Source organism: Martes martes (genome assembly GCF_963455335.1).
Source record: "Martes martes genome assembly, chromosome: 3".
In the NCBI taxonomy this organism is placed as follows: domain Eukaryota; kingdom Metazoa; phylum Chordata; class Mammalia; order Carnivora; family Mustelidae; genus Martes; species Martes martes.
In genome coordinates, this window is record NC_137890.1 from 145,860,929 (window position 1) to 146,437,644 (window position 576,716).

At 40.3% G+C, this 576,716-nt stretch overlaps 3 protein-coding genes across 17 annotated transcripts; 1 reads left to right on the plus strand and 2 right to left on the minus strand.

The window, feature by feature from the left end:
* Positions 1-30,863: 30,863 nt before the first annotated feature.
* Positions 30,864-67,406, minus strand: ARL6IP6 (ARF like GTPase 6 interacting protein 6). 2 transcript variants are annotated; one of them, XM_080799720.1, is made up of 4 exons: positions 66,872-67,406; positions 65,217-65,270; positions 55,495-55,627; positions 30,864-31,924 (listed from the first exon to the last, which is right to left on the minus strand). In XM_080799720.1, exons 1-4 carry the CDS (start codon positions 67,269-67,271, stop codon positions 31,831-31,833), a joined length of 681 nt encoding a protein of 226 aa, XP_080655846.1. In that variant the 5' UTR covers positions 67,272-67,406; the 3' UTR covers positions 30,864-31,830. The 2 variants fall into 2 exon arrangements, with proteins under 2 accessions (XP_080655846.1, XP_080655847.1); XM_080799721.1 differs by lacking the exon at positions 30,864-31,924 and adding an exon at positions 53,658-54,210.
* Positions 67,407-67,507: 101 nt separating this feature from the next.
* Positions 67,508-124,425, plus strand: PRPF40A (pre-mRNA processing factor 40 homolog A; the record flags this gene model as incomplete). Of its 13 annotated transcripts, XM_080799717.1 has the most annotated exons (27): positions 67,508-67,613; positions 68,239-68,508; positions 69,757-69,888; positions 83,016-83,096; positions 84,443-84,473; positions 86,812-86,828; positions 100,047-100,157; positions 101,689-101,809; positions 102,047-102,100; positions 103,656-103,680; positions 104,367-104,741; positions 108,036-108,144; positions 108,655-108,719; positions 109,058-109,222; positions 110,756-110,864; positions 111,739-111,889; positions 113,098-113,231; positions 116,660-116,774; positions 116,934-117,037; positions 117,151-117,267; positions 117,588-117,725; positions 118,053-118,148; positions 120,217-120,303; positions 120,391-120,487; positions 120,742-120,803; positions 121,881-122,012; positions 123,380-124,425. In XM_080799717.1, the coding sequence occupies 26 exons, from the start codon at positions 68,425-68,427 to the stop codon at positions 123,470-123,472; spliced, it is 2,805 nt and encodes a 934-aa protein (XP_080655843.1). In that variant the 3' UTR covers positions 123,473-124,425. The 13 variants fall into 13 exon arrangements, with proteins under 13 accessions (XP_080655843.1, XP_080655833.1, XP_080655838.1 ...); XM_080799707.1 differs by lacking the exon at positions 67,508-67,613 and having other exon boundaries at positions 68,233-68,634; XM_080799712.1 differs by lacking the exon at positions 67,508-67,613 and having other exon boundaries at positions 68,233-68,634; positions 116,946-117,037.
* Positions 124,426-129,960: 5,535 nt separating this feature from the next.
* FMNL2 (formin like 2) lies at positions 129,961-443,090 on the minus strand. 2 transcript variants are annotated; one of them, XM_080799312.1, is made up of 27 exons: positions 442,514-443,090; positions 264,646-264,729; positions 237,697-237,777; positions 232,380-232,456; positions 222,970-223,053; positions 219,766-219,918; positions 198,939-199,047; positions 194,304-194,380; positions 192,509-192,602; positions 166,135-166,209; positions 162,349-162,459; positions 159,612-159,761; positions 157,510-157,611; positions 155,487-155,799; positions 154,949-155,161; positions 149,931-150,055; positions 149,109-149,311; positions 147,322-147,556; positions 146,192-146,260; positions 145,984-146,064; positions 144,516-144,645; positions 142,059-142,222; positions 140,958-141,059; positions 138,367-138,465; positions 137,538-137,661; positions 133,905-133,951; positions 129,961-131,989 (listed from the first exon to the last, which is right to left on the minus strand). In XM_080799312.1, exons 1-27 carry the CDS (start codon positions 442,628-442,630, stop codon positions 131,951-131,953), a joined length of 3,258 nt encoding a protein of 1,085 aa, XP_080655438.1. In that variant the 5' UTR covers positions 442,631-443,090; the 3' UTR covers positions 129,961-131,950. The 2 variants fall into 2 exon arrangements, with proteins under 2 accessions (XP_080655438.1, XP_080655439.1); XM_080799313.1 differs by lacking the exon at positions 133,905-133,951 and having other exon boundaries at positions 131,756-131,989.
* Between the last annotated feature and the right edge of the window lie 133,626 nt (positions 443,091-576,716).

Sequence of the window (576,716 nt, forward strand, 5' to 3'; positions counted from 1 at the left end):
TGTATTATTTGTTTCAGGGGTACACGTCTGTGATTCATCGGTGTTACACAATTCAGAGCACTCACCACAACACATACCCTCCCCAGTGTCCATCACCCAGCCAACCCATCTCTCCCACCCCTCTGCACTCCAGCAACACTCAGTTTGTTTCCTGAGATTAAAAGTCTCTTATGGGGGGGTGCCTGGGTGGCTCAGTCAGTTAAGCAACTGCCTTCGGATCAGGTGATGATCCTAGGGTCCTGGGATCAAGTCCCCCATCAGGCTTCCTAGTCAGCAAGGAGCCTGCTTTTCCCTCTTCCTCTGCCTGCTGCTCCTCCTACTTGTGCTCTCACTCTTTGTCAAATAAATAAATACAATCTTTAAAAAAAAAGAAAAGAAAAGAAAAGAAAAAGGAGTCCCTTATGGTTTGTCTACCTCTCTGGTCCCTTTTTGTTTCATTTTTTTCCTCTCTTCCCCTAGGATCCTCTGTCTTGTTTTTCAAATTCCACATATCAGTGAGATCACATGATAATTGTCTTTCTCTGATCAACTTATTTCGCTCAGCATAATACCCTCTAGTTCCATCCACGTCATTGCAAAGGGCAAGATTTCATTTTTTGATGGTTGCATAATATTCCATTGTAGATATATATCACTTCTTCTTTATCCATTCATCTGTCGATGGACATCTGGGCTCTTTCCATAGTTTGGCTATTGTGAACATTGATGCTATAAACATTGGGATACAGGTGCCCCTTTGGATCACTACATTTGGATCTTTGAGGTAAATACCCAGCAGTGTGATTTCTGGGTCATAAGGTAGCTCTATTTTCAACTTTTTGAGGAACCTCCATACTGTTTTCCGGAGTAGCTGCACCAGCTTTCATTCCCACCAACAGTGTAGGACGGTTCCCCTTTTTCTGCATTCTCATCAACATCTTTGCTTTCCTGACTTGTTAATTTAGCCATTCTGACTAGTGTGAGGTGGTATCTCACTGTGGTTTTGATTTATATTACCCTGATGCCAAGTGATGTTGAACACTTTTTCTTGTGTCCTTTGGCCATTTGGATGTCTTCATTGCAGAAATCTGTTCATGTCTTCTGCTCATTTCTTGATTGGATTATATGTTTTGGGGTGTTGAGTTCAATAAGTTCTTTATACATTTTGGATACCAGCCCTTTATCTGACATGTCATTTGCAAATATCTTCTTCTATATGTTGGTTGTCTTTTGGCTTTGTTGATTGTTTCCTTTGCTGTGCAAAAGCTTTTGATCTTGATGAAATCCCAATAGTTCATGTTTGCCTTTGCGTCCCTTGCCTTTGGTGATGTTTCTAGGAAGAAGTTGCTGTGGCTGAGGTCAAAGAGGTTTCTGCCTGTGTTCTCCTCAAGGATTTTGATGGATTCCTATCTCACATTTAGGTCTTTCACTTATTTTGAGTCTATTTTTGTGTGTGGTGTAAGGAAGTGGTCCAGTTTCATTCTTCTGTATGTGGCTGTCCAGTTTTCCCAACACTATTTGTTGAAGAGATTATCTTTTTTCCACTGGATGTTCTTTCTGACTTTGTCAAAGAATAGTTGACCGTAGAGTTGAGGGTCCATTTCTGGGCTCTCTATTCTGTTCCACTGATCGATGTGTCCGTTTTTGTACCTGTACCATACTGTTTTGATGATGACAGCTTTGTAATAGAGCTTGAAGTCTGGAATTGTGACGACGCCAACTTTTGTTTTCTTTTTCAACATTTCCCTGGCTATCCAGGGTCTTTTCTGGTTCCATATACATTTTAGGATTATTTGTTCCATTTCTTTGAAAAAATTGGATGGTATTTTGATAGGGATTGCATTAAATGTGTAGATTGCTTTAGGTAGCATAGACATTTTCACAATATTTGTTCTTCCAATCCACGAGCATGGAACATCTTTCCATTTCTTTGTGTCTTCCTCAATTTCTTTCATGAGTACTTTATAGTTTTCTGAGTACAGATTCTTTGCCTCTTCGGTTAGGTTTATTCCTAGGTATCTTATCATTTTGGGTGCGACTGTGAATGGGATTGACGCCTTAATTTCTCTTTCTTCTGTCTTGCTGTTGGTGTACAGAAGTGCAACTGATTTCTGTGCACTGATTTTATATCCTGACACTTTACTGAATTCCTGGATGAGTTTTAGCAGTTTTAAAATGGAGTCTTTTGGGTTTTCCACATAAAGTATCATGTCATCTGCAAAGAGTGAGAGTTTGACTTCTTCTTTGCTGATTTGGATGCCTTTAATTTCTTTTTGTTGTCTGATTGCTGAGGCTAAGACTTCTGGTACTATGTTGAATAGCAGTGGTGATAGTGGACATCCCTGCCATGTTCCTGACCTTAGGGGAAAAGCTCTCAGTTTTTCCCCCATTGAGAATGATATTCGCTGTGGGTTTTTCATAGATGGCTTTGATGATTGATCACATCCCTACACTGTGAAGAGTTTTAATCAAGAAAGGTTGCTGTACTTTGTCAAATGCTTTTTCTGCATCTGTTGAGAGGAGCATATGGTTCTTGTGCTTTCTTTTATTAATGTATTGTATCACATTGATTGATTTGCAGATGTTGAACCAAACTTGCAGTCCAGGAATAAATCCTAATTGGTTGTGGTGAACAATCCTTTTAACGTACTGTGGCATCCTACGGGCCAGTATTTTGGTAAGAATTTTTGTATCCATGTCTGTAATTCTCCTTTTTGATGGGGTCTTTGTCTGGTTTTGGGATCAAGGTAATGCTGGCCTCATAAAATATGTTTGGAAGTTTTCCTTCCATTTCTATTTTTGGGAACAGTTTTAGGAGAAGAGGTATTAATTCTTTAAATGTTTTGTAGAACTCCCCTGGGAAGCCATCTGGCCCTGGGCTCTTGTTTTTGGGAGATTTTTGATGACTGCTTCAATCTCCTTACTGGTTATGGGTCTGTTCAGGTTTTCTATTTCTTCTTGGTTCAGTTTTGGTAGTTTACATGTCTCCATGAATGTATCTATTTCTTCTAGATTGTCTAATTTGTTGGCATATAGTGGTTCACAGTATGTTCTTACAATTGTATTTCTTCAGTGTTGGTTGTGATCTCTATTCTTTTGTTCATGATTTTATTTATTTGGGTCTTTTCTCTTTTCTTTTTGATAAGTCTGGCTAAGGGTTTATCAATCTTATTAATTCTCTCAAAGAACCAGCTCCTAATTTCGTTGATTTGTTCTATTGTTCTTTTGGTTTCTATTTCATTGATTTCTGCTCTGATCTTTATGATTTCTCTTCTCCTGCTGGGTTTAGGCTTTATTTGCTCTTCTTTCCCCAACTCTTTTAGGTGTAGGATTAGGTTGTATATTTGAGACCTTTCTTGTTTCTTGAGAAAGGCTTGTATTGCTATATACTTCCCTCTTAGGACTGCCTTTGCTGCATCCCAAAGATTTTGAACAGTTTTGTTTCCATTTGTTTCCATTAATTTTTAAAATTCTCCTTTAATTTCCTGATTGACCCAATCATTCTTTAGTCTCCATGTATTTGAGTTCTTTCCAACTTTCCTCTTGTGGTTGAATTCTAGTTTCAAAGCATTGTGGTCTGAAAACATGCAGGGAATGATCCTAATCTTTTGGTACCAGTTGAGATCTGACTGTGACCCAGGATGTGGTCTATTCTGGAGAATGTTCCATGTGCACTAGAGAAGAATGTGTATTCTGTAGCTTTGGGATAGACTGTTCTGACAATATCTGTGAAGTCCATCTGGTTCAGTGTGTCATTTAAAGCCCTTATTTCCTTCTTGACCTTTTGCTTAGATGCTCTGTCCATTTCAGTGAGGGAGGTGTTAAAGTCGCCTACTATTATTGTATTATTGTTGATGTATTTCTTTGATTTTGTTATTCATTGGCTTATACAATTGGCTGTTCCCATGTTAGGGGCAAAGATATTTATAATTGTTAGATCTTCTTGTTGGATGAACCCTTAAGTATGATACAGTGTCCTTCCTTATCTTTTATTACAATCTTTTGTTTAAAATCTAATTTGCCTGATATAAGGATTACTATCCCAGCTTTCTTTTGATGTCTATTAGTATGATAAATCATTTTCCACCCCCTCACTTTAAATCTGGAGGTGTCTTTGGGTCTAAAATGAGTCTCTGGCAGACAGCATATCAATGGGTATTGCTTTTTATCCAATCAGATACCCTGTGTCTTTTAATGGGGGCATTTAGTCCATTTACATTCAGGGTAACTATTGAAAGATATGAATTTAGTGCCATTGTATTGGCTTTAAGGTGACTGTTACTGTACATTGTCTCTGTTCCTTTCTGGTTTATATTACTTTTGGGCTCTCTCTTTGCTTAGAGGACCCCTTCCAATATTTTTTGTAGGGCTGGTTTGGTGATTGCAAATTCTTTTAGTTTTTATTTGTCTGGAAGCTTTTTATCTTTCCTTCTATTTTCAATGACAGCCTAGCTGGATAAAGTATTCTTGGCTGCATATTTTTCTTTTTTAGTACCCTGAATATATCATACCAGTCCTTTCTGGCCTGCCAGGTCTCTGTGGATAGGTCTGCTGCCAGTCAAATCTAATCTAGGTTACAGACCTGTTGTCCCAAGCTCCTTTCAAGATTTTTTCTTTGTCTCTGAGATTTGTAAGTTTTACTATTAGATGTTAGAGTGTTGACTTATTTTTATTGATTTTGAGGGGGATTCTCTGAGTCTCCTGGATTTTGATGCCTGTTTCCTTCCCCAAATTAGGTAAGTTCTCCACTACAATTTGCTCCAATATACCTTCTGCCCCCTTCTCTCTTTCTTCTTCTTCTGGGACCCCAATTCGAATATTGTTTCACTTTATGGTATCACTTATCTTTCAAATTGTCCCCTTGTGATTCAATAGTTGTTTATCTCTTACTCAGCTTCTTTATTCTCCATTTTTTTGGTCTTCCATGTCACTAATTCTCCCTTCTTCCTCTTTTATTCTAGCAGTTTGAGCCTCCCTTTTTATTGCACCTCATTAATAGCCTTTTTTATTTCAACTTGGTTAGATTTTATTTTTCCAGAAAGGAATTCTCTAGTGTCTTCTATGCTTTTTCAAACCCAGCTAGTATTTTTATAATAGTTATTCTGAACTCTAGTTCTGACATCTTAGTAATGTCCATATTGATTTGGTCCCTGGCAGTCAGTACTGCCTCTTGTTCTATTTTTTGAGGTATGGTTTTCCATTTTGTCATTTTGTCAAGAGAAGAATAAATGAATGAGAGAACAAAATGCTAAAAGGGTAACAATGACCCCAGAGAAATATACGCTAAACAAATCAGAAGAGATGTGAAACTGGTGGGAAAATAAAAAAGAAAAAATATATATGATCAGGCTGGTGAATAGAACAGAGCCATACACTAGATTTTGGGTGTATTTTGGTCTGTTAGAAGAAAGTGCATCCCAAAATCTTAAAGAAAGAAAATACACACACACACACACAAACACACACACACACACACACAAATAAGGTAAAATACAACAAAAGGATGGAATATGACTGTAAAGATGAAAATTAATAAAAGATTTTTAAAAAGGAATTGATAAAAAGTTGGTTGAAAAAAAGAAAGAAGAAAAATTTAAAAAAAAAAAAAAGAGAGAGAGAATGTGATCAGGTGGGTAAATAGAAGAGAGCCATAACACTAAATTTTGGGTATATTTTCATCTGTTAGAAGAAACTGCATCCCAAAATCTTAAAGAAAGAAAAACTTATATGTATACAAAAAATAAGGCTAAATACGATAAAGGGACAAAATATGCTTATAAAAATGAAAACTAAAAAAGATTTTAAAAAAGAAATTGATAAGATGAGAAGTTGGTTAAAAAGGGAAAGAGGAATAATTCAAAAAAAAAAAGAAGAGAAAAAAAGGAAAAAATTAAGAAATTAAAAAAAGAAATGTAAGACTGAAGAATCATGGAGAAAAAGCCATGAATTCTTGTGCTGTATTTCCATAGTGCTGGACTTTTACAGTTCTCATTGATCAGTAAACTTGGTCTTGGCTGGATGTTCTGGCTGATCTTCTGTGGGAGGGGCCTGTTGCAATGATTCGCAAGTGCTTTTGCCTGAGGTGGAATTGCACTGTCCTTGCCAGGGGCCAGGCTAAGTAACCCGCTCAGGTTTGCTCTCAGTAGCTTTTGTTCCCTGAACACTTTCTGTACAGCTTTAGAGGATGAGAATGAAAATCACGGCCTCCCAGTCTCCGGCCCAGAGGACCCGAGAGCTCGGGGCCCCATTCCTCAGTGTGCCCTCAGAGAAAAGCAGTCAATCCCTCCTGTCTCCCTGGTCTCTGGCTGCACTCTGAGGTCACCCAGCTGTGACCAAGCATTTCTATCTCTGGCTCACGACCCTGTTTGGAGTCTCCAAACCCAGCAGATTTCTGCAGTGCACTCCTGTGCCGCTCTTCCCAGAGGAGAAAGGTGAGGCCTCCTGGATCTGCTGCTTGTGGGTCCTTGCTTGAAGAGCAGTAATCCAATTGTGCCATGGATCCCAGTTATGGCAACCTGAGCTGTGAGCCCATTCCTCAGCTCACTCCTTGTGACTGGCACTCAGGCATCCCCAGTCTTTCTATGACCCTGAGAGTTCTGAGACCACACTGTCCCAGGGAGAGTTGCACCACCCCCCCTCCCTGCTTAGCCACTGGAATGATGTCCCTCAGTGGAGCAGACTTCTAAAAGTTCCAATTTTGTGCTCTGTTGCTCTATCCCTAGCTTGTAGCCAGCTGATGGAGGCTCCCTACCGCCATGGTCTATCTTCCCAATATTGCCTTGGATTCACGTCTCCATACCTCCTACCTTGCAGAAAGTGGTCACTTTTCTGTTCATAGAGTTGCTGTTATTCTTTTCTTCATTCTCCAGTTGAGTTCGTAGGTGTTCAGAATGCTTTGATAACTATCTAGCTGAACTCCTGGGACAAGACAAAATTTATGTCCTTACCCCTCTGCCATCTTGGACTCCTCCTCCTCGTTCTTTATTTTTTATCTGATAAAACCTTTCTGCCTTCCACCTAACTTCGCAGTTCCCTGAAAGGACACAGTCTGCTTTATGAAGTTTTTTTTTTTTTTTTTAAGATTTTATTTATTTATTTGACAGACAGAGATCACAAGTAGGCAGAGAGGCAGGCAGAGAGAGGGGGAGAAGCAGGCTCCCAACCGAGCAGAGAGCCCAGTGTGGGACTCAATCCCAGGACCCTGAGATCATCACCTGAGCTGAAGGCAGAGGCTTAACCCACTGAGCCACCCAGGTGCCCCCAGCTTTATGAAGTTTTAAATAAGTTTGTTTATATCACCTAAATTGTCTTCTTTAATCATTTTTCTAGCACAAATAAACCTTATTTTCCTCTCCTGTGCAATTTTCAATGGAGTTCACAAAATTAACAGTGTTTTGTACTTGCTTATTTTATTATGTTTGTTTTAAAAATAGAGCATATATAGTATTAGTGCTGAATGTATAGGCCTTATTGATTTCATCTGAAAGTACCCACTCTGGAAGATAATTTCTTTATCATAGATAAATATATAATAAAAGTTCAAGATATGACTACTGGAAATTAATTTCACAGGGTGTCTGTCATTTGTTTTAAAAGTAAAAGAAGGAAAAGAAATTGCATTTAGAAGCCATGACTTGGTCTGAGCAAATGGTGCGTACTAACCAAATTCTTAAGAAGCAGAAAGAGATTACAGAGGGAAGTCTCTCAGAAAAGCCAATGAGTAAGGGCTAGGTAGGGAGAGATAGGTAGGGGGATATGTGATCAGGCTTACAGAAATCCTAAAAATGTGGAGGTGTGGGGAAACCAGAGATAAGGGGACAAATTGGACCACCCTGCCCTAGGCGCGGAGGGTAGAAGATCACCCTGTCCTAGGCATGTGGGCCATGTGGGCTGGATATTAAAAGGATTTAAGTTCCCTGGTTAGCTTTCTATAAAAGGCCAACCCTAAAGGTCCTTGTTGGCAAACCTATCAGGACCCCTCTCACTCCTGAGAGCTTTTTCTGTACCTTTACTTAAAAACTTCTATCGCTTTACTCACTCTCCATTGTCCACAAGATTCATTCTTCGACTCCATGAGACAAGAACCTAGCTCTCCCACATCACCAGCAGTCTTATTCAGAAGACCTCAGTTCACTTAGCAAAATATGTTATAGATCAGAGACCAATTTATTGATTTAATCCAGAATTAAAGACAAGAGAATGGAATGATGAACATGAGCATTTTAAAGCAACATAAATATGCTTAATTAACTGCTTTGTAGGCACAAGGCACAACATAAATATGCTTAATTAACTGCTTTGTAGGCACAAGGAATAGTTCTTTTTTCAGAGGTAGGACTCATTATCAGAAGATGTCCCTTCTCCCAGAACTGGAGCAGAGAAGAGAATGTGACCCTCGAGACTCCAGGTTGGAGGAGCAGAGGGTAGTGGAAACAAATTCACTACAGTCAGTAAAAGCTATGTTTGAATCCTGACTCAGCTGCTTACTAGCTTTGTGGACTAATAGCCACTCTGTCCCTCTGCTTTATTTATTCTTCAGATGAGGAAGGTATGGAAGCCGCTTTATAGGCAGTGAATGAGACAATAAATGCAGTGCTTCGCAAGTGCAAGGTACGTTTGTTAGTTGCTATCAACTTACTGCCCTCCCTTATGAAATATCCTTTGTCATAATAAAATCAATTGTTTCATGGTCTTTATTATATTACTTGTACTTCACCCTTAGTAAAATTCTGAAAGCTCCTTAGTTCCTTGGTAAGCATTAAGTGGCATATTTAAAGTTCAGCTCAGTCAGGTAACTTCAGAGGGATGAATAATCTCATCCCAGTTACTTCTTCTTTTTTTTTTTTCTTTTATGAGCACTGTTCTCTTTGAAATTTTAATCATATGTATTATCATGTCACTTTTTCCGAATGGTCTTCCCTGATCACACCTTTTGTTACTCTCAAGTGTTTTAGCTCCAGGAAAAGAAACCCATAATTTTCTTATCGTCACTTAGCTCCAGCACTTAGGATAGTGCCAGGCACATAGTAGGTGTTCAATATATTTTTTCACATGAAAATATAGATGTATTGCTCTTCCCTGACTATATGAATAGCCATCCTCTAAGTCACATGCTCAATTTTTTATTTGGAAATTATGTTTTCCTATTTATAAAAGGAATTCTAATTTGTACTTTACTTGAAACCTTAAAAGTTCCAATTAGTGTTTTGTGCGTGTTGTTCTTTAGATCACCCAGGGTCTCTATGTCATTAAAGTCCTATTCAGATTATTCATTTCATTTATCTCTTTCTACTCTCACGACTGCTTAGATGTGCTGTAATTTTCTCCATTTGTCCATTGGGACTTCGGTGTAGCCAATACCTTAAGTGAGGATAATCACGAGAGGTGGAAGGTCCTACAGGCTGGCGCTGGAACCACAGGAAGGTCGTCAGTTCTCCTTCATATCACCAGGTTGAAACTCCTCTGCTCCCTGTTCTCCATTCCCCCAGCTCAAAGCCCACCATTCAGGTCCTCCTCTGTTTCCTGGACCATGACCAGCTGACGCTCCCCTTGAAGGGCAAGGGTCCTTAAGGCTGCTCTCTGCAGGATCTCAGCATGGAGTGCAGTCCTAAAGCTCTCATTGGACCCAGATGGGAGAAAGCCCTGTAACAATTTCTAACTGGCACATTCTAGACCCTCACGTGTCTTGTCCCAGTAACTGTTAGGCTCAGGGGAATTTGGTAAGACAGAGGTCAACTTCAACATCACAGAGTGATATTTTCTGGTCTCTTAACCAAATTCTGAATATTAATCATATTTTGCAGTTTAATATGACTGCAAACTTGTCGAAACTTAATTATCTGACTTACTTGGTTATCTTGAGAACAAGTAAAAAGGAAATTGTATAAACTGGATTAAGAACACAAGAGCTTTGGAAGCCTTACAAATTGTCTTTTTTATTTTCTCTCTCTAGAAATAATGAATAAAAGTAAATGATTGCCTCCAGAACAACTAGCTGTTGATACTCTGGAGGAATTCTCTTCACAGTCTAAATTAGTATTCAGCACGTGTATGTGCTCAAAAAACATTTGTTGAATAAATTAATAAATAAATGGGCGAATGAATGAATGATAGTGCAATGGAGAATTAAGACGACTTTGGTCACATTTATTCAACTGATGGGTGGTTTTTAAAATTTGTGTTTAGCCAGGGGTATCTGGCTGGCTCAGTCAGTAGAGCATGTGGCTCTTTTTTTTTTTTTTTAAGTTTTTTAATTTTATTTTTATTTTTTAAAGATTTTATTTATTTATTTGACAGAGAGAGAGAGCGACAATGAAAGAGGGAACACAAGCCAGGGGAGAGGGAGAAGCAGGCTTCCTGCTGAGCAGGGAGCCCGTTGCAGGGCTTGATCCCAGGACCCTAGGATTATGACCTGAGCCAAGACAGATGCTAAGTGACTGAGCCACCCAGGTGCCTCAAATGTGACTCTTGGTCTTGGGGTTGTGAGTTCAAGCCTCACTTTGGGCCTAGAGGTTACTTTAAAAAATAATTGTTTCTAGCCAGAAAGTTTTTTCACACAATGGGGAATCTCACTAAGTGAAAGAGATGAACTTTTGATTGAAATGAGTTTAGAGTAGCCTAGACCATACTTGTTCAAGTATCTCAGACAACAAAGAGGGTTTCCCACAAACTTTTTTATTCTGGGGATCACAACACCGCAGTAGACAAACAAAGCTCTTGAATGACTGTCATACTTATTTCAGCTACATTTACTTTCAGTATCAATCACCAGCTGAACCACTGGGTTCAATGGACTGCATCAATTATTGAGACGAATTAAGCAAATGAATGGGTCATTACTTTTATGAGCAGCCTAAGCTAGTCATTAAGATAAAATGATAAAAAGTTCAGAGGATCTAATGTAAAACTGGGCAACAATTTCAAAAGAAGTTTAATCAGTTATTTTATGCTTAAGGTATAATTTTTAAGGAAATTTAATCAATTATTAGAACTTACCTAACTAGAATCCTTGATAAACTGAATGTTTCCCACATTCATTCATTAGGAAAGACATAAATGGTAAGGAGATATGCCCAAATTAGTCAAAAGTGTTTACATGATAATGTCTACCTGTCTAACACAATTCTTAGCACTACAAAGATGTATAGAACATGGTCTTTAGAATTAGGCTCCTTACAATTTAGCTGGGAAGACAAAACTCACATGTATGAAATTATCTGGAAGAAATTGTGCTAAATTCTATGTAATTAATTTTAAAAGTGGCTAATCTAATTATTTTAGGGCTATTGTAATCCTAGCACCATTAAAGAATTATATTTTCAGTGTAAGTTCTTAGAATATACTCTGGAGTTAGTTAAGATTGAGTTCAATATCTCATGGTTTTATAGTAATATAACTGTACTATGAAATGTAAAATTTAGAATAATAACTTTGTTATTGAATCCACAAATATCAAAGTTCATATCAATCAAGAGTTTTGGACAAAAGGGATAGAGTGAAGCCAAATCACAGGCACCACATCTGGAGGGTTTTACAATCGCCTCTTATTAAAACTTTGAGGAAAGAATAACTTGTGCTATAAACAAAGTCATGGAATAAAAAAGAAGGAATGTTCCCTAACTAATTTTATGAGACTAGAATGATAATAATACTAAAACCATTTATGGGCAATAGAAGAAATATTTTAGGAGAACTTCACTTATATGAGGTACACATATACCAAGTTAAATATTATCTAATTACTCCTGTTGTATCATGACCAACAGAGACTATCCCAGGAATATAAGATAGCTCGTTCTTACAAATCCTATCAGTGGGTTGTAGGTAAAGATGATAGTTATTATGAGTGATGTTATTCCACTTTTTGTCTATTATGAACATTTGTGTACAAGTTTTCATGTGGACATATGTTTTCAATTTTCTTGGGTATATAATCTACATTACTGGAAAATGTGCTCTACCAAAATGAGGAAGAAAACAAGAAAAGTGAAGATGGGGAAAAGAAGTAAGATATCCAACTGAAAGGGACAAGCAGAGGGAATCCCTACAATGATGATGAAGGGACCCCACAATAATGATAAAGAAAGAATCCAAGATGACAACAGTATCCCAGGCAAAGGGATCAAGCAGAGATTGGTGCAAGTCCAAAAGTCCCAGGAGACATTTATCCAAGAAAACAAATAGAATATCTGTTGTATCAGAATACATTGAGAAGAGATTGTGGTTGAATTAGCAATAAATACACAGAAACTAATAAAATAAAACAAGGTAATTATGAGCTCTGGAGAATATCTTTTTCTGGTGGAACTCTGACTGATACAGATTTTGGTACTTACAGTGCTTCTAGAGGAACAAAATCTTAAGGATGAGTTTTCTGAATTGGTTCAGGGTTTTCTTGAACTGGGCCTTTAATCTGACTAGATTTAAAATACTAAAGATTGGGGCACCTGGGTAGCTCAGTCCGTTAAGCATCCCATTCTTGGTTTCAGCTCAGGTCATGAGCTCAAGGATCAAGAGATCAAGCCCCACAGGGCTCTGTGATCAGTGGAGAGTCTGCTTGAAGATTCTCTCTTTGCCCCTCCGCCACTCATGTGCTCTTGCTCTCTCCCTAAAATAAATAAATAATATAATAAAATAAATTACTAAAGGTTATTCAGTACTAAGAGGGTATTTGTAGTCTATAGTGTGATGTGGCAATAGAGATATGCAAAATATCACCCCTTGCTACTCCTAATGAAATATTTATAAAAGTTGAGGTTTCTGATATCTATGTATTTGATACTTAAGAACATTTTAGTCAAACTCAGGAGTATAATAAGATTTTTCTGGTTGTTCCCAACTGCATTGGAGAAAGTGGGCAGGAAAAGGATGCACTCAGGGCTTCAAACTTCTGGCTCAAGCTCTGCGTAAATGACCCAAGAAGTCTCTGTGTCTGATCTGAAAGAAAACCTTGTCTCCCACAGCTTCAAGGCTGAGATTTCTGAAAAGTAAACCAGAGTTTTATCCTGCTAATGGCTGAATTACAATGCAAATTAAATTCCCTACCTTGTTGAGAGTCTTCTGTTAAAGTGAATGCATTGATCGCAAAGGAGTAGGATCCTGATAATTGGAATAGGGACATCTGGGAAGTTCCCAATGAAGTTGGGGATATAGAACCCCAAATTCTGCCAGTCGAAGCAACCCTTCTACCCTGCGTGTGGAAGTTAACCCTGATGTTCCCAAAGAACCTCTAATAGCCTCTTCTGAGGTAGTGGCTGTGCAAGACACTGTTGATTCTCCTCTGGACCTACCACTGTCAGTCCCTGTGCTTCTAGACCTAAAAATAAAACCCAAGTCTCAAAAAGCCCTACAGGATGAAATTTAAGTGTAACACAGAATAGTTTTTCTATACAACAAAAGAGATACATGAATTTTCCTATTTATAAAGACAGACATCTGGGGAGTGGATATTAGGGTATGGGTAAAATGGTGGAGGGAATAGAAGGTTAGATCGTGTCAAATTGATTGACACGGACCTCTTAAGCAGGGATTCTGGACTGAATGATTTAGCTAGAAAGGTTAAAAAGGGCTCTGAGAGGTTGTTTGGTTGACTGAAACATGGACCAAAATGTGTGCCACACTAAAGTTAAAATGCCTGAATTGCCTTGGTATACTGTAGAGGAAGGAATTAAAAGGTTTAGGGAGATTGGGATGTTGGATGGATTTGTCGTTAAGACCTGGCTCCCCCACACCAGGAGAGTCCAGAAGAAAATTTTTCTAATCCAATGAATAGGATGACCCATTCTGTGCTAACCAGTCATTCTCTCTGCCCAGCCAGAACTGTCATTGCCCAATAGGTTTATAAATAAAGCAGCCATTCTAGCAGAGGAGGTTATACACAGCTTCAGCGGTACGGACCCCCATTCAACAAACCTGACCAGGCTACAGCTACTATTGAGTACACAATCTGCCAGCAGCAGAAACCAACGCTAAGTCTTTAATATGGCACCATTCCCCAGGGTGATTAGCTGGTTATCAGGTGGCAGGTTGAGGTTTCTATCATTAAAAGGCAGCATTTTGTTCTTACGGGAACAGACACTTACTCTGGATACAAATTTGCTTTCCCTGAATACTCTCATTTTCCAAAACTACTGTCTGTGCACTTTCAGAATACCTTATCCACCATCATGGTATCCCACACAGCATTGTTTCTAATCAAAATACTCACTTCAAAGCAAATAAAGTGTAGCAGTGTGTCCATAATCATGGAATTTATTGGTCTTACCAGCATCCTGAAGCAGCTGGCTTGATAGAGCAGTGAAATGAACTCTTGAAGATTCAGTTACAGTGTCATCTAGGTGGTAATACCATGCAGGACAGGAGCAAATATTCTCCAGGAGGCTATATACATGCTCTGAATGGCAGCCAAGATAAGGTGCTGTTTCCCCCATATCCAAATTTCATGGGTCCGGGAATCAAGGGGTAGAAATGGGAGTATACCACTCATTATTACTCGAGTAATCCACTGGCAAAATTTTTGCTTCCTGCTGTGGTGATTTCAAGTTCTGCTCCTCTTAAGGTCTTAGTCCCAATGGCAGGAATGCTTCTCCCAGGAGACCCAACAAGATTTTACTGAACTACAAGTTAAGATTGTCACACAGGCACTTTAGCTCCCCATGCTTCTGAATCAACAGGAAAAGACAGTTGCTTCCATATTGGCTGGAGGGAGTGATCTTGATTACCAAAGGGATATTGGGCTGCTACTACACAATGGAGGTAAAATTAGGGCTAAAATGCAGGAGACTCCTTAGGGTGTCTCTTAGTACAACCATGTTTCACTGTTAATGTCAATGGAAAACTACAACCCAATTCATGTAGGACTTCTAACAGTCCAGAATCCTCAAGAATAAACATTTGTGGGGCTGGGTGGTGCAGTTGTTTAAGTGTCTGACTCTTGATTTCCATTCAGGTGATGATCTCAGGGTCCTAAGATCAATCCCTATTTGGGGTTCCTCACTCAGTGGGGAATCTACTTGAAGTCTCTCTCTCCCTCTGCCCTTCCCCCACCCATCCTCTTTCTCCCTTTCTCTTTCAAATAAATAAATAAATCTAAAAAAAAAAAAAGGAATAAACATTTGGGTCACCCAATGAATCACAAAAACACAATTACCTGAGCGCTTTCTAAGGACTAAGGGAATATGAAATGGATAGTGTGAGAATGTAGTTATAAGTATCAGACGACCACTGCTGAAAAAAGGATTGTAATAGTTAAGAGTATTTCTTATATATAGGAAACAATAAAATATTGTTTTATTTCCTCTCTTATTCCCTCATTATCTAATATAATGTGTTAATACTTGTTTAACTTATATCATAATATTTAAGTTACGGAATATCAAGAGAAGAATGAAGCTCACTGAAAGACTTTGTATCCTTGTCTAGGGAAAGGGTTAGTGCATTTTAACTTGTATGCAGGGTTGTTCAATCATGTTGGGGGGGAAGTATGACCAGTTATTGTCTTTATTTGAAGATTAAGTATCATTTAAGGAGGTATGTACAGATGCCAAGTTGACAAAGGGTGGACCATGATATCAATTTAATGTGTCAACTTGCCCAGGCCAGAGTATGCAGTTATTCAATGAAACACTAATCTAGGTATTGTTGTAAAGGTATTTTGTAGATATGATTAACATCTACAATCAGTTGACTTAAAGTAAAGGAGATTATCCTTGATAATCTGGGTGGACCTGATCCAATCAGTTGAAAGGCCTTAAGAGCTGGACTGAGGCTTCCCTTAGGAAGAAGAAATTATGCTATGAACTGCAGTGTAACCTCCTGCCGGAGTTCCCAGCCTGCTCTAAAGATTTGAACTTGCCTAGTCAGTATGCATAATGGCATAAACCAAGTAGTTGGTTTGCAATAAATCTCTATGCCCATATGTGCCTGCATGGGTGCACACACACACACACACATTATATATATGTACATATATAAACATAAGTATATATACATGTATATATACAATATACATTATATATATATAATGTATATATAAGGAGATTGCAAGGAATAGTTTTCTATATGAGATATATAGGTATCTCTGTATGTATCTCCCACTGGTTCTATTTCTCTGTTGGAATCCTGATACAGTGTCTGTCCGAGAGTTGTTCACTGTTTTTGAGTTCAATTTGCAGCCAGTGATCTGACAGAAATGTTTGTTGGTTGCTACAAATTTGCTTCATATGTTTATACTGTAAAGAAAATAATTATTTCTTTAGAGTGCAGGACCATTATTTCAAAACAAAGCAGGATTCCAGGAAAGGATAAGGGCTATTAAATTACATTTATTCAGCCTTCTTTTATTTCAGGGAAGCCAGAAAAACAGTCTTGATATATTGGCAAAGTCCTTTTAAAACATCTTGAAATTATTTCTTCATTCCCTAAAGAAATAGACCTCTTCCTTCTTTTATAGACCTTCTTAATTTCAAAAACTCCAGAAAACTCCATGTCCATAGTCACTTAAAATCATACTGTTCTTGGAAAAAAAAAGTTGCATAAAAGCATGAAAAAATCCTTCTGCCTACTTTAACCACTCCCTGCTAACTGGATCTGCATGAATTCTTTTAAGGGACGCCTGGGTGGCTCAGTTGGTTAAGCAGCTGCCTTCGGCTCAGGTCATGATCTCAGCGTCCTGGGATCGAGTCCCACATCGGGCTCCTTGCTCGGGGGGAGCCTGCTTCTCCCTCTGCCTCTGCCTACCACTCTGTCTGCCTGTGCTCGCTCGCTCTCTCTCTCTAACAAATAAATTAAAAAAAAAAACTTAAAACTTTAATATGCTTACACATACACACACACACACTTAAAGAAAATGTTTAAATAAGTAAACTACAAACACCTAATGGCATTATCACGAATAACATTCAAGGCATGCAAGTATATATCCAACTTACTCTTTGAAAGATAGTCATATCCATTGTAGGAATATTCCATAAATTAGTTAACAGTTCCTCATTGAGACCCCCAGCCTCTTTTATTCATCTTTATAGCACTGATCCCACCCACATACCCTCCACATAAGAGGCCCACAATAAATACCTGTTTACTAAATGAAGAGCAAGTATGTTTTCTGAAAGCAGGGGACTTCGTGCTGGATTGTATTCAACTGAACAAGCAAGTGCCGTTGATAACTGCCCAAAGTTCCTGGAAAATCACTCGCTCAGCTCTTCCACCATTAAGCGTGGCCCCCAATCTCACAAACGCATTATAGAAATCAACTTTGTCTCAAAGGGATTAAAAAGACTCTATTCATTATTATTGAAACATAACTTCCCCTTGAACACAAAACAGTAGAACATAATAATTGAATGTGGTGAGAAAACAAGACTGGAGTTATGACTATTTTGCAGGGCAAACTCTGAAATGGCAAACGGCGCTGTGGGGGGGACAGTTTGTTTGAACTTTACGTTTATGTGTGGCCTTTTTAGAATAAAATTAACGTCCTTTATTTCTAATTCAAAAAGCAATAAGAAAAACAGCCACGTTGTCTTTAAAAAGGAAAGGAAACACTGCCACTGAGGTGGTTTTACTGATTTAGCCTGTGCTACTTCTTTCCCCTGGGCTCTGATCCTTTGCAGCAGTGCTTCTAACCTCACCTGCCCATTGGTCCATCTAATGATGCTTAAAACATCTTTATGTCTGATTACAACCCCAGAGATTCTGATTTCCTTAACCAGAGCATGCTCTGAGCACTGAACGTTTTTGAAGGTCCCCAGGTGATCCCGAATTACAACCAAGGTTACAGAGAGGCTGTAGTGGAACTGCCATCCTTGCACAGCTGCCTACCATATGGCTAGTAGAAGAAAAGGAAGGTGGATGGAGCTTCAGAATGAGGGGACCCATGGAGCATGAGAGAGAAGAAAGGGAAATCTGCCTCACATGCCCAGGAGTAAGTTGAAACAAGCAGGGACATTCACAACACAGCTTCCCCAGCAGACCTGGCCAATGGCTCTCAAATCGAGTGTGAAACTCACTGAAATTGAGGAAAATTCCCTCTCGCCCTACCCCACCTTCACTGTGTAAAGAGAACGAGGAATCATTTTTGTCTTAGTTTGGGTCGCTATAACAAGAACCATAGACTGGTCTTAAAGAACAAAATTTTTCACATTCTGGAGACAGGAAGTCTGAGATCGGGGTGCTGGAAGATTCCGTGTCTGATGAGGGCCCGCCCTCTTCCCCGTTTGCATGAAGCCATTTTCTCATTCTAGCCTCACAGGACTGGGGGAGCGAGCTCTGGTTTCTTTCTTAAAAACAAGACACACTAATCCCATCATGGGGGCTCCACCCTCATAACTTCCTCTAGACCTAATTACCTCCTAATATCATCACACTGGGGGTAGGGCTCCAACATAGGAATTTGGGGGAAAGGAGGACACAAACATGCACTCATATTTGTCATGATCTAAGAATTACAGATGTTGGTACAGTGACAGTTCTAGACGTATATCATTCAGATCTCCCTTCCAGATAGACCTTGTGGTAAGAGTTGTAGTTACCTGATTCCCACCAGTTAACTTTGGGATGCGGAGCAGTTGGTCCTGCTGAGACTGCACTCTTCCTGGGAAGCTTCTAGCTAATGACACAGCGGGGTACTGAAGCCAGCCAGCCATCACAAGACTCTTCTAATGGGCAATCTTTGTTCTGGGACTCCCTGGGACTTTGTTAGAGCTGCACTGAAGCCTGAGGATTACTAATGAAAACTCCTTCCTCTTTATGCAGGTCCGTGTAAGAGAAGAGTAACTATCTTTTGACAAACTCTCAGGGTTCCTAAGACTAACCTCAGGCTTGTAGATTTGCTGGGACTCACAGGACTCAAAGGCTATTATATTCAGGGTTATAGTTTAGGAAAGCGAAAGGATACAGATTGAAACCAAGAAAGGGAAATGCACATGACGCAAAGGCCAGGAGAAACCAGGCATAAGCTTCCAAGTGTCCCCTCCCAGTACGGTTACATGGGAACCCACATAATTCTCCCAACACATGTTGACAACAAAGGTGAAATACTGCCAGCCAGAGACACTTACTTGAGCCTTGGTGTGCAGGGTTTTTATTAGGGTTCAGTCATGTGTGTGTGCAATGCCTGTGTGACTGACCACAGCTACTCAGATTCCAGCCCCTCCCATCTCAGAACAAAAGAGGCATTCACCATAAATCATGTCATTAGAATGAATTTATCTTGTCAAACTGGTACAGCATGGCCCAAGGCCTCAGGCATATAAAAACACTTTTATCAGGAAGAATATTCCAAGACCTTTGTATTTCAGCATTTGTTTCTGAGAGATTCCATTGCATTGTATAATAAAGTAATAGCCCAAGTGTACTTCTTTAATCTGCACCCAAAAGTCTTGACACTTTAATCTTAATAAATTACTGGTGTCTTGTAATACTACAAGATATCTAGATTATGCTGTTTTTCTTTTTTTTTTCTTTCTTTTTTTTTTTTTTAAGATTCTATTCACCCATTTGACAGGGAGAGAAATCACAAGTATGCAGAGAGGCAGGCAGAGAGGGGGGAAGCAGGCTCCCTGCTCAGCAGGGATGTCTAGATTATGCTGATTTTTAAAGTTAAATTCTTAAATACATTTGGGCACTTGAGCCAGAGTTTTTCTCATTTTTATATCAGAAATTGTCATGTCACCTGTTTACCCCCTTAAGACTATTGTATCAGACCTATTAAATATAGGATTTTTTTCATTTTATTTTGTCTTTGATAAAGCCAGGATTATACACTAATCTTATTTTGCAATTTAGCTTTCATTTAAAGCTGTATCACGGACATCTTCATTTTTAATGCCTACATATCTATCCCATCCTTTATAATGACTGCCTAGTATTCCATTGTGAAAATGAACCAAATATCTTTAATCTTGTGTTGTGATCATTTAGGTTGTCTCCTGCTGTTCACTATTAAAACAATTCTTCAATTAATACTTCTGAAGATGTGCATAATTAGAGTGACAGGATTTGACTCTATGCAGCATGCAAGAGTTTTGTTACTATTTCCTGACAATACAAGAACCCTCATTGCTAGACAGGGAAGCCACCCCATATCTTAACTTGCATTCTCTTAATTTGCATTTGTAAGGCAATACCTAACATGTTGCAGAGAATTTCACATCTAGCATCTTAATCCTCACAAAAACTATAGGTAGCTAACTAGAGGGTATTATGCTTAGTGAAATAAGTCAATCAGAGAAAGACAATTATCATATGATCTCCCTGATATGAGGAAGTTGTGAGGAAACATGGGGGGGTTTGGGAGATAGGAAAGGAATAAAGGAAACAAGATGGGATTGGGAGGGAGACAAACCATAAGAGACTCTTAATCTCACAAAACAAATTGAGAGTTGCTGGGGGTGGAGGGGAGGGTGGTTGGGTTATGGACATTGGGAAAGGTATGTGCTACGGTGAGTGCTGTGAAGTGTGTAAACCTGGCGATTCACAGACCTGTGCCCCTGGGGCTAATAATACATTATATGTTAATAAAAAACAACAACAACAAACTATACATAGCTAAATACTATTTTTTTAAATATTTTTTTCAAGATTTTATTTATTTATTTGACAGAGAGAGATATCACAAGCAGGCAGAGAGGCAGGCAGAGAGAGAGGGGGAAGCAGGCTCCCTGCTGAGCAGAGAGCCCGATGCGGGACTCGATCCCAGGACCCTGGGATCATGACCTGAACGGAAGGCCGAGGCTTTAACCCACTGAGCCACCCAGGTGCCCAGCTAAATACTATTTTTAAAAAAGTTTTGTATTTTCTAATTATGAAATAATATACATTTACTGAAACTTTACACAATGCAGAAATGCACAAAGAAAATGAACACCACCTGTAATTTAACTGTTCAGAGAAAACCTGACAGTATTTCAATGAATGTCCATATCTTCTTTCTGTGCAGTTACTTTACATAGTTCAAACTCAACTTTATATACCTCTGAGTCCTGCTTTTTAAGATATAAGAATATTTCCCACTACTCCTCTTGATAACCATCTTTTTTTAATGCTGTGCAATATTCCACTGTATTTCTGTACCATATGTTGCCAATCTTTTAGTATGCTTTCCATTGTTTCCTACTCCAACTTATTTGCTGTGAAGGATATCGTTGGTGTTATAGAGGATTTTTTTGTTTTATATTACTTATTTAGGGAAAAGCCCTAGAAGTGAAACTGGGAGATCAAAGCTCTTGATATACTGCCCAACTTAAGGTTTCATTAGTCACTCATTCAATTGTTCCTACCACGTCTTCAGAGAGTCAACCACAAAGGAGTATATCCTATAGCTTTAGCATTCCTATACCCCCTTGCTTCATGGTATCAACATCAACCATTTACTATGTATTTTTTCTTCTTATATTATCAGAAAAATATCCCTTAATATAGGAATATATTAATAAACATAACAAATTATAATAAAGCTTTGCTATAATATACTTTAAAAACTTGTCTTTTGGTTTCACTATTCATATACCATGGTGGGGTGTCATATTCTTTGTATCACCTATATCCTTAAGATTGATGTTTTAAATACTAAGAAATTCACAATTGTTTAAGATTTTAATTGTTGGGTTGGAGGATTATCTGCCTGTTTTGGGTAGCAATAAACTACTAAATTTATTTAAATATCTTATCTAAGATTTTTTTTTCTATGAAAAACTAATTTCTTTTCACTGATTTTATTTCTGAGACACTTCTATAAAGTAAAAATTTAGTTCTTAATGGGAAACAAATAGGAAGTATTAATGATTTTGACTTATAAAATAGACCTCCATGATTCTTTTTGTCTCTGTCGACTTCTAACTGCCACTAGGTGAAGTAGAAACATTTGTTTATCAAGATAGGTTTTTAAGAAACGTTTTCTGAGATTCACTCTAGTGGGTCCTTCAATCTAAAACCATTCTATCATGGGGCACATGGGTGGTTCAGTCGATTAATCAACTTACTCTTGGTTTTGGCTCAGGTTGTGATCTCATGGGTCATGATCTCCTGGGTGCTGAGATTGAGCCCTGCCTCCCACTCCTAGATCAGCAGGGAGTCCACTTGAAGATACTATCCCCCTGTCCCTCCCTCCACTCACACCATGCAACCTCTCTAAAATAAATAAATAAGTCTTTAAAAACAATTAGAAAGGGGGCACCTGGGTGGTTCAGTTGGTTAAGCATTTGCATTTGGCTCAGGTTATGATCTCAGGTCCTGGGATCAAGGCTCACACAGGTCTCCCTGCTCAACAGGGAGTCTGCTTCTAATTCTCCCTCTAAACCTTCCCCCCATATTCGTGCTTTCTCTCTCAAATAAATAAAATCTTTGAAAAATAAAAATAAAAAAATAAAAACAATAAAAAATAAAACTATCCTATCCGTTTTATGAAATTTTTCTTATTGGATGCCTTTAGGATACTTAAAAGTATGATTCTCATTTTGTTTCTCCAGACCTGAATACAAATGGAAATTTGCTCAATCTGAAAGTGCAATTTTATATAAAAACTGATATAAAATAAATGTCATGCACTCTATATTTTATATCAATATGAACTTGTAACATCCAACAATGTAAGCACTAGTTGTATTTAATGTAAAATGGAAAATTATACTCTCATTACACTTTTAGATTCAGCATACTGACTTTCACCTTAGGCAGATTTGTACAGCACTAAGAATTATAAATGATTATAACTTGCCTAGAAGTAGTAATTACTTTCTCAGTATCTAGCTAAAATACAGATATATAAAGTTCTATCTTTTTGATACATAAATTGTGCTGACAGAATTTAAAATGGTAGTTAAAAAAAAAAAGGCTAAACTTTCAGCAGCAAAGCCAATACCTACAAAAGTTGGGAGGTGGGGGAGTGGGAAGTCAGGATTTTGTTTTTAATTTTGTACTGTTCTTAGGAATTCATAACTTCAGGGTGCCTGGGTGGCTCAGTTGGTTAAGCGTCTGCCTTCACCTTGGTTCATGATCTCAGGGTCCTGGGATGGCACCCTGATCAGCAGGGGGAGTCTCCTTCTTCCCCTCTCCCTCTCTGTGCTCTCTCTCAAACAAATAAATAAAATCTTAAAAAAAAAAAAAAAGGAATTCATATCTTCCCGGACATATACTGAACTGTTTGTCCACATTCATTATGGGGCTGACCCAAAGCCACTAAAAGGTTGGCCTTGCAGTCTTCTCTAAAGAGAAGGAAAGTATTGCAGTGAGTCCGAGATGGGCCCATCCCAGCAGTTAGTTCCATGTAAGTCAGTGTAAAACAATGTTGATTTCTAAGGAGAGAGAGAGAAATAGGGAGTATGGCACTGGAAGAGGCGTCAAGGCAACAGTATTATTAAGCTTTATTGGAAAGAAAAGGCTGCCAGGGTAAATGTCAGCAATTTCTGTGCAGTTCAGTACTCTTTCATAGTGGTAACACAAACAACTCTTGGTTACTTCCCAGAATGTTTCCCAGAAAATTAACTGTATCTCTGAAGCATTCTACCTTCAAAAACTGCACCACTCATCATTCATGGTCTTAATTAACCTTTCCCAAAGCTACCTGATTTTTAGCCCTCACTGTCTATAGGTAGAAACTCTATATCCTAAGTTTGCAATGCACTAAGGAATTTTTTCCTTCTAAAACTATCACATGAATTCTAAGGTTCCTTTATTATTTTTATATATTGGGAATTTGCACACATCCATTTAAATCCTATTCCTTTATGATTTAATAAATCACTAGTGACTCCCCCCCCCACCACACACACACACTTTTGAGCTTAAACTTCAAACTGAGGTCTTCTTACACTCAATTTTGGTCCATGTTTTCAGCATGGGTTTGAAACATTTGTGACTTTCTCTTGAGTAGTAGAGGACAGAAGTTTAATTGAAAGTATGTATTTTAATTTGTTTGTAACACTTTTCCTGGTGGTCCCTTACATACACATTTGGATTTATCTTTCCCATAATTTTCCTTTTTAAAGATTTATTTACTTATTTTATAGACAGAAGGAACGTATATGAGTGGGAGGGGCAGAAGGAGAGGGAGAGAGAATCTCAAGCAGACTCCATGCTGAGTGCAGAGCCGGTCTCCAGTCTTAAATCTCATGACTCTGAGATCATGACTTGAGCTGAAACCAAGAGTTGGGTGCTTAACCAACTGAGCCACTCAGGTGCCCCTTTCCCCATAATGTTATCAAGTCATCCACTAACAAATATGCCATTGTCCTGCCTATTTGTAAGTCTTTCTGATATTTTTACAGTTTTCTCCAAATTCTAGTAGTAGACCTCAATTTCATTGTGAATTTGGAAATTTTGTTTTACACAACTTCTTCAGATTATAAGTAAAAAAATATTACCATTCTAACCACTGATGCTTGACAAACCATCTAGTATTGCTGGATACCTCTTTACTCAGAGCAATGACTTAGAGTTTTGTATAATTTAGGTCTTTACCCCAGTGACTTAATATTTAAGACTACTTTACTGTGGAGGCTGGTTCTGATATTTTAATTTATGAAAATATAAATAAATTATCCTGTAATCTTAGATAAAAAGGATAATTTTGATTATCCTTTAATTATACCACTTATCTGCTAAATCCAATGGCAGTGCAAATGGTCAGATCTAAAGAAAATCCAAGAATATATTTTAAAAATCACACAAACATTCCTTTCAGCCTTTCTTGTATTTTTTTAAAATTTCAGTATTATACAAAAAGATTTTTTTTTAACCAGTGTAGGAAACACTCATGTGTTTGTAATAAGTTTTCTTAGTGTCTATTTATATAAGTTACACAAGATCTGAGGTCAATTCCTTGAAAATTATTTTTCATTTTTCCTTACACTACTTTGTAATTCTATGCAGATTAAATGTTCAATAAATGTCATAAACAATTACTGAGCACCTCCTGTAAGCTTCAGCCTAAGTATTGTATACATTAAAAAGAGTCTAAAAGACTCTTTAGGAAGAGGAGTCATTATAAAATAATAAGGCCAGAGAGTATGAGATCATTTTTAATATTAGAGTGGCTGGGTTATGGACATTGGGGAGGGTATGTACTATGGTGAGTGCTGTGAATTACGTAAGACTGATGTTCACAGACCTGCAAATAATACATTTTATGTTAATAAAGAAAATTTTAAAAATAATAAAAATAAAATTAGTAGTAAAAGCAATGGATCCAGGTGGCAGAAATCACTGTAGAACACAGTTTTTAAAAGAAGCTTTGTGGACAGGTGGTGGTGAAAAGTTGATATATGATGAATTCTTAGTTAGCAGTTAGCATAGTTAGCTTAGGGAAATAGGCTCCCCACGGAGCAAAGAGCCTGATGCAGGGCTCGATCCCAGGAGTCCAAGATCATGACCTGAGCCGAAGGCAGAGGCTTAACCCACTGAGCCACCCAGGCCCCTAGCCCAGTCACTGCTGACTGTTATTGTGTCATTCATTCACAACTCAAAACTTGGGCAGGAGCATACAAGTGGTGGGCACCAAGTTTACATACTAACCATTGGAGAGAAAGAAAATACCTAATCTCAGCCTTCTCTAATGTAATGTGGAGCCTTGCCTCCCACAAACATGTTAACAAGGAATTCTCCCAAAATAAAAATGGGTTGTGGGGCTGAGAGGTCCATAAATGACAAAATACCCACTAGTGTCCACTCCTTTGCCTGTCCAATATACACATAGCCACAATTTCCCATGATTATACCTCTTCAAGAAATTATCCGACCTAACATAGTACAACTATTTCTCACTCAACTGATAATGCACACTTCCTCACAGGAAAGCAATCAAGTCTCATAGGTTACTACATTCAATTCCATATCCATGATCTCAGGAATGTCCCTTCCTCCTCAGTTCTGTATTAAACCCCATCACAATATTCTGCAATCTGTGCACTAAATTGCAATTAACTAATGTCAAAAATCCTATATACAACAATGGAAGAAAAAAAGCTAAATTTGGTTAAAATACACACACGCCATAGGAAGGAATATAGGTAGAGGCTATATAGCAGTTTTTGAAACTGGTGATGAGACCCTAGATTGTATTTATGAATATATTTTATCCATTATCTATTCCATGTTCCCTTGACATTCAGCTAGAATTTTTAACAGGTGTAGGTTTTTTATCTAGTGGGGGTAACTAAAACCTCATTCCTAAGGAATCTGAGCTCCTGTCTATGTTAGACTGTTGAGATCTTCTAAATGGAGAGTCTAAGAAGGAAGCAACTCAGGGCCTCTGGGGTTTTGTCCATACTCATAGTGTAGCAGTAACTTGATTTGTCCTTGGTGGATTATCAACCACTCTAGCACCTTAACACCCATTTTGTCGGCGCCCAGTGCTTTAAGGAACTTGAAATGGCCAAATGAGGTCTCAGCTTCCAATTCAAGAATAGCATTGTTGTATATAATCTTTATGGAAGCCTTTCTCTCATTAGTATTAAACGGGCAGTATACACAGATGGGAAGAAAAGGTTTTGTGCATGAATTTTTTTAGTGAATTCTTTGACTGGAAGTAGTATTATGTGGGAAACTCCAGTAACATACAAGGCCACTGCAGTTAATGACTAGTGTCTGTGACAGACTTGCCAGCCAGATGTCCAATGGATACTGGCACAGAGACAAGTCCTCTTAGGCTAATAACTCTTTGCTCTTGAGAAACACCTCATTCTATCTGGCTTTTTGGAGAATGAACACCTGATCTCGGAACTCCAGGTAAACCTGCCCCTGGCTGTCCATTCTGAACAGGATGTTATCCAACTCATCTCGACATAAATATAAATCAGAGATTTTCACCTTGGCACTATTGGTATTTGGGCCCCAATTATTTTTTCTTGTGGCAAGCTGTCTTGAACATTGTGGATGTTTAGCAGCATCCCTGGCTTCTTATCAATTAGTTGCCAGTAGTGCCCTGCAATTGTGACAATCAAAAATGTCTCTAAACATTGTTCAATATTTCATTAAATTGTTAAATTTTACCCCTGAGAAGCAAAATTGCCCTCAGTGGGAAATCACTGACTTAAGTGCATCCTTTGAGTTCTATTATCCAGGAAAAGTGTCCTGAACCAGTCCTAAAGGCATGAGTAAGCTGAGGGATCACATTCCCAGTACGCTCCCCTGCCATGCTGCCTCTTTTCATTCAGTTCACAACTGTGGCCTCATGAGGGCTCCACAGGGATAACTGATGTTGGAAAAAAATTTGAGCTTGACTTAGAGGTGGTTCTGTGTGTTATGTTACTACCAGCCACAAATGAGGTGGTGGGGACGATTAAACCCCCTGTTCATGGGTCACAGCAAAGGGAGCAGAGCTTTGAGCAATTCATTTTGTCTCCTTGGCCTGAAGAGACATGGTATGAAATAAGATTATGTATAATCATGGAAAGTGAACATGAAGTTTGGCTGGATTCTCAGGGGCTCAGAAAAGGATTGGTATCAACTTAAGAAAGGTTGGAAGGGTTATATAGATGGATCTCTTAAAATGGATCCAGAATGTGAGAATATTTCTGAGCTTTATTAATACTCACAGCAAAGCCCTCACTGTGAACAAGGCTCTGAGTAATTAGGTATGCAAGACAACCTTTTCCGTAAATGTTGGTATCTTGTGAAGCTAAATGAGAGTATAAACAAAGTGCCAGGATGGCAAGGATGGAGTATACAAATAGAACCACACTTTCAGACGCTTTTCTGACTGTTCCCTCTCCTTCTCTACCTCCCCAACTTTTCTTTGCCAAGACCACTTCTACTGGTATTGTTTGTTGGGGGTAAGGGAGGGGTGTCAGTCAGCTACCTGGTAGCCAACTAATCCCATTAGAAGAGGTAATGTTTTAGTTTTATCTTCATTAGTAGATATTATGGTCTTTTTGCTTTTTTTATCCACGATACTTCTGGCAGGACCACCATTTATGGACTTACTAAATAATTTACACATTATCATGGATTCCCACACAACATTGTTCTGGCCAAGGAATTAATTACACAGAAGAGGTAAGATAAAGTTCTTGAAGACTTAGTTATGAAGGCAACTGAGAGACAGCACTTAAAGTTCGGGTCTTTCCGAATGCAGTACATATTTATATCCAACAACTGATTTTTAATGCTATTTCTCCTATTCCTATATAAGCTCCAAGAACTAAAAAGCCTCTCATCATTACACCTAATTAAGCTCCCTTAAGTTTTTGCTTTTTGTTCCTCTGACTCTAGACTACTGTTTTCAAAGATCTTAATATTTAAGAGTTCAAAAGAAATTAGTTGAAAATAACTGGAAGTTCAAACTGCTGCATGGTAATTTTGGATTCTTTATGATATAATCTGGCAAGAAAAGAGGGTTGCCATGTTAGTTGGGGTGTTTTAACCCTATAATATAGTTGCTGTCACATATAGGAGCAGGAAAGAATAGAGGGAAAACTGAAGATTCTCTGAGGTATGTTCTTTAATTACATATTTGGTGGTAAAGGCAACAAGACTTAGTCCTATCTAAAATAAACTTGGTCACTCTATTACAGAAGAAACCTAATTGTTCAAGGTAGTAGCCAAGACAAAAATAAAAGAACAGATGCAGAAGTCAAGTCTCATGACCTGGTGCTTAAATAAAAGAGTAACTCCCGTCTGTATTTTCTTGCTGTCATACATAACACGTATTTTAACAGATTTCCCATCTCTTCCTGTTGTGTTAGTAAGTATTAAAATGACTGCTCAGGGGGCGCCTGGGTGGCTCAGTCGGTTGAGTGTCTGACTCATGATTTCACCTCAGGTCATGATCTCAGGGTCATGAGATCAAGCCCCTTGTCAGGCTCTGTGCTGGGCGTGGAGCCTGCTTAAGATTCTTTCTCATCCTCTCCTTCTGCCCCTCCTCACTCATGCTCCTTTCTAAAACACACACACATACACACACTGTTCAGTGTAGTTTGAAGAACATCAATGAGAATGTGGTAAAACTAGAAAAATGAACATGGCCTGCAGGCCTTGGCCTCGGATGTAGTAAATGAGAGCTGCATTGTTAGGCATGAATACATTTGGAAATTCAAGTATAAAAGGAATAATATGTGTGTGGAAATTGAACAGCGAAGAGTGAAGTGTAGTGAACATTTGTTTTTGTCACTATCTGGTCACCCATACCCAAAGAATTCCAGATGCTACCCCCAATTACAGAAGACAAAAGAGCAGGCACATAACCCAATCTTGGCCAACTGTGCACTCTCTCCAAGGACTCTAAACCCTTAGCTGATCTTGTAAGTAACAAGAACAAATGACAGGAATGATTCATTCGATCATCCTGACCAGGCTGTTCCCACTATCAAACAGTCCCTTTGCTTCCACCTTGAGTACTTTTCTCCTCTAGTACTTTCCTGTTTCCTGCCCACTAGCTCTGAGAGTGACTGGCTATCCTTTCATTAAATTCCCTTTCTCTTAAGTTAGCCAGATGGTTTCTGTTGTTTGTAGTATAGGGCCTTGATACAATCAAGAACAGAGCAGAAATGGAAAAACAGACAACTATAGAAAATCTCTTTTAAAATGTTTTACTAGAAATCTACCTTTTCTAAGAACCTACTTTTGACATTGAATATTTTTATGGACTGCAGGTTTGCCCCCTCCCAGAATTCATTTGGTGAAACTCTAAGCCCCAATAAGATAGTAGCATTAGGGGGTAGTGCTTTGGGAGATAATTAGGTCATGAAGTTGAAGGCACCATGATGAAATTAGTATCATTATAAGAGGAAGAGAGCTGGCCCTCTCTCTCTACCAAGTAAGGATAAAATGAGAAGACAGTTCTCTGTAAACCAGGAAGAGGTCTTCACTGAAATCCAATCTTTCTGACACCCCTGTTACAATCACTGTGGCCCAGAGAGATGAGAAGCTAGGATTGACCCAGCTCTGGTTATATACCTATCCTTACTCACTCTGCTGTGGAAATAGGATGGTTTGAATTTGGACCCTATGATGAACTACAGAGAAGAACTTCCCAAGAAAGAGGAGCACTAGTCGGGAAGAAATAGTGTTCCAGAAGAAATAGGGTTCCAGAAGAAATGTCTTACAGATATACATCGATACGTATTTACATTATATGTATATATAATATCTTACAGATACGTACATACATATAGAGGGTGTACTGTAATATTCTTCTTAGTCATAGGACACAAAAAATCTGGAAGGAGCTATCCAAATTGGTTGAGGGGGAGGCAAGGTTTGGAAGGGTGGAGAGAAGAAAAACTAATTTTGTTACCTATATGTTCAATTGCAGTGGAAGAGCTGGGAGAGGGCGAAGAGAAAGGGAGTAAAAATAAATTCATTTCAACCACTTTGGAAGGAATACTTTAAGCAAGAGGATTTGTATATGTACATAAGTATATACACACACACACACACACACACACACACACACACACACCCTCCCCCCATATTAATCTAACCACTTCAGATAATTTAAATTGGAGCAGCATTTGTCATTTCCAATGGAAGGTTTCTGAATAGCAAAAAAGTATTAAGACTTAGAAATATCATTAAATCATTTCCTCAGTAAAAACACTTAGCATGTAACAGGAACACACTGCACATACTCATTTCCCATTTAGCCTGAATAAGTTGTTTTGATACACAATGCTTTCCTAATATAAATTTTTCTGTGGCCAGGGAACACAGCATTTTAAATAGCCCATCTTTCTAAAATTGAAGCAAATTTCTAAACAGGTATTTAGAAAAGAAGTAGGAACAATTAAGGTTAACTACTACAAAAACAAAAAGAAACACAATTGTAGGGCATTTAAATATGAAAATTATGAAACATATATAAAAAGATTATACATATATACATTATCAAAATACCTTTTCTATTTTGTTAACTAAATCTTTGCGATTAAAAACAAAGTAGTTCAAGGATTTCCAAATATAAAAATTTTAGATTTGTATTTATTAAAAACAAAATAATATCAGTTCTGTTGGAATAATCATATACACACCAAGAAAAATATTTGCAACTGTGGAAACAGAAATAGTGAACAACTTCAACTTTCTCAATATCTTAGTGGCTTAATTAATTTACATTTTATCATTTTTTTTTTCTAAAATAGGTTTACTTAATTTTAAACTCAGATCAATGTGTTTGTTTTTTGTGGGATTTTTTTTGTTTTTTGTTTAAAAAAAAGACACAAAAAACAAAATACTTACTTAAAATGGTAGGTATTAGGCTTCCCTCAGCTAAAAAATAACATATACATTTGTTTAGATGTAGCAATTTTAAAAACATACAAATTCAATATGTAGTAGGAAAATATATTAAAAAAACACATAAGGAATTATACCCCATTAAAAAATATAAATGCACCTTCTGTTGATTATGACTATTGAAAACTATTCTGATTTCAAAGTAGCTTCTATAAAATGTCAAAGTAGTAGGCATTGTTTGCTTTTCTAATATCATGAATAAATAAGTATTTCTATCTCATTTAAACAGTCCACTAGTATTTCTTAGCAAAAATGTAGTATTATACATAGCATTATCCCATATTCAAGTTTTCATGTTTGAATTCCACTAAAATGTTTTCTATAATTTATAAGGACAATGCACACAAAAGTAAAAAGACGAGGTAAACACCTTACATTTTTAAGAAATTACCTGAAACTTAATACTCAGATATTCTCAATGCCTAAGTTCTAGAATGGTGCTTACAAAGGTCCTCCATTTAAAAAAAAAAAAAAACCAGTCCTCCATAATGATGATGATATGACATATCTGAACCAAAGACAGCAGGTTTCTTGGTCTTCTGAGTAGACAAATGATGAAATGATGTTCTTCCCTATAAAGCAACCATGACTAAGTTTTACCAAAAATATTGCTTCAGTGTAGGTTTACATGAGGCACCATGCTACCGTAAGAGCAGCAACAATGCCATTCAAAATTGCCATGCTATAGCCCATGTGGAAAGAATGTCCAGTCAGTTTCCTAGGGGGAAAAAAAAACAAATGAAAAAAGGAAAATGTAATTTGGTATAACAGAAACACTATCAGTTTTTATTGAAAATGCTTATAACGTAAAAATGTTTCCCTAGTATTTTACACATTAATACACATGTTGAAAAAGAATACTGGACATTTGCAGGATTAGTAAAGTTCTCTTAAGTTCTCTGTCAAAAACTATCCTGGTTATCAAATACAATTTTTCAGTTTCATTAGACCAAAATGTTTAGTTTAATCCCTTATACTTTTTTACTGTGCTTCACAGTCACTGAGTGTATCATAACCTAATTCTATGGTATAAATCTTATTATACTACAAGCACATTCTTTCATTAATTAGCACTGTTTCCCTGTTCTCTCGTTCTCACTTAGAACTAAAAATATGTATTATTTCAGGTATTTGTCCTGTCTGTACCATTGATCACACGAAGAAACTACTCTTTCTGTAAGCACTAAAAACAGCACTTGTCCATATGTAAGTCATAAATCAGATTATGTCTTTTATAGACATTTCCGTTCTCAACTTAATAGGCTACTTAATTGAAGTGGCTTTCAATGAGTTCCTAAGTATTAGCAAAGACACATCTCTTGTTTTATGATTACTATGAGTGCCAACTAGCTTATGTGCACAGATTTCCCCTGACATTTGATTCCTCTTACAGCAATTTTACTTATTTTACTACACTTTAAGTTTCCTCCCACTAACTATTGCAATAATACTCTTTGTTTATCCTCATAAAGATGAGATGTGCTAAAAAAAAAAAAAATAGAAGCTAGTATCTAAATGGTGCCAGAGGAAGAACAGAATCTTTTCCTCGCTGGAACAATCCAAATTGAGGATACACAGGGAGTGCACTGCTGGAATAAGAGCCCAAAGTCATTAGTAGTAAGAGCTGAGGGTCACCATGCCTATGCCCTCTCATCTCTCCTAAGAACAGCTCACAGACAGGGAGGTATTTGGATTTCAGTTAACATTTGAAGGATTGTAGCCCTACAAGATCTGTGGCAAGGAATGAAGATACACTCCTTGAAGAATACCATCTCTGCATTCACCTGAGACTATAGAAGGCCCTGATAGCCACTATTATTATTAATCATATTCTCCACTCAATCTCAGTCACCTAGGGGTTAATTTAAATTAATATGTTAATTTAACATATGCCTCATATGTTACCATTAAGGGTTAATCTACTTCACCATGTTACCTACTGTATGGTAAAATAAAATAGATACACTAGATGATTTATCTCTTAAAAAAACTCCCTCAAATATATATTGATTAGTGAACAGAAAGCTAATTGTAAAATTGAACTATGAGCCTGTCATTTATTACTAAAAAACCACTAATGACCCAAGAACATTTAAATTCATACTAACAAAATGAAGTTAATCATGGAACAGAATTTCAGGAGTTAATTGTTCTCTTTTACTGGTTTTTGACCCTGGACTCCCATAAAAATAGAAAAACCTCTGAAGTTACAGTTTACTAAACTACAATATAGGTATGCATAACTGAATTTTATGGAGATGCACATGCTCAAATGTTAAGCGACCCTTACATAACAGGCAAAGCAAGGAATTTTAATGGCAATGAAGAAATGCTCTAGAGAAGTGATTCTTAGTCTTTCTACCATCTCAAATGTACCATATTTCCACTAGGAACACTGTATCAGTTGTCACACATGTACTGTTAGGCAAGGGACTTAAAATCTTTGAGGAATCATGTGCTTTAAAACTCCTTTTCAAAATACTCATCATTATTTTCCCCTCTGGGGAAGAAAGACAATCCCTGCTGGCAGGTTTTTTCTCCTATGACTTATTTGTGATCTTTGAAGTACTGAAAAAAACCGAAGGTATCCTGGTTCCCCTTTGTCAACACCCTTCACTTATCTCTTATAAAGGGCATGTTTTGAATTAAAAAACTAGGACCAAGTATAGTACATATCTTACTCAATCTCTATATATGCATGCTATTTTCTAAATTAAAAGTATACACAGTAAATCGCAAATGCCTAACATGCATATAGATCAATGAATTTTTATCATGGTACACCCTCATGTACCAACCATCCAGATCAAAAATAAAACATTTCCAGTACCATAAAAAGCTCCTTTGTTCCTCTTCCCCATCCACCTTCCCTCCCCCAAATTCTGAGATAACCACTATAACCATTTGTTATCATGATGCCTGGTTTCACCTGCCCCCATCTACATGCCTCCATATAATACATTTCCTTCTGTGTCTAGATTCTTTCACTCAGTACTATAAGAATCACCCATGTTGTTATATGTAACATTAGCATGTTCTTTTGTATTAAAGTTTAGTACTCCACTGTATAAAAATAATAAAATTCATCCATTCTACTACCGAGCATTTGGGTTGTTTCTAATATGAGGTTCGTATACATAGAGATACTATGAACATGATGCTACATATCTTTGTTGGGTAGGAGACACCTGTACTCATTTCTCTTGGGTAAATCCTAGGAGTGGAATTGCTGGGTTATAAGACAGAAGTAAATTTGGCTTTAGTAGAAATGTCAAACATTATCCCAAAGTAGTTGACTACTATACACTTCTACTGGTAATGTAGGAGTTTCAGTTGTTCCACTCTGTCACCAACATTTAGTATTATCAGTCTTTTTAATTTTAGTGACTCTGCATTTTATGCCGTTGTGGTTTAAATATTTCTTTTTTCTGATGACAAACATACTGATTGCACATTTTAAAATTCCCTTTCTTGAAACTCCTGTTTACCTTTTGCTCATTTTTCTACTGGTTTACAGAGCTCATTACATATTCTATCTACAAATTCTTTGTCAATAATATGTGTCACAAAAATCTTCTTCAGTTTATGACTTGTCTTTTCACTCTCTAATAAGATCCTTTGATGAACAAGTTAGTAAATATAGTCCAATTTACTTCTTTTTAATGTTTAGTACTTTTCTGTGGCCTTTTTGATGAACCTTTCACTACTCCAAGGTTATAAAGATAAACTATTTTTTAGAAAAACTTTATTGTTCTTCCTTTGACTTTTTGGCCTATAATTCATCTAAAATTTTTGTATATTGCATAAGACAGTGGCCAATGCCCATGTTATTCCCAATGGATACCCAATTGTTTCAGCACAAATTATTGAAAAGACCATCTTTCCCCTACATAAAATTGTTGTGGTGCCTTGTCCTAGGTCATATAACCATGTATGTCTGGTTTGTTTTTAAACTTCCTACTCTATTCTTTGTGTTTATCCCTCATAAAAAGGGATATTTGTTTATCCCTGATAAAATCAACAACTTTCCTATACAGCAGCATTAGCCAATTAAAAAAATCCTATGCTACATAACTGAAATTAACATAACACTGTATGTTAACTAAATGAAACTGAAATAAAAACAGAAAAACACAAAAAGAAATTTTATGCTAAAAGATCCTTAGAATGAAAACTACAAAATCTTAGAAACACAAATAACAATGTGCAAGACTCACATGAAGGTAATCATAGAACTTTACTGAAGAAGATCTAAATAAATAAAAAGACATCCTGTGTTCTTCAGAATTGAAAAGAATATTGTAAAAATGGCCACACTCCCTAAATTGATCTATAAGTTTGGTCAATTCCTCAATTTTCCTTTCCAACTGCCTCTTTCTGAAGATATGGACAAGTTGATTCCAAAATTCATATGGAATTAAGAGACACTAAATGTCAAAATAACACTGAAAAAAGAACAAAGCTGGAGAACTCATACTTCCCAATTTCAAAACTTAACACAAAGTAATCAAATGGTATGGTACTAGCATAAGGATAAACATACAGACAAATGGAACAGAATTAAGAGTCCAAAAATAAACTCATAGATCTATGGTCAATTAAGTTTCAAAAAAGGTACCTAAGACCACTTAGTAGGTAAAGTCTTTTCAACAAATGGGTGCTGGGACAACTGGATGTAAAAGAATGAGTTTGATCCTCTAACTCATATAACATACAAAAATTAACCCAAAATGGACCAGACCTACATGAAATAACTAACACTACAAAACTCTTAAAAGGAAGCACAGCTAGAAATTTTCACAACCTTGAATTAAGCAATGGTTTCTCGGATAAGCAAGTAAAGAAAAAATAAATTGGATTTCATCATACTAAAAACTTTTGTGCTTCAAAGGACAATATCAAGAAAGTTAAAAGACAACCCAGAGAATGGAAGAATGGAAGAAAATATTTGCAAATCATATATATAACTGTGATCTACTATCTGAGATATAAATTCTTATGACTCAAAAATAAAAAGACAAAAAACTCAATTTTAAAAGGGGCATAGCATTTGAACAGACAGTTCTGCAAAGAAGATATACATTGGCCAATAAGCACATGAAAGGATGCTAGACATTAGTCACTCTAAAAATGTAAATCAAAGCTGCAATGAGATAACACTTCATACCCACTAAGATGGTTACAACACAAAAAAGAAAAGAAAGAAAAGAACAGGTTTATTGGTGAGGATGTGGAGAAATCAGAAATCTCACACACTGCTGGTATAATAGAGAATGGTAAAGCTCCTGTAAGAGAGTTAGACAGTTCCTCAAAAAGTAAAGAGAGTTACCATATGATCCATCACTTCCATTCCAGGTATATACTCAACATATATATACTCATATATACTCAACAGCTAAAAACATGTTTTTACACAAAAACTTGTACCTGGATGTTCATAGCAGGGAGCCTGACGTGGGGCTCAATCCCATAACATGAGATCCTGACCCGAGTGGAAGGTAGATGCTTAACTGAGCTCCCCAGATTCCCCTCTTTCTTAATTTTAATTTGCACGCATGTATAAGGTAAGGCACTATTGGTCTTACACAAAATAAAAATAAAAACCCTACTGGCCCAAAGCATCTATTGTGTATTGTTTCATTCAGTTTTATCATGAGGTTTACTAAGGATTCCAAAATGTTTCTTATTGTTTTAAGTCATTCATGACCTTTTATTTCATAATCTGAAGCAGTCACACACTGCAAGGCAAATGGTAATAAAACACAGGGGAGGAGGGGCTTGGGAAAGTTTGGTAGAGTATATACAATTTTTGCTCATTAATTCTTCTATAATTTCACGAAGGAAAATGTACGGAAAAGGAAAATGATTAGCACTTTCCAGGGGCACCTGGCTGGCTCAGTAGATGGAGCATGCAACTACTGATCTCAGAGTTGTGAGTTCAAGCCCCATGCTGGGTGTAGAGATTTTTTTAAAAACACAAAAAAGAGGCTATATGCTATGGTGAGTGCTGTGAATTGTGTAAAACTGATGAATCACAGACCTGTACCCCTGGAACACATAATACATTATATGTTAATAAAAAATTAAAAAATAAAATAAATATACTTGCATCCTAAAAAATAATAATAATAAAAAGGGTAGCACTTTCTTCTATCATGTATTTTAAACCAACAAAGCAAAATAACTATGGTTTTTAAATGCTATATAATAAAGTATAATATGGGAAACTTGATCAGATACATAATAAAAAAAATTCTATCCAGAATAAGTAAGACATCAGCATTATTTAATATTAATATTGTCAAACCCACAAAAGTAGATAGATAATACCCAGCCCTGTCAAGCTAATTTGATTTTGTCAAGTCATACAGAGTTCTAATTTTGGACTATGCTACTGAATAGATGAAAACACACACACACACACCCCCACAAAGAAATCGAATCCTATCATCTCATAGCATTATTTAGCGGAAATGTTTAACTCTGATAACCTGCCATTTTATTTCAGCATTCACACAGTCTCTGAAATAGGCTTAAAGAAATTTTGAAAATAACGTGACTATTTTTAGAGACTTGCTACAATTATTTCAAATATCAGTGTGACCAAGAAAATGAATTCAAAATAAAATTCTTTCCAAGCCACTCATATTTTCTGCATATACCTAAACACACTGTAACAAATTAATTTTCCTAAAACACCCTCTTATTCAAAATGCTTTTGTGTCAACTGTATACAAAATATAAGTGTGGGATAGATGGCTCAGTTTGGTTAAGCATCTGCCTTCCACCTGGGATCAAGTCCCGCATCAGGCTCCTTGCTCAACAGGGAGCCTGTTTCTCCCCCTGCCTAACACTCCCACTGCTTGTGCTCAATCTCTTTCTCTCTCTCTGACAAATAAATAAAATTAAAAATAGAATAGAGAAAAAAAATATAGACAGTTAACAAGATCAAGTTTTCTTAACAATATGAATTCTGACCCAAGCTTTCAGAGATGGCAATGGACTGACCAAAAGACAAAAGAGGTGTAAAGGAAAAAGGACAAAGCCAGAAGTGAACTTACACTTAAGTTTTCATGCATATTAGGTGAAGGACTGCACCAGATTAACACAAGGTCCCTTCCAGTTAGTTCTAAATTTCGATTAATTATTCAAAGTAGCTGGGATAAAATGACATTTGAAAAAGATTACATAGGTTTTTTTCTACCTATTAAAAAGGGTTATTGACCAACATTACCTGTACTTAAACTAAAACAATTATCCAGGGAGTGGAACTACATACATATTTTGGTCCCAAGGAGTCAAAGAGACCCAAAATATAATGAAAATTAACATGATATCATTTAACATAAGAATTCAAAATAATTTGAACATTTAAAAATAAGTAGAAAAATAGAACTTAATGACAAAACCAGAATGTTTCTTAAAGGAAATGTTAGGATTCCTAAATGTGGATTTTATTACACTGAGATAAACTTCTATACTGCAATAAAGTTCTAAAATCAAAATGGAAATAAATAGGAAATACTGTTCAATAAAAATTATATTGGAAAAAATATGGTGACAAAGATAGCATTATAACAGAACAACTTCCATATCCTAAAAGATAAGTTATAAAGAAGATACCATTTGGTTCTGGTTTTAAAGAATTTCTTTCCAATAATAAATAATCCTGCAATGAAATTCTTATTTGGTTCCTGTTAGTATTTAAGCATTTAAACTATGTAGTTAGACAAAGATGTGTTTGAGTGCCAGCTTTGCCACTTACCGGGTGTACAAAGATAGAAACTGACCTCTCTGAGACTCAATTCCCCAAAATGGAAATAAAAACAGAAATAAAATAAAACAGAATTAAAAAATAAAACAAAATAAAAATCTTCCCTTACACAGCTGAGAATCAGGTGTCTGGCATGTAGCAATTATTAGCCACTATATAGAAAAGAAAGCTAGCCACAGATGAGTTTTTTAAAAATTCTTCTGACATTCTCTTTCACTCTCCCTTTAAGCAAAATACTTACAACTAGACCTATCTCAAAACCAAAACAAAAAAACAAAAAATAAGATTATACAAACAGACCCAGGAGGTAGATAGAAGAAAATAACTGAAGATTTATGGGTTTGTATATGTATATGTGCATTTCTGCTTGGTATTACCCTCTTGCTACAAATTCACAATCACTTCCCTTTGTAATTTTCTAAAGAACCTTAGACTTCTAATATTTATATCCAGATTTTATAGTCTGGAAACATACTTTCTAGCAATATATTTATATTGATATTTAATAGTAACTTATAAAGTGAATAAGTTATAAAAGAATTAGATTTTATTTACATTTTATAGGAATGGAATATATATATAAAACTTAAGATTTAGAGGCGCCTGGGTGGCTCAGTGGTTTAAGCCTCTGCCTTCGGCTCAGGTCATGATCCCAGCGTCCTGGGATCGAGCCCCGCATCAGGCTCTCTGCTCAGCAGGGAGCCTGCTTCACCCACTCTCTCTCTGCCTGCCTCTGCCTACCTGTGGTCTCTGTCTGTCAAATAAATAAATAAAACCTTTAAAAAAAATAAATAAAACTTAAGATTTAAATGACTTAAATGATTCTGGAAATTAAAAGGAACCATAAATTAAGGTACTGAATTAAGATACAGCCAAAAGTTTCAAATAAATTGCCTTTGTTTATTTAAGACAGAGACCAACAGGTTCAAGCAGGTCTCCTCTCTTGTTTCATGTTGTTTATTGTTTTCACTGTAGCACTCACTGGTTGACTCTGAAATGAATCTCTATACTACATACCAGACTACACTCTATTGAAATCTTCATTCTTATGTCATCTTAATTCCAATATTTCCTCTCTCTCTTCTATGTTCCTGCATTTAAGACACGCTTTTACGACAGAACTCCCCCCAATTTGAAATAGTCATTTCACTGCTAACCAATTTTGCTCTAAGCAGAAAGCTCTCTGTACTTACCAGAATAAGAAGTTATATTAAGGGCCTACAATAAGAACCAACTGCCTATTTGTTTCTGTGTCTGACTGGATCAGTTGGAGACAGGATGAGCTAGTTGGTACTAATTTATTCCCCCTTCACACATCTGAGTTGTCTTTTCTTTATCATTCTATCCCAGGCCAAGAAATCCCCAATTCCCAAAGAATTTTAAGCTGTGTGAGCTTTGGTTAGAATAACTATCAGTTCATCTGGAATCAGAAGTTCTTAACCAAATCCAAAATCTGAAAGAAAATACTAAATACCACTACATTTCAATTACCTGCAAAGAATTTCCTTTTATGTTTCTTTCAGAAACACAAAATAATACAACTTCTTTTGTATTCATTTCTCTAAAAATTACTTATTAGAAATTGTGGAGAGAACGAAGTTGTGTGTATTCCAACTAACTTTACCAGTGCTATTTAGGACATAAGGGTTAGAATTTTAAAAAGGAAGCTTCCCTCCCTTAGGAAATGCTGTCTGTCATTAAGGAAAAAAACAACATATTCACCCCTTACTTTATACTCTGAAGTTCTTTATTTTATAATTTTCTCAGTTCTCTATTTTTTTACTTCACCAAAATTTACATAATGAGTTATCTATATCAGGCATTATATATGGGAGATAGAGAAATGAGCAAGCATCAGTACTGTCCTCAATACTGCCCTCTATGACAAGAGTCTAATGACACAATGTGCTGAGTGTTAAAAGTTTTGTAGACAGCATTACTGGAACATAAGGGAGCCATTTGGCTTGAAGAAGGGGAGATTTTAAAGAAGAGTTAATGTTTGATCTAAAACTGAGTATGAGGAAATTAGAATTCTAAAGAAATGACAACATGTGTAGAAGCAAGAGACAATGGAGAGTGCAAGAAGTGGCTAATGGTTTAGTATGGTTAAAGGATCTGGAAAGCAAACCCTCAACTGAATTTAATCATGTCTCTAGTACTTACAAAATGACATTAACCCACCTGAAAATCTAATTCTTCATCTTTAAAATGATAATAACAATTCCTCTCTTTAGTGTTTTTGTGAACACCAAACTAACATTAACAATGTTTGTTTCAGTGCCTAGTGTTTATTGAGCACACACACAATAAATGCCAGCCTTTATTTTGTCTCCTTGACTGGCTGGAGTTACTTAGAGAGAAGGAAGAACTTAAGGCAATCCTGGGTTTTTCACCTGAGTTACTGGCTGGATAAAATATCACTCACCGTAATAGGGAAGCCAAGAGAAGAAACAGGATGGTGGGTAGTGAGAATTAATGAAGTCAATTTTAGATAGACTAAACTGAACTATGCCTACAGGACACTGAAGTAAAAATTCCCAGCAAGCAATAGGAAATACAAATAAAAACCAAAAGGCAAGTTTCTCAGCAAAGAGCCTCAAGGCAGCCCAGATAGACTTGGAAGTCTTCAGCCAACCAGGAAAAGCTGAAAAAAGTGATTCCATAAGAGAAGTAGTGATCAGAAGGCTGAAAGAAAACAGGAAGGAGTGGTCATAGAAATTAAGAAAGAAAAGAATTCTGAGGAGGAATTGTAAGCCATCTCAAATAACGGATTGAAAAATGAAAGGGGCACCTCAGTGGATTAGTCAGTTGGGGGTCCGATTCTTGTTTTCAACTCAGGTCATGATCTCACAATTGTGAGACAGAGCCCTGTACTGGGCTTTGCATTAGGCCCTGGGCTGGGCATAGAGTCTGGTTGGGATTCTCTCTTCCCCTCTTCCTTTGCCCCCCCACCCCACCCAATGTATGTGTGTGTGCATGCAGGTGTACTGGCACGCACATACTCTTTCTCCAAAAAAAAAAAAGGAAAGAGAAAAGAAAGAGAACATTTAAATTTTGTAATTAGGAGGCCTGCAGTCAATTCAAGGAGAAAACAGTTTAGTGTAGGGTTAACTCCAAGACACCTCTGCTAGCAAATTTAGTCAGTGTGGAGACAGGGCCTACCCCTTCTCTAGTCTTTGAAGATGCTTAGACAGGCGAAGTGGGCATAAGGATTTTTTTTTTTTCTCTACCAGAGGAGAAACTTGAATGTTTTAGAAATCTTCCAACAAGAAGACTAGATAAAGGGGAAACCTGAAGATATATGAAAAAAGGAATTGCAGGGATGGGCAGGGTAAAGGATCCAGAGCAAAGGAAGTAAAATTACGTTTGGGCAGGTGTGAGGACACTTTATACTCTGAGAGAAGAGAAATAGGTAGGATAACAGGTGTGAATGTAAAGTAAGCTTATAATCAGGAGAAGGGGAAGAAGCTGGAAGTTCACTCACAATGACCTTTCTGTGACTGGAAGTGGAACCCACAGAAAAGAGTGTGATGTGATGAGGATTTGGAATAGCCACAGGGGTTTAAGAAAAAAAAAAGAGATGGATCAGTGGATGGTTGGGTGGATAGTGCTACCTGAGATTCTAGTTCGGACTATGAGGGTTGTGAACTCTGATTACTCAGATCTTAGTTTGGATGATTCAACTCGGCCTCATTATTCTCTTTATATGAGCACTACAGGCCTTGGCCTGTTTTAGAATGAAATTTGAGGCCTTCTGCTATTTTAACATTTCATTAGCTTTGCTCCAGGCTCTTTCTCCTACTTGACCTTTCTTTTGACCTCCACAATTCTGCAACTGTATAGGACAGGTACATCAAACTTTTTTCTTTACACAAGGCCTGGTAAAAGGAAGCCAATTTTTCTCATAGTTCATAACAACTGAACACACAAAATTTGTATTTACTTTGGCTTTCCTATTGTAAAATTTCAATTAAAATTATTTTCCTTGCCACTAAATTATGTTTCCCACTCCATTTCTTAACCCTGGAAAACCATTTCCCAAACCTGGCAAGCAAGTCACTTTGGATTCACAATCTAAAAGAAGTGAGTAAAATAAATACAATGGGCTTTAAAGCAGCTGTCTTACTTATTTTGTTATAATTTTAAACATCCTCAAGTTGTAAGCTTTCCTGCTTATTGTTATAATATATATAATATATTGTTATAATTTTAAACATTCTTAAGTTGTAAGCTTTCCTGCTTATTCAAATAGGCAGACTTTAGTTGAACTTTCATTACTCCTTTGGATCATTTATTCATTAAAACTCAGATATTCAGGGGCGCCTGGGTGGCCCAGTGGGTTAAAGCCTCTGCCTTCAGCTCAGGTCATGATCTCAGGGTCCTGGGATCGAGCCCCGCATCGGGCTCTCTGCTCAGTAGGGAGCCTGGTTCCCTTCCTCTCTCTCTCTGCCTGCCTCTCTGCCTACTTGTGATCTCTGTCAAATAAATAAAATCTTAAAAAAAAAAAAAAAAACCTCAGATATTCAGTAAAAAGTATTAGTCTATCAATAAGGTATGAAGTAGTTAACTGTTTTCCAAAATTGAAATGTGATTTTTAGAAATGTGTGCCATACCCTTATGGCTTATAAAACTAGTCAATTAAAACTATATGAATTAAAACTATATGAACTATAAAGCCCTATATATATATATATATATAATATAATATATATTATATATTATATTATATATATATTACAATAGGAAATATATATTACAATAGGAAAGCCTAATATAAGCCTAATATATTATATATATTAGGCTTTCCTATTGTAATATATATATTAGGCTTTCCTAATAGGAATTTTTCCTAATAGGAAATATATATTACAATAGGAATAGAATAATACAATAATACAACAGGAAACATATATTACAATAGGAAAGCCTAATATATATATATTTTTCCTATTGTAATATATATATTAGGCCTTCCTATTGTAATATATATTTCCTATTTTCCTATTGTGTTATATATATATATATATATATATAGCCCCCAAATTAAAAATCTTTTGTAAGCACTATCTAATTTCAGAGTAGTCTCCTGAAGCAGGGGTTGGCAAACTAGAACACACTTGTCCTGCACCTATTTCTTTTTACTGGAACATGGCCTCACTCATTCCTTTAGGTATTGTCTATGGGTGCTTTGGTGCTAAAAATCAACTTGTTTCAACTTTAAGGGTATGTGAGAGACCATATGATCCACAAAGCTAAAAATACACACCACTTGGCCCCTTACAGAAAAAGTTTGCTGACTTCTGTCCTAAAGCCCTCCTCTTCAAAGAGCAGTCCACAGACCAGCAATATATAAGCAACGCCTCTAAATTTCTTGCAAACTCAGAATCTCAGACCCTACCCTAGACATAATGAATCAGAATCTTTATTTTCAGGTAGATCTTCTAGTGATTCTAAAGGTCTCAAAGTAAATACTGATGCTCATTATTTGGAAATCTGTAAATTAGCAAGGAGATTTCTAACTAGATCATCACTTCAGAAATCTATCCCAATTACTTTCTACATGAAAACTTCAAATTTACTCTACACTGTAGCATCATGTTCTAAATAGATTTCACGACTTCTTTAAAATTTTATATGACAGGGAATTAAAGTAAGAAATCAAGTTAAGGGGCGCCTGGGTGGCTCAGTGGGTTAAAGCCTCTGCCTTCGGCTCAGGTCATGATCTCAGGGTCCTGGGATCGAGCTCCACCTCGGGCTCTCTGCTCAGCAGGGAGCCTGCTTCCTCCTCTCTCTCTGTCTGCCTCTACTTGTGATCTCTGTCAAATAAATAAATAAAAATTAAAAAAAAAAATCAAGTTAAGAGACTACCTGAGGAGGAAAATTTCTCCTATTTCTTTCTTCCATTTATATATTTACATTGCTAGGACAGTGGCTACACACTGGGTATATAAGTATATTTATATATGTACATTCAAATTAACCTCTTAGGATAAAATACAGCAAAATATTTTTAGAATGAGATATCAAAGAATAAGATTAAAACTATCTTATTAGTTAGCTTACTAGATTTTAAAGTATAGTCCACTCATATTTGAGTGGAGTGATATATTTCAAATGCATACGCACACACAAAACCATACACATGTATTCACTTACGTACATAGTCACAAGGTTTTACTCATCAAGAAGATTACAAATACAGAAATAATTATGAACTAGTCTGTTAACACTAGTTATATTTCAGGGTTATTTAAAATGAGACTTTACAACCCTTTCAGCTTCAAAAGTATGTAACTGCGCTGTTTCATAATGAGCTTGTACTGTTTTCTAATGACCTTATATTAATTCTATAATCACAAATTATTAAAAAAATCAGTAAGGAGAAATTTTAAATCATGGTCATTGTTCTAACAAATAAACTAAATTACTGAAAAACAGAAAATGCTATTAAAATATAAAGTCATTAGAAACATGTCTGTGTATTGACTTCAGGGTTTCATGATAAATCTGAGTGAGGTAAAGATTATCTGGATAAACGTTTACTTAAAAGATGTAAAAGGTGAAGGAAAAAGTATAAAGATAAACACTGTAATGTATCATTCTTAAAAATACACAAGAGCTGGGGTGCCTGGGTGGCTCAGTCAGCTGAGCATCTGAATTTTGATTTTGGCTCAGGTCATGATTTCAGGGTCCTGGGATGGAGGCCCTCACTGGGCTCAAGGACTTACATTATAAATAAGTATCATTAAAAGAAAGTATGTACCATCTTAACGGAGCAAGTTGATTTATCAATCTACACATTAGTAAACTATGTTATAATAGAATTTAAGGGGCGCCTGGGTGGCTCAGTGGGTTAAAGCCTCTGCCTTCGGCTCAGGTCATGATCTCAGGGTCCTGGGATCGAGCCCCGCATTGGGCTCTCTACTCAGCGGGGAGCCTGCTTCCCTTCCTCTCTCTCTCTCTCCCTGCCTCTCTACCTACTAGTGATCTCTGTCAAATAAATAAATAAATAAATAAATAAATAATAGAATTTAAATTTTCAACTTTAGGAGTTTCCTCATTTTTAAAAAGACTTTATTGTCCTTAGCATTTATTGTTTTCTAGCTGTACTACCAACTTCTCTGGTCCTACTTTCTCCTGTATAGCATAAGGATGGTTTGCTGAGGTCTTTAATCCCTTTCGGATCTCAATCCTTCGGATCTCAATCCCGCAATAATTATGCCTCCCTATATACAATAGTCTTTTATCTAGAATTTTGCCAACTAGAAATTTTAATTGAGTCACAATCCTATGCTTTGCCAGTGTGATACTATCTAATGTAATGGCCTATGGGCACTGAAAAATCCTAAAGATGAGCAAAGTTCTTTAAAATGGAATGACGTATGTATAATTTTAAGTATCTCTTATTGTACAATTCCTTGAAAATCAGTCAAAGGGAAATAAAGGCGTATCTGGTCGGATGAAAGTATGTACATATTAACCCACAGTTTATCTATATATAGCAATCCACTATGTTGCAAATTGAATAATGTCAGAAATTCTAACTTTATTCACTAGTGTGTTGAAGTAGAAAAATGTCCCCAAACATCCATCTGTGCTGAGTACTATCATGATTAAACAAAGTCCTTATTCCATAGGAAGTTAGGGCAAATAGTACAAAAGATAAAAAGAATAATGGGATTCCCAAGTCTTTAGATTTCACAAGTCAGTTTAAAAAATATTTTGAAAAAAGGAAGTAACTGACACTGTGTTTTGTTGCCAAACTTTTACTTTGCCAAGAACAATGTTTGAAAGTCATTACTATCTATGGGTGCCTGGTGGCTCAGTCAGTTAAGTGCCTGCCTTCGGCTCAGGTGATGATACTGGAGTCCTGGAATCGAGCACCGTGATGGGCTCCTGCTCAGCATGGAGTCTGCTTTTCCCTTCCCCTTTGCACCCCCCAATTATGTACTCTCTCTCTCTAATAAATAATTCTTCTAGAAAAAAAAAAAAACCATTACTATCTAATATCAGCATTATTTCATTAAAGAAAGAGGGTCTATATCAAAAGAATACAAAAAATAAAATCTCAGAAGAAGTAACAATTACCTAATAAAAGATACTTGGCAGCAAGAGTAGGCCATGGTTAGATGTTAGCTTAAAAAAATCTCAATTAAGAAAAGAAATACTCTGGGACGAAGACTGCTTTATTAGCTGGTACATCTATTGCTTTAATTAGTAAACTTACACTTATTGCCTGTTTGGATGGATATCATTGTTTTTATCCCATTTTAGAAGTGAAAAAATTAAGGCTTAGAGACACTGACTTGCTCAAAAGTTCTGCTAGTATAAGGTGTAGCCTGGATTTGGAACCCACTCCTTTTTTTCTTTTCTTTCTTTCTTTCTTTTTTTTTTTTTTTTAAGATTTTATTTATTTATTTTGAGAGAGAGAGAAAGAGACCATGAGTGGGGTTGGGGAGGTGGTAAGAGTGGCAGGCAGAGGGAGAAGCAGACTGCTGCTGAGCAGAGAACCTGACGTGGCTCTCCATGAGATCATGACCTGAGCCAAAGGCAGACACTTAACTGACTGAGCCACCCAGGCACCGTGGAAGCCACCTCTTCTGTTTCATAAGCCCTTTCATATACCAGGCTGCCTCCTATGATTTACAAAGATTGTTGACACATGAAAAGTTCTAAGAACAAAACCGGCAAGTACTATCCCTCAAGTATTTCTTATCAAGGCTGTTCTATGCATATGCACACCTGTGCCTTTTCAGTAACCCATACATAAAACATTGTAAATTAGCATAGGCAAAAGCCATAGCAAACAGGTACAAAGCAAATGCTCACTTGCTACACTACTTTATGAAAACAAGGAAACCAAGTTAATTAGTATGATTTCTACAGGATTTTCTTACATCTATTTAAGTCTCCTTCAGAACAGTAATGGAATATATAAGACATGTATATATTTTAACCCTTCACTTCAAGAAGCCACAGTGCAATATCATCAATATATTCATTAATAGTGACCACGTTGCCTAATGAAACTTCATGAAACACAAATAACAAGGCCAAGTTCTTGATCCATGTCCTTCATTAGTAGGTTTTCCCTCCTACTGCAATTAGCCATCTGACATTTGTTTCATTAGTCCAAGGCAATAAAGAATCTGATTCAACAAAGAAGCAGCTCTCCAAAATCTATATGAAAAAGTTGTAGAGTCAATTTATTGTGCTCAATGTTCAATCTACTGTGCCTCGAAAAGGACTTCTAACTTACATACTAAGTCATCCTTCACCTCTAAGACTCATATTACTGCCAAAGAAACCATGACCCATTTTTCTTTTTTTTTTTAAATTGAAGATTTTATTTATTGATTTGAAAGACAGAGTGAGCCAGAGACAGGACAAGCCTGGGGAGAAGCAGAGAGAGGGAGAAGCAGACTCCCCACTGAGCAGGGTGACCGAAAGGAGGCTTGATCCCAGGACCTTGGAATGATGACCTAAGCCGAAGGCAGGTGCTTAACTGACTAAGCCACCCAGACAACCCCATAACCCCATTTCTATTTTGATTTTACTACTGTATTTGTCTGTATCTTCTTAACCCCTAAGAATTAAAGCCCCTAAAGTCAAGAAGGACAAGTTAGAGAAAACTCTTTAATAACAGAAAAATAAACCTAATGTTGAATTAAAAAAAAGAGTATTCCAATACAGCAATGCCAATCCTAAAACTGGAATTTTCTACGATTAAATATTTTACTCATTGTATGCTTCCCTTCCATAACAACATAAACTCATATATAAATGTAATAAAAACATAAATATTTCAGCAACTGCTTACATCCAGGACACTTTACACATAAAATAACACAGAGGCACCTGGGTGGTTTAGTCCGTTAAGCATTTGACTCTTGATCACAGGATTTTGAGTTCAAGCCCTGCGCTAGGCTCCACGCTGGGCATGGAACCTACTAAAACAAACAAACAAGCAAACAAAACACATGCTAGAGTATCAGATCATATGTGTTAATTTTTAGTCTATAAAATGATTACCAAAAACTGTTTACCAAAAAGCAATTCACACAAAAACCAACTGTTCCCTTTTCTTTCTCACTTCTATTTTACTTTGCAGATTCCAAATAAGCAACGTGCTTTAAAAAAAAGATTTACAGAAATAAATTAAATTTAAATTAAATTAAAAGCATGTGTTTTTTGCAACTGAGTATCTTCATATTTACCAAATATCACTTGTGACTGGAAAAAGATATAGAAAGGCATACAACTGAGAATGATCCTGACAAAAAGACCAACAGTTTCAGGAAGACAGCAGATAGCTCCCAGTTTGTTAATCAACCATGAAATACTGTATTCTGCCAATCAAATTCCACAGACAATATTTAAAGCAAGTTTAGTGAAAAAACACTCTTCTTCGTTAGCACATTTCTAGAAATCATGGCATAATACCAATAATTATAAAGATTCCCTACTTTTTGACCACGAACTGTGCCTCAAAAAAGTCATGATTACAACCAATAATTTATTCTATCCTCAAAGACTCATTTTTACTTGTAATACTCATGATGATAAACTTCTTAGAACTGAAGACAAGAGAGGATTCATGAAGAACTAAGATGTTTTCCAAAATCTACAACACTGTGAATGCATGACATGCTATCTGTACAGTATTTCTCGAGAAGGAGAAAAATTACTTAAAATCAGTTTCTCAGCAAGAAATTCAATAATCCAGACTTTGGATTCAGATAGCCAATTAACTAGATATCTTACTTTTTTATATTACCTTTGACCAGCGTAAGGTTAAAATTTGAAATTGCCAGTAATACTCGATTTCTATAATACAGCCCATCCTTAATAATTTTAACACAAACACTGATTTTTTTTCTCCTTGAAAATAAGTCTTTGTGGATATTTCTAGCACAAAATGATAACCCTATCCCTACAAAATTAACTTCTTGGCTTGAAGGTTATAGTCATACACTGTTAAATTTTAATTTTGATCTAAATGCACATTTTTTCATTCCAACAATAAGACTTTTGTTAACCAACACTATTGACTGCAGTGAAGGAACACCCTTAACTTAAGAATATTGGTTGGCCCTTGACCCCTAACTGACTCTATATAAAATCACCACAAAGCAGACAATTTAATGACCACTTTCACTGTTCTTCATGTCATCATTATTAAATATTTTGATTCTTAATTAAAAAATGAGTTTTCAACACTGTATTATTTGCTAAACCCATCACTTACATTATCATTTTCCACTAAATTTATTTCTAGACTGCAAAGTAACATTTCTACCCTAGGTGGGACCTATTATAATTGAATGGTTTTTATTTTAGCATGCTGAATAACTATAAACCTGCAGCTACATTATTGCTCCACTAGATGGGGCATAGGTAACGTGAAATTCACTGTTAGGAAAAATGCAGCTTCAAGGCACCCCTAGCCATACCTAGCTTCCTCCCCAATCAGGAAGACTTAAATAATGAGGTATCTTTGGATGGGTAGGTCACATACCTAGATGCATTAACTCCTGGAAACTATAATTAAAGCAGATAACCACAATATGAAATACTGATTATCCACACAGTTACATCTGCCTGCTCAGAAATCCCTGAGAAAACTGAATGAATGAATGGGGAAAACTAATGTGAAGTGAACTGGAGATGCTGATTAAGCAGCCTGGAAGAGAAAAATATTCAAAGTAGTGAGAAGTAGGGAAAGCCTACACAGACACTTTAATCTGAAGTTACTGCCTCTGTCTCATTATTTAACATGGTAACATATTATCAGAAATTTTAAGAAAATGATTTAAAAGTATATTTGATTCAAATACACAAAGAAAATGCTTCCTAATAGAGAAGTCTGTGTGTGTAACAATACAGTATACCTTTTAACCCAGTTTGCTAAGTCAGTATAATAATTTTTCTTAATATGCCTTTTGAAGTCCATTAAATACCTGTCTGAAAACATACCTTGCAAAGTTCTTTATCTTGTTATTTCCTAAAGGTCCTGTGCTTATATAAAAGCGAAAATTTCTAAATTTTGTTATGGACTATGCTTGTACCCCCTTCCACACTTTCTCCTATTTATGTGTTAAAACCTTACCCCCCAATGTGATAGTATTAGGAGGTAGGGTCTCTGGGAGTAATTAGGATTAAATGAGATCATGAGAGTGAAACCTGCTCTCAGTCTTGTGAGGATACAATGTGGAGGCCATGTGCAACCCAGAAGATAGTTCTCATCAGAACCCAACTAAGCTGCCACCCTGATCTTAGACTTTCAGTCTCCACAACTGTGAAAGGAACAAATTTCTGTTGTTTGTAAGCCACCAGTGTATGGTACTTTGTTGTAGTGGCCTCAGCTAAGAAAATATCTAACAAACATAAAAGAATAAATATGAAAAAATACTTTAATGAATACAAGAAAAAGATTTTATTTCTAATCTCAACTCTATCAATGAATTATTCAAATTGCTGATTTCATTAGACCTTTCACGTAATATTTACTAAATACCAATATATGTTGTTTTTTCCTTCCCTTTAGGACTTTATATTTTTAGGGATAAACAACTGAGAGCCACAGTATACATGGGCCTCTCAATTTTTTCCTCCGCTTTTACCAATTAGCTTATTTGGGGGAAAAAAAGCCCAAATGTTTAAAATCTGCAAAGGAGAGCAAAAGACTGCTTTTTAAAAAAACCAGTTAGACACAAGTTATTTCATTCTCATCATGTCTGATACTCATGGTACTAGAAATTAAAAAAATAAGGAAAAAAGTCGCTTCATTTTATGATCCTTAACTATCCTGCTTTTCTTTAGTTTCTAGTTAAGCAAATCCCTGCTTAATAAATTATCTTAGAATCTAGCTATCATTTATATTAGATTTCCTTTTAAAAATAAACTGACATCTATGATGACGTCTTTAAAGTGTATTTAAAACACTGAAAATTCAAAAGAAATACTGAAAAAAAAAGAAAATTCAAAAGAAATAATGTTAAATAATATAAACATATGATATTATATACATATTATAAAATATAATGTTAAATAAAAAATGGTTTATAAAACAGGATGTCTACTATGATTCCAAGTTTAATTTTTAAAATATGAAAAGAATAGAAAGATATACATTAAGATGTTGGCAGCCACTTTCTGTTTATAAGTTTTCCCATTATTTTTTTTTGTTTTTTCTTTGAATTTTCAACAAAGAATTTGCACTACTTTCATTTGATCAGGAAAAATATTTATATTAACATCATTGTTTAAGTTATAAAATAGCCTGTTACAAAGATATTTTTATAAATGCATATTACAAATTATTGAAATGTATCAATCTGATTTCTAAGAAAATGAAGTCTGATTATTTCAACTTTCTCAAAAGGTACAGAAGTCCTTTCCTTGTACAAGCTCTCACTCTACTGGTGACATAGAGAATATACTTACTCTGACATTTCTAAGTACAGTTATTGCATTATTTTCTACAAGCACTAGAGGGCAGGATTTTCACCCTAAAACTCAGTTTCATCAATTAACTCTATATTACACCTGCCTTTGTCATCTGGTTTCTGTTAATATGCCATCATCTATCACTATATTTATTATATGCCTTTTCTGGACTGTGTCTGTATCAACATATGGTAATTTTAAATGACAGTTTCACTCATGGCCTTGAGTATTTAATAGTTGATTTACAATATATAAAATTAAATTACCCAATTTACAAATTGAAAGAAATTCAAATATATATAGGTGAACATAATGTACATATTTTAAAACTGTGGCTCTAGGGCTGTATTAAGAAATACGCAATCTGAGTCTCTAATCTGACACTACCTCATATTAAAATTGAATGAGTAAGAGCAGCTGGCTGGCTTAGTCAGTGGAGCATGAGACTCTTGATCTCAGGGTTGTGAGTTCAACCCCTATATCTGGTGTATAGATTACTTAAAAAAAGTAAAATCTTAAAAAAAATTGAATGACAAATAACACACTGAAAACAGAGGTCTATCAATACTGGTTCTAGTTTAATACAAAATGCAAAGATAGGGCACCTGGATAGCTCAGTTGGTTAAGCATCTACTTTTGGCTCGGTTCATGATCTTGGGGGGCTCAAGAATGGAACACCACACTGGTCTCCCTGCTCAGTTGGGAGTCTGCTTCTCCCTCTCCCTTTGCCCCTCTCCCGCTTGTACTAGCCCTTTCTCTTACACTCTCTCTCAAACAAATAAAATCTTTTTAAAAATGCAAAGACAATTTTTTAAAAGGATTTATTCATTTATTTTGAGAGAGAAAGCATGTGTGTACACGCACGAGTGAGCAGGAGGAAGGGCAGACGGAGAGGCAAAGATTCTGCAGCAGACTCCCTGCTCAGCACAGAGTCCCACATTGGGCTCTGGGACTGGATCCTATGACCCTGAGATCATGACCTGAACCAAAAACCAAGAGTCAGATGCTCAACCAACTGAGACATCTCAGGTACCTTGAAATGCAAAGATGATTTTTAAGAAATTAGTTAAATACCCACAGAATTCCAGTTTTTAAATAGAATACTGAAATGCTTTTCCCTAACTCCAAAAGCTTCTAACATCTTTAAGGCTTATGAATTCTGGTGGCGGCAGAAGAGAATCTGCAAGGGAAAATGATATTCCAGGAGAGAAAACAGCAAGAGTAAAGTCATGGCATCTCAGAAGTACAGTTTATTCAAGGGATGCCAGGGTAATATGATTATGTGGATACAGGGTGCACTGGAGAAATAGCTAAAGATAAAGCCGGAAAAGCATGGTAGGATCACTTGGGGAAGGACTGTTCTGCTGTACTTGGAAGTTGACATCAGTTTGAAGGCAGTGAGAAAACCACTGAAGGCTTTTAAACAAGGAAGAGTGTGACTAAGATCTGCTTTTACAGAGGTAACAATATACAGGATGAATTTGAAAAGTGAAAGCTTGAAGTAGGGGAGATGAAGGATTGAAGGTCACTGGCCAAGGCCTTAAAAAGGGCAAAAACACTGAGGGTACAAAGACAAAGTATTCCAATAACATTCCAAAAGGCAAAGGATATCCATTTGGCAAAGGATAAATGCAGTGAAAAAGGGTTTCAAGCCTTGATAAGTGAATGGAGACTGATATCTTAAAGACAGGCTGGAGTCTTAATAAGTTTAAGTGCAGGGTGCGTTCTGATATCCAGGCTGCAAGATCTATTAAATAGCTAGGAATCAGGAAAGAAGTGAGCTATAAAGAAATAAAAGGAAAAAAATATGTAAGATTATGATTTTTGGTCACCTATGAAAGGAGCCTAATTATATTATCAACATTAGATGCACATCCCTTGTTACCAAGCAATTAATGTCATCGAGCAGCAGGAGTATAAATTTGAATTGAACAGAATATTGCATAGCAAAATAAACTTGGCAACTGAATGGTACTCATGTAAACTATGGGATGGTATTGAGCTGTTGGGTATAACTTAATCAATTTAGATTATTAATTACTCATCAATGACTTTTAACACATACACAAAATTTATTGCCAAGGGTATGATTTATGTTTCATATACAGTATAGAGATTTCTTAAGGTGTTTAAAATACACACACATATTACAACTGAAGTGAAGCCAGAAGTTTTAAAGATCTATTTATAAGATAGAAAAATATGAGTTTACTAATAAGAGCTGATAATACAATGATTATTAATAACTATTGTTAATAGTAAACTTCCTATTTATAGAGTCCCTCAAATAGATTTTATTTGATCTCTACAAGCTGTCCATGAAGTAAGCTGAAGCTGGTAGTAATAACAGCAACAATAACAATAATACTCTGGTAATATACATATCTTAAACTAAAATTTATTTCCTACTCTTCACCTTTTCCCCAACCCCTCAGTTTATAGAATTCTCTTACTTGGAAATTTACAGTATTTAAAACCCAAGCTTTCCTGACATAAATAAACTAGATTAGAACACTGCCTACTCAATTTTCTGAAAGTCTTTGAAATACAGAAAATACAGACCAAAGAAATTTATTGTTGTTCCACAATGAAATGCATCTAATTTGATCTAGAAATATAAACTGGGTGTCATAAATGCTTGCTAATTATTAAACAAAACTGAAATCTAAGGAAAAGTCTAATCCAATTATTAAACTGGTATTAATCTGACCATTTATACATGCATTTAGTAAAACTTTCACATTGCTGATATAAGTTTAGCCTTCATAAACTGTTTAAATGAAATTCCATCCCAAAAGGATAAATAGCAATCAAAGTTCCTTACTTTTTTAGATCATTTCTTGAATTTCATTTTTTAAACAACCATTACATTATCTAGGTAAGGAGTTTAAAATATTGTCCAGTTATCTAAAGGCTGAGCCAAACTGAAAACCTTAAGTCATTTATATTTTATAGAGGCAGGGACCCCAACATGTTATCTTACATAAAGCAGCCTCTTGCTCCTATCTGTTTTAGCATTTCAACAGAATTGGAATGGGTTAAAAAGAAGAAACAGGAATACTTACTTGAACTTGGCTGGTGAAAGAGGAGTAGGAGGAAACATTCCTGGTTCAAAAGAATCAAAATAAGTCACTGTCCAAGAAAAGCTACAGCAGGAGAATCCAGCAGATAGAGATATTATAAGTGGAGTCCAGAATCCTTAATGGGAAGAGAGGAGAAAAACTTAATTATTAACACCAAAGCAATTTAAAGTAAACCAGTATCATCATGTTCAAAAGATTATGTGTATTTTTGAATTTCTGAACTGCCTGTAGGTAACACGTAAGAGATTTGAGCTTAGTACAAGCAAACTCATGCAAAAGCATAAAATACCAAAGCACAATTAGAAGTGATATCATTTAGGGGCGCATGGGTGGCACAGTGGGTTAAGTGTCTGCCTTCAGCTCAGGTCATGATCCCAGGGTCCTGAGACTGAGCCCTGCCATTGGGTTCCCTGGTCAGCAGGCAGGGAGTCCGCCTCTCCCTTTCCATCTCCCTCTCCCTCAGCTCATGCTCTCGCTCACTCTCTCTTCAAATAAATAAAATCTTTTAATAAAAGAAAAAAAATAAGTCATATCATTTAACATCTTATTTCAACTATAAATTAATAACATAAAATAATTAAAAATAAGTAACATTTTAATAGTTTAATATTTCTATTATTTAACATAGGGAAAAGAGTACAAATTCAACTTAAGAATATAACTTATCTTCAGCTTTATAAAATTCAACTACAGGAAAAATGGTTAAAATACTTCACTGTTAAAATGTTTTGACATTTGGAGCGCCTGGGTGGCTCAGTGGGTTAAAGCCTCTGCCTTCGGCTCAGGTCATGATCCCAGGGTCCTGGGATCAAGCCCCACATCGGTCTCTCTGCTCGGCAGGGAGCCTGCTTCCTCCTCTCTCTCTGCCTGCCTCTCTGCCTACTTGTAATCTCTGTCAAATAAATAAATAAAATCCTAAAAAAAAAAATGTTTCAACATTTTTCATTTACTTTGTGAATCATAGCTTGCTATCTTCTATTACCTAGTATTACGTGATTCCTTTCTTTCCATATCATGCACTTTTGACATAAGAATTAATTTTATGGTATCTACTCTTTACATTATAAACCTCATCAGATTCTTCAATTTTCCTCAGTATATGAACAAAGGTTAACTCCCAATTTAAAATGGGTTGGGACCCTAGGTTCTAGTTTCAAAGTGGAAGACTGCAAGATTTTCTCAAAGAACTCTAAAGTCAAAAGCATGGTATTATATTGGACACGTGGAAGGGGTAAAAGAGAAATGGAAGAATGAGGGAAATGAACAAAGTGAGAATAGAGGGAATAAATTACACAGTTTTTATTTTTAAGATTTACCTATTTATTTGAGAGAGAGAGAGAGAGAGAGAGATACAGTGAGAGAGGGAACACAAGCAGGGGAGTGGGAGAGGGAGAAGCAGCCTTCCCACCAAGCAGGGAGCCCCATGCAAGGCTCATGACCTGAGCTGAAGGGAAACACTTAAACTGAGCCACCCAGTTGCCCCAATTTGACAGTTTTTAGATATATATTCAAACTGCCTCTTTAAGAGAGTTTACTATGCTAAGACCACTGATAACTGTGTGTCAGAGGCCTCAGTAGTACCGGGAGGGAGGAAAGGTTGAGAGGACTACAGTTGAGAATGACTTATGAATTACCAAATTTCCTGGCTGCACAAAATGTGCAACCAAGATGTCTTTTAGCAAGTAGTTAAGAAATATGTGCATCAGTCTGTTTGTAAACCATATAAAGCCCAGTAATAGACTGATAAAACAGCTAACTAATTCAGCAGTAACTAATTCATTTGAGCAAATGTTTTGAGGACTAGGTTGCACCCCACCCCAATGTCCTGGCATAATGTCACACTTCAGAACCTTAACCCAACCTGGGACTAGGTAGACAGAAGCTCAGCAGAGACTGAGGTACAACCTTCCTGCCAACACAGTGAGATACGGGACCAAAATAAAAATTATAAGTGTACTTAATGTACAGCTACAACTTAAGGATGGTTATTCTGCCAAATAGCTATTACTTGTTATTATTTAGATGAATACTGCTAAAGGTGAGAAAATAATTGACAAGTTTACACTGTTTAATATTATATAATACAAGTCTGCAGAACAAAGATAGCAATTATGAAAAATCAACTATCTGGGGACTGTTGTGGAATGATGGAAACTTCTAAATATCTAAAAAAAAAAGTGAGAAAGACACAAAATAACAGATTAAAAAGTTACAAAGTATGAGGCTCTCTCCAGTCCATCAAGCTTTTTCATTCAGGTTCTTTAACAGAACACCTGTCAAAATTGATACAAGAATATCCTTGAGTTTTCAAAACTGAGCACTATTCCCCAATCTAAGTGTTTGCCTCATTTTGGGCTTATTTTATATTCACTTTGAACTAATCAACAGTTACACCACTGATAAAAGTAGATTCACAATGAAAGGTCTACAAAAGTACACAGTAATATCATAGTCCAAAAGTGCTTATGCTTCAGAAAGTGACTCAATTTGTTTGTGAACAAGCAGAAAAGCCATACAAGTTGGCAACTAGCAACAACTGAATCTTAACAAGTCCCCTCCTCCAGAATCCTGAAGTCAAAAACTTGACAACTAATGCTACGTAACTCCATATTATCAAGAGTTAACATAATTTGTAAACAGTACAAAAGCATATAAAAGTTAAAGTCTTCCTACCTCAATTAACCAATTCCACTCCTAAAAGCAATCGGAATTCTCACCAGAAAAACTGTCCTGTGCTTTGCTTCTCTCACATAATGATGAGACCTTTTATATCAGTACACATAGCCACAATTCTATTGCATAATTTATTTATTTTTTTTTTTAAAGATTTTATTTATTTATTTGACAGAGATCACAAGGAGGCAGAGAGAGAGAAAGAGGAAGGGAAGCAGGCTCCCTGCTGAGCAGAGAGCCAGATGTGAGGCTCGATCCCAGGACCCTGAGATCACGACCTGAGCCGAAGGCAGAGGCTTTAGCCCACTGAGCCACCCAGGCGCCCCATCTATTGCATAATTTATGATTCCACCATTTTTTTAAAGATTTATTTATTTATTTGAGAGAGGAAGAGTGACTAGGGAGAAAGAATTGAGATATAGAAAAGATCACTAAAATCCCACGATGTATCTTAGATTTATAAAAGGATCCAACAGACCAATATTTCAAGATTAAATAAGCTTCATTCCATCAAAAACATAACTAGTCTCTGGAAGATGGCCCAACAAAGAATAAAAAAGTCACGAAATACCCGTTTTACAAACAGTATTGTTCAAGAGAATTAAAAAATGGGTCCAACAGACCTTGACTTATATTGAGCATTCAAACATGAAGCCAATTAAGTGACTTCAACTTTGAGTAGGTAAAGATAGGTTCTGAGATCTTGTAATTTCGAAAAAAGAAAATCTGCAGGATTTTGTTATTGATTATGTCAGGTTTGTGAACTACTAGACCAGTGATTCTCATGAACTAGAAGCATAAGCATCACCTAGAAATTTATTAAAAATGCAGAATTTGTGGGTTCCATACCACACCTACTGAATCAGAAACTCTAGAACAAGCAAAGTCTAGCAAGATAAGTTTTAAGTCTTCCAGCTAATTTTAATGCCAGCTCAAGTTTTACTTCATTAGCCTAAGAAACATCTCCCCAGATCCCAATTTCTTGGGGATTAGAGTTCCCAATGTGGACTTCTCATTACACTTCTATGTAGTAAGGAGACCTGCAATGATTTTTAAGACAAATAATTTGGCTGCACAATGATAATTCTTGCTAATAACCCATATTATTTCTGCCTTACTGTTGTGCCTAAACTATCTAGTGACATAAAAATTTTAATATACACTGTTGTGAATTTTGGTTCAGAAGATAACTTATATGAATGAATGTAGGAAGGTTGGCAATACTAGGTGAAATAACACATGTAAAAAATTAATAAAGTTTGGCATACCGTAAAGGTTAAAAGTATTATTAATTGCTGAATGTTACTTATATTTTTCTAAGCTTAAATTTGTGCTTTTCTTTAAACAAAGTTTTTCTTTTTTAAAAGTTAATTAATTTTTTTATTAACATGTAATATGTTATTTGCCCCAGGGGTACAGGTCTGTGAATCACCAGGCATACACATTTCACAGCACTCACCATAGCACATACCCTCCCCAATGTCCACGACCCAGCCACTCTATCCCTAAACCCCCACCCCTCAGCAACCCTGTTTGTTTACTGAGATTAAGAGTCTCTTATGGCTTGTCTCCCTCCAGATCCTATCTTGTTTCATTTTTCCCTCTCTACCCCCCACAACTCCCCGCCTTGCCTCTCAAATTCCTCATATCAGAAATCATATAATAATAAAGTTTTTCTTATTGAGAGTTATTGTCATTAATTATAGAAAATAGAGAATAAAAAGATCTAAAACTCAGGTAAATTATCTAAAATTTTGGTTGCATCTTTCCAGTACTTTTGGGCTTTTGTTTTTCTCTTCATTTTTGCCTTAGTCGTCATTCTTCAACTAATATGAATAAGCAATACACACAATTTTACAAACACAGCCACAGGACATATTTGTGAAATTTTCAATGCATTACTTGAGTTACCCCACCCAGCTGCAGAGAGCACTATATCATATCCTTAATACATACTGGCCTCAAATGACAACGCTCAATACATTCACGGAAAATAGTTTAAGTTCACAGTTTCAGTCATTTTTCACTGTAAGGAAGAAACTGAGTGGTTGTTTTCAACCTGTACCTTTCTAAGAGAACAGGTCACTTTCCAACACATCCTTTCTCTCGGAAATTTTTACCAAGATTCTAATGTTCTATCTTACGAAATCATGAGGGTAGAGTCTCACTTATCTCTTGGCAGAGTAAATAACTGATAAACTCTTCAAATGAGTTGTCTTCATCTTTGATTGAACTCAGTATATATCAATCATCTCTGTAAATGTTCACAAGCCTATAAACATCTCAATCATAAAGGAGAACTAGATGGGTAACTTAAAAACAAGAATATACCTGGGTGGCTCAGATGGTTAAGCAACTGCCTTCAGTCGGCTCAGGTCATGATCTCAGAGTCCCGGGAACGAGTCCTGCATTGGGCTCCCAGCTCCATAGGGAGTCCGCTTCTCCCTCTGACCTTCTAAGCTCTCATGCTCTCTCTCACACTCTCTCTCTTAAATAAATAAAATCTTAAAAAATAAACAAACAAAAAAACAAGAATAGCCCCTGACAATGCAAAATGCTACATATCTAGTCTTAGCCACAAGAGAGACTTAATGTTAACTATTAACTAGTAGATGTCAAGAGTGACAAAGTACCAAAAATCTTTTCGGACTGAAGGAACTCCATTAAGTCAATTACAATTCCTGTATGGAATACTTAGGACATGTATATTAAAAGTACTAGTCCTACATTTAATTTAATGACAGTAGTCTTAGGTTAAGCATTTTCTGGTAATAGCATATCTTTCTGTTTTTCTTATGTACTTATTTCAGGCTTGCCTCAAATAAAAGGTCATTTTATCACACCCTGTAGTAAGACATGAAAAAAATGTAAAAATTGGAAATAGAACTAAGTATGTGAAAAGGTATAAAACTTGGAAAATGTGACAGATACAAAAGTTACCGTACAAAAATGAAATAATTCCTATTTGTTTTTTGCTTTTTTTAAAAAAAGATTTTATTTATTTATTTGACAGAGAGAGAGAGAGATCACAAGTAGGCAGAGACAGGGGTGGGGGGGGACTCCCTGCTGAGCCAAGAGCCCAACCCCAGCAGAAGGCGGAGGCTTTAACCAGTGAGACACCCAGGCGCACCTAATTCCTATGTTTTATATTAGTGCAATCAATAAAATGTGATTTAACTAAGTAAACTTAAGTTTTATTTATCTCCCTGAAAAACAGGCTTACGGTAGGGGATGGTTTGTAGGACAATTATAAAAGGAAAGCCCTTCTAATGCCACCTAGGGATGATTAAGGGAGATAGGTTCCAAAACCAGGTGACAGCATCTCTTACATCTCCCTGGCTGGTCTACCTCACCAATAAAGAGGATCATTGATAGCATAACCCTATTAACCATTAGGATCAATTAACTCCCCAAATGCACTGATACCATGCTCATCATGAATCTTTTTTTGTTTAAATGATAAACAGAGTTTCCCAGGAAGACTGTTTTCAGGCAAAGATGACAAGAGAATGGCAGTGTTGCAGATCCTTTTATTTATATTTTTAAGATTTTATTTATTTATTTGACAGACAGAGATCACAAGTAGGCAGAGAGGCAGGCAGAGAGAGAGGGAGAAGCAGGCTCCCCGCTGAGCAGAGAGCCCGATGTGGGGCTCGATCCCAGGACCCTGGGATCATGATCTGAGCCGAAGGCAGAGGCTTTAATCCACTGAGCCACCCAAGTGCCCCTGCAGATCCTTTCAAAGTCAGGTTTCTTAAGAGGCATTTGGACTTATATCTTATTAGTCTGTCACTAGTCAACTTGCAAGGACTTTAACTGCCTTTAAACACACTTTTTTGGGGCCCCTGGCTGGTTCAGTCAGTAAAATGTGTGACTCTTGATCTCATGGTTTTAAGTTTGCTGGGTATAGAGATTACTTAAAAATAAAATCTTCAGGGGCGCCTGGGTGGCTCAGTGGGTTAAAGCCTCTGCCTTCGGCTCAGGTCATGATCTCAGGGTCCTGGGATCGAGCCCCACATCAGGCTCTCTGCTCAGCGGGGAGCCTGCTTCCCCCTCTCTCTGCCTGCCTCTCTGCCTGCTTGTGATTTTTCTCTCTCAGTCAACTAAATTAATAAAAAAATATATTTAAAAAAAAATCTTCAAAAACAAAAAAAACCCACACTTCTTTAAAAAAAAAAAAAAAAGAGAGAGATTCTTACCCTGCAAAAGGAATTCATTAATCTGTGGGGTATCAAAATCACCTATAAAAAATGAAGATTCTTGGACTCTACCCTGACTGAAACAAAACCTAGAGGTACTTTTTAAAAGAAAGTCCAGGTGATTCTTAAGCATACTAAAATGAGAGCTGTTGCTAAAATTTGCTCTTAATGAGCTATACCAATCTTGGACCAGGCCTAAATTGCAATAAAAAAATCTGCAGTGTGCAAAATTTTTATTACTCTTTCTAGAAAGAGAATTCTTTCAAGGGAGAGTAGCTACTATCCTTATATTATTTGATTCTAAAAAGCAGGTGATTCTTAAAGATTTGAGGCAATTTGCAATAAAATTTAAATAGGAATCACAGAAATATAAAGATAACAAGTATGAACAATAACAATTAAAGCAAAAAAAGGGTAATACACAAAACAAACATTATACTTACCTATGAGGCACCTAGCAAACAAGGCAAAATAAATGCAATGAAATACAACAAAATCAGTAGGATTTAAAAAGGCTACATTCCGCTTTTCCTGTAAATAGTGGACAAATTCAACAGTTTTTATTAAAAATTGTTTCTTCATGTAAAAACTTTGATATCATTTGTAAACAGGTAAGGATATAATTTCACAGGCAATACTTCACAGAAAAGCTAATGCGCAATCCTTCATATCTAAGTTAACTCAAGGTTGATTTGATTGCAAGTCAAAATTTGAAAAAAATGGCCTATTTTCAACAACCAGCTTTTTTTTTAAAATTTTTATTCATTTATTTGACAGAGAGAGAGAGATCACAAGTAGGCAGAGAGGCAGGCAGAGAGAGAGGAGGAAACAGGCTCCCTGATGAGCAGAGCACCAGACTCGGGGTTGATCCCAGGACCCTGAGACCATGACCTGAGCTGAAGACAGAGGCTTAGCCCGCTGAGCCACCCAGGCGCCCCAATAATCAGCTGTCTTAATTAGACTACTAACTGGAAGCTAGTAGTCAAGTCAAAACATTCTTCTGCAGAGAGGTTATACTGTATTTTCTCCCAACAGAAAAGAATTCCAGCTTAGAACTTAGAATGTAAGTGTTATTTCAGTAACCTCAACTTTATAGGTGCTTAATCATCTTGGCACTGCTTCTCTGAGACAGGTTAAGAATTCTATACTCTTCCTACAGAAAAGCTTTTTCTATTACACATTACAATGAATATGAATATTTGTTATAACCATGCCCACTTTAAAGTTATCCCCAGGAAAGTGACTGAATTAGTTCACTAGATGTTGGGTATACTCTTTATCTGACCACCAAAGCATTGGTTGAAAATAAGGGTTTTTGTTTTGGCATAACTATTGTTTAGTAGGGTTTTTTGGCCACAAAGATACAGTAATTTCTCCTCACTCCTGAGACTGCTCCTCAATCTTGAAAGTGAATTCATGCCATTAGCAAACACTTAATGATCTTCATATTAGCTGTCATAGTATTGGTTATCTATCAGGCACATCCAAAAGTAATACCAGATTAACTGGAAGTAAAAAAAGAAACAGGAAAACGACAAAGCCTTATTACATTCCTTTTGATATTTAACAAGCCATTCCTTCAGATGACAAGTGCCACCCTATGTTTTTCATAAATGTGAATGAAGTTTTCCAACTTTTAAATAGCAACACAGAATTCATGCCTAGTTCTTAAGATTCTGTTCTATTCTTGTGGCATCAAGTTGACAGATCAATAAATGCTACGAAAAGCCTCATAACCTTGGCTGTTTTTAGAGATGAAACAGTGTAACAACATACACTGATAAAATGTGTAACTGTAAAGTACATTTTCTCATGCAAGAAATTGAGAAGACCAAGAAAAGTTTTCATGGGACTAATTTGTTTCTATATTTTGAATATAAAGGTATCCTCTTCTGCAAAATCAGTCAGACTGTATTTTCTATCATTGTGGGGCATTAGCCTTGAAGAGATTAAATAGGTCAGCTAAAATTAGGAGAGGGGGTGACATGCAGGATAGGATCTCAATTACTTTTTTTTCCAATTCAGAATGATTAATCAAATAAATTACAGCAATCAGGAGTAAAACATCCCAAACCAGTAAAGCACTGGATGCTTCAAAATCATTCTGGCAGGAAGAGATAAATACAAGATAAATAACCCTTGCCAACTTTTCACTAGTAATCTGTATGGCATTCTTTTTTTTTTTTTTTTAAGATTTTATTTATTTATATGACAGAAAGAGCAAAAGCAGGGTTAGCAGCAGCCAGAGGGACACGGAGAAGCAGGGACCCTAGGATCATGACCTGAGCTGAAGGCAGATGCTTAAGGACTGAACCATCCTGGTGCACCTCTGTATAGCATTCTGACAGACATTCTATAGAAACTCAAGTCTGACTCTTCGTTGTCCATAACTTGTACAAGTATGCCCAATACTTACTACATTTTTTAAAAAACAAGTTGCTTATAGGAGATATAAACTTAAATTTCTCCTGAGGTCTGCTTAAAATGTCATCTTTGCTAAGTTCATGAAGAAGTTTTTTTGTTTGTTTTTAATTCCTGGGAAAAGGTATAAGGAGACTTTTCCAGAAAGTAGCAAGAAAATGTTAAATAGTCCCTGGGTCTTTGTCACATACAGTTATATTCAAACTGTATTTCTAGCGTGTGTGGTGTACACCCACACACACCAAGTATATATAAAATATAATAAAATTTACCACAAACACAAATAAAAAAATTAAGACTGAATGAATTGCACAAGTGATTAAGTATTTTACCCAAAACTTTGTAGTTTAAACATGATCTCGAAAAATAAAAATGAACTCAAAAGCAAATCGAGTAACAGTTAAGTTATACCTAGTAGCCCAGTGTCTATGTTCTCTTCAGTCTTTAAATTCTCAGCATGCAACTCTGTAAATACAAAAAAAGAAGGCTTGAGTAAATAAGATGATTTTACAATCTGAATAGCTTAAAGGCTGGGAAAATATTGTGGACCTGTGGAAACTGCTGTGGAGTCAGAAACAAATGGGTCCAAATTCTGATTCCATATACTAGCTATGAACCTTCAGTATGCAAATAAAGCATGTATGAGTCAACTGCCACATATACACAAAGCTTCTTAGAGTACTGTTAAAATATTTTATTTATTTAATCTCTACCCCCAATGTGGGGCTCAAACTCAAAACCTCAAATCACACCCGCTCTTCGGTCAGCCAGGTGCCCCTAAAAATATTTTATGCAATGGAAATTACATAGCATATTAGATTCCTTTCTTCCATTCTCAAAAGTAAGCACAACTCAATGTCATCTGTAATGGACTCCGCTTACCAAGTTTTGTGACTTAATGATATAAAGGAAATCTCTCACAGCACAAGGGAAATAACCTACAAAACTCTCTCCAAGATACAGTGGAAAAAAAGAGGAGGGGAGTGAAAGAGTAATGAAACACTGTTAAACAATGTTAACTATGAAACACATATTTAACACTGACAGTTTACACCCAAGATCATCCTATAAAGAGATTCACATTTGCGCTAACCTGTCTTGTGTATGAAAATCAAGCCTAAGTTGTTAGCTGCCATCTGCAGTCCAGTAGGAGCTTGGAAGCAATGAGGAAAAAATTAAAACTGAAGTTAAGCTGATTTAATTCTATTTAAATAGTGAAGTAAAACTAATACTTGGGTGGCAACCTGTTGGGTGCTTCTCACAGAACTAAAGTAGTTTTTGTTTTAGTTTTTGTTAGTAACTTGGCCAAAGTCACACACGAATGAGAACTGAGATTTAAACTCGGGTCTGATTCTTTCTACTGTAATATAAATATCCAGCCATACAGTTTACAGGATAAACTTTGAAAACTTTTTCCACAGCACATCTCTTTCTATTCCAATCTGGCTGATACTTAAACTTCACACTCAAGAAAATAAAACTAATAATCAGAGAATAGGTTATTCAGGTCCTGTTATAAAACTTCACCACTACACTCTGTTGAAAACCTAATACAAAATCAAGAAGTGCTAATTATTTTACCTGTAAAAGTAGAACTTTTGGCTGTGGGATGGAAATCCGTTCTTTCTGGAATTCTGTGCGTGTACAAAATTAGTGAAGAGCATACCTCTAACCATTTGTGGATTAAATAAATTCTTTGAATATGTATAGCCTATTTTAATCACACACTTTCCACCCTCTTTTAATGACTGTTGTATTCCATAATGCTTAATTTTGTCAACATTTCACCCCAAGTGTTCACTGACTACTGTCTCTTCAAGAATACCCATTTAATCAAGACCCTTTCTGAAAACTGATCTCCTAAGCTTGCACCAGGGTCCTCCACCATTCAGAAAACAAAACAAAACAAAAGGAGATGAGCAAAGAAAGGTGCCAGTGAGGACTCCGGGTGAAAGCCACTCCCAGCTTCCAGGCCTTTCATGGGGAGGAGACAGATGAAAGGCAAGACCCACGTCCAAGCTCAACTTTACTCTGGACAGAGACTTTCAACGCCGGAGCTTCAGTACCTTTTACGATCAGGTAGGCGATGGCAAGGAGGAAGGCGAGGAGGATGGCGAACAGCAGCGAACAAAGAATTGAGAGGACCTGGACCGGCCACCGCTGAGCCTGGGCTCCGCCGTCCGCAACCGCCGAGAAAATGCCATTGCGCTTATCGGGCAGAACTGGAGACCCGTCCCCGTCCCGCCGGAATAGCGAGCCCTTTCTAGGCTCCGACGACGCCCCGGCCGAGAACTCCGCCCGCAGGTCACGGGCCACTTGGTCGCATCCGTTCTCCTCGTCCACTTCACCCTCACCCCAACTATCCCCCTGAGTGAAAGTGGAAAACGCGGGCCGGGAAAACGTGACAGGGGTGTCGAGGCGTCGGCGCAGAGCAGCCGAGCGCCGCCCGCCCTCCACGAACGACATGGCGGGAAAGACGAGCGGGCCCGCGGAGGTCGAGAGACTCCCACCCGCCCCGCCCTGCGCTCGCAACAGCCAATCAGCGGCCAGACCCCCCCATAGCCTCCACCACCCGGCACCGGCGCGCAGGGGGGCGCAGAGGTGCGCAAGTGGGCGGGGAAGGTGCAGTGGGACCTAAGGAAAGGCTGGGCACCCCTGGGCCAGAGCACGACCCCAGCTCAGTAGGAAGGAAAGGAAGCAGAGAAGTGCGCAGAAAGAGCCGAGCGGAGGCTAAAGGTAGCCAAGTCTCCTCTCCCTGCAGTGCTTCGTCCCGGCCAGAGACCTCCGCCACGGCCGCGTCACCTTCAGGCAAGCGCGCGCCCCGGTAGCACCAAAGCCGCATCTTCTCGACGCCCGGTCCTAGCGCCCGCCCATACCCCTCGGATTCACATTTCCCAATCGATTTGCTTTCTCCCTTCTTCTGCTATACGCTCCTATTTTCTCTGGCCCCGCTATCCCCTGCCTAACTGCCCTTCTCTCTTTTCCTTTGGCATTGTTCTCCCCGCCCCATCACAACTTCCCTCCACCCTGCTTGACACGCCTCCTTCCCGCCCCCTCCTCGGGCTTTCCAGCTGGTGCGTACGGAGCTCGAACACTCGCCTAAGGAGCCCCCACCTCCTCTCCTGTTCCCCGCCCCCTCTTCTCCTCGAGCACCGCGCGCGCGCGCGCCTGGCCCCCGCCACCGCTAACGCTAGAAGCTGCTTACCCCACCCCCACCCCACCCCGGGCAGCCTCAGGTTTGTGGGGCGTACGTAACTCGGGCGGAGGGAGTGAAGGTGGCAGGCCCCCAACTGCCCCACCCCCTACGGGGTGAGGTGGTCTAAGCTCGGGAAGCTGGGACACCGTTGTCTTCCCTTCCCCGGGGAAAGTTGGTGGAGTTTTCCCGGCGGAGGCGCAGAAACTTCCTCCGTCCCCCTCCCCCCCGTCCATGCAGGCGACGCCGAGTGAGGCTGAGGCTGGGGGCGAATCGCCGCAGAGCTGCGTGTCGGCAGCGCACTCTGATTGGACAGTGGGGAAGCCTGTCAGCTTATTGGCCCCGCTGATCCCGCCCCGTAGCGCAGGGCAGCCTTTAACCTTTGGCCCCAGCGGGCGCCAGCCACTCAGATCGCTTCTTGTTGGTATGTGTAGCGGCAGTGGCCGCCGGCGGAGCAGTCTGAGCCCGACGATGAGGCCGGGGACGGGAGCGGAGCGTGGAGGCCTCATGGTGAGTGAAATGGAGAGCCATCCTCCTTCTCGGGGTCCCGGGGACGGGGAGCGGAGATTGTCCGGCTCAAGCCTCTGCTCCAGTTCTTGGGTCTCTGCTGACGGATTCCTGAGGAGACGGCCCTCGGTAAGGGATCGGTGGAGCAGGGGGAAAGCGGCACAATGAAAAACGAAGTCAGAGAGGCAGGAAGCTTTTTCCGAAAGGAGAAGAAGATGAGAGTGGACGAAGAAAGAGCTCGAGATGGTGGGCTATGTAACGAGGAAGAGAATTGGAGAGTGGGGATGCACAAAGGGAAGAATGTGTGTCCCTGGAAGTTCTTACTGGGCTTGGCCTAGACAGATGCGCGGTGGAGGTGCTGGGCCTTGGGCGGGGTGAGCGTTTTGGAGAGGTAGGCCCGCTGTGGCAGGGAGGGGGAGGCGGAAACTTGATTATGTAGACTTTGAAAGAGACTGCCAAAATCTGTTTTCACCAGTAGTAGTGATGGTTGCAAGGGGTACAGCTGGGAAGATTGGCAGGGGATAATTACCTGGTTTTAAGACCTGGAACAATGGGCACAAAGGTAAAGAAACAGTTGTCTTTTAAAAGGGAATTAAAATGGAAGTGTTAGTTTTTTGTATTTAGGGTCTTTGAGTGATAGATCTTAGTATGAAAAAAAAATTTTTTTTTCCAGAGGTAATTTTCCTTGTCCTGAAGATTCTTTTAGGAAGTACTATGTTCATATGTTAGGAGTTAAGTGTCCCTGGGTACCCATAATGTTTGTGTTCTGTTAAGACCAGCTCTTATCTGAAATAATTTGGAAAATCCTCGTTTCAGAGTTTAAAATTAACTTAAAAATAAATTTAAGAATAGTTATTGTTAAGATATTAACTAGCTATCTGCTGTGTGAAATAGAACAGAGTTGTGGTTTTTCACCCATAACAGTTTTTAAGTTGGTTTTCACATGTTCTCAGGTTTAGTAAGCTAACTGATTAAAGCAGGCTGCTCCAAAAAATAAAATATATACTCTAGCTGTCCAGCAATTATCTTAATTTTTCCTATTTTGTTCTGTAGTTTGGTCAGTTGCAAGCACATTATGAATACTGGTGGGTAGTGCATTTTGTTTAAGACGAGGAAGTATAAGCTAACCCAGTAACTGAATCACACATTCATCTAATATTAAAGCACTGCACATAACCAGTACGTGGAAATCAGATTTTTGAGAAGCATATGTTCTTACTTGCTAATTTTTAAATTGTCCCTGTTTTTCAGATGGGGCACCCTGGCATGCATTATGCCCCAATGGGAATGCACCCTATGGGTCAGAGAGCGAATATGCCTCCTGTACCTCACGGAATGATGCCGCAAATGATGCCCCCTATGGGAGGGCCACCAATGGGACAAGTAAGAATGTTTTTGTTTTATTTTGTATTTGTTTGTTGTTTATTTTTGCCTGTGGTATCATTGTGTCAAGATTTCAAAACCTGGGTCATTATTTGTAGCTGTTTAAGAATTAGTTTATGTCAAAATAATATTGTTAAATAAGTCAAATGTTGAGTCACGACACTAATCAAATTTTGAATGTAAGGAAAAGCTTTCTGTATAAAAAATTTATTTTCTGCTACAACAAAACTAAGAGTTCTTTTTTCAAGTAACTGTACATGTAGTCTTTTTAGTGTATTAACATTCTTTTTTCCAAGTATGTTAATTGAAGTTAATGTTTGAGGAGTGAATTTTATTTTATAGGTCAACATAATTTATGTCCATGGACAACATAAATGCATAGAATCTAAAAATAGCAGTTGTTCAGGTCTTTGCTTTAGAATAAAGTTTATTTCTGAAATAGCTTCTTCTCGTGTATGTGTGTGTGTGTGCCCGCGCGTGCAGTGGGGGTAGAGTAGGGAGATTCTACTCTAATTTGATTCTTCATAGGACAGTGCCAAATAGGTGGTTCACGTTCCACTTACACTGTTTTGTTTCTGTTTTAATGCTTATTGCTTCTGCACTCCTGCTTTTGAGCTGTCCCTTTTATCCCCAGCATAAATTGTAAATGGACATTTTGTGGGAGTGATTTAGATCAAAAGGTTTTAATGCTGACTCAGTCAATTCAGTAGAACTGAGTTCCTAGAGAAGCATCCAAGAAAGGTAACAGGTTCAGTTACCATGAATAATTTTATTCCCCCTGTCAGGTTCTGTAATACACATATTCTTTGGTGGCTGAGTTCTTTCAGTTTATCTCAATAAATCATCAAAAATTTAGGCTGATAAAATATATTGGAAAGCCAGTCAATTAGGTATGGTCTTTTTGCTAATTAATACTGTTTATGTTGATAATCACTTAAGCCTTGATATTTTAAGTTATTGGTGAAATTGTAGTGGAGAAAGGACCTTGCTTTGTGTCTTTTTCTTTGAACTTAAACTTAGGAGTAGAAGGGCTTAATGTCAGTGATTTTCTTCCTTTTTATTTATAACATAGCCCTTAATTTTGTATAAAAATCTTTGTTCAAAGACACCAGGCCCAAAAGATTCTCCCTGTAGGAGTTTTGGGGGTTTTTTGGGGTTTGGTTTTTGTTTTTGTTTTTGAAAGAACCGTTTATTCTGTTGTTCTAGAATAACACAAGTTTTAAAATTCCCTTAGGTGATGGAGAAACAACTCTGATTCTTCTTCTGTTTCTTTCCATCTCTAAGCAGCAAGGAGCTCTTCTGGTTTTCTTAGTAGAGCTGCTCTAACTAGATAATGAGCTTTAAAAAATATTTATTCTTTAAATGCTCTGGTTCTTATTTAAAATTAGTTTCTTTCCACAGAAAGATAAAATAAAACAATTTGCTACTGCCAGATGCTTCTCTCTTTTCTGGGGCCTTCTGTTTCCATTGGGCCAATCAAGGTAAGTTTTGCAAGGGATTGACCTGCTTACCCTTGCTGTAATGGTGCTATTGCACTACCAAACCAAGACACCAGCTAGTCATTTCTAGTAAAATGCAGATTATATTTATTTATTTTTTTAAAGTACTTTCATGTATCTCATTGACATAAGCTGGTCACAGTTTCCTTTATGGCCCTTTCTCTTTAGCCATATCAGTGACCATCTTCCTAGTAAGGTTACTTGCTATTTGGTACACATCTGTTGAAATACTCTGAATTTTACCTTGTGGTTTTCTTCCTTTTTCCTAGACCAGTTTATGCCATGTATCTTTAAGTGTACCTGACTATTTAGATGTTTAAAAGTCTCTCTCTCCCTGTTGGCTCCTATTAGGATAATGAATGAATGACTTAAGAGTCCAGCTTCTAGGGTCCCAAGGAAATCTTCATTGTTTTTCCTTAAAATTCGATTGTTTCTTTTTTTCCTTTTAATATCCAACTTATATGGGGCCCAAATCTTGGTAAAACTAATTCTTATTTGAGCTTTGGTAACTGACTGGGAGGGCATGGATAACTTAAATATACTCAAGTAATCTAGAAATCTAATTTAAAGCCCAGTAAATAACTTGCTTAAAAATAAAAGTGGACGGTTAGTAAAATTGATCTTCTATCCACTTTGAGGTATTAATGGTCAGAAGTTAATGAGAAACAGCAGCGTGCTTATATAGTTCCTATAGTGACACAAAGTTGGTAGAGTTCTGCCATACAATTTTTAAAAATCAATTTACAGATTTTTTAGACTTTGGTACTGAAGGTTATGGAACCTTCATGTATATTGCCTAGTTCACATTAATACCTCATTCTGGGACCAGCTGAAAATGAAAATTGGTGCCAGTCTTACTTGCTTAATGATTCTGGTCTTTGAAATGTTACTGGATGTGACATGAAATTTTAAAACTTGTTTGTAAAATAATATTCAGACTGGGCAGAATAACAACATACAGAAGTCAGAATTTTTCAAATGCATCAAGTTATTTAGTTTAAAAGGGTATTATGGTTTTCTGAAGGAGTTTGGTGGTTTGTTTTTATTCAGAAGATGACCTACTGTGCCCTTTTTAGAATTCAGGCTGAATCTGTTACTACTAAAAAGTAGATTTCAAGTTTATCTCAGATATCTATTGTATAGATTAAATTTGCCTCTTCTGTTCATATGGGAAAGCTGTCCTACTTTTACAGAATTATAGAATCTTATATTTGAGAGGGACCTTGAAAGGTGTATAAACTTTAAATAATATGGAAATTAAATAATGGTTTATCACTGGTTAAAAAACCGTTTTAATACAGTAATTTCCTTGCTTGGTGGCAATACTCAAATATTTGCAGTGGAGATTTGCCTTAAGATGTGATTGTATGTGAGGCCATTTTTTACTTAGGAATGTTTTGCTTTTTTTTTTTTTTTTTTAAGATTTTATTTATTCATTTGACAGAGAGAGAGGGATCACAAGTAGGCGGAGAGTCAGGTAGCTAGAGAGGGAAGCAGGCTCCCTGCCGAGCAGAGAGCCAGATGCCCGGACCCTTGAGATAATGACGGACCCTTGAGATAATGACGCAAGCCGAAGGCAGAGGCTTGACCCACTGAGCCACCCAGGGGCCCCGGAATGTTTTGCTTTTAAAAGGTTTTCACATCTTACTAATTTTTGTTGTTCTTTCTATGCGAAGGGCATGCAAGTCCTACCTTTTTCACAGGTGATTTTGCCTTCACTGAAAGCCCAAGAGAGTCCTCTTAGGTGGTTCGTTCTTTTTTTAATTTTTCGTTTAATGAGAAAAGTAGAATAAAAGACTTAAAGTCTTCTTTAGCTCTTACAACCTATGGTTCAGTTCAGATCATTTGTTAAGAACAGGTGATATGTATGAGATTTTATGGGTTGATAAGGACATAAAATTCTTTAAGCAATGCCTCCCTAATTCTAATCATGCAGTACTTTTTTGCCTTTGTTCAATAAATTGGTAAATGAATGCTTTTCACAAATGATTTTGATTTTCTTGTTCTTAAAATTAGTGAGGCAGGCTTTAACAGATCTTGACTCTATTCCTTCTGCCATCTGGAGCCAAGTAGTTACACTCCCATGCCCAGGATACTCTTAACAAATTTTGAGCTGGTTTTCTTCCTTGAAGTCTGCCCCTCAAGTTCTTGATTTTAGCATGTTGTCTCCTTGCCCAAGAACCTCCAGTGTTTTTTTTGTACCTAAGGTATAATGTCTAAATTCCACAATTTAAAGAATCTCCCAGAGTACAACTCAATGCATAATTCTGAGCTTCATGTCTTTACTCTCCCTAAGTTGAACGCAGTCTGTATTTTTTTATGAGATCTTGACTGATTATATTAGTTCTTGAGTGAGCTTGTGCTGTTCATGCTCTCCTACCCACAGCTCACTACCACCATGAACTGAACTTTACTTACCTAAGTTCTGCCATTTCAAGTTCTTCCTTCTCCTGAAGATCAGCATACTTTTTTGCCCAGCGTACACCTCCCTTTCAAATTTAAAAAATCCTATGAAATTTACCTGTAACTCTGTTTCACTTATTTTGGGATTTAGTTTTGTTTTGTTTTATGGTGTATTTGCTCTGTCTTTCCAGCACATAATAGACTGTAAGCTCTTAGAGGGCAGGTCGTGTGTTTTGTACTTTATAAGAAGTCCACAGGTGCTGAGCACAGTTCTTGGCACAGCATGGGTGCTCGGTAAAATACTTGTTGAATGAATGAAACAAAAACATAGTCTTTCCTATAGTATAGGCCATGGAGATAGTAGATGTTACATGTGACTATTTTCAGTGGTTACTTGTGACTTCACAGTGCTACAACTTAGTTCTTATTTTTAGTGTTTGCCTCTCTATAGTTGTTTTTTTAATTTGGTAAAAATGGAAAATAAAATGTAATAATTTTTGGTGGATAAAGCAAAAATACCTGTTTCTATTTATTTTAAATTATAGCCAAATGTATTTCTATCTGTCTGACTTTAGTAATGGTCTTTTTAAGTTTTACCACAAATGTTTTCCATACCTTCGGGGGAAATGACGATTTGGCATGTAGGCCTTCCAGAAATCCATACTATTGGTGTATCTTTGACTGATTTGACCAATTGATTTGTTTCTGTTGCTTTTGAAGTACCATTATTTTGGGTATTTACAGAATCCTTGTCGTTGAATTGGACATTAGTAAGTGACAAAAAGGCTTTTCCCCCTCTTAGGTTATTTGTTCATAATTATTGAATCTCAGTAAATTTCTGTATGTGTTTACATTATCCAGGCAAGTACTTATTAAAAAATAGATTGACCCAGATCTAATGTGTTTGTATAACTTCTAAGCTGTGTATGTAGTTAGATTTTGATAGATTTACTAACGATACTATTTTCTTTAGGTAGCATTACAGTTAAATATGAACTCATCTATTAAAAAACTTTAGCTAGAGTAGCGTTTCTGAGTATGGAGAGTATTTGGATAGATTTAAGAAGACAGTGTAAGTGTGGAAGAATAAACTGTACTCCTCTCCTCCTTTGAGATTCACAGGGTACAGTATATTCCAAGGATGCTGAGAAGTCTCACAGAAGCCTTTTAAAACTGTTTTTCTCATTGTTACTTGGTTTGTTTGTTTTTTTGTTTTGGGGGGGGGGTTTTGGTTTGTTTGTTTTTTAACCATCTTCCCTTTCCCCACTTCCCTAGGCTCCCTTACCCCCCCTGTTATGTGTTTATTTTGCTTTGTCTAGCACATTGCATGGAATTAACGTTGCATGGAATTAGCATTTTGGGAGAAATGCTGTATTGAAGCTGTTTTTCCATTTAGTCTGGTCCTTAGGAGGAAAAAGGGAACACGAAAATAAGTATTAACAGATACAGTGAAGCACTCCATAGAGTACAACGGATGTATTCAGTAAGTAACAGGATTAAAAAGGAAAGAGAACAAATCTCTACAGGTTAACGGGTTGATTTTTAATTGGGTGTTTTAGAAATACTTATGATGTGACTTAAAATCATCATAAGAGGGGCACCTGGGTGGCTCAGTTGGTTAAGCCTCTGCCTTCGGCTCCGGTCACGATCTCAGGGTCCTGGGATTGAGCCCTATATCAGGCTCTCTGCTCAGCGGGGAGCCTGCTTCCCCCTCTCTCTCTGCATGCCTCTCTGCCTACTTGTGATCTCTCTCTCTCTCTGTCAAATAAATAAATAAAATCTTTGAAAATCATCATAAGATTGTGTATCAGTAGCTAATAAAGCTATCTGTGGTATCCCACAGCTCTGTACTAGGATGGTTTTTTTTCTTTTTTTTAAGATTTTTATTTATTTATTTGACAGAGATCACAAGTAGGCAGAGAGAGAGGGGAAAGCAGGCTCCCTGCTGAGCAGAGAGCCTGATGTGGGGCTCCATCCCAGGAGCCTGAGATCATGACCTGAGCCACCTAGGCGCCCCAGGGTGTTTGTTTTTAACCAGAGAAATGATAAGGCTAAGTCGTGAAGGTTTTTTAAGTAAGGAAGAGTAGATTACTCTTACGTATAGAAGTTGTTAGTCTTTCATTCTTATTCCTTTCTCCATACCTTTATACTACTTTTAGTCAATAGGCATTTAAGTCTGTTGGCTGTGGTGTTAAGATACATAATGTATATATCCTGCACTGAAAACTTAACAGGTATTCCCTCACATGCCTGGGCTGAACTTTATTTTCTCATCTTCTAATGGCTGATTTGGCAGTCATGATATTTGTAGACATTTGGAAGTTTTGTGGAGATGAATCTTCTATTATATTTCTTCTCTTTCTCTAGTCAAGTAATCATACATTTCTTTTGCTTATTAATGAAAAGTTAATTGTAGTTAGTGGTAGTACTAAAGATAATTAGTTTTTTGCCTAATGGGCTTTAAAGAAAATCTGCTTCTAATTGCTTCTTTTTCACTTGGTACAGTGCACTCAAAGTGGAAATCTGAATCTTTTCCAAATCTGAGTGATGCTGGTAGCTATGTCTTTTGAAGGACTAAACATGTCAGCGAGTGAGAAAACTCAGGGTTTTCTGAGTTGAAATATAATTTGCCTTTTCTTCAGCTTTGATTTTTTTTCTTAAAACTTACTGATCTTAGACTTAAAAAAACAAAGTTCTCACTATAATTCAAACATAATTTTATTCAGTGGGGCCTGATGTCTTTGGGTTAAGATTTTTAAATTATGTTTTGATTAATGAACGAGCATTAAGTTTCTGTTCAAAAACATGGCCTTTAGTATAGTTTCCTTGGCCATGTGATAAAAGAAAAAGTTTACTTCTCTGAAAGGTTATTTTTCAGTAATTTTAAGGTCATTACGTATTAGCGTATATCAAATATAATAGAAGATTTTTCTCTTATGTATGGAAATAAGAACTGTCTACAGAAAGTTGTCTACTTACAAGCATTTGAGTTTCTGCTGTGTACATATACTTACCCTCTGCATTAGTGATATGTACGTAAATGAGAACGCTCCTTATTTCAAAGGTGCCCACAATTGAGAAGAAACTGAAAAGTAAACTTTCGTGTACACAGTATATAATGATTTAGCTAGATATAAAACTGAATCTAGTTGAAAGGACTTGGAGTAGGAGATGGTAACAGTCATGTTCCTCTATACTTTCATCCTAGATGGCTTGTGTTCAGAAGGCTTAGGTGACTTTTTAGAGGAAGTTTTAAAGTCTAATCCTGTATGACTTGAAACATCACAGTTTGTGGGTATCCTTGCTATGTTTAGAGTTTTTTAAAAATTAAAATCATAGTTTATTTTCATTCAGTTCTTTTTACGTTTTTGTCATTTATCCATATGCAGTTTTCTCTTTATATATTTTTTGACCTCATTAAGAAGTTTGGAGTTTGGTAAGAGACAGTGGGCTAAGTATCATTAATAATTTAAACTATTTACTTGCCTTTTTTTTTTTTTTTAAGTTTCAGGGAATAGAGTTGTGATACCTAATCTGTTTTAAAAGGAATTATAATTCTATCACTGTCTTTGTGTATAAGTTTGAGAGACGGATATACCTTACAGAATATGATCCTCCTGACTCTTAAAAAAGGGGTGGCTAGAGGATGAATGTCTGATTTATAGGTGGGAATAGTAAGGCCCAGGGAATTAAGTGAATTATCCAGTGACATTGCAGAGCCAGCATTAAATGTGATGCTTAAAATGGGATTGCCTTATTACATGTGTTGATTCCTACTGAAGATGATGGTTTTACATTATTTATTGATGCTCTTAAAGAACCTAAGTGCCGATCTAATAGATAGGGAATAGATGAAAGAAGGGACAATGAAGACAAACTTTATTATCTGAATTGAGGGAGAGTAATGGTAATAAAACAGCTGTCATTTATTGAGCACTGTTCTTTGCATCGTCCCATTTGATCCCTACAGCAATGTTAACAGGTGAGTGGTACTTTTCCCCGTGTTACAGTTGAGAAAATTGAGGCCCAGATAGGTTAAGAAGTTAGCCCAAGATCATGCAGCTGCTGAGTGACCAAGGTAGGATAAGAATTGTAATAGTCTCACTCTAGAGTGTGCTTAATGGCTGTACTGGACTGCCTCCCTGTATAGCATTATGAAATTACATCATTAAGCTTAACCTCCTTAGAATCTGAAGGAATAGTGTATACTTCAATTCTAAACCATCCAGGTTGAGAGTATTTAGCAAACGAAGTATTTTAGAATACTGGCAATTAACTTATTAAATGGTAAGGTTGTGTTTCATGTGGAACAGTATGCAGATATCTGCTTTTTGTTTATCTAAATGTTATACAGAAAATGATAAATATCTTGAACTTCTATATAATTGTAATGAAGAGGAAGTAAGGTTAAAGATAGTCCCAAAATGTAACTACTGATTTTGGGTTATTAAGGATATGCTTTAAACAGGAGTATTGATGTCTATTTCTAATTGAATGAATATCTAGTTACATTCAGAGATGTCGTTTTTACAGTTCAGTGATTAATTTTTTTTTTGCATTCATTCATAAGGTAAGTGAGTGGTGTGAAAGTGGTTTTTAGATACTAGACTTAATATTCTCTGTGTAATTTGAGTTGTGGAATTTGACTTAAAGAGGAACCAAGTAAAAAGGCAAGACTCAAACTTTTCAGGTGATTTGAAACTTTAGCTTTGCAGAAAGAATGGTTTTTAAAAATCAGTGAAATTTAAAAGTTTGTATTTAGCCAAAGATCCTTTGGTTGTGTGATTTCTTTCCAGCAGGAAAATCTTCAGAAAATAATTATGAAGAGAAGAACTTCTAAAGTGCCCATGTGTGACAATCTTCACTTTTGTTTTGATACCGTGAAATGATTGTGCTAGTTTTCCATTTTGTATGACATAATGTGTTGTAGCATTGACAGCATTGCTTTTAATTACTTTACCTTTAGTTTTAAAAAGATCTAGTGAAAAATGAAGCAGACTTGTTTTATCTAACATTAGGAACTTTCCAAACTGGGATGCTAAGAATGAGCAGATTGCAATGCTCCCTAGTTTCTGCTTGTTTTTTATTTTCTTCATATTGGTATTCCTTCTGAAGACATAGTAATTGGTTTAAATTTTATCATTAAAAGAATAGAAATATATGTAGAAAAATTTATATAGTATACACAGAGAAATGGTTGGCAACTTATGAATAAAGTATACCAACTAGTATATCTGAATTATTTTTTGGTTTTAAAAACTTCCAAAGTGTCCATAAAATTTAAATATTTAATATTTTAGACAATTTAGCTTATGTCTCATGTATGTGTTTTACCCTTCCCATTTTCTCCTGTTTCCTAACTACTAAAAGTTTGTAATTGTAACACTTAATATTATTATTTGCCAAAGGAGCTTAAATGGAAAATTTGTGAAGCTCTACATGTCTGTGATTTTTAGTGTGCTTCTCATTAAGCTTATATGAACTACCACTTTGTAGCTTTAAGAAGGATCTGCTTCTGGAATTTATAGTGGCATCATTGTAGCAGCTGTTTTAAGAATTTCTTCCTTCCTTTCTTCCTTCCAACTTCCCATTTTCATTGAACTTAAGATGCTATGAATGTAAGACACTGTTATATTATATGCCCTTAGAGAGAAAAAAGAACTAACCTAACGAGAAGTCTAAAATACTCTGCAGATAAAGCTGGGAGACCAAGGGGCTATTCTCTTCATGTGAAGCAAGAAGTAAACCTTCCATGCAAGAAGGGACAACAAAATAACTTTTGAGTGCCTCAACTTTGATTATTGGGCCAAGGGAAGGGAAAGTCACTTCTGAGGATTTGAACCACAGATCTTAGAAGCTTGCAACCTGGATCAGTTTGGTATAGAAACAAAATAATAATGGATAACTTAGAAAATTTTAGTGGTTTCATATTGATGGTGCAGTCAAGTAACTGGCCTAAATCAACGCGAAATCCTCTGAAAGAATTCAGATGGATTGAAACATGTATCCCCATGTTATATGTATCCTAGTAACATTACCACAAAGTGTATTCTTCAGGCTTTGAGAAACAGGTTTTTTTGTGATGCTCAGGCCTCTGGAAGAGCTCTTAATTTGTCTGATTTTTGTAGTAACTTCTCATAAGAATGTAGCATTTTCTGTATTTATTTTTTTGTTCTTTGGTTTCTGTTGGGTCCATGGTCAAAAGAACAAGACTGATACAAAGCGAAGGTCAAGCAAAGCTTTATTTCGCGCCAAGCATCGAGAATCAAACCGACCAGTCGGGGTTGCCTCTTACAGAGAGGGCGACCCCTCCCTGCCTTGCTGACTAACTTTTATAGAGCAAAGGCCATGTGGTTGAGCCTGGCCACACACAGGTGGCCAATTGAATTACAGTTCACTCCATAGTAGCTATTTGAACTAGCTAACCAGATGGAATTGCTCTGGCTAAATAGGCCCTTACAGTTTCATACTAGTATCATAGTTTTCGTTTTAAATTATTTTAGTCTACTTACTTTGAGATAATCAGTTGTACATCTTTCCAGTGTTTGTGCAGTTGAACAAGCCTAACTAGTTGATGCCCCTCAATTTACAGAGAGATTGAGGGAGAATTTAGATTTTTATTTAACACTAAATCTCATTCACGTAAGTTCTGCAGATGTAAAAACCCTATTTTTTTTTGTTTTGTTTGTTTTTTTTTTTTTTTGTAAAAACCCTATTTTGAAATAGAGTTGTGGCTCAGAGTGCCAACCTCAGAATTTGGGGAATTGAAGTTGCCAAGACCCAGACTCGGGTTTTACCTCTGGGGAAGACTATTTGCTGCAGTGTTTCATTGCCCTGGTATTTGGACACTCCTCAGCCTTGACAAGTGTGGTCCCTTTAGGGTCAGTTCTCAGACTGCATAAAGAAAAGGGCTGGCAGGACTCCCTCAAAGCTGGGGTTTGGTGAGTCTGTCCCAGAGCAATTCAGTCTCCTCTGCTTGTATTTGTTGCTACAAAATCAACATTGACTGTTCATCCCTATTTGAAATATGTAAAGAAAATCTAGTTGTAAGAGGCTTAGGTGATCTTATTTAGTTAAAAGGTAACTATAACCCTGATAGCAATTAGAAAGTGAAGAAAGAGTTGGTTGTTGGGAGCGGGGGGGGGGGGGGGGTGGGGAGCGGAAAGAAACCCGAAACGCTAAATCTCATTCTGTAACCAGCCAGGAGTTTTACGCTAAGGGCAGGTTTTTGAGATGTTTTAAATATGAAGTGGGGAAGAACAACAATTGAGAGAATTCTGTCAAACTCTGATCTTTAATGATTTTCAAATATTGTTTGTCACTCGCCTTTTCTAGTCAATTCTTACTATATTGTAGGGGGTTTTGTCTCTTTTTTAAAAATGGGATTTGGTCACTGTCTTACGAAGTCAGAGTATTTCAATTCAAAATTACATTCCTTTGTACTACTACCATGTTGAAATGTTCTGTTGCATGTTGGAGATTTTATCCCACTTTTCTTAATATCTTTAATTCTTTTAAGAAAATACTTTTTTCACAAGTTTTCAAAATTCAGTTTTTTAATTTCATTTAGAATTTTAGTTTTTTAATGTGTTTACAGCTTTGGGTTTTATAGGCTATTTTAAATACCAGGTTGTATCCCCTCTATTGCTCACCATGCTTCCCCCCATAATCAGTTGCTTAGTACCTTAAGAATTCACACCTACTAAAAAAAAAAAAAAGAATTCACACCTACTTTGCTATTAGCCTAAAGTAAAATCAGTTGTGAGGATATATTTTTTCAGAGTAGAGAGCAGAGGGAATGTGTCTAGTTCTCATTTGATTGCTGTTTTTTTCCCTTAATGTATAAATTACTTCATTAATTCTTTTAGTCAGGGTGGTGGAGGCTTGTGCTTCTGTTTTCAAATTCTGTACCTTTTTTTTTTTTTTAAGATTTTATTTATTTATTTGTCAGAGTGAGCACAGGCAGGCAGAGTGGCAGGCAGAGGCAGACGGAGAAGCAGGCTCCCGCTGAGCAAGGAGCCCGATGTGGGACTCGATCCCAGGACGCTGGGATCATGACCTGAGCCGAAGGCAGCAGCTTAACCAACTGAGCCACCCAGGCGTCCCAGTACCTTTTTTTTTTTTTAACTGCTGTTTCATCATGTATTCCAAGTAGTAATAACATGTTTTCTGTCAGGTTCTTGTTTCATGATGTTTAAGCAATTTATTGAATATTTAAAGGAACAAAAAAACCTTTGTTTTTTAACCCACTAATACAGTGCTGCTTCATTTTAATGGTACTTTAGCCTGGTTTTGCTTTGTGAGTCGACTTTCCCAAATAACAAAATTCAGCGTTCAAGTGTTCTCATCTACCTTTAGTAGGCTTTATATGTTCTCTTGACCAATATGCTTGTTTGTTTCTGTTTCTTCAAGTTTCATTTAATTTGAAACTGTTGAATACCCAGTTACCTTGTCCCAGTACTTACGATTATTGTATACAATTTTTATTCCCATCCTGTTTTTCTTAGATTTGCTCATATTAGAATCAAAATTATAATGTGGAATTGTACTAATATGGATGAGTATTGTGTCAAAATCCTTTGGATTAATTTTTATTCATACTTAGTGGTGAAGTTTCATTCATAGATTTGGATGGCAGTCATTGGTAGACTAGATTAACCTCCAAAACTAATACTTTCTATTCTTCAGATACTCATATGTTTGCTTTATTAAGTTTTTCAAGAGAGGACATAGAAGATCTATGTCTGAAGTTTGTTTTTACATATTTTTTGTAATCATCAAATTTTAAGCACCTTGATCTTAATTTTTTAAAGAGCCAGATTGCTGTAAGATTTTTTAGTACAGATATTAATAGTCAAAGGTGAGAAATACAAAAGGTTTTGTCTTGCTCGAAAGCAGGGAGAAAAACATGAGTGATGAGTTAAAATTAAAAGGAAATTAATATTCTCAAAAGCACTTTGGAAATAACAAAAACCAAAAGTTTACTTGAACTTTTAAGTTTGTTAGAAGTAATTTAACTGTACATATAAATTACTACAAATACTAGCTCATTGATAAAATACTTCATTCATTCAACAAGCACTTACTAAGCATACTATTTCATATAGTGTTCACTGGGTTTAAATCTTGAGTTGTACATATTAGTTTTGATAACCAGATAGATTAATAAGGTTCTATTAAATGCTTTGGTTTTATATAGTAACCTTTTTTTTACTTTTATTCTAGATGCCTGGAATGATGTCTTCAGTCATGCCTGGAATGATGATGTCTCATATGTCTCAGGCTTCCATGCAGCCTGCCTTACCGGTAATCTAGTAAAAATAATTATTTTCTGATGTTTTGACTACTTTTACATATGAAATAACATACTATATATGTATTTTGTAGGCAGTCAGGTTAGCTTTTTAAGTGTGTCTTGAGTACTGTAATGCAAGGTGAGAATTAGAATGGGCTTTTCAGTTCTTGAATAATAGGCATTCACATTTTTTTCTGTATTTATACAGATGTCCTAAATTGTTAAGTTAATTCTACATTAAATAAGAGTAGAGGGGCGCCTGGGTGGCTCAGTGGGTTAAAGCCTCTGCCTTCAGCTCAGGTCATGATCCCAGGGTCCTGGGATCAAGCCCTGCATCTGGCTCTCTGCTCAGCAGGGAGCCTGCTTCCCTTCCTCTCCCTCTGCCTGCCTCTCTGCCTACTTGTGATTCCTGTCTGTCAAATAAATAAATAAAATCTTTAAAAAAAGAGAGAGAGAGTAGAATACTAAGAAGTATAATGTCATCCAGAAGCATTTTATTGGTCTGGTAGCATTCTGTTCTTAAAGAATAGACTTTTGCTTTGCTGAGTGTTAATTAAAAATTGTTGTATTATGGTTTAGTAATAGATCCTAGATTTAGAATTCAGAAGATTTTTTTCTAAGTTTACATTTCATGAGACTTCAGTGAGGGCACATGACTTAAAAAATTCTTGATAGCCTTATCACCCTTACTGGATTGTATAGCAAATATGTAAATCATCATGATACTCATATTACCATAACTTACTTATTACCTGATAACCTAGTGGCTGTAATGAACATACTCCACCTGGGTGGTAAGTTTGCAGTATCTTACCCAAAATCCTTAGGTCAAATATATATTTTAAAATATTTTATTATTGTAAAATAATACTTTGTAAATTCTATATATTGTATAAAAATTTCTCTTGGCGTCTTGGACAATGCCTTATATAATTTCAAACACAATATGTCTATAGCCAAACTGATAGATATTCTCTTGGGTGGGATAAATAAAGAGCTTATGTCATTCAGAGCAGATTTTACCACTAAAATGATGTTGGTGTGAAAGTTGAAAAAACTTGGTTCTTAGAGCTTTTTGTGTATCAGATTGTGGATAAGTGGTTGTCAATCTATATGTAACTGGTGATCATATGAATAAACCACTTAGATTAAAGTGTTTAAGTAGCTTCAGGTTAATGATGTTTTAAAAATTTTTAGCAAAGTCAAGGAACTAAAACCACTGAAACTTAGTGAGAATCTTTGAGTCAGTGGCTTAAGAATTACACATAAAGGGGACTCTGATTGTGGTTTATGAAAAGCTTATGTAAAATATAGCTTAAACAAGGTGAATACTACTAATTTCATTTTTTTCTTACAGCCAGGAGTAAATAATATGGATGTAGCAGCAGGTATGTACACCATTTATGGTGGTAAATATTAGACTTCATTTGGACAGTAGCTATCATAATAAGGAATAAAAGCAGTGTCACTTGGGCTTTATGATTAGCTCCTGATTTTTTTTTTCATTTTGTTGTTGTTTTAAGCAGTAGGAAATAGGGATAGTATTTATAATTGAATCCATAAGAAATTACCATAATTTTAGATCAGGAGTTCTGGGACCAGATTTGGTCTGTAGTTTTACTTTATTTAGCCCATACAATGTTTTTAAATTTTATAATTAGTTGCTGTCATTTAAAGTCTTGGGCCATATGTAACAATTAGATTTATCTTTTTATACCAAGATTGAATTTATCTTGAAAAACTGGATTATCTCAATACTCATTGTTTACAGTGGTACTTAATAACACAGTAGGTAGTCAGAGAATATTTAAATGAAAAGTTCTGGTTGAGTCCCGGTTTGTACTCAGCCAGACATTGTGGAATGGGGTAGTAACTCCTTACTTTGGACATGGAGCATGTACTCTCATTTGCCTTCTGGACTACCTCACAGTCTTTTCTGTTACCTCCTTGGTCCTGTAGCCATTGGAGTTTGTTAGCCTGGTGATAATTTTTTTTTATCAGCCAGTTATTAATAGCTGTTTGGCTGGTGTACCTTTTATATATATTAGCAGTGCCTCAATTATCCGTAAGTAAATAATGTTCCAGATGAATTGGTATTCCAGATGCTGAGCTTTTTTCCATGATTATGCCAAAATGTTTTTTGGTTTTTTGGTTTTTAGGGTGGGGAAGAGGGCCAGAGGGTGAGGGAGCAAGAGAGAATCTCAAGCAGGCTCCACACCTAGGGTAGGATCCTCCGAAGGGCTTAATCTCATGACTCTGAGATCAAGAGTGAGACACTTAACTGACTAAGCCACCCAGGCACCCCTAAAACATTTTTTGTTTTAAACATGGTTTGAAACATTTAAAATGCACCATTTTCCTACAGGTTTATATGGGGCATAATGGATCTCCTTAAGATGTTTCACAAATTTCTTAATTTAAGTTGAAATGTTCTGAAATATCTAGTATAATATTTTGCCTATTCAGATATCTAGAGCTGATTACTATTACCCAAATAATCCTGGAAAATTACCTTAAAATTTCTTCTTTTTTTTAAATTGAAGTGTAATTGACATACGGTAGTATCTTGTTAACTTCCAGTGTACAACATTGTGATTTGATAATTTTGTACATTACAAAATGACCCCCGCAGTAAGTCTAGTTACCTATCCATCACCATCCAAAGTTATTACAATATTATTGACTGTATTTCTTATGCTGTACACTACATTGCCTTGACTTACTTTATATCCGGAAGTTTATCTCTTAATCCTGTTCACCTATTTTGCCCTCCCCTCTTTGGTAACCAACATTTTGTTTCCTGCATCCTGAGTCAGAAACAGACTCATAAAATTTCTTCTTAATTACTTTTAAAATGCTTTGGTTCTACCAGTGATGTCCGTAGTAGCTTCTTTTGATTTTGTTCTGTGTGTTTTGTTGTTTTATTCCTTTTTTACATACAGTTCTTATTTTCTTTTTCACACATAGTTTTAGGTTACTAGTTTCTAAAGTTAGACTTACTCATTTGAACTTGGTGGCTAATAGGCAATTCCCCTTATGTCTAGAGGGGTATTGATAATAGTCTAGGACCATACCATCTAATGGACTTTTATGCAGTGAAGGAAATGTTCTGTAATCTGTACTGTCCAATACAGTAGTCATTAGCTGCATATGATTACTGAGTAATTGAAATTGGCTAGTGCAAAGAGGAACTGAATTTTTACATTTTATTTAATTTTAATTAAAAATTTTAAACAGGGAAGTGTGGTAGCTAATGGATATTGTATTATACCACATACCATATAATACTTGTGGTATTATATGCCACAAGTCTGGAATTTATATACTTGAAGGTGCCATAGATCTAAAGCATAGAATCTGAGGTCTGTGGCATTTTTTTATTTCAGTAATGTAGTGGAGAAAGGAATTAGTCAAGATAGACACCTATAATAGCAAGAAGAGAAACAAATGTCAAAGATTATGACTACTCCAACGGGATTCAAGTGAGTTTGCAGTTTAAAAGTACCACTTAATTCTGAAAATGCTTTGCACCATATATGTTTATTTTGTAAAAAAGAGAGCATGCACATAAGTCATATGGGGCAGTCTTAGGATATTTAGTGTGACAGGATAAGGAGGAAGAAATAGTATGAGTAAATATTTTTAAAATGTTCACTCAAGGAGACCATGATTTATCACGTTGTAAATACTGTTCCTTTTTTTTTTTTTTTTTTTTTTTTTTTTTAGGTACAGCATCTGGTGCAGTAAGTACCTCTGGAACGTAGTTATTTCATTATAACTCTTTAACCTACAACATTGATCCTTATATCTGTTTTAAAGATTATCTGCTAACTTGAATCTTTTTCCTTTCTTTTCTATGCCAAAACTTGAAAATTCTTTGAACGATTTATCTTAAAATTTAATTTTGATGGGACTTAATGAGAGAAAAAGAAATCAGATATACATCAGAATTTAGAAAGATTTGAATTTCTCCCCTCCCAGTACAATTAGAAGGGAAACAACTTACAGATATATAGTAATTAACCTGATAGTATTTACATATGGTTTACATTAGAAGGTACGCATATACAAAAATCTCTGTACCCTTGTTTATTACTGTAAATCCACTGTGTAAACTTTCTTTTTTTTTTTTTTTTAAGATTTTATTTATTTATTTGACAGACAGAGATCACAAGTAGAGAGGCAGGCAGAGAGAGAGGAAGGGAAGCAGGCTCCCCGCTGAGCAGAGAGCCCAACGCGGCTCTCGATCCCAGGACCCTAGGATCATGACCTGAGCTGAAGGCAGAGGCTTTAACCCACTGAGCCACCCAGGCGCCCCCTGTGTAAACTTTCTAATACACATTTTAAAATACTTATTTGTTTGTACCTTCCCTAATGGTGTCAGAAAGACAAATACATTATTCAAAATTGCTGGGTTTTTTGTTCTTGGGTTTTTTGGTGTTGGTGGTTTTTTGGTTCAGTTTCATTTGGTTTGTGTTTTTTTGGGGGGAGGGGTTCTTTGTTGGGTTTTTATTTTTGTTTTTTTTTGCTCTTAAGAAAAGGAGAGAATGATACTGCAATGCTGCATTTCTTTTTCTCCATACTTGATTTTTTTAGGATAATAGTTATTTTTGCTAATGTTTCTATACATGGTGTTTTGTTACATATTTTTATTATGTTTGGGAAAATAATACACGTCTGAAAGCCTCACTTAAAGATGCCTATTTTTTGTTTATTGATAATAGCCATGCCCTTTGACCTCAAGGTTTTCTTTGATTTTTTGTGTTTTAATTCCTTAAAGATCAGTGGGAAGAAGAGGGTTTGTTTTGTTTCATTTTTTTAAGATTTTTTTTATTTATTTGACAGAGATCACAAGTAGGCAGAGAGGCAGGCAGAGAGAGAGGAGGAAGCAGGCTCCCCACTGAGCAGAGAGTCTGATGCGGGGCTCCATCCCAGGACCCTGGGATCATGACCTGAGCTAAAGGCAGAGGCTTTAACCCACTGAGCCACCCAGGCGCCCCAAGAAAAGGGTTTTTGTTTGTTTGCTCATTTGTTTGTTTCTGGTTGCGGGGGTGGGGAGTAAGAAGGCAAAGTGAGAATTTTAAGCAGGCTCCACGTACAGCACACAGCCGGTGCAGGGCTCAGTCTCACAACTCTGAGATCACAACCAGAGCCAAAATCAAGAGTCAGTTGCTTAACCAACTGAACCAACTAGGCACCCCGGCCCGGAACGAAGAGTTTGTGTGTATAATCCCATTTAATCAAAATAATCCTGAGAGATAGCTGTTATCCCCATATTATGGTTAAGGAAATGCAAAAAACTGTTAATTAATTATAAATATGGGGGGAAAGACTTAATTGTGGACTGTACTTAAATGTTTTAAAGTTTCTTGTATCTTCTGCTTTAAAAGTTGAATGGTTATAGGGACACATCATGGCTCAGTCAGTTGAGTGTTCGACTTCCACTTGGGTCATGAGATCCAACCCTGAGTTGGGCTCTGAGGTTGGCGTGGAGTCTGCTTGAGATTCTCTCCATCTCAGCGCCTACCTCTGCTGGCATACAGGATCTCTCTTTCTCTCTCAAATAAATAGATAAAAATCTTTTTTTTTTTAAGTTGAATGATTATAAAATATCCATGTAATATTCTTCCATTATAAGTGCCTGTTTGTATTTTTCACCAGTGATAGCTTCATGTTTTTTTTTCTGTTTTTTTTTTTTTTTTTTTAAATAATGTAGGCTTGCTTGGGGGATTAAGGAGCAGACATAGTTAAAAAAGAAGAAAATAAAATTTCTCCCTAACTTTTTATTTGAGAGAGGGAGAGAGCACAAGCTTATGAGCGGGCCGGGGTTGGCGAGGAGGGGATGAGGGGCAGAAGAGAGGGATAAATAAGCAGACTCCACACTGAATGGGGCTTGATCCCAGGACCCCTGGGATCATGACCTGAGCTGAAGGTAGATGCTTAACAGACTGAGCCACCCAGGCACCCCAAAATATCTTTCTTGTCATGTGTTAAATTCACACGTATTCTGGCATCTACTTCTGGGTTTTCTTTTCCGTTGGTCCATATCTATTTGTTTATTTTTCACCCAGTATTACACCTTTTTTTTTTTTTTTATTAAAACAGCTTTAAGGGGTCCCTGGGTAGCTCAGTGGGTTAAGTCTCTGCCTTCGGCTCAGGTCATGATCTCGGGGTCCTGGGATCGAGCCCCGCATCGGGCTCTCTGCTCAACAGGGAGCCTGCTTCCTCCTCTCTCTCTCTGCCTGCCTCTCCGCCTGTTTGTCATCTCTGTCAAATAAATAAATAAAATCTAAAAAAAAAAAAACCAGCTTTAATATTTAGTAAGGTGGGGCTTCTGGGTGGCTTAGTTGGTTAGGCAGCTGGCTCTTGATTTTAGCTCAGGTCATGATCTCAGTCTCCTACTCTGTGCTCAGCAGGGAGTCTGCTGGAGGATTCTCTCTACCCTCCCTATGTTTGTTCTCTCTCTCTTTCATATAAATAAATAAATCTTTAAAAAAAATAGTAAAGCAGGTCTTCGTGGTTTCTCTTTTCATTATTTCCTTAGCTATTTTCAGATATTAGTATATGAATTCCAGTATCCCCCTCCAAAAATTATCTATAAATATATATGTACCCACACACACTCAAAAGACAAAGTTGTGTTTTAATCTGGGATTATCTGTAATTATTTTAATTTTGGAAGAATTGACATTTTCTACTTTTCTATTAAATCTTCCAATCTAAAAATACTGTGTATTTGAAAACTTAATATTTGCTTTAAGTCTTTTTAGATTTCAGGTACACAGGGGTTCCTGGTGGCTCAGTCAGTTAAGCATCTGCCTTTGGCTCAGGTCATGGTCCTGGGGTCTTGAGATAGAATCCTGAGTTGGGCATCCTGCTCAGCGAGTAGCCTGCTTCTCCCTGCTCTCCCTTACCCCAGCTCGCATACATGTGCGTGCTCTCTCTCTCTGTCTCTCTCAAGTAAATAAATAACATCTTTAAAAAAAAAGAAAAAGATTTAGGGTACACAAATTTGAGTTACCTAAACTCTTCCGATTACGGTCATTGTCATTCATCCTTGGAAGATTCCGCACATTTTTTCACTTTTTCATCTTCATTCCCATCCCTACAGCACCCTCCCTAATGGGTGCTTACTTGGATATATGCAAAGACATGCATGTATTGGGAAAAGCTTATGAAATTTTTTGTGTAGATATTTTTGCGTGTTTTTTCTTTTCTTTTTTTCTTCACATATTTCGTGTTTATTTTTTTGTTGAGGTATAATTGGCATAACATTTTAGATTGTTATGTTAGATTATGAACATTTTACAATGTATACAAATACCAAATAAGTTTGTAGATTGTACAAACTTATTTGGTATTTGTATACATTGTAAAATGTTCATAATAAATTGAGTTAACATCTTTCTGTATACATAGTTACAGATCTTTTTTTCTTGTGATGAGGACTTTTAAGATTTATTCTCATAACAACTTTGAAATATGCCACACAGTGTTAACTGTAGTCACCATGCTGTACATTACATCTCCATGCCTTACTTATTTTATAACTGGAAATTTGTACCTCTTGACCCTCTTTACCCATTTCGAACCCCCACCTGCAATCTGTTCTCTCTATCTGAGTTTGGATTTTATATTGTTTTTTAGATTCTACATGTAAATGAGATCATAGGGTACTTGTTTTTCTCCATTGGGCTTATTTCATTTAGCGTAATACCTTCAAGGTCCATCTGCGTTGTTGCAAATGTCAAGATTTCATTCTTGTTATAGCTGAATAGTTTTCCTCTGTGTGTGTGTGCCCGTTTTTGTGTGTATGTATTCTACGTCTTTATCCATTCATTCATCCAAGGACACCTAGGTTATTTCTGTATTTTGGCTATTGTAAATAAGGCTACTGTAACCTGTGGGTACATCTGTCTTTTTGAGTTACCGTTTTCATTTTCTTTGAATAAATGCCCAGAAGCAGAATTGCTAAATTGTATGGTAGTTCCATTTTTAGTTTTTTGATCAGCCTTCATACTGTTTTCCATAGAGGCTATACTAGTTACATTCCCACCTGCAGTGCATGAAGGTTTCCTTTTCAGCTACACCCTCACTAACACTTATTACCTGTTTTTGATAATAGGTGTTCTAACAAATATAAGGTGGTATCACATTGTGGTTTTGATTTGCATTTCCCTAGTAATGATGTTGAGCATCTTATATGTCTGTTGGCCACCTGTGTGTATTCTCTGGAAAAATGTCTATTCAGATCCTCTGCCCATTTTTTAATCAGATTGTTTGGGGGTTTTTTGCTGTGGAGTTGTATGAGCTTATTATATATTTTGGATATTAATCCTTACCTACAGGAGTTGCAGATATTTTTCTCCCATTCAATAGGTTACCTTTTTCATTTTGTTGATGATTTCCTTTGTTGTGCCAGGAGGTTTTAATTTGATGTAGTCCACTTGTTTATTTCTCTCTTGTTGTCTTTGCTTTTGGAACCAAATCCAGTAAATAACTGCGAAGATTGATGGTCAGGGAGCTTTTACTGCCTATCTTTTTTTCCAGTTTTATGGTTTCAAATCTTACATTCAAGCTTAAATCCATTTTGGGTTAATTTTTGTGCAAACAGTAGTCTAATTTCATTCTTTTTCATGTGGCTGTCCTTTCTTACATATTCCTGCCTTCTTTGTCATAAATTCATCAATCATTTATGCATGAGTTTATTTCTTAGATCTTGCTTCTCTTGTATTGATCTATATGTCTGTGTTTATGCCAGGACTATACTATTTTAATTACAGTACCCTGTTAATATAATTTGAAAGCAGGGAGCATGGTGCCCCCAGCTTTGTTCTTCAGATTCCTTTGCCTATTCAGTCTTTATGTGATTCCATCCAAATTTTAGGATTGTATATTCTATTTCTTTGAAAAGTGCCTTTGAAATTTTGATAGGATTGCATGGATTTGGTAGTATGGATATTTGGTAGTATGGATTTTACTAATTTTTTTTAATTCATGAGCATGGAATGTCTTTCCATTTATTTATGTATGTTTGTTTATTTATTTTATCAGTGTCCTAGTTTCCACTTGTGCAGATCTTTCACCTCCTTGGTTACTTTTTTCCCTCAGTATTTTATTATTTTTGGTGCAATTGTAAATGGGGGTTTTTTTAATTTTTCTTTCTGATTGTTCATGTTGATAAATGCAACAGATTTTTGTATCCTATTTTATTGAATTTATTTCTAATAGGTTTTTTGGTGAAGTCTTCAGGTTTTTTATATATAAAAATGTTTTTTCTATAAATACCATTGTATTATCTTACTCTGTAGCTTACTTGTTTTCCCTTTTAATGATCTGAGTATTTTTATCGGTCTCTTTGTTTACCTGCACAGTAGCTTTTAAAAACTTTTTAATCAGTTTCAGGTGTCCAAGATATTTTTGGTATTTTAATTGGAGTTGCCTCGAATTTATAGATTGTGGAGGCGTATTTATAATACTAAGTCATATTAGTGAACATGGTAGTCAGTTCTTTTGTGTCTGTCTTGTAGCTGAGCTTAAATTTGAGTTTCGTCTTTTTTTCTAATCTTCGTATCTAATCCTTTAACTTTTACTGTGTCAGCCAAAACCTCTAGCACTATGGTGAGCAATAGTAGTGATGATAAACTGATTTTGTTACCTTTTTTTCTCTCTTAAAGGGATTATGTATTGAATTTTCTCCACTTAATATAATGTTTACTATAGCTTTTTGATAAACAACTCTTACAAATTGACTTTTCTTTTCCTCATTTGCTGAAAGAGGTCATTATGAACTTTATTTTTAGAGAGAAAGCACACAAGGGTACAAGCCAGGGCTGGATGGGGTGCCTGGGGGCGGGTGGGGCAGAGGAATGGGAGGAGAGAAAATCTTAAGCAGGCTGGAACCTGACACAGGGCTCCATCTCAAGACCCTGAGATCATGATCTGAGCCGAAATAAGGTCAGATGTTCAACTGACTGAACACACACGTGCCCCACTAACTTAATTTTAAAATTCTTCAATGCTTTTTTCTTTTTTTTTTTTAAAGATTTTATTTATTTATTTGACAGACAGATCACAAGTAGGCAGAGAGGCAGACAGAGAGAGGAGGAAGCAGGCCCCCCCACTGAGCAGAGAGCCAGATGCGGGGCTCGATCCCAGGACCCTGGGATCATGACCCGAGCTGAAGGCAGAGGCTTTAACCCACTGAGCCACCCAGGTGCCCCTAATGCTTTTTTTCTTATCCACTGAGATGGTCATATGGTATTTCTTCTGTAGTCTGTTAATGTGCAAGTACACAGATACATTTTCTGTTATCTCATCTTTGCATTACTAAGGTGAACCCTAGTTATTCATTAAGTGTGTTAAGAGTGTATATATAGTATACACATGTGTATTTAATTCCTTTGGAATTCAGTTTGCTAATTTAGGTTGTTCGTGTCTGGGTAATAACCATTCTCTTTTTGGTCCTTAGAACAATTTACATAAATGATGCAAAACTTCTTTCCTTTTTTTTTTTTTTCTTTTTTAAGATTTTATTTATTTATTTGACAAAGAGATAGCACAAGTAGGGGAGCAGCAGGCAGAGGGAGAGGGAGAAGCAGGCTCTCCACTAAGCAGGGAGCCCAGTGTGGGGCTCAATCCCAGGATCCTGGGATCATGACCTGAGCTGAAGTCTTAACCGACTGAGCCACCCAGGTACACCGACGCAAAACTTAATTCTTAACAGCTTGATAGAACGCAACTAAAAATTGTCTGGACCTAGTGCTTTTTGAGTATAGAGGTTTTGGATAACTATTTGAATTTCTTTAGTAATTATTGCCCTATTCTGGTTTTTAATTTCTTATTTATGCTTTTCCATATATCTATCTGTTTTGTTGAGGTTTAATAATTATTTAGCATGGAGTTAGAATCCTGTCATTGCCATTATTTTATTTTTTTGGAGGGGGTAACCATTTAGTTTATTTCTGCTGTCTTTATTTCCTTCTTGGTTACTCGGTTGCCTTTTTTCTATCTTCTTGAGTGCTTATTAGCTCTTGGTTGTTAGACCTTTTTTTGTACTAAGTTAACTATGTTGCTTAAGTTTTGACATAGAGAATTTTCTTTTAACACATTTCCCAATATTTTTTCTTTTCCTCTCATTTGATTTCTTTATTGAAAAGATATTGGGTAGTAGCGTGTACAGAATAATTTCACTACCCTGAAAATCTCTATGCTCCACCTGTTATCTCTCTCCTTACCTTCACCCCTTCCCCTAAGCAACCACTGATCTTCTTACTGTCTTACTGTATATAAGTACCTCATTTTCATTCTAGTTTATTTTACCTTCTGAAAGCTTAATATATTTTGAATAGGACTTTTTCATATTTTTATTGCAAATGAGTTATTGTCAATTCAAAGATTTTTGTATATTTATCTTAGAGTCAGGTCTATTATACTTTTTTTTTCAACTAAAGATAAGAGAATTTCTCTTTCCCAAATACACCAGTTATTTCATTTCATTGCTGTTATGTATTTGTTGAAATACAGTGATTATAGACTCACCGTTTGGTCATGATTTTAATGCAGGTGGCTTTAGAATAATTTTTAGTATTTTTCAATAAGTTGTCCTTTATCATTTATTGTTGTTTCTAGGATTTTTGTTTTTATTTTTTTAATACTTCCAAGCCATCATAATTTTCAGGATGTGATTTGATCATACCACGTAAATTGGTGTGCTCCTATGATTTTTTTTTTCCAGTTTGTTAATAGAAATAATTACTTTCTTATAGATTTCCCAGTATTAAACTACCCTGGCACTGCTACAGTCAATTCTCCTTGGTCAGAGTATATACAGCGCAGGATTTTCTTGGCTAATGTTATATTTAAATTTTTAAGATTTATATTTATAAGTAGCATTACCCGCTTTTCTTTTTTGATACCTTTTCTTTTGAGTTTTATTATTAATAAAGAGCTTTTCATCTTTTCCTGTGACCTGAAACAAGGACATAATAATTCTGTGTTCTTTAAAGCTTATGTGGTGTTCTGTGAAATTATCTGGTTGGGTATCTTTCAGATGCTTCTACGGTAATTAGAATATTCATGTATGATATGTTTCTTCTAGGGCAAATTATAATAGTCTTAGGAAATTATTTCCTCTAGATTTTGGGAATTGGTTTTGCAAATCTTCTGATTGTGATTATGTTCTTCCTTAATTCTAATTTATATTTTGGCTTTTTCTTAATTTTCCTTGTTTAGACTAGTTGAGGGGATTTTTCTGCCTGTTTAATGTTTACATTTAGTCTTTTTTTTTTTGTTTCATTCAGTTGAACTTAACACTTTACTACAGAAATACTCATGTATGTATAAATGTTTATCTGATGTACATGTGTTTATATAGTTTGAGTAGTGAACTTATTCACAACCTAGTTGTTGACTAGCTTTTTGATCTCAAAAGTATATTAGCTCTTGATAATTATGTATATGCATTTTTTTCCTTTTAAATATTTTCTGTGTATATTTTGCTACTATATCACAAGGTCTCACTCTATATTTAAAACTGCATCTTAGACATTTTCTATTATATTAAAAAACAGATCTCCATAAGATAAATCTACAGTATGAATGAACCCTAATTGAATGGTTTTCCTATGGGTGGATGTTGAATTATCACTAATTTTTCCTCATTAAAGTAATCCTGTAGGAAAAAAAGAAGTAATCCTATAGAGAACATTCTTGTACATCTTTGTAACTATGTAGGCGAGATTCCGTGGAGTGAAATATCAGCATCAGGAGATTGTTTGTATTTCTTTTCTTTTTCTTTTGTTTGTTTGCATTTCCAGTTTTGATGAGAACCAGTAAATTGCCAGTGAACCAGTTCTAATTCCATTCCCAACACTAGCGTGACAGGGTACTTTTCTTCACACCCTTTTAACATCTGTACTAAGTCTTCAGCTATCACTTACAGGAAGAATAAAAAGTTTTCATTTAATGTATGCTTCCTTGATTTACTAATGAAGTTGAATATCTAATTATGTTATCTGTATTGAGTTGTATTAATGGTCATGTTTATTTTTCCATTAGATTATTTTCCATTAGATTATCTTATTGATTGTAATAGATTTTTGTATATTAAGGATGATAGTTTTTTAATGCCTTACTTTGCAAATTTATGCTTCTAGTTTATCATTTGTGAAAATGCTGACTTTTGGTTGATTCCCCGGATCTGCCATTTGTGTTGACAGTTTTTTCTTAATACAGTAACTGTCAAAGTAATAAAATAATTTGGGGAATGCTATCATCTGTGACAAAAGTGCAAAGTAATACTAAAGTTCCAGTGCAGGGATCATCTTAATTGTTCCTAAAAGTCCTCAAAGCAAATCACCTATGGTTAAAAGTAATGTCTTGGTTTTGACCCATTCAAAATACACATCTAAGTCTCTGATTAAGCAAGGACAGTCTAAATATTTTATAGGCAGTGTTTGTTTATTGCTCAGAAAGGTGTGTTACTAAAAAATAGTAATTTTTAGGAAAATAAGTTTTTCAATTAGACTGTGCTGTACTCCGTACTTAATGTAACTATTTGCCTAAGTCATATGTTTTAGCCTATGAAGACAGCTTTACAGTTGCTAGTTATTCATATATCCGTTGACATTTCACGGCATTCTTCATCTTATATTCAGCATTCAAGGTACATTTGTTTCTAAGTTTTTCTTGTAAAATATTAGTTATTAGTTTTGGCCAGAAGCAAGGTACAGTTTTATTTTAAATTGCAGATTAGATATATATAAGGAAAAGGTACAAAAACTTATCAGATAAATAATTTTCTCCAGAATTAACTTCTATAAGTAGATTTGGTATATTAGTTAAGGCATTAGTATAGAATTTATATTCCTCTTTGAAATAATTCTGTTTCTCTTAATGCCAAGTGTTGAAGCATTGCTCTTTAAAAGGAACTTAGTGGGTACTGCAGGACAGTGTTGTAATGAACTCACTAGATAGCTGTGTTACGTTGGGCATGTTCCTGTACTTTCTTGTGTTCTGTTTCCTCTTCTTATAAAGTGGAGATAATAAATAGTATCTTCCTTGGCAGGGTTGTTAACAGAATTAATTTGGGAATTGATATAAAGCAATTAACAGTGCTTACCAGTCATTGGTAGATCAGAAATTTATCTGTCCTTATTGACATCTAGACTGTCCTGAATATAGTATCTTTGACACAACATTTGTGTGGGTAAAATACGGTCTTTAGAAGAAAATTTGAATTATTTCTAGCTTTTTTTTACTTCCTGGATCACTCTGAGCAGGTTACTAACCCTCCTAAGCCTTGGTTTTCTTATTTGAAAAATGGAGATACTGTTCATACTGCTTTGTCATATAGCTGTAAGGCTTAAATAAAATAATAAATACTAAATTTCTTACTGTTTATTTTACTGGTTTGTACATTTTTCCTCTTTATCCCTATTACTTGGTCCAAGTGTACTTTGTCCCTTTTTAATTCCATCTTTTCATGAGTTTGTTTCTGGTGAACTTCCTCTTTTCTGAGTGCTCTTTAGCAAATGTTACTTGGGAAGTTTAAGTATAATTTTGGAACTTAGCAGATCTCTCTTTAGTGCAGTTCTGAGATGGTACTGAGATCTTTTAAAAATATATATATATATGAAAGAAATACAAACCTCTTGTCTTCCTTAGCAGGATTTACTCTGTCAAATAAAGCAATACTCATACAGTTGAAGCTTCCATACATCTCTAAAATCACCTTTTGGTTAGATGTTAAAGTAACAGCAAGCTAAATATTTTCCAGCAGTTACTATAATGTTTGCTCCAGAGATTGTCGTTGTCCTATCTATCCTGCACACAGTGTTAGAATAAGTTAAAGAATTTAACATACCTTTTGAACTATCTTAACTATCTTGCTATACTATGTAGAGTACATTTCGTAAATAGTCACGTCAGATGACTTACTCAATCTGTATAAGAGGAGACAAATGTTTTGTTATTAAAAAGCTCAAATTTTATCAAATTTGAATTCTAATGGCTGTTTATAATTCCTTCACAATAACTTCAGTTTTCTTCATGGAAGTTTTAGAAAAACTTCCCTCATCTACTTCTGTGAAAATCACATTAATTTGTGTCCTTAAATCACCTTTTCTTGTTCTCCATCCCCACATTTTGCAAAACCACATTTCCTTATATCACTTAGCATATTTAGTTTGACTATTGAATGTGTCTGAAATTGAGATTCATCCTATAATCCATTGTGTCTTACGAACTCCATTCTCCAGGCAGCAGTTATGGCTTAGTTGTATATGACTGAACAACAAAAAGTGCCAACATCAGAAGAATGAATGTCAGTGGTTTGAAAGAAAGTTCTAGAAGTAATGTAATGGCATAGCATGTTAGCTTTGGGATAAAATGACTATGGTGAGAAGGTAGAAAAAGCAATGAAATGATGTGTGTTGAGCCACATTCCCAAACCAGAAATCAAAAGTAGGTATGTGCTATTTCTGAATAAAGTTGATGAGGAAGGAAAAAAAAGGTCATCTTTAAGTATGGACGGAAGATAGTTAAGGACAGGCACTGGTGATTTTTAGTTTTTTGTTTTTGTTTTAACAAATGCTGCATTACCAATATTTTTGATAGCAAAGGGGATGATGATGTGTGGAATATAATGGATGTTGGCAGCTCTCATATAAAAAATGGTCTCAGTGTAAAGTTTAAGGAACAGCTTAACTATTTTATTTGCCTTTGTACTTATTCAAAAAAATTGAATTGTGATAAAAATCAGTGTCTAAGAATATATCTTTAAGAAGTGTAACGTAAAATCTGAGTATTAAAAAGTATGTAATAGTTTGAAGATGATTTTACTTTTTCATTCTTAGAGATATGTATAATGTTGTCTTAGATTTGAAGAAATGTGATACATAGATCTTCTCTAACCCTCTTTCAAGCATACTTTGTTATTATCTAAATAATCTGGTACCTGGAACTGGACTTAATACCTTTGATCTCATTCAGTAATTAATTCATTCATGATTCCTTGTAAAAATTAACTTTTTAAAAAAACTCTTTATTAAGGTATGGTTGACATATGAAACTGTATATATTCAGTGTGTACAACCAGATGATTTGGTGAATAAATGCATACCTGAGAAACAGTCACCACCAAGACCACAGACACCTATCACCTCTCAAAGTTTCTTCTTACCCCTTTTATTATTATTTTATGTGTATATGTATGGGAACCTTGTAAAACTCCAAACCAGCATTTATTTGAGGCATCATCATCATTGATGCCTGAGGTTTTACTAGCAACTTTTAGTAGGTTCTTAGTAGTTCTTCTGGGTCCAAGAGTGGGCTTATATTCTGTATCAAACTAGTGTCACATGAAACTTTCTCACCCATTTTGTGTTGAGGTGTTTGGATTCACATTTTATCCCTGTTAAATTTCACCTTCATTGTTAAATTCTATCATCCAGAACGCATCCTTTCTAGTTTTGACAGCTGCATCTTTATGGCATGTCAGTCTGGAGCTTTGTCCAACTTGATGTAAATATTCAAGTTACTGAGCTCATGATCAATCCACCTAATACAACATTAGCATCTACTTCATATATTTTAGCTATAAGGCATAGCTAAAATAAACTGTGTTGCATATAGATTATCTTTGTGCATTAGTTACAAAATTACCATTTTTAGGAGAAACATTCCTATCCTTATACTTCTGAGATACTTTGTAAAATAATAGAGATTCTAAAACCTCAATAGATCCATGTCACTTTCGAAATACTTTTAAAATAGTCTATTTTTTCAGTTTTCTCCCTACTGCTTACACTGGTAAATTATTTAAATGACTTAAACTGTGAAAAGTATGCCTGTTTTTATACTCCTAATTTCTTTGTATATTGTTAATGAAACTAATGAAAACTGATACTGTCATAACAATGTTAAATAATTTGAAATTTTTTGTAATTTTTTTTCTTTAGAAATCAATGTGGACTGAGCATAAGTCACCTGATGGAAGGACTTACTACTACAATACTGAAACAAAACAGTCTACTTGGGAGAAACCGGATGATCTGAAAACACCTGCTGAGGTAAAAGTTTGAGGCTTTAAAATTAGGGATTGTCAAATAGATTGAGTCATTTTTTTCCTTAGGATTTTATGAATATCTGATTGTTGGAAGGACAGGCCAATTTTGTTTATTGATTTTTGCCCCTGCTCAGTAAGCCTTATCGGGTGGCATCAAATTAAAAATAAATTGGAAGAGCAAAAGAACTCTCTTTCTGCCCTCCGTTCTTTAAATTCACATTTTATTATTTATTTAAAGATTTTATTTATTTATTTGTCAGAGAAGGAGGGCATACACAAGTAGGGGAAGCAGTAGGTATAGGGAGAAGCAGGCTTCCCGCTGATCAAGGAGCCTGATTGGGGACTCGATCCCAGGCTTCTGGGATCATGACCTGAGCCAAAGGGAGATGCCTGGAGCCACCCAGGCATCCCTATATTCACATTTTAAACTTTTCCCTTTAAGCAAACCTAGGTGATTACAAATGTCTTCCAGTGAATTTTTAAAAATTTTCCAGTGAGTTTGAGGTAATGGAGATGGAATTAAATTAAAAGTATAAGTATCCTTCTTTTAGAGTGGGAAATTGTCTTTGTGGAAAAAACCCCTGCAAAGTATGTGTATTTCTTTTTGAATTTTATCATTCACAATATATAGTATGGAAATTAGATTGAAGGAATAAATTGAATAAGCACTATTGTAAATGGTTTAATTAAGAACTCTGGAGTCCTAAGTAAGAGTTGATCTGGCATTTCAAGCTATAGTTGGAGATTTTTCCAGGTTGGCAGCATATCTTTATTTTCTTTCTTAATGAAGGAGTTTGAGGATATAAAAATATTTTCTAGGCCACCACACTAATATGCATAGCAATACTTGGGATGGGAGGTTGACAGAGACTGGTTTTTGTTTTGTTTTTGTTTTTTTTTAATCCCAGTACTGATACAGGCAGTTATTTTTTCCTTAAATATCACTAAGACACCATCTAAATAGGAGTTTTCAGTAGCATTCTCATGCATGCCAAGTGGTTTTATATATTAGGTTTTAAGTATATCATACTTACTTTGTTTCCTTACATAAGATAGTTTGCATAGGTTTAATAAATTATTAACCATAAAACTGATATCTAAGCATGGGTAAACCACATTTTGCTTTTTCCCAGTTTTTTATTTTTCCTACTTTTGTTAGTATTTGAGAAGTCTGTGAAATATGTATGATAAATTTTACCTATGATGGGGTGTAAATGGCAACAACAAACAGGATCTGAAATTTACATAGACCTGGTTTTGAATATTGCTTCTGCCCCTTAATTAGGTATATTATCTTAAACAAGTTACTTTCTGTAAGTAACAGTATAAATTTGAAATAACAGTATGGATGTTGCGGTATTATTGTAAAGATTAAATAATATTTCAAATAACATTACCTACTAAGTATTCTGTAATTGGTGGCTTATCTCAAAAGTGTTTGATTTGTACAGATTGATATTTAGGGAAACAGTAATGTGAATGATGAGTGATGCTAAATACATTACTGTTAACTGAAGATTTTTATTTCCCTTTAGCAACTTTTATCTAAATGTCCCTGGAAGGAATACAAATCTGATTCTGGAAAGCCTTACTATTATAATTCTCAAACAAAAGAATCCCGCTGGGCCAAACCTAAAGAACTTGAGGATCTCGAAGGTAACACAGAAAAAAATAATTTTTAATGTTAATTTTTTACATATCTATGTCATTCACATTGAAACAATCCTTTATAAAGAGGATTGTTCAAACACAGGTCTTATTTTTAAAAATTAAATGATTAGAACATTTTAAATGGTATAACAGTTTTATGGGCTCTTATTTTCTTGTTGCTCTAGATATCAGTTCTATAGATTTTAAATAGATTTTTATTTGATTTGATTCCACTGAAACTAGGATACCAGAATACCATTGTTGCTGGAAGTCTTATTACAAAATCAAACCTGCATGGTGAGCTGCTTTGATAATTCATTTTCTGTCATTATTTAACATTTTTAGAGTTTGTTACTAATGTTCACTAACCATGATTGGATAAATCTGCAGTGAGAAATCTCTAATTAAAAATTCATTAAAGGGTTATATTATAAATGAGCTTGTGACTTTTAAAATTATACTTTGATTAAAAAATTAATTTACCATTGGAAAATTGAATAAGGGCATCATGTACAATAATTTAAATACATCTGTGAGTGTTGGTATATACATACAATATGTGATTTAAACCATGTAGTGGATAGCAGAGAGCCGTGAGTTCAGTTTAAATTTTTTAATATATTGTCAGACTATACATTTAATGCTAATATTATTTTAGCACAACATTGTAAAATAGCCTTTATGTTATGGGAGAATTAAACAAAATGTCCTGCTTTACTTACAAAGGGAGTATTTTTCATTATTCTCAACTGTTCAAAATACCCCTGAAAATCTGGAAATACTACCTAATATGAAACCCAGTTGTTCAAATAGCAGAGATTAGAGTGAGAATTGAAAAAGTTAGTTCTTTTACTCTCATTTCTAATAGAATCTGGTATCATAAATTATTGATGTAAAAGCAGTAGATTTTAGAAATGGAAACTATAATAAAGTAGTCTGCAGTGTGGAATGACATCTGACAGTAAAGAGTTCCTAAAGGCTCTCTGGTCTTAAGTCTAGTTACCTTTTTCTTGTGTCACATAATTAGCTTATTAAATCATCATTGTATCCTAAAAATATGTTAATTTATGTTAGTAATGATGATTTCTTTTTGTCAGACATTCTCAACATACTTTCAGAAATGGTTTACATTAAAGGGGGATAAGTTTTTAAAATATTTTCATAAAGTTCAGCTTTGTTACTTACATGGACCACCTCATTCGCTAATGATGCTGAATACTTTTGTTACCTGTAAAGAAAAATTTACTTGAATTGGAATAAAAACTGAAATACTGAATGCAAATCTTTAAAGCTCTTTAAATTTCTATACTAGCATTGGCTAATAATAATATTGTAGATAGGTAGATTCCCAGTTTATTCATGTTAGAAATATCAAGCTCATTTCTGATATAACCCTACTACAAAATAGTCGGTGTGTATAACTATCTATCTACCTGTCAATGCTAGTATTTTGTGCTGGAATTTCAACATGAATTTGGTCTCATTTTGAATTTGGTATCTTAAAAAAAAACAACAAAAAACAAATAGTTTTACCCCTGGGGAAAATACTGTTTTGTTCCAGACTTACACAGATATTTTCAGAGAGTTTTTGCAGTAGCCAGCAGCCTTTGGGAAAGTAGCAGTGTGCAGAGAAACTTTCCTAAAAACTGCTGTTATTTAAATTTGTCTTCATTCTTTAATTGCTGCCCTGGAACTTTGGAGCAATAATTTGCTCTGAAAAAGTTTGTTTTTTTCAGATGGTAAATTAAATCTTATTGTATGAAATTTCTCTTTATCTCCCTTTAATGTTTATTTTCAGTGATTGTATTTAAAAACCATGTCATATGTGACTTTTCTTTTTTCTCTTTAATAGCAATGATCAAAGCTGAAGAAAGTAGGTAAGCAATTTTGAATATCATTACGATTTACAAATTTGGTCTCTCCTGTATATAGCATTCTTGTTTTAACTATTTGCTTTATAGTATAAATAGTATTTAACATGAGGGTGATGGTTTGATGTCTTTGGAGGATTGGGAGCAGGGAGAAGGATATTTACTCAAGATATACAAATGACACTTTACTGACAGTGATCGTTGGAATTTGGATTGCTTCCTTTGAATTAAGGCTGTGTTATAGAAAAGTCCAAAATTTGGTTTGATGTAATTTGGGAATAGGTGAAATATATATGTCTTCCTGTATTCAGGTTTCCCTTTTAATATATGAAATGGATAAAATTTAAACTTCTTACAGAAATTTATGATCTAGGCCAGATTTTATGATGTATAATACAATCTGATAGTAGGGCATTTTGTGAACAAAAACAATTACTGGGCTTTTGGAAGTGCAGAGTGTTGCATGAGTCCCTATCCTATATTATCCTAAATGTTTGCTCCATTAAATCAGAGTAATCCAGTTTCATTCTGTGGTTTTCATCTTTTCAGGTGGCTTATAGTCTGCCACATTGCCTTTCTCCCTTTTATAGTTTCTCTTAGTCGTTTGATTTTGTGATTAAAAACTAGTATTTTTTGGCTTTCTGATTATTAATGAGATGACCAGTTTTTTGTTGTTTTTTTTTAATGCATAGTAAGCAAGAAGAGTGCACCACAACATCAGCAGCCCCAGTTCCTACAACAGAAATTCCGACCACCATGAGCACCATGGCTGCTGCGGAAGCTGCCGCCGCTGTTGTTGCTGCTGCAGCCGCTGCCGCTGCTGCCGCTGCTGCTGCCAATGCCAGTGCTTCCACCTCTGCTTCGAATACTGTGGGTGGAACTGGTCCAGTTGTTCCTGAGCCTGAAGTTACTTCAATCGTTGCTACCGTTGTAGATAACGAGAATACAGTGACAATTTCAACTGAAGAACAGGCACAACTTACTAGTACTCCTGCTGTTCAGGAACAGAGCATGGAAGTATCCAGTAATACTGGAGATGAAACAGCTAAGCAGGAAACCATAGCTGAGTAAGTTTAGTGACTTTTGTAGATCAGTACCAGACTTCTTTAATGCAAGAAATTGCCAGTTCATGTGATGGCCATTGAGTGTTTAAAATTTTTTTGTGAATCAAAACATGAGACTTTAGGTAATGAATCATTATCTAAAATAATCAAGGCTGAATTTTGTGAGGTCATGCTTTTAAACTGTTGAAAACTAATCCTCAGAAGGTTTAGGAAGCAGAATTCAGAGGTAGAGGGTGAGGTACAAATTTAAAACAGGGTACCAACCACCTTAGTAAACAAAATATGTCAGTTCTGGAGCTGTAATTTTAAATCCAAACTGATGCAAAAAGTCTGTGATTATTAAAATAACAAAAATTTAAATAAAGACAGGGTTAGTATTACTTTCTTTATTTTACAACAGTCTCAAATATGACTTAGCAAAGCCCTGAAAGGAAGTGCTAGTTTGATCAAATAGAAGCAAAAATTAAGTAGACAAAAATATTTAGTAGGGTGTATAAGCAAAACTGTTACTGTAATTAAATTGCTACAACTTTTTAATATAGCAGACAGCTGCATCTGTCAATTTATAGTTTATATGTACTTGTGTTCCATGTCATGTGGTCATGTTTCATCTGGCTGTGCTTTATACAGATATAAAATTTGAGCCTTGCTTCTTGATTTTAATGATGTTCACATACGTTTTAAGAAACTGAACCGTGGTGTCAAGTTCCAAACATGATCACCCATCTTAATATTTAAGCATACTGATCTCATCTTCCAACTCCTTCTTGTAAATAATACTTTTTAAAATTTTTCTTATGTATGTTTCCCAAAGTTGAAAATCACTTTCAAATTTTTCCTGTTTAGAAGTTGAAAAAGGGGGGTGCCTGGGTGGCTCAGTGGGTTAAAGCCTCTGCTTTCAGCTCAGGTCATGATCCCAGGGTCCTGGGATCGAGCCCTGCATTGGGCTCTCTGCGCAGCAGGGAGCCTGCTTCCCTTCCTCTCTCTCTCTGCCTGCCTGTCTGCCTACTTGTGATCTCTCTCTCTCTCTGTCAAATAAATAAATAAAATGTTAAAAAAAATGTTGAAAAAGGAATCTATATGGTATATTTGAAGGCATAGAAGAGTAACGTTTTACTTCCATCTTTCGGCCCTTTTTGTTTATTTATTTTTTTAAGTTTTATTTTGTTTTTTAAAAGATTTGAGAGAGAGAGAGCACGCGTACTCATGCGGGGGATGGGGGCAGAGGGAGAGGGAAGGCAGGCCCCCAAGCCCAGAGCCCAACATGGAGCTCCATCTCAGGATCCTGAGAGCATGATCTGAACCAAAAGCAAGAGTCGGATGCTCAACTAACTGAGCCACTCAAACACCCCTGTTTTATTTTTTAAATAATCTTTACACCCAACTGGGGCTCCAGCTCACAACCCAAGATCAAGAGTTGCATGCTCTGGGATGCCTGGGTAGCGCAGTCATTAAGCGTCTGCCTTCGGCTCAGGTCATGACTGAGCCCCACATTGGGCTCCCTGCTTGGTGGGAAGCCAGCTTCTCCATCTCCCAGCTTCTTCCATCTCCATCTCCACTCCCCTGCTTGTATTTCCTCTCTCGCTGTGTCTCTCTCTGTCAAATAAATAAGTCTTTTAAAAAAAAAAAAAAAAAAGTTGCATGCTCTTTCAGCTGAACCTGCCAGGCACCCTCCTCCTGCCCTTTTTCTCTGCACTTAAAAATATATGCATTCTGGGGCGCCTGGGTGGCTCAGTGGGTTAAAGCCTCTGCCTTCAGCTCGGGTCATGATTCCAGGGTCCTGGGATCAAGCCCCGCATCGGGCTCTGCTTGGCAGGGAGCCTGCTTCCTCCTCTCTCTCTGCCTGCTTCTCTGCCTACTTGTGATCTCTGTCTTTCAAATAAAAATCTTCAAAAAAAAAATGTATGCATTATATCTATTTTAAACTTATATGTGATATCTTTTAGTTGACATACCCCATCATATTGAATGATGGCATATTATTTCATTATTTACATATACATAATTTCAGTGTTCTGATAGATATTTAAGCTTTGGGAGATAATTTTTTTTTAATATCTTTTTACACTTCCATTTTTTTCTGCAGTAATTTGTTTTTCATAATTTTAACAACAAACGGTTCCTGTTTATTTTCTTTCTAGTATTTCCTTAAGTGCCTGAGTCATTATAATCTTTTTATTTTAATTACTGCAATATAGACCATTTATAGCTGTTACTTTGACTGGGCCCTTTATACTATTTCTGATAATTTTAAATAAATTTCCCAAAGTAAGGTTACTTGACTCAGATGGTGGGAATATATTTTTTGTAGTTGTTAGTATTTGCTTCAGTCCTTCTTTGAAGTATTCTACTTTTTGTTTACTGCATTTTTTCCCCTTTATATATAGGAAGGGATGTCAGGATTATATGACCTTTTCATTTCATAAAGACCACCAAACTGGTAGAGTTGATAATTCTTGGGTATGTTAATTCTTTTTGTTTGAGATCAGTGTTCGACATACTTTTTTTGTAAATTATCAGAGTTAATATTTTCAGTTTTGTGGATCATAAATTCTTTCACAACGATGCAGTTCTGCTATAGTAGCACACAATAAACCATAAACAGTATATAAACTCATGAGTAAAAAACTATTTGCAGAAACAGACAATGAGCTAGATTTGGCATATGGATTGTAGTATTCCCGTCCTGATTTAGATCCTTAGCATCTTTTTTATATTTATGCAAATTTGCCCAAATCCTTAGTTATTAAGGCACTGAAATGAAGACACTGGGTAAGTTTTATATACCATTTTAAAAGTATTCATTTGTGGATTGCTAGAATTAATGTTTTGGTATAATTGTTACTTTTAGAGGCCCCCATCCCCCTAATAACTGAATGTTTCAGGAAACAACTCTATTAAATTTTATGCCTTTATGTTTAGGTAAATGTGTAGGATTCATATAGGAGAATTTATTCTGAAATTGTAAAATTTAACCTCAGTAGTGAACACTTAATGCAAATACTGCTTTTCTAAGTGAAGCAAATGTTTACTTAAATTATAAAATGTTTGGGACGCCTGGGTGGCTCAGTTGGTTAAGCAGCTGCCTTCAGCTCAGGTCATGATCCCAGCGTCCTGGGATCGAGTCCCACATCGGGCTCCTTGCTCGGCAGGGAGCCTGCTTCTCCCTCTGCCTGCCACTCTGTCTGCTTGTGCTCACTCTCACTCCTCTCTCTCTCTCTCTCTCTCTCTGACAAATAAATAAATAAATCTTTAAAAAAAAAAAAAAAATTATAAAATGTTTGAATTTCCCTCTAGTTTTACTCCCAAAAAAGAAGAGGAGGAAAGCCAACCAGCAAAGAAAACCTATACCTGGAATACAAAGGAAGAGGCAAAGCAAGCATTTAAAGAATTATTGAAAGAAAAGGTATTAAAGATTTTTTTTATATGACATAATAATTATCTAATAAAGTTACTGTTTAATATAGTCAGTACCTTGATGCCCTTATTGAAAATAGTAATTTCATAAGCTGTCGTAACCAAAAATGAACTAAATTTCCCTTTTTTGAAGAATATTTTTATGAAACTGATTTTCACCAAAAAAATTCTTGTGTACAAAAAGAAATTTTTGTGTACAGCATATTAATACAGTACATTCTACCTCTATTGTTTTTATTCAAAAAATTGTTTACATTTTAATCAAAGGTCTTAAGATAAGTACTCTTGCTCTGTTAAATATGAGTTTAAGCTTTCTTTTTAGTTTATATGTATATTACCCAGGTTTGCCTTGGTTCAATAAGAAATTATTAGACCTCTTTCAAACTTGAGCAAAGGGAGGTGCTTGATGTTTGCAGTGAGTATTATACTTTATTTCCTGTTGTATGACTTTTACAATATTTGTGCAAGATTTTAATTTTTGCCACTAAATTGTTTTCAGCGGGTACCATCTAATGCTTCATGGGAGCAAGCTATGAAAATGATCATTAATGATCCACGATACAGGTAACACTTAAGGTTTTTAATTTATTTTTCCAACCCTAGCAAATTAAAAATTGTGTAAAATAGTATAATTTTTAACTTTCATTGTCTTCTCTTAGATACCAGTAACAGTTGTTTTATGTCAGATATGAACCAGAAAAGCCAAAAGGCATGTCATACAATTTGAGTACAGATGAAATTAGAAATATTTTAAAGTAGAAATTATTTTCTGTAATTGTTTCTTAATTTTTAGTATCTTACTGAAACTTTCATAATTAGTGAATAAAATCATTTTTTTTCAAAGCATTGACATTTGATCATCCTACCTTCATTTACTCTTACATGGTATTTTTTCAATTTAGTGCTTTAGCAAAGTTGAGTGAAAAAAAGCAAGCCTTCAATGCTTATAAAGTCCAGACAGAGAAAGAAGAAAAAGAAGAAGCAAGATCAAAATACAAAGAGGCTAAGGAATCCTTTCAGCGTTTTCTTGAAAATCATGAGAAAATGACTTCCACAACCAGATACAAGTAAGATTTTTAGTAATGCATGGTATATGTTTACTGCACTCTTTCTGTGTCATTTTTGTCAAGTGTAATAACTAATCCAATATGGATGCTCATTAAAGCTAAGTAACTATGAGTCGGGGCAGTTTCATAAGGTACAAGGTAAATCAGTGTTAAATGTGGAATTTAACTTTATCAGACTTACTGAATTATTAATTAGAGACTAAAACAAAGGAGGGGTAGATTCAATGTAATAATTAAAGCCTGACTTCTTTCTGCTTAATATAAGAACTGAGGGGTGCCTGATTGACTTCATCGGTTAAGCATCTGACTCTTGATCTCAGCTCAGGTCTTGCTATCAGGGTTGTGAGTTCAGACCCTGTATTGGGCTTGACACTAGGTGTGCAGCCTACTTAAAAAAAATACATATATATACGCACACATACACAAACATACATATATACACACACGTACACATACATGTATATTATATATAATTTGAAATTTAACATTTTTGCAGTAAGTTAAGTTCATTTTCTATATGTACTTTCTTATTTTCCTGAGTTTTCTAGAAAAGCATTGGCAAAGATTCATTTCTTTAAATAGTCCATTTTATATATTACCTAAATTTCTGGCAACTTTTTGAAGTCTGTAATTTAGTTCCATGGACAGTTTGTTAGTATGTATAGCTATCCTAAGAAATAAAATCTTGACTACAAAACATGGCTCAATTAGAATTATTTGCTCCTTGGGTCACCTGGGTAGCTCAGTAGGTTAAGTGTCCAACTCTTGGTTTCAGTTCAGGTCATGATCTCAGGGTCATGAAATGGATCCCTACATCAGGATCCTTGCTCAGCTGAGCATCTGCTTGGGATTCTCCCTCTCCCCGCCTCTCCCTCTCTCTCCCTCCTCATCCCTCTTTCTCTCACTCTCATGTAAATACTTTTTTTTTTTTTTAAGATTTTATTTATTTGACAGAGAGACAACAAAAGAGGGAACACAGCAGGGGGGTTGGGAAAGGGAGAAGTAGGCCTCTCGCTGAGCAGGAAGCCCGATGTGGGGCTCGATCCCAGGACCCCAGGATCATGACCTGACCTGAAGGCAGATGCTTAATGACTGAACCACCCAGATGTCCTTCAAATAAATAAATCTTTAAAAAAAAATTGGGGCACCTGGGTGGCTCAGTGGGTTAAACCTCTGCCTTCAGCTCAGGTCATGATCTCAGGGTCCTGGGATCGAGCCCCTCGTCGGGCTCTCTGCTCAGCAGGGAGCCTGCTTCCCCCTCTCTCTGCACCTGCTGCTCTGCCTACTTGTGATCTCTGCCTGACAAATAAATAAATAAAATCTTAAAAAAAAATTATCCACTCCATCTATAGGGAGGAATGGAGGCCTAAGCTATTTTGTTCATTTTCTGTTATTTATCCAAGAGTTTTCCTTTATAATACTCTCATGAATTCAGAGTGTTCATCGGGTGGTTTTAAGCTTACCATAAAATTAAAATAGCTTAAAATGACTTTTTATTGAGTAATATAGAGTAACGTTTAATTTTTCTACCAGAAAAGCTGAGCAAATGTTTGGAGAGATGGAAGTCTGGAATGCAATATCGGAACGTGATCGTCTTGAAATCTATGAAGATGTTTTATTCTTTCTTTCAAAAAAAGAAAAGGTATTATCCATTCTTAGTTATTAGTATTTATAGATAAAACAAGATGTTTCTTCATTCTGATTAGGAGTTATTTTATAACATGTCCATTTTTGTTTGCTTTATTCAATTTATGTGGTGTAGCAGATCTCTTTATTAGAAGTTAGTTTTATAAATGGATAGCTCCTATAATAGTACTGATGTGGACACACGAGGTGCAGATTTATCCAACTGTTACTTGAATTGTCGTTAACTGGCTATCTTCTGCCCACTTTGAAAGATACTCTTTTTTTTTTTAACTCCTTAGGTTTTTAAAATACTCAGTAATTTTGTTTGTAATACATTTATGTAAGTTTTCTATAGAAAAATGTCAGTAATATATGATTGCTACCACTAAAAGGTGCTTGCAGAATAGTGTTTTAAAACACCTCATATCTATTTTATTATGCAATAAGTTACGGGTTACTCATTCTTGAGATACATAGAAATGTAAGTATTAACAGAAATTTGAACATAACTGAAAGTGGTTGAAGACTGGAATTTGCCTATTGTGTGACTTGCTGATAGTAACTTTAGTTTTCGACTCCTGTCCATAATGCATAGTTACAGGAAGAGAGATTTATGGAGTTGTTGGGGAGATACGGTTTCCAGATTCCAACTGCTTAAAGAGAGGTAAAAAAAAAAAAAAAAAAAAAAAAAAAGGAAGGTCTACAGTTACCAGGCTAAGCAGTTTGACAGGATCATTGGAAAATTAGTGTTTATTTTTAAAAAGTTCATTTAAAGTAAATGGGTAACATGAAATTTGGGCATCATTTAGAATGTAAAGAAACTCACTGATTGCAGTTCAAATACCATACTTTCTTTGAACCTCAAATGTGTATTCATTCTTTTGATTTAGGAGCAAGCAAAGCAGTTACGGAAGAGAAATTGGGAAGCCTTAAAAAACATACTTGACAACATGGCTAATGTAACATACTCTACTACCTGGTCTGAAGCCCAGCAGTATCTGATGGATAATCCAACTTTTGCAGAAGATGAGGAATTGCAGAGTAAGAATATAAAGACTAATGAGAAAGTTTTTTTAGAAGTCCAATAACAAAAAATTCTTTCTTCTCTTATTAGTTGACTAACTGAATTTTACACAATTGTTTTTTGTTGATTCCCGCCACTGCCTTTTTTTTTTTTAGGTTGGGGAGGGGCAGAGGGAAGGGGAAAGAAAGATCTTAAGCAGACTGTCACACCCAGCCTGATGCAGGGCTCAGTCTCCCAATGCTCATCTTGAACTGAGCCAGAATCAAGTCAGAGACACTTACCCATCTGAGCCACCAGGGACCCCTTGTTTGTCCATTATTGATATGGGGTTTTGTTGGTTTCCAAGTAGAGTATGATTGAGTTTCATTATTCAAGTAGAAAATACTAACTTTATCAGATATTAAAATATCTGGTATGTTTGTCAAGATCAAACCTGAATTGTTTTTTGCTATTTTAGTATAATTTAGTTTGAACTAGATTAATTACCACAGTTTTATTCAGACTGTCTCCTTGAGGTAATGGCTTTAGAGATTTGCAAACACCAAAAATTGTATTAGCATTATCCTGCTTTAAGTTTACCCAGGTTCTAGTTCTGACTTACTAGTTGCTTTTTAAATTACAGCTTTGTGAATTACCCCTCTGAATACCATGCGTCATTCGGTGGGTGTTGGTGGGGCCTAAAATTCTATCCTGTGAAAAGCTCCTTGGGTGGTTATAATGTTGCTGACAAATTTTACAGTAACATTTTAATTTTCCTTAACTGTGTCTTATGCATGGTCTTTATTTCACCCTCGAATTCAAGATATCTTTTAATGAGGTTGTTTCGAATTTTTTTAAACATTTCCTATTTAGGGGCACCTGGGTGGCTCAGTAGGTTGAGCCTCTGCCTTCGGCTCAGGTCATGATCTCGGGGTCCTGGGATCGAGCCCCGCATCAGGCTCTCTGCTCAGCAGGGAGCCCACTTTCCCCTCTCTCTCTCTGCCTGCCTCTCTGCCTACTTGTGATCTCTCTCTGTCAAATAAAGAAAGAAAATCTAAAAAAAATAAAAAATAAAAAAATAAACATTTCCTACTTAGATGATTATGAGTCATATTTGAGTTTAATTACAAGTGAATTTGAATTTAATTACAGGTGAATTTGAAATTTATAGAAAGCTAATGTAAATAAACTGCTTTCCTTACTGATACTGGACATTTTAATTTTTTTTAACTGGGAAAATCTCTAGACATGGATAAAGAAGATGCTTTAATTTGCTTTGAAGAACACATCCGAGCTTTAGAAAAGGAAGAAGAGGAAGAAAAACAGAAGAGTTTGCTGAGAGAAAGGAGACGACAGCGTAAAAATAGAGAATCTTTTCAGGTAATTAAAAAAAATCTCTTTTCTATCTTAATTTCATACTATGGTTAGTGAGTTTCAATAGTGATTGAAACAATTTTGAGACTCCCTCATCCCAGATCATTAACTTGGGCTTTGTGGAGGATCCATATACATTTAACTCAAGGAGAACAGCCATTTTAGGCCAGGGAAACATAAAAGGCTGTAGAAAATTTGATATTTAAGGTGAGCACTGATAAATCGATTAAGGTTTCACTTGGGAAAGAGGAATACCATGAGAGAAGACTGAAAAAATATGTGTGATGAATCATTAATATTAGTTGACTTTTAGTGTCTAGAGAATAGTAGGGAATGATACGGGGTATATTTGGGGATGGGCCATAGTTCTAAAGTGCTGTACATAGAAGTTGAAATTGTATATTCTTTTTATAGGCCAGTGGCTCATTTTCACCTCCAGATACCAGTTCCTTAAGCTCTCGTTAATAGAGAATGTCATGGGGCGCCTGGGTGGCTCAGTGGGTTAAAGCCTCTGCCTTCAGTTCAGGTCATGATCCCAGGGTCCCGGGATCGAGCCCCCCATCGGGCTCTCTGCTCAGCTGGGAGCCTGCTTCCCCCTCTCCCTCTACCTGCTTCTCTTCCTACTTGTGATCTCTGTCAAATAAATAAAATCTTAAAAAAAAAAAATAGAGAATATCATGGAGTAATGAGTTTTTGCATTTCATATTTCACCAGATTGCTCATTTCAGTAATGTATTAATAGCAGTTAGCATTAATTGTTTACACCGCTATACATTTTAAATTGATATTCACTTAAATTTTTATTGTAGCCTTCTAAGAGTTGCTACTATTCTTGTTATATCCATTTATATAAAATAAGGAAATGGACTCAAGAGGCAAAGTGACTTATCCAGATTCAGTGACTGAGTAGTGGAGCCAAAATTAAAATCTATACAGTCTTTCTTTTTTTTTTTTAAGATTTTATTTACTTGAGAGAGGGAGAGAGAACATGAGCAGGAAGAGAAGGAGAGGGCAGAAGCAGGCTACCTGCTGAGCAGGGAGTCCCACACGGGACTGGATCCCAGGACCTAAGGTCACGACCCAAGCCAAAGGCCAATGAGTAACCAGCTGAGCCACCTAGGATCTATTCCATTAAACACTGTATTAAGATAAATGGTAAATACAGTGACTTAGGTTTATTTCTCCTTTACTAATAACAGATCTTTGGCGTCAGATAAGGCACATTGCCACTCCCTGAGGCAGGAGTACTCAAAACTTAATGTGCATCTAAATCATCCTGAGGACTTTTTTTTTTTTTTTTTTTTAAGTAATCTCTGTGCCCAGTGTGGGGCTCAAACTCAACCCCAAGATTAAGATTCACATGCTCTACCAACTGAACCAGCCAGGCATCCCACCTAGAGGGCTTTTAAATAAACTCTTACTATCATGCCAAAGGTCACTAAACCATCTTAAATGCCATAGCCAAAAGCATTCCTTCAGTCCTCATTCCATGAAACCTTAACATTTCTTACTCTTGCGGGTTCTTTTATTGTAGTGGTTTCCTGTAGTCATTCCAAGAATTCTTAAAACCACAGATTTCTGGAGCTTTACCCCTAGAATTTGATTCAGTACGTCTAGGGTAGGTTCTGAGAATTTACACTTCTAGGAAGTTTCTAGGTGATAGTGATGCTTCTGTCCCATACTTTGAGGATTGTCCTAGGCTATTAGCCTTTTATTCATAATTAGGAGTTTGTTGTTCACATTATCACATTTCAGCTTGGAAGAACTTGAAAGGATAGTTCTATTTTTTTAAAGCCAATGATGTAGAAATTTTACTCTATTTAGTCACATGACTACAACTAGATACAAAGGAGCCTGGAAAACCTACACTTTATTTTAACTGAACGATCTTGTGCCTGAGAAGAAGGGAAGAGCGTATTTTTAGGTTTTTTAATCCTCTTCTGCAACCATTGAACTTTAAGGGGTCTCTCTTGTGAAGGTTTTGTAATGGTTTAAAATAAAGAGACCTTATACGATAAAATAATAATACAATAAAAATAAGGTAATCTGGGCCACAGAAAGTAGAATATATTATGTCAGTGCTGGAACTGGAAGAGAAATCCTGAGGTAAAGTCCACATGGGTCTTTTAGTGAAGCCTAAATTATGGCTATGTTTCTGATTACTGTTACTGAAACTGGTATCAGCATGTTACTTTGTTTTTGCATTCAAGAATGTTTGAAGAGAAGTGGAGTGAAGTGATAGGTGTATGGTTTTATTCAGGACATTGATATGCCTCATATAGGGTTTTAGTATTTTTAATTTTAGTAATCTTTAATTTTACCCAGTATATCCAAAATATTATTTTAATATGGAATTGGTATTTTTTAAAGAGTTTTTTTTTTTTTTTTTGGTAATCCTCAAAATCATCATGTGTTATATACTGATGACATATCTCAGTTCAGACAAGCCACATCTTATGTACTTAGAAGCCACATTTGACCTGTGTCTACCATATTGAACAGTGCAGGCATAGGAATTTCACAAGCAGAATTTTGGACCATATTTCTTTAGAGACATTTGTTTATAGAAATAAACACCCTAAGACTTTGGGGAAGTAGGAAGTGTGAAACTGTTGAGTACAAAAGTCCCAATATGTTGCCCTGAAAAATCAAATACTAAAAATGGATAAAGAAAGAAATTATAATAAGCACATAAAGATTTAGATTTAAGGTATAAAATTAACATGGAAGAAAGGAAATAGGTTTTATTTATTTATTTTTTATTAGCTTTTATTTATTAACAAGAGTCAGGAAAGGCAGAGGGAGAAGCAAACTGAGCAGGGGGTCTGATGCTCTGCTTAATCCAGGATCCTGAAATATGACCTGAGCCAAAAGACAGGTGCTTAACTGACCGAGCCACACAGGCACCCTAGGAAATAGGTTTTTAAATCAGATATGAGGTTGAGTCTTGGTTCTTCAAACTGCTCTATATATCGCTTCAGTAAAATATATTCTCTTAGAGGCCCACATTTATTAATTAAAAAAAAATAGAAAACAAAAAACAGCCGGAATATATTGGGTACTGTGTCTAAAAACAAAAAGTATATTTTACAGGAAACATGTAAACACATTCCTTAACCTTATTATTAGAGATGACACCTAATGTTTTTAGTTAACTTGTACTTACATATGTATTCTTTTAAGCTGAAAAATGTAGTTTTTCAAAGATCCTTTTCTCTGAAGTGCAGAAGAGGTTTTTGCCAAAAAGGAGATTTTACTTTAATCAAAGAGCAAGTATTCTTTGTACCTTGAACCTATTTGGGATCCATTGGTACAAGAGTGTCAAATACTGTTTTTTTTAAATGTGTTTTGATGTTACACTAGTATTCCAATGTCTTTAAAGATGCCTTTTCAGTAAAATGGGTTTTTATTATTGTTGGGTTTTCCCTCCCCAGATATTTTTAGACGAACTGCACGAACATGGACAACTACATTCTATGTCATCTTGGATGGAATTGTATCCGACAATTAGTTCCGACATTAGATTTACTAATATGCTTGGTCAACCGGGTGAGAGTCTTTTCTTCCCAATTTATAGTTATGATAGTAGTTGGGATGGGCCAGAGAGGCAGGTGGTTGTGTTGGGGAATGGAAGGGTGCTTTATTTTGTTTTATAAACAAAAAAGTAATTGCAGCTCTTTGGTTAGAGCTAGCTTTTGACTTCTTTAGTTTTTTCATTAGGATCAACTGCACTTGACCTTTTCAAGTTTTATGTTGAGGATCTTAAAGCACGTTATCATGATGAGAAGAAAATAATAAAAGACATTCTAAAGGTAAACACTACACTTACTATTTACTGTTAATCTGTAGTGTATTTTAATTATAGACATTGATACTGTGTTTCTTTGATTTATGTATTAGTGTTGACAAGATTTCTCTTTCGTAGGATAAAGGATTTGTAGTCGAAGTTAATACTACTTTTGAAGACTTTGTGGCCATAATCAGTTCAACTAAAAGGTCAACCACATTAGATGCCGGAAATATTAAGTTGGCTTTCAACAGTGTAAGTTATCTTTACTATGAAAAGCATCTAGCTTTATGTTTGTACTAAATGACTACTTTAGTACAGCTTTTGATATATTCAGCTAAAAGTACTTAAGCTGTAGGCTACTGAAATGAGGGCATGTGACTAGGATTTTACTGAGTAGTAAAGTAAAAGAAAATAATTATTTAGATAATTGGCTAATGATGAAGTTTCCTTTGCTCAAATTAACTGGTGTCATAAATTGGCCCATTACTTATAAATGATGGGAGAATACTTAAATTAAGAATTAATTACTTCAATTGTACTATTATAACTGATTAAATACGATTTTCTAAAAGTTACTAGAAAAGGCAGAAGCCCGTGAACGCGAACGAGAAAAAGAGGAGGCTCGGAAAATGAAACGAAAAGAATCTGCATTTAAGAGTATGTTGAAACAAGCTACTCCTCCAATAGAATTGGATGCTGTCTGGGAAGATGTATGTATGACTGTAAATTCTTTCTAATAATCTGTTTGCTTTACGATTGAAGATAAAAATATCGTTAAGTCCCTTCCCATTTTATAGCCACAAAAAGAAGCTGAAGTTATTTGTAGGGTATAAATTAAATATACTGAGATTATAAATTCAGTTCTGGCCCTGCATTTAGGAATATTTATTGAAAATGGTTTGGACTTAAGAGGAAAAGAAATTTAACACACTTTGAGGGGATGGAGCTGTCATAGTTTCCTCTTGCTATTGTGATTCTTGTTAGTCATATTGGTATACTTTTCTTAGTATTCATGTACTCTTATCTGAATTTTCCAGATCCGGGAGAGATTTGTAAAAGAACCAGCATTTGAGGACATAACTCTAGAGTCGGAAAGAAAACGAATATTTAAAGATTTTATGCATGTGCTTGAGGTAATTTTAGTATTCTTATAATTAACTCCACTGTTGCAAAATAAGTAAAAATATGAACAAAAAATGAATTTAGATTGATCAGAGTATCTTGCTTAAATTATACTGCTTCTGTACAAATGTCATTATCTGAGATGGTTAAGGAAATGATTTTTCTATAGAACCTGCCTTTAAGTAAAATAAATAGCTTGCATTTAAATATAAAGATGTGTTTGTAGAGACAGTTCATATTTATTTCGTGTTTTTGCAGTGTTTTAGAATTGAGTTCTGTAATTACTGGTAAACCTAAAGAAAAGTAAACAACTTTTTAAGCATACATTTCAAATACTACACTGTCAGATGTGTTCAGTGCACAAGGAGGTTTGAAATATAATGTAATAAGTAGTAAGTTTTTGTTAAAATAACTAAAGATAAAATTGCAAGAAGTTACTCTATTAGCTGAATAAGGGTATTTTGATGAAGATTTTAGGTGGCTACTTGTATATAGTAAATATGCTAAGTAGACTAGTAATTACTGAATAAAAACATTTGGTGTTTATGTGGGGCCAGGCATTGTTCTAATAATTTTGCAAACACTGCATATATGAACTTAGTCCTCACAACAACCCTGTGAAGTTACAGATGAGCAAACTGAGGTAAAGAGAAGTAATTTATAGGGAAAGGATTCCAGCCCAGGCTGTTTTACTCCAGGGTCAGTACTTTTAAAAAGTAAAATGCTACCCTGCCAGTTTTGGACATAGGGATACTTTACAACACGCTGAAAGCTGGCATATATTTAACATTAGAATGTTGGCTTGTTATGGTCATTGGTCACTGCAGGTCACTTAATTTTCTGTTCACTCTTCCCTTGGGTTTCTTACTCTTAATGAATTTCAGTGTTGACAACAGTTTGCCCTGTTAACATGTATCCACATGCACCTTTAATAACCTAGCTGCCTCTAGATCTAGTCCTTTTGGCCTCTAAGTCTTTTCAAAGTGTGTTTGTGAGCAGCAGCATCTACTACATTACCTGGGAGCTTTTTAATAATTCAGAAACTCACGCCCCATTAGTAGAAATCCTGCATCAGAATCCTCATTTCAGCAAGATTCTAAAGCACTAGAATAGAATGTACATTTAATTTTGAGAAGCTCTACTCTAGCTAGTATCTTAACATTGTCCCCCAGTTCATAATCATCAAGATTCTCTGGTGACCTGTGCTGGGAGTAAAGTGGTGAGGTCATAAATGGAGTTGAAGATTGTAGCATAGGGAAGGGCCAATTACATTGGAATAAGTTTTTGGCCGCTAGTAATCTGAGTCTTGGAGTTAGAAAAGGACAAAGAATTTAGCATTCAGTGACATAGACTAAAAGGAGCTTCCCTGCTGAGTGAAATGTTTTATTTCCATTTGTAAACCAGAGCAGAATTATTTTCAAAGCCATAGATAAGTTTGGGAGCAAGGAGCTTTTACTGCAGCATTAATAAATGAATTAAAACCCATAGAGACAACATTTCCTTTTCTGATTTCATGTGGTGTTAGAGTTAGATTATCTTTGGAGGTCTTATGTTTGACTAGGAAGAGAATGCTCCTCCTTGCGTGGAGGAAAAAAAGGATTAGATTCTGCTTTATTCTGAGACCAACCTCGTCTATCTTAGTTCAGGGATGGCTCTGAGGTAGTTCTTTTCCATGGTGTGCCAAGCCTAGCTCAGTGACGAAAGCCAGATTCATCAGAAAAACCATGTTTGAATGTAATTTTATTTCATTGGTTTTGAAAGTAGTGTGACAGATTATGCCTTTCTGGAGTATATCACTTGTCCCTACTAAAGCATACCATTCTCATTCCTAGAGGAAGTCCTTTCTTTCTTAATACTTTATTGTTTTTAGATGTCAGAATGAGTGGGTATTGAATGATTAGGGAGGAACAGAACATTTTAACTGCTAATTCTTTGCAGTTTCTAGGAAATACATCCTAAATGTGCAAAATAAGAGTAAGATTTTTACTCTAATAAACTTGTTTTGCATAGTGTTTAAAAATTCTTTATGATCTGCTTCTGAAGTAAACTTTTAAAATTCTTTTCCTTTTGTCCCTGTAGCATGAATGTCAACATCATCATTCAAAGAACAAGAAACATTCTAAAAAATCTAAAAAACATCACAGGAAACGTTCCCGCTCTAGATCGGTAAGGAAGTTTATTATGGGTACTATTGAGTGTATTGAAATATTTGTTAATAACATTATGAATGAAATTATTATATGTATTCTGTAGGGGTCAGATTCAGATGATGATGACAGCCATTCAAAGAAAAAAAGACAGCGATCAGAGTCTCGGTCTGCCTCAGAACACTCTTCTAGTGCTGAGTCTGGTAAGCATTTCTTTTAACTTGAATGGAATCATTGACACTGGGGGGGCGCCGTCGCTTAAGGGTACTTCTTGGTCCTGATCTCGCCTGAGATTGAACCCCTGCTCAGCAAGGAGTCTGCTTAAGACTCTGTCTCCTTCTCCCTCTGTACCGTACCCCTCACACTCCAAAATAAAACTTTAAAGAAAACAAAAATCATTGGCACTTGGATGTCCTCAAATTCAGACTGGTTTTTTTCTTCTGTTCATGCTGCTTAGAGAGAAGTTACAAGAAGTCAAAAAAACATAAGAAGAAAAGCAAGAAGAGGAGACATAAATCTGTAAGCAAGCTTTTGTTACACTACACCTAGGTTGTTTTAGCCCTTAACTTGTTCAGTGGCAGTTGAACCCTTTTTTGCCTAGTAGTCCTGTGTAGTCCCGGACACCTAAACTTGGGAATTATATAGTTTGACTTCACCATAATCTTCCATCAAAATATTCTAGTGAGCTTTGAAAATAAACACACATTAGTGTTAAGATTCCCACTCTGGCTTTTAAAAGTAATCTTAGAGAAAGACCTAAGTATGTATGTATGTGTTGCAGCTGTGGTGAGAATCACAAGTTTAAATAGTTCTTAATTTTACATAGGCATCAAGATACCCTCAGGAACTTTTTCAAAACACAAGTGACTAGATATTTACTACCTCTTGAATGAGATTTTTTTTTTTCCTTCATGTTGCTCACTCGAATTTATACATATCTAATAAAGGACCACTTACTTGGGCAGAGACATTGCACTTTAAATCTTGCTTTTCAGGGCACCAAGGTGGCTCAGTCAGTTGAGCATCCACCCCACACTTGATTTCTGCTCAGATCACGATCTCAGGGTCGCGGGATTGGGTTCTGTGCTCATGGAGTCTGCTGAAGATTCTCTTTCTCCCTCTCTCTTTGCCCTTCCCCGTGCTCATGTGTGCTTTAAATAAATAAAATCTTTAAGAAATAATAGTCCTGCTTTCAGTTGCAATGTTGAGGAAAGAATTTATTGTATAATAGTCAGCCTGTTAGATGACTAAGCTAATCACAGCATTCTGTATCTATATCTGAATAAACCAACAAATACTGGGTTGGCAGAAAATGTAATGTTTGTCTACATTTACATAACAGATATAATCCTATCTTGTGTGCTTTCTTCCCTAATTTAGTGAAGCTATTTTCTGATGTTACTGAATCAGAATGTCATCCTTCCAGTGAATCTTGGAAATGTTACAGAATCCTTGAGGTTAATAATTCACATTTCACCATACTTAGGAACACATGCCCTATAATACATGGATGTTCTTAAATATGACCTATTATGGAGATAGGAAAAAACAATGGTATCCTCATCAAAATGCTAAAGTTACTTTTTATTTACACAGGATTCTCCAGAGTCAGATGCTGAACGAGAGAAGGATAAAAAAGAAAAAGACCGAGAAAGTGAAAAAGATAGAACTAGACAAAGATCAGAATCAAAACACAAATCACCTAAGAAAAAGACTGGAAAGGATTCTGTAAGTATTCAGAATTATTTCATACCTGTGTTTCCAAAATATAAAAAATGGATATTGTGGTTTATATCATATTTAATAGACTTTTTGCAGGTTGGCTACCATTTGAAGAAAACAATGAAAATTCAATTTACCTCTTACACAAAATAGCTTTCTAACATACCTGCTGCAAGTGTTCTGAGTTGTATATTTCTCAAAAAATAAGTCTTCCATGACTTTTGTTTGTAAAAGTCTTACTTTGTAAATTGTAAGGAGTACCACTGGACATTTTCTACCTGATTTTTAAGGAATATGGAACTCAAATTGGGGGTTCTCCAGATGTGCTCAAACATCAGTACTACTAAATCTAGTTTCAAAAGGTAGCATTCCAATAACTTTTAGGAGTAATCATTGTGAGGGAAGAGGTAAGGGCAAAGGTATAGGAGGGGGACTACAAGCCAAAATTAACATTTTAATATCAAATTACAGTAGCCTTTTTAGTTTTCATCTGTATGGGTATGTATATAAGACAGCGAAGTAACACAAGCCTTCTTAGCAGGAGTAATGCCCCTAAATGGACCCATGGAGAGTTTAGTTTAAACTCTAGTTCATATAAGCCCTGGTCCTCCCTCTGGGTATTGTGATTCCGTTGATACAGAGGTTCTTTTTAAAAGGTGCCCTGGTGAGTTTGAGTGCCCTGGTGAGTTTGAAGCATGCCCTTGGTGAAGAATGAAGATTTCCTGAATACTTAGTAGCAGCTGAACAGTTTTCTTCTTTGTAGTCAGTTAAATGAAATCTCTAAATGGAAGGAGATACCTATATATCTATTTTTTAAGGTTGTTTTTCACAAATAGTACAATATTAATTTTTTTAATTGTTTTTCAGCCTAAGTAATGTCCTCCTCATAAATTTTAAATGTTTATCCTTACAAATCTTAAGTGTTTATCTAAGGATAGTATGCTCAAAGCATAATACTTTTCTGTAATATAAAACACTTGGAAGGCAACCAAGAATCTACAAAATTAACAAGGAATATAGTGCCTTAGGTAATGAGCACCTAGCTTTATTAAATGGAAACAAAATGTTTTGTATTCAGTGGTGTAAGAGGAAGGGAAAGAAACCAGGGTTTACCATTCTGCCTGATTTATATATTAATGCAAAATGAAAGTAGCACCATATAAAAGTCTTGTCCTGAGTTCTACCCTATAAAACTAGGGAGTAGTTATCAACTCATTGGGAGGCTTTTGGGAAAGAACAATCCAAACCCTGTGATGGACTTGTTTCTGTGGAAGACAATCCATATATTTTGGTTCCTTTTTTCTCAAAGTTTCAATAGTACTTAACCTTTTGAGTACTGACATTAAATGTAATTGTATTCAATGTCTTTTCAGGGGAATTGGGATACTTCTGGCAGTGAACTAAGTGAAGGGGAATTGGAAAAGCGCAGAAGGACCCTTTTGGAGCAACTGGATGATGATCAATAAATTATACCAAATATATGTTTACAGTATGATTTAAAGTCGAATTCAGACCAGGGACTCTATTTTAAAGTTCAATTGAAATAACACTGGGTTTTAATTATATCACAGGAAAAAAAAAGTGCATTTAAGTATTGTTATTGTGGACTTTATAAAAAGCAAAGGAAATTGAAAATAACTTTTGATTCTGTATCAAGAATCATATTTTCATACGGTCATAACTGTCTTTCTGTGACCCTTTCATAGGGCACTGCAGGATGGATTAAAGGTGGCAATTTACTGATAACTGCAGATGTCTCTACTTTGTTCTGAACTCTGAGTCATGAGGCGATTTGATTTACTTTATAGAAGTTGGATTTTGAAGATATAATGAAAATTTTTTTGATATTTAGTAGTACAAAAAAAGCACCAGCAACTGACAAAACTGCTTTTTTGTGCACTACCCAACTGGTTAAAGATGATATGATCTTTTATGGTGAACGCAGAAATAGGTGTTCTTAATGGAAACCTGGTAGACCCTTAACGATGGTGGTGCTAATGAGCACTACTATAATAAAGCCACCGTTATTTTTTATGAAACATCTGAATACATTTTAAAAAAGGCTATTGTGAGGGCATTATTTTGAGGTGATGTTTAAAAAGTTAACATCAAATCAAATTGTAAATTAGTTTAAATATATTGCCTTAAGGACCTACTAAAGAATGTGCCACCATACTTTAAGTGATAGTTGCAATATCCTTGTCTGAAACAAAAATCAATGTTGACTTAAACATTTTCTTTAACAGTTGTCTTTTTTTTTTTTAATCCAATCTTTTCTCTTACTTTTTTTCATCAAGGAAGTCTTTTACCTTCCCTATTCACTGAGAAGTATTGACTTCGTGGTACACATTCTAAAGCATTTCTGATTTGAATATTTTTGTACATTTTTATCAATTATTAAACCTTCTCTTCTAGCGTGTACTAGTATTTATTTCTACTTAAACTACTCAGCTCTAAAAAAAAGTTGTATGATCATTTAAAGATACTAAATCCTTGAAATTTTGCTTCATCTTACCCACATAGCTAGGTTCCTTTCCTTTTTAATATTTAAGAATATTATAAATCAGTACATTTGAGGCCCCTGTAATTTGTTTTTGATCTACAAATTTCCTATAGAAAACTTTAGAGAGGCAATGGTTTGAAGCTAGAATACTCTTTACATGCTAACTTTTGAAGGTTGGTAATGTAATTTATACTATTTTCCTTCAGTGCAGGAGATTTTTTTAATAAGTAAATTTTAGCACATAGTCTTTGGCATTAGATATTTTTTTATTTTGGACACTTCGAGCAATCCTATTTCAAGTTGGAATTTAGAAGAACAAAAATTAATTCATTTTCTTTTTCCTTCACCATTCTAATGAATTTGAGAAGTTCAAATGACCAGGACTGCTTTTTCCCATCCCTGTGTACTTTTGCAATTAAATCTAGCATCCACTGTTGAAAGCCTCAAAAAAGGGTGGGGGTGGGGGGCTTTTTCTAAACTTTTCTCTGCCAAGTCATTTTTCTGCTGTGAAAATGGACATGACTGTGGAAAATGAGAATCACTATCCTTAGAAGATATGAAGTAATCAAGTTGCTTGCTTAAGGTTAGTCTCTTACTGTATATTAGAACCAAAAAATATAACAACTTTGGCAATCAGGAGTTGCCTAGATTTAATTTTCAGAGGTCTCATAATGAGTTAATATTGCTAATCATGTCAGATACTTGACATGGAAGTCAGTGACAAAATCTTGAAAATGCATATGATACTGGCAGAAATACTAGTGGTGTTTCATAAGAGAATTTAATTTAGAATCTGTAAAATTTTGTTTTAATTCCATGAATGATGATTTTTTTTAAGTGCAACTTTAAAGTTTTAATTTTTCTATTTAAATAAAAAGTTGTTGATATGTTTTAGCATGTCCTCAAAATAGATTTCTGTATTTCTTAGAGATACTGTCTTATCACCTCAAATTCCTACAATACAAATTCAAGTTTCTCTATAGTTCACCCATGAAAATTATCTGACCTAAAAACAAAACTATTGAATAAATGGCTACTCAAAATATAACATTATTATAAAAGAGGTAATTGAAGTGACTGTAATCCTTGTCTACCTTTAATGATCCCATCAAATGGGATCTAGTTACCAAAAGGTACTGTACAGTCTGAAGTCACAGGTGATGGGAAGATTAGGTTTCTAAATTTTCAGTCTGGTAAAAGCTGAAATGTCTTAGAATATTGGTTCTTTTAAACAGATGTTCAAAAAGGGGTTTGAACAAATGTGTTCAAACAGGAAAGTGTTTATTTTTAGGTGAGGGGAAGTTATACGTTCAGGTAAGCATCAGACTTTGGCAAATGTTGAGGGTTTTTCTTCCCTCTGTATCATTAATATCAATTATTGGTTAAATTTACTAATATATTTCTTATCATAGTAGTCAAAATCAGAATCTCCAATATTTGATGTTTTTGTTTTCTCCCAGTCCAGTAATTCCTATATGGGAAAATTGAATTTGTATGAAAAGTTAGTCAAGTATGATGAATTCTTTGCACTTTCCCAAGTTTGTTTAAATAACTTAATGCTTTTAAAAAATAAAAGCAATGCTCCTTTTTTTTTTTTTAAACACAGCAAGGCTATTTCATTATTACCCAAAGCAGCTTCAAAAATACAGATTATTCATGTTTTTCAACAATAAAAACTTCATTTATGCCTCCCAGTAAATTTGAAAATGATCAGTGTCACATCTTGACTTTTGCTAATTGGACCTCATTTTATACAGCTATAAAAACGGCCTAGAGTAAAGCTCTATTCATAGAGGTAGAGTGAAGAAACTGTAAAAACTAAAAAGTCTCTCTGTACATTTTTCTGGAAAGACGGTCCATAATTTTCTTTTACCAAAGGGCCTGTATTCTGTGTTAAGAAGCATTTGCCTGGATGATCCTGGTTTTCTTCCAGTGTTATAGGTCAACTCAGTGCTGACTAGGCAGCCACTTTTCTTTTTGCATCAAAAAGGGGTAGCCGTATGGGGTTTTGGGGTTTTTTTTGGTTTTTTGTTTTGTTTTTAAGCCTAGATGCTATTTGAGAGAGAACAGCTTCCAAGCAAATAGTACCCAGGGAAGAGTGATGAATGCTATAAGTTTATAGAATATTTAAGAATATTATGTAATTTAAATGTAAATTACAAAACTAAGGAACCAAATAAACATTTCTAAAAGCAAAATGAGGCAAAGCACATTAATTGCTTGTATCTTAAATCAGACTTTTCTTTTCCCTTGGGGATGTATCTCTCTCAGTATCAGGTACGATTTTAATTCTTTTACATTCTCTTAAGTAAAACCACTCATTTTAAATAAAGGAAAAGCAAAATAATGTCATGAGTAATTTTTCATGGAATTGTGTTCTAAAAGAGGCTTACAATTTTTACTTTGTGGTTCTGCTAATGGCATATACTAGTCTAATAATTCTTACCTTCTTTATTAAATCTTACCTTGCTCTTAGTTTTTCAGTGGTGGTAATGTAAATGGTGGTCAGGTTCCTTGGAGACAGGGATTTGTGTTTCATTTACTGTTATATCCTGTGGATTAGAACAGTGCCTGGCACATCGTAGGCCTATACTGAAGGAATGTAAAATAGTTGGCAGATACATTCAGCATCCATGGTACCAAGCAGCTGTACTAAAGGGCTTGGAAAAACATCATCGCAATAAACTGTACTAACCCACAACTAAAGCCACATACATAATTGAAGTGCACCACTGAAGATAACTTCTAGTGGCTTTATCTTAACTTTTACCACAGAAATTTCCAAAAGCTTGTTAGCGAGAACATATAATTTCTGTGTGGTTCCTGAGTAGGAAAGGAAATCCCTTGTGATGATTTGAAATGTACCTTTTCATATTCATAAATTGAGATACCATAGTAGTTTAAAAGTAGTAAAGTTCTGTTTGAAGAGCTAATGTTTAGCTAGGCCAGAGTTAGTGTTAAAGGCCATGCTTGGAAACAGCAACAAAATTCCCAAATTCTAAATAGAGAACTAATCATTTCAGGCTATTTCCAACAAAGGGTGAGGTAGGGGAAGTGAGATGATTTTGCTGCAAGTACCCGCACTTCCTTTATTTAGCGTGTCTCCCTTGCTCTCCCTTGCGTAAGTTCCTTAATTGTAGTTTATCTATGCTTTTCAAAAAACTGGCTATATAAAAATTGCTTTTGTGACTCAATATAATCTACACTTCAAGGCCATCTCGTTATTGTTAATGATTGGTAAGTGCCCCAGGTGTTCTGGCCTAGGTTGATGTTTGCATTTCTGGGGAACTAGCTAACCCCCACCCCCACCCGAGTTTTCGTTCATAGACTGAAATAGAGTGGCTGCCTAATCAGATCATAATCCAACTAAGCCATTTCTTGATGCCCTTTTATGCTGTTCCTTGGGGCATCTAAAATGTCTATATATAAATATTATTTTATTTTGATCCTGCCTGAAATTTGGTAGGTTTGGTCTCTTGCCTACCTCTCTACAACTTAACAGATTTGTTCTGAAAGGTGAGTAATGATAAGGGGGAACAAGTTTCTATTTTCTGTGTTTGTAATTACCAGATTTTCTCTTCTGTTTATATATTGTTCTGATGTAAAGAACCTAATAGTTATATAAAATTAGACCTTTTGTAAATAAATATAATTTATTAGAAAAGATGGCATCTTTTACTAAGTTGGATTTGTGTCCGCTTTTTCCTTTAAGCGCCCCTCCTCCTATGCAGTTCTTTGCTGTGAGATGCTAGAGGCCCACATTGTTTCCTCAGTGTAAAACTTGCCTCTATAAAAAAAAAAACTAGATCAAAGAAAGTATATCTACACTTATTGCATTTGTTTCTTGCTTCGAATTTTTTTCTTGGAATTAGATCAGGTATTAGTTTTAAGAGAAATGAAAAACTATCAGATTAATCCTTTTGCATATACTGAGCTGATCATCGTTGTAGACATTTCTGATAAAAATTTAAAAATGTCTTAGGGCTAAGAGCTGTTTTACCAAATACTAAAACTAATAGATATGCCCATTGTAAAGCTATCATAAGAGTGTATCTTGCAGTCTAAAAAGGTAATTTTACAAAATCAGTATGTTGAACCACAGTCTTTGATGGGTATCGAGTCCCCTCCTGTGCTAAGCATTGTTGAGTCGTCAGGGTCCCTTGGGCAATCAATGAATTTTAGTGGATTAGAATTTAGATGTTTTAGAGGATTGGGAGTTGAGAATAAGGATATTATTTTGAAGTCACTGGTAATTATCTTTAAGAGTGGGTATTAATGGGGGGCGCCTGGGTGGCTCAGTGGGTTAAAGCCTCTGCCTTCGGCTCAGGTCATGGTCTCAGGGTCCTGGGATCTAGCCCTGCATCGGGCTCTCTGCACAGCGGGGAGCCTGCTTCCTCCTCTCTCTCTGCCTACTTGTGATCTCTCTCTCTCTGTGTCGAATGAATAAATAAAATCTTTAAAAAAAAAAAAGAGTGGGTATTAATGGTATATAATGCCCCACCCATACCTAACCATACCTGTCTCATTTGAACTTACTGCTGTGCTTTGGTTTTGAAAACGTTTTGAATTTGTAGAATATTAAAGATAATATTTCTTTTACCATGAGGCACAAATTAGAGAATTTTACTAACTGGAATTTAACTTTACCCCTTCTTTATAAAATAAAGCTTCAACGACATTGTATAACTGGTGTAGTAAGAAGAGCGCTGAATTGGTAACAAAGACTTCATACAATAATTAAACTTTATTCGTGCCTAAGAGTTTTGAGGGGTGCTTGGATGACTTACCTTTATCTCAGGTCATGTCTCAGGTCATCTCGGGGCTAGAATGAAGCCCCAGGTCAGGCTCCTCTGCTCAATAGGAAGTCTGCTTCTCCCTCTGCCCCCCCCCACTTGTGTTTTCCCTCTCTCAAATAAAATCCTTAAATTTTTTTTTAAACAGTTGTTTTAAGCCACTTGAACAGTTTTCTAAAATGCCAAATTTCCTTGCTTTCCTAAAAAGAATATACTGAATGTTGCACAGTCTGATGATTTGGAATTAACAATTAAAAATATTAGCATGTTTGGTTGGACAGTGGAGGCCAAACTGCTTGTACATTACCTTGCCAACCAATGTAGTTGTTGGTTGCAGGGTTACGTCTGTGAATCTACACATAACCTATCCGTATACACACAACATCCTCATTAAAACAAATTCAGGGGGTGGGGAGTAACATCTTCAACAAACACCAGTGTTTCTCTGGAAGCAATAAATTGGTAAGTACAATTTTGGAGATGTATCCCTCACTACCAAATCTGTTAGGTTCTTATATTCCATACAACAAGTGATCAAGAGCGTATCAGTAAGAAATAACTTCCTAGAAGATAAAAGTATGTAACACTGGTAAACCCTCCCCACGCCTCCCCCCCCCATTAAAGTATGTCATTGAAAGACTACAGCATATTACAGGATAGTAGTGTAAATAGTTTATTTGCTCATATGTCATGAAAAGACCAGAAAAGTAACGTGAATTGCTTTTTTATAAAACATTTCTAATATTGCTAAGAAGGCAAGCCCATTAATAAACAGAAAAGAACATGCCAACATTATTGTCTACTTGTTGATTAATAAATAGGCAATTATTTTAATACATACTTATTAGCATTAAGCTTTGGAAAGCAGCTGCCTGTCATAAAGGGCCAACTACTTGTGTTATATCATGGTCAAATTGTTTTTTTTTCATCAAATTCAATGTTAACAGACAAAATCTTGGCATGTTCTTTTTAAAGTACACATTTATGAAAATGTGCTAGCAGGTGGCAGTTTTAAAAGTAATTTTTTGTAAATAGGTATGCTAAAGTGAAATGTGGTAACTGATCCCTAAACTGTCCTTGTAGTTAAATATATATTAAAAAAAAACTATAAGTTAAAATAACATTCAGATTGTATAGCACAGGCTGATGCATTTTTAAACAATATTTACAATATTACCCAGAGGCTTAGGTGGGAATTAAAGTGTAAAAACCATAAAAAACTGCACCAATTTTATAGCAAAATATCTGTACATTTAAAAAGAGATCATATAACTACACATTATCCAAGGAAAATGGGACCTTCACCAAGGGGTTCACATAAGCACAACATAAAATAAGAAATTCAGTGGTTAAATACTATACAATAAACTTTACAATTGATATATTGATGTACCAAGAAGTAAGCCAGAAGCAGAGTGTATATTATGTAAAGTACAAATCAGCTTTAGTCCAGTTTTTGACTTTGGAATGGATCAAGTGCCCTGCCAGAGAGGAAGGAAAAATAACAGTGGCTTAGTTGGACATTTAGTCCTATTATGTATCACTTAAGCTTAATCCAAATGTGAATATTTCAAGCAATTTAATTTGCAATTCCCCATAAAGCAATGATGCCAAATATATCTTCTCCAGTTTACAAAAGGAGGGGTGGGGGTGCTGCGATTGTCAGGAGAATAAGGCTAGGTTAGCTACACTACTAGCTAGCGGAAGTAATCTGAAATGCCTGATAGAGCTAGTGAACTTCTCCCTGGCTAGCAAGGCACCAATTTCTGTTCTCAGGATAGGCCCATAATGGTCCTCAGAAATCCTAATACTGATTACTGAGATGTTAATTTTAGTGCTAATAAATACATCTGCATTATTATTATTTTAAAAGCTGCCTCTAGCTGAAGAACACAGTACTGCAAAAAAACTTACACAAATTCGTATGCCATCATACCCTTGCATTCATACTGGTGAACTCTCACGGTGTCCTACCCGAGTAAGCAGTGTAGAATGTAAAATGAGACAGTTGAGTGACCTCTGTGCCACTGCAATGCATCCTGTTTGTACTTGGCTGGGGCTTGGTTATGCACAGGAGCTTATGTGACTTTCCTTCTTCCAGGTTGCAAGCCCTTAAAAATAACAAAGTTGATGGATATGTCTAAAACACAAAAGCAACTTTTTTCCTTAAAAGACAGCTCAGCAAAGGAAACCCACAGCAGTTGCATTCATGTTATTTACAACTTATCAGGAAACCAGGGTGTGCCATCATGGGACAATCACAATGGCAGATAATGAGTGTAATACGAAATTTACATTTTGGTTAAAAAATTGGGTAATACACTGGTGTAAAAAGATACCTAATCAAATCAAACCCTATTGCTTTGATTAATCTGAGCAGGTACTTCCACTTTTAGGCACTTGTTAACAAAGGTTGAAAGGAGAGCCCGTCATTTTTAAATTCCTATGTGTTTGCTAAATCTGAGCCCTTAGAATATTTTATCAATGTTCAAGGTTGCGGTTACATGGTAGCACATAAAGTTCATGTGGAAAGTTTCATTCACGTATACTCTCTACTCATACAGGCAGGTCTCAGGTTCACATGGTTATCTCGGCACCATTAACAGAACGCAGGTTCTGATCATCAAAGCGCCGCCTGACACTTCTCCTCACCGCATCGGCTCGTCTGTATGGTTGGTTTCTAAGATCTGTAAAGAGGAGAATATCAATCAGAGAATTGCAGCCTTTAGTATCATGTGTCTAAGCAAGACAAAGGTCAGCTGGCAGCCAATCAAAGCAGCTTGTGTAGAAGAGTCAGCTAACAGGTCCTTAAAACTCATTGAGTATTTGAGCCAAAGACATGTACTTTGCCCTCAATATTTAAAGCAGGATGTAATACTGATGTGATTCTGGAACTTTTTAGAAAAAATATATAGGAAAGGCAACTGTTCTTGTCACTGGCCAGAGAATCTAGAGAATCTAGGTGGAGTCTTATTTTGAAATGTTTCTTCAATTGGAAAAAGCCTTGGCTTATTTCTGTCTTTTTTTTTTTTTTTCTGGAAACCTGAATATCAATAATTGTAATGAATTTTAAACTGCAAAATTAATAAACCAACTGCCCTATCCTATCTTTTCTGGAATTTTAATCACAGGACACTATGCTTATTTTGCAGGCAGAGGTCCCATTATTTGTATTCAGTTAGTATTAGCTGAGGTCTTTTTATTTTGTGAAACACAATGCCCAATCACTAAACAAAAATAATCACTAAATCAAAATAATACTCCATTCCTGTACATTGTCTCCTGCAACCCAGTATTTCCCATTTTTCATTAGAGGGGAGAAGTTGTTTGGGCCTTCCAGCATTCTCCAATTTGTACTGCAAATGCACAGAATGTTTAAAAATGCCTAATATAAAAAAAAACAAAAAACCCTTGTTGAATGAATGACTCAACCACTGCACACTGGTTCAAGCAGGCACTGTTCTAGCAGAATACAGTGGGCTGAACAAAGACATTTTATTCTATGTAAACATTCTTAATATGAAATCATGCTTTCTTAATGAATACTTAAGGTAGGCAGCCTAGCCAGCAGGTAAGCTGCTTCTGACTGGGTCAGGGTAGGCTGTGTACTCCCCCCCACACCCCACCCCACTGTTTCATTTACTTAGTATTTATTTCCCTTCACATTGTTGACTTCTGTTAGGAAACATTCTATCTTTGAAAGGGGAAACATAAACAACAACAGAATTTTTTATTCCTTTACCTACTCAGTAGCTTGAAAATGGAACCAATGGGCCATATCTGGCCTACAAATGTTTAGATCCCAACTTACACTTTTAAATACAATTTCCTGATCTTTTAATAGATGATATTTAAAAAGAGGGTTTCTGACTTCCCTTGGATAACTGGAGGGTCTGGCAATACTGAGCCCAAATTTTCACATGGCAAAAAGAAATGAGCTGAGTGAGTGCTGAGACCTATGCTCTCAGGTTCAGCATCGTCCCCACCAATCCTGACTCCTTGCAATTAGTCACCCTGCCTCACTCTTTCTAAATTCAAGGGAAGAATAGTTTTTTACATGCCCTAATCCTCTCAAGCTTCTGCTTCTTGCCCAGAATGATAAGGCAAGGTCAGAATTCCACTTTTGGCTAAGGGTATGTGATGACTTGTAGCTCTGTAATTCCTGAGTCTTCTGAATAATTGGGTCTGAAGATCCAAATCTTTCTTCAAAGGCTATATATCATGTTCCCTGGCCAGGACTTGCTCTCAGTTTCTTTAGATCGAAAGGGGTTAACTGATTAACTCAGAGGCCAAGAAAACAGTAAGGGAAGGACAGCCTAGCACCCAAAGCAAGTACAATCATCAGCAAATACCCTTGCCCAAGCCATCACACTTGATAATTTGGAAGCAGGCCACAAAGAGTCCAACAGAGAGGCTCTGCCTCACATCACTGGAATGTGAGGTTACAAAAACTTCTCCCTTGTCAGACTTTCACCAGTATTACCCTCAGCCATAGACTGAAACCACTGATCTGCATACAGAGAGAGGAGGAAGCTAAGTAAAAAGTGATGCTTGCCAGCTCTGTGTATCCTCCACCACCGGTGTGCTAGAAGAAATCCTTACCCTCGAGTGAACATTTGGAAATTTAGTGATATTATTCTTCTTTAAGGCTAAACAGAAAAAAACAAAAACACAAAATGATGGTTAAGTAAAAATGGGATGAAAATGGAAAGCAATTCAACTTAGTGCTTAACATACCCGGCATGTTAGCCAACAGGGGAGGAGAATGGGAGGCCATTAATACAAGAGGTGTTAGATAAAACAAGGGAAAGATCAGAGTGTCTTCCCACCCAGCTCTCTGACCACCCAAATCCAAGCTGCTTTGAAGTTTGGCTCCAGAATGATAGTGTAGCCACAAAACTGACAGGAACATTAGCTGAGCAGATGACAGTATCTAGCCTTGTTAATAAGCACGGGTGGGTAAGTACGCTGCAGAGCAAGCAACAACGCACCACATCCTCTTTGAGACTGTCAGAGACAGAGGAACATACATAACAAGTATAATTCACAGAAAAGTTAATGCCACAAAACAAACATGTAACCTGTTCCATGTCAATCTCAACGTGGGAGTTACATAATAGCTATTTCTAATTAGAGTATGGGCTTCCCTTGTCCCTTTTCTAATCAGCTGAACACTGCAAAGAAGTTTCTTATCTAGCCATCAGGAACCAAGGGCAAGCAGTTAACTTCTTGAAAATACTGGGATTTTTTTTTTTCTAAGAATAGCGGCATTTTCCAATAATAGGTATTTGCTATTAGTATTTCTGGACGCCACCCTCCTAACCAAAAAAGCAGGTCCAGATATCATCTCATCACAAGAGAAATACCCTGGATTTGACATGGAACAGAGTCGCAGTGAAGAAGCGTGAATGAGAGACTATGGGGAGTTCCTAAAGCCTTTGTTTTCACTTTCCACCTCACAGCCCTGCTCCAATGTGGAGCTGCTGGTAACCGAACTTGGGCATGACACCCAGAAGGAAAAGAGGCTGGGTATAACGTTACGGATTGCCTATATCAACGTATACAGACTTCTATGCGCCAAGGGTTCCTCACTTGTACCGTGAGCTCCACACTGTGGGTGATGGCTATAGATGATCTATGACAGTTAAGAAAGACCCAATTTACAACTGTGTGGTTCACAGTTCTTTCTGCAAATCATTTTTCAACTTCTGGGCACTTTGCATTCCTGAGCACTTGCATACAGCTCATTTTATTATCAAAGCATGCTAACTGAATACAGAAAGGAGGCTGGTTTAATATCTGTAAACCTATTAAAACACAGCAAGTGCTCAATAAATGTTAGGTATAGTTAGTTATTGTTATTAATGACTATCATTTTGCACTCAAAGGCACTAGCCCAAAAGCCTTATAACCACTCAGCAGCTGATCCTAGTGCTAATTCTCAAAAGTCATGCCCTATTTACACTATTATTCTAAAAATTTCTACCAGCAATTCTATTATTTCAACTCACACACACTCAGACCACCACAGGCATGTGGATTCACAGACATAGGAAAGTGGCAGTGAGTGAACAGTAATGACAGACGTGCAAAACCATGCAGTGTGAAGGCAACACAAACGACAACATGGCGGAGACGGAGATGCCATGCTAGCAGACATACAGAGGGACGTAAGAGGTCAAAAAATCTGTAGCAACCTTTTAAGAGCATCGGGTGAGAAAGAGTAATAGTTTAGTAATGGTATTCCTCAGTAAGAACAGGTTCGCAGAAAAATCGAGAGCCACGCTTGGCGGTGCGAGCAGTAAAGGGCACAGTCTTCAGCACTGCATTGAAAATGACAGCCAAATAAGACAAACAGAAGAGAGTAAAAAGCCAGGATCTGTCACATTAGTACACGGTTAGTGCTTTGTTAATCATACCTGGAGACGGGGAAAGGCAATGTACACCCAAGTGAGTTCATTAAGTCTAAAACAGTTCTCAGTCTGGGGCTTGGTGGATGGAAAACGGAAAATATTTTAAAGAGAATAAAAACTGTAGGATCTGTAAGCAGATACTCATTCACCTTAACGATGAGCTTAACGATGAGGTCAGGCAAATAGAAAATGTACATTTTGCTCATTTGACAAGACAGGGGTCACCGAGATGGAGAACAGCCTGCTGGAAAAGGAGCTCTTGCTGTTCGAGGCTAGATCCTTCTCTCCCAACAAGTTAATCCTATTGCGGCATTGGGTCAAATAGGTGCTCAGCCCCAAAAGACCTGCTCTTAGTCTTGCTGAGAGCAGAGCAGCTCCCTCAGTGCCAGGGAAACAAAGAGAGGTGCCCAACAATGGGGGATTTTACCTGAGGGGCCATGTGCAAACCAATGCAGAGTGAACGAGGAGGCACGGGCAGGCACGCGCGTACAGACTGTGTGTGCACCATACGCAGACACAGGCATGTTACCAGCCACTTACTTAGCCACTGACAACTGAGACCGCTTTACGCTAGGCCAGAGACTCTTACTGACTTCCTGTTAGTGATCTATGTACCTGTTTTATTTCCTTGGGTCTGAACTGGTGGAAAAAAATGATGGTTTTGGCTTTGGGGATCCCTAATTATGATGGTAAGCTATTCACAAAAAATGAGAAATCAAAATTTTGAGAGTTACATTCCTAAAGAATTAGGACAGCTGGGGACATGTAACTAATGTGTACTTGATGTTAAAAACTTGTTAGTTTTGGAGGTGCGTGACAATGATATCCTGGCTATGTTTGCTTTATTATAGAGTCCTTATCTTTTGAAGACACATACACTGAAATATAACTACATGAAATTGTAGGTCTTAGATTTGCTTCAGAATGACCCCAGAGGTTGGGGGATGGGGAGCAGGTAGAAGTAGACATGTAACAAGACTGGCCATGAGTTGAGAATTGTTAAAAGATGATGGGTATATAGAACTCCTTGGGCTGCTCTCTGTACTTTTGCACTGCGTATTTTTTAAAAATTCTCTACAATAAAAAAGTGGTAAGTATCTTGGAAGCTAAAAAAAACAGTATTCACATGCAACAGACATGAAAGTCACTTGCAGCCAATGCCACAGACAGTGGCTCAAATTATTGTCCCAACCATAAGAGAATGTGGAATCTCTGGAGAATGGATTCAAGCAGCAAGCATTAAGCTACAACTTAATCAGACAAGGACCAAGCTGGGTTAGACACCACTCATTCCTAGCTGAGCAGCCTGAGAAGCCTATTGGCCTATCAGAACGAAAGCTCTAGCTCCTGACTTCCTCTTGTCTTCAGTTACTCTGAATGAGTAAAAAAGGCTTTTAAAGAGCATGCTGGAAAAACCTGCACTGACCGTGGTTAGTACACAACCCTGCATGGGCCTTGTCTGTGGTACTTATTAGTCAGGCAGGTGGGTGGGAGGGGCCACAAGGTAGAAAATGGAGCAGGGAACTAAACCCAAGACAGTGGAAAACCATCAGGAGGAGGAGCCTGGCGAAATCTGTGGGGTTCCAACGATAATGAGGAAAGAGTTCTCAGAGAGTGCTGGGGTTTTCTGACAGGCAGTATACAGGCTACTAGAAATCTACTTTCAACGCTAGCATGGAGTCCTTCCCCATAATTCTGGGTCTGCATCAAGTCACCTGAAGACCTCATAAATACTGAACAAAAGCAGCAAGCTGTGGAAGGGGTCCACTATGGGCAGGATCAGTGGGGTCTCTACGGGCCACTAGGAGAAAATATCTTTTACCTGTGATAATGTCTTCAATGGCACCGTCTTTTCCTTCATATACATGTCTGTTATCTTTCACTTGTCGCCTTCTCAATTCTGCAATTAATTCCTGCTGCTGCCTCTTTGATTTGTGGGAAGGAGACTGAGGAGAAAGAAGGATGGCAGAGATGAGTGGGACCAGCTCCCATGGGGGGCTTGAGAAGATCCAAACTGTGTCAGAGCATTCTGTTACCAACAAGCAGCCTCAGCCAAAAACACAAGCAGCCCCATCCCAACATCCTACTCAGAGAAACACTCAGAAAGCTTCTGCGGGGGGGAAAAAAAACTTTCTGGGAAAACCACACGGAACTCCAGCTGGCGGCGGCAGGAAGGCTGGATCGTCCGGCTACAAGAGGCAGCTGGGGACAACCATCCATTTCTCGAGCTTTGGTGCAGAGAATGGGGATGAAGAACACCCTGACCTCCAGCCCTTGTGGCCTGCACCTGTGCTGCTTCCCTCCCGGGAATCCTCCATCCCGTTCCTCGGAGTGAAGCCGGCCAGCCATGGAGGCTGCACCAAGGGCGACCCTGTGAAGCCTTCCCTGGGCCCCCTGCAGGTCCTCATCGGGCGTGGCCTTGCTGTACAGCCACAAGACTTAAGTTCCTGATCTCTGTACGCCCAGAAAAGCTGCACACACCTGTTCTTCGCCTCTTTCTACTGTTTGCAGAACAAAGAATGAACAACAAATCCACAAGCCCCGCTCCCAAGCCCTGGCGGAAAGCCGGCAGGCACGCGTGCAGGTCTGGCGTTCGCCCCCCTTCCCTGCTGGCTCAGACGAGGCCGTCTCAGGCCCCGGCCACGTCTCACCTTTGGATCCTGCTGCTCCATCAGAGCTTCCTGCTCTAGGAGTTTTTCCATGAGGGCTTGTTCCTGCTTTTTCCTCAGCTCATTTTCCTCTTCTGCTTGCTGGGCAAAGTCAAAGGAACCCAAAGATTAGTCAGTGGAAATGACAGCCATCCAGGTATTTTAAAGTCGTTCCTAGGAGAATCTTGGCGAGCCAGGCATCAGCGTGGACGGGAAGGGAAAAGATCTACATTTAGGCTTATCAGGGACTCAGATCCGCGCTTTCCCTGTTGGTCTCTATCACATCTCCTCGAAATCCGGCAATCATGATGTACCTTGTCCAGAAATCCTCTCCTGCGGACCACCCCGCCCCCACTCACGCTGCTTCTCAGCCTATCCCAGAGATGTGGACGGGAACTATCCAGGCAGCTCTGCTCTGGGATTTCCATGTGAGCTTGTTTTGCTTCCAGAACCTGTCCACCTACCTATAGTTCTTCCAAAAGCAAGAGTTCAGATTCCTCTCCTTCTGCCCATTGTTAGGGGAAAACCTCCATTCCCTTGCCTCTTATTTCCTCCAGGCGGTCTCAACCCACAGCTCACTCCTTCCCAAGGGCCACAGAGTGACTAGTCTGACAAGTTTGGGACAGGAAGTCAAGACAGGCTCACCTCTGCTCAGCCCTCTTGCACATTCTCTGCTTTGAAGCCAGCCTCCCTAAAGAGACGTCTAACGGTCTCGCTGTGAAGCGTTAGAGTCAGTTATCTAGTTTAGGGCTGAGGTAGAAGCTCACAGACACGCACCACACCCTCCAGTCCAGCTATTATCAGGAATAAAGTTTACATTTTGGACCCCTTTACTTCCGTCTCAAGTTACATTCTGGTTCAGACTTGGGAAGCGAAAGGAGGGATGACATCCTACAACCCCGGTGTCTGCCCAAAAGGTCCCCAGGCCACTGTTAGCCTGGGAGTCATTCATTGTGCAGTATCTATGGCCAGTAAAACACCCCACACCGCCACTGCCTGATGGAGACCCCTCGGAGCCCGCTAACAGGACACAGGGTGAAACGACAATGTGGAAGGGGCTCACTGACAGGCTCTGACCTGTGCCATCCCACACAGATCACCAAGGAACTTCGCTTTTTCCTTTGCTATACCCCTGCTGAAGTATTGGGCTTTGGGACCAACCAGACCCTCTTCCCAATTCATATTCTACAATTTAAAAATAGCCCATATTTTTCTCTACAGACCTCAGACTCACAATTTTTTCTGTGAAGAAATGTGGTCCCAGCACATAACAAGAATCACTGTGAGTCATGTCTGCAGGACACAGGCATTACCAGCCAGTGAACCCCGAGCTCCATGGTTAGCAGCGGCTGGGGACCAGAGACCACCTCCAGTGTCCTACACACGGTCTCTGTCCTGTGTTTGGGTTCAGCCTCCCTTCCCCTTCTGCAAACAGCTTGTGACATCACTGCCACACAAAGCCATGCTGATAGATAAAGAATGTAACCTTCTGAATTTCAGGAAAAGGCCAAAGGACGATCCTGGAGCTAGAGAAGTGACCCACTATATCCAAGAGGTTGTTTCTCAAAAATGTAGATGACCTGGGGCACCTGGGTGGCTCCCCAGCATCTGCCTTCGGCTCAGGTTATGATCCCAGGGTCCGGGGATTGAGCCCCACATCAGGCTCCCTGCACAGTGGGAGTCTGCTTCTCCTCCTCCCTCTTCCCCCCAAACCCCTTCACGTTCTCTCCCTCAAAGTAAATAGAATCTCAAAAAACAAAAAAAAAAAAAAAAGCCTCATGCCTCCTCCCCTATAATCACACTCCTCCTTCCTCCACCAACATTACTGAGGTTTTATTTAGACAACCTTGGAGAGTACAGCCTGCAATGTCTCCTAAGGGCACTAACAGCCCCTAACAACCACCTCCCCCCACCCCCCCACTTATTCTTTCTCAAGGAACAAATTCTTCCAACACATGCCTCTTTGGGTCACATGCTTTTTCAAGACCATAGCTCTGGATTGTATCAAACAGGCTATTTAAAGGAAAGGCCACTGTCGGTCCAGATGAGGAAACAGACAGCAAGCATTCTTCCTAGCACCATCTTTCAGTCCACGCCAGAGAAATATTGGTCTAGATGACCAAATGGCTTGGGCAGGACACGCACGAGCAGGATGTCCCTGACCTCAGCTATAGTACCCTTGCCACAGACCAGAGGCCACTCCTTTCACCTGTCCAACAACCGCATGGGAAGCCTGGACTTTCTAAGTCCTTCACCCTGCCCACACAAGGGTGAACAGTCAGTGAGGAAGGGATGGTCCTGGAGTGTCTTCTCTGCCCCAAAGGGCAACCAAGAGCTTTTGTCTTTAGGCTGAACCGCAGGCCTGGCTGGCTGGAGACAGGGAGCTTGGTGGGCTGAGGGCCCCAGGAACATGCAGCCCCCATAGGACTGGAGACTGTTTGGACTCACACTGACCTCCCAGATCTGCTGCCTGAAGGAACACGGGAGGCTGCCACACAGCAGCAGAGACCAGAGACCAGACGCAGCTCTGGGAGGACACCCCCTTGACGAACAGCACCAAGGAAGGCTTGAAAGGACCCCACACTCCTATTTACCTTATAGGCTTTCACAAACCGGACAAAGACGGGAAAGAAGACAGAGGGTGGAGTCGTCTTGGGGTTTTCTCCAAAATACTTCACCACATCATCAAAAGCATCCTGTAAAGAAGCAAACTCCTCAAGTTTCATAAAGTCCAGCAGTGAACCTGACCCCCGGGGGAAGAGCAGCAGGGGGGATCCAGCCACTGCCACAGTATTCCTGTAGCCCCCTCACACCCCCACGACCCTCTGGGGTCTCCTGTGTCCTCTGAACGCTGAGGCAAAGGTAAGCAGAAGGCAACTGTGCCACACGGGATTCGTCTCTGGGACCAACTGTGTTTCTACATAAGGTCTCTCTGTCTCTCTTTCTCTGTCTCTCTCTCTCTCTCTGTCTCTCTCTCTCTCTCTCACACACACACACACACACACACACACACACACACACACACAAGGAACTACCCCTCTCAAGAGCTTCCTAAGGCCATGGAAGACAAGGGTTAGAAGGGATCTCAAAAGTCACTCCAACTCCGATCCCCGCTGGCTGCTTCAATGCTCCTTACAGTGTCCCCACCGCAGGGACACTCACGTCTCTGCTTCAACGCTTTCCTGGCACAGGACAGCCTCGTTTGTGAGCCATCCCACCCCATCTGCATTGAGTCCCCACCACACTCTGCCTTCCCTTCTGTGATGGCATGCAGTCCATTTGGGCTATTTTTCAAGGCTGTAAACTTAACCCCCGGTGTAGCATGAGATGTCGAGGTCAAGGCCCACATAAACCCAACATGCTGGGAAGGAAAAGTGCTTCGTGAAGCACAGGAACGACACACGCTGGCAGAAATGAATCCTGGCCTCATGCAGAGGGAGCCTAGGAGTGAGAAGGGAGGGGCAAGAGAGAGGGAGAACCTCTACAGAACAGGGTGAAGACTCCAAATCAGAAGAGGACAGTGACCAGAACAGGGACAGTATTCAGAAAGAGCTCACCCAAGGGAGTCATTAGCTAAAGAAGAGATCCACCCTCAGCAGACAGAGGGCAATGTTCCCACAGAGCCAGGCCAGCACCCAAGTGGGTTTAAGGGATCCAAACATGTCCCTGTGCATGTCCAGGGCACCGATACTTACCTGTGCAATCTTGGCATCATCCTGCAGCTTCTTCAGCTTCCCCTCATTGTTGAGGATGAACTCCTTCAGCAGCGTGTTGTGATCGTGCATGGTGTACTCCCTCTTGGTTAAGTCCATGCCCCTCTGGAGCTCCTTGACGTCCAGTAAAACATTCTCGAGGGAGACTGAAGCAGAGACAGCAATGTCCCCGTGAATGTCAAAACCACAGCAAGTCTGGATGGTATGCCCAGTTCTCAGTGGATTCCTAGGGTCACTAGACCCTAGGGCCTTAGAGCCTTAGATCTTTTGGAGCAGAGACCTTACCATATGAATAATTTACTAGTGCTCGCTACCCTGCACTGCATTAGTTTCCATATATGCACTAATTCACTTGCACCATTAGCCCAATTTGCCAACAACAACAAAAAGCAGCATAAACAGGTTACGTGGCCTGCCCTACATCGTACAGCTAGAAGGTGGCCAAAATGGAGTTCAGAGAACAACTATGGACCCCACATCCTGAGACTATACCCAACTACCCCATTTCTCTTACGGGAGAGGAGAACCTATTGGTCTGTGGGGCTCAGAGACTCCTTAACTGTGTGGCGACCCAAGATCTGATCCTCCTACACTCCGACCTCATTTACATTCCCGTGGCTCTCCAGCAGGGGGCAGCATTGAGATGTCCAAGTTGAGTACCATTGCCCACCAGAAACCAAGCAACCCGGGACAGCCTCTTTTCGTCAAAGAGGCCTTCCCTGCTTCCAAAGGGTTTCTCAGCACCAACCTTTTCATCTCCTGTGTGGCCACCCTCCCGGAGCAGGTACCTTCCTGGTACCTTCTGGGCCCTCCCTCTAGCCCCCTGCAGCCCAACTCAGCTCTGCAAGTGGATGAATTCCATGAGGCAGTCAGGTTTTTCCCTTGCTAGAGTCACAGTCTCACTCAACTTCGACTCCTCAGTGCTTAGGACAGTACACCGCAGGGACTCCGAAAGGCTCACTGGATTGGCAAAGGAGTGACTGGACAAAGGAGTGAGGGTATAAAGATTCCATGTCAGTTTACCTGGCAGCCAGAGAACAACTCGGCCAGAGAACCTCCGTCTCTCCACCTTCCCTGACTGATTTTTTCCAGCGCTTCTGGGGAATCGTAGTTGGGCCAAACAAAACGGCCAAAACAAAAATTTTTGCTGACACAATTTTGTTAATTGTGATGCTAAAGAATCCCTAATTTAGGCAAAGAGAAACCTGGAAGGAGGAAAATCACTGCCTCCTGAGCCTTGAGCCCTCAGCGGGTCTGTCACAGCTTGCACCTCACAGCCCTTCACAGTCAAAACATCAGTCCGGCTTGCCTCTGTCCCTCCTGCCTGGGCGCCTCCACTAGGGCTCCCTGGACATCTGTCCCCAGTTAGCACGGCATCATCTCTTTCATTCCCTCGCTCGTGTACCTCTGCCCCCCAGCAATTTGCTAGGGCCTACGGGAATTATAATGAAAACTCGATTATATTCATAAATGCACAGGTTGGAATGGACATGCAAACTGTTACAATAAAATCTGAGAAATCTTGTGTGCAGGAGTGGTGTGGCGGCGTGCTCTGTGGTAACAACACAAACGGAGCAGCCATTTACTTTGAGGAAGTCAGAGAAAGCCGTGCCCACAAAGATTCGATTCGCTAAGCCTGAAGTAGGCCCCGGAAATGTGAATTTATAATAAACACCTTGGCTGCTCGGGGTTCAAGATCCTAATGTGAGAATTCCAGTATGTAACCAACTCTGGGGTCAACGTGCATCTGGTTCCTTTTTCTAGCCGAATGGTCTCCGGAGAGGACACGCTACATTAGACACTACACCAAGTGAGAAGATGTGGGCTCTAGTCCTGTTTCTATCATGTTCTACCTCTGTGACCTCAGCAGAGCTATGGAACCTCTGAAAATGTCAGTTTTCTCACCTGTAACTCGGGGATACCATTATGTACCCATTATAGCCCAGCTACCCCAGAATCATTTGATGATTTAAATGAGAAAATCCATAACTGCTATGGCAAAAGAACAGCCCAAAGTACTGATAATTTAGCTCGTGTTCATGCTAAAGGCACAATGCTGGGAATTACCACACCTGAGCAAGTGGGACAGCACAAAATCAAACTCAAGTGTTTCTTGGGGGGTGACTTTCAGATCTTCACTCTCCTGTTTCAACAACAGCAACAGACTAAGGACACTGAAAGGAAGAGGTAAGTGGCCCAAGGTCCAGAGCCCCGACTCTGTACAGAGGACGCAGAGAGGTCTCCCTTGTGTCCCTAGTTGCTACGGCTCCCAGGCGTGGGCAACACCATGACCTACACACCTTGGCCAACAGCTTTGGACTTTCACCTTGCCTTTCAAAGGGGTTCCGAAGACCGGTCAAGCAGGGGATGGCTCGCCTGGGACCCGTGATTAAAGGCACCTGTTCCCCAAGGGTAGCAGGAAGAGCCAAAGCCAAGTACCTGCGGCAGCTTTCTCCACATAGTGAAGCTCGTTATAAAACAGGGACACTTGGTGATATTTCTCTTTTACCACATTTGAAATGTAGTGCAACAGTGTTTGCTTTCGGTCTGTCGACTTTGTATCTAAGAGCTGAAAACAAAAGGAATACGGGTTAGTTAGAGTGAAGGAGGATGGGGAGCTTGTCCCCACCCCTTAACATCCTTCCACTCAGAGTACAGCACCCCAAAGTGGACCAAAAAATCCCCCCATGGAAGGGTCAAGCCTGGGCATGTTCTTCACTAAACCAGCCCACTTACTTGTAAAGGAGACCACAGGACTTCTCTCCCGGGGTATGTACGGTGTTGGGGACGATTCCAACACACATCTCCACTCACCTGAAACCACCCCGCCGCACATCGCCACACCACCTCCCCTGGCTAAAAGGTAGGAAGCCCCCAGTTTGAGGGCTTTCCAGAGTGAAGGAGCAGAGGAGTGAGCATGGAACCGGCAGGCGTGCAGGTACTGCCCATAAGGCAGGACTCCCACAGCGCAGTCGGCACGATTCTAGCTCAGCTCGTTCTCCTTCCCCAGCCTCCATGACACACAGCAGCTGGGCTTGCCACACATGCCCCTCTCGAGCTAGAACTGGGACTCAATTGGACACTCCCTACCAAACAGCCGTGTCTCCCTAGGGCTCGGGACTCAGCCCACTGCCCAACCTCCTCATGCGGAAGCCACGTTAGCCCCACACAGCCTTGGAGGAGAGGATTCCACAGAGGATTTTCTCTAGACCTGTCCATCTAAATCAGATGACTGAAAAGCTGCACACTCTTTTCCATCCAGAAATATAATATTTTATATATATATATGAATGACATATATGTATTGAGAATATATACATGTTTAGAAAAATATATATATATTGAGAAAATACAGAAAAGTAAAAAGAAGCACTTTGAAAAAAAAATCCCTAATTCTGTCCAACCTCTCTGTTAATATCTTAACCTACTTCCATTCAGTTTTTTCCTACATATTTTACTTGGATGAACTCAATCAGTCCATGCAATTTACACCCTTTTTCAGAGACAAAATTATCCATTCCTATGAAAATTCTTCACAAACATTCTAAGAGTTAAAGAACAGTTTATCATATTAACTATTATTATCATTAATAATTTCCCAAAATGTTGGATCTTCATATTGCTGTTTATTACCCGCAATTATAAAATAAAGCATTCATAATTCAGATTCCTGAGGAAAGAGTCCCAGATATGGAAACACGGGGTCAAAGGGCATGAGGATTTTTAAGGTTCTAAGTGCTCGCTGCCAAATGATGTTCCAGAAAATTTATACCAATTGATCCTCCAACTAGCCGACGATCTTCATCACAACATCGTACCCCCATTTCCCAGAGCGGACTCTGGGACTTGGTCTCTGCCAACTGTTTTGTCCTTTATAGAGCTCTTGTATTTCTTTTAGTTCACTCACCAGATCTAAGCTCTGAAGTTTAAATCCATAAACTGCTCCTCGTTTACTGCTATTCATATAGTTTCCAAGGGCCAAGATGATCTGCAAAAAAAGAGAGAGAGAGAGAGAGAGAGAGAGAAGGAGGCCCATCAGTAGAGCATCCCAGGCCAAGGAATTCGGCTGACAAGTCAGCTCTTCCCTACACGTATATGAGGAAAACTTCACTTGCCTCCAGAATTTTCTTGAGTTTTTGGGACGACTTTATAGAAACAGATGCTGCTATAATTGAGTGCAGTTGCTAGATTCCATTCAAAGGAAGGATGGGGAGGGGAGAGAAAAAAAGAGACACGTTAAAAATAAGAAACTCTAATTAGAAACTGAAATTTAACACAGAAGAAACACACCTGCATTTAGATTAAAGCTTTAATGTTAAGATTCTATTTTTCCTCAACGTAACAAATTTATGTTGTCTTGCTAGGGTCTTAGGCGACCGTATCTTCACATTCAAGCTCTTTTCTTAAAGTATTTGAAATGAGAAGAAATGTCAGAACTTGCTCATCACAAAATCTGTGACTGATGGGACTCAGAGCTTGGAGTCAACACCATTTTCTAGCAGAACTCAATCCCCTGCCCACTACCTCAAACCATGTAAGACAATGCATTTTTAAACCAATGGAGCTGTCCAGGAATGAAAACAAAAGAGCAAAGGAATATGATCACCCTCCAGAAGTCCTGAGAACATGTTGTGAACAGACACGCTACTGTAATCAGTAATTAACAAAAGTGTATTTAGAAACAGAACTGGGAAAGAACTATTTATGATATTTATGTTTACAACATTCATAAGTCTGTATCAGATTAACACAAAGAAACAAGAGATGGTTGGCTACTATTCAGGAAAAAGACTCCTATGGTAAATTTATAATGCTCCCAATTGAAGCCAATAAGTCTGTTCATTAAAGATACAGGATCATTTTTAAAAATGAAAGTAACATTTTCAGTCTTGCCAACCCAGTCAGTCAGAGGACCAGTGTCTTCGGGAGGGGAACAAGTTTGAGAAAATGATTTTCCCAGTCCCATGTATTGAAGTGGAAACCCAGAGGGCATCCATAGACACAGTAAATGGCATTCTATGGAGGAGAATAGCAACATGGAAAATGGAAATTCACCATTTTCACATTCAGTTGGCATACACAATGTGAAAAAAAAATGGCCAAAATAAAAACGCAATCTAGAAAGTTCTGGGAAGGAGTCTTTACAGCCCACGGTGTGAAGTACAATTTTGGAAGAAACTAAAAAAGAAAAAAATGATTCCAAATGTCTTTGGACCCCCTCCCCTGCCAGAGCTGGTCCACTCACAGGAGTCAGCATCTGAATGCTTTCCGCAAAGTTCCCAATGAAGGCCATGATGGTCATCTTCTGCATGAGTCTCTCAATTTTACTGAACTGCATCATGAACCGGTCTTCATCTGACAAGTTCTCCAGGGGCTTCCTTTCCCGCTCATAGAGCCGAAACACTTTCACCTCGTTCTCAGTTGGCAAGAACCTCATCAAACATTCTACAAAGTCTACAGGCAATGTCTTCAAGTCAAATCTGAAGACAGATGTGGACATGTCAGTGTTAGAGAGAAAACCTCCTACCCGTTCAACCACACCACCATTTGGTCTGCTCATCAACCACCATCACAATGAACTGATGGTGTCTACAGCTGAACGGTGAAGATACCACTTGTACTGGCTCCTGACCGCCCAACGAGCAGCTTCGGCGGTCCTTTCTGAGAACCCAGACCTTATCACAACAGCCATACTTGGTTTTTAACCTAGTACTACAGTTCTAAGTCTCCAGAAATCAACAGTAAATGACAGGAAGAACGAGAAGGAAGGCTGAAGCAACTGATGGTTAAGGGGTTCAAGGACACAGTTCTTAAGGCATATGAAGTACTGCTAATTAGGGACACTGATATTACACACACAATTACAGACTACCTGGTAAATTCTAATATTTTTCAATTAAACCAACAGCCTGGGCTATTTTCTCTACATCAGAAAATAAATGTATCCAAATGCCTGTACTAAATGGATGTTTTGGCTTAAATGAATACATCCCTTGAAGGAGTATCAGGTCTTTTTCTGGCTATATGCTCAATTTGAACAAACAGAATATTTGCCACAATCTCTGTTATCTTCCCTGGACAATCTTTGTCCAGCAAAAATAACAGAATTACATCTAATCATCATGATGAATATAGCATATATAGATTAAAATCCAGAATGCCTATTATGTTTCAACATCAGACATCAGAAAAGAATATAGGATACACTGGACTATTAGATTTTGATCCCGACTGAGGACACAAAATTGGAACAAATGATTTCTGAGGGTCATACAGTCCCCTAAGAATCTTTTACCAAAATTTACAAAATTTAAATTTACCAGTTTAAAATGGATTCATTCCTAACACACCTAAAATATTTGTTCCTTGTCATATTTGAAAGTCATCATGGCCACAAGAAGGGCAGAAAGATTCCTCTCATAGAAAAGTAAATAAAACAAATGCTTCTCTGCAGTTCAGGGATAAGAAAAGAACTGAACTTTAAAATTTCCCAAAAGCTACCAAGAGAAACAAGAATCACATTCCTATTGTAATGAATTAAAATATGCATCTGTATCACATTTGCATCTGGCATTGAATTGTATCATTCCACAAATGCCATCAAATCTGCATTCAACGAATCAAGAGAAAATTCAGAGACTCCAGAGCAAACAGACAGTCTCTCCTTTTTCTTAGCATCCGTAATTCTCCACTCCTCATAGGTATGAGTTGCTGGAAAGCAAACCCAGTTAACAATGTTAACAAAGTTAACAAATGATGTCACAATCCAGTTGTTACTCTTCTAAAATAGTTTTCACTCAAGTACAGCACTCCCAAGGGTGATTTCTGGCCTGCCTCCTTAGTGCTAGCATTCCATTCAACTCTGAGATCACACATACATAACAAAGGGAAACTTCGGTATGTGGACATCAAGAATTGTTCCATCTTGCCCTACTATTGAGATATTTCTGTTATCTACAAATCATAACTTCCTTATTTTTATTTTTACCCTAAATTCACTAGATTGAATGTTCCAGAATGTCCTGAACTTACACATGGATAGCTTTACATATCTCATCAGCGGTCTTTCCAGCTTTCCTTAAAGTTATGGCAAGATTTTTGGCCCTATTTGCTTCTAGTAATGTCACTTTGTTGGATCCCTTCTGTGTTATCTTCTGTTTGCTTGAAGACAGATCAATGGCAGGACCTTGGGCTTTCGTCTTAAATATTTCTTCAAATTCATCCACATTTAAATCCTGGAGTAGAGAGGGATGAAATAGGCAAACCGGATTACACTTAAAAATTAAGTGGGAAACCATTCTGACAATTTCTTAAGCATCAAAGAACTGACGTTTTCTACTCAATATTGCCTTTGATCATGGCTTACTCTATTTTCCCGCGACACGACTTAGGCCACACATACAGCTACAGACGTCTCAACTAGAGAACTGATCCCATCTGGCCAACTCAACGGCTCTTCACTAGTTACCTTGCAGGGCCGGCCACCACGGACTAGAACTATTTATCAAACCAGACTGTGTGATTACTGAGTTCTTATTCAGAGAGTTCAATAAAGGGTTTTTTATGCCCTTTTATAAATGAAGGGCAGGGCTCATGTCAGATAGATATTTTGTGGCATTCACTGAAGAGAATCACAACCACTCCATGGTAACATAACCTCTTAAACGCAGTTTTGAAACCACCTTGCGAAACAGTGTCCAATTTCATTCTCTAATATAAAAATCCTTGTCTTCTTTACATCAAGGCATTTAAAACACTAGCATTGTATCACCGAACCCTCCAGGTTAGCAGGGCACCCATTTCAGCTTTGCTGCCCAGAGAGCCCTCCCTGTCTCTAACCCACGAGAAAGATACCTCCAGAATCCGCTCGTCATCAATCTCGTTGAAGACCGTGCCATTGATCTGATTTGGCTTCAGGGCAACCCAGTTAAAAACTGGCATTCTGAATTTCGTCTTGATTGGCTTCTTTATTTTCACAGCTACAGAAGTCAGAGAGGTTGAAATTAAGACTCCACCAAAACCCCACGATCCTCAAGGACAATCAGGGAACAGTCCTTGCAGATGACAGTTTAACACTGGAGGAACACAGGCAAGAGGCGCCCGAGTGTTTATAAGCACAAAAAACACCACACCTGGCTTTGGCTAGAGCAATTTGAGGGCATCATTTGGTTGACCGATGCAACATGATGGTAAAGTTGTCTAACAGCCAGGGGTTGATTTTTTTTTTTTTTTAATGTAGACAAATGGATTACTGCAGTACACTCGACAATGTTAGGACAATGCTTAAGACAAAGTATTGGGGAGCAAAAATGATTAATGTTATTAGACAGCAGGGAGAACACATGCTCTGGGACACTAGTGAGTGTGAGTCAGACTGTGAAATCCTATATTCTTGGTTCTAGAACTCATATTTCCAAACCAATCTTTAAAGATGATCAGAGACTGCAGGCAGCGGCTATCTGCACCACCAGGAATGTAACATCAAGAAGGCCGGCTTTCTGTTGCAGCAACACATTCTCATGGACCATTTTGACAAGGGGGATTATACTGACCCTGAGCTATTTCAACCAGGTCAAGGGCCACGAACAGCTCAAAATAGAAAAGATTTAAGATGACAGAAGGGGTACTCAGAAATCAGGATTAGTATTGCTTTTTAAGAATGGCCACGGTCCTTTCCCTGTTTCTTTAAAGAGCAAGTTCTCCCCAGGAGTCAGCTACATGTGACTAGAAGGCATCCATGAACCCATGAAAAAACACAGAAAACCTCTTAATGGAGAAGAAGGGATATCTATCTTTGAGGGGTCAGGTGAGGAACTGTCAACTCCTCTTACTGCAGGGAAATGAGCTTAAAAAAAAAAAAAAAAAGGAAATTCATTAAAAATTCCATGAATTCATTACACATCATAAAGAAGTCTCCCCAAACCATCGACATACACACATGTGTGTCTATATATGCATGTATGTACAGTGTGTGCACGTATATACATATACATATACATATACATACATACATATTTTTTTTTTTTCTTAAGTCTGTCCTGGGCTGCCACCACGTTACTTGGGAGCTCCACTATTTGCCATCATTAGCGTACTGCCATCAGCAAGGGAGGGAGAAGGACAGTACAGAACAAAATAAACCCAACGCACACTGGGCTTTTCCCTGGCTGCCTGCCATTCCTCCAGAGTTATGAAGGCCACAGACACAGCAGGAACGTCATCTGATAAATCCACACAAAAGCATGCAGGAACACAGAAACATAGCTTTTGCCAAACCAGGCCTTTCTACCACCATGACCCCGTAGGCCCCACCACCCGACAGTGTTGGACTGCTCACCGCACTTCATTTTGGTCTACACTGCCCAGGAAAAACCGTGTCCTCTGTGGAACAAAGGAAGAGACCCTCCTCCAGCCTGGCATATGGAGGGAGAAGGGGGAGCAGGAGAGAAGCTGTGCAGGGACACTCCCACAATCTGAGCGGGCGGGTCCATGCCATTTGGTTCTGCCATACATCCATGGACACCATGGGCCCCAGGACACGCGCTGAAAGTTACTCCGTCTGCAGCTACCCTACTCTGAACTCACCAGCAAAATTACGAGTAAACCTGAGATCAGAACACAGTCCAAAAAAAAAAAAAAGTTATCTTTAGGAAGTTGTCTTAACTCCGACTGGGGAATGGGGATTGGGTTATAGCAGAAGGGGCCTACAGGTGACCATGACAGACACTGTGCTCACAGCATTCAGGCTAAAGGAGTGGCTTTGTGTGGGTGGGCATGTGTTCCATAGCGAGAGCCAGAGACCAGTAGGAAGGGCCTGGAAAAGCAGCACCTCGCAGCTTGTCCTTGTTCTGTGGAGCAACTATCCTTTCTCCCCCAGAATAAGTCTAAAATCCTAGAGCTGAGGCCTTAGATTCAGCTATGACCATTAAACTAAGGGGAAAAACAAAACAAAACAAAACAAAAACTCTCTTTTTCTCTCTGGGAGAAAGGAATATGTCCTATGAAAACCAGGCTGCCTGCTTACAGAGCCCTAATCTCTTTTACTAAAATGTGTGGGCAAACCTGGACCCACAGTGAGCCAACAGCAAGACTTCCCGCACATACAAGGTCCAAATGCGATGGTTCAGTGTAAGATGGGAGTGAAAAGATGTCAAGGCACAGTGTGACCAACAGAAACACACGGCAAACAACACTCAGTGAGGAGCAACCTACAGAAAAGCTTGATTGGCCCATCTTTTGTGGAAGCAGAAAGAGCAAGAAAATACAAAAAAAAAAAAAAAAAATTAGATATGGTTAGAGTCAAGCCACTCAGCAGTTCACGCACTCTTAGCAGAGAATTTCATGCTTCTTGGACACATTTCACAAAGCAGCACAGAGCCAAAAATTCATTTCCATTCGAGCCTGCCTTGAAGACTCACTCACTATCCTGTTTTAAAAAGTAATCCTTCTTAGAAGAGGGGAAAAAATGATTTCATTATCGTGGTCCCAAACAGGCATATTGAACTGTGCTATGTATTCCATAAGATACGAGCCATGTTTTAACAAAAAATCATCGGCCAAGTACAAATTCTCATTGTGAACTTACAACGCACCTTTTCCCAAAGAGACAGCAAAGGTTACAGACGGCCTGGCCATCCGTCACACATGACCGACACGGGAAATGGGAACCACGCTGCTCTATCACAGATGTGAGGAAGTAAGCCTAACGCTTCAAATACACATTCCATGCTGTATATTTTCTCTATAAAATGCAAAGAAAAATTCACTAGATAAAATTAGAGGACTTCATTCAGGTCCCCTGTCTTGGCCACTACGCACACAACAGCTCATTGCCTACAGAAGAGAGAGGCCATCCTGTTGCCCAAGGGTCCAAGGCCTAGCAATGTCACAGGCTTCTGGGTTCCAGGAGCCCATGGCATATCATCTCAGCTCTGTCCCTTGCCTCTACTGGGAATCCTGAACCTGTCTGGCCTCTTAATTCCAGGGAGAAAGTTACCCCACACGCTGGCAACACATCTCACATAATGTGCTACGTAACGGTCTTATAATCCTTAGAGCTTGTAAAACAGAACATCTTGTCATTGTTTAATGGACACTTATGGCACCAAAGAGAAGTTTCTTAAGTCCCACACACAGGCCTCTAAAAATGGTATAAGACACAAAGGGGACCCCTCCAACTGCAGCAACCCTGAGGGCAGTAGCTGGTCATTAGCTGAACAGAAAGTTCCACACCACAGAGTTGAGGTAATCAAGAGAGCCTGCAAGTGTTTAAAACTAAGTTGTGGGAAGAGTCCGGAGAGGACAAGACCCGTTACTGAAGGGAGCCCTGGACCTGCACACCTCAGCCTCACGCCAAGGCAGTTCTGAGTTCCAGGTGAGAGGTTGGATGAATGGAAGTGGAGGTTCTATCGTGGTAGGTTGTGCCAAAGAGAAAGGAAGTGGCACCAACAGGAGCCACCGAAGCAGCCACGGGCCACGGTGAGTGCTCTCAGGATGCTACAAGGGAAGCCTCATCCGTGAGCCAGGTATGCATGCCAACTAGAGGTCCTCACACTCCATGTGCACGTGCACAAGCAGGGGGAGCAGCAGAGTTCTCTGGAGAAGCGGGCTCCCCGATGAGAAGCCTGATGCGGGACTCGATCCCAGGATCCTGGGATCATGACCTGAGCTGAAGGCAGATGCCCAACCGACTAAGTTACCTAGGCAACCCTGTGAACATTATTTATTTGTTTCCTGGACAAGTTTATGGAAGTTGGAGTGGAAGGAAATACAACAGACTCGGTGTGGAAAAAGGCGACTCTGGGAGGCTTTCTGGGGCCCAAAAGACCTTCGATTACTAGGATGAATTAGTGCTACTGACTGGCCAGTAGAGCCGCTGATGAGACACTCTGGGGATGGGGTGGGCAGTCCAGGAAATCTCTCAGAGCTAAGATGGCCATTAGGCATTGGACAGAAGGCTCTGAGAACTACCGCACCTATCACAGTGGTAGTTTTTCTTTGGAAATAAGAGACCTCATAAAGGGACTGAAGTGGAGGAGGAAGCAGAATTATCTGATGTCACGGAGATGGCCCGACTAAGCTCAGAGCTATTCAAAATGCCAGGGAAATGCTCCCTGACAGGGAAAATGGCTTGCGATATTTTAGAAAAGAGTAAGAAGTCACTTTCATGAGTCAAAAAATCAGAACTTCCATTTCAAGGCATTAGAACCACTCTCTCCCTCCCAACCCACACATGCTCCGTTTCATTTCCCATGAGGTGGGGATGCCACATTCTCTCCTGGTTAGCAGGAGGGCAGCGGGCACGACTCAGAAGCGTTTCAAGGCACGGAGATCCCACTGTTGGCAATGCTTCTCTTGAAGCTTCAGTTGCACTAGAGTGAATTCTGATGTCTTCAAATGCACAGAAGACATGCCTGGAAGCCCACATCAAGCAATGACACAGAGAGCCATTTTCCCCTTTTGGAAATGACACTGTGAATACCTTCCAAAAACAGAGCCAAGAGCACCAGAAGCACCGTGTGTCAGAGCCCCGGCAAACAGATGCCCACAAGTGGTCGATGAATCCATGAAAATGCACTGATCCCTAAGAAGGGAACTTGTCTTTCTTCCCTTTTCTAGGTGTTGAGAGTGGAAGGCAAGAAGTCTGCAAAAATCAGAACTCCCTGCTAGAGAGAGAAGAACAGCTACCCAGAGACAAACGCCTCTGCAGGGCTTCCCCTGCCCTGGCCACATTAGCAGCCCTGCTCTCCGACTAAGAGGATGTACACGGGTTTGCAAGAGACCTGGACCTTCAGCGAGGCTTTAAAAGCCTCTGGAGGTGACGCAAGTGAGTATTTCTTAACACAAGTACCTGGGTCTGAATTCCGTGCTCTTACCTGCTAATCCTGAGTTGAAAACCACTGTGGGTGAGGACGTCCCAGGCAGCGGGGGTGCAGAGGGAGGAGGAGGGGGTGGTAAAGGAGGAGCAGGCACAGTCTCAGCTGCAGGGCCTGGGAGTGGGGGAGGAGGGGGTGGCGGGGGAGGAGGTGGGGGAGGGGGAGGGGGAGGAGGCGGTGGTGGCATGGGTGGCGTGACTGGACCATTTTGCACTAGCGAAAAAGAAGAAACAAATTGCCTTTGAAAACAGGGGAAGGGTTTCACCGGCAGGATGTCACATGCACATTAAGTATCCAAAACAAAACACGGAAAAGGACACGGGAATTTTTTTCAAAGACTATACAATCCCACTGGCAAATGAAGAATATACTGCAACATACGTGAAAGCTTCAGCTTTAGAAGCTTAATCTCAAAACATCAGTTTTTAAAATCAGATAAAGAACCGGCCAACAAAAGCAGACAAAGGACATAGACAGTGGATAAAAGAAGAAATACAAATATCCCGATACTCTCAGTTCTCCCACCGAGGCTTCTTACCTGCTTCAGGTGTGTCTGACGATGGAGGTAGTGGGGGAGGAGGGGGGGGCAGGGGTCCCGAGGAGGTGGCCCCCGTTACTGGTCCCACAAAGTTGCCCACTGCCACTTCTGACCCCGTGGACAATGTGCCAGAAGCCACGACTGGCAGTATGGCGATGTCCCCATCCCCTTTCTTCTGAATTTTAATGGTCCCTTGTTTCTCCAGTTCATGAATCTTTTTTTCCAGGGTAGACTGTCTTTGAATGGCTTCTTCTTTTTCTTTGACCATTTTCCTTAATGTGTGAACCTGGGTATTTGCATCTTTGTAGATTTCCTGCAAAAAGAGTTCACAGTCAACAGTTTATCTTCACATGACATTCATACCTATTACCATCAGAATGGCAAACTGAGGGTCAAGAAAAAGGAGAGGAGAGGACGGGAGAGGAGAGGAAAGGGGAGGTAAGGGAAAAAGAAAAAGGAAAAGGAAAGAAAAGATACTCATAGGAATCCTATGGAACTCAGCCAGATCCTATAAAATCCCATTCATTATCAATTGTTCATTGGTAATGCATGCAATATATTCTAGCAATTGTTACTGTCAATATAGTTCTTGCTATTAAGAAGTGCAGCTAACTCAATTTTCCCTGCAGGTAGAGAGGAACAAGGCAGAAATGACCCAAAAATAATTTTATAGCTGACTCTGGAAAACTCTGAGGGTATTTGGGTGGGGTGGCATGTTTTCCTTTTATTTATTTTAAAATTCATTTGTAACTCTGAGACACATATCAGTTAACCGTAGACAAAAGGCTCTAAGTCAGATTTGGACAGAAGTCAGACTGGGATTAAAAATCTGCAAAGCATGGAATAATCTACTCACGAATAACCAGGGGCCGATTGTTCTGGAACGGGGTTCTCTGGCCTTCACAATGCCCCCCTGACCAAGCTTAGGACAGCAATCCTTGTAACATTTTCCCTTTGGTTGACAGAACAGGCCAGTGCTTCCCTCTACTGATTACTTAGCCCTATCTAGGCTTTTAGCAGAAAACAAAAAAGTTACAATTTTCAATTTAAAGGCCATCCCCGTTCCTTTTATTGGGGGCCCACCAAGGTCCCAGTGTAAGGATTTTATGGAACTTGCTTGCTGGGTCTTGTACACATGATCTCTCACCACAAACCTCCAGCAGGCAGGGAAACATTCTTCACACCCTGTCTATTATTAATAATCTGAGAGTCTGACTTGAATTGAGTCCATATGCTGCAACTTTGTTTCCATGGCGTGCCAAAAAATAAATTTCCTAGAGGTAACTGTAGGACATGTCAGAAAATCAAGCAACACACACAGACATGATAAGCATCGCATAAAATGTGCCATTTCATCAACGATAGTGTAAAGGCAAGCCATGTGCCGGAAAGCCCTCCAGGCGTTCTGGTGATTTTATGTTCTGGACAGTTCTAAGCACACGGACAGCACTCTATAAATACCTAAAACGTAAGGTAAAACAACGCTAAGGCCAAATAAAATAGCTGGGATTATCTGATAATAAAAAGGTTTGGTTTTGCTTTGTCTTTTTTTTTTTTTTTTTTGGTGAATTCCATTAGGTCTTGCCTGTGTTGATTTCACCATTTCTACGGCAACCACCAAATCTAGTTTCAAGTAGAAGCAAAGCAAAAGAAAATACAAAGACGTCCAAGTCCTAATAAAAATAAATAAGTGGCATGAATTAAACCCGTTCTGTGTTTTTATCTCCAAGCTAATGGGTGATCCACTGAGTCAACTGACTCATCCAGATGGGAAAATATTGTTACTCTCAAAATCTGGGATAAGGACTGAACCCCCAACATTTGATTGCACACACATGTGTACATGTACCCTAACTGTGTGTACCTTTCATCTGAGTAACCCCTCTGAAATGCTTCCAATAAACATGCTGCATCAGTGCAATCCTCTGACATGAACGTACTCCGCATTCTACCAGGACTAAAGCCGGTGCAGTGCACCTTTCCCGCAATGCCCATCCGGGCCAACGGTCATCAGCACACTTACCCGAACAACATCCAGCTCCTTGTTCCTCTGCATGAGCTGCTTTTCCAGTTCCACGATCTTGGACATGGCTTCATTCTCCGTGTCCTGCAGTTTCTCAGACAACTGTAAAGTTTTTAAAGGGAAACCTGGGTCACAACACACGACCATTCTGCTCAGGTCCTCGGTTCTCAGAGAAAGTGGAGCTCAAAAACCATTCTCAGAGAGAGTGGAGCTCAAGGCCCATCAGAGTCCTGCCTGTGTTCCCCAAGCTGTTTTCTGGAAATATTAATATTTATAATAGGATTCAGAATGTGTATTTGTTTCTAATAGGAATTAATAATCTACACATGATCCTTAATAAAACCCATACATCAGCTCCTTAGTGCCATCTCCCTCCATTTCTGCCAGAGCTGGCAAGGGTGGGGGACAGTGGGTAAGGCAAGGAGGGAAGGTCACCTGTCCTGCCTGAAGAAAAGGCCATTAGACAAGAGCTTTTGAAAATCATCGGTCCACAAAACTTGGTTCTGTTATTATGGAAAACCAGGTGAGAAAACAGTACTGCTGGTTTTGATCCAAACTACCCAAATAATAAAAGTCATTTGGAGGGGCAGTTCAAATAAACAGCCGGCCCTCTACAAGTGGCTTGTAGTGACTATGGTCATGTGATGCTGGCTGAGGCTTCCCGAGCAAGACAGGGTGAACCACATGTTACATAGTTTCTTTTCCCACAAGGCTCTGAAAGTGAGCAACCTTGGATTTCACTGAAAATGATCACAAGGAAAGAAGAGATCACAAGTGAAGAAAACCAAGGGGGCAAGGTGAGGAGGAACCGTGGAGATGAAAACGCTGATCAGGTTCAGAACACGAATCAAATCTTTCAGGGTAAGAAACACTGGGCCGGTAAGTATCCTTCCTAAGCAGGTGCCAGCCACGACACAGCAGCACTCACGATGGTGGGGGGAGGGTTGGCTCACTCACTTGGCTTAACTCCAGCCAAGAAGATGCCCATTTTCAGAGTGAGGGACAAAGGTGAAGGACATCGAGCACGTCTGATACTCTATCAACTAAGAAAATGTGGAAGAAAATAAACGGACCACTCAACTGGGAGAAAATAATATTGCTTCAAAAAGAGACCATTCATTTATAACCAAGGACACCGTCGAGCAGAATTCAACAAAGAATCTGGTCCTCACAACACTTGGGTCTTTAAGAAGCACCATTTTTCTGTTCATTCCTGCAATATTCAAATATCTGCTTAATGGATGATCACATGAACAGCCTCTGAAGGCCTTCACACTCACAGCTCAGTCTGTGGCAAGAAAAAATGAGCCTCTGCCCTGAAATGGACCTGAGGTTATACAGAGAGGACACTCCTCAAAGAAGAGGATAGAAGGGAACGCTCACCAATTTCCTTGAAAAGGCCTATTGTTGAAAAGAATCTTTTTAGAACTTGAGTAAGCATAAGGCGAGACTGTGCAAACATGCATCATGGACACAAGACCGCCCCGTCCACCGGCCTGTGTGGACACTCTGGGGCAGAGCAGGACTTACATTCACAAGACACTGAGTGAACTATAACTTATTGACACATCAAACCAAACTCGCACAGAGGCTGAAGTGGGCGGTATCTTGCCTGGGCAGCCATGCTAGTTGCACTGAGGGACAGGGTTAGGTGAGAGGCGGGAAGACACAAGTAACAGTCCATTAGTCCTGGGGCTTATTTTAGTTGCTAGAACCCAACTGCCATGGGCCTATGGGAACACGTGTGATAGAAAAGGACTTCTATTCAGAAGAACAGAAGTAGAACAGGACTTCTTCATCTCAGCCCAGATTCACATACTCGAGTGACATTTCCCCCTAACATGGCACCAATCACCTCACTCTTGGGTGCCTGTCTGTAACGAAGAAACTGAGCAGACGAGCGGAAACCGAGCAGATGAGCTAAGGCAAGGCAACGGACTCCCCTTGGTTTTAAGTAACCGCCATGCTTTCTTTGAAAGGACCCCGAGTGCCTTTTGACAGCTCTCTCTCTCCAGCTACAGCTCACCCCTACACTCCGAATCCTTTCACCGACCACCTAACAGCTAAGCGTGTGTGTGTCTCCTTTCCCGAGAGGTAGTTACATGAGAAATGTTCTCCTCCAGCTCTTCCACCCTCTCCAAGGCCGCGTTCTTGGTTTCAGCATCTTCCAGCAGAGCTCCCACGTCAAACACGTTGTCCAGGTAAGCTTGGATCTGCACCTGGAGTTTGTCGCTCTCCGTGTGCTTCAGTTTCTAAAAACCAAAACACCAAGAGAGGGCGGCGTGAGCGTAGCTGTGGAAAGAGAACGTAATGGTACGACAGTCTACATGTCTCTGTTTGTTCCAAACACTGCAGTCTTTTCCAAGAGAGGGTGTGATATCTCAGCCTCCTCGAGACAATCACGGAGCGTTCAAGTGTCTAAGAAGCCACCGTCAGATTATTTCCTGGTGAGTACCCTCTCTCAAATATACACACATTTCCTCCCTAATCCTTCCTACAGATATATTCCCCATATCGACATATTCCAAACCAGAACATTTTGATACAGGTGAAATTAGACAACAGAAAAATTAAAAAGCAGCTTCAAAAGACAGCAACGGTCCCACGTTTGAGAGGCATCTGGGGGCAGAGGAGGTTAGAGTCAATGCAATTTGCCTGACTAGAGAGGGCAGTTCCACTGAGGAAGAGGGTTAAGCAGGAGGTGGGGAAGACACGGATGGAGTATATCAGCCCTGGGTTTTATTAAGTTGCTAGAATCCACCCTCCAAGGTAACTTCCCCACGATACTGCCCCAGCATATGGAGTTTAGGGCTCCCCAAAGCACAGATAAGGAAGATTTCCTCTATTCCCCGCATTACAGGCCCAGGCATCCCAAAGGAAGTCAACCAGCTTTAAGGCGAAATTAGAGATCAAGAAAATCTGTGAGTCTTCCTTGCAAGTAACATACGTCCTGACCTCCCCCTGGGGGAAACAGATGAGTAGCTAAAATATTCCTGGCATAGGGAAGATACCAAAAAACACATATTGAACAAATCGATGGCCACTTACAAGGCTGGGTTTTTGTAAACCAATGAAGCATTTACATATTATATGCTTATAATATTAATCTTCCAACCACCTTTATCAGGGTCCAGAACCAACAGACCAAGAAGTTAGAGAAACAGAGTTTTAGAAAAAAGTTTTAAATTTTTCAGAGGAATTATGTTCTACATAAATTCTCAGAAAGATGGATTTTCTCCTTGGTCTAACCTGGAATTCAGTAACTTAGCTTGTCCCAAAGAGAGTCTATTTCATCTTCGTTTAGGAGTACATGCTCAAAAAGGGCAAAGCCCTTGTTTTCCAGAAAGGAAAATAAAGCAGGAGCTAGGCAGGTTTACTCACTAGTACACCATGGGTAACGGGCACTACCTGATGTGTTCCTCTCGCCATCGCAGCCTGGAGCCCAAAGGAGCTTTGCACGACCATCACAAAACTGAACCCACAAGACCATTAGCGACTGATACACCCAGTGGGCGCTCAAATCCTGCCACTCTCAGAGCAGGCAGGGAAAGCAGAGAGAGAAACCTTGATTGTAGAACAGGGAAAACCTTTCATGCCAAATTCTGTCAAAGATACTAGTGATTCTTCAAGTCAGAAAACAAACAACTCTATAACGGAAATCTGTCACGCCTCTCCCTGAGGACAGTCCTTAGACAACAGGAGTCTCTCCAAGGGCAGCCTTGCCGGTGTGCTGAGCCAGACCACGAGCTCAGAGAGTAACTGATGCTGTGACTCTGCTTCGCAATCAACTGTAATTCCCTGGCTTCCCCCCTAACAGAGACAGGCAGCCAAACTCTCGAGAGCTCCAAGGGAAGCACTTTTATCTTCTTCGTGGCTAGAAACAAGTCTGGAAATTGAGGTTAACAATTCTTGCCCTCTCGCGAGTGGCCTTTCAAATTCGAGTAGACCATAGCTGTACAGAAGGGAAATAAAACTTCTCAAGAATCAAAGGACATAGGGGCACCCTATGCACACATGGATACTCAAGTCCATTCACGGTTTTCACATCAACTTGCTATTTCCTAGGTGAAGAGCTACAGGGAACAGGCTGGGGAGTCAGAGAAAGAGAAAAGGTTAGACCTCCTTCTCCCAAGAACTTAAAAGTGGAATGGGGCGCCTGGGTGGCTCAGTCGTTAAGTGTCTGCCTTCAGCTCAGGTCATGATCCCAGGATCCTGGGATCGAGCCCCTCATTGGGCTCCCTGCTCAGTGGGAACCTGCTTCTCCCTCTTCCACTCTCCCTGCTTGTGTTCCCTCTCTTGCTGTGTCTGTCAAATAAATAAAAAATCTAAAGAAAAAAAAAAAAGGAAAAGCCAAAGCCACAAAAACATTAAACAGAATGTAATCGCTACAAGAGGAAGTCTCTAGTGTCCATTTCCTCTTTTTTTTTTTTTTTTTCCTGGTGCTCTCAGCATTTATTCATCACTCTTTGCAGTCTTGGTTTGATGGGGTCCCCAGAGTAACCAAGAACGTGGATTGCTCAAGAGCCCAGACAAAGGGTGCAAGACTTGCACCAGACGGAGCTCAAACGCAGAGGAAAGCTGCAGCAAGGCTACAAGAGGTTGTCCGGCCCCAGTACTAAGAGACTGCTGGCAGAACACAGCCCAAGGTCCCAGGAGGTCTGCAAGAATCCGGTTTCTCTGGCTGACTGCACCACTCGGCGAGCTTCCCTTTACCCAGCGCTACAGGACCCGACCGCATAGAGCTTCGAGGGTTCGTTAGTCACGGAGGAAGCGCATCTGTGAAGGCAGGCAAAATAAATCAAGTCTTACATTGGAGCCAAAGGTCGCGGCTCTACTTACATCCAAGTATTCATCCAGGCCTAGCTTGGTAAATTCATACTGGAGGTGCACTCTGAAATTCATGTCTTCCACTGAATGGACTACGATATTAATGAACTGCATGGAGGCCACCTGCAATGAAATTGCCAAAGGGTTACAAGGCTTCTCAGTTTAATGGCAGGCAGATGCTTTCGATGTCACACATCTCAATGCACTTACCCGTCTCCTTTTCCTTCCTTGCGCTGGGTCTTTAAAAACATTTTACCATTTTTTAAATTTAAAAGTCATAGAGATGCCACAGTAGGATGTCTACTAGGATGACTATAATCAAAATGCAAGTCCGGCAAGGTGGTGGATGAAGCAGAACCCGCATCCACCTGGAACGTCCACCAGCACAGCCACTCCACAAAGTGTTAGAAACAGAGTTCCCATAGGACCTGGCCATCTGCCCCTGGTACGTGCCCATGGGAAATGCAAATACATGCCCGTACAGAAACTCACACACAAATGTTCACAAAACCGTTATTCACAACCAGAACGTGGAGGAAAAAGATCACCACTGTCCATCAACCGATGGGTTAAAATAATGTGCTCTATCCGTACATCGGAATATTATGTGGGGATAAAAAGGGATAAGGTACTGCTGCATCTTCTAACTTGAAAATAGTACACTACGTGAACAAGTTATCTTCAAAGACCACGTGTGTATGATGCCATTCCTATCAAATATCCAGAACAGGACGTCCGTGGAGATAGAGTAGATTAGAAGCTGCCGAGGACTGGGGACAGGAGAATGGGCAGCGACTACTAATGGGGATTCCTTCCAGCGTGACAAAATGTTCTAACTTAGACCTCAGGGATGGCTGCATGACCCTGTAAATATGCAAAAAATATCCTTTCGGAGGGTAAGTTAGATGTTATGTTCCTCAGTTCTCAGTAAAACTTTTTTTTAAAAAGTCTTACAGGTATATACAACAAACTGTGTAAGGTGTTACAGGTATATCATAGAAAATGTGAACAATCTTATAAAAAAGAACATTTAGAAAATCACCTATCATCGTACCACAGGCTAATCACTTCTAAAATTTCACCATGGGCCCCACTATACCAACAAGATCATAACAGGATCTCTGACCCAACTTCCCATCTTAAACAGTCAACCAGTTTTCATTCCACAAAAGCCTTGGATTTACTGCTTTCCCTCCACAACTGCATCAGTGGTGCTGAGACCTGCCACAGAGAAAACCAGTTCCTGGTTTGGTAAAAGAACAAAACAAAGTTCAGTAGATCTGTTTTGCTTTTTTTTTTTTTTTCCTGATTTTTATTTTTCAGTAATCTCTACCCCCAGCACGGGTCTCAACCTTACAACCCCAAGATCAAGAGTTGCATGCTCTACCAACTGAGTCAGCCAGGGGCCCTATTTTGCTCTTAATAGTGACATTTATAGTGAAAATATCTTACTAATGTTTTCCCTCTATGGGTAAACATGGTCTCTGCAAGGAGGTAGAATGAGTGAGGGATACAGATTCACATTTACTCTGAAAGCTGCCTTCTTCCTTTCTCCTCCAAACCCAGTTTCTTTTATCTTTTTTTTTTTAAATTGTTTCTATTGAGTTAGATTCTTCTTTGAATTTAAGTCATACATTGGATGATATCTCTGGAAGACAGTGAGCTCTCTAGGTTATAAGAAGACTTACAATTTACTAAAAAATGACTTCACATTCTGTGGTTAAATGAGCTAAAGATTTCATCAGACTTTTTATTTTTATTTATTTTTTTTTTGGTCCACAAAAAAAAAAAGAAAGAAAGAAAAATACAGGAAAAGGCCTTATGCTGTGCTAGAAAGAATTTATATTTTATGAGGAATACATTGTTTGGGAGGTTGTATGACTTAACTGTCTTCCCAAGGCCAGTTTAAGAAAAGCCTCATTTTCTGGAGGAAAATATGGTTCAATTCTGGCATCTGTCCATTTCTCTTCTGAGTATCTGTTGAGTTTTAAGATAGGCCTGAGAGGCAACTATCTGCTCAGTGACAGAGGAATCGAGCATAGTACCTATATCCTAGCAGCTCCTAAATTAGCTTCCTCACTGCATGCACATATAAATAATGGCAAGAAATGGACTCTCCCTTGTAAACAGTGTAGGCATTTTAAAGGACTTGATTATATAATTGTAATTTCAGCAGAAACTCAAGTGGCAGGGAGATCCCCGAGGTATGTGAATCACTGAAGTGGGCCACGTGTAACACAGCAAGGAATGGCATGGACCACGGCAAACTGGCAAGGGGATCTTCAGACTAAAATAGGGGCAACTTGGCTCCAGTAGCTGATACTCTGCAAGTGCAGGGGTCTCGTGTTAGCTGAAATTTTTAGTTTAAAAAAAAAAAATCAGCAATCTGTATTTTATGCACCATTTCCAAATTTTTTACGGAAGGACGTCACTGTCAGACCCAGCTCACAAGCCTGTAGGTTGGCTTCGGTGTGGGAACCTCCAGTTTGCAACCTCAGCTTTCAGGGACAGAGAAGGTGCCCCTCTGAAGGCAGAGGAAAAAAAAACGGTAAAGTGAGCCACGTATGGATTCTTCACGTACTTATCATTCGTGCCAACACAGGCCTTCAACACTTTAGAAATTCCTAACAACAAAATTAAAAAGCCAATGTGAAAGTACTCCTTGTTTCACGTTGTTTGCCTTTTTTTTTTTTTTTTTAAGTGCAAGTAAACAGGCTTTGATAGAACAGAAAAGTTTCTCTACAAAGGACCTCATCATTCTCATAGAATTTGGAAGGGGTCGAGGGCTAGGATGCATATAAAATTTAAGGACCCAGAAAAATTTTTCACATGAAAGGGTTAGAAATCTGCAAAGCTGTGTTTCATGGTTTATGGCTGTTGAACCAATTTGAATAAAACCATGCCTGGCACCCTCCACGCAGGTTTGAACAGACTGGACAACGTAAGAACTGGCCGGGTACCTACTCCAAGCTGAGGTGAGCTGAGAGATGAAGCCGCTATGAGATTGCCTAGGCTCAGAAGTCACCCAGGGTCAACCGGATTGGGTCAGAGAAAGCCTGCAGATGTGGGTGCACTCATGGGTCGTGTGTCTCAGAAATTCTCTAGGACAGATTTCCATCTTCACCCCAAGATTAAGGTTTAAGTCTAAAAATTCAGCATGCTCACACTCCTTTTGCTGTTCGTCCCTGGAGAGGACAGTGCTGCCATTGAACCGCACGTCCTTGCACATGAACTACCATGCTAATATACTGACATGCTCTCAGCTACCAGAGTGGGAAAGAGATCAAGGGGGGTGGGGCGGGGGAGCAGGGGTGGAAATCACTGCTGTACAACAGTTTGGGGGAGGCATACAGTTCAATTCTACAAACCAATGCGCTTTAGTCTTTGAGAATGTAGTCTGGAGAAAGCCACGGGCTGGGATGTGCAAAAGACAAAATGGTCAAGATTCTTGGTTTCTACTTTCTTGACTGACAGCTAAAACTGGCAATTGCAGGAATTTGTACCAGGAGTGAATGTCCTTTCCCCAAACACATGGCTTCACCCTTTATTTGCTATGCAGCACATGAGGGATAAAACTGGAAATAAATACCAAATTCCCCTGTAAGGGGAAAATACAGTGTGTCAGGAACACTCTAGACTGAATCTATAGCATCCTATACTCAATTTTCGTCCTTTGTAACATTTATAAGCACATACATGCACACATATGTATAATATATAAATATAAATGGATTTAGGAAAAAAGCACAGAAATGGAATTTGCTTTATTGAATGTAACGTAGTACTGAAATAACTCACCATAAAATCTATGTTATTGTCTTCATTCCTGAAATGTTCCATCAACTTCTCAAAGCGCTGTTTTTCTCCACAAACCTGAAATACACATTTTCATCACGCATATGAAATTCCAAACATAGGCATTCTAAAACGAGATGCAGGAATTTTAGCATTAATAATTATTTCCAGAATATCTTTTTATTGCCTCACTCACACACTATTTACTTCTCTTCTAAGTCAGTTAACTCATAAGTACCAACTTGAGCCAGGCCCTTGGTTTCTTTTAAATGTTCCCTTGATACCCTGAAATCTCTATCGAATGTGTTTTTCTTTTATTGGTTATCTTTGCAGTCCATCATTTTTTTAGCCCACACTCAGAATCCCAAGATGTTATGGTTTAAAAAAACAAAAACAAAAACAAAAACAGCCCCTTCCCCCCCATACCTCGTTTTCCTTTTTACAAAAGCACTTTTAAAACAGGCATGCTAAAAGATTTGAACAACGTAGCATTTAAATTCCTTGAAAGCAGATTGAAAACGTTCCTATTATATCTAAATCAAATAATTTTAGTGCATAAACCACAACAAAGAGGTAGACACCATAGCAGTAAAGTACCTACTATTAGAGAAGATACTTCAGAAGCTATATTAACCCATTCAAGGAAAGTACAGAAATTTGTAGTAATTTATGAAGTAGCACCCCTTAGGCCTGAAACATTCACCTCAAATTAATGCTTTCACTGAATAGGTTAAAGAGGCAGGTAAATTACTGTAAACTCCAGAACCCCCAAAGTATCTGGGTCTACACAGGAGTTAAAAACACAGAGTCAAAGGAAGATTTGTAACAAAGAAGAACTCTTTGGAAACTTAGTCCCAAAATCAAAGGATAAACTTTAATTCTGCCAGTAACCTTGGCTACCTTTTTTTGGAACCCACTGGATTATTCTTTTTGCCTTCAGAAAATATGTACCTCAATACCCATGAGCTACGTATAATGTGAATAAGACACAGTTTCTGGTCTTAATATTTTGAATTTAATCTGGGTTTCACATGCTTGACTCAATTTTCCAGTTCTATTTGTCACCTTAGCAATACAAAGGATGGTCCTGAAGAATTTCCCTAAAATGACATTTCATAGTGCTATACAGCAGCCATTTAGTTCCGTTATGTTAAATCCCACATATATGTACACACATATATAAAGAGAAAGATTCAAGAAGATGGCAATTTTGTCTTTTTTGTTCACTACTCTTATCTTCAGCATCTAGAACAATGCTTACCATGTTGTAAGTTCCCGACAATCTTTGTTGAATTACACTGAAAAAAGGACAAATGAGTAATCACGTGAAAATACACTTTAAGGAAAGGAAGAACGACTTTCCCACTCTGACACACTGATGAAAGAAGAACCATCAGCCCGGAGCAGACCAGCACCAGGATTATGGCTTTAGCGATGGTTCCTGTGCCTCAACTACGTGTTGTGTTAAGCCTTCAGTCTCGGAGGGTCACCGAGGTCTTGAAGCAGCTTAATTTTCTCAACAGACACAGATCACACTTTACTGTATTCTGATGACAACTCCCCACTTATTTACACCTGCCTTAACAAAAAATAATTACAGTAAAAACTCAGTCCAGAGGAAGAGAAGGCGGCTCCAAAGGGAGCATTTAAAGTCAAGTCTTCAAAAAACACACATGTCCAAACCCACCCAAGAGTGCTGGATTCAAGAGGACCAGGCAGGGCTGGGTGACACGCACATGCACAATTTTAAAGGCACCCCAGACCATTCTGAAGCAAATCCACAGCCCTTCTTGGAGAAGAGGCAGCAAGTTTCTGGAAGCAAAAGGTTTGTTGGGGGGGGCACAGAGGTGAGGCATTCCAAGCGTGGTTCCCTAGACCACAATGGCAGCGACATCTTCCGCCCAGAGGCACAAAAGTCCCTCGCCGGCAACAAGAGCCCAGTGAGTGAAAACTGCCAAGGCTGGACATGGAAAGGGTCAGAATTACAACCTGAATTTTAAGAGAAGCCCCAACATAAGCAGTTGTTTCCCAGGGGAATGGTTTACTTCCACCTGTCCTGGGAGGTTGGTAGGGGCAGGAGAAAGGAAGAGAAGCCACCCTCGGTCTGCGAACAGCCAGCAGCTACCCGAAGCCGTGATTAAAGTTCCGCTGAGCCGCCAGGCACCCAGAGAACTAGAAGAAGCAGGAGCCATCAACGAACAGCGATGAGGAGTACAACTCGGAGGCGGGCAAAACCCTTCAAATGAAAGAATGTCAAGAATCTGGAAGGTACCTGGTGCCCTCGATTTATGAATGAGATGCAAACCTAGACAGAGCGAACAACTGTAACTTGATGAAAGGTCAATAGAGAAGCCAGAGCCAGGTCTCCAGCAGCTAGCCTGGCTGATGTTCCTTCTCCAACATAGCCGAGCATGTGCAGATAGACCCAAGATGATAATTTAAAGCATTCCACAATCATCTGAGACACCGACAGAGATGAAAAATGTTACTGTTAAAATACACGGTCATTACACCAGGCGCATACTTGATGTGCTTGCACCAGAATCTTCCATGAACTTCTACAAATGGCAGATTCCTAGAGTCTAAATCAGGACACACTGAGTGAGTGTGTAGAATCCCCACAATGGAACTAGGAATCTGTGTTTTAACAAGTACTCGTGGTTACTAAACCGTAGCTTAAATAATATAGACTAGCAGACTCAACTCCAGCCTTTCTGACTACCAATTATAAACCAGATAACTAGTTTAGATCATTAAGTCCCCAGCCTTTCTGACTACCAATTATAAACCAGATAACTAGTTTAGATCATTAAGTCTCCAGTTACCAGAACTGAGTGTCAACGGAATGCAGCAGGAATTGACCCACTGCCCTGCAGAGGTACAATCAATAATAAGGGAACTCCCAAATAATCAGAGGTTGTGTGCAAGGCATTAGAAAAGAGGCAATTTATATGGCTGAGGAAAGCACTTGTGGGCAGCAAGAAAACCAACTATTCACAGCCTGTTTAAAAAAAAAAAAAAAGAAAGAAAGAAAGAAAAAAGAGCATCAAATCTAGAACAAGCAGTATTAGATTAATTTCAAGTTGGGTAAAGATCCCAAAAATCACATACCACCCTGACAGACAGGGCTGAAATGGACATTAAGAAAAGCTTTGAATATATGCATTTCTTTAGAGGGTATCCTGTCAACAGACAAATCCCTGCTAAGAATATCTGTGTTAAGAAACAGAGAAATACCTTTAATAGTTAAAAATAATACTTCAATATCTTTCAATTTACAGCTATGATGCGCTTGGTGAGAAGAATCCAAATGCACAAGATGACATGTTGCCAACAGAGATGGCAGTTTTGGGGGACTCTGAAAGGATGATCTGGCTGACCGCTCCCCTCACCCACTGTGAGAACCAGAAGGGCCTCCCCCGTCAGCTCTACCATGTCCCTCTCGGTAAAGGTCTAAGTGCATAGCTCTGCTGCTGATCTCAACTAACGAGTTCAGGGCCGCATTTTCTGACACTGTTCCATAGAACAGCAGGGACTCCAGAGGCCAGCCCCCCATCTTTATTTCTGCTGAGGAAAGGAAGCATGCAAATCAAATTCACATTTGTTTCTACATTACTTTAGCAATCTTTAAACAAGCGTATACTGTAATCCCACAGGAAATGGGGAGATATGTCTGGGGGAGGCCGGTAAAGTTGTGTTCGGCATCAAAGGAAAGTAGTCTCCGCTCATACCGCTCCCATCTGGACCACCCCACACACTTGGTTCAAACAGAACAGTCGTGGCTGAATGTGCCTCTTCTCCCCTTTGAAACTGACCTGGCTTCAGAAAACGGTGGGGATGAAAGGAACAAGACACCGCTGCTCAGTTATGCTCAGAATCCACACACTGGCGGGCCTTGGTGGGGACGCCCTCAAGGACTTCATCAAAACATATATAAAAGCCAGGAGTGTATCTGCTTGTATGTGTTGCTGACTGTTATATGTTCCTGCATATAACTTCCATCTGCCAACGAAGGCCAGACAATACATGATCGGAAAACTTTCAAGTAAAAAAAAAAAAAACTGTTCCGTGGCAACTGAGATAGATCATTTCTTGCCTTTCACATCATCAGTGGTATTGATTCCCATCCCCCCACTCGCTTTAACACCGGGTTCCTCAATCAGTGCCAAGGAGCCACTGAAACAGGTGGGGTAGGGAGCAAATTTAAGAAAAAGCAGTCACAGAAAGGCCAAGCAGGGTAGACTGTCCAGGAGGCTTCTGGGCACGGAACACTCTGACAGGAATTAGGCTTCTCCCACTAACAGCCAGGGCTGCCAGAAAATAAAAGTATATATGCTCTTGAAAGCCATGTACTCTGCAGGAAACTTCAGAAGCATCTTCATTTCTAAATCAGTGTCATGTGAATAAACACACTGACCCCCGACTGACACCATCTAAATAAAGCAAAAGGCCTCAGGCTGGGAACCTGGACCACAGATTGCACTTTACTAAACACCTACCCATCCCTGAGGTCCTGCCTGACGGCCACGCCTCTTTGCATCTTGCAGCTCTAACACTGATGGGGGTGAGGGGGTATGAGGGCAGAAACAGGACCAAACGGGGGACCAGAAAACCCGCCTTGTAGGTCACGGCCCTGCCACTACCCTGCTGTTAGCCTAGATGACATCGTTGTCTCTGGGATCTCTGGACTTGAGTTTTCACATCTATTAATTTAAGAGCCTTAAGTTATCACCTTACACCAGTCAGAATGGCCAAAATCAACAGGACAGTAAACAAGTGTAGGAGAGGATGTGGAGAAAGGGGAATCCTCTTACACTGTTGGTAGGAATGCAAGTTGGTGCAGCCACTTTGGAAAACAGTGTGGAGATTCCTCAAGAAATTAAAAATAGAGCTTCCCTATGACCCTGCAATTGCACTACTGGATATTTACCCCAAAGATACAGATGTAGTGAAGAGAAGGGCCATCTGTACCACAATGTTCATAGCAGCAATGGCCACAGTCGCCAAACTGTGGAAAGAGCCAAGCTGCCCTTCAACAGACGAATGGATAAAGAAAATATGGTCCATATATACTATGGAGCATTATGCCTCCATCAGAAAGGATGAATACCCAACTTTTGTATCAACATGGACAGAACTGGAGGAGACTATGCCAAGTGAAATAAGTCAAGCAGAGAGAGTCAATTATCTTATGGTTTCACTTACTTGTGGAGGATAAGGAATAACATGGAGGACATTGGGAGAAGGAGAGGAGACGTGAGTTGGGGGAAATCGGAGGGGGAGACGTACCATGAGAGACTGTGGACTCTTGAGAAACAAACTGAAGGTTTTGGAGGGGCGGGGGTGTGGGGGTTGGGTGAGCCTGGTGGTGGGTATTGTGGAGGGCACGTATTGCATGGAGCACTGGGTGTGGTGCATAAACAATCTTGTAACACTTTAAAAAAAAAAAAGTTTTTTTAAAAAAAGAGCCTCAGGTTATATTGCTTGTTTTCAAGGCGTCTTTTAGGAAGCCATAAGCATTACAGAGGAAGGGGAGAGGGAGGCTCCAAAGGTGGGGAGCAGCTCGGGAGGGTAAGGAAAAACACAAATAAGAAAGGATCCTGGGACTTCTGTCCTCATTTACCCAACTCTGTTTTACTGAGTTGCCTGGTAAAATTTCATTGAAAAAAGTTTCGTTGAAGTTTCATTGAAGTTTGCGGGGGGAACTCTCACTTGATACTTGAAGTTCTAAAATTCTAACGTAGGCATGGTAATATAACCGGATATTCCCCAACTGACCAGCCTGGAAACTTGACACAAACCAAACGGAGAGAGATGCCCTCAGCCACAGCAAGCTCGGCGACCCACACCTAAGGGCCCAGGCATGCTCTCCCGGCTTCTGGCTTCCCAGTGCTTACAAAGCCGATCCGTCCTGCTCTGCCCAGATGAAAACGAGCCACACCTCGGACAAGCGGGAGACATTTCCACTTCAGGGAGAACTGAAGCGAGAGCACAGCTCCTGCCAAAAAACAACTCCACTCCGTTCTCCAACATCTGTCAAAGACATTTCTGAACAGTGTCCCGAGCCATGCGGCTACATCTGGGGCCTGGATTTAACAGAGGCAGCGGTTTACAGTGTCTCTGAGGGTGAGCAGGGGTGAGGGGATGATTTCCCTCAAGGCTCCTGGTGGAGGAAAGATGGTTTTACAAAAGCCTGTAATAAAGAGTCTCCTTGCTAGCCAGATGTTGAAATGAACAACAGACGGCCGGCCTTCAGCCACCTCTCCGTCCCCCTTCAAGGTCAGTGACTGTCTTTGGCTTCCCCAGCAACGGCTCCCAGGGCACCACACAAAGTCTGCAGCCAGACTGAAGCCTGACTCTTATGCGGTGGCTATAAAATATGCTTCTGGGTTAGTTATATAAAAATTAAAGGCTCCTCGCTTAAGTGTTTCCTCCTTGCCCTGTTGCCGGGTGCCTGCTTCAATACTTTCTTTTTCTCTTCTCACAATAGGCCCCTGTGATCCGCAGGGCTCCCTGCAGGAAGGCACCGTTTTCTAGAGGCACAGTCTATTATGACTGATTAGACGGTCCTTCTCGGGGGGCTGCCCGGGAACAAAAGTTCCGTTTTCTTTCTCAGGGCCCCATGAAGTAAACAGCTATTTCTTGGTTAGTTCTAGGTGGAGAGCATTTCTTTACCTTCCATTGGGAGCACCAGCAGCCTGAGGACTGTCTGACGCCATGATGCCCTGACCGAAAGAAGACAAAGCCACTCTGCTGGGGCATCGTGTGCTCGCAGGGGTCTGTGCACTCGTTCTCCTACAGTAACCAGACGTTTCATCCACAGGTTCCCCAATGGCTGCTGGGACAGAAGCAGACCCCTCAGACCTACTGTTGGCTCTCATGTCTCCAGGGATTTGAGGGCGGAAATGTTCGCTGAATTGAAGCATTCTGAAACTCAATTGCCTTATCTCTCTCAATTCACTGAAAATGACTGAAAGCTAAACAACTGAATGAATTCTAAGAACTATTCAACCCTCCTTCTTCATGAGTTAGTAGAACACGTCTATCGATGCTGAACTGGTAAATCATGTGATTATGAGCCAGAGGTTTCATCCACATCATGCTGATCACCCTGGTGAAAACTTCAGTTGCTTTTCCAGATGTTTCCAAACATCCAGATGTTTTGGCAACAACCACACGGAACAGCCAGATGACTCTTTTACTTTTCATGTATGTATTTTGCTGTACTGAGTAAAGAATCCTGACATAGAAGCAAAGGGCTGGCAAAACCCCAAAGAATAACGTGTTGAAACACCACACCTTAAATGAGAAATGCATTTTTAATCACTCCCCTAAAAAAAGATGACCTTCACTAAATGCACAACAGTAAGGCTCCACAATATAATTCTTCATAAATGACACCTTTCGGAAATATTCCCAATGTCGACTTGACTCTTTCTGGCTTTAATACAAGACTCATCTCTGGTCATCAGTAAGAACTCATACAGATTCTTTCAAGGCTTCTATTCCTAAAGGAGGAAGACCAAGATACACTGCAGTGCAAGAGGACTTTCTGAGGACTAAGTGAGGAGATAAGGCCCTCGGTCATCTCTGGGATGACTTACCCATCAGACCCCTCCAAAGCAGAAGGCCTAACACTGTATTTCATTCACTTCTCAATAGATTTATCCTTTGAGCATACCCAGTTTGGTCAAGCCACGCAAGGGAGGGGACATGGTGACACACTTCTAGTGGTCATCATATGTTCGCTGCATTATAGCAACAACACATGGTAGGAGTTGTTTAAATCCTGTGACATTTTCACCACAGATCCTGCGCCCTGATCAGGAGACAGATGTCAATCCATGCTCTCTTCATGCCTGAATCACAAGTCAGTTTAAATCTAGCAAAGATGTGCTATGAATTCAGAGCCCTTGAAGACAAGAACTCTTCATTGGCTAGATCAAAGGCCTCAGTCCACAAACAGGCAAATGCCTGAGGTTTGTCCACTGCTCTGTCCTCCTCTCATTCCACATCTTCACTTTCTTCTGTGCTCTACCCCAATCTTGGCTCTTCATCTAGAAGACCTTACTCTCAGCGACCTGGAACCACTTCCACCCGGCCCAACAAGACAGCTGACCGTGCATTTGGGAAGCAGTTCTTAAAACATGGTTCTTTTTTTTTTTTTAATTTTTAAATTTATTATTTTTTTAAATAAACATATAATGTATTTTTATCCCCAGGGGTACAGGTCTGTGAATCGCCAGGTTTACACACTTCACAGCAATCGCCATAGCACATACCCTCCCCAATGTCCATAGCCCCACCCCCCTTTCCCAACCCCCCTCCCCCAAGCAACCCTCAGTTTGTTTTGTGAGATTAAGAGTCACTTATGGTTTGTCTCCCTCCTGATACCATCTTGTTGCATTTATTCTTCTCCTCCCCCCCAACCCCCCATGTTGCATCTCCACTTCCTCATATGAGGGAGATCATGTGATAGTTGTCTTTCTCCGACTGACTTATTTCACTAAGCATGATACCCTCTAGTTCCATCCACGTCATCACAAATGGCAAGATTTCATTTCTTTTGATGGCTGCATAGTATTCCATTGTGTATATATACCACATCTTCATTATCCATTCAGCTGTTGATGGACATCTAGGTTCTTTCCATAGTTTGGCTATTATAGACATTGCTGCTATAAACAGCAGTGCACATGCCCCTTTGGATCACTACGTTTGTATCTTTAGGGTAATTACCCAAGAGTGCAGTTGCTGGGTCATAGGGTAGCTCTATTCTCAACTTTTTAAGGAACCTCCATGGTGTTTTCCAGAGTGGTTGCACCAGCTTGCATTCCCACCAACAGTGTAGGAGGGTTCCCCTTTCTCCGCATCCTCACCAGCATTTGTCATTTCCTGACTCGTTAATTTTAGCCATTCTCACTGGTGTGAGGTGGTATCTCATTGTGGTTTTGATTTGTATTTCCCTGATGCCGAGGGATGTGGAACACTTTTTCATGTGTCTGTTGGCCATCTGGATGTCTTCTTTGCAGAAATGTCTGTTCATGTCTTCTGCCCATTTCTTGATTGGGTTATTTGTTCTTTGGGTGTTGAGTTTGCTAAGTTCTTTATAGATTTTCGACACTAGCCCTTTATCTGATATGTCGTTTGCAAATATCTTCTCCCATTCTGTCAGTTGTCTTTTGGTTTTGTTAACTGTTTCCTTTGCTGTGCAAAAGCTTTTGATCTTGATGAAATCCCAATAGTTCATTTTTGCCCTTGCTTCTGTTGCCTTTGGCGATGTTCCTAGGAAGACGTTACTGCGGCTGAGGTCAAAGAGGTTGCTGCCTGTGTTCTCCTCAAGGATTTTGATGGATTCCTTTCTCACACTGAGGTCCTTCATCCATTTTGAGTCTATTTTCGTGTGTGGTGTAAGGAAGTAAAACATGGTTCTTGAACACCAAGGGTCTCTGAGCCTCTTTCACAGCATTTGTAAGGTCAAAACTATTTTTATAATGACACTAAGGTGTTACTTGCCTTTTTCACAGAGTAGACATTTGCACTGGTAGTACAAAAGCAATAGCAGGTGAAGAAAACCACTGCTGCCTTGGCATGGCTCAAGGCAGTGGCACCAAATATTCCAGTAATCAGTGTATTCAAGAGAGTCTCAGTTTAAAAAAAAAAAAAAAAAAGCCAGTTTCACTTAAGAATACCCTTGATGAAAGGGCATATCTCATAAAGACTTGGTAATATATAAAGGGGCACCTGGGTGGTTCAGTGGGGTAAGCATCTGCCTTTGGCTCAGGTCATGATCTCAGGGTCCTGGGATGGAGCCCCACATCAGGCTCTCTGCTCAGCAGGGAGCCTGCTTCCCACAGCCCCCTGCCTGCTGCTCTGCCTACCTGTGACCTCTCTCTCTCTGTCAAATAAATAAATAAAATCTTTAAAAAAAAAAAAAAAAAGAAAGAAAGAAAGAAAAGAAAACATGACTGAATTTTTAATATATTTTTATACATATTTATTTATTTATATATATATATTAATATATATATATAAACTGATACAACTCAACAGCCAAAAAAACACATAATCCTATTAAAAATGGGCAGAAGACATGAACAGACATTTCTTCAAAGAAGACATCCAGATGGCCAACAGACACATGAGAAGACGCTCAACATCACTCATCATCAGGGAAAGGCAAATCAAAACCACAAGAAGATATCATCTCACACCTGTCAGAATAGAGAAAATCAAAAACACAAGAAACAACAAGTATTGGCAAGGATGTGGGAAAAAATGAACCCTCGTGCACTGTTGGTGGGAATGCAAACTGGTGCACCCACTGTGGAAAACAGTACAGAGGTTCCTCAAAAAGTTTAAAATAGAGCTACCCTATGACCCAGCAATTGCACTACTGGGTATTTACCCAAAAAATACAAAAACACTAATTCAAGAGATACATGCACCCCCATGTTTATTGCAGCATTATTTACAATAGCCAAATTGTGAAAGCAGTCCAGGTATCCATCCATAGATGGATGTATGAAGAAGATGTAGGGGTGTGCACACCCAATGGATTATTATTCGGCCATAAAAAAGAATGAAATCTTGCCATCTGCAACAACACAGATAGAACTAAAGAGTATTATGCTAAGCAAAAGAAGTCAGTGAGAGAGCAATAAATATCATGTGATTTCACTCCTAATGTGGAATTTAAGACACAAAACAGAGGGAAAAAAGAGAGAAACCAAGAAACAGATTTAACTATAGAGAACACACTGATGGTTACCAGAGGGGAGGTGGGTAGAGGGATGCGTGAAGTAGTGGATGGGTATTAAGAGTATACATACAGCGATGAGCATGGATAATGTATGGAATTGCTCTATCACTGTACTGTACACCTGAAACTATCATAATACTCCATGTTAACTATACTGAAATTAAAATTAAAAACTTCAAAAAAACCTTGATGGTGCAGTAAAAAGTATTAATTTTATTCAATCTTGACCAATGAATATACACCCTTTTAATATTCTCTACGATGAAATGAGAAGCCTGCATAAAGCACTTCTGCTACTTATTAAAAAACAGGTGTCTTGGGGAAAAGCACTTCTAGGATTATTCTACTTGCAAGCTGACCTAGCCATCTTTTTTCGTCCTTATTTGAAAGAATAACTAACAAACCACAGTTATTCAGACTTAAAAACTTGGCAATATTTTTCTTAAAAATAGATGAAGGAAACTGACAATATTTGTTTCCAATGATAAAAATTGAGCTTTCAAGCAAAAATGAGAATTTTGGAAAACTTAGATTCACCGTGAGTTTGACAGCTTTTCCAATATTTAAAGATTTTTCTAATGAAATTGGTGGTGATAATGTGATTTTTAAAAAATACTGCATGATGAAATGTGTCAATATTTAGAAGATCCAGATAATTCAGTGAATTGATATTTTCCAACTAGCTACCATATATTGTTACACAACTATGCATTCACTCAAGGTACAAGGACAGACAAATAAATTTTAAACTAACAGAGTATCAGAAGTTCATTAGTACAGTTTCTGGTTCTACTCTGCAACTAACTCATAAGCTACTACCTGTCCAGTGTTTGTGTAGTTTCAAAAAAGAATATCCACTGTTACCTAAACATGCTATTAAAATACTTTTTTTTCCATCTGTGTATTTGTTTTCTTCAACAACGTCAATCAAAAAAACACAAGTGACTGAATGCAGAGTCAGATATGAGCATACAACTATCTTCTATAAAGCTAGACTCTAAAAGATGCATAAAAATATAAAGTAGTGCCACTATTATGGACAGAAATGTGTCACCACAACATTCATATATCAAGGCCTTACCCTCAATTCAATTGTATTTGGAAATAGGGTTTTTAGGAGGTTAGTAGGGTTAAATGAGGTCGTAAGGGTGAACCCCTAATCCAATGACATTGATGGCCTTAGAAGAGAAGGCGAGACCTCTACACACACATATACACACATACACATATACACACATACACACATATACACACATACAGCCTTAGGAAAGACCATCTGAGGATACAGCAAGAAAGCAGCCATCTGCAAGTCAGATAGGGACTCCACCAGAGCCCAACCATGCCAGCATGGGGCCTTTTCAGCCTCCTTAACTGTGAGGAAATAAATTTCTATTGTTTAAGCCATTCAGTATACGGCATTTTGTTATGGGAGCCCAATGACTAAAACAGCCACCACTGTCCTTGATTTTAAGGTGTTTTTGTTTTTCTTTTTAAAGACTTTATTTATTTATTTGACAGACAGAGATCACAAGTAGGCAGAGAGGCAGGGTGGGGGGAGCAGGCTCCCTGCTGAGCAGAGAGCCCGATGTGGGGCTCAATCCCAGGACCCCGGCATCATGACCTGAGCTGAACGCAGAGGCTTTAACCCACTGAGCCACCCAGGTGCCCCTGACTTTAAGTTTTGAGAAACATTTTTTTACAGAAAAAGTTAACACTAACGTGTAATGAGTCTATTATGTTATTTTTAATGAAATTAAGTATCAAAATTTTGCTTTCATTTCCAATGGGGTAAATATCAATCCATAACCCACATAAACAAAAAATTGGTGGGGGAATTCTTCATAATTTTTAAGAATGTAAAAAGGGGTCTTGAGACCAAAAATGTAAGAACTAGAAGATTATACTACTAGAGAATAACTTTTTTATTTCTACAAAGATGATGAATTCTCAAAACCGAAAACTTGTAGAAGCAAATAAATGGATTTCTAATAGGAAAAGGTCTCCCAAGACTGTCAGGGAGTCAGTCACACCACAGAAAGAACAACTACATCTGCCATCTCTCCATAAAGATGAAGTCACATCATTGGGAGAGGGCAGGTCTCCCTGGCAATCCGCCACCAGTTTACAAGGTAGGAAAAACATGAAGATTAATAAAAAACAAAGACAAAAAAAAAAAAAAAAAAACCAGACTTCCCTTCAATTATGTTACGCAGGGACAGGTACAATCCCTGGCATTCACCAGGTTAGATAGCTGTGGATCCCTGACCATTCTCTGTTGTCTCTGGGATGTGATTTCTTCTGTCACATGGAGGCACATTACAAGGCTAGATATTCTTCTCCCAAAGCCAAGTGAATGTTGAATTCCCAGCAAGAACAGGAGAGAGATAAAGAAACAGGCATTCCCCAAAGTTCAGGGACAGTCACACTCAGTGAATCTACCCAAGTAAAGAGATTTGCCCTAGAACACATAACATGCTAAAATATCAAACAGCCAAGAATGCACAAGGAACAAAACAAGGATTATCTTAACAATGAGCTAAACATGTCCTGGATAACTACCACATAGAATATGCTACTTCCAAGGCTTACACCTATTCCTGGAAAATACTTCAAAATGGAAAATGCAGGGTTGTTCTTAGCGGTATACCAGTAAATCCGGGATACCACGTGTGTTGCTGGTACATTTACTGGTGGGGGAAGGAACCCTCATTTTCCACAGCCAAAACCGAACTACTGAAACAAAACAGAGCTATAGCTCATGTTACAGTAATTGGCCATTTCCACTCTCCAGTGACGCAGGCCTGGGGGGGGAAATTCTGTCAGAGAGCTCAACTTCGTGATGAAGGGTGACTGACAGTGATTGTTGGATCATCATCAGGAACCACTGGGCGACTTTCCTCTACTGAGCGTGTGTCAGTCGATTGCTATGAATGAAAACCAAGCATGACTACATATCCTTGGCAGATGGCTCTAAGGAATGAAAGACCTGGGCAGGAGCCACACGCACCACTAGGCGAAAGGAATAAAGAATGGCCGCTAGACTACGACAAGGAGACAGAGTCCAGGTACGACGGAAGAGCTGGGAAATGAAAAGCCTGAATCATGACTCGAAAGCACAGTCTCTCAAACACGGCTTGAGCCGGCGATGCTTTCCCAGACAGGACCTTACAAGGGGCAGGTACCAACGTGGGCCCCCCCGGCACACCGAGCTCACTTTCTGGTTAGAGAAGCAGCAAGCTCCTTTGACACGCTGCAGATTTTTTTTTTTAAATGACATTTGGGTTTGGAAAATGATGCAGCCATTGCCAGGTGGTTGTAAAGGGAACAAGGGACTAACATCACAATGTGGTCTAAAATCACAGAGCTCTATCTTTTTTGTAAGTTTGTGTCTATCCTACCAACTGCTCTTGGACAGGTTATGTTTTGTTGGTGTTTGTAAATGTTTGTACCCATCATTTGATTATCTGGGTACCTTGTTTTCCTATCTTCAGAACAAGAAGCACTTAACCTTTCTCAGATGGAAACACCTGAACATATATGCATAATACGTACTACATACATATGAATGTAGAGACCAAATTTTATATAGAAATATGAAAATGTAGAATTTGAAGGGGGACAGAGACCATGTGAGTAACTTATCACCTAAATCAGGAACTTGCACCATAAAACACCAGACCGACCCGGTATATTCTCACCCTCTTGACTGTCCTCCATCCTCTGTATTGGTCTGAGCATCTTTCCAGACCATTCTAGCCTGGCCTCCTTACTCCTCTAGGCTAGCACCACGTGGAGTTCATCTCCTTAGTTACAATCCCCTTCTCTATTTGGATTACACACACACGCGCGCGCGCGCGCACACACACACACACACACACACTCCCCAATACCTCTGTTTACCTTTTCTCTCATTCATCATCTTTAGTTCAGAACTAAGAATCTAACAGACATTTAACCATCACAAAGAGAATGAATTCAATAAAAACAAAGCTTAGCTTCTTCACTAGAAAGAAGAAAAAAAAAAGGCCAGATACCTGTTTATTGTGGCTGTACTACTTTCTTAATTAAATGTATATCACTTGAGTAGATTTTATTCTCCTCTTATATCCATCCCCAAATTCACTGCATTATCCTGTCTCCTGCTACCTTTTGAGGCTTTACCTCCACTGTCATGACCACAAACTTGGTCCGGGGCCCAGTGACTTACCACCTGAACCACCTACTTTCGAAACTCCAGCATCTCCCCTGTCAGGTACTTCATGCATACTCTTGAAGATTTATCAGAATTCCACAGGGGCGCCTGGGTGGCTCAGTGGGTTAAGCCTCTGCCTTGGGCTCAGGTCATGATCCCAGGGTCCTGGGATCAAGCCCCGCATCGGGCTCTCTGCTCAGCGGGGAGCCTGCTTCCTCTTCTCCCTCTGCCTGCCTCTCTGCCTACTTATGATCTCTCTCTCTGTGTCAAATAAATAAATAAGATCTTAAAAAAAAAAAGGAATTCCATAAAATTCCCTTTCACAGATTTCCACAGAATCGTATAGAACAGATGTAAAACCACTTTATAAACCGTAGAGTGCTTTGTAACTTTAGTTGCTTCTCATCCCCTTTTTCTTTTCCCTGCTACTTTATCTTCCAGTTGAGATTCTACCACAGGCTTCAAATCTCTCCACGGTTACCTCCTCAGATTCTTAATCATGCCTGTACCCTGCCATGCTTTCTTCTGGATCATGGCCCCCAGCCAGACATGTTCCCTTGCCACGTAGCACATTCATCCCGACTTACCCTGCTCCGGGACGGACCTCATGCCATTCTCTCCTTCTGTTCCCAGAATGCCCTCCACCCACCAAATAAATGTCTGCCTCCTTCATAATCCTGCTCAAGACCCACCCTCTCTTTTCAGGCCCCGAACGAACGAATAGTCCAGTTTGTCCTGAATTTTACTAGTCACTAAAAACACTCCAATATAACCTATTCAATCTGTAACTGTTCCAATTAGGCTGGCTTTGGAGTAGAAAGCTGAGGGCGTTGCAGGAACACATGCAGAAAGCGTTTGGTGTGTGACAACATGTTATAGAAGGTTGACTATGAGCCTTCTGCTCAATGGATCTGGGTAAAAATCCCACGGCTGCCATTTACTAAAGTATGCCAGGGCCTACCTACTCTAAAAACCCCTTCATAGTGTGGATCTTAGAATTAAAGTAATTTATAGCAGTCTATTGGCACTCAGCAAACAATAGATGGTAGCCTCTCCATGTCTGTATTTATACATGCCTTTTTTGTATACACGATATAATCTACCGACTGATGTTTATAGAATTTTGCTCGTGTTTTCTTTCTGAAGACAACTGTTTGTTAGCTTAAAAGAAACCAACCAAACAAAGCCCTTATGTACTGACTACGGAGCCTAGATAAACTGTTTTAATGTGCTTAAGTTTTACAAGCATTTAAATTTCAAATGAAATCAGTAAGCATATTCACTGGCAATAAAACCTAAAACCAGTTTAAGTTATAATAGGGAATTTAAAAAATATAAGCATCATTCTTAACGTTCTGAATTACTATCCTCTTAATTGTTTACCTTAACATACATTTAGTCCTTACCCAAATACCTATTAAAGTCAACCCTGTCTTTCTCAATGCAACAGAAACTTCTGTGGGACAAAAATCATGTATTTTTATTTTCTGTCAAACTCTTGATCTTATAATGATTTTCCCCCCCATGGTAAGAAGCATATTTACCCAAAAACTCTCTAAAAGTTCCAAAGAATTTTGATTTTGTCTTTATCTTTTTTTTTTTAAGATTTTATTTATTTATTTGACAGAGAGATCACAAGTAGGCAGAGAGGCAGGCAGAGAGAGAGGGGGAAGCAGGCTCCCTGCCAAACAGAGAGCCTGATGCGGGGCTCGATTCCAGGACCCTGAGATCATGACCTGAGCCGAATGCAGAGGCTTTAACCCACTGAGCCACCCAGGCGCCCCTTGTCTTTCTCTTTGAAGAGAGATTACACAAAAGATAATTAGCATCTTTAGAAAAGACACAAGAGAGCTGTCACATAAAACACCACTAGCAGGAAAAACCTAACCCTGCATAATACGGACATTTAACCACGTGAGGCATGTTGCAATGGAAATATACACACACTGCCACCCCAAACCCTGTCATTTGTTTCTTTTTAGCGTCTGTTACTATTCATAAAAGTATCTTTATGCTGTTACTAATAATACACACACAATATGCATCCACCCATATACCCATACATAAGACATAAATCTATGCCATTTATCCTTTCCCTAGTTAACATATCTAGCATAGCATTTTCATGATTATTTGAAGAGCTCTATTTAAACCCCAAAGCCTAGTTAGTAAGATGGTTAACATAGCCCTGCGTCTAGGACTTAGCCAGTGCTTAGCACTGGACTTAACGACCACTAAAAATAACCTATAAAGCAGGTTTGACATTTTAAAACAATTCTATTTTCACTTAATACGAACGTGCTTTAAAAAGCAGCTAGAACAAATACAGCATACTAAAGCATACTTAAGACCCAAGACACAGACTTAAAAAAAAAAAACAAACGAAAGACAAAAACCTCCTTGTTACACAAGTCAGGGTGGAGGGAGGGAGAAAAAGCATAGGGAGGAGTCCCCTCGCACGGGAAAAAGAAATCAAGGAGACCCTGAAAGACACTTTAACCTTACCCTGCAGAAATAAATGGCCAAATGCCAAGCGGATCCTGACCAGGAGCTGAAACGTCCCCACATCCTAATGGTTTTCAGAGTTGATGATGTTGTCAGAGCTGTCAGAGCTTCGATGCCAGTTCTCTCATCCAGTCACAGCAGGGGACTTCATACCATCCACATGCCCCCTACAGCCATAACCACCTCTACCTGCCCTAGGAACCCTTCCCAAGCGGAAAGGCCATGGCGAGGGACCTGGGCCAGCCGCCAGTGCAGATCGATGGGGTCCTAAGGCGACACGCAGCTCTCACTGTTTTTTTTTTCCCCCTGAGGTCTCTCACTGTGATCGTCCCAGAATATGCAAGGAGGACACACATGCCTACTATTTTACAGCTGGCCAAAGGCCCAGATTTTCCAAACAACACTTTTACATGGCTAAAAACAAAAGGAAGCAAAGCTGTGTTTTTTTCTAAAAAGGTGGCTGCTATGAAGGAAGTAGAGGATGAGGCTGCCTCATGTGTAAATTGCAGGTGGGCCTGTGGAAAGCTGGGCGGGTCTAATTAGAGTCAGGTAGAAAAGCAAAGCATCTCTACAGATGCTCCCAGACACCACCACGATCATCTCCTGTGTCCCCAGGAACCACTATCCTCTTGTACTTTTCCTTTTCTTTTTTTTTTTTTTTTAAGTTCCTTCCGTCCCGCAGCAAAGTCCTGGCGATATTATTAGATGAAGGAGCAGATGAATGTCACTGGAGGAAGAGGCCCAAATGGGAAGTATGAATGGCAAAAATCTCTGAAACAAATCTCAAACCGTAGCCACACCCTCCTCCAAGTGACCTCATGCTAAGCTCACTGCCAAGAGACTCCTGCAGCAAAATGTACCTGCCGATCCTGTACGGAGAGAGCTGATCCAAACACCGAGTGCTTGGAGGAGTTCGGAGAACACATTTCCTGCCGCTGCCTCTTGCGGCTTCAGGCAGACTCTGGAATATGAAGGCTCTGGAGAGTAAGACATGAAGTCTTTCCTCACCGGCCCCTCCCTTCCTCCCCCACCGTGTCTCTTCCCACACCCGCCTCCCCTTTAAGAATGGAGAGTACAGTGAACTACAGTAACGAGGGTCCTTGAAGCTTCACTAGGATGCCACCTTCTTTGCATAAAAGGCCACCTTTACCTGGTGTGGGGAGCCGAAGAAGAACCGCCTCCACAAAGATGTCCCTGTCCTAATCCTTAGCACTGGGGACTAGTTACCTTCCAAGTGAAAGGGACTCGGCAGGTATGGTTAAGATAAGGATCTTGAGATGGGAAGATTATCCTGGATTATCCGGGTGGACCCCACAGAATCACAATGGTCACTCGAGGAAGGAGGCCAAAGGCTCAGAGTCAGAAGAGCAGAGAGCCAAGGAACCAAGGAACGGTAGTGCAGCTTCTAGAAACTGAAAGGACAAGGAAATGGATTCCTTGAGAGAATGCCTCTACAGACTCGGTTTACACATGTGACCAACAGAACGGTAGGATAATATGTAATAAGCCGCAAGTTTAGGGCAATTTATTACAGCACTAATAAGAAACTATTATACCTGGGTAACTCTTACTCAACCTAAATTCAGCTCAGGCACCCCTTCCTACAGGAAGCCTCCCCGAGAGCGCCCATCCCATGTGCCTGCCTTCACCTCCTCTTGGTTAGTGGTTACTCCTCTTATAAAGCATCTGACATTTAACTTCATAAAGCCTAATAGCTTCACTGTCAAAATATTTGTTTCCTTACCCGGATTCGGATGCTCCTTCTTAAAGGTAAGGCCTGTCTCTTGCTCACTTTCTTATTGCCAGTGTTTATCAATATTTCTGACACAAGGAGGCACTCAAATATTCATGAAAATTTTTCCAGTAAGTTAGCATGACTCACCCCCTAATGACCAACAGGAGACCAGCCTTCAGTTCCTTACAAGATGATAAAGACAGAGATTATAATGAAATAACTCGTTCACTACAGCGGCTTGGAAATCTTACATAAACGGCTCCTTTCTCCTCTAGAAAGGCTCCCAAAATACCGTTTGCCCAAACTGGCTTGAAAGAAGTGGCAGCCATCCTTTCTTTCTTTTTTTTTTTTTTTTAAGATTTATTTGACAGAGAGATCACAAGTAGGCAGAGAGGCAGGCAGCGAGAGAGAGAGGGAAGCAGGCTCCCTCCTGAGCAGAGAGCCCAGTGCAGGGCTCGATCCCAGGACCCTGAGATCATGACCTGAGCCGAAGGCAGAGGCTTAACCCACTGAGCCACCCAGGTGCCCCAAAGCTGGCAGCATCCTTTCTAACACCAGTGAAGAAGTTTACAAAGCTTTCAGTCCTGAGGCAAACCGAAGTACCGGGCTGAGAGAAGACAAGAGAGAAAATGGAAGAGGAACCACCAGAGATATACTAGTAATTCTCAAAAAGTTATGGAGGTGAACTTTATTTTCCAAAAATGAGCACAGCAGTATCTCCCACCGGACACGTTCTCCTGTGATATCACCCTCACAATCCACCATGGAGAAGTGAAGTCTTTGATACCCCTGGGCATCTGTGTTGGCCTTGGTGACTTGCTTATAACCAAAAGCATGCAGCAGAAATGACACTGATGACCTCTGACACTAGCTCAGGAGATAAAGACTGTGACGTCTATCACTTTAAATCCCTGATCTCCGGATGCTCCCTCCAGGACCCTCCCTCTGGGAAGCCAGCTCTCCTCACACCATAACCGGTGCCAGCACATGAACTTCTATATGGAGGTGTCCTGGCTAGTAGGCTCCACTGTGCTCAGCCTTTAAGTCATCACAGCCCAGAGCTAGGTATTTGAGTGAGGAAACCTCCAAATGAATTCCTGCCCCTAGTCGCTGGAATCTTTGCTGATGAGGCCCCGGGTGTGAGGGAGCAGGGACAGTCATCCCTGCCACGCCCGTCCTGACCTCCTGATCCACAGAACCCATGAGCGCAGTAAGACTATGTCTGGGATCATTTACTGTACACAAGCAGTAACTGCAACTGTTAATAAACAGTCCAAAAAAAAATAATAATAATTGTGGGGACTCTGCTTCTTGATCACTGACAAGACAGACTGGCCAGAGAGGACGCTCAGGCAATCGGATTAGTGTAATTCTGGCCTCACAGCGTGAAATACACACACGCGCTCAAACTGTAGCTCTCACAGTCTGAGGTCTGAGAAAATACATTGCTTATAGTTTAGAGAGAGACCAAAAAAAAAGTGCCCTTCGCTCCATGTTGAAAATTTTTACCAATGAAGGAGTCATCTGGAGGGTCTTGTGCTGGACTTATAATCCTGCACCCCCAAACGTCTGAGAGGTTAGATTAGATGGGATTAAACTCCAAGGACGCTGGAAGCGCACCAAAATGTCTGGTCTCCTTCCTGCCCAATTTGGCCCACTGTAAATAAAACTTGACAGGCTTTCTTAAATCAACTTAATAATGTGTAGCACGAGTGCTTTCGGGTGCCCGGTAGCTAAACCACATCAGCTTTCTGAGGAAGCCTTCTAGAAAAAGGCGAAAAAAACTAATGACTACTGCCAAGAGCGCTGTGTACAGGAGCGCTGGTGGCCTTGAGTGACTCATTTCACGAGGCCCCACCTCTCCACACTGGAAGGGTGGCCCTGGGAAGGAGGCGGGCCTTGAATAACCAAACTCCGGCCTCAGGCTTATTTGTTAAAGCCAGATGCCGTCATTTTGGAAGCAGATGAGAAGACAGTTATAATCATTCTGGAATCCTGATGAATTCCAGGTGCACCGCCCAGGAGCCTCGGGGAGCGGGTAGCTCAAAGCCCTCGGAGAGTTTGATCACGACTATCAGAGCAGGCCATTCCATTGCAGAACGACGGGCCTCAGCCTCCTCCCCTCTCATTTCAAATGGGAGCATTTCTTTGCCAGACTCTTGCAGACACATTTTTTTTTAATTCATTTATTTTTTAAATTAACATATAATGTATTATTAGTCCCAGGGGTACAGATCTATAAATCGCCAGGTTTATACACTTCACTGCACTCACCATAGCATGTAACTTCCCCAATGTCCATAACCCCACCACCCTCTTGCAGACACTTTCTTAAATGCAGTTATACCAAAGGATTGAATATTGTCAGATATACCAAAGCATAGAACAGAAAGACAGGAGGAAGACTAGGAAAAATTGAAGAGAGCAAGGTCTAAGTGGAAGACCTCAAGGTTCTTAAGGAAAAGTAGATTAAATCGTGTCTTTAACTCTAAAGTGGGGGCTAGTTCATGTCCTTAACCGATAAGCTACTCTGATGACCCAGATGATGGCTAGCTATGGTCCATGTCACTTGGGAGAGAAGAAAAAGCATGATCAGAACCTCAAGTAGTGTTTATGGTGGCTAAGCCTCAAGGGAACACAGCCTGAGAGTCTAGCCACATTTTAGGAAAGCCTGATCATTTTCCAGGCCTGTTTCTCTAGGCTCCTCGTCAACCCTGTGCACTTCTCAACATCTTTCCAATGAACCCTTTCTTCTGTATGTTACAGTCGCTCTCTGCTTCTCACAGACAAGACCTGAACTACGCAAACACCAAGAGAACGACCTTTGCTTCCAAATGTATTTTTTCCTGTTGGGAAGGCCAAATGTTCAAAAACATATATTGCTATACACCTAAGAAAGTATTGATTTAGGCAAAATGGTAATACATCCCTCCACATAGCAAAATTCGCCAATAAGCAAAAAACAGATGACTCCTTGTTCTCACCCTGATCCTCAATTCAGGATCATAAATTTTTATGAGGAGAGGTTTCAACGCCCAAAGCAGATGTGTTAATTCCCTTTATTTGGGAAAAAAAAAATTTTTAAGAGAAAAAAATTCAAGGAGCATCATGGTTGACTAAATGATTTGGTCTTTACTTACCACACTCAAATTTTCAGGCATGTCACAAACCACACCTAATGTAAGAACTCATTTATCATCAAATATATTGATGTGACATACGTGCTTCCTCAGGGACACCAGACTTAGTCCCAACCTGAACACCCACCTAAAGCAAAGCCTTGGGTTAATATTCTTCCTGCCCTCAGATATCATTAAACTGGAAGTACTCCCTATTTTCCTAAGGTATGTACTCCAGATATTATGAGGATGTGACAAAATTCATGGCAAAAACACAAAAAAGCCAAACTTAAGATTTTGAATACTAATTGAAGTACAAGAAATTTAAGGAATCATACATAAAAGTCAATCAAAAGTGAAGAGACACCTTCCTGTAATTTACATTTGAATTAATTAGTGGTAGTCAAGTAGGACAGAAGGGATTTGCTGGTTCAAGAAGCAGAGGGGGAGGGGCGCCTGAGTGGCTCTGCCTTCAGCTCAGGTCGTGATCCCAGGGTCCTGGGATGTAGCCCCACATTGCCCTGCATCAGGCTCACTGCTTGGAGAGAAACCTGCTTCTCCCTCTCCCATTCCTCCTGTTTGTATTCCCTCTCTCACTCTCTCTCTCTCTCTGTCAAATAAATAAAAATAAAATCTTTAAAAAAGAACAAGAAGGGGCGCCTGGGTGGCTCAGCGGGTTAAGCCTCTGCCCAGGTCATGATCTCAGGGTCCTGGGATCGAGCACCGCCTGCTTCCCCCGCTCTCTCTGCCTGCCTCCCTGCCTACTTTTGATCTCTCTCTCTGTCAAATAAATAAATAAAATCTTCTAAAAAATTTTTTTAAAAATTAAAAAATAAAAAAAAAGGAGGAGAAGAAGAAGAAACAGAGGAGGAAAACATCCAGCTACGTCCTTAAGATGCAGGGTCGTTAAGCCTCCCTTTAGCATCTGGTGCCACACTGCAACAGTGTGCGTGGCCGTACTTTCGCAACGATCAAAGCCCAAAGAGTCTGACTACTCTAATGCCTATTACTTTATTTGCAAGACAAGATACTGCTATCTAATGTCGAACCCCACAAACACCCTCCATCAGTACCCCCAGCGAAAATTACGATGATCCCATCATCCTGCTTAAGGAGACGAATGGAATCCCAACTTACTAAAAGGGATAAGAAGCTTTACAATCTTCTTGAAGACAAAAACTCTTTGTTGGCCATACTCGCTGGAATCCTGGTATGTGGTATGGTACTCTCTCTGCCATGAACGTCCCAGAACGCATCACTCTCACCCAAACCATATCTGCACAAGCATCTGAGATCCTAAGTACAACTTTTCCTTATCAGGGAAAGCTGGCTCCCAAATCTCCCTAAACCCAGAAGATTCCACTGACATTTTTCCTTAAATGATTAGAGAACACACTCTTGACTATGATGTATAAGAAAAAAAATTCCTTCACATAAAATGGGGGAAAAGAGAAAAGAAAGAAATTTAAGACACTCTGGGCTGACAATGGCATTAAAATAAAAAAGGATCAATACAAAGTAATACCTTTTCACGCTAAAATTGAACAATTAAATGGGTTGATGCTCTTTAGACCTATCCATAAGAATCAATCAAGCTTCTCGGAGGCATGCTCCTGCCCTCTCCTCATTCACACAGCTATTAGAGTAATCTCTTTGCTTGGTCTGTCTACACGGATTCCACACCTCAAAGTCAGTGCATGCCAGGAGCACACACAGAACCCGCTCTTGTCCCTTCTCCCACGTGGCATTGTTTCTCTAAGACAACAGTGCCCGTCCAGGGAGAATCAGATCTTAAACACCATCACTCACAAGTAATTACAGAAGTAAGGCAGATTTGTTAGTTACGGTTTTAAAATTCAAAGTCAAAATTAATTTAGTTTGCACTGTTACTTAGCCATTAGATTTCGTAAGATTACTTTTTTCCAACTAAGCACCCACTATGCCCTAAACAGATAAACTGTATACAATTCTGACACCAGGTCACTGAAACTGAGTTCTGCAAGTAATATCATGCATAAGAAAGGCACTCTGTTTTACCTAAAAGTATACAAGATTAACATCCATTCTCATGAATTACTGGTTTTAATGATTACTGATTGTACACAATTATAATTTGAGGACATAATCTGACCTGCAATATCATCAGATGCTTGTTGTGAAATTGCTTATGTTATAACAAGGGTCACTGATAAGGTAGAATAAGTGTTTCCAATGTGGAAGGAATTAGACATGTGATAAGTCCAAATATGATCAAATGATAAAGATTTGGGAGTTAGAGTAGCTTTGTGAGCTGTTTCACTTTCCTATACACCCATCTACCCAAACATATATCTTATTTGTAAATGTGAATTTCATGTACTAATATGTTTTATGCAAAACATCCACAGACAAGCATTCATACATTTCTTCTCTCTAAAGCCTCTATTTTTTTTTGATGCCAAAGTATAAATTTAAAGATTCACCATTATTCCTCATATTCTTGGAACCTGGATATTTTTTCACTATCCCTGAGGCTGAATGGGTAAAAAGGCAATATTTGATTCTGTCCATGGTTGGCATTAACAAAATGCATATCAGAATCTTAAAGCAGTGACTGAAGGGAGGGAAACAATACAAATGAAAGGGTCCTCCTGCCTGATGACATCTTTGGAGCTTTCTAGCCCACATGTGCGATCATGGGTCACTCGCTAGTACCTCGGCAACTGGTGCAGTAAGTCCAATGAAAGGTATAGGATGGGGGAAATGGCTCTGAGGTCCTATCTAATTCGGCATTTCCCCAAGAGGTTCACACACAGCTGGGCCCAAATGCCACCTAAAACAGGAGTTGGCGATCAAGAGCACCAAATCCTGGTCCTCGTTCTGCCACTTCTTGGCTATGGGCCATGGGCCAACCAGGTATCTGGAATTTCAGTTTATTCTTCCAGAACATGTAGACGTGAATACCTGTCTCACATATTCTCACAGAACCCCACGATTTCATGGGTGTACTTGGCACGGCGCCCACCGTACGTAGGTTGTCGACAAATAGTAGCAGGGTTCTTACTCCAGAGGCTCCCAGGACAGATGAGAGAGAGTCTGGAAGACCCTCTGAGATCTGGATTCGAATCCAGAAGCTTCTGAAACCAAACAGGGTCACCAGGAGAAAGTACAATTTGGCTAACGGCCCTACGAAGCCTGAGATCCAAGTGCCTATACTGACTTTTATAACACCCCACCTCAAAGGAGCCTTAAATGTTAGGCCCGTGGTAGGGGAGCAAACAGGCGCTCTTCATGGCCACGTGACCCTGCACACTACCACTCAGGGAAATGAGGGATTATTCCAGTCATGATGTCTTGATACTCTGGGCCACCGTCCTTGGTATCATATAATCTGCGTGTCATTCTTTCTTCCTCTGTAGTCATTTCAGTTTTCATTTTCAACCACACATGTCTGCTGGTTTACTGTTTGTCTAGGACAGGATCGCCTCATTAAGATTACCAACTGCTCAAATCAGTGTCTGTATTTAACTGAGAGGGTTTTGGGTGTGTATGTGTGGCGTCCAGCACAGGAATGATAATACAAAAGATTTGAGGGAAGTAACTATGATCAAAGAGTTCCTAAAATGTACACGGAGAGTAATCAAGTATCACCATAATGAAAACCTCAGACATTTAACAAAACATGTTTGCAAACTGTTTTCAAACTGGCAATTCCACGTTCTCCAAAGGAAAATGGATCCTGCAAATAGTTTTTAACTTTTCTTGGAAATGAGACACCCAAGGAAGCTTAAAGCATCCCTTTAAGATATTTAGACTAAGTTCATTACTTTTCCCTCAATGACGTCTTAGAAAATTAACTGCTGTATCCTTGAGGCCCCAGAAGACATAAAAAGGTCAACCACGGATATTAATTAGGCTTATGGTGGTGATCATTTCACAAGACATGCAAAGAGCAAGTCCTTACGTTGTACACCTGAAACTGAAGTCAGTTATTTCCCAATAATAAAACACACACAGAAAAGGTAAATCATTCTGTGCAAAGACTTCCAGATAGGTTTGTGTGAGCGAACTACAAAGGATCCTACCTCCTTAAAGTTGTCAAATGCTGATAAAATGATTTCATGCCCGCCTCTGACAAGACAAACAGCTGCCAACAGTTCTAAGACAAGGGCTTTTGTTCTGTCGAAGCAAGAAGAAACAAGCAAAAAAAAAAAAAAAAAAAAAATCAGTGAAAGTAACATGATGAGTCAGCTGCTCCCTCCTTCCGAGATGGCTATGATAATAAAGTATTAATTCATGTATTTTTTAAACGTTTACTAAGGTATATTTATATGAAAGTACATTTTTAAACCTCTACTAACATCTACGTGTGCAATTTATCTGAGGTAGCAAATTTAGAAGGAAAGTTTCCCACTCCCAAAATTATAAATTACTCACTAATGAAAATCAATTCTGGGAAGATTAGTCTTTCATTTCTACCAGTGGGTGACTCAGTACAATATGTCTGAAAAAGTTTTTATTGATAAGCTAGACACCTAGGGACTTGGGAATATTCAGGAAAAGGACCCACTGGCTAAATATTTTTGGCTGGCTTTAAAGTCAGAGAAATAACATTTGCCCCAAAAGTTCAAAATCTCCTGAAATTAACGTCCTCCATTTTAAATCTGCAATTTGCAGATGGTGCCATAAAGATCCCCTATGACAAAGCAAGTCTCTGTCACCACTTCTTCATATGCAGGAGATCTGAGAGGGGCTGGATTATAGCATTGCTAATACAAGAATATTTTCTGACTTGAGAAAAGAAAATAAAACCTCATCTGAAATATTTTTATAAGGAAACCCTTAGCAATATAGTCTAAGTTTTCTATATGACCTCAAGAACAGCATTGTTTTTTCATAAGATCACTTCAGTATTTTTTTTTCCTAGAAAAAAAACTATTGCCAACCTCTATATGAAGACCAGCCTGATAATTCACAATGTCAATTATCGTAAGAAAAATGAGTAACAACTTCCCTATAGTGGAAGGCAGGGACAAAGAAGCATGACTTCCCAGACTTTTTAGTAAAGGAAGAAAGTGATCGCCAAATTGCAAAAACTATCATCGGAGGAAGTCTGAAATAATATTCAAAATTTATAAATTCTTCAATTCATTCCATATCAGAAAGGATCTCATTTGTGATCAGATTTTTTAGTTGCATTAACAAGTTTTCAGATGCACGGTCTATACAGATGTATCTGGTGAAAGGGAGTAAGATGTGTGAAATGCAGAATCCCTCACCAGAATGGAAAACCCATTATAGTAACTAAAATAAACTGATTAAGACCAGCTTCTAGAGATGATCTGTGATGTGAATAATACGGCAGTGGCCTTTAGAGTCAAGTGAACAGAAGAAGCAATCAACATACACAGCAATTTTTGTTTTGTGTTTCTTTTGTTGTTTGGTCATAACGACATATGCAAAGGTTTGCGAGTGAAGCGTAGACAAGGGATAGTGGCTGTAGTTAGCTTTCAGCGGTAAGTGGTATCACTAAGTCTTGATTGAAAACTCTCCTGGCTCCAGTTCTAACCACCTGGCAAACTCATGCTCTCTACTCAATTTGGTAAAATTTGCAAGGATGCCAAGAACCAGGCCTCGAAAGTGGAAGCTGGAAGAGAACAGCGAGGGGGTAATGTTGTCGCCAGTTGCTCAACTCCACCACATGTAGGACTGTAACTCAGCTGAGAAGAAATTTCTACATAGCCAAGGAGTCCGCTGGCAACCTAATTCAAAGAGGTGCACTTGGAAGTGTCCTAACTCTAAGTTGACTAAGTGTTGACTGGCTCTCTTCTTCCTCTAGTTAGATTTATTTACACTTGAAAAATTACAAAGTAAGCTTACCTTGGATTCTTGTTGTTCAAGCTCAGTGCGATCTCATTGACAGCATGTGGATGAGACATGACCATGTTGAAACCATACTGGGGGGAAAAAAAAAAAAAACCCAAAGCATTAGGAGTCAACTTAGGGGACTGTCCATGTTGATTAAAAAAAAACCAAAAACCCAAAGATTCTACCTAATGTAAGTTATACAGTCATAAATCCATTTATGTCTCTAGTGCCTGAACATTTCTCTATGAAAAATTTTAGCAATCATGATACTATCAAGGAATCATATTCTCGTTCTTTATGATGGAACTATGTATTTCTCCTTATTAAAATAGTGAAAAGGCTCTAGTCCAGTGATTCTCAATCTGGCTGCTTATCAAAATCACGTGGAAGAGTAAACAAAACACAACACTGATTTTCCAGGATATACCCCAGGTCAATTCACTTCCAATCTCAAGGATGGGACCCTGGCATCTGAATTTTTATTTTTAATTTTTTTTATCATTTTTTTGAACTTTTTTTTATTAACATATAATGTATTATTAGCCTCAGGGGTACAGGTCTGTGAATCACCAGGTTTACACACTTCACAGCACTCACCATAGCGCATACCTTCCTCAATGTCCATAACCCAACCACCCTCTCCCTACCCCACTCCCCCCGGCAACCCTCAGTTTGTTTTGTGAGATTAAGAGTCTCTTATGGTTTGTCTCCCTCCTGATCCCATCTTGCTTCATTTATTCTTTTCCAACCCCCCAAACCCCCCATGTTGCTTCTCGACTTCCTCATTTCAGGGAGATTATATGATAGTTGTCTTTCTCCGATTGACTTATTTCGCTAAGCATAATACCCTCTAGTTCATGTCGTTGCAAATGGCAAGATTTCATTTCTTTTGATGGCTGCATTCCATTGTATATATTCCATTGTATATATATATATATACTACATCTTCTTTATCCATTCATCTGTTGATGGACATCTAGGTTCTTTCCATAGTTTGGCTATTGTGGACATTGCTGCTATAAACATTCGGGTGCACGTGCCCCTTTGGATCACTACGTTTGTATCTTTAGGGTAAATACCCAGTAGTGTGATTGCTGGGTCATAGGGTAGTTCTATTCTCAACTTTCTGAGGAACCTCCATGGTGTTTTCCAGAGTGGTTGCACCCGCTTGCATTCCCACCAACAGTGTAGGAGGGTTCCCCTTTCTCCGCATCCTCGCCAGCATCTGTCATTTCCTGACTTGTTAATTTTAGCCACTCAGACTGGTGTGAGGTGGTATCTCATTGTGGTTTTGATTTGTATTTCCCTGTGGCATCTGTATTTTGAAGCTGACTTTCCTGTGCAGCCCGGGTTGACAAACACTGTTTCTAGTAGCCTCTCTGGGAAATACCAGAGCCCAGGAAGACCTGCCTTGTTCTGAGACATGTAAGTTCAATGAAGTAACAAGTTCTAGAATCACTTTTGATTCCGCTGACTTGAGGAATTATTCCTTCTCCTCCAACCTCACAGTTCATGACCTTTTTCCTAATTACACTGAGAAAATATAATAGGGGGAAAAAAAACTTCTAAAAGCTCGCACCCCCTCATCAATCCACCCATAGTTCCCACAGCTCTCATCCTCACTCACCTCTTCCTAAAGAACTTTCCTGGGCTCTAATCCAAGGCCATTCTCTCCACTTGATTCCGTTCCCTCTCACCAGCCCCAAAACATTTCCGATGCTCCAGAAATTCTCCCATCCCTCACTGTTACTTCTCCCTCTGATTCATTAGCATAAAAACGTGATGCAAATGCACCCGACTGAAACAGTAGCCACAATGGCAAAATCTCTCTTGACCTTCAACCTGTGTCCAGCTATTGCCCTGTATCTCCGCTAACCTCTACAGCAAAACTCCAAGCACTCACGGCCTAGACTCTCCTCCTGCCACTGTCTCTTGCAATCCCTTTAATCAGGAATTTCAACCCCATCTCTGCACTGAAACTGTCCATGCCAGGACCGCCAATGACCCACACTCTGTAAGCCCATGGCCAACTCTCACTTGTCATCTTACAGGACTTAGCAGCAGCACTGTCCCAGCTGACCATGCTCTTCTCCTTGAAACACTTCCCGTGCTTGGTGCCTGCCTCCCTCCCTGGCTACTTCTCAGTCTCTCTAGCTAGTTTTTTCTCAGCTCTCTGACATTTAAACAGAGTGCCCAGGGTTCCAATTTTGGATCTCTTTGCTTGTCTAGCTACCCCTGCTGCTCTCAGGCATTCCCCTGGCTTTATATACTACCTATTAATTCCCAAATTTATGTCTCCTAGACCTCTGTTCTGAATTCCAGATGGGCATATCTCATCACTGACTTAAGATCTCTGTTTCGATGACTACAGACATTTTGAAAGTAACACCCCTAAAATTTCACTCTTTATAGTGTCTCACAAATCTGCTCATTGTGTAGCCTTCCCCATCTTAGTAGATGGCAACTCCATCTGACAGGGGCTCAAGACAAACACCATGGGGCCACCCTCCACTCACCACGCAGCCAATGTCATTGCCTTTACCGTCAAAACAAAAGCAGAATCTGGTCACCTCTCATCATCTCTACTCTTACTATCCTGGCCCCATACCACCATCAACATTCACCTAAATCAATGCAGCAGCCTCCTAAAAGGTCTACCTCCTTTTGCCTTTGCCCCCCAAGGTCAATCCTAAACACAGAAGCTAGAATGGTGGTGTTAAAATCAAGAGTCAGATCATGTCATGTTTCTCCTCCAAACTGTTCGATAGCTTTCCATTCACGATAAAGCCAAAATCCTTTCACTGGCTGTTAAAGCCCCACACAGTCAGGACCCCGTGTCAACTTCGGATTCATCTCCTACTGTTCTCCTTCTTAGTCCGATCCAGCCAGCCTGGAGTCCTTTCCACACTCCGAACACAGCAAACTTATTTCTGCCCCACGGCCTTTGCACTTGCCCCTTTTTCTACCCAGAATCTTCTTTCCCTATAACCTCTTACCTTGTTCCCTCATTAAAATTGCTACTATGACAAATTGCTAATTCCCCATGACACTGCCCTGGGCTGGCCTATTTAAAACTGAACACACATTTTTATCAATTCCTATTCCTACTTCTTGGGTAGCTTTTCTACAGTATTAGTAACAATTCTCTGGAGCCAGTCCTTCTTGGATTTAAATCTGACTCTACCCCTTCCTGACTATATGATCCTGGGCAAATTACCTAACTTTTCCCTGTCTCAGTTTCCTCATCAGTAAAATGGGGAGAGTAACACTACCAATCTCATAGGACTGTTATGAGCTTTAAATTAAGTAAATAGGCTTAAAAGTGCTGGTCCTATTAGGAAACACTCTCTGTGTTTTCTTCTTTGGTTTTTTGTGAAGTTTTTTTGTTTTTGTTTTTTTGTTGTTGTTGTTTTTGGTAAGTATTAGCTTTTGTTTCATTTCATCATCATTATTACCTGGAACCCTGTATGTTTTCTCAAGTTATTTATCAGCTGTCTCCCCTCATTAAAGAGTAAGTTCCCTGGGGCATTTATTTCTTTAATGCCGTATTCCCTTCACCTAGAACAGGGTCTATTTGGCAATGCTCAAAAAATATTGATTGAAAGAAAAAATAAAATGTGCATTCCCATTCTCAAATTCAATTCAGCACCTTTATGTTGGGTTTGAATTCTAATACTGACCCTCGCTACCTATGCATTTATTTTCCACCTCCGCTTGGAGCCACCTTCAGCATCCCTACCCATAGATACCAAATCCTATTTTTATATTTGAATTCGGTTTTTCCAATTCTTACCCCTGGTTCCCCTTATCTAACTTGGACCTTGTCAGTTCACCCTTGATATGCCAGGCTCCAACTTCGACTTTGTTGTTTGAGTTAATAACAACCCACACGTTAAGCTGTCTTCTGTCCCCATTATGATGGGGATCAGCTGTATCAAAATCACCCAGAGGAATCTGCCCTTTGAAGAAGAATCCTCCAGGTGCTTCTTATAAAGATTAAGAACCAGTAAGTCCAGGGGCACCTGGTGGCTCAGTCAGTTAAGTGTCTGCCTTCAGCTTAGGTCATAACCTTGGGGTCATGGGATCGATCCTCGAGTCATGCTCCCTGCCCACAGCAAGGAGTCTGCTTCTCCCTCTCCCTCTGCCCACCCTCTCTGCTTGTGCGCTTGAGCTCTCTCTCTTAAATAAATAAAATTGTTAAAAATATAAAAAAAAGAACCACTAAGTCCGACAGACAGTAATTACAGCTTCTCACCTTTTTACCATATAACCCTTTGAGAGAACCACTGACCCATGTGAGAGTCTATCCACTCCTAATTTTCTAAAGTTGTTCCAGAATTGCCCACAACCAGTGGCTGACTCAGTCTTTAATGGTCACAAACATTTACCCAATAATCTAAACAAGTTTATGACTGAAGGAGGAAAACATCTTCCCTCTAAATATATCACAAAATATAAATGCTAATTAAAACACACAGGCACGGAGGTAAGTCTTGAGCATTAAAATGATCCAGACCCTTCCTGTTTTAGTAGAATCACATTAAATCCTGACATTTACTTCAAATAGAAACAATATTGAGAAACCAAAGAGGACAAGATCTGATTTTGACGAATTTGGATTTTTAAAGACTCAGAACACAAACATACCTGGTAATTCATGATGGCACGTAAACACATGATACAGACATGGACGTCATCTTTCTTACTCACTAATCTTGAATTTTTCAGGGTTCTTCTGCTTGGCAAAGTATTATATCTACAAAGAAAAAAGGAAACTTCTATAAAACTATAGCTTACCTTCTCAGCAAAGGCACATGCACTTAAAAAATGGAAACTGTTCTCTATCTTTACCTGCACCCACATGAGGACTGCAGATGGAAATCACCACCATCCAACCCATCCCCAGGAAGCTATTTCCGTAGACTGCAAGACCTACACGATTCTGTGTACTGGTCATCACCTCGTCAAGCCAGATATTACGGACAATGGCACTCAATTTCATTCACAACATATAACATATCAGCTGTACCTGAGATTCCTCAACACCCCTAGGCTCCTAATCAGGAAGTCAAGCTAGATCTGCAGAGATGATCTGAAACAACAGGCTTGCAGACTGCATTTGCAAACAAGTGAAGGGGTGAAGCTTCGTTTATTTGCAGACCTCGAATCATCTGACCCCAGTCTAACCGCACCTTCCCATTACTACTCTCAGAAGTCCCTATTAGGAGTTGAAGCCTTGGCAAGTTCATACATGAGCAAATTCGATATGAGCCTGTGATATTAGACCTTAACAGTGAGCAAATGCCTCCTCAGCCTGATCCCTCACCGAAAGCCTGGTGTGGAAGCTGAAGCTGGGGTGGAAATAGGTTGGTATTTCACAGGGTGAGGAGGTTTCCATGTTAAGCCTCATTCCAGAGATCCCACATGGCTAAGCTTTAGTTCTCCCCTCTGGAGATTTCTCAGAGCCTGTGCATAGTAAGGGAGTGGCAAGGTCGACCTGGTGCTAGGAGACAAGCTAACACCACCAAGAGCTTCCAAGTGAGCTCGAGGTGGGTGCCTCCAAGTGTAGTTTTCTCTGCAACTCCAAGCCTGAAGTAAAAGCCCATCTGAAAAATTGTCAACTACTCTCTGATAGCGTCAATGACAGAAATGATCTACAAAGTAAGTCACAGGCCTTCCTTCTTCTTGAACTAATTAAAGAATTTAAAGAAAGTTCCAATTAATGTTAACCACTTTCAAAAACCCCACCAAATGCAGGCAAAGAGCTGAAAACTGAATTCAGAGGTTTATCTGAAACTGTTCTGCTGAGCAGGCTTTTCATTCATTTCCTATTCAAAAACTATCAAACAGAAGATGATTTTTTCACGTAAGCCTATGAATGAGCCAAATACATTTGTGAAAAGTACTTCAATGTGTCACTTGCCTCTGTATACCTGAATCTGTAAAACTCAGTTTGCTTATGCTAGTCTCAAGGAGAATGCTTTTTCTACCAAATGAAGTACATCATGATGTCCGTTTTACATGAATATGCAGAGACACAAATATTAAGGGAAAATAGCTATAAGAAAATAGGATAGAAATTCAATAAATTAAACAGTAATCTCAGGTGATGTGATCATAGTTTTTTCTTTTTGTTCACATGTAATTTCTATTTTCCTAAAATTACAAAACCTTACTTCTAGAATAAAAATCGTTTATTAAAACAAACAAAAAAGAGTAGAAGGAGAAGAAAGAAGAAGAAGAATGCTTTATTAAAGGACTTCCTGCTTTATTCACACTTGGAAATAAAACTGCAGCAATGGAATTTGGCCTAATTCAGCTCTGAATGCAAAGACAAAGTTAAGGAAATGAGTTCAGAATTTCAGTGGTAGTAAGCAGAATTTCAACATCTAAAATACAACTCTGAAACAAGTCACTTCTCCACAGCCCCAGCCTGAGCATGTCCGCTAACATACCTCATGGAGGTCTCTCAGAGGTTGGTGCCTCTTCAAACCACAATCACACAGCCAGCCTGACCCAAATGTTTGTGGTCTTCTCAGTGTATATCAGAAATTCTTTCCCCGCCTCTTTCTTCATTTATTCTAACCTGTTTCGCATTTCTTTAATGCCATCACTTGTTAAGTATATAATAGCTGATGGGGGTGGGGGGGAGCATTTTTACTTGAAAGCAGTGGCTACCAGACCAAAAGTTATCTATGATTAAGTTCAAAAAAGAAAAAAGGTGATTTTCAAAGGACTCAACTGTCCTAATTGCTAAGTTACATTTCCGTGCAGCAATGACTGCAGAAGATTTGACCAAAGCAAGGGACTCTGGAAGGAAGAGGGATAGGTCAGTTCTACACAGTCGCAGGTTTCTGCATCACTTCCACATACATCTGAATGATTCTGCCAAGCAGACCAAACATACACATTAATGGTGTTTCCCAAGAGATGTAAAGTAACATAGCAGGTTCCTTTCTTTCACGTATTAATCCTGTACTCCAGCTTCAGCATTATAAATAAGACTCTAAGAAGCAGAAATATTTCTGTCATTGCTTGCATTATTTGTAGAAACTAGCAAAAATGGACTAATTGTAACATTCTAATAACTTAGTAACACAAAAGGTTTCTACTTACTGTAGCAGGTGGGTAATCTCAAATACACATTTTGGATCAACATTTAAAATGTATATAATATAAAACAGCACATGAATACTTATCAGTATTTAAGGAGCTTAAAATATATATCTAAAACAATATATATTTTATTTATTGATCTTCTATGCTTATAAAATAGAGATAAGCTTTTTTCCTAAGTGTATGGCATTTAATCTAAATTTTGTTTTTCCTCCCATTTTCCATTTATACAAAAATGGATAATTAAAGGCAGCATTTGAACTTGTTGTATTTAAAAAAATTTTTTTAAGATTTTATTTATTTACTTGAGAGAGAAGGAGTGAGAGAGAGCACGAGAGGAGAAGGTCAGAGGGAGAAGCAGACTCCCCAGGGAGCTGGGAGCCCGATGCAGGATTCCATCCTGCAAGTCTGGGATCATGACCTGAGCCAAAGGCAGTCGCTCAACTAACCGAGCCACCCAGGCACCCGAACTTGTTGTATTTTAAAATCATAGCATTAAGATATAAAACACGACTACAACCAATAACAAAAAATGAGCATTGAAAGCCAGAGGAGATGCGTGGTATCATTTACACCCATCTTTCCTGACATGGACAGCAAATGGACGCCCAAAGAAATTACAGCCACATAGCAGGTAAAAAGTAAGAGACAAGATCCAAGTGTCCTAGGATTCAGGGCAGTCTCTTTTTCAAGTTGCGACTCATGGACAATCTGTCAGGTTATCAAATGAGAAAGCTACTGCCTAAAACCATCTGTGACGGCAAGTTCTTTGTCAAATATTCATATCCGTCATTCTGACAGCACTGGGTCTACACAGGTGTCATTTCCCCACTCCCAGCCATTATTGCACCAGGCGGGGTTAAGACTCAGTGTGCTAAGAACAGCAGCATCTGGGTATCTTTTTCAGAACACAGTGATCAATGCACTTACTTGGTAAGCAGTTTGGTGGGTTTTTGTTTTGGGGTTTTTTTTAAAGATATTATTCATTTTGAGTGAGTGAGAGGTGGTGAGGAAGGGGCAGAGACAGAGGGTGTGGGACAAGCAGACTCCCCACTGAGTGCAGAACCCCACTCAGGGCTCGATCTCACCACCTTGAGATCATGACCTAATCTGAAAACGAGAGTCAGATGCTTAACCGATTGACCGACTAAGCCACCCAGGTAAGCAGAATTCTTTTTATATCTTCGTCCTGCGTCACTTATCAGAAAAGTAAAGTTATTTGTGTTTTTTTTTTTTTACTTTAATGGGAAATTTTGTTCCATATTTTGGAATTTTTATTCTAAAAGAATTTTCTCTCACTAAGTAAATATACCCGGATAGAGGTCACAACTCTTTACCTCGGCAAATACAAGTATTTGCTGATAACTTAGGATCACATTAACTCTCTTCGGCTTGATTTTAGGGACGGTGCCATGGGTTAGCATGTACTTTCATCTACTCTTCAACAAGCAAATATTGTGGAATTTGACAATCTGTTTAACTAGATATTTGGTTTATTTGCTTTAATTATCAACATAGTAACTTATCACCTTTTTTTTTTTCTTTCTCGATAGTTTTAAATTCAGCTCTCCTGTATTGGAGTACCTAAAATACGTGTCCATGTGTAGCTGGTTTGAATAGATCCCCTTAAATTGACCCTAAAATACCAACAGAGTTAAGACTAACAATTTCCTGGATGCACTTTAACCCCAACAAGGACACCTGGACAAGGTGAGCAATCTAAGAGCTCTGGCCTCGAGTAAGGGGGCCACTTGTGTTGTGATGAGCCCTGGGTGATGTATGGAAGGGTTGAATTGCTGTATCGCGCACCTGAAATTAATACTACATGGTGTTAACTGGAATTTAAATAAAAACTTAAGAATAAAAGTACTTGCCTCGGATGTTCTCCACCAGCCCTAGGAGATCAAACTAAAACTCGTGTGTAAGCTCCAAAGTTGGCTTTACTAAGCATCTCCTGTTTATGCTAAACCCTACTAAGTGTTAAGGAAAAACGAAAGACAACGAAAGACATTGCTTCTGCCTTTGAGGGCTCACCGCTTAGTTTAGGAAGCAAAAGATAAATATATCAATAGCCCCTGTATGAAATGTGCTCTGCCCACACTCAACCCCAGCCCAGTCTTCTGCTCCACGTACATGATCACGTACAAAATAAACTCAGCAGGACACACACCTGTGCAGCATGACATGGTAATGATGACAGTCACATCTTAAAGGAGGACATTTTTTTCTGCAAAGTATCAAACTTAAAATCCCCAGAGTGAACATTTCCTCAACCAAGCCAGATTTGACTTAGTTAATACAGACCTATTCCTGGAAATGGTCTTTAGGCATAAAAAAGTCATTTTTAAATAGGGCTCTGATTCAAGAAGTCAAACTAAAAGGGATAAACAAATTGTGGGGTGAGTCTCATAAAGGCAACATAACAATGAAGATAATTGAACATGAACTATTACCAATGCAGAGTCAAAATATACCCATCTCCTGTGATCCCTGGATACATAATTTTTTCTGTATTTTTAGTCTTCTACAGTGGATGTGTGTTACTTTTCAAATAAAGGGGAAAAAAGCTGCATAAAAATAAATGCTTGTGGGGGCGCCTGGGTGGCTCTGTGGGTTAAGTCTCTGCCTTCGGCTCAGGTCATGATCTCAGAGTCCTGGTATCGAGTCCCGCATCGGGCTCTCTGCTTAGTAGGGAGCCCGCTTCCCCCTCTCTCTCTGCCTGTCTCTCTGCCTACTTGTGATCTCTCCCTGTGTCAAATAAACAAATAAAATCTTTAAATAAATAAATAAACGTTTGTGGACGATCTAGGTTTAGATTCCCCTAAAGATGGAGGGCTAACTAAGGGTGTGATCATAATGCCTTTTCCACTTCAATCGTCCTGTACAATGTTTCCCAAAAGGCCTCTTAGGTGGAAAGCTGGCCCTGCTCTACCCTCATAAAGCAAGGTGTAGCATTTCCGCCATGAGGTGAAATTCCGCAACACATGGAACAAAACAACCAAGCATTATCAGAAAAACTGGACTTTGAAAAAAAAAAAACAGCCTTAGTTCCTGGTGCTGCAAATGTCCACCTGGACCTCAAGAAGGAAGCTGAACAGTGATTAACAGGTTCCATAGACAAAGTATGAAGGTAAGTGATCAGTGCCACAAAACTCCACCAAATGTATGAGTTACACGGATTCCCTTAAGGTTGAGCTGGAAAATCACAGCAATAATTGGTGACCAATTAAAAACTCAAACAACTCAAAGCCAGTCATTGCAACCCAGTGCACAGGCGCTGTTGCACAATCACGTTGACACACGTAAATAAGGTTCAATAAACTGTAGCTGAAAGAAAGGGTGTAGAAAGCAGCCTGCATCCGGTTCCATGCCATAGCCTTAAGGCTACACCGTGTCCGCCTTTCACAAGCACTGATCATCCCAGTTTAGCTGTTTGAAAAGACTTTCCACAAAGACCTGAGCTTTACAAGGGATTAAGTGCGTGACTCAGCAGGAGGTATGGGTGCTTCCCTGGTAATCTAATAAACTTGGCACCTGTACCATGACAGAATCAGACCGTGAAACCCATTGCTACAACATTTCCTTCCTGAAGTTATTATGAAACTTCACATAAAACAGAGACTATATGAGCAGAGCCAGATTGAAGACTGTTGCTCTGGCTCACTGTGGTCTATTTAAGAGGCCCCGGGAAGAGGCAGCCCTCCTTTCTCCTGGTCTACGGATGACCGAGGTAGACGAGCCACACTCCTGTCCCATCTAATGGGTTTTGAGCGATCCCAGATTCTGTCAACAGCTAATGGTGTATGTGCACTTAACAGAGGCTTCAAACTGGCTTCTTCACTAGTTCTCAGCCCTCACAGTACCTCTTAGCTTAATCTAGGAGGAGGCGGAAAAGAAGCTTGGAAAGAACTTCATTTCCATTCTGCCTCTCTGCTGGCTGCCAGGCTGATGGCTTTCACAGTGATCACGGAGCTCCTGGTTTTCAAGACTACTGCGGAACTAGAGAGGGAGGAGGGAGAAGAACAGGGCAATTGACATGCCACAAAGCCAGCTGTCCTTACCAAGATTCACTTGTTTTTCCTAAATAAATGCTCCCCAGATTGCTGCAAGGCTAGCTAATTTCTAGAATTCTGAAAAAGTTGATTCTGGCATATTCTGCCTGTTTCCTCGTTGTTTTTATGGATGACAGCATTCAAAGAGTCCTTACTCCCTCATTTTCACTGATCTCCCTCTATCAGGCACTTAGAGATCATTTTCTGCTCAATGAAGTCATGCTATGTGTCACTGTTCCTTTAAGTTAATGGGAGCAGGTCTTATGAGGTCCCCAAACAATTAGGTCTCTCCGGTGACTCGGGGCAGCTTCCTGGAGATATGGGGTTTGGAAAGAACTCCCTCAGATTCCAGAGAGGAAAACCAAGGGAATAAACTATTCAGTGGAGGGATTGTGAACTAATGCTGGGACCACTGGAGAAAAGACCTAAATGCTGGCTATCTGAGAGCCTTTCCTCCCCCCCTCAGGCAAACAGAGCTTTGGGGCTCTGGATGTCTGGACACGAAACATGGTTTCTCAGAATCAGATAACAGCCCTGAGTCCAATTTTTGGAAAACCTGCCATCTGGAGGGGAAAAAAAAATGGGAGATGCATATTTAGGAACTTTTTGGAGGGCTCAAGAATTTTAAGGAAATCCTCTTTTGTGAGGTCATTTTGACCCAAATCTTGTAGGGAAATGAACACCACCAAATTTCCCGGACTCTATTCATCAACTTGGAGAACTGTTTGCTCTCCTGTCAAGCAGTGAATTAAAACTAAAATGTTACTCTAGCATTCAAAGATGAGACACTCTCCTGGAGGAGCTGCCAATCAGAATTCACAAAATTCTGTGAACATGAAAAAAGAGAGATTATAAAACTGACTTGAGTTCAAAACCAAATAGAAATGACTCTAAGACTGTACCAGTAGTTATACTCACACGAAGTAATAAGTGAAAGCTAGTGTAATAGGCAGACAAAACTAAGCAATTTCTACAGATATCTTTTAAGAAACCTATACAAACATGTCCTGTTTAGTACCATGGTAACACCTGCCATCTGAGCCACCTGCTTCATGCACAGCAATGAATTTGCCGAGAAGCAGGTGGTGAGAGGCTCAACCCACACAGCACTGGCAGCAGGTGCCACAGGGAAAGAAGGTTTGTTTTGTTAAGATTTTATTTATCTATTTATTTGAGAGAGAGAGAGTAACAGAGAGCAAGAACGGGGAAGAAGGGGAGAAGCAAGCTCCCGGCTGAGCAGGGAGCCAGATGTATAACTCGATCCCAGGACCCTGGGATCAGGATCTGAGCTGAAGGCAGTGGCTTAACTGACTGAGCCACCTAGTTGCCCAAGAAGGTGTGTGTTTTAAAAGCCCTTTGGGGCTCAGTGGGTTAGGCCTCTGCCTTCAGCTCAGGTCCTGATCCCAGGGTCCTGGGATCGAGCCCCGCATCGGGCTCTCTGCTTAGCGGGGAGCCTGCTTCCTCCTCTCTCTCTGCCTGCCTCTCTGCCTACTTGTGATCTGTCAAATAAATAAATAAAATCTTTAAAAATAAATAAATAAATAAATAAATAAATGCCCTTTGGAATCACTGATGAGTGATCTCCAGCCCATCGACTTATTCTACTAAGAAATGACAAGGCAAGTCAGACCTGAATCTTTGCCTCCAGAAAAAAGGGAATGGCAAGGTCAGCAAAACAAACAAACAAAAACAAACAAACAAACAAACAAAAAACAAAAAAAACAAAACCACAGGGAAGCAGCTGTCTTGGAATCTTCCTAATTACAGATTAGATACAGAGGAATTTTTCTTGCCAGGCACATGTTGGTAGCCTGAAGTACATGTAATGCTTGTTAGGGTTCTGGCTAGAGTCATGTTGTGCTGTCCTTTAACCACTACTCATTGTAAGAGGGTTTAAAAAGGAAGCTATAGTAATTTTGAACTAGTTCCTCATGGTTAGGAATCTAACAGACAAGGTGGATTACATCAAACTAAAAAGCTTCTGCACAGACATGAAACAGAGTAAAAAGGTAATCTATAAAATAGGAGAAAATATTTGCAAACCATTATTACCCAAAACACATAAGGAACTCCACTATAAAGGACTGATATCCAAGATCTACAAAGAACTTCTCAACCTCAGCACCCAAAAAACAGATAATCAAGTCAAAAAACGGGCAAAAGACATGAACAGACACTTCTCCAATGAAGACATACAAATGGCTAACAGACACATGAAAAAATGTTCATCATCATTAGCCATCAGGGAAATTCAAATCAAAACCACATTGAGATACCACCTTACACCATTAGAAAGGCACAAATTAACAAGGCAAGCAATGACAAATGTTGGAGAGGATGTGGAGAAAGGGGAACCCTCTTAAACCATTGGTGGGAATGCAAGCTGGTCCAGCCACTCTGGAAAACAGAGTGGAGGTTCCTTAAAAAATTAAAAATAGAGCTACCCTATGACCTGGCAATTGCATTACTGGGTATTTACCCCAAAGATACAGATGTCGTGAAAAGAAGGGCCATATGTATCCCAATGTTCATAGCAGCAATGTCCATAAAAGCCAAACTGTGGAAAGAGCTGAGATGCCTTTTAACAGATGAATGGATAAAGAAGATGTGGTCCATACATACAATGGAATATTACTCAGCCATCAGAAAGGATGAATACCCAACTTTTGCAACAACATGGATGGGGCTGGAGGAGATTATGTTAAGTGAAATAAATCAAGCAGAGAAAGTCAATTATCATATGGTTTCACTTACTTGTGGAACATAAGGAATGGCACAGAGGACATTAGGAGAAGAAAGGGAAAAATGAAGAGGGGGAAATTGGAGGGGAAGACAAACCATGAGACTGTGGACTCTGAGAAACAAACTGAGGGTTTTTTGGGGGGTAGGGGAGAGATGGGTTGGCCCAGTGATGGGTATTAAGGAGGGCATATATTGCATGGAGTGCAGGGTGTTATACGTAAACAATGAATCATGGAACACTACATCAAAAACTAATGACGTACTGTATGGTGACTAACATAATAAAAAAAAAGGATAAAAGACACAAAAGGATTAATACAAAAACAACAACAGTATCTCCACTACTTAACAGCAAAACAAAACAAAACAAAAAAGCCAAATAACCCAATTAAAGAATAGGCAAAGGGCCTGAATTGACATTTCTCTGAAGAAGACATACAAGTACTGACGATATCTATAAAGATGCTCAATATGGCTAATCACCAGGGAAATGCAAGTCAAAACCACAATGTGACATATCACCTCACCACTGTCAGGATGGCTATTATCAAAAAGAAAACAAAACAAAACAAAACACAAAATAACAAGTGTTGGCAATGATGTGGAGAAACTGAAACCCTTAATCACTGTTGGGGAGGAATATAAATTATATAGACACTATGGGAAAAAGTATGAAGTTCCTCAAAAAAATAAAAATAGTTCTACCATATGAATGAGCAACCTCACTTCTGGGTATTTATCCAAAAGTATTGAAATAAAAATCTCAAAGAGGTATCTGCACACCTGTATTCACTGCAGCCATATTTCTAACAGCCAAGATGTAACAGCCTAAACATCCATCAACAGATGAATGGATTAAAAAAATGGTTAAGAAAAGAAGTAGTAATGATGTGACAGGACAGAGGTGTTAGCTAATGCTACTGTGGTAATCATATGGCAATATACAAATTTTTCAAATCAAGTTGTACATCTAAAACTTATACATTATACAATTATAGCTCAATAAAAAATAAAACATTATATATTCACACACATACACACACACACACACAATATTAAGTCATGGAAGACAAAGAAAGGATGAGGAACTGTTCTAAGTTAAAGGACATTACACAGACACAACCACTAAACATGATAAATGATCCTTGCATTGTATCCTGGACAGAGTTTGGGGGGAAAAAAAAACATGAATGGAAGACAATGGAATAACAGATGAAACTCTCAGACTGGACTAAGAAACAGTGTCAATCTTAAAACATTCTTATTTTGACAATTGTACCATGGTAATGTAAGAGTGTGTCCTTGTCTTAGGAAATCTACACTAAAATTAGGTGTAAAGGGCACAATTCTGTAACCTGCTTTCAAACGGTTAGAAAGGGTGTACGTTGACAAAGCAAATGTGTAAACAGTAGAGTAAATAAACAAAATGTGAATTTCTGAATCTGTATTAAGAGCATAAGGGGGATCACTGTACTCTTATTATAATTTTTTAAAATTTTAAACAATATCAGGATGCCTAGGTGGCTCAGTCAGTTAAGTGTCTGCCTTCAGCTCAGGTCGTGATCCCAGGGTCCTGGGATCGAGTCTTGAATCAGACTCCCTGCTCAGTGATGAGCCTGCTTCTCCCTCTGCCATTCCCCCAGCTTGTGCTCACACACTCTCTCGACAAATAAATAAATAAAATCTTTTAAAAAAATAAGTGATTATCAAAATAAAAAGTAAAAAGGAAACATACATATATCCAATGGAATATCATTTAGTCTTTAAAAAAAAAGAGGGGCGCCTGGATGGCTCAGTCGTTCAGTGTCTGCCTTCGGCTCAGGTCCTGATCCCAGGGTTCTGGGCTCTACCCCACATAGGGCTGCCTGATAGGTGGGAAGCCTGCATCTACCTCTTCCACTCCCCCTGCTTGTGTTCCCTCTCTTGCTGTGTCTGTCAATAAATAAAATCTTTAAAAAATAAATAAAATAAAAATAAATAAATTTAAAAAAGGAAATCCTGTAATGTGTACCAATATGGATGAACCTTGAGGACATCCTGCTAAGTGAAATAAGCCAGGCCAGATGGACAAATGCTGTACGAGCCTATTTAAAGGTAACCACAACAGTGTAACTCTTAGAAGCAGAGAATAATAGAATGTTGTTTACCAGGGGCTGAGTGGAGGGGGACACTGGGAATTGTTAATCAATGGGTATGAATTTCAGTTATACAAGATGAATAAGTTGTAGAGATCTGCTATACAGCACTGTGCCTATAGTTACCAATACTGTATTGTAGGCTTAAAAATCATTTAAGAGTGTAAGATCTCATGTTAAGTGTTCTTACCACAATTAAAAAAATAAAAGGAGATGGGATGCCTGGATGACTCAGTCAATTAAGCATCCAACTCTTGGTTTTGGCTCAGGTCATGATCTCAGGGTCCTGAGATTGAGTTCTCTCTGTGCCAGGCTCCACACTCAACATGGGATCTGCTTAAGACTCCTTCTCCCTCTCCCTTTCCCCCCCTCGCCTATTTCTAAAATAAATGTTTTTTAAAAATAAAAAACATGGGGCGCCTGGGTGGCTCAGTGGGTTAAAGCCTCTGCCTTCAGCTCAGGTCATGATCTCAGGGTCCTGGGATCAAGCCCCGCATCGGGCTCTCTGCTCAGCGGGGAGCCTGCTTCCCCCTCTCTCTCTGCCTGCCTCTCTGCCTACTTGTGATCTCTGTCTGTCAAATAAATAAAATCTTAAAAAAAGTAAAAATAAAAAACATAAGAGGGGTATATTAAAAAGAATAGGTGATAAACCTAAGAATGAAGGATACGAAGCATGTCCATGATAATTCTGGAAGTAAAGGAAAAACAACACTACTTCTGAACAAAAACTAGACGTGATCTGCAATGGATATGGTTCAGAGCTCGGCACCTGCGAAGCAGCGAGCACTTGGTAAACACCAAAATGGAAGCTGTTGCTCACCCAGTGATACCTTGAAGTAAGTCTGATTAGCAATCTATTGTTTTAACAATATACACTTCTTTCTAAACATGGATATCCTCTTGTGGTGGGTTGTGTACATGTCTGCCTCTCCCTGTGACCCTGTACTCTCCAGACAATAATATTACTACAAAACCTTAAATGAGTATTTCCTGAACTGAACTAAACCAGACTTCCCCAAAGTCTGACAAAAAATGTTTTTCAAAAGTCTGTAGACCTTTCTTGCCAATATGTGTGAAGTCTGTAATATCGAAGTCCTTATGGCAACAGGAAAAATGAATGGTGTATTTTTTTTCTCTTACCGAAAGTATTTTCAAACAGTCTAACTATTCAGATATCAAACTAATATCTACCTATAAATAAAGAATAGTAGTTAGAACTTCCTTGGAAGCTTGTGGTAAGGGTTCAACTCAATTGGGATGCAAAGCCAATTGGGTATTCACATAATTTGGCATAATTTTACTAGTCTTTTATGGTTCCAAGGTCTGGGCTTAATATAATTTCACCAAGACTTGTGGTTTTAGGTTTCCTCTGTTACCTTTCAGACATGACATCACTTGGGCATATTTCTTCTATCAATTAAACTCATAAAATATACAATGCTGAAGAAAATGAAGCACTTTCTGACGATCTCCACAGCCAAAAGAAACAGAGCTCAAAGAGTTGAGTCCAGACAGTTCAAAGTGGAGGTAAAGAGAAAAAGGGAAAAAGAGGATGGGGAGGGCAGATGGAGACAGAGACAGAGAGACACACGAACCTCCCAATGAATCTTTTTTTATTAGTTATTGAAATTTTCCACTTGTCTACATTTCCCATCACAGGACGAGCTAACAACTAGAACAGAACCTGTGAATCAAAATATTTCCATATATACATTCTGAATGGAATAAGTGAACAAACAGGCTGCCAACTCATATGAATGGAGAGCCAGTACTCGTCTGAATTTTCTGATTTTTCATTATATTCCCTTCGGCAAAGGCATTTGCAATTGCTTTGCTAATTAATCTGTATATATCCCTATGTGGTGAGTGTTCAAGGAAACCGTCTATCTCAGGTGACCTTTAAATAGAAGTATTTCTATGTTTATCCCAAATTACCCCCTCTTTTTCACAAACCTTCAATAGATCATCGCCAATGAGTTAAAATGCCAATTCCTTAGCCTGGCCTTCAAAATATTACATAAACTGGCTCTACACTGCTTCCAGCCAGACTCATCTATCTATTCATTGTTTCCTAAACAAACATGTGCTCTTAGCACCAAGCCACTGCTCAGAACACTCTCCCTCCTCCCCCCTTCCAAAGCCCCTCCTCTAGGTCTTACTCACCGCTCTTCCACAGCCAAACCACACCATGAATCTCCCCTAGGTTTTACCATTCACTCTAGCCTCTCAAGCTCCATACTTTGGTTTTGGTTAGACTCAGGACACTTGCATATGACCGGGCACAAGAGCACAAGTACGTGCTCTTGCAAACAAATCATATAAACACTAGACATAGAAGTCAGAAGACTGATTCTAAATCCTGGCTCTATCACTAGGTATGGATAACTTCTCTGAGCCTTGGCTTCCTCATCTGGAAAAGGGGGCTAATAACCCTTGAATGCCTCCCGAAAGGTTTAATGAAGATGTGTCCTTTATCAGCCACAGATCTTCTCCAAATGGTTTATGGATCTTTCTGTATGTGATAAGTCTAGCTGATGATGAAGGTACTGGACCACAGCTGTAGGAAGTTACGGAGACAACCTCAAGTTTTCTCTCAATCCTATGATGAGGTTAACATTGACTGACTACTCACTACTGAGCCAAGTTCTTTACAGGAATTAATTTAATCTCGTAACATGGGAGGCAGGTCCCAGAGCCTATCATCCTTACCAACCAGAGTAGCCGTGAGACAGGCCCCCAACTATGCATTGGCCAGATGACTTCCATATCATAGCCTCTCTCATCTGGTCTTCCATTGGAGAAAAGACCCAATGAAGAGGGGGAACAAGTGAAATCCGTGTTTCTAGGAGTCGGAAATGCTTGACTAAGATGCCTGTATGGTGCACTACAAGCTAAAACTAAAGCTGTCGCCATTTTCACTAGCATGGCCATCAAAATAGGCTCACAGCTGAGAAGCTGAAAGGTACATTCTTAACCCAAGTATAGTTTTCTCTTTTTACAACTTCAAGTAAACAAAGAAATACAAAAATCTGAAACACAACAACCCGACAATATCTTCAGTTGTTTTTGCTTACAGAATGTGTGGAAAAGTAAAACTGAAAGTCTATAGTTGCAGATTGTTTTTACAGAGTCTGTAAATTTCGAAAGTCTTTATTTTATAGGTAATTACTTCATTTTCTGGAACCTCAGATCTTCAGGACAAAAGTCATGTTAAGGAGTTTCTTCAACATCTCTCTTCCCTCAAAAGTAATATTCAGGTGTTACCTATAAATGACTGTCTCCTCATTCTTTTTTCTCCCACTCCTTTACTCTTACCCTTTTCCTTTTTTTACCTTTATTCTTTACTTTCTGTTTCTCGCTTTCTAAATTCAGTGTTAATGAAAATTTCAGTCAGTATCTGCCATCTTATCTGATGGCCAGAAAGAACTCAAGCTTTGAGAAAAAAAAATTTTTTTTTGAGAAAAAAATTTTTAATATATTTTTCTCCATAGTCTTCCACCCTATAAGTTGGACCTTATAGAAATAGATTAGATTTTTCAGTATCTTTCCACATGGAAAGTTCAAATACATGGAGTTAAGAAGAAGGAATACAAGTAAAACAAAATACAGATTACAACTCTCAATTCTGAGGACTATAAAAGATCTGAATTGATTTTGTCTAACTTGGGGGCAGAAAAGGGAAGAGAATAGAGGACAGTGATCATTTTAGAAATTATATCCCCAATTCATATAAACTGGAAAATGAACAAAAATGAGTTCTCCTTGTTGCGAATCAAATTAAAAAGTGCTCTAGCTTCCAACTATACAATTCAGAGATGTTTTTTTATCTAATACCACAGTGGTTTCAAGTTAAGAGGTCATATGATTTTCTTCCCCCAACAATTAAAATCGAAGGTAAAATGCTACTGTTGAAATAGAAGAACTTGGAAGAGCTTCCAAGAGCTCCACTCTTCTAGAATACCTCTGACTTTATAAGCCAACTGGTACAGAGTTGGTGTTCCCATATATCTAAGTAAAATTAGGACAACTGCTGTGAACAAAAGTATTTGCTGCACTAGAGCCTAATCAACTCTATGGGCCACAGGCATGTGCACAGAAACCGGTCTGTAGGAACTAGGTAACTCCTCGGAGAGTAAGGTCTTAGCACAGAGCCTCATCGACAAACCACATCCAACTAATCACATCCGAGATCCCTTCCAGATTCCAATTCTGCTATTTCTACTAATGATTCTATTTCTCTTCTAATCAATCACACGCAAAATTTTCTCTTTACCCCTAAGGCCACCAAGTCACCAGAAAATCATACTTGGCCCTTTGCTCTGCTTTTCAGGTAACCATCTGCATAGATTTGGGCAACAGCAATCTTTTCCTCCAATCAACATCCAGAACATTCCCCAGACCCTACACACCTGAAAAGATCAACCACCTCATGTGATTTCCCATTCCATTGCCTACGAGATAAAAACCAAACTCCAAAATTCAAGGTTCTTTATTACGTGGCCTCTCCCTGATTCACAAGTATAGACTACATGTATTTTAGGTCAGTTCTAACACATCATAAAAGCCAAAATCTGAGAAAAGTCCACTCATAATCCCCACTGTGGTTAAAAAAAAGTCACTTTTTTCACTTAATAAGTTTCCCTTTCAATGCCTTCCCAACTGCAAATAGGTGACCCTGAAATTTTATCGGTACAGAACTTTTTGCCTTACTCTTGTCCTTTGTTTAGGAAACACTTTTTCATGTTTCTGCGTTAACTTGTTCTGTAATACCTCAATTGATCAGCCATACTGATTAGCACGTCACTCAAGGTCTCCGCTAGATCCTCTGGCATCTCTGTGCGACATGGAAAAAGGCCCATCTTCTGAGAAGGATTGGCAAAGCCCCTCCCGCAGGGCACGACTCCCATAAAGACATGTGGACTCCCTGATTAAAAAAGGCTATCTATGAAGGAGGAAAAAATCACCCTGTGCATAAACAGGCAGGACAACATGGTTTGGAAGTTGGAGTCAGTCCTACCTCTTACACTAGCTTGTTTGGTCCCAGCCAAGTTGCTTAGCCACTACAGACTGCAGTTTCTTCGCCCGGGTAACAGTCACCACTGTCTCATTGAACACTGTGAGTGGTAAATCACCAAAGGTCCTTAGAACCATGCCTGGCACAGAACAGACACTCAATGTTTTCCTCCCCAGTAAAAATTATATCAATGTTATCTACATCTCTGCGCTTATTTTTAAATACTTAAAAAAATTAGTCCCATGAGGGAAAAAATGTTTATCAACAAGGATCTAAATTTGAACTCTTCATCTCTTTATGTAAATTCACTAAAGATAGAGGTGGTCAACAGAATGATGACTATTCAGGAAATGTCATTCCTATAAGATAATGATCTCAGGAAAAATAGTGAAATTTGTTCTGGGGTTATCTTAGGAACAAATACTTTTGTAAGTTCACATCTTAGAGGAAACGTGAATGTTGGTTTCCTCACCACACTGGGAAGGGTCAATCGGGGTGACCCTCGAGGCCTTGCCAGCTTTGGATGTATATGACCCAATTTCGCCATTAAACCACCCTCTACCCCATCACAAATCTTCTGCTCCAGAAAGGACAGTTTCTTCCCTCTTCCCCAAACATGCCTGACCTTTGATGTAAGCTTTTGCTCATCTCATGCTTCTTCAGTTTACTTCCACCAGAAGCACTTTCCTCACACTGAATAGCAACTCTGGCCGTCACCCAAAGGCCCTGTTAAAATCTGACCCCTTCTTCCAGGCTCTTACTGCTCCATGGATTTCTTTTAAAACTCAAAACTTTTATTTACTATGTCACTCCTTACTTAAGTCTAATGGCATTAAGTAATCATTCTTAAAAATTAAAAATCACTTTCCCTTACATCTGAATACAATCCTGTCTTCCAAAACCTAGTATGTACACACATGCATATACAGCACCATTTATTTTAGCTAGACCTATAGCCACGTTAACAGAAATCTTAACTGAAGGCACGCAAGACTCTTGGCTTACAAGACTGTACAATTCCGGTCACTACTGCATCAGTTTCAGAATTTTTACCACTGGCCAAGCTGACAAATTCATGTAATACAGAATCTAATACCTGATATAACTCAAGGTGAATATCATGCCCTAAAATTTTTACTAATCCATTTTAAGTAGTTAAAAAAATGAAGTTTGGGGTGCATGGGTGGCGCAGTGGGTTGAGCCTTAGCCTTTGGCTCGGGTCAATGATCCCAGGGTCCTGGGATGGAGCCCCACATTGGGCTCTCTGCTCAGCAGGGAGCCTGCTTCCCCCCACTCCCGCCTGCCACTCTGCCTACTTGTGATCTCTCTCCCTCTGTCAGATAAATAAATAAATAAAATCTTTAAAAAAGAAATTTTTTTAAAAATGAAGTCTGAATACAAAGAGCAGAGTGTGCATCAACATCACAATTTTCTTTAAAAATGGTGTTCTTTTTTTTTTATCAAGCCCCACTTATAAAGTGTTTTAAATTTCTTAAAATTTCATTTCCTCTTCCAGCTTTAGCTAACACATTTTGCCAAGTGATAAAGGATGAGATCACTGAATCTACATTCTTATCTGGAGATTAAGAGGAGGGAACTAAAATCCGCATTTGGATCCAGAAGACATATTCCCATCAAACAAAGCTACCAGAATAAGCTACAGAATATGAATTAATACCCTTTTATGCTTTCCCAAAAAATGGCAACATGAATACAATATACCTTAGAGGGTCAAATTCTTAAAGAATAATAATATGATAACAGAGTGTATCAAAGTTTAAAAGGCATTGGGTTTTATTCCAGTACAGGGTGATGAGAAGCCATGAGGTCATATCATAACATGGGAGCAGTCACGATACCCTGCCACCATGCACGATGAGCTCTCGTGGCCATCATGCTCACCCGTGACTTACGAGTTTTTCCGGTTTGAAGCCTCATCACTAGTGTGTAAACTGAAGCTGCTCCAGAGGCAACAGGGAGAGAAGAAGCTCTGGTGGCATTTGAACTGAAGTTACTCAGGCAGAGAAACCATCTGGTGGTGGTGTAAGGAATGAATGGAACCAGACGAAGAAGAGACAGTAGGAGGAGAAAGGACAAAGTAGAGGAGGCAAAGACAATCAGAAAGGGGATGGCAGAATGGAAAAGAAGGACAACGAAAAGAAAGCCAAAAAGTGAAGGAAGTGTGGGGAGCAGAGAAAGAAAGGGGATAGGAGGAGGAGGAAGAGAAAAGAAATGTAAACAATCTTTGGGTATATGAAAAGCAACATGTACCACATGCCTGTACTTCTGATAGCTGTTCGATTGGTTTTTTTAAGTCACAGATGCTATCAAATGACCATATACAGAATTACAATCCAGGCACAAATCCATGAGCCACAAGAGCTGGATGGAATGTCATTGATATACGTTGTTTAAAAACAAAAGCAAACAACTAAGCTTCAGGTCAATAAGGGGCATGAAAGTTACTCCACATTGATTTTGAGTTTCTAGAACCCATGAAGGAAGAATCAAGGAAAACCCAAATGTTCCGTTCCTCAGCCTGAAACTGTTCAGATGCAAGACAGAAGAATGTGATGTTGGATTCTTAGTTGGTCATCTTCAAGCACATCTGCCAACCAGAAAGGTCAGATACTTCCTGTGTTTCTCAGAAGAACATTTCCATCATGTCTATCTCTACACTTTGGGTCTATTTTTCCAATTTAAAATGAATTCTAGCAAGATCTACCTTGAGCCAACTGTCAAGCAAGTCAGGCTGGACACGGATGTCCCTGTCCCGTGCCTCCTAGGGTACAGGACTACAGTTCCCCTTGAATCGAAGACACTTCCATATTTTACTGACTCCTCCACTCTTCTACAAACAACGTGCTCTCAATGAACAGTCCTCGTAACTCAAAATTAGCCCTAACAAATTATTAATCAGGAAAATGGATCTTTATTAAGGTAGTAGCTGGCTAATAGGTGAGACGTTCCAGGTAAGAAATGATAAAAAAGCAACTTAAAATGTGCTTTGTCAATTAAATTCCTTACGTATAATTATATCTCTACTAAGGGTAGGAATTTCCATTCACACACAAAGGTCATTAAGGGAATTCTTCACACACAACTGGCCTTTCTTCAACTTCCAAATCAGCCTTGTCCGCACGTAGAGTTGGTGAAGGCTAGCTAGTGATAGAGCTCTCAGCCTGTTGCAAATACCACGAGATGGACTGAAACACTGCTCTTCATTATTATTAAACCATTCAAAACCCATTAATATTTTTGGCATCTCCAAACATGGAAAATGTGACTGGTTGATCGGAAGCATCATATTCAAATGTCAAACCTGTCAGCAAACCTGAACTTCATTATTGAGATATTTACTTTCTATGACCAAAACCCAAGTCAAAGGGACAAGAGGTAATCAGAGGACTAATAATATGAAAAGTCCACAAGCCACATTTTCACCAACTTACAACTTGACACACAGACCCTACTACCAATGACCCAATACCCATGGGAATCTTCAACCCTGACAGGGACAACATCCACGTGCCAGATCAAGCCTAGAGTAAGTGACATAAATTTTTTAAGTTACAAAGAATAAGCAGCAGTGGGGAAGGAAAGGCTAATTAATAAAATGTTTATTCAACTCTTTATGAACTTGCTCTGGATGCCATCTCTACCTTGACAGGCCAGAGTTCTGATTTAGCCATCCAGACCTTAACGTTAAGTACAGTGCCTGGCAATTTACAGAAGCTCAAAAATATTTTTCGATGAATGAATGACTGTAGGTAGGAGGGAACAAACAATCTTAGTGATACAGGCGGTCAGCGCCCATCTTTCCTCAGCTTGGTAGCATTTCAGCCATGACAGACTAGAGAAGAATCCTCAGGAGGAAACAAAAGTTTGACAACTGAGCACACTAACCAAAGGAACACCCCTTAAAAGCATTCAGTTAATAAAAATGGTCACTACAACATCTTGCACCTCTAAGAACACGTCCCACAGAACACACACCTGAGCTACCACTGGAAGAAGGGAGGGGAGTATGAAGAGTCAACCAGGAATTCCTGAGATCCTCAAATCTCAAGAGGCGCTGCCTCAACCCAGAAAACAGAGCCTAAGTCACAAAGTCAGCCTCTCCCAGGTTTTGAAAACTCATCTACGGAGTCCTCTGTGCTCTACCATTTGGCAGCAGAATTCTCTTCCTGCACCAAATGCAGGGCTGGTGTTTCCCCCAAACTATTCAAAGCTGTAGAGCAATGCCCAAGTCATGATCCCATGATCTCCCGAAGAAACTTTCCTTTGCCGCACTGGAGATCCAAGTGCTGTGTGGAAAGATACAGCACTGCGTGGCCCAGGACCAGCCACAGAAGCGCTCCGCTGTCCCAGAGTCGCCCAGCGAATGCGCCTCCCTCCGGGTTCACGGAACTCACCGCAGCGCAGAATGTCTTCCTGAGCGGGACACGCTGTTGCCCACGGGGGAGGGCAGGTTGCTCCCTCTGTGCAGATCCTCGATGGACCTACTCCAGGGCTTTGATTTGTCCACCGAGCTCTCCACCGTGCTTTCCACGCTCTCGAAATCAAAACTAAAACAAAAGAGAGATCCCACTCAAGACTTAAAAGTGGACAGTCACACAAATACACGGCTATGCGTAACTGGCTCCTTCCGACCGTGCATCTGCACCCGATGGCGGGTGGTCCTCGCTTGCAGAGGAAACTGAAAAGGCAACACCAATGCCAAAGAATGTCCAAGGACTCAGAGCTAGCCTCAAAAATCCAAAATGACAAATACTGGGCAAGGCCAACACACAGACGAACAACAGGGAAAAATTAATAGCAACGTATCATTTGTATTTTACTACAAGGTTTACTAACTCACCAGCGGCTCACACTGCTATGGTGAAGGGCAAGGAAACGTCTTCCAGCTGTCTTCATTTTGCTTTAACAAGTCAATATGTAGGCTTATACTAATTTATTCCTACCCATCAATTTTCACTGAGCATTTTCTCCTAGTGTGTTGGCAAGTGTACTTTTCCAACCATATGTGATACATTACTTGCTAAGTTATGGATTTGCTTTGATTTTGGAATCTCTTCCCAATGTGGTGCTCTTTAAAGCAGGACTGGTGTTTCTCTGACATTTTTTGAGGTTATTACTCATGTTGACCATGGTAGAATAAATGGCAAGTTAAGTTGCTCATTCTTGTATAATTTTGGGAACAAAATTTTTAAACAGCCAGGCCTTTGTGTTCTGTGCATTTTCCCGTCCCAAAGACAGGGGCTCTGCCTTCTCAAAAAAATATATTTTATCAATTGTTTCTACCTCTAGTTCCACCCAGCAACACCTGATCAGACAGAGAATAAACAGAAGGCAGCTGTAATTAATACCAGATGGAAGGTTTGGACAGTGATCTCAGAAGAGACAGTAACAATACATATTGGCAATAATAAGGATGACTTTTCATAAGAGTACCATGGCCAAAATAAAATATTTTGTTGGACTCGTCATCTGTAAACTAGGCGATGCTGTCCCTCTATTAAATACTAAGCCAGGCGGGGGCCAGGACAGATCGTCAGTGAATGCATCTGGCAAGTTTGTCACGCCTTTGGATGCAGGAAGCAGAGCTGAACAGAAAAGAGGTGAGATTGAGTAATCAAATCCTTAAACACTAAAAACAGAAGCCTACAACTGCTAGTGGAGAAGGTAAGCCAACGGGGCACCCCAAAGATCACCCATGTCATCAACACTCTCGCCAAGTCACTCTGCAGCACCCCCACACCCTTCAGCTGTCCCACAGGCTTATGCTACTCTCGGCTCGCCCATGTCATGGAGCAGAAGGAGAAGAAACACCTTGGTGAAGCATCCTATTTTAGGAACAGAGTATGAGCCTACTGGTGCACATTACCTGGGCTAGGAAATTATCACAAGCCAAAAGGACAGTAAGAAATTTTTCAACCCATTAGTTTCAAGAAAAAATGTTATGTCTCTATATATAATTTATCTAAATAAAGCAACACAAAACCAAAATTAATAAGCAGAGCATGTAAAGGTAATGCCAAGAAAAAAAAAAAAAAAGTAAAGAAGGAAACCAAAACTCTGAGTTCTGATCTTCTGCTGGGTTTGGTCTTCTGCCACACCTAGAATTCCCTCATGGTAGCACTGCTTTCTCCTACTGTTCTGAAGTGAGGATACGCCTGAGAAAGCTGGGTGCATGAGCTCTACTGTGATGTAGGTAAAAGGTAAATGATAGCAAACATGTAATACATAGCATGCCATCCTTTTTCACTACAACTGAAGTCTCTTAGCTCTTCCTTAATTTCGAAACTCTTCCTCCCGATTTTAAACTATGCAGCAGGGTAATATTATTGTGCTTTGTCATATAATAGGAAGTGTAAGAGAGGTTAGCAGTTTTTGACACGATGGACATAGATAAGAAACAATCCTTGGAGGAACACACTATAAAACTAGGATTGTATTTCAGAGGACAACTTCTTAGAAAGGTAAGAACGTGTCTATTGGTGTTCCTTACTCTTTTCCATATCATAAGCAGGAGATATCAAACCTGAAACGGATCAAGCCAGTTTCAGTTTGTACTGTAATTTCTGCATCCACTAGAAAGGAGTAATTACAGCTTCCTTCCCAAGAATTCTTAAGGAAGTGCTGAGGATTATAACATCTGGTTAAGTCTTAGAACTCCTTTGGAGTGATGCAATATAAAAAACAAGTTACTGCTTTTAAAAGAAGCACTGGGGGTGGGAGGGGGGGAAACACCACCTGGGCCCAAATGTCTTCCGGTCAAATTAAAAATACAGTATTACTTCCTCAGTCTGTGTGTGTGTGTGTGTGTGTGTGTGTGTGAGAGAGAGAGAGAGAGAGAGAGACAGAGAGACAGAGAGACAGAGAGAGAAAGAAAATCAGTGGATACTGCAATATTCTTTGACCAAAGAAGTAAATGCTAAAAGAATGTCTCATCCAAATGTACACTTTTCATTTCTGTTGTAAATTCCTCCAGAAGTCTAGCAAAAGGGAAAATTTTATGAATTAACAAGAAACAAGGTTAACTAAATTGATTTTCTTTCCTGGTCTTTTGCAATTTTCCCCCTTCACCTGATGAAAGGTAAGTCAAAACAACACAAATACATATAAAGTAGAAAATGGAAAAGCCTCTTGTTGATTCCTTTTTCCAGTCCTACTTGATTTGGTATATCTGCTATCATTTTCTCTGCATTTACTAGTACATACAAATACACACATACATATACATAATTTTTTTAACAAAAAGTTACTTTTCTATGTCTTGCTTTATTCACTCAGCAATACATCTTACACCTCCTTCAGTGACTGCCAGGGTCATCTACCATATGGATATATGTAAGCTGAGCACTAAGGAGAGCCCTTTTGAAAATAAGGACTCTTAAGGGTGATTTTTACTCCCCTATTTTACTGTTGCCTTAAAAGCATTTCTAAGGATGGTTCTATGATTTGCTTTTAGTTACTTGAGTAGAAACAAGCCTCCTTAAACCTTACAACATCTGCTTCTGGGTTTCTCCCCTCGGTGTGGTATAGAATTTTGCCACTCACTTCCATCCTCTGTGACCACAAGAAATTCAAAAGCCGACAAGCCAAGTTTTACTTACGTTACCGCATACTGCGCAAACGACAGATATTCCACTAGAACATCAAGACCTCTGTTTTCTTCATTCAGAAACTCTCTGACCCATCTGTTAAAAAATAAAGACAATTATTACAGAGGTTCATCACACGGAACGCTGTTAATGTTCGGCCAGAAACATTCACCGAAAGGGAGTCATAGAGGAAGGCCTAGACTCCATCACACCTAGGAGGAACTTTTCCATAGTGTAACAAAAAAAAAAAACCCAAAACCAAAAAACCACAGCATTTTGGGGCACCTGGATGGTGTAGTCAGTTAAGCATCTCATTCTTGGTTTCGGCTCAGGTCACGATCTCAAGGTCCTGGGATGGAGCCAGTGCCGGGCTCTGCACTGGGGGGTGGGGGGGAGTTGGGGGAGAGTGTCTGCTCCAAGACTCTCTCTCCCTCTACTCTCCCCACCCCCCGACTCTCTCCCTAAAATAAATAAATCTTTGAAAAAAAGAAAACAAAAAACAACTACAGCATTTCAACATATAAGAAGAGGGGGCAAAATGTATACCTGCGTCTCTCCTGCATTTTACTACTTGGGAGACTTAGCACAACGTGTAAGAAGTATTCTAAAAAAGGAACTTGCTAACTGTACATTTTCCACCACAAGTGACCCACAGCCTGTTCAAGGAGCCAAGACTGCACGGGGAATGTGGCAGGCCCGGGACGTGACGACATGCACACTGAAATCCAGGCGTGATTCCAAGTCCACGTTCAACTCCTTCTTGGCACACTAAGCCATCGAAAACACTCAACTAGCCAATGAGACACCAGTGTTTAGGGGTTCCTGGAAATTCAATAGGGATCATGATTTGCTTAATTTTTTCCATGAATGTTAAAACCTCTTAAAAACTTGCAGGCACCACATACCATTGGCAAAGCCAAGACATGACTTATCATGTTTTCTTTTTTTTTAATTCATTTTTAATTCATTTTTTTTTAATTCAAATTCATTTAAGTAGTATCACCTTGCCTTTGAATGGTAGGTTTGAATGCAGTTTACTGAGAATTTTTACTCATTTTCAATTGCACTTCATAGTAACTCTTAACAATGAAGCCCAGTGGTCAAGCCGAACCTTCAGGTACGTAAGATAAACACCTGTCACCGCCCATTGCAGATTTCCTCCAGGACATTCCTCTTTGAAGAATGTATGATACCTGATTAAACCTTCTCTGGGTTTGAAATTTCAACAAATAATAAGGTCAGCAGAAATGGACCTTGAGGTACATCAGCCAAATGCATTCCCAACCTGGTTACCTTCCTCCATAAACACCAAGGAAAAACAAAAACAAAAACAAAAACAAAACAAAACAAAAAACCCACCAGCTCTAAACACGACAGCCACTCCGGAAGCCATTTTTGTAAGCTATGAGAACAACACAATCGGATTTTAACTTTAAGGCTGAGCAACCCTTCAAAATCTTTGTCTTAAAGGAAGAAAAAAAATCTGGTGGACTCAGGATGCCTGTTTTAAAATTCTTTTGGGGGCTCCTTCTCCTTTGTTTCTGTTTGTTCTTTTGTTTTACCCTCAAGCTCATTCTTTTTTTTTTTTTTTTTTTTAAGATTTTATTTATTTATTTGTCAGAGAGAGAGAGAGAGGGGGAGAGAGAGCGAGCGAGCACAGGCAGAGGCAGAGGGAGAAGCAGGCTCCCCGCCAAGCAAGGAGCCCAATGCGGGACTCGATCCCAGGACACCGGGATCATGACCTGAGCTGAAGGCAGCCACTCAAACAACTGAGCCACCCAGGCGTCCCAACAAGCTCATTCTTTCTCATACTTCTACCAACTCCGGGATGCAAACTCGGGCCTGCAGGGAGTCCCAGAGGGCAGCAAAGCAGGAAAAGCAGACAGCCTGTCTCTTCATTTCCCCTACCTGCCTCAGGCAAGCTATCACAACATGTAGGCACCCAATACAGCCCCACGGAGGCAAATAACCGTTAATTTAAAAAAGACCTCGTGAGAGCTGGTCCTGAGTCCTGCTGAAACTTCCTTCCAGACCAGCACATACACCAGCTCACGGCATCTACCTTGGGATAATTTTGGCTAATTTATTTTAATGATTCTTCCTATATCACTAGATCTCAGAAGGCATGAGACATTTTTAAGTGCTAATAATTAGAAGCCTAGGAAAAGTAAAAAAAAAAAAATAAAAATTAAAAAAATTAAAAACCACACACACAATACATTTTCTGTTTATAACTGGTAGGAGACTAGAGAAAGGCTGGCACTCACTATGAAATCCATGGACTAGCTGCTCTTGAAACTCAAGCCTCTGAACAGCTTCTCCAAGGTTTCTCTGTTGCCCTGGCCTGTGGGCTCTGACCGCGCCACTGCAGCTGGCCCTCAGTGGCAGGTGTGCGGCGGGAATCCCCGGGGCTGGGTGCAGAGGTGTTCACTTTAGAATGCAAAGTCACCCTCCGTTCCAGAGTCTTCAGAGCCATCTCAGTTCCACTTTCTCTATCCCAGTGGCTCATAAAAACACTTCAGTGTAGGAGCTGAGAACCACCACCATTGTAGTGCCTTCTGGTTGACTTCCCAGACACACGGCCCCTAAGAAGTAGGGATGGTCCGGGACACTCTGTGGACCTGTCATGGTGTCAACTGTCAGCACCTCCAACTCAGGGAGTTTGGCCACAAAGTAGAGAGGAGGCAAATGACTCACAGATAAGAAAATTTAAAAAAAAGGGGGGGGGGAAGGGAGGGAGGGACGGAGGGAGGGAGGGAGGGAGGGAAGGAAGGAAAGACCCTAGTACATCCAGAGCCATGATTCTCGACTCAAAATGCTAATATGCATATATTTTGATTCAGGGATAAAAACTATTATGAGCTTCTCCTGCTTCAACTCCATGCCCTCCTAGGTTCCTCCACCCTCACTTGCTGACTTGGAGCGTTTAAGTGCCTTAAACACAATGTTCAAAGTGAAGGGCTAGAACAAGCCGCATGTTTCCTAACCCGTCGGCTAGAGTGTATCAGGTCCTGCCTCTGAGAGGTTCGATTCCACACAGCTAGCCCTGTTTCTCTAAGCCATGCGATGTTCCCTGGGTCTTTGATCTGGCCCAGACACCCCTAGGTGATTTAGGAAAGAGTAAGAGAACAATCCACCATGGCTGACCACCTATCTCCTCTGTCAAATGACACCAGGTTAGCAAAGTCACTGCAGCAAAAAGGCTACCGGTTTACAGAAAGAAAAAGTCTTCACCCCACCCCCCACCCCCGGTTCTCTCAATCTCTGTCCCCGCCACACTTGGGATATTCTGTGTGGGAGAGAACAGAGGTGAGAGTCAACTTCCGGGGAAAGGAAAACAATATAGCAAGAAAGTGGGTAAAGATGAAAAATGGAAAACTTTCAAAGCAGTATCTTTAAACTAAAGGCATAAAAAAAAATGGATGTCCCATTATGTAGATTTATGCAGGTGATCATGCAATGACATATCATAAATTTAGGGTTCCTCTAGTAAATTATTTCCATTTTTCACTTCTGTGCATGCTCCACACACTTTTTTACATATCGCCAGTACGCACACCGTTTCAAACTGGATGATTATAGGTTTTGGAAACTAGAATCGTTTCTGACTCCAACAGCATGCATCACTTACTGAGTACCCCACAGATTCAGGGTAATTACCGTATGTTGTAAATCTGAATTAGACAAATTCCAAATCAGGGGCTCAGGAGCTGGAAGAAACCATGATAATGAAAAATAGCTCTGGGGGGGGGGGGAAAAACCTTTCTCAAGGAAGGGATCTGAGTGCAGACACAAGAGTCACTGCTTTATTGTAGACAGGTCAAAGCTGTTTCAGAGAGGCTGGTTTCTCTCTGCCCTGTCCCCCCTGCCCCCACCGCAAATTTTAGAATCTCATTGTTCTGATCTAGAAAATGAAGTCTCAAGGGACCTTTCTGGTTACAAATTTCTGAGATCAAACAAAGCAGACCCAAGATCACAAGATAAAGGGACAAGGGGTGAACTCCCTTTGTCTGTCTCCTTAAAGAGGCACTCCTAACACAGGCTGGAAACTGCAGCTGCTGAAAAATCATGAAAAAAGAATTATGAGAAGCAAGAGAAAGAGGGTAAGCATCCCCCGGATTCAGCATCAGCTACCAAATCTATCCTGCAAGACGGCATCCCAAGATGGGGCTCAGCGCAGCCCCCCACAGCGCTAGGAGGCCCCAAGACCCTCTGAGGGGTTTGTGACATTATAACCATTTTCATAAAAATATCAAGATCGTACTGACTTTTCACAGTGCTGGCACCTGCATGATGGTACAAAAGGAATAGTGGATAAAACTGCAGCTGGCCAAAGTACACCTCTTTATTGTGTTCTCACCCCAAGCCCTTGGAAGGCAAACAAAAAGTCAGCTTCATTTGAAACGGTCCTTAATGAAGCAATGAAAATTATGGATTATTACTAATGCCTGTCCCTTGAGTTTACATCTTTTACATTTTCTATGTGACAAAATGGAAAGCCCACATAAAGTACTTCTGCTGCCTACTCTAGGACCACAGTTGTCTCCAGGAAAAGCACCTGTGCAGTTGGTTGAGTCACAGACTGAACTATCTGTTGTTTTTTACATGAAATGTAAAATGACTAACAACTGTGGTTATTCTGTCTTGGGTGTTTAACAGACATTTTCTCAAAAGTGAATGAAGCGAGCTTGCCATCTCGAGGAAAAGAACTGATGGTATTTGTTGTCCATGATAAAATTTGAGGTTTCCACCAAAAAAAGGAATATTTTGGAACACTTGTATTGACCACCACAAGCTTGACAACTTCCTGGTACTTAAAGTATATTCAGATGAAACTGGTAATTACTAATGAATGCAACTGTTTTTATATTGTAGAATAAAATGTCTCCACTTTTGAAAGATCGGTATAACCCAGTGAAACAATATTTTCCAGATGACCAACTCATGATGTTACCCAAAATTACACCTGTGTAGAAAGACCTATTCAATTTTCAAAACGGCACAGTGAATTTTACTTTAACAAAGTACAAAAGCTCACTGATAGCATTTCAGATTCCACATTGCAAGGAACTCCAATTACCGCTCCTTGAAGGATGGTATACTATCAAAGAAGAATATCCACAATAATCTGAAAAGCTTATTTAAAAACTACTTTTTTCGGGGCGCCTGGGTGGTTCAGTGGGTTAAGCCTCTGCCTTCGGCTCAGGTCATGATCTCAGGGTCCTGGGATCGAGCCCCACATCAGGCTCTCTGCTCAGCGGGGAGCCTGCTTCCCCTCCTCTCTCTCCCTGCCTCTCTGCCTACTTGTGATCTTTCTCTCTGTCAAATAAATAAATAAAATCTTTTAAAAAAAACCAAACCACTGCTTTTTTCAAGTGACGTATGTGTGTAAGGCCAGGTTTTCTTCATACAAATCTTTGCATACATATACAACATATTACAACAAATCAAATGCAAACAAAGAAATCTGAATCCAGCTGCTTTCTATTAACCAGATATTAAAGAGATCTGTAAAAATGTAAATCAGTCCCACCCTTGTCACTAATTTTTCCTTCTTGCTTTGGAATATAGTTATTTTTCACCAAATATGTTGTCCGTGCTATGTTTACCATTTTGTATTTATATATTTATATTATTTACCTTAAAATAAATACTAAATTTTACTGAATAAGCAAAATTAACATTTATCAGTTTAAATTTCCAATATGGTACACATTAAGAGAAAAAAACTTCATATAAACAAAAGCATATTAGGGTTCAAAATAATTTAAGAGAGTTAAGGAGTCCTAAATCCAAAAAATTTAGTAACTTCCAGTGTAGATAACATCGGAACATATCCAAGTTCAAATCTCAGTCCTTCTCGGTTATGTGGACTGGAGCAAGGTAATCAGGAAGTGATTCAGTTTCCTCATCTATAAAACAGGCTCAGAGGTAAAGGCCAATAATAAGATTTTTGTAAGAAATAACACACTGAACATGTTTAATAAATGATAAGATCGCAATCTTGAGGATTTCGAAGACTCGACAACTAAGAATGAATTAATTATAGTGTCGCTTGATATGCACATACCCCAGACATGTTGTATACCTATTAAAAGCAGCCTTACTCTTCTCTTATCTTTTGGCCTGGCCCAGCCAGAACCGGGTCACCGGGACACCAGGAAATGCAGGAGGGAAGACAGACCTTCTCTGAGAGTTTCCGGGCTCCTTCGCCTTTGTACAAACCTTGTCCCTGCCAGCTGGCACATTGCTCCCACAACCTCAGGCCCATTCTTTCAGCTCCAATGAGATAAAGTGAAATGAGTATCTTTCAGAACTTCTATGTTCTCCCACTCAGGATGAAAAGCAATTTTCTATCATAATGGAGAGTTTATTTAAAATAAAGTACCTGCAAGGAAAGAGAAGCTATACCTCAGTGCCATGGAATAAAGCCCATAAACCTATCCAGCTCACCACCATCCCCACCCCTTGACTCTTATCACCCTGACATCCAAAATATCACGACATGTGCCCACTCACACTACATAGCCAATGTGTTCTCACAGTGTGTGGCTCCCTTCAATGGTGTTTCGAGTCATTTCAAGGGCTTGGATTAGTCGTAATCTAATTCTTCTCTATTATTATAGTTCCTAAGGGTAAATGAATAAGATTTTTTCGAGTCCAATTCTTATTTCAATTTGGCTCAAAGAAAATTAATTTTCTTTCTCAGAAGATTGCTCCATTTACAGAGTTTTAGGCTTATATCAAAACTCAGAACAGACCCCTCACTTGACAAAGCTGTAGCCTGGAATGTTATCTCAGCAAAGCCCCAGACTTTAAACTTAAAACACAAGCATGTGCCAAGAATAACTTCTTCAGGACAAGTAGATTTTTAAATGTAATTCTTCCTTTTCATTTCTGGGAATCACAATCTCCTAGGTGTCAGGGTCATTTCAGACAGAGAAAGTACAATCTCTGTATGGAATTCCTTAGAGATACATAATATTATTGATTAAATATTGCTTGCAACAAGCCTAACGATAGTTATCATATTTTGAGTCATTACTTGTATGAGGCCCTATATAAGGTCTTTTATAATTTATCTCATTTAACCTTGCAACATTTCTATTGGCAAATATTATTATCTTCATTTTATAGATGAGAAGTTAACTTAGGTCACATGGTAAATAAATACAAAGAATTTTTGTACTTTAGCTAAGTGACTTATTTAATAACTAATCAAGGGCATGGCAAAACCTGAACAAATGGGCACCCAATTACCATTCTATTACGGTACCTCAAGAGAGTACAATAAAGTTTATGAATCCCTTAGATAGCCCACTGCATTCCAAGAATTCCTCACTGTAGTAATTGATTATTTTCAAACTACTGAATAATTCAGAAGATTTCCCAATCAAATGAGGTCAAGTGAGTTCATTTCCATCAGAATTAGAGTCCGGCGCAGGCTTGGGTTTTCAGGACAGTCGAGACAGGTCCAAACCCTGGTGTGCATGGTTTCGTTCCACACAAGGCTATGCTAATAAGTGGTTGTATACAACCAGACAATGCACCTCCATGAATGTTTCTGCAGCTAAACCCAAAGCTTTCAGAAAGTCTCACACATAGGTGGTAGACAAAGGGAAACTTCAGATGCTCAAGAAGGAAGAAATGTGAGAATCGTTCAACATGCCTACAGCATCCAAAACAGCCCACCACTCCGATTGCTTACAGATTTGCACTGGCTCCCACCCAACCAGGGCTCTTCTACTCAGCCAACTCTGTATTGGAAATGATTGTCTTGCTTTGGTATTTGATGGTCAATTTCACGTTATTTCAGCAGTACTTCAAGAAATGCTCATCGACAATTTGAGAAGCCCTGGCTGCAGCTCATTCCACTGTTGTCGGTCAGAAGTGCCAACAGTACAGTGTTGGACCTTACCAAATGGAATCTAGTTCCTGATCCCCAAATACTGGAAAGTATTTGAATTTCCCAAGCTTGGACGCCCAACTATATTAAATCACCACGACTTTCACCCCCAAAAGACAAGCCTCATTGCTTTGATCCCAGAGTCCTGATTACCTTACTTCCTTTCCAGGAAAGAGCTGCCAGATTAAACTACATAAGAAAAAGAACATAGCATTTTGAACCACAGCACCTGGGCTGTACAGCCATGGACTTTGCAGGAGTCACTCACCTTCTCTGGTCCCGAATGCTTTTCATCTGTAAAATGAAGAACTAGGGAATCCTTAATTTCCCTTCTGGCTCTAAAGTCATGATTCTATGATCCACTGTTTGACAGCCCATTTTCTCAAACAAAGTGATTATCAATTTTAGAAATCAGTTCTTTTCCAAATACTTCATTCTCAAGGTGACAAATGTGCAGTTATCCTCTAGGAAATGAACATTCTCACCCAAGCTTCATCATGTATCAATTAGCCTTGCAGATCCACAATTTTAAAAAAGCTTATTCTGAAATAACTGTGGAAATTAACCATTTTATTGGCTTATACCTTAAACAGTCTGAAGAAGTAAACTATTATTTATGTAGTATATTTTTAATGGAATAATCTATTAAACTATACCATAACATACATGCAAAACTTCATTTCCAATAGATCTGCAAAGAATGTCACAGGAGAAAGTTCTGAAAGATCAAAAATCTATAGTCTTCCTGCCATTAAATTCAAAGAATCAAAATGCAGAGAGGTTGAATAACTTGCTGGATGTCCAACAGGTACTTTAGGAAGAACTAAAGCTACCAAGTAGGATACCTGGTATCCTGCCACAGAGATAAGCCATGTTATTCTAAGGCACTGTACAATGATGCCGTTCTAGGAGTAAGGGAGCATATGCTCAAGTTGTACTTGCTAGAAGCAAGCCACATAAAAAACTCTCAGTAATGCCTAGCGTTGAGATTCCCCAAACTTTACTTTCTGGAGTGGATTTTACACTCCCAGTCCTAAAAATTTTGGAATGCAAGACGAAGAGACTCAGAACAACTCAGTGCAATGAAGCACATAAGGGGACATCATCCCCGTTTCTCTTCCCTTCTGGAACTGAAGAAAGTACAATAAAGCAGCTTCAACAAACGAGCTCGGAGAACTCCTCTGACAGCCAAGAGATCTCCAGCATCTGAGTTCGTTACCTGTTGGGAGCTCCCAGTTTGCCAGGAATGGTCACGCACCCAAGAGACCAAGCACTATCACTGCATCCAAGCAAAGAATTTTAGGATTGTTATAAACAGCCCAAATCAAAGGCTGCTCTGCTTCTACTAATTCTTGTACAGTGAGCAATTCAAGTACCAACAAACGTTCCACCCATCTAAACCTCAGTCTCTTGACTTACAATGATCAGCAAGGAAGCTTAATTCTTTGGATATGATTCAGTCACTTTGTAAAGTGTCCAAAAGCCTTAAAGCCAAATGTGAAATGGGCACACTTACCCAATATGGTTGGTTCTTAAAGAAATTTCCAGTTCTCTTAGCACTTGTGTGGATTCTTGAACACGCCGTCTGAATTTCTAGAATTCAAGAACACATATTCTCACAAAACATTTTATCAACTGCTGTTAAGTGCCATTAGTAATAAGTTTACTCCAATATGAAAATATCTCTGCTTTTAAAGTGGGCTTCTCTCTAAGTGAAATAAGTCAATCAGAGAAAGACAATTATCATATGCTCTCACTGATGAGGAATTGAAGAAACAAAACAGAGGATCACAGGGGAAGAGAGGAAAAAATATAACAAGACAAAATCAGAGAATGTGACAAACCATAAGAGACTCTTAATCACAGGAAACAAACTGAGGGTTGCTGGAGGGGAGGAGTGTGGGGGGATATGGTTAACCGGGTGACAGACACTAAGGAAGGCATACGATGTAATGAGCACTGGGTGTTTTCTAAGACTGATGAATCACTGACCTCTACTCTGAAACCAATAATACACTGTATGTTAATTAATTGAATTTAAAGAAAAAAATGCTAAAATAAAAAATAAATAAATAAAGTGGGCTTCTCTCACCTTTCTTTTTGCAAAGGACACAAATTGTTTTATCATGAAAGTCAGCTTATGAGAAAGGACCGGGAAAATTTTCTTATTTCATGTACTAGGTGTCTTTGAGTAAGTAAGTAGGCTACTTCTCCCTTCCCCACAACAATATTCACCAATATGCCCAAATGTTGGGGGCCCCTGAAACTTCCCCCGCCCTAGTTTCAATGATTTGCAAAGACTCCCTCCTAGGACTTGGCATATAGTTGTCCTTATAGCTAAGACTTACTACAGCAAAAACATACAAGGTACAATCAACAAAGGGAAAGGTGCATGAGCTAAAGTCCAGAAGAATCCAGATACAAGCTTGCAGCAGTATTCTCCCAGAGGAATCACAAATGATAGTATCTGTGAAATGGGTCCACCAGGAAAGCTCACCAGCGACTCAGTGCCCAGGGTTTTTACTGGGGGCTGGTCACTTCAGCATCCTCTGTCTAGCACATACCAAAAGTCCAGACTCCCTCAAGCAAAAAGGCCTTCAGCATGTACCATATTGTTGGCACAGTGAATCATTCTTATCAGGGAAATTTATGAACTCTCCTGAAATCCAAGTCCCAAGCTGCCAACCAAGAGCTAGCCACTCTGGGGAGCTGGCCTTTCTAAGGTAGCCATCTCAGGACTGCTATGTTAATTATTTTCTGCAAAACCTAACATTTCCCAAGAATAAGCATTCAGAGTTACCTTTGCCCAGGTGCCCTCATTCGGAAGGTCCCTCCTACTTTGGGAATGCCCTTCCTCATTCCTTGGCCCACCAAAATCCCACGAATCCTTCCAGAACTCCCTCAGGCCATTCCTTCGTCAACAAACCCCCCCTCTGGCAGTAAATGTATGCTTCTTTATCCTCTCAACGATCCCCACGTATCACTGGGTCAGGATGCACATGGGCTCTCTGGAACACAATTTCTTCCAGAAACACATATTTATAGTAACTGAACTTCTGGGCCACTCTGGAAGTAGGACATTTGATGGGCCGCACCTTCTAGGAAGAGTTCTATGCTTTCTGTGCTAAACATTCAAACCACCTGCATATTACATGGTCTTCCAAGAAAAGGCTGTGGGAATTCTAGCTCAGGATGTTAGGGACCCTTCTCTGCTGCCACAACTGCAGTGGAAAGATGAGTCATCCAGGTCCAAAGATGAAGGCATCCAAGGACAAGGAGGAATGGAGGAAGGCTGGAAAAGCAGGATGTGGGGTGGGGAGAGCAAGGCAGCCCCTGGTGTCCAGATGAAGACTGGAACCCCGCTCAGCATGGGGGGGTCCTGCCACCCTCTTCTCCTCTCCCCCCAAATGCTCCTTACTAAGGCCCCAAGGAAGCCAACAGTCTCACAGTTTCCACCTGGCTGCCAATCTTAAGAAACTCCAAAGACCTTCTCGGTTGTTAGAATCCAGATATAGTCAGATATATGAAATTAAAGCATCCCCAATGCAATGAAAAAAGGAGCCACACCCCTCTTCTTTCGTGTATCCTTTGGAGGGACACCCAAACGTCCCCTGGAGAGCTTTCTAGCAACGAGGACTGCTGATGAGGCAGAGTCTCTGGCCACAGAGCCGAGGAAACTACTTACAAGGTGCTGGGTGCTCTGGAAAGGCCATTCCCACATTAGAGTCACAGATGTCAGACAGCCTGCCCTTGTGGCCTTGAGAAAGCAGCTCCGCGTTCCCTGCTCTGCCTCCTACTCAATTCTGACTGGTTCCTGGTGGCCTTCCCGGCTCCTCAGGGGGAAAGGTCACCACGAGCCACAAAATCACCCAGCATAGCACTAAGGACACAACAGGGTACCCAAAAAGAATTCGCTGAAGGACTAAGAGGCGTGTATCAAAACAGAGGACCTCCATGGAAACACCAGGAGATACCGGGAATGACAACAGGAGCAGATAACACTTCTTGGGAGTCACTACACTTTTGCAACTGCGTGATAACAGATAAAACCAAAGGGACTCTGCCCCCGTGTTACATTCTCTTGGGAACTGGGCCATCGCCAGCGGGACTCGGGGCTATGGAGAAGCCTTGGCATCCACCTCGCTAACACATTAACAACGATTGCCAACGTTCTGCACTTCGACAACATACTCGGCATGCTTCGGAACACTGCAAAGACAAATCACATGCCCCTGGGAAGCTGCGACAAGGAGCAGGTACCACCAGTGAGCCGCGTGCACCGGTCCCTCGGCCCTGTCCCATAAAAGGCAGACCTGGGATAAGCCCCCCAGAGGAGGCCCGGAGATCCCCACAATAGGTTTCATTTCACAACCGCACGGCCTGCAGAGCACACCCCCTCCTCTCTTCACGGTCCGTATGCAGCCTTCTTCCACGCTAGGCCTGAGCACACCCTCCCAGATCACAGACCAGCACCACCCGGTACTCGACGAGGCAACTGCTGTGGAAGAGTCCTGCTCACAGAGATGGCTCTTGTAGGCTCTTCCTTCCCTGCCCAGGTTCCCAGGGTTCCAGATTTAAAGCTATGTAGAAGAAAACCTAAACAGAATGTACTTAAGAATTTTTTTTTAGAAGACAGCAAATCAAATATCCTCTATCTAGTGTGAACAAATGATAAACGAGTGAGGTATTCAAGGACTCCAGACACAGTGAGGGGAAGGCAACTCAGCCCGGACAGGCTCCAGCTGAAAGCCTGGATTGGAAATCTTCCCTCTTCCCTGCCACACTATAGCTGAGAATCTTAAACTCATTCAAACTGCAAGCCTGCCTTCTTCCAAGCAAAATTTCCTTTCTCTAGGCTTGAGCCGAACAGATCATTTCCTCCTGCCAGCTCCCAACAGAAATCTTGCTCAAGCAGAGGTGGTTAATCCAACATCCATTTTTTCTTTTCTTTCTTTTTTTTTTTTTTTTTCCTTCTCAGTTGAACAACTGATCTTGAAAAGCAAGGCACAGACTGAACCAGGCCACTCAGATGAACAAACGCGGTCTGGGGCCAAGATTTCACAAGTGAAGGTCAGCCCAAACAGATATCCTTGTCTTGGTCCTTTATTAAGCTATTTGCAATGGAGCAAAACTAAGCAGCTTATTTGCCTTACATCCTTTGCCTCACTAAGGAATAATTGTTCCCGAAGGGAACCGGAACTGTGCCAGGAGAAAGCGCCCCATTCCCTCCAAGCATCTCCTCCTTACAGCACTTAGGGACGGACTCTGAGAAGCCTTCTCGGGAAGTTTTCTTATTCTCCCCTTTCTCCTAAGAGTCTGTCGAATAGGGAGAGAACTATTCTACAGGGGTGGAACGCACTGTGTACGAGAGGAGCACTCAGTCTGGACACAGACACCAGTGTTCCTGCCTTACTCAGCTGCCCAGGAGTGTACCGAAGGCTGGGGTCCAAGCCATCCAGCCCGAGGGTGTGCAAGCTGCAGGGATTTCTGGAAATATTTCTGAAGTAGAATCTTGCTGCTCCTTTAAAGTCCCCAAAACCTCCTGTTTTTTTCTGGGTTGTGTTTTGGGGGAGGGTGCCTTCATTTGACCCTGTCAGCTGATGACATTGAAGGCGGCTCTATCCTTGGGGAAGGAGGCGAGAAAGTGGTGAGTAAGAATTAGGCAGCGGTTTCATTTAGGGGGCCAGACAGAAGCTCTTTAAAGCAAAGAAACATGTGTGAGCCATATTTGGGGGCGGGGGGGGGGCGGAGATCATGATACTTTGACAGGTACATTCTCAGAAGAGGTGGCGGCATCACAGTCCGACGCCAAAGTCTACAGCCCGATGTTATCATCATCCTAGACGGTATTTCTTCTGCCGGTCTCGTGTCAGGCACACAAACTTCCAAAAGGAAGGAACAGTTGTTCTCACTTGATCATTTTTTTGGATGGGGGGGGTGGGCAGTGAGTCAGGGGTGGGGGGCGCAGAGGGATATTTAGAGTAAAAGCAGAAGCTAAAGAAAAAGATTTTTTAAAAAAAATCATGAGAGCCCTGGAGACAGCGGGAAACTAGGAAAAGTGTGCCTTTCCTCTCTCATGAGTCCCACCCCGAAACAACAGAGGGAATTCAGCTCTCATTATTTCTGCTGCAGCCTGGAAAGCAGGAGTCGTGGGAGGTCAACCCCAAAACAAGTGCTCTCTGGTGAAGAGTGCCCGCACCCATCCTGAGCAAGGACAGCTCGGTGCCGAGACAGCCCAGGAACAAGCCCAGCCCGCAGGGCTGTGCCAGGCTACATGCTTTACCACAAGGCATTGGTTTAAACCAATTGTGTGGCTGCACAAAGCACAGCCTGTTTGTAAAAGGAGAAAGTCAGTTGAGAAGGGAATCAGCTATTCTCTGCTTACCTTCTCGGGGCCGGGGGCAGGGTGAGGCCGGGGGAAGCGGCTAATAGCATCAACACAGGATGTGAGCGCACAGCTGGGATGACAAAGCCCCAGTGATTTTTCAAGGCCTCTGGAAACGCACCAAAGCATGAACGACAAGTACTCCCTTCGCTAAGGCTGCTTTTTCCAGGGGCCTGAACACCTCTGGGCTGGACTCACTGCCCTGTGTAATTGGAAATGGCAGTGACTCACTACCCATCAGAGGTACGTGACTCCTGCCTCGGGAAAGCACTCTCAAACACATCCTTGCACGAGAAGGATGGCTTTCTTCTTTATTTCTCATGGTGTCTGTTTCCCGAGACTGGTTTCCTGGAGGTTCCCGCAGAGGTGACAGTGCAGAGGAAGAAGGTCCCCTCCAGGGCACACTCACGAGGAAGTGACAACAGGAGTGAAAACAAATCCCTCTTACCTTCCTGGTTACAGCTGGGTCCAGATAGCCCTTGAGCTTTTGAATGTATGTATGGGGAGGATTCTTCACCTGGAATCGTTCCTGCAGAAAGCACAAAAGTAAAAAGCATGAAAGTCACGGAGGCATGAGCATCGGCCACACTCCAACAGGTCGGTATGGCTGACCCACAGCGGACACCCGTCTGCCACAAGAGTGTGGCCCCGCAGATCATCTTTATGTATCTGCACGGCTTGTGAAGGGTTTTGAATTTTTATAGTGAATGATACTATCCTCGTTTTGCAGAGGAGAAAAGCAAAGCTCCAAGAAATTCACCACTTCCCTAAGATGACGCAGTCAGTCAGTGGTACAAATGGGTTTGTCTGCCCTGCTCTGGGCTCTGTTCTCTGTTCGCGGCCCCTTTCAGCAGGTCTTTAGTCCACTGCATAGTCTACGGGCCGTCTTCAATGTGGGCAAATCCTTTTCTTGGAAATAGGAGTCTTCAAACATACCAAAACTTTCACTCAAACTGGGTAAAAACCATTTGTTTCAAAAATGAGTAATGAGTCTCCTGTTAAGAGACGAGTGAGCGTATGCCTCTCTGCAGGAGTACCGATGCACGGATGTGATCATGAACGTGTAAATGAGGCAGTCCCAAAACAGAAGACCCAGAGATGTTTTTAACAAAGGCACAGTCACTGAAATAAGCTTATGAAGCCAGAATATATATCCCAAGGTGGTATGGGAATGGAGATCTGGGGTGGGACCAGACAGTCTGCATCACTAACAAGTCTTATGCTAAGGCTGTGCACCGAGGCACCGCACTTGGGAGAAACTCACGCCCACGTGTGTCAGCTTTCATAGACCACAATGTCCAAAGCAGCCTAAGAAGCAGTAGTAAAAAACTGGGTACATGCCCACAAACTATAAAATGGCTAAGTGCTCGTATTATGTTCATACAATGGTATACCATATTCTGACGAAAACCAACAAACTGTACTACATGCTCCCATATGGACAGATCCGATAAACCTGATGTTGAGCCAAAACTAATGTGATTTCATTTCTATGGATTCACAGGACGGGCAAAATTAAACTTTAATGGTAGGGACACATACATAAGCTGTTTTATTTGCTGACACATACATATATATCTAGGGAGTGGGGAAAGAGAGGATTAGCATTAAAATGACAGGGGACTGAGGTGGGGGAAGGAAAATGCCCAGTGATCCCAAGGGGCTCCAAGGTTCTATTTCTTCATCATGTTGTAGTCACACAGGCACTGACCTTACCCTACTTAGGATGCTCTTCTTAGGTTTCACAACTTTTTCCGGACCTATGCTACCTTTCACACACATACGAGTTTAAATGAATCAGCTCTAAAAGGAAAAACTAAGATTCGTCATGAAATCAAAACCATTCTTAGGATCTCTTCTGCCCACAACCTCAAAAGATGCTTTTCTAGTAATTCTTTCTAAGCTGATTATTGCTTATGCCACAAGGGAGTTTTGGAGTATTTTGCAAGGCTGACAACTAGCCAACATGTTCAAGTATGTGTTTATCCTCTACAAACTTGTATTTCTCCAACACAGGGAACCACAACATCCTTCCTGGTCCACTCAAGTCTTGCTTGCTTACAGCTTTAGAAAGGCTGAAAAATCATCTCATTATTATAAAAAAGATCATCTTATTAGAGAAAACATGTTTTGCTGTTTAAAATGCTTCAATAATTAAGGGACTTATAGTAAGACACTTGTCCATATTTTCCCTTTATTTAAAAATGATGAGGAATTTCACAGTATATAAATTGAATCTCAACAGAGCTATTAAAAAAAGATTAACATATTATTTCTAATTTTTTAAAGATTTCAATGATTTATTTGAGATAAGAGAGAAATGAGAGCATGAGCAGGGAAGAGAGAAGAAGAAGCAGGTTTCCTGCTGAGCAGGGAGACCAAGGCAGGGCTGATCCCAGGACCCAGGGATTGTGACCTCAGCCAAAGGCAGACCCTTAACCGACTGAGCCACCCACAGGCTCCAGCATATTATTTCTAATTATTCCCCCAAATTTTGCAAGCAATTTCTAAATAACAATTCATAAATGTTTGACATTCCTAATGCTATCAAATGGTCTATGTATAAAGCCTCCCCCCACTTTTATTTTGAATCACCATGACTTCACTAAGGAACCAGGATCCAACTGCCATAGTGCTTTAGCAATATCCCAGCTGAAGGCTAAAATAATCACAAAAAAATCCAAAAAAATGAACTGATAAGCTATCTAGAAGCCAGTTATTATTTCCAACCTGTGTATGACAATAAGTAATATTCCAGAGATATTAAAATATCAAGAAAACTTATACTTTTTAAAAGCATAATGCTATTAACTATATTTAAAATTCCTATGACCAGGGACAACTCAAACTGTGCTCCCTTCCACAACAACAAACTTCTACCTCGTAAAGGTCCCTCACACATGAAACTCAATGAATTTTTTTAAAAGATTTTATTTATTTATTTGACAGAGAGAGAGCATGAGAGGGGAGAAGATCAGAGGGAGAAGCAGACTCCTTGCTGAGCATGGAGCCCGATGTGGGACTTGATCCCAGGACTCCAGGATCATGACCTGAATCGAAGGCAGTCGTTTAACCAACTGAGCCACCCAGGCGCCCTGAAACTCACTGAATTTTAACTCTGGCTAATACAGTAGTTATTTGAGGACCCAAATTTGAACTCTGTGGACAGTTGCTGAAAGATGCCTAACGATTGTTGTTAAGGCAATGTCTTCACAACAGAAGAGCTGTATTTATTATAATAACAAAATCTGGGGGCACCTGAGTGGCTCTGTTGGTTGAGTGTCTAACTTGTTTTGGCTCAGGTCACAATCTCAGCGTTGTGAGATCGAGCCCCGTAACAGGTTCCACTCTGGAACTGAAGATTCTGTCTTCTTCTCCCACTGTCCCCTCCCACTCACGTGCCCCCACCTCAAAAAAATAAAGTAAAACAATGAAATCTGGTTGACTAGCATATATAACACGTTGGGATTCACACAATTAGTGAATCCCATTTTTGACCGTCAACAAATGCATCTTTCTCCATTTCCTACTCAAGATTGTCGTGACCCAGGGGGCTTTCTCAAATATAGACATTCATTGGTCCTTTAAGTACGTCCTTTTGACTATTCCCCTGAAATTACGGATGAAACTACAATTCATACATACTTTTTCAAACGTGCTTACAAAAATTTGCTGTTGTTTTAGTCACATTTTTCACTTGTCTGAATAATACACTAACGTATTTCCAAAAACAGAATGTGAAGAAGCCTGATGCTTCACAACACAGTAAGTCTACGTTATATCTACTGCTCAGAAAACTCAGCTTACATCCAGGGCTTTCAGTAAAACTGGTATGGAGAAAGAATACAAAAGATCCAATCACTTCCCTAAAACTTGGGGCTGTTCGTCTAACCTCAAAAGGAGCTACTGTTTATAAATTCAGCATCTGGCTCACCAAAACTTTTCTTTCTGTGTCTTCAATACAGCCATTTGGACAACAGAAACATTTGGGAGAGTACACTGGAGAATGTCAGCACCTTGCCAAAACACATTTACTCGAAAGGACTTTGGAAGGATTACTGGCATATTTATTTAAATTAACAATTTCTTCTTCTCTATTAGAATTTTAGACTTTGCACTGAAACTCGTAAATGCTTTGGATGACAGTTTTCCATTATCCTCGCTTCCCGATCTGCTAGATCCCACAGGCTGTTTTCATAACCAGTTACGTGCTTGCTCAACATCACTGATATGAGTAGCTTAATTAAATGAAGTCCTCAACTTGAGTCCCATTATCTAGAAGAATTATTCTTAGGGATAAAAAATATGCTCTAAAAAACATGGTGACTTGTCAATGTGAATTTATATCATTTGGAAGAACTTTTGACATACAAATTTCTTCTATGCGTCTCATCATTCAGCATCCCATCACCCTGCCCTCTTGGCATTTATCTCTCTTTAATTTTTTTAAAGATTTATTTTTGCAAGAGAGAGACAAAGAGAGAGCAAGTGAGCAAGCATGAGTTGGGGAGGAGGGGCAGAGGGAGAAGCAGACCCCCACCAAGTGGGAAGCCTGATGCGGGACTCAATCCCAGAACCCTGGGATCATGATCTGAACTGAAGGCAGATGCTTAACTGACAGCCACCCAGGTGCCCCTGCCATCTATCTTTTTGTGTGATCAAACTTTCCTCACGGCATGTTTCTGGATGGACATGACAATCACTCTGGGGTTTTTAATCCTTCTCCATAAACATACAAAGCAAAGAACCGCAAGTTATTTCTTCATATTCAGGACACTAGGCCACAAGCTGCACTGGGTTAGGTATGGGAGGGAACAAATCTAGGATCAAAGACTCTTTTCTCTCAAGGAAAGGCAACTGCCACATGCAGCACCTCATCTGGATGTGTCTGTAGTCTTGGAAGCTTGACCTTGCCTCCACATGGACCCTGAGAGCTTCTTTTGAGGCTTCAGCAAAGGGAGTGCAGCCACCATAACCCCTCATGGAAGAAAGGTACTCCTTTATCAGGGAAGGTCCTCCTCTTAGAGTACAACTTATGGAGGGACACAGGAGGTAAATGTAAGGGATCAATGGAGTGACCAAGTCACCCTCCCAATCAATAATCAGAGAATCTTCATTAAGCTGCTATGTCAATTGCCAGTATTTCATTTTAATGAATTAGACACTTAGCAATTAATTTCTCTAGTAATGATCTGAAAGTTTCTTCTCACTGTTAAATAATGACTTCATTAAGGCCAGCCCAAGAACACAATTACCTTCCCACCTGGACAGCACTTTTTGTTTTTCAAGTGTTGTTCACTTGTCTTTGAGTGGCACTTTATAGTTTACTGTATTCTCTAGACCTCTCAGCTCACTGAAGTCTCTCTCGGGCAAGTAGATATCACCTCCATTTTACAGATAGGGAAAATCAAGCTCAGAGATGAAATGATTTGCCTTAAATCAGATACGCACACATCAGATCAAAGATTCAGACTCAAGGTTTCTGATTCTCTGAATCTTGCTCTTTCTACGACAAGATAATAAGTGTGTTCATCTTGCTTCTGATAGAATAAAAGCTCTTAAAAGAGTAGAAACATGTTCTATTTTTCTTTGAGCTCCAGTACACAGAGAGGAACACTTGGCAAGCAGTCCTTAATAACGTTCAAGGAATTAAACTTCTTCTAGATGTCATAGACAAGTCACAGTGCTCATAAATTAGGGGTAAGTTTTTCAAGTTTAAAAGCAAGCAGATTGTCAGTGCTGTCCAGGGCATACATATGTGCTCAACATAAATTAGCCAAACTCACGTCATAGCTAAAGGACATTTGCTGATAAGCCTGGCTGGTCTCTCTCCTGGCTCTGTAACTGCCTAGTGACCTCCATAATGACACACTTCTCACTACCTCGGTCTACTCGCGGCTCACCCCTCCCTTTGCAGGCTACCAGGAAGGTTACCCTGCCATACAGAGGCCTGTCCTGCAGATAAGGAAAAGACAAAGCATTTACTGGATTCCACTAAAGACAAGGGTTCAAGTCTACTGCAGCCCAGGTTGGAAAAACAAGCCATTTTTAAAGGAACTCAATGAAGCAGCTGGGACAGCGATATACTGGGTTACCTCCGTTAAGTTAACTCATGAACTCGTGAACTCATCAGCTGTGCTGCAACATGGACTTTCTCAGCAGACAGGCAGGCAGTCTTAGGTTCTAAGCAATTCAACTGTCTCTTTGGAGCCTTCTTCCATGTCCTCCTTCCCCCACCTAAGTCTAATAAAGTTTGTCACTGAAAGCCTTTCCGCATGAAGGTTGGGAATTGGGCACTCCACTCATCCAGCAAAAACATTTCTGATCCTTTGAATTCTCTCAATCCATGTGTATAATTACATGAGAAATTATTTGGGGTTAATTTGGTGTCAGCTGGACTCAGGACAAGCATGTCACAAGCATTTCCGCTCCATAAACTGTATTTGGAGAAGCAGCTCCAAAATCAAACAGAATTTCAGGCATTTATCTTATACCTTAATATTCTGAGGTGAAATTCTTAAAACTCTGAAATTATAGTGAAACACCTGAACATCCAGGAAATCTCTGGGAAATGAATGGTTCACGGAGGGATGCGCTGACTGCTGGGTTTCTCCCCCTGCTGGGGACTGTCACAGGGTCACTGGCGCTAGTTCAGTAGTGTATCAGCAGGGCTACCAAAATTGCTGAAACACCCTTAGGAATGAATTAGATGTCCCCATCATTATGCCATTATTAATGTTTTATTATTCCGCCCCTGCAATCATTTTTAGATAGTGAAAATTCTAAGGACTTTGCTCTTGTGCACATAAGCTCGCTACACTTGATTTTTCTTCCTAGAAGCTGCAAATAGTTGGGCTTCATTTCCCAAGGCTGAGTCAGCAAACTGCGGTCTCTAAGTGAGCCATAATTACAACGAGTATCGTTGCCATTAGCGTGTACTAATTTGCAGCATTAGCTTGGTGCTAAATGCTCTTCAGAGCTCCGCTGACAGGAATGACCCAAGTCCTCAAGGGGTTTACCCTCTAAAAGGGATAATGCTAACACAAGTGCATAGGGAGAAGAGCATACAAAAATAAAATACCACATGAATATTATATATAGACAGAAATGAGTTACATAGTTCAGCAGAGGCCAAGAAATAGTGCATGTAGGTATGTGGGGGAAGGGGCAGGGAGGACGGAGGGGTGGGGGAGAACACCAAGGCTCTTAAGCAAGAGAGACTAAGGTAACCCTAACATCTCAGCTCTCAAAGGGCCAACAATTTATACAAATAAAAACAACATCCACACAAATAGATCTAGACTCCCCAAGAAACTGAGAGTACCAGAGTCGCCAAGGAAATGCATATTTCATGTTCCCCCCTAAAAAGGCAAGAACAAATTCTGCAACTTCAGAAAGGCTGTCAGACTCTCCCACCTACAGAAAGTATGGTATGAAGAAAGAGGACAATGTAGAGCAAATGAGGAAAAATTATTAAGACTCTAGCTACTTAAAATAATAGAGGGCCAAGAAAGCAAGTTCAGATGACAGTCCAATTTTGTCTAACCGCTACCAGAGCCAGCGAATACCAGCTGCACTGTGACCAAGAGGGTCCCTGTGGTTATTATTGGATGCAAACATTTTGCTAAATAAGCCCCTGCCTTTGAACACGTTAAATCTTGCTGTCACAAGTGGGTCTCTATTTCTAGGCACTAACCTGAAAAATACTAAGGTTAAAAAAAACTTCTTGTGTATCAGCCTGCTACTTCTCCGCCATCTTGACTCCTCCCCCCGATGGTGCAATGCGGGGGGGGGGGGGGTTGGGGGGAGGTAGGAAAAGAAAAAATGAAAAGATGGGATTGGGAGGGAGACAAACCATAAAAGACTCAATCTCAAAAAACAGACTGAGGGTTGCTGGGGGGAGGGGGGACGGGAGAGGGTGGTGGGGAAATGGACATTGGGGAGGGTATGTGCTATGATGAGTGCTGTGAAATGTGTAAACCTGGCGATTCACAGACCTGTACCCCTGGGGATAAAAATACATTATATGTTTATTAAAATAAAAAAAATTAAAAATTAAAATAAAATGTTTTATCCCCCCCCCCCAAAAAAACCTTCGTGGACGTTTTATTATTTCATTCATCCAGAACATATTAGGCAAGACACTGCATAAAAAAGGTACAAAATGAAACAAATTCTTTCTAAAGCATTAAATCTAATCTGTGAGACCCAACAGACATCGCTGTAATACAATGCTGAGTACGATAAGAGCCATATGTGATCCTCTGGAAGTTCAAAGAAAGGTAAGGTTCTTTCCAACAGAGAAGATCAAAGGAACTTCCCTGGAGAAAGTGGTTTTTGAATTGAGTTTTAAAGGGCAGGCAGTGTACAGCTATCCTGGGTGGGTGTGAGGGGCAGGAGACAGAGGAGTTTTCCAGATGGGAAACATGGGAACAAAGGTAGAGAAGCATGAGGAAAGTGCTACTAACTTCAATGGGTTTAGCTGGGTTCCAGTAATACATTTTAAGAAAGACAATGGCATAAGAATCTAATGGGTACCTTGGAACAGACAATGGTGGCTATAAATAATAAGCTAACAGGTCTAAGAAAGAGAACAGCAAGTTAATAAGGGGTTTTGAACAGTGGAGGAATATACGATGAATACGGTGTAACACTCCCTTCTCCATCCCCAACTTTAAAAGCTGGCCATTTCTGTGCTAGACTGGACTTGAAAAATCAGCATGTCAGATTCATTCCACAGTCATAGTTTCTTGGAGAGTCCTGAAGCATTCTTCAGCTCTGAATATGAAATCATTTTCCTGGTCGGAGAGGACAACTTTCCAAGTGTTCCATTACAGCTCTCAGACTGAAAATAACTTTTGATGAGACTTGTCCAAATAATTTCCTTTATTTAGACTAGCAAAAGTTTGTTCTAGTTCAACAGGTCTTTCCTCAAGAAAACACCCCAAAAGTCCCTCCCAAATATATAATCAATTGGGTTTATTTAATCCTATCACAGTTCATCATTTTTCCCAACTTAAAAATGGTTTTAATTGAATTTGTTAGGAAAGAAGGTCACACTTTTAATAAAGTTTATTATCGCATGTTGTCCTAAGCAAAGACTGAACCACGACTGTGCTTGACATGTAGCAATATTCAGTAAGTAGGGTTATTGTTGCTATTGACGATCTAAGGACTGGGTAGAGTGACGGAAGGCTGGATATATACTGGAAAGCCTTTACTATCATCTTCAAATCATCATTCTCTCCCCTCATGAGCCAAAGCTTTCCCTTATTTTAGCCTGGCATTTCTTAAAATATATACTACAAAAAACCAGCATCTAAAGCCATTGAAGATGCTTGTTAAATTGCAAACATTCTCCTGACTCAATTCACTAAACACTCAAAAATCCACATTTTCTTAAATTCCCCCAAGTAGGTCCTTCTGTACACTAACACTAATTAATCACTGCTTTAGAGTGCAATTCCTACTTTGGATTCCTAAATCCCTCTCGGTCTACAAAGAGAATGTGCATATTGCTGCTAGGCAAAGACTTCAAAACATTTTCAGTTATATTTAAAGATACAGACTTATATTTATAAAACTACAGTTACAATCTACAATTTCATGAAAATTTTACAAAATCCCTGGGGAGGACTCTTCCTCTAAAAAATGCAAGGGGTACAAACAAACCTCACTGTTTCTTCCTCTGAAAAAGGAAAATACGAAAACCTTTTTCCCCCACATACTACATATTCCAGAAACCTTACTTAAGGATGCCTTCCTGAACAAGATTAACATACTGAAAAGCTTTTAAACGGCTCCAGAGTTAACCATGTATCATACAAATAAAACATGGGGGAGGAAAAGAAAAATAAATAACAAAGTCCTGATCCTGATTGGCGGGGGGGGGGGGGGGGGGGCGGGGGTAGCAGCAGCAGCCTTTGATGTCTTGCAGAAACCGTTAGGTATTTCAAGATTTAGATAAGAGTACTGGTATTTTTCAATCACTCAAAAATTTGAAAGAATGGCAAACTTTTTAATTACTATTTTTAAAAATATTTTTAAAGTTTTTATTTGAATTCCAGTTAGTTAGCATACAGTGTAATATTAGTTTCAGGTGTACAATATAGTGATTCCTCCTTAATCCCCATCACCTATTTCACCCATCCCCCTACCCACCTCCCCTCTGGTAACCATCAGTTTTCTTTATAGTTAAGAGTCTGTTTCTTGGTTTGCCTCCCTCTTTTTTTCTCCCCCTTTGCTTGTTTTTTTAGGTTGGTTTTTTTTTTTTTTTGAGGTTTTATTTATTTATCTGACAGAGAGAGGAAAAGACCACAAGCAGGGAGAATGGGAGAGAGAGAAGTAGGCTCCCTACTGGGCGGGGAGCCTGACACGAGGCTCGATCCTATGGGATCATGACCTGAGCCGAAGGCAGACACTTAACAGACTGAGCCACCCAGGTGCCTGTTTTCTTTCTTAAATTCTACATATGAGTGAAATCCTATGGTATCTGTCTTTCTCTGATTTTGTTTAGCATAATGCATTCTAGCGCCATCCATGTCATTGCAAATGGCAAGATTTCATTCTTTTTTTTGGCTGAGTAATATTTCATTTTATTTATATACCACATCTTCTTTGTCTAAGAATAGCAAACTTATGTTCCAGATTTCTGCCTACAGTTATACCAATTAGATTCTCTGAAATTTCATGTGTCCCAGTTCCAACAGTGTGCAACCACATGGTTACAGAGTTACAGGGTCCTGAGAATCTCAAGGGGTGCTTGCAGCAGTGAATGAATTGTAATATTGCAAAGCGTAGAACTTATGGCAGGAAACCCTCAAAGTAGGTGGCACCGAAAGAGGTGGAGAAGGAAACTGCCTTCCACTGAAGTCAACGTGTGTTTGACACATGCGAGGAAAGCATCCTTATGAACAGTACATAAAGGCTGAAAATCAGGAGTAAAGTCATTAGGTCTTAATCACGCCCTTGCCACCTGCTTTCATTTACCTTAGGCAAAGACTTAAACCTAAGAATCGAGCTCAGAATACTAAACTTCAACATTTACCCACGACTACTGTTTATAGTCAGAAGCCTTTAAGATAGTGTTCAATTATGGAACTTGGTCTTGAAAATGCAGCCACATACTATAAGCCTCCTTCTTCCATATGGGTGTCAATGAAGCAGTAGGAGATTATTTAAAAACAGTATTTCTCCAGGAAAAACCAGTAAACTTATTTTCTAAATGTATCACTTAAAATAGCATTGAAGATCATGATATACTTAGGGATAAATCTAAGAAAATACATGGAAGACCTGTACACTGAAAACTTCAAAATATTCCTGTGAGATATTAAAGATTTAAATAAATAGCAATGCTCTGTTCATCATTCAGAAGAATCAATGCTATTAAGATGTTTGTTCTCTTGACATTCATCTATAAAGTCAATGCAACTTCAGTCAAAATCCTGGAGGGTTTTTCTTAGGAACTCACAAGCTGATTGTAAAATTTATAGAAAAATGCAAAGGAATTACAGTAGCCAAAATAATTTTCCAAAAAACAAAGTTTGAGAATTCACAACAATAATCAAAACTGCCATATTGACAACAGGTAGAAATAAAGAACAGTGGAACAAAACAGAGAGTACAAAAATAGAACCATACACATATGCCAATTAGTTTTTCGAAGATACCAAGGTAGTTCATGAAAAAAACAGTCTATTCAACAAATGGTACTAATGGATATACATATGGTGGGGGGAGAGGGGAGACAGTGAATCTGCAGCCTTAATTTATCCCATGTACCGAAATTCACTCAAAATAAATCACACACATAACATACAACCAAACTCTTAAAATTTCTAGAAGAAAACATGGAAAAGATAACCTTCGTGACCTGAGTTTGGACAAGGTTCCTTAGACAAGCCACAAAATACTTGAACCACTTAAAAAAATAAAAGTTATCTAAATCCAACTTCATCAGAAAACTTTTTCATCTTTAAAAAATACTTTATGACTATGAAAATTGTCAAGACACAAACTCGAGAATATTTGCAAGATACACATCTGATAAAGATTTGTATCCAAAATACACATTTTTGAAACAATACAGTTCAATAATAAAACAATCCAACTTTTAAAAATAGGCAAAAGATTTGAACAGATCCTTCAACAAAGATACACAAATAACAAACAAGCATATAACAAACAAGCGTATAGTATAAAAAGATGCTCAACGTCGTTAAGGAAATGCAAATTAAAACCAAAGAGAGGGACGCCTGGGTGGCTCAGTTGGTTAAGCGGCTGCCTTCGGCTCAGGTCATGATCCCAGCGTCCTGGGATCGAGTCCCGCATCGGGCTCCTTGCTCAGCAGGGAGCCTGCTTCTCCCTCTGCCTCTGCCTGCCTCTCTGTCTGCCTGTGGTCACTCTCTCTGACAAATAAATAAATAAAATCTTAAAAAAAAAAAAAACCACACACACACACACACACAAAAAAAAAAAAAAAACAAAGAGATACCACTACATATCCACAAAAATGAGTGGAATTAATGAGACTGACAATACCCAAGTGTTTGTAAAGAATTTGGAAGAATTAGAACTCTATTACATTGTTGGAGGGAATGCAAAATGGTAGAACCACTTTAGAAAACACAATTGGTGAACTTTACTGTATGTAAATCATACCTCAGTAAAGATCAAAAAACAGTATCTCAAAGTACTTTCTTTAAATTCATTTTACTTATTTGATACCGAGCAGAGCTTTCTTCTTAAAAAGTTTGGGATATTTTGTTTGCTCCACTTGCCCAAATTAGAAAGAAATCACAAGCCAAATATGTAGCCAACTTTGTCAGCCAACATTTTTGAAAGAAATAAAGCACTCCAAGTGGGTCCTGTAAACCTTTTAGTTTCATTATTTCCAAAACATTTATGTCATAAATTATTCATAAATTAAAAATTCTGCAATTCGTGTCAGTTTTTTCACCCAGCTCTAAATATACCTCCATACTTCAAACCATTACTCTACCTTCACTGTCATTTCATGAGATTTGATTAATCCACCATCTTCATCCAGCCCTCCCTATCTCCCCACACCCAACATATACCCCAGCTTCCTAGACACAGTATTTACCTTTGAAGATATAAAAACAAAAACAATGTGTGCTAACAACCTGAAAACTGAATCTTAAAACCAAGCTTATATTGGCTATTTTATGGTTTGTCATCAGATCTTCCATAATTTTCAGTTTTAGTGTAACACACACACACACACACACACACACCCTTCTGTAATCAACATCATGTCTTTATTTGCATCTTCACATCACAAGATTAAGCCAATAACAGTTTCAACCTGTGATCACATGGTCAAAACTTATCATTATATCGAGCTCTGACAAGACCTGACTAGATTGGGCTGAGTGAAAGGCAGATACAGGTCCTTTGAAATTGGTCATTGCTGGATGTGACAGCGATACAGAGACACAGTAGCCCGTCTTTGACAAGTGTTTACTCCACAGGGTTTTAGGTGGGACTTGAGAAGTTATATCTGAAACGATGAGCACATACATCAATAGCCAAGTGGTTGTGTCAAAATTCTTGTGAAGAGAACTGGTACCAGCTTTCAGGATAACGAGCATCTGCATAATGATGGTATTTCTAGAACCCAAAGATGTTGCTGCAAGCCACGGTCTAGTCCACCATGTGGATATAGAATACACGCAGTCTCTGCCCCTAAACACAGCTCTCCTTTCCCTATAAAACCTGAACCATATTTCTAACTCATTTTTTTCCTTATCTCCCTGAACCCCCAGCACCTACAGTCTAATGAGAAATCAAACCAATTTATATTTCTGCTATTTCAGTGAAATCATCCAAATGCTGTTTTACTATTATCACAGAGATAAAGACCCAACAGACACCTTAATTCCCCCAATGACTTTTAAAAAAATAAGTTCTTTTAAAACACTTGTGTGAAAGTTCAAGAGCTGCCGTGAATTCTACAGAGGAGTTGGGGATAGTATATGGTCCAAAAGGTCTTTGCTATACACTCAATCTTTCCAGAATTTACTTTTAAGATGACATGTTTTTTTTTTCTTTAATCTCCTTTTTAAAAAAAAAGACTCAGCACTGTGTTTTCTGAAACACGAAGGTCCTAGAACCTAGCACATCACTCTTCCCAGTGTGTTCTCATTGACTCATTTAATGAATGAATGGACTGATAAAAAGAGCGACAATCATACCGTAATCCAGGTCACCTGGCACTTTTTTCAAAAACAAAAAACTTTTCCAAACCCTTAAGGTACTTCTTGGAACACAGAAATGTTCACAATTTTTTTAATGTCAGCTCAACCACTTGTTGGGTAACTTCCAAGAAGCTGTCTGACTTTTTCTGTGTGTGAAAATTAAACACACAGACCTCCACAGCAAAGATTATGAGTCAAATGTTCAGGTGTTAAAACAACGCAGTTGTATTTGTGTTACCGAGTAGAAATTCTTGGCTAATAAACTTTAGTAAGTCACTTAAATTATTTTCTAAAAGATGGCCTCAAAGGTCACCTTCAGTCTATCCATATGCATCATTAAATTGGCTTTATGATCTTTAGTTTCTTAAAATAGCATTCCCCAGTCTACAAAAGATGCTCGTACAATACAATTTACCTCACACAACATAATGGAGTCGTCTAAGACAACTCAGGCAGGTAATTACTAAGTAATTTAAAGGGGGGCTAGGGGGTTGGGAGGTAGCAGGGGCAAATCTACACTTCCATTGTATTACCAGGCAAGATGGCAGGTCATAGGATGTTCATTTTGGTGGAAGAGAACCTGGAAGCTTGAAATCAGTCTGAACCCTGAGTTTCTTTCTTGGGCTGTGGATGTCGAACAGCACTTCTGAGAGAGCATTTGTATGAAGCTGCCAAAAAGGATTAGTTTAAAAAGGAGTAACTCACACCTTCTTTAGTCTACCTTCTTCCCATTTCCTGCCCCCCTCTCAAACCCCACGGGATAGGCCAGCAGCTTTTTTCCCCACTACAAAAACCATCTGACGAAGAGAACCTCTGGTAGTGGAAAGAGGTACACCCCCTCCTAGGTTCGGACGCAATTTTCCACAACTCCAGAGACATGAAATGTGAGATAGCTCAACACAGAGAGAGCTGGCATCTGACCCTCTGATTGCTTCTCCAGTGTTTCAGAATCAAGGAATCAGAGAGCCGGAGTGAATCTTAACAGAAGGGAAACTTCGCTTTCAGGAGGGAAACGGAAAGAAACTTGCTTTCTTTTTAACTGCAACTGATTCAGTGCCTTTCCTCAGATTTGGAGACTTGGAGAAAAGGAAGACCGTCCCTTTAAAATCTCGAGCCAAAAATAGCCCAAAGACAAAATATTATTTGTTTTATAGCTGGCAAAAATACATGCCCTATAGCCAGTTCCTGCCAGGCACACAACTGAAACTCAGAACAAACAAATTGGTACCAGGGACCACTGGATTCAAACGATTTTCCAGACCCAAGGTTATTACATGAGGTACCTGTTTTGGGAAAACTCAGATCCATACTCTCTCAATTTTCTCTTTGCTTCCCCCTGTCTGTACTAATAATGCTTTTCAATGAATACAGTAATGAATACATAAATAAAAGCAAGTTTTAATACTAACTACAACCTAAGACTATCGGACTATGAAACTATCAGACTACCAAAACTGATCGCCCCATGGCAGAGACCAGCTTTTACAAGGCATGTTTTTTTTCCTCTTTGTGTGTATTCAGCTAGGTTACATTTCACGCTCTCCTTGCAAGGCACAGCCTGCAAAATAAGACTGCATGTGATTCAGGCTACTTCCCAGCCTGGTTCAGGAAACCTCCCAGGTATATGTGTGTGCATGTACGTGTTCTTTCTTCCTCTGATTGGAGACCACCTCAGAGCAAAGCTGAAGCTGTATGCCAAAAACAGTTTCAGGGATGCCTGGGTGGCTCAGTGGGTTAAGTGTCTGCCTTAAGCTCAGGTCATGATCCCAGAGTCCTCAGATCAAGCCCATCCGCATAGGGCTCTCTGCTCGGCAGGGAGCCTGCTTCCCCCTCTCCCCCTGCCTGCCTCTCTGCCTACTTGTGATCTCTGTCAAATAAATAAATAAAATCTTAAACAACAACAACAGCAAAAAAAAACTCAATCTGTACTCCCAAAAATGGCAAAGGGAGAGAAAGAATTCTAGGAATAATTATATTCCAGGGTAAACTAAGACCCAGCTGAAAGTTCTAGTTACGCTAAACGTGGAAGGGAAATGTAATTATAAAATCATCTCTGTGCAACTCCTCCAGAAACTGATTCAGCAGAAGGTTATCAATTGGTTTTAAACCCACCAGGCACAAGGCTGGTAAAGTAACGAGACAAACAGTGCCAAAGGAATGTGCCATGGAACCCTTTTGGCTTAAGGGGAAAACACAATTAACACTGCTGACCAATGTTATCTAATAGTGAGACATCAGACATCACATGTCTCCTGTGATATTCTAGAAAAAGATATTCAACATCAATCTATCGTGCTTTTACATCTAATTTCTAGTTATCAAAAAATCCAGGAGAGTTCAGACATCTCTAGGAAACAATCAGGTAAATGCAGAAAACAAAACACTGTGCAAGACAGCCTGCCTAGTTTCTTCACTATATAAGCATCATGAATAAAAGTCTGTTGTAGTTTCAAGGAGAATTAAAGAACCTAATAGCCAGATGCAATGTGTGATTGATACTGGACTAGATTCTCATGTGAACAAACCAGGTGGAAAGAACATTCTAGAAAACTGGGAAATATGAACAGGGCAGTAGATGGTATAAAGGAATTATTATTCATTTTAATTGTGATGACTTTATTGGCTATAAGTGAAACTCTTTTTTATAAGATACATACTGAATTTTCTAACAAGATAAAACTACAAAATACCAAACAAAAAATCTGATTAATCCAGAGCCAAAAGAAAGATTACATAGAGGAGGAAGACCACATATTAAAATGATAAAAGACAACTAAGTGTTTGGAAGAGAACTTTGAAAGAATTACACAGATCATAAAACCTAGTGATGATTTAAAATTAGATAGCATTTCAACATACCAGTTAGGGAAATATGGTAAAAATTCGAACAATTTTAAGGTCAAACTATTAAATATAGTAAAAATATCAGCTAGGCAGAGGACTGAATAAAGGGAAGTGGGTAGAGGAATGGCTGTCTGCTAACCCAACAGCTGGCAAAGCCACAATAAAGTTTGTGTGGCTAAATGTAGAATCAAAGCCTGGAGCTTGAGGATGGGGACTGAGGGCCGATGACGTCTGGAGTCTGGAAGCAAGGGCAGAGGCAGTAGAGCAAGAAGGCTCCTGCTACATCATTATCCTTCCCTTACTTCCTCCCCACCTTCTCTACCATCCTCAAGTAACTACCACTTAGCCGCCAACACGACAATCAGCTATCACCTGGTTTTGCCCAAAGCTGCGACTCCTTTGTTACCCCTCACTTGGAAGACAAGCCCTTACCACCTAGAATCTGAAGGTCTGCAATATTGACTAATATTTGGCTACCTGGAAGGGTAGAGCTCTAGCTGGCTTACAACAAGAACGTTTAAAAAAAAAGGAAGGAAAAAACCCTCAGCAATATGTTGCTCTTTAATTTTTTAGGATATTTTTTTCCAGCCACAAATGGGCTTAACTACAGATACAGGTTATCCAGTAAGTAAGTTTCATGTCTTCTGTAAGAAATAGTACTGGGAAATAGAAGCAAAGGGTTTAAGAAATAACTGTATTCTTAATGATTAAATACATTCAAACAACAGGTCAGTTGTGTTGAAAAAGACAAGAAAGCAACTCTCCCGGGCACAGAGTATCTCCACGCCACTGGCCTGACTCAGCTCGGGCTGAGTGGCAGCAGGGGCCTTCCCCTTTCCTGATCAGGCTGCCTGCCAAGCCTTGAGGGCTGAAATCCAACCTCCCTGAACTGCTTAACACAAGAAGCTGACTCCAAGTGGGTATCATTTCCTGCTACCTCTTCACTCTCACCTTTGTTTTTGTTGTTTTTTAACCTCCTCCTCCTCCCATATCATTCCATGCAAGTGAAGGAAGGGGGAGACCCCCATCTCTCCTTAAAGGCTATAATGCAACATAACCACCAGCCATTAGAGGGCAAGGTCAAGCCATGCCAAATCACCCCCCAAAAAATCACAGATACCACCATTATGCAGGCAAAGCCACAGGCCAACTTTTCTAACCAAGCTCAGGTGTGGCACCACTAACATTTCGGGACTGGATTACACATTCATGGAATCTACACCCACCGCCATTAATCATCTAAAATGTCCAGAATTCCTGACTAACCACTTCTACTTAATCACTGAGCAGACACACATTTAGGAACTGGTAAGTCCTTCTCCTCCAAGAAAATCCCCTGTGAAGTCACAGGAAGAAGGCTTTTGGAAAGAGCTACTTACCTAATTGCAAGTTTCACTTCCACAAACAGATTCCCAGTCCCTAGTGTAACAGGAACTAATTACAAGGACTTGTGATTGGCTGGAAACCGGTGCTCGTGTCTCACTAACCAGCCCAGGGGGCCTTGGTGCTGGCTTGTCATCAATGCTCTTAAACCTCAGTTTCATCGCTGATTAGTGAACACGTGGGAAAGGCAAAAGGTCTTTCACTTTACTTCATATGCTCCAATAAAGATATATACATTTTTTTGACATATGTTAACTTTTCCAGTAGAAAAAAAAAAAAAAGAGGGGAGCCTGGGTGGCTCAGTCCATGAAGTGTCTGCCTTGGGTGAGTCATGATCCCAGGGTCTTCAAATCAAGTCCCACATCAGGACCCTTGCTCAGCAGGGAGCCTGCTTCTCCCTCTGCCTGCCACTCCCCTTGCTTGTTCTCTCTCACTCCCTCTCTGTCAGATAAAGGGGGGAAAAAAAAAGGAGAAAAAGAATGGCTTGAAGAAATGTACCCCTTCTAATAACTTCTCCAGACACAGTGATCTGAAAGTTCATCTAAGATTCTAAAGTTCCTGAAATGCAGCCTTTATGCTAAGCTTATGGAAAGCAGCCAGGACCCCAAAGCCAAAAGAATGCAGCCCAGGGTCTGCATTTAGGGAGCACCGAAAATTCAGGAATGGAGGGGGGAGATCAAGGCTTTTTCTCTCTGCACAGGTGTAGCGTCCACTGAAAGAACCCTAATCGCTACCCAGCTTCTGGGTTTCATCTGCAGTTGTCAGAGCAACCTAACATTTCCAGCTTTTTATTCTCATATGGTCACCTCATTCTATTAAAAACCTGCCTCAGTGTCCCCACAGAGCCCTCAATTTGAAGTCCAGTTACTCCAATAAACAAGTTCTCTGGAATGCACCTCACACTGCCCAAAACCCAGAAGGAAGCCTCTCCTCCTGTGGCTTCTGTAGCCCTACCTGGACCGGGGTCAGCTCTCCCAGGTTACTTTAACTACTGAGATACGCTAGAAGCTCAGGTCAACTTTATATACATGCAGTCACCTACGAAAGGACTAAGGGACATCATCAGAATCGTTACTCCAGAAAGTCTTTGGGATTTAAGCTCTTTAAAAAAATGTTTATTTTTCCCCTAGAATTAGCCAAAGAACTGGATTTTCAGTTGACCATGGGTAGGTGGAAACAGAGTCTCATTGCAGAAGAGCCCAAAGAGATGCCTCTGAACCTACAGCAGGCACCCTTCCCACCTTAAAGGAGCTCCCAGGATCAAGCGGTGATATTTAGTTTCACTTATCACAAGCAAATTACACCAACAAACAGAGGAAGGTGCAAAGGATAAAGAAACCGCAAAGCTATGGGGTGCCTGGGTGGCACACCCGGCTGAGCGGCCAACTCTTGGCTTCGGCTGGGGTCATGATCTCAGAGTTGTGAGATCAAGCCCCACATTGGGCTCCACATTGAGTGTAGAGTCTGCTTGAGTTTCTCTCTCCCTCTGCCCCTCGTGCTCATCCTTTCACTCTCTCCAAAATAAATTTTAAAAATCTAGAAAAGAAAGAAACAGCAAACCTCTACTTCCAGGCCACCTCTTGCCTTAGCTGCTTCTCTCTTCTGCCTCCTCTTCCTTCTCCACCTTCTCCCGAACACAGCATTCAGCCCTTCTTTCTCTCTCTCAACAGACTTCCAGTAAGCACTGCTTAGGTTTCAGGCACTAAGCTTGGTACTGGGGCTACACAAATGAGGCAAGGCCCGTGCCCACGGGTAACTCACTTGAGTCGGGGGAACATATTTCAATACTTGTAAAACAAAGTGACAGATTAACCATATGAAAGTATAAGAAGGCTGACAAATTGTATCCAACGCAGTTGTCTTTCCGAGGCTACTCCATGATGAACCGTCTTATTTGGACCCTCCATCTTTGCATCTTTAGAGAAAAACATTATGTTCAATGCACCAATCTGTGCGATGCCCACAGCATAGAGAAAATCTGTCAAGTCATCAGCACAAAAATAATTTTGTTCACTGGTAATCCCAACATATTATTTTATGTTCATCTGGTTCACAAAGGTAACTGGTGAACGTCTAGGACCTCTTACAAGATTGTTTTTAAGTGAGGAAATCAGCATGGAGGGAAAACATGGCCAGCAGAGAGGAGATGAAGTCATGGATGAGGCCGGGAAACCAAACACATGCCCCTTAGGTGCTGTGCACTTGGTAAGGGCAGACCACAAATGTGGCTCTGAGCAGCCTAGCAGCAAAGGAAAAAAAGGAGAAACATGACCAGGTCTGTGATTCATACTGTCCGCAGGACAATTTTTCACTGGAACTGAAACCTGAAATAATTTCTCCAGAAGGCCTCCAATATTCTTGATCACATACTTCTTCTGGAATTAAATTTCTGCAATATTCCAATTTCACTTTGTGCACCTTGAGGGTTTTGCCTATACTATGTATCTTATGGTGATAATGTATCTGCACTATTTGCTTAAAAAGAATATTAATATTTGGATTCCATATAGTGTTTGGGCACAAAGCATCAGGACCAGGGAGTGTCTTATGTGTCAGAAATCAATGACAACACATCACGGTCATCATTTTAAGACTTCACAAATAAGATACAAGGTTTGCCTTGGTATTTTCCTGGATTGAAAATCTATAGATGTGGCTTGGGCCACCTAGGTGGCCAGTCGGTTAAGCGTCTGCCTTCGGCTCAGCTCATGATCCCAGGGTCCTGGGACTGAGCCCCACATCAGGCTCCCTGCTCAGTGGACAGTTTTACTTCCCCCAACTTCTTACACCCTCCTCCTCAACCTGTGCTCTCATGCTCTCTCAAAATCCGAAGGGAGGGAGGGAGGGAGGGAGAAAATATATAGCAATGGCTTTTTCTGACAGTATCATACAACATGCATTCAAACCATCAAGTATATTTAGGTAAAATATGATGATGGATTCAGTATAGTAAATTTCCTTGAGTCTTTTGAGGACAAGTTGATGATAAAATAATGGTACCAATATTTAACATCTAGTAGCCATTTGTATGTCTCCTTTGGAGAAGTGTCTGTTCATGTCTTCGGCCCATTTCTTCACTGGATTATCCATTTTTGGGTGTTGAGTTTGGTAAGTTCTTTATAGATCTTGGATATCAGCCCTTTATCTGTAATATCATTTGCAAATATCTTCTACCATTCCATGGGCTAACTGAACACAATAATAAAAAACAAGAAATAACAAAAAATAAATATTTAATATCTGGGCCCCTAAGGAGCAACAGAAGCAGCCACACCACTTATGAAACACCTACTATATGTTAGTCCATGAACTTTACATAATATTGCCTCCAATCCTCAAAATAATTTCAAAATGTTATAGTTTTACTTTGGTTTTTTGTTTGTTTGTTTAAGTAGGCTCCACACCCAACGTGGGGCTTGAACTCAGGACCCTGAGATTATGAGTCTCATGCTCTACCACTGAGTCAGCCAGGCATCCCTTTAAAATGTTCGTATTAACTACATTTTACAGCTGAGGAAAAAAATGAAGATTACATAGCAAATACTTTATTTTTTAATTTTATATTGTAAATTTTCAAAAATACACAAAAGTTGAGATTATACTATAATAGACCCCAACATATCCCACTGGCAAGATTCGACAATCATCAAGATTCTCCACAATTCCTTTATCTATTCTTTATTTTCCTTTGATGAAGTATTTTACAGCAAATTCCAGTCATAGTCTATCCCTATGTCAGTACACATTGCTTTAAAAATAAAGACAGATTCTAATGAGGTACTATATGTTGGCTAATTGAACATAAAAAAATAATAAAATTTTTTTAAAAAAATTCTTATACAACCACAATTCCAAAAACCAAACCTAACCAAGTCAATAATTCCTTAGAATCATCTGCTAATTTCAATTTCTCCAGTTTTCTAAAAAAAAAAAAAAAGTCTTTTTATAGTTTGTTCATATTGGGATCCAAAAAGATCCATACAAACACTGTTACTTCTCTTAAATTCTCCTCCTCTCTTTTTAACCTATCTCTGGTTGTTGCAAAAGCAACTTTTGAGATATAACTCCTATGCCACAAAATTCACATTCTGAAAGAGGTGTACAATTTTATTTTATTCACAAGGCCATGCAACTATCACCACTCTTTAATTCCCAGCACTAAGTTATCTGATGTAATTTCCATCAGGCCAAAACAAAAAAACAAAAACAAAACAAAGACCATGCATACTCATTAACAGTCATTTCCCCCCTCCCCCCTGTTCACAGCAACCACTAATCTACTTTTTTTTTTTAAGATTTTATTTATTTATTTGACAGACAGATCACAAGTAGGCAGAGAGGCAAGCGGAGAGAGAAGGGAGGAAGCAGGCTCCCTGCTGAGCAGAGAGCTCGATCATGACCCCAGCCGAAGGCAGCGGCTTTAACCCACTGAGCCACCCAGGCACCCCACCAATCTACTTTCTTAATGGATTTTCCTATTTGGGATATTTCATATAATTGGAATTTTAAAAGCAAATACATTTTGAGAAGCTATCAAGTTAGGTACCATAGACGGATATAGGTTAGGTACCAAATATATGACGTGGTCCATGAAGATAACAAGATAAACATTCCATCAGTAAGTGCCAATATGTTATGCTTACCATATGAATAGTAGACTATGAATACTTCAGCTCACAGCTTTTTACATTTCCTCCCACAAATACACAGGTAAGAAATGGTATTTATGTGTGTGACACACCAATGGGTCTCCCATATGTGACAAAAGTCCAGTTTTCTGCTGGCTACAGTTCTCGAACTGACTACGGGTTCATCAAACATGGCAGTTCACCACAGTGACAATGCGGGCAGGCGAGGCTTAGTGCCTAAGATACAGCTCCCGGCCTTCTCCCTCTCAGGAAAGCCTAACAGACTGCAAGCCAGAGAAACAGAGACAACCTGTATTTTCTGTTTGTTTCTAGTAGCGCATTCCCACACTTGAGCACTTGGTCGGGGAGGGAGCCGAGAGCAGTGTGTAAGCATCCAGCTCCCAGCATGGGCCTATTTTCCGCCATTATGCTATATAGGCCACTTAATCACTGAACAGCTCTGTCATCTTCACAATGACTTTATCCATCTGTCAAATGGGGATATGAACACAAGGGACTGTTTTGAAAATTCAACATGAAGTTCTTATTAAGGAAATCTACTTAGTATGGTAATAGTGATTATTTGTCACTCTTATTAACAAATCACCCAAGGATACCTTCAAACTGACGGAGCTCTAGCCTGGAGCTTTCGACATATGTTGAAGTAACTACCTGCCAGAAAGGAACAGATAAGTAGCTAAATTCTCCATGTCGTGGTACGTTATCGTTTAAGGGCAATAACAAGCTGAACTTCGGATCTGAAAGTCAGAAACATAATTAGATGATTGTTCCTCTCCCAGTCCCAAGATCCGCTCGACCTACCATCAACCCTATGAAGACACTGTTGGGTTGAGAGGAGAGTACAGCGGTTAGAAATCCTCCATCAGCAGCAATCTGCCCTTTCTGGCTACTAGAGAGGCAAAAATTAACAACTCAATAAAGCTAAAAAGGAGCAGAGCGGCCTGATGGCCAGTGAATCCCGCAGGTCTGAGGGAGAAGGTTCAGCTCTTCCTCACCAGGCTAACAAAATGGCCACTAAAGCTGCTTTCCTCTGCCTGCATTATTGTCATAACCTGTCATACCAGAATTTTGGCCCCCGTTGGACCTCCCTCATTTGTGCAGTTACCTTTCCTTTATATTAATTATCCCTATCATCTTTGTTCATCATCACTGTAAAATCATTTTTCCTCACAATAACAGGTTTAGACAATACTCATGAAAAATTAACTCTCAAGGAAGTAGAGTCTAGGTGTCAGCAAAATTTTTACTCTTTTGCATCATGGTCATATAAGCAATAAGCTCCCTCTTCAGTTTCTATCTACTCTTGATACTCAAATATAGCATGAGAAGGAGGAGAGGATTTTTACCATCATTTCATCACTGTTTGAGTTCAGAAGCTAAGGAGAAACCATACACAATGAATGCTTTAGAAGCTCCGTGTCAACTGCGGGCATGTATTTCTTAGGGTAATAGCTCTACCTGTGGGCAATAAAAAAAATCCCTCCAGCTTCTCTGATAGACACTGTCCCCCCTCCTTCTCCCCACAGAAGGAGCCCAAGGGAGCTGTGTTCGGAGGAATTAGAACACTCCCCAGAAATGTTCCGGGTGGTGAGCGGGGGGGGAGACACAAGCACCCTGAAGCTCATGGCCCAACATGCAATGCTAACATACAGAGCCCGTTAGCTACACACTGACCCTTAGAATGACAGCAACGAGCCCATACCAACCTGCGGCAAAGTGCCAAAGAAATGACTATCAGTCCCATGGAATACTACATACCATTTGAAAGAACAGGTGGAAATGACCAATGTACCTAGACGCAGACAGAGGCTGTGTACGTTCATGTATTTTGATTTTTTAAGACGAAATTTTTTGTTAAGACAACATTTTAAAAGCTGAAAGGCAATACTTCGAAGTCTTACCAGTGGACCTCTAAGGTGGAGAATGTGAAGAGCAGACAGAACCAAAATGCGGAATTTCACTTTTTATTTTATATCTTTCTGAAGAATCGGAGTTTGTATGAGTTAATGATAAAACGAAAACATCTGGGGACGCCTGGGTGGCTTAGTCGGTTCAGCGTCTGCCTTCAACTCAGGTCATGATCCCAGGGTGCTGGGATGGAGTCCCACATCAGGCTCCCTGATCAGCGGGAAGCCTGCTTCTCCCTCTGCCTGCTCTGCCTGCTGCTCCCCCTGCTTGTGCTCTCTCTCTGACAAATAAATAAAATCTTAAAAAAAAAAAAAAAAAGAAAGAAAGAAAGAAAGAAAGAAAGAAAAGAAAACATCTTAAGACTTGCTAAAATCTGAAATAATTCATCAGCCCAAGTGATGTTTCTTTTAAACAATTCACCTCACTCCAGGAATTACAACAATAAACACGGATAGGAAAGCCAATTAAACTAGAGGACGCACATTATTCAAGAGCATAAACTGCTATGTAAATTAGAAAAACAGGGGTCCCTAAGTGGCTCAGTCGGCTAAGCTAAGCGTCCGACTATTGATTACAGCTCGAGTCATGATCGCAGGGTCATGGGATCGAGCCCCATGCCAGGCTCCATCCTGGGCACAGAACCCTCCCCTGACCCCAAACTCTCTCAAAAAAACAAAAACAAAAAAGCAGATATGAATTTGGTTTGCCCACCTGACCAGATTTCCCAGAAGATCTAATAACTAAATGCTTGAAAATAAAGGAGAGAATTAAAATAATGCACAAATAAAAGAAGTCACTTTCTAGCTTTACCTTTGGTCCTAAGAAACAGGAAGGCAAAGAGTCACAAAACAGAAATCCATGCATAGGTATCCTGGAAAAAGTCTACTATATTTAGGGAGGAAATCCGATTCTCTCCGTTATTTCTTTTTTTTTTCTTTTTTAGAAGAACTAAACCAATTTATTGAGGCATAAATAACTTGTATAAATTCTTGACTCTGTTTCATCTTTGGTACATTTTTTTTTCTTTTTTCTTTTTTTTAAATTTCTTTTCAGCCTAACAGTATTCATTGTTTTTGCACCACACCCAGTGCTCCATGCAATATGTGCCCTCCCTAATACCCACCACCTGGTTCCCCCAACCTCCCACCCCCAGCCCCTTCAAAACCCTCAGGTTGTTTTTCAGAGTCCATAGTCTCTCATGGTTCACCTCCCCTTCCAATTTCCCTCAACTCCCTTCTCCTCTCCATCTCCCCATGTCCTCCATGCTATTTGTTATGCGCCACAAATAAGTGAAACCATATGATAATTGACTCTCTCTGCTTGACTTATTTCACTCAGCATAATCTCTTCCAGTCCCATCCATGTTGCTACAAAAGTTGGGTATTCATCCTTTCTGATGGAGGCATAATACTCCATAGTGTATATGGACCACATCTTCCTTATCCGTTCGTCCGTTGAAGGGCATCTTGGTTCTTTCCACAGTTTGGCGACTGTGGCCATTGCTGCTATAAACATTCAGGTGCACATGCCCCTTCGGATCACTACATTTGTATCTTTGGGGTAAATACCCAGTAGTGCAATTGCAGGGTCATAGGGAAGCTCTATTTTTAATTATTTTTAATTTTTTATTTCTTTTCAGCGTAACAGTATTCACTGTTTTTTCACCACACCCAGTGCTCCATGCAATCCGTGCCCTCCCTAATACCCACCACCTGGTTCCCCCAACCTCCCACCCCCCGTATTTTTAACTTCTTGAGGAATCTCCACACTGTTCTCCAAAGTGGCTGCACCAACTTGCATTCCCACCAACAGTGTAAGAGGGTTCCCCTTTCTCCACATCCTCTCCAACACATGTTGTTTCCTGTCTTGCTAATTTTGGCCATTCTAACTGGTATAAGGTGGTATCTCAATGTGGTTTTAATTTGAATCTCCCTAATGGCTAGTGATGATGAAAACTATAAACTCCCAGAATTGAACCAGGAAGAAATTGACAACCTGAATAGACCGATATCTAGTAACAAGATTGAAGCAGTGATCAAAAGCCTCCCAAAAAACAAGAGCCCAGGACCTGATGGATTCCCTGGGGAATTCTACCAAACTTTCAAAGAAGAAGTAACACCTATTCTCCTGAAGCTGTTTCAAAAAATTGAAGCAGAAGGAAAACTTCCAGACTCTTTTTATGAAGCCAGCATTACCCTAATCCCCAAACCAGGCAAAGACCACACCAAAAAGGAGAATTTCAGACCAATATCACTGATGAATATGGATGCTAAGATTCTCAACAAGATCCTAGCAAACAGGATCCAACAGCACATTAAAAAGATTATCCACCACGACCAGGTGGGATTCATTCCGTTCATTATTTCTTGATAAAGCATCACAGTGTCTTACCTGATCACAAATCAGTTCCCACTTTTTCTCATTATCATACTGTCGCAGTAACCTGGCTTTGTCCGGGGGTAGGTTCATAGCATTCTGTAAAAAGAAAAGGAAAGAGATATGTCACATTCCACAATAGGCTGCTAATGGGGAGCTAACTCACAGGCAGACCAAAGAATACTACAGTGGTTCTTTAGGACTTCTTTGCAATTCCTAGCATCTAATTAAACCCAAATGCCCTACAGAAGTCACTTAAACATCAAATCAGTTTAATGAGGCTAGAGAAGCTCTGAAGTCTTATGCAGGGACATCTGAGATGGTCTGCTTTGAACTATCAGACTTGCATTTCACCAAAGGTAATGCACTATGTTTTCACTGAAGAGCAGGATCCCATTCTACTCAGTTGAGAGTGTATATCCCCAATTTCTCTTTAAAGCACTTCAGCCCCACCAGACACAGAACACAAAACACCAAAGGAAAACCCAATAACCAGGACCTTTGAGAGACAACATCAATGTTTACTTTGACAAATAATTTTAAATAAAAGAACACCTTAGAAAAAAAAAATTTTAATAAAAAAAAAAAAAGAAAAAGAAAAAAGTGGAAGTGGTTTTAGTCACCTCTATGGAGATGAAAAGTACTCCTACCGGAAATACGTTAACATTTAGCGACCATAATTCTCAGTTTAGCTATATCGTTTATGAAGGTGGGTTTGCAGTAAGAAGTAGACCATGAGCTCAAGGAGATGTCTAGACGTCCGAACTCCTATAAACCTCCCTCTGTCAATATGGCACACCCACCATAGTATTGTTTGTGGATCTGCGCCCACGTACATTTCCATGTTTTTAGCCCAATGTCCCAAATGACCAATTATATACACTTTTTCAAGATACTTGGCTTGGGTGTGAGGTGAGATCTTTGGCCACAGAACAGGGCAGAGTGAAAGAGCCCCAGAAGGAATTCATAGGCATTCCCTTGGCCTCCCTAAAGTTTCCATGCTCTAAACTGAGCTAAGGGGTCAATGTCTATTAACTGCACTATCTACTCCCTTGTATCAATGCTCTAAATCATAGCTATCCCTAAATAAACTACAAAGATCCCTACCTGGGTCAATATTTGGGTAGACAAATCCAAAGGTCTTTGACTATTAATGCTAGAGCCCCTAGCTCTCTAAAAGATATGGCCTGTAGAGAAACAATTCTATTGGCCACAATTACGGTCTCATATCATCCAGTGAAATAAATTTAATAGAGGCAAGGATGGGTGAGCTATTCTAACTTAATGGCAGAGAATTAACCTTTGATACATTTGATAGATGTAACTCAAGCATCTCCCTTTAAACTCAATTTAGCATCCAGAGTGGTATTCCCTAAGGAGGCGGTGGTCACAGACCACCTACTAATTTGAATCTAATCCATTTGAATCTAACAACCTGCCTTCAGAATATTAAAATTTTTAATTGTCTCCAAAGCTGATAATATAAGCTGAACAGCATTGGATTCTAGAGCTTTCAATGATATTGCCGAGGCTTCTCGAAATATCTAAAATGGGGGAAATATCTAAAAATCTAATATCACTTATCTCCATAGAATATCTACTTGAACTAGAAAGAAAAGTAACTACTTGCATTTATTTGTAATTACAATTTTACAATGTTAAACAACCATCCCTGAGATAAGGCAAAAAGGAGAATTCCACAGCTATCTTTCTAAGGGAAACCAATGTTATTGACCATTAAATAACCAGTCCATCACTGCTTATTTGTACCCTAGAGATGGATTATTTCCTCCTAAACTGATTTTGACCTCCATGTTAATGCTCTTGGGTGTGATTATGCATTAAATAAAAACAGTAAGATTATGAGGTAAGTTAAATGAGTTTTTCTGAGTCCTTATTAATCTCTTGAGATATAAAGGGAGTAAGAAAAAATAAAGCCTGAACTCTTCTAAGGTGTCAAGCACTGTATGAAGCACTTCACATAATCTCACGTAAATCTTCGTAATACGCTCATGAGATGTAATTTTCCTCAATTTATGTAGGGGAAAGGAGACCTGGGAGAACTTGGTTAACTGGCTCAAAGTTGGACAGCTTTCCAGGAACAGAACACAATCTAAACTTCATCTGTTAGGGTCCCCAAAACAAACGCTAAAAATTCCACCCCCTTCTTCGGGGGTTGGGGGTGCTAGGCAAAACGGCAGTAACTGACTTTCTGTGAGTATCTACTAGGCACTTGTGTGGAATCAGTCTACAAACACTCCTGCAGGAGTTAGATGCAAGCCCTGTTACTGCCGTTCCACCTAGATCAACTTTTACTTTTAAGAAGCAGTATTTCATTCAACAACTATGAACCACCACCTTTGCACAAGCTCTGTTCAACACAGCACAGCAGGGAACCAAAGAGATACGGTCCCGCCCCAGCATCACATCATGGTGGGGCAGATGCAAGTGAAATGAGCTCATCTTCAACTCTGGTAAGTCTTGATAGAGATGATCAGAGGGCAACTTTTGAATGGACAATCCAGAAAGACCCTTTAGGAAAAAGTAACAAGAAGAGCACCAAAAATGAGAAGGACTGAGCCAGGGCAGGAGTGGACAACAGCATACTGAAGAGAGGAAACCGTGAAAAGATGCTAAGTCCGGAAACAGCTCGGCAAATCAAAAACCCAAAAGACAGTCATCCTGGGTAGAGATAAAGTAAAAGAGAGGGAATGAGGGAAAGATCAAGCTGGAGAGTTAAGTTAAGGCTGTATCACACCCAGCCATGTAGGCCAGGGTAAACACCTTTTATCGTTCCCTACAATGTAACAGCAGGCCATTGAAGGCTCCGTCAGCATGAGAGGACAAAACCAAATTATATTTCACAAAGACTACCCTGAGTATATGTGGAGATCTGATTAGAAACAGCCAAAGTGGAAGCAGCAAGGCCAGTGGCTCCAATGAATGATGGCGGCTTGCACAGGGCCAATGACACAACAAATGAAGGAAGGTGGATAGATGTTAAAAATATTAACAGAAATTTCTGGTTACATTTAAGGACTGAGGGAAGACATCACAAATTAATATTATCCTTCTATCCTGAGTCACTAGATAAATGATTATCCATTTAATGAAAGGAGCACACTGTGAAAGGCAGCACAGATCTGGGGGAGGTGACAAAGTGTCTAAGTGACCCTTTTTAGGTCTGAGATAACTCAGACATCCTGAAGAATGGCGAAGCAGGCAGGTAGACAACATGATTCTGAAGGTCGAGAAAAAGGTCTGCACCGTTCTGAATGAGAAGAGTCCTAAGAAGTGTTTTTGAGCTCACTGACTAGTCATTGTCTGGAGAAGATGCTCAGCACCAACATGTCAAAACGAATACTGCACTTGGTAATCATTCACCAGCCATCTGAAATAACCCCTTCCACGGGTCAGGCCTCAGAGCTGCTCAGGCATACACTGCACATCTTAGTAATTCCACGGGGACCAAGAAGCAGGAGCTCTGTTTAAAAGCAGACACTCCACAGAGGCTGGGGAGGGTCCAGGGACCTTGTGATTAACTGGTAATAACTGCCTTTAAAACTTTTTTAGCGTAAACTCGGTCCTTTTGTATTGCATAGGGCAGGACTCTGGAGTCCTAGCTAAAAGTCTGTGCAGGTAATTCCTAGGAGTCCAAGCTATTTTCGGAGGAAAACACTGGCTTTATCTCCAGGTCCCTTTGCTGCCTATGAAAATGGATTGCTCTTCCATTTGACAGAAATGTAAATCAACCTCCAAGCCTTTCTCACACAGCGACAACTCAACCTCATCCATACTTTGTGGTATCTGTGACATAAGGCTCTCCTCTCCTTCCCTGCATCCATCAATCCATCCTCTAGTTACTGGGCTTTGACCACGAGCCAGAATATTTGCACTACAGGAACAGGAGTGGATTCAGTGATAAAACTGCTACACTCGTCCATGCCAAACATCCACTGAGGACATGGGATATTTGAGTTGAAAAGTTTAGTGGATGTTAGTGATTTATTTCTAGATTGTACAAGTTAGTAGCTAAAATAAATCAGAGCATCTAAGAGCATTCTGGTCTCTTTCCTTCCTTTCAACCAGGCAAATGGTCAAGAATCAGCTCAAATATCATGTATCATAAGAACCCTCCCCCAACTCTTCCAAGACGACATACCCTCTCGGGCTCCAAAGGCATGATATACTTGTCTCCATTATAGCAACTCACACAGTAAACCTGTTTGCCCGCCTAAATTCCCCACTGGACTAAGGGCTTCAAGGATAATTTCTTCCACTAACCCCTTGTCTAGCACAGTATATGGCAAATAGTAAACACTATGCAGGTTGTTGAATAAAAGATAAGCAAACTAGTTCAGTAAGATTATTCAATCTGGAAATATCTTCATTGATTCAGGGTTTAGACTTCAGCTATCAAAGCCTATACACTAAAGAGTATTGTTTATTATAAAACCCCAAAGATAATGTCTATTAATCATTAGAAATTTTGCAAACAAGAATTCATGGGGGAAAGAATCTTCAAGGTCAACACTAGCAACAATTCCCTAAAAAGAAAAATGATGTCTTAGGGCATTCTTCTGCCACATATAATAAATCACAGAACCAGAACTTCATTTTGTTTTGTTCTTATTGCCAGTAAATTCAGATCAGTGTCAACTATAACAATTAATCTACCCCAAGTTGTAGTTATATTAATGGTCTAGATTCTGGTTTCTGCTTAACTCCACTATTTTATATTGTTTTTAAATGGGTTTTCCATCTTAAAACTTTTTGAAAAATCAAAGGTAAATACAATGGAATATGCAAGTTTCTGGAGACATTAATTATGGTGAAAAAGAATCAGTGATGGTCTATACATCTGAAAGTATACTGACAGAATATTATACACAACACAGAGCAGAATGAAGGAACCAAATAAAACTCGTGTCCTAGGAATACAACTTTTCGACATCAGCTCTTACCCTAGTTTCATGGGAGCAATGAAAATTGCAGGATATCCTTCTTTCTCTCTGATATCCTTGAGACTCATGTTGAGAAACCCACGGTGATATGCAGATGCACAGTAGTGAAAGTGAGCCCTATTAAGTACACCTTATGTAACCATAATACACCTTTGTTCTCATAATCTCTAAATTAAAGCTTCCAAGTATTAAGTCACCAGATTCAACCACAGAAACTCTTTTATTCCATAACCACCTGTGTACTAAAGAGAAAAGACATGGACTTCACAAGCAGGGTCACTTAAGGAAGCAAGGAAAAGCCTATCACAAGAGAAACAGCTCTGACAATCTTCAAGAGTTCTTCACTGATAAAGGTACAGAAGTTTCACGGGAACTCAAAAGGAGGAGCCATTACTTTTTTTAATTTGCAGTAAACACACACACTACAAAATTGGCCCTTCCAACCACATGTTTAAATGCACTGTTCAGAGATGTTAGCTATATTTAGTGTTGATCCCTAAAACTCATCTTACAATACCGAAACTCAATACCCAAACAACAACTCCTCACTTCCCCCTCTGCAGAGCCATTACCTTTTGCTCCAAAAAGGAAAGGGAAAGGGGTGTCTGGGTGGCTCAGTGGGTTAAAGCCTCTGCCTTCGGCTCAGGTCATGATCCCAGGGTCCTGGGATCGAGCCCCACATCCAATACCCACGTCGGGCTCTCTGATCAGCAGGGAGCCTGTTTCCTCCTCTCTCTCTCTGCCTGCCTCTCTGCCTACTTGTGATCTCTGTCAAATAAATAAATAAATAAAATATTTTTTAAAAAATGAAAGGGATGGATTACAATAGATGATTGGGCAGCGCAGGGTGGACTAGAATTGAATAAGGCGTTATGGGGCAGGGATTCATGAGTTGGGCTCTGGAGCTGGAATAGCTGGATTCCAACCCCGACTCTACCACTTATTATTGGTCATCATGGGCCACACAACTTGAATCAAAAAATAAATGAAAATGAACAGTCCAGAAGTGAAGAAGCCAGTAAATGTAATTTAAAATGGAAGGTCAGAATCAAAGCAAAGGGTCAAAAACAACAAGATGTACCATTCACTGATGGGCTGATAGGTCTCGGGCCCTTAGGCTCTCCGCATGCATTAGCCAATTCAATCTGCTTTGTAATCCTGACAAGTAGGTATTATCATCGCTGTTTAACAGAGAAGAAAACTGAAGGACAAGGAGGTTAAGTAACTCTTCCCTGCATGAGATAGGTGACAAAGCCAGGACTCAAGAGTGGTCTGTATGATCATCCTCTTCCGCTGACACTTAAGCGGCAGTGTTTCTACAAAACAACCTGTCTGAGGAAAGCAATCCAAGGGTTCTACTTCAGTAACCAGAGACTTGATCGTTACCATGCAAGGTAAGAGGAAAATGCGTATTATTTAAGCTAATAATATTTTTCAGTCAAAATACTGGTATTTTTAACACAAATCTTCAATGTCTTTATAAATATGAACTTGAACCACCCCCCACAAAGAAAAAAAAACAAGTTACTGGATCATATCTGTAGATAGTCAGGTACTCTTACACTTAATATGCGCCAATAAAAACCAAATGAAGGAGGAGATACAAATATGAGGTAAGCTCAGACTTCAATGAAGCACAAGGCAAGAAGTTGAGTACACCAGTACAAAACAGAACTGACTACAGAACATAATCAAACCTCAGAGAGGAAGCCATTACCTCTTACTGTTTTGTTAAAGGAAATGCTATGGACTGGGCTTGGATGTGTGAGGAGGGCAGTAAAGAATGGCATTTAGTGGCATCGTATGGTTTTTAATATTTGGGGTTTGGAGAAGGGCCACCCAGGTTGCAATCTCAACTCTACTACTACTCATTAATCTATAATCTATAATATTAAACTATAATCTTGGGTCAATTACCTAAACTAAAGCCTCAGTTTCCTCACTTGTAAAATGGAAAGGACAGTGATGATCATGATGAGAAGGGTGACAATCGTAATAATGATACTACCTGCTTGACAGGGTCTGAGAAAAATTAAATTGGATAATGCACATGGCACAAAGTAAGTACATGGAAGACACTCAGTACATTAGAGCTTATTCTCATTACTTTGGGTGTAATGTACTTTGGGAAAGTGTGAACAGAGCTAAGTATGAATGTAGGAAAAGGCAGAGGATTTTGCGCTCTACAGAATAAACCAGAGAGTAAGGAGCAGGTAGTGTGAGACCAAATTAGCACGGCCAGGTCCTGGCCACCAAACCACAGAATTTCAGATTTACTTGACAGCCAGTGGCAATTCCTCAGCCAAAGAGATTTCCAGAAAAAGCCAGCCTTTGGGGTCCTCAAATCGCAAAGGATAAAGGATTTCTCCTCTGTTCATCACCTAATACTGAGTAAGGTACCAATTCTCCCATGAGTTCATTTTAAAATTCCTACACCTAGGGCAGCAGAGAGGGGCTGCCAATTCAATCCATGGCCCACCCTTCTGTTCAACTAACCTTCAAACCATTTCCTTCTAGTTCCCAGCAACAACCTGACAGCCTGAGTTTCAATACCTTCCTAGTCCAGAGGATGCTGCTCAAATATATTCAGCTGGTTTTCTGGCACGGGACTCAGGCAGTCAGCCAGTCTCCACAACGAATCCTCAGTCAGACATCGTTCACTGTCACTTTATTTTTATTTAATCACTGAGAGTATTAATATCATTCGCTGCAGACAGTAAAGCCTACGACAGGAGCAATCAGCCTCCTCCCCGATCTAGTTACACCTTCAAAATAAAATCTGACTGGAAAGCTGTCCTTTCTGGGGAACCCTGACAATAAGACCTACCTCTAACATCCCATTCAAATTTTAGTTACACCGGTTTTCTTAGAAGATTTTCTTTTAAGGATTGGACTAAATACAAGTGAGTCTTGCACAACATCTTTTAATCAAAAAGTACAGACCCAGAAGAGAAGCTGGTAAGATTTTTAGTCCTCTTCTGTCCTTTATAGGTGCCCAAACAGACTCAAAAAACTGAAGGCAAGATCCACATTCATCATAAGTAGTTATTACCAGTACTAGAACCAAGAATCCAGGCCAATGTGACTACTACTCTTTTTCCATTATTATGAAAGGAAGCCCCCTTTCATTTATGGTGTGTGTGTGTGTGTGTGTGTGTGTGTGTGTGAGAGAATATGAGTGAACACACATGATGTGTATTTGAGAAAAGCAAATCAAATAATGCATGTATTTAGCAGAAAATCCTGCACACAGTCATTACTCATATATAGTAGATATCATTACTCTTATTATTATCAACATTGTAAGGAATATGATTGAATTAATAATGATTGAAGGTCTATTATGCTCTTCTACTTTTGTAAGCTTCAATGGTTTCCCAACTATACAGGTTTTCTTGTATCACAGTTAAGTACCAGCACTTGCCATTCTCTCCACTACTCGTCTTGACATGGGGCTTTGTACTCATAGAACTCATTTTATTTCCAAAATCATGAATCTCTAGAAAATTACCTATCTTTACCAATAAAGACCAACTAAAACAAAAAGCTTCCCAAATTCTCATGTAACTCCTTTAAATGAGTCACACTTTCACTGCCCTTTGTAAATGGGAATAAACAAGTGTTGACTCTGTGTGTGTGTGTGTGCACGCGCACATATAATTTATATTTAATTCCAGGGCCATTATTGTCAATATGGGTAAGGCTGGGTGGGAGAGCCCATCTTACCTACTGAATAGAAGGACATAACTATAGCAGTCTAGACCAAGTTTTCATCTATCTGCTATTCCCCAGATCACTAGGTTTAAGTGATTCCACACCCAATAGATGACAAAAAAAACCACACATCCCTCCTCAGGCCATCATGCCAACTCCTGAAGTACAGATTCTAGTCATATTCAAACCTGAAGGGAATAATGGAAAGAAATACTCAACTTCTTTCAAACATCCTATCTGTCATTAGAAGCCTGATGTCTGATTCCTGGACACATTCTCGAATTCAAATGATTCTTCATCGATTGTATGCCAACTACTGTGCCAAGAGCTTGGTCTACCTGCACACTCTTGTGTACTGGGATGGGGGAATTACACAACAGACCACACTTAAGATGCTAAAAACCTATTTCATGGGAAGCCACTTGGCAACATAAGGGCAACTGTGTTCAAGGGCTGAGCTTGCTGGCACAGACCAAAATGAATCAAAATCTGGAGAAAGGGTTCTTATTTCACTGATAAACATCAACCTTCATGACATAGGATTCTTTAGAGCAAAAACATTTTGAGAATTGGAGATATCAAACTTTAATTATAACACATCTGATAGCTAGTTTCCACAACAATCAAGCCCTAAAAATATGATCTCTATCACCTGCTGACCTGAAACAAGCATATTTTTTCACCTTGCCCAATTCCCCTGAAGCCCTGGCCTCCTCCTCTCCCAACACTTTCCCAGCAACATTCCTTAACTTTCCTTCTTAAATCATTAGGGTCATTGTTTGTCTCCCTCTCCCCTTCCCAATTACTCTGAAAAAGACTACTGAACCTGGTTTCATAGTCAAGCCCTTTCAAAGGAGGGAAATAATTCAAGTTAATGCTCAACTAACATCACATCTCCTGAGACAACAGGTGAAAAATTATGCTGTCAACATAAAGATGAGGATTTCTACCACAACAGAGACCAAACATTACAGCCTGAAATATATAGTTTCTCATGTGTAAAAAGCTATGATTTGGGGCAGGTTCATGTTCACAGACAGGATAATGGCTCCCAAAAATGTCCTCACGCTAAACCCAAGAACCTGTGACGGTTCCCTTATATATGAAGATGTTATCTGCAGATATGTTTGGGTTAACAATGTTGAGATTGTGAGATTATCCCACACCACCCTAGATAAACTGATGTAGTCACAAGAGTCTTTCAAGCGGAAGAATTTTAAAAATGGAAAATATTTGTTGTTGACGATGTGGAGAAATCAGAATCCCTGTACATTGCTGCTGGAAATGTAATATACAGCCACTGTGGAAAACACTGTGATAACTCTCAAAAAATTTAAACAGAATTAGCGGTTGATCCCACAAGTTATGTATACAAAAGAATCAAAAACAGACTCACCAGATACCTGGCTACCAGTATGAAGATAACATCATTCACAACAGCCAAAAGCAGAAAGAAACCAGGTGTCCACCGAAATGTGAATGGATAAACAAAATTTGTTATATACATACAACAGAATATTGTTCAGCCATAAAAAGGAATGAAGCTCTGACTCATACTATAACATGTGTGAACCCTGAAAATGTTTGGGTAAAAGAAGTCAGTCACTAAGGAGCAAGTATTATCTGATTCTACCAAAACAAAATATCTAGAAAAGGCTAACTCACAGCAACAAACAAACAAAAACAGAAAACAGATTACAAATTACCTGGCTAGGGAAAATGGGGAATAGGGGTTATTGCTTAATGGGTACAGACATTAGAGGTGACAAAGAATTTTAGGAGAAAGCAGTGGTGGTGGTTGCAGGACAGTGAATTTGCTTCATGCTACCAGAATAAGACACTTAAAAATGGTACACTTCATGGTGTGGATATTTTACCACAATAAGGAAAAAGTATTAAAAAAAAAAAAAAAGTGGGTAAGTAAGGCAGAAGAGAGTCAGAGGGAAGAAATCAGAGTGACACAATGTGAGAAGGACTTCACCAGCCAATGCTGGCTTTAAAGATGGAAAAAGGAGGCCACAAGCCAAGGAATGCAGGCAGCCTCTAGAAGCTGATTAAGGCAAAGAAACGGATTCTCCCCTAGAGCTTCTAGAAGCCTTTCCCACTGAAGCCCTGATTTTCATGTAGTAACGCTCCTGTCAGACTTCTAACCTACACAACCATAAGATAATTAAACTGAATTATTTTGCATGACTAAGTTCATAGTAATTTGTTATGGAAACAGTAGAAAACTAATACTCTGGCTGACAATACTTTGGCTCCCCCCAATGCACGGCCTCCCTCTTCCCACAGCACCAAATTCCAAAATTTTCATATCTGCTTTTCACTGCCAATGGTGAGAGGCATGGTTTCCATTTCATATGCCGTACTTCAAATTGATAAAAGCCAGAATGTAATTGAATTACAGAAGAAAATGGAAAACCTTAGGGAACTAGACAATATCCTAATATTAAATTACTGAAAAATCTAAAAATAAACCCACCAGTTCTGATGAAGACATGGTATGAAATAAAACTCTACGCCATCCACACAAACACATGAACACTGGCAAAACTTCGCTTTCACTGCGACGTAACGCTGGTCAGTCTTGGACTTTGGTCCAAGAGCCCACAGTGGCGACAGACAGGCCCAGCCAAGCCAGGCAGGAAGGCTGAGAGGTCCCAGATGGGAGGTCTTCTGACGCGTGATACATCTGCATGGTTCTGCACCTGGTTTTCTCTTCCATTAACCTACTGCTTACTTTTTTGACCCTCACGGTTGTGGAAAAGACCATCAAGTAAACTTCTGTTTCTATGCATACAACATCCTGGCATTAAAAAGCACTACTTCGGTACAGCTTACTACCTGTCAGTTAATTCAAAAACCCTGCTAGGGGGCCCTGGGTGGCTCAATCGGTTAAATCGGTTAAGGGTCTGTCTTCAGCTCAGGTCATGATCTCAGGATCCTGGAATCGAGCCCCATGTCACACAGGGCTCCCTGCTCAGCAGGAAGCCTACTTCTCCTCTCCCACTCCCCCTGCTTGTGCTTGTGCTCTTGCTATCTCTCTCTGTCAAATTACATAAAATCTTTAAAAACAAAAAACAAAAAACAAAAAAAACCCTGCTATAAAGTTGAAAAAGAACATAAAACCTAGATAACCAATTTGAAGATTTTAATACACAATTAAAATATGTGCACAAAAACAGCCTTTACTTTATTGTTGCATAATTATATGAATGCCCTTATTTATTACTAAACGATTTTTCTGATTTTAAACTAAGAAAAAAGCACAATTTCAATGCTGCTGGTATTTTTATGGTAACAACCATCAGCAAGTTAATTCACACATGGTGTCTAAAAGTGACACTTTTATATATTTAATTTTTTAAAATCACTTAACTGCTTAAGATGTCACAAACACTGAAGAATTCCCAAAATAACTGGCATTAAGAATAAAATTATTCAACAACCTCAAAATCCCTTGGAGGGGACCACTGGTCATATTCTATTATACAGATTTATCTTCCTGTCCTTACAACACTGCCAAGTTCTTGATTAGGGCTACAAGAGAAGCATCAAATTTAGCTATGATTTATTTTGAGGTTGTTATTAAATATTATACAAATACTAACAGCAACATGTATTTCAATCACCTAAAGTTTAAAATATATATTTAAATATATTAATATTTAAATAAATAATAAATTATTTAAATATATTTAATATATTAATATATTATTAATATATATTATATATTATTATATAATAAATATATTAAATATATTTAAATATATTCACTTCATTTATTAAAGTCATTAAATTAAAATTACTAAAATTATTAAATTTACTTAATTTGTTATATTTTTTATATATTTTTATTTATTTATTTTTTTTTAAAGGTCCAGAATATACATTCTCTCATCTTCCAACCTGGACCGAATCTGCTCCTCCTATAATCCCTCTCCTTATTTCTCCACCAAAATCTACGACTCCATCTAAGTCCCAGGTCCTCCACACACCACACCTAGAGTTGCCCTTTTTTGTATATCTGCATAGCACTTGTGCTGGGGACCAAATGATCCTGTGTGTTGTTCCACCATTTCACACATGTAAGCTTTATCTCCCACCCCAGGCAACGTTCCCTGACATACTCTGATCTCTTCTACAATATTTGGAACATGTATAGACGGATCAGACATTTAATAAACACTCAGGAGTTCAGTAAACAGCAAAGCAATACCGGGAAAACCAACCCTTCCGATGTTCCGTAACACAGTAACTTGGATTTTTACCCATGCGATGCACAACAATGACATCACATAACAGATTATTAAACAGCTGAACTAAACCATGTGGTAGAAACATGAACCCTGAGACACCTTGGTAAGAGATACCCCTTTCTCGGGGTGTGGGTTTTCAATCTTTGTTGTTTCTCTCTAGGAGAATATTAAGGTTCATATGAAAGAAAATCTATGTCATTTGAATTATCCCAGTTTTTATATTCTCACACTCCAGTGGTATGTTCTAGGCATAAGGTGCTACCTACAAGGACGACATAAATTGGGTCTAAAATGAGGAAGCACGGTCCCATTCACACTTCATGCATCTAGCAAAGCAGTAAAAGAGAACACCTTCCAGGGAAAGCAAATACCTACATTTGAAGACAACAAATTTGGGGGAAGGAGGCCCTAGGGTGCGCACTCCATTTAACTTTAAGTGCTAGGCTGAGCTGTATACAGGAAAAGAAACAACAAAGCGTGCAAGCAAGAGTGAGATGAGGAAAGGGTTGGGATGGGGGATATGGAATCTGACTAGATTGATTCCCTGTGCTCCTCAGCTGAGTAAACCACAACAGTAGGCCTGGGGGACATGACCCTGGGCTGCTGAACCCAGTACACTCACTTGGTGTGTTCTGGATGTAGACACTTTTCTGTTTCCTCCAAAGCAGTGTTACGCTTCTCCAAGAGAGCTTTCAGTGTTGGGGAAAATGCCAAAATACTACAGCATCCATTTAATCTTTGTATTCTTACCTTCTGTAACAACTCAAGTCTCCTCGCTCAAGAAATAAACCAAACCCAACTCCCATGAACCCATTCATCCTAGTGTATATTAAACCTCAAGCTCAAGTCCTAAGGACCTGAGGGATTACGCAATACAATTTATCCAGTAACCTCCATCCAAAGAGCTTGCCAGCTCGAAGTGTGCCTCTGATTTGGATCTGCTTTGTTCCAGAGAGTAATTCAACTCCACATACAAATGAACCACTGCTGGATATTAAGCTTTAAGGAGACACGAGAGTCGAGAGACTTTCTCATGTGTAACTTACAAAAACTACCTAGTACTTATTCTACTTCCTAAATGATTCTTTAAAACCTGATCCTGAAAAACAGTCCTCCACACACTTCCCTACCTCAGGGGTCTCGGCTTAGAAGGGCGGCAGTACTCCATGCGTGTCAGCCGGCCCACTGACAAACAGGCCCATTCATTCCCCCTTTCCCTCTTCTATACATATATTTACAAATGGTAAGCACAATATATGCTCTGTTATTCCACATGATTGGGCAATGGAGACAGTGTTTCACAGAGAGGTGCCACACATACCATGCGTAATTTCCAAGTGAATAGGATTTATCCAAATATATTAACGCAAAAGCCCATATTATCATAATTCCATCTTTTTTTAATGACTCTCAAAGAACTCCAGGAGTTTTACAAGATCTTCTGGTCATCCACATAAATTACAAGGATAAGCTTTGTGGTTGGACTCACTGAAGCCTGGGTTCGAATTCCAGTTAGTAGTAGTTCATTTCGGCCAGCAACTACATTTCTGAAGTCTCAGTGTCTTTATCTGAAAATGAGGACAAAAGAACCTCCCTGTTAGGGTCTCCACGAAACCCATACCTCTTATGGCGGGAGACACAGAGTTGGAGGTGTGGTGTGTGCAGAAAAGTTGATGGCTGGGGAGAAAGAGGCTAGTCTTCAGAGAAGACAATAACTGCTTGAGCTTATATCCCAGAACTAAAACGAGCTGTTGTACGTTCACTAGCAAGTCACTTAACTTTTTGAACTTCGGTTTCCTTGCCTAAAAGGAGGATACAAGCTACTTCAGGAGGATTTCCAGGGAAGGCTTTGTACAGTAGGGTCACTACAATTTAAGTGAGTGAACACATGCAAAGTGTTGCATTGAGCTCAGTGTCTGACATAATAAGGGTTCAATAAACTTTAGCTACTGAGGACCAGAATCTGAGACAACCAACTCAAGAAGACGGAGGGCTGAAAGACAGGAGCATCGTCACTTCCCTAACAGAATGGCCTGGAGTCTGTCAAACCTTACTTACATGAGAATTTCCTTACTATAAGTACACTGCGTTTTTAGCAACAGTCCAAATGATGAACATAACACATACCTAGGTCTGCGGTTCTCAAACTGAGTGTCGAGGCATCCCAAAACACATTACAATGAACTCACAGGGAAACTATAGAATGATTTTAAATTTTTGACGGAAGCAACAAAAAAATTCAGTCTTCAGACACTGCCCAAACCCCTACCCTGAAGTAGTTCACTGTTTTTACATTAAGTCACATTACATTCCTTGCTAAGATAAAGGCACAGGAGAAAACGAAAATGAGAAAAATAGGAAATGAGGCTGGTAGTAAAATCCAGGTCTGAGAACTTCTGCAATGACGTACAGTACACACATATTTATATGTAACTGTGATTTTTTTTTAAAAGATTTTATTTATTGATTTCTCAGAGAGAGAGAGAGAGCAAGCACACAAGTAGGAGGAGCAGCAGGCAGAGGGAGAAGCAGGCTCTCCACTGAGTGAGGAGTCCAATGCAGGACTCAATCTCAGGTCCTGGGATCATGACCCGAGCCCAAGGCAGACCAGAAACTTAACCAACGGAGCCACCCAGGTGTCCCAACTGTGATTTATTTATTTATTTATTTATTTATTTATTTATTTTTAGTTTTATTTGAGAGAGAGAGAGACAGAGACAGAGCAGGGGAGAAGCAGAGGGAAAGGGACAAGTAGATTCTGTGCTGAGGACAGAGCCCAATGTGGGGCTCGATCTCACGACCCCAAGATCACGATCTGAGCTGAAACCAAGAGTCAGATCCTAAACCGACTGAGCTACCTAGGCACCCCAGAACTGAGATTTTTTTAAATAATACAACAGAAGTATCTTTCTTTCCAATGATAAAATATTTCTTCCAAACAGCTGCTAAGTTATTAGGAAGTAAATACTTATGTTATTTGCAAGTTAGAACTTAAATAGAGCAGTTAGGTATTCCTTTGGGCTTCGGGCCACCATGTAAAATTACTGAGCTACTAAGGGCCCTGGCAACCGACAAAGTGTGGAAGCCTCTGATCTAGATCATACATTCACTACCCCCACCCAGCACTTCTCATCTTACTGTTTTCTAGAAGGGTTCTGAAACAAAAGGCCCTTTCCCAACCACTTTACCCTTTCATCTTCAGTCATACATGAGAACATGAGAAATTATTTTAAAAGTTGGATGAGGCTGACTTGAGAAAAATATACATGTTTTTCAAGTAGATAAATGAAATTTTGTCTTTAAAAAAAAAAAAAAGACTTCCCTAGCGGTTCCATGTAAAGCAAGTGTCACATAATATACAGCAGCCTGGTCGCCTTGGTCAATTAGCTTCAGTCTAAATAAACCTCTTCCCATGTAATATCAAAAGAAATCTCTCAAGCTAAACACTGAGTTTCAAAACCATTTCACAGAACTTAGTTTTAGGATAGAGTATTACTCTAAAAGTCTGTTGTCCTGGCATAATTATGAACACTGTCTCCTTTCACTCTCCAAAGGACTCCAACTAGGATGACTAATTGTATGGCCTCCCTAATTTAAAGGCCAATTACATGATGGAAAAATTAAGATTTAAATGTCTATTTGCAGCTAAGGAAGAATAAAAATTTTAATACTGGGGGCGGGCATCTGGGTAGCTCGGTGGGTTAAGAGTCTACTTTTGGCTCGGGTCATGATCCCAGAGTCCTGGGACCAAGCCTGCCTGCATCAGGCTCCCTGCTCAGTGGGGAGTCTGTTTCTTCCTCTCCCTCTCCCTTCCCCTGCTTGTGCACTTGTGGTTTCTCTCACACATGCACAAAAATAAATAAAATCCATGCACAAAAATAAATAAAATCCTTTTAAAAAATTTAATACCGGATTTCCATTTTTAAAAACCTCAATAGCAAACACCCAAAGAGCCCACTGAGGCCAGATAACTCCTAATATCCTGCTTGTAATCCTGCAGTCCTGTGACTCTGAAATCAACGGGGCAGACAGTGAATCAGCATGTCTAGCAGCCAAAACGACTGATGAGTTAGCTCTGCACCTCGCAAACCAAATGCAGGTTTCAGTGAGTTGTTAATAATTTGCAATAGTAAGCCAATAACCAGGCTTCCCTTAAAGGAAGAAAATACCATTAAAAAAAAAGCAATTCAACGGGGCGCCTGGGTGGCCCAGGGGGTTAAAGCCTCTGCCTTTGGCTCATGTCTTGATCCCATGGTCCTGGGATCAAGCCCTGCTTCCCCTCTCTCTCTGCCTGCCTCTCTATCTACTTGTGATCTGTCAAATAAATAAATAAAATCTTTAAAAAAAAAAATCAATTCAAGAATTCTAACTTCTCCTTTGTTCAAAGGTTTTTCGTATTTCATATTTCATTTAAAAATAGCTACAATTGGATCTTTTCACTAATTCTACCATTTTTTCTTGTAAGCTTCCAACTTGCCCTAAGGCAAATCCTAATTGCTTTTTCCATACAAAATGAAACAAAACAACACTTACATACTAACACTATATTTTCTTCCCAAGAAACTCAGTGACTGAACAGTTTTCACACTGTCTCCTGCTCATTAAAAAGGATTCCTTTTTTTTCTTCCCCTCATAAAACCTCCCAAGCCTTAAGGTTTAAAAAAAAAAAAAAAAAAGATAAAACACAGACCACTGAACAATAGGCATATTCGTGACTTTCCTTAACATCCAGGACAGAAATAAAACAAATAATTTCTGCAGAATAAAGGGAAATACCACGTGATATTTTCAGTCAATTGCCAAAAAACTGTGCTTCAAATGTGATGGTGTTGCCAGCCAAATTAATTCACTAGTTTGTACCCATGCTTCCCAACACTTCAGTACTTTCCACACTTAAGACCTAAGATGAAGTGAACGACAGAATGGCAGTAACATTTGTCCAAGATTCGCCAGGGTATTAATAAGCAATATGCAAATTTCTAGGCTCCAGCCCCATGGTATTGACTCAGGGACTCTGGGATCCCAGCCCAGCAATCCAGATCTCTTACAGATCTCTGGGGGAATCCTTCTACACATAACCTTTGAGATCCACCAATTAAAAAGGTGCCTTCGTGCATAAGAGAGAGGCTTACATTCAGTAAATAGCCCATTTACTCATTCCTCACGATTCCGAGCATGAATGTGTATTTTGGGGGAAAAAACATAAAATGAGAAACATATGGAGAGACAGACTGGACAGATTTTTAATAAGTCATTCTGCAGAGGGTAGGAGGAGCCAGAAGGAAGGAACTACAAATCACAAATGCACAAATCACTCCTCACAGTGAAAAGTGTGCCAACAGGTCACCTGTCAGAAGCGAGGGTAAACACTCCATCGCAAGGAAACATCTTGGCTCCTATTTTAATGGTTTTTCCTTCTGCACTATACTACCTTCTCCAAATTTGTCTGATCTTTGGTAAAGAACTTCCATCAGCTCATTCCTATCTGCAGTTCCCTCCTTTTCCAGCCTAGAATCTACGGGCCCAGTGAACACCATCCTTGACAACACACCCACGGTTCTTGTTCCACTCACTGCCTGTCTTTTTGACGCAGCCATGTGACGAACCCCCAAACCTAGACGAACTCTGCGTCATCAAGTCGGCCCATCCTGAGCTCAGCAGTTGAGCACGGCTAAAGAGTACACAGCAGGCTGACTGGGGACTTCCTCTTTATGGGACACCCATCTCCAATGTCCCTCAACATTGCCAAGACGACCATCTTGATTTCTCCCGTCAACTCACTCTGCACACGAGCGACATCAACTCTTTTCCACTCTCTACAAACCTCCAAGAGCTTCACCCCTTGTACCTCACAAAGGAAATGAACACCCTTACTCCCCAACTCTCTTCACTTCCTGCTTCGACAAACCTACCACACATCTGTGCCTCTTCTTCCACTCTCCTCAGGGTAAAACAAAGGAAGGCTCTCCTCCTATCCCTGGAGACATCCTCCTCTTTAATCCTCTACTCATAGGGCCATTATGAAAAATAACTGTTATAATCCGTGTATCACAAAGCACAGTGTGGGGCTCATTAAAAAATATTCAGTAAATAGTAACTGTTTTCACTATTGAGGTTTCCAGTAGAGCTGCGTCCAAGTGGGTGCTCCAAGGATAAAACAATCAATCCCATATCAGAGTAGAGAGGGAGAATCAGAGAAGGGTATACCTCAAACAAAATTCTCACCCCTACCGCCTTCCCCCAATCCTGGCAAATAAGTCAAATAAATATTCACCTTCATAAGAAAAATTTACCTCACAGCCAAGTATGAGGGACAGTGGGGTAAAAAGCTAAGACACCAATGTTTTCTTGCCTCTGCTGATTTTACAATTCCTCAGGTCTACTTTTAAACAGTGGGGTGCAACAGGGAAAGTTGTTACTATACATTCCTTTCCCTACCTCTTGCCATACGCTCCTCAGTGATCAGCTTCTTTTTCAGGAAACTGTGTTATGAAATTTAAATGGACTAGAAGAACATCTGGCTCACGTTCAAAGTGTATAGCATACTTTGCTGTCAATATCTAAATCCCAGGGTGCCCAGGACTCCGTCAGACAAACAGCACAGGACACACATTCACAAGAGCCCTACAGAAATCATCCTTCCAGAGGAAGGAGTCTGGGCAATTAATTTCTCAAAAGGGCGGGGGCGTAAGGGACACTACACAAATTTATGCAGAGTGAAACTGAATATCTGACTTGTTAAAGCCAGGAATACAATCAGGCCCTTTGCTCGTTTCTATGTAAATAAGCCCTAAAACCTTCTCACTCAAAACCCTGGACAGCCTAAGGAATTTCACTTCTCAGGCACAAGGGCAAGCTGGCTGGTTTGGGTTGGAAGCTCTGTGCTTGGCTGCTCATTCAAGATAATTTTTTAAATGAATGGAGCCTTGGTTACCATTTCCATCAACCCTTCCGGACCACTCGATACCAGCTCACCAGAAATGATGTTTTGAGCCCTAAGACGGGTCTTTTGGAAATCCTAGAGATAGAGTTCCCCAGTGATATTTCAGGAGGGTCACACTTCAAGTTCAACTGAGGATAGCAAAAGCCCCCTTCTTCCTCACCACTCCCCTCCCCCAACAAGTTCTTTCATAAAAGCAATTATATTCTTATACCAACAATACAGTGAGGACAAAAATCTCACAATGAAAAGATGATCTCTAAGCTAAATAAATTCAATATTAAGAAACCATATTACAGGGAGGGAGACAAACCATAAAAGACTCAATCTCAAAAAACAGACTGAGGGTTGCTGGGGGGAGGGGGGACGGGAGAGGGTGGTGGGGATATGGACATTGGGGAAGGTATGTGCTATGATGAGTGCTGTGAAATGTGTAAACCTGGCGATTCACAGACCTGTACCCCTGGGGATAAAAATACATTATATGTTTATTAAATTAAATAAATAAATTTTAAAAATAAAAAATAAAAAAAAGAAACCATATTACACCATGGACCTCTGTTTAGGAAGCACTGACCTATGTGGTTTGACTCAAGGGGCACCAAGGGCCTAACAAGACATTTTGATTGTCCACAAAACTTTTAAAACTGTGAGATGTCACTGAAGACATGGAAGATTTCATGTAAAAAATCCCAACTACCATCTTCTGATCTGGTAGGACTTGCAACACTGGTCTGCCTGCCCAGTGTAGGGGAAAAGTTGAGAGGTGTCTGCCCCCTAAGCCTGGTAGTTACTCTCTGGCTTGTTGAAGCTCTTCTGTCTTAAATCAAGGCAGATTTTGCTCTTTTAAGGGACCTACCTTATCCCTGCAGGCATCTGAATTTGGATCCCTGTTTTGAGGCACTTCTAGGGTCCTGGAAGGCAGGGGATCTAACTGAAACAATTAGCAGCCCGAACAAGTCTGGGGTGGTTTCTGAGGGAAGGTTTTGGGGGTATAGATGGGAGCATTTAATTAACCAGGTCCTGGGGACGTAAGGAGAAATAAGGAGGGTAGCAACAAAATAATACATTTACCCTCCCAATCGATTCTGGGTAGGGCCAGTCCTGTTTTTTGTTTTGACAGTCATATTGTGGAATGAGAATCAGACAGATTTCTTAATCTAAGTTTACTTGAGAGGACAATTCAGTTCTCCTTCTCCTCCTTTCCTGGTGGGCCAGAAATATCCAATGATCCTTATCGCGGTTTGTCCATTTTCCTCTGGGTGTTGTCCATAATGGCTTATCTTCAGAGATTCCCCCACCCAAGTCGTCCTGCTCCCACCAAGTCAGCACTGTGTGAATCATGCTCTGCTTTTATTAACACCGAGTTAGCTCCAATAAAGTAAACCCAGCATTGCTTCAGAGGTCAACTTTCTGTCTCCCGACTATGCAAAAGAGAAAGCAGACAGACTTCCTCCAGGCTGGAGGGAACATGAGAGAGAAACTCAGATGAATTATTTAGTGGATCCAGAGTTGGATTTGGGGCAGCACACAGTACAACTTAATTCTCCAGCAATCATTATCAGGAGAGCCCAAAGCACCAGATGACCAAAATAAAAAAACAAGAACTTATAACTCGGTATGATGCCAGCTAATATATGCACACACAAATGTGTTTTTGTGAATCACACATTTTCTCAACTTGCACCCACAGAAGAGAATTTTGTTAGAATCACAAGTCTGGAAGGCTGATGGCCATGCCTGTCAACCATCTGCTGGTTAAAACCTATTCGCACCCAAAGTTTCTCATAGAGATTAGAACCCAGTCAGGCTCAAAAGACATAGGTACACCTTGAGGAAGCCCATACCAGATCCTGAGGGACCTACAACAAAGTCAGGAAATCCCTTCACAAATGCGGTACTGTTTCACTTCTCGCCATTCTCCTGGTTTCTTCTAGATTTGAGGTAGCCTTGGTTATTAACTAAGTCACAGTTATGAAAAGTCCTAGAGTCACACTACATTAAGTTCCAGACATTAAGAACCCCAACCCAAACCCTTCACTAACCTTTTAAACAACAGGGCAAAGGCCAGCAGAGGGAGAGTGGCCAGGCTTCAGAGTAGTAATTCTTAGGACTCTGGACCATCACTAGGAAAATCTATCAATACAAATTCTGACTCATTTACTCATATGGTTGTTTCATTTTTCTGGAGCTCCAACAGCTCTTTAGCTGTGAATTCCAATGAGCCTGAAGAGACATCCTGATATTGACCTTCAAGGAGCTGCATCGTATCAATGATACTGTTCAAATAGGCCAACTCTCACTCCCCAATCAGCCTTCAAAGGAAATGTAGCTTACCAAACTCCCGGTTAAGAAAAGCTACTCATGAACTATTTTCCTATTAAAGAACACCACTGGTTCTTCCCAGCCCACTCAGGTTATAAATAAGGAAGGGTTCATTTTCCTTGCTTATTGACTTGCAGAAAGCCATATATCCACCATATAGGTCCTTTATAAGATGTCAAATACACTCACTCATTAAGTTAAATAAGAACTACTTCCTTCTCATTTGGAAGTAGAGACCATTTTCCATGCTCAAGCCAGAGGAAAAAAGTCAGAGAAATTCAAAGCAGCAGATACTCTCTTGTTGAAAAGACAAGTCGCACATTGTGGAGAGGGTCACTTGGCAGGAATTGGTGAGCAACTTCTAAGATATGAGGGTTTCAGACAACTGCAGGGAACTGAATTCTGCCAATAACAAGTCAACTTGGAAGAGGACCCTGAACTTCAGATGAGATCTGGGCCCCAACCAATACCCTGATTCCAGCTTAGTGAGACCATGAGCAAAAGACCCAGCTAAGCCATTCCCTACCTCCTTACCCACAGAAACTGTGAAATAATAAATTTATGTTGTTTTAGTTAAGGTGCTAACTTAACTAAAACAATGGTAAATTCTGTGCAGCAACAGAAAATACACCACCTTTCATATAGTCAAGAAAGAGTTAAGAAAGTACATGTTTCTACGGATTTGTGCAGCAAATAAAGAAGGATAAACGAAGAAGTAATGGGGATATTTACTGACAGAGAGGGAGTGGGAATGAAGTGGACAGAATGGAGGAATGAGGAGGATATAAAAGGGCTGGGGGGAAAGGACGCCTCCTACACACACTTTTCATCTACTTACAAGGTTTAGAACTATGGTAATATTTTACAACACCTAAAAATAAAGAAATAAAATCAACCAGGATGTGGCAGGTATCAATCTAATTGTATTACAAATAAATCAAAAGCCCACTGAAGTGGGTAGGGAAGAACCAAACTAACTCTGGAAAAACACAACTGCAACTATACACTCTAATGTTAAAGACCGAAAAATTGCACACAAATATTATATTCTAGTTAGGAAACTTATTTCTCTCAGGGGTCGTTGTTAGCATTCTGAAACTACTTGAAGTGTAGTATAGGGTTGCACCAAAAAATAAATATACTGTGGTTAATGAGAACCAGGTTGCTCACTTTCAGAGGAAAGTTACATACAATGGGCGAGACAGAAAGAACCCCGTGGTTTTCCATATAGAGATACAGATGTGCACGTGGGTTTACAAATACCTATTTCCTAGGTCTACCTGCTGAGAGGGCCTTGACATCTCAGTAGCAATAGGCACACCTCGTGCCCAGAGTTTGGTTTCTATATATCTTTCTCCAATTAAAGGGATTAGAACGTCTTGAAGAAATGACTGATTCTGGTGCTGGAGCAAGAAAATTCAAGATGAGCCTGGAATATCTTATGGTGTCAAAAAGTAAGAAACTGCTCCAAAAACTGATGGGACATGTCAAAAGGACACAGGAACCAAACTCCTTTAAGGAGTTCCTAATGGCCAAATCTAGAACAATTTAAGCAACACAAAAAATGATAGTAAGAGCTTATAAACATAGAGAAAAATAGCCATCTAGTCCATACATATGTAAATAATAAATAACGAGGGGAGAAGGAATGGCTCTTCCTTACAGAATTCCAACTAATGAATGAAGGAGGGATGATGGAACTAGAAATCAGGGAACCAGGGAATCAGGGAAACAAGGTGTGCTAAAATTAATCACCAAAAGAAGTAGATATTTACACAGTGGAAAATTATCTCCCCACAAGATATTAGTTTCAAAGAGAAAAATGATAGCTTTACAGGGGAGAAACCTGGCAGACATCACTGTAACCAAGTAATGAAGACAGGAAAGTAGAAAGACATGTGGATGTCAGGTACATCTTGAAATAATACACTCTTATGTGTACATCATCAGTGCTGTGGTGTTCTTGCCAAAAATGCATCACCTGAATCAAATCCACACAAACCCAAACTAAGCAATATTCTATAAAGTAACTGGCCAGTAATCTCTAAAAATGATCAAAGTCATCAAAAACAAAGAAAGCCTAAGGAACTGTCCCAGACTGGAAGAGACTGAGCGGACATGACAATTAAATGCAATGTGGGAGCCTGGATGGGAGCCTGGAACAGAAAAAGGGCATAAATGGGGCGATTACTAAGAGTGCTGTCTCCCTGTTAATATCCTCATTTCGATCACTGCTCTATGGTTACATACGATGTTACCATGCGGGGAAGCTGGGTGAAGGTCACACCGGTACTCTTGGTATGGGTTTGCAACTTTTAAGTCTAAAATTCTTCCAAAATGGAAAGTTTAAAAAAACACACAGTGGGTTTGGCCTGTCTTTAAGCCACAAGCTTGATTCCAGGGTAAATATGGGGAATTATTATTACTAACTTAACGGTGAAAAAGGCTAGCATTAGAGTCTAAGAAATACGAACATCGCTTCAGAATAGATATCCATGTTCATCTCTAGTTTAAAACACTAAGTAAGGCATTCTTGTCGATTGGCATTCAGTGTATGCTGTCTGCTGTTACGGATGTATATGTGCCCATGGGGGTGTCCTGTCACCCCAACTCACACATCAAGTCTTTTGGGGCATGAACATCATCTCTGTATGACATTCCCATGTCTGGTAATGTGATCTATACAGAACAGGGACACAGTAACACCAACAGATGACACATGCCCACAGCATCCGAAATGACAGCACAACTCAAAGGATTCCTTAACCCTGAATGACCCTCTTATTTATTGCCTCTTAGTATTGCCTTAAAAAAAAGCTCTTCTACAAGAACTCTGAACTTCCCTTTCCATATGCAGGCTCTGCAAAGTACATAGTAATAGGAGCACTGAGCCTACAGCATAGCCAAACTGGGTGTTCCCAGACAGAACTTCCGGGTGGTAGATGTATTCCTGAGGCCAATCTTGCTCCTTCTGTTAATGAAATTGAGCACAAACACAATGGCTGACTTTGCAGGATGGCTCCTGTGTTTTGACGCAACAGGTTCCACGTGAACTCTACTTGCTTTGCACATAGTTTCTACCACATAATATGTATACAAGAAGTCTGGTCCCACGAGTAAAGTCTGCATGGTCCTGATGATGAGCTTTCAGAGCCAAACATCCCAAAGCATACCAGGTCACCTCTCTAATGCCTAATGACCTAGGGCTTTCTTGGACCATAGCCGAGGGACATGGGAAAGAGCCAGGACCCAAAGCTTTTCATTTGGAATCAAACGTAAAGGGCAACAAGATGGGATCGGGAGGGAGACAAACCGTAAGTGACTCTTAATCTCACAGAACAAACTGAGGGTTGCTGGGGGGAGGGGGGTCGGGAGAGGGTGATGGGGTTATGGACACTGGGGAGGGTATGTGCTATGGTGAGTGCTGTGAAGTGTGTAAACCTGGCGATTCACAGACCTGTACCCCTGGGGATAAAAATACATTATATGTTTATAAAAAAATAAAAAAAAAATTTTTTTAATGTAAAGAGCAATCTGAAATCATCATGCAATGAATGATTTGGGCAAAAAGCAGTTCACTTCAACGATTTTAACAACTACCAAACAATTGTCAATTAAACCAAAAACGACTACTTCCAGATCAAATACATGCCCATTGTCTTTGGAAGGAGCCCAACTAGGAGGAATTTAGTAAGTTCCATTTTAATACTGTGTATTTTCAAAGCCGAACTTCAACCCCACTGAAACAGGAAAAATCCAAGTACACCTCAGCTCTGCAAGCACTGCCGTGAGGATGATGATGGTAGAAGTTTCCCTGTGAAGTTTGCTCCCACCTCCCCTGGTGCAATTCACAATCTTTGTTTTACACTCAAACTCGTGCATGTGATTGCTTTTTGTCAGCTTTGTCTCTAGTTACTAAAAAGATGCTAGTTATTTCGGGTCAGAAGCTGAGGGAGAAACAAGAACAGTAACACAGAGGTCAAACGCCTTTTATAATTTTGGGCCAACAAAACAACTCACCCCACAAAAGGAAAAGCTCAGAGCTTCCTGAAGATGGTCCCTTCCTCCTGCCTCACACTTGGCTGACCCTTGTTTATCACCCAGTTGTGCAGAGACCTCGGTCTGACTTTGCAGGGCTGCACACATTCCTAGGGTTGATGGGTAAAAGGATCCACCAGGAAATGCCACCAGCTTTCTTTTCTTATAAACCATCAACGTGTATTTTCTTTTGTTTTTAACCGAGCCTATGCATTCACCAAGCAAATGACATAGGTAAGCCAAACGATTCTGTGATATCCGAAAGGAGTTTTTCTAGTTTTCTGAAAAACTGCGGGACCCTGAATGCTGCCCATCCTCCAAGCCCAAATTAAACGTGACAGACACCATTCATTTCATCAGCACCTTTGTTTCTTTCTCTCCACAGTACAGCATTCTTTGAGAAAGTTAGCACAGCTGGGTTTTAAAAGACTCTAGGATCTTTCCTTATAAAAGATCACTTTCAGAATCCCGAGGCATTTTGCAAAGGGGAAAAAGATATTAAATTGGAAGCCTATCAAATGGCTGAATTTAAAATGAGGACAAGTTTGGTGAGAAAACAGTTTGAACCCTCAACTCGTTTCCCCTCCTCAAGAACATTTTCTGTTAACTGCACCCTCGTCTCTCACTTCTTTAAACTCCTATAGCTCTCGCAGCCTCGACCCTACCATCTAGGATTTCCTCCAACAAAGCTGATTCTCATCATGCATTGCTTCATAATGTACCTCTTGTCGATCTCATGACCCAGGAGGAAACATTCTTTAAAGCTAGGAAATAGACATCTGCTATTTCTACACATGATTATGGCTCACGTGATGGGCGGCAGTAGATACGTAAACCTTGTTGCCACTGTTTGCGTGAAGACTGTTGGAGCGGTAATGAAACAATTAACCCAACAAAGTGAAATGGAAGAAAACAGAACAATTACTACTATGTCAGCTATTTTCTTTTTATCGCCAGCCCATAAAAACTGTTTCTCAGCTAAAACACACTTCAATTAGGAAGTGTCAATAAAGGAAGGGAAAGGAACGCTATCTGATTTGCCTGGGTCCTGAGAAAAATGTAGTGTCAGAAGGGACAAGGGCTGATTAACCAAAAAAAAAAAAATATACTAAGAAACCAGGATCTTTTAAAATACTGCTTTCTTATCTGAATCAAAGCTAATTAATTCAACACAAATATGGAATATGATGAAAGATAAGGAAAAACAGATTTTCCTGATTCCACAATGTACTTGAGCGTCCCAGTTACAAAGCATTAGATAAAACTAAAAGAAAAAATTAGCAATTTCAAAGCACTTGAACTAAAATCATCCTCTAGCTGATAAAAGTGAAAACTGTAACAACAGAATGTATCTATTATTGAGATGACAAATCTATTACTAGGATGTCAAACCAAAAATATTCAACTAATTTCCTCGCTAAAAAGCATTACTGAAATACTTCTGATACTATGCTATTTTAGAAAATGATCTTATAAAAATCTATCCTGAAATGAAGTTCTTGTTTTCATAGGCTGACCATGAACCATGATTTAATCTATCCCAGTTGCTCTTGGAGGTAGAGATTACTCCAACAAGGGATTACATAAAGCAAGGAAAATGTTCTCAGGGCAGGGGCTGGGAGACAGAATTGAAGAGATGTCATTACAGAATTTTAAAAGACAGGACCATATCTCAACTGGGATTTACCAAACATCGGTGATCCACACAGCCTCTTCAACAGGAACAATGTCCAAAAATTTTGTTAATCAATTTATTGCTTTTCACAGTATATAAGGGATTAGGTAGAATATACTTTACACCAGTATCATTCTATCCCATTCCAGAGTCCATTTTTAAAACCACCTTTAATAGTCATTATGAATTAAATTTAATTAGTTCAAATTAAGTTGAATTAAACAGTCATTATTAACTAATTAAAATACATTTTACAATGTTAAAGTAACTTCAAGGCAAAGAAGTAAATAGGAAAAATTTGGAGTGTTAGTAGGTAGGATTTAAGAGGATGAATTTTCTTGTAGTCAGTCTAGCTTAGCTCTGGTCAGTAATCAAGAGAACAAGAGCTCCCAGCCAACAATCACACCCACTGTCCTTCCACAAAACTGAATCAGGATAGAAAACAACAGCATCCTGGCAGGCCAGCAAGCCACTCAGCTGATGCAAAATGTTTTTCCGGCCTAGGCAGCAGCCCCAGCGCCTAGCCCCGCCCCGCCCGGCCCCATGAATAACAGCAGAAAATGCTCTCCCCAGTCAGTCTCCAATTCATACTTGAGCAGAAATGGGAGATCATAAATCCAGGGCACTTCCTTCTGAAATCAGAATGGTTTTTTTGCCAGATGTTCATTTTTACAGACTTTTTGCACATAACAATGGGGGGGGGGTTGTGGGGAGAAGATGAGAACACATTCGCTGTACCACTCATTTCCAAACATCACCAGTAAGAGGGAGCAGGAGGCAAGCACAAATATCACTGAACCTCGCTGGGCTCCCCCACAAACGGCTCAGTGTTGTATCGCATCAGGCTCAAGAAACACCAGCATCAAGGCAAAGGGCAAACAAGACGAAATAAAAATAGAAACAATTTCACCCATTGAAGATTTTTTTTTTTCCATTTTTCGACACAGCCAAATAGGACTTGGCCAGCTACATAACATATTTGCCTTTCCGTCCCCACCCATCTACAGTTTCTTTTTAAAATCAGATGTTCTGTTCACACACCAGTTCATAAACAACTTGCTTGGAGCCTGACGATTTTTCTTTTTGTTATTTTCAACTCCATCCATGGTCTCCTGAAAATGTCATTTCACCCAATGTGGAAGGTGAGGCCGAGTGAGATGCCCACGTGTACGCTGGGCTCCTCACTGTGGCAAAATGCAGACAGGTCATTTAAGTTTATCGAACACACAGACACACAATGAGGACCACAAAAGCTAGAGGGGCGTCTGTAGCCGGCACACGCAACGGAGCTGTTAAATTCTTGGCTCACACACAACAAAAAACGAGTCGGCTCAAAGGCCAAACACTCCCAGGAAAGTTCGTGTTTGGGAACATCACAATGAACACAAGTCCTCACAGAACCTGCCTGAGCCTGGAGACCTGATTTTTGTTTTGTTTTGTTTTTTAAGATTTTATTTATTTACTTGAGAGAGATTGAGCACAGAGGGAAAATAAGAGGAAGAAGCAGGCTCCCTATGGAGCAGACGGACCGATGCGGGGCTTGATCCCAGGACCCGGAGATCAAGACCTGATCAGAAGGCAGACGCTCAACCAGTTGAGCCACCCAGGTGCCCCAGTTTTTGGTTTTCGAAAACAATGAACATCCATACTCTACCTGTATTTTATTTTCCCTTATCCTGCCAACACCTAACCTCCTCCTTTAAGTCACCCTTCATCTTAAACTCACCCCCTCTACCACACCTACTCCTCTCTCCCCAGATCTCCTCTGCAACTTCCCTCATCATGTCTGCCAGGGCAAGATGAACATGTTAGGACCTTTTCAGTACAGTTTTTAAATCTCCCCCAGTCACAAGCAAAACTAGAGATCTCACCACCTGTTTTTCTAAATTAGAGAGAATAAAGGGGTGCGTTACACATTTTCCTCGCTAATTCGTAAACAGCCACACGATGCTCATTAAAACACGTCTTATTCTTGGTGGTTTATCATGAAAATCACAGGTAATGTTTTTTAAATCCCTTAGTGGCCACACTTGCAGTTCAGTTAATAGGACTAAAACCATTTGACTGACAAATTGTTTTTATCACAACTGCCAAGCATGCAAACTTTTCCGACAATGGAATCTCTGCCAGGTTGTCTTCACGGAACCATCTCCTGCGTTCAAGGTGCAACCTACCTATTTAAAACACACACTCCCCTGAAGTTCAAAATCCTCACTATTCTCGATGAAATAACATCAACTTCAGGGGTGAGAAGTTTAGATTCCACTTCCCATCTCCATCTCTCCAGAGGAAATACCGTGAGCCGTGTGGCCCACATCCTCGGCCAAGCCCTGGGCTCTGCCCTTACAAGAGCTGTGTTGCAGGAACAGAGAGCACAGCCGTGCGTAGCTATGCCATTTGCTCTGGGGTCAGCTGTTCTGTCCATCTTGGTCCTTCTTTCCTGCTGTCTGTTCTTTTTCCTTCAACATCACGGCTCCTGTTGGTATAGGCAGCCGGTCAGGGCTACCCTGGGGCTGGAGGCATTTCTAGATCTGGCTCCTCCCTGAAAGGGGAAGGCTGAAGCACGAACTCCTCCTCTAAAGTGGGCTCAGAAGGCATGAAGAGAGGTGGGGGCCAGAAGGGCCCGGAGAAGGAAGGCCTTACTCCACGTGCAGTGCTTCCTTCCTTCTGGGGTGCTGCCTTTCCATCTGTCACGACAGCCAGAAATTATGTTCAGTGGGGTAGTGTTGCCTTCCCTTTCAAATTTCCATTCTCCTTTTCTATGGGGCAAACCCCTGCTATGCCTCCTCCCCAACACCAAAGCTCCTCTGGGGTAGCGAGCTCTTCTGGTGGTTTTAGCCTGGGAGCCAGTATCAACCAACCACTCCCCGTACCCCTGGGTCGGAAGGAGGCTGCCGCCAGGTTCTATCATTCCAGAGACATCCTGTACCATCTCCACCCCAGTGCAGGACCATACACGCTCCCTGTCCAGTGGACTCTGATCTCAGACACTGTTTGGGGCTCCCCAAGGAACTACTTACGACTTCTCCAATGGCCTCATCTTCTCCTTATGGGGAGGAATATCATGAGAGCATTCTTCTGACCCCAGCTGCTAGCTATTGTCCAGAAATTCCTCGGTACTTCTGGCCCTCTAAGGATTCCTTTCCTGTTTCCTACGGATTTATTCCTTTTCTATCATTTCAGTAGGAAGGAAGAGAGCTAAACTGGCAGAAGTGCACGCACTGTAAATGGATCTGCCTCCACATGGTTCCACAGTAGCCACACTCCCTGATCGCCTTCTCCAACGGACACAAGAACCACAAGCTAGGATCATGCAGGATGTTTCAAGCCAACCTAACTTAACCCACAGGCATTAATGTGGCTACTAGTTTTAGAGACAGACTACATAAATTACAAGGAAGTACTGTGATTAAAAACAACTATGCATGTTGTCTATGTGTATACATGTATACGCATTCTGTATCGAGAATGGATAAGCAATAGGTAAATTTGTTGACTGTTAGCTCCGTATCATTCATTTTTTTCTTGTATGACCAACACATACCTTGAAAAAATAGCACATTTGTCAGTGTTGCTGCTGTGATCAAGGCGTCAGCGCCTGTCAAACTAGGCTTAAGCCTCTAAAAAGTGTATCTGCTGACTTGTTAGCTAGCTCTAAGGCTTCCACCAAGAGCCTGACCTTTCTCCTACCCTCAATTGCCAAGTAATAGGAGGACACTTGCTACCACCAGCTACAGTTCTTTATAAAGACCTGAGAGAGGGAGGGAGCTTCAGCTTCAAAGCATGAAGTCTCCTTTAACATCTATACATCATAAACCCCAGCAAGCCCCTGCATAGGGTCCATTCACTTCCCAGTACTCAAATGAAATGCAGATAGGCAGAAAGTAAATTTATAAAAGAAATGACTCCTCTAAAAATGGCATCGTATTTCAAACACACAAGTGTAGAGAACATAATGCATCCCCCGTGAACCTAGATCCAGCTCTTATCAAATCTTAACCTTTGCTATCTTTTCTTCCTATCTGGGGTGGGGTGGGGGGAGGTGTTTTAAAGGTTATTTTTCAATAGTCGTGGTCTGGCGAGATCAACAACAAGGGGAGAAACCACTGGAAATTGATTCCATTTTTACTTAAGCCAAATCTGGAACATACACTATGATTCTTGGCTTACTTCCTAACTTAGCTCTCATTGTTGTCACAGATAGATGAGGATGTAAACTCGATCTTTATTGGGAGACCCCAAACTCTTAACATGACTGAAAATCAGGATGCAATTTTGAATGAAATTAAAGCAATCCTTTCACCTAAGCTCCCTATGCTCAGGACTGTTTTCTGTGTTCTTAAATATCTGTAATTTATGATGAATGAAAATTACAGTATTTTAACTTTTAGAATTAAATCTCTTTAAAGTACTGAGGGCAAAAGAAAAAAAGCTGGAAAATTTAACAATATTTGAAACGCTAATTTCAAACAAGAGAATCAGAAGTGCTATGGCCACAAAGTCCCTCAGGGACAAGTTTCTCTTACTTTTAGAAGGTGAGATGTATGCAAAGGCTGTCAGAGGATGGTTCATTTATGCTATGACATCATGAATGACACTGAAACTGCCTAACTTGGTAAACAAAGAGCACAGAGCAGATGCTTGAAAAACATTTGTTAGTTGTATTTATTGTCCGGATTGTTCAGAACAATCAACTCAGCAGCTTAGTAAAGCAAAGACCACTTGACTTTAACTCACACTGAAGAAACATCAATGTTAAACAGTTTACAGACAACTCATTGGTGTTATTTCACTAGACTATCTGTAAACCCAAAAATAATATGATTGTGTCACTAACGAGCCCTACAGATGCTGACATAGGGTGGCTGCATTCTCATTCTGAATCTCTGAGATGCAGGAAAACAAAGAAACACAAAAAATACAACTTTCAGAACTCACCAGCCACTCCTGAGTCTCTTAAATCCCTATAGGAAGTAAAGCCCAATTAATAAAATTCGTAACTCATAAGGATGTCCCAAAGCACTTTTACAAAAGATAATGCAAAGAAACAAACTCATTTTCACAGTCCTGACATCCGAATTCCAAAACCCAAAGTTAATAAGGGTTGAGTAAGGATAACATGTTTAACCTTCAATTCCCAAAAGAAAATTCAATTAACCAGCCACTGCCTTTCCTCAGAGTAATCCTCGATAATTGAGGATTTTATTGTATAGGGCAGTTCATAATTACCCCAAAAGTTTACTTCTGAGTTAAAATGCAGAGCCCCTAGTCCCCATTTATCTATTAACCTGCCCCAGCACTGTAAAGAGCTTCTGAAAGGATCCAATAATAGCTAAGAATATAAAAAGCTCTTCATTAATAGAGCTGTCCGTGAAAAGAGGGTAAGAGAGGATGGCAGGAAGCTTTAGAGTCTGTGATTTTAAAAAAAGCCTCCAGTGTGAAAGGGAACATCCCGCAAATTAGGTTAATTTTATAGCAATCTCCTTTGCTGAATCAAGGAGGGTAAATACTAAACAGCTGACAGGTGATATAGGGAGATCCTGACAGAAATGCACTCAGGACAGCAGTCCAGTTGAGCGGGGCTCCTGGTAATCATGGGGACCAGCATGCTCTGGTGCTACCCATTTACCACAGGACTCAAGACAGCCATGTTCGGCCCCTTCCAGAAAATCACACAATTCTTCCCAAAGATGAGGAGCTGGCCAATTATACAATAAAATCCTACCCCTAAATATTCTTTATCAAAAAATCGCATTCTCCTCCCATGTCCCTGGTACAGCTTGGGATAGAGTATAACAAATAAACAGATATTTTTAAAGCTTTCTTTTGGCAATGGATTCACTAAACTTCCTCTCCAATTACTGTTTCCCTGTAGAAGGGGGGAGGGGCAGGGAGTAGTTTCTCTTCTGCTAAATTGCTATGCAAAATGGAGGCACCCCCCACCAACCCCGGGGGAAATATAGCCTAGTCTGAGTCACTGGACCTCCCCTTCACGGGGGACTCTTACTACATTTATGTCAAATATGCTTGCTTGAATTTACAATGTTATTATATGGGGAAATATTTTCAATTTTCAAACAGCCATCACACAAATTTTCAAAACACACGCACTATCATTTTTAAGTTAAAAACTGCCTGTATCAGACTATTGTAAGTTCTAGAGTAAGTTTACTTAAAGAATAAAAACTGCAACCAGGGGACAGGGGCTCAAGAGCACCTGGCTCTGGGAGGGTCCCCAAAAAACCCAGGTTTGGCCATTTGCTGCCTGACGAAGTTCAAAAGCAAAGACACAAGTGGGTGGTGAAACCAGAAAGAAATTTATTCCCGTGAGGCCACTCCAGGAAGACGGTGGATTAACATCTCAAAGATGGTCTCCAAAGTGCTGAAAATTATTTAAAGAAAATATGGGACAAAGGTCAATGGGTAATGCAGTAAAGGTCAGGCTGATCGTGGTCTTGGGGTCAATCCTATGGGGTCTTGCTAGCTCAGGGTGGTTGTTATTGCTTGAGGGGGTAGTTCGGGATGTTTTGCCTTTGGGGTCTTTAACAGGAGTTCAAAGGATAAGCTGTAAAAAAAGGACTTAATCAGAAAGTACGGTCAAAATGGAGGTAGTTAAAATCCTCTTTGCAAACAAGTAATAAATATGAAATACCACTTACTCAATACCATGTGAGCCATCTTGAAAATGACCCTATCTGCTATTCAGGATCTACTCACAAAACCACCGGCTTTGTCTCAAGACATGAAGCATTAATGCACCAGAGACTCCCTCCCCATTCCCCAAGAGCGTCTTGTTTTCCTTCAGAAAAATCTCTTTGCATCACTGCTTTCAGCCTAAATCCTAAGCCACTGAGCGCGCTCTCTCTCTCTCTCTTTTTAATTAGGCTCGCTCATTGAGAAAATGGCAACATGGACTTTCAAAATTAAATCAACCAGAAAAAAGGTGCTGGGTGCCAAGACCTTGGACTGAGGCAAATTATTTAAAGTCATTTTGTAAATGTTAGGTATCTGACGGAAAAATTGAGAAACTCTGGAACTGCACACCAGTGGCACCATTATAATTCGGCACGTGAAGGGAAAGGGGCCAAAATAAGCCACGTGCGAAGTGATCGGAGCCACTGCCGTTAGAAATTGCTTACGCGGGAGCTTCTGGCAGTAAGTTGTTTCAATACAACTGCCCGGTCCAGAGGGGCCACTATCTCGCCCCACCTCTGCAGATCCAGTAAGCACCAGCGACTAACACCTGCAGCCCATACAAACACATTTTCAGAATCTTACTCATAAAAATTGCATCTTCCTTGCACAAAAACAGGAGCCTGGATGGTGGGTTGTTCCTTCCCCCTCTCCATGGAAACTGTCTGTGTATGCATTTCTTAAGAGACAGCCAATGCTAGCTATTAGCTGCAAATAAATAGCTTCAAGAGATGAACAATTCATATAGTAGTCTAGAAACACATGTACAGTTGCAGCGCTGGACTCTTGGCGAGCTCTCTGCTAGTAAAGGAGAGCTGGAGAGCACGGTCCCAGTAATGAGCTATTAAATGCAAATAACCTCAATGCTGAATCCTTCCCTGGGGCTCAGCGTCGGGGAGGGAGGGCTCCACAAGACAGGAGAGGACAGCCGCACGCCAGGCCATTTGCCTTTCTGCTCCCGATGACAATTCTTTTTTTTTTTTAATTAACTTATTTGACACAGAGAGAGTGAGTGAGCACAAGCAGGGGGAGCAGCAGAGGCAGAGGGAGAAGCAGGCTCCCCGCCAAGCAGAGAGCCCGACACGGAGCTCGATCCCAGGAGATCTCTGAGATCATGACCTGAGCCAAAGGCAGACACTTAACCGACTGAGCCACCCAGGTGTCCCCTCCAATGACAATTCTTTTTTTTTTTTTTTATTTGACACGGAGAGATCACAAGTAGGCAGAGAGGCAGGCAGAGAGAGAGGGGGGAAAGCAGGCTCCCCGCTGAGCAGAGAGCCCAACGCAGGACTCGATCCCAGGACCCTGAGATCACGACCTGAGCCGAAGGCAGAGGCTTAACCCACTGAGCCACCCAGGTGCCCTCCAACGACAATTCTTAAGAGCCTGTCCCTGGGAATAGTTCAGAGCTTCCACCACTGGCTTTAGGAAGGCTGCCATGCACATCATGTGCCAATTCAGGGACAGAATCTGACTGTAGTTTAGCTGAACTGAACTGAAAACCTCTTGAACTCACAAGCACAAACTAAGTAGAGCTCTGTCATTTTTTAAAAAATTTATTTAACATGTCTATAGTTCTGGTTATGAAAATATTTGATTCTAATTTTAACCAACACCTACTACTGTTTCAGCACATTCCTCTGGTTAAAGAAACGATGACTTTCCAGTCAGCGACTGCAGTGACACAGACATGAACTTGAAGAAATACACTTCCAGTTTTCAGCCTCTCCAAGAGGTTTCAGGTTTTGGGTTTGGTTGTTTTTTGGTTGTTTTTTTTTTTTCCTTTCCCTAGTCAGTCTGTCATGAACAAATATTGTCCAATCTGTATGGAATTCCTATAACTACAGGATTATACCATAAGGTTCATATCAACAGCCTCATATACTCAATATACCTGATACACAAAAACTGTGCATCCCAGGGCAGGGGACATGGCGGGGATGCCGGTTTTTAAAGTAGAACAAAACAGATTCCGGCCCTAAGTAAGTCTTTAACCACACATCTGACTGATGAAGCAGGAGACCACAGGAAAGAATTAACAAAAAGGAGCCTAGGGAAGGACAGTTGATTTGGTTTCTCAGTAGTTCACCAATGATTTCAGATTTCCTGGCCGGACCAGGAAAAGCAGCAGAAGCTACGCTAGTTTTCACAGCTGTGGGCTAAAGCAGCACCCAGAATGCCAGAAACTGCTTTAAAGGGCTTGAAACATCTCATTTAATCATCAGGACCTCCCTATGGGATAGAAACAGTGATCATTCCCATGTTGTAGGTAAAGAAAATACGGCTTAAAGGAAAACACACACACACCAAAAAACCGTGCCTAAGTCACTCAGCTATGGAATGGAAAAGCCAGAATTCAAATCCAAAAAGCCCAAGACCAGAATCTGTTCTCTTCATCATACCACCTCACACATCAAAGCCAGCCTTAACAAAAGGATCATCAGCTTTCCCACAGGCTGCTCAGATCCTTATGGGGGTTCTCAGCAAAGAACAAGAATGAACCTGAAGGACTCCATGCATCACAATTCCCTAATTCTCACTAGTACTCATCCTGCTGATTTGTTGAGCAAACATACCTGCCTCCGATATGAATGGGAAGAAATCCACGTACACGCAGTCAGGCTATATCCAAAAGATGACTAGCAACTGGAGGAAAATGAAAATCCTATCATCTTCTGAAAAAGATTTATATGGTAGAAGAAAATGGTTTCCGTTCTGTGGATCTAAACTGTATTTTTTAAAAGGCACACATGCTAGGGCTTTGTGTTTCTTCCTTTTAAAGCTTAGTATTCATCTGGGCATTTGAAACTTTTATAGCGACCTGTCATTGACTACCTCCGTAGGCATCTGGCAGAGAAAGGTTAAGATGCTGCCTTCAGGGCCCTTAACAAGGCTCTACTGTGCTCAGTGGAAGCGAGGTCACCTGAGCAAATCCACTGGGCTCCTCTCCATGGCGCAGGCAAGCTCACCACAAGTGAACTCAGTTTCAGTAGGACTGACGGAGGCGGTGTGATTTAAGAGACAACGCTGAGAATTACCCAAATGGCTGGAGTCATAAAGGAGGGCAGTGATCCCCTGGCTAGCATTAAGGGTTTATTTATGCAGCTAATTTTCCTCCAATAGCTTACCAAGAATGGTCCAAAAGCAGACTGAAAAGAGGAAATCAAGCTGTTTCAACACGATGCTAATTTCCTAGAAGATCTGACGCTATTAGGTTGATCTGAGCAATGAAGATGACCTAACTGGACCATATTACAAGTAAAACAATGCTCTAACTGTATCGCTTAGTTTAGTTAATTCACTGTGCAGGAAGGCTGTATTTACAAAAGTGGTTGTCAACTCTGACTGCGAGTCAGAATCACCTGGGAAGATTTAAAAAATACCAGTGCCTGGGCCCTGTCACAGACCCATTAAATCAGAACCTCTGAGGAAGGAAACTGACCATCAGGTTTTTTCGTTTTGTTTTGTAAGATTTTATTTTTAAGTAAGCTCTACCCCCAACGTGGGGCTCAAACTCACAACCCTGAAATCAAGAGTCACATGCTCTACCGACTGAGCCAGGCAGGTGCCCCTTAAGGGTTTTGGTTTTTGTTTTTGTTTTTATAATGCAACTCCACTGAAACCAGGATAAATAAGCCTTAAGAGGCCCAAATCTTGCTTTTTGGCTGCTGAAAATGCTACACCAGTCAAAGGCATGGTCAAGGTCAATCACCAAACAGGAAATGGGTGATTAGGAATGGAAGGTGGTTAAAATCTGGTCAATTAAATGTATGTTAGGAAGACATAGCACAAACTGGCTCTTTTCAATTAAATTACATACTTGGGGATCTTAATCTCTTCAATAAACTGGGTAGACAGGAAATAAAATAGCTCTAGTCATGCCTACATTTATCTCACACTCTTCTGAGAAGACATTTTTAAAAATATAAATCAACCTTTGGTACAGGTAGTGTTTACATTCCTTTAGAGAGCAATAAGAGAGTACATGCAATAAACTTATTTAAACAACCACACAAGCAGACCGACTAACCATACACAAACATACCTATATATATATGTTAAAATACATAAAGAGAGAGAGAGGAGAGAAGAGGAGAGGAGAGTTGAGTTTTAAAACCTGCAGACAAATATGGGAGGTATGTGTGTGCATGGATTTTATAAAACTCAATCAAAGTGTATAGAGAGACTTTGAAACTGTGCCTAACACAAAAGCCAAAATTTCATTCCTAGTCTACTCAAAAATGAGTCATCTAAGAGGAAAACACCAGGCTTCTATTCATAGGCCCTTTGGAGGTCTCACTGGAAAAATGAACAGTGCACTCAAGTCTGGCAATATTTTTTTTTACTGCATACATCTGGTTTTGGTATATGGTGTATTCTTGAAAATGCCTACAGTCAAGAATCCTAGGTTACTGCACAGACCATTCAGTCCTTGGTAGTCATCATCCCCAAAGCTATTTCTGATACAGAAATTGCCAAACAAAACTTTCTTCGGTGCAACTTGTGATTCTGCTAATTGAGACAAAAATAACAAGATTATTAGATTTGTGAGTGACAGCAGTTGAATTAGATCTGACAGTGTAGTCTGATACATCCTAAAGATCTGAGCCTGTCTGCCCAGGGTACGGATCAGGTCAGCTACACCCCTGCCTCGCTCCTACATCCCTGCCTCACCAGGGTCCAGGCTGCAGAGGCAGCAGCTAGCTGGGGCATTATTTCCTCACGACAATCATAGAAGCACAACAGCCCAATCATATTTAAGGCACTCCCTTTAAGGTAACTGCTTGCTTTGCATTCATTTCTATTCTCTTGGCCAAATAGCTCACAGGCCAAGCCCAGTATCAATGGAGCAGGAAATAAACTCTCACGCAACGTAAGTCACATGGCAGAGGAGGGGATTAAGACAAGAAAACAGCCTACAACATCCACAACTCACTAATGTGCCAGTTATAAAACAGAAAACCAACACACTCCTTTTTTCTTCTTTCCAAATAATTGTTTTTGACACCATAAAGGTAATTTAAATTTTGAAAACTTCAAAGATAGAGGGTTAGCACAAACTTAACAACATTGTATAGATTCTAAAAATGCCAAGTTTTCGAACATTCAGCAGAAGCAAAGAGGATGTGCTCTAAGAGAGACAGAAAGGGGTTCCAGTGAGGGAGAAGTTGATGCTGAAGCACATGCCAAGGGTTTAAATAAAACAGGTCTGTGAAAACGGTAGAAAATGTGGATTTCATATAATATTTCTTGTAACTACTAATATACTTTCTATTATTTTATCTATACTCCAAAAAGGTTTTCTATTCACAACTTTTGTTTTAGATCATCTTGAGAAAACAGGATATTGCCTTATTGGGGAGTTGCCTTATATTCAGGTTTATACAATATTTATTTAATAGATTGCTTTGAAATTCACCAAGGCAAAATTTTAATCTCTTCTACTTAACTTGGCCCAAATCAACTTCTTAGTAAAGCTCACCTTTGGCTCCATCATACGTTCAGTCAGTCAACAGAAGGCCAAAAACTTTACTGAAATTCAGATCTCTTACTACATCAGTCATGTTAGGCTGGATATTTGTTCCAACCACTCAACATTAAACATAAACGATGAAGATAACTAATCCCTACGTTACTGAAATCATTTCACCACCCTCATAGGTGGGTGGTGTTACAATTTTGTTCGTTAGTCTATCTTACCTCCTTGTACTGGTAAGTGAGAGCTACTTCAATTGGGATTTTTCAGACAATATAACCTACACCCCCAAGTTCCCCAGCGGACCCCAGAGGAACCCAGAAAAACAGAACTGTTTGTTTTTCACTGTGGCTCTGTGTAAGTTTTAATTTAGGAAACAAAGGTTCTGCTATTTCAATTATTTTTTCTCAACCACCAACTGTGAATTATCAGCAGTGTTTAACCCAGGTTAAGCCAGAGCTCAAGTCTTCCTGAGGCTTGGTTTAGCAGACTTTGTTGACTCAGGAAAAGTAACCCATGGCAGAAAGCAACACGGGAACATTATATTTAGAACCTTCTTTGTTTACGTGTCTATAGTTTGTGTGTATATATACACCAGGCACCACTTCATTTAACCCAAGACACCTTTACTGGAACGATGTCTGACCATAATTATAAAGAATCGAAAGCCATTTCTGTATTGTTATTGTCCAACCTATACTCAAACGTCCATCTCCTATTTCCCTCTGCTTTTTTTGCTGTTGTTGTAGTTGGGTTGTTTTTTTTTTTTTTTTCTTAATTTGTCACTGTAAAGTTATGTAAGAATCTCACCTACTTGGATTGGCCATGACCTGAGAGGCTCCAAATAGGCCAAAACTTAAACAATAAATCCAGTCTTGTTGACTGCTTTTCCTCAGACCCAATCTGTCAGGATCTATGATCTCCAGCAAGCCAGGCTGAAAGGAATCAAAGGATGAAAACACAAGTGTGGGACAGGGTGTGGCACAGAACCAGAACCTCAACACCAGGGTTTGGTTTTTTTTCTTGGAAGATTTTTCAAGGGTCATCTAATCCCAACCCCCTCATTTTGTAGACGGTTAAGAGACTTCCTCAGTTTGCACGGGTATCCCTTTAGCTCTTACCCATCCCAGAACTTACGAAGGAAAATGTGAGCTCCGCAAGTGAAGGCCAGTGATGAGCAGCCTCTTCTCTCATAAGCTTTTTGAGTTAAGAAGCTAGCCATCTGCCATGACTGAATAAATTAGAACTCCTGTTACCTAAGAAAACTAAGTATTTTCTGGATTGTGCTAGATCAGTATCCGCTTTCTAAGTAGGGTGTTTTCAAGCTACTTGCCCTGTCTTTACCCCAAAGTGAAGCATTCCCATGCGTTTTATTTCTAACCAGGGGCATTTTACGCTTTGGGAACTGAATGGTGTTTATAATCCTATGCTCAAGATTGAGAAGGTAAACAGGATGTTACACAAATGGTCAGGCTAACTTCCCAGATAGGAAATTGTGCTTCCAAATTAAGTCAGACAATGGACTCACCTCTTCATCCAGAACTCTTCCAGTGAGCAATTTTTTTTTCCCCAGAGGTGAGGACTGCACAGTCAGCATAATTATTAGTTCTTTAAAACCCCAGAAACATTGGTCACACATTAACTTTATCCAGAGTGTTCACGTGACACTGGTGAGTTCTTGTATAGTCCACTATTTGCTAACTGTATAACTTTGTGCAAGTCAAACTACATCTTTCATCTCTAAAACATTGCTGATATGCTTTTGTCCCCTTTATAGGACAATAAGAACACAAATGGCTAATAAAAATATGCCATCAAATAATAAATATAGTCCTTTAAGTGCAGCCATTCCTAGAATGGTGTAAGCGTGGGGCATTTCAACCAGCTGCCACCAAAGACTCTCAAAGGGAGGCCACACGGTTGACGTCATTCAAAGGCTCCCTAAATACCATTTAAGGCAGAAATTTCTAAATGGATTGTCACTGTGTTCACAAAAAAGAGAAGACAGTATACCAAAGGACTACTTCCCACCACCTAATGATGGCACTTCAGGTGCCCTAGTCAAGGGCTAGCAAGCCTTACTAGAAATGTTTCATGACCCAAAGCGCCCAGTCTAACATAAAGTGCCATTGGCAGTGCCAAGACCTCAGTCTATGAGGTGGACCATCAACTCTCATCCTCTCCAAATTCACATCTCAAACTTTGAAAAGGAAATAAAACTCACAGCTTTCAGAGTCATTCAGAGGCAAACTAATACCCCAGAATTTGCTCAACCGCTACAAGGCAATCTAGTAACTGTATTTTTTGGCTGCAAAGATGACTCCAATACAGATCCGCTCTTTAAAACGTTACAGTATTCTATCATCGTGCCTTTTACATTTGAACTGCAGTTACCAGTTTCCGAAGACAATTTCACACATCTCACTCATTTTCACACAATTATTCAAACTGAGCTCTGTACATGCGGTTTTGCTTGTTATATAGCTAAACAAGCAGGTTCCAAAAGATTAAATGACTTGCTCTCCATCACTTAGAACTGAAGACAGTAAGCTGTAAGGCTGAAGCTCCAAGTTTCTACTCCACCCCCTATTGCTATGAAGCCAGTAAAAAAGACAAAAATCCCTGTAATCAACTTAGTGATATAAATAAGACAACAAGAACACCATTTCAAATGGGTAGGTGACATTGGTTTCCTCTGCTTCCCAGCCATCAGATCAAGAACCATCACGTAAAAGCTCCACGGTTCCACACAGCCATTCAGACCCAACTAATGGTCATTGATCACTGTCAACAGAGGTCAGTCTAAACATGTATATGAAATAAGGGCTGACTTAATTAAATACATCAACTAGGTACCTAATGATTCTTAATTACCAAAAATTACTTACACTCATTTTTCATTTAATTAAAATCCTTTACTGTTAGAGAACTCTATTCTGACAACAAACCAAAAATAGTGGTGAACCACAACGCTAACAGCCTTTCCTGATCTGACAGCTGAGCCACACAGGGACCAGACCACTGGCTAACACTCTGGCTGGGAAAGCAAGACAGGACAAGAGCAAAGGCAGTGACTTGGTTTGGTTTTACGTAAATTTGGCCCATGATTAAACAAACACCTGAGGGGCAGAGAAATCCCAAGTGCGATAAAATGCACAAATATTTCATGGTCCAGGAAATTCAGTATATGCCTTTCGTACACTTGAGAGTTTCCCAACAGAAGAGTATTGTCAATATTTTCTATGGAGACCTTTCAATACTGGGTCTGCATATGCACTATGAAATAAAGACCAAGAGCAACTGTTCAGACAGCCAGAAACAAAAGGAAACCTTTGGCCAATTAATTGGAGCAATGAAATCACTCCGCTTGACCGTAACATCCTAACAATGCCACTATTGCACTGTCACCTCGCATTTGGAAAGACGCTTATCTTTTCTTCTTGCGGGTAGTGCACAATCCCATCTTTCGAGTACAGCAGATCTGATCACCTAGTCTCAGGGCTGCCTGAGCTCTGGCGTCCCCTGGGAGGCTTGAAGAAACGCCGAGGCCTGGGTCCCTCTCCTGAGACTGTGATTCAGTCAGTATGGCCTCCGTACAGGGTACAGCCTGGTGTCAGAGTCTTCAAAGGCTCCCCAGAGGCTTCTGTTCTGCAGCCAAGTTTAAGAACCATGCGGTTAAAATACCCACCGACATGGGCTCCCTGTCTAAAACATCCTGGCACGGTTGTAAGCAAACAGCACTATTCTCCAAAATATCACCATCATCATCATCATTCAGAACCCCGAACCAACTACTAACAGGCCTCCAAGAGATCCCGCCTTAGAAAAGGTTCCTATTTATAAATTTCAGGGCGTGCAAGAAGGCAGGGTTAAAAGCTTCTAAATCTAACCACAAGGAAACAAATGTTGGCTCGGCCTGGAGTGGGGCTGCTGCAGAGCCCTACCCAGGCGCCGACCCCCCACCCCCACAAGGATTGTACTGAGAGCTCATTCTTTTGCTTATTTTTGGTCCCTTGCTTTTTTAAGGCACCCTGCAGTCAAGTGCTAGGTACAGGAAACTAAAGGGCCTTCTGCTAAATAATTTGGGTTTCTTTGTCAAGAAGAATAAATATATCTTACTCGCTCAATGTAAACAGCCTCTCACTCCTCAGAGGATCAAAAGGAGGAGCTGAACGACCTCACTTTGTTTAGTAAAAAAAAAAAAAAAAAAAAAAAAAAAAAAAGTGATTTGTAACTGCATTTACCAAAAGACAAAATGTGGTCCCAAATTGCCAACCGAGTTAAACTGATATCCCTTGGCTGTGCAGATGGTCCAGAGGGCAAAAATGCGAGGCCAACTCAACTCAGATAAAACTAAGAAAGCAACAGCCCGCAGGACTTTTCTGCGCTCTCTATTCCTTTTTATGGCACAGCTTCGAAAATTAAATCCTCCAAGCAACAGAAAATTACATTCCTTGCCTCTTTAGACATGAAAGGGAGGTCTCTTATGTGAAGCCAAACATTCTCTAACACTTCCACAGAACAGAGTTTGGTCATACCACGAGCAATCTAGATCAAGGCCAATTAACTGTTAGTAGGAAGCCAATCTTTCATTTAAAAAAAAAAAAAGTTAAATTAACAGCTTTTATTAAAAGAGCACATAGCTCTGAAGTTCCTGCTCTGCTCCCACTTCCAAATGAGAACTGTTCTTCCTCCCTTAGTTCCCTGATTCAATGTCAGTTTAGCTAACTGAACTCTTGGGTTTCCCATCCAGGTACCAACCAGAATGGAGGATACATTCCTTATTGGAACTCCTCATGGCCATTATCTTCACTTTGATTCCATAGTACAATGCAGAGCCTGCATACAGTCCGGAATTCAGCTTGCAAAGGGAATCCAGAAGTGGCACGAGGAGAAGACCAAATTATAAACCTTTATTAGCAGGACTCTTTATTAATTATGGCCATCAGGGGAAACAGAATTGATGAGGCCATTTTTTCCCTGGGGACTATTATCTACAGTCAGTTTCCAATCTAGAAGAAAAAACTGTCTATCTCCTTTATAGGTAATATTTTCATTTTTATCAGCTTCTTAAGACCTCTAAGTACATTGCAGTTGTCAACCATGGTTGACGATTTACACAGCAACCTTTCAAATATTTTCATCTAAATCTTCAAGTGACATTCTAAGAAAATGGCTAATAACAATGGCTAATATTTATCGAGCAATTAGCACAAAAGAGGCTCTGTTCTACAGGAGAAAGAGATTATCTGAGGCTAAGGAACATTCTCAATTCACAGCATGACTGAATGGGCAGAAATGGTACTAGAACCCAGGTCCCTCCACGTCCTAAACATATGCCCTAAACATGACATTATTCTGCCTCAAACATCACCTACTTCACCTCTTCAACAGCCACATTCATCCTCGACAAGAGAAAGGGGGGGAACTATCTCTAAAGCTAAGAGTTATTCACGGGTGCCTGGGTGGCTCAGTCAGGTGAGGGTCCAACTCTTGGTTTCGGCTCAGGTCATGATCTCGGGGTCATGGCATCAATCCCTACGTCAGGCTCTGCACTTCGCACGGAGTCTGCTTGTCCCTTTCCCTCTGCTCCTCCCACCACTCAAGCACGCATGCGCCCACTCTCTCTCTAAAATAAAATCTTTAAAACTGTTTGAAACTTTTAAAGAATACAGACACAAAATAGGGTGGAGTAGAAAAGAGGGGAGAAGAGACAAATAAGACATCTGTTTTCAAAAAGCTTTAACAGGAAGAAATTCTCATTGTGAAAGCAGAGGCTCAGTTTAATGTACTATTTCAAACCCAATGGCAGGTAACTAATCTGAAATTCAGCACAAAGCCAGATGTAGTCAGAGTCACTGTGCTTCTCTACAATGCTGTAGACACCGCTTCTTTGTAAAACGCTCCCATTTTACAATGGACGAAACCAAAGGACGGAGACATTAATAGATTTAAAAAAAAAAAAAAATGATGACCAGAGGGAAAAAAGCAGAAAAGATCACCAGAAAGTGTATTTTGACTTTGAATTGCATGATCAATTAAGCACAGACTTGTCAACTGCTGGCTTCCCCAAGAGAGGTGCAAGGACTTCGCTGTGAGGTTCAGCACTTCTACCCATCTGTTGAGCCACTGGGAAGTCACAAAAGCTGTGGGAAACTCAGCAGAGGCAGAGCATAAGAGAGAAATGAAAGAAGGAAGGAGGGTATGCCCCGGGGTACATAAACATGTAGGGGCATGGAGAAAGAGAACTACTCACCACGGAGGCCAGGAAAGAGGAGTCAGAGGGACAAGGACACCGGTAGGTTGGTGGCGAAACGGCTCTGTGTCCCTACTCAGGGGGTGTTGCTTCCAAGGGCCACCCAAACCCTTCATTCTGATTGGAGGGACACTGCCGGCCTTATAGGTGTCACATGTGATCCCAAGGAGGCCCGGAATGACATCTCTGTGTAGGGAATCTCAGCTCATGAGAGAAATGGTACACCGCAGGGGAGAAGACAGAAGCAGGCAGGAGGCCGCTCATGAGGGCTTCGTACACTCCACTGCCAGATCCCACCAAAGGGAAGGTCAAGTGCCACAGTGTATCTCAGCTCACAGCAGAAATAGGAAACTCCTGTAGACCAAGAGAGTAATTGACTCGTGCTAATTTTCCCTACCTTCATTTTATGACATGATATGCAAAGTGGTAATTTATTCAAAAGGTGATAAAGCATTATGTATGTTATGCCTAGCATATGATGCCTCATTATTTCATTTATATCCTAAAGTAAGATACTAACTCCAGCAAAAGTAATCAGGTTCCATTAGCCCTCCCCACTGAATTTGTGCTCCTAGACAGCTCCGGCCAACGAATCGCCCGCTCGCTAATTATCTTTTGAGCACTTGCTTTGGCAAAGTATTATTCTATAGGGAAGCATTCACATCTAGGCTCCAGAAGAGCACTGTCAAATAGAATTACAATGTGAGCCACATTTGGAATTAAATTTTCTAGTAGCTGCATTAAAAAGTCAAATGAAGTGAAAATGATTTCAATAATACTATTTTAGGTATGTGGGTGTGAGTAAGGTACAGCGACACGTAATCAGCATGTCATCAATGATATAACATGAAAAAAAAGAATGCAAAATTCATTTTCAAAATCCTCGGAGTACTTTATACTTAAAACACAGTCTAATTCAGATGCTAAATTTCCATCAGATACACTTGATTTATGTTTAGATTTCACAAAATAGATAGTTGAAAAAAAATAACCCAAGTTGAAAAAAAAAAACCCAAGTTGTTTTGTTTTGTTTTTTTAAGATTTTTGTTTATTTGTCGGAGAGGGAGACAGAGAGCAGCAGGCAGAGGGGGAAGCAGACTCCCAGCTGACCAGGGAGCCCGATGCAGAACTCGATCCCAGGACCCTGGGATCATGACCTGAGCCGAAGGCAGATGTTTAACCAACTGACCCATCCAGGCATCCCTACCCAAGTTGTTCCAAATATTCAGAAAAGTTTTCCACTAACTGAACTCCGTATCCGTTCCTAGTTTTAAACTAATTGCCATGACACGCAAGGAAAGTGTTTGCTCCCAGTCCCATGAAGCCCGGTTCGATGGTACAAAGCCACACGAAGCAAGTGGCTCCTGTCCCAGCCAGGCCAGCTTTAGGCATGCACACGTACTCCTAAGAAAACCAGGAAGGCATCTCATTATGTATGAGGGAAGGTCACTTCTAGTGCAAGACCTCAAGGGAGGTAATAAAGTCAGAATTCTTCAGAATCCCTCAAAGGTATCACTGTGCAACCTAAAGCATGACTATCACCGCCATTCAGGGGCTAAGTTGGTTCTGCCGATGATGATAACTCCGTTTAGCCATTCAAGAGGAGCAATTTAGATCTGAGTGAGAGTATGGGGTCTGGGGCTCAACGGAGTGGGCTGAAAATCCAGACCGTTAGTCACAGGACCTTGGCAAGTCGCTTACCCTCTCTGTGCCTTGGACTGCTCAGTGGGAAAATGGGATGACAGTGGTGTGGAAAGTGGCCCCTATGCCAAATAAGCTTATTCTGAGATCAAATGAGCACAAACGCAGAGAGCAGAGCACAGTGCCTGGTACACATTAAGAGCTCAGGGAGAGAAGGCTACTGGCTTGCACAATCTCTCACCAGACCTGCTCTCAGAAGCCAAGGGCTGCAGGGCAAAACCCCATGAAGCACAAGCACGAGCCAGGCGCACACACTGGAAAAAGGCCACAGCTAGCTCACTATGAAGATGCCAGCAGGATTAATCCCATGCTGTCAGCATCCTGCACAAACAAAATGGTATATATGCAGATCGTTCTTTAAACATGGTGTACATACTATGAAAACAGGGGTCGTGGGCTCAAAATAGTACTCAGGACACAGGCATGAGCTGCTGGAAAAGCTCTGTCAAGCCTTCGATCTACAGAAAACAGGGAGGTGGGAGAGAGGCAGCAGAGCGAGAGAGGTACCACTCACCAAACAGGACAAACTGAATTCCAAGTGTGAGCACATATGGTCTTTATTAAGTTGGAGGAGTCTGGTTACATCTATTTTGAGATTTTTGTGTTTTATTTCAGTTTGCTAAAAGGAAGGACAATCCATCAAGAGTTAGAGATGAACTGATTCAGCCCGTACAGAAACGTGTTGGCACTTCCAGGAAAGAGGAGTGGGGTGGTAGGGCAGACAGGAGGAACAGGCATGGCCCAGGGCTCCACCTCTTGTTGGGGGACAGAAGAGCCCAAAGACCAGCGAGAAAGGAGAACAGAGACCCTGCCCAGGGTTTATTCAAGGGTTAAAGTAAGGCAGTGTCGGCCCAGGGAAGAAATAAAAACAGGCAAGGCCAAGAACACTGCGGTTTCCCTCCTTGGGGGAGCAGCCCTGCCTCCCTCAGCCCCTCTGGCTGTAAGGGAGGCTTTCCAGGCCAGGAGGCAGGAAGAAGAAAGAGGGAATAATCCTCCACACCCTCAAAAGCTTGAGGGACACAACCTGGGCAGCCTGACACTCGAAAACAGAAGCAACAGGCTCAAGGGCACCAACTGAAAACCCCTGAAAGATGTAAATAGTGTTGCTGGCCTCAGGCCTACAGCACTTCGGGGGAACACAGATGTTGCTCTCTCTTTGGATCAAGTTGAGAAAGGAAGACTTGCTCTATCAAGTACAAAGGAGAAAATCTGTAAGAATGCATAATGCTGTAGAGGTAATTAGTTCAGGAATAGCACTCAGCAGGCTGTCTACACCACCACCTTCTCTTCCCTGCCCCTCAATACTGAAACTCCAGGGGCCTTATGAGGGAGAGGGACGACAGGCGGCCACACATGAACAGAATGGCCTTGTGCCACTTTTGTGTCATGAAAGGACTTCAGCTCAACACTTCCTGAAACCCAGTCACTGGCCAGGCTTCCATTTTTGATTCCTCAGATCCAAAATGGCCCATGCTCAGATGCGTTAGAGATGCCGAGGGGGTAAGAGGAAATGGGTAGGCTGTAAAGAGCGAAAGGAAAAAGAAAACTCCACACATTTCTTTGAAGTCATCTCGGTTTCAGAAAACCGTGAAGAGAAAATAAACTCAAGAAATGAAGTTTTGCTGGTAATGAAAACAGTTTCTCCAGAGAAAAGGTGGTCAGCACAACTGCAGAGAGTCACCAGGCCAGGCTCATCAGGAGCACCTCCTCCCTCAGGGCAGGCGAGAGGACGCACGCGGGGCCAGTTGGAGGTGCCAAATGATGGGACTTAGGCATCAGACTCTTTTGCTTCTTCCAGCTTATTTTCCTCACATGCCCATTAGGAAATGGGGACTCACGAAGACCGAGGCCCTAGGACTGAGTTAGGATAGAAGCTGGCTCAGACCCCGAGGATTCCAAATCCTCGTCCCATGCTTTTTCCACAACACGCCAAGTTGCTTCTTGAAAAGAAACCATAATTCTCTATTCAGCAACCTTTTGAGCAATCATTTTCATTGCTGTCACAAACACTCATGTCCACCATCAACTGATGCCTTTTCAAGGATATTCTCACCGTCATGCCTGTGTGTTGCCAAAGCAGAAAGGAAAAACTCCAGGGAACCCCGGTCCTTTGCTCTGGGTACAAGGCCACTGATGTCTGGAGGCCAAGGCACTAAGATTAATGTGTTGACATCATTCTTGCAGTGAAGACACACTAAAAAAGATCTTGTTAAAGTATTTCAGGGCACCTAGATGGCTAAGTTGGTTGGGCATCTGCCCTCAGCTTGGGTCATGATCCCAGAGTCCTGGAATCAAGTTCCACATCAGGTTCCTTGCTCAGCGGGGAGCCTTCTTCTCTGGCTGCTGCTCCCCCTTCTTGCTCAGTCTCTTTCCCTCTGTCACTCCTTCTCTCTGACAGATAAATAAATAAAAATCTAAAAAATAAAAAATAAAAAAAAACCTCTAGCCAACAATGCTGAGTCTCCTGTTCCCTACTCATGCAAACTGTTTAATTCAGGCAGAGGGGAGTATAGATCCATTGTCGTCATCTGGAATAATTGTGAAATGGGTCCTTAAAGAAACAGCAAAAGCAATGAAAATAGAGCACTGTAGTGGGACTAATACCCAGAACCCTCCCTCAGGGCACTCAAGGGGCCATGTCTCCCCTTCCCTCCATGATTCCTTCCCATCCTATGCCTTTATCCCACTTCAACCACTTTGACCAGGTAGCCCATGGATCTGGAACATCTCAGCAGTGTATTTCCAAATCTGGGAAGTTCAGCCCTCCTGCTCTTGGGTTCTCTGGTACTGCCTACTGTATACAAAACAGTACTTCCGGTTTTCCCCTACTCTTGTGCTACCTTCACCAACACAGCAGGCAAATTCTCACCTCAGTGACTCTGCATGTGGGAATATCGCCTCCAAAACCACTCGAACCCACCCGTCTGAGGGGAAAACATTTCTAAATCTGCTCAACTCCACCTCTGTCGAGTTTCCCCAAGTCCCTTGGCAGAGGTGATCACTCACTCTGGGTTTCTTGCTCATGCTTCTACAGCAGTACTGATCCCACTGTGACAACCCAGGGATGCGTTCTTTACTGAACGGCAAACCAAGAGCAGCGCTCATAGCCCTGTTTAAATCTTCATACATCTTGTATGGAGGAGCTAGATGACCGTCTAGGAAATAAGGCCATCCCACCTCCGCCTCAAATCTGTAAGCTTCCTGAGGCCAGAGATAACAGCAAAATTTTGCATCCTCTCTCCCCACCCCCAAAGAACTGAGCACAAACATCTAAGGCATAAGTAGCAACCGCATGTGCACAGTAGCTTATTTCTCTAAGAAGCAGGACAGGCATTCCCAGAGAGGCTCTGAGGCAAATGCTTTCAATTCACAGAACAAGATTTAGCATCTGAGCCTCCTCCTCGTGGACTGATCTGTTTCCACTTCACTTGTGCTAACTCATTTTACACTCAATCAAGCCTACACTAAGATCCAAGGTCATCCTCTAGGGGCAAGGACAGTAAAATGGAAATTATAAAAGCTCATCAACAAATGCCAGAAGAAACCTTCTAGAAAGCGTATCCTACTCCCTCTCCCCCCCACCGCCCCGCACCAAACAATTTCACTGGAGTGGACGAAATTCAGTTCATAAAAATGCGTTCCCAGGGAATTAGAGGAACCTTGCGAATTGTCACACCGGGTGAAGAGGAACCAAACAAGAAATGTCTGTGTCGAACTTTTAGAGAAGTGGTAAAACTAAAAGAACATGTTTAAAACTAGCCAAAGGGGGTAAGGATAACAACAAAAGGATCCACCTTTCCATCTGTTGCTCAAGAGAAAAGCAAGAGAAGAGGGGGAGCCATATTTGAAAATAAGACAAATACATACTCTAGGCTTAAAATACTTTCCTTCAAGGGAGAGGAGCCAGGGAGAAGAGAAGAGTTACTAATTCCATTCAAATTAAATTCTGGTTGAATAGTACTAGTTTCTCCAGAACCCCTATTAGAAAAGGCTGGAGGGAAGGGAATCATGTAAAAGCTGCTTTGCATAGCAAGCTCACTGCTCTTAAAGTTTGAGCCATAGGAATAGCAGTATTTTCTAAAGATGTTTTTATTCACTTTTTAAAAGATTTATTTATTTGAGAATGTGGGGAGCAGAGGAAGAGAAGGTCTTTTTTTTTAATTAACATATATTATTAGCCCCAGGGGTACAGGTCTGTGAATTGCCAGGTTTACACACTTCACAGCACTCACCATAGCACATACCCTCCCCAATGTCCATAACCCCACCCCCCTCTCCCTACCCCCCTCTCCACGGCAACCCTCAGTTTGTTTTGTGAGATTAAGAGTCTCTTATGATTTGTCTCCCTCCCGATCCCATCTTGTTTCATTTTTTCCTTCCCTACCCCCCCAACCTCCCACATTGCCTCTCAAATTCTTCATATCAGGGAGATCATATGATAATTGAGAAAGTCTTTCTTTTTTAAGATTTTATTTATTCATTTGTCAGAGAGAGAGACTGCACACACAAGCAGGGGAGGGTCAGACGGAGGATGAGGGAGAAGCAGGCTCCCCGCTGAGCAGGGAGCCCAATGTGGGGCTCAATCCGAGGGTCCTGGGATCATGAGCTGAGCTGAAGGCAGCCGCTTAACCTACTGAGCCACCCAGGCGTTCTGAGGGGGAGAGAAAGTCTTAAACAGGCTCTGCACTCAGCACAGAACCCGACACAAGAATTGACCCCACAACCCTGAGATCACAACCTGAGCTGAAGCCAAGAGTCGGACACTTAACCAACTGAGCCACCCAGCACCCCTTTTACTCACATTTTATGTGAGACTGAGGAAACAGCCACCATCTATTTTAAGTGTGAGTAGGGGCACTTCAAAGTCTCTAATCAATCCTGTCACCTCTTGCTACCACTGATACAGAACACAGTCAACATCCTATTGAAGGCAAATTGCCCTCAGACCATAAGCAGTAGGACTTTGGTCTCTGATCAAATACTACCATGGGCTTTGGAGCAAAATCACACTGGTTCCAATTCATCTCTGCCTCTCATAAGGTCTACGACCTTGGGCAAGTCACCGAACCTCAACTTCTTTCTGTCAGTAAGATGGGAAAATAAGCCCAATCTCCCAAGGCCATTGTGAGGACTGAGTTCATTCAAGTCTGGCATATGATTAGTACTCTTTATTATTTAAACCCAGTCAAGAGAAAAACATTCTACTTCCCTAAGTATTCCAAGCAGGATCGGCAATAGTATAAACGATCTTTTATCCAGGGCAGTGACCTTTTCCCACAGCAATTCTTTAAGCTACAGAACCGGCAGGTTTGATAAACCCCGTTCTCACAACTAGAAACCTGATGCAGCAACCGGCAGACCGGCGGGCTCAAGGTCACCAAGCTCCTGTGTTGTACCAGGAAAAGAGCAGGGATCTCCCAACACCCAGCACAGTGCTCTGCAGGGATCATGAATCTGTTGGACTACAAACATCCAATTGTTAATGAGATTTTTTTTCTAAATATCAAAAGAAACATTCTTTATAAATCCAAGCACAAGGGCTCTATTATGAAGAGAGAAAACAAGCCACAAACCGGAGGAGGCTGGATACTCCATATTGCTCTGCTACTGTGGTGACAGAAACACGAGATCCAGGTTCAAGACATGACTCCGTCATATCCCACCGACATGACCTTCAGTCGACTAACATTTGAGTTGCTTGTCATTTTAATAGCCAACTAGGAATCATTCCTGTTCCACCTAACACACAGGCCTTTGTACGATCAAATGAGAGTATACAGTCAAGCATCTTCAGAAGTTAGAAACTACCAGATACTTATTTGGTTCCCTCTTTATTTGTCCTTATTCCTAGCAAACTTATGTATGATATCAATAGCAAGGATATCGATTTGTGGAGAATGTATAATACAAGACAGATCTGTCTCCTAATTTGCTGTACATCAGAATCACTTGGGCAGCTTTGCAAACTCTTACTGACCAGGTCACCCACCCCAGTTAAATCAACCTATTTGGATGTGGCAGCATCCAAAATGTCCCACGGTAATTTTGGAAACCACTGGTCTATGCTATTCCCCACTCAGTAATGTCTATCCTTTGCTCACTGCCTCCAGTAATTCACACTGGGGTTATTCCATCAGACTCTTGTTCTGCACTATCTAATAGGAGAGCCACTAGTTCCATGTGACCACTTGAATCTGAATTAATTAAACAAACTTAAGATGTAGTTCCTAGTTGTACTTGGTATCTTTCAAGTGTTCAAAAGCATGAGGCTAGTGGCTACCTTACCAGGCTGTGTCAATGTATATTATTTTCATCACAGAAAGTTCTTTTGGCAAGAATTGCTCTAGCCCATACTTCTGTTAATTATCCTATACAAATGGGTAGGAATTCACTGATGAACTACACACCATTTTTCAATTATTTGAGTATTAAAAATGCAAAACGTTACTTCACCATCTAAATCTGTGCTACCCAATACAGTAACCCCCAGCCACATGTGGCAATGGGCAGCTAAAATGACGTTAGAGTCACTGATGAACTAAAATTTAAATATTAATTTTTAATTCAAATTTAAAAACTGACGTTCACTTCAGTTACTGGACAACTTCTAAGTATGTCCGGGGCAAATTCAGTATGTGAATCCACTTTTTCAACTCTACATTTTATAATCTAAATAAAGATCAAGTATTTGCAACAAAAATTATTAAAAAAAATTTTTTTTTTAATTAAGTAAAGTCTACTCCCAGCATGGGGCTCAAACTCACAATCCCAAGTCATATGTTCTACTGTCTCAGCCAAGCAGGTGACCCTCTAATAAAAATTTAGCATCCAAACTGAGATCTGCTTTAAGAACAAACCACACATTAGATTTTGAAGACTTAGTATTTTTTTTTAAGATTTCTTGTTATGTATTTGAGAGAAAGAAAGCAAGTGGGGGAAGGGACAGAGCCAGGGGGAGGTGGGGGAGACTCTTAAGCAAACTCCACACTGAGCACAGAGCCTGATGTGGGGGCTCAGTCTCATGACCCAATGATCATGACCTGTGCTGAAACCAAAAGTCGGATGCTTAACTGACTGAGCCACCCAGGCATCCCAAGACTTAGTATTTTTAAAAGAATGTAAAGTATCTCCTTAGTAAGTTTTATATTGATTATATGTTGAAATAATATTTTTGATATATCAGGGTAAATTTTTTATACTGATAAAAATAAAAACAGGGACGCCTGGGTGGCTCAGTTGGTTGGGTTGCTGCCTTCAGCTCGGGTCAAGATCCTGAGGTCGTGGCATTGAGCCCCGCATGGGGCTCCTTGCTCGGTGGGGAGCTTGCTTCTCTCTCTGCCTCTGCCTGCTACTCTGCCTGCTAGCGTGCTCTCTCTCTCTCATTGACAAGTAAATAAATAAAATCTTTAAAAAAAAAAATAACATAAAAACCTAGGATTTTAAATATATGATTAAAAGTAATTTCATCGGGGGTCACCTGGGTGGCTCTGTCAGTTCAGCATCTGACTCTTGGTTTTAGCAGGGGTCATGATCTCGGGGTTGTGAGATCTAGCCCCGAATTAGGCTCTGCATTCAGTGGGGAGTCTGCTTGGGATTTTCTCTCTTCCTCTGTCCTTCCACATGCACACATGTGTGCTCTCTCTCTAAAATAAATAAATAAATCTTTAAAAAATTATAGTAATTTCACCGAGGCACCTGGGTGGCTTAGTCAGTTGCATGACCAGTTCTTGGTTTCTGCTCAGGTCACAATCTCCGGGTTCTGGGATAGAGTCCCATTTGGGGTTCCACCTCCATTGCGGAGTCTGCTTGGGATTCATTTTCTGTCCCTCTCCCTCTGCCCCTCTCCCTGTTCACATTCTCTCTAAAGAAAGAAAGAAAGAAAGAAAGCCTTAAAAAATAATAATAATTTCACCTGTCTTTCTTATCTTTTAATGCAGCTACTGGGAAATTTGAGTTACACGGTTCACAATATTTCTATTGTACAGCACTGTTCGAACTTATCAGTTCTTTGAAGGCAACGATTATATATATTACTCTTTTCTTATTCTCTACAGAGAGGACCATTGTGGGCAGACAAGGTTTTAAACAAATATTGACCTTATTTAATTCCATACTAGGCCCAAATACTTTGCTTGCTCCTAAGTTTGGTTATACTGGGGTGAACTTCAACTGTGAGTTTTGTGACAAATAGATTCCCATCCAGAAAAAAATCATGTGTGTAGGGACAACCTGAGCAGTAACTTCCTTCAGCCTTTCAATTTATTTTATCTGGTAGGACACTGTACACTTAATGGCTGCTAAAAAAAATAATAATAATCAAGCACTTGAAATTAATTACCAATATTTTAATTCAGCTCTACACACACACAACATGCTATTCTTCTGTACCACCTGACTTCGTCAATCAGAATCTGGTCTTGTCATAGAACTTTACCACCAACTGAAAATAAAATGACCCCCACCTATGCAAACGAGCTCACTGGAAAAAAAGCATGTGAATGCTCACAGTTTATTCAATTTATGGGATATTTCTATTTAACAGGCACATAGAGAACTGGCTTAAATTGAATCAAAGGCTGGTTATTAAAGTGACTCCACTTCATCTTATAAAAGTCTTCATCTTTCACAAAAGATAGCAATATTTTTTAAATGCCTACATTTTGTTTGGTGACTAGGAAACCAGAAGGAAATTCTAGTGATTTCCAATTCAAGTGTATCGCCTCTGTGACAGCTTCTAGCTCACAGAAACATGTTTAGTATCTCTTCTCCAGCCCAGATTAAAGTCTCTTAATTATTTACAATAGGTAGAAAACTATTATAAGAACTCTAAAATAGCTAGTTATTTAAGGCTTTAATAGAAATTGATGTCTTCTCTTTTTTGCCATAAAGTTGATAGAAAAATTAGTGAAAAGTAGAAAATTGAAAGACATAAAAAAATATTCTTATTTAATTAGCCTCCTATGAGTTTTACTTAATGCAATAAGATTCCCCAGTCCCCACCAAAATGGGAAAAGGCAAAATCAATTTCATAAAAATAAAGCTAATCATTTGGACCTAAGCCCTCCTAGGGGGTCTAGAAAATAAACGTAAAATAACAACAGACTCCATTCCAATCTTAATGGCAGCAGAAGTCAAAATCATGGCGTATTCATGAAAGGCCTTGATTCCAGAAATGCTTGGTTCCGTGGGAATTCAGATTTTTGGGTATTCTTTGCATTCCAACCATCAAGGAAAGCTTGTTATCAGAATGCACTCAAAGCACAGAGTTCCATCTGCTTATGTTCCCAAGAATTAACCATCTTCCCTCTTTCGAATCTTTTCCATGACCGAAATCCTGCTTTTGATATTTCATGTTAGGTCCCTGAAATACAGAAAAGTTCGATAAAAAAGTAAACCTGGAGGCATGGCAATTCTGCCATCCCAAACAGGTCATTCCCAAATCTCAGCTGTCTTATCTGTCTCACCCGCTTCCGCTGGAGGGCAAGGACTGGCTCTTCATCTGCCTTTGAACTTTGCAACTCAACACTGGCTCCAAAAAGATAGTGTACAGTTTGGTGCCCTGAACATGATCTAATTCACACTTCCCACAAGATACGCTCTTTCTAGATTAATACTCACTGGGGCAAACTGACATTCATTTCTCAAAAACATCATCATCTCCCCGGACAAGGACAGCATGAGGTCTATCACGAGGAGAGGACAGATCATTCAGTCCCCCTCTCCAGGAGTGTCCAGCACGTGTTGCCCATAGGCTGCCCGTTTCAGCACCGCCCACAGGGTCTGCTAAAAAACCAAAGTGCTGGGCTCCATCCCAGACCATTCAATCTCTCTAAAGCTGAATCCAGGACTCAGCCTTTTAACCACCTTTGGATGGCTAGTCTAGATGGAAAGATCAAATGCATTTACAAAGAAGCTAAACAATAGCACTAGCTATATGATCGACCCCAAATGTGGAGTAAAGATGGTCAATGTCACAGACTGCATGGGAAGGATGGGCAGAAATAAAGGAAGAGAGTGTTTCGGTCTGGCAGAAACTACTAGTCAGGCAAAGGCGTGGAGTCAGGAATGTGCAGAACTGAGCCTCGGACACAGGGCGATAGCAAGTAAACACATCCAACCAGAACACAGAGTTCTCATTCAAGACCACGATGAGAAGGGGTGAGAAGGACCCTCCTAATGGGGTGACCTGAGGGCCCTGCCAAGGGGTATTTCTAAGTCCAAGAATGACATGTCGAAAACAGTTGTCTAGCAATGATGGCAGTGGTACAAACGCTTGAACAAAAGCCTGGAGACCCATTTACCTGGGTCAGAGAACCGAAGACACAGAAGCAAGATCCCACGCCTCCTTTTCTGAGCAGACAAAGATGTCCACATCCTAAGCCCCAGAACCTGGGAATATGTTAGCGTCTATGGCAAAAGGGATTTCACAGAGGTGATAAGAGTTAAGGACCCTGTAACGGGGGTTTACCTTGGTTTCTCTGGGTGGGACCAATCCTTCAAAGCTGTGGCCAGGAAACCACAGAGATGACAGCATATGAAGGACGTGGCCGGACATCAGTTGCTGTAAATATGGAGGAATGCAGCCATCCATGAGCCAAGGAACATGGGCAAAAAGAAACGGCAAGGAAACCAGTTCTACCCGGAGCCTCCCGAAGAAACACAGGCCTGCCAACACCTGGATCTTAGTCCCGTAAGAGAGACTCATCACACTTCCGACGTACAGAACTAGAAAATAATAAATGTGTGTTGTTTTCAGCCACTAAGTTTGCGGCAATTTACCTCAGCAATAGAAAACACACACATCTTTTGTTCCTTTTTCCTCACCAAGGCCTTCTCCACTGTCCACCGCTCTCAGACCAACAACCACCCCTCACAAGGAGTTATGGAGAGGTCTCTCAAGTAACACACAGACCCCCAACTCTAAGTGTCACTTGCTTCCGAGGTTTAGTCACAGATGTGAGGAAGGGGCAGTCAGGCACCAGTAGAGTGAGTGGACCTCCATCCCACATCATCTTTACAGACCTCTCCCCCAGCGTCACCGATCTCTAAAAACAATGCAAAGTCTTGGAGCCAATCCAGATACTACAGCCATGGTAAGGTTTAAAAGCATCTGTTTGTGTTTGTCACCGCCTTCCATGATGGGCATCAGCAAGAAGAGCGCTCTTTCCACCTTTATTTTACTAGATCCTAGCATAGTGCCTCAACTATAGGAGATGCTCCATAAATAAATGAACAGACAAGTCTTAATCTCTCCAAGTTTCTTCCTCGACCATTACCCAATTCCAATCCAACTCTGGCCCACCAGTCTCTCAATCTAGGTATTTACTAGATACTTCAGTATTTTTACTAGACTTCCATTAATAGCCAATTCCATTCTCACAGCAACGAAGCCTCCCCATTATCATAACCAAATGCGGCAGCAAGCATGTAGTGTCCCTCAACAACACATTAACTAAGGAAACTACCATCAAAGAGCAAACGCTATGAAAATATACCACTTCTTCCTAAATTCTTTGTAACGAGAGTAAACTGAAGGACATACCTAAATGGTCTTGACTGAAACCAGCACACCACCTTCTCTACAATCTAGTCTCCAGCCAGTGCAACATTCTGATTCTCTCTGCTTCTGACTCCAGGCACAGGCGAGCAAAGAAATGGAGGCACTCATATGACCTCTGCAAACCTCACTTCCCGCATCGATGGTTCTAGAGAATGAGATAAACAAAATCTTCCTCCTACTATTGACAGGACAGTTAGAAAGAAAATCTGATTAAAGTGGGAGCTTGTCAAAGCAATGCAGATAAAGGAAGACAAATTTTCTGGCTCTAAAAGACCCCTCTTTTCAAAACCGTCCCTTCTTACACAGATATTCTACCTTTACCTTTAAATGCATTAAATTTACCTTTAAATGCATTCGTCATTACATATGCAATGGATGTTAGCCATTACATATGTTGCACTGAAATGCATGGAACTTTCTGGACATCATCAATGCATCAATGAAGAAAAATAGGACGTGAAAGTGTACATGACCCCCATTCTCAAAGACGTTCCCAGCCTCCAAACTCCTTAAGAATTTTAGCCTCACTTTTCAATCTGAGCTTTCCTCTCTCCTTCACACTTGCTGGAACTTTCCTCTGGCAGTTTTACCAGTGTGCTTTCTCTTATTCTCTATTGACTTATTTGTTTTGCTAACACCATCTTTTCCTTAAAAGGACTTCATCTGATTTGATCGAATTTCCTTATTTGTTTGCTTTCTCTCTGGAGGCCTTATTGCTCCGCCTTTTCAGCAGCCACCCCCACTCCCATCCTTTTTAAGTGCACTTTCCCGTCCAGTTCAGCTTTCGCTCTTCTGTCCGCCTTCTGGCGCAGGGTCTCCCCTCACCCCCTCCTTCCCTGACCTCCCTTCTGGCCATGGACACAAAAGGAGGCTTGCCTCCCGTTCCAGTTCCACGGGTCCTCTTCTGAAGAGACCACCTTTGAGGTGGGCTTTGAATATGACCAGGCCTTCTAAGGGCAGCAGCTTCCCCCCCAATCTAGGGACTCCCCACAAAAACCTGGAGACCCTCTCTATCATAGGTCTACTTCAAAGGAAGGTATCAGGAAGGGTTTTCCCTGCCCTGAGGCTGCATTCCTGGCAAGCTTCTAGTCCCTAGGCAGAGTGCCTCTAGGGACATGGCTTTTTCTATCACAGGAGGAACAGCTACAGGTGGTGAGTTCTTGGGGGGGGGGGGGATCGCCCCTCCCCTCCCCTGGTCCCTCTTCCGATTAATTCAAGAGTATTAACAGCCACCGAGGTCCCTTCCACATGCATGTTGATTAAAGTTCCAATCGTTCGGTGGCCCTTGAAGACACGGAGCCTGAGCTTAATGAGGAGCTCCTGGGATCCCCTTAATGCCACATTCTTTCACAGCAAGCAAGCTCTGAGCAAATATGGATGGATGGCTGCAGGCTCGCAACTGTCAGTAAGCAGCCACCTAAGTCAAAACCATGGATTTTCTGTGCCTTTTGCGCTCCATTTGTCACCTGTGATCCGGTAGGATTTTCAACACTTCTTTTCTAGTGAAATATTACACCCGCCCAAAGAGAGATATTTTCAGCTTAGATGTGTGAGGATTTTCACCTACGGTGTCTCCAAGAACTAGTGCTAAGTCTTACAGTCATAAATTTAATACAAGTCCAAAAAAAAAAAAAAAACAAAAAACTGAAAATTAGCTGTCTTTATCAGTCAACTGCGTATCTTTTTCCCAACTGCAAAGAAAAACTCAATCCTAATATTAACTTGTTCATCACCTGCCATCAAGTAACTCCGCTTCAGCTTTCTCAAGTATTTTTCGCTTGCCTTATCCTCATTTCTCGTGTTTTTATATAAAACCATGTTCTTGGCTACAGGAGAGCACATTTTGGACATGCATACTTTCCAATTAGGCTCTAACGCCTGTCCTTTTGTTACAAAGAATCTCCCTTTTCACTTTCCGCTCATAATGGCTGTACGCTTGCAACTGCGAGGGACAGAAGGGCGGACCTAGGGACAGAAGGGCAGACGGTCTCAACTCATCAATAAGCCGAACAGACAATCTAGCCCTTCACCTTCCGCACTCCTAACCCACCCGACTACCCTTTATCGAAAGCCTAAGCCAGAAGGAAAACCAGAAGTTGAATTTTAACTCCTTTTATTTGTTTCTCCCTCTAACAAAGAGGCGAATAAGCAGTAAAACCTCCCTAAGGCCTGGAGGCAGGGAAAAGAATGAAAACAAGCCTCGGGGCAATCCACAAACTGGACCGACCCTTCCTCCTAGACCACGGGCCCTCCACTCCCCGGGCTGATCACGGCCAATAATTCATGTTTCGAGTGCCGCGCAGAACGCTCTCTTTAAGCATACATCTAGGAGGGGGCACTTCTAGTCAGAATGCTCCGCACGGAGGCATCTATTCACAATCACCCAGGGTCCGCCAGGCCCTGGAATCCACTCCTGACCTTTCCTACCACCGTATTTTCTTTCTAATCCTGTGCCACACTGAGGCTCAACTCCGGTTTACACGGGGCCTGAGAAGCTGAGAACCTCACCCTGCCGCTTCCAGGCGGGAGATTAGCCACTAATTGCACCCCACCTGGCACCACCACCCCCACCCCCCACCCCCGCCCAGGCCTGGCCTTGCACAGAGGACGAAAAGGAAGCCCTGGGCCCAGGACCCACCATCCTCTGCAGCTGAAACAGCCGTTCGGTGGCTTCCCCGCCCCCGCAGAGGGACACGGCCCCCTCACCTCCAGAAGACAGAGAGAGAGAGAGAGAGAGAGAGAGAGAGCAGTCCGAAGCACCCATGTGGGAACGATCTGAGCAGTCACATTTGTACCATTACAAAAGGGTTTTTTAAAAGACCTCTTTTTCTGCGCAAATTCCTACCAACCCACATTTATTTGTCTTTGTAAAGAAGTTTTTGCTCCATCAACCCACTGCATCGTGGTTTCTGCCCAGGAAAATAAGGTGGCAGCCTGGACTAGGCCCCAGGAGCAAAACTTTGTGTGTGAGAAAAGACACAGACAAGCTTTTGTTGTTGGGAACCGCTCCCCAAGGCAGGAGGCGGGGGCATTCGGCCATTCGGCAGAGAGGCCGCCTTCTGCTCTGCATTTCTCGTGTTGCTTTTGAGAATTCAATGAGCCACACTCCTGAAAATCTGATTTCACTGAGATTTTTCTTCAGAATCTACCTACAAGTACCCCAACTGTCTCTCAGGGTAGGGAGAGGAGAGAAGATTCTAACACCTCGAGTGACCAAAGCAACAGAGCAACTTCCACACTGAGGAGTGACCAGAGTTCAGGGGACGGGGAACCACCGAGTTGGAGGGGGGGGGGGGTGCTGCAGGCTCTGTGCTGACATCAGCAATTAGAAGCACAGACCAGTGCACCCGACCCAGAGACTTCAGATCAAGGTCAAGAACCTGCTGGCCAGAGCCTTCTGGGCTGGGGGAGCCAGCCTGTTGTCTCCCTTTTCTCACTTTGTGATGCAGTCCCCCTGCTTCCATGCACCTCCCCCTCGACCCACTCCCCCAAAGGGCCCCATGCAGGCCTGAGCTTAACAGTAACGTGACAGCACACGGAGCCCCAAATTCAAAGTTCAGCCTGGAGACATAAGTGTCTGAGGGCTGTGCTTCTTCAAGTCTTTAACTGACTGCTCTTTTTTTTCTTAAGATTTTACTCATTTGAGAGAAAGAGAAAGCATGAGAGAGAGAGAGAGAGAGAGAGTATGTGTGTGAGCACAAGCAGGAGGGAGGTGCAGAGGGAGAAGCAGGCTCCCAACTGAGCAGGGAGTTCAAAGCAAGACTGGATCCCAGGACCCCAGGATCATAACCTGATCTGAAGGCAGATGCTTAACCGACTGAGCCATCCAGGCACCCTCCAAGTCAAGTCTTTAAAAAGCCCCCTAATTATGCCAATACACTGAGTTTGCTCTCAAAGTTTACTGTTCTGAAGTGTGGACTGTCTGGAGAAAGTCACTGAGGTCAGAATCCTGGCTCTGCCACTTACACACTACATGACCTCGGGCAAGACAGTTAAGCTCTGCACCTCAGTCTCCTTGTCCATAAAATGACGCTAAATAACACCATCAGGTACAGAATAAAAAAATGAATCTGCCTAAAAGCCCTAGTCACAAAGCACTCAAACACGAGCCTATGAACTGCAGAACTGAGAGATCTGAACATAAACACATGTATTTTAGAATAAAAAAATGTAATAAAAAAAATGCCAAAAAGTCAAAATTAGCACCTCCAGCAGAATATGGAGAAGACAAAGCACTTTAGCAGTTATATGATCCCATGGTTTTCAAACTTCTCTTTTCTTAATCCTAGAACACTTTGTTCAACAGACTCTTAGTCCAAGTTGAAAGGCAAAACAAAAATGGGATAGGGGGACACTACCTGGAGGCCCAGTGACCCAGCCCCATCTGAGAAACACCTTTGAAAACCATCACCACAGGCGATGGACACACAGAGCAGGGATCCAGCCTCCTGATCTTGTTCTGGTTTTGTTTTGTCCCTTGAGAGGACACCAACCAGTGCCTTTGAAGGATGGAGTGCAGAGGTAAGAGGCTGGCTATATAAGATTTTGTGAGAGCTCAGGCGGGAGACGCTGAAATTAAGCGGATGGGAAGGACACAGAAGTCGGAAGGACACAGAAGTCAGAAGGGACGTGGGACTAACTTAGAAGGCGGGGGGGAGGGGGGAGGCGGGGCCAAGGGAGGGGGAAGAACAGAGAGGACTCTGCTTTCTGGCCTCTCATTATAGGAAATCTTTTATGTGTGTGGTATGCTGTGTGACAAATAATAGAGACTTACCAATCATTTTTTTTTAACAGAAAAGTTTAAGATTTTTTAAATCATCAATCTAGTTAGAAGCAGAAAAGGTATTTTTTCATCTTTAAATATAACACCAAAATGTATTAATGAAGTTCCTGGCTGTACTTACAACACATGAAAAGCCTGCAGTACCTCAAGGCCTGAGTTCTCACTGTCAAATATAATTACAGAAGTCAAAGTTAAAGTTGACCATGTCCTCGTTTCATTATGTTACTCAAAAGCAAGGCTGTGTTTTGTTAATTGCTTTCTTTTAGCGCCTCTTATGTCTTGTCTTTCCTAGTAACGTAAAGCAAAGGAAAAGGTATGATGTCACTACAAGTTGTGATGGATACAGGTTTTACATGTTTGGTTTTGAAATATGTATCATTTCCTGTCGTGTATTTGTCTAATTGCTTTGACAGGGCTAATATTAAAATTGGTCTTTATTCCCTTGACACACAGGGATGAAAACTTCTCGTTGGAATCTTTTCAAGAATTAAGTTATTTCTTTTCAAAAATTAAATTATTTTGGTGTAACTAAGCAAGACCTAGAGCTACAGAGACCCAAAAATTGGAGGAAAGAGAAAAGAGGCACTATGTACATGTGGAATGGGACAGGACTCATCCTTGAAATGTGTTTGAATAAGTTGAAGTTTATATGGGTGGAATATATAAAGATGGTGATAATTCAGCAGACCACTCTGGGAAAACATAGAATTCCATGTGGTCTAATGTGTGACCACATTAATGCTTTAACAAATAGTTATGACACCATGTTAGAGAAGTTTCTTCTAAAAGTAATTTCATTTTAAAGTCTCTGGATATTTTAGGGGCACCTGAGTGGCTCAGTGGGTTAAAGACTCTGCCCTTGGCTCAGGTCATGATCTCGGGGTCCTGGGATCGAGCCCCGCATTGGGCTCTCTGCTCCTCGGGGAGCCTGCTTCCTCCTCTCTCTCTGTCTGCCTCTTTGCCTACTTGTGATCTCTGTCTGTCAAATAAATAAATAAAATCTTAACAACAACAACAAAAAAAGTCTCTGGATATTTTAATGACTGTCTTTATTTTAAAAAGCTACAACTCTTACATATATTTGCACTACATTACCAAGCAATGAAAACAAAACCTGAGCAGGAATGTTTCTCATCGGTACAAACACAAAGTCCCTCTCAAATGGAGTGAACCTAAAATGGAAGTTTTCCCTCCTCTCTAGAAGCTAACAGCAGGGGACACCTGGGTGTCTCAGTTGGTTAAAGGTCTGTCTTTGGCTCAGGTCATGATCCCAGGGTCCTGGGATGGAGCCCCACATCAGGCTCCCCCCTCAGCTAGGAGCCTGGTACTCCCCCTTGCTTGTGAGTGTGTGCCCTCTCTCTCCCTCTCTCTCTCTGACAAATAAATAAAATACTTTAAAAAAAGGAAAAAAATAGAACCTAACAGTGGGCAATTTTAAACATCTGTAAGAGGCATACTATTAAAAAGAAAAATTGATTGGTCCTTCCTTACAGAGATGAAAGCCCCAAAGTCCTACCATCAAATGACAGGAGTGAAGGAGTCAAAAAAAATTGAGAAATATTACACCATTAATTAATTTTGCAGGAATCCATCAGATGGTAGGAAAATACTGGAAGAGGATCTTATATCCCAAGACCTATGAGTGGAGTCTAAAAAGAAGGAAGTAGTCCCAGAGTCTCTCCCCGCAAATGAACACAGATTAAGCTCCAAGGTCACACATCTAAACAGCCTCATGCAAGAAAAAGCCAAGACAAAAATTCAAGAGAAACAAGAGCGTGGAAAAAGAAAGATGGACAAATAACAGACAAAAAGATGGAAGGAGAGGAGGGAGGAAAGAAGTGCTCTTGAAATGGACATCCACTTGTCCCTTCCAGCAACTAAGAGGTACCTACGTAAATTTACAAAAGGAGAAACATTCCACAGCCCCCCTCTGGCTGCTTGGTGAGTTCAGTGTTGACCCTGACTACTGAGCACCACCTTACCCAATTAGAGGCTTGTCAGGCAGAAGGCTTTCCTTCCCCCGCCCCCCCCACAAAGCCGCAATGTAAGGCTTAAAATCACTGAACAATTCAGACTCTTCAAGGGACAAGAGCACGAGAGATGTAGAGAATCAAGGCACGTGCATTTAAAGTTACCGGGACAAACAGAGATCGCGTCAAAGCAGCGCTCCCCAAGGATTTTCCTTTTTTTCAAAATTTTTTTCTTGGCCCTAAAGTGATCACTGACCTACTTTTAAATTCATTACTAAGAAAAGGTGCAGGGGCTTCAAGAGAATTCCAGAACCCAGTACACAGGTGTTCAACAAAGGCTTTAATGAATGCATCCAGACCCATAGAGCATTCTCAAGAAGTTACAAAAGGTTCCCTTTTGCACCATACTAAAAATACAAAAAGAAAGAGCGAGAGAGAAAACCCCTAAGAATGAGACCCCATGTTTAGCCTGTTATTCCAAGGTCAGTCAAAGAAAGAGTTTTATGAGCTCCTCAGTGTCATCCGTTTGAGGGGCAGCCCAGAGTTGAACTGACAATTAGCATTTCCTGTCCCCGGAAGATCCTTTTGTGTTACTCTTGTATTAATATTACTAAAACTCCATTCAAGAGTCAAAGGTATCCTGTCCTTTAAAACACACACACAAACACACACACACACACACACACACACACACACACACACACACTTACACACATGTAAGGCCCAAGCAGGTAGCAACGCTTCCCTAAATAATGTTTTGCTCCTACTCTTGGCAGAAGCTCAATAAAAGGAACTTAAAACCAATCCTATTACCCAAAAATTTGAATCAGGCAGTAAAAACTTAAACACCAAGGACTGCTGAAACATGTACCGAACAGCCTTTTTGCCATTACTCTTTCTCAAGCGTCAGGTGCTAGGTACAAAATTCTCTGCCGCCCGACACTGACTGTAGGCTACTCCCCACAGACGCAGCAGGTTGGTTTCAGCGAATTCAGTCGCTGTAGGAAGAACATCCCTGGAAACACGTCCGCAGCCAGCGGTACAAGCAGCAGGCTTGGGCGCAGTGCATCACACCGACACAGAGACTACCTTTGGAAAATGTATTCCCTGTCAAATCACAGGTAAGTAATAAAACTAAATGGAGATGGGGGAGCGGGGTTAACACTGCACAAATATTTTCAACTGAATGCCAGCAATGTCAGGAACGTTAAGAAAGAGCCTATGGTGATATACGGACATACGTTGCATGTAATGGGCAAACAGAGGGGAAGCACGTGTGAGGAAGAGCAAATGATCGCCAAAGCACGTGGTCCAAGGACAGAAGACAGAACGGAGGGGAACCCCTGGAGGTGAGTGAAGGGGACAGGACGCTACCGGTGGGCAGTATGTCGAGGGAGTGAATCCACTGCAGGCATCTAGGCAGACGGTGATCTAGGTCACATCAGAGGGGAAGGAGATGGGGAACAGAAATGGGATAAAAATGCATTAAAGAAGATCGCTTCTCGGGGCGCCTGGGCGGCTCAGTGGGTTAAAGCCTCTGCCTTCGGCTCAGGTTGTGGTCCCGGGGTCCTGGGATCGAGCCCCTCGTCGGGCTCTCTGCTCCGCGGGGAGCCTGCCTCTCTGCCTACTTGTGATCTCTGTCTGTCAAATAAATAAATACAAATCTTTAAAATTAAAAAAAAAAAAAAAAGAAGATCCCTTCTTGGCCTTTTGGCTAAGATCAAGTGAAAATGCATTAAAGAAACATTCCAAGTGGGAAAAGATGGATGACAAATTTACACGCATCGAAGGGAAACGGGCCTATGTTATACGCCATGAATTTGAATGAAGCTCAAGGCTATGTAATAAACCACTTTCTTACTTCGTCTAATTATCAAGGGAGTTTAAAATACTCAACTCCTACTATCGTCTAGCTGAAAATCTGAGAGTGTTTCCCAAATCAAAAATAAGCTGAATTTATTCATAAAAGCCTTCCGAAGATCATGAAGTCTTTCTTAAAAAAAAAAAAAAAAAAGAAAAGAAAAGAAAAGAAAGAAAGAAAAAAGAAAAAAAAAAAGAAAATCTTCTCTTCTCCTTCAGGGTAAATATCATCACTCTATGGGAAAACTCTCAACTCAGCCACCCACCAGGGCTTAGCTGCCTACAAAATCCCATGATGTGATGCCTCACGACCTTTTCCTTCTCCAGAGCCCCTTCGTTTTGAAACTTCATCTTTTCTAAAACCAGGAAAATCGTGCCACATCCAAGGGAGCACGAGTCGTGTTGGGGACATCCGTCTGTAAGAGGAGAAGTCTATAACAGATTGTAGAAGAATTAGCAAGGGACTCCATGGCCTACTCAACCCACCACACACGTGAAGCACCTTATTTCTCTGTAGCTTCTTCACGGATGATGGTCTGTAACCCATCACACTGAAACAACTGCTGTTCCCTTCTTCTACTTGAGATCAACCTTTGAAGGACAATCTTTGTTCAATTCCCCAGCACCAAACCGCCTAACCACTTTTCATTTTCAGCTTCAGCTAGTCACCTGGTACCTCACAGGGATGCTCTATGTAAATTCCCACAGAGGATACTTCTCTAATGTACGTAAAATTCCCAACAATCACAAAAAGCAGAGAGAACAGCACACCGCACCTCCACGTGACTTCCACGACTATGGGCATTTTGCCATCCCGCCCAGTAGTTAAAAGAGAACCTCAGAGAGCATGTCATGACATCTGTAAAAACGTCAACATGCGCTCTGAGAAGGACCTAGTTACCAGCAAGCACCCACAAAATAATGTTATTCGAGAAACTTTTCAATTAGACAGCCTTTCTTGTTATTAAAAAATGACTTTATCATTTGCTTAAAATAAAACGCTACTGGATAAAACAGGATTTTAGGGACCGTCCATCTGAGCCCAGCCCAGCCAGCCAGAAAGAATACAGACATGATTCAATGTAATGCCAAGTCTGAACTTGGCAAGGATAAAATTACTCACACTCTACATACACCACACACATGGTCTCATTTCTTATAAGGTTAGAGAAAAAATTAATAAAGCTGGAATGGAAACCAAAGCCTGTTGGAGGCTGGAATTTCCCCAGAAGGCCACTGTTCTAGCTACTGTAGCTACTCAGAAAGTATCATGAGTCAGCTTTCAAGATGAGCTGTGATGGTTTGGAAAAAGGATTTAGTGTGGGGTTGGCGGGGGGGGGGGGGGGGGTGCGGTTACTAGGCTGCTTGTCAGCTAGCTGATCAGAGGCGCTGGTGATGGGCTGATGATATTTCTATCAGTGTTAATCAGCATGAAAATTAAATGCTAGAAATCAGTCTACAGCAGTGGTTCTGAGTAGTCCTCTCCAGACCAGCAGCATCACCTGGGAACTTGCTAGAAAATACAGACTTTCAGTGAAGAGAAGGGGCACCTGCACCCCATTGCTCAGAGCAGCAACGTCGATGATAGCCAGATTGTGGAAGGAGCCGAGATGCTCTTCAACAGAGAATAGATAAAAAGATGTGGTCCATATATACAATGGAATATTACTCAGCCATCAGAAAGGATGAATATCCAACATTTACATTGACATGGACAGAACTGGAGGGGATTACGCTCAGTGAAATAAGTCAAGCAAAGAAAGACAATTATCATAATGGTTTCACTCATGTGGAACATAATAGCATGGAGGACATTAGTGGAAGGAAGAGAAAACTGAATGGGGGGAAATCAGAGGGGGAGATGAACCAGGAGACACTATGCACTCCGGGAAACAAACTGAAGGTTTCAAAGGGGAGGGGAATGGGGGGATGGGGAAGCCTGGTGATGGGTATTAAGGAGGGCACATGCTGTAATGAGCACTAGGTGTTACAGGCCAAGAATGAATCATGGAACACTGCATCAAAAACTAATGATGTACTGTATGGTGACTAACATAAGAAAAAAAAAAAAAGAAGAAGAAGAAGAAAATGCAGACTTTCAAGCCCTAACCCTAACCTACTGAATCAGAGACTTTGGGGGTGGACCAAGCAACCTATGCTTCAACAAGCCCTCCAGCTGATTCTGCCGCACACCACAGTTTCAGAACTGCCCATCTAACATGGTAGCGACTAACCACGTGACTATTCAAATTTAAAGTAATTAAAATCAAATCAAATTAACCATTCAGTTAGTAAGTCGCTACCATATGGGTCAGTGCAGATGACAGAACACTTCTACCACCACAGAAAGTTCCGTTGGGCAGCAGGGCTCTAGAACATTTAAACTGAACTCTCATTTACAACCCATAGAATACAAGATTTCTCTAGTTCTGGGGGACCTAAAAAGTGGGGTTCTGACCTGCACGGATCTCAAGAGCCTGTAGCCTCCAGGTGTCTGGTACATGAATTGATTCACAGTGGGAAATCAGAGAACTGGGGAAAGGGGGAGGAGCAGGATGACTGTTTTCTAGCGTGGCTTCACAGGTCAGGTCGGGGTCCATGGAAAAGAGGTGGGACTACAGGCAGCTGCTGAAGCTATGGTTCTCACCAGGGACTTTGTGCAACACAGACTGGAGGAAGTAAAGCTCCTGGTTTTCTTTAAAGAGGTAAGAGTGGGTGGGGGCACTGGGTGGCTTAGACAGTTAGGGTCTGCCTTCAGCCCAGGTCATGACCTGGAGTCCTAGGATTGAGCCCTGCATTGGGCTCCCTGATCAGCAGGGAGTCTGCTTCTCCCTCTGACCATCCCCACCCTCCATGCTCTCTCTCTCTGAAATAAATAAAATCTTTAAAAAAGAGAGAGAGAGAGAAGACTTGGATGCAGCAGGACCAAAGGTATCAGTATAAATTGGCTCTTCGACAGCCAGGCAGACTGGGATTCCACAAGACTCCTGGGCAGCTCCTCCATCCTCCCAGAAGCAGAGAGGAGACACCTGCCCCCAGTGGCTTTCCCAGAGTAGAACTGGACAGGACTGCTTGTGTACCATCCCAGTACCCTCAGAGACAAGCTAGAGAAGTCAAGAAGACAGAGATCCTGCCTATCACCTAGGGAGGAGCAGAGCTGGCAACATTTCAATATTAACACCAATATGACCTCATAGGTATCCTCTGTGTATCCTCTCATAGGGCAGTGGGGCAGAGGACACTGGGTTACCCATACGTTTGCTGAACAGTCAATGGACTATCGTATTTTTTTTTAAAGATTTATTATTTTAGAGAGAGAGAGAGCGTGTGCGCACAAGCAGGAGGGGCAGAAGGGGAGGAGAGAGAATTCCAAGCAGACTCCACACTGAGCCCTGAGCCCTACCTGGGGCTCATCTCACGACCCTGATCACGACCTCAGCTGAAACCAAGAGCCAGATGCTTAACCAATGATGCCACCCAGACACCCCTATCCTATTTTAATATGAGCTATGCACTGACCTAAAGGAGAGGACTGTAAGCAAGGTGCTAATATTGCACAGGGCCACGAATCTGCATGGAACCAGAAGCCAAACTAGGCAGTCTAGGCAAAATCTTAAGAGTCTACGTCTCCCCTTTGGTGCCCCAAGCTCACAACCTCCCATCAGAGGAATGGGGAGCTGAGCACTCAACTGCTCAAAAGAGTCTTTTCTATAATGGGTTATCCCGCTGGCGAAGATTTTTGATGATTCTTACACAAAGCAGTCCAAAGATAGAAATCTTTGGTGCTGTGTGGCACTCAGGTGAGGAAAACCTAGGTGAGGACACCCTCAAATCACAGCATCATTTGGTCTAAACAAAGTTGGCTACTGTGGGGTATGTGGGGTAGGCAGGCAGACCACTCATGTGGGGTCTGTTTTGTGGTCTCCCTTCTCATCCCATACTGTCATACACATTCCTCTATCAGAACTTCCCCTCCCTTCAACATTTCTTTGAGTCTTTCTAATACATTTAAACATGGCCAAGTCTCTTCCATCATAACAACAACAAAAAATCTTCTCCCAAACCTCATGCCAACTGCCTCCCTCTGCTCTCCCAACTGTCTTCTCTTCTTCCATAACCAATTTTTGAGAATGTACTGTGTATTTTTTTTCTAAAGATTTTATTTATTTATTTGACAGACAGGGATCACAAGTAGGCAGAGAGGTAGGCGGGGGGAAGGCAGGCTCCCCGCTAAGCAGGGAGCCCGATGCAGGGCTTGATCCCAGGACCCTGGGATCATGACCTGAGCCAAAGGCAGAGGCTTTAACCCACTGAGCCACCCAGATGCCCCTGACAATGTACTGTTTAAACAGTCTGCCCTGCTCCTCCTAAACCCACCACTGTCTAGCTTCGACCTTTTCCAAGTAACTGAAAATTCTAGGTCATGGTTGAAGTGTTAGTGCCTGGCCCCTACCAGGCTTAGTGAGCACTGAATAAATGCATGGAGGGTTTCCATGTCGTTAAATCAAATGCAACCTGCTTGGTGCTTAGTTTCCTTGCTGAATCAGCAGTCTTTGGCACTGTTTCTTCTACCCTACTCTCTCCTAACATATATACTTCTCTTGGCCTCCAGGACGGAAGCAGTACATACTCCTCACACTTTATGATCTCTCTGGCTGCCTCCTGTCTTCCTTCTCTACTTTTGTTAATTACTCGTGCCCCTTAGGGTTCTGTCCCAGGCTCTCCTTACACACTTTCCTAGCTAATTCCATCCATTTGAGCCGTCAGCTCTTGATGATTCCCAAAGTAGTACCAATACCCTCACTCACTTCTGAGCGTTAAGCCAGGGTCCCAACAACTGAATCTGGTGTGTCAAACACCCACCATCTCGTCATCCTGCCCCTTGACCCCTCACTTAAAGTCTGATCATTTTAGGTGCTCTATTTCAATGAATGGCACCACCAGCCATCTGGTCGCCACGTGAGAAACCTGGGCTTCACCCTTTCCTTCATTTGTCATATCTAACCACTCCCTATCTCTTAAGTATCTCTTCATATACCTGCTTCTCTTCATCACTTTAACAGTATTTCTCACCTGAAACACTAATACAGCTTCCAGATTATTCTGTCTGTCTCTTGTTCTGCCCAACCACCCACCATTCCCCATTCACTTCCACTGCAATCTGAGTGATCTCTCGAAATGAGAGATTCTGGAAATGTGCTCCTCAGACCAGCTTTAGCAGCAGCACCCGGGAACTTGCTAGAAATGCAAATTCTCAGGCTACACCCAAGACCTACCTCATGTGAAACTGTGGGGGTAGGACCCAGCCATCTGTGTTTTGAGAAACCCTCCAAGTCACTGTTGTGCACGGCAGAGTTGGAGAACCACCACTTTCAAATATAATTCCTCAGTGGCTTGTCACTGTTCTACAATAAAGGTCAACTTCTTCTACACAACTTATTGTAGAAACAGTTGCCCTAAAATGAGAATTACGGAGTGACAAGATGAGACAGAGATGAGTCAGCCTTCGGGTAGGGAAATGGGAAAGGCATTACTGACAAATGGAACAGCATGTGAAGAGGACCAAAAAGAGAAATACGGCCCATGGAGGAAACTGATAATGAGCAGTGTTCAAGAGATGGAGATGAAAAGGTAAGCTGTCCAAAAACGGTGGCAAATGATACTTTCTTCTTCCCTTCCTTTCTCAGGTGTCAAAATTTTATCTGTTCCTTATCCAGTCATCCTGTCCCCCTTTCACCAACCAAAAAAATCTTCCACAACACGGATTTCACATACACAATTCCTTAGCCCCCATTTCCTGTTAAAGAACAAGACAAAACAAAAACACATAAAAACCTAAGTAGTAAGAACTTTCAATGTCGGCTCCTACAAAATATACACATGCCTCACACTGGCATTTAAGTTTCTCACCAAGTACTCACCTCCCACCACAGTTCCACTTCGACTTTAACCCTACCACCCCAAGTCCCTTACCATTCACTAAAACCGGCACACGTGTATCACTACCATCGGGCACACTCTTATCACTTCACAGATCCTCAGTATTTATGTTCTATGCACTTGTTTGTGTAAGTATCAATCAGTTGCTACATCATAAAACTCAAAAATACTTAAGATACATGCATCTGTTGGGCAGTTTAACTACTTCAAGGGCAAAACTGTTTCTCTTCTCAATTTCTCACTTTTTTTTTTTTTTAAGATTTTCTTTATTTGACAGAGAGAGAGAGAAAAAGAGCAGGGAGAGCAGGGGTAGGGTGGGTGGGGAGGAGGCTCCCCACTGAGCAGAGAGCCCAATGCAGGACTCGAACCCAGGACCCTGGGATCACGACCTGAGTTTAACGCAGACGCTTAACTGACTGAGCCACCCAAACACCAATCCTTCATTTTCAAGAGAAGTAGTGGAAAAGGAAATTTCAAAACGGAGCAAGCAAGCCTGGTTAGGAGAGTCTCTTTCTGAAACAGGGATGGAAGACCCTAAGGGAGGAAGAATATTTGCACATAACCATAAGAGAAACAATGAACATAAAAACAAACAAAAACAAAAAAACTCTTTTCAGGCAACTGCAAGCCTTCAGCCTAGATTTAACTTCCTCCTCACCGTAACCCCAAATCATCTGCATTCTTCACTTGGAAAGGAGCCAACATGATTTAACAAGTTTCAGTCCCTCATCTGCATAGTATCTCAACCAGTCTGGTTAACGAAGTTTCGATCCCTGTTATGCATAAAAGACCTAAATGAGCACGACACTCGGAGTCTTTTGTCTGCATAACTCTGCCCCCGTCTTTGTCTTCCTCAGAACACAATTTAGGTTTCTTCCTGAATTGCAATTTTAATTGCCCAAATAAACGGCTGTTAGCTTTCATTTTCAGTAAATTCTTTCTAGATCAAGAGTAGGTTCAATAAAATGACAACCAAGGTCAATTCCAACTTAAAGGTTTATTACCTATAATCACATTTAGTGCTATGCATGTATTACAGAGTCCATAAATGTTGTTGACTAAGACTCCAGAAATCACACTTTCAAAAAAAGTCATGAAGAGGAAGGATCTTACTTTCCCTATATCTCCCTCTTTGAAAAAGGCAAGGTAGGGTCACCCGGGCGGCTCAGTGGGTTAAAGCCTCTTCCTTCAGCTCAGGTCATGATCTCAGGATCCTGGGATCGAGCCCCGCATCATTGGGCTCTCTACTCAGCAGGCAGCCTGCTTCCTCCTCTCTCTCTGCCTGCCTCTCTGCCTACTTGTGATCTCTGTCTAATAAATAAATAAATAAATCTTAAAAAAAAAAAAAAGGGAAAGAAAAAGAAAAAGGCAAGGTAACAGCAGTATCTCTTTGATTCCCACCATTTTGTGGAGGTTCACATTTCAACCACACTGCGCGGTAAGATTTAGCCATAGTTCACATTCAAGTAAAGAAGAATTCAATAACCTTTCCGTAATAGCATCCTATCATTCATTCCCATAGAGGTAGGATCCCATTTTGGCGGGACGAAGACCACAGAAAACACTTCAAAGGAAAAGAATGAAAGCTTTGTCTCTGTCTTCTACATGTAGAATCTCCCATAAAGACTTAGAGCTTGAACAACTGCCTTCTCTGCTTGGATCTAAGCATTTATTCCTTTTTCTTTTCCTTTTTGTTTGTTTTTTAACCACAAAGTTCATCACTGTTGTGAACTACAGACACCTATCAAGGAGGGCTTCTGAGACTAACTGATGTCACTGGTTTGAACCGTGTGAAGGCAGTTCCAACTTCACGTCCCAAGAAAACACTGTTTTTATTCTAAAGAAGAAGAATGAATTCCTGACCCCAAACACGGCCAGTCATGCTGGTTCCCTTGTTCTTATCAGTATCATGTTTGTTAAGACGTAGAAGGACATGTTAGGATTTAGAGCCACACAAACAATCGTGAAGATTTTGACTTCTTGCAAGCCTGACGTAACAGCGCTCACATTTATCGAAACCTTTCCTTTTCCACATCCTCCCACAAGCAAGCAACCTCAGAGCGGTTAGGTGCTTAAATGCCAAGTTAACATGCAGTAAAGTCCCAACTCTTCCATCTGGGAAGGGAGGCTGATCCAAGGGTGTTTCAAGCCCACGTCTCTGTTTGTGGCTCCTTCCTAAGATGTTCTCAGTAGAGCAGTCCACTTGGTAGTCTTTCAAGTTCATTACCTACTTTCCGCTAGTGGTTAAAATGCTGATTGCTCTGTCTAATTCTACAGAGGGTGTGATTTCTAAAAGTTATTTGTGTAAAACCCATTCTAAGCACCTGCTATATCCTATGCCTATAACTTCCAGGAAGTTTAGGAAAAGAGGTCAAAGCTGCATGAGAATTAGAATCATGGCACACCAGAGCAAACTAAATCAAACATGACCCCAAAGAGAAAAGGTCCAAGCCGTACCCTTTCCCTGACGAGGATCAGTATGGTAGCCTCCTTAGGAGTCAGTGTCCCAATCTCTTTAACTCCAAAGACACTGAGGAAAGGAAGGAGTCCCTTTTCTGTGCAGGTATTACAACAGGCACACTGTATAATTACTCTTTTAGTGCTCAAGGGCAATCTGCAAAATAGAGAAAACTATGTCCCCCTTACAGGCAAAGGTTCAAAGAGATACAATAACTTGCGAAGTCACTGTCATGCATTCAACAAAACACCTTTTAAAGTAAAAAGGTTTTAAAAGCTGCACCCATCATGTAAAATAAAATGAAACTTGGCTTAACAAAAACAAAACAAACAAAAAAACCACACACACACCACGCATGCACCCAACAAGACCTTTCTTCTCTTAAAAATAAATAAATCTTGGGGCGCCTGGGTGGCTTGGTGGATTAAGCCTCTGCCTTCAGCTCAGGTCATGATCCCAGGGACCTGGGATCGAGCCCCACATCGGGCAGTCTGCTCAGCAGGGAGCCTGCTTCCCCACCCCCTCTCTCTCTGCCTGCCTCCCTGCCTACTTGTGATCTCTGTCTGTCAAACAAATGAATAAAATCTTTAATTAATTAATTAATTAATTAATCTTGAACCTAACTTAGTATTCAGCTCCTGGCTTATTTTCAAGGTTTATTTTTTTAAGGAGCAGTTGGTTGGATTTTCAATCATCAGACTAGCAGTTTTCAACAGGCTCACAGCACTCCTAACGGTGTCTCTCTGATTATATTTCATCTTTGTCAATTCCTATTTGTTCCATGATAATTTCTTTTTTTTCTACACCAAGGAAATTTTTTCCCTAAAAGCCAAAATCTCCTAAAAGATAGGGATATTAAACTAGAACTCTTCAATTAGTTGTGGCAACTTGCACACACAAAAATTATTAAACCGAATTCCATCCATTTTATGGTCCAGTCAACAATTTGGATGCCTTGATTTTTACTTTCTTTTCAGTACCCAGGAGATTTTCAAACTGGTTGTGCTTTCAATCCCAAATAAAACCATCTTTGCTGATCTCTTAATCCAAAGTACTAGAAACAAAAAGTATGGGCAACAGATGAATATAGATAGCATTTCTATAAAGTAAATAATTTCAGTTTACAAAAGAGTATCAACTAACAGCAGTCCTTCGTATGACTTTGTAGATTCCAAATGGCATTAGCCCCCAGAGGCTATGACTGCAAAAACTGAGCCTGATTGTTTACCCAGAGAATGTGTTGCTAAACCAGAGAGCCCTCTCTGTCTATCCCATGCCCAGAGCAATAGTGCCTTCTCCTCCCACTAAAATAGAAGCCACAGACCAGTGGTTCTCAGGACAATTAAGACAAGCTGACAATTTCTCACTAATACACACAGCATAGGTCTCAAAAACAAAAACAAAAACAAAAACACCCATTTCTAGCTTCTTTAAAAATCTGAATATCTGACCAGACTGGTCCCGTAATTCTATCTGACACTACGAGATCTACTTTCTACCCTTCCCTCCAGGAACTTGATCTCCCCCTTTTCCCACTCATAATTCAAAACTGCACCAGGCACTGAGGTGATCTGTGTGGCCCTGGGCGTTTATCTCTCTGGGTCTGTGACCCTTTTACTTCTAGATAACAAGGGGAAGCTAGCCAATTACTTTTGATTTCTGAATGCCTGTTCCCAGAAGAAGGATGAGTCAACAACGCATGACACCATTTCCTATTTACTGTCTATTTAAAAAACCCAGAGTTGAACAGGCTTTCTTATTTTCCCCAATATCTGTGTTGGTCTCATTTGAACACATTTCTCACTTTCTATGCAAACGTTCCCTCTTTGTAACATATCAAATGTTAGCATTTGAGCATCCTGCCTTCTCCTTTCGGCAATAAGGGAAGACAGACTTTAACGGCCAATTTCACTAGATAGCTTCCAAAATTTCCGCCTAAGTCTCCTCTATGTATTACGGCCAAATTTAAGGCCAACATCTCTCTTGTTTCAAGTATACAATTCATAAAGGGCTCTGGTTTTTTTCTTCCTCCACACATTCTAATGCCTTTTAAAATAGACATGAGTGATACAACCCGGAGTAAATGGCCCCAAATTGGCCTCTTTTAGGAGATAAATCCAAGAAACAATTAAGAGGCAATAATATTCAAAGGCCAAACCATATAATTCTTGTAGGTGTGACAAAGTGTAGCCAAGCGGGGACTGCTGTGTCACTTTTGTTTCTGTTGTTTGAATCTGGGATTTTTACGGAGGCACTATGGTATCCCAGCTGTTCTCACTGTCACTTCGGTTACAAATAGAGTCGGTTTCAGACAAACTGGTATCCTGCAAAAAGGCATAATCAAGGTCTTCAAAAACACAGCCTTGAATCATTCCAGCAATCTGCTGCAAGTTAGGAATGGTTTCCCGAAGCATCCCTGGTGCTGGGCTAGAGCGTCTTTCTCCTGGCAAGGAGGGCTCACTGGCCTTATACCCCTGCTCTGCAGCCGTCATAAGTTTCTCTTCTCAGGATACACTCATTCTCTCTCTCATCTTGACAACGGCCTATGCCAAGAGGCATAGCAGGTGGTGAAACAGACTCCCATGTCAGATACACAGTGACAAATCAAATACCTAGCGCCCAGGATATCCGAACAGTATCCAATCCAGATTCTTGAATATATAAACGTCGTGGGCAGAGGAGACCAAGTGTCCGCCAAGATTCCTCCTTCCCCTGCATACGTCAGTCCCTAGACAGTGGCCTTTCACCCAGGGCCGCTGCATCGAGGTGGGACATGACTATTTCTCAGCACCTGAAACACGAGCGGAAGTGATGCACATCACTTCTGGGCAAAGGTGATGAGGAAGTATCTCCACCCTCTCTTTCCCATCGGCTAGCTAGATCCAGAGCATTTCAAAGCCCCGGGAGTAGTAAGACACAAAAGAAAGAAATCTCGCAACCCTCCCACGCAGCAGGAACATCTATATCATCCAGCTGCTAGAGGAGTAAGACTCAGACCAGGTCAGTGAAATTCTGAGATTTGGTAGAGCAGGTAAGCATTTAGTTCCTAAATTTTACACTAGATTTGTCATAAGGCAAGGAAATATAATGGGGCAGGTCTATCAAGCGTGGGATTGCAGGACTGCAGGACACAGAAAACAAACAGGTCTTCTGCTGACAGGTACAACGTGTTATGTACACCTCTCATGGAGCTTAATGTGCTTCTTTTAAAAAAAAAAAAAAAGGAAGGTGGAGGGAACAACGTTTGGGCTCTGAACAGCAGGCTGGGTCAGGGAGGCACATGATGGTGGCGGCCTCTTCCGGTCTCTGTACCCTGACTTATTTCTGGAAAGGGAATAGTCAGGGTCCTCCTAACTCCAGTAAAGTGCCACACAATAAAATACTAGAGTATCACACCAACTTGGGGAGGACAAAGTTACTAATTCCATTTGCCGAGTTATTTCTCATTTTTCCCACCCTGCGATGATTCAACTAGATGGATCTCTCATTCCCAACATGAACAAAAGGAAAACAGTGGACCTATACTCTAGAAATCCCCTCACTTCATTTTACTATTTTTAGGGATACATAATGTACCATCACTCATTAGGTTCTGTTTTGGTTTGTTTTTAAACCGTTTCTATTTGGGCTCTTTGAGGTTCTACCTAATAGCTTACATTACACTGACTGGTAGAGAAAACTCTCTTCTCAAAAACAGTAACTCAGTTACCACACAGGATACATCCTAAGCCGGGATGGAACAGAAAAAGATGCCCAGGTGTAACCAGTACGGGATATCTAAATATAATTACCTTGGCTGGTGGCAGAACTTACACCAAATTCCGACAGGTTTTTATATAACGGATCCCACTGATCCTTAAACGGCGTGTGAGGAGAGTACAAGGAACAGTGGGTGTGTATGGGTACCTGAGAAACCTGGGCCACAGGATTTCAGTGCCTCCAGAGATGTTAAATGTCAACACCTTCTAGACTGTTCCTCTGATATTCTCTCCACTCGTGACTCTGAAACACGTTCCAAACCTCCTCAGCCACAAACCTGGTCCTCTCGATGCTGAGCGGCAGGGACCACTCAGCATTACTGAGCATGTGTCTGTGGGCTCCGGACGTGAAAAACACAAACATGCAGAGCCCTGTTCTGAGGGACCGTCCCGGGGATTAGTATCACATTAATGCTAATCCTGCAGCTGGTCTGGCCAGAGAATTCCCACCCTGGAACTCTGAATAGGCAGCTTATGTTTTCCAGAAGTGGCATGAGTAATCGAAAGAGCTAAGCCTACCTACCTAATTATGGCCCAAAACAAACCAATCGGCTACCTAAAGCCAATCCCCAGCCCACTGGAGGTGATGGGTTAATAACCCCACTTCTCCGTTCTACGGCCGCCCTTCGGTTCCCACTGTCACCAAGGTGTCACCTAACTAAGCATTGCACACAAATTAAAATCAAAGGCCAGTTAGGATCCAGATCATATCCAGACTGAGGAAGTACTCGCGTTCCCCTGTATGGCGTAAGATGCAAGAGATCAAATGTCTAATTCTTATAATATACCTACAGTTCGCTTCAGGGGGATTAAAATCTCAAATTCAGAGGCAGCTCCGACTAGAAACACAAACCCCAAACATGCAGTATTCAAAGAGCCACCAGATCACATATAATCCTAATGCCTCCATCCACCCATAGCCCCTGGCATTTGTAAATTTTAAACGAGGCTGATCTAATGTGGAAATTCACTGTGCAGACTTTCCTGCTATATAACAAGGTCTGCACAAAATTTACATAACTGACTCTTTCCCTTCCCTGCTGCTCTAGGTCAGAGTGTACTTGTGTTAATGGCTCCTATGCTAATTACTAGCCAACCTCCAACAGTTTGAAGAGCACTTCCAAAAATTTCAATGGAATAATTATAGTTAAATTTCCTACTACTCAGTGGTGCCCTCGCCAGCTAACTTTTCCCTCATAAATGTCCTTCTGTTTCTACTCAAAATGGGCTTTCTCCTTACATGACATTAATAGTACCAGTTTCCTCTATCATGTTAGTAATAATTCATTGTCTAGTCTTACATTTGAGATTTTCAAAGCTAAGAGAAAGTAGGGCGGGACACAAATTTTCTCCAGACTACATCAGACTAATTTCCCCCCACTGCCATCTATATGGATGTTTCTTTAGAAGGGTAGAGCCAATAACAGGGACAAGCCAGAAGAATACAGTAAGGAGGAAAGTAAAGTGCTGACCCAGCTTCTCTCGACTATCCTCTGATGTGGACAGTCAGAGCTGACTTAATGTGGTGACATGTCTTCCTCAAGGTCCCTTCCATTATTTTCCTCAACAACCCATTTAGTTTTTCCAACTTCTCCTTTCATCCTGCAACCAGATTCCCAGGAGCATTCAACTTCACGGTCAAACCAACATGGATAGCCTTAGTACACCACAGTAAGAGTTAACTCATGACAGAAGAAAAGACCTCCAATTCTCAAGCTAACCCCGCAGCCTGGTGGTGGGAAGAAAAAAGAGGTGGGGTTTATTTTCTCTCCTCCACAATTACTGCCCAATGTTAGGTCTTCTGGCCAATGAACATACGTTAGCCTGTATGACTTCTCCCCAAAAATGAGTTTTCACAAACAAGAGCATGCCTGTGTCCTCTGTTTAGGTTATAATAGCTGAAATGCTCCAAAGGCAATGAATTATATAATAGATAAAGAAGCTAATAAAATTATTCACATGACCGTCTTTCTGATTCTCCGCTTGGCAGCACACAATTTCCCTTTCCTTCATAAGTTCCAGAGCCTTCTGTCCTTGAACACAGAGATTTGAGAATGACCTCTTATGACAGGAAATTAAGTGACTTACCATTTATCGAGCACCTGGTAGGTCCACGACCAGTTATGGGCCGTGTATATATAGGACCTCATTAAATGTTAACAGCTCTGTGAGGTAAGCTCTGCTTACATATTGCAGAAGTAGAACTCAAACCCAGGACTGCCTGATTCCAAAGATAATGCCTCCTCTGCCATGCAGCCTGCAGCGGGATTCAAAGCCTGAAAACTTCCTTCAGAGTCACCCCCCAGTGCAAGTGAACCACAGGACTCAAACTATCCTGAAGCATTCTTCGTGTCAGTCTCACTTGCCTTCGCGTTTGTTACAGTCCCCAAAAAAGCTACTCTATTTACACCCTCAGAAGGAACATCCAAAGACAAATTTATTTAGGCCGGCTAACGAAAGATCTCCTTGCGATGGCCTGGAAGTCTACCCTCACAAGAGACTTGCCTTTCTCCAGGCTAAAGGTCACACAAGGTACAAATTTAGAGCTTTGAACAGCCATCTGCTGATGCATCTGGAAAACAAAGGGAGGAGACAGGAAAAGGACAGGAGGCAGCCAAGTCCCTTCAGACGTCTCACTAGGCTATGTGTGTGTTTCCTGGTGCATCCTTAGAACAAGACTGTAAATTAACATGGGTGTGTCAGACCTTAAGAAAACTGGCATGATTCTCTCATGACGCTTCCTCTCCACTTTGACTCATTGCAAAATCAGAAAAAGATTGAATCATGATGTCAAGCTTTAACACGCTCCATCAACACTGGCAATACCAGAACGCAAGTAAAGTAGAGACGAAGACGGATTCATCTGAGGCTCCTTAAAAAATGCAACCTCTCGTCCTGATTTAAGAGAGAAAACCGCACAGTCAGCATAGGAGTACCCACTTTCCTTTTTACACAGATATTAGCCAAATACTGATAACATACAATCGCATAAACCGTATTTCATCACGTTTCATACAGAGAGTAAGAAAATCTTGTCTCAAAAAATAGAACACTGCTCAGACTGAAAATGTTCAGATTTAATCTTAAAGCAGACACACGGCACATGTACTTCTCCTATTCAGCCGAAGAACTGCATTCTGCGGAATGTTAACACAAATTATGGCACCTGAAGCTAAAAATGGTACCTCTGGTGTTTACATGACTAAGTCACAATCACGCTGGTTTCAAAAACATGTTGCTCGCTCACTTCCTGACAGCTAGAACAGAATATGTTTCTACTCCATACTATGATCCATAAAGAAATCAATCTTTCTTCCTTTGCTGAAAAGCGGAGCCTCTTAGATTAACTGCGCACATTGAATAAGTTGGTAGACAAAACACATTTCAAACTTTCAATTACTGAGACACTGATAAGTAATCCTACATTAACTCAATTCCTCCTAAGTCTAGTTTTCAGACCAATATCTCAATTGAATCTTACAGTGAGCCTAGGAGGGAAGGTTCCCTCCTCCATTTTTAGATGAAGCCAACAGAGAACTACTACTCAAGATCATTTAAAGCAGTAGATTCCTAAAGGTGTTATTCTTTTCTTCATGTGATAAAGAAAATAACAACTGACCTTAAAAGAATCAGTATTTTCCAGATCTCTGCAGAAAACAGCAAATCACCAGCTGAGCATTTAACCCCAAAGTCACTCTGCCCTTTGTAAAGCAAAACGCAATCTTTCAAAACAGGGACAAAGAAGTCTCAGAAATGCACTTTTATCCATGAAAAAGAAAAAATAAATAAAGTTATAATCTCAGAATCTGCTGAAATTAATCCTGAATAAATTCCAAATCAACACTTTTAAGAAAAAGAAGGGATTAACAGAGGCAAAAGAAGGTATATATTTGCCTTGTAGTGTCCACGTCTTCAGCCAACCCCATAGACCTAGGCTCTACGCCATCTAGAAGACCTAGGCTCTACACGATTTAAATGACTTGAGTAAAACGCATTCAGCACCATGTTCATTTAGCCTTAATGGAACATTAGCAAGAAGTAAGAGGCTGAGCACACACCGAGTGCACGCCAGCAAAGGGGGGCCATTCGCCAAGAAACAAAGACGTACATGGCCCAGAGATCGAAAGCAGACTAATAGGAGAACATATTTCCTAAACTCAGTCATATTACAATCTCTCAACCTCCACATGGACAATGAACACCACTGCACTCTGCAGGTGAGAGGATAATTGTTTGATAAAATTAATATTATAAAAACCCTAAAGTATCCAACTGCTCAGAGTACACATCTACTGCCACATTTTTTTTAATGAATTGTCACAGGCCCTTTGTTGTTTCTTTATTTGGGGGGAGGGGGACAAGTGTACATGGGAGGGGTGGAAGGAGCCAAAGAGAGAGAATCTTAAGCAGGTTCCATGTCCAGCACAGAGCCTGAGGCGGGGTTCCATCTCACAACCCTGAGATCATGACCTTGGCCTAAATCAAGAGTCAGATGCTTAACTGACTGAGCCTCTTAGGCGCCTCTGGTGCCAATTTTTTTTTTTTTTTTATAGTTCAAGACAAATAGGCAGATACATTATATACATGGAATTACTGAGCTGAATGAAAAAGATGGAGGGGCTCCTGACTGGCACAGGTGGTAGAGCACACTGATCTTCATATCAGGGTCATGAGTTCGAGTCCCATGTGGGATGCAGAGATTACTTAAAAATTAAAAAAAAAAAAAAAGATGGAGACTATTTAATCCAAAAATCTTCATTTCACAGAGAAGAAAACTTTGGCATAGACATTTCAACCTGTTTAATAATGTAACATTCACGCCCTGAGGAGCAAGAATAGGTCTTGGATTCCTACCATCCTGTGTGAAATCAGACATAAATCTGATTAGATGCATTTCTAAAAACTTGGATGTTAAAAGTGAAAGAATTCCACCAAAATCGAAGGCAACCTGAAGACGGGTATCACAAAGAGCATTAGAGAGGACAGAAACAAGAGAAGTGGACCATTTAAGGGATGTGTTAAACACTGACCACACCAGTTGGGCAGCAGTGCTAGACTGCGAGTTAGCAACAGCTGGCAAATTGAACTATGAAGCCTTCAGTCTTTTGTTTGTCCCTTCAAATTTCAATAAAGTCTCTATCTCTGAAAGGGTGTAGGGAAGAAAAATGAAGCGCTCCAGGCAGGACACCACTGCCAATTCATGCTCCAGTTCTCACAGGAGGCCCCAAACCAGGCTCCGGTAAGGGAGCAGGAGTTCACATGCAATTTAAGGCAGGGGCATCAGTCCAAGAGGGCACAACCCCACATGTGCACGTCTGCGTGGACACGGCACACAGCCATAGGCTTTAAGCATTTTCATGCAACAGTGACAGGTAAACCTCCAGACAGAGCAATCAGACATTGCTAAAATGTATGTGGCATGCTATAAGAACTAGAAACAATTTCACTCCCACAACTTGAATTATTGCCATCCAAAGTCACTAACGATTTAAGAGCAATAAGCACATTATAGAATTATAAAACACTAAATTTAGTTAAAATACAAGTTTTTCTATAAATTCTTGCTTCCAAGTACTAGAAATTTCTCTTCATAACACACTGTACAACAGTCCCCTAAAAAAGAAAAATGGTATCATTTCAGAAAAGTTCTGAAAACAGAATTTGCAGAGTTGGCCCCTACTGTATACTCAGTGCATGTGGAGTTAAAGGACAAGGTCTTGAATGACAGAGATGGGATTACTTAGAAGATACAACAAGATATCAAATGGAAAATATGTTACAAATGAAAAGAAAAACACTGCAGCTTAATAAAACCTATTTCTGTGGCATTTTAAGCTTTAAATTAAACCGTAACAGATTACTACTGCTGCCCCTTTGTTTCCATGATAAATTTATACACAAAGTAACTGCGACTTGTGATCTGCTGATTTTTTGTCCCTTACTCATTTAAACCCATGAACTTCTATAACAGCAGGAACCAAGCCTCTGATCTACTAAGGTCTTCGTGACCACTGAACACGGAACCTAACACAGAGGAGTCACTTAAAAAAAAAAAATGGAATGATCATTTTTTGGGGGGATGAACATTTTACCAAACAAGTGGCGAACATTTTTCTAATTTGACAAAATGCAAAGTTGGCAAGAACAAGGGGGAAAAAGTACTGTCACATACTGATAGTCATGTACATCAGGACCACTTAAGGAAGTCATGTGGCAACATGGCAATACAGTGAGACCCTTTAAAAACAAAGGCAAGTTTCCATTATTCACTATTTCACTATTGGGTGGAAAAGCCAAGGGACAGCACAGTACATTCGGTGCAATCCTACTTGGTTCTGCTTTGAAAGCAGTGGGTCCTTGCTCTGTAGAGAGAGTAAGCTCCTACATGTCCACACCACTCAACGCCACCGGGAGTTCATCCATAGTGTGACCCACGTACAACCCACATACCCAATCTCAGGGGCCCTGTTTGAATACATAGTGAATTCTGGAAGGATTTACAAAAGCACTTCGCCGAGAGTACCCGGAATGGTTATACTGGGAATGGAACAGACATTCTGAAAAGAAGACTGGTTTTTCACTTCTACCCTTTCAATGTATTTTCACTTCATGCATTGCTTTGGAAGTTTCAATCTCCTTTTTAGGAGGGATTTTTTTTTTAAAGATTTTATTTATTTATTTGCCAGAGAGCGAGAAGAGAGAGAGAGCGAGCACAGCAGGGGGAGTGGCAAGCAGAGGCAGAGGGAGAAGCAGGCTTCCCACGAAGTGGGTTGTTTGATGCAAGCTCGATCCCGGAACCCTGGGATCATGACCCGAGCCGAAGGCAGGTGCTTAACCAACCGAGTCACACAGGCACCCCTAAGAGAGATGTTACGTTGCTGGAAGGAAGGAAGGAAGGAAAGAAGGGTATAGAAGGTAAAGAAAAAAAAATGATTTTAAACTAACTTTCCCCAGCTTGTCTTTACTCTTCTACATAATAAATTTTAGGAGTCAGTGGTTAGAGCACTGGTTTTCATTTTACGCTTATTTGGGGCTTAATCAGGATCATTTCCTGTTCCAAATCATTCCAACATCACACTGGGAGAAACAAACCAGGTTGGCATGATGCCCCCCTACGGGGCAGCAACGCGTCCACAGAGGTATCTGGAACACACGACCCCAGGTCCATGATCGCACAGACACCCAGGCAGGGGGTCAGCAGGCCCGGGGCACCCTGGACGCCATGAAGGCTGGACTTCCGTTTCCTCACATGGCTCAGCTGTGCTTAAACATTTACTTTTCTTACAAATACCTTCTAGCTTTCTTCGAGTTTCTAAATGAACAGGTGAGGAACTCAACCTTCAAGTCCGTTTTCTTCGGGTAGTTCAAACTGACGCTAACAATAGTCTCCACACAGCCTCTCTGAAACTCTCCAGCAGTGAGCACATGTAAAATAGGTCCCTGCTCTTCAGCCTCTCTGTGTTTTCTAAGAAAGACACACGTTAGCCTCAGCTACCCATCAGAATCATCTGGGGAGCTTTAAAAAGAAAATTCCCAATACCCGAGTCCCACACCTCAGACCAGTGACATCAGAACCACTGCATCTCCGCGGACGATCCCAGAACGCACTTCACGTCAAGGCTGGGTACGCATTCATCCTGTTGTTTGATGAATTATACTCAGAGGGCACAGTAACACGGCCTTTGGAGCTAAATGGGAATAAAACAAGTGATACAAGACTGAAAGGGCGGCTCATCTGTGTCTCTGTGGCTGCCTGTCTGTGCCACCAGGTCTTCCAAATACACAAGCCGCCTGCTGGACTGTTATTGCCGATACCTACAGCTATGCTGTAGGAAATGTATGCACTTCAGCCACAGACCACCGCACAAATAAATATCCCCTGACTCACGTAGCTCAAGGTCCACTGTGGCCTCCAACACCCTGAACTGCTCTTCCCTCCTCCCTTCCTCCCTACCTCCCATCTGCATTTATTCAGATGCCGGAACTCTTCAATTTTTTTCCACGGTGGCAATGAGGTCGATAAAAAACACCATCATTCCAGAAACAACGGGCCCCTAGCATACATCTCCCATAATGTATAACCAAATGCTAACTGAGGCCATGTCCAACCCGTGAAGTCAGACGCTCCTCCAACAAAACAGTGCTAGAAAGCTGTGCAACCCTGTGTATTCTACTCAAAGATCACATGGTTTGTTTCTTGGAACGCTCATTCCAGAGAGATGGGGTGGGAGACTGCATCACTTGGAGACTGCCAAGAAATACTCGTTGGAAACATATGGAAAACCACCAAGGGCACTGCCTTGACTTACTTCAGCCTAAGCGGGGATTCGTATCTCTTCCCAACATTACAGACCCCACCTAACTGGAACTCTGTTCAAGATGTGATGGCGGGGGCATGTTTCAGAATAAAACACCTGGTATAAAACACCTCTGAGTATAATTCATCAAACAACAGGATGAATGCGTACCCAGCCTTGACGTGAAGTGCGTTCTGGGATCGTCCGCGGAGATGCAGTGGTTCTGATGTCACTGGTCTGAGGTGTGGGACTCGGGTATTGGGAATTTTCTTTTTAAAGCTCCCCAGATGATTCTGATGGGTAGCTGAGGCTAACGTGTGTCTTTCTTAGAAAACACTGTTAAACTCTCACTGGTTCTGGTATATCAGGAGAGAGCACTTTGGTTATTTTTCTTCAATTACAACGAAGGACTATCATTAGTACAAATCTAAGAAGGATTCCTTATCATTCATTGTTCGGTTTTGGTTTCTGTTTGGAAATTAAGCCCAGGAATTTAAGAGTTGTCAGAAAAATATGTAATAAATAAAATGTTTAAAGAACCGTCATTCGTAGAGATTTTACCAACATTTCCGACACCCACACCGGGAATCCACAAGTCCAACTTCGCATTCATCAACGGCCCAGAACAGAGGGGGACTGTGCAGCTGCTTGACCCCCGGGGGCTTTGTCTCCAAGCCCACTCGCTGAAGCAGCGCATGGGACGTTTACCCAGGAAGCAAGAGCACAGGCCTGTGTCCTTGGCTTTAGAGCAAGGTTCCATATTGGATTTTCAGGATGCAGAAGGAGCAGAAAATTAAGCAGGGGGTTGCCTGCGTCACTCAGTGGGTTGAGCTTCTGTCTTCGGCTCAGGTCATGATCTCAGGGTCCTGGGATCGAGCCCCGCATCGGGCTCTCTGCTCAGCGGGGAACCGGCTTCCTCCTCTCCCTCTCTCTCTCTCTCTCTCTCTCTGCCTGCCTCTCTGCCTACTTGTGATCTGTCAAATAAATAAATAAAATCTTAAAAAAAAAAAAAAAGAAAGAAAACTAAGCAGGAAAATGGACTGTCCATCTCGTCTAACCCTTTACTGAACTTTGTAAAATGGACTAAACCATTCCAGGCTTCAAGCCTGCATATGTAAAATGAGCAGGTTGTGCTTGATGTGCTTACAGCTTCTTTCAGCTTCAAAACCTCTTCTAATTTACAACAAGAAAAAAGAAAAAAAAAAAGACACCTGAAAGGTTGAAAGTGAATAAACATTAGAGACTCAAGCACTCTCACCAACACATCTTTGATCAACATTCTCTGTGGGTGTCTGACGGATGCATGTTATACCAAATACCGTAGGAGACAAAAAGGAACAGTCAGATTCCTGACCTCCACAAATTCGGAAAGATACCTAACAAATGTAAATATTTACACACACACACGCATGTGAAGCAGTTAGGTTATGGAGCAATCCAGCAGGAGACCATGTGACAGAGTGAGTGGTATACACAGAAAGGTAGGTCTGTGAGAATCAAGAAGTAGAAATGGCAGTGAACGGTGTGGGGTAGGAATGTGGCAGGAGGAAATAATTATGAGACTCCCCAGTACCAGAAACAATAACCAGCCCTTCAGTTTCATTTCCTTTAAACCATGCATCAATCCATGAGATACCTAACACCACCACACAAGTTAACATGAAGGTTCCTCACAGTCAATGGCATGACCATGACTTTGTGTTTCACAAAGCTAAGGAAGGTGCTACCGGAAACTGCACCCCTGTAGGGACAAATGCTAAGAAAGTCTCTTAAGCTCAACACCTGACCCATTCTATTTGCCAAAGAATGTCCCTAAAAAAATGGACAAAAAATGTAGAGCAATTTCATTCATGGGCAAAATCAAAAGTTCAAAACCTGGAGCCTCAGCCCTGAATGCCCAACAAAGTTACCCATCGCTCAATCCACATCTTAGGTAAAGAGTTCTTCCGTGCTTCTGAATCCTCCCTCTTCTGGTTCCCAAAGTTCAGTTCTGCTGCTCCATGGGTCAAGCCAAGACTTAACATCTGGGACTTAAAGATCATTGCAAACATCAGATCATAATGCGGTTCTAGCAGAAACACACCCTCTGAGAGCAACAAGGCGAGCAGAGGGCCAACCATTCCCATCTTTTTTTTCAGATAGGGAGGTCTCAGGAAGGTTGACCATCCTGACTGCAAAGCCATACTACACTGCCACTGAGCCAGTAACACAGCATCCTACTGCTCTCTGCACAGAGGCTGCCCAAACAAGAGGAAAGGGCTGTCCACCAAGTCAAGTCACCCTCAGTTACTTAATCTCCACAAGTAACACGTGGCTAAGCCCAACACCTAGTCCCCGACTCTAACAGAAAGAAGCTGATTAATGCAAGTCAGAGAAGCTACATCATAAACTCATTAGATGAGGAAAAATGGTTTTATTACATTTCATGTATTCTCAGCATCTATCATTCAACAGAAGTGCCCAAATACTGTTGTTGTTGTTGTTGAATTTAGAAGGCTAATCAATATAAATTATTAAAGGCATATGTTCTCATTTGTCTCAGTCAGTAGAGATCCTATGTCTGAATGTTGCTTTTAAAGTCTGTATTCTAAAACAAATCCACACAAGCTGATGCAAGAAAGAAAAAAGCAGTGGAGTTTCAAGTTTAGCAATTTTCCAATTTTTAATACATCAGAACAGTTCTGAAAGATTGCCCTGCATTCCACATACTGTCAGATTCCCTCTTGGGCATCTTCCTGTGATCTTTAATAAGTTCAGATGCCTTCACTGGATGAAAATCTGCCAGAAGCAAGAGAAGGGCCATACCCAGCAGAATAAAGAGAACCCGAAAAAAACAAAGTAAAATAAAATGAAGCCAGCGTATTTGAAATGAGTACATAAATCAATTACTGAACCTCACATATATTAATCATGAAGAGCCAAGTTTTCCTCCCACCAAATCCACTAATTAATATTCACTAAACATAAATATGAACACATATCCAGCATGGAGGGGGTCTCCTCATTTGTACTACCTCAATACTTCTACAACTTTCCTGCACCCTACGGACAGAAAGGAATAATATGCAAAAAGTAGAGTGGCAGTTTTCCCCTTTGAGGCTACAATGGAATTACTATCATGATTGGCATTTTCCAGATTCCCCATTTCCAAAAAAAGTTCTGGTGGGCAGCCGACCTGGGCTCGCCTCCCCAGAATTCTAGTGCCCTGAGAGAACAAGAGGCTATCTCCCTAACCAGGACAAGGTCCCAGGCTTCAAAGTACACAAAGTTAATGGGCAGACCCCCAAAAGCCATAATACAACTACGTGCCAGACAAAAAGAATGGGGCCAGGCTAAGGACAGGACACAGGGCAGTGAACTGGGCCCAGTTGCTGTCGCAGATCCTTCCAGGCCAGGCTTCCCAGATCCTGGCTGAGAATCTTTTGACAGGAACACAGCCCCTATCCTCTCCCTCCGCAACACACACCCCTCTTCGGTAAGGGACCTCTAGCCCAACACTCTGCTTTTTTGGGGTCTGGTATACAAACGGAAGTACATCCAGGAAAGCATGTTCTGCGTCCTAGAATTCCAAGGCAAAAGGGAGAGTGAATGGAGCACTGAGTCCTGGATGACAGGTTACGTGCTATGCAGACCACCAGGATGGACTCCATCAGACCTTATGTAACACTTCACTAAGGCATCTGAGAGCAGGGCCTGACTCAAGGCTCTGACTCTTTCCCACAGGTTACTAGCTTATTTCTTCTGACTCCTACCACACCTCCGGCTAACTACTGCTTCCCCCACTCTTTCAGTTCCCTTGGGTGCTTTACAACACTTAGAATAACACGTTCTGATTCCTGAGGCCACCACTCCTAGCACTGTGACACCAGTCACAACATTTAACTTCCCTGGATCTGTTTCCTCATCTGCAAAATATAAACACTAAGAGTACCTATCTCAAAGGCTGTTACGAGGAATCCATGAATTAAAGGAATTAATCTTCACAAAGCACTTAGAACAGTGCCTGACATGGTGAACACTGTATTCAATGTTTGATAAAATTAAAACATCAATTTTTAAAATGCTTTCTTCCTTTTCATAATCAGCTAAAACAAAAAACAAAAAACAAAAAAAACCTGACAGCAAATCAGAGGATAAAGCCGTAAAAGGCAGCTTAAAAAATACAAACGTAGTGATCTGAAGGGGCACATGCACCCGAATGTTTATAGCAGCAATGTCCACAATAGCCAACCTATGGAAAGAACCTAGATGTCCATCAACGGATCAATGGATAAAGAAGATGTGGTATACATACACAATGGAATACTATGCAGCCATCAAAAGAAATGAAATCTTGCAATTTGCGATGACGTGGATAGAACTAGAGGGTATTATGCTTAGCAATTAAGTCAATCGGAGAAAGACAGCTATCACATGATCTCCCTGATATGAGGAAGTGGAGATGCAACATGGGGGGTTTGGGGGGTTGGAAAAGAATAAATGAAACAGGATGGGATCGGGAGGGAGACAACCCATAAGAGACTCTTAATCTCACAAAACAAACTGAGGGTGACCGGGGGGGAAGGGGGTAGGTAGAGGGTGGTTGGGTTATAGACATTGGGGAGGGTATGTTCTATGATGAGTGCTGTGAAGTGTGTAAACCTGGCGATTCACAGACCTATACCCCTGGGGCTAATAATACATTATATGTTTATAAAAAGAATTTTAAAATTATTAAAACAAAATTTTTTTAAGGCAGCTTAAAGTTTGGGACAAACAGAGTGAAGTCCTGGGGGCAACGGAAATGTTCTAAAATTAGACTGTGGGGACAGTGGCACAATTCTGTAAATCTACTAAAAAACCATTGACACATCCAAATGAGTTGTGGCATAAATAATACCTCAATGAAGTATTAAAAAAAAAAAAAAGAATTGAGACAACCACCTATCAACCTAACTAAATCAATTATGTCATCACCAGAATGAAAATTAAAATTCCAAGCAAGGACAGGGTGAGAATCCAGGACACAAACCCTGGAATGTCTTCCTGGCACGTCATCCCACGGCATCAGAAACACAGGTGACTTCCTCACACTGGGTATCCATAACTTAAACAACTGGCAAAACAGGGGAATGAGAGAATGCTTAGGAAGCTTCCGGCTTCTGGGAAGAATGTTTCACATAGGCACAGAACAATTTAAGCACCTGTGACTAAGAAAACATGCCTTGACAGGAAAGCCCTTTCCCTGAATTTCTTAAGCCTATTCCCCTAAACATGGGAGGCAGCACAGCGTAACAACCAGCTCAGGATTTCTGAGGTTTCCAAAGCAAATGTGATTTCAAACCCAACCTGTATGGCCTAGAACAGCTTCATCAGACCTATCCAAGCCAGTTTCCTCATCAATAACACCAGCCATCTTGTAGGCGTTACTAAGGAATGGAGACAGCAAGTGTCCAGCACCTAGCGTCTGGCACAGGGTAGACACTCCAACACAGTAGCACAGTATTAGCAATTATGTTATAATTCTCTTTAAACACAATAAAATGTAAACAAAGCTATCACAGTGCAAACTAATGAGGCAACTCATAAGCCTGTTCATTAATCTACAGTTACATGATTCCTACTACATCGATGCCCGGGACTATCTCTCTGCACACTCAGTACAAAGGGAATGAGCTCCTCGGCAGCTGAGGTTCTACAACAGGAAAGCATGCTCTCACAAGAGAGTTGAGTCCTCTTGCATTTCTAGAAGTTTCTAGCTGAATTCAAGGTCCTTTGGTAAGCATTTGGAGGTAACCCTATGAGGAAGAGTCGAGGGAGTCTGCCTCTACCAACTCTTTACTCTTGGCCATGTTTGTGGATTTCACAAACTGAGTGACCACTCCTATGTGTGTCCCCTTTGTAGGGCCGGGGGGGGGGACACCTATATTTCAGAATCACGTCAAAGTTTCCCAGACACCTTAGCACTGACCTGCAATCTTAACCTGTCCAGAAAAAGGAAGAAAACGCATTTGTTCTATAACTCAAGTACCTCACATTACTGGCTTTGGAATGAGGCAAACCCCCAGAAGGTCTGTAATAGTCCAGTCATTTATTTTTCAAACTCTGAAGTCGTTCATTCAACTCTGACGTCTTCAGAGCCAAAGACTTTCATGGGAGCTTTGCAGTCCCAAGGAATCCCAAGGAATCCCAATCCCAAGGAATGCCCAAACAGGAAAGGAGTTTCAGTCTTACTATTTGACCTACTAGTAACAATGCTTACAGTATTTTACATTCTACAATGTTCCCCCCTATGTGATGCATCTACCCGCTACTGACAAACCTGGCAGAACCACTGATCATCCAACAGAAGACATCTGAGGCAAATAACAGGCAAACCCGAGTCCGGAACCCCGGTCTCCTGTTGCTGGTCTTGTGCTCCTCGGGCCTCTACAGCTGAGACGCCGGGTGGAACCCAGTCAAGTTCCTTTCACCGGGTGTGGGGGGGGAGGATATTTCTAAGTATCTCTACAGAAGCACTGTCATCACGGAAGCCACCCCCTGTAACCCCACTGTGGAGATGAATTCCACAGACATGGATCAAGTCCTTCGGGCCCATTCCATTCACTCCTCTCTCTGCTCTCGTCTGCAAATCTTGACCCAGTCAACTGGAAGGACTAGGCAGCTCAGAGCTGACTGTGTCTGGCTGGAAATTTCTGGACTCAGAGACAGCTGGTCAGCTCCTTCCTCAAACACAGATGAGCTCACCACTGATGCCCGATAGTCCAGGCTTGGTCCTGGTCACCTCTGCCTTATAGGACAAGCGTCCATGCTCGGAGAGGGGCCTGATTAATGGTTGGGTTATTGCTTTGTGTTTTGTTTTTTCAGGTAATACTCAGAAATGGATGCTTCTTTCCAAAACTACAAGTTAAAAAGTAGTCCGTAGGAAAGGGGTATGGATGTTTTCTTTACTAGGATTCTAAATAATATTCAGCTCAGCCTTTGCATCATGTTTACCAATGAAGCGCCAGAGTAAACATGTTTCAATCAGCTCTACAAAGAGTCCATGTTGCTTGCAAGCAGTCTCTGTAGCTTCTGAAAGTTTCTAGAATTTTTGGTGACCAAATTAGTCTTCACACAAAGCATTCATTTTTTGTTTGACTCTTCTCTTTTAAATACTCTGGTGTTTAGTGACCATCTCTCTTAAAGGGATATTCTAAGATTCTTTTTCAAAGGCTTTGTTTAATCACTGCCTTAGTCTTTTGGTTAAATTGGGCTTTTAACAAACTGGCCTGCAGGGGACATGTTTTTAAATTATTCTCAAGCTTTCCCTACCTCTTCAAAGTTTTCCCAAACTACTTAAAAGCCTCTCAGCCTTGAGGAAAGGATGATAAATCAGATGATTCTGCAAGGTCTTGGTTGCCTGGAGGGGCCTTGGTCTAATCCACTTTGTCTAACCAGAAACTTGCCTCGTAAGAACCAGACTCATTCTCATGTTGTATACTTTCAACACATGTGTTCACTGTAAAGTTCGTCAAAGGTCCACAATGGGCATAGTTTCCTCCTAGGGTATCCTCAAAGGCATAGACACACTCTTTTTCTGTCCTTTTCTTGTCTATAGCAAAGCCCATATTTGCCTTCTTGTTTCAAATTTCGTTTCTTCACACAAGTGGCAACTTCAGTATGGATCCCAGAAAGATACAATTAAACAGTCATTCTTGGGCGCCTGGGTGGTTCAGTAGGTTAAGCATCTGCCCCTTGATTTCACCTCAGGTCATGATCTCAAGGTCCTGGGATCGAGCCCCAATTAGGGTTCTGTGCTCAGTGGGGAGTCTGTTTGAGGAGTCTCTCTCCCTCTCTCTCCTTCTCCCCCTCTGCCCTTTCTCCCATTTACACTCACATGCGTTTTCTCTCTCTCTCTCTCTCTCTCTCTCTCAAATCTTTAAAAAAAAAAAAAAGGTCATTCTAAAAGGATATAAAATGGAAAGTATGCTGTTTATACACATTTTTTAAATCTAGGCACACATGCAATTCACAATCACAATGAGATCATTTCACACCCATTAGGAGGGCTATTATTTAAAAAAAAAAAAAAAAGAAGAAGAAGAAGAAGAAAGCGGAAAATAACAAGTGTTGGCAAGGACAGGGAGAAATCAGAACCCTGGGCACTGCTGATGAGAACAGAAATTGGTGCAGCCGCTGTGCAACGTTAATCACAGAACTACCAGGGGACCCAGTAATTCCATTTGTAATTGTATTTCAAGAGCTGAAAGGAGGACCACAGACACTTGTTCACCCATGTTTACAACAGCATTATTCACAATACTAAAAGGCAGAAACACCCCAAATGTTTATCAACAGATGAACAAAATGTGGTACACACATACAATGGAATATTCTTTAGCCTTTAAAAAACATGCAATTCTGAAATAAGCTACAAAACAGATAAACCTTGAAGACTTGGTGCTCAGTGAAACAAGCCAGAAACAAGAGGATATACTGTACAAGTCCACTCCTGTGAGGTGCTCAGTATAGGCAAATTCTCAGGCTCTCAGTCTTCTCGTGCAGACTCAGGTGGAACAGAGGTGGCCGGGTGCTGCCAGGCGGGAGCTTGGGGAGGAGGTGTTGCTGCCAGGGTGGAGATGTTCAGTCTGGGAAGATTGTGTCCTAGAGGTGGATAATAGTGATGATGGGACAACACTGGGAATGTACCAAATGCCACTGAGCTATACACCTAAAAATGGTAACCTTTTTTGTATATTTTACCACAATTAAAAAAATAATGTGGCAAAAATTTTCGACTCTCATAAGTTAGGAGAAAGGAAATTACCAGGTGAGAGGTAATAGAACAACGGGTGACTTTTCCAGGTTCCAACTGTTCCAAGAGCTCCTATAACTTTTCAAGTCAGTGCATCTACCCCACACTCACTGGTGCACAAAGAAACACATGGGGCAGGTCAGAGTAACAGTCAGGGTCGGTGAGATTTTAGCACTAACTCAACGAAGCACACGGAAGGCCAGTTTATGGGTCAGGGCAGCCGAAGTAGATGGGAACAGAGCAAAGGAGAAGACATTTTAGAGGCTCGCCTGTTTTTCTCCTTCTCCTGTTTTGTCTTGAAAGCCAGCCCCTCGGTCCTAAGCCCCAAGGCCCTGACTATCTTGGATATATATGCACAGACCACAGGAACACCTGTGTATGCACACTTCTGACACCCACAATGCCCTAGACCATTGCCTAAAACCTTCTTGGCCCCACCATCGGCACGTAGCACTGCCCAACAGCAAGGATGTTCCCCTGCCCCAGAAGTCTAACAAGTCAGCAGATTTAGCTGACAGAAAGCCAAGGGATTTTCTGTTCTGTGTCAAGTCATTCACAGAGCTCCCCAACTCTCATGGGTAAGCCATAACCTTCATGTCTTTTTTTAGTCTGAGACTACAAACCCAAGTTCAACACAAACCTCAAGGAGTCACCTCTCCATCACTGGTCCCCAAGGGGCAGAAAAGGGACATGTATCATCTGGATTCCCCACAAACTCACTTTTTTTTTTTAAATAAAGATTTTATTTAAAACACACACACACACACACACACACACACACACACACACACACACAAGCAGAATCCCTGCTGAGCAAAAAGCCTGATGCAGGGCTCTATCCCAGGACCCTGAGATCATGACCTGAGCTGAAGGCAGACACTTAATCGACTAAGCCACCCAGGCGCCTAAGCTCACGTATTTTCTATTTAACTTAAGGAGCCTAGCACATGTCAGATTTGCCTATGCTACCTTATGTTTGTTCAGGTGACGTTACACTCCCCAGTGAGACTAGGAAAATAAACACCAATGTAGAAATCAACACACAGAATGGGAATTCCTGCACATACCCACAGAGGACAACCTATATCTGAATCACATTATTTCAAGTCCTTTTAAAAGCAGACTCCCAATCTGGAAGACCGTGGAGGACTCTTACTCTACATCCATGAAATATTCATCCATGCTAATAACCACAGGCTGTTCTAATTAATTACCTGAGTACCACAGATTTCAGAACTTTTTTATGTTGCTTTTTTTTTTTTAAATGCTGTTAGCTTCCCTGACCCACTTTTTCACGCCTTGACTGTAACACTTGAGAAATTAAAATTTATCCCAATAGGATATAATTAAATGTTAAATATAGCAACTAAAATCTAATCTCATTGAAAGTCTCCTTTCAGAGGTGCCCCCATGTTGGTTTGGCTGGAAGTCAGCATGGACAACTGTGGATTCAGGCACTTCCAACTACACTACATTTGGAAAGGGTGCAGCTGAGAGAGGGGGAAGAAGCCCCGGCCCCACCCATCTGATTGTGACTTCGGTCTTCCACTTCAACTGTTTGAAGACCTAGGCAATTTCACAGCAGCTTTGCCAAACATCTAGCCCACCCGCTAGAGGGAGGGCTCAACCATGGTGCGGTTTCTTACAGAAATTAGAAAATGGGTCCATTCCCCATGAAAGTTGCAAACAAAATACTAGTCACTGGCTACTGTCACTAGCCACTAATCTTGCTTTGAAGAAAGAAGAGAACATCACTCCTCCAAGTCCATTCCAGAAATGCGGAAAGTACCCCCAACGTCCTTCTCTCCTCCACCACCCCTCTTCAGCCCTCACAAGATCCTGAGAAGAGAACAGCTCGCCCTCTTCTACGGTTACCTAAGAAACAATCTCAGCAGTGCCTCTGAGCCCCAAGCAGCGTATCTATACAACAATCCCTCCACTTACTAGTCTGTCAAGAGTTTTCTTCCATCCACGCTTGGCAGATGCTCCAATAAGTAGGGTTTTTCCAACACCCTGGGAAGTTAACACTGACCATCCATTTCCCGCACTCCAAATTCCAGACCAGCTGGCAGCCCCACGAAGGGGCATCTGAATTCAGGGCTTGCATCTGTCTGGATAAAGGCGCTGCTACTGTTGCCCCTGGTGACCACACTCACTGTGGCAGAAGAAGCTGTGGTAAATATTTCCCTGGAGAGTCAATTCACATCAACCCCGTGCCTTTGTGCAAGGAAACAACTTCTTGCTAATTTATCTTGAGAAAACTCTTCTCTGAAAGTTTACAATGCTTCAAGGCGGCCGTCGCTCTCTCCCTTCTGACTTCTATTACTTATCACAGAACCCCAAACTGGCTCAAACCGGAACAAACCTCAATATCCTTGGAGAAGCTACCAACTCATAGCAGAGTTAAGAGCTGGGAAAGAGATTCTCTGATACTCAATATTCGTTAGTGGCTTCAGGGCTCCGCCACCCACCTCAGAAATAAATTCATGTTAGCGAGCTCTATCAGAGGGATGCCTGAATACTGAGTTGCCCGACTAGAAAATACCTAGCAGGAAAAAATGCACAAAACACACTTGTAGGAGCACCTGGGTGGCTCGATGGGTTAAGCCTCTGCCTTCAGCTCAGGTCATGATCCCAGGGTCCTGGGATCGAGCCCCGCATCGGACTCTCTGCTTGGCAGGGAGCCTGCTTCCCCCTCTCTCTGCCTGCCTCTCTGCCTACTTGTGATCTCCGTCAAATAAATAAACAAAGTCTTTAAAAAAAAAAAAATCACACACACACACTTGTAGGGTGACTCAGTTTTTCAAACTGCTTTTAGCAACCAGTATGCAACTTCAGTCCTACAACAAGCCTGTGGAATAAGCTGAGTGTTATCCCTACCGCACAGATAAGAAAGAAGTAACGGGTAGGGGCATCTGGGTGGCCCAGTCAGTTAAGTGTCTGCCTTCAGCTCAATTGGTGATTCCAGGATCCTGGATCGAGTCCCGCATCAGCATCAGGCTCCCTGCTGCCTGCCCCCCCACCCCCGCCTTTGTGCTCTCTCTCTAACAAATGGAAGGAAGGGAGGGAGGGAGGGAGGGAAGGTGGGTAATGGAACTCATTCACAAGTACTCAAAAGCTAGAAGAGCAGGATGAGCACCTTAGACAAACCCAACTGCTTTGGCAGAGACTGTTGTCTCCAGGCCTGAATGATTCAAAAAAAAAAAAAAAAAAAAAAAACCTCCATCACCAAGAAGCGGGACTTCATGTAGGATAATCTCTGGGGTTATTAGAGAAAACTAATGACATAACCGAAGTGACACAAAGCTGCACCAGAAGACCAGGTTTATACCTCTGCTTCAGGCTTTCCTCATCACAGCTTACAATGACCTAATTATCAGCGACCAATGCACAGGAGACCCGTGAGGAGGTATTTTCTACTGGGATATTTTCATATCTGTTTGCTTCAGGCACACAAGTTCAAGAAGTCCCAGAGAACCTGAAGGATCTTTGTATTCATTATTTCCATGCATCTGCATCACGTTTCCCTGAAAAATAACAGCAGCTAATAGATATACTCGAGGGCTCTATCACTTTATTAAATTTTGCATAAAAGCATTACAGGTGGCAACCAGTGAATGACTACAGCTGAAAGTTAATATGAGTGTGTGGGGGACACAATGACCTCAGAGATAAGAAAAGCCAAAGGCCACCTTGATTCAACCAAAACCGCGAGAAGGGACTGATAGAAACTGGTAGGGTATTAAGATTAGAGCTTACTAAGATGGGCTAAACCCTCTGAGGTGGGCCCTAGGATCTGGCTGAAGTGTGCCTAGGCACTCAGATTTCTTCTGACGGGCTGCTGTGCACCAGATATCACAGCACGAAAGGTAGAAACATCCTTGCTGTTGAAGAGCTAATAATCTCATGGGAACACTAGAAAGCTTCCATACTTATTCCAAGAGCCAACAACTCAAGAGTGGGCATGTCCACTTCTCACTGGAGCATCTCCAAGGGCAGGTGACACTGGGTGAGAGCTTTAATGAAAGTTATTGTAAGCTATTGCCATAAATAACACCTCCTGTGGGAGGGATTCAAGCAGGAAAGGAGGACAAAATCATTCCATCGCCAGTTAGGTTCATCAAAAACCATGAACTTTCCCAAATACAAGCAGTGTACAAAAACAAAGAGATAAAAGAGTCTGTATTAAACTATCCTCAGTCAAGGACGCACCCTATAACCCTTGAGATAACCATGAAAAAAAAAGGTAAGAGAATTAATAAGTCAATAAAAAGGAAAAATGGACCAACAACTCTTTGCTTAACCCAAAAGAGGTCAAGAAGGAGAGAAAAGAACATAAAACAGGTAGATCAAATAGAACCCAAATTGTAAATGGTGGATAAAACCTCAAATGTCAGCAATCACATGAAAGGTAAATGAATCAACCACTTGTAGTAAAGTAACAGATAAAAACAAGAGAAGGAGGGACGCAAGCGCATTACCAAAACTATGAAAGAGGGTAAAAGCTGTCACTTGGGTCTGTCTTGGTGCCCACAACGAGGAGCCTGCCAAGTTGAGCACAATCCTGTGTGCGTCAGTATCTCTAGCTCTCACAACTCATTTGTCTGCATCCATGTACTGTTAAGAAAGCAAATCACTTTATTGGAAAGGCCATAGAAAATTCTGCTGTCTTGCTGCTTCTTAACTGAGAGAGCCCTTGTTCCTCCCTGCTAGGAATAATTCATTTAGTGCATCCTTGCATATGCGTATTAAACCCTGCATTGTAGATAGATTATCACATTGTGTTACTGGAAGCTGCCTAACAACTTTTCAGGGGGACACCACAAATCATGGAAAGGGGTCCTTTTTTCCTACCCACATTCTTTGCTCTACCCTCCCTCTGCCCACCCCCACCAAGTCCCAGACTCCAAGTACCAGGCTCCATTAGTACAGTAATAAAACCACTACTGTTTGGTTAGCAGTAATGAGTTCTAAAAGCATCAATGGAGTGTTTCATGGAGAAGGGCTACTGTTAGGCGCAGCAAACGTTCCCGGCATCAGTCAACTACAGTAGATTGTAGCAGCCTTGTTTTAAGCATGTCAGGAATGCAATGAAAAATAGCACAATCCGTGCTCCTCAAGGACAAGAAGATTTGGCTCAGACAATCAAACAAAATGACCAGTGACTAAACACACTCATTTCTACAGAGGCTGGCTCCATTGTATCCTTGTCCTTAAATGTGGGGGTAATTATTGTCCTAGTGCTGCGAGGTGGCTTCTGCTGCTGTGGCTTACCCCCCAAAATACCAGTCACTTTGACTTCCTGACAGTCTCTGCTACAAAGATATCCTTTAGCCCTTTGTATCTGTTAACTCTTCAAGGGAGGGAAGGAAGGAGGAAGAAGAGAGAAACAGAGAAAGACTCAAATGAACTTTTGTGTCAGCTGTCTGCTTACTGAGTTCAAGGACAGAACTGAGGCGGTGGGTAGCGGACCCTCCTGGGTCTCCATTTCTGCATCAGGTTTGCTGGGTTGAACCACAGGAGAGCCCTATCATTCAACTATTTTTGACCTGTAATAGCAGCAAGATCAGAAGGCTCAAAGAAAGGGCCACAGAAACACTTGATCATTCAGCTGAGATTAAATATTTAAATTTTCATTTCAGTTTACCTCTATTACTACTGCCATTACTACTTTCTGAAAAGTTTCTTCACTTTAAAAAAAAAAAAATCAATTTTTCTCTAATACAGCTACTAGCCAGAGAAGTACTCTGGTAACTTCATGCTTTGGTCAATCCAAGTTTCTCCATTCTTCTCTACCAAAAGTTCCCTCTAGTTTTTTGGTAGGGCAGGGGTTGCTTTGTTTGGTTTTTGTCTTATAGTAGGTGCAACGGCACTTTACACCTACGGATGAAGAAACGGCAAGATGAAGACTATTCTCTGTCCTCCCTGTCCCTTCCCTGAAGATGGAAACAACTTCAATATCCCTGCCAAGACCAGACAATGGCCGGCTTCCCTTCCACACAGAGGGGCACAAGGAAGAAGAAAAGAAAAACAGAAACACATCAATACTTGAATTAGCATGATAAACTACAGAAATGAGACAGAAAGTGACACAGGAAATTGGTATGAAGGAAGAATGATAGAAGGAAATGGACAGGCTTAATAATCCATGAAAGTCTGGAATTATTTTGATTTTCGTCAATACGGAATTATCAGAAATGCCTATACAAAATTAATGCCTGCTAGATCAAAAATCTTTGAATACCTAACCATCTAGCCACAAAATATGTATCAGACTGGAACCAAAAATTCTGTCTTTCCCCTCTCCCATATGAATTTTATTGTCTTCAGAAAGACATATGCCTCTTATTAATAAAGGCCCTAAAAATAGATTAATCCAGGAAAAAGTTAAAATCAATTCAACAGAAGACTGGCATAAATTCTTTTTCTAATTTTAAAAAAGCTAATGTATATTTAACAAGTATGGAGGAAAGGAAGGATAGATCTAAGACTGAAGAGAAGACAGAATCAGAAAATAATCTCGTCTAAAGGGCACTCAAATGAGATTCGTGTGTAAACTGCATATTGTCCATCCTCCCCTTCCCTCCTACCCTTGGGGAAGAAGTGTCTTTTGGTGTTCTTTCTGTGCCCTGTTTAGCTTATGAAAACAATACACAAGGAGAGCCTTCAGAGGGCTCCAAATGCCACTGGCCATGAACTCAAGGTCAACCCAAACAGCAAGAACCAGCATCCTTCGTACAGGTTATATAAAGAAGAATGAATTTATTAAGTGATAACACAGTCAAGGAAATGGCAGTGAACAGACAGCACTCCAGCTGATGAAGAATCCCTAGGCAGAAGATCTTAAGGAGATTAGTGCCCCCCAAATGACTGTGACCTAGCATTTGACTTCCAAACAACACTTGGGAGGCAGCTGCGAGGCCACCAACATGGGGTCACCTCCCCTGACAAGTTACACCCTAGAACCAGCACACGCCCCTGCTCTCTTCAAACGTGGCTCTATGTTCAATTGAAAGCTCTACTCCAAAGGAGACAAAGGTTATTTTATGATGCCAAATAAAAGGGTACCACCGTGTGCTCAGCTACCTGGGAGTTCAGTCACACGGGAGTTACTGAGTTAACTTGCACCATTTGGCGTGCTAGGAATGTGCTGAGGTTTCCTGGGAGTGAAACAGAGGTGGAGCTGGCCGGGGTTGGGTGGGGGAGGGTGCAGGGACAGCACTGAGCCCTAGCTGGTAGAGTGAGCACATGACCCGGGACCCAATGCCTGAGCTCAGCCATAACCCTGCTGGCTTACTTACTTACTTTACCCAAAGTGGGTTAACTGTGAAGAAGGTCTCTTAGGAAGACAGAGGGAGGGAGCTCGCTCTCTCTCTCTCTCTCTCTCCCCAGGAGAGTATGGTCAATATAAAATGAATGGGCAATGTGGACAATGGGTAGATTCCTAAAGGAAGTGATGTTTATTTCTTCTCTTGAGCAAACATTCTTCCAACATTCTCCCCGCTGATGGTGTGTAAAATACCACTTTACTGACGCACAAAGCCAAACACACAACCAATTATGTCTATTTGTTCAGGCTTTTCTCAGGGAGCATAATTTCACTTTCCCTTCCCAGAAATTCTCTCTTTTCACAACCCTCTCATCAAAACCTTACCTGCCTGTATCTAACGCTCTCAGCGCTGGGTATCCGGCTGACTTTCTCTTAGGAAAGGAAATGCAAAGGAGCTGATGGCTTCCTATCTTTCTCCTAATAGAAAATACTTGCTGGGGGTGAGGATGGTGGGAAAGAAAAAGGTTTCCTTGACAGAGCACTGCTCTAAGCATTCCGGAGACCACCTGGGGGACAGTGGCTTGCTATTCTTTAACTGGAGGTAATTAACAGTTACCAGCATATTCAGTGATTTTTGTAGCAAGCAGGTGGAAGAAATAATTTGGGGCAAAGGGCACAAGGACACCTCTAGGCAGCTGGCCAGCCACCATAAGACCACATGGCTCACAACATTAATAACTCTCTTCTAAGGGGAGGCTTACTTTAATCAAGTAAATCCTTCCTTTGGGAAGATTTACTTTTTCACCCAGCAAAATAAGATGAGGAATAAAAACATTTTAATGATTCGTGGTGAATCCAAAGAGCCATGCATGGAGACGCATGGCGGGGTGGGGGCGGGGGGAAGGACAGTGGTCAAAGAGGCTTGGGCCCCTTGACAGACTCCATGGAACAAGTCACAATACCAAGCTCAAGATTTAGTCAGCATTCTTCCAGAGTCGGGGAGAAATCTGATCGGCTCCATGTGGTTCAGCCAGGCCTGTGAACGCTGGGGTCCCTGCCACAGTGCTTTTCAGAATGCTGCATCCCCCCAGCACAAACTCTGACAAGGGCTGATGGAGAATTTAGAATAAATGCATCCTTCCCAAGATGGTCTTTGTCAGTCACTGACAAGCACTTTCCCGCAGTAAGAGACACCAGTCCTATCACGGGCTAAATCAGAGGACAATGCGATGGTGTGATGTGTCCATCCGGGCTCCACTGCCATACGGATCGGTCGACTGCTGGAGTCAACACCCGCCACGTGACAGGAGTTTGGCACTAAAGACACGTGTTCACAACCTGTGTTCCACGTTGACAGCAAGCACTTGGAGTGACAGCTGTTTCCTGAAAGCCAAGAGATGAAATTAACCATGATAAAAGGTTACTGACTGTTGTCTAGGAAGTGGAGTCCAGAAACATGCCCAAGACAGAGCCTCGTGGTTAACTCTTCTTACCCCCATCACTAGCTCTATGATCTTGCCTTTTCTCCAGAACTGTGATTTTAAAATCATCTTTTTCCTTCTCATTTTGCCTCAAGTTCACATACTTGTTTTTAAGCATTGTGGTTTCTATCTCCAAACTACTCCTTGAGTGCCAGTCTTCTTTATTTTGATGATCTTGCCTTCATCTAAGGGTGTGGTATGACATCGTGGTTTCAAACCCCATCTCCACCTCTGGCTGGTCAATCTCGAGCAGATTACTGATTCCTCTCAACTACCATCTGAAAACGGTCAGTGTGAGGACTAAATAGGGAAAAGCAAATCAAATGGTTGGCATGTGCTAAATCCTTGATAAAGAATCCACATCGGCAGCAGCATCGTGATAAACCAGGCCTTCATAACTGCTCCGCTGTGATTTCTCGCATCCAGGGTCACCGTGAGCAGCCTCGTTGATGCCAACTTCATTTAACATTCAGTTACATCCCACATGAAATAGGAAGCTTATACTACTGACTGAAAAGCCCTCCACCACCACCACCCTTTCCCATGAGGGCATCACACTCCTTTCCTCAACTTGCCCCACAGTTGGCAAAATTCACTCCCTACTCTTTGCCTCTTCTTTGTGCTTCTAAAGAACCACTCTTGGACCATAATTTGGTCCATGGCAAGTGCCACAATTTTACCTTCTCTACCTCCTCACTCAAAAAACAAAAAACAAACAAACAAAAAAAAGCAAAAAACAAACTATTGCCATATACAAAGAACGAATGAGTGAGTGGTATTACATCACCTTTATACAACACTGGTTTTGCCAGCTGCCATTGTCTTAATCTTCCAGAGAGTGAATTTTTTAAGCCTTGCATATGGCAATCAGATTTGGGCAGAAAACAGTTAGTTATTTGGAATAATCATATTTTTATTTCCTTGGAGCACCTGAGTATCTCGTAATATAAATGGAGAGGCAAGAAAGGACAAGATGTGTCTCGTAGTGTTCCATCAATGGCTCTGGACTCATCACTGTAAAAGCCTAAGAAAGGGATGCCTGAGTGGCTCAGTTGGTTAAGCAACTGACTTCAGCTCAGGTCATGATCCTGGAGTCCCGGGATCGAGTCCCGAGTCGGGCTCCCCGCTCAGCAGGGACTCTGCTTCTCCCTCTGACTCTCTCCCCTCTCATGCTCTCTCTCATTCTCTCTCAAATAAGTAAAATCTTAAATAAATAAATAAATAAAAGCCTGAGAAAAACTTTATGAAGCCAGCTGCAACCTTCTTCTCTCTGAACTGGTGAATTTCCAATTGTTTTTCCAGTCCCCACTACTAAGGATTGGCTTTAGAAATCAATGCACAGCGAGCATTTCACCAGGTCTGGTGGTCAGAACCAACTACTTCAAGGAAAACACCAAACTCACAACTATTGAATTTCATCTGATTTCTGATTGATAGAGTCTACAGCTTAGGAAAAACAAACAGGAGAATGCTAAGACAGCGATTTACCGGCAAACACGAAACTCCAGATACTGTCATTTCTACTCTCACTCCCCAGAGACTTGAAATTCACAGATGTTCTATGAACCAGTTTGGCTTACTCACTCAACCAAAAAAATAAAGAGCACAACAAAGACATGGAAGAGAACATTAGGCTATGATGAATACAAGGCAGATTCACTGTTTAAAGTGGTTTTCTGTTTGTTTGTTTTTGAGTTCTGTAATGATAGAAGGACTTAAGTGCTATGTATTCTGACCAATCACAACTGTTCAGTATGTATTGATTATTCTATAAGCAGTAGCTAATTCAAGGCTCTTTGTTAATTTTCAAATATGGACCTTATTCTAAGTTGGAAGCTACACAAAGCCACTTGGCCAACCCTCATTCCCTGGCACCCTCCCATCCTCAGGTGTCATTTGGAGGTGGTACAGTTTTCCAACCCAAGTTACTGAATCTAAACAGATCCCTCAGTCCCCCAAAAGGCTGAACATGTTCATAGAGCTACCAAGACGACAGTCACCTAAGGTCTCTTTCAGCGACCGAGTACCTGTGTTGGTCCAGGCACTGCACAGGTCACTGTTTGACTTCCTATCACTGCGATCAATTCTCTCTGCCTAGAAAATCCATTTCTCCCAGGAAGCTGAAGGAAAGGGAAGAGAAAGCGGTTTGTTTCTTGGATGAAACTGACAAAAAAGCCAACCCCCAACACACTCAGTGTGGCAGATGAAACTTCAAATACCAAAATGCTAAGAAGCAAGGGCAGAATCGGCTTCTTCTGCATTTAACGCACAGGCTCCTTCTGGCTGCGGGGCCACCATTCAGCAGAAGTAAAGGGCTGGGGACTTTTCCTGTGAGCAGGGACGTGTGGACAGAGCGAGGAGGCTTGAAGAAAAGAGAATGGTCACATGAAATTCCCATCCAGCTCCCTGAAGGGGGGCCCTACCAGGAGCCCTCGTGCCAAGCTGGGGCCCGCCCTCCACAGTGCCTCCGGCTGCAGTTTTTCCCCAATGACTTCGGGGAAAGAGGCACCAAAGGAACCGGTATCTGATAACACCTTCATACTCCATCGATGACTTGTTCCTCCTATTACTGAGAACTCCCTGAGGGCAGCAGGCATTTAGTGGAAATGACAAGCTCTGTCCTTAGAGGGCGGAAAATAGAGAAGCCAATAAAGTCAAAGAAAAGCTTTCGGGTTTTTCTCAGTTTAACATCAACATAACCATAATGGCAACCACTCACTAATTACCTATCACTGGCTAAGCACTAGGCCACAAGTTTAAAGTCCTCTGTTTCTAATGTCACAACAGCCCAGTGCAGCAAATAACAGTTTCCTTACTTTCTCAGGCGAAGAAATAAACAGACGCTTGGAGAAGTTACTTTGTGGCCCAAGGTTACAAAGTGACAGAGCCAGTGTAAGTCTGAGTGACTCAGCAGCAAGTTGGGCTTTTTTTTTCCCCCTTTCAGTTCATCACATCCACTACCTTTAAATCATTAATAAAAATGTTTTTGTATGGTTCTATGCCAGGCAATAGAGAGTTGAGTGCAGAACAAAAAATGATGAACTTCTAATCCGTCAGAAATTTAGGTAAAGGATGGGGCTCCTGGGTGGCTCAGTGGGTTAAGGCCTCTGCCTTGGGCTCGGGTCATGGTCTCGGGGTCCTGGGATTGGGCGCTGCATCAGGCTCTCTGCTCCCAACTTTCTCCCTGCCTGCCTCTCTGCCTACTTGTGATCTCTGTCTTTCAAATAAATAAATAAAATCTTTAAAAAAAAAAAAAGAAAAGAAAAGAAAAGAAATTTAGGTAAAGGACACACTGTCCACTTAAAATGGGGCAGGCAGCAGGTGGCATCTGGAAGGTACTAGGGCTAAAAGCATAAACCCTCACGTCAGAAAGACCTGGGTTTGAGATCCCACCTACGCCAGCTCTAGGAGTTGAGGTAAATTACCTATGTTCTCTAGGACTCAAATTTCTCATCTGTAAAACGGAGATAATAATGGCAAAAGCAGTGATTCACTCACACCATTCAGACAAATCTTCTACCACCATGATGAAAATCAGAATCTAAAAGGAGATGGTGCGGACTCTGGAAGGAACTGAAACTATTGTCTTTATGGCATCAGCCATATATTTAAGGAAAACACTGAAGACACCAGAAAGGTGAGACTACATGATGGGTCTGTGACTCCCACACACTAATTGCTTTCCTCTTCTCCCACTGTTCTTCTCTCTGCTGTAACACCAACTTTAACCTAACTGACTACACCTCCCCTCAGAATGCTAACCAAAACAGCAGGTAACTTGAGCAACTGAGGTAGTCCCCTCTTTGATGAGAAAAAACAACATTCCTGTAAATAACATGAAACACATGTTCTAGAATAGTGGAATTAAGGCAGAAGAATTTACCCACATCGCAGATGTTCTGTTTTGTTGTGGAAAAGATGTACAACACACATTCAGAGAAACATGAAATCACAGTTTCAGAGCCTGAAACAAAAGACAGTCAAACCCAGCCCCCTTTGAGTCAAGTCCTGAGAGAGAAGACTTGCCCAAAACCTGTCCAGAGGCTAAAGTGTGACAGAATGTCCTAAGCCTCAAGAAAATTGTCACCTCTCTCCATCCTCAACTTCTGAGGAACAATGTAATGTATGATATCATGTATTCTTAACCATTTTACTACAAACACCCACTGACATCAGGATCATGCTACGTGGATAGAACTTCTAATTAGGCAAATGAGATGTTCAAAATCCCACCACAAACCACAAAGGCAAGGCCCAGAACCAGGAAGCAGGAGACTCACGTAGTAGTTAGTCCTGATTATCACTGACCAGGTTTCTAATCTCACATCACTTTACGTCATCCAGGCCTCTGTTTCTAGAACCATGAAAAGGGAGTTGGAGGAGATGGTCAGTCCTTCCCATCTCCAGAGCTCTCGAATTCTCCATCACCTGGCACACGTAGTATATGCAGAAAAACCCAACACTTCAGTGTTTTTAGAAGAAATCGCAAGAAAAAAAATGTAAGACATCATTTAAGGAAAATTGTGCCAAAGTAATGCTTGCTGTGGGGTTTTTCCACAGAGGTAAGCTTTGTGTTTTCCAAAGGCAAACAGTCCCGTTTCTCTAGAACAAGGACAGGATGTTGGGAACATGAGTCATTTTGTTAACATTCTAGGTACTTGGTCAGTGAGGGGACAGGAACCAGACTGGCTTCCTAGAGAGAGGACAGAAGAACACCCTGCTCCGGAAAAAACCAGAAAGGTGGATTCCTTGAATGTCAGAAGGATATTTCCTTCCCAAGCACTTCTTAATCCAACCTTCTATTTAATAGTAAGGTCCAGCCTCATTTGGGGGGGAAAAAAGTTTAAGAACTTACTTCTAGAACCTCAGAGTCCTTATGTGCAACCAGATGCTGTGTTTGACAAAGCAGCATCCCAATACCAGCCAGACCACCAACAGTTTCCTCCTCACCTATCCCCAAGCAGACATTCTCACCTCACAGTGCCAGCACAGAAATGTGCCCTCCACCCGCCATGCCCTTCAGAGGCAGGAAAAATGAACCAAGACCAGTGAGGACCCCTGACAGGTTCAAAGAACGTGGGAGGAAGAAGATGAGCAACAGCTGCCAGCAGTCGGCACCCTGGGCACTGTCACACCGAGGGCCCTGCTCATCACGACCTCCCCAAACTCACCTCTTAGAGAAACTTCAACATGGATGCCCTCTACCTCACTTTGTTTTTGGAATATAGGTTACAAAATGTCACATCTGACCACCACCTTTTCCTCTTCTCAAAAAAAAAAAAAAAAAAAAAACAACCCTTAATATGTACAGGAGATGGAGATTTATTTACAAAGATATAAAAAATACCAATCTATTCCTGGGTGGCCTCTAGGACAGCGGCTGACTGCAGCGTAAATCCCCACTGGATCTAATAATGTAAGTAAGGCTTCCCGGTCCACCTCTGCTGTGTTTAATGCCACCAGCAACCACGCTCAGCGTTTAGAGTCTAGGATTCCTCACAGGGTTATCATCCACAAGATAATGCTTCTGAACCCTCCCCTCCATCAGAGTTCTGTGTAGTTCCCAGCATGCATTCTCTCATTCATTAACCCATCACCGTAATCTTAGGACACAAGGACTGGATTACAAGGAAAGGGGATCATTTCAAGGGTTGAGGTAAGAGGAAGAAAGAAGAAATGGCACTATCCAGAAAGCTTATTTATATTCCCTCCTTGTTTTTTGTATTGGAACTTGCTCTTGTGCCCACTTTCTCCATTATTTGCTTCTCTGTAGATGTCCATTATACCACGTGTGATGAGGAGACACAAGGAAACTAATTTTAAAACCCCGAAATGCTTATGCAGGAAAGAACTAGCTTACCAACGGATAACATTATATTGGCCAAACAACAGATGAAATGCAGTGTAGGAGTCACAGTCACTGAAAGAGCTCTGGGGCTCATTCAACAAACACGCGGAGAAGCTGCAGGAAAGTCCAGAGATGGAAGTCTCAAGATAGGCTTGGATGTCCAAAAACAGACAGACTGATAACATGCCTAAGTCCCAAGTCCCTTTTACATTTTGTAACTGAAGTACAGTAGACGTATAGTAAGTTCTAGGTGTACCGCATAGTGACTCAACAATTCTATAGATTAAGAAATGCTTGCCACAAGGATAGTTACCATTTGCCACCCAAATCATTACAATATTACTGACCATATTCCCCATGCTGTACTTTTCATCCTCATGACTCACTTAAAACTCGAAGTTTGTACTTAAACCCCTTCACCTATTTTGCCTATCCTCCACTCCCCTCCCCCCGGCAACCACCAGTCGGCTCTCTCTGTTTATATGAGTCTGTTCGTTCATGTTGTTCTTTAGAGTCCACATGTAGGTAAAATCATATGGGATCTGCCTTTTTCTGTCTGACTTATTTCACTTAGTGTATTATCCTGCAAGCCAATCCATGTCACAAGGGTCAAGGTCTCATTTCTTATGGCTGAGACATTTTCCACCATATAAATATATATCACTTTTTTATCTAGTCATTGATGGACACTTGCTTCCATATCTCGGCTCTTTTAAGTAATGCTGCAATAAATGTAGGGGGGTTACATGTATCTTCTCAAATTAGTGTTTTTGTTTTCCTTGGGTCAATACCCAGAAGTGGAATTACTAGGTATATGGTATTTCTATTTTTAATTTTTTTGAGAAACCTCCATACTGTTTTCCATTTGGCTCTATGAATTTACTTTCCCACCAACAGTGCATGAGGGTTCCCTCTTCTCCACATCCTCGATGACGTTTGTTATTTCTTGTCTTCTTCATACTAGCCATTCTGACAGGTGTGAGGCGCTATCTCATTGTAGTTTTGATTTGATTTCCCTGATGAATGATGTTGGGCACCTTTTCATGTGTCTATGTGGCCACCTGTATGTCTTCTTCGGGGGGAAAAAAAAAATGTCTATTCAAGTCCTCTGCCCATTTTTTAATTGATTTGGGGCTTTAGGTATTGAGTTGTAGGAGTTCTTTGTATTTTTTGGATATTAACCGCTATCATATATAACATTTGCGAGCATCTTCCATTCAGTAGGTTGCCTTTAAATTTGTTGATGGTTTCCCTTTGCTGTAAAGCAGCTTTTTAAGTTTGACTGAATTTGTTTTAGCTTATCTGAGTTTTACAATTCTGTTAGCTGAAGACTTGTGGAATATTTGTTTTAGAGGAAACAAAATCACAAGGCGAAGGAACAGTTCAGCTGAGATGAGACCAAGACGTCAGCTGTCACTGTCACTACTACACACTGGGCAGAAGGCATTACTAAGACAAAAAGTCAAAGGAGAACTGGTACTGCCAGAAAGTAAGGAAGAGGTTCCATAAGGCAAATAAATAGAACAATGAAGAGAATATGCTAAAAGGACATAGGAGCCAACTGAAGACCTTTCAGGGGCCAAAACGGAAACAATCTGAACAACAAATAGAATAGTGTTGGACTATAACCAAAAGAATAAAACAAGTATTCGTGAGTCCATATTGATTTAAAGAAATTACTCAATAAAGAGATGGGAAGAGACAAATATTCCGCACAGAAGGATTCCAAATAATTTACACTGATATCCACCCTCAAGGCAGTGGAGCCCAACTACCCCGTCCTTAGCTGTGGGTTGCACATAGTGACTCCCTTCCTCAGAGTGCAGGATGCAAGGGGGCAGTGGGAGGGTGTGTGTGAGGCAGAGGGGGAATTCACACTGGAGAAACCCGGCAAACATTACCTCAGCCAGCTAAGCAAAGTCAACATCCACAGGGACAACTCATGTTAACAGCGCTTGAAATGATGTGATGAGAGGACACCTTCCCTCTGAGGTCTTCCTCCCACAAACCCATATCCCTAGTCTAGTCATCAGAGAAAAATATTCCACAAGTCCCAGCTGAGGGCCACTCTACAAAATATCTGACCAGCACTCCTCAAAACAGTCAAGGTCCTCAAAAACACAGAAATTTCCAGAAACTGTCACAACCAAAAGAAGCCTAAAAAGACAGGATGACTAAATGTATAATATGGTATCCTGGATGAGATGAGGTAAAAACGAAGGAAATCTGGGCACCTGGGTGGCTCAGTGGGTTAAAGCCTCTGCCTTTGGCTCAGGTCATGATCCCCGGGTCCTGGGCTCGAGCCCCACATCAGGTTCTCTGCTCTGTAGGGAACCTGCTTCCTCTTCTCTCTCTGCCTGCTTCTCTGCCTATTTGTGATCTGTCAAATAAATAAAATAAAATCTTAAAAAAAAAAGAAGGAAATCTGAATAAAGTATGGACTTCAGTGAATAATAATGTATCAGTCTTGGTTCACTGATTGTGAGCAACATACCATACACTGAGGTAGATGTTAATAATAGGGGAAGCTGGGTACAAAATATATGGAAAATCTCTATGGTCTTCTCAGTTTTTCCATAAATTAAAATTGTTCAATAAGAAGAGAAAAAAAAAAAAAGAGGAGGGAATGAGCAAGCAGTGTGTAAAAGAGAACAGATGGGGTGAATCTGGCCAGATTCTCTTCAGCAGCAACCGCCCATCTTCCCTCACCACTATCGTCAGGGACTAGGAACTGCCAAAGGTCTTGAAGGTAAGAATTCTCTTGGTGTCTACATCTGCTTCTGTTAACAGCTGGACCACACTCAGAGAGTAGTTCAAATCCTATTCAGTGACCAGAAGTGAAAGGGACACTTTCTGTGCTTTTCAAGGACAGAAAGGATCCCCAGGCCTGCTCCCCAAAAACTTCATTTAGAATTATGGGAACCTGGGGGGTGCCCTGGTTGGCTCAGTCGATTAAGCGTCTGCCTTCGGCTCAGGTCATGATCTCCAGGTCCTGGGATGGAGACCTGTGGCAGGTTCCCTTGCTCAGCACAGAGTCTGTTTCTCCCTCTCTCGCAAATAAATAAATAGAATCCTTAAGAAAAAAGAATTAAGGGAAATCTGGCTACACTGCTCAGGCCCACCCTGTGCGTAAGAGCACACACACTCATATTTCTTTGCTTTTATTTCACCACCACTTACAAATGAGAACCAACTCAGCATTTGCGGGCTTCTAGAGGATTAAACACAAAACTGAAACTACTTAGAAAAAGCTCTCTTTTTCTCTGTGCTTCTCTTTCCAGACAAGGTCTCCAGCCCCACGCATAGCTTCGGAGACCAAACGGATCACAGGAACCACTTCTTCAACAAGCACCTGTCAGAAATCAATCAGGTTCAAGGGCAAGAGGGGAGCACCTAGAGAATTTCAAGGAGGGGGAGGAATCAGGAACCTCCTGATTCCTTCTGCTGACCAAACAAGCACACCCAATCCACAGGCAACCTGAAAAATAAAGGCTTCAGAAAATGTGGACACTCCTGACGCAGCCACGAACTTGGTCTTTGAAATGTTGCGCGGACTGCTGACTGAAGCTAATGCTTTTTACCTCGTGGCATTTCTCTTACCTCTTTCAAGATCAAAAGGGAAGAACTCCTCAAGCACGACAAACAGCCAGGATTCCCATTCAACTTAATTCATCTACTAGGTCAAAAGGTACTATGCTGGTTACAGAGAAACCTCTGGAACCTATATTCACCTCTTAGGTCAATTCATTCAGTGGAGGGCGGTGTTCAAGGTGAATTTTTAGGGAACTTTAGTAGGACACTTATCTAGGTTTCTTTGATAGGATACATCTAAATGCATGGTTTTTTCTAAAAAACTGAGCAATTCCACAAGGACGTCTGTGAAATAACACTCCTTTTAAAAGTGATAAATTCCCAAAACTTCCAAAGCTGAAGTCCCCCAATCCCCTCCTCCCCGATGTCCCTGCGATCACAGCACAGGTCCAGGCCTGCTGAAGAGCTGAAAGCAAACAGTCTTGCAAATCCGTGCCTCCTCTTGTAAGGAACCCGCTTCCCAGGGCAACTTCCAACGCTTTCCCATCTAACTTTATAGGGAACTGAGTCACAAAACCCCTGCAGCCATATAAAGGTTCAAGCTTTGTGTTGGCACTGTCTGCCGGATAATTCCTCCTTGGCTGTGGTTTGGGGTGTGGGGGAAGGACATTTTTTTAAAAATCAAAGACAATGACAAAATCTTAACTTCTAATGCAGTGGTTCTCAACTACGGGTAACTCCCCACCCTGCCCCCCACCCCCAGGCACACTGGGCTGTGTCTGCAGACATTTCTGACTGCCACCAGTGGGAGGACGGAGTGCACCTTCTTCCGCTCTGAACTCGACACTGGTATTTGGGATTCCATTCTTCCAAGTTACATGTCAAAGCTCCTGTCTCCTACCAGTTATCACTACTTCAAAGATAACATTTCATAAGTTGCCCCCACCCACGTCCAGAACCTCCAGCATCTATTAAAAAGACACAGCGAAGGGGCGCCTGGGTGGCTCAGTGGGTTAAAGTCTCTGCCTTCGGCTCAGGTCATGATCCCAGGGTCCTGGGATGGAGTCCTGCATCTGGCTCTGGGCTCAATATGGAGCCTGCTTCTCTCTCTCTCTCTCTCGAGCTCCTCTCTGCCTACTGGTGACCTCTATCTGTCAAATAAATTAGTAGAATCTTAAAAAAAAAAAAAAAAGACACAGTGGAGACTACCGCTGGCTCAGAATTCTCGAGGCTCCCCTTACGACGACTACTTCAAACATTCTCATGTGTTCTGTCACTTTGCACTCCTCCACTCTTTACTGCACAACCTTTCTTTGGCATAGTCACCCGGCTTCTGGTAGGACTTCTGTCAATATTCAGCCTCCCCCCTGCCATAGGCAAGGAAGCCTTGCCCCCTAAGCCCCAGCGGCTGCTTCGGGGATGGGTTATCACCCACCCCATGTTAGTACCCTTCACGAAGCCAGCTCATCTGCTGCTCCCAGGCACTTCCCAAGCTTTCCTACCTCTGTGACCATCACATTCTCCTCTCCTTGGCTCCAGCCTGACCTCTTCACACACACCCACACCTTCTGTATCCACCTGAAATAACAGCTTCTCCCTAAAGCCCTTCCTAACTTTCCCACCCACACTAGTAAGATTTGTCTTCTCTTCTCAATCATTGGTTATCTTCACTTCTTGAAGTCAGAACGGACATGCATTACTTTCAGGCATATAACACAATGATTCAATATTTGTTTATTTTGTGAAATGATCATCACAGTAAGTCTAGTTATATCCATCGTTACACATAGTTACAAAATATTTTTCTTGTGATGAGAACTTTTAAGATCCACTCTCTTAACAACTTCCAAATATCTACAGTATTAACGAAAGTCACCAGTGGGGGCGCCTGGGCTGCTCAGTGGGTTAAGCCTCTGCCTTCAGCTTAGGTCAGGGTCTCAGGGTCCTGGGATCGAGCCCCACATCAGGCTCTCTGCTCAGCAGGGAGCCTGCTTCCCCCTCTCTCTCTGCCTGCTTTTCTACCTACTTGTGATCTCTGTCAAATAAATAGATAAAATCTTTAAAGTTACCAACGCTACATGTTAGATCCCCATGACTTAAAGCCAGAAGCTGGTACCTCTTGATCCCTTTCATGTCTTTTTGCCCACTTCCCCACACCCACACCTCTGGCAACCACCACTCAGTTCTCTGTAACTACATGCTTGGTTCTGTTTGGTTTTTTTTTAATTCCACCTATAAGAGAAATCATACAGTAGTTGTCTTTCTCTATCTGCCTTATTCCAGTTAGCATGCCCCCCAAGGTCTACGTTGTTACAAATGGCATGATTTCCCTCTTTCTATGGCTGAGTAATATTCCATTGTGTGTGTGTGTATATATATACACACACAGTATCTTCTTCATCCATTCATCCACTGATGGACACTTAGGTTGTTTCCATGTTCTGGCTGTTGTAATGAACTGGCTGCAGAGAACATGGGGTGCAAGTATCTTTTTCAGCTACTGCTTTCACTTTCTCTGGATAAAAACACAGAAGTAGAATTGCTGGGTCATGTGGTAGTTTCATTTTTAATTTTTTGAGGAACCTCCACACTGTTTTCCAGAGTGGCTGTACCAATTTACATTCCCACCAACATTTCAAAAGGGTTCCCTTTTCTCCACATCCCTCCAACATAGATTTTTTTTTTTTTTTAAGATTTTATTTGACAGAGTGTGCACAAGCAGGGGAGCAGCAGTCAGAGGGAGAGGGAGAAGCAGGCTCCCCGCTGAGCAGTAGCTTGATGCAGGGTTCAATCCCAGAACCCTGGGATTATGACCTGAGCTGAAGGCAGGCACTTAACTGAGCCACCCAGGTGCCCCGTTATCTGTCTTTTTGATACTAGCCCTTCTAACAGATGTCAGGTGGTATTATTGTGGTTTAGGTATGTTTCCTGATGATCAGTGATATCGAAGACCTTCTCATGTATCAACTGACCATCTACAGATCTTCCTTGGGGGAAAAAAAAAAAATCAATGGAAGACCTGAACAGATAATTGCACGGCTTCTCTTTTTGCTATTGAGTTCTTTATATATTTTGGATATTAAGCCCTTGTCAGATATATGATTTGCAAATATTCTCTCCCCTTTGGTAGGCTACCTTTTCATTTCATTGATGAGTCACTCTTCCTAGAATAACTGTGGAATTGTGCCTTGTATTATATTCATTAGTTCATCTCTTTTTGCCTCAGCCAAATCCCCCACTAACTTGCTGTATGACCTCAGGTAAATTAATTCTCCACGTTCTTTCTTCATCTAGAAACCGGGGATAATAACGATGCATATCTCAGTCATATAGAGAAGATTAAACTTGAGAAAATGTGCACACAGCTTAAAACAGTTCCTGTGAGCACAAATGCTACCTATCATTCACATTTTATCCCTCTCAGGGCTCAAAGTCTTACAGTTTAATTGCTCAAAAAGTACCACTTGAATGTTAAGCTAGCTATCCGAAATGACAATTATTAAGGCCTACCAGGAAAAAAATTAGCATCCCTTGAGAACCCACCATCTACAATATGTAAAGTACTTCCCCCCCCCATGTCACTTGAAGTTCTCTCACCTCTTTGAATCATGTATTATTTTTATTTTATACATAATGATCAGAGAAATAAAGTATTTCGCCCAAAGTCAGGTAACTAGTCCAACTACAAATGCCACTTTCCTTCAGCTTGGCCCACGGCCTTTATCATGTGGAGTTTTCCCCATTCCCATGGCCCTGGGATACAACAGTGAATAAATACCAGGCTCCCCCTGGCAAGCTCATGGCTAGAGGACAAACGGGCTGAGGCTCTGCACCAATGCCAGCTCTCAGGAAGGACAGGGAATCAGAAGTGTGCAGATGTTGTATGTTTTCCAAAGACCTTCTGCTGATAAATGGAAGGAGTGACAGAGGAGGCGAAGGAGAAACAGGGCAAGGGAAACTTTAAGTGGCAAGACACGGCGAGGCTATAAGCTGAGGGTCACAGCCTGCAAGCGCTCTACCACTTTCCCCAGCATCTCAGTTTATTTATTTTCTTACGTCATACTGGAAAATTAAACAACTCCCTTTTGATGTTTATTCTGGAAAGTCCATGTACAATTCCAGCAGATAATTCTGACAGGCAAAACCCCAATTTATTCTAAGTGACTCTGTGAAAGACAAAGGAGCCCAATTATCCAGACTATTCCCTTAAATCTCCCCCTACATTCTGCCCATCTGGTTTCCTTGCAAGTGATCCAGGTAAACCATCTGTGCTTGGGATTTAAAAAAAAAAAAAAAGAAAAGAAATTCAAACACAGTTACCAAGTTCTTCCATTTGTAATTTACTGATTTTAAAAACTATATTCTCAATTTTCCTTTCTGCATATCCCAGGTGAAGCAGGATTAGGTCAACTCAAACATCCTTAAGTAAAGCAACATGAAATCCAAAACATACATAGCCTTAATATATCGTCTTCCATCGGCCAATTTTACAGCACCGCTAATTGCAATTTTAAAAGATGACGGCGTCTTCTGGATGAGCCACAGAAAGAATAATATATTTAGTCTGCAAGTTCATGGAATACTGAACGACAAGCCAAGTGCATTAGACCTCCATGGTCTTCCGATTCCTTAAGGAAGACAGGCATTTAGAGCGCTTCAGAAATAATGATGGGCGGAGACTGCAGAGGGGTTCCCAGTTTCTTAAAATGCTGCAATCTAGGTAATGCTCTTTGAAAAACGGTTGCTCTAAATGACAGGCAGAAATGTCACCAGAGAATAAATTTAAGAAAGAAGAGCACAAAAGTAATTTCCCAGCTATCTTATTTATTTGCAAAGATTTTTTTTTTAAGTACACCCAACATGGGGCTCGAACTTAAAACCCTGAAATCAAGAGTCACATGCTCTCCTGACTGAGCCAGCCGGGCACCCCTCCCCAGCTCGTTTATTTGCTTTTTCCTCCCCAGCTATTCATTCTAAACCTCGCTTTAACTATACTTGGAAAGGGACTTAGAAACTGTTAATGACACAAGAACGTTCAAGTGTAAGTAAAAACACACCTTTTAATTGGGGCGGGGGGAATAAGACAGTATCTCAATTCTGAAATATAGAAATCTGCCCACAGGAGGATCCACTACTCCAGAACGCTTGCGTACGTGTTATCCTCAGAAATGAGCAGGATGCGGAGAAATGAATTAGCAGGGCCCCAGAGGGCTAAGCAGCAGCTTTGGATCTCACTCTAGATTTGGCAAGCACCGGTACAATGACACAGTCAATGACCATACTGCCCACAGTGTAAGATCAAGAAATTGTGACTTCTTTCTCTAAATTTAGTAGCCAGACTCATTCCTGTTGGACTTTTCAAGGCAGTTCAGCCCAAACAGCAAGTACATAGTATATGACTTCTAAAGCAGAAAAAGGAAAAATAATTCCCTTCCATGAAAATCAGAACTCTATCCAGCCAAGTGCTTCTAGTTTTCCAGCATGGAAAGACTTAGCGACGGCTGTTCTGGTGCTTAGTCTGGATCTAAGACACTGAACAAAGTGAGAGAGAGGGAGAAAGGCAGCTGCGGTTCATTTCTGCCATGCCCTGATTAAACACTGGGGCTTACATTTACAGAACCACATTAAAGACTTCAGAATCCCATTTACTCTCTGTAGTGACAAATATGCTTAAACAACAACTTTCTGACTCTGTCGAAAGACAGCAGCTCATGAGATTTAAAAAAAAAAAAAAAAGAGTCCACATGACTGTTTTGCTTTCACATCAAGAAAAAAAATAAGTTTTTTTTTTTTCCTTTAACTTCCCAAATTCATTTTTCCTATTCATCTCACAGTGGGGTTTCTGGTTGAAGCATAATTGAAAAAGGAGGACAAAGCCTGGGCAAATTATCCAAAGAAGAACACGCTGTCTTCTGTTAAAGGCTTATAAAAATAAATTTGGCTTGTAAACAGGAATTCAAGGGAGCTCCACATTGCCCTCTCATTCATCCGAACCTGTTGATTTTTGACTCATTTCTACTTTTCTCCAAATTCATAGAGTGGGGATGTTGAACAAAAACTCTAAGTAAATCACTGTAGTCCACCTTAAACACAAACACAGGTTTCAAATTTCAAATCTAAAGATCACATCGAATTTCACTTTTAAGAGACCAGTCCAGATGGTACTTGAGGACCAGTGCAGAGACACAAAATTGGAACCAGTTTCCTCAGCAAAGCGAACAGCCCATCTGGGGCATAATCAAGCAATGAATCCCATTTCAACCCAAGGCACCTTGGAGTGGAGCTCTTCCTCTTCGGATTAAGACATTCCGCTCAGCCTCTCGCCTGGGACTTCTTGGCGAGTTGTACTTTCCGTAATCTGTACCCCGAGCACTACTCATCTCTAACTCTGGTGTGGGGTTTGCCACCTCATGTCCCACAGCACCATGGCAACCCTGCTTGAACATACAGACATTCCTGAGTCTGAAAGAACATTCTAACCGCAAATACGGGCTCGTCGGAGGAGGGCTTCGGCAGCAGGGTTTTTCCTCGCTGAACCCAACAATCAGAAATTTTAACAGATTTTACAGAAAGTACAGCTTCCTGGGAAAATACGTTAAAGTCAAATCCATCACTGATGCTCTAACAACATGCTGGTTCAGGGGGGTTAACTTGCTGCTCTCAGAAAAGAAAAGCATTGTATCTACTCTTCAAAGTCAGCTGAACTGGGAATAGGCCAGTCTTAGGAGTAAGCAAATCATTCCTGCATATTCAGTTTTGTAATCTTCAGCATGACAGGTGTTTGCTCGTCCTCCAATTACAGTTTGAGTCACTTCAGCACATCTATAAATATGACTAAATAGAAGATAATTCCTGCCAAACTTTACAGGGTAACCTGTGATTGATAGCTAGATGGACAGATGGTTGGGTGGATAGATAAGATGGATGGGTGGATGACAGATTTTAAATACATTATTTGGGGTGCTTGGGTGGCTCAGTTGTTAAGCACCTGCCTTCAGCTCAAGTCATGATTCCAGAGTCCTAGGATCGAGCGCTGCATTGGGCTCCCTGCTTGTCGGGAAGCCGGCTTCTCCTTCTCCCACTCCCCCTGCTTATGTTCCCTCTCTCGCTGTCTCTCTCTGTCAACCAAATAAAATCTTCAAAAATAATAACAATAAATAAAAACTAAAATATATTATTTTCCAAAGGCCAAAAAACAGATAATGACTATAATATAAACAATTAACTGAACTGCTTTTTTTTTCCTTAATGTATGAGATCAGGTTGTCATCCTTCATTAAAAATATATGTGCACAGGGGTGCCTGGGTGGCTCAGTGGGTTAAGCCTCTGCCTTCAGTTCAGGTCACGATCTCAGGGTCCTGGGATCGAGCCCTGCATCAGGCTCTCTGCTCAGTAGGGAGCCTGCTTCCCCCTCTCTCTCTGCCTGCCTCTCTGCCTACTTGTGATCTCTGTCTCTCAAATAAATAAAATCTTAAAAATATATATATACGTACACATAAAATGGGCCTTTTTTTTTTTTTTTAAAAGAACTGCTTCCACATGTATCTATTCTGCCTACAAAGTTCCAACTGACTATCCTACAAATCTGAAATGGAAACAGACAAGCTAAAAAGAAGTGGAACTGATGTCACAGGTTGGTGCCATACTTCTTGCACAGAAGTGAAAAGTGGCAGCATTATCATGGTGCAAGTCAGAGATCAAAAGCCCCCAGAGCATAACTGGGAACCCAATACTAACTGGGAATATTCAAAAATGATCCATCAGTGGTTTGCTACTTGGAAAAAATAAATAAATTTAGACCTTCAAATCCAACTGTACACCAAAATGAATTCCAGATGAATAAAAGTTAATTCCCTAAAAAATAAGTTTCTAAAGTCAAGTTGTGTGTTTTTGGACTCAATCTTGAGCAAGGACATTCTTTCAAAATAATGACAAAAATAATCGAAATTTATATTTTTTGATTATGCAGGAAGGTTAAACTTCTGTAAATCTAAAATACTGCTCTAGGGGCACCAGGAATTTGGTGAAGCGTCCAACTCTTGATTTAGGCCCAGGTCATGATCCAAGGGTCTTAAGATTGAGCCGTTCACTGCCTGGTTCGGGCCTAAGGGTGAAGCCTGCTTAAGATTGTCTCTCTCTCCTTCTTCCTCTGCCCTTCCCCTCACCTCCCCCAAAGTAAATAAATAAATAAAGTAAAAAGGTGAAGTGGGACAAATAGTCAAAAATTAAATGACTTATTATAGGGGTTGTCCCATTATGACCCACAAGCCAAATCCAGCCTGCTGCCCATTTTTGCACAGCCTACGGGCTAAGAATGGTTTTTACATTTTTAAATGGTTGAAAAAAAATCAAGGGGAAGATTATTTCAAGACACGTAAAAACTTTATGAAATTCACACTTCAGAGGCCACGTTAGAAAACAGCCACACTCATTTCCCTATTGTCCGAGGCGGCTCTCGGCCTACAATGGCAGGACTGAGTAGTTGGGACAGAAACTGCCTGGCTCACAGAGCCTAAAGTCATTACTATCTGGCCCTTCACAGAAAAATTTAGCTGACCTCTGACCTATTATACAAAGGGCTTATGCATAAGAGAAACAATGAGGCCCAATAAGTAAGTAGGCGAAGGGGATTTTCTTAAATAGGAAAAAAATACAATAATAAAGATGAAAATGTTCACTTCCTGCCAAATTAAAACAATCTCTTTGATCTGTCAAATGAAGAAAGATTTTTGGAGAAGTCAACACAATGCTGTTGTGGATGCAATGAAACAAGACATAACACATTGTTGGTGGCACTCTCAAAAGGTCCCACCCTTGGCAAAGCCATCTGGCAAAAAAATGTCTGTAACTTGCTTCTCTGGACCTAACCTGGAATATGGGCAAATTCAGATACAAAGATATTTATTACAGTATCATTAATATAATGAAAAACCATTTGGGGGACCTGGGTGGAGTCTGCCTTCAGCTCCAGTCATGATCTCAGGGTCCTGGGATGGAGCCCGGAGGAGCTTCCTGCTCAGCAGGGAGCCTGCTTCTCCCTCCCCGTGCTTGTCCAAGCACATCTTCAAAAAAAAAACAAAAACAAAAAACACTAACAGCTTGATGAATTTCCCTCAACTCTATGGTTTCTTCTCCAAATTTTTATATATAGGAAATCAAGATAAATCTTATAATCACATACATTTAATATACTATGTTTCCTCATATTAAAATGGTGACACAGCTTTTAATCAATGTCGTCCCACATGTGAGTGACTTACTTACAAAGATGTGGGGAGGATGAAGGAACCAAGGGCCGTTCAGGCAGAAAGCAACATGAAGACACAAGGGAGAAAAGCGTGCCCCCAAAGCCGGGGAAGAGTGCCCACGAGGCAGAGTGATTCCTCAGAGGGACATGGTGAAAAAGCAGCAGACAAGCAGGGACGACGGTGCAGGGTCAGGCTACGTGCTACCTCTCTCCTCCCACCCTCAGCTCTTAAGTCCCCCATTGGCCAATCCAATCAGAATCCTGGAGGACACAGTCAGCACCACTGCTCACCCAAGAGGAGGGCAGAGAACAGATCTGGGGAGGGGGAGAAAGGAATAACCATCTTGTTTTCCTAAGCCCCAACACGGAATATGAAAACTGATTTCCCACCGTTGACGATTAGTGGGAAGTAGTAAATCTCAAAAGCTTAAGCAATTTCACCCTAGATCACCCAATAAACCACAACCTGAGAGGTTTAGTCACTTCAAAAAGAACTCTGATGATGGGAGATGAGAAGACAGGGATTTGAAAAGTCAAACTGTTCTCCCTCCCAACAAGTCAAAGTTATAAAAGAAAACATTTTCCACAATGTTTGGGTACAACTAATACATTGGAGGCAGAGAGGGGCAGAAGGAAAGAGAGAAAGAATCTCAAGCAGACTCCCTACTGACTGCAGAGCCCAATGAAGGGCTCGATCTCACAACTCTGAGACCACGACCTGAGCCAAAATCAAAAGTCAGATGCTTAACCAACTAAGCCACCCAGGTGCTCCAAGAATGAGTTATTTTAAATAGCAGGGAGGTTGGAAATTGGCAAATTAAATCAAGGAGTTGATAAAGTCAAAGATGTGAACAAACTCATTTTCCAGACTCTGTGGGGGCTAAAAGAATCCATTTCTAGTTCCTACTCTTCCGTATCTTTTAAATTCACTATTTCTAGTCAGATTTTCACTAAGAGCCCTATCTAGATTTATTCCATTAAGAACATACAGAGGCTTGTAGTGTGGAAAGGGGCAAATTTTAGGAGGTTAAACAGCAAAATTATCATCTCATAAATAATGTGAGCCTCAGAGATCTGGTAACTGTCTCGCTGCAAGTCACTGTATCAAAATCTCCTATAGGGAAAAATGGGAAAGTAGAGGTCTCACTCGAAAATTAACTTCATTTCTCATTTATCTAAGAGGAACGTGTGGTACCAACCACAAGAGTCCACACGCCATCCCCAGCACTCAACTTCCCTCCCACCACCATGCCTTCTTACATCTCCTACCCCCCCCACCCTTCCCTTTCTCCACCCTAGTCGCTCCCCTCCAACCTGATACAAGTGGACTTGCCCCAGGGAATCACTTCTCCCAGCTTCTCCCTTTATACATTTCAAGTACCTTCATGGTCTTCACATTTATTTTTTATTTACTTGTTTCAGGAACTGTTTTCTGAAAAATTAAGTCTCTCTACCTATGATCGTTGTGAACACTCAACCTATCCAAATCTCTCAGAAGGTCATGACCAGTTTCCAGGTGTTTATTTGGCATTCTCTAAGTCATACTTTGAGGGCTCAAAGTGACGTCACCCAACAGGCACGAGTGGCTGAATATAAGTTAGATGCGGTCTTCCATGTCTATCAACAATTCACCAAGACACAGCGCTGTAAATAAGAATGGAAGTTTGGGAACCTGTGCCTTGGCTGAAGCTAGAGGAACAGACAGTAACTGAAAAAAATAGAACCCAAGACTGTGGCTGGCATTGCTATCATACTAATTCACACCTCAGTTTAGCCAAGAAAGGACACTAACAATCCTTTCAAACCAGAGTATGAAAGGTGCCAATATCCTATCTGCCTTTGTCTCCAACAAGTCCTCTATTTTCATCCCTTAGTTGAACAATGACCTTAATCATTATAATTTGGCATCACAAATGAAGATTCAGTTCTAATTTCCAAGAGGTGTCCGAGAATGGAGTTGGAAGACCTAAGCATCTGAGTAAGTTTATCTCCCTCATAACCTGGGAGCCTTTTGCTTCCTTCATTCACACCACCTCTCCGTTTGGTCTCACAGTATTTAGACTCTAACCAAAGAAGCAATGGACATTATTAACACTTTCAACTTCACTCATGACTCGGTTAAGCATTTATTTATTGCCTCCTATTGCTGGCCACCGTAACTTTGACAGTCTTAACAATCCTTGTTTTTAGTGAAGACTGAGAGGCGGTTGCTTTCATTGACAACGTAGTTACGAGCTCTGTAAACGAAAAGTAGACAGTCCGCGATACCCACAAATGTGACAATCTCAGTAATTTTCAATATCTGCTTCACTGGTTCTAATAGCACTTCGGTTCATGGATCTCTTTAAAAGGGACACTAACTTCCTTTGTCTTGGAGACCTGCACAACGGTCAATCAGAAGGTCCTCTGATGCTATTAGAAAATCAGCAATGGAAAAAAAAAAAAAAAAAAAAAAAGAACCAGTGATGACATCCAGCACCTAAATTATTCAGCTGTTATTACAGCTAGCCTAATTCAGGCAGAATAAGGGTGCAGATAACACTTCTTTGATCATGGATCCTGAGTCATTTAAGCTGATCCTAACACCCAGGCGCTCTCCTCCTCTGTGAGAGTTAAACTCAACTGTGGCTTTTCCGGGCTGAACGTAAACATCGCCAGGTAGTACAAAATACATGCCACTGGAATCTTTATGAATCTTTGTCATCTAAGACAAGATGACAAAGCAGAGGCTTCCCAAGTCTTAAAATATCAGCCTAATTATCAGAACAATGAAGCTTCTCAGTAAAAGGAAAAAAATTGTTTAAAGAAAATGTGCAAAGTCACAGAAACCCAAACCAAGTGCGAGGAAGGACATTCGGAGGGTAAACACCAGGAATAACTTTGAAAGGCAGTTCAAGGATGTCTGTCTTAGTTTAAAAACACAAAGACCATTATCCCTGAGTGTCTACAACAAAGTGTGATGGTAGAAGTTCTGGAATCCTAAAATAGCTCTTGGGCTTATAGAAAGTAGTATTTATAAAGCTCATCATGGAAAGCAAGGATCTCTAGGATTATGAGGATCTTAGGAACAGTAACCAGAGCTCAAAAGGCAGGTGTGAGAACCAACATAAACAGAAACTTTTTTTTTTTAAGACTGTATTTATTTATTCATGAGATAGAGAGAGAGAGAGGCAGGAGAGGGGAAACAAGTTCCCCAAGAAGCAGGGAGCCCGATGCAGGACTCAATCCCAGGACCCTGGGATCATGACCTGAGCCAAAGGCAAATGCTTAACCATCTGAGCCACCCAGGCACCCTGCAACCACTTCTTTTAAGATTAAACATTAAGGGGATGCCTCGATGGTGCAGTCGGTTAAGCATCTGACTCTCGGTTTCCACCTGGGTCATGATCTCAGGGTCTCTCTCCCTCTGCCTCTCCCACTCATGCTCACTCTCCCCTCCACCTCAAATAAATCTTAAAAGAAAAAAAAATCAAACAGTAAAGAATCTCTTAATTACAACATCAATATTTGTGTAGTAGCAAACAGTTTTAAAAGCATTGGGCAAATGCTGGAATCAGTCCAGGCCCAGCTAACACGCAATGTTCAAACCTCCTAGCTGATAGTGACCTCCACGGAGACCAGAAGAGCAGGAGTGCCCAGGGGAACTTGGCCATCAACAACTGGGTTTTCAACAGGTCCAGCCCAGAGCAGTTTCTGGGTAATTGTTCCAACCCATTCCAAGGGAAAGTGGAGCGGCTAGCGAGTTTTCTGATGCAGTCCTCAACACTGCCTTCTGTGCACTATGTTCAAGAGAAACATACTTGACATGGTGCCTTCTGCCCTGTTACTCAGATCTCTGCTTGACAGATTCAATTAAAAAGCTTTAAAAAAACAGCCAAGCATGGAGTGCAAACTCACGTATTAAAATGAACTGAACCTCAGCCACTGAGAGCAGTACAAGCAGGACACCCTGGCATTCCCTGAAAAATCACAAATCTTCCTCCATTAGGCTCATTTTGTAAGTTCATTTTTCCCTTCTTAAGTTTTTATTTTTTTTTAAGATTATTTATTTATTTGACAAAGAGAAAGAGAGAGGGGACACAAGCAGGGGGAGTGGGAGAGGGAGAAGCGGGCTTCCCCCCGAGCAAGGAGCCAGATGTAGGGCTCGATCCCAGGACCCCAGGATCATGATTTGAGCAGAAAGCAGGTGCCTAACAACTAAGCCACCCAGATGCCCCATTCTTATGTTTTTAGAATAAATAAGAAAATTTCCTATTTGTGACTGATGTTAGAAGACATTAGGATTAAATGAACTACATCTCAGTACTCAACAATTACACAAGCAATTCAATTTAACATTTATTAGGGGCCTCCTACAAAGCCTGCCTCTGGGCGGGTACCTGTCATTGAGAAAAATATCTGTCTGGGGTAAAACTTGGGCTAGCCACCCATCCAAAAGAGATAACACAAATCATTTTCAGCCGCAATAGGGTGTGTTCCACGAAAACTTTACTGGGAGCATGGGAACAGCATAGACTTTACAGACAGAAGCCTGGGCTTTCATATGGAACCCAGACTTTCCTTATAACATCTCTATCTACATAGTGTGCTCACCTACAAAGCTCGTTCTTCTTTCCCAGGAAACACCTAAGCCCAAGATAAGCCACACTTTTTCTTGAAATATCTGGGAACCAGTCCTCCCTCGAAACCTTTTCTTTTAACCCACTGCCTTTCAAGCTTCTTGTACAAACGGTGAAGGAGGAGGAAGAATTGGGAAGAACAGGACACTTTGTCCAGGGGCTCCTCTCGTCTCCTAAAGCAACGTTTACCTCCACCTATCATTGAAGGAATTATAGCCACTCTGAAACCAGAAACATTTCATTCCATATTACTACTTAATGTACTTAACTAGACGATGGTGAATACTGAACAGGGAAAGGCGGTATGGGGAGATGTCAAAAGTCAGTGATTTATGAGAACTTGCTTCTGAGTTTATCCAGGTCAACAGAAAACAGCTCCGTGTAGGAAGTCCCCAGTCCAGGGGCGCCTGGGCAGCTCAGAGGGTTAAGCCTCTGCCTTCGGCTCAGGTCATGATCTCAGGGTCCTGGGATCGAGCCCCACATCGGGCTCTCTGCTCAGCAGGGAGCCTGCTTCCCCCACCTCTCTCTGCCTCCCTCTCTGCCTACTTGTGATCTCTCTCTCTGTGTCAAATAAATAAATAAAATCTTTAAAAAAAAAAAAAAAAAAAGAAGTCTCCAGTCCTCCAAGCGGTATTATTAAATCAGACATACAGACTGCTGGGAACAATGAGGATCATCAAAGTCCTACAGAGAAGGACAGGTAGTCAGGCATATTTAAGATCAATAGCATAAAAGTAAAAATAAGATAATTAGCAAAGGAGATAATTAAAAAGTGACCAATTAAGCCTAAAATGTGTTGAATAAGTTAATGAATGAAATGTGTTGACTAAGTTAATGAATGGCCAAACCATTTACTTCCTGCACTGAACTGACTTGATACCAAGTTGAGAGGTATTTTTAAATCACATAACTTATCAACAGCTAAAGGTGTAACCCTCTCAGGAGAAGGCAAAGACACGAGTAGCAAACAGCAGAGATCCCTTACTGAGGAAGTAACACAGACATGAGCCAAGGGAGGTTCTAAGCATTCAAAGTCCTCAGACGAGCTTTATAGTCACTGAAATCCATCTCACACTCCCACACACAGATCAAGGATCCAAGCCCACACCCAGGATCAGAGCGTAGGAGTAGAACTCAAGATGTTACTCTCCGGTTTCATCGAGACCACCGGTGAATGAATTCCAAGAGAACCATCCGTGATGATGCCAGCCAGAAATCTCATCACAGTAGGCAAGTGGGAAGATAAGCTCATCTTTTCCTTGTTCTCCTAAAATTGCCCTGCCTTCTACTGTCCCCAGTTGTGGAACCTCTCCCAATACTCCTACGTCTAATGCTTCTCCTCTCTATTAACAAGCAAGCACGCTCCGTCCCAAGAGAAGCCGGGGGACCTTCCTGTTTCTCCTTCCGAGATGCTAAAGCACAGGCTGCTGTGTGCAGTACAGGCATGTGCCAGGTAGACTCAGTGAGAAGACGGCATGTGCACGGGGCTCAAAGGGAAATCAAGGCACTACTTGTACTACAATGTGTCTGTCCACCAAGCTGTTGAGGCAACCACATGGTCAAATTGGGCATTTTAGGAAGGGAGGAATGGAGGGGGGGAAGGGGGAAGGAGGGAAAAAAGAGTCAAGCATGAAAGAACATAATTGAGGCCTTCAGAGCAACCATCTTGATAGTTCTCATAAGTCGTTTTGAAAAGAACTTTACCAATAAACCACGAAGCTCACGGCTAAAACCACTATTAACATTAAAAAGCAAGGAATCCCGACAGGCGACAGGCGGCTGAGGTAAGCTTTTGCAGATACCAAATCAGCTGAATGCAACTTTGCCCCTCAGACTGAGCTCTATTTTGCTTCACACCACCTTGCCCAGCCAAGGTTCCCCCACCCCACCCCCACCTTGGGTCTTCTTCATACAAACTCATCAGGACAGTGAACATTCTACAACCATCTGGCTGGAGGACATATTACACATTCAGGGAGTATGGTTCTCATCACGGCACAGTTTAAACAACGACCCTAGATCTCAGCAAGGTGCTCCTAAATAGAAGAATTTTGGATTGTGCCTTTCAAATTGTTTTTATTGGAAGCATATTTGTGGGAACACAGAGAAGTAAAAGGCCTCCGCCTGAGCTTCAAAGCCGTAAGCACTCATTTCCCACCCACCCCCCAGCCTCCCTCCCTCCCTCCCTTCTGCCTTCCATGGATGGGATTCTATCTCGTTTTAACCCTCTGGAAAGAAAATGTACCTGCCAACAAACATCACGAGCAAATCCCTTCATTCCTGATGCAGACGTGGATTCTTGCACACGTGTGTGCCCTTAGCACCAAAAGCAGATGCTTCACCGTTCAGGGTCATCCTTAACTCCTTCGAACAAACAGGTAGTAGCAGAAGTCAGTAGCAACCCCACCCTCTGCGCGGAGGGGAGTCTCCTGCGGCCTCACGATTAAATTCTCACTGCTGGGTCTCCTGTGAATTAGAGCATAGCCTCTGGAGTTTCCTGATAAGAAAGAGTTCTTTCTCTAACATGCTTCTATTATCAATATTAAATTGGACTTAGTAGATGAGCTGATTACTGTTTCAGGACTTAGGAGTTCAAGGAGTGTCCTTAAAGAAACAAGCAACCTAGGGTATCACTATTTTTTTTTGTCTTTCTTTGGTGGGGGCAGCAGGGAGTTTGAGAGAGGATTTTAGAACGCTGGGCAGGCCATGGACCAGGGAAGGCCAACTTTAGCTGAAGCTATGATGCCTTTCTGCGCCAGAAGTTTCTGCTTTCCAGAATCCAGAAGGACAGAGTTGTCCCAGGTTTGAAAAAGAACCTGAGGGACGACCTGTTAAGACTGCATTCACTGGGGCGCCTGGGTGGCTCAGTGGGTTAAAGCCTCTGCCTTCAGCTCAGGTCACGGTCCCGGGGTCCTGGGATTGAGCCCTGCATCGGGCTCTCTGCTCCACGGGGAGCCTGCTTCCTCCTCTCTCTCTGCCTGCCTCTCTGCCTACTTGTGATCTCTGTCAAATAAATAAATAAAATATTTAAAAAAAAAAAAAAGACTGCATTCACTGAGCCAAGGACAAAGAGTCTGTCAGTGTAATGCTTAAAGATGCTCTACCACTCATTAAACCTCAAGGAAAGCTCTGCTTCTGCCCTAGAGAACCCTGCCACCCTCTCAGTAATGGCAGCCTTCTATCGAACCACACCTCCCACTGGCTGACCCACACTCATCGCATGGCCTGACCCTCACCTGCCCAGCTCTACTGGTGCCTATGCCCCCGTGCCAGAGGCCTACACTTCAAAAGCCCCAACGTCTACTGGACTCCACAGAAACTGCTAATTGAGACTCTAGAGTTGAAACAAGGCATCGAAGCATCATTGAGGGAGGGAGAGAGAGTGCAAGGAAGAAAGAGAGTGTGTTAGTTTAACCACTTAAGGAACAATGAGAAAACAAGCTCTGGAATCCTTGGTTCCAAACTGGGTACTCTTACTCATCTGTCAAAAGACTTTAAGCAAATCACTTCACTCCTCAGAAGCTCAGTTTCAGGGGCGCCTGAGTGGCTCAGTGGGTTAAGCCTCTGCCTTCGGCTCAGGTCATGATTTCAGGGTCCTGGGATCGAGCCCCACATCAGGCTCTCTGCTCAGCAGGGAGCCTGCTTCCCTCTCTCTCTCTGCCTGCCTCTCTGCTTACTTGTGATCTCTGTCAAATAAATAAGGAAAGAAAAAAAGAAAGAAAGAATCTCAGTTTCATCCTCTGTAAAACAGAGATAAAACTCCTACTTTGCAGAAAGCTGCTATGAAAATTAAGTACAAAGTAAGCCTTCAGGAAGTGGTAATAGTCCCATTTCTTATGTCAAAGGACAATTCCAAATGCATACATATTAGCCAAAAGTGAGATTTTACTGTACACAGGTCTGACGATGCAACTCTAGAAAGGCTGGGGCACCTGGGTGGCCCAGTCGGTTAAGCGTCTGACTCTTGATTTCAGCTCAGGTCGTGATCTCAGGGTGGTGAGATCGAGCCCCAGGCTGATCAGCCTCCCTGATCATCAGGGAGTCTGCTTGAGCTTCTCTCTCCCTCTCCCGCTCGTGGCGTGTGCACACGCTCTCTCTCTTTCTTTCAAACAATTAAAAAAAAAAAGAAATATAAAGGCTGAGATCTGTATAACATATGGTTGCTTCCCTGATGCAGGAAACACACACACACACACACACACACACACACACACAGAGTTTTACAAATTCCTAGTTTATGATGTCAAAATTCTCTAAACAAAACAGATGCTAGTGATCAAACTGCATAATGACTTCTGCTTATTTCTTCACCATAAGTAATCAAGACCCTCCAAGATTAAGTAACTTTATTTCCTCTATGTTTGGGAATAGCTATGAGATCTTCCACAACCTTCTTGGATTTCCAAGGTTAACGCTTGCAGTAATTTTCACAAGAAAAGAAAACCAAATCTGCTACAACCATTCTGGAAATATAATTCATAGTAATACATTATTATTAGAATTATGCTATCATTAATAGCAGCTCCTTCTTACGAAGCAGTACATTCAGAACTTTATATAGGTAAGCTTGCACCATGCTGCACAAAGGGCAAATGATTACCATGGCCAGAAATAAATTCCAGAAGAGAAAGCACACTCTCGCAAGAGGAAGTCACAAAGCCCAGAGCTTCATGTAGTACGACCTCCCAAACTACCACCGAACACACAAAAGTCATGCAACTCCAGAGCCTCCACCTCAAAAGTCTCCTCTAGATGCTCAGTGCCCACCTGCTCACCCCTTCTCAGGGTGCCTAAGGAAAGTAAATTTAACATCAGCGTCTCTCCTCCCAGAAACTAAGACTATCCCTTCTCTCTGCCCTCCCGGTCCTCCCCTCACCACACTCCTATTTTTAAGAGCCTTTAATGCAGGTAGAGCTGAAGCCCCCAGGGACCTTGAGCCAGCTTCTGTGGACATCAGGCTCTCTGTGGAGGTGGGCAGACTCCCTTCCAGCCTGTGTGTGACTTTTCACCTGAGGACCCAGAAAACACAGGTGAAGACAGAAAAGATCACTCACGCTTGATTAACCCAAGCTTCCTAGAATCTCTCAGTGAAGAAACCAGAAGGACTCACTTCAGGACACGCAGAAGGAGTGAAGGCAAAGGCACACACACTTGCCTTAAGGGCAACCTCCCCTTGCATCCTGCTGAAGGTAAGTCTCCCGCGGAGCACCAAAACCTCCAAAGAGGGAGCACTCTGAAGGACCGGGCAGCTCTTCGGCAACCATTCACGCATACGTGTTTCCATGAAGTAGGTCATTTCTGTAAGTCCGTTTACTTAAACTGCTTCAGAAAGCAGGACACAAGAGTTAAAACTGGTAGGTCAAGACGTGTTCTGTTACTTGTTATGCTAACTCACCAGGAGTTACGGTTCTTAAAGTGGTCCCTGTAAAACATCATTGCACTTTAATTTCTTTTCTAAAAATACTGCAGCAACTGTGTTGAGTACAGCCATGGGGAAGTTCACAGCAACAGTTCTCACTTTCGGCAAACGGTGAGATGCAGTTGTAAAAATAAAACAACTGGCATTTCAGGATCCAGAATAAAGGCTCTAACTCTTGTGACCCCATGCAGAGTGGGAACCCCAAGGGCATGAATATGAAACCACTTCCACTCTGCTCTTTTTGCCGAAGAGAAGAACATCAAATAAGATCGCTGCTGTGAACAAAGACAGCCAAACAAGTAGCTCCTCTTGTTGCCCCGGGAGTGAGCATCCTTGGAGCTCTGGCTTCCCCCCCACCCCTGCAAGAGGGCACGAGGCAAAGGATGTGTGTGAGCTCATTTATCATGAAACTCCTCTTCTCAGGGCAGCCCTAGACCTGATCTAAAATTTAGGCAATACGTCATGTCCAATATTAATGAATATACCGTGACAGAGATTTTCAATGTCTCTTGCTCTCCTGGTCATTTCTGCTCCTCAGGCTACCAGTCTTTTGTGAACTATCATGTTAGGTGTTATCCGTCCCACATGCCTAAATAAATTTCATAGCAATTCAAAAAACAAATCAGGTGTGACCAAACGATGACAATAAGTATGTACTCATCAACATCCTCTGGCGAGGCTTAGTGAGAGGAGCACCTCTTGATTTCAAAACAAGGCCCCTTTTCACCTTCTTTTCCATTTGAAATAAAAAGACAGGAAGGAACCTCTATTTATTAAGCATCTGCTGAGAGCCCCCCCATAAGCATCCTATACATTCTCCCACTCAGTCATGCTACTTTCCATTTTGCTTATGAACAACTAAAGCTCAGTTTAAGCGGAGAAGGCCAGTATCATCTCCTGGCTGCTGCCCTCCATGCTCTCAAACTGCGGCGTCCCAGCACAGCTCAAGAGACACTGTCAAACCAACGACACAGTCACCTACAAACCAACTATACTGGGTATACGGGGCAGGAAAAAAGGATTTTTTTTTTTAAATAAACATATAATGTATTTTTATCCCCAGGGGTACAGGTCTGTGAATCACCAGGTTTACACACTTCACAGTACTCGTCATAGCACATATCCTCCCCAATGTCCATAACCCCATCCCCCTCTCCCGAGACCCCTCCCCCCCCCAGCAACCCTCAATTTGTTTTGTAAGATTAAGAGTCACTTATGGTTTGTCTCCCTCCCGGTCCCATCTGGTTTCATTTATTCTTTTCCTACCCCCCAAACCCCCCATGTTGCATCTCCACTTCTTCATATCAGGGAGATCATGTGTTGGTTGTCTTTCTCCGATTGACTTATTTCACTAAGCATGATACCCTCTAGTTCCATCCACGTTGTCATAAATGGCAAGATTTCATGTCTTCTGATGGCTGCATAGTATTCCATTGTGTATATATACCACATCTTCTTTATCCATTCAGCTGTTGATGGACATCTAGGTTCTTTCCATAGTTTGGCTATTGTGGACATTGCTGCTATAAACATTCGGGTGCACGTGCCCTTCGGATCACTACGTTTGTATCTTTAGGGTAAATACCCAGTAGTGCGATTGCTGGGTCATAGGGTAGCTCTATTTTCAACTTTTTGAGGAACCTCCATGCTGTTTTCCAGAGTGGTTGCACCAGCTTGCATTCCCACCAACAGTGTAGGAGGGTTCCCCTTTCTCCGCATCCTCGCCAGTGTCTGTCATTTCCTGACTTGTTAATTTTAGCCATTTTGACTGGTGTAAGGTGATACCTCATTGTGGTTTTGATTTGTATTTCCCTGATGCCAAGTGCTGTGGAGCACTTTTTCATGTGTCAGTTGGCCATCTGGATGTCTTCTTTGCAGAAATGTCTGTTCATGTCCTCTGCCCATTTCTTGATGGGATTATTTGTTCCTTGGGTGTTGAGTTTGCTAAGTTCTTTGTGGATTTTGGACACTAGCCCTTTATCTGATATGTCGTTTGCAAATATCTTCTCCCATTCTGTCAGTTGTCTTTTGGTTTTGTTAACTGTAGGAAAAAAGGATTTTCCCCATTGATCCAAAACATAATCTTTTAACACAAGTCAGATACAAGCTAGAAGGATGGCTATGACCTCCAGAGTCCTCTACTGGGGGACAGCCACTGGAAGGCAAGAGAACAAGCATTCTAGGTGAAGGGAGGAAAAATGAGCAAAGGTACAGAGTGGGAAGAAGCCAGGTGTGGAGGGAAGAATGAATGGCTCTTTCAGCCTCACTCCTGCTTCTTCACTCCTGGGCCATAAGACATTCTAAGGTTCCAAGGACCTCACCATCTTCGGAGAAGTTACTACATACAAGCAGGAGAGCGTGCATAAGGTATGGCTGCCTTGATGAAGATCAGAAAGAGATAAATCATGTGAAGGCATTTCGTGGTTTACAGAAGACCTCGGCTGCTTGGTCAGTGCACAAGCTCCCCCAGCTGTGTCCTCACCAAGGCTGACAGGCGGCCCCTCTGGCTCAAACACAAAGATCCAATTTTGCACATACAAATGGTTCACTCATTCAACGCACACATATCGAAAGCCTACTAGGTGCCAGGCACCGTACTAGATGCTAGGGATACAAAGATGAACTGACCTGATTCTTGGCTGCTCAAAGCCCAGGAGAAGCCAGCCACTCTAATTAAAAGGTGATGGGTGCCATGAAAATAGCAAACAGGGAATGGCTAGTGTCAGTTAACCAGGTCCATCTTCCAAAGTTAGCAGCAGAAATACTTCCTTAATTCACCCTTCGGTCCACATCTAGGTCTACCTTGGATAGGACTATGTCTGCTTCTACTTTATGCACTTGTGGGCCTTTTCACAAGGCTACCATTTTCACAGACTTCATTACATTTTTCTAGGACTATAACATAAGGACTACATCTAGGACTACATAAGAAAAATAATCAACTAGATGGGAATAAGGGAAGGTCCTTCCAAACGCCTTTATGCCAATTCTGTATAGTGGCCTACATCTTTGTGCCCTATTATCTAGTCAAGAGAGTCAATTCAAAATTGTCAAATTTGTCAAAATTGTCAAAATTTGTCAAAATTGTCAATGCACAGTATCTCCATCTTCCCCAATATTTAAGACTTCTCTTTCCAGTAAGTTTTTTGCTTTTTTTTTTTTTTTTTAAACATTCCCCTTACCATAGCAAAGCTAGGAATATGGCACTTACCTGGTCCCAGAAAGAGAATATTTTTTCTTAATACCCTTCTAGTATGACTACTTCCTTAGCAGGTGGTTAAAATATTTGGGTTTTAAAAGGACAACTTAGTAAAAATGATCTTAAGACCCTTAAAAATACTAGATCCAAGTTTAAAAGCAAAATTAAAAAGTGAGGAGCTCAACAAACAAGGAAAAATTTACCCTATTCCAACTTCACTTAGTCAAGCACAGATCTGTACATATCAAGACGGCCAGATACCTAACTCTGAGACCAATAAACCAACTGATACAATTTGGAAACGTGTTTGCCTCATTACAAATCATCACAGTCTTAAATGAAGTTACTGCACCCAGGCTACCCAACAGTCCTAAGAGAGTTCACCAACAATGCAGAAGCACTCACAGTGGGTTACAGGGTAAACCAAGAGAGTGTGGTAACCATGTCCCCCGTTGCCACATCCCAGCACCTGTGCTAACAGAAGAGTGCGGCTTCCTATTTAAAATGGCTCGTCCCTAGCACTGGGGCCCACTGCATCGACCTTTAAAACATCATTAACAGTCTCTAAATAAATATCCCTTCTTCATCAGCAGGGCTCAACGTCACTCTGCAAATCGAAAAGCTTGCCCCCCACCACTGTCTTTTTTCTCCCTTTTTTTTAACAAGAGAGCACCTGTAAACAGTTTACAGGGAGAAGGATAGAAAGCTGGGTTTCACCTCCTTTCCTCTGCCCAGGCCTGTTGCAGTTGTTCCAGTCGTCCTTCCCCAGACATTCCCTCTCAACACCTGGAATAGGTTCTCCCACATCCCCTGCTCCAAGGCACACCTCTTCTCCCTCTTGGTATCTCTCTAGAAAACTCATTCCATGAAGCATCTCGTTAGGAGCCCACCCACTGAAGAGGATGCCAAGAACATACACTGGTGTAAAGAGCGGTCTACACAGCCCCTCACGCTTAGGCTTTCAGTAAATCCACTAACCAAGCAGGAAGGCACCCAGGCCATGCATTACCCTCCCCATTCCCACATGAGGAACTGGGATCCCCTCCAAAGCAGAAACCACACTGTGATCATTCTGCATTCTCAGCAACTTCCACAGACCATGTTTAATTAATAAGAAAGCAAGAAAGGGATGTGGAGCGGTGGAAGAGAATAAACATGAGGTCTTTTCGCTACTAACTCAATGCTGAGAAGAAAATACAAAGAGAAACAGAAGACAAGGTGAAACAAAAATACATATGACAAACACCTAGTTACTTACACCCAAATGCAATCCGCATGACAGGCTTATAAGCCCATGTTAGGATCTGGATGTATAGTCACTCCAGAACTAAGAAAAACACTAGAATTCTGGAAATGATGTATAAATCTTGTTTAGATATTTATATAAATAGAAAACAATATTGAAGTGTTAAATACTCCTCAGAGCAAACTCAATTCAAACACATTCTTTCTAAACGATCCTGCTTGACAAGATGCCTGCATATCAACTTTCACCCAAACACAAATCAATCCCTGTGATTTGGTGAAGGTCTGGAAAGCTGGTGAGATTGTTTACAGGGTAAACAGAGGCTAACTTTACCTTGTACCTTGTAAGTTTGAAACTTTAAGGAGACTCAAACAAATATCTGAACAAAGATCCTATTGTGGGTCATTACTGCAGGTACCAACCATTTTGGCAATCCAAAACGAGGGAGTAAGAGTTCCAGCCTTACAAAGATTCATATGAATGAAGCTATTGAAGTTTCTACCGCCAGTAGGAATGTTCTATAGCTACACTGGCCAATATGGTAGTCATTAACCATCTGTAGCCTTTGGGACTTGAAATGTGACTAGTGCAGTTGAGAAACTGAATTTTTAGTTTTGAGTTTAATTAATTTACATCTAAAGAGCCACATGTGTGCTGGTGGCTACCATATTGGAGAAAACAGCTACAGAAGATGAAAAAGAAATGCGTTAAATTTCAACAACTCTTTAAAAAAGGACAGATTCTTATCTGTAAGTCTAAAAATAAGACCAGGTGCCTATCTAAGAATTTTAATGCTAAGACAGACCTTCAAGACCCAGCAAAGGAAGTGAAGTCACATCCAAAGTCAAATAAATACTAACAGTTACAAGCTAGGCTGGCCCTCCCCACCAATCTCCCTCCACAATAGTTTGCCTAGAAGTTCGTCAATGAACCAGATGAAAAAGGAAATTAATATTTTCAAATAATCATATGTGTCAGCCACTGTGTCACAGGTTCTTTACAACTGAGGTCATTGTTTCATCCTCACTACAATTCTGACAAGTAGCCATCACCATTCCTATTAATTAATTCTACAGAGATCAGCAAAAACTGGATTCCAACTCTGACCTCTGCAACTCCAGAGAGCAGATTATTTCCACAGGACCATACTATGTCCTTCTCAAGATTTCTACCAGTCCTCTGAGCCTCAGACTCTCAATGAAGTAGTTGATCCCATGCTCCCAAAGTTACCAAAATCTGGTGCTCTCCACCCAGAATGCTGGAAATTTAAAATTTGTCCTAACCAAGCAAAAGATAATCTCCCATTCCCAAGAGAGCAAGGTTAAGTTCCATTTCTCCAGCTTCCTTGAATATCTTACTACATTCAACCCTACAGGAGGGCTGCCTCTGAGAGGAAAACGAAGCAAGAGCTTACCACAGCCAACAGGTACTCATTAATCCTAATGCCTGCAGGAGGTCACCACTTTCAGTAATGACATCAGTCTTCCCCTACAGATGAGGCAGCTGGCAGGCTGATCACCCAGAAGGCCATGCCACACAGCTGTGCCTGAATTCTCCATTCCTCAGACATCACTGGCTCAAAACTCCTTCCTCGATTCCTGACAGTCCATGTGACCCCTTGCAGAATGCTCCAGAGCAGATCTCCCTGGCTTCAGAGGAATCCTCTCCCCATCACCATACCGGAGACACATACAGAGTTCAAATGATCCTGGCACTGGAAGCCTCAGGTAGAAACAAAACTTGGGAGAATAACTCCCAAGAAAACATATGTCCACACAGAAACTTGTGAATCAGTTACTCACAGCAGCATCATTCAGGTAACCAAACACACAAGCAACTCAAATATCCATCAGCTGACATATGGATTAAAAAAAAAAAATGGGGTCTATCAGGGGCGCCTGGGTGGCTCAGTCTGTTAAGGAGCTCTTGATTTGGGGTTCAGGTCATGATCTCAGGGTCCTAGCATCGAGCTCCACATCGGGCTCCACGCTCAGCAGGGAGCTGCCTTGAGGATTCTCTCTCCCCCTTTAGCTCTGACCCTCCCCCCCACTTGCATGCTCTAAATTAAATAAATCATTCTAAAATGGGGTATAGCCATACAACGGAATATTATTCAGCCATTAAAATGGGTTGAAATACTGATAAATGAGGGGCGCCTGGGTGGCTCAGTGGGTTAAAGCCTCTGCCTTCGGCTCAGGTCATGATCCCAGGGTCCTGGGATCGAGTCCCACATCGGGCTCTCTGCTCAGCAGGGAGCCTGCTTCCTCCTCTCTCTCTGCCTGCTTCTCTACCTACTTGTGAACTGTCTGTCAAATAAATAAATAAAATCTTAAAAAAAAAAAAAAAAGAAAAAGAAATACTGATAAATGTTACAACACAGATGAAATTTGAAAACCTCCTGTTAAGTGGAAGAGCCAAGTTACAAAAGGTCACATAACATCTGACTCCATTTACGTGACATACTAAGTACATCTACAATGACACAAAGTAGAAGAGTGGTTCCTAGCAGCTAGGAGGAGGTGGAAGTAGAGACTGACTGCTAATGGGTAAGGGGCTTCTTTATGCTGTGATTACATTGCTCCAGAATTAAACACTGGCAATGGCTGCACAACACTGCATATATTCAAAATCACTGAGTTACAGATTTTTTAAGAGGTGAATTTTATGGTGTATGGATTACATCTTAATTTTTTAAAAAAACCAGCTGGTAAGGTAACAGTAACAAAATAATGGCTGGAGCCCAGAGGGGTAGAACTCAATCAACCCAGCTGTAGTTAAACTTTTAATTAAAATGAGAAAGCCACATGGTGATGTTTTCCAGAAGTCTTCCCTAAATTCAGATTCAAACTTCACAAACTGCCTTCCACTGAAACTTTAAAAACACAAAGGTCGGGCTCCTGGGTGGCTCAGTTAGTTAAGCATCTGCCTTCAGCTCAAGTCATGATCCCAGAGTCCTGGGATCGAGCCCCCACATCGGGCTCCCTGCTCAGCAGGGAGTCTGCCTTCTCCCTCTCCCACCACACCTCCCCACTGTTCATTTGCACGCTTCTATGCACAGTCTCTCCCTAATAAAATCTTAAAAAAATTAAAAATCACATACAAAGGTCAAAGAAAAGTCAAGATCATCTCCAACTTAGAGATAAGCAAACTAAAAGTTTAAAGATTTCCTCAGAGATAAAGAAACTAACTCCCACAGATACACATTTAACCTTAGATGACCCACGGAGAGGTCAGAAGGACCTTTTAGTAAACTTCTTGTTTGAAAAACTTGACATTTCCAGCTACAATTTTTTTCTCCTATATATGAATGGATTAGACTAGATCATAATCAGTCAAGGAGTACATACCATGTGCCAAGTCCTGCTCTCACACACACAATCTTACAAAACTTAATCCTCGTAACTCCCATCTTTAGGCACAAGATTTAGGGTTAGATGGGGTCCTGTTCCAGGGCCCGTGCCTATTCCTTCAGGGTCCAGAGAGCTACCACTGGTAGCAAAGCTGGTCGGCAGTGAATGACCGACAGGACTTGAATTGTCTGGCCTCCAACATCTGATTAATGCTCTGGATTCTACTTCTCATTCACTGCAAACTGATAAAATCTCAAAGCTCTCCCTCTGTGAAAAAGTTCTATAACTAGAATAGGCAGTACTATCCTTGGGCACTAGCAAGTAAAAAAAACTCAGCCTTCCAATGACCTAACTCATTAGAGAAACAATAAAAATGACTCTATGAGTGGTTTGTATGAAAATGTATGTACGAAATATGTATATACAAACGCATATATATGAAGAACAACATCTCATATCCACCGATGGAAAACTACAGTTCCAGATCAACAGCAACAGTGAAGAAAGGTTAACTGTGTGTAGGCCTAAAGGCAGGACAGCTAGGAGGGAACAGGGACAGAGTAAGGGCTGCCTACTCACTTCTCTGATTTCAGCTGGCTGAACAAAACCAGACACAAGAGCAAGGGAGCCTCAGGTAGGGTCCATAAAAGTGAGCTGGATGAGGAGAGGGGTGCACAGAACAGAGTGTGGAATGGATCTGGGGCCAAAAGAAAAGAAACAGCACACCGGATCACAGGCCTTGATGACGATGCGGCAGCCAACTAACCTGACCTCAGTCACTCCTCTCATAGAAGGAAGGGAGGTCTGACCAAATGGAAGTGATGTGGTGCCCATAGAAAATCAATTGCCCAGCATGTTCTCACAGACCCTTCCCTGGCTCTGTCTAGCTGTTCAGGCTTCACTCGAGATATTTAATAAGTATAAAGCCATTAAAATGAAGACTTTCCAGTTACCTACCTCATTTTAATCCCAGTTATCTATCTTTTTTCCCAAACACCTCAGCAGAAACAACCCTTCAGTACAACTCATTTTTTTTTAAGATTTTTATTTATTTATTTGACAGAGAGAGAGATCACAAGCAGGCAGAAAGGCAGGCAGAGAGGGAGGAGGAAGCAGGCTCCCCACCGAGCAGAGAGCCCGATGCAGAGCTCGATCCCAGGACCCTGGGATCACAACCCGAGCCGAAGGCAGAGGCTTTAACCCACTGAGCCACCCAGGCGCCCCACAACTCATATTTTTGAAACTACTATTTATAACTGAAACAAGATCATCACTCAGTTTTCGAGAATTGTCAAAGTATTATCTGACGAAGGAAGTCTAAGTGCTAAGACCAAGTAAATGATTTTTGTTACAAATGCATGGTTGAATATATTACAGAGCTCTGATGACCAAAACTGCCCTCACCCATATGCCAAGAACAACAATTTCTCTCCCTTTTAGCACTTGGAAAAAACAATACCCCAACCTCAACATTGTTAATCCCCTACCCCACTCTTCAGAATTTAGGGTAAAGGATTTCCCCCTTGCAGCCTACTTCTTTATGCTAAACCTGTTCCTAAGTCTCTTTGTTCATTCAACTCTATCAATATAATGACCCTTACCATACATAATGGAGATGTTTTCTACCCTGAACACCACTCTGAAAGGAAAAGGTACCTAAAAGCAAAGCCTCTATACGCCCAGAATTTTGCAAACCGACTATGGTTTCAAATGTTCTTTTCCACTGTTGGCCTAATCAATCCCAAAATCTAGGAAATTCTATTTTGTATGCCAAGAACATCTCCTAGCCTACTATGCCCTGATTTTTTTTTTCAAGGCAAAAAACAAAAACAAAAACAAACTATAAAGTAGAGAGAAATCACGCTTCATAACTTCATAGTATATCCCAGAATTCTAAGAGTTAAAAAAAAATCCTCCCTATCTAGGGATTTCCTTTAAAATTCCACCAAGCTCAAGTGCTTCCGAAGCACCAAACTCATGTCTACTCTTCTATCTATACTCTGGCACAAAGTCAAACTCTCCCAAACTGTTTGTGGAGAAATCTTCCACCTGTCATGAGGCACCAGATTTTTCCCATCACCATTAAATGCCCAAAGAGAGCTTCTTTTAAAAGACTGATTCCAAAAACCTCAAGTTCAAGAATTAGACTTGATTGGTCTCATAACATGTAATGTCCTCTATAAAGAGAACAGCCAATGTTTAACAGAATTTTAGGGGAAGAGGGGCAATAAAGTAAACTTGGCTTAAACCTTTCCTTTTATGGATCAGAGAACTGGTGCAGAGAGAGATGAAATGACTTGTTCCAAGTCACACAACCAGTTAGTGTGAAGGCTGGAACCAGAACCCTGATCCCTGACATGGGTCCTGGACTGTTAGACTCCACTATCTTCTTTTATATGCCCAACAGAGCCACAGTAAGGTAGGAATGGTGCTCATGTCTTCTGATTCCCAGCCAATCAGCATGTAGTGTTTGCACAAACGAACCTCCACCTCCTTCAATGAAGAGCCCTCCCAGACCTACACATTTTAAGGATTACCAGGGATGCAAACAAATTCAATAAAATGAGGTATCAAAGGCAGGACCTCAAGCAAACACACATCACTGTACAATGAAAGCCACACTTAAGGCAAGCACACTGTAACTTAACTGCAAGGCCAGCACTCGTCCAAGTCTTATTTGCCAACCAGCCTCACGGCTTTTCTAAGTACTAATTTGGACTTCAGTAGGATAGAGAAACCTGTCATGCTCATTAAATTACAACCTCTCCTTAAGGTCAGAAGATTCTTCCTATCCTCAAATGAGCACTTGCCTTTTCCTCAGATTGTTACCAGCCAACAACAAAAAAAAGGAGCTAAACGGTTTTCAATGAAAACTGAGAAAGCAACTCTACCTTAGGTGACCGAAGTATAGGCTATAACGAATCACAATCCGCTGAGAAGAACAGCTCTTGCCTGGTATTACTAACTGGCCACTGTTTAGGCTCCGCAGAGGAAACGGCAAAGAAGTCCTGAGAAGGGCAAGGTCAGCAGTCAAGATCTTGCCAAGGTGAAAACACAATGGGGGAGGTCAAGGTCTTCATCAAGGCAAGTGAGCACGGAATGTAAACTCTGCACTAACATGTAGAAGGCCTCCCAAAAATAAACAAGGGTCATTTGTCAGATGCAGTAATGAGCTTTCTCCCACAGGATTTTATGCCAAACTCAAAAATCTAAAAATAAACCCAAACCTCCAACTATCAAGACGATAACCATGAATTCACAATGGCTGCTGTGCAGAATTTATTTAAGCTATCTTACGGCAGGCAACGGACCAAATTTACAAAAGACTCTTTCATGTAATTAGGAGATTATAAACAATAAATCTGCCTCAAATACCAAATCAGACTCTTCACTGGTGGACCTGTAGTTATAGTTCATCTCCCTACAGAGTAATCTTAGAGCTCCAAAATTTTTAACAGTAATACATATGGCTAGTAATACAGGCCAGTTAGTGTATTACACATTTATATTCACTTAAATACTTTCATTAGCCATAAGAAAATCTTTACCCGAACTCGTATGAGTTCTCCCAACTAAACGGAGAACTCTTGTCTTCCACATATTCCACTTCATGGTGTGAAATTAAGGAAGCTATAAATTTGTGTTATCTGGCCCTTAGAAAGAGAAAAGCATCTAACATTTAAGAAAAAAAAAAATCAAGCATCCTTCTGTGGTAGCCGAGCCTCCAAGATAGCCCCCCAAAATCCTAGCCTCTTGGTATCGATGCCCTTGTACGGTTACCACTCATAAGGAATAGGACTGACTTGTGTTACCAACTGGACATCACAAAAGTGACGGTATAGGACTTCCAAGCGAGGGAATAAAAAACACTGCATTTTCCATCTTTCTGTCTCTCAGATGGCTTGCTTTGGGGAAATCCAACCGCCATGTTGTGAGGACAAGCAAGCAGTCCATGGAAACACCTTCACTAAGAGGCACTTAGGCTTCCTGGCAACAGCCAGCAGCAACAACCTTATCAATTGAGACACTCTGAAGTGAATCCCCCAGCCCCAAGCAAGCCTTCATGTGCTGGCAGCCCCCTCAAGGTCTGCAACCTCCCAAGACATCCTGAGGCAGAACCATTCAAATTCAGAAACGAAGATAATGTCTACTATTGTTTTCGAGCTGCTGGTTGTGAAGTAATTTGTCACACAGCAATAAACTACTAATATACATTTTTCTGATGAAATCAAACTTCCAGAAACGAAGTGTAGCATCTTCTGTTTTTAATTACTTTTAATTTTGTCCTTTCCAACAGCTCGAGTGACTATCACTTCTTGATCAACTCTTCCCCACAAAGAATGCATCATTCCAAAGGGACCAACTCCTCTCATTTACAGCCAACCTCTTCACAGCATCAATACATGCTGGATGTTAAGGCTGACAATCCCCTTTGACAAACTCTATCAATATACACCAACCTCGTGCTAATAAAAATTCATATTATTTGAAGGGATATAAAACAATAACTATGTGTACACAAATATTTAGACACCTGAACTTTCCCTAGTTTAAGTCAAGTCCCTAAACTTCTACTGACCCCTCCATTTACTCTTCCTCCCCTCGGGCTTCATCCCTCTACCCCACACTCATTAAACTGGAGGAGAAGAAACCAACCTAACTACAACATCAGAAAGACCCAAGGAGATGCATATAAATAGTCAAACAATAGTTCATCATTTGTTATAAATGCCTTACATGAAGCATTTGATTTTTATAGCATCTCTAGTAGGGGAAAAAAGCTGCTTCTCCCAGCTTAAAAAAAGAAAAAAAAAAAAAAATTGGGCAATGGCTGTTTTCCAAGGAGCACAGAAGCAGTAAGAACAACCTTGAAGTTCCGCATCCTGGCATTCTTTCACACTAACTCAGACGCCATCTGCCTGCCTAGGGAAAGAGAAATGCTTTCATGTTAACTAGGTACATGTCCAGTCATGGAAGGCTAAATTGCATGTCTCAGTGGCTTAGGCAATCACATGCAGTGTTTGCACAAACGAACCTCCACCTCCTTCAATGAAGAGCCCTCCCAGACCTACACATTTTGAGGATTACCAGGGATGCAAACAAATTCAATAAAATGAGGTATCAAAGGCAGGACCTCAAGCAAACACACATCACTGTACAATGAAAGCCACACTTAAGGCAAGCACACTGTAACTTAACTGCAAGGCCAGCACTCATCCAAGTCTTATTTGCCAATCAGCCTCACGGCTTTTCTAAGTACTAATTTGGACTTCAGTAGGATAGAGAAACCTGTCATGCTCATTAAATTACAACCCAACAAAGTAATGCCAAACCTACAACCTTAGGTAAATGTGCAAGAAAGCAATGAATGAATTAATCACGAATGTCTCCTCCCTTTGTGACTAGATGCTAAAATGAATCCTGAAGGTGCCAAGTTTCCCCAACTCTGATGTTTTAAAATCACACAAATATCCTTTAGAAAAGTAGGGGGAGGGGGGCTTACGGGGCTCAGTCAGTTAAGTGTCCAATTCTTGATTTCGGCTCGGGCCGTGATCTCAGGGTCCTGAGCAAGAGTCCCCCACATTGGACTCCAAGCTGGGTATGGAGTTTAAGGTACCCTTCCCCTCTCCCTCTACCCCTCTCCACCCTGCTCGAGCTCCCGTAAGTGCACTCTCAAATTTTAAAAGAAGGGGGGCATAATTTAAAGAATCACTTTAAAATATGTTGCCTAGACTACTGTCCCTTTCTCAATTGGTTACTCTATTGCAGAAAACTAAGAAGCATCTCATTTAGAGCTACAACTTACACTAAATTCAAGGACATCGAGACTAAAAATATAAAAGAGTTATCATCTCTGATGCCTTAAAAAAAAATTTTTTTTTTTTACCAAAGTGGACATGTTTTATGGCTTTTTTTTTCCTTCACCAAAACTGAAATTTTATATAAATGAGAGGTGGATAAAGTTCTGATATTTAAAAATCAGGGGAAATGTTAATTCTTCAAGGAATTCTTCAAATCTCAAAACCAAAAGACATAAAACCACCTTGAACATCAATCTCCTTATTTCCTATTTGACTGACATACTCTCAATATTTCTTCTACTTTGGCTCATTCCCTTCCCTCCCTTCTTGCTTCCCTTTATTAAATTCTCCTCTCCAGGGCGCCTGGGTGGCTCAGTGGGTTAAGCCTCTGTCTTCGGCTCAGGTCACGATCTCAGGGTCCTGGGATCAAGTTCCGCATCGGGCTCTCTGCTCGGCAGGGTGCCTGCTTCCTCCCCTCTCTCTCTCTCTCTCTCTGTCTCTCTCTCTCTGCCTACTTGTGATATCTCTCTCTCTCTGTCAAATCAATAAATCTTTTTTTAAAAAATCCTCCTCTCCTTTCTCTCTCTTTTAAAATAAGCCTAAAGTACCAACCAAAAGAGACTCAAGACCACTAGTTCACTTGTTCCATCCTTCAGAAACAAGAGGAGGAGCCAGTACTTTTGGGGTTTGAAGTTCCCTCAAGGAAGAATTAGCTGCTGTTTTTACTGCTTAAAAAGTAACTTCAAAATGAAACTGAAAATATAGCCAAATGCCTTAGATCTTAAGAGTAAGAACATAAAATACATGGATCAGGAATTATTTTGCTGACTTAGTAGCAACCAGACCCTGATAAGGGTATTTTGCCCATTTTAGAAATATTTTGTAAAAATCATCTAGGAAACAGAGACCAGAAGCATTATAGGATAAAAGGCTAAAAGATAATCCTCTCTATGAGGAGACAGTGTACAACCTTTAGTTATTAAGCTTAAGAAGAGAAGGCTACAAGGCACCCAAATCATCGTCTTCAATTCCACCAAAATTTATATACGAAAGATGGTCACCAGATGTTCCCCATCACCTCTGAGTAGAAAACAAATGGAAAAAGGCTTAAACTTCAGCAAAAGTGCCCTGAGACCCCAGGTCCCTGTACAGCAGGTGAACTACTCCAGTAACTCTCAAACATTGCATTAACACACACATGACTCGCCTATGGGATCCTGTTAAAATACAGATGGAGTCAGTTAATTCGGAACAGGAAGTGAAAATCTGCATTTCTAACGAGTTCCCAGGTGACCCGGATGCTCTTAAACCTGAGCAGAAAGAGCTAGACCACAGCCACAGGACTGCTCATTCTGGCTGTCAGTTCAGTTCAGTGGGGTTCCCACAGGACTGCCTGGGCTACACCCACTGGTATTGATCAAGAAGCTAGCCCAAAGGGAACAAATCATATAAACCTTCCTCATCGATGAGCTTTAAGATGGAAATTACAAAGAACACTGAAAAGTAACAGTTAAATACCAGAATACAAAGTTTCTTTGAACAGGTTCCTAGAGCCCGGAGGTGTGGTTTGAACCTGGTGGAAAGGAAGCAAGACAGATGAGCTCACACACCTGGAAGACAAACTAATTTCACAATCCCCTTCTAACCTGTTTTACAAATTATCACTGCTCCTGGGGATCCAAGAGATACTCCAAGCAGGGATGCCTCCGATGCAGAAATTATCACTTAAGAACTCTGTCAACTAAAATATGGAACATTTCAGTTGCAAAGGCATTCAAGGTGTAAAACAGGAACTGCTTAGTGTGGTAATTCACTTTTTTGTAGCCTAATTCTGAGGAGTCTCCAGCAATTAGGTACAGTTTCATCACAAAGTAAGAACATAAATCCCACTAACCACCTGCAGTCCAGACTGACAATATACAGTAAGAGGGCAGCCTCCCACATGGAACAAGTAAAATAAAACCATTGCTAGAGCATTTAAACCAGGATACACCACATTTGGAGCTGCAGCTCTTCCATAAGTAATGGTCTCTGTGCACTGACCACGCATCTAGTCAAGTACACTTTATTATGCCCAATCCTGGAACAGGCAGCGTCTAGCACAGAGTATGTGTTCAATAAACATGTTAACAGAGACAAATGCAGTTCTTATCTTTATGGGGAAATTTCAGTACATCCAAAAATCTCAATCTATCTTCATCCTCTAGATGGTCTACCCAACTAGACCATCTAGGCTATACCAACAATGTGCCAATTTCCCAGGCTCGAGTAAACACAGAATTATTCTCTTCTCTGACGTTCTATTGGATCAAGGTTCTGAACCTGGGATCTGCAGACCTCTGGTAGTTTAGCCTATGAACAAGTTTTTGGAAATGCATGTTAATTTTTACACGTAGAACTATATACCACCTCTGGAATGTCATTGTCTTTTCATCTTTATAAATATATACAATGCCACAGCACATCACCATCCCCCCCAAAATCTTCACTGAATAAAACAGTAAGTCACATGTTATGTGCTGGGCACATAGTAGGTATGCAATATCCTATGTGGATTAAAAGGTTTTCAAAAATACTTGTACTTCACTTGATATCTCAATTCTCTAAGTCCTCATGGCTTAAATATATTACTTAAGGTTTATAAGAGGGATGTTCCAGACAAGGGAGAAAGAAGAAAAAAAACGAAAACCTGTTTTCAAGAACACTTTTTTTAAAAAAGATTTTATTTTTAAGCAATCTCCATACCCAACATGGGGCTCAAACTCACAACCCTGAGATCTAGAGTAGCATGCTCCATCTGAGCCAGCGCCACACCCCTCAGGAACTTAACATATTTCTTAACAAATTTCCCTCTGCAGGGGAGACAATTCTGACCTCTCGGTAACAACACAGCAAACAGCCCAGATAAAAACTTGCTTGAATAAAGCTGGATTTATTTCAGATGCTAAACAGAAACATTGTAGAAGAAACTTATTTATGTAAGATCAAAGTCTCAGACTAATTCCAAGATCCAAGTTAGTCTCTCCTAGTTGCACAATTCACCATTTTGCCAGGAAAAGTACCCCAAACATATCTAAATAGATTAATTTATTGGAAATACTAGTCATGGAACCGCTTCAGAAATTCTGCCAAATTTGCTATTGCTGCATTAGATTTTTCTCAAGATATATTTTATGGTTCCCTCATGTTTTGGTTTAAAAGCCTGGCTCTCTGGCTGATATCATGACAACATGGAATGGCAGAACAAGAAAGCCTGAAGACAAAACTAACAACATTTTCTCTCATTCACCCCTCAGGTAACCTACTGCTAAATAACTCCACGTACATTCTGTAGGCCCTTGTAAGGAAAAAACAAACAATATTTGCTGACTGAATTTTAACCTTAATGTTTATGGATCTGGTAGAAATTCCTAAAGGATGTGAAAATTTCACTGAAAATGACCAAACATGGCCTGAATTTCTAAGGAACCCAATGCTTACCCCTGCTTCTGCTTTCTGTGGCTGAACTCACCCTCCCACAATTAACACATGTAAGGGGAAGAAAAGCCCCCTGAGAGGACAAGTGTCTGAAGCTCCTCATGGGCAACTCATCAACACGCTCAGGCAAATAACCAAGAAAACCCAAGGTTATGAACTCCAATGTAAACAACATCAAGAATAACAATTAACCCCAAGCTATTTGGGTCTGCTATGACGGTATTATCTATCAGATACGAAATATAAAAAGTCAGCCCACCTCTGAGATTATCGAAATACTGACTTTTCAGAAGCAACCAAAGTGAGTATCACAAAAGCACTTCAGAAACCCTAAGAAACAAGGGAGACAAATGATCAAGTGCTGACATTTGGAGGTATCTTCCGAACAGAAGTCCTCAGAAGAAATTCCAAATAGGTCAAAACCCAAAAAACATATAATCCAGTTAAGAAATGGGCAGAAGACATGAAAAGACATTTCTCCAAAGAAGACATCCAAATGAAAAACAGACACATGAAGAAAAAATGTTGAACACCACTCATCATCAGACAATTACAACTCAAAACCACAGTGAGATACCACCTCACACCAGTCAAAATGGCGAAAAGTAACTTAGGAAACAACAGATGCTGGCGAGGAAGCAGAGAAAGGGGAACCCTCACGCACTGTTGGTGGGAATGCAAACTGGTGCAGCCACTTTGGAGAACAGTATGGAGGTTCCTCAGAAAGTTAAAAATAGAGCTACCCTAAGATCCAGTAATTGCACTACTAGGTATTTATCCGAACAATACAGAAGTGTTCATTCAAAGGGCCATATGGGGAAAAAAAAAAAAAACAACAACAAAGGGGCATATGGACGCCAATGTTTATAGCAGCACTATCAACAGTAGCCAAATTATGGAAGGAGCCCACATGTCCATCAATTGATGAATTGATAAAAATGTAGTATATTCATACAATGCAATATTACCCAGCCACCAAAAAGAATGAAATCTTGACATTTACAACAATGTGGATGGAACTAGAGGGTATTATGCTAAGCTAAATATGTCAGAGAAAGACAAATATATTATTTCATTCATATGTGGAACTTAAGGAACAAAACAGATGAACATATGGGAAGGGAAGGAAAAATAAGAAAAATAGAGAGGGAGGCAAACCATAAGAGACTCTTAATTACAGAGAACAAACTGAGGGTTGCTGGAAGACAGGTGAGTGGGGGATGGGATAAAAGGGTGATGAGCATTCAGGACACTTGCTGAGATGAGCACTGGGTGTTACAGATAAGTGATGAATCACAGGAATCACTACTCAGGAAACCAATATTACACTGTTAACCAACTTGAATTTAAATAAAAAATTTTAAAACAAATTCCAAATGAAATAAGAAGAGCCCTGTAGGGGCACCTGGGTGGCTCAGTGGGTTAAGCCTCTGCCTTCAGCTCAGGTCATGATCTCAGGGTCCTGGGATCGAGTCCCGCATCGGGCTCTCTGCTCAGTGGAGAGAGCCTGCTTCCTCCTCTCTCTCTCTCTCTCTGCCTGCCTCTCTGCCTACTTGTGATCTCTCTCTGTCAAATAAATAAAAATCTTAAAAAAAAAAAAAAAAAGAAGAAGAAGAAGCCCTGTAACTCAGTCATCCTCCCATACTGAGATTCAAACAGAGATCCTCAGGAAATGAAATAACACATAACGAGTTGATCAATTTTTTTTTAAGATTTTATTTGTTTGAGAGAGAAAGAGAGCACAAGCAGGCAGAGGAGAGGGAGAGGGACAAGCACGAGTGGAACCTGACACATGGCTCAATCCCACAATCCTGAGACCATGACCTGAACCAAAATCAAAAAAGTCAGACACTTAACTGACTGAGCCAACCAGGGGTTCCTAATATAATCAATTTTCACTTACTTACCAGTCAAACATCTAGAAACAAAACAAAAGGTTTTTAGAATTTAAAGAGGTTAGAGCTTTACTGAAATAAAATTCAACCATTTAAAGGATATAAATCAATAGTTTTTGGTGTATTCCGGGAGTTGTGTAATGATCACCAGTCAGTTCAGAACACTTTTATCACCTCAACAAGAAATCCTGTCCCCTTTAGCAATCACACGCCCCAATTCCCACCCAAGACTTCTCCTTCCCCCAGCCCCAAGCAGCCACTAATCAACTTCCTGTGCCTACAGATTTGCCTGTTACAGGCATTTCATATAAATGGAATCATGTATTATGTGGTCTCTTGTGACTAACTTCTTGGGTTTAGATAATGGGGTTTTTTTCCTAAGTTCATCCATGCTGTTGTGCTTATTAACATTACTTCATTCTTTTTATGGCCAAATAATATTCCATTTTATGGATATACCACCTTTCGTTTATCTGTTCATCAGATGAAAAGACTAAGATTTGAGAGGGAGAGCATGCGCACGTGCACACATGTAAGAGGGAGCACGTTGGGGGAGGGAGAGAGAGAATCTTAAGCAGGCTCCACATCCAGCGCAGAGGCTTAGGCAGGGCTCGACTCTTGACCCTGAGATCGTGACCTGAGCCTAAGTCAAGAGTTAGATGCTTAACCAACTGAAATATCCAGGTGCCCTGAGACTGACTTTTAAAGGAAACAATGCTAGAGTCAATAACTTACCTAGTGGGAGTTTTGTCAATAAGGGGGTTTCCTGAAGTCCCAACAGGCTCAGCCTCAGACACCATTAATCCTCACGGATGATTATGGAGGATTATAGCTCTGACTACTGTAAAGCCCAGGGCGCTCAGGGCCTCCTGCACCACCAGAAGAGAGTCTACTACCAAGCACAGAATTCATCAGAAGAGACCCTGGAGTCCCTTCCGGTCCAAGTTTCCTTATCTGTAAAATACCCCAAATGACTGCACTAAGAATTAAATCTCCTTCAGGAATTAGCTCATTTTACCTTTGTAACAGAAAAGCAAAATGAAGCCCTGAAAGAAAGTGATTTAAAGGTTATGGCAACAATTAAAAGTAAAATTAAAAGTCAAACCTAATTCTCCTAATGCCCATTTGACTTTCACCACTGTGAACTGCCTCTTTAAACTGTATTCAACATGATCCTACGGAAATCATTTAGAATGTGGGCCAAGACTCAGCGACACAGATGTTCATCTTGGTGAAAAACTTAAGAGGCACACAGAGAAGGCCATCCTGAGACTCAAAGCATACGGAACTAGTTAAATTAACTGTGAAATGCCCATCAATGTAACAGTTGGCAAGCACTCAGAAATTCTAGTTAAAGGAAAGATGTTCATGATGTAAACAGAGGGTGGAGAGTTGGGGGGGGGAAGGGAGGGAAAAAATGAAACAAGATGGGATTGGGATGGAGACCATAAGAGACTCTTTTTTTTAAGATTTTATTTATTTGACAGAGAGAGACAGAGCAAGAGAGGGAACACAAGCAGTGGGAGAGGGAGAGGGAGAAGCAGGTTCCCTCCCGAGCAGGGAGCCCGATGTGGGGCTCGATCCTGGGACCCTGGGATCAAGACCTGAGCCGAAAGCAGACCCTTAACAACTGAGCCATCCAAGCGCCCCAACCCTAAGAAACTCTTAATCTCACAAAACTTAGGGCTGCTGGGGGGTACGGGGGTAGGGATAAGATGGCTGGGTCATGGACATTGGGAAGGGTATGTGCTATGGTGATTGCTGTGAAATGTGTAAGACTAGGGATTGACAGACCTGTACCCCGGGGCAAATAATACAGTATATGTTAATAAGAGTTTAAAAAATAAATAAATTTTTTTAAAAAAGAAAAGAAAACCAAACCGTACTAGCAGAATACATACCAAAAGAGTTAACAGTGCTCATCTCTGGGCAATGGAATTAGAAACATTAACACTTTGGTTGTAAAATGAATTTTCAAGAATAAATAAAAATTATTTAGGGCTAAGTCATTCCAGCCTTCCTGGTTCGATTGTAAATCAGAAGCATAAACCCCGGAAAAGGAACAATTTTTTGAGAATTGTGCTACTTTGTGAAGTCTACAGATGTAAAATTTAGGCACATAGAAACAAAATATCAAACCACCTTCCACTGTGACAATATTTTACTACTAAAGTCAAGAGGAGCTGATGTGGATCAAAATACACACACAGTAAATGAGACAACTACCTATGAAGTTATCAGAAAGTTTTAAGAAGTATACTTGAAACAAAGCAACAAGCACCAGTAGTCACTCACGAACAGTTTAGAACAGACACCCCAAAAGGCAGCCCTGTGATTTTGGTTTCCCATTTTTATTTCAGTAGAAGCATTCCACTGAGTAAAAATTAAGTTGAAGATATCAAGCAGAATTTCAAACAAAAATTTGCTAAAGCATATTATTATCCAGATTCCCACCACATATGCAAAACATCATACATCAGAAGACAGACATCAGAAGTCATCAAAGAATTAAGCAATGTTTCCTTTACTTTTAAGTGTAGTATTTCCCAGATAAACGTTTTTCTAGAAGGAAAAAAAAAATGAGACTATGGATCTAAATATATTAACATACCTGCTCCGTTTAAGCTCTCTTTCTCAATATCCTCTTGAGTCTTGATTCTCCACATTTATTATGCAGTCAAAACTTTTATAAAGCAAATGTTTCCAATCTTAGCATAACCACAAGGAATAGACATTGGCAACTCATCAAAGACCTAAGTAGTCTTAAGATCAAATCTGAAGAGTAAACAGTTTCTTCAGTTTGGGCCTTATGAGCAAAGGACTTTAAATGATATCTGACCAGGTGGCTTCAATACTGTATTACAAATAATTTCTGGAATTTAATCATCACATAAGTGCATCTTCTCCATCTAAAAGAGAACCATATTTTAGAAGAATAAAACGGTATAGAAAATGGAGCACAACTGCCTTAACCAAGATGAGTATTGTTTTAGGAAAAAGTATCTTTTATTTCAATTTATGGACTTCACATACATTGGGCCCTGAATGTGAAATGTATTTTAGCATAGGCTGCAACCAAGAGTTTGGAAGACACGGATTCAAGAAGTAATCGGAATTCTCTGACTGGGCCATGAATATTAGCTTCCAGAAGATAAAGTCTAGCTCATATGCTAATAAGACAAAAGTGACCAAGTCTAACAAATGAGGTGGCGATTGCGCTCAGACACCTCATGGTGAACATCATGGTCGCTTCCCACACCTTACTAGAAACGAGCAAGCTGTCTCCAAAGAACATCGCTGCTACTGGGGGCTTACAGAACCCTTTCATTATGCTTCAGTTGCACTTTCTCCTTTCTGATGAGAAATTAACACGAAGAGCGCCATTCCATTTCAACAGGGAGCCCACAGCTTGCCTCTGAATGATGTCACCTTCGTAAGTGACGGTTACTGCAGGCGCGCCCCACCCTCATCCCTCACAACCCTACCCTCTTCACCAAGGGACTGAGTGCCCAGCCGAGCAGTTGAATGAGGGCTATGGCGGTGAACTACCTCGTTCAAACCCTTCTCAACACTAATTATCCCACTAGTACTGCATCGTTTTGAGAAATCTACGTAGTGCTCAGTCCGTAGAAAGCCCGTAGAAAGTGGGAAGGTTTCTCAACTCTTGCCTTGCAAAAATAGCAAAACCCTCATCTGAGCGAGTAAACAAGGACAGAATATACAACTTTCCCCTTCCTCCAAAACTCCTTAAAGTCTTTGTAAACAGTGATGAAAATGGCTCAATATTAAGAATTCCTCTCACCAAAATAAAAATGGATTCAATAATGAGTCCTGAAGCCAAGATGGTGCCATATGTCCAATCTCACCTCTGTCCCTGGTTTAAAACACACATACAACTTCATACTTACTTCCTGCTACACAACTCCCCAACTTCCTTCAGTATTTTTATCTGTAAAGACAGACCACCTATTAGGCCATTGCTACATGTATGAAGTTCAATGGTGAACTGAGGCACGTGTAGCCTAACAGCTGAGAATGGAAACTGAGGGGGCACCTGGGTGGCCCAGTTGGTTGGGCGGCTGCCTTCAGCTTGGGTCATGATCCCAGGATCCTGGGATCAAGTCCCACATCGTGCTCCCTGCTCACCAGGGAATTTGCTTCTCCCTCTGCCCCTCTTCCCTGCTTGTGCTCTCTCTCTCTAATAAGTAAATAAAATAAAGTTAAAAAAAAAAAAAAAAAGAATGGAAGCTGATGTGCCAGGAAGCCTGAGTTCAAATCCTGTCACTTACCATTTGTGTGACTTTGGACAAAGCTGACCAATTTCTTTGCACCTCAGTTTCCTCTTCAGAAAGACGGAGTGACAGCTCTACTCTCTTAGGTTGTTACTAAGATGAAATGCATTAAATGCATTAAAAGCCATCTAGTCCAGCACAAAGTTAATAAATAGTAGCTGCTATTATTAAGCACTCCCCAAACGATCTCAACCTAGACTCCTTTTAGTCAAAGATAAAGGTCAAAATGGATGGCAACCAGTTTTTGAGTTTAGGGTCTAAATCTTACAACCAAAAATATATGATAAGCTCCTGGATGATAACTCACTCCTATTACTCAGTCTCTAACACCACATAGGTACTAAAAAATATGTAATTACTAATACATAGGCACAATCTGAGCAGCCTAAGGGATGAGCACACTAACACCAGCTACACCAGGGGCAAAAACCCACCTAAGGGATCACTGCAATGAGAATCAATCTAGTTGAAGATGGGTATACCCAGGACCCAGCAATCGTACTTCTAAGCATATCATCTTAAGAGGTTACACCTGGGGGCGCCCGGGTGGCTCAGTTGTTAAGCGTCTGCCTTCAGCTCAGGTCATGATCTCAGGGTCCTGGGATCAAGCCCCAGGTCGGGCTCCCCGCTCAGCTGGCAGCCTGCTTCTCCCTCTCCCACTGCCCCGGCTTGTGTTCCCTCTCTCACGGTCTCTCTCTGTCAAATAAATAAATAAAATCTTAAAAAAAAAGAAAAAAGAGGTTAAACCTGTGCCTCAATTGACAAGGACTGTAGTCGTAACAATCACAGTAACATTAATTATATGCAAATAACCTTAAATGTCTTTCAATAGGGTGATACTTGATTCTCATTCTTCACAGTGGTCATGGTCTAGAAAGTCACAGCCAACACTCAGCAAATACTGAACCATTGCTCGTATGGGAAATACACGCTTAGTTTTCTGCAAACGTCTGGTCACATCATTACATAAAACCTTCGTGTGTGTTTCTGTTTGAAGATACCTTACTTGATATCTGCCTTTGATCCATTAACACTGAACTCCTAGCCCACCGCTAACCTAGCCCACCGCTAACTCGGGCCCAAACAAAGCTTATCTAACACACGTATTTCCTCCCTAAGGCACATTTCCGTCTGCTTGAGCTTAAGAACACTAGAGAGCACCTCGGCACCAAGCTTGGAGGCCACCTTACATATTACATAGCAGAATCCCCAGCAAGAGGCGCAAAAATGCGAAAAACATGGCACTAAATAGAACGCAAAAAGGCACTCGTTTACAGTAAGAGCTAAAACAAGAAAGCAGAGTGCCGCCTCGTTTGGCCTCAGCTGGGAGGTTGCACATCGAGTGACTCAAATTTTTCACCACTCTGGGATCCACGAATGACCACAAAAGCACCCCAAGTATGGATTTGAGGGTTACAAATAAACTGTATTGAGTAAGCAAATTCGCAAATCCAGGATCCACAAATAATGAGGACCAACTGTAAATAATTTACAATACATGCATTCCAGGGCTAGGACTCACAAGCTAAACGACCTAAAGCTGTGTGCATCAACATGACTACCTCTCAAACCAAAGCATCAAGATTCCAAAGTACACGTGGCCTGGGATACCGCTTCTATAAACTCAAACTGTAAATTATTTTTGCCAAATGTGCACAGGAGTGACATGGGCCAAGTCAGCGTCATTCTCCTCAGAGGAGGGAAAGAAGGAAGTTGAAGACAGAGGAGCGTGGCCTGTCACACAGGACATTTTATTTTCTCTAGGTAGGTGGATCTTTCATCCAAGTCTTCCGTCACGTTGGGACTACTTCCTCAACAATACGTCCATTAGCACTCCTTCTCAGTATTGGAAATAAAGTTGTACGAAAGGAGATTTCTGCCTGAAATTACAGCACATATTTGGAGTGGTGACGCCAATCATGTAACAGCATGACGACAGGCTACAACTATGACAAGGGTCTGTTTGCACAGAAGGGAAGGATGTCTGCAAGAGAGGGAGATGAAAAGGACAGAGATAAAATGTCAAATTTTTATTTCTAGATACACCCTGGGTATCTGCTGCTCTTCTGAAGTGACAGGATTTTCTTCCCAGGAGGAATACAAGCAGAGTAGGGTGGAAAGACCCCAAAGCAAGCTTAATCACATCAAGAGGAAAAACTCTGAGCCCTAAAAGAATTATTCCTAGGATACAAGAGAAGGTTGGGGAAGAGAAACTCTTGAGTGGAAACTAATGTAAAGAGTTCCTATAGGGACGCCTGGGTGGCTCAGTCGGTTAAGCCGCTGCCTTCGGCTCAGGTCCTGATCCCAGGGTCCTGGGATCGAGTCCCGCATCGGGCTCCTTGCTTGGCAGGGAGCCTGCTTCTCTGCCTCTGCCTGCCACTCTGCCTGCTTGTGTGTGTGTGCCTTCTCTCTCTGATAAATAAATAAAATAAAAAAAAAATAATAATCATCTGAACCAAAGCTCAATTAAAAAAAAGAGTTCCTATAACCAAAGGCTGGGTATGACCCACCAGGGTCTTATTTTCCTCCAGAATAAAGCAGTGGCATTCTTGGGGCGATGAAAAGGACATCAAATAACTCCTGATTCTGTTTCTGCTCAAGAAGAAACTTCAGGGTGTGTGATGCTGTGATGTTTCATTTGCAAGTCTCTTCTTTGTTCATTTTTGGCAGTTATGATCATGAGAATTAGGATAAGGTTTACCACCTCGCCAAAAATACCAATGCTGTGATTGATGTGTGATTCAAAAAAGCTGTCAAAAATGGATACTCGGAAAGGAATGAGCCACATGGCTGGGCCAGGCATGCTAATATTTTTGTACCATGTTATAATCCTTTTCATCTGGACCTTCTCAGAGTTGGATTATTACTTCCTTTCATGCAATTCTAAGCTAAGGGCTACAATATATGGCACAAGCACCCTGACAGATTGAGTTCATACCTTCATTACTAAAATCCAAAAATTACAGCTATTTGATATGGAAATGGGACACCAAGAAAAACAGGCACACAGCCTCAGCCAATGACATTTAAAGACCCTCGAGGGTCTGAGAACAGAGAATTTTATTTCACACTAGTCTGACAGTTCTATCAAACATTCTTTTATCTAAGTTTTAAAAGTAGAATGCCACTTTAAAATTTAGGGCAAAAGTGACATTTATCAGCTGAGAGAAAAAGGAACAATTTTCCTCACTGGAAAGTGAGAAAAAAGAGTATGTAGAAAGTATCTTTAGAAAATGTAGGCTCTTGGGATGCCTGGATGGCTCAGTAGGTTAAGCGTCTGCCTTCAGCTCAGGTTGCGATCTTGGGGTCTTGGGATCAAGCCCCACATCGGGCTCCCTGCTCGGTGGGAGGTTGGCTTCTCCCTCTGCCCCTCATCCACTCATGCTCTCTCACTCTCTCTCACTCTCAAATAAAATCTTTTTAAAAAAAAAATAGGCTCTCACTTCTAGATGGTGATAGTATATTGATCTGATTTGAGACTGGCCTATTTCATAAGCTCCACTTGGATTCAGCAATACTGACTGTGTAGGATGCAACCCAAGTAAACCGATGAACCTTCTAGAAAAAGGGAGGGCGGGGGGTAATTGGGGGAATTCAAACTATAATGACTTCATTACTTTGTTTCCTAGATCAAATGAGGTAGCGTAGTATTCTTGATTTGAAACAAGGACGAAGCTTTTATTAAACAATGCTCGTATCTCAATCAGATACGACAGAAGGCCATTGATACACAAGTTACACAAATCCTTTTTTTGCCATTATGAGAATTCAGAATAAAATTCAAATGACTCCATCCGTCCCAGAATGGAGCTGGAGCCAAACAAAACTTCAACAGCAATTTCTTCAGAGCCCAGATGGTCATGACCTTGAATGAATTTTCTCATGTGAACTAGCTGCTTACTGGTCAAAGTTGTCCACTGCATGGTGGTTGTCTGCTCCAATTATGAAAATGCTAACACTTCCATTAGGCTCTGAAATGGTAGAGTCCGATGCCGTGCATAAGAACTGGTGAAGGGAAACCTCACTACGATGGAGCCGAGGGGCCAGAAAGGGGAGCTCTCGGGAGGTACCGTTCCACATCAATTACAGAAAGACTGCTACTTACAGACCTCAACAGAAAGGCTGTCAACAGGAAAGAATCAACTACAGGACCCAACAGGAAGAAACGTACACTGCATCTCCTCCAAGAAATCAACCATCTAGACAACTCAGCCAATGAGAAACCGTCATCACCTTGAACTCCTGCTTTTCTCCAATGGGACTGACATTCAAAACAACCCCACAGGACTTCCCCCTTCTCCACAAAATAGTGTTCCTCTCCTTTGCTTATTGGGCTTTCCTATGGTTTTGCTGTAGCTTTTATGTCCCAAATGGTAGTTCTCGATTCCCAAATAAACCCATTTTTTGCTGGCAAAATGACTGCTGATTTTTTTTTTAAGATTTTATTTATTTATTTGACAGACAGAGATCACAAGTAGGCAGAGAGGCAGGCAGAGAGAGAGAGGAAGGGAAGCAGGCTCCCTACTGAGCAGAGAGCCCGACGCGGGGCTTGATCCCAGGACCCTGGGATCATGACCTGAGCCGAAGGCAGAGGCTTTAACCCACTGAGCCACTCAGGTGCCCCATGACTGCTGATTTTTAAGGTTAACAACTGAAATATCAGACTCCTTTTTTTCCAGATAACAAAAATATACAGGGGCCAGGGATCAGGATAAAATACCCAATTAGAAGGTGCATATAATGGACAGGAAACATAGGAAACATTCCCCCCCCCCAAAAAAAATCAGTAAGCACAATCGTAGGGTGAGTGTAGCAAGCACAAGCCACCATCAGTTCAATTCTGGGTGCTGTTTCCATTTGAACTTGATGATGATGCTGTAACTAAAGCCCCATTAGAGTCCAAACCTTAGCCCCTAAAGTCGGTGCTTTAATGACGTGAAATAGAACAGGCGCAGAATAATCAGAACCACCACTTTATGTGAAGTGCTTACGGAATGTCACAACTTGACTGTACTAAGCAGTATCATTTAATATCCACAACAGCCCAGATGCGGAGCCCTTGAACTCATCCAATGGGCATAGCTACATAGAGTTAAAAGATCACAACCAGCAAGCAGCAAAATCCTGATTCAAACTCTGGTGTCCTTCCAAAGACTGTACTCAAGGGGCGCCTGGGTGGCTCAGTGGGTTAAAGCCTCTGCCTTCACTCAGGTCATGATCCCAGGGTCCTAGGATCGAGCCCCGCATCGGGCTCTCTGCTCAGCAGAGAGTCTGCTCCCCGCCCCCCCCACCGCCTGCCTCTCTGCCTGCTTGTGATCTCTCTCTGTCAAATAAATAAAGACTATACTCAAGAAACAAGCATTCAGAAACAGTTCAGTTAAATGCCCGTTCCAGGTCCGAATGATCCAATGCCATCTCTTCCTATGAAAAGCTTTAGGTAAGACGGCAAGCTTTCTAGGCGAGTGAGTACGGCACCTGGCTCGGCTTCCAGCGCGTGCAGCCTCCAGGAGCAAGCCTCGCAGTCCGCTACTCTTCAGGGCAGAATCTTCTACAACCTGAAACGTCGTCCCTGGGAATGAGTACTTTCTACTAGATTCTTCCAAGCGATTTGCACAAGCACACTTACAGACACACCTATTGAATCTTTACGCATTCAGGCACAGAGCAGAATTCGCTTTGCCCCTACTTCATGAATTACAGCTTTCAGCCAAACTCAAACTTGTCCAGACTCATCAGTTTATCTAAAATGTTCTAAGACTTTACCCTTATCCAGCACATTATCTATTATAGCACACGTGTATATGATAAATACCTTTATAAGTCCTATTATTTTCATTTTCACATCTATCTCCCCCACTATGCAGCCAACTCTACAAAGGAAGGGATGATGTTTTCTTCATTTTGCATCCCAGCACCTACACAGTACCTGGCGTGGAACAAACAATTTGGTGAATGAATAGGATTATATGAAATATGCATATTAAAAATAAGCAAGGCATCATGCTTACTAATTAACACAAGAAAATAATGGCTGTTCCTAACACAAGGAAGCCCAAGTCTGTGGGTTATCACTGGGAGCTGATCAAAAGGCTTACTACACAGCCTTCAAGCTGTAACAACACAGCCATTTTACTAGGGACATTTAAAAAAAAAAAAAAAAAAACAAAGGTTCAGAGACAGTTGTCTGAAAGACAGCCTTCAGAAAGCCTTCAGAGGACAACTGTTACTAGAAAAAAGCCAATTTGATCGCAAGCTTACTTGGCCTTTACTATTTCAACAGTGGACAGTGGCTTATTCATCCGGTTCTTATTTTAATTTTTTTTTGAAGGATATATATAGTTACTGTTGGTTCTGGGCAGATACCAACAAAATTAATACAGGCTAAAAAGATATTGAACTTACCCTCACAGGGCTTTCAATTTACTTGGAACCATTACATTTCTATTTATCATATTCATATCCTCTGTTTATAATTGGGAATCAAAACAGTATGTTAGGCCCAGCTGTAGGGTCAACGAGGTTGACTTTCAGCTTCAATGCCTTCTAGAAATGTATGTCCTCAGGCAAGTCCCTTAACTCCACTGAGTTTCTCAGAGGAAGCAGGGGAGACACCCACCCCCCAGGGCTCCTGAGCTACCTTTCCATGTTTTTAAAGCGATTAAAGAAATGACCAAGAAGAACCCTACCTTGTTTTTACTGCTATACCTGCACCAAACCCACCTTTAACTTGAGGGCTGTCTTACAATTCTAGGAAACAAATTCACACACACAAGAAAGAAACACATTCACTGACATGGATCTAAAGGCTCCCTGTGATATGAATGGAGCAAACCCACAGGAAAGCAAGATGTTGGAATTCTACCCCCATCCTCCAGTCACGGCCAGAGGTTTGAGAGTTAAAAGGCAGAATGGCCTGAACGCCCAGACATCTGCACGGAAGCTTTTCTTCTGCAGCTTCTTCCTCAGTCGAGCTCAGAGGTTCTCCAGCTTGAACATGTATAGGAATTTCTTCCTACCGTTGTACACCCAGCACCGTACGTGCTGTACCTTCACGGCAACTTAGAGATTTCAGGGATAATTTTAGCTCTACACGACTTTTCTTGTATTTTTAACTTCAGAATCAAAAAAAACCTCCTAGATGCCCTTAAAATTAAAAGATAAATAAGATCAAGGAAAAAAAATCCAAGCAACAAGCTAGGAGCAAGTTACAGCAAAAAACAATGACAACAGAAACAAAAACACAAGACAAAACAAAAAACACACCTCTCCGTCCCTTGCCTGACCCAGGTCTGGCTTCAAGCAGATGAAATCAGCCATTGCAAGTACGAGGCTTCAGTGGGTCTTTACTTACTGTTCATGCTAATCAAATAGTCCTTTCTCAAACTGTTAGGTCCCAGGGGTCTAGAACAGTGACAATACTGCAGTGACCATTGTTAGAAGTCATCTGAATTTAATGAGCAGCAGGGTGGTGACCGCACAAAGCCACTGCCAAGAAACACCTCTGTGAGTGGGGCACCTGGGTGGCTCAGTCGTTAAGCGTTTGCCTTCAGCTCAGGTCATGATCCCAGGGTCCTGGGATCGAGCCCCACGTCGGGCTCCCTGTTCAGCAGGGGGCCTGCTTCTCCCTCTCCCGCTTTTCCTCCTTGTATTCCCTCTCTCACCGTCTCTCTCTTTCTGTCAGGTAAACCTTAAAAAAAAAAAAAAAAAAAAAAAACCCACAGCTCCGTGAGGACAAAGGCAAGAAGACTCCTGGGCTTTCACCTAAAGGGTTCCCTACAGAGAAGGTCTAAAGCCAACTAGACAGCCACAGAATGCTCCCTCATTTGCTCCAGGGTCCACAGAACCCCATCCTGAGCCGGAAAGGGGAGAGACAAATGGAACATCGGCTGCTCCTCCTGCTGGAAGGTCCTCACCTGATCTGCACACGTGGCTGCCCTCAGATCTCACAGACAAGGCACCCCCTCACATGATCCTGTTTTATTCTCCTCGTCACACCCTGAAGCATCGGGACAGCTACATTTAGATATCTATATACCTGTGTACCCCTTTCATGTCTGGTTTCCCCATCCCTTACGCCACCCCTCCCCACATTGCTAGATTATGAACTCCTTCAAGGCACAGCCTCACACACCCCTGTGTCCTACAGCCTTGAATCCTTAACAGCTTAGTCGATCTACAGCTATATTGATGCTGGACTCCTAGACAGATTACATCAATAGTGTGAGTTGACAAATTTAGCCCAGAGGGTGTATGAAAAATGAAGAACAAAGCACATACATTTAATGACATCTTACAGCTCAGGCAGGAAATAGACATCGGGTAGGAGAGTAAAAAGCAGCAGGTTCTCTCACCAGACAGGTGTGGATTCAAATTCTGTCTCCATCGCTTGGTATAGGCCACTCGGTCACTCGGAGCCCCACGGCCTCATCAGTGAAAGGAAGATATTATCTCCCTCCAAAGGCTGCGGAGTGAGTCGAGGGAATGGGAAGAAGGCGCAGGACAGAGCACGAGTGAGCACAGGGGTGTCTTATCTTACAAAGAAATGCCCCTTGGAGTTCTGGTGCCAAAGACAATAGTATCACAAACCTCACCACCCTCTTGTAGAACAAGCTATGCACCCTTGTCCCCCTTTGCCTCAATTATTAAGAACTCTTAGAATCACTGGAGTGCCTGGTAGGCTCAGTCATTGAGCGTTTGCCTTTGGCTCGGATTGTGGTCCCAGGGTCCTGGGATCAAACCCCGCATTGGGCTCCCTGCTCTGTGGGGAGCCTGCTTCTCCCCTCCCACTGCTTGTACTCCCTCTCTTGCTCTCTCATCAAATAAATAAAATCTTTAAAAAAAAAAAAACACTTAGAATCACAAAAGTTCATTTGAAAGCACTTTGCAAACAGCAAAGCACTAAGATGCCCATATTAGGAATGTTGCTCCCTTAAACTTGCCTGATTCCAAATACAACATCTTAAGGGACATCCTACTGGAAGAAAGCCCTACACAACGGGGCTACTAACTTGATGACAGTACATCATGACACACTGATTTGGCTTACTGAGGGTGAAAAACCACTGATTTCCTTGGCCATTTCACTGCCCTCTTCTCCTAATTCACCAGTTTTCCCGAAGGAGCCAAGTGCAGCATGATGCCAACTTACTCTCTCTGAACTCCCAATAATCTCGGGCACCTACTACACACGAGTGATACCGGGAATACCAGGATGAGTAAGAATCTTTAACAAAGTGTCATTTCAACACAACTGGCAAGTTATATGCAATTAACAGTCAGCCCAGTGTGGTCAGCTACTCAGTTCCTGTCCTGTTTCAGCCCGCTGAAGAAGGTGCTGTCCTTCTCTAATGAAGTCAGTGACCACTGAGACTCTTCCCCGGGGCCAAGCGCTGTGCTAGAGAAGGAAAAGCACCAGGGCCTGTAAGACGTGGTCCTGGTCTTCCAGGAGTGCATGATGTGAACTGGCCAATAAAACAAACATAAACGATGGAGGAGAGTGTAATGAGTGGCTACAAAGCTCCACATAAAAGCATCCCTTTATTTTCCAGTCACACCTCATACAACGTGGTATTTAATCAAGGGCCTGATGAGTAAGAGAAATAATTCATACTATTCCTACAATAAAAAGATCAAAAAGAGGAGAGTTGTTTTTCCCACCTTCCCCCAGCTGATGCTGGCCTGCAGGGACACAGAGAAGAGGCAGAATTTCAGAACAGCCACAAAGGCTGGTTAGGATCTCAGTAAATGAGGAGCCAAGGGAGTCCCTGACATGCAGGAGTCACTGCAAGCCAAGGTGTAATGGAGGGAAAGTTCTGAGGACAGGGATCAAGCAAGGAACCAGAAGAGGACAGGGGCCAGACTGTGGATGGCTTCGATGAAAAGGCTGGGAGGGAGACAGAAGGCAGGAGAATATAGAGGGGAACCCCTAACCACAAACATAGCCAAAGAGCCTCTCAAGTTGGACTGATGTCTAGAATAACAGGATAGGGTTCTGATGGGAAAATGGAGCCAAAGGATGAAATCCATCATCTTATCCCTTTTAATACTTCGAAAGAATCGTCAAGATAGATGGCAAAAGCTAAAGGCCAGAACTTAGGCTTGTGAGTGAATTATCATAATTTGTATCTGCAAGGGCAGAATTCCAAGTAGTGAAGCCCAAATTGCAAACGCTCCCCATTCTTGCTTTACTCTAGGAATACAAATCAAAATGTCGTTTTCTCAGTATTATGAAAAACAGACGCTACACACACACACACACACACACACACACACACACACAATCCCATTAGGGTTATCAATGAGGAAGTATCTAAAAGCAACCGGAAGATACCACAATATCAATATTTCCTAATGGTCAGGCCTCCTTGGACGGAGGAAATCTCTCAAAGGAAACAGTGGAAACCTTCTGGTTAGAGTCACTTAAAGTAAGACCACAAGGCACGATCCTGTGGTCTACTTTCTCTCACGTTAAGTCTGACCACTTGGAAAGTTCGTTCAGGTGAGTGACTGTGGCCAGGGTGGCAAGGAGCCAAGATGAACCATGTATGAAGGAAAAACAGGGAAAGAGACTCTGATTCCTGATCCAGGGATTCCAACAGTGTGTTCAGGTTGTGAAAATCCATCAGTCTGTACACTTAATGCTCTGGACCCATTTCTGTTTGTCTATTATTTTTCAACAGAAAGATTTTCTGAAGGACGGTTAGGAGCTACCATCCTCAAGAACAACCAAAAGATGTTTTTCCATTTCTCCATTACCCACAGAAGACTTAGAGGAAACCACTGGCATTTCTGATAATTACTGGTGAAATAACAAAAATATTGCTGTCTAATGTTAGTGAAGGACTCCATTCAAGGAGGATTGGGACCTGGTAAATTCACAGATGATCCGGAGATTTCTAAACCAAACAAATGCTTTCCAAAGAGCCAGCGATTATGAGACTCAAAACTCCAAGTGTGAGGGGCCTTTGGAGAGGCTGCACCCTGGCAAGCTGAATGCTTCCACAAACCCAGAAGGCCACACAGCCTGAAACATTCCCTCCAGGTTCGGGAAGGGATGGCCTGATTAGTCAGCAAGGGAACAATGATTTTGTGATAAGGCCTGGGGACTCCCAATTCCAAGTGTGTAACATCCTGGTCCCAAAGCATTTGGACTGAATTGGCCTCCCAGGTTCACCAGGCAGAAGTCCCCGTGGATAATGAATCCCAATTAGTCAAGACAGCACGCTATCACTAAGAGAGCGTTTCCTCAGAAAAACCACGAAGGCCGACCATACTGGGGACTGAAGGGGCCAAAGTAAAACTAACCCACAGAACTACTCACCCGATTCACCACCTTTGCGTGGGGTCTCCCCAGCTTTCCTGAAGATGACACAGGGTAGTCCAGACCTCACTGAGCAATGTTGTCATGAAACAAAACGGCGTTCTACAATTTCTACTGGTTTTCCTACTACTTCCCTCAACATTTAAAAAAATAATAATAATAAATTCCTAAAGGTAGACGAGCTTATTTTCAATCTTTCTCCCACTGTGAAGCAGTCATCGTCTTTACCTACCCCACCAAAATAAAATTAAAACTCCATTAATATTCTTTACTCTTCCCATATAAATCCAAACCTCCTCTTGTCCTGTTCCCAGTTACTACAAAGTTCCATCTGGTCATAAACTCAACTACCTACATTTCCTTGCAAGATTTATTTATATTTCTAGACGAAAATGAGACATTAATTGCTCCTATCCTCTCAATTCAAGAAACCACATACGCTGTCCTCAAATCCCAAACCACAAACGCTAGAGATTATGAATAAGAGAATGTGTATTTGCTTATCACTGCTCGCTAAAGGAATAACTAGACTCTTGCATTGAGAACAATCAGCTCATTCTTGACCTACCATCCTATTTATCTTTCTATTCTCAAAGCTAATTGCTTATATAAGCATGCCAATTTGCCCTGATTATAGGATTCTTAATAAATGAATGTTGTTTACATTTCACAAGTGTATTTGAATTTCACTCCGGGAAGCCAAGCTCATCAAGTCTTTGTAAGTGGTAAAACCAGAGATCAAAGCAAAAGGCTTGCATTGAACCAACAAACAATTAGGCCTGAGAATAGAGGCCTAAGCAAAAAATACAATTGATTTATTGATTCTTCTACTCCAGAAGTACACCTCAGGGTCACGGTTCACTCTTGAGCTGTAGAACGTTCTCTGCAGATTTTCATTATGATTATACGATGATCATTTCTTAGTTAATAAGTCTAACATTCAACAGGCTTTGATCCATTTTTCCGTACTTCTCATCTTGGTGCTTTTGGTTGCCGCAGACATCTTTAAAAGTTTGGTTTTTTACCTCTTCCCCACTTTGACCAATTTCCCCGCAATTTTTGGTACCTTTTACACAATTCTTTTCCTACTCTACTGTATTCACCAACCCAAGTGTCTATATTTTTTTGAGACTCCCAGGAGAGGCTGATGGCACCAAGTTTGAGGACGACTGTTTCAGCATGTCAATCCCTTGACTATCCTGCCTTAAATGAAGTGTTCAGCCAAACTCCCAAGGGAGAAGAAAAAGAAAAACAAGGGAAAGAAGTCAGGTTCATGAGCAAATCCCTCACTTCAAGGCAGGCCCTGCAGGTACCAGTCAAACCTCAGGGCCCAACACGAGGCACAGAGCCAAAAATGTAAACAATCCGACACCCTTCCCAAGGCCAACGAGTTTTTAGTATAGGCCAGGCACGAGGGCTATCCTACCACACAGAACTCAGTCAAGAGGGATTACCTCTGGAGATAGAGAGCAGGGTTTAAAGGCCTCAGCATGTCAGCTTCTGGGGCAAGGGACAGAGGGGCCAACAGCAGCTCCTCAAAGAATAACGTGGACTAAGGTTCTGTGTGAATTCAGTCACGGAAGTCAGTTACCGGCTGCCCAAGAACACCAAAAATCTGACCGGAGGAACACCTCTGGTGTGTCCTAGAACCAAAAAAGTCTGTGGCGAGGTGGACATCTATAAGCTGTGCCACCGGTCAGGATCTTTGTTGCATGTTTTTAAGACCACAAGCAGAGCGTACACTTCTACGGTCCACAACAAATACCATTCTACCTCAGGGAGGGATTCCCAGCTCTTCTGGCCCACATCGGCGGACTAGCTCAATCACAGCTCTCGGGCCTCCCCTCCTCCCTCAACACTGCTTCCAAATCACAGCCAACTGAAACTGCATACTCCTTAGTGTTACGCTGAAAGAGAGGCTTCTGGAAAAGAGGACAGAGCAACTGGGAAGAGGAAGATCACCCGTAGTGTGAGCAGACAGTAGGAAAGAGGTGAGAGGAGTTACTGCTGCCTACAGGATTCAAGCAGGTATGAGCTAACAAGGTGTATGAAGCCCTTCTACAGAAACCATGACCCCAAACCCGGGGGACAGAGTCCTTGGGATGGGGGAAGGGAGGAAACAGGCCCCACTTTATTTTTTTTCAAGATTTTATTTATTTATTTATTTGATAGATAGCACAAGCAGAAGGGAGAAGGAGACACCAACTCCCTGCCTAGCAGGGAGCCCGATGCGGGCCTCGATCCCAGCATTCTGGGATCATGACCTGAGCTGAAGGCAGAGGCTTAACTGACTGAGCCACCCAGGCATGGCCTCATTTGAGAGAAGCGCCAGCTTGAAGCTCACCCTCCCTCCTAAGCGATTCAGTCTGTTCTTGTCTAAGGATTCACTGCTTTGTCCGTAAGAGGCTTCCAGCTCCCAGCACCCTCTTGCAAAGTAGAGACGACCACCCAGAATCAGTGCTTCTTCTGTCAGCCACTTACATGGCACCTATCACTTGCTTGAACATAAGGAAGCCCACCGCACTTTGCCCGTTTACCCCAAGCCCGAAGCAGGGGGGATAAAAAGGAGCACACTTCTTTAAGACCAAGGCCTTCAAGCAACAGTTTTTATAAACTCAAATAAATCTCCAGAAAAACACGAGCCTACACTTATTTTCTTCTTGAGCCCAGGAGGAAACTACAGGGGAATCCTTCTTCACTCTCAGGTGCTAGGATTCTAGGTGCAGACCTGCACGCGGCAGGCTCACCTCAAGGAGGGCACCATGCAGACCAGTAAAGCACCAGCCAAGTCTTGGGTTTGCAAAGAACCTCCAGTCGACAGTATTCCTAGTACAACTTCTGTGTGAGCAGCTCTAACGGAGAGTGCACTCCTCACTTCACTGAGGATGCTAAATGTTAAAATACTTTTCCTAAAGCTTATGTGACTTTTTGTCACTGACCCTGGAAATTGTACTCTCCAGACCACACAGAATACACCTACACAAGTTCCTGCACCAAGCTCTTCAAAATGCAAAGTCAGCTAATGGATCACAGTGCAGTATGTTCTGGAAATCTTACACTTTCAAGCGCTAGGATCTTAAAAAAAAAATCTCTTTACTATCTTTAACAGTTGTGTCAAATTGTATTTCAGTTTACTGGGGAAGAAAAATCAAGCACCAGAGGAAAAAGTTTCACTTGCTCAACCTGGTGCAGCAGATAGGATTCTAGAAACTAGGTTTCCTGCCTCCCAGGCCAATGCTCTTTGCTAAGCGAGAGGACACAAGCAAAAGTAATTCGTATCACCTAAGGATGTGAGAGCATGCATACCTTTCCTTTCCAAAGCCCATTTGTTTGTGTTTCTGCCAGTCTCTCACAGTAGCCAAACACTTATATTTAGATAACAGCCTTTGATCAGCTTCTATACTAGATATCCAAATGTACTGGCATTATGGGTGGGGGGGGTGGAATGCACTCCAATAATAAGCATATAATCCCAAGATTGGTGAAATAAAGCAGCTCAGAGGTTTAGTACCTAGGATGAGATTGTAATGTCTCAAAGTCACAACACCTTGTCCCCTCCCCTTCTCTACCACCTTTCCTGAACAAGAGAAAGGATGTGAGAAAAGTCAGCGAGCAGCTGACGATGACTGAAGCCCTCTCTCAGCCATCCATCTGCTCAGCAGACTTCATGGCAAGAGTTCTCCTTGGAAGTGGTTAAAAGGGAACACCACCTTGCAGAGGGAAATAAATGTGCAAACTTGACTTTCCTTGTCCTTTCACAAGTAATTACATTTGGGGTACATGCATTGCACTGACAGATTGTTTCTTTCTTTCCTCTGATTTTGGAAATCCTACATTCCCAACCAAGGTGGGTCAAGGCTACCTTGATAGAAAAAAACGAAACGCACACTTGGACCCCATCACTAATCCCATGCCTGAAGAATGGAACAGCATAGTGAAAATGCCCTAATGTTTGACTTTGAATGTGAAACATCATGGGCACCTCACAGCAGTCACTTCTAAGACATTTTTGCCAATCTTATACAGTCTGAAACTGGCATTTATCAGATTTAGAGATTTTTTTAAGATGGTTTTACTGCTAGCTCCAAGCATTTTTTTTTTCTTCCTAGTTCAAGGGCCCCAGAAGTATAATAAAATATAGGGTGAGGGGCCAGAGGGGGGATTCAGAGATCCAAATCTGGGTTAAAAATCCTAGATCAGTTATTCAATAACTGTAGGGGTTTACCAACTTAGCTCATTTTATCTCCTAGAATTCATGTGAGGATTATATGAATATGTAAGCATAGGGTGTACTCATAGTAGGTACTCAAAATGTTTCACTTCTTCCTAAAGCAGAATGACTACATTCAACCTCAGGGCAAGAAGGGGGGGGGGAATAAAAAAACTGGAAAGAAATTGACTCAAATTAATCACACACCAATGTAGTTCCCAGTTATCAAACATATGATAATACTGCCCTACACCATCACTTTCTAACTGGTCTTGATTCTGTTTGCAGAGCAGCCTGATATCTAAGATCACACAGAGATACACCAGCTAAGATAGAGGGCTTAAAATTATCCTTTCCTCTGACATTCAAAGAAAGAATCCTTGACAAAGGCACAGGGGGATTTACATTTTAGTTGCAGACAATGACTTCAAGCCAAAAATTAGTGAACGGCATGGAAGGTCCAACATAGAAAGAGGTATTCTCGGACAGACACCGTCAACGGTTCACCCCACCCCAAAATGAACTTCATAGCATCATCTTTGAAAATAAAGGACACAAGAGTGTGTGCACATGCATACTGCCAACGTTCAGGTAATGTTTAATGCAACAGAGAGCCATATGGATATTTTATTATAAATGTGTAGGACCCCAGGGACTCCTGGGTGGCTCAGTCGGTTAAGTGGCTGCCGTCGGATCAGGTCATGATCCCAGGGTCCTGGGATCGAGTCCCCTATTGGGCTCCTGGCTCAGTGGCGAGCCTGCTTCTCTATCTGTGGTTCCCCATGTTTGTGCATGTGTGCACGCATGCTCTCTCTCTTTCTCTCTGACAAATAAATAAGTAAAATCTTAAAAAAAAAAAAAAAAGAGTGTACGACTCCCAAAAATAAACACATGCCAATGTTACCGGAAATATGTGACATGTATTCAACCTAAAGGAATAAAACTAGATGAGTGAATTTATAATTTATGAAAGACTTCCATCAAACAGCATAACAAAAATATCACACACATGTGCGCCAAGACTATCCCCTTACAGCTTGAAAGGTAGCTACAAGGATGCAAATAGCTAAATGTATATAAGGAGTCAGTAGTGTTTTCTCATACATGTGTTTTATAACTATTATAGCAATAGAGAAGACAAGTTTAAGAAGAAGACGACTCTCCTTAGGAAAATTAAGCTCCTAAGATTTAGAACCAATCTGTACTAGTCTTTAATTGCAGAAGTTCAGTAATTTAAATCTATTTTTTAAAAAATGTTTTCCTGGGGCACCTGGGTGGCTCAGTGGGTTAAGCCTCTGCCTTCAGCTCAGGTCATGGTCTCAGGGTCCTGGGATGGAGCCCCTCATCAGGATCTCTGCTCAGCGGGAAGCCTGCTGCCTCCTCCCTCTCTGCCTGCCTCTCTGACTACTTATGATCTCTCTGTCAAGTAAATAAATAAAATCTTTAAAAAAAAGTTTTCCTATTTAAAAAAAATCATTACTTTTCAAAATTTACCCTTCCACTGATCTTAATTCTGCAATCTTTTACTCTCTCCTTTCCATTCATACAAATTAATTTTTCAGATTTATACCATTTAACTCATTTAGATTGATGAAGCGGAAGGGGATAGTCATTGAGTAGGTCTGGTCTCGAGAGTTTCCAGAAATAGATGGACTTCTGTCATTATAATTTTTATTTACTCTTCCCCAATGCTTTAAATATTCTAGAGCTTGAGGATGGAATGCTTTTCCACGCCTGAAATGTCTCATTAATTATTGATGTAAGCCATACTCACAATGAGGTGCCTGTACACTTTCCTACACAGTTCTACTATCTGGTTTTCCTCCCAAAAAATATATATGATCCTTATTATAGACGAAAATAAAGCTAGCATCAATAACGCCAACATGATTCCCTTTGCCCCAGGGTAAAGTATTTCTCTACATATATACTTAAAAACTTGCCACCTAAAATTTGTCCTTCTAGCTTGATCTCCAGATTTAAATGGTTTGAGTTGATTTCTTAAGCAATTCATGAAGAAAAGCAAGGTTGAGAGCATCCCATGTACAACTCCGGAAAAAAAAACAAAACTGACCTTAAGAGAAATCACCTTCACTTCTAAGCCCATAAAGAGGACTTCTTTCAACTTCTCTTGTAGGTTTCCAAAAAGCAGCCGGAGCTGACTAGGGAGAGTTACAGTAAACACCACATCAATGTCCAAATGCATCACTAACAAGAGGGACCCCAAGCTGAGATTTTCCCAAAAGCTTTTTCCTCTATTCAAAAAAGGTCAGCCTGATATTTTTTTGTTCTTGTTTTTTGTTTATTTTGAGAGGCTTAGAATATTATAAACAATTAAGAAAAGGACACATCCAGTAATTGTGTATGACACACAGTAGAGCAGAAGAAACCGCAACAACCAACCACTGCCCCAACGAGCTTGTGATGTAGAATCATAAATGTCTACATACTAAATTTGTGACTGCTAGACTTCATAATAACACAAATCCACCATGGTAATGATGAAACATTTTTCTAAAGATTAATTCAGATCATGTGTTATTAATCAGCAGAGTAACTAAAAGCTCATGCAAAACACGCTATCCCAATCTAGCAGAACTCAATTGCATTATTGTTATCAGGTTTTCCTGTGTCACTGGCCCTTCCATTTCAAGTACACACACAAACACAACATCACAGGATGAAAAGACAGAAAATCCAGATCCAGGAGGTAAGAACCATGTGTCTGGAAGGAAGAGGATTTTGAATAAAAACGTTTGTCTCTGGGAAGACAGGTCAAGTACGCACCCAGGCTGCCTTGAGAAGTAATTAAGCCTATGCCTTTCCTTTCAGTGTGTCCCATCTTGCACAACAGTGGGGAGCAGCTGTGGGAGATCAGAGAAAATGCAAAGCAAGACAGGCTGCCTCCTCTATCTCCCCACTGCTACACCAGACTTTCCCAAGCCTTGAAAAAAGCTTGTGGTCTCTGTTCTACCAAAGGGCACGAAGCTAACCTGCCATCCAGAAAACTGGGCCCCCTCTCAAACTATCCCTTTAGAAAGGCCTGAAGAAAGGCAGTTTTAAATGTCCCAGTCTTCAGACTCGGGTACATTCCCAAAGTTGGGAGGTTACACACCAAAAACCTGCAACAGACACAAAACTGGCTGCCTTGAGCACAAGTTTCTCTCGTTACCTAGCCTCCTAGAGTTTAGAGGTAACTAGCCAGGAAAAGGAAGATGGACAAGGGTAAGGAAGAGGAACGCATAGGTTCTTGCCAGTTTCCCTCCCAACATCCCTTGAAGGAGGCTGGGTCACTAAAAATCGGAAGTCTGGGGACCAGCTGCAGTACAGACAGACTCTCGCTGGGTCGAGGGGGAGGCCGCCACACCCTCTTGAGCTCACAGCACTGTCAAGCTCTAGCTGGGAGGGGTTCAGAAACTTAGTCCCAGCAGGAAAGGAGAGAAAGGAGTCTTCGGTGTCTTGGATTTGGGAAGCTAAAAAGCTATTCGCAGATTTCGGAAGGGAGCCGGGAACTTGGCTGCGCGTGCTGGAGGAGGGAAGGGGTCGCCCTTGATGTCAGAACAGTTCGAAACACGTCCCCGCAAAACTGCACATTCTTGTGGTTTAAGATTTAAGACCGAAAGGAACGAGCTGAGGCAAAGCTTCTCTCGCGCCTGGGTTTCAGATGCCCGCCTCCCAGCGCAGCACAGCCCCGGGTTTGCTTATCTTTCCCTTTCGGGCGAGCTCCCCTCTGCCAAGCCGCTAGGTCCGCCTCCAAGTTCGCCTTCGCTCGCCGCCCGCTGCCGGCCACATGGACCCATCTGCCCCGGACCCCGCGAGGCAACTAGTCGGCAAGGACTCGGGATTTGCGGGTTTAGGGTTTATTGTATTTTTTAACAAAAAGCCTTAGCGGCTCGCCGCCCCCTTCTCCCCGGCCCGCGCCACCTTTCCTTCACGCCCACGCCGCACCTCCCGGGCACACGCGCTGCGAGGTGCTTCTCCCGCCAGACAATGGGCTCTGGGCCGGCCAGGCAGCCCGGCCCGAGCCCCCGGCCCCATCCCGGGACCCCGAGAGGGCGGAGCGCGGGGTCTAGAGGGGAACGGAGAAAAGTGAGGCTGGGGAGGCCACAAAGGGGAAGGTGGGCGCCTCCCCCCTTAGGACAGGAGGCTCGCTCCCGGCGCGGGGAGAAGAGGAGGGGGCGGGGGTCAGCGGCGTCTCCGAGCCCGGAGCCCCGGGGCCCCGCCGCGCACTCACCAGCACGATGGCAAACCGCTCCTCCAGTTCACCTGGCTCGGGCATCGGCAGCTTCAAAGGCACGTTGTGCGCCCTGAAATCGGTCTGCTGCGAATCCATGCTCCCCGCGTTGCCCATGTTGGCTGCACGCCGGGGCTGGGGGCTGCTCCGGGCCCCTCGCGTTCGCGTCGGAAATCAGAACAGCTCCCGGCGGCCGGCTCCCGCCCGCTGGCGCGACCTGCCCGGCTCCCCGCCCTCCGCTGCGCCCTGGCGAGTGTGCAGCGCGCACCGCTCCCTAGCAGCGCTCCTCGCCGAGCCGCCCCCCGGCCTCCCTCATGCTCTCGGCCGCCCCAGACGCGTTCCGGCCTCTTTTCCTTGGGAGGGGTCGTCAGGGCGCCGGGCGCCTATCTGCATGTTGCTCCACTGGCACGCCGCCCCCTGCCTGCGATCGCGGCCAGCGGGCGCGCGGTTCCTCGAACTCGGTGTTCCGCCGGGCCGCAGCCGCCGCTGACACTTCCAGCCCCGCGGCCGGCGAGCACAACGCTCGTTCGGCGAGCACCTCGAGCAGACAAATGCAGCTCCGCGCTCCCGACACAATGCCCCCCTAGGCCGGCCCCCGCCCCCGCCCCCGGCCCGGCTCCGCCCACTCGCCCCGTGGACTGCCGGGACGCGTAGTTTCTGTCCAAAGTGTCCGCTCGCCGAAACCACGCCCTCTCCGCAGGACCAAGCCTGGGTCAAGCTTCAGAGGCAATCTGTGCGCTTCAGAGGCAATGGTCTGTGACCCTTTAGAACTCCCTCAGTCCAACAGTAGAAATCACTACCTCGTTTACGTCGGTTCTGACACTTAATTCGGCACACTTGACAAGTAAATGATCCAATCAATCGGTGACTGAATGCGAGCATTCTGATTTAAGTTTCAGAAGCTGGTTACCATTCAGAAGGCTCTAGTTTAACAGGTCCCCTGAAAAGTACTGGCAACGTCCTATTTCATGAACTGGGAAATGGGTCCATGGGTGCTTGTTTTACTGTTCTTTCTTCCTTATGTAACGTACTCTTTTGTGTGATTGAAATGTTTTATAAACAAATATATGCTTTAATGGATTTTTATAAGTATCCACGGTGAGTATAAGCATATATGGTCAGACTCCAGGAGCTGAATGAGGATTCAATTCAAAATAAACACCTGTCGATAGCTATTACGTGTGGGGTACCGGGTGCCTTAATGGGAGAAAAAGAAGATTGCTTCTGCTCTGGAATACTTCACAATCTAGTGAAGGAGAAAATTTACACAAATAAGCACATTTCGTGTGAGATAGAAAGAAGGACAGGGTGTTTGGGAAGGCTTTGGAGGTGATCTTTGGCGGAAGGTGACCTTATTCCTCCATAACAGTCCCAGGCATTTTACAAAGAAGCCTGGGCCCAATCTTACCTCTAGGATGCTTTCCAGACTATTACTACCCATTTTTAAAGAGTGGAAATAGAAACAACCTTATAAACAACTTTAGCCAGGTGCTCAAGTTGTAGGTTTCAAGGGTATCCACCAGTTGACTTGTGACTGAACTCATAAGTCATCCTTTCTTAGCTTAGAGAATTTCTTTAATCGTTCTTTGTGTATCAAATTCACTTGGGGAGCTTGTTGTTGAAACTCCACACACCTTGGGCCCTGCCTATTATCAGAATTTCCCTGAGCCAAGAGCTGGAGCATGGGCAGGTGTATGTTTAACAAGCTCCCCAGGTTATTCTGATATGCAACCAACGTTGTTACCATCTTGTTAAAAAGCAACTGCTTCTGGAGAAGGTAACTCAACAAGACTAAACATCAAGGGCCACATTTCTCTTAGCTTTATAAGCCCCAAGATGTTCGATAACTACTTGTTGAATTGACAAGTGAGTTTTACCAAAATGGCTTTGAAGCAAATACACACACAGACATATCATGTGGGTATGATCTATTAAATAAACCATTTCTGGTCTTCTTTTAAAAAAGGGAGAGAGTATAAATAAACCCAAAATAAAAGTCTAAATAAATGCAATCTGTGTTCCAAAACTACACTGTATCAAAGTTAACAGTGTATTGCCAATCAAAGAAAGAATAACAGATATAGATACATATACACACACCCCAACTAGAGAAAATGAGTGAGAAAGAAAAGCAGTTAGTTCAAACCAAGTGAAACATTTCTGACCCACAAATGTATTTGTTTTCTTTCCGATCTCTAGACATACACTTTGGCTCTAATTGACACAAAATCAGCCCACCCAGGGGGTTGCCTGTCCGGATGGAAAAGCTAGAACTCTTTTCCACAGTTGAGAAATCCTTTTTTATTACACATTTATGGTTCCCTCTGGCCATATTTCTGCCAGTAACCAGGACCTTTTTCTCCCCTTAAGTCTTATCACATATAGTCTCTCTCATAATCTCACACTTTGAGAAGAGCCAAGGACAAAGTGTGCAAATCCATGAACCAAAAGAATTCAGGCATTTCAAGGTTTGTGATATTTAATATTTGGTTATTACTCATGAGTGTTAATTAGTATATAAATAAACAACACACTCCATTACATTATTAGGCTTCTGTAAGAATTTCTATCAAAAATCCCAGGAAAATATTTGTTTGGGGTAGGTTGTGGAGAGGGAGGAAGAAGACATCACTTTAATTGTAACACTCTCACACCTTCCCCATAAAATTAAAATCAGGTGATTGTTTTTAAATATGAATTTGATTTTTTGATTACTAATACATATGACTTATTATAGTTGATACTGCAAAAAGTGGGCAAAAAATAAACTGTTAAAATTCTTCATTCACCTTCCATGGAAGTGAAATTTTAGAACTTTATATTTCATGTACTCAGCATTTGCAAGCTATGCCAAGGATAGCTTGATCAGGAATTCCCTGATTACAATGCAATTGCTTGCAAAGAAGCTCTTCCATCATTCAAAACAAATACTTCTACAAAGTCAGCTGAGTTTCTTTGGTATTTCCTCAAGTTTTAAACATGAGGAAGTGTTCTACAACTAAGTTCACTTACCTTCTTAAAAGGGCACTGGTGCAACCCTAAGAAGAGTCTCCTTGTGTGTATAATTATAAGAAATGAGATAAGACCCCTGTGATGAGCAAAGCCATCTACACCCCTGAATCAAAACTGTGAAGTTGTAGTAGCTAAGACTTCAGAAGGATTGCTTTATGTCAATTTACATCCACAAGAGTCCTGAAAGATTCATATATCTAACCATATTTATATTTAAAATATTTATTGAGCACTTACTATGAGCCAGATACTGCTATTGATTTTAAATAAAGCTTAAACTACTGGATATTTACCCCAAAGATACAGATGTAGTGAAAAGAAGGGCCATCTGTACCCCAGTGTTTATAGCAGCAATGGCCACAGTCACCAAACTGTGGAAAGAACCAAGATGCCCTTCAACGGACAAATGGATAAGGAAGATGTGGTCCATATACACTATGGAGTATTATGCCTCCATCACAAAGGATGAATACCCAACTTTTGTAGCAACATGGACGGGACTGGAAGAGATTATGCTGAGTGAAATAAGTCAAACAGAGAGAGTCAATTATCATATGGTTTCACTTATTTGTGGAGCATAACAAATAACATGGAGGACAAGGGTAGATGAAGAAGAGAAGGGAGTTGAGGGAAATTGGAAGGGGAGGTGAACGATGAGAGACTATGGACTCTGAAAACAACCTGAGGGTTTTGAAGGGGCTGGGGGTGGGAGGTTGGGGGAACCAGGTGGTGGTTATTAGGGAGGGCACGGATTGCATGGAACACTGGGTGTGGTGCAAAAACAATGAATACTGTTACGCTGAAAAGAAATAAAAATTTTAAAAATAAATAAATAAACAAAGCTTAAACATGGTTTATTCAATTTCTAAACACAAGTAATAATGGATTCAATAGTATATTTTCTCATTAAACAAAAAATCTGGAGAAAGGTGGATGCTAGTGTTGGTTCAGCAACTTAGTAAGGCTAGGACCAGTAACTATGTGATGGCTTGATCTTTCCACATACTTACAAAATAGCTGCTAGAGTGTCACAAATCAAGTATGTATTCAGGGCAAATAATGGAGAAGGGGAGATTTCAGTTATTCCTCATTTTCTAGAACTGAATGACAGTCATTCCCTGCTATGGGAAGAACTGGGGAGTAGGATAAAACCTGGGGCTGGACACATTTCCTTTGCTGATAGAATCAAGATTCAGATAAAAGGTAAAGGGGATATGATAAGAAATGTGTAGGCAGCGACATCTTCTAATCCCTCCCCCACACATTTCATATTTTCGAATAATACTCTACATTTGCCTTCATATTTTACAAAATACTTCATATTTTTACAAAATACTTTTACTTGCTTTATCTTACTTCATCCTGTCCATACAACAACAAGGAATTTAAAGCTCGACAAAATAATTTTTCTCTAGTTTATAGAACAAGTGACAGAGTTACAACTTAGGTATTTTGATTCCCAAACCAGTATCCTTCACTGCCTTAAAAAAAAAAAATAGTTCTTTAAAATTATCATTCACGGGTAGAAACATAACAAGACTTCTGCTTCTGATCAAGATACAGTAATAGGGATCAGACTGAATGTGAACGTAATAAAACACTAGACAAAATACATTAAACAATGTCCCTCAAGTGTTATGTGTTGTGAAAAGAAGGACAGAGTGTGTGCGGGGGCTTCAGAGATGATCTTGGTCTGTAACTATTAATTCCTCTGTAACAGTCTCGTTTCAGGTGTTTTACAAAGAAGATTGCCTCCTCTGGGAGGCAGTGAAGAAAAAGGATCCCTGAGAGATCAGGAATAAATGAAGCATACCCTACAATCACCCCAGCTTACTGCCTGGAGAAATTTCTAGACCACCGTGCACAGAGAAGGACCCAGACTGGGCCTGCTGGAGCCCCAGACTTGAGAAGGCAGAGGTGAGAGTTCAGTGAACCCAAAAAGGTCAGCATTCTCAAGACAGGATGGGGGTGGTGGTGGAGACAGCCGTAAGAACTCCCGATGTCTGAAGAGGTTCCCATTCCAGTACTCAATTGAGTGCTGATTAGTAAGTGGTGAGGAAAAAACTCAAGGCTGATCATTTTATAATAATAAATTACTGAACTCATCAATAGAACATAACACCCAATAACAGTCTTCAAAATACCTGAACTTCAGGGAGAAACACACAAATCCACAATTATGGTTATAGTTAAATACTCCTCTCTTAATATTTGTTCAAACAAGTAGACAGAAATCAGTAAGGGTGTAGGAAAATTTAAAAATACTATCAACAACATGATCTAATTGATATTTATAAACTACCTCACCCAATAACACAATACACAACTTTTCAAATGCATAAGGCACATTTACCAGATTGACCTTATTCTGGACTATAAAAATTCTCAATAAATCATCAATAAGTATTAAAAGACTCCAATATTACAAATTTTATTGTCTTGCTACAATGAAATTAAATTAGAAGAACACAAAAATATCTAAAAAAATCCTCAAATATTTAGGAAAAAAATAACAAACTTCTGAAAAATCGTGGATCAATTAAAAGATTAAAGGGGAAATTATGACATGAAAATTATGAATGAAAGGGAAAACACTGTATATTAAAACTTTGTGGATGCAGCCAAAACAGTACTTAGAAATAAATTTAGACCAGCAAGTGCCTATATAGGAAAAGAATAAAGGGCTCAAATTAGTGTCTTGAGCTTCTTCTATCTTAAGAAACTAGAAAAAAGAAGCAAGTGAAAACAAAACAAAGAGGAAGAAAGGAATAATAAAGACAAGAGCAAAAGTCAATGAAATAGAAAACAGGAAAAAGAACAGAAAAAATGAAGAAACTAAAAGCTAGTTCTTGAGAAGGTCAAGAACTACCTAGTCAGATTCATCAGGAAAAAAAGAAGACACAAATAACCAATATCACAAGTGACATGGAGACAACACTATGTAATTACACATACTGAAAAGGATAATCAGAGAATGTTTTGAACAACTTTATGTCAATAAACTCAATCATGTAGATGAAATGGACATATTCATTCCTTTAAAGGCCCAAAATATCAAAACTGATTCAAGATGAAATAAATAACCAGAACAGTCATATCTATGAAAAAATTGAATATATATTTAAAATCTTTCCACAAAGAAAACTAGAAGCCTAAGGAGCTTCACTGGGAATTTCCCCAGTTGGGGCACCTGGATGGCCCAGTGGGTTAAATATCTGTCGTCAGCTCTGGTCATGATTCCGGGGTCTTTGGGTTTGAGCCCTGCATCGGGCTCCTTGCTCAGTGGGGAGCCTGCTTCTCCCTCTGCCTCCAACTCCCCTTGCTTGTACTCTCTCTCTCTCTCTCTCTCTCGTATAAATAAATAAAATCAAGAAAGAAAGAAAGAAAGAGAGAGAGAGAAAGGAAGAAAGAAAGAGAGGGAGGGAGGAAGGAAGGAAGAAAGGGAGAAAGAGAGAAAGGGAGGAAGAAAGGAAGGAAGTTTCCCAATTACTTAAAGAAGAGAGAATACTAATTCTACCTAAACTATTCCGGAAAATGGAAAATGAATGAATATTTCCCAACTCATTCTGAAGGCCAACGTTATCCTGATACCAAAACTGGCCAAAGACATTATAAGAAAGGAAAGTATAGCCAACATTCCTCATGAATGTTGGTATAAAAATTCTGAACAAAATTTGAGTAATAATACATCATGACCAAGTGGGGTTTACCCCAGTAATGCTAGATTGTTTTAGTATTTGAAAATCAATCAATGTAATTCAACATTTTAACAGACTAAAACAGAAAAACACATGATATCTCAAGAGATAGAGAATAAGCATTTGATAAAATCCAACATCCATTCCTGATAAAAACCCTCAGCTGATTAGAAATATCAAGGAACTTCCTTGATAAAAGTCATCTACCAAAAAACCTACTACCAATATCATACTTAATGGTAAGAGAATAAATGCTTTCTCCTAAAATCAGGAACAATGTTTAATTCAGCATTGTATGGGAGGTTCTAGCCAGTACAATAAGAGAGAAAACAAACAAAAAGCTATCCAGTTTGGAAAAAAATGAAGCAGGAATAATGTTTAATTCAACATTGTATGGGAGGTTCTAGCCAGTGCAACAAGAGAGAAAACAAACAAAAAGCTATCCAGTTTGGGGAAAAAAATGAAGCAAACGGTCTTTGTTCACAAATGACATGATCTTCTATGTAGAAATTCTTACAGAATTTATAAAATAGTTACTGAAACTAATGTGTGAGTTTAACAAGGACTCAGTTTACAAGACTGATATACAAAATTAAAATATAGGGGTGGATAAAATGGGTGAAGGGTAGTAGGAGGTACAAGTTTCCAGTTATAGAATGAGTAAGTCATGGGGATGAAAGTTATAGAGAATATAGTTGATGGCATTTTAATAGCATTGTATGGTGAAAAAAAATACACACACACACACTTTTGGAGGTGATGGGATATGTTCATTAGCTTGATCATGGTGCTGGTTTCATGGGTATAAACTTATGTTAAACCTATTAAATTACAAACTGTAACTATGTATAGTTTATTGTTGGTTAGTTATAGCTCCATAAGGCTGTTACAAAAAACAAAAGTCAATTGTTTTCTCTCTTCTCATCCTTCAAGGAACTTAGAACACCATAACTCAAATCTCTCTTCCTACCTTCCATGTTAATGTTGTTTATTATTTTAACTCCTCTTTATCTATTCACATTAGCCTTTAGTAGTAGCAATATTACTAGCATGGCCAATCATTAGGCTTACTAGTATGCTTACAAATTCATCTGCTTTTTGCATTCCCCTTTTTTTCCTCTACATTTACATTTCATTTTTCAAAAGAACATTCTATTCTTTTTTGCAATGAGAGTTTGTGAATGGCAAAATTATCTGGCAATGTCTCATTTGCCTTTTTTTTTCCCTCAGTCTTGAAATATAGTTTATTTGGTTATAAATAAACATCAGGCTGAAATAAAAGAACATCAGACTGAAAGTTCTTTTCCTTCCTCATTCTAAAGATAGTAGTCCATTGTCTCCCAGCCTTCACTGTCGGTGATGAGCAACCTGTCACTGTAATTTTCACTTACTGTTTAAAAATAGATATTGTAGGGGCCTCTGGCTGGCACATTCAGTTTAAGCAGCCAACTCTTCATTTCAGCTCAGGCCATGATCTCAGGGTCCTGGATTGGGTCCTATCTCAGGTTCTGCACGCATCAGGGAGTCTGCTTGGGAGTCTCTCTCTCCCTCTCTCTCTGCCCTTCCCTGCTGCTTGCACACCCACTCTATCTCCCTCTCAAATAAATAAATAAATCTTCTAAAAAAATTAGATATTGTATCATTTTCCCTCTGGTTTCCTTATTGATTGAGATTTAAATTTCACTGATGAAATTATGGTAGAAGTTCTAGTTCTTTGTGGGTCTGCCTGTTCCTGCTTATTTATCTTTTTTTAATCTTTCTTAAAATATTTCTGTTTGAGTACAGTTGACACACAATGTTACATTAGTTTCAGGTGTACGACTTAGTGATTCAGCAAGTCTATGCATTATGCGTGCTCACCACAAGTGTAGCTCCCGTCTGTCACCATACAACACTATCACCGTATCATGGACTTTATTACTTGCTTGTTCCTTTTTAATACTGCTCTGTTCCATCATTTCAAGAGATTTTTGGAAGAGGGAAAAACATAGGTATATATTCTGTTTACCATTTTGATAGAAACCTATCATTTGCCTTTTTTGCTTTGATTTGTTTTAATAGGCATTAGGAATTTTATTTTAACTATGTCTTAAATAGTGCCACCTTCATAATTTAAAAAAAAAAAACTTAATAGATTCTAGCATCTCCAACATTGTTCCAGAGAATTATTAACTATTCGTAGGCTTTTGAATCGAAGCTCTTCTCTTGCCTCTATCTCTGAGATATCACCTCCTTTAGGCCCCTCTGTATACACCATGTCACATAAACATACCTTCAAATTTGGCAGAAATCCATATGGGTCATTTTTCTTTGAACAATTTTATTTTTAAATAATCTCTACACCCAACATGGGGTTCAAACTCACAACTCCAAGATCAGGAGTCACATGCTCTTCTGACTGGGTTAACACCAGGCATCCCCATCTGGGTCATTTTTGAATGACAGTAACACAGAAACTTAATTTCATTTACATAAGTTTAAAACACATGTGTGAATATATATTGTAGATATATAAAGAACACACTGAAGCCTCTTTCAAAATAGCCAATATACTAAACAAGTATATCACTATAGAAATCAAAACACGTGAAAGAAAGAAAGACCAACCAGAGGGAGGGTGGGAGGAAGGAAGGAAAGAGAGAGAGAAAGAAAGAAAGAGAGAGGAGGGAAAGAAGGAAAGAGAGAGAAAGAAAGGGAGGGAGGGAGGGAGAAAGAGAAAGGAAACAGAAATGGAAAGGAAAGGGAGAGGGGCACGTGGGTGGCTCAGTCAGTTAAGCCCCTGACTCTTAGTTGCGGCTCAGGCCATAACCTCAGGATCCTGAGACTGAGCCCCCACCCCAGCCCCCCCACCCTGAGCTCTGCACTCAGCGTGGAGTCTGTTTCAGATTCTTTCCCCTTCCCTCTGCTCCTCCCCCAAATCATGTGTGCCTTCCCTCATTGGCAAATTAATAGTGAAATAAAAGCTTAAAAAAAGAAGGAAGGAAGACAGGCATCACAAAGTGTGGAGAGCATTGTATGAAACATCGAGTTCAGACTATTTCTTGCCATCCTCCCCCCTCTGTCACCGACTCTCTCCCTTCTTCCTGCCCTCCTGCACTGGACTGCCTCCTCCAAAATCCTCCTTCACAACCTCCTTTAACAAATGACTGGATGGGGAGGTCTTAGCCTGTGATGCCAACAAAAATGGCAACAACAGAGGAATGTGCTGCTGACTTGAAGTGCCTGCTTTTCTTTCAGGGAGTCCTCTTAACTGCCCGACTTCGTGTTAACTGTCATCCAGGAGGCGAGGGTTCCTAAGCCAGGCTGCGTGGGAAGCCCAGGGAGCTCCATCCACACCTGCCTTCTCTGCAGATAAACACAGAACTCCCAGCCACCGCGGCTATCCATCTGGCACCTTTCAACAGCTTCCAAGTCTGAGAAAACAAACCATTTAAAAAAAGGTTTTTTAAAACAAGAAAGCCCAAAGGGGGCATTTTTGTTTCCGGCTGCAACCATTTCCACCAGAATAAACAACACGGGGAGATTAAGACAGAGAATGAGTCGGAGTAAAATCTAGTTCCACTGATATATATTACACATATTGAATATCTAAGTTTATGATTTTATTTACTTTTCTCATTTGTCCTTTGGGAGAGTTAAGTTTTAGGGGAGAACCATATATTTCTTTCTGAACACAAGGGAAAAAAGAGGCTTATCATCCTAGAAGAAGCGATCAGACTTCCCGAAACCTGTCCTTTCCTCCCTCTCTGGCTCAGCCCACATACATAAAACATTGCCCCTTTGGACCTTCAGAGAAGAATGTTCACAAACTCATGATTATTCTGCCTAGTGAATTTGAGTTCCTGGACTTCTATTTAAATACTAAGGGCTAGAACCCTGGTAAAAACGAGTGCTCAGTGGACTTGATCCCTGCTTCTCTTGCTTACTGAGTGATCCTGGGAAAATTCATTAACCCCTTCGAGCCTCAGTTTCTACATTTATAAAATGAAAGCAAATATGCCACCAGTTAATTGTTAAGGTTAAGGGAAATAACTTACGTACACCAACTATCTAAGACTGTGCTTGATGTATGGTGAGAGGCTCAATAAGATATTTTCCTCCTTACGCTCTTTTCTTCAAGTTGGTCATGGACTTAATCTTGGGCTTATTAATGAAGCAATAAAAATTTCTACAGTACCTGAATGGGTAAAGGGAAAATACGTAAATACGCGGTACTTGTTTTAGGTAACAGGAAGATATATTGATATAAAACAGCACATGCTTTGGTTTGCACAGGTGAGTGTTTTCTTTTCTTCCAACGATAAAGCTCTGTTCCGGTGATTCAGTATAATAGTAAATGAAAAATTTAATGCCACTGTCAGAGGAATCCAAACAGTATTTCCCAAACCTGTCTGATAATAGAATCCACGTGGGATGCTTATTGATCTTACAGATTCCCATGTGCCTTCCCTAGAAATTCTAATTCAGTAGGTCCGGATTGGGCCTGGGAATCTGTATGTTTAACACAAACCCCAGATGGTTCCTATTTTCGGCAAGTTTAGGAAACACTGATTAATTGCTTGGGACTCGGGAAATGACTCATCTGCAATTAAGCAATAATGCCTCTACTTAAGGAACAATGCCAAGTTATTTTAAAGCCATTGAATAATTATATACCCTGCTCAAAAAATTGAATTAGCTATTATTTCAATCAGAGGGATTGTTCTATTTAGAATACATTTATACAAAATTTTAAAGTTTTTAAAATGTCACTAGTTCTTCATATTTGCATTTGTTGTGATTTTTAGGTTTTAGAGGAGGACAAAGCATCATTGTGTAAATTGTCCATGACTTATCTAGGGACAGATTTGTCAGGTGTCCAAATTTTGAGGAGGAATTTTGGGTATGCAGCTTTCTTCTTGCCCTGAGACTCACATTTATATGCAAAACTAGGCTGAATAGATGCCAAAGATGACATTAGACACAGAAGAAATCAAATTGTCCAGAGCTACTGAATGTTACTTATACCATTTCGCGTTTTGATTTTATCAAATTAGTTTTACTAACAGATGTTTATTGTATTATATCATTTTAATTGCAATCATTTTCCGTACACAATTAAGATCAAAGGGAAGTTCACTGGTGGAATGAAGGGGAGAGGGCTGGGTGGCTAATTAGCAGAACTGAAAGATCTCCCTCAGAGGACGAAGCCCTTTGCCTGCTCTGGAATCACTAGTTACAAACACCTGCAGAGCTCACGCTCTCTCAAGAGAACCAAACTCTGCTAACCTTATCAACTGTACTAGAAAAGTGCTTGCAATGGGGGCGGGGGGGGGGGCAGACAGACCTGTCTCAGGTCCAATTCACATTGCCTGGTTGCTTTGTTTTGCCAGGTTTAGGGAATGGAAGGAAACCATTCAAAATACTGAACTGAATCTGTGAGAAAGAATCAATGGGAAAGGCATAGACGCAGTGGACATGTATTTTTTTGACTGTCCAACACCCCTTCTTAGAAAATCACCCTCTTCTAGGAACTCCTCTTCCCTCCCTTCTGTGCCATAATTAACAAAGGAGCCGCCATAGTTCTTTAGGTCTCTTGGGCACTGCTGACCTGCTGAAGGGTGGGATTCTGACTCAGGTTTGGCAAAAATCCTTCTCCCCCTCTTTCTGATATTTGGATTTTGGATTAAAAGTGTCCGGTTACATTTTCTCAGGTGGCTGAAACTGTAGGCTATAAAGTTGAAATGTGGTTGATGACCGGGGTGACTGGTAAGTAGAGAGAAAAGAAGCAGATGTAACATGTAGAGGTAGAAGCTGGAGAGAAAGATCTGCCTGGAAATCCTGCTTATACAAGAAGGAAGCAGTTGATAAACTGAACACAGTTTGCAAAACTCTCTAAGAATTGGCTTCTTATCTGCAAAATAAAGGCAATCCTAATAGTATTGATTCCAAGTGATTTGGGGAGGAATAATTATGATAATGGATTGAAATCACCGAATACTGGACTCAACACACGTGGAAAGAGCTCAATAAAGGTCAACCAATAAGTGCCCCTAGACATGAGGTTAACAAAAGTAAACTACGGGAGTGGGACCCATATTCAAAGGACAAGATGTGACAAGATTTCCGGCACTGTTGATTAGAAAAATACCCCCAAATGAAGTTGACACCTGACTACAATTTTAACCCAACTGTCAGAAAAACCTCAGGCATGGTGAAAAGTGGAAACCCCCAAACCAGGGTTAATAATGATAATAATTACAAATAAATAATTTGTCCTGAGTGCTAACCGTAGGCCCGCCAGGAAGTTGAGTGGTTTACATCCTTAATACTTAATTGTCACCAGACAGGTTTGGTCTTATTCCTATCTTGCCGATGAGGAAGTTAATGAATGATGTTGCAATCTGCCTTCAACGAAGACTATTCACCAAGAGCCCAGCATTCCCAGCACCTAGGGCCAGTGTAATTAAGAGAAGTGGCTATCTCTTGCTTCTGCCTGTCGCCTCTGTCCATCAGCCTATCTTGGTTACTGGTCAGTTGCTAAGCCCATGACACTGCCATTACCACACTGAAGGAGTGTGAACTCAAGCCAAAGAAGCATATTTCACTTTCTCAGGCCACTTTGTTTCTTGCTCTCTTAGACTGAGTGTCCTCTGCGGTTCTATTTCAATTTTTCACTTTCCTCTTTGTATGGCTCCTCTGCTTCTGCTGGGAAGCCTCACCCTGAACTCCTTTCTTTCCCAATGGGAGGTCTGTACAGAACTATCGGTTAAGACTGAATTATCACCTAAATCAGAGTCTATTTTTAGTCTTTGTTTTTTTTTTAATCTGTAATTCTTTTCTTTTTTTTTTTTAAAGATTTTATTTATTTATTTGACAGACAGAGATTACAAGTAGAGAGGCAGGCAGAGAGAGAGAGGGAAGCAGGCTCCCTGCTAAGCAGAGAGCCCGATGCAGGACTCGATCCCAGGACGCTGAGATCATGACCTGAGCCTAAGGCAGCGGCTTAACCCACTGAGCCACCCAGGCACCCTCTTTTCTTTTTTTTTTCCAAAGATTTTTATTTATTTATTTATTTGACAGACAGAGGTCACAAGTAGACAGAGAGGCAGGCCAAGAGAGAAAGGGGGAAGCAGGATCCCCACCGAGCAGAGAGCCCGATGTGGGGCTCGATCCCAGGACCCTGGGATCATGACGGGAGCCCAAGGCAGAGACTTTAACCCACTGAGCCACCCAGACGCCCCTTAATCTGTAATTCTTGACTGACTTTGGTTCCTATGGCCTTCTGTTTAGTCTCAATTATTGCTTTGCCCTGATTTGTGGGAGTTGTATCTTCTAATTGGAATGGTTTGTTTGTCTAGCTTTAGCAACTCATGATCACAGCTTCCCAGAAAATGCCAGGTGTATCTGCTCCCTAAACCAGCATATTCTGATTCCTTGCCTCTGCCTTGGGCCTCTTCATTCTGATCTGTCATCTGGTATCCTTGACCTCCAGAAATATGTATTTTTTATTTCCCCTACTAGCTTATATGTCCTAGCTCTAGAATAATGTGCTTCACAGTGTGATTCTCAGTCCATATGCACTTGAATCATCTAGAGTGCTTTATTTTTATTTATTTGTTTATTTTTTAAAGTTTGTTTATTTGACAGAGAGAGAGTAAGCACGAGTGGGGAGAGGGAGAGAGGGCAAGGGAGAAGCAGGTTCCTCGCTGAGCAGGAAGCCCGATGCGGGGCTCCATTCCAGGACCCCAAGATCATGACCTGAGTGGAAGGCAGATGCTTAACATTCTGAGCCGCCCAGGCACCCCATGAGTGCTTTATGAAAATAAACATTATTAGGTTCATCACACAAATCAGAATTTCTAAGATAGGTCCAAGAGCATACAGTTTTTTAAGATTTTATTTTTAAGTAATCTCCACACCCAACTTTGGGGTGTATCCACAACCCAAAGATCGAGAGTCACCATTCTACCAACTGAGCCAGCCAGGGACTCCTAGCATGTTTTTTTTTGTTTGGTTGGTTTTTTAAGATTTTATTTATGGGACACCTGGGTGGCTCAGTTGGTTAAGTGGCTGTCTTTGACTCAGTTCATGATCCCAGGATCCTGAGATTGAGTCCCACGTGGGCTCCTTGCTCAGCGGGGAGTCCGTTTCTTCCTCTCCCTCTGCCCCTCCCCCTGGTTCACGCGCTCTCTCGCTCTCTCTCTCTGCCCTCTCTCTCTCAAATAAATAAAATCTAAAAAAAAAAAAAAAGATTTTATTTATTTATTTGACGGAAAGAGAGAGAGCACAAGCAAGGGGAGCAGTAGGCAGAGAGAGAGGGAGAAACGGGCTCCCCACTGACCAAGGAGCCCATGCGGAGCTCAATCTCAGAACCCTGGGAATCATGACCTGAGCCGAAGGCAGACACTTAATTGACGGAACCACCCAGGCACCCCCCTCACATGCATTTTTTTTTAAGATTTTATTTATTTATTTGACAGAGAGAGAGATAGTGAGAGAGGGAAGACAAGCAGGGGGAGCGGGAGAGGGAGAAGCATTCTTCTGGCTGAGCAGGGAGCCGGATGTGGGGCTCAATCCAACACCCTGGGATCATGACCTGAGACGAAGGCAGACACAACACTTGAGCCATCCAGGTGCCCCCCTCACATGCATTTTTAACAAGCTACCCAGGTGATTATTTTTTTTTTTAAGATTTTATTTATTTATTTGACAGAGAGCATAAGCAGGAGGAACTGCAGGCAGAGGGAGAGGGAAAAGCAGGCTCCCCGCTGATCAGGGAGCTGGACCCCTGGGATCATGACCCCTGCCTACAGCAGAGGGTCAACAAACTGAGCCCCCCAGGTGCCCCTACCCAGGTGATTCTTATGCATACAGACCTTGGGACCCATTTTATTTTAAGAACAGATATTACAATCACAGATTTTTTTTTTTTTTTAATACTCCAGGTACTTCCAGTTCTGTGCTTAGCACCTGGAAGATTATCACTAATTGCTTCCTGGGTTAAAGAATGAATAAATCTAATTTTAGAAGGAAATCTAGCCATGTGAAATCTTCCCTACTCTAAGGAAATATTTGCAGTTTTCATGAAATATGCCCATAATACCAACTTCAATTAGTATAATCCTCATTCCTTCCTGGGTTAAACTGCTTAAATCTCCTTTGGATGTTACTTCTTCCTAAAATAATGTAATTTAAATTTACTTTGGTTGTGATGAAATATCGTATCAGACTGGTTCAAAACTCTCAAGGTGTTCTTTAATTCATCTTAGACCTCTTCCTGGGTAGAAGCTATTAGAGTTTTCTCCAATTATAACTGCAAGGAAATACCAAAATGATTTTATAAGCCAGGTAAATGTTGTTATAGGGACTACTAAATAGGCTTTAAAGTTTTAACATACTCAACAATTCAACAAATATTGACTGTACTTAAACATTCTGTTTGCTATCACAAGCAGTGCATAGAAGGAAGCCAATGATTTTCTATTGCTCTCTGGGAGTATTAATTTTGACTTCTTTATTCAATTAGCTTTGAAAGCTCTTTTTGCTCCCTAGTTGCAGGCCATTTAACGTTGGGTGACTCAGGTAGACACTTTGGACTGCTGAATTTAAAAGACCTCTAGTTCACAGAGCTTCTATCAGCATAACTCATTAGCACTCAAGCTTCCCTCTTGTCTGTTTTTCTAACAGATGTCGCCTTGATCTCTTTGCTAACCTTACTTTGACATTGAACATGTGAAGAACGAAATGGAGCAAAGGTGACATATCTGTGAACTCTAAATATGTTACTGCTTTTAATCTTCACAGCGACCTTGTGAGGCAGACAGTTTTTTCCCCATATTATAGAAGAGATAGTTAAAGCTAATAGTGATGCAGCGAACAAAGGCAAAAGAAATACAGAAAAATATTAAATTTCCTTACAACTTACTGCCCACTGACAAGTGGGCTTGAGACAGGTTGAGTGACCTTCCTCCAGGAACTCAACTGCCTCAATGTCAACACTTTGCTAGAGGGAAAGGCAACCTTAGCTTGACATTAGTTCAACCTCCAGGATCCTGTAAGTCTTCTTTAACATACAAACGTCACTTTGGAAACTTCTTTATCTCTACTCCCCCACCCCATAACATAAGATATATATTAGCTATCATCCTCCAAACATATGGCCCACTGATATATGTCTGAAGGGTCTCATGACTAAGGTTTTACTAGATAGACAGTAAATTATTTTATCCTAACAACTACTAGCCCCTCAGGGTCCTGAAAACCGTGCTTCCAAATTCTTCAGAGACTTCTGCTATTCCTAATGCCCTTCCAACTTGAAAGTATACAATCAGTCACCCCTCACAACCCCAGTGTGACTCTTTCTGCCATTGGTCCTGTCCCTGTGCTTTAATAAGACTATCTTTTTTTGCACCAAAGACATCTCAAGAATTCTTTCTCGACTTCACACCAGGACCCTAAAAATTCACCTCAATAGTGGTTGTACAGCTGGACAAAGTTATATGGCTAAGAAGTGGCAGAGCCAGGACTCATTTCCCATTTCTTTGGTCCCCAGGCTCATCTACTTTCTACTGTATCATGTTGCTCTCTCATTTTATTTTGCAACCTCTCACACACCTTTCTGCCCTCCACCAGGACGTAGGTTTTGCCTTTGGCCAAGTGTTAGTCTCCCCACCCTGAATTGATCTCACACAGCAGTTTCCTAGCAATCAGATGCTCTATTGTTTCCCTGTTACTCAGCCACTTTTCTTCCTACCCTTTGTTAGCTTCTCCTTCATGGCCAGTCTTACCCAAATATAGATTATCACTTAAAGACACAAAGGAATAATGTAGTTTTCTCTGATGACTTCCATGTGTCCTATTATGGATATGACATGAATATCAATTAAAAGCAGGGTTGGCTACCTATAACATAAAACCTAACTGCAGTGGCTAAACAAAAGTGGATTATTTTTCTCATATAACAAGAAGTTTAGAGGTCAGTGTTTGCATGAAATGCTGTAGTGATTTCACAGTTAATGTCTCTGCAATTCTAGTGACCTTTCCCTTCCCTATGATGACAAGACAGCTGCTGTATCTCCAGCCATTGCATCCACATTTAACACTAAATGAAAGGGGAAGGGGCAGTGTCAGTGGTATTCCTCCTTATTTACCTAAAGCCCATCCTGGTACACAAACCCAAGAAACTTCCCCTAAGGCCATGTTTAGCAGCATAGGGCACAAGCCCCACCCCCCAGCTGTTAAAAAGGCAGAAAATCAATTAACGTAATTCAGCACATCAATAAGCTAAAGAAGAAAAATCACATTAGCATATCACTGGAAAAAACACTAACAAAATTGAACACTCATTCATGATAAAAATTCAGCAAACTAGGAACAGAGGAAAACTTCCTCAACTAAATAAGGATCATCATATACAAAAAACTCTAAAGCTAATATTATATCTAATAATGAGAAATAAGAAGCTTTCCTCCTAATCAGAAACAAGGCAAGATTGTCCCCTCTCACCACTGCTTTTCAAGGTTGTACTGAAAGTCCTAACTAATACAGTAAGACAAGAGAAGGAAATGAAAGGTATACAGACTGGGAAGGAAGAAATAAAGGTGACTTTGTAGATGACATGACTGTCTTTGTAGAAAATAGGGAAGAATCAACAACAACAACAAAAAAACTCCAGGAACTCATAAGGGATTAGAATAAAGTTCCAGGATACTAGGTTAATATACAAAAGTCTGTTGCTTTCCTATATGCCAACAATGAACAAGTACAACATAAAATTTATATATATTTATATATATATATTTACATTATATTATTATTATATTATATTATACCCCTGATAAAATATTTTTGTATAAATAATTAAATACTTAGGTATAGACTAACAAAATATGTGTAGGTTTTATATATATTAAAAAATATTATGAAACTTTGATGAGCAAAAGAAATGGAGAGATATTCCATATTCATGGATAGGAAGACTCAATACTATCATGATATCAATTCTTCCCAACTTGATCTATAGATTCAATACAATCCCAATCAAAATCCCAGAAAGTTATTTCGTGAATATGAACAAACTGTTTCTAAAATTTATATGGAGAGGCAAAAGAATAAGACTAGCTACCACATATTGAAGGAGAAGAACAAAGTTTGAGACCTGACACTTCAAGATTTCTTCCAAGCTACAATGATCAAGATGATATGATACAGGTGAAAGAACAAATCAGAAGAAATAAATAGATGAGTGACACAGAACAGAGAGCACAGAAATAGAGCCACATAAATACAGTCAACTGATATTTGACCACAGAGCAAAAGCAATACAACACAAAAAAAATAGTTTTTTCAAAAAATTATGCTGGAACAATTGGACATCTCATGCAAAACAATAAATTAGACAGGCTTTATCTTTATCTGTCATAGAAATTAACTCCACATGGAATATAGACTTAAATATAAAATGTGAAAGTGTGGGGGTACCTGGCTGGCTCAGTCAGAAAAACATGCAACTCTTGATCTTGGGGTTGTCGATTTGAGCCCCCTATTGGGTGTACAGATTACTTAAATAAATAAAACTTTAGAAGAAATGCAAAAGTATAAAACACCTAGAAAATAACATAGGAGAAAATCTAGATAACCTCGGATATGGCAATAACTTTTTAGATACAGTACCAAAGAAATTTAATTGATGAAATAAATAATTGATAAGCTAGACCTCATTAAAATTAAAAACTTCTGCTCTAAGAAATATACTGTCAAGAAAATGACAGCATAATCAACAGACTGGGGGAAAATACTTACAAAAGATACACCTGATAAAGGACTTCTGCCCAAAGTATACAAATACTTAAAACTCAGCCATAACAAAATGAACTACCCATTTAAAAAATGGGCAAAAGAGTCTAAGGAACACATCACCATAGAAGATATACAGATGGCCAGTAAGCATATGAAAAGATGTTCAATATCATATGTCCTTAGGGAACTGCAAATTAAAAGAGCAATGTACTATTATATACCTATCAGAATGGCTAAAACCCAAAACACTGACAACACCAAATGCTGACAACAATGTAGAACAACAGAAAATCTCATTCATTGTTGTTGGGAATACAAAATGGTAAAGCCACTTTCAAAGACAGTTTCTTATAAAACTGAACATACTCTTACCATTCAGTCCAGCAATATTGCTCCTTGTTATTTACCCAAGTGAATTGGAAACTTAAATCCACACATATAAATAAATGAATGTTTATAACAGTTTTATTCATGATTGCCAAAACTTAGAAGCAGTCAAGATGTCATTTGGTATACAAATGGATAGACAAACTGTTTTATATCCAGGTAGTTGAATATTATTCAGCATTAGAAGAAAAGACCTAAGAAAATAAAAATTAAAAAAAAAACATGAAATGACTTATTGAGCCATGAAAAGATATGGAGGAGACTTAAGTGCTTATTACTAAGTGAAATAAGCCAATCTGAAAAGGCTACTTATTGTATAATTCTAACTATATGACATTCTGGAAAAGGCAGACTATGGAGATAGTAGATTAGGGGTTGCCAAGGATCGGGAGGGGGAAGAGGGCTGGATATGCAGAACATAGAAGATTTTTAGAGCAGTGAAACTACTTATACATTTGTCAAATCCATAGACCATACTACACCAAGAAAGAGCCCTGATGTAGACTATAGACTTTGGGTGATAAAAATGTATCAATATTGGTTCACTGAATATAACAAACATACCACTGTGGTGTGGGATGTCAAGAGATGGAGAGGTGGTAGGTGTGCCAGGACAGAGGGTAGATGGCAAGTCTTTGAACCTTCTGCTCAATTGTGCTGTAAATCTAAAACTGTTCCAAAAAAGAAAAAAAGAAAAGAAAAAAGCCTCTCCCCTTCCACACCCAAAAAAAAGGCAGAGAAAGGAGAAAATAGGGTTGTCATCAATTATTATTATTTTTGTCTGGGACTGTGAACATTGATGTTGTGAACTAAATTGAAGTGTCTTTTTGTTTTTTAATTACTACATTTATTAATCAATTGATTGATTGATTGATTGATTTAAATAGGCTCAGCGCAGCATGGAGCCAATGCAAGGCTTGAACTCATGACCCTGAGATCAAGGTCTCAGCTGAGTTCAATGCTTAACTGACTGAGCCACCCAGGCAACCCCCTAAATTGAAGTTTTTTGTTTTTTTTTTTTCTAAATTGAAGTTTTACTAGCAAGGTAGAGGTGAGGAAATTTCCTCCTTGATGGTATTTCCGAATTAAGATTTTTTCTGGATATAAATATGCTTCCTTACAATGTTATTGTAATTCCTTTTCTGTTTACTAGATGTGTGTTATGTCATTAGCAGTGTCTACTACCATACAGGTGCTTCCCGTGGTTTCCAACCTTAGTACTGAAAGAACAGCCAAGGGGCTTTGGCCTGGCCTCCCTGTCATCTGCTTTGAGCCACCCTCTCTCTTCTTCATTCTCTTGTGACTCAAGCTTTCTTGCTTACAAAATGGACAACCAGAGTTCCAGGTGCAGCCTGTGGTCTTGGGACTTCAGCCACAGGCCAGAACTGCAGGACAAGGGATTCAGATGAAGCCCTTGTCTTTAATAGCACCGGGGTATAAAAACCTATTTTTATCTTTGTTTGAATAAAATCTTTTAAGGAAGTATAAACAAATGAATCAAATACCATCAGAGCTGCTTGTCTAAATCCAGGATAAGAGAGTGGAACAACTCGCCTAAACTCTTATAGAACAATTAAAAGCCTTGGGTGGCAACTGCTAGGACATCACCTGCATGGCTTCCCACCCATGCCTCACCTTGGATCCAGCCACCCCTCCAGGGCACCCCCTGCATGGAGTACCAAAGGACATCTTGGCTGGCATCGACTCCAACTTCAGCTCTTCTGCCAGGGTGCTGTCTGCGTGGAGAGCACTGGGACTACCCCAGCCCATGCCCGCTTCAGCTCCAGCCATCCTACCAGGACAGCTTCAGCATGGAGTGCTCCAGGACCCCCGCCCACAGCAGGCACAGCTCCAATCAGCCAGCCAAAGTCGCCAGGCACACAACCTACACAAGGAATGACCATACCTAAGACCATTCCTTCAAGTTTAGAAGTAGCTGTTCCACCTAATTCATAGAAACAAACAGAGAAAGTCAAGGAACATCAGGTGATAGAGCATATGCTACAAATGAAAGAACAGGACAAAACTTCAGAAAAAAAAAAAAACTAAATGAAATGGAATTAAGCAATAGCCTGATAAAGAATTTAAAGACATGATTATAAAGATCACTAAAAGCATTCAAGGAAAGAAGAGTGGAACTCAGAACTTCAACAAAGAGAAGTTATAAAAAAGATTCAATCAGAGTTGAAGAATACAATAATTGAAATGAAAAATGTACTAAAGCAAATCAACAATAGATTAATAGGTACAGAAGAATGGATCAAAAATCTGGAAGAAAGGATAACAGAAAGCACATAAGCTGAATAGCAACAAGGAAGAGAATGTTAAAAAATAAAGATAGGTTAAGAGATCTCTTGGACAAGATCAAGCAAACAAAACATTCACATTATGGGGGGGGGGGCAGGGAGGTCCCAGAAGAAGAAAAGGGAAAAAAGGGGCAGAAAACTTATTTAAAGAAATAACAGCTAAAAACTCCCTTAACCTGGGGAAGGAAATAGACATCCATTTTCAGGAAGCACAGAGAATTCTAAAGAAGATGACCCCAAAGAGGTCCATGTCAAGATACATAATAATTAAAATGTGAAAGATTGAGGCACCTGGGTGGCTCAGTGGGTTAAGTACCTGCCTTTGGCTTAGGTCATGATCTCAGGGTCCTGGGGTCAAGCCAAGCATTGAGCTCCCTGCTCAGTGGGGAATCTGCTTCTCTCTCTGTCTCTCCTCGCCACTCATGCTCTCTCTCTGTCTCTCTCTCTCAGACAGATAAACAAAATCTTTAAAAATAAATAAATAAAACGTCAAAGATTAAAGACAAAAACAGCATTTTAAAAGCAGTAAGAGAAACAAAAATGTCCATACAAGAGAAACCATATAAGGCTGTCAGCTGATTTTTCAGCAGAAACGTAGCAGGCTAGACCAGAAGGGCATGATATAGTCAAAGTGCTGAAACGAAAAAACCCACAACCAAGAATATTCTACTGGACAAGGTTATCATTCAGAATAAAGAGTTTCCTAAACCGGGGTTCCTCGGTGGCTCAGTTGGTTAAGCACCTGCCTTTGACTCAGGTCATAATCTCAGGATCTTGGGATTGAGCCCTCATTGGGCTTCCTGCTCAGCGGGGTGTCTGCTGCTCTCTCTGCTCCTCCCCCACCCCTTGCTTGTGTTCTCTCTCAAAATAAATAAAAATCTTAAAGAAAAAAAAAGAGAGTTTCCCAAACAAATGTTAAAAGAGTTCTTCATCACTAAACCAGCCTTACAAGAAATGTTAAAAGGACTTTTTTAAGTGGAAAAGAAAAGTCTGTAATTAGAAGAAAAAAAAGAAAGAAAGAAAGAAATAGGGATGCCTGGGTCATTCAGTGAAATAAGCATCAGACTCTTGAATTCAGCTCAGGTTATGGTCTCAGGATCATGAAATCAAGCCCCCTGTTAGGCTCTGCACGGGGTGTGGATACTTCCTAAGATTCTCTCTCCCTCTCTGTCTCTCTACTCCTTCCCCCACCCCCTACTCTTTCTCTCTCTCCAAGAAAAAAAAAGAAGTTAAAAAAATATGAATAGAAAGTTGTAAAACGTGACACATATACATAAACTACGGAAGGGAGAGTAAAACAGAAGTTATTTTAGAATGTGTTCAAATTAGGGTGCCTGGGTGGCTCAGCAGGTTAAGCCTCTGCCTTCGGCTGAGGTCATGATCCCAGGGTCCTGGGATTAACCCCCTCATTGGGCTCTCTGCTCGGTGGGGAGGCTACTTCTCCCTCTGCTCTCCCTACAGCTCATGCTCTCTTTCTTGCTTGCTGGCTCTCTCTCTCTCAAGTAAATAAATAAAATCTGGGGCACCTGGGTGATGCAGTCATTAAGTGTTTGCCTTTAGCTCAAGTCATGATCCCAGGGTCCTGGAACTGAGTCCCACGTTGGGCTCCTTGCTCAGCAGGGAGCCTGCTTCTCCTTCTCCCACTCCCCCTGCTTGTGTTCCCTCTCTCGCTGTATCTTTCTCTGTCATAAATTAATAAAACCTTTTAAAAACAAGAAGAATGAAAGATTTAAAGAAAAAAATAAATAATAAAATCTTTTCTAAAAATTCAAAAAAATAAAATGTGTTCAAACTTAAGTGACCATCAACTTAATATAAAATGCTATATACTTAGGATGTCATATATTAACCTCATGGTAATCACAAACCCAAAACCTTTAATAGATACATGAAAAAGAAAGAAAAAGAAAGCCAAGCATAGCACTCCAGAAAGTTCAGTCACAAGGAAAGAAAGAGAAGAAGAAAGGAACAAAGAAGAACTACAAAAACAACCAGAAAACAATTAACAAAATGTCAATAAGTACATCCATATCAATAATTACTTAAAATCTAAATGGTCTAAATGTTCCAATCAAAAGATACAGGCTGGTAATATAGATGACAAACCAAGACTCATCTATAAGCTGCCTACAAGAGAGTCATTTCAGATCCAAAGACAAATACAGGCTGAGAAGTGTGAGGATGAGGAAAGATATTCCATCCCAATGGAAGTAAAAAAAAACCCAAAAAACAAAAAACAAAAACAAAACCCAAAAAATCCAGGTAGCAATACTTATATCAGACAAATAGGCATTAAAACAAACACTGTAACAAGAGACAAAGAAGAGCATTCTATATTGATTAAAGGATCAAGCCACCAAGAGAATGTAACAATTGTAAATATTTATTCATCCCAAATAGGAGCACCCAAATACTTAAAGCAAATACTAACAGATATAAAAGGAGAAATTGATAGTAATACAATAATAGTAGGAAACATTAGCTCTCCACTTATGTCAATGGATAGATCACTAGGCAGAAATCAATAAGGAAACAGTGTCTTTTAGCAACACATTAGACCAGATGGACTTAATATCTATCTATCTATCTATCTATCTATCTATCTATCTATCACATTTATCCCCCAAACAACAGAATACTCATTCTTTTCAAGTTCCCATTGAACATTCTTCAAAATAGATCATGTGTTAGTCCACAAAACATTTCTCAATGGACTAAAAGATTTCAGAAGATTGAAATCTTATCATGTATCTTTTCTGAGCACGGTGATATGACTAGAAATCAGTCACACTCCAAAAAAAAAGTGGATAAGACACAAACGTGGAGACTAAACAATATGCTGCTAAAACAATTAATGGATGGATGAAGAAATCAAAAAGGAAATAAACAAATACGTGAGGACAAATGAAAATGAAATAGCAGTCTAAATTCTTTGGGATACAGTAAAAACGGTTCTAAGAGGGAAATTTATAGCAATACAAGCTTACCTCAAGAAATAAGAAAAACTCGGGACATCTGGGTGGGTCAGTTAGCTAAACTTCCGACTTGATCTCAGCTCAGGTCTTGATCTCTGGGTCGTGAGTTCAAACCCTACATTACTTTATAAAAAAAGAAAAAAGAAAAACTCAAACAATCCAATCTTACACTTAAAGGGAATGAGAAAAAAAAATCATGGTTAGTAGAAGAAAGGAAATCATAAAGATCAGAGCAGAAATAAATGAAATAGAGAGTAAAAATCAAGAAAAGACACCAATGAAATGAAGAGCTGTTTCTTTGAAAAGATAAACAAAATCAATAGACCTTTAGCCAGACTCGTCAGGGATAAAAGGAGAGAGGTGACAAATAAATAAAAGCAGAAATGAAAGAGAAGTAACTACTGACACTACAGAAATAAAAAAGATGGGCCTCCTGGGTGACTCATTTGGTTAAGCATCTGCCTTCGGCTCAAGTCATGATCCCAGAGTCCTGGGATTGAGACCCGCATTGGGCTCCCTGCTCAGTAGGGAGCCTGCTTCTCCCTCTCCCACTCCCCCTGCTTGTGCTTTTGCTCTCTCTCTCTCTCTCTCAAATAAATAAAATCTTTTAAAAAAATAAAAAAGATTATAAGAGACTACTCTGAAAAATTATATGCCAATAAATTGTATAACCTAGAAGAAATGAATAAATTTTTAGAAACATGATCTTCCCAAACTGATTCAGGAAGAAATAGAAAATCTGAACAGGCCAATTACAAGCAATGAAATTAAATTGGTAATCAAAAAATTCTTGAGAAAAAAAGTCTAGAAACAGATGGATTCACAGTTGAATTTTATCAAACATCTAAAGAAGAGTTAACACTTATTTTCTTCAAATTATTCTAAAAAATAGAAGAGGAAGGAAAGCTCCCAAATACATTTCATGAGGCCAGCATTACCCTGATACCAAAGCTGGTGAAGACAATACAAAAAAGAAAACTATAAGCCAATATCCCTGATGAACATAGATGCAAAAATACCCAACAACAACAAAAAATGCCCAACAAAATATTAATGAGCCATATTCAACAGTATACTAAAAGTATCATTCACCATAATCAAGTGGATTTTATTCTGGGGTTGCAAGGATGCTTCCGTATCTGCAAATCAACGAGATGCACTGCATTAACAAAATGAAGGATAAAAATCATATAATCATCTCAATAGATACAGAAAAAGCACTTGTCAAAATTCAATATCTGTTCATGACAAAAACTCTCAATAAAGTTGGTTTGAAGAAACATGCCTCAAAAAATAAAGCCTATATATAACAAATCCACAGCTAACATCATACTCAATGGTGAAAAACTGAGAGTTTTTCCTCTAAGGTCAGGAACAAGACAAGGATGTCCTCTCTCACCACTTTTATTCAACATAGTCCTGGAAGTCCTAACCACAGCAATCAGACAACAAAAAGAAAGAAAAGTCCCTTAAATTGGTAAGGAGAAGTTAAACTATCACTATTTCAGATGACATAATAATCCACATGGAAAGCCCTAAAGACTCCACCAAAAAACAAAAAACTATTAGGAGTAATAAATGAATTCAGTAAAGTTTTTCAAAATACAAAATTAATACACAGAAATCTGTTGCATTTATATACACAAATAAAGAATTAACAGAAAGAGAAATTAAGAAAACAATTCCATTTATAATGATGCCAAAAAAATAAAATACCTAGAAATGAATTTAACCAAGGAGGTGAAAGACCTGTACTCTAAAACTATACACATTGATGAAAGAAATTGAAGATGACACAAATGGAAATGAATTGAAAGAATTAATATCGTTAAAATGTCCTTACTACCCAAAATAATCTACAGATTCAATGCAATCCCTATTAAAATACCAACAGCATCTTCCACAGAACTAGAACCAATAATACTAAAATTTGTGTAGGGCCACTAAAGACCCCAAATGACCAAAGCAATCTTGAGAAAGAACAAACCTGGAGGTATCACAAACCAGATTTCAAGATATATTACAAAGCTATAGCAGTCAAAATATATGGTACTGTCACAAAAGTAGATACATAGATCAATGGAACAGAATAGAAAACTCAGAAATACACCTGCACTTTATGGTCAATTAATCTATGACAAAGGAGACAAGAATATACACCAGGGAAAAGACAGTCTCTTCAATACATGGTGTTGGGAAAACCAAGAGCTGCATGCAAAAGGATGAACCTGGACCACTTTCTCTCACTATATAAGAAAATAAACTCAAAATGGATTAAAGGCTTAAACATGAGACCTGAAACCATAAAACTCCTAGAAGAAAACATAGGCAATATTTCCTTTGACATCAACTTCAGGAATATTTCTCTAGATATGTCTCCTCAGGCAAAGAAAACAAAAGCAAAAATAAACTATTGAGATGACACCAAAATAAAAATCTTTTGTGTAGCAAGGGAAACCATCAACAAAATGCAAAGGCAAGCCACTGAATGAGAGAAGATATTTGCAAATGATATATCTGATAAGGGGTTAGTATCCAAAACATATAAAGAACTTACATAACTCAACACCAAAAAGCTAACCAATCCGATTAAAAAATGACCGGAGGACATTTTTCCAAAGAAGACATACAGATGGTTAATAGACACAGGAGATGTTCAACATCAATATTCATCAGGGAAATGTAAATCAAAACCACAGTGAGGTATTAACTTACACCTGTCAGAAAAGCTAGGATCAAAATACGAGAAAGAACAAGTATTGGCAAGGATGTAGAGAAAAAGGAATTCTTATACATTATTGGTGGGAACGTAAATTAGTGTAGCCACTGTGGAAAACAGTACGGAGGTTCCTCAAAAACTTAAAGATAGAATCATCATAGGATGAAATAATTCCTCTACTGGGTTTACCCAAAGAGAATGAGGACAGTAATTCAGAAAGATATGTGCACCCTTTTATTTATTGCAGCATTAGTTACAATAGCTAAGATATATAAACAACCCATATGTCCATCAACAGATGAATAGATAAAGAAGATGTACCATAGATATGAAATGGGATAGTACCCAGTTCTAAAATAGAATGAGGTCTTGGCATTTGTGATAATACAGATGGACCTAGAGAGTATTATGTGAGGGGAAATAAGACAGAGAAAGACAAATGCCATATAATTTCATTTTATGTGGATTTAAAAAAACAAAAAACAAAACAAATGAACAAACAAAAGGCAGAAACAGACCCATTAGTACAACAAACAAACTGATGATTTCCAGAGGGGACGGGGTGGAGGGTGGACAACATAGGTGAAGGGAAATAGGAGATACAGGCTTGCAATTATGGAATGAATAAGTCTCAGGGATAAAAGGTATAGCAGGAGGGCTGGAGTCAGTTGTATTGTGGTGCCTGGTGACAGATGGGAGCTATACTTGTGGTGAGCATAGCATAATGCATAGACTTATTGAATCAGTATGTTGTACACCTGAAACTAATGTAACATTGTGTGCCAAGTATACTGGAATCTTTTAAAAATATAAAAAAAATCTGAAACAAACAATACCAAATATTGATAAATATTAAACCTGAGCGACAATTTTTTTTAAAAAAGTGAGCTAACTGAAGATTTTGTGTTCTGTTGTTTTGTAAAAATGAGCACAAAGTTAGAAATCAGCATCAAAATCTCTAAAACCAAATGCTGGCATCTTGGTCCTAATAGCACTCTAACCAATGCTTATTTTTTATTTATTTTTCTTTTTTTTAAGTTTTAATTTTAATTCTGGTATAGTTAACACACAGGGTACTAGTTTTAGGTGTACAATATAGTGATGCATCAATTCCACACAACACCTGGTTCTCAGCACAAGTGCACTCCTTAATCCCCTCCCCCATTTCCATCCTCCCACCCACCTCCCGTCTGGGAACCACCAATGCTTATTTTTATTTATTTATTTATTTATTTATTTTCAATGCTTATTTTTAAATAAAAAATTGAAAGGTCTTACTCCTCTTTTTATCACAACGAGAATCTTTTTCCACTCCTACCCTTTCTTGTTTCCTGTTTCCTGGACCCAAATAATTTATTATTTTTTTAGTACAATTACTGATTTACTTGAACCGAGGATGTCAAAGAGTAACTGAAATAAATAATTAGATTATAATAAAAATGTTTTTATGTTGGAACTAAAGCCGTACCAGCACTGACTTTTAGTAAATGGTGCTTCCGTGGCCTGAGAGAGTTTCAAAGATGTTGTCTCTGCCCTCTGATAGTTAATCAAAGAATGACCAGCAATCTTGTTGGCATAGACTTACATACAGTGAGTATATTAAAATGTTCGTGTGTATGAATTATATTCAGCTGAAGTCCGAACTTAAACCAATACCCTTTAAAAGGAGAGAACTGCAACACAGTAATTAATTAGCGTTTGTGCTTACTATAACAAAGCCCCTTCTTGTCTAAACCAAAGTCTTCTAGGTTTATTACAGCAATCAGAGTAATGTGTTGGAATTTCACATGTGTATGTGTGCGTGAATAATGCGGGTCTTAACATTCCTTGGCCAAGTCCTATTCTTAGGTAGTTTTTCACAGAATGGTAGTTTTTACAAAAGCACAGTGTTTTCTCTTAACAAAGAATCTCAAAAAGAATTCTAATCAATGACAGACCTAATATCCCTTCTTTATTTGCCATCAGCCTAAGTTTAGGCTGTAACCTCTATGTTTTAATTGTGTTTAAACCAGTATGTAAACTGATACTGTCTCCCTCCTACCTGTGGCACAGAATGACCATTGCAAACTGGAAAGTGGAACATTAGGCTCCCTTTCTGTCCTGCTTCTCTTTCCCTCTTTCCTAAGTTTTGTTTCCTCATGCCTTTAAAAAGATTCAAATGGAATTAAAGCCACTTAAGAAATGTCCTCCTTGGTGGTATGTCCTACTTAAGGGGTTGGTTTTTTTTTTTTTTTTTTTGGATCATAAATATGCTTTCTCACAATGTTATTATAATCCTTAATGTATTAATTGTTTGTAATGAAAGTGCATTTCTTATTTAAAAAGAGCGAAATTATGCATGTGCTGCTGTCAGAGGAATTCTTTGCAATGTGCAAGTCAATTTGTTCATTTATCCCATGGGCACTGATCGAGTGCTCATTATGTCCCAGCACTCTGGGACCTGAACCCTTATCCTCAGAAATTCATGAAACAGTAGAAGAAATAGACTCATAAATGAAACACCATGGCATGTAGCCCTTGCCATGCTAGAGAACTCTCTAACACAGTAATGTAAACCCTGAGAAGGCACACGTATGGTCTCCTAGGACATGTTATTTGAACGGAATTCTAAGGGTTGCTTATCAAAACCCTCCTCCTGGCCATGATTTAGGGCCAGAGATCCACCCAATTTCTAGGTGATAGGGAGAACTCATCCAAATTCCAGTCCTAGTGGAAAACTGAGATGCCAAACCTATTAGAGAAGCAAGAACTCAGAACAGGGCAAACGTGGTAACTCTGTATAATGCTATTCAACCATCCAAAAAAAAAAAAAAATCATGTCCTCTATCATCAGCAGATGTTTATTGATTTCTGAGTATGTTTGCAGTAATGTTTATGTGCTAGAAATACAGCATTGAACAAAAGAGATATAATTCTTTACCCTGATGGAACTTGTATGAGAAGGAAAATAATGTTAAAGATTTGGGAAAATATCATGTGAAAGAAGCTGCTTATAGAATAGTATATATGGTATAATCTGGACTTTATGGTATGGGAAAAGACTCAAAGATTACTTTATGTTAGCTTTTGCTGCATAACAGACTACAAAACATCTTGGTTTAGGCAACAACCATTTATGTAGCTTGAGACTCAGTGGGTTTGTGCTCTGGACTGGGCTTACTGGTAGTTATTCTGCTGGTCTTGATTGAGTTCACCGAAGGATCTGAGTTCATTGGCTACTCAACTAGGCAACTCTCTTTCTGGGGACTTGCCGAGGGTCAGCTGATGTGACAGGGGCAACTACACATAAGTCCCTTGTCATTCAGAAGGTTAGCATAGGCTTATTTACAAGGTAGCAGTACATTCCAAGGGCAGAAAGAGAGGGTGATCACAATCACAAACTTTTTTCCAAGTCTCCAAGCCCAACATTTGTTATTGTCCCATTAACCAAGCCCCTAGTCAATGGTGAGAGAGGAAGACCCAAGGGTGACCCTCCAGGGAGGTATGAAAACAGTTGGGGGCCTTGCTGCAACAATTTAGTACAGATATACACCAAAAAGTTGAGGGTGGTTGCCCGGGTAGTGGGATTACAATTTATGGTTTCTTGTCTGTTTCTCCTTTAATTTTTGACATTTCTTTTGGTAATCAGGAGAAGGAACTCGGAGGCCTATTATCAGAAGCTGAGGATGCCAGGCACTTGCAGCTTGACGCTCAGTGACAGTGCCCTATGGTTAACACTGGCCACCATGTTTGGGCCCCTGGAAGTACACCATACCCCACTTAGCCTGGCTGGACTGGGGAAGAGAGGCTTCAGCAGATGGCTTCTTTGTTCAGAAACGGAGTATATTATCCTCTAGTCTGCATGTAAGAGAAATTAGAAGATTCAGTTTGGGGTGTAAGAGCAAACACAGGCAGGAGGAAAATGATGGAGGAGGCCCCCTTCGGCAAATTTGAACCCCCTGTTGGAGTGGGGTGAAATTGGGAAGGAAAGAAGAGAGTTAGTAAGTCACTAATTTTGGAATTAGTTATTAGAATATTATATGCTGGTGGAAATGCAAACATCATTTTATTCAAAATCTTCATTACACCAGATTTCCAGAGAAGTGGCAAGACTTGACAGGCTTCCTGACATCTTGTGGCAGAGGTAGAACTAGAACCTGTGTCTCCTGAGAGCAAGTCTGGTGGTTTCACCCTGTGGCATTGCTGCTCTGAAGACAGCTGGTCCATTTGTGAACAGTGGGATGGTGACTGGCTCTGGCTCTTCCCCCTCCACCCTCCCTTACACACACACACACACACACACACACACACACACACACACACACACACAGACTGTGTATTAAGATGATCCAAGTGTTACCATTAACGATGGCGACCATTGGCTACCATTTCTCATGCTGCGCCTTTAAGACTACACCTGGAGGTTATGGGATAAAATACACTAAGCAAGCAATTTGTAGAAGACTTACAGTTAATGAGCACTTGAAAAATATAGGTTGGATTGCCAAGTCAACACTGGTCTCAGGCCTGGGATTTTGCCAGGGGCAAATTATCTGCTACATCGATGGAACCCTCTTGGCTTTGCTTGACTTGAGCCCATTAGTATGCTCAAGGCCTTTACCTTGAAAGGAGCATTGAGAATAAAAGTTTCTGATGCTGCAGTGGATGTTTTATTATTTATCAAGTCCAATGCCATTCCTTTTTATCATGGTCAGAACCAGATATTTTGTCATAAAGGAATATACACAACTACTTCACAAAAATGAACCTGGCTTATTGCATCTATCTAAATATATCTGAGTTAAGGATGTGACATGGAAGGAAACAAGAAAAAGAGGGAGAGACAGAAGAGCTACTGCTCATATGTATCACGGTTTACAGGATTCCAAGAAGGTGTTCTGATTCAGGCCTCATGAAAACAGGTACATGCAGAAATCAGAGAGACCTCTCTGCGAAGCGTGGGCATCTACCCTTTTCTACCACATGCAGATGGAAGAATGAGTTAATGATTTCTGTGTGTCAAGCCAAAAATGACTCAGGCCCAGTGATTTGGTTTTTTAACTGGGTAGCTTGAATTGTAAGGTGATTTTCTCACTTTGTTATCTCAGATGTGGATTTGACGGTCTGCCTAATCCCACCGCTTTCCTTGCATTTGCACGGAGAGCCCACTCAGCTTTTATTTCTGCCGCCATGGGTGGAGACTAACGGGAAGCGCATCATCTATGCGCTATGGTGAGGAGACATGCAAAAAATGCCTTCTTGACTGTTGCCGACGAGAAGACCAAAACCCCTAAAACGTGAGGCCACTTGACTATTCTGCACAGCCCCTGAATTGCTGTGAGCTATCCTTGTCTCCAGTCCCATGCGCATTTTCCCAAGCTGGCCACACTGTGTGCGTGATTTGCTGAAGTTTCTGAGAGCTAAGGAATCTTTGATAAATGAGCATCTATTCTAAATGTAAGGCATTTGCTTGAAATAGGTTTGACTCTCGATGAATGTTGCGTGGGGTTTAAAGATCTCTAACCAATGCTCTGTTTTATTAAATAGAGCAGCCTTGAAAATGATGAGGCTGCCGGACACTAGGATATCCTTGACCTTTGGGCCCCTGAGCCATATCTAAAGTTGTAGCAAATGGGTAGAAACACAATCTGCAATCTCTTGCTTTTCTATTCCACTCTCCTCTGACTGGTCTTGGAGACACCAGACTCCAAACCCCAACTGCAACAGTTTCTTTAGTATTATACCTATCCAGAATTGTTCTGACACAAATGGATGGATATTCCAAGGTTGCAATAATCTACTCTAGAGATATTCCTGAATTTATTCTATACATAAGTCATGAAAAAATAATTTGAATGATTTATTAACAGTTATTGACTATCTACTCTGAGCCAGGTTTCTGGGATTATTAGAGATAAGTAAATTAAGTCTTTCTCCTCAAAAAGTCCAAAGCCAAACATGGGAGATGCATCTATAAACATTCATATAACAGCTTGTCCTAAGTACAACAGTAAAATTGAGGCACAGTAGTAGCACAAAGGGGGTAGTGATTAACTCTCTCTGGAGGTAAAATGCTCAGGGAAGGCCTTTAATGTCCCATTCAGTAGCGCAGGCCTAGCAGATTCTTTAAGGACTAATGAGGATTATCTAAAGTACATGGGATTAAGGAATATTGGGGCTGAAAAGTACCTTTTTTTTTTTTTTAGCGATTTTAGAGACAGCACGAGAGCGAGAGCAGGAGGGAGAGGGAGAGAGAATCTGAAGCAGATCCCCACTGAGCACAGAGCCGAACGCGGGCTTGATCCCACCCTTGCAAGATCATGACGAGCCAAAACCAAGACTTGGAGCCTTAACTGACTGAGCCACCAAGCACCCTGGGCTGAAAAGTATCTTTAGAAACAACACTTTCTCTCTACATTTGGCCAAGACTGCTTTTATATGCCATTCTCTCCAAATAGGGAAGCATACATCGTTTGCAGAAGCCTTTGTTCAAAAGACAGGAATGAGAGGGATGTTAAAGGTACTAAAATAGAAAAGTTCTTCCTTCTTTGGTCTCTCTTTTGATTTGTGATGTTATTTTTAGTGGCTATTTAATGTTCATCTAAGTAAAAATGTTTTCTTCATTATTAGCATGAATTTTACTGTTTATATTTTTTCAATGCCAGCTTTAACCGTTAAGAGCATTAACTCAGACATGGAATCACTGAAATTACACAGTTTTTGTCTCATGGCTCCTATATGCATATGCATTTCATTCTTACCAAAATACTAGAAAAGGTCAACCAAACTAACTCAACTGTTTCCATTTCACTTCATGATATGGGCATCTTCTACCAACATTCTTCTTTGCCATACTGCTGAGTAAGGAACTGCTGAAAAGAAAAGGATCTATGGGCTGCCTTATCTTCTCCTTTCCTTCTGTGTCGTCATTTCCAGTGTAAGTGGCTGGCTAAGACAGAGAAGGAACAAGAGTGAGAGAGGACATGATAGGGTTCCTTGTTTTTTGTGTTAAAATGCCATCACCTTCTTTGCACATTTGAAACAAACTGTGGTTTGAACGGAAGCATGGCCTCTTGGAGCTGTCAACACCGCCACTTACTCGGTCCTGGATGTAACACCTTTCGCTTGCTCTGAGTCTCACTGCGGGTTTGCCAGAATGCTGTGCTCCAGAATGAGTATGCCACTCCCTGGGTAGTGGGAGTGCCATATGCACTAGGAGTAGGAAGGAACAGTGAATACACGTGTTGTGTATGTTTCCTCTGCTCACGTGCATGCTCCACTGTCCCATCGGACATCACTGACAAGACCCAAGTTCAAAGACAAAATCATTAAGACTTTCATGATACCAGCAGAATATCAGACCAAGAGCACAGCTCTGTCTAGAAAAAAGGTTAAAGCTGTATCCAGGCTCAAAATAGACACGTTGAATTCCTGCATATCAGATTTATGATTTGCCACCATTGCAGCTTCTAGATAAACTTCCTATGTTTAACCACGGTGATATATTGCTGATCGAGGTTACAGTTATTCCTCAACAATACTACAATGTTATTGCAACCATAATTTACACCAGAATATTGTGTTTTGTGCAGACAAGGGTAACTGAGCTTGGTCTTCTTCACTTAAAGTTTCAAAATCTAACAAGCCACAGTGACAAAAATAGATGTATAAAGTACGTAAGACAATAGTTTAATACTGAATAAAGTCTCTCAATAAATTACTTACCTATGTAATATCAGAGAAGTAAGTTTTCCAATTGTATAATAAAGAACAAGTCATTAAGGTTGCATATTTAGAGGTCAAAACACATATCCTCTTTATATAACAAAAGATTTATTTGTAAAATTGCAGTAGTAGAGTTGTTACTAAGTTTTTTATGCCTGTAACACAAAATGCTTTACCATTCATTTTTGGGTTTTTTTTTTCTTTTTGCTTGGTTTTTTGTTTGTTTGTTTCTTTTAAAATAGACTTTCTTTGTAAGAGTAGTTTTAGGTTCACAGGATAAATGAGCAGAAAGTACAGAGTTCCCATGAACTTCCTATCTTTGCAACCTTATTCTTTAATTATTTTTCAAAGCATCTTTAGAAAACAGGTGAGCCTCTTAACTATGACAATACTTTTGGAGAAACTATGGCACAGAATTTTATTGCTTAAGACCAGACGTATCTTAAAGATCGAGTTGGTATTTCCTAAGCGTCAACCCCCTGAGTTCTATCTCACAGATTTGGTGATATTCACAAGTTATGCCTCATTTATCAGTGTAGTGGTTTTTTGGGTTGTTTTTTTGGTTTTGTTTTGTTTTTTAACTGACTTACCTGTTGGAACACTTTGGTGGCTTAATTGGTTAAGCATCCAACTCTTGGTTTCAGCTTGGGTCATGATCTCAGGGTCGTGGGATGGAGCCCCCATCTCCAGCTCCAGGTTCAGCAGGGAGCCTGCCTGGGATTCTCATTCTCTCTCCCTCTGCTCCTCCCCCTGCTCATGCTCTCTACCTTATTTGAGAGAGACAGAGAGAGAGAGCACAAAGGGAGAGAGAGAGGCAGATTCCCTGCTGAGCAGAGAGCCCGATGCCAGGCTCAATCCCAGGACACCGAGATTATGACCTGAGCCAAAGGCAGATGCTTAACCGACTGAGCCACCCAGGGACCCAAATAAATCTTTTTCAAAAAAATAAACTGACTCACCTATTTTACTTAAATGCCTTAATTTTATTTATTTACTTATTTATTTTTGTTAAGATTTTTTAAAAAGTAATCTCTACATCTAACATGGGGCTGGAACTCATAACCCCAAGATCAAGAGTTGCAGACCCTACCAACTGAGCCAGCCAGACACCCCATAAATGTGTTAATTTTAAATAGAAAATTCCTCTATTCCATAATTAGGAAGGCAATTGTAAAAACTGATGCAGAACTGCAACAGTTACAGAGAAGTTTGTACATGTACATGTGTATCACCTCAAATCAATTCACAGAACTATGCCTGTCACAGTTTGGCAATATTGATTCAGTTCAGTATTCTTAGCAGTTTTTCTGCTACAATACTGGTAAGAGGTGGCATTCACAACCAGGCACTTCTCCATGGTTATATGTAACAATTTAAAGGCTTTCACAGAGATCTGGCAGAACATGGGGTTGGCCTAGTCTCTACATCCACTACGTGTCATTTTGCCTCATTTCTTCCACTAATCCTGACACCCCATTCATAGGCAGAGCAACCAAAGCTAGGGAGATCAGGGATCTGCCCAGTTTACACAGCCTGAAAGAAAGCCAGGTCCTCCCCTTTACCCTCCTATCCCAGAACTCTTTGTGGTTTACCACAGGAACTTCCCAACACGAAAACTGAGATAATCAAACGATAGGTCAATGGACATGACAGCAGGAGATTAAAACATAAAGTTGTAGTGTCCTCTTGCAAATGAGCACCAACATCCAAAAACTCAGCAGTGCCTCCTCAAACATCTACCCCGTGGACAGCAAGAAGGTAGACCATTGTTTCCCCAAGTCTGGGACATATGCATGAGACAATTTGGGGGAGTACAAAATGCAATTTTACAGAGCATAGACAGCCATTGTGAGGAAGCCACTCCCTTTTCCATTCTATTTTAATCTTTCTGACATCAGGAGAAAAATCTCCCATATCGTTAAAAACTTATCCTAACACTTGCTAATCTACTTTTTTTTAAACAATGAGAGAACAGGCATCACATTCAAGGCATTGATCAGGTATTTAACAAGATGGTACTTAATTAAGGAACTCTTTTCAGTTTTATTATGTGTTTTGGTCTGATCAGGCTGCTATAACAAAATACCAGAGACAGGGTGCCCTGAACAACAGGCATTAATTTCTCACAGTCCTAGAGGCTGGAAAGTCCAAAATCAAGGTGCTGGCAGATTCAGTTCGTGGTGAGGCCTTCTTCCTAGCTTGCAGAAAGGTTCCTTCTAGATGATTCCTCATATGGACGGAGTGAGAGAGAGAGCGTGAGAGTAAGTGGGAGCTCTAGTGAGCAAGAGAGGACGAGCTCTGGTTTATTCCTCCCCTTCTAAGAACACTAATCCCACAAGAGGGGCTCCACTTCCATGAACAAATCTCAAACCAATCACTTCCCAAAGGTCCCACCTCCAAGGATCATCACGATCGGGTTTAGAACTTCAACAAATGAATTTTGGGGGACCCAAACATTTAGTCCATAGCAATATGTTTTATGGTTACTTTCTGGTTATGATAGGTGACTCAAAAAGCTCTATTAAAAAAAAAAAAAGCTCTACTTATGGTAGCATATACAACTTATCACTTAAATAATCTTATTTAAATAAAAAAAGTGACACGATTTAAAGAAACTGAAATAACTAATAGTTCTGGTGACATCTAAATAGGTAAAAAGTGTGGAAATTGCATGGAAATGGCCGAGGCTTGAGAGTCACTAGCAGAAGTAAACAGAATGAATATTGGTTTCTGCTGTGTGTTGAGTAGTCTCCCGAACATTAGGCATTTATGATGAAGATGGGAAATTTTGACAAGTCAAACCCAAACTAACCAGAGGCACTTTTTTTTTTTCTGGAAAATTTTTCACTGGGTAAGTATTGTAATTCACAGTAGTGGGGAAATAAATCGCTATGTCACTCATTTCTATGAGCAGACTGGTGAAAGAGACAAGAAAACAAAAAGAAGGTAATTTAAATCCTGGCAAGGTTTCTGTGCCTCTGGAGAGAGGGACGGGAAGCAAATCGACCGCCACTGGGCAGAACATGTTGGTGGCTCTGGGTGTGGAACAGTGGAGTGGAGAAGGAACCAACTATGGGAAGAAAGATTCATTGCTTTGCCACTAATGGGAGGAACCTGATGGTAGGAACCCCCAAAAATGGGCAGAGAGGAGGGAAAAGATGTGGCTGCATCTTGTCATTACCCCCAACTTTAGTAATGTTTTCTACTTACAAACATTTGATTATTTTGCTGTTGTTTATCAAGGTGGAAGGTAATTGTGGGGGGGGGAAGGGGTAGATAATGATTGAAGAGTACCTGTCATCTCCTATTTATGTAATTACTTGTCCCAAAATGTATTCATCACCTATAAGGGGAAAAGTGCAGAAGTGCCAGGCACGGGGGACGGTAGGGGGCAAAGAGACATAGTTCTGCCATCATAGAATTTGCAACCAAGTGGTATAATGGCCTTAAAAAAAATGCTTATACAAATGAATGCCATGAAAAACCAAAAGGAAGAAACTGTGTGCTGTGAGACCAAGAAAGAGGGTTTAATCAAGTACTGCCTCTTGCTGCTCAAATCCAGCTGGCCTCACCTCTGTTCCGGTGACTGCTGTGGTAATCAGTTCCAGAGCCGGTCCTTCCAAATGCAACGCTCACCCCACCCACCCCAGCACCTCTGCTGGGCCCAGGCTGCGGGCGACTCGGCTCCTGACCCCGGGCTTCTCTGACTTCACCATGTGGCATGACTTCGAGAATCCACTGAACACTCACAGATGTGCAGCCCGGACTGTGGGAGAGTTAGAGCCTTGTCGGGAACTGCTGCGTAAAAGCTTCCCTCGTACTGAAGTCTGTGGCAGGAAGCATCTGAGATCCATTTCAAAGGGTTCTCAGGAGGTACTGTGAGAGCAGGAACCCAGTCATTCCCAGCAGCTGTCAACTCAGTGATGCATCCGTGTATCGTCTCCCCTCGATTTCACGATTCAGTCCCCCACCCCAGCGGGGTGCTACACCAGCTCGTCCAGGCAAAAGCCCATTGTCAAATCTCAGGAATTTTGCCGTTGAGTGGTAAACACAGGCATTATTTAAAATTAAATCAGGTTTTTAAACAAGGGTAATAAATATTAAAGATTCCTAATTATTTCACTCCGTCTTATTGTATCTGTGCTCTTGAGGTTATTGACATCTATCACGGTATCTGTTTGGTGGAAATACTGTGTAATGGGTGTGACACTGCGTCTGTTCCCAAGTGCACATTCAGTGACATCATGTTAGTAGCTTGATATTAGCCACTGCAGAAGTATCTATACCGCAGAAATAGGCAAATGCTACAAATTAGGATTTGATTGTTTTGCTAATTGCCTAGACTTCGCAAAATGATAGAGAAAATATTAATAATGTAAATTAAACTTAGAAATGTGTCAGGTCTCTAGCAATGACATTGTGAATGGCACATAAAACTGTGTTCTAAATTATTATTCAATTCGGCAAAAAAGTCATTCACACAATTTATGAATGGATGAAACTGACACACACCTTTCATTTTACTTATTAGTATAAATAAACAACATTCATATTGCAACTATACTTTTTGGTCAATCACAAACATGGGTTGCTTATGGATATAAAAGTTCAGCAAAAATCAATGAAAGTATTCTGTGAAAATCAATAAGCTATTTGGAATTTCCCAGAAATAGCACTGTACATTTTATTATAATTTGGAAATTTTGTCCTATACAGTAGTCCTCCCTTATCTGCAGGGGCTATGCTCCAAGACTCCCAGTGGATGCCAGAAACTGCAAATACTATTGAACCCTACATATACTATGTTTTTTCCTATACATATATAGCTATGATACAGTTTAAATTCTAAATTAGACAGAGTCAGAGATCAAACAACAACAATAATAAAATAGAACAATTATAACAATATACCGGAATAAAAGTTGAGAACGTGGTCTGTCTCAAACTATCTTACTGTACAGTACTCAACCTGATGTGATGCTGTGAGATGATAAAATGTCCACGTGATGAGAGGACGTGGGGTGAATGACATAGGTACTGTGACGACCATTAGGCTACCATCGACCTTCTAACAATATCTCAGAAAGAGGATCGTTTACTTCTGACCATGGTTAACTGCAGGTAACTGAAACTGTGGAAAATAAAACCACAGATAAGGGGGGGATTACTGTACATTATCTATGTCCATAAAAATGTGAAATAAACTTCTGCACATGTATGTATACGCACATACGTTTTTTCTGGAGAGCTGGTTGTTAAACATTCATTGGCTCCTTATCCATAGGAAAGTCTTTATCTGAGACTGTGCTTTGGACAGGTGGAATCCAAGGATAAGCATGTGAACTTGGAGCTCGATCAACTCACCAATTAGATGGCAACGAGCACCCTGTTGCTGGGAGTGTGTTGACAACCGACGTGCCAGAGCATTGCAGTTACTAAGACTGCAACTTTTGGTGATGGGGGTGACATGCAGATGGAAAGTGACCCACATAAACCCACTGGCTTATGGGTTAGGTTTAACACTGGAGGAATGATAAGGATTGTGGAACTTGCAGATCTTGGTTCTACCCACTTGCTAGAGCTTTAGTTCCAGCTGAGAGGCCCAAAGGTATAGGAGATCCCAGGGATCAGGAGACTCATCTGTTCAAGATTTCACTATATTAAAAATAGAGGACTGTCTAGAGAACTTTAAACCTCATATAGCACGGAGCTGCCGGCTGAACCACTTTCAACCAATGTCCCCACAGGAACCAACGGATAGATGGCCATATGCATTTCATAAGATTCCCGGAAAGTCCTGTGTGCTCAAGCAACCAGCTGCCCATAACTGTGGTCAATTCAGTAATGCATCCTTGTGTTGGCTCACCCTTCCTCTCTCTTTTACTCCCCTATTCTCACTCCCTCTATACACTTAGATGAGAGCCTTTGTTTCCAGCTCTGCTTGGGGGGAAACTTGAGTTACATGAGACACGGGTCTTACTTAGATTGGGAACTGGAGACATGTCAAGAGACCCTGAAAGATCAGGTGATGGAGGCTGAGGGAGTAAAGGAGCAACCACGTGAAGCAAATAATTTGTTTCAAAGTCCTACAGTGAGAAGGAGCTTGATCTGTTCCAGGAACGGAAAGAACAGTGAAGTTAGCGTAAAGAAAGCAACTGGAGAGAACGCATGAGATGAAGATGAAGGGTGGGCAGGACCTTGTACTTCTTCCTCACCACGAGAGATTTCTTTGTCACTAGAAAAACATGATTACCTCCGTCCAGTAAGCGACCACATTTTTTTTCTCCCTTATTCCTATTTGCAATGTCTTCAAAATTAGGGGTGCGATATGAGCAAAACAGTGACATTGAAGAAATCCTAGTCGTATTTTTGGCTTTGCCATTGACTTAATGTGTTACTTCAGGCAAATTGTAAAACCTGTTTTTTTAAAGGGTATGGAGACAATTAAATATCTACATATGTATAATGCCCTATGCAAAATACAGTGTATTATTATCATCATCACAAGCTACAAAGCATGGCAGGTCATGGACATAGTCCATGTTTTATAGATAAATGAGGTGAAACCTGGAAGCATTTTCAAGGGCAAAAATAGAACATGACAGTTCCACAAAATCCCACCTTTGCTCACAGCAAAATCGCAGAATTTGCGATAGGATTTGGATACAGCCATTCATGATTAAGCATCTCCTCAGAGTTCAAGCGATCCAGCCAAAGCCTCAAGAAGGGAAAGCCTTTTTAATTTTTTTCTTATGGATAAAGCCAAACATGTAACAGAACAAGAATTTTCCCTCAAGGTATTCAGTTATCTGATTGTTGTCAATATCAGAAGTGGGATAAGGAAAAAAAAAAAAGAATCAGCATTATAATGCCTTTTTTTTTTTTTTTAAGATTTTACTTATTTATTTGACAGACAGAGATCACAGGTAGGCAGAGAGGCAGGGAGAGAGAGAGGAAGGGAAGCAGGCTCCCTGCCGAACAGAGAGCCTGATGCAGGGCTCAATCCCAGGATCCTGGGATCATGACCCGAGCCAAAGGCCGAGGCTTTAACCCACTGAGCCAGCCAGGCACCCCTATAATGCTCTTTTTAAAGCAGTTTCTACCTACACAATGAGTATTAAGCAACTGGTAGTTAGGGCCTTCAGCATGTATACCACAGTGGTATCACTTTATTTTTTTAAAAGCCTGCTATTATGGCTCATATTTCAATAGTAGAAATTCATGTGGCCTGAAATATGATGCCAACAATTACTACCAGGAAGAAGGCCTGTTTTGGAAGATATTTCATATGCATTGGGTTATGTAATACAATAAGCTCAGTTCTGTTCCAAGTCTTTGATCCCTTCCCTGGTAAGCACAGATTATTAAAAAAGACTTTTTGAATGCGCTCCATTTAGACAGATCTCTACTTCTGAGCACACACTCACCTGTGATGAACAGTTTTATCATGATTAACACTGAGCAATGTCTATCCCACACCTGGAAACCAGAGCAGAAGCCTGGAAGGAGAATCTGGAGATTTATATAAAGGTTCTCAAAGCATAGTGCTTTTATATTTTTCCTTTTGGGCTAGACAAATATGACAATTCTCTCACAGTCCTATAACCCACCAGCTAACACAAGATTTTGTTTTTGTTTTCTCTTTTGTTTTCAGCAGTTTGACCCAACCGCATCTTAGTATGGATGTCCTGAAATTTATCCTGTTTGGAATTCACCAAGATTCTTGAGTATGTAGGTTTGTATCTTTTGTTAAACTGGGGATGTTTTCAACCCCTCTTTCTCTGGGTACTTTTTCAGCCTGTCCTGTTTCTCTTCTCCCTCTGGGACACCAATGACATGAATGTTAGATCTTCTGTTAGGATTCTGTCGGGTTCCTAAAGCTCTTTTAATTTCAGTCTATTCTGTCTCTGTTGTTCAGTTTGGGTGACGGGTACTGTTCTATCTTCAGGTTTCTTGATTCCTCTGTCCCCTCTAGCTTGCTGTCGAGCTCCCCCACCGGCATTTTTATTTGGTTTATTGTATTTTTTAGTTCTAAATATGGTTCTAGTTTAGTTCTAGATGTGGTTCTGCCTTATATCTTCTAGCTCTTTGCTGAGCCTTTCTAATTCTTCAGAGACGCTACATTTTCATGTGTTTCAGTTGTTCATTGAAGCATTTCACAATGGATACTCTAAAATCCTTGTCAGATCATTCTAACATCTCAATTTCATCTCACTGTTGGCATCTACTGAGGTGGGTTTTTTTTCCCATTCAATTTGAGATCTTCCTGGTTCTTGATATGACAAATGATTTTCAATTAAAATATGAATACTTGGGGTATTATGAGACTCTGGATCTTATTTAAGTATTCCGTTTCAGCTGACTTTCTCCGACACTAATCCAGCTGGGGAGGGAAAGAGGGTAATGCTTCATTACTGGCAGCTAAAGATAGAAGTCTGGGTACCACACTCAGTTTTATTACTGCGAGGTGGGGTAGTAGTTTCAGCTCCCCTCTGTGACCTCTCCTGACACCACAGGAAGTACCCTGTTAGCGCCTGGGCTATGGTGAAAGTCCTAACTTCTCCCTAGACTTCCTCTGAATGTCACTCTAGTGAAGAGGAACAGGGGTATCTTGTTACTGTGTGGAAGTCAGACTTCCTAAGGGGTCTCCAGTGCTATTGCAAAGGAAGAAAGGACCTCCTTACCACCCAGCAGAGATGAAAGTCCCAGCTCCATATTTGTCATTCTGAAGCCACGATAGCTGGGGCATTGGCTAATTTACTACAGCCTGGCAATGGTGAAGTCTAGCGTTCCCACACAGTCTTCCTTTCCGTGGCATGGGCAGGTTAGGGTCACGGTTTTTTCTGTGGTTTCGTGCAATAGAGCAGTTATGTAATTTTTTTTGACTTGCCAGAATACCCCTCCCCTGTTCTTTGGTTAGATCAGTGTTTTCTTGAGGCTTTTTTTTTTTTTTAATCTGCTCCATTGACATTTCCAGGTTACAAATTTCTTCAGCATCCAATGGGGTATATAAAGGAAAAAACAAACAACCCAGGGAATTCACCATCATATCAGGTCCAAGATTTCTAGCCAGTCTGTTTTTTCTCTACCTTTTGAGTCTTATTATGTTTGTTTGTTTGTTTGTTTGTTTTTAAGATTTTATTTATTATTTGACAGAGAGAGACAGAGTGAGAGGGAACACAAGCAGGGGAGTGGGAGAGGGAGAAGCAGGCTTCCTGCCAAAGAGGGAGCCTGATGCGGGGCTCGATCCCAGGACCCTGGGGTCAGGACCTGAGCCGAAGGCAGACGTTTAATGACTGAGCCACCCAGGTGCCCCTACTATGTTTGTTTTATACTTGATGTCCAGAGGTTTTAGCTGCACTTAGTAAAAGGAAGGGGGAAAAATACGTTGATTCCATCTCTCTGAACTAGATGGGCTTTTTAAGAAACTGCCAAACTGTTTTCCAAAGTGGTGGGTGAGAGTTCCTATCAATGGTGTCTGAGAGTTTCCAGTCACTCTAAAACCTTACAACACTTGGTATGAGCAACTTTTTAATTTTTGCTATTCTAAAAGCAATGTAGTGGTATGTCATTGTGGTTTTCATTTGTTACCCTTATGAAAAATTATGTTGGACATCTTTTATCATCCGTGTATTTTTTCATCCACATATTTTCTGTGATGAAGTATCTGTTCACAACTTGAAGTCACTTAAAAAATTGAGTTTTCTTATTACTGAACTTTGAGATACTCTTATACATTCTAGATTTTAGTCTTTTCAGATTTCTGACTTGTGAATATTTTCCAGCAGCCTGTAGTTTATCTTTTAATTTTCTCAGCAGTGTCTGTCAAAGAGCAGAAATTCTTAATTCTGATGAAATCTCACTCATTGCATTTTCCTTTTTGTGTTGTTTAGGAAGCCTTTGCCTAACTCAAGATTACAAAAATTTTCTTCCATGTGTTTCTCTAGAAATTTCAGTTTTAGATTTTACGCTTAGGCCTATAGTCATATTCAAATATATTTTTGTATCTTGCATGAAGTCCTGACTAAAATAGATTGTTTGGGGGTGCCTGGGTGGCTCAGTCAATTAAGAATCCAACTATAGATTTTGGCTCAGGTCATGATCTCAGGGTTGTGAGATAAAGGTCTACATCAGGTTCTGTGCTGGACGCGAAGCCTGCATGGGATTCTCTTTCTGTCTCTCTCTCTGCCCCTTCTCTCTCTTTTCCCTCTCTAAATAAATAAATAAATAAATAGAGTAGATTGTTTGCATATGGGTTTCCAGTTATCCCAGAACCATTTGTTGAAAAGACTTGTTTTTCCTTTGAACTACCTTTGCACCCTTGTCAAAGGTCAATTGACTATGTATGTCAGTCTATTTCTGTATTCTATATTGTTTCATTGATCTATTCAAATAGAATAGATACCATGTTGTCTTGATTATTATTGTTTTGTAATAAATCTTGCAATTGGGTATTATAAGTCCTCTGATTTTGTTGCTGGTTTACAAAGTTGTTTTGGGGGAGGGAGGTTGCGATTCTTGGTCTTTTATATTTCTTTTTGAATTTTAGAATCAACTTGTCAATTTCTTCAAACAATTCTGATAGTTTGATTGAGATTGTCTCAAATCTATAGAGTAAATTGGGGAGAACTGATATCTTTATTTTTTTAAATTTCTTTTATTTATTTCAGAGAGAGAGAATGAATGAGAGGGAAAAGCAGACTCCCTGCTATGCAGGGAGTCTAATGCAGGGCCTGAGCCGAAGGCAGATGCTTAACCGAGCTACCCAGGGGCCCCGAGAATTGATATTTTTAAAATATTGACTATTTAATCTGTGAGAGTAGTATATCTCTCCATTTGCCATCTTTGCTAATTTCTCTCAGCAATGTTCTATCAGTTGTACATCTTTGTCAGACTTATCCTTCTGTATTTTATATTTTGATGCTATCATAAGCGATAATTTTTATTTCAATGTTTGATTTTTTTATTGCTAGTATATAGAAATATAATTGATTTTATATATTGATTTTATAATCTTGCTAAAGTCGTTTATTAATTCTAATAGTTTTTTTTGTAGGTTCCATCAGATTTTTGACATAAAGGTTCGTGGCATCTGTTAATAAAGATTTTTACTTCTTCCTTCTATTTTGGATACCTTTTATTCCTTTTACTTTCCTTGTAGACTAGCTAGAAACTTCAGGGCAGTGAATCGAAGCGATGAGATCAGATGTCTTTGTCTTCTTCCTGATCTTAGTGGAAAGCACTTTGTCTTTTTTTCCCCTCAATTTATTGAAAAATAATTGAAAAATATAATCTATATATCTGAAAGGTACAATGTGATGATTTCATAAGTGTATACATTGTAGCGTGATTACCAACATCAGCATTTGGTCTTTCATCATGAAGGATGATGTTAGCTATAGATTTTCCATAGATGTCTTATATCAGGTTAAAGAAGTTCATTTCTTTTTCTAGTTTGCCAAGAGGTTTTATCATGAAAATGTGTTGAATTTTATCAATTACTTATTCTCCATATAGTGAGATGATTACATGGTTTTTCTTTTTGATTTGTTACTGTGGTGAATGACTTTGATTGTATTTTAAGTGTTAAATATACATTTCATTCACAAAAAGTTACCATCACAATATATTTATGATATCCCTGAAAAGTGTAGAAAAGTATTTATCACATTTTATCAGAAATGCCCAAAACGTACACTTTAGAACATTAGCTCTGTGGCATGTGAATGGATGCTATGCGAAAAGAACAGATCAAATTAGTTTGGTAAATGGTAGGCTAAACAGGTTTCTTTAGCACAGGAGTTTTAATATCCGAGGTGAACTGCAAACCCATAAAAGAAGAGAGATGTTACACATGACTTTCCACATACTTAATTGACCCTAGACTTGTATTTTCTTAAATCATGTCTTTTTTTTTTTTTTTAAGATTTTATTTATTTATTTGTCAGAGAGAGAGAGAGAGAGCACTGGCAGACGGAGGCAGAGGGAGAAGCAGGCTCCCCGCCGAGCAAGGGGCCCGATGTGGGACTAGATCCCAGAATGATGGGATCATGACCTGAGCCGAAGGCAGCTGCCCAACCAACCGAGCCACCCAGGCGTCCCTCGTGTCTTAAGACTCGATATAGTTTCCCAAGACACACTCTGGAAAATGCAACTTTGTATTAGATGGATAGTATGTCTCTGATTCTCTGGTTAGACCATGAGCTTGTCAATGGAAGCTGTCATACTGAACTCATATTTGTAACATCCAATTTCTTCCTGGCATTCTTTAACTTATTCTTTTCTTTCTTTCTTTCTTTCTTTTTTTTTTTTTTTTTGACAAATACTTGAACTCCTTTGTATGTTGGTTTCGACGCTTGAGGAAAAAGAGATGAAAAATACGGTTTCTGCTCTCATAAAGCTCAAATTAAAAGAAAGCCCTCAGTGAATATTGGTTGAATCAGTACACAAATGAGAGAACTTAGTGGCTTAATTTTCAAACATAATCATAAGTCATAGAGCCATTTTTGGTGAAAAAAAGAGACAATACCTAAAACAGACTTTATTTCAAGAGTCTCAGTGGTCTAGTAGATAACTAGATCACCTTCTCATTCCATAGTCTAGCACAAAGAAATTGAAACATCCAAAATACCAGAGGAATTAATAGGCAATGCCATTTCTTTATTACATATCTAAGTGAAAATGAAGGGAAACACTCTTTGGGGTGTACCCTTTTGTTCTTTATGCTCCAATCTTGCCACCGAGGACAGGTGCCCAACTCTCTTTCAATTGAGAGTTACAACCTCTGCCTTTTGATTTTGACCCTTTGTTAACTCTTGTGCATGTTTGGGGAATGTTTCCCCAACACCAATATCGAATATGTAACCCTCTTATATGTCTTCAAAGCATTTTGGTTTTGTTTTTTTTTTTAATATTTTATTTATTTATTTGACAGACAGAGATCACAAGTAGGCAGAGAGGCAGGCAGAGAGAGAGAAGAAAGCAGGCTCTCCACAGAGCAGAGAGCCCGATGTGGGGCTCGATCCCAGGACCCTGGGATCATGACCTGAGCTGAAGGCAGAGACTTTAACCCACTGAGCCACCCAGGCATCCCCAAAGCATTTTGTTTTTAATCTATCATAGTATCTCACAGTTTTGTAGAGTTGCCTGTTTATGTTTTTGCGTCGCTTAATGGGTACTGGGCTCTATGAGGGCAAGTCATGTGTTCATCTTTGTTCCCAGAACTCAGCTTCAAATACTGTCTGATACAAAGCAGGTCTTCAACGAATATTTGTTGATTAAATCAACCCCTTTGATTTGGGTCCCTGTCTACCTTTCCAGCCTCATCACCTGCCAGTCTTTTCCTTGTACTTTCCCTTGCAGCAGCAAAATGTGTAGCTCTCCGCACTGAGCTTTGCCCAAGCTTCTCCTTTGGCCTTGAATACCCTCCTCCTTCCATCCTTTACCCCTTGCCCATTTGCCTGGCTTACTCATACTGAGCCTTCAAGATTCAGTTTAGGATTGACCAGGAAGCCTTTAGAGAAGTACTCTTCTCCTGTGTTCCCTCTACCACTTTCCACATTGAACTGATATTATCTGCTTATTTGTTTCTATTAGTTTGTGGCTTCCCCCAAACAAGAACCATTTTACTAGTACTGGGTCCAGCACTTAGGAAATGGCCAGTAGATTGGATTTGTGGAGTCCAATCAATTAACCACACAGAAGGTCTTGTGATCCCTCTAGGTTCCTGAGAAACTTCAGCAAAATACTGAACACAAAAGCTCAGCATTTTCTGCATAGCATATTTACTCCACTTGAAGCTCTATTATTGGTAGGATGGTTGGGCACTCTTGAGCGTGCTAACTGCGAACACCCAGGGCTGTGCTGGCCAATATGGTAGTCACTAATCATGTGTGACTGTTTAAAATTTAAATAAAATATAATTAAATTTAAGTAAAATTAAAATTTATTTCTTTAGTCACCCAGCTACATTGCAAGTGCTACTGGCTATTGTCTAATCACCTCAAAATGAACATGGCCATCAATACAGAATGTTTAGGACAACAGTGGTCCTGCCCATAAGATCCAAAGAAAACTAAAACCAGTCTTTCAGTAATTGTTTAGGAAACAATTCAAGGTTGTTTTGTAGACCTAATAATCAACACTGTTTTTCAGAGGGTATTTTAGAAGGTCAGTTTCTGGCTTCATGAACAGCCCAGGTGCTGAAGTTAAAGAAAATAATAAAAAGCCTAAGAATTATATTTACAAAACAGTGAACCAAAATGACTGTGGAACAAATTTAAATTGTTCCCGGGGCCTGAACATACGGTCACTTTAGCATAATCTGCCAACCAAGTGTCACTCATAGTACCAATCTACACTTTGTTTCTGATGTCTAAAATGTGAAACACCATAAATTCACTTAAGAAGGGTTTTTACAAATCTTGAGGGTTACTTGAGTGCCTGACACATAGATATATTTAATACATGTTGGTTGAAAAAATAACCTTCTGGGGGTGGGGAACAATCCTGACTCACATATCCAGATGTCTTTTGCAATTAAACTCAAGGATGTTTGACATGTGATGACTCTTGGATTGTTTTTGGGAATTCTTTCCTGCTCAACTAGTTTGTAGGGCCAGAGCGCTGTTGAATTTGGCAATGCTAAAACTGAAAGCAAAGCCAAACTTGTAGTCTACCTGAAAGCGGGGAGGGGAAGTCTTGGCCACATGCTGTCCGTGTCATGACAACAATCAAAACCAGATATCTTTATGAATACTTTTATATTCAAGGCAACAGGTTAAGAGTTGGGGATACTGGAAATTATATCATATGCTCTGCTCTCAGAAAATATGAAGTTTGAGACAGAACATTGGGAAATAAGATTTAATAATTTAAAGTTTAATAATTTAATAATTTAAAGTTTATTTCTTTAGAAATAAATTTATTTCTAAAAATAAAATAATTTAAAGTGAATACCCCATTATCCTGCCTGACAGACTGTATGAGTATCTGTTTTTGATCATTCTGTCTTACTTGTTCCAGTGTCCAATGGGTTTTGCAATTCTATCAAGTCTCTTTCTCTATCAACATCTGTAGCCAACCTCTCCTTTCTGTGCTTACTGCCTCTAACTCAGTTCAAGGCCTAAGATTAAGTCCATTTGAGACAAACTCCTAACTGATTGCCTGGCTTCTTCTTCCTCTGCTCCTGCATTTCCCTCCCACTACCACCATTTGTTTGACCATACAAAGGGGTAACCTGCTTAAAAATTGTCAGCGGCTCTCGATGTCCTATTGAACAGAAGGCACGTTTCTGAACCAGATTGTCAAGAACTTACCCGGTGGAATTAAAACCTATTTTTCCAGGCTTTTCCCCCCATTGTTGTCCTTCTCGTGATACTCTAGTCAACTTGGAATATTTGTTGTTCCTTAGGCATATACTATACCCTCCTGCTTGTGATCCCTCCCTGTGGAAATACTCTTCTCTTGCCCTCTCATGTCCCCAGCAAACTAAAAATTCACATTCTATGATTTTGTCTAAACCTGATATAGTCTCTCTAACTCTATAGTACGTCACTTAGAATATTTTTATGGTACTTCTCATATTTTGCTTTGTGCTCATCTCCCCTCCGGCCCACCAAAGAGCTGATTATTTTCATTTTTGATAAAGATTCTTACCGATATATAACATACATACAAAAAAGAACGCAAGTTTTAACTAGATAGTTTGGTGATTCTCTTTCTAATTAAAAACACCTGTATTACAACCATAAGGATGAACATCACAGGAACCCAGAGGTTTCCTTTAATCCTCTTCTCTGTCACTACTTAATGGTAATCATTATTCTGACTTCTAGCACCACAGATTAGTTTTAACTGCTTTTATACTTTATGGAATAGAATCATACAGTTTGGATTTTTTTTTAAATTTTTAAAGACTTTTTTATTCATTTGAGGGAGAGAGCACAAGCAGGCGAGAGGCAGAGAGAAAGGGAGAGGCAGACTCTCCACTGAACAGGGAGCCCAATGTGGGACTCAATCCTAGGACCCTGGGATGACGATCTGAGCCAAAGGCAGAAAATCAACTGTCTGAGCCACTCAGGCATCCCTACAGTTTGAATTTTTTATGCCTGGCTTCTTTTACTCAATATTACTCTTTGGAAATTCATCCCTGTTTTTAGGTGTAGCAATAGTTAATTTTCATTGCTGTATTACATTTTATTGTATGAATACATCAGACTTTATCCATTCTTCTTTCAAAGTCATATTGGGGTGGTTTCTAGTTTAAGGATATTATGAATAATGCTACTCTGAGCATTCCTGTCCCTACGTTTTGGTGTATATATATATTTTATATATATATATATATATATAAATAAAATATATATATATAAAATATATATTTATATATATCTGATATATCTGGAGTCAAACTGATATGTAATAGGGAAGTGTTCATTCTGATGTAGTAGATACTATACCAAGTCAAACCCTGACTAGCAGTGGAAGAGAGCTTCAGTAGCTTCAGATCCTCAACAATTAAATGTTCAGTTAAATATTTTATTACCCATTCTGTTGGATATAAAGTGGTATCACATTGTGATTTTAATTTAAATTTCCTTATGACTAATGATGTGAAGCACACTTTTATTGGATATATCCTCTTTGGTGAAGTAACCAGTCAAGTCTTTATTTTCCTCGATGATTTGTAGGAGCTCCTTATATATTCTGGGTATAAATCTTGTCAGATGTAGGGCGCCTGGGTGGCTCAGTGGGTTAAAGCCTCTGCCTTCGGCTCAGGTCATGATCCCAGGGTCCTGGGATCGAGCCTCGCATCGGGCTCCCTGCTCAGCAGGGAGCCTGCTTCCTCCTCTCTCTCTCTCTGCCTACTTGTGATCTCTGTCTGTCAAATAAATAAATAAAATCTTTAAAAAAAAAATCTTGTCAGATGTATATTCTACAGAAAACCTTAACCCCAGTCTATGATTTGCCTGTGTGTGTGTGTGGCTTGTCTTTTTACACATTTACGTCATCTTTTGACTGACATTTTTAATTTTAATAAGTCCAACTGTGTACATCTTTTATATCACTAATTAGACTAGAAATTGTTAAAGACAGAGTCTGAGTCTTATTCTTCATTATATCTCTCAAAATTATGACTACAGTCATAATTACATAATATAGTACATAATATAGTAAGAATTTGATATTTATTGAACTGCACTGCGAAAAATGTGGTATATGTGATAAATTATTTAAAAGGACAGAATCAATATGGAATAGAATAACACAGCCAAATGAAACAATAGGTAGGAATTAGGGTTAAGCTGAACCATGACAGAGAAATGGCATTTCAGGCAACAAAAATAGTTCTGTTTTAATTACAATGGTGAACAAAGAGAAGAAATTCATTGGCCCTTATTTTTCTGTAAAGAACTACTTATTGAGCTCCTTCTATGAGCCAATATAATACATAAATTATTTCATTGATCTCAGTAGCAATCGTACAAGTAGGAACAATTTCCCTCATTTTGAATATGAAGAAACTAAGGCTGAGCGTGGTTAGACAATTGGCCTTCTCAAGGATCTTGGGATAGCTGCAGTATTACTGACTGAAGCCAGCAATCTACTGCTCCCACCAATTAAATTGTAATTATTAAAAAGTCATTGTGTTTATTCCCAAACCTGTTTATAACAGTTGTACTTGTTATAATAATTTGTTAATTTAATTAAGGAGATAAATATACATATAAACTTCTGAAAATCAAATTGAATGCTTGTGAAAAATCTCAGGAAAGGCACATCATTGAAAAGTCATTGCTCTGTGGGGGACTTCCTGGGAAGCTCCATCTAGAAAATACACCTAGATACACCTAGAAAATAACCACATCAGTCTAAATAACCTAGAAAAGGTCCTGAAGACTGGCAGAACAGACTCTCCACAGCTAAATGTATAGATCAAGTCACATCAAAAAGGTTAGGAAGTCCAGAGACATGGTCAGGAACCAAATGACCCATAAGACTTCTGTGAGTGAGGGACACTGAAGGCACAAAGAAGGGGAAGGAAAAACCCCCACACCAGGTATACCAGACACAGGGGACCCACACTGAGAAGACAAATCCCCATAATATTTAGCTTTAAAACCCGGAGGTGCTTAACTTCCCAAGTCCTTATAATCAGTGGGGTTCAACACTTGGAACTTTGAAAATCAGCAGGCTCAGCTCTGGAAGAGCTAGAAGGTAATAGAAAACTGAGTCCCCACTCTTGAAGAGATAGCATAATAAACAACCCCCCTGAGATAGAGCATAGAAGCAACGGTTTGATGCCTGGGGTATACAGGAAGATTCATTTACTAACTTCAGAACATGTGCTGGAGGGGCAGGGATCTTTAGGAAGCTTGTCCAAGAATGAAAGACTGGTGGACACAATTCCAACCCTCCACACCCCCCAGGCTAGGTGCACAGACACCTGCCGCAGCCAGTGCAGTACCAGCTATCTCCACCTGGCTTGCGGGGGCGCAGCCCATGCCCATGTTCTCTCGCAGACCCACTCCTTCCAATAACCTGCAGCAGGAGTCCACCCGGAGTGTCTTACCACAGTGTAGCAGTATGCAAGCCACTCTGACACTTGTCAGCACCACTCCAAAGTGACTTCTGCCCCAGGGAGAGGGGAAGATAATCACATACACAAATTTAACTGCAGCCCCCGCAGTGGAGTGGGGGCAGACATCTGGTTTGACTGCAGGCCCCACCCACTAAAACCTCTCAGGGAACAACTGGTAACATGCAGTTCCATGTTACTGCGTCTTGCCAGACACCTGCTCTGACCCAACCAAGCCCATGGACACTCCAGACTGGCCCGTCAGCAACACAAGGACAAAACCCTGCCCACAACAGGCAAATAGAGGCATTACAGATGACTGGGCTAAAGACAAACCTGGCTTGGCCACAACAGTCGAGTGCACATTTCTTTTTTTTCTTTTTTTTTTTTTTTTTAAAGATTTTATTTATTTATTTGACAGAGAGAGAGATCACAAGTAGGCAGAGGCAGGCAGAGAGAGTGAGAGGGAAGCAGGCTCCCTGCCGAGCAGAGAGCCAGATGGGTGACTCGATCCCAGGACCCCGAGATCATGACCTGAGCCGAAGGCAGCGGCTTAAACCACTGAGCCACCCAGGCACCCCGAGTGCACATTTCTGTACACTAATAATGAAGTACCAGAAAGAGAAATTAAGAAAAAAATCCCATTTAAAATTGCACCAAAAATAATAACATATCTAGGAATAAACTCAACCAAGGAAGCGAAAGACCTGTATTCTGAAAACTATAAAACATGAAAAGAATTGAAGAAAGAAATTGAAGATGGCACACACACACAAAAAAATGGAAAGCTATTCCATGCTCATGGATTGAGAGAACAAATGCTGTTAAAATGTTTATAGCACCCAAAGCAATCTACAAATTTAATGCAAACCCTATCAAAGTATCAACAGCATTTTTCACAGAACTAGAACAAATAATACTAAAATTTGTATGGTACTATAAAAGACCCTGAATAGCTAAAGCAATCTAGAAAAAGAAGAACATAACTGGAGATATCACAAACCCAGATTTTATATATACTGCAGATCTATAGTATTCAAAACCACTCAAAGATTGACACAAAAATAGACAAAACGACCAATAGAACAGAATAGAGAGTGCAGAAATAAACTCGTAGTTATAGGGTTAATTAATCTATGACAAAGGAGGCAAGAATATACACTGGGGAAAGACAGTCTCTTCAACAAATTGTATTGGGAAAACCTGGACAGCAACATGTGAAAGAATAAAACTGGACCATTTTCTTATACCATACACAAAAATAAGCTTAAAATGGAATAAGGACCTAAATGTGACACCTGAAACTATAAAACTCCCAGAAGAAAACATAAACACTAATTTCTCTGACATTGGCTATACGACACTTTTCTAGCTATGTCTCCTCAGGCAAGGGATACAAAAACAGAAATAAACTGTTTGAACAACATCAAAATAAGAGCCTTCTGCACAGCACAGGAAACTACCAACACAACTAGAAGACAACCTACTGAATGAGAGAAGATATTTTCAAATGATATATCTGATACGGGGGTTAGTATCCAAACCATATGAAGAACTTATACAACTTAACACAAAAAACCACAAATAATCCAATTAAAAATGGGCAGAAGACATGAACAGACATTTCTCCAAAGAAGACATACACATGGCCCACGGATGCATGAAAAGATGCTCAACATCACCCATCATCAGGGAAATACAAATTGAAACTACAATGAGATACCATTTCCTGCCTGTCAGAACGGCTAAAATCAAAACACAAGAAACAACAAGCACTGGTGAGGATGTGGAGAAAAAGGAACCCTTGTGCACTATTGGTGGGAATGCAAACAGGTGCAGCAACTGTGGGAAACAGTGAGGAGGTTCCTCAAAAAATTAAAAATAGAACTACCAGTAATCACACTACTGGGTATTTACACAAAGAATACAAAAACAAATTCAAAAGACAAATGCATCCCTATGTTTATTACAACATTTTATAAACTGTGGAAGCAGCCCATATGCCCATTGATAGATGAACGGATAAAGAAGATGGTATATATACATACTGGAACATTATTCTGCCATTAAAAGGAATGAAATATTGCCAAATCTGCAACAGCATGAACAGAGCTAAAGCAAAACAAGCCAGTCAGAGAAAGACAAATACCATATGATTTCGCTCATATGTGGAATTTGAGAAACAAAACAAATGAACAAAGGGAAAGAAAGAGACAAACCAAAAAAAACCAGACTCTTAACTATAAGAGAACACACTTGTGGTTACCCAAGGGGGGATGGGTGGGGGAGTAAGTGGAGGAGGTGAAGGGGATTGAGAGCGCGCTCCCTGTGATGAGCACTGAGAAATAGAATTGTGGCACCACCACATTGTACACCTGAAACTAACATAATGCTGAACATTAATTATACTGGAATTTTTTTTTAAATTGCAAATTAAAGGGGCGCCTGGGTGGCTCAGTGGGTTAAAGCCTCTGCCTTCAGCTCAGATCATGATCCCAGGGTCCTGGGATCGAGCCCCGCATGGGGCTCTCTGCTCAGCGGGGAGCCTGCTTCCTCCTCTCTCTCTGCCTGCCTCTCTGCCTGCTTGTGATCTCTGCCTGTCAAATAAATAAATAAAATCTTTAAAAAAAATTGCAAATTAAAAAGAAAGAAAAGGAAAATAATTGTCATGTGAATTGGATGACTCTCAAAGATTGTGGAACAATCTTTTTAAAATATTTTTATTTAATTTTTTTTATTAACATATAATGTATTATTAGCCCCAGGGGTACAGGTCTGTGAATCACCAGTCTTACACACTTCACAGCACCCACCACAGCACAGACCCTCCCCAGTGTCCATAACCCAGCCACCCTATCCCTCCTCCCACACCCCCCAGCAACTCTCAGTTTGTTTCCTGAGATTAAGCATCTCTTATGGTTTGTCTCCCTCCCTAGTCTCATCTTGTTTCATTTTTTCCCCCAACAACGTGGATAGAACTAGAAGGTATTATGCTAAGCGAAATAAGTCAATCAGAGAAAGATAATTATCATACAATCTCTCTGATATGAGGAATTTGAGAGGCAGGTGGGGGGTCATGGGGGGAAGAGAGGGAAAAGTTGTGGAACAATCTTAAAAATCTAGACAGATTCTGCATTTAAGATGCTTCCCAAGGGGTACCCGGGTGGCTCAGTGGGTTAAGCCTCTGCCTTTGGCTCAGGTCATGATCTCAGGGCCCTGGGAACAAGCCCCACACCGGGCTCTCTGCTCAGTGGGCCTTCCTCCTCTCTCTGCCTGCCTCTCTGCCTACTTGTGATCTCTGTCTGTCAAATAAATAAATAAAAATCTTAAAAAAAAAAAAAGATGCTTCCCAAATATATTGACATTCTTGCAGCTCTTTAAAGAAACTAAATGTGGAACTATAAACCATTGATTATGGGTGCTGTTTATGAAAGGCAAATAAACAAAACAAAAACACTCTCCAAAACTCTATTCAGCAGACCTACACTGAAAGAAAAGATTCTGGTAAACATCAAAAGATTGGCAGATGAATATGAGTTTGTTTTATACAAAACAAAATGTTTTAGGACCTATATGCAACATTTTTTGGTGATTCTCCACTTTAATTGACTCTCCTGATTAGCTGATTCATAACCAGTCCTAACTCAACTCTAGTTAAAAGCTGCTGCTCACTTATATTTACAGCAATACAATGAAGAGTTCCTTGCTCTGGGGCGCCTGGGAGGCTCAGTCATTGAGCATCTGCCTTCAACTCAGGTCATGATCCCAGGGTTCTGGGATTGAGCCCTGCATCAGGCTCCCTGCTCAGCGGAAGCCCTGCTTCTCCCTCTCCCATTCCCTCTGCTGTTTTCTCCCTCTCGCTGTGTCTCTCTCTGTCAAATAAATAAACAAAATCTTAAAAAAAAAAAAAAAAAAGATTTCCTTGCTCAGCACGTGACTGCACATAGCAAGAGCTTGAAATTTTAACTAGGATTATTATTATCTGCATTTGATGTAATTAGGACTAGTAATTGCTGCGAAGTGACTTCAACAAATAAGTGTTAAATGACAATTATTAACCACTCCAAATTCACTCAAACCGGATGTGGATCTCAGATTCTTGCCAAAATATAATAATGTTAATCAGGTCATCGGCTTTTCCTTCGTCCAGTATTAAATTCTAGGAAATTTTTTATTGAACAGAGGAAGGTTTGTTTTTTGTTTTGGCTGTTTTTTTTTGTTTGTTTGTTTTTTTCTTAAAGAAATCTCATAAACTCTAGTGTGGACTCGTTTACATCTGATCCCGGCAGTTAATAGGGAGGGGGGAACACCCCGATACAAGCGACTTCAGCAGAAGCTACGGCCCAGGCATGTTTTTTAGGAATGCTGTTATAAAGACAATGTGTCTCATTACTTCCTCTCCCGACAGGTCATTTTTAGTTATTGATGTCACTTGTTCCTTCCATCTTTGCCCAAACAAATACAACATTTCAACATTAAAAACACTTGAGAAGCAGTGCCTGAATAGAGGAAGCAATGATTTAAAGACATAGACTGTATAAGCTACAACTCATTCCCTCCCTTTGCTCATCATTAGGGATTTGGGAGATTTTTTTGTCACATCAGAACACTGCTCAACCTCATTCAGGCCAGCTCCAAGGGCTACAGCCAAGAAGAGCAGCAAGAGGAATGTGGACATCAGTGAGTATGTCCCCGGGTCAGTCCCCACTCCTTCCCCTCCCTTAACACAACTGCTCTCTGTATATTTTCTCACAGAGCTGGAGCTAGAGTTTATCTTTAAATGTGTGATGACGTTGTCAATGTATGCTTTCGCTGGGGCATGTAATCGGAGAGTTAAGCATTTGTATGTGTGTCTGCATTGAGGAACTGTGGTAAGAACCTGGTATGCACGTGACATTGATGGACCTTGGAAATGCTGTGTTACTTTTTTTTTTAATATTTTGTAACTTGCTTTATTCATTTAAAATCTATAAATATCTTTTTTAGGCCCAAAATAGACTAATACAACATCATTTTTACTGACTTCCCATTGCATCGATTTGTCGTAATTAACCAACACCATATTATTTGACATTTGGGTTGTTTCAAAAATCACTGCATGGTTGAAAAGCATTTAAAAAGTCACTGCACTGTTCTTATAACTGAAACTTTTTGTACATTAATCGCTGCACATTTTCAGGAGGAGAGTTAAAAGCCATGTACACAGCAAAGCCTTTTTGCGAGAATCTTAAAGCTTTCCATTTCTACCAGCAGTAATTGAGATTGCTCATTTTCTTATAACTTAACCTGTGTTACTTTTTTTTTAAGATTTTGTTTATTTATTTGACAGAGAGAGATAATTCACAGATCTATACTTCTGAAGCAAATAATACATTATATGTTAATTTTAAAAAAAGAATATAAAGGGGGCCTCTGACGATGGGCTCAGCCCTCCAGTTATATACAGCCTGGCAAACACAAGTTTCCTTGAATAACCGGAGAACAGGGCACTATATAATTACATGAAAACATGATATAGTTGTCTAGGAGAATGGAACAGTGAATGAGATGGGAAATATAAAAAGATTGCCAGGTAATATTAAGAACCCATTCAAGGGTAGCGTTCACATATTTAAATGAGACTAGTCAGCAAGGTGACATTTTCCGGTTATGCTCAGCTGTGTGAGTGCAGTTGTACCCTAGGCAGAGCGTACAATACCTGGATTAGGGTTTTGCTAAGCAAGTGTCATAAGAACAGTTGAAATATATTCAAGGGAGTGATTATAGTGGTTGACCACAGAGGTCACTTGCACCAGGTAGAAAAGGAAGATGTGAGGGATGTGGGACAGGTGTCAATGAATTGTAGATCCCAGCCAGTACGGGGACCAATGGAATCAGGATATAAGAAGGGCAACCAGAGTCCTGTGGAAGGTCAGAAAAGGTACGAATCATCAGGGCCAAAAGAGTTGGGGGAGGTTTCCTTGAAGGTGGTAGGATTTAGTCTGAGAATAAAGAACAGATAGGAACTTAATCGATTAGACAAAGGATAGAAGATGGAAAACTGAGGGATATATGAGCAAGGGCATAAAACCTGTGCAGAAGATAATGAATTTAGGAAATAGTAAGGAAACCAGCTCTACTAGAATGTGAAGATCAGGTTGTGGGGTGTAGGGGATAAAGGTTGATAATAAGTGTTGCTAGAAGGTGACTCAGGTACTGGGAGTATAAGGACTGTTTCCAACTCTCAGTTACTCCAAAACAAAACTGTATCCTTTATTCCTTTGTTTGCCAGTGATTATGAATAAGGTCTCTGCAATTTCAATGGCCAATACCGCCCTGGTTTTAAAACCTTGTCACGTTATATCAGTAAATTTCCCTCTGCTTCCAATGCTTTTTATTGGCTGCATATGGTGAATTTATGTGTTTGCTTACAGTGTTCTGTGTTGAATACGTAATTTAGCGCAGCAGAGACCCAAGATATATTTTAAAGTTTCTAAAAACTTAACCAAAAGTGTCCAACTGAATAGACTTAAACAGTGACCTAAAGATGTCATTGCCATTCCTAATTAAAAACAACCACAAATTATTAAGCTTTATATAACCAAGCCAATTCTCCATGTTTTTACATCATTTACTCCTTCAACATTGGAGCACCAACAATAAGCCAAGAATCATGGTAGATAATAGAGATATAGAAAGAAAAGAAATAGCCTTTCCCAGACTAGTCTGTAAGACGAACAAGTGAAAAGGTACTACTAAGAAGATAAGTGCTACAACAGAAGTAAACACAGGGAGCAATGGGAAAGACTTCTTGCCCAGAAGTCTTTGCAGATGAGAAGGCAAAAAATGTTGAAAAGACATTTGCATTTCAGCTAAACTCTGAAATTCCAACAGCAGTCATTTAACCAGCTACAAAGTGACAGAGGAGAGTTCCTGGGGGAGGAAGCAGCAAACGGAAAGGCTCAGATGAGAGAAAGGTTCTCCATGAGAGAGGAAGAAAACTCCCAAGTAATTCAGGATCTTGGAGCAGCAAGTAAGGGAGAGTAGGGGAGCTGAGGCAGGACCAACAAGCCTAGTCAGCAGCAACAAGCCTGGCCTCCTTTAAGCAAAGGAGGGACAGTGGAGAATACAGAATCGAAAGCTCATTCTTGTGGCTGGATAGAAGATGGATAAGGAAGTCAGTTAAGAGATTTTTGCAGTCATTCTGGTGAGAAATGATAGGGCCTTGAACAAATGGGGCTATAGAGGAGCCAACCAACAACCATTTAGGATGTGGATTCTATTAGGTGTGGTGACTGATTGATTATATAGGAACTAATGGAGAAGAGGAATCAAGAGATGTTTTCCATCTTCCAAAGATCTCCTAGGGGTACATAATCAATTTATTCCTTAGATCACTCCAGAAGTGTGGAATTCAAGTAAAAAGCTGAGTCATGAAGCTTCTTTTTTCTCCAGGGGAGGGTGAGTTTCTCTGGGTTCGGGCTTTAAATTTGTAGTCTCCGGAAGAAAGTTTGGACACACCGTCTTTAAAAAACCAAAACCAAAAACAAACCTAAATCTATTTGTTAAAGTTATTCTTTTTATGATAATTAAAAATAAATTACTAAGTCATCTTATACAGCCACCTACTGAAGCTTTGTTTTCTGTTTGTCCAGTCTTTAAAATGCCATGTGGCTGGAACTTATGCCGTGGACAGTCCCACTCAGTACTGCCTTCCTTATCTGATCAGCATGAGGCAGAGTAGTAGCTCAGCTCCCTTTGTCAGCTTCAGAGGGGTGAGGAAATAAAAATAAACAGAGCTCCCCAACATGCGTTTGATATGATGAAATCACATGTGTCCTCAAAACAAGAAATACTCTGTGCTATTTTGAAGGTTTGATTTTTTTTAACTAAAAATTCATCCATATGTGCCCAGATTCTAAATGACAAAGCCATTCATTTCAACTACTTCAAGTGAAATAGAGTCATTGTTTGAAGAAAAGATTATAGGATTATAGCTGTTAAGTCTTTTCCGCTGGGAGCTGACTGGCAGAGAGTAGTCAGTCCCTGTGTGGCTGAGCCACAAGGCTGGGTCACACCACCGCCTCAGGCCAGGGTGGGGCACACACACAGAGAGCTCAGAAATCATGAGAGACAAAGGAAAAGAGAATTCTGTCATCTTAAAGAAAAAAGAAAGAAAACCCCTAAAATTCCAACTTTTAGGTTCAAAGACACAATGTGATATGTACAGATGTGTGAAAAGCTGCTTCGTGTCACATCACACTTCTCTTGACACAGTTGCCATTTGAGTTGCTGACTCAGCGTCTCTTTGTCTCATTTTCTTTGCTAACCCCAGGCAAGATGCTGCGGGACTGGCAGAGTGACCTCTGTCTCAATGCCAAACGGATGACTAAAATAAACATAGAAAACCAAATCCTTGTCTCTGGATGCAAATACCCATTTTGTTCATTTGAGGCTTCTGACTTCCTTTTGGGACTGCTTTCTTGAGATGCCCAGATGCGGCCTTCAAAGTCTCTTTCTTGTATGAATTTGCTTTTTAAAAAGTTATGTAAGCCATATGTTCAAGAGTCTAGCAGCAGTACTCGTTACCGGCTGGGTTAAAGGCTGGATGGAGGCACAGTACAGTAGATAAAGAGCACATCAGTCTGAATCTCTTGAGGAATGGAAGCTGCTTTAAAATGTGTGCTCATGGGGCGCCCGGGTGGCTCAGTGGGTTAAAGCTGCTGCCTTTGGCTCAGGTCATGATCCCAGCATCCTGGGATCGAGCCCTCTGCTCAGCAGGGAGCCTGCTTCTCCCTCTCTCTCTGCTTTCCTCTCTGCCTACTTGTGATCTGTCGAATAAATAAATAAAATCTTTAAAAAAAAAATAAAATAAAATGTGTGCTCATAATTCCTTGCCTGATCCCTGGGTGGAGTGATTTAGTTTTAGTATTGTAGTCACCATTTTTCACATGTGGAAAGGAAACAGACCAGTTAAGTAAGACTGGCATAACATTTTAAAATATATTAGTGGTCACGGAGATTCTTTGTTTTAATTATGATTAACCCTCTGACTTTTCCATGAAGTTTTCATGTTATTGCTTTTGCCTCATCCCACTAGATTAGGCTAAGAATTAGGTACTTACTTAAGCCTTCCTGAGTTGTTGGGAAAATATTAAAGCCTAAGGTTCAGCTGTATCAGTTAGGACTCTTGTTCCAGGTGACAGAAACCCATCTCAAATTGGCTTAAGCAGAAAGGAAATTTATTGGCTTACATGACTGATAAGCCCAGGAGTATGCTAGCTTCGAGTACGGTTGGATCAAGATGTGTAATAGTGACATATGGAATCTTTCTCTCTCTCTCTCTCTCTCTCTAAGTCATGGATCTGCTTTCCTTTATGTTGGCTTTCTTTTTGGATATGGTGAAAAGATGACTATCAGCAGGCCCAGACTTGGCAACACCAGTAGAAAGAGATTCTATTTCTAGATAATCCTTTTTTTTTTTTTTAATTTATTTGACAGACAGAGATCACAAGTAGGCAGAGAGGCAGACAGAGAGAGCGGGGGGGGGGGGGGGCGGGGAAGCAGGCTCCCTGCTGAGCAGAGAACCCGACTCGGGGCTCGATCAGGACCTGAGCCGAAGGCAGAGGCTTAACCCACTGAGCCACCCAGGCGCCCCTTCTAGATAATCCTCTTAGCTCTCACTGGCCTGACTTATGTCATGTGCCCAAACTTGAACCAACCACAGTGGTCAAAGGTTTGCAATACGGTCAGCCTGCTCTTCCTGGAGCTCTACTCGGATCATAAGTGCAGTTTGAGAAGATGCATAGTTTCCCAAAGAAAAAGTGTGTTACTAATACTGCCATAACAGGCAGTGTTGGCAAGCTGTCCAAAGTCCAATTTTCCCTTCTTCCTTGCTAGCTAAACCCTGATTATGTTTAGGTATTTACTCCTCTTCATGTGGTTATGGACTCCAGGTAAGGGACTAGGGGGTCAGGAGACTGGCCAGGCACAGAGTGTCAGAGTCCAAGCAGGATGAGGAAGTCACCCAGTATATAGAACACTGACAGCATGTTACAGTCCAAGTGTAGCGAGGCAGGCATCCATGCAAGAAAGGAGGTGGTGATGGTTTATAGGAGATTGGTTCATACAGGGGAATTGAGCAAAGAAGTAATACATTACAAATAATTGGAGCCTAGTTTGTCACTGTTGGAAAGGGAGTTAAAGGTATAGAAAAGGAAAAACCTAGTGAACCTCATAGTATTGGGTTAGGATTGGAGGTATCATTGTGAATTTATAGTTTTTCAGCTTATATAGGTATATACATAGATAAATACTGGTGTGTGTGTACATGTGTGTATACATATATACATGTATTACCTAGTTCTGTTCATGAGAAGGGCCTAGGAACAGAAATACCTCATGGGAATGAGCAAACCTAATGTCCAAGTGTTGTCTTCTAAATACCATTGTCCATTGAAAGGATCCAAGGTTCCTTATCAATGGCTGATTTCAGGTCTGGGCAAGAAAAATATGAGATGAGCCTGGGATATCTTGTAGTGGCAAAAAACAAGGAAGTGCTCAAAAAAGGATGAATACATCTCGAAAGGACAAAGGAACCAATGATCTGGTGACTGGGTGACTCAGTGGGTTAAAGCCTCTGCCTTCAGCTCAGGTCATTGATCCCAGGGTCCTGGGATCAAGCCCTACATCGGGCTCTCTGCTTAGCAGGGAGCCTGCTTCCTCCTCTCTCTGCCTGCCTGTCTGCCAACTGTCAAATAAATAAATAAAATCTTAAAAAAAAATCTTAGCAAAGAATTATAACTCATCCAATAAAAACAAGAGTTCAAGTGCATACTGATATAATTAAACAAATGAGGAAGAAGAGAAAGTCCTTACAGTAGAATTCCAACCAATCAATGTGGAAGAATGATGAAAATTGGAAATCACCGTTTGGCAAATGCCACAGTAATAATTATTTCAGGTAAGAATCATCAGCGGATCCTAAAATTAGAGTAAGAAAGTATAATAAACTGTTTCCCTACATAAAGATCTTCCTTGACTTGTTAGGGTTACATCGCAATAAACCCTTCATAAATTGAAATTATCATAAGCCAAAAATGCACTTACGCACCCAATATACCAAACATCATAGCTTAGCTTAGCCTTCCTTAAACATTCTCAGACAGTTACATTAGCGTACAGTTGGGCAAAATCATCTAACACAAAGGTTATTTTATAATAAAGTGTTGAATATCTCATGTAATTTATTGAATACTGTACTGAAAGTAAAAACAAAACCAAACCAGAATGGTTGTATGGGTACAGAATGGTTATAAGAATATCAGTTGTTTATCCCCAAGTTGTGTGGCTGACAGGAAGCTGGGTCTCCCTGCCTCTGCCCAGTGTCCTGAGATTGTTGTACACATATGACTATTCTAGAAAAAGATAAAAATTCATACTTTGAAGTACAATTTATACTGAATGCATATCATTTTGGCACCCTCGTAAAATAAAAAAAAATTGTAAGTCTAGCCATCGTTAGATCGGGGACCATCTGTAATCTCAGAGTATCTCCCACAAGTTATTTGGTAACTTTACAGTGGAAAAATCTGGCAGACATCACTTGAATCAAGTGACTAAAGTCAAAATCACCAAGATGGGGGATGGAAAGTAAGTGAAATGGGTGAAAGTGTTTAAAAGGCACAAACTTCCAGTTATAAGTAAGCCCCAGAGATGCAATATACAGCATGGTGACTACAGTTAATAATACCACATCGTATGTTTGAAAGTTACTAAGAGAGAAGATCTTAAAAGTTCTCATCACAAGAAAAAAATTATAACTGTGTGTGGAAATGAATGTTAACTCGACTTATTGTGGTGATCATTTCACAATACATACATATGTTGAATCACTATGTTGTACACCTGAAACTAATATAATGTATGTCAATTATATCTCCATTTTTTAAAAGTTAAAATCACCAGTATTGGGGCAAATTGACGTTATGTGCCTCTGGTATGATGCACCAAGAAGAACATCATGTCACTTCCATAGTACTTTGTCTATATTAAGTCTAATCATGAGACAATATCACACAAACCCACATGGAGAGATATCTGCAAAATAACTGGGAAGGACTCCTCAGAAATGTCGAGATCAGAAAAGTCAAAGAATATGGAACTGTTCTGGATTAAAGGAGACTCCAGCTTGGATCTTGCATCAGGAAAGTTTCAGTCATGGCATAGCTGGAGAAATTTAAATAAGATCTACAGATTATCTTGGGTAAGTAAAATCTATTATTAAAATTAATTTTAAGTTAATTTTACCTCCTTTTTAATTTTTTAACATGATTACTAGAAAATTTTATTTTATTTTATTTTATTTTTTTTTTTTAATAAACATATAATGTATTTTTATCCCCAGGGGTACAGGTCTGTGAATCGTCTGGTTTACACATTTCACAGCACTCATCATAGCACATACCCTCCCCAATGTCCATTTCCCCACCACCCTCTCCCATCCCCCTTCCCCCCCGCAACCCTCAGTCTGTTTCTTGAGATTGAGTCTTTTATGGTTTGTCTCCCTCCCAATCCCATCTTTTCATTTTTTCTTTTCCTACCTCCCCCCAACCCCCCCCACCTTGCATCTCCACTTCCTCATATCAAAGAGATCATATGATAGTTATATTTCTCCGATTGACTTATTTCGCTAAGCATGATACCCTCTAGTTCCATCCACGCCGTCGCAAATGGCAAGATTTCATGTCTTTTGATGGCTGCATAGTATTCCATTGTGTATATATACCACATCTTCTTTATCCATTCATCTGTTGATGGACATCTAGGCGCTTTCCACAGTTTGGCTATTGTGGACATTGCTGCTATAAACATTCGGGTGCACGTGCCCCTTCGGAGCACCACGTTTGTATCTTTAGGATATATACCCAGGAGTGCAATTGCTGGGTCGTAGGGTAGCTCTATTTTCAGTTTTTTGAGGAACCTCCACACTGTTTTCCAGAGTGGTTGCACCAGCTTGCATTCCCACCAACAGTGTAGGAGGGTTCCCCTCTCTCCGCATCCTCGCCAGCATCTGTCATTTCTTGACTTGTTAATTTTAGCCATTCTGACTGGTGTGAGGTGGTATCTCATTGTGGTTTTGATTTGTATTTCCCTGATGCCGAGTGATGTGGAGCATTTTTTCATGTGTCTGTTGGCCATCTGGATGTCTTTCTTGCAGAAATGTCTGTTCATGTCCTCTGCCCATTTCTTGACTGGATTATTTGTTCTTTGGGTATTGAGTTTGATAAGCTCTTTATAGATTCTGGATACGAGCCCTTTATCTGATATGTCGTTTGCAAATATCTTCTCCCATTCTGTCAGTTGTCTTTTGGTTTTGTTAACTGTTTCCTTTGCTGTGCAAAAGCTTTTGATCTTGATGAAATCCCAATAGTTCATTTTTGCCCTTGCTTCTGTCGCCTTTGGCGATGTTCCTAGGAAGAAGTTGCTGCGGTGGAGGTCAAAGAGGTTGCTGCCTGCATTCTCCTCAAGGATTTTGATAGATTCCTTTCGCACATTGAGGTCCTTCATCCACTTTGAGTCTATTTTCGTGTGTGGTGTAAGGAAATAGTCCAATTTCATTTTTCTGCATGTGGCTGTCCAATTTTCCCAGCACCATTTGTTGAAGAGGCTGTCTTTTTTCCATTGGATATTCTTTCCTGCTTTGTCGAAGATTAGTTGACCATAGAGTTGAGGGTCTATTTCTGGGCTCTCTATTCTGTTCCATTGGTCTATATGTCTGTTTTTGTGCCAGTACCATACTGTCTTGATGATGACAGCTTTGTAATAGAGCTTGAAGTCTGGAATTGTGATACCACCGACTTTGGCTTTCTTTTTCAATATTCCTTTGGCTATTCGAGGTCTTTTCTGGTTCCATATAAATTTTAGGATTATTTGTTCTATTTCTTTAAAAAAAATAGATGGGATTTTGATAGGGATTGCATTAAATGTGTAGATTGCTTTAGGTAAAATAGACATTTTCACAATATTTGTTCTTCCAATCCATGAGCATGGAATATTTTTCCATTTCTTTGTGTCTTCCTCAATTTCTTTCATGAGTACTTTATAGTTTTCTGAGTATAGATTCTTTGCCTCTTTGGTTAGATTTATTCCTAGGTATCTTATGGTTTTGGGTACGATGGTAAATGGGACTGACTCCTCAATTTCTCTTTCTTCTGTCTTATTGTTAGTGTAAAGAAATGCGACTGATTTCTGTGCATTGACTTTATATCCTGACACTTTACTGAATTCCTGTATAAGTTCTAGCAGTTTTGGAGTGGAGCCTTTTGGGTTTTCCACATATAGTATCATATCATCTGCAAAGAGTGATAGTTTGACTTCTTCTTTGCCAATTTGGATGCCTTTAATTTCTTTTTGTTGTCTGATTGCTGAGGCTAGGACTTCTAGTACTATATTGAACAGCAGTGGTGATAACGGACATCCCTGCCGTGTTCCTGACCTTAGCGGAAAAGCTTTCAGTTTTTCTCCATTGAGAATGATATTTGCGGTGGGTTTTTCATAGATGGCTTTGATAATGTTGAGGTATGTGCCTTCTATCCCTACACTTTGAAGAGTTTTAATCAGGAAGGGATGCTGCACTTTGTCAAACGCTTTTTCAGCATCTATTGAGAGTATCATATGGTTCTTACTCTTTCTTTTATTAATGTATTGTATCACATTGATGGATTTGCGGATGTTGAACCAACCTTGCAGCCCTGGAATAAATCCCACTTGGTCGTGGTGAATAATCCTTTTAATGTACTGTTGGATCCTATTGGCCAGTATTTTGGTGAGAATTTTCGCATCTGTGTTCATCAAGGATATTGGTCTGTAATTCTCTTTTTTGGTGGGATCCTTGTCTGGTTTTGGGATCAAGGTGATGCTGGCCTCATAGAATGAGTTTGGAAGTTTTCCTTCCATTTCTATTTTTTGGAACAGTTTCAGGAGAATAGGAATTAATTCTTCTTTAAATGTTTGGTAGAATTCCCCTGGGAAGCCGTCTGGTCCTGGACTTTTGTTTGTTTGGAGATTTTTGATGACTGTTTCAATCTCCTTACTGGTTATGGGTCTGTTCAGGTTATCTATTTCTTCCTGGTTCAGTTGTGGTAGTTTATACATCTCTAGAAATGTATCCATTTCTTCCAGGTTGTCAAATTTGTTGCCATAGAGTTGCTCGTAGTATGTTCTTATAATTGTTTGTATTTCTTTGGTGTTGGTTGTGATCTCTCCTCTTTCATTCATGATTTTATTTATTTGCGTCCTTTCTCTTTTCTTTTTGATAAGTCTGGCCAGGGGCTTATCAATCTTATTAATTCTTTCAAAGAACCAGCTCCTAGTTTTGTTGATTTGTTCTATTGTTTTTTTAGTTTCTATTTCATTGATTTCTGCTCTGATCTTTATGATTTCTCTTCTCCTGCTGGGTTTGGGCTTTCTTTGTTGTTCTCTCTCCAGCTCCTTTAGGTGTAGGGTTAGGTTGTGTATTTGAGACCTTTCTTGTTTCTTGAGAAAGGCTTGTACTGCTATATATTTTCCTCTCAGGACTGCCTTTGTTGTGTCCCACAGATTTTGAACTGTTGTGTTTTCATTATCATTTGTTTCCATGAATTTTTTCAATTCTTCTTTAATTTCCTGGTTGACCCATTCATTTTTTAGAAGGATGCTGTTTAGTCTCCATGTATTTGCGTTCTTTCCAAATTTCCTCTTGTGATTGAGTTCGAGCTTCAGAGCATTGTGGTCTGAAAATATGCAGGGAATGATCTCGATCTTTTGGTACTGATTGAGACCTGATTTATGACCCAGGATGTGGTCTATTCTGGAGAATGTTCCATGTGCACTAGAGAAGAATGTATATTCTGTTGCTTTGGGATGGAATGTTCTGAATATATCTGTGATGTCCATTTGGTCCAGTGTGTCATTTAAGGCCTTTATTTCCTTGTTGATCTTTTGCTTAGATGATCTGTCCATTTCAGTGAGGGGAGTGTTAAAGTCCCCTGCTATTATTGTATTACTGTCGATGTATTTCTTTGATTTTGTTATTAATTGGTTTATATAGTTGGCTGCTCCCATGTTAGGGGCATAGATATTTAAGATTGTTAGATCTTCTTGTTGGACAGACCCTTTGAGTATGATATAGTGTCCTTCCTCATCTCTTATTATAGTCTTTGGCTTAAAATCTAATTGATCTGATATAAGGATTGCCACCCCAGCTTTCTTCTGATGTCCATTAGCATGGTACATTGTTTTCCACCCCCTCACTTTAAATCTGGAGGTGTCTTCGGGTCTAAAATGAGTTTCTTGTAGGCAGCATATGGATGGGTTTTGTTTTTTTATCCATTCTGATACCCTGTGTCTTTTGATTGGGGCATTTAGCCCATTAACATTCAGGGTAACTATTGAGAGATATGAATTGAGTGCCATTGTATTGCCTGTAAGATGATTGTTACTGTATATTGTTTCTGTTTCTTTCTGATCTACTACTTTTAGGGTCTCTCTTTGCTTAGAGGACCCCTTTCAATATTTCCTGTAGAGCTGGTTTGGTGTTTGCAAATTCTTTCAGCTTTTGTTTGTCCTGGAAGCTCTTTATCTCTCCTTCTATTTTCAATGATAGCCTAGCCGGATATAGTATTCTTGGCTGCATGTTTTTCTCGTTTAGTGCTCTGAATATATCATGCCAGTTCTTTCTGGCCTGCCAGGTCTCTGTGGATAGGTCCGCTGCCAATCTAATGTTTTTACCCTTGTATGTTACAGACTTCTTTTCCCGGGCTGCTTTCAGGATTTTCTCTTTGTCGCTAAGACTTGTAAATTTTACTATCAGGTGACGAGGTGTGGACCTATTTTTATTGATTTTGAGGGGCGTTCTTAGCATCTCCTGGATTTTGATGTTTGTTCCCTTTGCCATATTAGGGAAATTCTCTCCAATAATTGTCTCCAATATACCTTCTGCTCCCCTCTCTCTTTCTTCTTCTTCTGGAATCCCAATTATTCTAATGTTGTGTCGTCTTATGGTGTCACTTATCTCTCGAATCCTCTCCTCGTGTTCCAGTAGTTGTTTGTCTCTCTTTTGCTCAGCTTCTTTATTCTCTGTCATTTGGTCTTCTATGTCACTAATTCTTTCTTCTGCCTCATTTATCCTGGCAGTGAGAGCTTCCATTTTTGATTGCACCTCATGAATAGCTTTTTTGATTTCAACTTGGTTAGATTTTAGTTCTTTTATTTCTCCAGAAAGGGCTTTTATCTCTCCGGAGAGGGTTTCTCTAATATCTTCTATGCCTTTTTCGAGCCCGGCTAGAACCTTGAGAATTGTCATTCTGAACTCTAGATCTGTCATGCTACCTATGTCTGTATTGATTAGGTCTCCAGCCTTCGGTACGGCCTCTTGTTCTTTTTTTTGAGGTGAGTTTTTCCGCCTTGTCATTTTGTCCAGGTAGGATTTGCTTTCTCCTGCTGTGGAATTCCGCTGTTCTTGGTGACTGAAGTTGGTTTTGGATGGTTTCTTGTTGATCTTCTGGGGGAGGGGCCTGTTGTAGTGATTCTCAAGTGTCTTTGCCGCAGGCGGAATTGCACCGCCCTTGCCAGGGGCCGGGCTAAGTAATCCGCTCGGGTTCGCTTTCGGGAGCTTTTGTTCCCTGAGCGCTTTCCGTAGAGTTCCGGAGGACGGGAATGAAGATGGCGGCCTCCCAATCTCTCGGCCCGGAGGAGCCGAGAGCTTGGGGTTCCGCTCCTCAGTGCGCTCTCAGAGCAAAGCGCCCAATAGCCCCGCCTCCCTGGCTTGCGGTCGCGCCTCGAGGAAAGCAGTCAATTGTTGGAGCTGGAGAAAAGCGCCGGGTCGCTTTTGTCTCCGCGGCCTGCGGCTGCGCTCCGAGCCCACCCAGCCTGCGACCGGCACAAGGTAACCCCGGGCTTAGAGCTCACTCCTCGGCTTTGTCGCTATAGCCGGCTTCCCCGCTCTAATACCTGCGAGCTCTGCGGCACTCAGACACCCCCAGTCCTTCTGTGACCCCGCGGGTCCTGGGGTTATGCTGACCCCGCCTGGGTTTCCCCCCAGTTTAGCCTCTGGAGCGATGTCTCCCAGTGGAGCCGACTTTTAAAAGTCCCGGTTTTTTGCTCCGTCGCTCCGCCGCTTGCCTGGTGCCGGCCCCTCCCCCCGGGGTCTATCTTCCCGTCGCTTTGGATTCACTTCTCCGCAGGTCCTACCTTTCAGAAAGTGATCGATTTTCTGTTTCTGGGATTGTTGCTCTTCTTCTCTTCGATTTCCCGTTGGATTTATAGGTGTTCACAATGGTTAGATAAGCTATCTAGCTGATCTCCTGCTACCTGATGTCGTCTCAGCCTGCTACTTCTCCGCCATCTTGACTCCTCCTACTAGAAAATTTTAAATTATGTACATGGCTCCTGCTTATTTCTATTGACTAGCACTGATCTAGATCTTTAAGATTTTCTTGGTACTGTGTGTCACCCATTCTGAACAGCCTCCTAGTTAACCTACTGACTGCATTTGCCAGCGATCAGCGCTTGGGAATACACTCTGAGGACTTGTACTTAGGACTTGACAGTGAGGCAGTCCTCAGCAACCTCAGCAAGGTAGAGTGTTTCAGAGGAATGAATCTCATTTAGTGGCCCTTGGAGCTATCTATCCTCTTTGTTGTGGTTATTTTTGTTGCACTCATCTAGGAAAAAGCTGGGAATATCAGTGGGACTTCCAGCCCATAACGTAAGTCAGATAATCAGGGCTCTTGCTCATTTGCCTGATCTGTTTGTCCCACACAGTACTATCCTTGTGGAGTAAGGAGTCTTAGACAACTATTAAAATGTTCTTACCTATGATTTTTATCTTTCTTTTTGTCAATGTGATGAGTGACGTCAATTGATTTGTGGATGTCGAACCATCCCCACATCCCTGAAATAAACCCTCCTTGATTGTGATGTATGATCCTTTTAATGCATTGCTGGATTCAGTTTGCTAACATTTTGTTGAGGATTTTGTCACCTATGTTCATCAAAGATATTAGCTGTAATTTTCTTTTTGCGTAGTGTCCTTGTCTGATTTTGATGGCAGGGTAACACTGGTCTGGTGAAATGTGTTTAGAAGCTTTCCTCCTCTTTCATTTTACGTCTGTTAATATTTGCCTTATATCTTGGTGCTCATGTGTTTGGAGCATATACATTTATAAATTTATATCTTCTTGCTGGATTGACCCTCTTATCATTATGTAATGCCCTTATCTGCCTCTTATTATAATCTTTGTTTTAAAGTCTATTTCATCTGATATGAGCATAGCTACACTGGCTTCATTTTCATTTCCTTTTGCATGGGGTATCTTTTTCCATCTCTTCACTTTTAGTCTGTGTGTGTCCTTACTTCTGAACTGAGTCTCAGTAGGCAGAATATAGATGGATCTTGTATTTTTATCCATTCAGCCCCTCTATGTCTTTTGATTGATAAAGTTAGTCCATTTACATTTAAAGTGGTTATTGATAAGTATATACTCTATACCATTTTGTTTACTGTTTTCTGGCTGTTTTTGTAGTTCCTCTTGTTTCTTTCTTCTTTTTTTTTTTGTGGTTAGATGGCTTTCTCTAGTTTTATGTTTCGATTCTTTTCTCATTTTCTTTTGTGTATTTAAAGTTTTTCCTTGTGGTTACCATGAGGGTCACATAAATACCTTATGTAAATAGCAGTCTGTTTTTAAGTTGATAGCAACTTAACTTAAAACACATTCCAAATTTTTACCTTTTTATTTCCCCCTTCATCCCCACATTTTATATACAAATGGACCTGTGGTGATGATCACTTTATAGCATATACAGATGTGAATTCTAAAGCCATATACCTGAAACTTATATAATAATAACTTATTTTTAAAAGTTGTTACAGGGGCACCTGGGTGACTAAATTAGTTGGGTGTCTGCCTTTGGCTCAGGTCATGATCCCAAAGTCTTGCGATAGAACCTGCATCAGGCTCCCTGCTTAGCTAGGAGTCTGCTTCTTCCTCTCCCTCTGACTGCCGTTGCCCCTACTCATGCTCTCTCTCTCAAATAAATAAATAAAATCTTTAAAAATAAGTAAAATAAAATAAAAATAAATAAATAAAAAGTCGTTACTTCCACAATGATGGTAGGATCAAGGGAATGGTTCATGCTATTTTCCCCAGAAAAGAAAAGCCCTGCTGGTATACCTCAAAAAATGTGCCAGCACTCCCTGGGTTAACAGTCTTTTCTGTGCTTTTGATGAATACACTCTTCATTAAATGTCTGAAAACCAAACTGTTGTGATCTTCAGAAGAAGTAAAAGCTTTCTAGATTTTATCATTTTGACAGGTGAAACACATCTGCTACAATCAACAATTTTTTAGTATGTTAGTTTCACCGCACAACTTTAGAACCACATCTTCCTTCTTTTTAAATTAATTTATTCTGGGGGCGCCTGGGTGGCTCAGCGGGTTAAAGCCTCTGCCTTCGGCTCGGGTCATGATCTCAGGGTCCTGGGATCGAGCCCTGCATCGGGCTCTCTGCTCAGCAGGGAGCCTGCTTCCTCCCCACCCCTCTCTGCCTACTTGTGATCTCTCTCTCTCTCTGTCAGATAAATAAATAAAATCTTTTAAAAAAATTAATTTATTCTGATGTCAGCTAACTGAACAAAGATTCTGGCAATGTCTATGATATGTTATAAAATTCTTACATGAAGTAGTATTTAATGAGACAAAAAACACTGGTCTAGCTGTAAACACCTCCAGGAAATCCCTTTACACTGTATTTATGTGACCTTTGTATCTAAGAATTAAAGGAGCAATTAAAGAAGTATAATCCTTGTATTGTTAAATATGTCATACTTTACAAAGAGGTCAATTAATAGACATCTACTACAAAGATTTTTGTACAACATGGTACAAAGAAGAAAACATATTTCAAAAGAATCCCAGAGCTGTAACACTCATCACAGATCTTAGTTTTCCTGAGTCTATGTCCCACAGCAGTAGTGATTTAATATGCCAGGGCATTAGGAGTTATCAACCAAGGTACAACTCTTTCTTGAGTTTCTTAATTGTTATAGGAAAGAGGGAATTTGTATGGGGAAGGTGCTGATAAATCCATGCATAAAGAATGACCAGACATATAAATTACAATGGAAAATGAGAGTCAAGGTTTAGAAAAGATTTGGCAATTCTTTTGATGTTTATATCAGTAGCCCTGGAGATTCTATTTTCATTATCAAAAAGTGCTCATGAGGGATGCCTGGGTGGCTCAGTTGGTTAGGCGGCTGCCTTCGGCTCAGGTCATGATCCCAGCGTCCTGGGATCGAGTCCCACATCGGGCTCCTTGCTCCGCAGGGATCCTGCTTCTCCCTCTGCCACTCTGTCTGCCTGTGGTCTCTCTCTCTCTGACAAATAAATAAAAATAAAATCTTAAAAAAAAAAGTGCACATGAATGTTCATTGAATTTATGGTCTTATTCAAATTTGCTTCAACATGTAATGGGCCTTTGAATCATGTTTGTTTATTGTACATATTTTATGAGCTTGATTAAAAAACACACAAAACTCAAAAATAAAAAAATCAATCACAAACCAAAGAGTTCATGACCATTGATGAGGTATATCTTCAAAGAGTTTTCTCTGTACCTTAACATTATGATGAACTAAATGACCTTGTACTCAATTTGATCACTCGATGAAAGGCTTTGGGCTCTATTTAAGTGTTGTGGTATAGCCTAAATATTATCCACCTTCTTACACCTGCATCTCTTCTACAGAAAGGGGAAAAAAAAACCTGGTAGTTTTCATTCAGAAATTTTCAGATCTCAAATTATCCAGATTTTGAAGCTAATGGTGACTAGCTAATGGCATCCTCTTGAAATCCATTAGGTATTTACTTTTCTACTTAACTTAAATCCATGCCATACATTCCTGTTGGCCAAAATCTGACCACAAATTTCCCAGGGTAATGTCTCCCATCTTTGTGCTCCAGTTAAAATTTATCGATCTCATAATTTTACTACTGCCATAAAGGGAAATTTGTGTGTGACATTTTCCCCATTGCAACTGTCAAGAGCGTCTCTCTGTTTATTGAAACTCTGGAGAGTTTATTGAAATCTTGCTCCTGCCCTTTCTGTCCTTGTCTGTTTGGCACCACAGGTACAGAACACACTAGAACCATGACCGCCAGACCTCCCTAGGATTCTGGAGTGAGTTGCTGGCTGGGTTCAGCATTGATGGAAGCTCCAAGCAGAGCAAAACCACAGGGTCGGGCCTCCACAGGTGAAGTTCATAGTTCATAAAGCCATTGTCTAAACCCAATCTCATTTTGGCCCAGAGGATATGGGATCATTGGTTTCTTTTTTGTGTGTTTCTCTATAACTAGGATCTATTATAATCTGATAAAATCTAGACAGAAAATTTTGCCGAGTGAGATTTCTTTTAAATCGTGTTTGCTGGGAAGTATGCCAGACTGAAGTCCTTTCTTCCACAGTGGATTCAGTGCAGGCAGCAGCAAGCTGACCTTTCCCACCCTTTCCATTCATACAGTTCTAAGGAGAGGACCCACTTTTATTCCTGGTGCTCATTCAGCCCTCAGCCTCTCTGCTGAGCCTACCAATTAGTGTTAATAATTGTGGCCAGAGTTTAAGGTCTGGACATGGGAACACAACTGAGAGGATGGATTCTTTTCAAGACCTAGACTACTAAGAAGGCATCCGATAGAACATTGAAGAGACAATTTGCACAAGACTATATAATAGCTCAGGGGAGTTAGAGCTTCAAGTCTGGAAACTTTCTCTTCCAAAGGCTTTTCATGGTATATCAATCAACTCATTTAATTTGCCTCAAATTTTATTTGCTGCAATTGGAATAGCATAACAAGGCCAGGCATTTGTTTATGAAATTTCAACAACTGATTAGTTTTCCAAAAAATACTCACATTTAAAATTCTATCCTGAATCCAGATGAAAATTCTGAGAAGCTCACAGTCACATTCTATTTGTTCTCATGCTACCACTAAAATGTGTTTGGTAAAGAATGACCATAGATCAGTAATCTTTTACAGATGATGAGTGTAAGAAGAGGAAAGTGTAATAAGAGGAAATAAGAGGAAAGTGTAATAAGAGGAAATGATTTTTGCTTTAGGTTAGGTGAGCAGGAAGATGTCTGGAACTAGAATGTTCGGGGTGAAGGGAGCAAGGTAGAATCATTGAGTGCATGGGGTTTAGCACTAACCTTGTCTGGATTCAAGGCTTTGCTGGCTGACTTCAGGCAACCTACTTAACTTCTCTATGCCCCAATTTCCCTTTCCAAAACAGAGCTAATAGGAGTTTCTCACTTACCAGTTTGCTCTGAGGACTAGATGAGCTAATATACGCCACATACCTAGAACAATATCTGATACATTCTGTGTAAGAGTTTACTAAACATAAAATGCAGTGGGATGGCAAAGACCTTCTGTTTTGCTCCTTATCTACTTACATGATCTTAAAAAAATGTTTCTTTGAGACTAATTTGTACAACATTCCTGGGATATTGGGTAACTCCTGGAGACCCAGGGTAGGGTCTGGCTGTTTGTCAGATGCACTGTGGTGGAGTTGTGACTTGTAAAGCCCGTGGCATAGTTCCCCACCACCAGAACTTATTGTTCACCATAATTACAACAGACTTTTCATCGCCTGGTGTTAATGAGTATCATTTCATCTTTTGGTCAGTGTTTTTGCTTCCAAAGATGGATTTGTATTTTTGAAATTTCAATTCAAGAGGAAAATAATCTCTTCAGACGGCACATATATTATGGAGATGTGACAATTATAGAGCTATAAAGAAGCATGCATACATGTTTAATGTGCAAATTACATGTGAGAGGTAACTCACAGGGGTCCAAACCTCCCGGTTTAAAACTCATAACGGAAACCAATGAAATATTTATGTGAGGAAGGCACAGACATCGTATTTACATATGCCTATTCTACCATGAACAGGCAATTTACACACACATTCACACACACATTACATACATCTCTTTATATAAAACGTGACCCTCCTGCTTCCTTTGTACTGTACAATGACAAATAGTCTTTCAAATGAAACATCACAGGAAAAAAATCGTGGAATTGCTAGGTCATAATTGAAGAGTACAATCAGGCTCTGAATCATACATCTAAATTCCAGTTGTATTTATCCTTATCTTCCTACATTTACATAGATGTGGTTTTGTTGGGTGATTACAACTGCATTTTTGAAACGGTATAAAAAGGTTCAGAGGTAGGTGGGGTCACTTACATACGTATCTAATTCAGGAATTCTCATATCTCACTGCAGGCCACCAACAGCCCTCCTTGCAGTGACAGGTGTGAATGGTGGGAATTTCAGAGTGTTCTGTGCATTTTTCCCAACATCCCAGGGGAGAGGGAGGATGTCCTAGTATGCAATAAGGAAAAACATTCTCCCTCATTCTCCTGTTTCCCATGAAAAGATAAGCATAAGAGGAATGTTTCAAGGGCACCTGGGTGGTTCAGTGGGTTAAAGTCTCTGCCTTTGGCTCAGGTCATGATCCCAGGGTCCTGGGATCGAGCCCCACATCGGGCTCTCTGCTCAGCGGGGAGCCTGCTTCCCCTTCTCTCTCTCTCTGCCTGCCTCTCTGCCTACTTGTGATCTCTGTCTGTCAAATAAATAAATAAAATCTTTAAAAATTAAAAAAAATTTTTTTTTAAAGAGGAATATTCCAGCCTCTCCCCACTTCCTCACTTACTAACTCATGAGAGAAATGATTTGTCTGATTGGTGAGTTTTAAAGAAGGACATGTTGGCTGGGCTGGCCCCTTTTGGGCTTTCTTGAGGAGCCAGGAATCTCACACTCTGGTTTGTTCTTCATGTTGTGATAACCCTAGTAGACAGGGGATTTGCGGGAGTGGGGGGGGCAGTTCAAGCTGTGGGGAAGGTGGGACATGGAATAGTTGGCAATCTCTTTGGTCACAGATCTAAAGCTAGAGCTGAAAATCAGTAAAGGTGGCATTTTATTTATTTATTTTTAATTTTATTTATTTATTTATTTATTTGACAGACAGAGATCACAAGTAGGCAGAGAGGCAGGCAGAGAGAGAGAGGAGGAAGCAGGCTCCCCACTGAGCAGAGAGCCCGATGTGGGGCTCGATCCCAGGACCCTGGGATCATGACCTGGGCCGAAGGCAAAGGCTTTAACCCACTGAGCCACGCAGGCACCCCTAAAGGTGGCATTTTAATTTTCATCAGTTTATCTCTGCTCCTTCATTCTTACATAGTTTGAATTCAGCAATCTCAGTTTGGATCCTTAAAATGCCCAACAATGCAGAATGATGAGTTAGGATCATGAAAGTTGCACATTTGATGCCTTCTTCACTCCCCTTCGCAATAATTCTGTCATGTAGTATGTTGATCAAAGGTTTCTTGGGTTAAGCAGTGAAGGGAATATAGTACAAATATTGGAATCCCAGGAAACAGAAGACACTGATTCATGGCAGGGAATGGAAAGATAATTTGCAGTATGTCACTGAGTAATGCTTTTAACCTGGAGGAACTTTACCAAAATACAGTGATGGAAAAATCTGTAAGATTTTCAAGAAACTACCCTTTTGGGAGCCTAATAAAAATCCATAACACTGATGCCCATGGAAAGACTCTTTCAAGTAAATCAGAGGTCTATCAAACTTAAGGAGAAGCAGTGAAGTTCACATCATTGTAATAGCAAGGTCAAAGCTCTGCAGTAATGACAAGGTCATACTCTGAGATAAAGACAGCAGAAGCAGGTGCTAATTAAAGTAACCAAGTGGCAGAAAGCAGCATGAAGTTGAAGGAGGAAAATTTGAACATGTTCTGGGAACCAGCCAAAGGATAGGAGAGAACTTGGAAGCCACTTCTGTTGGCATTAGAAGTCTTAGCCATATCCTTTTGGTCTTTTTCCTTTGACTGGGGTAGCGTAAGGAAAAGTAGTTATAGATTCAGTCTGTGAGGTACCTATTCTCCAAAGATGGTCTTCCAGTGAACCATGCCTCCCAGTACTCATGCCTGTGTGTACCCCCTGTTCTTGACTTCTACTGGTTATCACAGAATCAATAGAATGCTCTGAGATTGGTGCCGCATGGCTTCTAGGTAGGGTAGGTCAGAAGAAGCCTTGCAGCTTCTACCTTGATCCCTTTGAATGCTCTCTCTAGGACAGCTACCATATGAGACCTTTGATTTACCTGAGACTTTCATGCTGTAATAAAGTCCAAGCTATTCACATGGAAAGGCTATGCAGAGAGATATGCCCAGGTAGGACCCAGCTATTCAAGTCATCTCAGCCCAGATACCAAACATGAGAGAAAAAAAGCACTCTTGACATCTAGTTAAGTCCTCAGATAACTCCTGATCCAGCCAACATCCAACTTCAACAGCATTAGAGACTCCAAATCAGAATCATCCAGCTGAGTTCAATAAATGCACAGAATTAAGAGAGATAAGAATTTTAATCACATTTAAATAAGAATTTTAATCACATTAAATAAGAATTTTAAATCACACTTTTTAAAAAAAAAGATTTATTTATCTATTTGAGAGAGAGAGAGAGAGCGAGCACGTGTGAGAGTGTGAACCGGGGGGAGGAACAGAGGAGAAGAAGAGAGAATCCTCAAGCAGACTCCCCACTGATTACCAAGCTCAATGTGGGGCTCAATCCCAGGACTCTGACATCATGACTTGAGGGGAAACAAGAGTTGGCTGCTTAATTGAAGAAGCTACCCAGGTACCCCAAGAATAAATTATTTTAAAATCATTGATTGTTTGGGTAGTTATAGCTGCAGATCATTGAGACAGGCTTCACAACATGGGGTATGCAATTGTTTGTAGTAATATCACTGAACTGCTACGGCCAGGAAAGTTCCAGATGGGATTGCAATAAAGTTGGCATTTATGTTTTTACCTAATGGGGGTATCCACTTGCAGTTTGGATTCCAAACATGGAAGTTGCTCTTCCCTCGAAAGGGAACAAAAGCAAAGAAACCATAAAACCGTCATTCCCATCTGCTGGTCAGAAAACAAAGAGCCCTCATTATTGACTGGCAAATAGAGTAATTCTTGGGAAAGTACGTGACCTGTGGAAGGTATTTACAGGGAATCTTTGAGAATTTAAGCCTTTTTTTTTTTTTTTAAGATTTTATTTATTTATTTGACAGAGAAAGAGATCACAAGTAGGCAGAAAGGCAGGCGGCGGTGGACGGGGGGTGGGGGGGCGTGGGAGCAGGAGCAGAGAGCCCGATGCAGGGCTCCATCCCAGGACCCTGAGATCATGCCCCGACCTGAAGGCAGAGGCCCAACCCACTGAGCCACCCAGGCACCCCGAGAATTTCAGCCTTTTTAAAAAATACAAATGTTTAAATCCAATAAATTTAAATCCATAAAACGAATGTGGCACAATTGCGGGTGGAAAATAATAAAAAAATCCTGCAAAAAATAGTAAGGCTCTGACATAAGAATACCCTTGCACAGACCACACTGGGATAGAACGCAGACAAAAGAAAGACACAGGACATAACATTAAGTTCAAGAGCTTAAGTTTTGGAACCACAGATCGGCGTTTGAATTTTGTCACAACTACTTACCAGTAGTGTGATCTCAGTCTAGTAACGTAACTTCCATGAGTTTAAAATGGGTAATCTTAGTAGAAAGTATAAAACCACAAATGAGTATTAAATGAGATGATAAATACAAAATGTTTATGACAATTTCTAGAACATAGTAAGTCCTTTTTTTCCTTCAGTGTTCCAAGATTCATTGCTATGCACCACACCCAGTGCTCCATGCAATATGTGTCCCCCTTAATACCCACCACCAGGCTCACCCATCCCCCGATCCCCCTCGTCTCCAAAACCCTCAGTTTGTTTCTCAGAGTCCACAGTCTCTCGTGCTTTGTCTCCCTGACCAGTTTACCCCCACTTCATTTTTCCTTTCCTTCTCCTAATGTCCTCCATGTTATTCCTTAAGCTCCACAAGTTATAGTAGGTCCTTAATATAAAGTAGCAATTGTGTTATTCTCAAATGATTTGAGTCATTTTTTGTATTTTTGCTTGAGTAACATAAGAGCCTATCCACCTAGTTAAGGGTTGTTACCAACTTCACTTCGTAGTGATTGCTACAATCTCACTTTGTAAACTGTTGTGTGAACTTCTAAGTCTAGTAGTTAATGTGAGTGAAATAGCAAACCCCTGAAGTTTCAATGACTTAATGTAACAGTTTATTTCTTGCTCGCTCAGCACCCAAAATGGACACTCCCCGTGGATAGGACTCTTCTCCAAGTGGTGAGTCAGGGAGCTATGTTTGTTCCGCTTTGTTATTTTGCCATCTTCAACATGTGACTTCAACATGGACCATATCCACTTAGATTGAACCACGCGGAGAAAGACTGTAGAGTATTATTCCATGTGGCAGTCTTCTAGGAACCTGGCTTAGAAGTGGCCCTTTTCAACTCTACTCTCATTGTATTGACTAGGAGCTAGACATAGGCCAGACCTAACCACAAGGGAGTTAGTAGTCTAGCTAAGAGCTCAGGAAATTTGGTAATCAGATAGCAATGTCAGCCGCATAAAGTACAGAAACAAAATGACAAGAATACTATAGGAACCAAAAAGAAAAAAAAGTATAACATATTCTGTGGCAAAATGTATCTACTCTGTCTGGTAGGTGTTTTTCTAATCCTAATAATTTTATTCCTAATGTAAAGAATCCTCTAGATCAAGATGTAGATTTGTAGTCCTTAGCTGACTATCATTATCAAGATTCTGGTGCCTAGAGCCAAAAAAAAAAAAAGAGAGAGAGAGAGAGAGAAGAAAGTGACACTTTTAACAGATGGTTGCTTTAATGAGCTTTATTTCTGTTCAGGTGTCCTATATATTATATAAGTTCCCAAGTTAAAGGCCACCTAAGTTTTCATGCAAAAAAAATCTAAACTATATTTTTCTACACGTTTTAGGATTAGTGTGTCTCCTCAGCAACTAATTTATTGAAATTGAGATGCCATGTACACTTGAGTAGATCATTCATTCATTCATTCATTCAGTACCTTCCCCACATTCAGAGACATAGAAGATATAAGAGAGAATAGAGAACACATTGATCTTAAACTGGTCAAGTTAGCCTAGATTATTTGGAGAACAATTTCAGGCAAATATAAGGTAGAATAGCCTGGTATAAACATGATGACCTATTTTCTAGATCAAAATATCAGAATATGTGGTCTGAGAATTTCTTGTTATTGATTGGTGAATTTGTTCATATGAAACTTCACGAAGTTGTATTGAATTTGATGTTTCACTGACTACATGATGCAGTGACTTCCCGTTTAAAAGTTGGGGTCTTTTGTTTAAAGGCACTCAGGCAAACTTGAGATTCTTCCACTCCATTTCTATCTCCTTAAGGGTAGTCTAAAAACCTCAGAATACAATCAATCAATCAATCAATCAATCAGACAAAACCTCAAGGTGTATATCACATAAGTAATGTCTTGGCATGGAGGAGAGGATGTGCTTGTCTTTGTGGGTCTCCCTTGAGTTGTTCATTTCACTCTTCTGTTCATTGGCCTCAGTAATTAAAGGGCTCCAGTGACCTTTTTCTCTTGGCTTCTGGGTCCAGCAAGGTCATTTTGCATTTTCACCAACACCAAGTCTCTCTAAGTCAGCTAGTTCAGGCCCCCAGGCCATCCACTTAGGTAGTTATTTATGCAGCACGGTGGGCTTTGCAAATGCCCAGCTTATATCCTAGGAAGACATGTAATGGTTATTCTGCTCTAAGATTCAACTCTTGTCCAGTTTATTTGGAATTTCTTTTTCTCAGCCAGCTACCCCCACTCTACACTTTAGGACTTGGCCTAGGACACTGAGCTCTTTCTCAAAGACAATCCATGGCGAAACTTAGTTATAGACACTCAGCTTCTTTCCCACCACCAGCAGGGGAAAAAAAATGTACTTCCTATTCTATTTGTGAAGAGACTATTTTTACCATTATGGTGCCTTCTTGGCACTCTGGTTTTCATGTAGGCTGTTCTCTCTCTCTCACACTTGGCTCTTGATATTAAAAATAGAGGTTTTAGAATTAAAAACAATTCACAAAAAACCCACTTTTTTCCCTCTGACTCTGCTTCACTCCACTCAAAAGTACTTTGGCTTTCAGACTATTGCCTCTGTTACTTTTTTTTTTTTTTTTAAGTTAAAAGCTTAAAGCCAGGAATTTCATTAATTGGTCTCTGTGTCACTCTAATCTGGAGAAGAGTACATATAAAGTGTTCTTGGTGCTGCTTGAAAGATGCAGAAAGGGCAGGGGTAAATGAGATTTTTTTTTTCAAATACATGATTTAGTATAAAAATATTTTCTATTGCAGAATTGTAAAATATTAATTCATTTAGATAGGCTGCTTTTATTGAAAAGAATGAAATAACATGAAATTGGAACTGTCCTAGAAAATCCCAATTGTATGGTTGCCATAAATTGCATTGTACGTACGCAAATATTAACTGTTTGCAGAATTCACTGTTTGCAGAAAAACTGTTTGCAGGATTCACTGTTTGCAGAAAACTACCAGAGGTCAGAGAAAGCTATGTGGTTAGTCACCCAGTTACTGGCAGCATGTAGCTGTGCCAATGGACAGATGGGCCTTTGTGCTCTCTTTAAATTCCATAAAGTGATGTGTTTGCATGTCTTAAGTATCATCCCTCTGATAATGAATCAATGGTTCTCAAATGTAGTGCTCAGAAGAATCATCCAGAGAGCTCATTTAAAAATGCCTTTCGTTAAAATAGTACAGACTCCTGAACTCTCTCTAGAGATTGATTAAGCCAAAGGTTGGATCCACTGAGCAGTTGTTGTTTTTTTTTTTTTTTTTGAAGATTTTATTTATTTATTTCACAGACAGAAATGACAAGTCAGACAGAGATCAAAAGTAGGCAGAGAGGCAGGCAGAGAGAGAGGGGGGAAGCAGGCTCCCTGCCGAGCAGAGAGCCTGATGTGGGGCTCGATCCCAGAACCCTGGAATCATGACCTGAGCCGAAGGCAGAGGCTTTAACCCCCTGAGCCAACCAGGCACCCCTCCGCTGAGCAGTTTTAACAGACACCCAGATAATCCCAATTCGTGGAGGGGGGGGGCCTCAGACCACACACACCTTGAGAAACATTGTCTCAGATCAGGGATGGGAAATGCCCATTTACTCAGCTGCCTTGTTGCGTACCCAGTAATCCCCCTAATTCAGCATCATCAATCATCATCCACACATGGATGGCAGTGATTCTGCGGCTTGCCAGGGTTCACTTAGCGAGCCTACCTGCTGGGGCAGGTGGGTGCCACCCACACTCTCTCATGCAGAATCAGCATCTCAATGCCACCTGTGATTCAAAGATTTGCCAGGCATGTTGACCATCTGGACACACACACTCACAGCAGGTAGTGATAGGATTGCCAACTAAATTGCCTATAGAGCAGCAAGCTTTTGTTTAGCAATTGGCCAGTTTCTGTGCCTTGACAGTGAGTTATCATTTTTAGAGATCTGATTTTTTCTCTCTATAGGAAGATATTTTCTCTTAATTCCCTCTTTACAAATTAGCTGTTATATGTGAAATATTCTTGTTGCTACCAAGATAACCTGAAAATCATACTGGATTCATTTGAATAGAAGGTATGATAGGAAGATTAAATTTGTCTTCACAACAAATGCAGAACAGTAAAGCGATGGTTGATTTATTATTGTTAATATTTGTTGCTATTATTGTTGTTTGTTGCTGCTAGCATTTCTTAAAGGATCAAAATTCACTAGAACCATCTCATTTCTGAACATGTAGAAAAACATGAAATATATTTTTTCTTCCCATTTTATAACATCAGTAATTCCCAAGATACCCGGAGGGGTTTTTATTCCATCCTAAAGGTGTTACATTTTACAAACATTCATCTAGGTGGAACAGATAGTGAGAGCTCAAGTGCTGACTCAAATTGGTTGTAATAATTGGAACCAGGAGAGCTTGTGGGTAATACACTGGACTGGAACACAAAAGGAAACCTGATAGAGCTTTGTGAAAATAAATAGTGCTTATTTTAAAGTGTCATACTGGGAGGGGAATTATTTACTATCACAAATTATAAGTTGTGAAATAAAACAAAATGGGAAAATGCAGGGAGCCTATCTGACTTCCTAGCAGTGAGACTTATTTAATAGTGAGGTATGTTCTGCCAAGAAATAAAAAATCCATACCAAAGAGGCATCGAAAACCAGCCTGAACAATGCACTAGAAAATGTACGGTGAAATCTTCTGGAAAGGAGGAATGAATGGACTGACTAAGCTTCACACCCTTCAGGATTCCATTACATTCACTGCCCTTCAGCATTCTAGGACCAAACGTTCTAAGGTAAATCATTTCTTCCCATACATATGTCAGCACAGGACACTATTAAATTCAGAAATCTAAAGAAATTAATATAAAATTGCTGTCAAACATAGTGAAGGTGATAGAAAACACCCCAGGAATTTAGGCTCACTAGGGAGCCCACAATGAATCACTGGTCTTCAACCCTGTTAACCTCTACCTGACTTCCTTCTGCCTCTTCCTCCAGCTTTCCATAGCTTGGCAGCATGTAGCTGTGCCAATGGACAGATGGGCCTTTGTGCTCTCTTTAAATTCCATAAAGTGATGTGTTTGCATGTCTTAAGTATCATCCCTCTGTTATGGAAATTATTGCCTCTGTTACTTCTGCCTTGTTTCGGTCCTTAGGCTAATTCAAACGCCCTGCCCGCTCACTCCTCCTGCTCCCAATCTGATAGGACTTATTGTTTAGTCCATGATTAGGCTAGGGCTCCAGACACTCAGTGACTACTGTTGCACCTGTGAGTTCCTTATCTACTATCTTGGATCCTTGCTCACTATTATTGCCATAAGTAAACAACCATGATTGGGCAGACCTTACGGCCAAGTTCCAATAATGACAACTACCTTTGTCAACACTTCCTACTGTCATCACCCATGGCCTTTTTATGGCCTTGTACTGTGGGATAAGGTGCTAAGCCCCTCTTCTAGGGTTTTCCAAGGCCCTTCTTCTTTTGTTTTAAATTTTATTTAGTTAACATACAGTGCAATATTGGTTTCAGGGTAGAACTCATTGATTCATCACTTATATACAATACGCAGTGCTCATCACAAGTCCGAGCCCCTTCTTAACAGACAATATCTATTTTTTTGCAAGAACACAACTTTACTATGAGTCTGAGAGTCTGTTAGGGCACACTTACAGATATCTAGGTCCAAGTTTGATCAAATGAGTATGATCTTATTGGTCTTTGGTTTCAGATATATTTGTCCAAGCCTTTCAGTCCGAGCCTTTTCGGATTTGGGCCCTTTTCTGTTTCACTATCCAACGACTCTATCCTCTCTTCCTAGTTTCACTTTGTGAATAAACACTGAAGAAATAGTGGCTCTGTCAAGTTTTTTTTTTTTTTTAAGATTTTATTTATTTACTTGATACTTGACACAGAGAGAAATCACAAGTAGGCAGAGAGGCAGGCAGAGAGAGAGGAGGAAGCAGGCTCCCGGCTGAGCAGAGAGCCCGATGCGGGGCTCGATCCCAGGACCTGGGATCATGAACTGAGCCAAAGGCAGAGGCTTTAACCCACTGAGCCACACAGGCGCCCCCTCTGTCAAGTTCTTAAGGACTCATCAAGACCTCAGGTACACTTTGCTCAATGTCTTTTACACCATCAGGTCCTACTTTATCTCTAATCTTTTTTTTTTTTTTTAGATTTTTTTTTAAAGATTTTATTTATTTATTTGAGAGAGAGAGAGAGAATGAGAGAGAGAGCATGAGAGGAGAGAGGTCAGCAGGAGAAACAGACTCCCCATGGAGCTGGGAGCCTCATGTGGGACTCAATCCCGGGACTCCAGGATTATGACCTGAGCCAAAGGCAGTTGCTTAACCAACTGAGCCACCCAGGCGCCCCTTATCTCTAATCTTTTTACAAGATTTGGTTCTGTTCTAACTCTGTTTCATCCATTTCCCTGATTCTCCTTTTAATTCTCCTCTCTTTTATCTGCTCATTTGGAGGCCCAGAACCCACCTGTCTTTCGCAGGCACCCAATCTCTCCTTACTGTGTGTGTATAGAGTATGGCTGCCAAAATAACATATGCAAGCACAGAAATTTCCAAACATGGAATACGAGATGTACAGTGTGTCACACACAAACTAGAGAGTTAGATGGGAGGAAGTCATCCCTATCATTTAAAAAATTAATTTAGGACTTAAAAGTCTAGTATGCACATGAGCTTACTATAATTGGATTTATCTCAAATGTAGGTGCTCACAAGGAAAAAATGCAAGTGGCCATTTACTACAGTGGTGAAATTAAACAGGACAGTAACATGCAAGACTATTAGGGATGAGGGAAGATGAATGCTTTCATTTATGATTAATGGAAACAGAAAGTAGTATGCATTTGGGGAACAGCAATTTGGCGATATCTGTTGAAATCTAAAAGGCACATACCTTTAACCCAACAATCTTACTTTAGCAAATACTCATTGAGAGCCTCATCTATGTTATAAACTAAGAAGATCATATTGAACAAAACAGCTCCTGACCCTCATGGAATGAGTACTTGTGAAGCAGACAGAAAAATTAATCAAATCACCTAGGAGATTAATGTTACCGAACTACACTGTGATGTATGCTATGAAGGAAAAGTGCATTATACACATACATGGGGAACCTGGCCGTATGTGCAGGGTCAGGAAAGGCTTCCCCAAGGAAGTGAGATCAAAGAATGAGTAGGAGTACCTTGGGAAAAAGAAATGACTGTAGAAGTTAATGGGTTAAAAGAACGGGAAACATTCCAGACAGGGAGAACAGCACATACAAGCATTTCTTCCATCTGTTCATTTCTCACCACATCCACCCCTACCACCCTAGTCCAATAGCTAAGCTCATTCCCGTAATAGGATTTTTGCATCCTCTGTCCCCTTTGCCTGAAATGCCCTTCCCCATGATCTCTGCACGTTGGCTACCTTTTCATTCAAATCCCAACTATAAGAGAGGCCTCTTCAGGGAGGATTCCCTGCTCACCCAATAAGGAAGAGCAAGTTAGTAATTCTGATACAGCACGAGAGCATAACATAACAATGAACAATGATCACTGCCTGATATTTGTCTTGTTTATTATTGTTTTTTACTTTTTGTATGTCTTTTCTCATTCTACCCCTGTAGAATATAAGTCTGATTAGAAGAAGAAACCCTTCCTGCCTTTTTTCATTGATAAAACCCCAGAGTCTTGAAGTAAACAAATAAAGATGTTCTGCAGATGAGGGGAGCATGGAAGAACACCAGATGAACAGAAAGAAGGCTTGGTGTGGGTGAGAGGCAAAAACAAAGAGAGAAGGCCAATGTGATGGAAGCTTGACTAGAGCAAGGGAAGAAGAGGCAGCCAAACTCAATTAGGAAGATTTTACAATGATGAGGGATGGTAGCAGCATGAATTAATTGGGAGCAGTAGAGATAGGGAGAAGTGGATGGATTGAATAAATATTTAGAAGATAAAACCATGCTCCATGATAAATGGTATAAGGGTAATTATTTCTACCGTGTAACCATTTGGAAGGCAGTACCATTCACTAAGATAGAAAATACTGGGGTAGACGGGGATTGATAGAATTATGAGTTTAGTTTTACATAAAATGAGTTTGTGGCAGAATTTATGCATCTTGGGTCACAAAGAAAGGAATGGAGCAGAAAATTAACTCAAAAATAATCTAAAAGTAATAAATGTGTTAAAAGCTACATGGTTCTGGAATACAGAGAGGTCTAATGTGAAGATATAAATACAGGTGCCATTCCTGTAATACATGGTGAGTAAAGCCTTGGTCATTGATGAGATCCTCTAAAGATGGAACATAATATGCAAAGAGAAGAGAGTCTAGGCTGAGCTTGAGGACCTTGCACTGAGGAAAATGTGGTAGCAAACTACATTGAGAAGGACCCACAAAACAGGTAGGAGGAAAAGCAGAGAGCCTTCCAAGGAACAGAGAAGATGGCAAGAAGGTACGAAGGAAAAGAAATGCCCCATTGGCTCTAACAACACGCTGGTTAAGGGGAGCTTGGCAAGAGCTGGTCCACGGAGGAATCTGTCTTACAGAAATGCTATGCAGGTCCATAAAACCACGTGACATTCGTTAAAACAGTGATTTTAATAGCATGAAAGCAAAACATCTACCTGAAAATAAATTTGACTGTCCATGGGGAATACCTACATAGATTATGATATACACTGTTAGGCAATTCAGTCATTGAATGTGAGAAAATCTATGTATAATGATTGATGATCTGGAAAGATATATAGATTTACAAATAAGGGGGACAAGTACATTATACACCAGTATGGCTAACCTCTTCTATTTTTTGCAAAACCTATGTAGATAGATCAATATTACTATATAAAAGATGAAACTTGAAGAGTTTGTAGCACCACATGGTTAATGGGGGGCTCTTTTTGGGAGTGCTGTTAAATGGTGAGAGCAGAAGTCTAGGGTGGGGGAAGCAGATGGTGGGGTTATAGGTGCTTTAACTTTTTGTATACCTCAAGTTAAGAAAAAAAAAAATTGGTCGTGTGCTAAACCTCCTCCTTACTTTGTGTAAAAATACATTTTTACAAAAACCTAACCCGATATAAAAGCTGAATCTATAAAAGAATTGCTTTCAGAAATATGTCAGGCAAATGGATAATATCACAACAGGCCGAGAAAGTTTAATTGACACATTCACTAATTGGAACCTCTTTTGAAGCACAAAACAATTATGTTTTTAAGTAAAATGCTAGACATACCCAACACGGTAGTCTTCCTTAATAGAAGGAAGACGTGCTTTCTGTCTCTCTCTCACTCTCAAATAAATAAATAAAATCTTTTTTAAAAATCGGAATGAATGTATTACAGAACTTTCTTAAAATGCTAGAAAGGAATTTTAAATATATTTCTAAAATCTTTTCCATAAGAACTTGCATTTAACTTCATAAATGGATCAAGTTGATAAAATGTATAAATCAGCCTTGATCAAAGTCTGCTAAATTTGCATACTTTATAACTGAAGAGTAACTTACTAACTTGGGTCACTCTCCACAGTTAATTTAAAGCATCTGAAACCTGAAACAATCAGGAAGTAAGAAAGGCCTTTAAAAACATTTTTCTCGGGGCACCTGGGTGGCTCAGCGGGTTAAGCCTCTGCCTTCGGCTCAGGTCATGATCTCAGGGTCCTGGGATCGAGCCCCGCATGGGGCTCTCTGCTCAGCGGGGAGCCTTCTTCCTCTCTCTCTCTAATTGCCTCTCTGCCTACTTGTGATCTAACTCTCTCTGTCCAATAAATAAATAAAATTTTAAAAATATATATATTTTTCTCTCGGGGCGCCTGGGTGGCTCAGTGGGTTAAAGCCTCTGCCTTCGGCTCAGGTCATGATCCTGGGGTCCTGGGATCAAGCCCCACATCGGGCTCTCTGCTCAGCAGGGAGCCTGCTTCCCTTCCTCTCTCTGGCTGCCTCTCTGCCTACCTGTGATCTCTGTCTGTCAAATAAATAAATAAAATCTTTAAAAATATATATATTTTTCTCTCATTACTCTATAATTCACTAAGATTCCATCCTTTTTTAAAAATCATATGATGTTTATACTTCAGACACAATATAATTTATATTCATAATGTAGGAAACACCATAGAAGCACATACAAAGAGTAGCTAGATTTTTTATTTTTTTTAATTTAAAAAAAAAAATTTTAAGAGTAGCTAGATTTTTTAAAAGACACAAAAGCAAATATTGATTTCTGAGAATACATAATACCATCTTGAATGTATAAATTGTTTTGTTAGGTGTCCTTACACTGTAGCTCTTGCAAGCCAAAGTGCTATCTCAAGCATGAAGTTTTAAACATTTGCTTTTGTGAAATTTTGTAATGTTTAGGAGCTCAACACTAAAGCCTAATTTTAAATACACACATTGCATTTGTGTGTGAGTTGCTGAGCTGAAGCACTATAAAAAATTTTTGATCCATTGTCCTGCCTTTACACAGTATCTGTCTAATTATCCCAAAGGTCTCGGATGCTATTTGATTTTTCAGTATCTCAGTTTATGATGATTTCCCAACTTCCCTTGTAAACTATTTCATTATTCTTGTCTTCAGATTTCCTTTCTTTCAGGATTCCCTTCTCTAGGGTCCACCAGGAGGAACAGTCAAGGAGGACTAAAAGGACTTTAGAATATTCATTTCTCTTTAAAAAAAAAAAAAACAGTCTTTTAGGGAATTTTACTGTCTGAAGTCAATCAAGAGAGAGTCGGCTTGAGCAGGAAGATCATATAGGACTGCACTTGAGAGACGGTGCTTTCTCCTGTGAACACAAACAGGATCTCTGTAGCTCAGGAACCAGGCAGTCGATCCAAAGAGCATGACTGGACAGAATCCCAGGGAAAGGTGGCTCCAAGTGTGCCGTGTGTCTGACTTGGGTAAGTGCAAGCTCCTGCCCTGCCTGAGGCTTTCCCTGCATCTTTTGGTCTCCCCTATTTTCGCTATGATCCCAGAGAGCTCCATCCCGTGCAAAGCAAAGAAGGGGAAACACTCTGAAAGTGTAAAGCATTATAGAATTTTTTTAAAATTTTTTTTATTAACATATAATGTACTATTTGCCCCAGGGGTACAGGTCTGTGAATCATCAGTCTTACACAATTCACAGCACTCACCCTAGCACATACCTTTCCCAATGTCCACAACCCAGCCACCCTGTCCCTATCCTCCCACCCCCCAACAACCCTATAGAATCTTAATGGCTGTCTTTTTTATTACCATCCCCAGCTATCCCCCAACCTTCCACCCTTCCTCTCTGTGCACCTCCTTCCACCACCACCTGATGTACATTTATAAGCCCTTGGAGTTGGGAATACATTTCTAGAGGGTTCTGTTCTATGTCAATCAGATAAACCCCAGAAATGCAATTATTATTATCATATTCATATATCACCACACTTAGGTTTGCATTTTAAAAGGAAGTGTCTTGAGATAAAATCTTATCATTAAAACACCTTGGCAAGCCAGAGGGGAGGATAACTTTTGTTCAAAAAATGAGTCTCATTAGTATTTTACTCGTGGCAATGAGAAACTAAGGAAAGAAAGCATTCTCTTTTTCAAAAGCATTAACCTATCCATGGAAAATGCCAGTATGTTGTTTGGTGCTCAGAACTGGTTGGTAAACTTAATGAGCACTTTCTTTCTAACTTCTGGTTTAGTATTTAATTCCTGTTACCTTTATTTTTATGTGAAAGAGAGCAAGCTAGTTATATTGTTCTCGGTGCTAATAAAATTATTGCTGAATCTCTGACAAAGAAAACAGATGGTCCTCTAAAGACTCATCAGACTGCTCTGTCTGCAGCCAGGTCTTGTTTCCTGGATCCTACAAGTTTTACTGTTTGACGGAATCAACGACGTATATTGTGGACATAGTAGAAATGCCAGACTGATTCTTTCAAGAACGGCATTCTCTCACATCCATGTTACTTGTTCATTATAATTCACAATAGTCAGATGACAGATTTCTAAGCTGCCAATTAGTAGAATACATACATTCCAGTCCTAGATGTACCATCTAAAAAATTCAGGGCAAACCCGCTTGATATTTCTTAATGCAGATTCTAATCCGCTAAATCCGGGGTGCAGCTTGTGATTCTGCATTTCTAACAAATTCATTTGGTGATAAAGCTGGTTCTCAGGCCACACTTAAAGCAGCAAGGCCTTGGGGCACGCACATGGCTCAGGCGGTTAAGCATCCACCTTTGGCTCAGGTCATGATCCTGGGGTCCTGGGATCCAGCTCCACGTCGGGCTCTCTGCTCAGCAGTGAGTCTGCTTCTCCCTCTGCCCCTTCCCCCGCTGTGTTCCATCTCTCTCTCTCAAATGAATAAATAAATTCTTTTTTTTTTTTTAAAGCAGCTAGGTCTTAACATATTTCACTCATGTGTGTACGTAATAGTAGTTGTACTTACTATACAATGCAACTGTGTGAGTAAAATAACAGGTGAGAAAATGTCTGGAAAGTAAAGACGTGTGTAAGTGGGAAGTTTTATTACTTAAGATAGCACCTTGTTTTTGAAACAAGCCCAATAGGAAATTTAACTTTGCAAACTAGATTAATAATTAAGAAATAATTTACTTCTCTTGATGACTCTTTGTTTTATAAGAGATACTAGGGTATTTCTTCAATTATTGAGGTCCTCTAATATAATCAAGCCGATTCAACATTTAAAAATTACATTTAGGGGCGCCTGGGTGGCTTAGTTGTTAAGCATCTGCTTCGGCTCAGGTCATGATCCCAGGGTCCTGGAATCGAGCCCCGCATTGGGCTCTCTGCTCAGCAGGAAGTCTGCTTCTCCCTCTCCCACTCCCCCTGCTTGTGTTCCCTCTCTTACTGTCTCTCTCTCTCTCTCTCAAATAAATAAATAAAATCTTTTTAAAAATTACATTTAATGCATGGCTTCTCATGAGCACAAATATTGCATAAAACTCTATCCTTTTTCATTTTTTACCATTTACCTGAATGGATGGATGGCAGCAGTAACACTTTGTGTATGTAAATACAGTACACATTTATTACTAGAGTGAAAGAATTAACACTGGACAGAATGAAGTCTATTTAGAAAAATAGGGAGATGTTAGTGCTCACAAAGACAGTGTCTCTTTATCAGTTGCAAAATTTCTTTATATCATTTTTAAGTCTCTACGTAATCCAAACCAGAACTTATTGAGAAATGTTTAAAATAAATAGTTCTAAATTGGTGAGTCATGTGAAGCCTAAATCTTTAAGTTGATGAAGAGAATGAGAGCACTGAATGTGTGTGGGGTAGGAGGGAGGGTGTGTGTGTGTGTGTGTGTGTGTGTGTGTGTGTGCACGCGCATGTGGGTGACTGTGAGGACTGGTTTTTGCCATCACTAGTTCTTACAAATTTACATTGAGCCAATGAATCTAAAAATGGAAACAGTACACAGATCATTAAGACTGGTAAGCAGAGAAACTGGAAGAAAACCACAGATGTCTTGGATATTGAGGACTGGGAGTTGGCATGAAGAATTTATTAAATTATATCTAAAAATTATACCATCAGTTCAAGTGATTTTGCAAGTTGGCCTACGAACAGAAAAACACAAATAAAAGTTAAAATGCCAATTCTTATTCAATTATTATATAATGAAGAAAAGAAATGATTTCCACAAGTTGTAATTTAAGGAAGAAAAATGCATATAACTGTGCTGCCCTAATTGAGCTGAATAGCAAAAGCCTGACACTGTTACCCCCCTCCCTTTCCTGGTAAGTAACTGATCAGTTGGAAACATTTTAAAGTAAAACGTGGTATTTTCTCTTCCTGATGTTAACGGCTCCTTGTTTATATGACAGTATGTGGCATTGATTATAAAGACATTTGTTGAATTCTAGTTTTATACTTATACATTTATAGGAACACAGCAAGGATTAGGAGATCCTTTATATATTTTCTCAATTTATGGAGTAGTAAAACCAGGAACAAAGAAAGGAGAGAATTCAGAGATTAGATGACAAGGTAGCGGCTTTGATTGAATCCAGCTCGGGAAGACAGTTAACTGTTTCCAAAAGTATTTGTAAGAGTCCTGGCCATAAACTGTGTGTTTGAGCCATAACTGTTGATACTAGATGTTGTTTGAGGTACACGCATGTTCATAACGGTACACTTCACAATAGTTAAAAGGCAGAAACAGAACAAAACCAAAAGACAACTGACAGAATGGGAGAAGATATTTGCAAACGACATATCAGATAAAGGGCTCGTATCCAAAATCTATAAAGAGCTTATCAAACTCAATACCCAAAGAACAAATAATCCAGTCAAGAAATGGGCAGAGGACATGAACAGACATTTCTGCAAGGAAGACATCCAGATGGCCAACAGACACATGAAAAAATGCTCCACATCACTCGGCATCAGGGAAATACAAATCAAAACCACAATGAGATACCACCTCACACCAGTCAGAATGGCTAAAATTAACAAGTCAAGAAATGACAGATGCTGGCGAGGATGCGGAGAGAGGGGAACCCTCCTACACTGTTGGTGGGAATGCAAGCTGGTGCAACCACTCTGGAAAACAGTGTGGAGGTTCCTCAAAAAACTGAAAATAGAGCTACCCTACGACCCAGCAATTGCACTCCTGGGTATATATCCTAAAGATACAAACGTGGTGCTCCGAAGGGGCACGTGCACCCGAATGTTTATAGCAGCAATGTCCACAATAGCCAAACTGTGGAAAGCGCCTAGATGTCCATCAACAGATGAATGGATAAAGAAGATGTGGTATATATACACAATGGAATACTATGCAGCCATCAAAAGACATGAAATCTTGCCATTTGCGACGACGTGGATGGAACTAGAGGGTATCATGCTTAGCGAAATAAGTCAATCGGAGAAATATAACTATCATATGATCTCTTTGATATGAGGAAGTGGAGATGCAAGGTGGGGGGGTTTGGGGGGAGGTAGGAAAAGAAAAAATGAAAAGATGGGATTGGGAGGGAGACAAACCATAAAAGACTCAATCTCAAGAAACAGACTGAGGGTTGTGGGGGGGAAGGGGGACGGGAGAGGGTGGTGCGGAAATGGACATTGGGGAGGGTATGGGCTATGATGAGTGCTGTGAAATGTGTAAACCAGACGATTCACAGACCTGTACCCCTGGGGATAAAAATACATTATATGTTTATTAAAATAAAAAAATTTTTAAAAAAAAGGCAGAAACAGCCCAAATGTCTGTCAATAGATGAATGGATAAACAAATTGTGGTATATACATACAATAAAATACTATTCAGCCAGAAAAGGAATGACATAATTACACATGCTACAACATAGCTAAACCTCAAAAGCATATGCTAAGTGAAAGAAGTCAGTCAAAAAAGTCATATAGTGTATGATTCAATTTATATGAAATATCCAGAATGAGTAAATCCATAGACACAGAAAGCAGATTGGTGTTTACCATGGGTAGGGAGAGAGGGCAATGGAACTGATAGCTTAGCAGACAGGAGTTTCTTTCTGGAGTAGTGAAACATTTTAGAACTAAGGTAGAAATAGTGGTTGTACAACATTGTGAATATATTAAATGCACTGAATTGTTCACTTTTAAATGGCTAATTTTGTGTCACATAAAATTCAGTTTAATAAAATAATTTGGGAGTAAACAAACATAAATGTAATTAATACTCAAAGCCTAGTCAGCCATAGTGCCTGGATGATAGCAGGTGTTCAACAAACATTTGTTGAGTGGTGAATGAATAATAAGATTAGAGTTCTCTTGCCACATGGCCTCTTTTCAGAAGGATATCTTTCAGGTTTGGGGATTTTTTTTTTTTACCCCTTCTAGAAACAGTGGAATCAAGAAATAGTGTTAAAATCATAGAATTGAGAAGGCGAGGAAATGTTGGATGACCAATAGTCTAACCTCATTATTTTACAAGACCTACGGATGTGACTGGGCTTCTGAGATAACACAACCAGTTAGTCTCGTTAGCAGACTGGAACAGGAGGCTCCAGATTTCCAGCTCATTTTGCTACCCCTCACTGCTTTAGCCACAACCCAAGATCCCTGAGAAGGGTGGAACCTGGCAGAGGAGGAAACAGCCAGACAACAGCTGTAATGAAGTTATTGTACTCTTGTGTATCAGGACTCGGGCCATATTTGGGTGTGGAGGGAACACAGCTGTACTGAGAAGAGAAACAAAGTGGGTGGTAAATAAAGTATCAAAAGTATAAGATGCAAATATCCAACAGTGGATGCAATTCTATTCCCAGGGAGCAAATATCTAGAATTGTAACTCTCTTTCATAAGGGAGGTAAATTTTTCTTGAAAGGAGAAAGATGAAGGTAGGTCTCATTTAAAGCCAAAGAAAATAAATACATGGACACCTCACATAGATTTATTACAATATTTAAGATTTGGGGGCACTTGGTGACTCAGTCGGTTAAGAGGCCGCCTTCGGCTCAGGTCATGATTCCAGGGTTCCGGGATCGAGCCCCACCTCAGGCTCCCCACTCAGCAGAGAGCCTGCTTCTCCCTCTCCTTCTGTCTGCCGCTCTTGCCTGCTTGTGCTCTATATCTCTCTGTCAAATAAATAAATCAAAAATTTTTTTAAAATGTAAGATTTGGTAGAATTTTGGGATTAGGTTTTATTTCAGAGGAAATCTATCAGTAGTGTTTATACTCATAGTTTATAACAATGTAATTTGCTCAAAGGTGAATTCCTTTTTGATTTCTTATCTTGAAAGATACCATGTTAGAATTGCCATTTTAAAAAATCCACCATAACCAGACTTCCTATAAGATAGTTCAGTGGCAAGAGATCAAAGTTATCATTAAAAGGAATACTAGAAAATTTCTTTTTTTACACTGTCAAGAAAAAAAAAGCAGACCAAGCTTTTAAAAAGTCTGTGTTAAGATGTGTGTGTATGTGTGTGTGTTGAAGTTCAGTGCTGATGGAAATGTGCCAAGGACTGTAATACTAAGAACTGGCTTACAGCCAAGTGCTTTTGGTTTTCGAGAAGGCGAGCACGAGCCAGAGAATGTTCTCAGTACTGGTGGGAGGTTATTTGAAGTTGAGGGGGTCAGCCTATTTGATGCCCAGGAGTGGAAAGAAACAATGGTTCTCTGATAATTAGGATAGTAATCCCAGCAGGGGAGCCCATCATCTTTGTTTCTCTGAGACAGAAGTGTCTCCGGGCTACGGCTTAATCTTGCAAGGGCTCTAACTTTGAGGAATCATGATATCTTTGTTAGTATGCCTCAAGCTCATTCTGCATTGCTTACGTAGCAAACTCCTTCTTCCATGAACAGACATAAAAGAAGGTGAAATTCTACAACTTGATTCTTGTTCAAGACATCTTGTAAACCATAGCAGCAGTAACACTGCAAAGTCAGTAAGATGAATGTGTATTTCTCGTCAGTATAATCTATGTTTCTCTTTTCTATCCTTTGATTCCTTTCCCTTTTGATGTTTTTCTCTTTTTATATAATGTCAATTGATTCTGTTTTCTATTTCCCCAAGTCTTCCTTTCCTCTCTATTCTCATTATTAGGATAGTTCTTAAGAGTTGTTCCTTTAATGATACATACAGTATTTTGTATCTTGGCACTTTCTAACTGTAAACATCAAATTTAAAGCTCGTCCCATTTTTCAGGAGTTTTTTTTTTTTATGCTGTAAACACTCAGAGGGCACAAATCTGACTTTTCCTAGGCCTAACGTACCTATTTTTTTCTTTACTCATACCACTTAGAGTCCTGTTTCTGTGACTTTATTGAGCTGACGTTCCAGCATTCTCTCTTCCCTGAAAAAAATTCAGTTTTACCATTAAAGATTCTTTTTGACAGTGACTAGGAAACTCATATTTTAGTGATTTACATATACTCCTAATTTAGTGGTATTACTTGAATTGATCTATTTTTAACATTTAGTTTATCTCCAGTTTCTGCAAGTTCAGCCCTTACACAGGGCTAGACCCTTCACTGCTCATGTAGCCATCACCTAGGTCGTTGGGCATTACAGACAAACCCAATGGTGGCTGTTAGGAGCTACTCATGTCTAGACTTTGTTCCTTGGAGCATAATTCCCTTGGTAGTTCAGCTGAGCTGAAAATCTCTAGTGGGATAAACTAAGTTTTCTATTGCAGATGCTTTTCTGACTCACAATAAACAACAAAATGTTGGGTGGAAAGATGCCATGACAGCAGAAATGAACGTTAGTGGGAAATACTGGAAAAGCAGCCTCTTACCATCAACAAGTTCAGTAAACAATGAACAATAAGACGGCAAACACCACAGACTCACTGTACTTATTTAGAGAGGTTGTTGGGTTCTGTACATGCTTTACACTGAGGTCTAGCTTTCTGGTGAGGCCCTTAATATGCCCAGGGAAACACTTGTGCTTTTTTTAGCTGAAAACTTTAGACATCAGTATTCCAATGAAGGATAATAAAAATACTTTGGATTTGCAGAAACTCTTTTCTACTGAGATCATATTGTTCTAATAGACAAGGACTCTACAGACAAGGATAAGTTACTATGAGGAAAACTGAAAAGCCCAGAGAAGTAAATTGAGTTGACAGTATAAGTCAGTAGCCAAGCTAGAACTGAAATTTAGGTCTTCCCTTATTTCAGAGAGATGACAATTATTTGATGAATGTAGGCAATGCAGGCAACCAATAAAATATCCTTTGTCCCCCAGATCATCCTGACCAGTCACTGGGGCCTTAAACAGTACACATAAAAATAATTGGCTAGACAGAGATTCAGAACGAATACATGCAACCAAACCATGGCTAATCTCAGTGATATAGGGGGGGAAAAACCAACATATTTCATAAATATTTTGCTCTTAAGATTTTTATCAAAAAAATTCATAAAAGCATAATTACATTAAAAGATATGACGTTTATAAGCATAAGAGCCTGTTTATATTTTTTAAATGAAGATATCATAGTGGTTGTCATAATCAGTTCATGCGGAGTATCACACAGCTTGTTGAAACCAAGAAAATGCTATGTGTTTTCAATACTTATTTAGCTTTTAAGTTGAATATTCTCCCAATTATAGTGCCAGCTAAAGTATAATGAAAATAGCTTCTATGGAGTTATCCAAGACACTAATAGTGAAAAAGAACTGAAACTTAAGATAATAATAACATTTACAGAGAAGCAAAGGAGACGTTTATGTCATTATGTAAATGTATAACATAAGATAATCTTTCCTTAATTAACATAAATTGCAGACTGAGCAAATTACTAATTCAGTGTAAATGAGCTGGCTGCATAACTGGTTACTTGACATTCAGTTATTTTGCACATGTTTAATTCCATTTTATTTTTGGTTAAGAATAAAATGCATGAAATTTTAAATTTTTAAACAAATACCTTGGGGAAAAATTGGCTTCTTAGAAATTATAATGGAAAGGTAAAATAGCCATAAATGAAAGACAAAACCTTAAAGAAGTACAAATGATTCAAATTTTGATTAAAATGAGGCCATGTCTTCTGAAGTATGTATTTCATTAAAATTTCTTGCTTAGTCAAATTTCTAATTATTAAATGAAGTCAATCTCAATTTTTTCTTTGACCCATAATTAACTTTAAATTTACAATTTTGGGGTGCCTGGGTAGCTCAGTGGGTTAAAGCCTCTGCCTTCGGCTCGGGTCATGATCCCAGGGTCCTGGGATCAAGCCCCACATCGGGCTCTCTGCTCAGCTGCGAGCCTGCTTCCCTTCCTCTCTCTCTGCCTGCCTCTCTGCCTACCTGTGATCTCTGTCTGTCAAATTAAATAAAATCTTAAAAAAAAAAATTTACAGTTTTATCAGACCTTTAGTGGCTACCATAATTATTACAACATGCATTTGTGATTTATCAAAATCTGACATTTATTGGTACTTTTACCCTCTTTACCCTAAAATGCTTGAGACTTAGAACAGTAACAATATTTTATCTCTAACAATTATGCTGTTTTTATGTATTTTTCTCCATATTTTAAAACCAAAAGTCATTATTATTACTATTCATGGTGTAAACACTCATTTTGATTTACCCAAATGTTTACATCTTATTGTTTTCACTTCTACCTATATTTTCAATTAGGATCATTTTGTTTTTTCTACCAAGAAAAATATCCTGTAGTATTCCCTTTAGTGCAGATATGCAAGTGACTAATCCTCAGTTTTTGTTTGTCTGAAAACATCTTTATATTCCCTTTATTATTGAAGAATATTTTCATCATATATGGACTTCTTTCTAGCTTGGCACTTACTTACATTTAGTGCCTTGTAGTTATCATTGTCTTCTACCTACCATCATTCCTGTTGAGAAGTTAGCTGTTAGCCCTTAGCTTAATTACTATCACTTTGAAAGCAATCTGTCTTCTTTTCCTCCAGCTGCTTCTTCCACATCCCTGGCTGATTTCTCATTTTCTTTCTCTTTCTCTTCCCTTTTCACAAATTCTTCTGTCATGAACCTACCTGTGGATTTCTTTTTGTTTATCCCATTTAGAAATTATAGGGATTCTTACATTTTTAACTTATCTTTCACCAGTTTTTTGATAAGTCTCAGTTTATTTGTTCAAATACTGTCTCTTAGTCTATCTCACCTTCTTCAGGGATTCAATTATTTGTATATTTTTTTATTTTTCACACTCTATCCTCTACCTTCAATTATAATTTTCTATCCTTTGTGTTTCATTCTCAGCAGTTCCTTTGACACTGATGTGTCTAATTGGAGTCTTAGTTCCAGCTATTCATTTCCAGGATACAATTTGGTAACATTTTTGAGTTGTTGTTGTTGTTTTGCTTTTTGTTTTTTGGGGGTTCCTCTTCTTTAATTGGCAAATGTCTCCAGAAGAAAAGTCACTATAAATGACAAGTATACCTTTTTGGATTTCCAGCTTCTCTCAAATATCATTCTAAAAGTCCTTCTGATTTTTTTATATTTTTAAGAAACAAATTTTTTTTTAGTTTTCTTTTCTCTATTTTTGTTTTATTTGGTTTTGGCATTTTCCCAGTAGCTAGAGTTGTCCTCAGCAGGAGAATTAGCTCAAATTATTTAGTTGCTAATTACCAGAAGTAGAAGTTGATCCAGTAGTTGGATATTTTAGATAGCTAAAGATAAATACATAAGTTTTGGAGACTGCCAATCATCACCTCATCCTCAATCTAATATATTTCCCTAGAGACTGCCAATTACTCAGGAATGGAAGTTGATTTAGAGCCATCAAGACTGTGGTTCTGCTCTAAAATGGACACATTGGGAGTATTGGGAGTAGAATGTCATTTCTCATGAAGACTATGGGATTGGGTATTCTGCACTATATCTATATGTTTGACTGACATTCTTTAGATTAAAATTGACCGCTAGATATGCATAGACTTTGCCTACATGTTTGCCTCATAAAATTAAAGGCTAATTAGATTGTTGATTTGCACAGGGGTTTCTCTGAAACCAGTGGTTCACTAAACGACACGAAGGGAAAACTGAATAATAAAGCTATGGAAGATTAGCAAGACAGGAAACAACGTGTGTTGGAGAGGATGTGGAGAAAGGGGAACCCTCTTACACTGTTGGTGGGAATGCAAGTTGGTGCAGCCACTTTGGAGAACAGTGTGGAGATTCCTCAAGAAATTAAAAATAGAGCTTCCCTATGACCCTGCAATTGCACTACTGGGTATTTACCCCAAAGATACAGATGTAGTGAAAAGAAGGGCCATCTGTACTCCAATGTTTATAGCAGCAATGGCCACGGTTGCCAAACTGTGGAAAGAACCAAGATGCCCTTCAACGGACGAACGGATAAGGAAGATGTGGTCCATATACACTATGGAGTATTATGCCTCCATCAGAAAGGATGAATACCCAACTTTTGTAGCAACATGGATGGGACTGGAAGAGATTATGCTGAGTGAAATAAGTCAAGCAGAGAGAGTCAATTATCATATGGTTTCACTTATTTGTGGAGCATAACAAATAACATGGAGGACATGGGGAGATGGAGAAGAGAAGGGAGTTGAGGGAAATTGGAAGGGGAGGTGAACCATGAGAGACTATGAACTCTGAAAAACAACCCGAGGGTTTTGAAGGGGCTGGGGGTGGGAGGTTGGGGGAACCAGGTGACGGGTATTAGGGAGGGCACAGATTGCATGGAGCACTGGGTGTGGTGCAAAAACAATGAATACTGTTACGCTGAAAAGAAATAAAAATTAAAAAAAAAAAGAAAGCTATGGAAGATGCTTAACAGCTGATAATCTAAGAGAAGAACAAAATATGTTCTTTAGCTGTAAAAGGATAGATTTTATTTAGAGGTAAAGAAAAAGTTGTGTACGATAGGGGCTAGGAATTAGTATTGGTTTCCAAATTTATGGAATTTTGATCTCTGAACATGCTTAAATACAAGAGATTCACATCCATGTAAATGGTTTTAGGAGTCTCGCGTGAAGGTTTGGAGAAACTTTAAAAGTTTTAAAAATTGTTTCCTGAAGAATTTCCTTTAAAAAATAAGACTGTAACACAGAGAAAGCAGTTCAAAGCAGGAAATTTATATCAATAAGTTGATATAACCTGAAAAAAATAAGAAAAAGCTCAAATAAATAATCTAAGCTTACACCTAAAGGGACTAGAAAAAGAACAAAAAAGCCCAAGGTTGGGGCGCCTGGGTGGCTCAGTGGGTTAAAGCCTCTGCCTTCGGCTCAGGTCATGATCCCAGGGTCCTGGGATCAAGCCCCACATCGGGCTCTCTGCTCGGCAGTGAGCCTGCTTCCTCCTCTCTCTCTGCCTGCTTGTGATCTCTGTCTGTCAAATAAATAAATAAAATCTTAAAAAAAAAAAAAGAAAGAAAGAAAGAAAAAAGCCCAAGGTTGGTAGAAGGAAGGACATAATAAAAATGAGAGCAGTAATAAATGAAATAGAGACTTAAAAAATAGAAAAGATCAGGGGCACCTGGATGGCTCAGTTGGGTTAAAGCCTCTGCCTTCGGCTTGGGTCATGATCCCAGGGTCCTGGCATCGAGCTCCACATCAGGCTCTCTGCTCAGCAGGAAGCCTGCTTCTCCCTTTCTCTCTCTGCCTGCTTCTCTGCCTACTTGTGATCTCTGTCTGTCAAATAAATAAATAAAATCTTTAAAAAATTAGAAAAGATCAATGTTACCAAGAGCTGGTTCTTTGAAAAGATAAATTGATAAAACTTTAGCCAGACTCATCAAGAAAAATGAAACAGGACACAAATAAATAAAATCATAAATGAAAGAGGAGAAATAACCAATATTGCAAAAGTACAAAAAAGTTATAAGAATACTACAAAAAATTATACCCCAACAAATTGGACAACCTAGAAGAAATGGGCCAATTCTTAGAAACATATGATCTTTCAAAACTGAATCAGGAAGAAATAGGAAATCTGCACAGACTCATTACTAGTGACAGAATTGAATTATAGTTAAAAAACTGTAATCAGATTGTAATTTTAAAAAACTACAAACAAAAGCCCAGGACTGAATGGATTCACAAGTAAATCTATGTAACATTTAAAGGAGACTTAACACCTATTCTCAAACTATTCCAGAAAACTGAAAAGGAAGAAAAACATCCAAATTCATTCTACAAGGCCAACATTACCCTGATACCAAAACCAGACAAAGATACTATAAAGAAAAGAAAATTACAGGTCAATAACACTATGAATATAGTTGTAAAAATCCTAACTAAATTATTATCCAACCACATTCAACAGTACATTAAAAGAATCATTCACTATGATCAAATGAGATTTATTCCAAGGATGCAAAGATGTTTCAATATCCACAAATCACTCAATGTGATACACCATATTAACCAAATGAAAGATAACCATATGATCATCTCAGTAGGTGCATAAAAAGCATTTGACAAATTTCAACATCTGATAAAGACTCTCAACGAAGTGGTTAGAAGAAACATCCCTCAACATAAAAATGGCTATATCCAACAAGCCCATAGCTTACATCCATGGTGAAAAACTGAGAGCTTTTCCTGTAAGGTTAGGAAGAAGACAAGGTTGTCCACTCTAATCACTTTTATTCAACATAGTACCAGAATATATAGCCATAGCAATAGACAAGAAAAAGAAATAGAAGGCATTCAAATTGGGAAGGAAAAAGTAACACTGCCACTATTGGCAGATGACATAATACTACACATAGAAAACCCTAAAGACTCCACCACAGAACTATGAAAATGAACGATTCAGTGAAACTGTAGAATACAAATTCAATACACAGAATTCTGTTACATTTCCATATATTAATAACAAAGTAGCAGAAGGAGAAATTTAAAAAACAACATAAAACAAACAAAAAGCAATTCCATTTATAACAGCACCAAATAGAATAAAATACCTAGGAAGAAACGTAACCAAGGAGGTGAAAGACCCGTACTCTAAAAACTATTAAAGATGAAAAGAATTGAAGAAAGAAATTGAAGATAACACAGATGGAAAGATGTTCCTGCTCATGGATTGAAAAAATTATTGTTAAAACATCCATACTACCCAAAGAAATCTACAGACTTGATGCAATCCCTATTAAAGTACCAATAACATTTTACATAGAACTAGAACAAATATTAAAATTTGTATGGAACAACAAAAGACCTTAAGTAGCCAAAGCAATCTTAAAAAAGAAAAAACAAAGCTGGATGTATTATAATTCCAGGTTTCACATACACTACAAAGCTATAATAATAAAAACAGTATGGTACTGGCACAAAATAGACACATAGATCAAAGAACAAACTAGAGAGCCCAGAAATAAATCTATACATATATGTTCAATTAATATATGACAAAGGAGGCATGAGCATACAATGGGGAAAAGACAGTCTCTTCAACAAATGGTGTTGGGAAAACTGGAGAGCTACATGCAAAAGAATGCAATTGGACCACTTTCTTAAATCACGCACAAAAATAAACCCCAAATAGCTTAAAGACCTAAATGTGAGACCTGAAACTATAAAACTCCTAGAAGAAAACATAGGCAGTAATTTCTTTGACATTGAATTTAACAATATTTTTCTAGATATGTCTCCTGAGGCAAGAAAGCAAAAGCACATCGGGAAAGGTATGTGCTATGGTGAGTGCTGTGAAGTGTGTAAACCTAGAGATTCACAGACCTGTATCCCTGGGGCTAATGATACATTAAATGTTAATGAAAAATTTTTTTAAAAAATTAAAAAAAAACTTCAGGTTCCCACCTTGAAGGGGGGATGCTGTTTTATATATAACGTTTTCTTATATACAGTTGGCCCTTGAACAACATGGGTTTGAACTGCATGCATCCACTTATATGTGAATTTTTACAATAAATACAATACAGTACTGTAAAAAAAAAAGAAAAAGAAAGAAAGAAAAAAGCAACAATAAATTATTGGGACTACACCAAAATAAAAATCTTTTGCACAATGAAGGAAACCATCAACCAAATGAAAAGGCAACCCAGTGAATGGAAAAAAATATTTCCAAATGATATATTGATAAAGGGTTAATATCAAAAATATACAAAGAACATATAAAACTCAACACCAACCCCCCCCAAAAAAACAACCAAACTCAACACCAAAAAATGGCCAGAAGACCCAAATAGATAATTTTTCAAAGACATACAGATGGCTGATCCGTGAAAAAATATTCAACATCACTCATCATCAGGGAAATGTAAATCAAAAACCACAATGAGATATTATTTTATAGCCATCAGAATGGTTAGAATCAAAAACAAGAAAGAATGAGTGTTAACAAGGATATGGAGAGAAAAGAACCCTTATACACTCTTGGTGGGAATGTAAATTGGTACAGCCACTGTGGAAAACAGTATGGAGATTCCTCGAAAAATTAAAAGTAGAAATACCATAGGATCTAATAATTCGACTACTAGGTATTTTACCCAAGAAAATGAAATCACTAATTTGAAAGGCTATATGCACTTCTATGTTTACAACAGCATTACTTACAATAGCCAAGATATAGAAACAACCTAAGTATCCTTTATTAGAGGCATGGATAAAGAAGATGTGATACACACACACAGACACACACACACACTGGAATATTACACAGCCATAAAAAAGGACGAGAGCTTACATTTTGTGACAATATGGATAGACCTAGAGGGCATTATGCTAAGTGAAATAAGTCAGACAGAAAAAGGCAAATACCACATGGTTTCACTTACATGCGGAATGTAAAAGAACAAAACAAATAAGCAAGCAAGCAAACAAACAAGAAGCATAAACAGACTCCATAAATACAGAGAACACACTGGTGGTTGCCAGATGAAATGGAATTGGATGGCTGGATAAAACAGGTGAAGGGGAGTAGGAAACACAGGCTTCCAGTTATGGAGAGAATAAATCATGGAGATAAAAGGTATAACATAGGGATGATATGTTTGCATTACTGTAATTGCACTGTATGGTGACAGATGGCAACTACACTTATGGTGATCAGAGCATAACATATAGACTTATCCAATCAATATGCTGTATACCTGAAACTAATGTAACATTATGTGTCAACTCTGCTTGCATAAAAAAGCCACAAAATAATTTTTTTAAATAGCCAAGCTAATATATGACAAAGGAATGATAGAATTGGTGTATCACCTTTTTACAACCCTCATGAACTAACAGATTTAAGCATTCAACATCAATTATTGATTTTATCCTAAAAAGAGAATCAACCAGACATTAGCTGTCTCCTGATTGAAGTGTACAATAGCACTCATAAAGTAGCCTAGCTAAATAAAATTGAACCTGAATCTGATCAAGCCTCCAGATCAAACTACTAGATTTCAAGAAATATAAATTACGGGGCGCCTGGGTGGCTCAGTAGGTTAAAGCCTCTGCCTTCGGCTCAAATCGTGATCTCAGCATTCTGGGGTCAAGCCCCGCATCGGGCTCTCTGCTCAGCAGGGAGCCTGCTTCCTCCTCTCTCTCTGCCTGCCTCTCTGCCTACTTGTGATCTCTGTGTGTCAAATAAATAAATAAATAAAACCTTTCAAAAAAAAAAAAAGAAATATGAATTACACTGTCAAAGTTAGGAATTTCAAACAGAATTTCTTTCTCTGAAAAAGTGTATATTTAACCCAGGGAAGGGATGGGGCATCTACTTGAGACCTATACCTACTACTTGGACCAATGTCTTGAAACAAGGGACTGGGGTGTGCACTATGTGTGCATTCTGTAGCCAGTGATGGTGGTGCTAAAATGTTTGGCAGCTATACCAGAACTGGGTAGGAAGTGGAGGAGCATTTCCTTAAAGAAAATAAGGAAAAAAACAGGAGATGTCTACCACAAACAATATGGTGGAAAAACAAAACTTTTTATATATACTACTTATTATATGTTGAAAATGAGTAAAGGGAGAATTATTCAATGATTTATCTGGGATAGTTGCTTAGCAGTTTGAAAAATAGTCATTATTTTTGACCAAACACCAAAATGAATTGTGGAAATCAGAGTTAATGGTAGAAATAATCAAATTATAGGAATCTAAAAAGAAATATGTTGGAATATTTTTCTGAACTCTCAATAGGAAATTCAAAGAATATGTCACAAAATATTACACATATTCCTTTCTTTTTCTCTCTCTTCATAACTGATTTTAAAACAATAGTGTATGTATATATACTTACACAATTGCTTTTAAATATATATATGCCTCTAAGGCATAGAAATGTTGTATATTTGTCAATATATTTGAGAAATAAACTCTCACATTCACAGTTAATTCACTTCCTGCAAGGATGCCAAAGCAATTCAATAGGGAAAGAATAGTCTTTTTAGCAAATGGGGCTGGGACAACTGGACAGCCACATGCAGAAGAATGATTTGGATACCCTACCTCATATCATATAAATAAAGTCAAATGGATCAAAGACCTAAGTGTAAGAGCTAAAATAATACAATGTTAGAAGAAAATATGAGTAAATCTTCATGACATTGGATTCAGCAATGTTATCTTAGATACGACACCAAAAGGGATGCCCGTGTGGCTCAGTCGGTTAAACATCTGCCTTCGCTGGGCTCAGGTCATGATCCCAGGGTTCTGGGATCAAGTCTCACATTGGGCTCCTTGCTCAGTGGAGAGCCTGCTTCTCCCTCTGCCTGCCTTGCCTGCTGTTCCCGCTCCTTGTGCTCTCTCGCTCTCGCTCTCTCTCTCTGACAAATAAATAAATTTTTACAAAAAGAAAAAGAGCAATATTACAAAGTGGGAATAAATCACCTATCATTTGGGGAACGTACATATATATGAATAAAGTAACCCGTTTTAGGAGTCAAAATAGAAGACCTGGGACTTGGAGTCTGTAATCAGAAGTCCTTGATCTCTGGGGAACAATCTCTATGGGGAGACCTGAACCAAGGCTCTTCTTCCAGGTCCCAGTGCATCGTCATGTGTATATGTCACTACAGTCACTACCTAGTGCCCAAAATTGTTTACAGCTTCATTCTGAGGGCTTTATATCAGGAAGAGGTTTTTTCAGAGAAGAGAATTTAGATAATATTGTGCTAACAAAGACTGAGAATTGCTTTCATTGAGAACATCAGTATGCTACATGATTCAACATAAACTATTACTTAAAAATTTTGTAAAACAACAATGTCTAGACATTCCTATATTCTGGCAACCCACCTCTATTTTCCCAGATAAAATGACCATTTAAATGCCTTTTAATTTATTTCATCTACAGTATTTTCGTGGAGATTATTAGGAGAGACAAAACAGCAGCTGAAAGTGGGCTTTGACAAGAGCACTAAGCACACTGCAAAGTGTGTACTCTGACAATAGTTTCTACTGGCTTCCTGATTCCCTTTCCCTCCTTTTACTTGTAATCCATTTTAGGCTTTATGCTCTCTGTTCTAAAGGAGAAACTCTGATAAATGAATTCATAGTAAGATGTCAGTGACCTAAAGTTGTCCCTCCAGAATTTTTTTTTTTTTAAAGCTGTCCCAGGTACCTGGGTGGCTCAGTCAGTCAAGTGCCTAACTCTTGATTTTGTCTCAGGTCATGATCTCAGGGTTGTGAGATCAAGCCCTGAATCAGACTCTGTGCTGAGCAAGGAGCCTGCTTGAGGTTCTATCTCTCCCTCTGTTTCTGCCCCTCCCCTGGCTTGCTCTCTTTCTCTCTCTCTCAAGATAAATAAATAATAAATAATAAAAAAGCATAAGGGAAAAAATATGACTCTAGACTTAAATGGGGGAACATATTTCAGGTAAAATCTTGACATATCAGCTCTGCTAAGTCAATTACTTAGTCACTCAGCATGATAAAAGAATCGTAATTAAACAATAAACCTAACTATTTAATGGTAATTTTGATGTAGCTTTTAAGTACTTAACTAAGAAAATAAGTACAGCACAGAGATATGGTTAAAAGTAGAAAGAGGGGCTCCTGGGTGGCTCCTGGGCTGAGCCTCTGCCTTCGGCTCAGGTCATGATCCCAGCCAGGGTCCTGGGATCAAGCCCCGGGTTGGGCTCTCTGCTCAGCGGGGAGACTGCTTCCCCCTTCTCTCTCTCTGCCTGCCTCTCTGCCTACTTGTGATCTCTGTCTATCAAATAAATAAATAAATAATCTTTAAAAAAAATAAAATAAAAGTAGAAAGAAAGTACATTGGTAACTATTTTTCCACTTAGCAATCAAGACCAGGGTAAAAACAGGGAAAGAAGCATCAATAGGTGAAGAGTTTCTTCACACTTATTTATTAAGAAGGAAATTGAAGACAATGTTGAATTTCTCTTGAAAATCAAAACAGTCAAATCACAAGGAGTAGATCTGCAGAGAAAATAAATTAGGTTAGTGATCTGTGTTTTCCAATCTGGTGTGTGAAGTGGTTTCACATGCCAGTTTTATTCTGAATGTCTACAATTACCGAAAAATTTTGAACAACTTTCCACATACTTATGAGCCAGGTCTGCTTCATCTTGGCAAAATTTCTAGTTATTTCTATTGACATCTTTCTTTTGGAGTATTTTTCTTATTGAGTCACAGGAATTATTTAAACATTTTGGGTAAATCCTTTGTTAGTTACATGTGTTGCCATTACCTTCTCCCAGCTTATGGTTTGTCTTTTCACTCTCTTAATGGTATCTTTTGATGAACAGAAATTCTAAACTTGAATATAGTCAGTTCATCATTTTTTATACTTTTCTGTCTTAAGAAATCTTTCCCCTACCATAATACAATAAAGATATTATTCAATATTGTCTTTTAAAATTTGGTGGTATTATTTTTCTATTAGGTCTTTGACCCATCTTTTTTGTGTGTATGGCGTGAGGTAGGGGGTACAGTTTCATTCCCCCTTCTACGGTTTATAGAAATGCAATATATTAATATTGATGTATCTAGCAACTTGCTTAGTTTTTTAAATTAATTCTAATGATTAATCCATAGATTATGTTAGGTTTTTGTATAGACAATCATATCTTGTCACCTGCAAAAAAAAAAAAAAGTGCTTTTTTTCTTCCTTTTCATCTCTTTTCTTTTTCTTTCTGCCTTTCTGTTTACCTGGAATATTCAGTACACTATTGAATATAAATAGCTATTATGGCTATCCTTGCCATTTTCCCCATGCCAAGAGTAGGCTTTCACCATTTCATGAATAAAATCTGTTAGGTGATTTTATACATACCTTTGTCAAATTTCAAAAGTTCTCTTTTATTCCTAGCTTTCTAAGAATTTTATCATGAATAAATGATGTTTCACCATACGACCTTTCTCCTTTAAATTATTAAAGTGATCATTTAAACCTTGTATTTCTGGAATTAAACCCAATTTTGTGAGGATACATTATCTTTTTTTAGCTGGATTTGATTTGTTGATACTATGGTTAAGGGTTTTGCACTTCACTACATGAATGATGCCAACCTGTAAATTTTCATTCTCACACTGTCCCTGTAAGTTTTTCTTTTCTTCTACTTAATTTGCTCCTTTTTCTAGCTTCTTAGGTGAAAACTTATGTCATTGATTTCAGATGTCTTTTCACATATAAACATTCAACACTGTCAGTTAGGACAGAGTAGAAGGTAATGTTGTTTATAGTTAGGTCTTTACTGATTTTTTTTTCTAGTAATTTCATCAATTTCTGAGAGAAATCTCCAACTATAATTGTGGAGTTGTCAATTTTGTCAACTTTTATTTATAAATTACACATTCTGTTGGATTGCTTGATATTTCTACAGGTCCTTGTGGTTCTGTTCTTTTTACTTTTAACCCTTTCCCCTCTCTTCAGACTGAATCATTTCCACTAATTATCTTCAGTTTCTCTGACTCCTTCATCCATCGTGTTCACTCTGCTATGATGTCCACCCAGTTGAACTTTAATTTCACATACTGAATTCTTCAATTCTGGAAGTTCATTTTATTTATTTAGAATTTCTATTTCTCTGTGGTGTTTTCCTATCCTTTCATTCCAATCATATTGTCCTTTACCTCACTGAGCATAACTATAATCACTCCTTCAAAGTCTTTGACATTTCCAACATCTGGGTAATCTGGGATCTGCTGCTGTTGATCATTTTTTTTCTCCTACATCCTCTTAATTCTTTGAATGTCAAGAAAATGTGTGTTGTACCCTGGATATTATAAACATTATGCTGTGGATTCTGGACTCTGGCTTCTTTCATATTTCTCCAAAGAGTAATGAGGTTCTCTCTTAGCAGAATACTCACTGGTTAGACTTACACCACAAGCTCTCTTTTGCCCATAGCCAGTGGAAGCTCAAATTCCAGATCAGATCTTTTTTTTCCCTTTCTTTTTTTAGGGGAACTGCTATAGTCTGCCCTGTGTGTGCGTTGTTTAGAGGTCAGCCCTGGGTAGAGTGTACACAGAGGAATTTTGGTTTCCCTTTCTTAGGCTCTTTCTTTCTTTCTTTCTTTTTTAAAGATTTTATTTATTTATTTGACAGATGGAGATCACAAGTAGGCAGAGAGGCAGGCAGAGAGTGAGGAAGGGAAGCAGGCTCCCTGCGGAGCAGATAGCCCGACGCGGGGCTCGATCGCAGGACCCTAGGATCATGACCTGAGCCGAAGGCAGAGGCTTTAACCCACTGAGCCACCCAAGTGCCCCTCTTAGGCTCTTTCTTGTCTGGGATTTTGGTCTCAGTCTCTGGAAGCTCTTGTTATGCCAGGTTCTGTCCCTTGGCTGCTCAGGACAGACGATGGCTGATTTTCTTATCAGAGTTTTAGCTGCTCATGCCATACTTCATCTACAGTCTACACCTGGGGTCAAGCTGTAAAACAAAATAGGAAATTCACCCCACACTGGTCATGTCTTTCAAATTTAATTTCTCCCAAATGTGTGCTGTCTTTTGTTCACTCTGCAGAGCTCCCAGGTCATTTTTATCTTTTGTTATCTGGTTGGAATTTTGGCCTGTGAGGAGCTCACTATTCTGTGCTAGGAGAGAAACTTTTTCACATCTGAAGTTATAAAGTCATGTTTTAAGAAGAGATGTTAGCTAAACAGACACACTTAAAATTTAAGGACAATTGGGGCACCTGCCTAGCTCAGTGGGTTAAGCCTCTGCCTTTGGCTCAGATCATGATCTCAGGGTCCTGGGATCAAGCCCCGCATTGGGCTCTCTGCTCAGCAGGGAGACTGCTTCCCTCTCTCTCTCTCTGCCTGCCTCTCTGCCTACTTGTGATCTCTCTCTGTCAAATAAATAAATAAAATCTTAAAAAAAAAAAAAAAACACTTGCTAAGTCTGAAAATGTTCTATAATCCTTAAACTGGTCTGTACATCTTATAGTAATAGTTATGGGTCAGAGATAACGTTCATGACTGTGACGGTAGGTTGTGCCCCTTAGATCCCAAATCGTGTGTGTGTGTGTGTGTGTGTGTGTGTGTGTGTGTGTGTTTAAATAAAACACAGCTCCAGGTCATGTTTAAGTATTTTAAAGCACTATTTTTCAAAATGTGGCCCAAAGATCTTTTGCATTAAAATCCCCTGTGGTGTTGCCATGTAGGGATAGAGGGAATATACCTCAATATCATTAAAACCATGTACAAAAAACCCACAGCAATTATCATCCTCAATGAGGAAAATCTGAGAGATTTTCCCCTAAGGTCAGGAACATGACAGGGATGTTCCACTCTCACCACTATTGTTCAACATAGTACCGGAAGTCCTCGCCTCAGAAAGCAAACAAAAAGAAATAAAAGGCATCCAAATTGGCAAAGAAGTCAAACTTTCACTCTTTATAGATGATATGATACTCTATGTAGAAAACCCTAAAGACCCCACCAAGAAATTACTAGAACTGATACAGGAATTCATCAAAGTTGCCATATACAAAATCAATGCACAGAAGTCAGTTGTATTTCTATACACTAACAATGAGGCCGAAGAAAGAGAAATCAAAGAATCAATCCCATTTACAAGTACACCAAAAACCATAAAATGCCTAGGAATAAACCTAAGCAAAAAGGTAAAGGATCTGTACTCTGAAAACTATAGAACATTTATGAAAGAAATTGAGGAAGACATGCACAAAAAAATAGAAAAATATTCCATGCTCATGGATTGGAAGAACAAATATTGTTAAACTGTCTGTGCTACTCAAAACAATCTACATGTTCAATTCAATCCTTATCAAGATACCATCATTTTTCACAGAGCTGGAATAAACAACCCTAAAATTCATATAGAATGAGAAAAGACCCCAATGTATGTTGGGGTAATGTTAAAAAATGTTAAAAAAGAAAACCAAAGCTGGGGGCATCACAGTTCCAGACTTCAAGCTCTATTACAAAGCTGTAGTCATCAAGACAGTATGGTATTGGCACCAAAACAGACATGTAGATCAATGGAACAGAATAGAGTCCAGAAATGGACCCTCAACTCTATGGTCAACTAATCTTCAACAAAGCAGGAAAGAATATCCAATGGAAAAAACACAGTCTCTTCAGCAAATGGCATTGGGAAAATTGGACAGCCACATGCTGAAGGATGAAACTGGACCACTTTCTTAAACCATACACAAAATAAACTCAAAATGGATGAAAAGATCTCAATATGAGACAGGAATCCATCAAAATCCTCGAGGAGAACACAGGCAGAAATGTCTTTGACCTCAGCTGCAGCAACTTCTTCCTAGAAATATTGCCAAAAGCAAGGGAAGCAAGGCAAAAATGAAACTACTGGGATTTCATCAAGATTAAACTCTTTTGCACAGCAAAGGAAACAGTCAACAAAACCAAAAGACAACTGAGAGTGGAAGAAGATATTTGCAAATGATGTAGCAGATAAAGGGCTAGTATCCAAAATCTATAAAGAATTTATCAAACTCGGGGCGCCTGGGTGGCTCAGTGGGTTAAAGCCTCTGCCTTCAGCTCAGGTCATGATCCCAGGGTCCTGGCATCAAGCCCCGCATTGGGCTTTCTGCTCAGCAGGGAGCCTGCTTCCCTCTCTCTCTGCCTGCCTTTCTGCCTACTTGTGATCTCTGTCTGTCAAATAAATATATAAAATCTTTAAAAAAAAAGAATTTATCAAACTCAACACCCAAAGAACAAATAATCCAATCAAGAAATGGGCAGAAGACAGGAAAAGACATTTCTGCAAAGAAGGCACCCAAATGGCCAATAGACACATGAAAAAGTTCTCCACATCACTTGGCATCAGGGAAATACAAATCAAAACCACAGTGAGATACTACCTCACACCAGTGAGAATGGCTAAAATTAACAAGTCAGGAAATGACAGATGTTGATGAGGATGTGGAGAAAGGGGAACCCTCCGACACGGTTGGTGGGAATGTAGGCTGGTGCAGCCACTCTGGAAAACAGTATGGAGGTTCCTTAACAAGTTGAAAATAGAGCTATCTATGACCGAGGAATCGCACTACTGGGTATTTGCCCTATAGATACAAATGTAGTGATCCAAAGGGGCATATGCGCCTGAATGTTTATAGCAACAATGTCCACAACAGTCAAACTATGGAAAGAACCTAGATGTCCATCAGCAGATGAATGGATAAAGAAGATATGGTGTATATACTACAATGGAATACTATGCAGCCATCAAAAGAAATGAAATCTTGCCATTTGCAATGACGTGGATGGAACTAGAGGATATTATGCTGAGCAAAATAAGTCAGAGAAAGACAATTATCATATGATCTCTCTGATACGAGGAGTTTGAGAGGCAGTGTGGTGGGTCATGGGGGGTAGGGAGGGAAAAAAATGAAACAAGATGGTGTCAGGAGGGTGTCAAACCATAAGAGACTCAATCTCACAAAACAGACTGAGGGTTGCTGGGAGGTGGTGGGGGTGAGGGATAGGGTGGCTCAGTCATGGACATCGGGGAGGGTATGTGCTATGGTGAGTGATGTAAAATGTGTAAGCTTGATGATTCACAGACCTGTACCCCTGGGGCAAATAATACATTATATGTTAATTAATTAATTAATTAAAATGGCGGGGGGGGGGGAGTGCTTTAGCTTCCAACTATACAATTCAGAGATCTTTTTTTAGATTTGAGTGACCACACTATAGAGTCATCACAGAGATAGCTCTAATGTCTGAGGCCCACAAAAAAAGGAGTTCCCAAAGGTGTTTTATCTATTTTTTTTAAAAGATTGTATTTATTTATTTGAGAGTGTAAGCACTAGCAGGGGAAGGTGCAGAGAGAAAGGGAGAAGCAGGCTCTCCACTGAGCAAGGAGCCCAATGCGGGACTCGATCCCAGGACACCAGGATCATGATCTGAGCTGAAGGCCAACACTTAACTGACTGAACCACCCGGATGCCCCCAAAAGGTGTTCTAAAATGAATTTCCTCAGTGTCTGTCAGGTCCCTGGCAGGAAAGCCTGAGATAGGGATTCATGTGCAATTGATTTATTGAGAGGCAACTTTCCCAACACACTGTAGGAGACTGAGGGTAACAAGACAGGGCAGGGGAAGAAGCCAGACAAGGGTGTCATTGCAGGAGAGGTGTAGCCTTGGCCTTGCCAGACCCTTCTAGGATCACTCAAGCATGAAGCAAGGGTCAAGCACTTGCCCCAGAGGCCTTCCTGAGCACCCGCACAGTGAGCCAGGTGTAGCCAGTGTAGCCAGGAGCCACCAGAAGCAGCCTCCCAGCTGTCCTAACCATCTCCGACCAGCCAAGGGCCATCCTCCTCCAACGGGTGCAGCTGTGAGCCAGCAGCAGCCAATATTCCCAGTGGGTGGGGGATGGGTGCACTACCCAGTAAGGCAAGTGGAGAGGACACTGAAGTCCTATGTCCCACTCACTCAATGCCTGAGACAATTCTTCCTTTACACTGCACTGACTCTGCTCGTGAGACTCTGCTACCAGACTGCTTGGCAGCAGACCTCAGCTTAATCCCTCATTTGCTGTCTTACCTTAGGCATTTTGTACCTCAGGATTCTCATCTTTAAAGTGCTATTTATAAGGCGCCTCCTTAGCACAGTAGGCAGTGCGTCAGTCTCAAAATGCTGTTTATAAAGCTAATTCCTAGAAGACCTTGGAGGAGATAATGAGATAACCCACACCAAGTGTTTTTGCATAGTGCCTGGTATACGAGAAGCACTCAATAAATTTTTGCAAATACTCGCCAAGTATCTTCATTCCCTTACTATAGTCCTCATTAAGACCTTGATTATGCTGTGTCTATGATTTTCCAGCAGCGTTCTGCCTGGTTTCTCTGACTCAGATACCCCTCCCCTCCTCCAAAACACACCAAAAGGACACATATACCTTTCCCAAACTGCCCTACACACATAAGCACACATACAAGAGTTTTCCTCCTGAAAAGTTCCTTTCATCATATTATCTCTCTATTTGAGACTCCATTATCTTCACAGTAAAAATTCCCATTTTAGCCTGCAATTAAGGTTGTTTCATAGCTTGGCCATTCATTTCCTCTCCAGTCTTATCTGCTGCTATTCATTTACACCAGTGATCTGAAAATTTGGGTCTCATGACCCCTTTTCATTCTTAAAAGTAGCTTATATCTATGGATAGTTACCATATTTGAAAAGAAAACTGAGAAATGTTGGAAAGATTTATTGGCTTGTTTAAAAATAACAATAAGCACCTTATATGTTACCATAAATGTATTTTTTTAAAGATTTTATTTATTTGACAGAGATCACAAGAAGGCAGAAAAGCAGGCAGAGGGGGAGGGCGGAGCAGGCTCCCTGCTGAGCAGAGAGCCCGACCTGGAGCTCGATCTCAGGACCCTGGGATCATGATCTGAGCCAAAAGCAGAGGCTTAACCCACTGAGCCACCCAGGTGCCCCAATAAATGCATTTTTATCAAAACTAAATGTATTTTCCTAATTAAATAAATTTAGTGTAAAGAATATCCCTTTCATTTTTACAAAGGTTTTAAACTCTCCGGCTTAATAGAAGTCAGCTGTATTCTAATATTTGTTTCTACGTTCAATACGTTGTTTTGGTCAAGTATATGAGGAAAAAATGGTCTTATGCAGATACGTAGTTGGAAAAGGAAGAAGTATTTTAAAAGTTTTACAGATAGCTGAAGATATTCTTCTCTGAGACAATATCAATATTCAACAAGTGATAAAGTTTCTCAAAGATCAGCTACAATGAGTAATCTGAAATTAATGGTGTTTTCATCCTCCATTACATTAAAATCCTTTGTGCTATTTTTTACACTCTGAGAGGATCTTTTACTAGGTGCATGATTTTCATTTCTCAGACGTCCCTGAGACCCTCAGTCTCAGTGTCCCCAGAGTTCCTCAGACTGCACTCTGAGAACCCACTTCTGTATTAACCCTGTACATTCTGCATCTCTTGTTTTTAAAATGTACCCAGTTGTGTTTTCACGGCCGTGTCTCTCACCTAGACAACCAGAGGCCGGTGTGCCAATGACCCTGCAGTGTAGTACATCTCAAATGGGTTACCAGAGGTCAGCATCCCACTCTGGCTCCTTTAAAGTGCAGTCCTGGGAAAAGCAATGGGGAGAGTCTCTTTGTGGTTAGGGCTCAGCCAGCTAGAGCAGGGCTGGGTGAGTGGTTCTCAGAAATCCCTAACTCTGTGCCTGTTAAGGGGGTCACTCTTCTTCATACGTGTAAGAAAAGCCATTTTGCATCGCAGAATGTTGGGTCAATTCTGCTGTTTGCTTAGAGTAGAATAAAAATAAAAACATAGTGTGGATGAAAAAAATTATAATGAAATGTATCCGGGATTGTGTTCTTATTCAGGTATGTTAGTCCCACTGATCAAGAGATGACCGCCATGGAAAAGACGGTTGGTTACTTACGGTTCCTGAGGAGAGGAGGAGTGGCACGCCACCGAGGGCCGCAGGAAGCTGCAGAGTCGGGCAGAAGGCAGAAGAAGCGAGGGGGGAAAGGGGGCGAAAGCCCCTGACGGCAGTTTTCGTGGGACGGAACAGAGGAGGCCTGGTAAGCAGCTGAGCAGGTTTAGGATCAGAGAGTTTGAATAATTTCTGTGGGCTTGGGGCTACAAGTGTGGTCTCTCTAGGTGTCTGCTAAATCGCCCCGGAGTGATTTAAGGCAGGGATATAGTGTCCTGGACTGCAGGGGGCTGATAAAAGGAGGCAGGTGGGAGTAGGGACCTGGGATTTGTTAGTTTGCGTTTCAAAAGTCTGCTTGTCCTTCTCAGGCCAGGGGTTTGCTATCTGTAGGAATTAGCAACCTACTGCAGGGGTTGGGGGAGGAGGGGGGGTCCCTCCTCAGGTTACAGGGCCCCACGATGTCAAAGCATCGAGAAGTACAAAAAGGACCGCGGGGTGGCTCACTTGGTTAAAGCCTCCGACTCTTGGTTTTGGCTCGGGTGGTGATCTTGGGGGTCCTGGGATCTAACCCTACTTCGGGCTCCATGATCAGTGGGGAGTCGGCTTCAGGATTCTCTCTCTCTCCCTCTGACTCTTCCCCCTGCTCTCTCTCTCTGTTTCTCTCTCAAATAAATAAGTAAATCTTAAAGAAATACAAAAAATACAAACACCTGGTATTAATGTAACATTGTATATCAACTACACTTCAATAAATATATATATATATAATAAAAATTAAAATATGATCAAAACACTGTTCAGGTTGGTTTACTTTCCCATAGTTTACCAGATATACTCTGCCCCCAACCCTTTTCTTTATCCTCTTAACCCCTATATTTGCTTTACCCATTTGTATTTTCTCATTCATCATAATCAAGATCAAAGCTCCTCTCTACTTTGAAGCCTTCCCTGACCAATAATTTGGTATATTATCAATTGTACATTCCTCTGCAACACCACCTGAATTATTGTCCTATGTTGTTATTTAATTCCCAGGGGTGTAAGCTAAATCTCTCCAACTAGATTGTTAATCTCTTGAGATCAACACCCTCATTTTATACTGTTCGCATCTTTCAGACTGTCTACCTTTTTTTAAAAAATTTTTTTTCATAAACATATAATGTATTTTTATCCCCAGGGGTACAGGTCTGTGAATCACCAGGTCAGACTGTCTACCTTTACTCTGTGTACGTAAACCTACAACACACCCCCACGAGGACTTAGCCTCTACCCTTGTTGCTGTGGCTTATCTCATCCTGGCTTGCCTGTATCTCATTTTCTCTGCTCCTATCTTCTTGTGGGATCTCCTCTCTACAGTCCTTCCCTTTGAACTGGACAGATGTCTACGACTGGTCCTTTGGTGCTGCTGTCGCCTCCACTTCTCAGGTGGTCTGCACTTGTTTCTCAGAGCATATTTGCTTCTGGTCATCCTGGCTCTCGTCCATCTGCTGGGACCTTTCCTCAACTCTACTGTGAGTTGTAGGAAGAGTGAAACAGACATAAGGCTTGGATTATTGTAGATTTTACACAGATGTGTGCGGACCTATGGCTTTAAAGTCTTTTAAGTCACATTGTTTTCAGTAATTTGAAATTTTATACATGGTTTGTGTCATCAAAAACAACACTTTAGCAAGCCTCTTCTGTGTTCCCCTTCTCCTGTGTCTTAAGAACTTTAAGATAATTCATGAAAAATATCTAACTACTTTGTTTTCTCTGTCTTGTCTGACATGTAATCTTTGCCTAAAGGAGTTGGAAAGCCTTCTCAACCTCCTTTGATTTAATTAAATGAGTCCTATTTGAAAGCTTATTCCAAAACAAAACCTCATAAATGTCATATCACTAAAATTAATATTATGGTGGGGACTTTAGAACTATATTTTCCTTTCTTTAGCTTTGACTCAATATCACAGCCTGATTTGTTCTACAGTTAGATTAGACGTAGTCAGTAAACAACAACAAAATTTTTTATGGTTTTTCTTCCCTTTTTGAATTAAATTTTTTTTAAGATTTATTCATTAATTTTTTAGAGCAAGAGCATGAGTGTGAGGGGCAGAAAGAAAGGGTCTTTCACTTTTTTTCCTTCTCCCTCTGCCTCTCCTGCTCGTGTGCTCTCTCTTTTAAAGTAAACTGTGAACCCACTGTGGGGCTTGAACTCAAGACTGCAAAATTAAGAGTCACATGCTCTAATAAATAACTGCTGCCCCTAAACAGAAACATTTTTAAAAGTATTTGGGGACTGGCTAAAGAAAGAGATTTTCATTTGTCTTTGTTTAAACTTCCAGATTCCTTCATGAATTCAAAGATCACGAACATTTTATTTTCTAATGGGCAAGAAACATGTGTTGGGTTTTAGAGTTGGGTTTAGAGTGGATTTTAGAGTTGGATTTTAGAGTGCTCGCTTCGGCAGCACATATACTAGAGTTGGATTTTAGAGTGGGTAAAGTCATTCATTTGTTACCCGAGGATTTCATTTCCATTTCTCTGATAACTGATTTGTATCTATTCTGCTAGTGTGCTAATGAATTTGAGACATGGTTATATCATTTAAGTAGAATATGGAAGATGTTAGTCTTCTGACTAAAGGTTATATAGTAATTTGGTAGTAGAGTAAGACTCCCATACAGGGCATTTAGAAGAATACAGCAATTTATTTGATTTTATGTGATATTTGTTTTCAGCACCTAAGATTTGACTCTTAAATGCAGGAATGTTTTGTGGAAGAAAATTGTCTTCTATTTTCTCCTAACAACCCATTATGGATATATCATCTATGAATTGATCTTAATCTTCTTTGGAACCACTTAACTTTGAGGACTTTTCTAACCTGAATTTTAAAAAATTTTAATTTTAATTAAGTTATGCTCTTGTGTTAAATGTACCTCTTACAAACTACAAAGAAATCTTTTCCACTTCCCATACACTAGTATTTAGTTAGGCAGTATATTACCACTTTACCAATTCCTGTCATTGTTTTACATGCTGTTTGTTTTAAAATTGATTATGATGCTTACTGTTTATTAAGCTTTTATAATTAAATGAAATAATGCATGACCATGTTTTGAAAAATATGTGTGAGCTATGCGTGTGTGGGCTACAGTTTATAAACTCTAATCCTATTCCTTCTTAACATCTATCTTTCTGAAGTTATAGCCTTAGTCATTTGGCTGGTTTCTAGATATTAGGACCCAATATAGTTTATCATTCTGATGACGTGTTTCTGTTTTTTTCAAGAGCCATCCTATTCTTTTTGAAGTACCACATAACTAGAACCATAAAAATATTTCCACAGCTTTTAGAGTATGGTTTTATAGAAAAGTAAGTAAAGGTTTTCTGCATTATTTCTAAATGTCTTTTCTATTTAAAAAATATTAAATATCTTAAATACCTAAAAGTGTAGAGGGTGATCCACCACTACATTTGCTTGTCATGGAGTTTAATGTCACCTGATATTCATGGCACCTCCAATTTTGTCTCCTACCATGTTTAAATTTATTTATTATTCAGCTTTATCGAAGAAAGCAATTTAAGCTAATAAAGTGATAAATAGAGATGGTAGAATGTCTCCCCCTGCCAAAAAAAAAAAGCTCCTTTCAATTCTTGAAAGAATTATTATACTGATGCTATCATACTGATTTATTTATTATAAATGAATTTTATTATTATTTTACTTAATTATTTATTATATTTAATTATAGTTTATTATACTGATGCTATGATACTTACAACTTCTTGCCTTACTCTTTTTTTTTTGTGAGGGGAGCAAAATATTTATATATTTCCCTATTTCTAGTCCAATTATTTCAGCTACTGAAGTTGTCAATATTCTACATTGTTTAAAATTTGCCAGTTCATTCTCACATTCATACATTTTCCCTGAATCTCCCTCCCAGATTAAGTGGGAGTGTGGTGATGCAAGGCTGGGTTAACATGTGAGGGTAACAGATCCTGAGGTCCAGGAAGATCTGAAACACAAAGTCGGAACAAACTTGGCAGAGAGTCGAACCGGTGTGCATGTTTGCTGAGTTTGTTGCTAGCCAAAGTGGTAATGAGAAGGGGCACACAGAGTAGAGGATGGTGGGAATGAGGCACAGGCTGGGAATCGATGCACTGAGTGGAACAAACCTGTGCATAAGAGAAAGTAAGATGGAGGTGCCTACAAAGACTTTACATAGGGCTTGAGGATAGCCGTGGGAGCTTCTAATAGGACCACTGAGGCCCTATTCGATGGATGGAATCAAAGTGGTTCAGGACATAGAGAACGCTTAAGGGCATTCATTCAACCCCCAGTTGTTTACGTGTCCACTGAGCCAGGTGCAGGTGATACAAAGAATGTAAGTCTTGTTTTTGGTACATTAGAGAGGTATTATTTTATATAACATAAACCTGTTTGGGTAAAAACAAAACTTAAAGCTTTTTTTTTTAAGATTTTATTCATTTATTTGACAGAGGTCACAAGTAGGCAGAGAGGCAGGCACCGCGGTGGGGGGGGGGAGGTTTGGAGGAAGCAGGCTCCCTGCTGAGCAGAGAGCCTGAAGCAGGGCTCGATCCCAGGACCCTGAGATCATGACCTGAGCCGAAGGCAGAGGCTTAACCCACTGAGCCACCCAGGCGCCCCAAAACTTAAAGCTTTTTAAGAACATCTTGTCTCTACACTTAACCTGGGACCCATAAAATGTCTTATTAAAAACGTGAAAATAGGAGCACCTGGGTGTCTCAGTTGGTTAAGTGTCTGCCTTGGACTCAGGTCATGGTCCTGGCATTGAGTCCTGAGTCGGACACCCTGCTCAGCAGCGAGTCTGCTTCTCCCTCTGCTGCTCCCCCTGCTTGTGCTCTCCCTCTCTCTGTCAAATAAATAAAATCTTTTTTTAAAATGTGAAAATACTTATAGAAAATATTGTGAATTCCTGCAGCAAATACGGTTTCTTATTCCTTATATAAATCATTGAAATGTTTCTTCAATGGATAATTGCCCTTGACTAGAAAGAATAGATAAACTTTGACTAAAGTGGAGCACCTGGGCAGCTCAGTGGGTTAAAGCCTTTGGCTTCGGCTCAGGTCATGATCCCAGAGTCCTGGGATCAAGCCCCGTATCGGGCTCTCTGCTTGGCAGGGAGCCTGCTTCCCTTCCTCTCTCTCTGCTTGCCTCTCTGGCTACTTGTGATCTCTCTGTCAAATAAATAAATAAAATCTTCAAAAAAAAAAAAACCTTTGACTAAAGTAAGAACATGACAAGACAGGGGCACCTGGGTGGCTCAGTCGTTACGTGTCTGCCTACAGCTCAGGATCCTGGGATCGAGCCCCGAGTTGCTCCCTGTTCAGTGGAAAGCCTGCTTCTCCTTCTCCCACTCCCCTAGCTTATTTTCCCTCTTGCTGTCTCTCTCTCTGTCAAATAAATAAAATCTTAAAAAGAAAACAAACAAACAAAAAAACCATGGCAGGACATTTGGGGAAAGGTAACGTAAGCTGTATGTATGTTGGGTTAGAAGGCATGTATTAATTATGCCCCAAAAAGGGATCTTAGAATTTTGAAGTTGGTTTCCTAAAGCTATTAGTTCACATTTAATATCCAGGAAGCTATTGGAAACCAAAAAATAGAAATATAATCCTACCTGCTCTAAAACCATGTTACATCTCTACTTGGAATGTTTCATTTCAAATAAGACTATAGTGATCATGGAAAGGATCAAAAAAGGGAACCCAAACTGGACAGGAGATAAAGACAGATTTTTTTAAAAATAATTCTTGTTTATTTTAGAGAAAGAAAGATTTAAAAAGTTGGATCTTAAGAAGCTAAAGCTGAGTACAAATATTGAATAAATTCTGAATATTAAAATTAGGCAGCATCTTTTAAAGTAAAAAGAGGTGAATTGTGGGATAAATGACTACCCCATAGCATTTGTTAATGTGGCTAGCTATTGCATTACAGCAATGTTTTATTTATTTTTAGATTTTTATTTATTTATTTGAGAGAGAGCTAGAGCGAGACAGCACATAAGCAGGGGAAGGGGCAGAAGAGGGAGAGGAAGACTCCCCGCTGAGCAGGGAGCCTGACTCCACTGGAGGTTCTATCCCAGGACCCTGGGATCATGACCTGAGCTGTAGGCAGACGCTTAACGGATTGAGCCACCCAGGTGCCCCTACAGCAATGTTTTAAATCTCAATTATATGTTGTTATTTTACCTGATGTTAGTGCTGCCCAGATAACTGTTCTTCTGACTTGTACCTCTATAGAGATTCATGGAATTCAATCATCATGGGCCCAATATACATCACTGAATGACTAGCACAAAATGAAATTAAGTATAAATAAATAATTTCTTTACATTAAAACTAAAAAGGAGACAATTCATTCCATTCTCATGTTGAAGATTAAGTGAACATTTCTAAAAATAGCACAAACTGGTTTATTGACAATCATTGACAAAATGAATTAGTCAACAAATGCTTTTCATTAAACTCAGTGTATTATTCTTATGACTTTTAAGGATAAATAGAAAGGGCAGTGTTTTTATTTTATTTATTAAATATTATTTTTATGTAATCTCTATGCCCATGGGGCTCAAATTCACGACCCCGAGATCAACAGTCTCATGGTCCACTGACTGAGCCAGACAGGCACCCTAGAAGGGCAATGTTTTTAATTTTGGCCAATTCAGTCATAGAGATTTGTTAAAAGTTTGCATCTAGGTTTTGTGGTCAAAGTCAGCCCAGTTGATTCCACGAGTGATGCAATGTCGCCACCTACTGTGCAGAGTGTGGTAATGATAATGATAAAGGGAAAAATAAGCAAAGTTTTAAATAAATTATGAAGTAAATATTAAGCTAATTTTTGGTGTAATTACATTATACCACTCTTCAATTATATTGCCAGCAAACTGCATTACTTAGAACCAATCAGTTCTGCTAGGAGTCTCATCAAGCTAGGCCTTCTTTGTAGCTGTGGACTTTTAAGGTAGACTTCCTGTCAGTATCTTTTTTTTTTTTTTAATTTAAGTACAGTTGACACACAATGTTAGTTTCAGGTATACAACTTAGTGGACTGGCAGGTTTATACATCATGCAACGTTCTTCACAAGTGTAGCTACCATCTGGCCTGTTACATCACTATTATAATATCATCCACTATTCTTTATGCTGTGGGTTTTATTCTTATGATTTCTACTATTATTGTATCACAATCAATTTCTCTCTTTGTGTCCGTTCATATTTGCTTTCTGTGTTTAGGTGCTCCACTGTTGGGTGTGTAGATATTTACAATTGCTATATTCTCTTGTTGGGTTCACTCCTTGTCATTATGTAACAACTTTGTGTCTTTTTACAGTCTGTTCTAAAGTCTGTTTTGTAGCATACAGATATTCCTATCCCAGCTTTTTTTTTTTCCTTCCCTTCCATTTGCCCAGAGAATGTTTTTCTATCGCTTCCCTTTCAGACTGTTCTGGTCTGGTCTTTTAAGGTGGAGTGGGAGAGAGTGTCCCCGCAGCTCTTCGGTCCTTTAAAACAGAAGCTTTTTTTTTTTTTTTTTTTTTTTTTTTTCTCTATATCCCAGTGCTACCTGGGATGGTTTGGGCTTGTGGACGCTGGGCTTGCTGGGATTACAAGCTCCCTGTGAAGACCGGACCTGGCAGTTAAAGCATTGGGACCCGCCAGTTATGGCATCCAGACCTGCCCATTATGGTGTCCAGACCCTCACTGGGGTGGGTTTTTAAGGTAAGGTGGGAACAGAAACTGTTGTTCTCCAAACCCCCTGACCTGATGAGTTTTTGGGTAGGTCCTCCACCGCTTGGTGAAGTTCTAGTGTTGTCTTTTTTATGTGCTAACTGCTCTTTTAAACCATTGCTTTTTTTTTTTTTTTCTGTGGCCAAGGACAGAGGGATGTGTTTCCAGCTCAGTACTACCCCTCCACACTGCTGTTCGAAGCATAAGGGGCGATGGTTCCCCTTGTCACTGTGACTCGTTCTCTCTTGCTGTTCTCTTGCTGTTCTATCTTTGGTTGTTCAGTCGCTGTTCAGTCAGCCCTCAGGTCTTCCTCAGGAGGAATTTATCTATTACTAGGTGTATTTTGGTGAGTTCCATGGAGGAGGTGAGTTCTTCCTACGTTGCCATCTTGGACTGGAATTCCTTAATATCTTTAAAACACATACATACATGTGCACACACACAATTTCTTGAATTTGTGCATCTTTTTCTCTTTTCCAACCCTTTTAACATGACCTTTTAATGTTATCATTGTTTCCATTTATCCTTTACTTTTCCATAAGCTGATTTCGAATGTTCTCTTTTTTCTAAACTGTCCATACAGTTTCTTTTTATTTTGCTAAGGATCCAATCTATCTAATTTGTGAGAGTTTAGTTTGAGATACATCTTGTTTTTTTATTTTATTTATTTATTTGACAGAGAGAGAGAAAAAGATCACAAGTAGGCATAGAGGGAGATACGTCTTGTCAATTACAATTGGAACCATTACCAACACCAAATTTGTTGGACTAACTACCCTCCATTAGGCAACTAAAATACTTTAAATATGTACATACCAAAATACTGTTGTTCTATTTACCCAACACTTGGTATTTCTCTTTTGCCTATGTATTCTCTACAGTTAATTATTTTCATAAATGACTACTTCTATCTGAATATAACTCATTTGCAGACAGTTATTATATCATTTTCAAGCCCCTCCACCATCAACTCTTGCCCCGCCACTCGTATTTTGCAAATAGTAGGCACCTAATGTCTACTATATAAAATGTGAAAAAAAACCAATGTATCTGAAAGATGCTTTTATCCATTGTGAAGGAGAGGAGAAAATAAAGTAACACAAAGAAATGAAAAAAGCAGTAAGAATTTTATTGGATATTTGTTCTTTTCAGCCAACTACAGGAGAACAGTGGTGAGGACTGGAAGGTGAGAGGAAGGAATTAGAGAGGTAAAGGACAAGTAATCAATCAAACATAGGGCTAGTCAAGTGTGTCTTAGCTCAGGCTGCTGTAACAAAATACCATAGACTGGGTGGTTTATAAACAACAGAAATTTACTTCTCATAGTTCTGAAGGCTGGAAGTCTGGAATCAAGGTGTCATCATGGTCAGGTTCTGGTGAAGATCCTCTTCTGGGTTACAGACTGCCATGTTCTTGTGGTATCCTCAGATGACAAAAAGAGAGTGAGCTAGCTCTCTGGCTTCTTCTCTTATGGGCACTAATCTTATTCCTGAGGACTCCACTCTCATGACCTAGTTATCTTTCAAAGGCCCCACTTGCAAGTATCATTCTATTATGGGTTAGATTTCAAAGTATGAATTCAGGGAGGGGAGCACAAACATTCAGTCCTTAATGCAGTGATTATAGTATTCTAAGTAATGGGCTAATTTCTTGGGAGGGGCACAGGATTTGAAAACCACACAGATCCTTATATTGTGCTCTTGGGGAGTTACAACTATCATACGCAATAGGTTAAAAGAACATTATGTGCTAAATAGTGCAGTGCTGACCATGTGTTCAGTAAACATTTCAGGGAAGTGGAAGGAATATGGATTGGGACCAACAGAGGAATGCTTCTGCAGAAGATGGGTGTTGAATCAGATCTTAAATTTCCAGATGTGAAACAAAAAGAGGCAAAAGATGAAGATGGGTAAAAGAAGAAAGCATGCATTTTTGGAAAGTGGGATATCATAAAGCACATGTAATACTAACAAAAAACATTTCTATTTCTCCTTCAACTGGTTTTCATGGTATTGTCCAGTGCTGCTCTAATATACCAGTCACTGGCCACATGTGGCTATTTAAGTTAAAATTAATTTAAATGAAATAAAACTTAAAATTATGTTCTTTAGGCACTAGCCAATTTCAAGGGCTCCAACAGCCACAGGTGGCTAGTGGTTACTGTGTTGAAGAGAGCAAATATGAGACACATCCATCATTGCAAAAAGTTCTTTTGTAAGTGCTTCAATAAGTGCTATTGGGGACTTACTATATGAGAAGCTCTCATGATCCCATTTACTCTTTATAACAAACTTAGGAAGTATATACTTACAGATAAGAAAACCAAGGGGCACCTGGGTGGCTCAGTGGGTTAAACCTATGCCTTCGGCTCAGGTCATGATCCCAGAGTCCTGGGATTAAGCCCCGCATCGGGCTCTCTGCTCAGCAGGGAGCCTGCTTCCCTCTCTCTCTGCCTGCCTCTGCCTTCTTGTGATCTCTGTCTGTCAAATGAATAAATAAAAATTAAAAAAAAAAACAAAAATCAAGGTTCCTAGAACTTAAGTACTTTCCCAAAGTCACATAGTAATTGGCAGGGCTGTGACTTGAAGTTTCATCTGACTTCAAAAACTGATGCATTTAAGCCATGGAAAATAAGGTTCCTGGGTAAGGAAAAGTGAGTTCTTCACCAGAGACAATGACATCCTAGACTGAACTGTTTGTGGCAGGAAAAATCTAGTAGGTTCTTGAGTAAAGGAACAAAACCATAAAAATGGTGTTTCAGGATAATTGGCTTATGTGCAGGGCTAGCCTAGGCATATGATGTTTTTAGAAGGAAAAAAAAGACACTTTCTGGGAGAGATGCAGCCTTATGGGCTTGTGACTTGATTAATAAAGCAGGAAGTAGATCCCAGCCCCTTTGTATCCTCTACATTTGGTGCCCTTTCTCAACAAGAAGAATTGGAAGGCGTGGCAGAAACAACAGCCTGGGATATAATGGAAGCAATGGAAGGAAGAAAAAGGGAAGAGAAAGGCAAACACATTTTGAAAAAACAAGTTAAAAAATTAGGCTTAAAAAGTTGGAATAATAGTAGATTTAGAGCGCACTTCAAGGTTTGCAGTACATTGGTCCAAAACACTGTGGTATCTATTCTCGAACAGAGGGAGGAAAAGATAGTCACCTTCCAGTTTCTACTGTACCATCTAAGGAGCTTAGAAGCTGTTACTTCCCAGAGTGGATAAAAGTACAAAACCCCCCTATATGTTTCCTAAAAGAGACTCATTTCAGACCTAAAAACACCTCTAAATTGAAAGTGAGATGAATAAAGAAACATTTATCATGCAAATGCATGTCAAAGGAAAACCAAGGTAGCAATACCTATATCAGACAATATAGAATTAATTAATTAATTAATTGTTTCTAGTTTGTCTTTTTTAAAGATTTTATCTTATTTATTTGAGAGAGAGAGAGAGAGAGAGAGAGAGCCAGAGCAGGGGAGAATCAGAGGGAGAGGGAGAAGCAGACTCTCTGCTGAGCAGGGAGCCCAAAGCAGGGCTCAATCCCAGGATCCTGGGATCAGGACCTGACCCGAAGGCAGATGCTTAACTGACTGAGCCATCCGAGCGCCCTTGTTTCAAGTTTTTATTTAAATTCTATTTAGTTGGGGCGCCTGGGTGGCTCAGTGGGTTAAACCACTGCCTTCGGCTCAGGTCATGATCTCAGGGTCCTGGGATCGAGTCCCACATCGGGCTCTCTGCTCAGCAGGGAGCTTGCTTCCCTCTCTCTCTCTCTGCCTGCCTCTCTGCCTACTTGTGATCTCTCTCTGTCAAAAAAAAAAAAAAATCTTTAAATTCTATTTAGTTAACATACAGTGTGATATTGGTTTCAGGAGTAGAATTTACTGATTCATCACTTACATATAACACCTAGTGTTCATCACAAGTGCCCTCCTTAATTCCCATCACCCATTTAGCTCATCCCCTATCCACCTCCCTTCCAGCAGCCCTCAGTTTATTTCCTATAGTTAAGAGTCTTGGAACAAAATATACTTTAAAATAAAGACTGTAACAAGAGGCAAAGAATAATACCATATAATAATAAAGGGGACAATCCAACAAGAAGATATAACAACTGCAAATATTTATGGACCCCACATGGGAACATCCGATACCAAAAACTGTTCATAACAAACATAAAGGAACTAATTAATAGCAATGCAATAACAGTAGGGGACTTTAATTTTTTAATTTAAATTCAATTAGCCAACATACGTACATCATTAGTTTCAGATGTAATAGTAGGGGACTTTAACACCCCACTTACACTGATCATCCAAACAGAAAATCAACATGGGGACAGTTGCTTGGAATGACACACTGGACCAGATGGATTTAATGGATATATTCAGAACATTCCATCCTAAAACAGCAGAATATACATTCTTTTCAAGTGCACATGGGACATTCTCCAGAATAGGCCACCTATTAGGCCAAAAAACAAGTCTCAACAAATTCAAAAAGATTGAAGTCATTCCAGGGATGGCTGGGTGGCTCAGTCGGTTAAGCTGCTCCCTTTGGCTCAGGTCATGATCCCAGGGTCCTGGGATTGAGTCCTGCATCGGGCTCCCTGCTCTGCAGGGAGCCTGCTTCTCTCTCTGCCTGTGCCTGCCACTCTGCCTGCTGGCACGCTCTCCCGCTCGCTCTCTCTCTCTCTCTCTCTCTCTCTGACAAATAAATAAATAAATAAAATCTTAAAAAAAAAGATTGAAGTCATTCCATACATCATTTCCAACCACACCATTATAAAATCAGAAATAAACCACCAGAAAAAAACTGGAAAAAGACCAATACATGGAGGTTAGATAAGATGCTACTAAACAATGAGTGGGTCAATCAAGAAATCAAAAATTACATGGAAACACATGAAAATGAAAACACAATGATCCAAAATCTTTGAGAAGCAGCAAAAGCAGATTTAAGAGGGAGTATTACAGCAATACAGGCCTATCTCAAGAAGCAAAAAGCTCTCAAACTACCTAACCTTAAACCTCAGGGATCTAGAAAAAGACCAATACACAAAACCCCAAACCAGCAGAAGGAAGGAAATACTAAGACTAGAGCGGAAATAAATGAAACAGAAACTAAAAATCAAAGGAACAGATCAGTGAGACAAAAAGCTGGTTCTTTAAAAAGATCAACAAAATTGATAAACCTCTAGCCAGACCCAGAGAGAAAGAGAGGACTCAAATAAACAAAATCAGAAACGAAAGAGGAGAAATAACAACTCATACTACAGAAATACAAAGGATTATAAGAGAATATGATGAAAAATTATATGCTAACAAATTGGACAACCTAGAAGAAATGGATACGTTCCTAGATGTGTATAATATCCCAAACCTGAATCAGGAAGCAATAGAAAATTTGAACAGACATTACCAGCAATGAAATTCAATCAGTAATCAAAAAACTCCCAACAAACAGAAGCCCAGGACCAGACTGCTTCACAGGCAAATTCTATCAAATATTTAAAGAAAGAAGAAACCTATTGTTTTTGGACTATTCAAAAAAAAAAAAAAAAGAAAGCTTCCAAATTCATCTTATGAGGCCAGAATCACCCTGATACCAAAGCCAGATAAAGACACCACAAAAAAGAACTACAGGCCAACATCTCTGATGAACATAGATGCAAACATCCTCAACAAGCTACTAGCAAACTGAATCCAACAATACATTTAAAACATCATTCACCACAATCAAGTGGAATTTATTCACAGGATGAAAGTTTGGTTCAATATTCTCAAATCAATCAACATGATACATTTCATCATTAAAAGGAAGGATAAAAATGAAATGATCATTTTGATAGATGTAGAAAAGCACGTGACAAAGTACATCAATTCATGATTCCCAAAACACCCTCAACAGGGGGTACCTGCCTGTTTCAGTTGGTAGAGCATGTGACTCTTGATCTTGGCCTCCTGAATTCAAGTCCTCCTTTGGAAAGTAGAGCTTACCTAACAACAAAACAAAACAAAACAAAAAAGAAACAAACAAAAGTCTCAACAAAATAGATTTAGAGGAGGCATACCTCAACATAATAAAGGCTTTGGATGAAAAACCTATAGTAAACATCATACTCAATGGGCGAAATCTGCAAGCTTTCTCCTAAGGCCAGGAACAAGATAAGGATGTTCCCTCCCACCATTTTTATTCATTTTCTTCAACACAGTACTGGAAGTCCTAGCCACAGCAGTCAGACCAAAAAAAAAAAAAAAAAAAGGCATTCAAATTGGCAAGGAAGAAGTAAACCTTTCACTATTTACAGATGACACCATACTACATATAGAAAACACTAAAGATTCCGCTAAAGAACTACTAGCACTGATAAATGAATTCAGTAAAGCTGCAGGACACAAAATCATTGTTCAGAAATATGTTGTATTTCCACACACTAATAATG

Coding starts and splice junctions, on each gene's coding strand:
- ARL6IP6 (XM_080799720.1), bottom strand. CDS start 67,271: ATGTCGTTCGTGGAGGGCGGGCGGCGCTCGGCTGCTCTGCGCCGACGC. Junction 65,271..66,871: donor CGCCTACCTGATCGTAAAAG/GTACTGAAGCTC, acceptor TTGTATTTACAG/AGTTGCATGCTGAGAATTTA. Junction 31,925..55,494: donor CTTTCACCAGCCAAGTTCAA/GTAAGTATTCCT, acceptor TTTTCCCCCTAG/GAAACTGACTGGACATTCTT.
- FMNL2 (XM_080799313.1), bottom strand. CDS start 442,630: ATGGGCAACGCGGGGAGCATGGATTCGCAGCAGACCGATTTCAGGGCG. Junction 157,612..159,611: donor TGGAGGAGAACATTTCTCAT/GTAACTACCTCT, acceptor AAAACTTTACAG/TTGTCTGAGAAACTGCAGGA. Junction 150,056..154,948: donor TTTCAACTCAGGATTAGCAG/GTAAGAGCACGG, acceptor TGACTTCTGTAG/CTGTGAAAATAAAGAAGCCA.